Raw genomic sequence first — 576716 nt, 5'->3', positions numbered from 1 at the left:
AATGTTTTAAATAAATTAAATAAATAATAGGTTTATATAAAAAATTGTAATTATTTCTGCTTGGAGTCGCGCACCCAGCGTGATTTAAAGTCTCACACCCATCGTGTTCACACTGGGGGGCTGCACTGAGCTTCGCGCACCCATCCTGTTCACACTAGGGGGCCATGCTGAGCGACGCGCACCCATCGCGTTCACACTGGGGCAGTGCTGAGCGCCACGCACCCATCGCTTTCACACTAGGGGGCCGAGCTGAGCGCCGCGCACCCATCGCGCTCACAGTAGTGCCCGCGCTGAGCGCCGTGCTAGGGTTGCGACTCCCAATTATTATTATTTTTAAACATCAACTTTCATTAATTTACATTCGCCCCGGAAACCCATCCCCCGGGGCATGCCCAAATATACTTTTTCTTTTTTTAACTGAGGCGGGGGGACTGCTCTTCTGTCAGTTCTCCATGCAAAACATTTTGAAAAAGTTCCTAAATCCCAGATTTTAGGGTTACGCTGGAGAACTACACTCTGACACCAGTTAAAGGTCCCAGGACTTCTGGAGCAGCACTTGGGAGTTAGGACTCGCTCCAAAACAAGCCACCAGAAGGGTAGAGGGCAGGTCCAGTTGGAACTGGTCAGCAGAGTCTTCTAGTAAAGGGGGCTTCTTGCAGTTTTTTTGTTCCTGTCACTTAACAGGATGTTATCCAACTGACCCTTGGAGACTACATCTCAGTCCTGGGTGCAAGAGGCAGCGGATCCAGCCCTTAGGATTCTCCTCACAGGTGTAGTCTTATGTCTTCCACAGGTCCAGTAGGGTTCTGAAGAAGGTACCAAGGGGTGCCACATTTACGCCTGTCACTAGCCTTTGGGTGGTGGTGACTCCTAGCCCCCACAACAAATAGTAGAAAAGTTCCAAGAGGCAAACGTACCCATTTTTGCAGCCTTTCCTGTTTGCCTGGCAGCAAATAATCCCACACTGTACTTCTGTACCCAAAACCAATATGACAGAACCTTTCTTCCCTTGTGTAGAGCTCCTGTGCCCACCCCAGATGTGCGTCCAGGAAAATAAGCAACCCATCTTCTCTGGTCCTTCAAAACTGGTACTGGGGGCAGCTCCTCCTACCGGCATTGGTGCCTATCTGACTACTTAGACAAAAAAGAAGGCAGGCCGAGGTGTGAGCTATTTCTGTCAGTGACAAGTTAGGTATCCTCTGAAGTAATACAAGAGGCTCTGCACAATCTCAAGGTCCTCCTGTCAGGGGAAGGTCAACCTTTCTCCACACCCAAGGCCTTTGTCTCAACTCTGGGAGTGAATTCATACCTAATCAAAGAACTATTTAGCTCCCGGGTGACAATTGGAAGCTCAAGCAAACGGTCTTCTAGAGGTTTTAGGAAGGTTAAAGGTACCTTTTTTAAACTACCTTTTGTGAAATATTTATTACACACATACAAACTTCACAGATGAATTGTACTTGTAATAAACATTTTAAAAGCCCAAGAAGTAACTTTTTATCTTGTTAGTAGGTGATTTTAATGTTAACTCCAAATTCTTTCCTATGGAATAGCTAACCCTTCTACAATGAAAATAGCTTTTTGGGACTATTCATTCTAAGGACATGTTTTACTCTAAACTGATATACGTTCTACACTTAAATACCATGCACTCTGACTAAGAAGCACTGAAGGCTAACTTAGGAGAGACTTATTAATTAAAAGATGGCTTTAGGGATGTCAAAAGGGATTATTTTACAGGTTGGATTTACAATTTAAACTTGTACAGCCAGGCTACTGCTGTAGGCCTGCAATTAAGTGTTGCATTATCATTTTAATTGTGCACAATATGTGCTGCAGTCCACTAGTGTCATTTAACTTACAGGCCTCTGGTGCACTTAGTACCATAGAGTAGGGACTCATAGGTAAGTTAGATATGCCAGTTAGGAGTGTAACCAAATTTGACATGTTTTAGGGTTAGGGCACATGCAATAGGCCTGGTTAGCGGAGTTCCAGTTCTCATAGTCAAAAAATCAAGAGCATAAGCCCCAATAAATTAGGGTGATTATGGTAAAAGGCGTCATTTTCCTACAAGAGCAACCACACCGGTCTCAGCAATGTGTGTTGCTTCCTCCTATACAAAGGTGCCCATGTTTCTCTGTCTCAACATGTATTACTTGTATGCATGTGTGTGATGTCTGCCTGTATGAATGCCTTTATGCACCAGTATGATAGGATTGTTGTCTTAATGTACAGTGTCTCTTAGTGTCTTCGTCTATGTGTACCTGTGGAAGCCTGTAAACTTTTTGATCTCTCTGCATGTGTACATATATGAGTATGTGTGGCCCTTAGCATGCCATTTGTGAACAGCATTCCTGGCCTTTAAGTGTTGTACAGCATGCCTGGCTTGCAATTGACTCCGCCCCAGCCCTAGATACCTACCATTTGCCTGGAGAGTAGGATTTCTGGTAGGCTTTTTCCAGAGACTGGTGCTCACTTTGGCATTTTCATTGAATTCTGTGAACAAGCATTGTCTGTTATAGTAAAGGGTTGAGGTGATGACCAGTTGAATGACTCGCAAAGGAAGGTCAGTGCGCATTCAGGTTTATTGGTATGTTTTCTATCAACTTGTTTGTGCAAGATAGAGATGTGAGTATTTTTTATTTCCTGTCAAAATAATGGGTGTAGTTGTTTTTAAGACTCAGTTCTGAGAACACGTATGTTAAAGTTGATAGCTCAGTAGTCAGATGAACTAGATATAATATATCTATAAAATGTAATCTAAAATATTACAGTTACATCCTAGGATAATGGAGGCTGTATTTTTGAAATATGATTTTAGAAAGGGCTTCTAATTCAAGGATATCATGTGTGTCTAATAATTCTTGTGGCGGGGGACAGAGTAGTCTAACCAAAATCTGATGTCTCCATCAAGGATGATGTTTTTGAGTGTGACTGATTGCATTGCAAGAAATGCTGATCAGTCATAAAAGAAATTGGAGGGACCTGGTGGGCAGTAGCAAGTACACATTTTGCAAGTTGTGTTAGGTGAATTTTAATTGGAGAACATGCTCAATTTTGGACGAGGTGCTAGCTTCGAAGGTAATTCAAAATATATAAGGCTATTTTTGAATTTGTTGGCAGATCCTCCTCACCTTACAGCATCTTTTTTTAATGTGATTGAGGGGTAGTTAGTGGGGCATCATGTGCTTGAAGGCTGGGATGGAATTTTCTATGATTCACGTTTTGGTACTGAGTAGACCAAGGTTGTTGACAGTAGTCCTACTCGCACATGTCCATGCCCAACAAGACAGAGCCCAGAATTGACCTGCTTTGGCTCCCGGCCTACGACTTGCTGTCCCTGCAATCTGTCCAGAAACTACCCCAAGGCATATTGGACCATGCAACCCTCCCCCAAGAATGGGAGACCCTAATGGGCTCCCCCCCGTCCGCTCTGGGGATTCAACAAGTGGCACCTGATGCACCAGGACAGCGCTGACTTGATGGATGAGGAACTTCAGGCCTTCTTTAAGATCAAGCACAGTTCAGTGTCCGCTGCTTGGAACTTGGGGGCAGTGAGCAAGCCTACCTTAAGAGGCCTGCTTAAGGGTATGTGCAGAGGAAAGAACAGTGCCAATTTGCGCAAGTGGTGGAACTGGAAGCCCAAATCCTTACCCTGGGGAAGCAGGCTCACAATAAGGACCCAGGAGAAGTGTATACCCAACTGGCACTGGCACAATCCAGACTGAAACAGGTCTCTCTGCGACCCAGCTGGTATATAAAGCTAGACTTAAGTCCGGCAAACTGCTGAATTGGCTGGTGACCTGAGAGGTCTTCAACAGGATAGTATCAGCCACTAGGAACTCCTCTGGGGTCCTATGTGAGGAGTCACCTGCGATTGTGCAGCTTTTTGCAACGTATTACCAAAGCCTCTATACAGTGGTTCTGACCAGCCGTGTGAGATTGAATCCCCACTCCGAAGTATCCCACTGCCGTCTTTACCTAACTGCTTGGCACAGGCACTAGTTCCACCTCTAATGATGGAGGAGATAGACTTGGCTATATTTGACCTCCAATCAGGCAAGACCCCCGGCCTGATGGGGGTCCCCATTAAAGTCTTTAAGCACTACCGCACCCATCTGATTCCGGACCTGCTGGCCCTATACAACGAAGTGTCGAAACGTGGCTCCTTTGTCCCCAATCTGGAAGAAGCCACTATCGTAGTTTTATCAAAGACGTACGTGCTTGCAGACCTATGTTCCTCTTACCGGCCAATCTCTCTTATTAATGTGGACATCAAGATCTTTGCAAAAGCCTTTACATCCAGCCTCAGCCGGACGCTGTCTTACTTAATCCATCTGGATCAGTGTGGCTTCATGCTCGGCAGAAGTACCCGACATTGCATTCAGAGAGTGCAATTGGCCCTCTCTCAATAAAACCAGCTGGGACAATCCTTAGCTCTCCATCTTGTTGAGGATCAGAAGGCATTTGACACAGTTTCATGTCAGTTTCTGGAGGCCATGCTTCAGCAAGCTGGCTTCGGGCCCTCTTTTCATAAACTTATGGGTCTCCTGTATAACATCCCTAATGCCCAGGTCCAGGTTAGTGTTGTCCTTTCACAGATTTTCCCGATAGACAGAGGCACTTGTCAGGGTTGTCCTCTATCCCCTTCTTGTTTCCCCTTGCCATAGTTCCTCTAGCATACCTGATAAGGTGTGCTGCTCGGGTTTGGGGATGGCAATGTGAGGGAGGTGTTGAGGCCTTATCATCCTCTATGCAGACGATGTCCTGCTCTTCATCAGCGTCCCTCAGTCCTTGGGCCTTAGATGCCTTGATATCCTCTACCTTTATGAGGGGTCTCTGGCTTTGTGTAGGCTAACCGCTACTAGTGGAGGCTGCTGGAAACGCTGCTAGCAGCTCTGGTGGTGCCCCGCGATACTTCTGTGATGACACTCAGTCAATATCTTGGAATTCACTTCTCGTGTTTCCTGGAGATGGCCTGGTCCCTCAATTTTCAACACCTCACAATTACTTTAGATAGTGATTTGTGAATCTGCGACTGCCTGCCGTCGAATCCTATAGGGTGCATTGCTGTATTCACAATGAATTGTCTCCCTCAGTGTATCTATGTCTTGGCAAACTTTACCCATCAGATCCCTTTAACGTGGTTTTGTTCCATGACTTTGAATATGAGGGCCTTCTTTTAGGCAGGGGGTAACACATGTGGCCTTTACCTCTGCATGCAAGTCTCAATTCGATGGGGGCCTTGGCATGACCAATTCATACAGATATTGCCTTGCTGTGTACCTGGCCCTGATAAATGAGTGGTTTACCGGGGATTGGATGATCCCACATATCATCTTGAACTACACCTCATGGGTCTCAATGGTCTTCTAGGCATACTTTATGGTAATCCACTATCCTCTGATACTCTCTCCTGTACCCGGGTGACACTGCTTTGCTGGAGAGAAGCCCTGCACTTTATTCATTGGAATCGTCGCCTTACTAGCATAATACCATTGTGGCAGGGTACCTGGCTTCAGCAGTTATTGAGTTTCAGGGGTTCGCCTGATAGGACAGGATAGGAATCTCTTACTTGGGAGACGTTCGCTGAGGGGGGACTCAGAGGCCTTATCAGGGGCTGTGAGACTAGTACAGCCTTGTCCACTCCCAATTCCTCCAGTATCTCCAGCTGTGTCATGCCTTGCTTGTCCACCTCTCAGTAGATTGCCAGATCCCCAGATATAATCCTCTTGAAGCTAAACAAAGGAAGATTGGGCAAAGGAGCTATCTCAATGATCTATCGCTCCCTGATGATTAAGGCGCCAAACCACTCCCTCCTTCTGAGGCACAGATGGGAGGGCTGGGTAATAGAGCTGGATGATGATGCCTTGAGGAATGCATGCCTGGCCCTGAGAGAGTTGGCAATTTCCTTACGACTTTGGGTGATTCAAGTAACCTATCTCCATACTACATATCTGACTCCCCAATGACTGCAGTAGTTGGGCCTTGTAGCTTAGGCCATATGTGCAAAATGTTCCTTCCCTCTGCTGACTTCTTCCATGTGGTCTGGTCCTGACCAGCCCTGTCATCTTCTTGGAGTGAGGTGGAACATGACGTTCCTGAGGTGCTGAACCACTGCATTGACATAGGTCTTCGGGTGGCCCTGCTGGGTTTCCTGGAGGAAGTTGGGGGGGGCATGACCCGAAAGGACCTTCATACGATAATAATCTCCTTAGTGGCCAAAAGAGATCTTGCCCGAACTTGGAAATGACCAGAGCCCCCGTCTCTGGCAGTTTGGAGAAATGGAGTTGACAGGTGTGCGCACCAAGAGAAGCCAATATACGAGGCAAGGGGTTGCCCCCAAAACACAATAAGATATGGTATGGGTGGTGGACTTATCATGGTTTATCCATATGATGATGTTGTTAACTATAAATGTGACTACTCAATGTTATGATCTGACATGGAAAAAGGTGCTATTGCTTGGTTATTGGTGGATACCTCTTCATAATATGAAAACTAGTAATATTTGGTTATTAAAAATGGAAGCTGTCCTGTATGTGTTTAAGAACCTAAAACTAAAAGAAAGAAGCCTAAAAGCAAGCAATTAAAATAGATGAAGTAATGGAATTACAGAGAATTAAGATTTATGACATTCCTGGAATTTTTTCTATTCTAAATAATCACTATAATATAATTGAATCTGTATTTGAATGATTTTGCTTATCAGAGCTATTCATTAAAAGTTTACAGAATAAAAGCACATGCACGAATCATGCATTTGATTAAATATCAATTCTTCACTCGTTACATGTTCAATAATGCATGTCTTCAAACTGAAATGAAAAAGGGGTCTCTGCACTGGAAGACATAATCCTCAAAACAACTGTTTCTACACATTTGGGTGTTCTACTTCTATGCCACAGTCTTCATTGGATTATTAAAGAGTGAAGTGAGTTTTCAGTCCAGTTTCTGAAGACGTTCCTCACCCCCTCAGTAGACCTAGGAGACCAGTTTTCAGTTACTTTTAGAAGGGTAATTTCAAAGCGATCCACATGGAGTGAACTTCTGTTTCTTTCTCAGGATATAAGAGGGGAAAGTAAAGATCTCTTTAGATGTGAAATTTTGGACCTGCCTCACATCTGACTCCACAAGCATGCTACCTTTGTAGAATGAGTAGTTTCCCCGCCTTAAGGCGTATACTGGCGTACATTGTTTTGATTATGAGTTTTTATATGGATGTGATCGTAAGCACATTCCTGTTACTTTAGTTTGACTTTGACCTCCATGACACCGCAGGCGGTCCTGAAATTCATAATATGAATGGCAGTGCCACACCAACAGCATAATACTGAGGCCCTTGCCACCGCCGGGGAACGGTGGTTCCCTGGCGCTGCAGTGGTGCAAGACCACAACCGCAATGCCCGAGAGTCTGTCAGTCCTCAGACCACCAGACTCGTAATGAGGCCCTAAGTGTCTAGTGAAATATCTTACATTTCTCCTTTTTACTCAATTCTAATACCTTTAACATTTAATTAAATAATTTTTACATTGTAGGTGCTACCTACAAGCTACAGAGGGATTATATGAAAAATTAGAGAAATATGATACCCAATGTATTACCAATAAACAATATCAATAGCTTAAATAAATGAAGACATGAGACATACAATACAAAAAACAGCACACACTAGGAAAAAAACTTTCAGAAGATGTAGGAAACAGACCAAAAGGCTGAGGCTGTTCTTATCATGTTAAACAGTGGGACATAGGAGAGAAATAAAAAAATATGAATGTTCATAAAAATCTCAGTGATTGTTTCAGCATCTCCTCCACTTTGGATGAAGAGATGCTGCTTATTTTCTCTTAGTATGGGTTTGTAAACCCTTGTTTCCCATAGAAACTATTTAACCACTGTAATTCAATACATTTGAAAGCTATGAATATGGTGTTTCTCTTTGTGTTTCTTGCTATTAGTCAGTTTAATAATTATTACACATAGATAGTGACTGTATAAACACCAGTGAGCAATAAATGAGTAGCTCTATAATGTTGAAGGAAAATAATTAGATAAAATGAGCACATCTTCATAACAATTTGTATTACTGAGTGATAACAGACCACACATAATGCACATGCAGAAGTAGAAACAGCTTGAGAATATTAATTTACAGAACTGCCCAAGAAATCTTCAAAATGACAAGTAAGTTCTTAATTTATCAGAAGAAATGTGCATCCCTTAAGAAGGAAGCAAAGTCACAATGGTTTCCTTTCCAAAGCCTGCCTTCTCAGACTAGAATAAGATGTTGAAACAGGGAGGCTGTGCCCCTAACAACGATCCTACCCCCGTCCCTGACAGAAATCTAGTAATGGGTGAGGAAGTGTGCCTGGTCTGCCTCCAGAAACAATAGAATGCAATAAATCCATCACATTATACAATACCTATACACAGGATGGAGGATCTCATGTCGGCTTAAAAGGTTTCCAATTATGCAGATATGGAGGACCTTATAGCACTTCAACCATCTTAGGGGCCGATTAGGATTGCGTTTTTTCCGCATCCTCCGGGCCGGCGGAAGTGTCCGCCGGCCCAGAGGATGCGGAAAAACTGCTGCGGAGCCTTCAAAGACCCCCCGCCAGATTAGGATGGCTGGGGGGTCAGGAAGACCGCCCGCAACTTTTCCGCCGTGGTCACCTTCCGACCGTGGCGGAAAAGCTCTAACATGGCTGGCGGTGTCTATCAGACACCGCCAGGCATATTAGGATGTTAAAAATACAGGATGTGACCGCCATTGTGGCGGTCACATCCTAATTTGCACGGAGGGACCGCCGCTGCACCTGTGGACGGTCCCGCCTACTCTGGGGTGGCGGACGGATGAATGTCCGTCCGCCATCCTAATCGGCCCCTTAGTGCGCACATGCTTGAAACTCCCCAATTGTTTGTCTCTTCTAACCTCTTCCATATTTCTTCAGCCACTTACCACTACGCCACATCCTTAACCATTCCTCCACTGCCTGGGCCTCCTGCCCAAGCCATATAATCATTACTTTAGCCAACAACATAAAACTTCCTGAGGCTTTTATTTGTGCAAAGTGTTCTCTACTAAGGAGGCAGACTTTGGGTGTCAGTCAAAATAGGAGGCATACACATGTGGGCAATCTGTCTGAGATCCTTGGTGTGAGAAAATCCGTTTTTAATTGTGTTAAAGGGTAATCCACCACAGGTAAGAAAGTTACTAGCCTGATAGGTCCAGGTCTGTGGCTCCAATAACTTAAACCCGAGCATAACCCCTGGTAGCTAAGGCGCAGACTAGACAGGCTTAACATAGAGAATATGTGTAAAGCAGGTATAGGTACCACAACAGCTAAATAGTCGATAGCACAGCACAAAAAAGAAAATTCCACTCCATCTGGTGGATGGCCACCTCTGAAGGGCTTAAGCTGTGGGAGCCCAACTCATTCCTAGCCATGGAAGTTGCACTAGAGAGCACATTTTGTCCCCTCATCTTTTTGGGTTTCCTCAATCGCTTCATCCTCCTCTGAGGTGGTCTATACGAAACAGACCTCATGCCAGGCCTTGATGACTTTTTGTAAATCCTCCATCTTGGATTCCCTGCTGACCTTTAGCCCTCTCTTTTTGCATATCCTAATCAGATTCACCATGCCAAAGATCTTCATGGAAGACAAATCCATCTCCATGTTTCCAAAAACTTAAGGTGCAAGAATTGGAAATGAACTTGGAAAAAATCTAAAATTACCTGATCAAAGACCTTCTGCTGTTTGACTGTTGTTCCCTCCTGAGGCGGATAGCCGGGAGGTGGGCTGCTGTGTGTATACTGCTGAATACTACCGTGTGTGCCTATTCCGCACCACCGATTTTAATGCGGCGAATTTTAAAATTATTCTTACTTCCCACATCACTCACCATCATTCTGCTGACCCTTTGGCAGTTTTAATCCCCTTTCCCCGCATTTTAGGCGGTCCCAGCCGATCTAGGTGCTGAGTACCGGGACCCGGGCAGTGAAATCCGGCAGCGGCCATCTTGGGTGAGAGGCGGCAGCACCTTCAGCGCTCTAGTCCTCCCTACTTAAGGAGACGGGCATGCCTCCGAGCAGCGGACGCGATCACCGGACGTGCCGCATCAGCACCGGAGTCACCCCAGAGTCCAGCCCGTCTGCGCCCGTCAGCACCAAGGAAGCGCCAGGTGCTAGGGAGGCCGATGCCACTAACATCCGTGACTCAGTAAGTCCTACTAACTCCCTATGTGCACTTCTAGCTCTTAAGCCATCCTGGCAGCCCTGTCATCACAGGTTCTCACCCGAGAGACTGCGGGATGCATTTAAGTGCTGTTGCACTAGGGGGGTTAAAAATGGCACCCTGCCCGTACTTTTAGGAAATCCGATCGCGTAGAAGGAAAAAAATTCCCCCTCTCCTACCAGGGAAACGGGTTTTTTAATCAATGCCCGATCCCTAGTCAAAAACAACATTGCTTTTAGAGATTTCATTTCGGAGAGGAAGCCCTCGTGGGCCTTTATTACTGAAACCTGGGCCTCAGAATTCTCCGGACCCGAACTTGTCAATGCTATTCCCGAGGGCTATGCCCTCGCGAGAATGGACAGAGAAGGGCGCAGGGGGGGGGGATTGGCATTCTACACAAAAGCTCTATAAATTGCCGAATTGAGTGCCTCCCTTCCCCTCAGGATTCCTTCCAGGCTCTGCATTTTACGTTAAATTCCTCCCCTACGGTGTCCTTTGCGGGCATCCTAATCTACAGACTGCCTGGTCCCAGGTCTGCTTTCAGCCCTGACCTCCTGGAAATTTTGGAACCATTTATTGATAAACCTAACTTTACTATTCTTGGTGACTTTAATTTCCATCTGGAAAACTCTAACTCGGCTGATACTACATTTCTGGTAGACGCGCTGGCATCTTGTGGTCTCTCGCAAAGAGTTAGAAGTCCCACCCACTCCACTGGCCACACTCTGGATGGGGTATTTACCAACGACCTTAGGTTGGAAATAGGCCCCCCCTCCCTCTATCCTGGTTAGACCATATGACAGTCACACTTGAGTTCACTTCGTGTCCTTCCGCCGTGCCCACAAAGGACACTAACAATTGGGTTTTGAAAAGGAACTATAGGGGCCTGAATAACGAGTCCCTTGGCCCTATTATCGCCAATTTTAAGTTCCCTTCAATAATGGACATGATTCGACTGCCTTCGATCTTGCCAACACTATTTTGAATGCCATAAACATCTCAGCCCCGGCTAAACCACACTATTCTGCCAGGAAACGTCCTTCGGCTCCCTGGTTTTCAGGTTTCCCTTAGACTGCTTAGGCAGGAATATAGGAAGCAAGAAAGACTCCGGAGGTCCTATCTTGATCTTGAAAGGTCTAAGCATAAAAGTATACTTAAAGGATACAAAGCTGCAGTTTTGGCAAAAAAAAAGGCATATTTCACCAAACCGACGGCCTCCCTTAGCTCGCCCAGAGAGCTATTTAAAATCGTAGACTCTCTATCTCTTGCTCAACTTCCCGATCCCATTGTGGGATCCCAAGAACTGTGTGATCAGATCTCCACCGTTTTTCACACCAAAATCATGGATATCTACACAGCCTTGGAAGCCCTTAACCCTAATCTAGAGGCTGCCCTTCCCCCTGTTACACACCCCCTGCAGGACCTTACCACTCGGCCTCGCGGCAACCTGTCCAATTTTCCTCTTCTCACCCTGGAACTTCTCAATCAGCTCCTTGATAAGCTCAAATCTGGATCCCCCTTGGATCCATGTCCCTTAAAGACTCTGAAGGAGCGCAGAGATGTTTTGCTACCCCCCCTTTCTGGAGATAATGAACAAGGCAATCTCCAAGGGTGTTTTCCCCGCACCTTGAAAGATGGCCACTGTCAAGCCCCTTTTGAAGAAGGCTACCCTAGACCCTGCTATTCTAAAAAACTTTAGCCCCATATCCCTGCTTCCTGCTCCCGCCAAGATGCTTGAGGCCCATCTTAACTACCATCTGAGTGCCTTCCTGGATAATTCTAGCCTGCTAGATTCTCCTCAGCATGGCTTTCGGAAGGCGCATAGTACGGAGTCAGCCCTCACTGTGGTGGTCAATAACATCCGCGCTAAGGTCGACAGTGGTCAGACTACCCTTCTGATCCTGCTCGACCTTACAGCCGCATTTGACACCCTGTCCCCTACCATCCTGGCCACCCGCCTCAGTGAGATGGGAGTGGATGGGCCCGCTCTGAGCCTCTTGACGTTGTTTCTCAATCAGCGTGAGCAAAGGGTTAAACTGGGTGACTTCCTCTCCTCCGCTAAGCCTGTGCAGTGTGGGGTCCCCCAGGGCTCATCCTTGAGCCGCACACTTTTTAACATCTATGTGGCCCCACTTGCCAGGCTAGTAAGATCGTTCGGATTGGAAGTACTGTCGTATGCTGACGACACCCAGATTATGGTTTCCCTCTCTCAATCTGTGGAGACTGCGGCTTTAAATTTTAGGAATTGCATGGAAGCAGTGGCAGGCTGGATGACCAAAAACTTCCTTAAATTAAATGGGGAAAAGACCGAGGTCCTCATCTTCGGAGGTAAACAGGAGGTCTGGTCGGCTGACTGGTGGCTGTCTGCCCTTGGAACCTGTCCCACACCCTCTCTTGCCGCCCGCAATTTGGGTGTAATTCTTGACACCACACTTTCCTTTGACAGGCAAGTCAATAGGACTGTTTCCACCGGTTGTGGTGTCTTAAGGATTTTGAGAAAACTTTCACTCTTCCTCTCCCTGGAAGCTCGGAAACAACTCTTGGTAGCTCTCCTCTCCTCACGGTTAGATTACTGTAACGCACTCTATTTAGGCATAAATAAGAGGCTGGTCCAACGCTTAGAAGTTGTGCAGAATGCGGCAGCTAGGTTCGTTGTTGATGCCCCTAGGCGGTCATCAGGCTCCTCCATCAGAAAAAACCTTCATTGGCTTCCTATGCAGGCCAAGATAAACTTTAAGGTTCTGTGTCTTACCCACCGTGCTCTCCATGGATCCGGTGCAGAAGACATTAGGTCTCTTGTGTCCTCCTATACCCCGGGCAGGGCTCTGCGCTCTCCCAACAAGAACCTTCTGTCGGTTCCCCGAACTGTCAAGGCCAGATGGGGAGGGAAGGCCTTTTTTGCCCTTGCCCCGAAACTCTGGAACATGCTTCCAGTTGAACTCAAGGGCCATGTGTCCCTCGTTCTTTTACGCAAAGCCCTAAAGATCTGGCTCTACACAGAAGCCTACCTATAGTCGACATCTGGTTTTACCTCTCATTCAGCTGTTCCATCTGATGCGCCTTGATGCCTTGGGGCTAAGTAGCGCAATACAAATCTCATTTCATTCGTTCATTCATTCACACAATAAAAAAAAAACATCTGTTTTTGCTCCTATTTAGTATAGGTATTTTTAATTGCAGCATTTAAAACAGTGTCATACTTCTAAATCCAAGTTCTGGTCCCTTATCCATGTTCCCGAAAAGTTAAGGAACGAAAATCTGAATTAACACTGAATTTGAAAAAATTCATAAATTACCCAAACAAAGACCTCATGATAATAAAAACTCTACTTTTGCTGTCAATTTATTATAGGGATTTTAATGTTGACCTTTAAATCTGCATAGCACTGCTAAACACAGGTTCTGGATCCTACTGCTCCTACTAATGTAAGGAAGTGAATTATTAACCGGGGTAAATGTTGGTCCATCACAAGTGATAGTCACTAGTTGATAGTCCAGACAAAGATTTCAGTAGTTTAGAGCTGACCTCAACCCCTGGTAGCTATGGAACCAAAAGTGAAAGGTGGCTTTGTGTATGCTGAACTCTTCTGGGTATGCTGTTATATACTAGTCCCTAACACACTACAGCTGGGACTGTCAAAACATTTATATTTTTGACAACCAAAGAGTAATATTCTTGACAGAAGTCGCTCTACCTAATTATTAACCTTGTACAAAATGTGATGGACTCCAGCACATGTCAGTGAATATACTACTTTTGTGGTTAGACAATTAAACCTGAGGAAGTCCCAATTTTCGGAGGAAAGAAAAATGTTGGCTCACTTTCTCTTTATGGAATGAAGATTAGAAGACTGTTTTACCCCATTTGAAATAAAGAATAAGAGAAGATTCCACATCTGATGGCAGACATTTGGCTACAATTATTGAATTTGTGATATGTGTGCACTCATCACTTCTGGTCTAAGCTGCTTTTTGCTTTGTATGGCAGCAGTGTCTATTGCAGATGGGTATTGTTTAGAGACGCACCTCCGAACACTAAAAGGACTGACCAAGTGTGTGCTGTTATCTACTTTTTCATAGCTGCTAAATGTACATTGTTTGAACCTATCTCTTAACTGTTTGGTAATGACTAGCGGAGACACCCTTCAGGCTCTATTTTACTTGGGCGGTGGCATTGTTTTCAATGAGCAGATCCTGTGTAGCAATTCCATCAACCTCACAATACGTATAGGATATACTCTCAAATATGGAAAGCATGCAGGCTGTCCTCTAATGTATATACAGTATGCAGCCTCATATGTATAAGCAGTATGCATTCCTCAGATACACCAAGTGTACAGCCTCTGGTATATGCACAGTATACAGGCATCTAGGATATGTACTGTGTATACTGCATGATGTTGGTATACACACAGTATGCAGAACTGCCTACTGTGCATGTATACAAGTCAGGCCTCCATTTAAGCACCCAACACCTCCACATATTCAAACCTCTAACTCACCTGTTTAATTTGTGTTATCCTCTGAAGGTTGTTTGCTTTGTAGCCAACAGTACTTGGTGTGCCCCCAAATAGAAGTTGTTAGTATCCCTTGGCCACTCCTCAGAACACTTCTGGATGTGGGAGTTAATTATATGCTATTGGAGGGTAGTGTGAGGTGTTGGGGTGTAATCACTGCCCTTACTTACCATAACATGTGTATTTGTAAAGCGCACGTTCACCCAGAGGTTTCTTGGCGCTAAATAACAGATGTTCATTGTCACCCAACTCAATGGTACTCATTTTATCGACCTCAGATGGATGAAAGGCAGAGTGGACTCGCAGGGATTTGAACCTGTGACCATGAGGCCAAACACAGGCCCCTCCAATGGGCGCACTAGTCCACTGAGCCACCAGACCTAGCTTGATGCTTACCACACTTGTGATTGTAATATCATTACTCAGGATATTCACAGTGACCTATCTTCAGTGGGGATAGAATGGCCACTACCAAACAAATGCATGCTCAGTTTGGCAGGTGCCTCAGGGTTCTCCATTGGTTATGTCAAGGCCTATGTTGGGTTTTCCTTCGCAATTAGCAGGGCTCAAGGGTTTACAGCCTGTCACCCTCAACCTTCAAGGTTTTCCTTCAGACCAACCACTGCTCCCTTCAATCTACAGGGCAGAGAATATGACAGGAGTGACACACACACATTGATACCTACAGCTCTATAAGAGTTGATGCGTAGAAAATATTCACTTTTAAATTTGTGCTCCTCTGCCTTTCTTCCCTAAGACGGGTTTAGAATGACGGCACTGAAGAAAGATGACTTGTTCCACCATCCAATCCATCACAGTCATCTTACAGCGTAAAGACACCAGTTATATTGACAGTAATTCAAAAGTTCAGTGGGATATTCCTTAAATTAATTAACAAAATTGCCATTGAAAACAGTGTATTAAAATATTATAAAATAATCAATATGAGAATGGACACTTGTAACTGCGTTACAGTGGCTCTTTAGGCAACCCTCATTAACGCTATGTTGATCTCGGTTGCGGTTTATATCTTTTCTCCATCCCACATATGCGTTATGGCATTGTCATCGGGTTGTCTAAATTAGTGCTGTATGCCAGCCTCAAGCCTGAGGCAACCTTTGGTATAATGCAGCAGTGTCCAGAGATATGTCTAAAAAACAAACCTACATCATAAAAATATTTATTCGCTGATAGATGAGGTTTATTATTAAAAAAGTTGGGTATACATGCATACCGGGTTACTTGGTCTGATTATATCATTTAGAGAGAATCGTCAACATGTTTCTGCCCCACCTCGCCCAGCCGGGTCTAGGGGGCATTCGTCAGGACAAACAAAAAGTAAACTGTACTCACACGATTTGTGTAGTAGTGTTAGTGGATTTTATGTTACCACTCGGTTTCTGCAGAGGTGTAATGTACCTCTGTGATATTTTCGTCGTGTGTCTTCAGGGGAAAGTGGGCACACTGGTCCCAGGCCGCTGGTGGAGGTTGCTCCGCGTCTTGTGCTGGCTCTGCCCCTGGATGCGTTTATGAGGGTTGCCTAAAGAACCACTGTAACGCAGTTACAAGTGGCCATTCTCATATTGATTATTTGAATTAGCATAGGGGAACAGAATGGACAGCTAGCCTTCCTCCCTCCTTGTTGATTAATACTATTAAAATATTATGTCAGGCCCAGTTCTGCCAATATTCCAACTTCGATTATTTTTGGCCAAATTAGTTTCCCTTTAGGCTGTTTCGATTTCAGGTTTGTCAGCCTTCCTTGATTACTCCTGCTTTGCAGCTGATTCCCTGGTCTTAATTGGTCCAGACAGGAAAGGCTGCGGTTGAGTGAGGGCAACAGGACTGGGTGGAAGAATGGGTGAATCAGCGAGGAGGAAACGTGAGGCTGTGGGGAGTAGGGTATCGATGCTAGAGCCGGTATTGAGAGTTCGAGTAGACAGTGTAGGTTGGGAGTAGACGTCACTATTGAGAGAGGTTGTAGGAAGATCAGAGAGAAGAGTTAGAGGGGTAGGAGGCAAGGGGGGAGATAATGGAACTAGGGGATGAGGGGGTGGGAGGGGGGTTCAGGGACTGATCGAGGGATTATCAGTGATATCATTCGAGATGTCACAAGTGATGTCATCAGTGATGTCACTGACCATGTCATGAGGGATGTAATATGTGAGGTCAATAGCAGTGCATTGCTGGGGGCCTAAGTTATAGTTAGATCAGTGCTGAATTTTTATGATTTTGTGTGTGTAACATCTGAGCCTAACTATAATGTCCCTGTAACCTTTGTTTTTTAGTGAATTTCACAATTTTATAAATATAAATTGTACTACATTTGACCCATAAATTCAGTTTACTAATATACTTTTTCACAAGTTAATAAATACATTTTATTCACACATCATTCTGATTATATATTTAAAAGTTGAAAATGAAAATAATTAAGGTAAGGGAAATTATGCAGTCTTTCTATAAATGCAATGCACCAAGTCTTTATTTTTGTATATTCATCTTATGGGTCTGTCATGATTCCTGGGGCTAATAAGGGTGTGCCGGTTATATTGAACACATTCAATACTAAAACAACAACACACTTAATACAAACATATGCTATTGTGATTTCTATAAGTGTTTTACTGCATGTGTGTAGGTGTTCGAGTGGCTGTGTGAGTGTGTGGGTGTGTAAGTGGCTTTATGTGTGTTTGAGTGGTTGTGTGAGTGTGCAAGTGGGTATAGGAGTGGCTGTATAGATGTGTGAGTAGGAGTGTGAATGGCTGTGTGAGTGGTCTTGTGGGTTTGTGAGTGGCTGTGTGAGTGGTCTTGTGGGTTTGTGAGTGTGTATGTGAGTGGCTGTATTGGTATGTAAGTAGGTACGTAAGTGGTTATGTGTGTATGTAAGTGGTTGGGTGAGTGGACGTGTGAGTGGTTTTGTGGGTATGTGAGTGGGTCTGTAAGTGGATGTATGGGTACATGAGTGGTTGTGTGGGTGTCTAGGTGGGTGTGTGACTGTGTGAGTGGGGTTGTGAGTAGGTATGTATGAGGCTGTGTGGGTTTGTGTGGGTTTGTGAGTGAGTGTGTGAGTGGTTTCAACAGTCTGTAAGTATATGAATGCCTGTATGGGTGTGTGAGTGGTTGAGTCAATGTGTGAGTGGGTGTGAGTGTCTGTGTGGGTCTGTGAGTTAGTGCGAGTGGTTTTTCAGGTCTGTAAGTGGGTGTGTGAGTGACTGTATGGGTGGGTGAGTGGGTGTGTTAGTAGATGTGTGTGTCTTTGAGTGGATGTGTAAATGGTTTTGTGGGTCTGTGAGTGATTGTCTGAGTGACTATATGGGTGTGTGAGTGGTTGTGTGACTGCGAGTGTGTGTGTGTGAGTGGTTTTGTGGGTCTGTGCAAGGCTGCGTGATTGGCTGTATGGGTGTGTGAGTGGTTGTGTGGGTGTGTAAGTGGTATCCATCGTGAATCCTTGAACAAACAAGATGTCTGCCTGTTATATTGCAAACATTCAATACTAAAACAAGAGCACCTTTATTAAGCCTCGGCAGAGTTGGCGGAGTTCTGCTATGCGGAATGCCGCAAAGTGCAAAAAAACTCTACTGCACTACTCAGAGCTCTGCAAGTGGCAGAGTGCGTTGGGTAAATGCTGTTCACAGTGATTTTCACAGTGATTTTCCGGGCCAGGTGCTTGTTTGCTCTGTGCAATCATCGCGAACGGCACCATGCACAGCGCAAGCTGCCACTTTCTCAACGTGAGCAGATAGTTTCTTAACGTGAGCGCTCATGAGCATACGTGACCGCTCACAATGAGAAATATGACAGCCTGCGTTGAGAAATCTCACCAGAAAGTTGATTTTCCATGATCGCCAACTTGATGTTGACGATCGCAAATGAGGAAAAATCTCGCTGGGAGGTGGGTTTTCCTTGCTTGTGCTTCCCAACTTGAAGTTGACGAACGCGAGCTACACGTAACGTGAAGTGCAGAATTCTCCGCAAAATCTGCAAGCGGAGCGAAGTTCACCCCCAGACTTGACATTTATGCAAACATATGCTATTGCAAAATCTATAAGTGTATCACTGCCTTTATTTGAATGACTGTGGAGTTTTGAGTAGCTATGAGGGTGTGTGAGTGACTGTGTGTGTGTATGTGGGTGTGGGAGTGGCTGTGGGTGTTTGAGTAGGAGTGTGAGTGGCCGTGTGGGTATGTGATTGGTTTGTGGGTCCGTGAGTGAGTGTGTGTGTGGCTGTATGGGTGTGTGAGTGGCTGTGTGGGTGTGTATGTGAGTGTGCGAATGAGTGTGCGAGTAGGTGTATGGGTTCATGAGTGGGCATATATATTTTTTGTTAACAGGGGGTCTGGCTCTTTGGATCTGCCTCAGAGCACGCAGGGGGTCACACTGAGGGCTGCACTAGATCCATTGATCCTTGAACGCTCACAAAAAATGTTTTAGAACAATTTTTTGCACATGAGGGGTCCCTCACAAATCCCTCCATCAGTTCCATGGTGTCAGGGTACCTCTAACCTGACCCCTTCTATCACTTTTTAATGTTATTGCGCTCCTGGGAACCGAGTCTCAATGCACAAAATGGCGGCCCCAACTTTCCTCTTAGGTGGCAGCCAGCCAATCATGTCATTGCTGTTGGCATGTGGAACCAAATGAAGCACACAGTTGCCCATCACCGAGACTGGCACCTACGGGAATACAATCTAAATGCAACCGTTTAGATGTTTGGCAGAGTGTGTGTGGACTTTTGGTGGAAATACATTTAAATGGACTGTCACAAATGTATGCGGAACACGCCTTGTACAAGGGACATTAAGAAATGGATGGGTGCCTGTCACTGAGACTAGTATCTAAGGGAATGCAACCTAAAAGAAAGTGTGGTAAATCGAGGGTGATGGCAAATGGCACCATCATGCAGTGGAGAGGAAAGAATAACATAAAGAGCCTGCTGTGTTCTGTTATACAACTTGTCCTGACCTCAATGGGAGTGGAACACCTACCAAAACAATAACAAAAGGTAAAAATGAACTTTGTGAATATGAACTGTGACTCAATTGACTGCTAAAAAACACATTATTATGGTGGCGAGTAAACTAGCAATTTTGACAGGCAGTCCTTTCTGCCACTGCTGGTAATCCATCCTGGAACTCATACTTAATGAGTGTCTGGTGGCTGTGTGCATTTGCAAATGAAATTGACATGGTTAAGGCAGTGATGCCGAACACGCCTTCCATAAATTTGGAATATATTACCTGCTAATTTCTCCATTCGCTTCCTTGAGGGCTATTGTAGGGACACAAATATATATACATAGTTTGAGGGTGATCCGTGCAGTGGGGACCAAGAAATAGGGGCAGGAAAAAAGGGTTTGTTTCTAATTTTAATTCCCATGGGAACGCGTTGTCATACCTACAGCCCGAACCGCTGGAAGGAATTACACCAAATTTGTCAGAAAGGTAAATGTTGTTAGGCAGATTGTGATTTTTGTTATTTGGTGCAAAACTGTCCAGTATTTTTTCAGAAATGTAAGCCAAAAATTATAAATATATCTCTTGCCGTGGATATTTTGCTGTGGTTTTGCGATTAATCACAGATGTGCATGCCATTGGGAATGCTGTGATTGGCTGGATGCAACCTGAACAGAAAGTTGCGGCCGCCATTTTATCAGTCGGGAATGGTTCCCGGGGCTGAAAATGTGTGTGAAATCTAACTTAAGGGGTCAGGGTGGAGATACTCTGACCCCATGTTTGAGAAATGGGTGTGTTCATGACACAGGTTATGTGTTCAAAATTGATTTTTTTCATCGTGTGCGATATTCGCGATGATGGCAGGGACGTCATGAGTATAGTGGTGACACCAGAAATATTGATGGGAATATAAAAAAAAATATTAGTGAATCATTATTATACACATTGTATTATATTGAGATTCTGATAAATGTTTTTTTTTGTTTAAATCTGTTTTAATTACTTTCAAAAGAGTTTACATATGCATGAAAGACAACATCCATCATATGATTACGACCACATTTAGAACCTTCTATCAATACCGTTTAGACATTACAGATGAGTCGGGAGTGCTCGACTGTGCATGTTGGTGACATTATTGCCTCAGTCCCACATTGAACCTCAACAGGTGGGTCAAGTCAGCGAAGATAAAGGCCACCGTGTAGTAGTAATGTGGTTCTAGGGGTACCTTGTACAAAATGTTACAGGTCATTCACCTCGGGTAAGTGCACAGATGTTATAGAGAAAACAAACAATAACTCAAAAACGAACAACAGCAGCTTAGTCCGACTTCTGTTTGTACGTTGAGATTCTGATCAAAGTTTTGATAGAGTTATTTAGATAGTGATTAATCTAGTCAGATGGTTAGAATTAATGATATAATTATAATTTTTGAATGTGGTGGTGGCTATTAAATTCCTGCTTTTGCTTTCTGCTTTCGCACCGTATCCATGGGAATCGCCATTACCAACATCATCGCAAATTACCGGCCTCACCGTAAAACAAAAAATAGGTTTTAGAGATGCTTGTTCTAGAAATACACTAGAAAAACATGAGTTTGAGGTATACAGTAATACACCTGTAGTGTGTAAAATACTGTAATATGTGTACATATATGTGTTTTTCACTTTATGGAAAAGGCACGATCATCGCGATTAACGGCAGCATTGTGATGCCCCAAATAAGAGCGAAAACTGAGAATAGGTTTGAAAGAAGGCTTTTAAAGAAACTTTCTACAAAAACATGAGCTTAACCATGTTTTTTTAAAGAAGCGTGTATATAGTATGATGTGTAGCACATTGTTTAGAATGGATTTCTTTAGTTAATATTTTTAGATGTGCTGGTGGCCTTTGAAAGTCTGCTTTTGTTTTACGCTCTCACAACTTATTCACGACCATTGTGACGTTTGCTCTGACAAGAGCCTTTGTGTTGATTGTGTGTATATGACAGCTACACATAAGACCGGATGCAGAGTTTGAGGTTACTTAGAAACACCCTATTGCCTTCGTCTGTAATGTGCACTCCATTTCCATAAATTCCATGCATGTCAAAACGCAGATTGTTGTTATAGATACAGCCCATGTGATGGTCCCTGAGGAATGCAGAAACAATTTTGGTAACCTGTTTCCTTTTCCTGTTTCCTGAACACTTCGCAGAAGCTCTTACCTGCGGACTCTGACCGGCATACTCTGGGAACATTCTTCTGTGGGGATGCTAGAGGACACCACTCACTTCCTCTGACCATCGCTCCCTGCACTCGGCCTGGTCCCTCCCCGCCGCCGCAAGCCTCCTGACACATGGCGCGGCCGCTGTGCGTGGGGGACTACAGGTCCCAGAAGCCTAAGCGGCAGGAAGCCGCCGACGCCCTGCCCGCGCCCGGAGGAGATTAAAAACAGCATGGGCCATGTAAATGTGTTGGATTTGTATAGCGCACGGCTGCCCGTAAGCATCCCGGCGCTGGAGACCGCTGGGGAACCCGTCCTGGCTTTCCCTGTGAGATGGTCCCTTCTGGGTATCTCCAAAAATTGAACCCTGGTCCCGGGCCGTTCTCTGCTTCCGGGTCTGCCGCCTCTAACCAGTGAGCCACACCACTCATGGGATGCGCACGGGCGGCGCCGGGCAATGGGCGGTCAGTCTGAGGCAGTCATGGGCAGGAAGAGGCAGGGCAAGGCCAGCCCCCTGACATCCACTCATGGGTAAGTGTAAGAACATTGTTTCTGTGGAGGAGGGGGGTAAGAAGGCTAAGGTGCCGAGACACTCCGAGTCGATCATTTCCTATCTCTCCTCGGTTGTGGGGGTTCTAACTAAGGAAATAGCGAGTGCCGAACATGAGCTGGGTTTGTCTTCCTCCCCACCACCTACGGCGATACAACCTATTGACTGCGACCGAAGGCCTCATATTCCCCTAGAGTCCGAGGTGGTTGTTGTGAATAATAAACCCGCGGTGATACTATCGGACTGCCCCCCATCTGCTACAACCTCAGTCCTGCCCCCAACACAGAGGGATCTGATTACGGGCCATGAACCCAAAAGGAACTCTGTAAAGAGGAAGAATGCGAAGGGCAGTGCAAACTCGCACGCTGGGACTGATGTAAATATGGGCGACCAGTTGGAGGCGCTATTTTCTGCTAGGATTGAGCCTCTGATAGCGGATCTTGCTAAAGATATAGTGGATACATTGAACACTTGCCTTTCTGGTCTTTTGAAGAAATGTACTCTAATTGATAAAATTGTTAAGGATCTTTCATCCGTCCCGGTTTTACTGAGAGGGGATACTGGTGTATCTGGTATTAATGCTGTTACTGATATGACGAAAAGAACCCCTGATTCCCATCCGCTCCTCAATAGGGCTCCCATTCGGCGGGCCAGGGGAAGCAAGTTGAAACTAAATTTACCCCCGGAGGCAGCTCCATTAGCAGCTATTTTCATCGGTGTACCCCCATTAGTAGAGGGAACGGTGGAAACTGCTTCTGACTTATTAACAAAGGCCAGGTCATGGTGTGCGGAAGCTAGTAGTGGTGGGACCCATATATCAGATAGGGTCATATTTGCCAACATGGTGGGTTGGATTGGAAAAACGCCCTAAGACAGTGCAGGGGGATTGTGTAGTAGTCAATTTTGATTGCCCGGATCTGGCCAATAGACTTTTTTGGGATGGTTCCGACATAGATAGGGCTGTTTATATGAGACCAGTCCCCCTGGGGTTTTTTACCCACCCCCACCACACATTTTTGCACTGACTATTCGGGGTCAGCTGGTAGAAGCCAGAACTCAGTAGTAGCTGGGGCCAGACCAGTTAGACATACACAGCACAACACGAGGTGGAACCCAGGAACACAGCCAGCCTTAAACTTGCAGCTGGTACAGACACGTATGGAGGGTGGAGGGTTAGTATTGAGCAACCGTTTCTCGCCCCTCTCTGATATCGAAGAAATCGATTGACAACCACCCCCACCCCAGCCCGCTACTCAGGAGTTTCACAACCCAGTCGAACTAGTAGGCTGCAAACTGATAACATGGAACGTAGCTGGGATTAGAACCAAGAGTGCTGGTCCGTCATGGATTGAGTTTGTGAGTGGCCATGATATTATAGCGTGTCAAGAAACCTGGGATACTTCATCCAACTTCTGGCTAGATGGCTTCACATCTTATTCCATTCCGGCCACTCTTAGCCCTGCTGGAAGCGCTAAGGGCGGTCTTGTCCTTCTTTTTTCACTTAATCTTAAGGGCACCTTCAAGAGGGTTCAAAGTAGCTCACCGAATATTTTAATTGTCGAATGGACTGCCCTACCTAGTAGTAAAATTCTCTTAATTCATTTTTATAATTCTTGGGATAGGGATAGGGGAAATTACTATTTAGTTGATTTGCAACAATGTCTCACTATGTACAGTCAAATGAATCACACTAATTTCGAGTTAATTTAATTAGGAGATTTTAATATACACCCTTGCAGAGAATCGTGCTTTTTAGGTGAGCAGGAGGGCCCAATGGGCATAGGGACACCCCACTTCGAGCATACTAAGTCAGGGGAGGCGCTTGAGGAGTTGCTTGCTACCTTGAATCTATATGAACCCTGTATCAGCGAGGGAGGGGCCAGAACCATCACATATAAAGGTTCTAATCCTGGCTCCATCTTAGATGACATCTTCCTGACCTCAGGTATTTTACATAGAGTGATGTCCTATAATGCTATAGCCTCAATCCATAGCGACCACAACCCGGTCTTGTTAATTATGCATTGGGAAGTGGACATGGAAGATAAGCCCCGTCCTGCGGCTATCGGTCATACCTTATGCCCCACGGATCAAGGGAGAAGGGTTAAATGGGCAAATGTGGTCCCCGGAGATTTTATGGATAAATTACTGCCCACAATCGAGGGATATATGGCTATCTGCCAGGACCAACAGGCTACTGCCCACGAGGTCATGGGGGCCTTCGAATCTATATGCTCCCATGTTGCTGGAGCTTTAACGATTAAAGCTTTACAGGGCGGGACCAAACAGTATCGCTGGTTCGATGCCAAGTGCTCTAAAGCCCATAAGGCCCTAATGACAGCCTTAAAATCCACTCCGAGAGACAGGGCAGTGGTGGCCAGCTTAAGAAAAGAGTACAAGGCCACTGTAAATGGGAGGAAAAATGATATTAAAAAGAAGGCTTGGGAAGATCTACTTTCTTGTGAGGTTTTGCATGATAGTTCACAGTTTTGGGCCATAGTTAACCAACCATTTTTCGCAGAGGGGGACAACACAGTTATGGAATGTGTCATCCCAGATGACAAATGGCTGAGGCACTTTGGGGAGGTATATGGTAACCGAGAAACTGATGCCCCCGAGAATCTGTGGGTGATGGATGAGTGTGCTCCCTTGTCCTTTTCCCCCGATGAGGTGGAGAGAGCAATCGAGGAGACTTCTAAGAAGAAGGCCCCAGGGCTGGATGGCGTGCCCGCTGATTTTTACAGACATTCCCCAAAACTCTGGGCGGGGGTTCTAACAAATGTATTTTTAGCTGCAAATGGCAAAGTCCTCCCTAATACTTGGTCCACCTCTATCTTTGTGCCAATCTTTAAAAAAGGCCAGTGGGACGACCCAGGGTGATACAGGCCAATCTCCCTTTTAGACTCTGCAATTAAGATCTTAGGCAGAGTCTTATTATACAAACTTAGAGTTAACATCGAAAGGTGTGGGGGCCTAACAAACATTCAATATGGCTTCAGAGAAAAGAGGGGCACATTGGACCAGTGTTCCAATCTACACTTGATAATATCTAAGTACACAGTGGCCAAGGAGGGGTCCTTGTTTCTGGCTTTCATGGACCTCTCCTCGGCTTTTGACCTAGTGAATAGTTCAAAATTGTGGGAAGTTCTAGTGCAGATTGGTGTGGACAAACCACTTGTGTATTTTTTGGCTTCCTTACATCAGGAACTGTTCGCCTCAGTGAGGGTCACGAAGGAGGAAAGATGTACAAGCCACTTCAAATCCCTGAGAGGAGTGCGTCAGGGTTGCATCCTGGCCCCCCTCCTCTTTACCATCTACATAAATGGCCTGGGTAAACACCTAGAGGCTGTGGAGGGGGACGTCCCGCGTGTAGGAGAAGCAAAGATCCCGGCTCTCCTGCACGCGGACAATGCTGTCCTGATAGCACGTACAGGGGTGGGCCTCCAGCGTTTGCTAGATTCTTTTGGCACCTTTATGGACCAGCTGGATTTAAAGATCAATGCGAACAAGTCCCATACTATGGTGGTGGTTCGACACAGAAACAAGAGAAAAATTATACCCTTTTCTGTAAGGGAGAGGCAGTGTCTAGGGTGGAAGTCTTTCCCTATTTGGGAGTTATCTTCGATGAGAAGGGCAAGTGGGGTCCACAAATAAAGGCTAAAAGTTTATCAATGGTGAGAGCGACCTCAGCTTTGCTGGGTTTTTCAAAAAGATTGGGGGCCAGGCCCATGGAGGCTCTTTTAAAGATCTATGATTCTAAATGTATTTCCGTAGTCATGTATGGTTCCTCATTATGGGGGTATGTGTCACAAGATCTAATTCAAAAAGCGGAAAATAAGTTCCTGAGACTTCTGCTGTCCATCCCCCAGTCCACACCAACATTTTTGATTCATGGGGAGGAGGGCTTAGACTATGTAACAGATAGAATCAGAATGGCCCCTTTAATATTCTGATTAAAGACATGGCTCAATGCTGACTTAACACTTAATCACTCCATCTTGACAGGTTTTATGTCATTAGACCATGCAATGAAAATTCCATGGCTAGAACATGTAAGACATTCCTTTGCACAGCTAGGACGTCCAGATTTATATAATGTTCCATCCAGTATTAAGCGAGAGGATGTCATCTGGACCAAAAAGAATGTTATGGCTGGGGCGAGATTGGCTCTGGAAGAGCAGGAACTGATGAAACCAACTGTCAGACTACATTTATGTTATTAACTTCGCCTTCACTCGAGCCCTACCTCAGAATTGTAACTAAGCCCTTTCATAGATATTTGTTAATTAAATTTAGATTCAATTTAATTCACTACTCCCTAGGCACTTATCAATCATGGTGCAAGCCGGAAAGTGGCCCCCCGTGCAGCTGTGATGAATTCTCTTTGCAGGACTCTATGCATTTTATCATGTTCTGTAGTTTGTACACGGCCCCCAGGAAGAAATACCTGGCACCTTTACTAAGAGAGGCAGGCTTTATCCAGGTTAGGCCTGCCTTAGTCTATTTACAGTCCTTATGTAGCAATCGTGTTATTTTTTGTGTGGCCAGTTTTTTAGTGGCGGCTTATAGAATTAATTCAAAAAAAGGGCCACTGAGGGATTTTGTACAGTCTTAACATGCAATAACATTGAAATGCTTGTAAAGTGTTCAGGTTTGCATTTGTCTAAAGTATGCACTCACAATGAATTTGCTACGACTGTGTATATGTATGAAATAAGTGATCTTTTAATTTGTATATAAATGTTTTATTCCTTTTATGATTTTAACAAATCGAATAAAGTGTATTTGACTGACTGACTGACTGTTTCCTGGTTTTGTCAATCTATGGACAGAATTGATTTGCCCACTTCCATTTTTGTCTTTGGTATATATTAGAGTACACCAAGACAGTGTGAGGGAAAAGCAACATCAGATTTGCAAAGGTATCTTTTTTGGGGATTTCCAGCCCTACCACAGTCAATGTGCATAGGTCATTGACACCACAGTGCACAATCATTAGCTGAGGAGCTTGGCAGTCCACAATGGATTTAACCAAAGCCAGCAAACTGATGAAACTTTAGCCCTCTCTGGCCAAACCAAATAATCTTCACATTTGGCAAACCCAAGTTCCTGACAATACCTGTGTTTTTTGCAGCCTCTTTAGCCAAATAGACATAACAGTGGCCCACAATCCACACTCTGAGCATTTTGAAGTGAAGGAGCAATATCAGTCAGGAGAAGGCTGGAGCTGAATGAGGTAGTTTTCCAAATGCAAAGCAGTTAAAATGGAGGTGTTTAATAAAAAACAAAAGATATATTTTCTTGGATGCTATCAGCATGAAAGTGTATAAAATTAGATAGTGTTTTGGATGCCTCAGCAAAAAGTCTTATTACTGGCTGTTGTTTAAAAAAAGAAACAGACATGGATATGCTTTGGGAAACAACAGTTACAATGCAACTTTTACACTACAACGCATACCACTACTACGCATCTCATTACAACGCATACCATTACAACGCATGACATTACAACGCATAGTACCCTTACACTATCCCACATTTACCCTACTGTTGCACCCTCCTGGAGTTAGAATAGTAATTGTTACCCCTACACTATCCAACACTTACCCTACTGTTGCACCCCCCTGGATTAGAATAGTAATTTTTACCCCTACACTATCCAATACTTACCATACATGCAATGTAATGTTATGCGTTGTAATGGTATGCATTGTAAAGGTAGTATGCGTTATAATGGAATGCATTGTAAAGGTAGTTTTTAAAAATTTGTTGTAATGGCATGCGTTGTAATGGAATGCGTTGTAATGGATGTTGCGTTGTAAAAAATGTGTTGTATAGGTATGCGTTGTAAAAGTATGTGTTGTAACGTCATACATCCATATGCTTTTGAATCTGTGGAGTAAACCATACCTGGTGTTTCTCATTTGGATGTATGTAGCATGTTCCTTTTAGAATGTGCTGTGAACTTGTTACCTACTGGTTCCACTGGGCTGCTAGCCTTGCTAAGATACCAGTGAAATGGGTGGCATGGTATTAAAGAGACTGAACAATTTTTTAATTTTTGACGAGTTATGATATAATTTAAGTAATGGCAAACTTTAGTTTCCAAGTCAGAACTATGTAATAAACTGTTGTTCAGTATTTTCATTTTTCTTTTTTAAATGAAGCTAAACATCGCAATCACGCGGAGACAGGAACCTCGCCTTGAAACAGAGGGAAAGGGTTAACAGATGCTAACCATTCACAAGTGGAGATGCAGTTGTCTAAAATGAAAGAAGTGATTTCATTGCTGCCCGTTTCATGATCATACAGTTGAAAAATGCAGAGGTTGCAATTTTATAGTTGCTTTCTATTAGAGTGGTGTACCATTATTGTGCGTATCACAGTGATGTGAAAAAATATATATCAGATGAACTGTATCTGGCAGAAGGTATGTGTTTAAGATGTTAGTACTGTTGAAAATTACCATGAGCATTGCCTTTAAAAATGACAATGTTTTAAGTGTCTAAACATTATGTGCAGAATAGATGCAAGTTTTAGTCACATTATTAAACAGAAGAAGTGAAGTCACAAATAAAAGAAAAGAAAACGTGCTGCGTCTGTATATGAATTATAAAGTAGTAATACTTGTTAGGAATGTATTAGGAATTGTTTGTCAATGTGGTTTTGACCTTACATGACTGGTTTGCATATACTTAGATGGTGAGATATGGTTGCAGATAGTTATATGTATAATGAAAATTTGAGTTCACTTAAATATGCAGAGAACTATATATTTTTGGAAAGATGGCCTGAATGTGTATATTTATTATGAAATCACATATATTTTTACATGGTGATTTATGTTCTTTAAGGCTGTTGAAAATGTTATGTGTTTGGTGCAGGTGGTGTATTTCTTTAAACATGCTGGGGCTTATTTACAAGTCCCTTGCGCCACTTTTGCGTCATTTTTAACATAGGAAAAGTGACGCAAAAGTGGCGCAAGGGCCTTGTAAATCTGCCCCGCTATGTTTAAAGTTGAGGAGGGTTAATAATGCAGAATGTCTCTTGAGAGTTCTTGTGCTAGCTTCACTTGGCGTGTAACTCTTTGAGAAATGCTAAATACATGGGGGCAGATTTATGAAGGCCTTGCGCCGCCGGTGCGTCACTTTTTCCCATGTTAAAAGTGACGCACCGGCGGCGCAAGGCCTTCATAAATCTGCCCCATGGTTTAAAAACACAAGAAATATTTGCTAACTGATGTAGGTATGCCATTAACAAACGGTTTTGTGCTTTGAAAACTTGAGAATTGTTGTCTTCAGTTTTAGAAACGTACTGATGCATGTGCATGCTCTGTAACCGGGCAATATATGTTCTTATTTATTTACTTATTTTGAAAGTTTTATTTAGCGGGAACGCATTGTTCCATGACCTGAGATTGTTTGTGGGGTGAGATTAGGAGGAATTCCTTTTTTAGAGCATTTAGTTTCAGGTGGTTATGTGTCAGACAGCTTTGTTTCCAGCAGGATTGAATTGAGGGATTAAATGAGGTGATCTTCAGGTACAGGTGGGTATCATCTGCATACATGTGATAGTGAATGCTGGATGATTTAAGAACTTCTATCAGAGGCTTTGTGTAGTCTGACATTTGGCAACATTTACTAAAATATAATTTTAGATTAAGATTTCCCACCAGATGTCACGGACTAAGATCCTCACACTTATTAGTCTGTATTACTCTGCCTTTCAGCAGGGCCTGCCTCGCAGCTTCGAGAGGTCTTCAACTCATGTCTCAATCAGACTTCTGGAATTTACTAGTGTAATGTCAGTTTGGAGACAAGATGCAAGCGAGTATAATGTGATATAGTAAACCCAGTGGCGTAGCAAGGTGGGGGGCGGGAGTGGTACTGTTTTTGGGGGCTGCGGAGGTGAGCAAGTCACATCTGTCGACGACCACCATCCCCCCGCCCCCGAGAACAAGTTGTCCATAGAGCAACAGACCCCTCCTCCACCCTTGAAAAAGTAGTCTGTCGACTGCCACACCCTGCTCTTACCTGCACGGTGCGGCAAACTTAGGGTCCACCCCAGGTGGAAGTAGGTCCAGCTACACCACTAAGCAAACCAGCAGCAGCACAGTGCTGCACTGTAGTGCCCACTGTAGGGCTTATTAACAAGCCATACAAAAAGAGACATACCGGTGGCACACTGGGCATGTAAATAAGCCCCTGTATGTTCCTGTCAATTAGTGCTGCTTGAAGTGGCTCATTTACCAGCATGGTGATGTCAGATTTACACACCCACACTCTTGAATTTATGGAGAATCTTGGATGGGGCATGCTAAATATGTTAAGCAATACCTGTGTGTAGTTTGATGTATTGGTGCTCCAAATATCACTGTCCACCAAGAACAAAAATGCAGGCACAGAATGTGAAACCAATGGCAGGCATCTCCAGTGATTATTGGACAGAGCACTGCACACACATCCAGCAGAGCTGGAGGTCACCACATCTGTGAGAGCAGCACACAAACACTCATGAGTGGGTGCACAGTCAGCAACACACAGATGTATCATGTAGTTGGGTATCCCCATGCTAATAACAGAGGTCACATTCTCCAATGCCCTTCAAGCGAATGCATTGAGCTTGGCTCCTGACGAGAATCCAGTACGCCCAAAGCATGATAGCAGCTGGCAGCTGAGGTATCCAGTGACACTCAACCCCAGATTTACCCTGGGCTTTCATCACCATTGTGTCATACAACGCGACGCAAAGCAACACAAGCCCTTGAATCAGATTTACTACGCAAAGCCACCTTGCAGTGCTCTGCATGACTTAGGGAATGTGGAGTCATGCAAGACAGCGCAGGAAAGAGAAAATAACAAGGAGAAAACATGTTTCTCCTGGTTACACCTCACCTGGTAAGGCATATCATTTTGACGCACTCCCTGGTTTACTATTCTTGGTTAATTTGAGAATGTCCTGAAAACCATGGGTGGATGCTTGGGAACACCCACGCTCCACCCATTGAACACCTTCCCCACGCATAGTAATGCAAGGCAGTGGCTAGTGCTGCCAGGCATTGCTCCAGATTTACTATGCCATACAGAACCACATAAGGTGGCTCTGCGTCACACAGCACAGCCCTGCTTTAAGCCTTGTGTTCCCTTGTGTGACGCAAGGCCAGCGCAAGCCCTTGATAAATCTGGCTGCAAGTATAGAGGGTAGATAAACTCATGTTAGGACTGCAAGGCTCTGCTAATTGTAAAATGCCTATTATGCAAACGTTCATAACATATCGTTAACCCCTTCCACGCTGATGACGAGCTGGGCTCGTCATGAGGTAGCCTCCTCACACGCTGATGACGAGCCCAGCTCGTCACGTAAAGTGCGCCTTTAAAAATCTCAGCGTACGAGCGGAATTCCGCCCGCACGCATGCGGTTAAATAACGTAACGTAACAAGCAAGCTACTCAGCTCTGAAACAAAAACAACATGGGCCTCATTTATGGGTTTTTTGCCGTAGGGCAGCGCAGCACACCTTGCTGCTGCACTTCCCTATGGCAAAAAAAGGGCATGTGCCGTATCTATTAAATACGGCGCATTCCTGTCATTTTTCCCTGCACCGGCGCAAAATCAGCTGCGATGCGCCAACGCAGTGCAAGGGTGCCTGCGTTGTGGGGATGATTTTTTTTTTTTGCATGAAGGGAAATGTAGCTTTAAGTGTACTTATAAATATGCCTGTGGCACATTGCGCCATTGGAGCGTCAACAATGTGACATTCCGGCTTCGCAATAGTAGCGGTAGGTTATGAGGCCATAATTGCTTTTGCCATCACCATCCCTTTACTATCTTGCACACCTTGCCCTAATGGGGGCCCATAGGCTTTCCTCACATCCCTCCAGTCATTGAGGGCATCTTTATGTGTGTTTTACAAAAAAAACTCCCTCACGTGTTTAGCAAACTCTGACACAGCAACACACTCTTCTTTTTAGGATAAGGATATTGAAAGCATTTGATCATTAGAAAAAGCAGTGGCATTGTCCATTGTTATGGCCTACATAAAAGGAAATGTTGTTCCCTTAAATCAAATGAATTCATTGTACTACTTCAACAAATTACCTTAAAATCAAATTAATTCATTGTACTACTTCAACAAATTACCTTATCTTCACCGATATTACATCTATCAATAAACTGTTGCAACACTGCTCAGAATGTAGTACTTTCCTGGCATGGGAGTGCTGCACTTAACATCATACAGTATAATAGTGCCATCTAGTGGTCTTAGTGGCTCATTTAATTTATATTGCAACAGTTTTACACTGTCTTCTTGTCTGCGCTGCTTTATTTAATGGGTCAACTCTTCCTTCCAGACTTCCTCTTTGATATCAAGTTTTATTAAGGTGGATTAAAATATATTTTAATATGTTACCCTACTATGGGAAGTTGTAAATGTAACACGTTTGTGAAATATTGACCCGTTCATATTTAAGATATGTACTCCACATTAACAATTGAAGGAAACTATTTGAGCAGTGTTGCTCTTGACTCTGGTGTCCTTTTCTGAGCACAGTAAAACGCACAACTATATATTCAAAGCTTGTGTTTTTTCAAAGTTCTGCCGAATTGTAATATCTAAAGAACGCATTCAACAAGACACAAATTGTGACTTTCCCGTGGCGATAGGGTGCCTTGACTTAAGTACAAGGCAGGATTAAGCCACTTCACTTGGCTTAAAGCTGCCTTGTACATAAGGCACCCTTTGACAGGGCATTCCACCGCAACACCCATTGTATTTGAGCTTCCCCCTATGTACAAGGGTGGCGTACATTGGAGGCAGCTCAAAAATTAAGACCAGGAAAATTCTGGTCTTAAGTTGGTCTTGTGCAGCACACATGGAAAAAGCAAAATGTCATTGTTTGTTTCTGTACAGGAAGGTGTCCCTTCCTGTACATAAACAAACCTTTTTAAAAAATGCCATTTTGTAACTTTAATGTGTGCTACAAGAAGCAGCACACATGAAAGTTACAAAATGGCATTTTATTATTGTTTATGTGCAGAAGTGTGGCTCAATGGTTAGAGCGGCAGACCCTGATGCAGAAGTCTAGCCCGGGACCAGGGTTCAATTCCCCGCCTCGGCGGGTCTTGAGCTAAAAAATTCCACGGACCTGATAATTCTCGCCTCGGTGCCTATTCCAATCATGGAGTCCCACTATGCAACTCTGAGCAATAGCTTGCTTAATCTCCACAACGGCCCCCACAACGCTAAGGATGCCTGGCCTCCACCTTGGGGGTGCCCAGGAGTGGACACCTCACAGGAAAAGCCAGGATGGGTTCCACAGCGGTATTCGTACAAGCGCCTTGAGACCCTTGCGGGTGAGTAGTGCACTATACAAGAATCAATTTACAGAAAGGGACACCTTCCTACACAGAACCAATCATCCCCTGCACGCAGACAACTTTGCACTCTGGTGCAAGGGTGCCTGCATTAGCACTAAGTTGTTAAACTTAACACCATTGCAAGGGGAAATGCAAGGCTGTACCACATTCTTGTAAATATGGTGCAGCCTTGCGTTTCTGTAGTGGCGGAGCGTGTCGTTAAGCCCAGGAGGCTAATGACACTGTCTACCACTTCATTGTACATATCCCCTAAGTATGTTTTATTTTCACTCTTTGTCTTCCTTCCTCCTATAGGCTGGAAAGTTTATTGATAAACTGTGCGATTATTTAAAATCATTACAGTGTATAAAAATGCAGTTTGATTCAGATAAAATACAATAAAATACAGTAAAATACGCCCCCCCCCCCTGCTCGACCTACACCGGTCAGGGACCATTGGTGCAGCTATGTGGTCTCGATACTGACTGTGTTCACTGGTACTATACATTAATAATATTAAAAAGAATTAAAGTTTTTAGTGTCATCATGAGACCTTGCTTACTAGAGTCTGGAAGGGGTGTAAAAGTTCGACATCCTCAGTTGCACTGTGGGCTTTATCGGCCCCTGAGTCGGCCCCAGCTTTTCGGCGACTCCCTGTGTTATCTGTGGATTACCAACTTTAGGGCGGCGGGTCACAGGGCTCTTCGGGATGGTGTCCTTTAGTTGGTTTTCGAGTGCCATTTTAACTTGATGGATGAACTTGCCTATCCTAGCTAATAAACATGTTGTGGTTTCAGAGAAACACCAATCCGAGGCCTCTCTGCAAGTTCTGAGACCCAGGATACGTAGTGCCGGACGTAGCAATCGCTGTCGGTCACTGGCCAGCTTAGGGCAGCAACATAGCAAGTGTAGCCAGGATTCTCTGGGATATTTGCAAAGTCGGCAGGCAGTGGCTCCGTCCGAGCGTGCCCAACGTGGGTTAAAGTCCATTATCCTGAGGGCCAAGAGGCGCATAAACAGAATTTTTTGTTTTGCTTCGATTGTTAGTGAGTCTTGTAAGTATGGTTGAGGTTTACCAGGAGTATAGGACTTGTCCAAGGCCAACATTAGCGGGTTGGGCCGGAGCGAGGAAAGATCTAGCTCAAAGGAAATAGACTGGACTTGGCGCTTGACGGCTTTTGCCCAGGCGGAATATGGGATTTCGTGTAAGTGCAGATTCCGCCCCTCGATCTTCAGAAGGTCAATGGCCAGTTCCACCTTGGCTTGCCATGGGGAGCCCTCTTCCCCAAAGATGGTTTTTAGCGAGTGCTTCAAGGTGTTTTCGGGCGACTTCAGAACTCTGATGTAGTATTTTAGCAGTTCCCCCAATAGTACCAGTTCAGGACGTTTCAGGCCTATTTCCAGTCTCACCCTGTTATTCCGCGCCTGTTTGGGGGCTTGTAGCACCATCTTATAAGCTTTCACCTGAGCCGCTTGGACCACTTTCTCAAAAGCCCCTGGATAGGCTATATGGCCGTACGTGATGGCGGGGATCAATTTAGCCCTAAGTACTGTCAGCATCGGATCTGCAGAGGGACTGGCCAGGCCGTGGCTTAGACGTCTTAGAGATGTAATTATTTTATCAATCTTTTGTTTAAGCGTCTTCAGATGTTTGAGTGCAGTGGCCCTCTCTGATACCCATGTGCCCAGGTAGTTGTAGGATGGGGCCGTGGTGATACGGTGTTCCCCCAGAGACCATGAAGCTTTTGTTTTGTGTGGATGTTTGCCAAAGATTATTATCTTAGTCTTGCTCACAATAATGAGTAACTCGTTCTCCTTGTTGTACGTGGCGAGACTGTTTAAGGCTCTTTGGAGGCCTACCCTGGTGTGGTCCATAAATACTGTGTCATCTGCATACTGGAGCGTACCCAGAACCAGCTTCCCCAGTCTGGGCGGTGCTAGGTTGGCATCTTTCAGGGCTTGCCCCATGTCTGCAGTGTACAAGTTGAAAAGCAGGGGGGCCAGGACACACCCCTGCTTTAATCCCGAGTTAATGGCAATTCTTGTGGTTACAGATGTGGCGCTTAGTTTCACCTGAACCCAGGTCCCCTCCTAAAGTGCTTTTATGGCCTTTAGAAGATCTCTGGGGATCCCCCAAGACTCTAGTTTTGCCCAGAGCCGGCTTCTGTTCACGCGGTCAAAGGCCGTTGAATAATCGATAAAGCAGCAGAACAGGGGCAGCTTATTCCGCATGTTGGCCTTCTTAGCGAGGTACGAAAGCGCTATGATGTTATCCAGCGTAGAACAGTTAGCCCTGAAGCCAGTCTGTGAGGGCGGGAGTATGCCGTTCTTATCCACCCAAGTTTCCAGGTCCTTAAGTAGAAGGCGGGCATAGACCTTGGCTTCAATGTCAAGGAGGGCTATCAGTCTGTAATTAGCCGGGTTAGAGTGGTCACCTTTTTTATGTATAGGAAAGAGGATTGAACCTTTCCAGGAAAATGGCAGGGTTGCGGTTGCGAATGCGTGGTTAAATAGAGGAGTAAGTTTGGAAGCGAAGAATGCAGGATCTTTCTTAAAAACCTGTGCGGGGATCCCGTTAGGTCCAGGGGCACCATCGGTTCTGATGGCTTTGATGTGCTTTACAATCGCCGCCTCCGAGAATTTTCCAGATCGAGTCGGACTTAATTCTTCATTCGGGGCACTTTCAGAGCTGATGGTAGCTGCCGCCGCCTTGGACCAGCCGGATATGCAGTGAGACATCCGATTTGGCTCACAGGTGTACAGCCCCTTTGCATACTGTTCCCAAACTTTTCCTCCAACACTGTTAACCTTGTGTACGCCTCCTGATGACAAGCTGTTGATCTAATGCCAGAGCTTGCTATTATCTTTGCCTTTGATTATGGAAAACACTGTCAACCAGTTCTGATCGGTCCGTTTTCTTTTCAAATCCCAAATGTTCTTTTTGTACTTAGCTCGCAAAACAGCAATGGGGGGCCCCCCTGGCGGGTAGATACCTTTCTTGTTTGCTCTCACTGCCTTGTTAAGCGCCTGCTTAGCCAGTTTAAGACTGTGGTTTTTTGATGGCCTGGGATGACTTTTTTTGACCGCTTCTTGATTGGTGAGTGTTGCCCAGGTACTTCAATAAGTCATTGGTCAGTGTTTCCCATAGGTGTATTATACTATCTTGTGGACTTGGTACTGTCACCCTATTGGCTACAAATGCATTAAGTCTGTGGCTAAGATTGGTCCACCATTTTATTCGTTTAAGGACTAAATGGTGTTCTTCGCCTGTGGTCATACCAATTGCGGCGTAGGGGTCCGCCTGTTCTCGTGTCAGGTTGAATGTGACACGAAGGGGCCTATGGTCGCTTTCGGCTCTGTCGTCCACAGTGAAATTGCGAAGTATGTTGGCCAGTCCTGCTTTGATGAAGATATAGTCTATAGTGGAGACATTCCTGAAGGTCGGGTGGGCGGACAATGCGCAGTTGCGCGTTTTTTGTATCACATGGGTGGATTGCAAGTTGTAATTTGCTAAAAGTTCAATCAGTTGAGCAGACTTCCTGCTAGGTGTAGTCATAGGTAGCAGGTCCAGGCCTCTCAGGTTAAAGTCACCGACTATGATTACATCGTGGTGCAAGCGGCTTATTAATAGATCTTCCAGGGCGGTGGTGAATGATTCCAAGCCGTGTGGGGAGTGAAGTTTTGCAGGGTTGAGGTAACAGTCGATTAATAAAAGCAGGCGGGTTGTTTGGTCCACTCTCAGTCCTTCTATTGAGATAGCTTGTAGGTCAGGTGGCTCCAGAGATAGTTCTTTTACGTTAAATTTACAGGTGTGGCTTACGAAGATTGACAGACCCCCTGACGGGCGACCAAAGATCGTCCTTTTGGTTGCTGATTTAAAGTATTCGTGGAAGCCAGCAATTGGTGAGGTGGACCTCGCCCAGGTCTCCTGGATACATAATATGTCCCCCTGTGCGAGATAGTCATGGGTGGCAGTAACCCTGCGGATGTTATTTAACCCTACAATGTTCCATGAGATGATGCTAAGGTTACGATCCTGGCCTGTTGATGGGCATGCGCGACTGGTGTTTTCATATGAGTGGGAGGGGTTAGGAGCCCCGTCTCCATGTGTCCTCTGGGGGGGCCAGTCCTTGCTGAGGACGCTGCACGATGCGCTGTTTTTCTTTTAACAAGATTTTTATTTTTAACGGGGATCTAGGCCTCCCAGGTTTCACTACCCCATCAGAGCTTGTGGAATTTGTGCCTTTGAGAACAGAGATGGATTGTTGTAGGCCATAATGTGGTCTGAGGACGTGCGGATATTTTGGAACTCTGGGGGCGGTGACTACTATACCCCATTCTGCCAGTTGCAAGGCTTCATGGAGGACAGCTTTTTGGGCTTGCTGGTTTGCTAGTCCGCCTATGGTGGAATCACCATGGGTGTCTGTCTCCAGGCTCTTGAACTTCACCCATTCGATCATCCCCGAGGTGATGTGTGCCAGGGAGTCAATGTGGCCGAAGAGTCGTACGATGTTTGACCTGTTCAGAATGTCAAAGGAGCCCATGGCTGTAAACCTGGGGGTAAACAGCAGCTCGTAAATAACTGGTGGCTTATTATTTTCTGGGGAGCGCCGTTGTGCCCCTTCGCCAGGGGACTCCTGCCTCTGATGAATTGGATGTGTAATGATTGTGTGGAGGTCACCTGGGCACTGTCTGTCTGAGATCGTAATTGGGGGGCTTGCCTCTCTTGACTGTCCATGCTGCTCATCGTTGAAAGCGCTCGGGTGTGGGGGGTTATTATATATGGCTCCAGATTGCTGGCTACCTGGTGCCTCAGTTGGTGGACCTACCAGACAGGGCAGTCCCAACTGTGCTCCCAGATACAGTGGGCGTGTTGATTCTATCTTATATTAGGGGACCCAATCAATTCGACCATTGATGCTGGAAAGTCCTCCGGAAACAACTTGTGAGGGCCGTGGAAGAACCTCCACATTACAATGGCCCTCCGGAGGAGGGATTGAGTGCCTGGGGGCCACACAAGGGACAGGTGGTACATCACTTGGCTTAACAGTCTTCAGTGCACGGTTTAGGGTGAAGATAGGAAAAGGTGTTTTGAGAGAACTTTCAGTTATACTGGCGCCGGAAGTTATTATGGCTGGTGGTATGATCCTGCTTTTGGTTTTAAGTTTCTTTAGTTGTTTCTTTAGTCTTTTTTTTGCTCTCCGTGACAGCGGTGCATTTGCACCAGCCAATGCACATTTCGCCTTTTCCGAGAGAGGAATACTGACGGATGAGTCGTCGCTTTCGGTGTCAGGGTCCAAAACCACAAGGTCCCCGCTTCCTTGTTCCTGCATGGTGACCTTGCTGCATGGCACGGCCATCGAACCTTTTAGTGAGCTGCTGACCGTGGTGCAGGGGTCGTTCAGTACATCATGCACCCTCGTCAAAGCTGGTGGCTTTTGAGTCAACTGTGTTTGTGTGGACCTCTCTCCAGGGCCCTTGGCTAATGTGAGCATATCTTTTAAGACTTCGGGTAGGCTTGCCCATTTTTCTATAATGGCGGCAACAGATTTGATGTTGACCGCGTGGGCTTCAAATAGCACCTCTAATTTTGCTAGTTTATCGTCTTGGCGCACTAGGTGCTGGGCGATTGAGTGCAGCAGATCAACTTGAACCTCCATCTTCGTGGACTGCCACAATAAGGCCATGGTGTCCTGCACTTCTCTTATTATGGACAGGTTTAGTTCTTTGACCATGACCTCATCGACTGAGTCTTGATGTTGTGTTAGGCCCAGGCGGCTCCATGCCTCCGTCTGCTGCGATCTCCTGGGATTAATTCTGGCTGGGTGTATGGGGGTATCTTCTAGTGTACGCTCTATTGAGTGTTCTAGTTTTTGCAGGAACGATGCCGTTAGCGCGGCCATACCCGGAGTGGTCTTCTCCGTTGTTGCCCGGGGTGTAACTGGCATGCACAGGTGCGCCCCAGGGCTCGTTGGGGGAGAGGGTGCGGTACCCCTCTTTTGCTTTGCGCTACCTGTCTCCTCCTGTACACCCTCGGAGGCATTCCTGTGAACTTCAGCTAGGATCCTTAACGGGCTTTTTGCTCTGACAGTAGAATGAGGTAGGACTTCCTTGCTTTGAGCGTCTTCCAGGCTTTGGGCTTTTCCGGAGTCTGCGGGCTCGCAAGAGTAACTGCGGGAATGGTCTTGCTTCGATATTGACAACCTCGATGTGCCACTACCCTCGGGTCCTTGTAGACTCATGTCCGTGGCTATCAGGCCACTAGGGGCCTGAAAGAAATGAGTGATGAGACCCTGTGGGAGGGATTTGCCCGGGACTGAGTCCTGAGAATTTTGGAAGTTGGTACCTTTAGTACTCCTAGTTGACCTTCTTAGTGCCGTGTTTTCAGGGCTCGCCTCCGCCCCCACCTCCTCCTCCTCCTTCGTGCTTGTCTTGAATTTTTTAAGCGTCATCCTTTACACACCTTTAGGCACCGTAAGCTGGGGCTATGTGATGTGGGAGGGTGGTAGGGCCCACTTGCTTGTATTCCTGGGTATTGAGGTGAGTCCCCTGTAAGGGCCTTAAGCATATGGAGCTTATTGTGTGAGTCTAGGGAAAGTTACTAGCTCTCTGCATGAGCAGTGCTATACTGGGCAGCCTCTTTTACAGGGGAAGAGGGCGGTGGCAAGCGGAGCACACAGGGGGACTGCAGGCTGGGAGACCTAGTCAGGCAGCCCCTGGGTCCACACCCTCGGCTCTTACTTTGCGACTACATCTAATGGCTGCCGCGCTCGTCACTGCAACTTACCTCCACGCTGGCTGATCGGTTGGCCACCAAAACTCCAGGCTCCAGGCTCTCCGGTTGCACCGGTGCACGCTCCGGTTCACACTCCGGAAAAATCCAAAGAGTCAAAAGATCCAAAAGGCACCCGACAGCTGCCTCAACTATGGATGCTGTGCTGTGGAAATGGTACTAGCAGCAGGTAGGCCAACAGCCCGGTAATAAGGAAATGCAGGAGCTCTGTGCTCCGTGTTCTCTACGTCTAAATTGGGCTTGCCGCATCTCAATTGCAAAAGGTATGTCTCCTTGTGGGGATGTTTGTGTAATCTTAAATATTTATTAGCATTTGCTTTGGTATCTTGCTGCTTTACTGCTAATTTGGCTCTTTCTCAAATTTTCTAAAACATTTTTTGTAAAATTCTGCTTTGCAGACAGGAGCTCAGGAGGAGCTCACAACTCAGGCAGTGATTTTCAGCTGATTTTAAGCTCTTGCAGAACCAAATTGCGGCGACGAGGCTCTCACGGCACCCGTGGTTCCCGTGGGGTAATTCCAGCACCCTTTGTCAGCTGCACACACCTTCTTTTTATGGCGTTCTACGCCGCTGGTAAGGCAGCTCCCCCCCGCAACACTCAAGGCCGCCGGAATTGCCGGAATCCTGGCCGGAATCAGAGCCTCTCACCGCGTCTTTATCTCCGGCTCCGGCTCCGGCTCTCCCAGCTCCAGGCTCCAAGGCTCGGCAGGCACCGCAGGCACCCCTGCCACCACAGGTGTACGGCTCCGCGACTATAGAACCGCCGGAGTTTTCTCGCTTCTCACTTCTCGCTTTCTCGCTTCTTGGCCGCCCGCTGCACCTCGCTCCTCGTGGTTTACAGCTCGTGGGGTTTTCTGATTGCAGTTTGCTGCTGTATTGCTGCTCTCTGCTGCACTCTGCTCCTATACTGTGTGTAATACAACTGGCACTGTGTATTCAACCACGGCTCCATGTTGACTGGTATTTTATTGTCGAAGGCCATAGTTATGTTTTGATCCACATATTAAAGAGTTGTTTGTAGCCTAGTGGTTAAGATCATAGACCTTTTTCAATGTAACGACTTTGATGTCATCATGGTCATGTATATAGTCCAATTCAAAGAGTCCCAATAATCAATTAGCAATTTGCCATATGATTTTTATTTCTTGATGTCCTATCATGTAAGATGTCTATCTCTCTCTTTCATCCTATTCTTTTATAATATAGCTAGCAGTGTACATGTATCTAGGACTTCACCTTGACATTATTTAACCAAATAAGACACACAGAAAAGCTTAGATAGGGTCAGAGGCCAGAGTTTAAAGACCAACTGGAATATGCAGCCCCAAACTGACATGTAAACACAAAATATATACCAGCGTCTAATGATAAGAGAAAGAAAGAATAATTCTTAACAAGATTCAAAAAATGTAATACAACAAAATAACATAGAATGTATGTGTATGGATTCCCATCATTCACCAAGCCTGGTGATTAGCTTCATCATTTGGGTATCCTTTTGTATAATGACATTCCTGCTCTATAGATATCAGAGCTTTCGGATGTCAAAAAGTATGGTTACCAAGATGAGCAAGATAGAATGTATGGGATCAAGTTTTAGGTGCAGTGCAAAATGTGAAGTGAAAAAATATAAAATTGATGCGTGAACAGACTGTGAATTTTATTAATGTCTGTCACGATCAAAGGTTAAAAACAGGACTCAAGGACCAGTTTTAACAAATAGCTGTCCTCAACAGAAGTGGTCAACATGTTTCAGCACTCAATGGCAAAAGGTTAAACCTTGTGCTTTCATCGGGACCTCTAAAGATAATAAAGCTACTGCTATTACAAAGTTACAAAAAGGATATAGTGTGAGTCTGACGTCTCACAATCCAGAATTCCTCATTGATTCAACAATGATCTGAAAAATAAAGTGACACAAAACACAAATGAATCTTGAAAAAAGAATATCCTATTAGTTCTCTGATTATGCGTGGTAAGAAAGTATTGAACCATCACACACACACCCAATCAATGGGCAAAACTCCATCTTACCTTATTAGTATGGAGGACAAAACCTCACCCCACCTGGCAACGGCTCAGGATAAAGGAGGCACCGCTCTAAAAGGAAAAGTACACCAAACTCAAATTTCTGTGGTGTAGCATGCCTTAACGTAAAAAACAGAAACAAATGCCACAGGCACGCGATACAACAAACCCAGCAAGAACAACTACACACTCATTCTCATTAATTGACATTACTAGTTGTAGTGTATATTGTTGAATACAATACTCGCCAAAAAGGCAAAACAGCCCTAAGCGTCAACAGTAATCACCATCATACTCCCAGAGATGTTATTACCCCGCAGTAAGATCGAATCTGATCATGACGCAAAATCCATCGTATGATGTGCAAACCTGAATACGTGGACATTTTTATACAAACATGAGAGGGAACTACTGATAACATCTGAGCCCATACGACTATTAAGCTTGATTAGACCCTGATTAGATAGTGGGTAAGTTGGAGTAGACACCCAATGGTGGCCTGAGACTGGAAAAACAAACCATAGTAACCACCCATGTCTAACAGGATTGTGAGCACATAAGAGCACCCTCTTACCACTCCGTCAGTACCTCTGACGGTCTTCAGAGCCGTTGGGGAGGTACCGACCTGGAAGTGGAAAGTTGTTAAATACACTTCTTTCACCCGAGTATCCAGACGCGGTCTTCCGGGTTCCTGAACGAAGTCCCGGAGTACGCGAGGTCTCACGAGACTACGTCTAGAACTACCGGGTGACCTGGGATATGTAGTCTGCTTCGTTCGCGCTAATACGAAGGGTGGAAACTTTAAAAATATATATAGGCAATGTGCATGAAGGCTATTGTGTGAACATATGTCAAATTTACCTAGTCATGCTAAATTTTGATTAAGCATTCCTTACGAGTTGTATCACATAGGCACGTTTACTTAGTGAAACCCATATGCAAGTCATTAAGGTTGCAAGTGTAAACAAGGTGCCAACAAGAGTCTCGCAAATTGCAGACGCAAGGTGCTAATCTAACATAGATCAGTTCCCTGTTTGTAAAAACATGTAATGGTCAATCAACGACGAAAATGCTCTCAATGCATACTAGTTTTTATAAATGCTAATTGGGAGCTCGTCATTTATCATGGCACCCAGAAGCTCATATCTAAAACCCAAACAGATTGCTGTCTATAACTGGGTAAAATACCCATAGGTATGTGGACACTTGTCGCCTGATATTATAGATATGCCACCAGGTATGAACGAACCATTGTGGCTGCAACTATGCATGTGACAGAGTCTAGTAAAGCTACATATGGGCTATCTAGGTACCTTCTACAAAGGTGGACATATTACAGAGAGGACCAAGGAATAGAGTCATTAAGTCCTTGCGTATCACTCTTAAGTCTAAAAACCCATCGCTGTTCTCTAAGGAGTAAAAATTTAGAAATGTCAGTGACGTGTTGTGGAATGTAAGGTTGTTCTAAAACAGTCCACACCATGTCCTCTGGTTTATGGTTCAACTCCAGGAAGTGGGCCGTCAGTCTAGTAGCTTATTTTTTGCACCTCACGGTGCTCATGTGTTCCATGATCCGTAACTTAACTTTGTGTGCCGTCATACCCACATAATTAAGCTTGCAGGGGCAGGAGATTAGGTAGACCACCCGCTCGCTATTGCAATTAGTCATCCTCTTCTGTACCCATGAGCGATCTGTGCCTATGTCTACTGTTTTGGATTTCTTCATCATAGGACACGCCTTACAGGTGCCACAAGGAAAATGTCCTTGTAGGGTGGATGTACCCCAGATAGTATCTTGGGTAACTGCTTCAATGGTACGAGGTCTGGTATGCACTAATTTGTCACGTAAGTTGCTGTTTCTTTTAAAGGCAAAAAGGGGGGCAGGTAAGTTATCACCTCCAATGTTGAGAATTTTCCAATTCTTTCGAATTGACTTTTTTACATCGTTAGACACTGTACTATATGTGTTAACAAATGTCAGTCTCGGGATCAAAGTCTGTTTAATGCTGACTTTAAGTAAACTTTCTCGATTGTTGTTGCTGGCACGCTTGACCGCTTGCCTCACGACTTTTTTCGGGTAATTTCTATCAACCAAATTGGATGAGAGGGTTTTTGTGTGTCTTAGGAAACTCTCCTTTGTTGAGCAGTTCCTTCGTATATGAAGAAACTGCCCATATAGCAAGTTGTCATTGAGAGCAACCGGATGATGACTATTGTAGCTTAACAGGGAGTTTCTAGCCATAGGTTTGGTATAGAGTTCAGTCTCAAGGCCATTGGGCGAGGCAGTAATCAGAAGATCCAGAAAAGCCAACTTGTGTTCATCCATCTCTACTGTAAATTTCAAAAAGGTGTTCCTGCTGTTAAGCCACACTAGGAACTCGTTCACGCTATTAGTATCCCCTCTCCAAATGACTAAAATGTCATCGATATATCGCCTCCAAAGGTGGATGGAATCGCGATGAGGGTTGTTGGGATTGAGGACACGCTCCTGCTCAAATACGTGAACGTAGAGATTAGCCATGCTTGGAGCAAAAATACTTCCCATGCTCGTACCCGATGTTTGGAGGTAGATGGTATCCTCAAATTTAACCCCTTCGACGCTCATGACGAGCTGGGCTCGTCATGAGGTATGCTCCTCGCACGCTCATGACGAGCCCAGCTCGTCATGTAAAGTGCGAATCCCTAAAACCCAGCGTACGGGCGGAAATCCTACCGCACGCATGCGGTTAAAGAAATTTTCTTTCATGGCTATTTGGGCACACGCCATGATGAAATGAGGCGGTGTTATAGAGTCTAGGTTCCGCTGTGACAAAAGTGTGTTCACAGAATCAAGAGTCTCGTCCTGTGGAATCGAAGTATAGAGGGACTCTACATCGAACGATACAAGTAGATCTGTTTCGTAATTGTATTCGATGTCAGGAATAAGCCTTAGGACGTCTTTAGTTTCCTGAAGGAAGGTGGGCATTTCCTTCACCATTGGATTTAAAAAGAAATCAACAAAGGTGGAAAGGGGTTCTTGTAATGACCCGATTCTTGATATGATCGGGCGTCCCAAAGGTGGTCGGTTTGGCTTATGCACTTTGGGGAGAACGTAAAAGTACGGCATGACAGGTTTGCTGGTATGGAGAAAATTGGCTTCATGTGCTGTTATCCAGCCCTCACTCTGAGCCTCCTCCACAATAGTTGATATTTCTCTTTTAATTCTTTCAGTGGGATCTTGTTTAAGGGGTCGATAAGCATTTCTCATTCCCAACTGTCGTAGACACTCATTGCAATAGACCTCTGTGTCAAGGAGGACAATCGCTCCGCCTTTGTCCGCCGGCTTGATGGTAACAGTGGTGTCTGACATAAGGCTACGGAGTGCTAAATGTTCTTCCTTGGTTAAGTTAGAAAACTTCTTACGTTCCTTCTGAAGAGTAAGGGTAAGGTCCCTACTTACTGCTTTTTCGAAAGTGAGCACTTGGGGAGGTACAAGATTAGTAGGAGGACAGAATGTTGACGGCTGTCTCAACCCAGTGTTAGAATCTGTAAGTTCTTCATCAGTTTTCTTATCTTTAAAGAAAAAATGTAGTCTCACCATATGAAAAAAGTTAGCCCTTTCCCAATTTGCTTTAAAAGGATCGCCATGGGTGGTACTAACAACCCCAAGCCTCTGTTGAGTATCTTTTCTTCATTTTCAGTAAGCACTTTAGAGCTCAGATTGATGACTAATCCGACTCGTTGCTCGTCCCTGCTTGTCCCGGCTTGTTCTTCTTGGAACTCCACAGAGTCTGAGGTGAAGGAGGTGGGCTCCAGTGGACCTGTGCTCTTTGGTTTCTGCGTCTGCCCCTCTGCTGTCCTCGGCCAAACCCTAAAAAGGCTGATTTGGGAAATTGCCTTGGAAATTCTGGTAGGGTATCATTGGACCCATAGGTCCCATGGGACAAGGGGGAAAAGGTGGTTGCCAAGGATTAGGTTGCCACCACGCAGGAAATTGATGAGTAGAACCTCCTCGCCATTTTTGTTGGTAAGTTCTACCTCTACCTCTACCCCGCTGTTGTCCGCCTTGGGCAGACGAGTCAGAATCGCTAGAGTCTGTTTTGTCATCAGATGATGAACCATAACTAGACCCAAGTTTGCGTCCTTTGTTGTTATACTCGGGTGGAACATATCCATCGCTTGTATATGGATTTACTTTGTCAAATTTAAATTTTGCAAGGTCTTTTTTAAATTTTTAAATTTTTGAAAAAAGGATATTATCTTTGAATTCCTTATTCGTCTTATTTGACTCATCTTGGTTTTTCTTGAAGGACGTACTGATAGTGGTCTTAATTTGTGTTTCAAGCAACTGTATTTCAATAAGAATGGTATCTGCCACGCGTTTAGCAGTTTTGATAATTAAAATGAGCCAATCGCGTGTGCAACGCCAGGCGATCATAGACCAATCTTTAAGGAATTCTTTATCCTTAAGAAATAGTCTCAGTGCATTCGTCACTATTAGCCCAGAGGGGGCACAGTTCACTCTAAGGTATTCCGCCATTGCCAAACCATGGACTACAGTACGTGAATGTGATTTTTTAAGGCCAAGGACTTTGTACCATTCGTCCTCATTGATTGCTGCTGTAGCAGGGAGACTATCTAGAATACTGGGGTTTAGTGATAAAATGGACTCTAACTCATTCACATCATAGGCCAGGCCACAAATCTCTGCCATGATCAAGTCAAGAGTAAGCACAAGTCTATGTATGTTAATGAGAGTGTATGTGCATGTACGCAAGGGAACTTGAACTGCAACCACAGACACTGGCGCTGTCAACAACAGAGCTAAGGATACACCTTGTGTGTAACACAATGAACAATCCTAGTAAAATACAGGATTTACAAAGGACCCACAGCCGAAGCTGCACACAGACACACAGAAATGCTTAGATAGGGTCAGAGGCCAGAGTTTAAAGACCAACTGGAATATGCAGCCCCAAACTGACATGTAAACACAAAATATATACCAGCGTCTAATGATAAGAGAAAGAAAGAATAATTCTTAACAAGATTCTAAAAATGTAATACATCAAAATAACATAACATTTATGTGTATGGATTCCCATCACTCACCAAGCCTGGTGATTAGCTTCATCATTTGGGTATCCTTTTGTATAAAATGACATTCCTGCTCTATAGATATCAGAGCTTTCGGATGTCAAAAGGTATGGTTACCAAGATGAGCAAGATTTAACCAAATGTCATATTTATCTTCAATGTGAACGGTAAGTGCTCAGTCTTTGGTTTCTTCACAGTCATGTGTATGGTCCGTTACAAGGAGTTCCGATAATCAATGAGTAATTTTAAAACTGATTTACATTTTTATTGATGTCAAATAGTATTCTTGGCACTATGTGTTTTTATTTTTACTCTCTTGCTCCCTTCCTCCTATTCTGTAAATGATACAGCTAGCAGTGTACACTCACCTAGGGCACCACTTTGACTTGGCATTTATAGGCCCAGACTCACCAGGATCCTCACAACAATCTTAGGAATCCTTGGTCAATAATCAGCATCTGGCCATTGAAATCAATCTTGTATATATGTATATGTATTAATTCATTCGCACTGTATATGTTATCACACCCATTGAGCACCACTTCACAAAAAGTCACAAAATTTGCATGTTTTTATGACGGTCCTCTCTTGTTTTGAAAAATGTATCCTTGAATGCAGTAATTCGGATATGTTTGGAAGAAATTTGTTATAATTTATACAATATAACACGTTGACCTTATGAGCATTTATTTCTCAAAACATACATTGTGTATCAGAGAGCTGTCTTTCGTTTGTCTACATTTATGAGCATTGTTCAAGTAATCTGTCTTACCCGACAGAACCATTTTTTGTTTAAGTATAGTTATTTTTTGATCAATCATAGCACAGAGTTGCTTGGATCATTCATAGCACAGAGTTGGTCCCTTAAACATGATAAAATTAGATTTCATCTGATTGGCACAGTTAATTTACTTGTAACTCCCATGTAGAGTGGTATACCGTCGACCCAGGGCCTGTAAATTAAATGTTACTAGTGGACCTAAAACACTTATTGTGTCATCCACATAAGTAGCCCCTTAACCCCTTCGACGCTCATGACGAGCTGGGCTCGTCATGAGGTAGCCTCCTCGCACGCTCATGACGAGCCCAGCTCGTCATGAATAATGGGTTTTTGTAAATCCCAGCGCAGCAGCAGAATATCGACCGCACGCATGCGGTTAAAACATGTTCCAGGCCGCCCATTGCAGCGTAAATGCAGTTTCGTTTTTGTGTATCGCCTCCATGTGGTTAAAGCCCGAGGCGCCCTCATATGAAATGTGGCACGCAAAGTTCTATAATGTATTCCATCTAGAATGTAATCTTTATCGTATCAAATCACTAAAGAAAAAGCAACTAGGGATCAAGATTTGGCAGCCCATATTACATCATATGGAAAGTGAATGTCCAGATTGGTGTTCCTGTCTATGTTCTGTTATGATTTATTTTTGAATTATTGTTTAATCATTTTGTTGTCTGTAATGTTTGGTCTTTCTGGTTCTCCTCTTTCCCTTGCAGCATTCTGTACAATTAATTGATTTAGATATGTCTTTTATTTGCTATATTCATGATATGAACTGAATGACAATAAAAATATTTTTTTTTAAAAACTAAATGCAGTTTTAAACTGCCGATTTAACTTGGCAATATAACCCCCTTCTAAGCCTTAAACTCCCCTTGAATTACATATAAGTCACCCCTAAGGGAGGTCCTAGTGCTGTGTGGCGTTTTAGGCTCTGAGTGAATTTTCCCGATATATGCCCTTATATAGGCATAGAAATCAAGCCCTTATTTAGGCATAGCCCATGCTACCCAAATACAGGCATGGTTACTTCCACCCGTACCAAACGTCACAACGATTTCTTGGAAAATCGGCTTAAGCAGTCAGGGACTTCCCCTTGCTTGAATATTGACGTAGATTGATGTCAAACTGTGGCATTCCTAAACACCTTCAAGGTATAAATATACCTTCACTTGCTATAGCACACTACAGTGGTTCGGAGCAGTTCGACTATCAACTTGCTTGATGCAGCTCGCTACAGCAAGTGTCAAAGGAAGCCGACTCTCCAGCTGATGCACTGATCAAGAAGCTGCTCTTCTCCTGCCGAGGATCCAGCTCCAGTGTTTCCAAGCTCACCTTGCGGGGTGTTGGGAAATCGAGTCCCGAGACAGAGATACCAGACCTCCTTCATTCTAAACTAAGGTATGGAGCTGATTTGAACCTAGGGAAACCTTTGGTAGATTCTTGCCAAAGAAAACTAAAAGCTGTGCTACACAATACTTACTTCTTCCCTCGTACTAGACTAGGTTAGGTACATTGGGGTAGGCGTATTTTAGAAGCACCAGTTGAGTATTTTAGCCTGTGTATTTATGTATGTATTTTTATATGGCTTAGAAACCATACAATGCTCTTACAGTATTATTTTATAATACTATTCTCGCTGTACGCATTATACTTTGCAGTCTGCATAACGATTGTTGCAGTTCACTTGTCTTGCATGAGAAAGAAGACTGTTCAATAAATCTTTTTATTGAAAACGCCCATCTTTCTATTTCTGTGCAACTCTGTAGAAATGAAGCATGCACAATTGAATGAGTGAAATACTTATCTATTGTTCCGCGACTCTGAGAGATATATTCTTGTTCTTGGGAAACAAAGTTGTCATGTTTATGCGGTTGTCAGAAACTTATCCCTTCTTGTGAGTTCGAGAAAGTTTCTAGTGACCTCTGAGCTAGCTGGCACTCACAATTAAGTTTAGTATATTCGATCGAGACCTAGTTGACCTCAGTCCTACATCAAATCTATAGGATGTATTATTCCAATGCGCAGAGCCTATTGGGATTATAGGAACTACACTACACTAGGTAGCAATTAGGGCAGGGTGGATTGTAATTAAAAGGTTGGACTAGTGCTTTTAAGTTGTACATGTCCTGGGGTCCTAACACACATAGGGCACACTTTCCCTGTTTGCACCACAGCGCACCTTAAAACAGGTGTGCCAGGCACAAACAGGGAAAGTGCACCATATTACTTTAAATGCAATGGCCCAAAGGCAGACGTGAAGTTGTGCTGCCTGGGAGCAGCACATTCAATTGAAAAACTGAGCCGCTCTGTGTCTTCCATGTGCAGGTGGCAAGTCGCATGCACTTTGAAGGGGGGAGAGAGATCCCCTTGTGGGCAGGTGCTGTGAGTGACTGCACCTGCCTGCAATAGGATGCCTGGGAGTTATGTAGGACTCCCTTCTCCCCTTCAGAAGTCTAACATCTGTGAGTGCACTGAAAGTGAGCCATGATTTTGGTAGTGCTCTGTTAGTGTACCTCTTGACAGCTTCTTTGCCTCTGCGTCCACGTCTATAGTAAGGCGCAGGCGGAGAGGCAAAGGGAATCCCTCATTTGCATGGGGCCATGCCCCCTCACAAATGAGGGAACACCCTCTGGTGATAGCGCTGGCGCTATATGTGTGCCAGCACTATCTGTATTACAGAAAAGGCAGCACAAGTGTCAGCAGTCCTTTCTGTAATACCAAAGTGCTCGGGGGAGCACAAAGCGGGCCCAGATGCCCACTGCATACCCGGGGCACTTTCCATATTACAGCCCCTGGTAGTCAAACAATCCTAAATTCATTTTTCACTACTGTGAGGCCTACCTGTCCCATAGGATAACATTGGGTTGCCTTGTTACATTTAATAAGTGCTAAACTTTGATTGAGAACAGGTAGGCATTTCATGTTGGGTACCTGAGAAATTGTAATTATAAATTCCCTTTAAATGTAAAGTTGGAACTTATGTTACAATTTTAAAATGCCACTATTAGAAAGTTGGGATTTTCCTGCCCTAAACTACTTGGTTCCTGCAGTATGTCCTAGGTCAAATGACTGCATATAGTTGCCAGGTGGACTTTGTTCATTCATCCCAGACAGCCACACAATAAAGGGATTAGGTGTGCCTGAATGGACAAACAGTTATCAGGGTGGGGGTGGAGCTGAGCATAGCCCCACTTGAAATTGAATGAGCTGTGCTCTGCCTTCACACAAAGAACTTGTCACCCCTGAGTTGTTCCTGCAGCCAACTCGGAGCTAGGGCAGGGGAAATAAGAAACTTCAAGCACTTCAAAGGGAACACTCTAAAAACTTCTCCTATTTTACAAAAGGCACAAGGTATAAAAATAGGACCCTCTGACCCACTCTTTAGTTCACTTTTTGGACCTGTGGAAGGACTTCCAGAGGGAGGCCTGCTGCTGTGGCCTGATGTGTACTCCACAAGACCGCTTTACTGCACTGGGGAGGACTGCTTTGCTGCCTGAAGCCTGCCTTGAATCCTCAGAGGCCTGCCTGGCTGCTTGAGCCCTGCTTCATCACTTGAATACAGGACTACCAGAGTGACTCCAAGGGCTAGTTGGTTGGCCTCCTGATCAGAGCCACAGGGATAAAAAGGGCTCCAACCCTCTTGAACCCACACCTGGATGCAGCTTGAAAGAATCCTAACTCCCCAAGTGGTGCTCCTCTAGTTCTAGATCCTTAGAAATATTTTGGCAAAAAATTACTTTGAGAGCCAAGGAAAGACTGTGACCAGCCTTCCCCCACTGAATTTTACCTTCTCAGAATATTTTCCTCACAAATTCTTGTATGTGTGGAGGTAAGCACTGACTAGACCTAATCCACTTCTTGCATCCAACTCAGCCTCCATCAAGGCCGGACATAATTGTTTACTTTGATCGGGTGTCACACGATTAGATGTCCCCGCATTGATCTTGTAGGCACTAGATTTCACTTTAAACCTTAAACATTAAAAATTCATACCTCGGAGGAGGAGCCAAGATGGCGACCGAGATGGCTGTATAGACGCTCGGCTCCGTGAGCCTTCTCACCCCGCACCTACATCCTGGCAATTATCCTGAGCCGTAACGGCATATTTAAGTAGACGAAGGACAGCTTTCACTTACCGTTTGCTCCTGAGGCTCCTACTGTTTTGCGGCCTTCGAGGAGCTGGGACCGGGGTGTCGAGTGAGGAGAGTGGCCGGCCGCAACTGCGCCAACAGCGGCCTCTGGTGGAGGTGCGGAGTCGGCCGGAGAGGACCGGGATCTGATGGGCCGATGGCGAGAGTGCCGACACAGTTCGTCTAGCTGAGTGCCTTGTGGGTCGTGCGGTGGGGCAGTGTCGAGGGGAGTGCACGATACTTGGCCCCCTTTCCAGTGTTGTGTCCGGGCATGATTGTCGGCCTCTCCTGGAATCGGCGGGCGGCTCCCAGGGAGCGGCGGAGATTTTGTTTAGCCTTTTGGTGACCCTCCGCTGTGAAGCCTGCCTTGACTTTCGGGGTCCCCGTGGTGAATCCTGTTGCCCCCTGGTGTGGGACCCGGTCCCGAGGTGAGGTGGAGAACGGACGAGGCGGGATCAGCTAAGATGGCGGATGGCGCCCTCTTACGCACACCACACCCGGGTAGAGAAGCCGATGTGCGAGAGAATCCTGGGGTTTGGCGACACGAGAAAGAACCCACGACCAGAGATATCCTGGCTGCACTAACAACCCTGCACACGACCCTACTCCAGGACGCCCTGGATCTGGGACGGAGGATGGCCGCCGTTCCACACGGGCATGGCTCGGTCTCAAATAAGCGCCGATGTGCCCGCCTCTGCGTCAGTGATGAGTGCTCCAGCAACGCCTGTGTTCGTGGAGACGCTGGAAGACCCGGTTTATGAGATCGCTTTGGACAGATCTGTTGTGCATGTGAGTGACTTGTCGGCACCCTTCTTTGTTCAGCGGTTGGGGGAACAACGTCGATCTATGGTTTGTACTGCCCCGGCGGCGTTTCGGCGCTTGCCGGAAGATGTGCCTCTCTCTCCCTGGCTGATGAGATTGTGTTCGGACTGGAGGATGACTTCGGGGTCGATACTGGCACAGACGGATTTCCGCCCTACATGTTCGGCTGGGTTTTGGTGGCTGAGGTCTCATGGAGTAACAATTCTGCCCGGTCCGCCCGGATCACTCGGACCCTCCACACTGCTCTTTATGCCGCTTGATAGGTGGACATATGTTGGTGCTACTGATAGAAAAGGCCAGGGGTGAGACCGTATAGGACATGATGGACCTTCTTTGTTGGCTGATGGTGATTTGGGGGACACTCAGCGGGGATGTAATTGATTGTGCTGTCGGTGATTGCTATTTTCCGTGGCTATCCTGATCTTGCTTTTAGGACGTTTACTGTACGCGGTGGTGGAGAGGGGGCCGGGTGACTAGATCGATGGCCCTTCCCCACACTTTTCCTCCTTTTTTCTTCCTTTCTCTTTCTCTATATTTCGGGTCTCTTATTTAGGGTGACAGGCACGCTGCTGGGGGGGATAGGCCGTAGCCTTCTGCAGGGATGCAGGGTGGGGGGTAGGAGGATGGGGTTTGTTCATTTGTCCTTTCTTTGTTTCTATGGCCCTTTGTCTTTCTTCTTTTTGGTGTCGTCGTTTTTCATGTTTCCTACAGTATGTTTCGTTTTGAGGGGTGGGGTACAGTTCGCTACGAAACGTGTTTGTTTTTACATTTATCCTGACTCGTATGCCTTACCCCCAATACTTCAAACGTATTTGCTCTATTTGCGGATTTCTTGCTTCATGCTTGCTACTGTGGGGCCATGTATGAGCGTATGGCATCGACTTTGAGTTTTCTTTATTGTACAATGAACCTTCTCGAATCCTGATTCTTGCACAGTACGCTTGAATGCAAATTCTATCCTGGACACTTATTAGACCCCGATTTTCGGGCTGCTGTATTTTTCTATATTGACTTGCTGTACTTACGACTTGACTAGCGGCCGGCCAGGGTGGTTGTAGGCCCATGCTTGTATTTATTTGCAGTAACAATAAAGGTTCTTTAAAAAAAAAAAATCATACTTCTGGTTCTAGTATTTGGATTTTTGTTATTTTGATGTTGAATAATTTATTAAAATTTGCTCTTCACTTTTCTAAATGGTGTGGGGTTTTTCTTGTGTTGTGTATTCACTTGATTACTGTTTGTGTGCTGCATAAAGACTTTACACATTGCCTCTAAGTTAAGCCTGACTACCTTTGTGCCAAGCTACCAAGTGTTTAGTACAGGTTATTTAATGTCTTTGGTGGTTCATCTTGAAAGGGTTTGTAGTTGTTCTTGAGCAGGGGTCCCCGCCATTCAATCAACAACCAAATTTCTAACTTTGGTGTTCAGTGGTGGGGTCCAGTATTTGTTTTTGTTCTTTACTATACATTTATTTGTTTAACACAAAGAACCCAAATAAATAATTTGACATCAGAGTTGGCTTGTTTTTAAATTCTTCTTTTTTCTATTGGCTCTTTTCTCCTTTTTCTAAATGTAAGTGTCCTACTTTCCTTTTTACCATGGAGATGGTTCTTATCAACTTTGACACCCTTACCAGAGCTGAAGCTCTGTAAAGAGAAGGGGCTACAGGCAGGCAGGAAGGCTACCAAGCTGGATCTCCAAGTACCTTCAAAGTCTTAGAGGAAGTACAGAGGTGGCAGGCCATCACAGAAGAGGATGATAGAAAAGGGGGCAAAGTGAATGATGTGGAGAATAAGGGCCCAGGCGTAGATCCTGAGCTGCGAGGAGAATAAGACTCACCCCCAGTTGATACACAGGATGCACAGGATGGGGCTGGGAGAACTGTGTCTGCCCAGGGCCTGTCCCCAGAGGAGCTGAAGATCATGAAGGTGGAGAGGAAACTCAAACTTCAGTTGACTAAATTAAAATTGGAAGCAGAGGTGAGACTAGCTGAGAGAGCTTTGGGCCTTGGCAGGGGAGAGGCTAGCCATGGAGGAAGGAAGGATGGCCCATGAGATCAGTCTCAAGGAGCTGGACATAAGAGCCAAGCATGAAGAGTCCAGCAACATTGGTGGCCGCATTACTGCAGTGTCCACTGGAGAGGTGACCAACCTACCTGGTGCCCAATTATGTGGTGGGAGATTATAGACACGTGGTTCTGAGGTAGCTCTGAGGGCCCTAATGATCCCAGACGAGTGCTGGGGAATAGCCTAATGAAGCACATGCCTACAGTGGGGAGGGACACACTTCTCACTCTTGAGGTGGGTGACCACACAAAGTATGCTCCCATGAAACTCATACTTGTTGGTATATTTGAGCTTACCCCTTCAGAAGTACCATCAGAGGATCCGAGACAGTCGCAATCTCCCAAACCAGTATTGGGTGGATTTTTTTTGACTACTCCAGCAAGGCGGCACTGGGTGAGGGTCAAATTTATCAGTTATGTTGGGCTGTGAAACTTGATTTTGAGTGAGCACCTGATCAATACTTGTTTTACAGTGCTGCGCCAGAACCTAGGAGATAGCAGGCTTAATTACTTGAGGAAGTTTGCTGAGAAGGCAGACCTCTGGGTCAGCACCAGAGTGTTTAAAAAGCCATCTGGGGGACTCCCAAAGGGTGTTTAGGGTTCTCACAACAAGAAGGAAGGGGGTAAAACCAAGAATGAATTCTCTCAAGGCCCCCAAAATGGTTCTCTCTCGGGAAGGAGTCCCAGTCCCAATCTGACCAAAACACTGTTAAATGTTTACCTAAGAGTTATGAGTGTTTCCAGTATGGGCACACCAAGGGTGATGCCAAGTGTCCCAAGAGGGCACCGTCCCTAGTAGTGGACAGACCCCTGGGTTAGGCAGTCTAGTGCCTGGGGAGGCTAATGCCCCAGTTAGTGTAGCAGCTGAGGTTACCCTAGTATCCCTGGGTGGCAGAGAGTCAGTGCCCAAATCCCCCATGCCTTCTAATGCTTCCAAGGACAGGCAGTAGGTTACCACTTATAGACAGAGGATGGAGGCTCTGAGGGACACAGGTGCCAGTATGACTACTGTCAGGAGTCACCTGGTTTCCTCAAATTATACCCAATATATTCCACCAGGTTGTAGTAGCAGTAATCTGGGAGAGCCAGAGCTATCTGGGAGAACCCTGTGGCTCTAATCTCCTTTGAGTGGGGGGTTCTCAGATCCTCTTACCGTAGTTGTGATCCTTGCCATGCCAGTGTACTGTTTGCTAAGAAATGATCTGGAGCACACTGTCGGAAAGGAAGTCAAGCTCAGGTCACATCTGGAATTATTAGGGTTACCTGAGTGGGTCTTTATGAGCACCAGGTCCAAGGTTGTCCAGCAGGGGGGGGTCAAGGCAAACTGGAGCCTGGAAGAATGGTCCTGACTGCTGCCAAGAAAGAGAAGGGCAAGGGGTGTGGGAAACCAGCCACAGTACAGGTGAATGGGGTGCCAAATAAGTCTGCCCCGGAATCTACCAAGGAGGGCATTGGCTCCCTTGGTGACTTGCCTGAACTTGCTGGATGACAAGTAGAAGATGGGCCCACCAGATAGGAGATCTGTAAGACACAGAGAAAGTACCCAATCCTAGAGGGCATATGGCATCATGCTGAATCCCAGGCAACTGGTAAAACCTCCGGAGATCACCTCATCTTTTGGAATAAGGACATCCTGTATAATGAGCCTAAAGCACCTGTGCATGGGGCAACACATGTGTTGATGGTCCCACATTCTACCGACTTCCTACTGAGGCGGGCTCATGAAATTTCTCTGGTAGGACATCTGAAGCCCAACAAGACATTTGTCATGGCTTTTCTCTCACTTCTATTGGCCCAGGATGAAGATCAATCAATCAAACATTTGTAATGCATGGCAAATCACCCATGAGGGTCTCGAAGCACTGGAGATGTTGGCTGCTGTGTGGTGGTTCGTTCATTCGAACATACAGGTTTTGAGTTATTTCCTGAATTGCTGGAGTGATGGTGCAGACCTGAAGTCCAAGGTGAAGGTGTTCCATCCTTTGGCTGCCAGGTGCAAGAAGTATCATCCTCCGATGTTTGTCGGGCATATCCGTGAGGGGTCTGTGAAGGAGAAGGAAGCAGATCAAAAGTGTCTGGTCAGCTGTTGGAGAGCCAGGTGTTTGTTGATGTATGCTGGTCCTTCGTTGTGCAGGGGCTTGTAATCGGGATCCAGTTTAGTTTCTTGAGGCAGGGTGCGGGTCCATCCCGGGAAGTTGAGGAGAAGTCTTGCTGCTGAGTTTTGCATTTTCTGGAGTCTCTTTTGGAGGCGAGCAGTGATTCCTATGTAGAGTGGGTTTCCATTGTCCAGTCTGCTGGTGATGAGGGCGTGCATGACGGTCCTTCTGGTGTGGACTGGGAGCAAATAAAGATCTTGCAGAGCATGTGAAGGGGTTGAAGCAGGCGGATGAGACTGCGTTTACTTGTTTCTTCATAGACAGCTTGCTGTCCAGAATGATGCTGAAGTTGCAGGCATGGTGTGTCAGGGCGGGGTGGACAGATTTCCGCATGCCACCATGCATCATTTCATGTCGAGGTATTGCTCCCAAAGATGAGGATTCTCATCCTGTCTGTATTGAGTTTTAGACGGTTACCCTTCTTCCAGTCCGCAACGTTCATCATGCATCTGTAGAAGCTGGCTTTCGTGGTGGAAGAGACTTTGGCCTGTGAGAAGATGAGGTGGGTGTCGTCGGCGTGGGAGATGATGTTGAGTCTGTGCGACCTGACGGTGTCAACCAGGTGGGTCATGTAGGTGTTGAAGAGTGTGGGCTGAGGGACGATCCTTGGTGGACTCCTAAAATGATCTTCTTGGGCTCCAAGGTGAATGGTGGAAGACGGATCATCTGGGTTCTACCAGTGAGGTATGAGGTGATCCATTTAAGGGCGTCTCCCTGGATCCTGATGTGTTGGAGTCTGTTGATCAGGGTTTAATGGGAAACAGTGTTACATGTGACTGACAGGACCAGTAGCATGAGGGCTGCCTTTTCTCCATGGTCCAGGATGGCTCTGGAGTCATCAGTGGCTGTGATCAGGGCTGTCTCAGTGCTGTGGATAGCTTGTGATCCAGATTGGGAGGGGTCCAGAAGGGTCGTGGTGTTCTAGGGGTTGGGTTAGTTGCTTGTTGATTGCTTTCTTGAGGACCTTTGCTAGATAGAGGAGTAGAGAGATGATAGTTCTTTGGTAGGGCTAGGTCTGAGGATGTTTTTTTCAGGAGGGACCTCACTTCAGCATGTTTCCAGTCCTCAGGGAAAGAGGTTGAGGTGATGGAGGTGTTCAGGACTTTCCTGAGCACGTCACTGATTGTCTTGGTTCCGAGGTTGAAGACGTGGTGGGGACAGGGGTCCGTGGGTGAGCAGGTGTTCGGGGTTCATGTTCTTGGGTGTGAGCTGTTTGATGCAGAAGGTTGTCATTTGAAGTTTGTATAGATGGGCATGACTTTGTCGTGGAAGAAGACAGCAAGGTTGTTGCACAGTTTCTAGAAGAGTGTAATGTCATTTTCAGTGGCTGAGGGACTGGAGAAATCATTCTTGATGGTAAAGAGTTCCTTGCTGTGGTTTGAGCTGGCCTCAATGCGGACTGCTAAGGCTAAGGTCCTTGAGGTTGAAGTGGATGGCCCCTGGGGAAGATTCATTGCTCAGAGTTGATTGCAATAGCAGTGGTGAAGTCTATGATGGTGTTACAGTAGCTGGGGCATGGCCCTGGTGGTCTGCAGGCAAGGGTGCCTCTGATGGTGCTTTTTCCATCTGTGTGGAGTTGGAAGTTGAGGTGTTCCATCATCGGGTCGGGTCTTCTGGGAATGTCCTGCAGTGGATCGTGTCCCTGTTGATGACTGTCATTCCACCTCCTTATTTGTGAGTTTGGGTCCGGTGTTTTATCTTGTAGCCTTTGAGGATGGTGATGTCTGGTGTGGAGGCTGGGTTTAGCCAGGATTATTTGAGGAAGATGACATCTGAGGTGAGGTAGGACATCATGTCCCAGACCTCCATGGCATGTTTGCTGAGTGATTGTATGTTGAGTAGAATGCACTGGATTTTTGCAGTGGTGGTCTTGGTAAATGTGGTGGATGTGGTCGCGTTTGCTGTGTCTCTAGTTAAATTGGTTGCTGTGCTTTTGAAGGTGGGGCAGCAGTGTGGGCAGGAGAACTGTCCCCTGGTGGTGCGTGGATATATGCGGCAGCATTGGTTGTTGGTACTCCTTTGGTCCAGGGCTCAGAGGTCTGTTGTGGTGCAGCCTTGTGGGGTAGAAGGGCCAGTGGTCTTGCCACTGGCCGTGGTCCAGGTGCAAACAGACAAAGACGGGTGTGCCCTTGGCACAGCGGGAGCACACCCGCTGCGCAGCATCCTTTACAAGTACTCCTGGGAGGTGGGAGGGGCTGGCAGGCTGAGCAGGAACCATCAGGGCAGGAAAATGGTGGGAGCGGGAAGGGACGGGGCTACAAGTTGATCGGGATACCAACAACAGCTAAAACAAAAGTAGCCAAACAACCAAGATGCTCAAATGAATCCAAATAAGCCCAAAATCAACACAAACAAATAAAACTAAATTTAACTCAAATTGCCAGCCATGCCAGGCAAGCAGTCTCCTGACAGTGGGACCAAACAAGCGGCCTCAAGTATTGCGAACAGCTGCACCACCAGGAAGAGCAAAGTGGCTGAAGCAGCAGCAGTGGGGGAAGCTGCCTGAAAGACCAAGAGGCCAGTGGTCGCTTACTGGGGCCTCGCAGCACCCTCCATAAGTAGCCCTGGGAGGTGTTATCAGGGAGGTGGGAAGGCGGGTAATAGAAACATGCAGGTGTAGGAAAATGGTGGGTGCAAGCAGGAACAGGGCTGCAAGCTGTTCGGGATACCAACAACTTCTAAAACAAATGGTGCCAAACAACCAAGTTGCTCAAGTTAAACCCAAATAAGACCCCCCCAAAAAAACATTAAACCCAGTAAGCCAATAAGCCCAATTAAAACTAAATGTAACCAAAATTACCCAGCAAGCAGTGACCCAACAGCAGGACCAAACCTGCAGCCTCAAGGGCTGTGATCAGCCACATCATCAGGAGGAGCTAGGTAGATGCAGCAGCAGCGGCGGGTGCAGCGGAGCACAAGACCAAGAAGTCAGATGCTACTGTGCATCTGAGAATAGCCTCCATGGCATGTTTGCTGAGTGATTGTATGTTGAGTAGAATGCACTGGATTTTTGTAGTGGTGGTCTTGGTTAATGTGGTGGATGTGGTCGTGTTTGCTGTGTCTCTAGTTAAATTGGTTGCTTTGCCGGTGAAGGTGGGGCAGCAGTGTCGGCAGGAGAACTGTCCTCTGGTGGTACGTGGAGATATGCAGCGGCATTGGTTGTTGGTAATCCTTTGGTCCAGGGCTCAGAGGTCTTTGGTGGTGTAGCCTTGTGGGGTAGAAGGGCCAGTGGTCTTGCCACTGACCGTGGTCCAGGCGCAGACAGACACAGACGGGTGTGCCCTTGGCACAGCGGGAGCACACCCGCTGTGCAGCATCCTTTACAAGTACTCCTGGGAGGTGGGAGGGGCTGGCAGGCTGATCAGGAACCTGCAGGGCAGGAAAATGGTGGGAGCGGGAAGGGACGGGGCTACAAGTTGATTGGGATACCAAAAACAGCTAAAACAAAAGTAGCCAAACAACCAAGATGCTCAAATAAATCCAAATAAGCCCAAAATCAAAACAATAAAATAAAACTACATTTAACCCAAATTGCCAGCCATGCCATTCAAGCAGTCTCCTGACAGTGGAACCCAACAAGCGGCCTCAAGTGTTGCGACCAGCTGAACCACCAGAAAGAGCAAAGTGGCTGAAGCAGCAGCAGTGGGGGAAACTGCATGAAAGACCAAGAGGGCAGGGGTCACTCACTGGGGCCTCGCAGCACCCTCCATAAGTAGTCCTGGGAGGGGTTATCAGGGAGGTGGGAAGGCGGGTAATGGGAACCTGCAGGTGCAGGAAAATGGTGGGTGCGAGTGGGAACAGGGCTGCAAGCTGTTCGGGATACCAACAACTTCTAAAACAAATGGTGCCAAACAACCAAGTTGCTCAAGTTAAACCCAAATAAGCCCCCCCAAAAACCAATAAACCCAGTAAGCCAATAAGCCCAATTAAAACTAAATGTAACCAAAATTACCCAGCAAGCAGTCACCTAACAGCAGGACCAAACCTGCATCCACAAGGGCTGTGATCAGCCACATCATCAGGAGGAGCTAGGTAGATGCAGCAGCAGCGGGCGCAACGGAGCACAAGACCAAGAAGTCAGATGCTACTGTGCATCTGAGAATAGCCTCAGATACTTTCTGCAGGACCTCTCTCACCTGCCATGCTAGTGGGAAAACGGGGAGAAAGCTAAAGGCTCCCTGAATCACTTATCTGTCGTTGACTCCCCTTTTTGAGGGTGGGTATTGACATTGTAGGACCCTTGGACCCCAGGACAGCTTAGGTAACAGGTTTATCCTGGTCTTGGTAGACTATGCCACTAGCTACCCAGAGGCAATCCCTCTGATGTCTGTGGCTGTACCATCAGTGGATAGGGCACAGATGGGGATTTTCACCAGAGTAAAGTTTTCTAAGGACGTGGTTTCTGATAGAGGCACCAACTTCATGTCTTACTACATGAAGTCCATGTGGAAGAGGGTGGGGTAACCTACAAGTTCTCCCCATCCTACCATATACAAACCAATGGGCTAATTGCATGATTATGGGCCTGCCTGAGCCCATAAGGCAGATGTCAGATGTCATTTTGCCAAGTCAATATTATACCTACATGGAGGTGCCACAGAAGGTTTCTCCCAGTCAAATATGTGTATGGTCACCCTGTTAACGGAAATCCAAGTCTGGTGAAGGTGGGGTATGATCAAGCTCCCAAGCAGCCGCCTCAATATGTGGTTAACTACATGCTAGCCCTCAGGAACCAGATGGCCAATTTCTGGAAGTAAGCTTCGGAGAACTTAGAGACCATCCATCAAGTTATAAAACAAATGTATGACCAGACGGCCACTCTGAGGGTGTTTCAACCTGGCCAGAAAGTATGGGTGATGAGTGTGGAGCCCAGGGCCTTCCAAGACCTTTGGGCTGGGTCCTATGAGGTGATTGAGAGGGAGGAGGAGGCAACTCACATGGTGGACCTCAAGACACGCAGAAACCCCTTAAGGGTTTTCAACATCAATCCCCTCAAACCCTATTATGAGAGGTCTGAGGTCACCATGCTTTTGGTGACAGATGATGGGGAGAAAAATGAAATTAAACCTCTCCCTGATCTCCCATCATCCAGAGAAAGATGGGGATGTCATCCGCTCCCCTACTCTGACCTACTCTTGATACAGGCCACAGTGCGATCACATGTGTAGACATCAGGACACCTAACCTGCCACTTATCTGTGGCCTTTAGCTCCTACCTCTTCCAGCCTGATCCAGTGACATTGCCACTGCCTGCATTTTTCTGCCTGGGTTTTCCGCTCACTGTCAATAGAAGTCCCGCCCATCCCAGGACCTACTTAATGCAGGCTGCAGCACAACTGGATCAGCAAGCACCTGGACACGTAGCCTCCCACTTGTCTGTGGCCTCCACTCCTGCTTGCTCCAGCTTTATCCAGTGGCACCACCGCTGCCTGGGTTTTCCGGACCAGGTTTTTCCACTCACCATTCTTCCTGCCCACAGAAGCCCGGCTGACCTGAGGACCTACTTAATGCTAGCCACTGCACAGAGGGTGCGCCAAAAACAAGCCTATCTGCGCTTTCCATGCCTGGACTGTGCCCAGCACCATGGCCTCTGGCCCTTTTGCCCCTGAAGATATATCACTGCCAAGCTTTACACCCTCAACCCTAGATCCCGCAACAAACACTGACACAGCACTGATCCCTTGCTTAACGGTAGGACCTTCCACCTGCATGCACTGCCACTGCCACTTCACCTGCTACCGCACACACACCAGCCCACTAACGAGTCATACCCCAAACACACCACAGACACTACCGGAACAAAAACACCAACTCACATATGGCCTTCTCAACACATGCTCGCTATGCAAACACACTATAGAGATTTGAAACTTCATTTCCCCCCTTATACCCAACATCCTCTTCCTCCCTTAGACCTGGCTCTGCCCCACTTCTGTGCCCAACATCCCCACTGCAATACCAGAAGGATACAAAATCACTCACCGGACCACTTCAACAAGCCTGGTGGAGGGATTGGCATCATACACAAGGAATCGATTCAATGCACCACCACAAATGACAGCAACACCCCAGCCATGGAACACCTCAACTTCCCACTCCAAACAGACAGCAAAACTACCATCAGGGGCATTCTTGCCTACTATCCTCCAGGACCAAGTCCACCCTTCTCCCAACTTCATCACCCCCTCACCAAAGACACCAGCAACTACATTTTCCTCGGAAACCTCAACTTCCATCTCAACGACCACAATGACATCAACACTACCAACCTCCTCAACAGCATGAACAATAGCATACAATTCATCCATGACCCCACACACACCCCAGGCCACACGCTAGAAACGTCAACAATTGGATTACCAACTGCACTTACAGAGTCGCTCCAATCAATCACAACACTTGTAAAGAGACCTGTGAGGGTCTGAAGGCGCTGGGTGGTGGGGGATGCTACTACTGCTCAAAGAGCCAGTTCTTGAGGAGTCTTCTGAAGGCCAGAAGGTCTTGGGTCTGCCGTAGGTTGGTCGGGAGGCTGCTTCAGGTCTTGGCGGCGAGGTGGGAGAAGGATCTGCCGCCGGCGGTCGTTCTTTGCATGAGGGGGACTAGGGTGAGGCTGGCGGAGCGGAGCTTGGTGGGAGGGGTGTAGAAGCTGAGTCTTCTGTTGAGGTATGCTGGGCCGGTGTTGTGGAGAGCTTTGTGTGCGTGGATGAGGAGCTTAAAGGTTATCCTCTTGTTGACGGGGAGCCAGTGCAGGTCTCTCAGGTGGGGTGTGATGTGGCTGCAATGGGAGATGTCGAGGATCAGACGTACAGAGGCGTTCTGGATCCGTTGCATTCGTCTTAGTAGCTTGGCCGACGTTCCTGCATATAGGGCATTTCCATAGTCCAGCATGCTGGTGACAAGGGCCTGGGTGACCGTTTTTCTTGTCTTGATGGGGATCCATTTGAAGATCCTGTGGAGCATTCGGAGGGTGTTGAAGCAGGACGAGGAAACGGTGTTCACCTGCTTAGTCATGGGGAGGGTAGAGTCGAGGATGACCTCTAGGTTGCGTGCGTGGTCGGTGGGTGTTGGGGCTGTTCCTAGTGTTCTCGGCCACCAGGAGTCGTCCCAGGCTGAAGGGGTGGAGCCGAGAATGAGGAACTCCGTCTTGTCCGAGTTCAGCTTCAGTCGGCTTTTCCTCATCCATTCGACGACGGCCTTCATTCCTTCGTGGAGGTTGGTTTTGGCGGTGTGAGGGTCTTTGGTGAGGGAGAGTATCAACTGGGTGTCATCGGCATAGGAGATGATGTTGAGGTTGTGCTGTCGGGCGACGTGGGTGAGGGGTGCCATGAAGATGTTGAACAGTGTCGGGCTGAGGGAAGAGACCTGGGTTATGCCACAGAGGATTTCGGTGGCATTGGAGGAGAAGGGGGGGAGGCGGACGCTCTGAGTTCTGCCAAAGAGAAAGGATTTGGTCCAGTCCAGGACTTTCTCTTGGATCCCGGATCCCGGATCCCGGATCCCGGAAGTAGGCGTGTTCATTGTGTGCGGTGGCAGGCCGCGTCGAAGGCGGCTGACAATTTCAGGAGTATTAGGGCTGCTGTTTCTCCATTGTCAAGCAGGGTCCTGATGTCATCGGTGGCAGTGATGAGGGCGGTTTAGGTGCCGTGGTTGCTACCGAACCCAGACTGGGACGGGTCCAGGATGCTGCTCTCCTTGAGGAAACGGGTCAGTTGTTTGTTGACGATTTTCTCGGTGACCTTTGCCGGGAACGGGAGCAGGGAGATGGGTCAGAAGTTCTTGAGGTCCTTCGGGTCTGCCTTGGGTTTCTTGAATAAGGCGTTGATCTCGCCGTGCTTCCAGCTTCCCGGGAAGGTTGCTGTCTCTAAGGAGATGTTGATTACTTTCAGGAGATGGGGTGCGATGGCTGTGCTGGCTTTGTTGAAGATGTGGTGAGGGCAAGGGTCTAGCGGTGATCCGGAATGGATGGTATTCATGATCTCACTGGTGTCCTTGTCGTTGATGCTGGTCCAGGAGAGCAGGCGATTGGTGCAGGTGGTGGTCATGGGGGCTGTGGTTGTCGGGGCGGTCGTGTTGTTGAAGCTGTCGTGGATGTCGGCGATCTTGCAGTGGAAGAAGGTGGCCAGCGAGTCGCACAGGTCTTGTGAAGGCGCAATGTCGTTGTTGTTGGAGCTGGGGTTGGAGAGTTCCTTCACGATGTTGAATAGCTATTTGTTGTTGTGTGCATTGTTATCTAGGTGGTCTTTGAATGAGGCCCTCTTAGCGGCTCTGATGAGTTGATGGTGTCTGCGGGTGGCGTTCTTGTGGGCTGTGTAGCTGTCCAGTGTTTGTTCGTTGAGCCAGTTCTTCTCCAGTTTTCGGAATGTTCGTTTGGAAGCCTGGAGGTCTTCGGTGAACCTGGTGGCTTTCTTGCTGGTGTGGCTGTTGGAGGGTTTCTTGAGCTGGGCAAGGGTGTTGGTGCAGTTTTCGATCCTCTATCTAAGGTTGCGGGCGGTGGTGTCGGGGTCGGTGGGGTCAGCGGGTAGGCTCTGGGCGAGGGTAGTGGTTAGCTGGTCTTCGGTGACTTTGCTCCAGCAGCGTTGAGGCATCTGTTGGGTGCGGTGGTGCGTGTTGGGCTTCCTGAAGGTGAAGTAAGTGCAGTGGTGGTCGGTCCAGTGGGGTTTGGTGGTGTGGTTGAAGGAGACGTGGGGGCTTGCGGTGATGATGGGGTCGAGCTTTTGGCCGGCGGCATGGGTGGGTGTTGTCACGAGCTGTCGAAGTCCGAGGTTGGTGAAGTTTTCGATCAGGATGATGGAGTTGGTATCGTTGTTGTTCTCGAGGTAGAAATTGAGGTCCCCGAGGAAGATGTAGTCCATGGAGGCGAGGGTGTGTGTGCTGATGAAGTCTGCGATGGAGTCGCTGAACTGTGGTCGGGGTCAGGGGTCTGTAGATGAGGTTTTCTCTGAGGGTGGTTTTGGGATCGGTGTGGATCTGGAAGTGCATGTGTTCGGCGGTGCTGAGGGTGTCGTCGGTGTGGTCGAGATTTTGAGGTTGTTTCTGTGGACGATGGCGATTCTTCCTCCTATGCCGCTGGCACGGTCCCTGCGGGAGATCTTGTAGCCTTCCGGGATGGCTATGGCGATGTTGAGAGCTGAGGCGGGGTTCAGCCAGGTCTCCGTCAGGAAGGCGACATCTGGGGAGGTAGAGTAGAGAAGGTCCCAGAGTTCGACGGTATGTTTGCGGGCGGAGCAGGTATTGAAGATGATGCTATGAGGTAGTTGGGTTCTTTGGTTGGTGGTTTGGCGGGCCGGATGCTGGTGAAGATGCAGTTCTGACAGGTGAAGGGTCCATAGATGTGCTTCAGGGTGGCCTGGTAGCAGGTGTGTTCTCATCTGGGGTTGAGTGCGTGGAGGGTGCTGGCATCGTAGTGAGTCGGGCGTTGTGGTGTTCACGGGGGCCAGGGAGTCTGGTGCTGGGCGCGGTCCAGGCACGGACGGGCACAGACGGGCTTGCCTTAGGCGCGCCTTCAGCCGTGCAGGGGCCGCCATAAGAAGGGGAGGTGGGAGGGAGGAGCAGCTGGGAAGGGGGAGCGAACAAATGGGAGAGGGGAGTGAATGAATGGGAGCGGGGGTCGGGGACGCAGGGTACGCAGAGGCAGGAAGTGGGACCGGGAACAGAGGCAAAGCGGGCACAGAGGGACGAAGGGAGAGTAGATACAGTAAGCAAACAATACTAAGCATCAGGGGCACAGTAAACAGGCACAATAAAGATGGCATAAGCGCAAGCAAGCGCGGCGAGGGATGGCAGTGAACAAACCTGAGGGAGGGCAGATACAGTAAGCAAACATTGCTAAACACCAGGGGCACAGAAAACAGGCACAATAAGAGGGCACAAGCGCAAGCAAGCGTGGCAAGAGACGGCAGTGAGAGCCTGAGGGAGGGCAGATACAGTAAGTAGACAATACTAAACAACAGGAGCACAAAAAAACAGGCACAATAAGAGGGCACAAGCGCGAGGAAAGCGCAGCAAGAACGGCAGTGAGCAAACCTAAGGCCTACCCCTGGCCACCAGGGATGCGGTGCAGGTGGTAGCCTGTGGGTGGAGGCGGGCCTCGAACTCGGCAGCAGCGGGCTGGAGCACGGGCGCAGTCCGGTGGAGCTACGCGGCATGGGGAGCGACCTGCCTGGAAGCAGGGTCAAGGGTCGCTCCGTTCAGCGCGCAGCGGTCGCCATAAGAAGGGGAGGTGGGAGGGAAGAGCAGCTGGGAGGGGGAAGTGAACGAATGGGAGCGAGGCGGCAGGGCCGCAGTGGACGTAGAGGCAGGAAGTGGGACCGGGAACAGTCCCAGCAGCACCGACAACCACAGAAGGTCCACCAAGCAGGCTAGCTGGTGCAATGAAGACGTAAGAACAGCAAAACGACACTGGAAAGAACTGGGAAGGAGAAGGCACACCAGCAACGATATAACCAGCAAGAACACCTTCAAGACAGCCCTCAACGTCTACCTCACGCATCGAATCACGCTCCAATAACAGAAAAGAACCTTTTGAACATTGTCAAAGAATTCTCCAAACCCTCTTCTGCAACAAACAACATTACACCCTGAAATGAAATGAAATGCAATAAGGGTTTTTGTAAAGCGCGTGTATGCCATGGCGTCTTAGCGCTGGACTATCACAATACAGAATAGAGGGAGTGAACCGATTAGTACAGTTATGTGCTAAAACAGCCAGGTTTAAAGATCCCGTCTAAATTGGAGTAGATTGTTTTGGGTTCTGAGATACAAGGGCATAGAGTTCCACAACTTCGGGGCTAGGTATTGGAAACTTCTGCCTCCCCACTCACAGTTTCTCAGTGCCAATCTTGCAAACTTCTTCCACAACGAGATCACCAAGATCTACAGAACCTTCAAACCCCAACCCAAGTCTACCAAGCAATACAACAACCCCGCTACCACCACAGACATCCAACTAACTGAATGGAGCCAGCTCGCCCCATAGGATACCGCCTCCATCATGAACTCTGTCCACTCAGGGGCCCCAACTGACCCATGCCCTCATCACAGCTTCAACATAGGCAAAGTCAGAATAAGCCACATACTAACCTCTTTCTTCAACTCCTCAATTGCCACAGCCACCTTCTCCATGGACTGGAAACATGCAGAAATCAACGCCCTACTAAATAAACCATTGCCAGACCCCAGCAAACTCAACAACTACTGACCAATCTCCCTGCTCCCAGTTTCAGCCAAAGTATTAGAAAAAGATATCAAACAACAACTCTCCTCACATCTGGAACAGAACTTCCTACTAAACTCCTCCTAATCCAGATTCCACAGCAACCACAGCACTGAGGCAGCCCTCATTGTGGTTACTGACATTATTCGAGCCCTACTTAATAGAGGAGAGACTGTGGCACTGATCCTCCTAGACCTCTCTGCAGCCTTCTATATGATCTCCCACCACACACTGATCACAAGGATGTACAATATAGGCATCCTAGGATTCGATCTCACATGGATCGCCTCTTTCCTCATCAGAAGAACGCAAAAAACCTACCTTCACCCATTAACCCAAGGAAATTATCTGTGGAGTACCCCAAGGATCCTTGGTCAGCCCCAACCTCTTCAACACTTATATGACACCTCTGGCCAGCATCTCCAAAACCCTCATACTCAACATTATATCCTATGCCGACAACACACAACTCACCCTCTCACCCTCCAAGGACACCACCATCACCAAGACCAACTTCCACAACTGCATGACAACGAGACATGAACAAGGCAGGAGTAAGGATTTTCAAAAACAAAAACACTCCATGGGATGCATCCTGGTTGCCCTCAGAAATCAGACCTACTCCTACCATCACTGACCACACTAGGAACCAAGGCATCATGCTGGACAACAGAATTCCAAAAGTCCCTAAAGGCCTGGTTATCCATCTAATCAACTGGAACCTGTCAGTGCCTGGATATCCTCACAGGTGACAAGTAGCGCTCTACAGATGTACTGATTGATGTATTGACACCAGAACAGCAGAGGGACTGTCATCAGTTACTGACATAGTTTGCCTCCCTGTTCTCCTCACTCATGGACCTACACATTTGTGTACCAACAGTATTTGTAATGGGGACCACCTGCCTGTCAAAAACAAAATATACAGTCTGTCTGACAAAGTGAGGGCCAGCATCAAGGAGGAGGTCTTCAAGATGCTAGGATTGGGAGTGATTGGGCACCCCTGTAGGCCTTGGTCCAGCCCAACGGTGCTAGAACCCCAGGCTGCCCCATCGGACCACCCCAGAACTTAGGTTTTGCATGGGCTACTGAGAGCTCAACTCACCAAGACTGATGCTTACCCCATTCTCAGAGCTGATGAGCTCGAAGATAGGTTGGAGGCTGCCAAGTTTCTGAGTACCAAGTGGTACAAAAGGGGGTGGTAATGGACGGAGCATCTGAACCAATCAAACACTCACACCCAGTCAACAGATCTGGGTTTGATCCAATACCGCTCTTTAGCCCACTCTGCCACCCCAGTTCAGACATGGCCGTATGTAAATCAGTCTGACCCTGTGCCTCATGGGAACAGTCCAGCCCGAACTGCCAAGCCATGCCTTCCCTAGACCGGAAACAAGCTTCCGAGGACCGGTTTCTGGTATTTCAGCCGTCTTCAGCCCGGCTTGCTTGAATCCAGTATCGCTTTGTCCGCCCTAAGTGTGGCAGGGTATGCTCAGACGTGAGTCCCTTGCTCACTTGGCCACTGGATTCAAGATAGCCTGGCTGATGAGGATTATGAATCCGAAACCGGTCCCAGGATGCTTGTTTCTGGTCCAGGGAAGACATGGCCTGGCAGTTCGGGCTGGACTGTTCCCATGAGGCACAGGGTCAGACTGATTTGCATATGGCCATGTCTGAACTGGGGTGGCTGAGTGAGCTAAAGAATGGCTTGGCAGTTCGGGCTGGACTGTTCCCATGAGGCACAGGGTCAGACTGATTTGCATATGGCCATGTCTGAACTGGGGTGGCTGAGTGAGCTAAAGAATGGTGATGGATTAAACCCAGATCAGATGACTGGGAGTGAGTGTTTGATTGCTCAAGCGCTCCGTCCATCATCCCCTTTTGTATCGCTTTGTTCGCCCTAAGTGTGGCAGGGTATGCTCAGACGTGAGTCCCTTGCTCACTTGGCCACTGGATTCAAGATAGCCTGGCTGATGAGGATTATGAATCCGAAACCGGTCCCAGATGCTTGTTTCCGGTCCAGGGAAGACATGGCTTGGCAGTTCGGGCTGGACTGTTCACATGAGGTACAGGGTCAGACTGATTTGCATATGGCCATGTCTGAACTGGGGTGGCTGAGTGAGCTAAAGAATGGTGATGGATTAAACCCAGATCAGATGACTGGGGGTGAGTGTTTGATTTGCTCAAGCGCTCCGTCCATCATCCCCTGTTGTATCGCTTTGTTCGCCCTAAGTGTGGCAGGGTATGCTCAGACGTGAGTCCCTTGCTCACTTGGCCACTGGATTCAAGATAGCCTGGCTGATGAGGATTATGAATCTGAAACCGGTCCCAGGATGCCTGTTTCCGGTCCAGGGAAGACATGGCTTGGCAGTTCGGGCTGGACTGTTCCCATGAGGCACAGGGTCAGACTGATTTGCATATGGCCATGTCTGAACTGGGGTGTCTGAGTGAGCTAAAAAATGGTGATGGATTAAAACCAGATCAGATGACTGGGGGTGAGTGTTTGATTTGCTCAAGCTCTCCGTCCATCAGCCCCTTTTGTGTCGCTTTGTTCGCCCTAAGTGTGGCAGGGTATGCTCAGACATGAGTCCCTTGCTCACTTGGCCACTGGATTCAAGATAGCCTGGCTGATGAGGATTATTAATCGAAACCGGTCCCAGGATGCTTGTTTGCGGTCCAGGGAAGACATGGCTTGGCAGTTCGGGCTGGACTGTTCCCATGAGGCACAGGGTCAGACTGATTTGCATATGGCCATGTCTGAACTGGGGTGGCTGAGTGAGCTAAAGAATGGTGATGGATTAAACCCAGATCAGATGACTGGGGTGAGTGTTTGATTTGCTCAAGCGCTCCGTCCATCATCCCCTTTTGTATCGCTTTGTTCGCCCTAAGTGTGGCAGGGTATGCTCAGACGTGAGTCCCTTGCTCACTTGGCCACTGGATTCAAGATAGCCTGGCTGATGAGGATTATGTATCCGAAACCGTTCCCAGGATGCTTCTTTCCGGTCTAGGGAAGACATGGCTTGGCAGTTCGGGCTGGACTGTTCCCATGAGGCACAGGGTCAGACTGATTTGCATATGGCCATGTCTGAACTGGGGTGGCTGAGTGAGCTAAAGAATGGTGATGGATTAAACCCAGATCAGATGACTGGGGGTGAGTGTTTGATTTGCTCAAGCGCTCCGTCCATCATCCCCTTTTGTATCGCTTTGTTCGCCCTAAGAGTGGCAGGGTATGCTCAGACGTGAGTCCCTTGCTCACTTGGCCACTGGATTCAAGATAGCCTGGCTGATGAGGATTATGAATCCGAAACTGGTCCCAGGATGCTTGTTTCCGGTCCAGGGAAGACATGGCTTGGCAGTTCGGGCTGGACTGTTCCCATGAGGCACAGGGTCAGACTGATTTGCATTTGGCCATGTCTGAACTGGGGTGGCTGAGTGAGATAAAGAATGGTGATGGATTAAACCCAGATCAGATGACTGGGGTGAGTGTTTGATTTGCTCAAGCGCTCCGTCCATCATCCCCTTTTGTATCGCTTTGTTCGCCCTAAGTGTGGCAGGGTATGCTCAGACGTGAGTCCCTTGCTCACTTGGCCACTGGATTCAAGATAGCCTGGCTGAAGAGGATTATGAATCTGAAACCGGTCCCAGGATGCTTGTTTCCGGTCCAGGAAAGACATGGCTTGGCAGTTCGGGCTGGACTGTTCCCATGAGGCACAGGGTCAGACTGATTTGCATATGGCCATGTCTGAACTGGGGTGGCTGAGTGAGCTAAAGAATGGTGATGGATTAAACCCAGATCAGATGACTGGGGGTGAGTGTTTGATTTGCTCAAGCGCTCCGTCCATCATCCCCTTTTGTATCGCTAAGTTTCTGAGTACCAGCAGATTACCCTATCCGAGGGGACTAAAGAAAAGTCAGCATTCTCTACCCCAGAGGGCCACTTTAAAACTAAAGTGATGCCCTTTGGATTCGGGAATGCCCCTGCCACCTTCCCGAGGTTGGTGAACTAGGTCTAAGATGGAGGCCTTCACTGACATAGCTGTCTTCAGAGGCATCTGTGAGTGCCACCTGTTTCACCTGCAGGGAGTGCCTCAAGCCCTGCAACAGGGAGGCCTGACTATCAAATCCAGTAAGTACCAGATAGGGAAGGGTTCTGTGGTGTACTTGGACACCTTGTGGGCGGGGTTAAGGTACAGCCCCCAGGCCAAAATAGAGACTATCCTAGCTTGGCAGCCCCCTAAAACAACGACAGAAAGTAGGGCCTTCCTTGGCCGCACTGGTTACTACAGGAGGTATTGTGAATGGATATGGCACAATTGTTGCCCCCTTGACTAAGGTGACATCCAAGAAGCATCCCAAGAAGGTGATCTGGACAGAGGCCTGTCAGAAAGCCGTTGACACCCTCAAACAGAGCATGTGCACTGACTCGGTGCTCAAGGTTCCTGACATTTTCCCAGAATTCATTTTATTAAGATATGCCTAGTATGAGGCCAGGAGGAGAAGAAGAGCTCCAAAATAAAAAAGAATAGATTTCTGGTAAAGGCAACTTTTGGAATAGGCCCGAAATGGCCTGATGCTTTGCCGTTAGTACTGTCAGCAATAGGGGCAAAGATTTCTAAAGCAACTATGAAGACATGGTCATGGTGAGAAAAATAAAAGCAGTTTTTCTTAGTTCTAGGTGGACTGGACCGCCAAAGTGAACTAACACCACAAAATGGATTAAGGGGACAAGATGCAGGGCAGCACCGCAACACCTGAGAGGACGGTACCAGAAATTGATTAACATCTGTCACCAGAGGTCCTGCGCAACACAACAGTCAAGGAGAGGACAGACCGGACCACTTCTATGACCCATGAGGGTCCATCATAAAGTCTCAGAGAGACGTTACACCAAATGAGGCTGTTGAGTGAAATACACAACACCATCTGAAAGAAAGGTGATGGTCTGCACCTGCAGAAAAATAGACTGAAGAGGACGACGCAGGGCAGGTCTGTGAAACCGCCCCTGAACAAGATGACTGTGGACCAGGAGGAGAAGCAGATGATCGCTCACTATGTGTCTTTAAATTACTGCCACTTACAGAAAAATAGTAACTTTCCTATGGGTGCGAAACTTTACTATTGCAATTTCTTAGGGAATGTCAGAGCGGACAGAAGCCTATATATAAGATGACTGTGCTGGATCTTTGTACCATGGGAAGTAAGGAACCCTCTGTCTGCCCTAAAATTATGGGTGACTCCAAAGGCGTACTGGCTGTCAGTATAAATATTAACAACCAGTCCCTCACTAAATTCACAGGCTCGTATTAGGGCAATGAGCTCTGCAGCTTGGGACGACTGATAGGGAACTCGAGATGTTTCAACCACCTTATGCAGCGTAGTAATAGCATATGCAACAGTTGTAGTGCCATCTGGTGATTTAAAGCAAGAGCCATCGACATGTAGTTGCCCTTGGGGGTCAGATAAGGAAACATCAGTCAAGTCTACCCATCCTTTCATCTCTTCTTTCGTCTCAAAGATACAATCATGTATGTCAATCTCTCCATTCTCAGAAGGGAGGGGTAGTAACGTGGCTGGATTCAGAGTGGCAAATCGTTTGATCGTAATATGTTTGACAAACAGCGTTAATTCATAACCTGTCAAACGTGCACTGTTGAGGTGCTGTTTCTTGGTCTTATTCAAAAGTATATCCCCAACATGGGGTACCATGACTGTGAGGTCACTATCAAGTACCAGTCCAGCTGATTGCCTTATCAAGACAGCCACGGCTGCGACCGCTCTTAGACAGCTCGAGAAAGCTTGTGCAATTTGATCAAGCACAGCAGAGAAGTAAGCACACGGCCGTTGCTTATCCCCAAATGTTTTGTTTGAACAGAAAGTGTGCAACCAGCCATCTTATGGACGTACAACACAAACTGTTTAGTATAGTCGGGGGAGCTGAGTACTTAAGCTGAACAAAGTGAAGTTTTCATTTGCTCAGAGATTGCTGACATTCAGGCGTCCAGGGCAGGGGTTCATGCACATCTTTTAGTGTTAGAGCAAGCAGGCGCTTGATTAACAGCGAATAGCTAGGTATCCAGGGCCTGCAGTAGGAAGTGATACCTATGAAAGAGTGCACATCTTTATGAGTTTGCGAAACAGGCATTTTAACAATGGTACTAATGTGCTCAGGAACAATCTACTAGCCTCCTTTGACAGTAGGTGACCTACGTAGGTGACCTCCTGTCGACAAAACTGAAATTTGGACAGGGATACTTTATGGCCATGCTGAGCTAAATGCAACATCAATTTGAGTGTACTGTCTATGCAACCTTGTTCTGTATCTAAGGTGATGAGCAAGTCATCGACATACTGAAGCAATACATTACCTGAAGGGAGCGACAAGGAATCCAGCTGACCTTTCAATACCTGGCCATAGATACTCGGGCTCTCTGTATAGCCTTGAGAAGCGCAACAGAATCTAAAGCTTCTACTAGCTAGGGTGAACCCAAACAGATACCTGCTGTCCGGATGAAAGGGAATACTGATGAACACGTTTTTCAAATCAATGACAGAAAAGAATGTAGCAGAAGAAGGAATCATTGTCAAAAGAGTGGTAATGTCAGGAACCACTAGAAACTGGGAAATTACTATTTTATTAACTTCACGCAAGTCAATCACAAAGCAATAAATATCTGCATGAATATCAGAGGAACCCGAAAGTGTCTGTTTGAGAATGGGAAGAATAGGGCTATTACACACTTTAGCAGTTGTCTCCTCAACCACTCCTTTCTCAATCAAATCCTGTACAACTTGCAATGAAGCTCGCTCACCTGCCTGCGGTATTTTATACTGAGGGATGCGAGCTAAAATAACATTGTCTTTAACTTGGATCGAAACTGGCGGTACCTGTAACAGTCCCACATCTGTGTCACCTGTCGCCCAAAAGGTGGGCGGCACATCTTTAAACTCTGCAGGAAGAGGTGTATCTTTGGACAGGCACTGCGTAGCGCGCACTACATCCAGACCCATTGTTATGTAAACACCCGCCGGGGGACAGTAAATCGGCAAATGCAATTTCTTCACAAAGTCCAAACCCATCAGATTTTCTCCACAATTAGACATCAAGAAGAATGGAGAGTCCACAGTGAAAGGACCAATAGTCAATGCAAGGGGATTTGAAATGGGGCTCGCAACTGGTACACCTGATAAACCTACTGAAACATTATTATGGCCAGACAGAGCCGTCCCAGGGACCAAGGAACAATAAATAGAACTGTTTGTTGCACCTGTACCCACCAAAAGCTCCTTAGCTGAGCCATACACATCTGTACTAACATAAATCACATTGATCCACATGGATCGGAACTGGTCCCTCACTCTGTCCCTGGCTGTCCTAGCTGTAAGACATCCCTGTCACTTCATCCATGTCCTAATCATCATGATAATTCTGTCCTCCCTGAGGGTCATCAAAATTATTTGGATCAGAATGACCCTGCAAGGTCACAGCATTCGGAGCCCTGTCCTGACCACCAGCTCCACGACCCCGTCCACGAGAACTTCGTCCTCTCAGGACCACCACCTTCAGCAAAAGCACAGGACACTCGCTACGCCAGTGTCCCTCCTCTTCTCAATATGCACAATTATTCAGTCCTAAAGGCACCGTACTTGGCAGCCTATTAGTGCGTGGAAGCGGTCGGGCCGAACCACTAGGTCCTCTACCATTACCCCTAGAAGCCTGCTCCTACAACACCTTTGTCTTAAATCCTTGTGCTTCTTCTCCATCCTCTCCTTATCCTCATTTTCCCTATGTTCGTAATACTGCGCCATATTCAAAATTACAGAGGGGGAAGATGTGGACCAAGTACTCTTGAAAGCCAGCAATCAGGTTGCAATCTCAGGACACAAATTAGAAACAAATCTAGTAGCAAACAATCAAACACCACCCTCGATCGTCAGATCCTGTCCGCTATAATCTAGAAACACACCTTCAAACCGAGTAAAAAAATCAGACACACTCTCATCTTTCTTCTGACGACAAACTAATAACTTGTCAAAATCAACTTTTCTTGGAGGGATAAGAGATACATAATGATTTGGCCAGGCAAAGCAAGTGTCTCTGACCTGGCTTCCGTTCCTGTTCTCATACTTTAATTTGATTCCAGATACTATCCAATTCCACAGCATGATCCTGTGTGTGTACTTGTCTCCTAATGTCAACTTGAACTAGTAAGCCAAATAACATTTCAATATCAGTAAATGTCATCACTGTTGAAGAAGCAGCTTCAGTCAATTCTTTATAATGAGCAGTTGGGTTCTTCCTAGTATCAGGTAACTGAGTCTTAAGGGACAAGACTTCACTCCTTTTCCATGGAGTATAAACCCATTGTTCTTGGAAACGGGCCGCTGCCCCAGGTCTATTAACAACATTGTGCTGATCCCTTAGCTCTGGTATTTCAGGGTGATAGATAGGATGAACCTCCTGCATTGGAAACTAAGACATCGGCTGGGGCTCTTCTCAACCAGTCTACCCCGATAAGCAACCAACGTCACAACATTACCAAAAACTTGACCAGGCACCGTATCAGTAACATAGACATGATCCTTAATATCATATAGAATCTGCAGTGCTGCATCGTTGAAACACTGCTCCAAAAGACCAATCAAAGTAGCAGACATATTTTTAAGGGCATGCTGTTGTACAAAAGGCTCATAATCTTTCATCACACTCCACATCCTCCACACCATAAATGGGGTTTCGGGCCCATTGCACTCCCTCATTAGCCGCTACCTTTTTCTCTGCATCTCCCATACCGATCACACATAAGGATCCATTCGCTCTTTAAAATTCGTCCAGTCTCTATCCTCAAATCCACGTTCTGGTGTCCCACTACTCTGTAATGTCGGGGATGGAAGAGCACAGTGGGAGTAGTAACAGAAGTAGCAGGCACTAACGTCACTGCCGGCTGCGTCACAGGTGTAAAAGCTGGTGAAAGGGACACCGAAGTAATAGGTGAAGAGTACTAACAGTCATAGTTGCCTCAGATGACGAGGACAAAGAAAGGACAGGAGGTGCCATGGCCTAGGCATTCCGATCAACAGTAACCAAAGCAGAAACAGCAGAGACAGAAGAACCGGGTAGCTGGGGCTGTGAATCCTCTCAGGGGCATGTGGGGGTGGGGGTCAAGTATCTAACACTGTTCCACAAAAGTATAATTTTCTTCTTGGGCCACATAATATTTATCAATATTAAATCCAAACCTCATATCTTCCCGTTCAATCCCTATCTCTTGTTTCTCTTTATCATGTGCTACAGCTTTCTGAGTCAATATTTGCATTCTCCCCTTCCAAGCCTCTTTCTCTGCTTTCATTTGCCTCTGCTTAGCCTCCTTTTGCCATATTCGAAGAGAATCAAACATAGACTGTCTACTTCTTTTCGCAAACACATACATATCAAAGTTCGGAGTGCCTTCTGGAGGTGCTGGCTGACTTTCTTCCAATCGTTCATCTGCAGAGCAACAAAGACAACAAGAAATCAAGAATCAGCTATTTCCAGGCATTTTCAAAAGTGAGCCTATTTCGTTATATTGCAAAAGTGTGCAAATACATTGTACCAAAATCAGTCCTCAGACCATGCCAATAACACACCAAAATGGTACCATAGCCACAAAGAACCAAAACAAACTCACCTGGTGCACACCTGTCAAACAAATGTATTCTCCACTGTCGACTCTTCAGACCAAACGGTGGTCAGATCCAAGAGTTTCGCCATTCAGGACTCCAGTCGGGATGACCGCTGGTTGAGGCACCGTCTGGCGGGACAGAAGGGGCAGCTGCAAGTTCAGGAACTTTCTCGTGTAGGGATCCCTGGTCCGTCCATCTGACCCGACGGCGGCCTCGACCTCTCCACCCTTCTTCAGGAGGGGATAGGTCACTTGCCCGATGGAGTCCCTGTTCGGGCTCCAACTGAAAGTAGTGAGCTGATTAGGGCCACCCGGGTTACTTGCGCTAACCTCTCAGCCTGCCATTCATTTAGAGAGTCAGTCAGACAGTAGAGAATAACAACCAAGTATATTTATTTAGATACACTCGAGCAGAGCCCAGTCTGCCCAGTCTCTGTGGATTGCTGCAGAGGAACTGACATCCGCAAACATGGTGATACATTATGTATGATTCAGAACTAATTAGGGCATGCCCAAACTGGAAATTTCCAGAAGTAGGCAGCTACACAAAGAAGGTACAGAAGGATAAGTTTCGATCTTGAGAACGGGCACCCAAAATCACTATGCCAAGGTCTTTCTGCCTGTGCCCATCGCTGGACTAGCGGGGGCAGGCCTCTATCTAGTGGGAAAGGTATGCACTAATAAGAACAGTGTATTCATTAGTACAGCAAGGCCCAACCTTGGAGAAAAGGAAAACTACTGAAGCTGCTTCTTGCAGAGAGAGATTCATTTCGATCATGGCTCAAAATGGCAGCCAAACATAAAATGGTGCAGCGAATGCTAACTTACACAGAACAATATACAAGTAACATAGCTAAGACATTTTTGTTCTAACAGAAGGAAGCTATATACAGGGGTGTATCCCATAAGGAGGCCCTCTACTGCATAGGCTGGATCACCTCTATTTCCATACCACCATTCATTTAGGATTTGCATGTGTGCTGTCTCAAGATACGACTGTATGTCGGCTGCTGTGATACCACCACAATAGGTAGCTTGGTAGCATGTGTGCAGCGCCACCCTGCTGGTGCCTCCCTTCCACAGGAACTGACTCAGCATATTTTTGATACTCTGAAACCAAGTGGCCAGGATCAGATAGGGGTGGTTCTGTAGCTGATACAGTATGCAGGCAGGGAGACCATCTTTAAGATGGCCGAACGGCCAAAGAGGTTAAGTGGTAGAGGGGACCATCTTTTGATGTCCACTTGCACGTGTCCCAGCAAAGGGTCCAGTTTATACTGCCAGTCCACAGGTTGTGAGGCTGCTAAAAAGACACCTACGCATTGCATACCGTCTGAAACTATGGTAAGTTTCTGCGCCCAAGCACCCGTTGCCCCTGTACCTTCCAGCGGCTACAGAACCCACTTGGTCACATTCATAGGGAGCCAAGAGGTCTCAGCGAATATCTCCATTTCCGGAGGAGCCTGGGACCAGACCTGTGGGGATCTGTCATAAAGAATAGTACATCTATGCGTTCAGACACTTCCGGAGACCATTCAAAGCCCCAGAGCTGCGCATCGACTCTCACCTATGCTGCCAGTGGCTCCATTGCCAATGCGAATAAATATGGCAAGAGCGAATATCCCTGTCGGATACCTCTGAAGATAGGAAACTGTGGCGATACCAAACCTGCCACGTGCACAGCAGCTGTGAGAACCGTGTATAATAGACCTCTATACACTAGGAACTGTGGGCCAAAATTGAGTTTGCAAAGGATAAACCCAGCTGACGGAATCGAAGGCTTTGTCTATGTCTGCAAGGAGTAAGGCAGCAGGAGCATCGAGGTGTTCTGCAGTGGTTACAAAAAACACAAAGTGGAGAAGGGTCTGAAGGGGAAAATGGTTTACTGACCTAAGTGCACCCTATCCCCTAGATAAACTTGTAATAAACACAAAAAGGGCTGCTACTGGTCTAACTGGGCTAGAAAGTGTCTGCTTTCTCATGGAAGGTGTGTGTATAAACTAAAGAGTAAGGAGTATGGAAGGTGTGTGTATAAACTAAAGAGTAAGGAGGGAAAGTAAGAAAACCCATCAGCCCACCCATTGGCGGAACTTCATCATCTGGGATTTTGAAGTACGAACTGGTATCCACTAGGTAGCTCACTGTTGTTATCGTGAGTGAACTCTAGTAACGGATCCACCAGTGATGGAAAGCCAAAGAGTAGTGGTGTGAAGAGCTGTGGGAAGAAAAGTTGCAGTGCTCAAAAAATATGTGCTAATAGAGTAGTGGTGTATTAAAATTGACTAACATGGTGCCTAAAGATAAAGCCGCTTAAATCCGATGTATGCGGACCACGAAGGAAACGTGTAATTGAAAGTTACCGTTTCCCTGGGTGTGTCTCAAAAGCCATAATGTACAAATGTTGACGAGAAAGGGCGGACTGGAGAGGAAGTTGTATTCGCCCGCAGTAAAGCACTGAGTGGAGATGGGCACAGGCGTGTAAGTCAACACCTGATAGGCTTTCTTCTTGGTGAACACTTTGGCCTCCAGATTAAGGAGTGAGATTGGGTGGTATGAGGAGTGGGCCTCCGGAGGTCGGGCAGGCTTCAGGAACACCACCACTTCCACATGCCACCAGTCTAGCTGAAGTCTACCCTTCTGCTCTGCGACCTGAAGTGCCGCCAAATAAGGGGCTCCTGGCTGAGGCATATATATTTTTAATAAACTCACTTTGAAATCCATTGGGACCTGGAGCATTACCCGGCCGTAACTTAGCTGCCGCAGTCAAAAGCTCCTCCGTTGTGATGGGGGAATCTAGCTGTGTACTGGCAGTGTAAGAGAGGGCCCGCGGGGGTAGATCATCAAGAAATATTTGGATGGCAGCAACTGTCAGAGACTCACGTTGTGTGTGTATAGTTTTCCATAGTAGTCAATGAAGCTGTCCGCAATCAAGGTTGGGTCTGTTAGGACAGTCGCGTCTGGGCTCCTAATGCATGGTATGTGGGCAAGCTGTGTGGCCTGTTGGCAGAGCCTATGTAGCACCTTACTTGATTTGCCCCTCCAGTGGTATATGCGGCTTCTAGAAGCCAGCCATATAGTTTTGGCTTCCTCTATTAGCTCGTCCTGGTACATTTGTTGAATCCGGACCATATGCTGGCGCACCTGCACTGTCCCGCCCCCTGCCCCCACCTCTCCAGAGGCAGCATTTGTGTTTCCATACATACAGGTTTTTCGCGCTGCTGTTTGCGTTTATATGCACAAAAGGAGATATCGACTCCACGTAAGGTTGGCTTCATGGCCTACCACAGGGTCCTGGCCAATGGCGCAGTCACTGTATTTGTCTGTATATATTCCTATATGGCTTGGTGCATGTGAGAACAATATTGTTGATCGTGGAGCTGCTATGCGGACATAAACCAATGAAAAGGTGCTCGGTGCGGGCCCAAAAGGAGGTCAAGCAATATCGGAGTATGGTCTGACAGGCTCCTGGGCAGTATCTCCATGCCCGCGACCCTGCACGCATAGCTACCTGGAACAAACATGTAATTGATATAAGAAAACTTTTGATGCACCAGTGAGTAAAATGTGAACTCGCAGTCTGATGGATGAAGTGTGTGCCATATGTCTGTCCATCCCATGTCTCTAGTCAAGCAGTGAAGGAGCGACTCCTGTCTGATCCCCAATGCACTGCTGGACGCCATATGTCCTGTTGTGTTTGCATAACGTCATTATATGTCCCCTCCAATGACCAGTAGCCAATCTGGGATGCCCAGCCAAGTATCGGTTAGGAGTTTAGTAACGGTCTAGGATAAGGGAGGAGGGGTATAAATGCTGCCCAGAACCAATCTTTCCCCGTATAGCATGCCTGCCATGAAGATACATCTGCCCAGCCTGTCTATCCATGTGTGTGTAGTAGTAAATTGGACTCTGCAATGTATCAGGAGTGCGTTGCCTCTAGAGCCCCGAGCGAAGCCGGAGTGGTATACCATGTCATAGCTGAATCGTGAATGACAGGGGGTCTTTGTTTTCAGGTGTGTTTCCTGAAGCATTAGGTCATGAGCACCCATGCGCTTGGCCTGCCTAAGCACCCCCCCTCTTAACTTTATCTAGGTCCCCTCAGGTATTCCTGCTGATGAGACGTGACCTTCCCTGTGAGGTAATAGACTTTTCTACCATGGTGTAAGTGTCTCGCATGTCCCGGAGCACGCGGGTGGGCCCGAGTGTCTGTATGTGGGCCATCATGCTGTACATATGCATGAAGAATTAGTAAACAGTCCCTGTTCCCTTCCCCCAAGCCCTAATACTTCGGAAACAAAGAAGTACCTGTTGCGGCAGGCAGGAAGCAGGCCAGTCCCAACAGGGATTGGTGACCATGACCATCCAATGGATCCTCAAACACCCTTCCACAAACATAACTTGTACCTGCTGTTCAGGTGATGTCCCAACTTGGGGTATAGCCTCGGCAAGTAGAGCACACATGACCTGCAAGAAAGTAGATCAACATTGCACATGTATACGACCAGTCTCAAGTTCCAGCGCTGTTGAGGCCCTTGCAGCACGTCTCGCTCGCCGGGCTCATCCCAGGCCACCAGGAGGGGGAAGACCAGTCCTCTCTAGTTGCCCGTGAGCATCATGACAATCCTGATCTGTGTCACTGCTTCCCTTTGGGTTTAGGATGCCGACTGATGCTGTCAAGTGTGGAAGAGTCCAATTCGAGGGACAGCTGGACTCAGGATTTCGCGGATATTTCTTCATCCGTCCAGGCGAACACCTCCACCGGGGAATTGATGAACAAGGTACAAGATTTATATACCACTCTGAGACAGGCCACTAAGAGAGGAGCATATGAAATGTTGAGGCCTTGGAGCTGCCCCTTCACCTCCGTGAACAACTGTCATTGTGGTTGAACAAGTTTGGTAGAGTCAGGAAGGATCATTATTGCTGTGATTCATATGTGAGGGAGAGCTGCAGCCTGGCCTGGCGGAGGATGGTGTCTCTGTCGGGGAAGTTTGACATTCTGCCACTCACCAGCCAGGGCCTAGCTCCGAGGGGGGGTGGGGGGGGAGCTTCTTGGCAAGGGCTCTGTGTGATCTTTCGATAAAAAAACAGGTGGAGAGATAATCTGGGGCAGTCAACTCAGTAGCCATGTGGTAAGAAGTTTTACAGCATCGTCTCCCTCGCATCCCTCAGCAAAGCCCACAAAATGGAGATCATTATGGCAGGCTCTCCCCTCTGCATCTTCCACTTGCACTGCCAAGCCTTTCGGTAGTGTCTCAAGGGAGGAGACTTTCCTTTGAAGAATGATCACTGTCTCTTCTACACTGGAGACTCGAGTTTTGGTGACGTTGAGTCTATCCACTGCGTTTCTGAGCTCCTGGCGTAAGAGCATGACGTCTGACCCCACAGCGCCGATCTTGGCGTCCAGCGCGTCCCTGGACTGCGTGATAGTGCCAACAGCGCCGCATTATCAGGCGTGGCTGCCGGCACCTACCGCACCTCCGCCGCCAGTCCCCGGAGTCCATGAATCTATCCATTCTGCTTTGTCGCTAGTCATTTTGGATGGATTAGGTTGTGCTGTCTGCTGCCGTTGTTGGGCGGGGAAGTACGTCCGAGGGACAAACCGCAGGCGGTGACGCCAGTATATATAAATACTGCATCTAAGGCCCAATCCAGTAATTTGGCAGTTGGTTACCTCCCTAGGCACCAAGAGGGAAACCGGGTGAGGGCCCTACCACCCACAAACTGCATTGGGGCCTAGCCCAACCGCTTCTGCAGGCAGGGGTGCTCCGAACCCAATGGGTGTCCCACCCTCAGGTCCACACCTCCATGGCCCACCGCTGCAGGGATCTCCATGGGCCGCATCGAGCATCCGCCAACCCCAAATGTCAAGGTATCTCAGGAGGGCCGATTCGGTGGGCTCCTCTTTTCTGCTGTCCATATGGTTCCTGGCACCAGGCTGCCATGTCGCGCTGCGTGCCCCCAGGGGTAGGTATATGTCACCTGTGGCAGCTTGGGAAAGCCGCTGGTATGCCCTCAATGGCAGGGGCCCTCCACATCAGTCACAGGCCAATGCTGGGCCCGGGAACCGCTACTAACAAAGCGTGCAAAGGGGGCTGCATTGGGTCAAACCTGCAAAAATGGCACCAGGGCAGGGGGAAGGCACAGGAATGCACCAACGTGGATTAATATGGTGCATTCCAAACCTTACTCTTTGGTGTTAAGTAGCACTGCAAGCCTACTTGCTGTGCTGGCCCATCCCAAATCCGCATTATCAAGTACCCAAGTCAGCCTACTTAACATTGTCTCCCCATATATTTTTACTTTGATATACCTGTTGCACTTCACAATATTGTTGAAAAGATAAATGAAGTGCGTATGTTTAAGTTTAGCATTCCAATTAAAGGTACATCACAAAATTCAGACATGACATACATACAAACCAACAGGACCATCAATCTCCAGGCCCAGGAAGTCTATTACATCAGCCTCCCTGGAGACAACGTCTGCCACTGGTGCTTCAGTTGGTATGCTGTATGGGACATTTTGAAAAAGTTTTCCTGGTGCCAGTACACCGGCTCCCATCGGTCATGTTTTTTCTTTGCAGGGTTCCCATTGCTAGCCCTGCCAACAGCCTCAAACATCCTTGGGAGGTAGTGTGAGGTAAGCCAAATCAGCCCTCCCAGTTGTGACTCACTAAAGATGTGCTCCCCCAGACATATTCGCAAACCCTCAAAAATTCCCCCACCAAAAAACGACCTTAAATCTAAAACTCCTGCCCACTATACCTATCCCTACACACACTAACCCAAAACACAAATACCCAACAGTACAATGACAAAAGAATACATAACTATGACACTACACAATATGTATATAGACAGCAACAGGGACAAGATTTGGACCCAATACACACTCACGATACCAACTGACACACTACTCAAACAAATACTCTCAGGCAACTTCCTCCACTATGCACAGACTAACAGGGAGTGAGTGTAAGTAAAAGCTAATTCACACTTACTAGTTAGCAGCCTGCCACACCCAATGCATCACCTCCTGCCTGTATTCCGCCGGTTTTTAATGTATGTCCTGTGTACAGCACCACACATAGTTGGAGCACTGGGGCTTACAGCATATATACGTTATCAGTAAGATGCAACATTACAGTCCCTTTCATTCCTGCATGTAACAGTTGCATCCTTGACTCATAGAGCAAGTGTGCCTTCATTGACCATAATTGGCCATCCCCTGCACAGGTCAAGAGTCAACATCTAAAATGTCCTGTTGGTTACAGTGCAAATCGTGCAATGTGCTTGCAAACATAGGTGTGGCGTAGATAGACCATCTGGGCACCACTGTATGGCCATTGCCTGTGTATGCCCCTCTATTTCCAATCTCAGGACATTATACAGACTATACATGGATCCACATATGTAAAACCAAAAGCTGCATCATTGTCATTATCCCCTTAAGTGCCCTCTGTGTAGTAGCCATGTTGTATTAACCCTGTGGTGCTTAATGGGGCGCAACTTTACCTTGACTGTGACGTTCAATGTACATGATGTCGGCATAGACATGATCTCTGTGTTACTCCTGTCAGCAAGGATTCTGCATTTCCCGACACAGCCGTATGTAATGGGAAACACTCAAAATACATTTCACCTTTGGGTGAATCCAAGATTAGTGATCTGCTCTATTAAGCACTTGTACACTCAAGTCAGAGGAAGACAACTCTTACCATGCAGACCAAACTTCATATCTAAATCCCTCCATTTAACCATGTGCAATGAGTTTGTGTGTATGCACATGCAGCTTTGTCTGCCTTTTTATCAATGTGCATTTCCCTTCTTGACATCTCGGTATTCACCAAGTGTTCAGATGTTTGCATGTTACCTATACTATTTATTACTGCTCTGGCTATTTACTGACTGTACATTGTCATCTGCTCATTATGTAATTTGTACAGACCATTGTTCCTCATTGCATTGCTATGCAATGCTTGGCAAATATGTCCTTTCTCTATTGTAGCAAGATGTGTTATATGTTACAATGTAGGCAGTAAATAGTTCACATGTTCTGTTTTTTGTGTAAAAATGCACATGCATGTATGCGCTCTTTAGAAGTGACAGATTTTACATGGTAGCATGAGACTAACAGCCTGATTCATGTACAATCCGTTTTGCGTGGCCCTAATAGCGAATCATAGCGACTCGCTATTGAGGACACGCAAAACGGCATTCGTGTAGGAATTGCTAATTAAATAGCGATTCCTACATGTTCTTTATTTGCGAGTAGCAATTTGCTACTCGCAAAAACTCCCCATTCATTCCTATGGGCCAAGAGGCCCATAGGAATGAATGGGGAGTATCCCTTATTTGCGAGTAGCAATTTGCTACTCGCAAATAAGATAGCGATTTTAAGGGTGCCAGGGGTGTCCAAAGGACACCCTGTTGCACCCCTAAAAAGCACATTTGAACAGGTGTTGCGCACACACATGTCCAAAGGACATGTGTGTGTGCAACATGCAACTTAGAAAAATGCTTTTAAAAGCATTTCTCTGAGTTTTTGCTATTTACCGAGAGGTCTGACCTCTCGGTAAATAGCGGCCCCAAAAGTGCTAAATCGCAATTTCTTGATGTGTCATGAATAGCATTTGAGGAATCTCTAATAGAGATTCCTTAAATGCTATTCCTCGCATATTTGCGACTTCTTAAATAGCGATTTTTGCATTTGGTATCATGAATACCAAATGCAAAAATCGCACTCGCAAAGGGCCAGATTCTCAGAATCTGGCCCTTTTGCGAGCGCTAATGGCTACATGAATCAGGCTGTATGCCTTTGTCCATGACAAAAGTCACTCATTATCTCTGATGGTATCTGCAATGAGATCAGTTCCAGAAAGATGCAGTCATTCTGCATGATCACATATTGATGAGACACAATACAATTTGCAGTTATTCTAAGGTATGGAAGTTGGTGGTTTGTGTTCCAAATTTTACAGAGTGCCATCTGTTGTACACTTAGCTGCTGTACGACACAGCAAGACTGCTGGCTGCGCAGCTCTGCACTACTGAAGTGCAAGGGGAGTGTGAGGATCAATTTGGAATAGAAAATGTGGCATGCCTGACCTGTCCCCCTAACGCAGTACATTGCTACACATAGATGTGCAATTGATAGATGTGAGGTATGGCCCCATGTGGGTCAACAGGTCTGATGACATGAGTGTTACATTTTGAGGGCTACTTCTAGTTGATGAAATGCGGTTGAGTAGAAATGTACTGGGACTGTGACATAATCGAAAAGAGAAATTATGGATTTTACATGTATTTGCATGTTGAACCTTCATATTATGTTCATGCTCCATGACAGTACATGTGCTTCAGGCGAAGAAATGTTGTGCAGAGTATGTGCATCGCCTATTGCCAGCCACTGTATTCAAGATGTCTCCACATCCTCATCATCCTCATCCTCCATTGGGTCCTGCTGTGGATGTTCCCCGTCCCGCGGGACATCCATGCGGACACAGATATTGTGTAGAATGGCACATAAAAGTATCATCTTGCACACCATAGAGGGCGAATAGAGCAATCTCCCCCCTGACATGTCTAAACATCTGAACCTTGCCTTGAGCAGACCGAATATTCTCTCAACAATGATGGGAGTCTTGATGTGTGCCTGACTGTAGTTTTTCTCCGGGTCAGTCTGGGGTGCAATTGGGGTCATGACCCATGGCTGGAAATCGTACCCTTGGTCAGCTGAAAATAAAAAACAAATGTAATTTGTCAATGCCTTTCCTCTCTGTCACAGCTACATTACTGTCCATGTGTGTTATGTGTACTGAAATACTCATACATATTTCTTACAGTAATTCACAATATGTGTGACATATGCAGTTGTTCATTGGTTTAAACATGTCTATTCCATTTCTCTGTGTAATAGCAAATGATGGATATGGCCTGATACATTGTACACTTCTACATCAGGACTTTCATGTCACTCCAGTAGATTTATGTGATGGCTATTTGGAGATGTTCCTGACCACTCAATGTTGTGTGCACTCACTATATGATTGAACTGACAGATTGGTGGTTAGACATTTGGCTTGTTGAGTCTCTAGGTAGGTAGTGACATTTCCAACATGTATTAAACTTACTTACACAGATGGCCATATTAAACCACAGATGTCTTTTTGGCCTACATTACATGGGCACAGGCATTTCATGGTACACTTACTTGACCATGTGATTTGGGACATACATGCGGTGTAGTTCACACATGTCACATGAATTGTTTTGCTATTCATTGATCTAATTTGTAGGGGATGATGCCCGTTGGGCTAAGTCGCGCATTATAAGATGGCTTTTATTCATTCATTGTGTACTTCAATGGCCTGATTTCTTTCTTATTGCTTTTGCAAATGGATGTTGAGTTTGGTATCCTGAGTACACTGTGGTGCCTTGCTCAGGTAGGATATTAGTCTATGTTGATCACTGATGTATGAAATGTTTGGCAGTATTGGGTTTGACTTTGTGAGTTTAACTATTCTAGAGTCATATGCTTTTTATTTGAGATACTTACTACACAAGTGTGGCTCACTGGTTAGAAGCGGCAGACCCTGAAGCAGAGGTCGGCCCGGGACCAGGGTTCAATTCCCGACGCGGCAGGGTCTTGGGTCAATGTCCGCGGACTCGATAATTCTCGCTTAGGTGCCTACACTAACCATGGGTCCCACTCTGCAACTCTGGGCAATAGCTTGCTTAATCTCCACAACGGCCCCAGCAACGCCGGGGATGCCTGGCTTCACCTTGGGGTGCCCTCTCACAGGGAAAGCCAGGACGGGTTCCCCAGCGGTATACAGCGCCAGGACGCCACGTAACGAGGTAACAGTGCGCTTTACAAGTATACATACATTACATTACATTACATTACACAAGTGAGTCGTCACATTGGTGACATCTGTCAATGCCGCTGTCTGCCTATGTGTATGTGTGTACATCGACTGTCAGTTTTCCACAGACCTATATGTGTTTTGTCCTGTTGGTGTCACAATGTTATCCAGGATTGACATTTAGACTTGTATAGGACCTACACCGACATGGTATGCCACACATATGCCTTCCACATACTTCTTCCTGAGACTTTAGTCAACATACAATTAAACTGCCATGTGCAACACACTTGCTTATTTCCACCGAACTTGTTGACACAACTCTGACCTTGTTGACCTGTGACTGATACCAAGAGCTGGTACGCCATTGATGAGACACTCACCTCAGACTTTGCTCTGGTATTGCCTTTGTACTCATAATTGGGTTATCTGTCATGCCACATGATTTCATTCATGATTCATCACCCAGTGTGGTTAATCTGTTTTCATCCATTCACACAGTGTGAACTGACACATTGCTACTGCCATTGACAGATTGGTAAGTGCATGTCAATGTCGCACATCATTGTCGGCACATTGCAGTGCATTGTTACTGCTATGCTCCCATGACAAAAGGATCCATATATTTGGGAGACTGGCACTGTGCAGTGCAGCAAGCCACCTTTCTGCACTGCAATGCATCACTGAGGAAGTAGTGCATGCCATTTCGGCCATACAGCACATTCTTGGACGTTCGCAACACATTAGCACACAATATGCTGCATAGCATGATCACAGACAGACTTGCACCATAGTGCTCGTGGCCTGCATTACCTGCAGGATTGTCTTCTTGCAGGATGATGCATCTCACAGCACATGGTGAACCCTCAGAGGCCTGATCGTCTATGTATGTGTGCCATACACTTCAACACACATAGGAAGCAGGAGTGCCTTGAATAACTTCAGTTTTTTGCTAAGGTTACACATCACCTGGGTAGACCAATTGATTTGTCATACTACAAAATTATCCTGAGATGAGATACATGACATGCCTCATAAACCATGGGAGTTGCATGGAGACACCCCCACAAAGCTCATGGAACACCTCTCTTACACCCAGTGATTCTACACTGCGTTTTTGCCAGCATTGCATTGCTCTATAAATTTATGGCATCCAAAGGCACTGAAAGTGGCTTTCCGTGTCTTAACAAGTGTGACTTGGGGGTTGCATTACACATGTACAATGTTACATGGTACATATATGAGGCACACCGCTCATACATATGGCCCTATTTGTGTCAACAGACACAACGATGGCTATTTGTAGTTGAGCTTGGCTTACCTACAAGTAGGCCATTCCCATATTGCCCACTCTGGAAGTGCTAATTGAGAATGAGGAGCCTGAAGATGTAGGTATCATGCACACTCACTAGGTATTTTGTCAGAACGTTGGTGAACATCCACTATGGTCCACGATTTCCTGAGAACTAATCGGGTAGGTGTGCTTCCTGTTCCTATACAGATGTGATGTTGCTACAGGGGGAACCATTTGCACATGTATGCAATCCATAACACCAAGCTCATGTGGGAAACCTGCGATGGTACAAAACCTTACTTGGTCTCCAGCTGCAGTTGTGTGTTGGGGAAGAGAAGGTACTAGTGCGTATGGCGGATGATAGCATCCAGGACAGAGGGTAGGAAAGCCGAGAAAGATGGCTGCAAGAGTCCTGCCATTCTGGCTGTTGTATTCTGGAATGAACTAGATACCAGCATAGGGATAACAGTCATCAATTTGGCTTTGCGGAGGGATGTTGGTGGCCCTGGCAGTTGGTAGTTGGAGCCTTGGAGCTATCTGGTGTAGCAGTTCTACTATGGACTCCCTCCTGAGACGGTAGAAGATGTTGACCTCATTCTCCCTGAGGTCAATGAGGGATGTCCGAGGCCAATAAAACCACTCCCTTCTCCTGCGCTGCCGATGTGGTTGTGGGGGTTTTGGGGGGATGTGGTTGAGGTGGTCCTGGTAGTCGTCATCTCCTTGCGACTCCCAGCTGCAAAACAAGCACCTCCATGGTGTGGTTGAGCTTCCAAGACTGTTTTGTGTGACTTATCTTTATGTACCACAGCCAATGCATTATTTCCTATGCTGGGTTGCCGATGTGCAGAACTTTTGATGCATTTAAGGCTCTGCGCTGTGCTTGCCGATAATGCGACACACATTGACAAAAACATAAATATCAGTGCATACATTTTACAATGGATTTTACGTGGAAACGCCTGCCTTACATATTTGAATTCCTGCGAGGCACAGCTAGTTCTGGTGCACATATATTCAGAGGCCAGCCTACAAAAAGTGACACATTTCACCACATGTGTCTATTTGTACATATGGAGTATGGTCTGCACCGCCGATGCATTAAAATATTTGACGGCAGCACAGGCCCCTTGTAAATGAGGCCTAACATTTGGAAAAATTACCAATTGAGAGAAAGAGACAATTTAAAAAAAGGCTCAAATAGGTATCAAATTACTTATCTACGATTTTTTTGTGTAACAAAAATCACGGAATGGCACTACACAAACACAAGTCCAAATCCTCACCACTGAACACCAATGTAGAAAATAGTGTTACTAGTTGAGGGAGGTGAAACCTTACTCAAGCAGCCACAACAATCTTGTTCAGAGTGAAGTCAGATGCAAACCCCAAAATAACCTGTTCTGAACCTATGGTAGCTTGGCACAAGCAGTTAGGCTTAACTTCGAGGCAACATGTAAAGTATTTATGCAGCACTTCAAACAGTAATATAGTAAAAACACAACTCAATAAAAATGTCAAACCAATTTAGAAAAATAGAGTGAAATTCACTAAATTATTCAAGACAAAACAACAACAAAATCGAAATGGTATATATACAAATTCAAAGATTTCAGATGGTGAAGCGCTTAAAAGCACAAAGTGCCACTAGCGGTTATCTGGTGGTGCGAGACTGGGTGAAAGTCACAAATTAAGGCGAACTGCAAAGGAACGCAAGGCCCCGATCCAGGGACCAGGTTAGTCCAGCTGAAAGAGTTACCTTCAAAGTACAGCGTGAAGAGTTCCATCCGCAGTGGAAGGGGCAGCGAGGAGCAGGGAGAGCATTGCGGATGGTTGTCGATGTAGCATGAAGAGCAGGCCGGGCATTGCCAACGACATAGCTGTAGCTCAAAGATCCTGTCTGAGGTTGAAAACAGTCATTGCTGGAGCTTCGCGTTGGCAGTCACCACGAGCGAGGTGTCATGTTGTAGCCTGAAGTGCAGATCTTGTGTTGTCTGCGTCGATGGAGGTTGCTGTGGCACTAGGAGTCAGTTCACCGGGAGCTCTGCACTAGAGACCGGTGTGGGCAGCAAGATTGTGGCAGAATAGGCCCTTTTGTGGTACTGGAGAGCCCAAAACTTCAGGATTTCTCCTTTTCTTTGGAGAATAGCTAACCTGAGACCATCCCAAGGCTTCATGACCTGAGAGTCACCTCTTGGGGGTCAACTCACTCCAGCAGATGCCAGCAGAGTTCAGGCAGGTCCATTTGCAGGTCCAGGCAGCTGGTCAGTTGGGCAGTTGCAGGGAGCTTCTGGAACTTGTTATCTCCCTGTATCTCAGAGAACAAGGTCAGTCAACTGACCCTTGGAGTCACTTCAGCCCGGGCCAGGGATGAAGGGTGCAGGTTCAGTCTTCCTTCTATCCAAAGTTCTAAATGTATACTGAAGAATTGTGTCTGAGGGTCCATTATGTATTTCTTGTGTCCACTCTGAAGTAAGAGATGTTTCTAGAGAATTCCCTTCAAAGTCCATGACATTTCCTTCCTCCCCTCTCCTTGCTCCAAGCTGGCTGCTTGAACAATGTAGTGGTGACAACTCCTTTTTGTGAAGGCAGGGCACAGCCTATTCAGTTGTAACTGGGGCTGTGCCCAGGTTTGCCCCAAAACCTGCCAGTTGATGGCTCGTCCAAGCACCTTTAATCCCTCCATTGTGTGGCTGTCTGGGAGGAAAACACAAAGTCAGGCTGCCAACTGTACCCAGTCATGTGATCCAGGAACTGCAGACACCAAATAGTAAGGGCAGGTAAATGCCAACTTTCTAAAAGTAAAAGGAACAACTGATGGACGGAATGCTGAACAATGCAAACATTCACCCCCATTCACAAAGATCTGGGTTTGCTCACCACGCCTCTGCAGTTTGGATCCAGCCATGTGCAAATCAGTCTTGACCCTGCTCCTCATGGGAACTTTCCAGCCCGAACTGCCAAGCCAGGTTCTTCCTGGACCGGATACAAGCATCCTGGAACCAATATTGGGATACCTCCCCTCATCAGCCATGCTACCTTTAATCCAGTAGCACAGTGAACACGGTACCCATGTCTGGGCATACCCATCCCACGATGGATTAAACCCAGATCTCTGTGACTAGATGTGTTTGCAATGTTCAGCATTCCGTCCATTGTCTATTCTTTTTGCTTTGGTCACCCTAAGTGGGAAGGGTATGCCCACTGGATTCAAGCTAGCCTGGCTGATGAGAGGTGATACCCCAAAACCAGTCCCAAGGATGCTTTTTTCTAGTCCAGGGAGGAGCTGACCTGGCAGTTCGGGCAGGACTGTTCTCATGAGGAGCAGGGACAAGACTGATTTGCATATGGATGGGTCCAAACTGGGGTGGCGTAGTGAGCAAAAAAATAATGGTATATCTGTGACTGGGGGTGAGTGGACACACGCTGTTTTCACCAAACCAGCCCAGCTGCACTATCGGCCTGACCTGTACTCCGCAGAGCGAGCGAGGAAGACTCTGCCACCATCACGGACTCCTGTGCTGTTGAGACCCCCCACCGCCTCTCTACCGCCGTCCTGCTGTTTCCTGCCAATTGACAGCGGGGACGCTGAGTGGAGCGAGGCGAGGGGCTGCCTACAACTCCCGGCAGCCCTCGAGGTCTCCAGCCACGCCCCCTTGACGACGCGCTAGGAGGCGCATAAAGGGCGTCAGCGCCCCCCTTCGCGGGACGCGAGCGGGACGCTCGGCGAAGCCTGGGCCAAGGGTGGGCCCGTCCAAGCCCGTCACAGACCGGAGGAGACCAGGCCGGGCGCACCCCCCTAACAACTAAGTAAAGGTAAACCACCGAGGACAGGCCCCTTAACAAAAAGTATAAGCACTCGTCGTTTCGAACCAAAACCAACCAAGGTCATTACCTTTGCTCCACACCTGGTCAATAAACATACAATGACCACGAGAGGCTCTAGAAGCAAAACTATGAAAAAAAACGATTCAACTACTGTCGGTCCAATTGAACAATTCCTACACAAAGTAAACGAAACCATAGATCAAACAGTTCTGATGATTGACCGTCGCGTATCATACGAGCTAGACCAAGCTCGGCGCTCATCAATGGGCATTTTGGCACAGGCCCAAACACCAAATGCGATATCCTCAAATAAATCCATCATAGACACAAATGTGGAAATACACGCCTTACCTAACACCGTTGACTTATCGGTAACCACACAATTGTCACAACTGTCAAACTCACAATCCTCACAGGATCTTGAACTGACCCCCGATATCTTCGCAAGTCTCCAACCGACAATCAACGATCCAACGCAACAAGAATCAAGAGGCATAAGAGAAGGAGCAATCCCAAAACAGAACCCCTTACAACTACGATCTAATAGTTCAGAGCACACAAGTGCCACTAACCCAGATACTGCTAGTCAACAAATTCAGGAGAATATTGTCATCACAGACTCCGCTAAGAATATCCTATCCGATGTCCTCATAGTCGAAGACCACGTAAACAGATCCAGTTCCAACAAGATTCGTCAAGACAAACCATTTGTTCGAGCAGAAAAAGTCACAAATCACTCTAAAGTTGACACACTTCTGCGGAAATAATAAAATATCAATTACAACCTTTACAAAAAAAGCCTTGAGGTAATAGAAAAACAAGTGGCCATATTAATAGCCTCCGCAAAAACAACCACTATCCCAAAGAAAAACGATCTACCTGTTCCCCTAGGCGCTGCCACTGACTCAGGAAAAAGAAATGCAATCAACTCACCAAATCAAACAGCTAACAAACCGGTCCATACTACCACCACAACAACTACAACGAAAACAGTGACAGAACCAGAAAACAAATCTATCAACCAAATTAACACCGTAAAAACAAAGACCGATCAAAATAAACCAACACACAACTCAGGTACTCAAAACCAACCAAATACAGATTCCAACTCAACAAACGCTGTACAGACAAATAAACCTTCCAAACCACCAACTGAAATTCCCCCAAGACTCGAACAAACACAGACCAACAATAGCAAAACAGGACAACTCAATAAGAGATGGAGAAAGGTAGTAAATCTCCCTCCTGAGGCAACTCCGTTCGTAGCCATTCTAACGGGCGTACCCGAATTAGGCAGAGACTCAGATGAACCTACATGGTCCCTACTAAATAAAGTACGTTACTGGTTAAATGTCAACAGGCCCAACCACCCTAACAACATCCCCAGAATAACCACGGTAAGAAGGGTCTCGTGGATTGGCCACCAGCCTAAAACAATCCCAGGAGACTGCATAATCGTACATTTTGAAAACCCATGGGCAGTTGATTACACTTGCTCCTGGGATACTCCAGAATACAACGAAGGAATAAGTGTCAAACGCCTATCTTTTTTCTACCCCCGACAATCCCATCGCTCCGAGGACCCCACTTGGCCATCAAATTGGTCCTGGAGCCAACCCGAGCAAGGACCAAGAAATTGGCACCAGGGAAATAGGGGACAAGGATATAGCCAGAGGTCCCATCCGCAGAGCGACTGGGGATACGAACCCACCAACCGAGGTGACTGGAATTGCGGTAAAAGACCATATCAACAAATGTATAACGAACCATGGTCGGGAATTCCGACATTTAATCATTTTAGCTGTCTGGATATGGTAGACTGACCACCATCTCAGCCCCATTCTCCAAGTCTCCCGTACAAAACCACAACGCTACCATTTTTGCCACCTACTGCTTCAAAAATACACATTACAGGAAAAACTCAGTCCGTAACAAAGCGAAGAACAAATAATGATACATCAAAACAGGGAAAATGAGATGGAGCCCGTCAGACCGAAACTAGACAACAACATGGTAATTTGGTCCCGGTTGTGCAGAAACTGTCATCATCACCCTTAAATAAATGTTTGTCTAAAACAAATCAGATAACCGATTATCCAAACGCAAGCATACAAGAAAAATCTGTCTCCATTAAGAATCACATGACAGACAAAGTCGAGCGGAACCTGTTGTTCTGGAACGTGGCGGGTCTTGCAACAAAGCACCAAGAAAAAGCCTTCCTGGAACTGGTCCATACACAAGATTTAATATGTCTACAAGAGACATGGCTGACCGACCCAGTCCACCTAGAGGGATATAGAACATTTTTTTCAAAAGCTACCAAATCGCAATCAGGGAGAAGCAAAGGAGGCCTAATAACATACATCTCGAATCTTTGGCCATGTCAAGATATAACACCTGTAGTTCTTCACCAGAACTATCAAATAATCAATATTAAAGTCACTATTAATATCTCCTATACAATTGTAAATTTCTATAACAACATGAGCTCGGAAGACTTACTCAAAATACTAAGTGAAATAACTGAAACAATAAATATCCAAAAAGTCAAATTTGTAAAAATTACTCATTCAATAATCTGGGGAGGAGACTTTAATTTACACATCTGCAGTCAAAGTAATGCACCCACTTGTGGGATCATTGACGAACATGATAATCCCCTAACCCATTTTGTACATACGGAAGAAGGAAATAACACACAAGCCACCATCTTCGAGTTAGATCTAGGGTTTGCAAATATGATAATGTCACCAACAACCCCATTCAAGCCAACCTTTCACGGAAGAGGGGCACAAACACTAATTGACTACATCCTGGTTTCTACCAACAACGCCGGCTTTATAAAGCAGTTTGAAGTGGTTAACAACGTATTAAGTGACCACTATCCCCTCAAATTAACATACCTTGAACCTGATCGCCACAAGAATCGAGTAAAAGACAATCATACTCTATTACTACAAGACAATCTTATGTTAAACAGGTTGAATGGCTTCACCTTAAAATGGGGCACCCTAGATCAAGAACATACCACCAAAAGAATAGTGGACAAATGCAGGCCATTCATCGAAAACTGCTTAAATCCTTCAGCAGGCGCTGACAAAATTTTGAACGACTATGACAGAATAGTGAAAACCATAGGAAATGAATTAACCAAGCCCAGAAAACAAAACAACACACAAAGAAATGGATGGTTTAACACCAAGTGTACAAAAGCCTACTCTACCCTAAAGAAAGCTCTAGCAAAGAACGAACGAAACAGGGAAGAGATAGCCAAACTACGGAAAAGTTATGCGCAAGCACTCAAAGAACGGAAAAACGAGATTCAACATAATCTCTGGACTCAGCTTTTAAATAGTAGTTTGCAAAAAGACAACATAGCATTCTGGAGAACAGTCAAGACTCCTTTCCTAGCAGGGAATAAGGAGGGTCCATCCCTAGACGTGGCAATCAATGCGAAAGACTGGGTAGTGTACTTTTCAGAAGTCTTCGGAGAGGCAAGAACCGGAGCTCCACCTACTGGACCAGCGCTCCCAGCGGTGAAGTATCCGTTAGATATACACTTCACCATCAACGAGACACAGAAAGCCATCAATTCGGCAAAAAATGGCAAAGCGCCAGGCCCAGACTCCGTTCCAATGGACCTCTATAAATTCCTTCCCGACCTCTGGTCCCCGCTCTTAACAAAAGTATTGAATGCAGCTAGGGAAAGAACCCTCCCTAAATCTTGGTCAACATCAATCCTAATTCCCATCTTCAAGAAAGGAAACAGAGACAGTCCTTCCTGCTACCGACCCATTTCACTTCTGGACTCTGTGGGTAAGATGGCAGGAAGGATCCTCCTCGATCGTCTACAGGAATGGTCACAGGAACATGGGGTCCTCTCAGATCTTCAGTACGGGTTCAGGGCCGGCCTGAGCACCGTGGACCAAGTCCTGAACCTAACTCTACTGGCCGCAAAATACACAAGTGTCAAAAAAACCAGTCTCCACCTAGTCTACGTTGACCTCACGGCAGCGTTTGACTGTGTGGTGCACACAAAACTATGGCTAATAATGCTGGACATGGGGATTGATCCCCCAATTGTAGATTTTTTACGCGAGTTATACTCTGACGCCACAGGCAAGGTAAGATACGGGCTGGAAGGACAACTCACAGACAGCTTCCCAATACGGAAGGGGGTCAGGCAGGGGTGTGTACTGGCCCCCTTCTTATTCACGCTGTACACCAACGGACTAGAGGCAGCAATGCTGCAGGGCACAAAAGACTTTCCAATAGTAGGACGGCGACCAATTCCAGCATTGCTATACGCCGACGATGCGGTGATACTTGCCCGAACTCCAATACAGTTGCAAAAAGCCGTAAACAACTACTGTACCTTCATGACTAACCTCAACTTGAAAGTTAATATAAAGAAAACTTTTGTGATGCATGTCGGCAGTAAAGGGAAAAGGTCGAAAACAATCTCAATAGATAACACACCACTCGAAACAACAAAAACCTACCCATATCTCGGAATTACCATCGACGAGGAGTTCAAATGGAAAGACGCAATTAATTCCCGCAAGTTATCGCTCATACGAACAGTCGGCGCCCTAAAAGCCTTTCCTCTCCGCCTAGGGAAAAAACCCTTGGCGGAGATGTTAAAGATTTTCAAAGCAAAGTGTATCACCACGGCTATCTTTGGAGCAGGAGTTTGGGGAACGGCAAACGTTGAACAAATCCAAAAGATCGAAAACACCTTCCTCAAATTTTTACTAGCAGTCCCTAAGAGTACGACTACCTTTGGATGCCACTTAGAACTTGGACTAGAATATATTTCAGATCTGATCAAGATCGAACCCATAATGCTATGGCGTAGAATATGGGCAACGGAAGAATGCACACTCACAAGAGCAATCATCGAGGATTGCATGAATCTAGAACATATGGAAAAGATCAGGTGGCTTCATTATGTAAAAACCTTCCTCACAGATATTGGTCTACTGAGGTTCTTCAACGACCCACAATCAGTCGCAGACATAGCAAAAAAAGAACTAAAAAAGATATGTCTGTCCCATTTAAACCAACTAAGACTGATGTCAGAAATAGGAAAACAGTTGGTACAACATAGCCTCATGATACAATCTGTTCCATCCATACAACCATATCTACAGGAAGACTTGACACATTTCGAAAAACTACTGTTAACCCGTTTCAGGTTTAATCTTTTTCACATCATGGTTTCATTCCCCACCCAAAACAACTGGACATACACTAGAACACCATGCCCCTGTGATTCTAATTCTTCCCAGTCCACAATCCACGTCCTCTTCTTCTGTACCTTTTACACTCCATTCCGGAAGAGATGGATTTTACCAATCCTAAAAGCAATGAAGGTCAGAAGATGTCGCCCAGCATTCTTGGCATTGCAGCTCTTGGACAATCTACTAGTCTCAAGATCCGTGGCACATTACCTTAGAGTATGCCTTAAACACCGTACGAACTTATGAACAACCCATGAATCCGCCTAAATACGGCCTCTAGTAAATCCATTGCACAGTATACAGTGAACTAATTGTTTTTAACTTATATCATGTACTTTTTAAACGTATCTATTTTTATCAGTGTTTTTTTACAGTATAAATTTGTACTTTTGTGGTTTTCATATTGAAATCCGAATAAAGTTAATTTTGAATTTGAATTTGAGTGTTTAAATTGTTCAGCATTCCGTCCATCACCTGTTCTTTTAACTTATTAAAAATGTATTTTTAAAATTGGAACATAAAATCTGGCTTTACCATTAAAGACGTTTTTTAATTATAATCTCTCAGACAAAAGTACATGTCAACCCTTTTAATTAAAATCCTTTCAGCCCGATGGGCTACCTTGGCCCTACCCTAGGGGGGGACTTAAGTGTATTAAAAAGGAAGGTTTAGGCCTGGAAAAAGGTTTCATTTGCCAGGTCGAAATCTCAATTTTAAACTGCACACACAGGTTGTAATGGCAGGCCTGAGACATATTTAAAACTGCTGCTTAAGTGGGTGGTGCAATCAGTATTGCAGGCCTACTAGTAGCATTTAGTTTACAGGCCTTTTATTACATGCTAGAGACTTACAAGTAAATTACATGTGCCACTTGATTGTAAGCCAATTTTAACATGTTTGAAGAAGAGCACACAAGGACTTGAGCACTAGTTATCAGTTTCAACGTAGTACTAAAAGCCAACAAAAATGGGTTCAGAAAACATGAGGGATAAGGAAAAATGTATGGGGTGTCACCCTGCAGAAAAGGCCAAGCCCAACACTTCTATTTTAGAGACAAATGTCATAGTCAAGTTTTGATCCATCATAGTAAAGACTCACGTATGGCCTAGTGGTAAATGTCTTGTACTTTCAATGTGAAGGTTAAGTTTTAGTGCCTTGGAGTCTCCATGGTCATGTATCTGGTGTATTATAAAGAATAATGATAATAATTGGAAAGTTATCCTTCTTTAATATAGATGGTCATATACAAGGGCAGTTTCTTTTCTAGGGCGTTAGGGTGTTGACCCCCCACCTAGCCAGTGTGAGGCACGAGTGCATGATCATTTTATAAATTAAGTCCTGCTTGTGCTTGCTCCGACGGTTAATGATGTGAGCTCTAGGGGTAGTGTAACAAGGAAGAGAGGGAGGGACAAACCAGGTGATTGGAGTGACTGGCATGTCAGCTGAAGTCCAGTGCACATGTCAAGATGAACAGGTCTCTGATTGTGACCAACTCAATATTCACACTTCAGGACTCCTACCATGCTCTATTATGGAGCCGGGGGGAACTCAGCACAGCAGCCTCCCTGTTCTCATTGGGAGCTCTGGATTCACCTGACCCAGCCAATCCTTACTTTGCTCCCATGCAGTTTTAAAAATAAAAAGCATGAGAGCAATGCCTGGATTGGTTTGGACACTAGGTGCGTCACTTTTAAAAAGGGAAAAAGTGACGTACCATTGGCGCAAGGCCTTCATAAATGATGCCCTAGAGCTTTCAAGGGAGTGCAGGGGAGGGATGATGTAAGACATGCCCTAAGGCTGTGTGGCTTTGTTTTAAAGCCACACATTCACTGGTTATGTTTCTGTAATGGTGAAGCAATGGCTCTGCTTTTTCCCCTCACTCACAGCGCCAGTGACCGCATTGTGCATGAGAGGAGTAGAGATTAGTGGTGCTACACGTCGTGGTTTCAGGCCTAAACTGAGAGGGAGCACAAGAGAGCACGCTCTAGGCCTGTACAATGTTAAGACTTGGTGGTTGCCCCATTGTGGCATCCATGATTTACAGGCAATTCATTTTAATTGATGTCATTCTGGCTCTGGTTCCTTGCCCCACCCTCCTAAGTACAGTGTATGCCCAGTTAATGCTATTACCATGTTCTCCAAGATAGTAGTAGGTGAAGCTTTCCCAGATAAAGTCAATCCAGTCTACTTTCAGATTAAGCTAGCGGTGTCTTTTCACAAAGAATACTAGCGCAGTAAGCTCGCTGATAATGCTGGTATGCGGTAATCTGTGAGATACATGCTTGGCACAGATGATGGTGTGACTTCTTTAAGTAATAAATAAATGTAATTCCCAAAATATCAAAATATTATCCCTGAATTTTAATTAAGCACCATAGACTGTGTAGTAACAATTATCGTCTGTCGAGAACAGCCTGGCACCTCAAGTCTTTGCTAGGTCCGCAGGCTCGCATTATCCGAATGTGAAAAGCACAGCGGCCTCACTGTGGTGTTATTCTACAAATAATGAGTTTGCAGCATGCAGAAATGATGCAATATGCTTTAAATCCAATGCTTTAAATGGGAATAAAATAGTGCAGGTAGTCATTTAAATGTGGCGAGTGGGCGGGGCTAGGGGCGGGGCTAAAGACAAGACATGCGAAGCTTATTGACTTATATACTAGTTGCAGCTAGGGTGATCAAGCGTCCGTAAATTTCACAGACAGTTCGTGAATTTACTGTTGTGTCTGTTGTCCATGAAGAAAGTTCCCACGGACGGCATTTGTCCGTAATTTTAACCTTGGGGCTGGGTGGCTCTCTACAGGGGCCAAAGGGCAAAAGTTCAGCAGTTGAGATGGCTCAGCTCAGGTAGAAGGGAGGGGGTCTCCTGTGCAGCGATTCAGAAGGAGGGGCAGCCAGGGTGCTGGGCTGCTTCATAGAAATGGAAATATGGGGCCTGGTTAACCTGGGGATGTAAAGGCTGCTTCAATGAGAAATAAATAGGTGTTAATTGGCCCTAAGCTACCTCAGGTAAAATATTTATTTCTCCATGGTAATGTTAACGTGTTCCAAGCTGAGCTGCAGAAGTGTGTGCTTCACAACCACAACTGAGGTTACAAACTGTAGTGGTCCACCAGGACCCTCGCAAGCCTTGTACGAATAGCCAGCACAGCGCCACAATATAGATGGACACAGACACAGTCACATGCAGTGTCGGCCGGAAGTCCCGAGCGACCCCGGCACATTTATTTAAGCTCTCTGGCCACACCTGGCCAGAGAGTGATACAATGTGTGTGGGTGCTTCCGGGGTCTCCTCTGCGCTGGTATCTGCAGGCGTAGACTAGACCGCTACATCCCATCCCAAGTTGGTTCTTCAAATAGAAATGTTCCAGTCCCAATTAGCACGCAAAATCGGCAAGTCTCTGACTAGGCCTGGGATTGGGTCTAAGGTTGTATTGGTGTTGACGACTATCTTGGTTCCTTTCAGAGGTGGCTGGTTCCTTACTGCTCGCCAGGATTATTGGGCTGAGCCCAGCGGATGACGTTGATGCTGTAGGGCTCGGAGGCGGGTCATCAACAGAGTTGGGTTCCACCATTTCAATCACGGGTTCTCCACTCCTCGATTGCTCCAACTCCTGCACCCTGTCATCCGTATCAGGAAATCTTTTGAACCAAGAGATTTTTTGTGTGATCACTTCTCCGCCTCGCTAAACGGTAATGGCTGTTCCTCTGGTTGATCTTACAGTCCACAACCCTGGTTCATAGGGGGTTCGGGACTTCCCCCCACCCCAACGATTTCGTATGAGGATGGAGCATCGGGGCATCAGCACTCGAGCTTGTGCCCTCCGTCGGTGACTCGCTTTTTCATTGGTCAACTGCCTTCTTGCTTGGGTGCTCATTGGATCATATGGAGCTGGCTTCCAGTTGTCGGCCATGGGAAGCGTGTCACGCCGGGCTCCAGTCAGCATGAATGACCATGGAGAGCTTTGCGTTGTGCAGTGAGGTGTACTGCACTATTCTCTCAAGAACTGCTGTAGAGCAATCTACGGGTCAATGCAATCAACAAGAGAGAAAGGGTCAAAAGGTCACTCTTGCACCCCTTAGCAATAATGGATTTCAATCAACAGAAGAGTGACAATATAACTTTAAAAGAAGAAAAAGAGGAGAGAAGGTCATGGAGTAGTTTAGTTTCTACCACCAAAACGAGTACAGAGACAATAGGGAGGTAAGGTGAGCATGCTTAGTGAAAGAAAAAGAACCCTCAGGCACCAACTAAAAGTCGGTAGCCAGTTATCTTCATTGGGTTCTTGCAGAAAAAGTAGTAACAAAAGGTGTGATAAGCAAAAGTGAATTAAAAGGAGTGTGGACTACTCCCCAAACCGAAACATTCTTTTAATAAGAGAGTAGTTCTAACTCCATTAAAACCAGTGAGAATAGCGGACGTATGAATGGTTATATTCATTTGAACCATAAAGTCCTATAAATCAATCAAGAATGAAAGTGGGTCGACATATTTCTGATAATGAGCCAATAGTCAGCTCAGCATTCATCAGGAACGAAAGAAGTCCTCACTCCGCGGTTGGCGCACGCTAAGGCGCCGAAACCAATGGTGTGGGACAAAAAACTATACAACCTTATCTGTGATAGTTGCACAGGTGTTGTCTCCTATGGCCTCTCCAGAATGAGAGAGACAGGGAATTCTGTAATATATAAATAGAACAACAAACAGCAAATGTTTTTCTCGTGCAAAATTGAAAGAATCACACATAATAAATTCTAATCATTTGAAGACACATTCACTTCCCACAACAGTCAATAATGTTTTAGAGACTAGTTGACCATTTCGCATAATATAATTGCGAAAACATTTTTTTGCCTGTGAGTAATAAAACTGCTGTGAACTTAGCAGAGTTCCTGGCGTACTGTTTAGACAATCTAGTCTATGCCTCAGCAAACTACGTGTTGCATTACAAACGTGTCATGAGGCAAGCCATTAGTTAACATTTCAAAAAGTGCTCGTTTAAGAAAATAGAGTAAAAACACCTTCAAAGAACGGAAGAGTCAGTAAATTCAATTATGATCGAATCAGACACTCACAGTCAATTAGTAGTGGAGGCACCCTTTAGGCTTGTGGCAGGGGGAATCCTTCACGCCCAGAGTATCTGTGGAGAAACGAATGATGAACATTCGATCAATTGCCAACTTCTAGAATTTAATAATTAGGTTTGTTATAAGCCATAGAGATAAAGTGAACGGCGAAGCGCTGAAAAACAATCTCTTATTTCGACAAACTCACTTGCTACCAGGCGACTGCCCGCCGTAAACACCTAAAGCGTCCACATCCACAGCCCGAAACAAATGAGGAGCCGTCCCGGACGTGGATCTTAAGTGAGGAACGTAATCAGCGTCACTCCCGATCACGTGACTGCTCCTTGGCTTTCAGTTCTTAAAGTGACCATGTTACTTATTTACACTTTCACTCGTATCCTTTTTATGTGCCATTTTTTGTATGAAGATAACTTTATTTGGTAAGAATTGGCTCACAGAGATATATCCATATAGCCAGCGACATTAAACGTCATTTATTTGCCAACAAAAACTGTTTTAAACTGATATAAAGCCATCTCCAATGACAAAGCGATATCAGGGGTGTTATTATTACAACAAATGTAAAATCCAGTGGCATAATAAATAAATAAATTCTGGTCATTACTTAATTCGATAAAGCCAGTATATCATGTTCAGCGTTCTACTGTAGATATCTTTAAGGGCCAGGAAACAAAATAAGAGAAAAGGGTGGCATTTCATCTAGAAGGAATCTAAGACATGAGCCATAGTACAGGGAGCAACAAAGGAAAGGAAAAGTTACCTCCGCATCACTGACCCCCAAGGTATATCATCATTGAGGCCATGTGTATGCGTGGAAAGACGGTAAATCCCTCTTTGTTCCTTCTCAAAGATGCTACCCTTGTTAGTATGAATCAGTTGCTCTAATATTGTCCATCTGAGATCATTTGGACAGTGGCCACGTTCTAGGAATTGGTCGGTTAGTTTTGTGGTACTCCTGCCGCATCTCACATTGCTACGGTGTTCCCCAATGCGTGTTTTTATCTTCCTTGTGGTCATTCCCACGTACCTGAGATCACAGGGACAAGTTATCAGGTAGATGACATTACTTGAATTACAATTAGTATGTCCCCTGAGATGCCATACTTTGCCCTCCTCCAGATTAAGAGTTTTGGTTGTTGTAGTGAGTTGGCAGACACTGCATCCCCCACAAGGGAAATGACCTGTTACGGGGGGTAGACCCCATGCATTTAGAACTGTATGGTCATGCATTGAGTGATCAATTCTGGGACGGGTATGCACAAGAGAGTCTTGCAGACTTCTCTCTCGTTTATATGAAAACAGGGGTTTTTGCCAATTCCGCCCACTGCTTGTAAGAATGCGCCAGTGTTTGCCAATGCAGCGGCTCACAGCATTCGATATGTTGCTGTAGGTCGTGACACAGGTCAGTGGAATATCAGCATCATTCTCCCTAATATGATCTTCCAGCAGGGCCTCCCTGTTATTGTTTCTCGCTCTCTTGTGACTTTTATGCAATATTCTTTTTGGATAGCCCCTAGTTAGTAATTTTTTCGTCAGATCTTCTGCTTGATTATTAAAATCACTGAGGTTACTACAATTTCTACGAATTCGTAGATATTGGCCAAAGGGTAAGTTTTCCCGTAACAGGCGCGGATGGAAACTTGCAAAATGAAGAAGGTTGTTTTTGCTTGTAGGTTTATAGTAAGTTTTACTGGTTAGATGGTCACCTTCCCTAGTTAGTATGACATCCAGAAAGACAATGGAGTTTGGGTCATATTGATGAGTGAATTTCAGATGGGGGTCACAGGTATTCACCCAATCAAAAAAAGCTAGAAGGCTTTCCTCTGAGCCTTTCCAAATTAAAAGCACATCATCAATGTACCTCTGCCACAGGATAACATTGAGAACATAAGGATTAGTGACAGCCAAAATATGGGTCTTCTCAAAGTTGTACACATACAACCCTGCAATGCTGGGGGCAAATGTACTGCCCATCGAGGTACCTGTCTTTTGCAGAAAGATAGTATCTTCATATTGAAAGAAATTGCGTTTCAAAGCTAATGTAGCGCAATCAATGATAAAGGTTTTAGAGGTGGTATAGTTCCAGACGGTCTGCTCCAGGACATCTGCCAGTACTTTCAATGTTGCATCCTGCGGGATGCAAGTATACAAACTTTCAATGTCTAGAGAGACCAAAAAACATGGCTCCTCAGGCAACTGGACAGTAAGAAGCTTTGAAAGAAGACTTTTGGTATCCTTATTGTAGGTACTGGTGGACTGTACCAATGGTTTAAAAAATAAATCGCAGTATTTCGAGAGTGGCTCCAACTGAGAACCAATCCCCGAGACTATCGGTCTTCCTGGAGGAGGGAGACGATTTTTATGGATTTTTGGAAGTGTATAGAAATAGTGGATTTTGCCCTCAGAATTGGTTAGGAAATCAGCTTCCTGTTTACTTATGTAGCCATCGCTTTCTGCTGTCGTGACCAGTTCCATTATTTCATCTTTTAGGAAAGGAGAAGGATCTTGTTGGAGGATGGTATAGCTAGTAGTGTCACTCAGGAGTCGTCTGCACTCCTGATCGTAGGCGGAGGCATCCTGGATGACAATGCCACCCCCCTTATCTGCACTCTTAATTACAATCTCTGTGTTCTTTTGAAGGGATTGAATGGCTTTATATTTACCAGCTTTCAGATTCTTAAAAGGGGTGGGTTCTGCTAGTGACTCCACTTCGAGGAACACAGCCTGCTCAAAAGCTATTATATCAGCAGGCATAGAATGTGCAGGTGGTGTGAAGGAAGACTTCTTCTTAAAATTTGTGTCACTAACTGCAACCTGGCTTCCTGTTGAGTCTTGTTGTGCAAAAAAGGTTTTTAACCTGAGTTTTCTGAAGAACTCACCGAGTTCGCATTGTAATTCAAAACGGTCAAGGCGTGGTGTGGGTATAAAGCCAAGTCCCTTTTCTAGGACAGCGGTCTCATCCGAGTTCAGGATTACTTTGGATAAATTAGTTATTAGGGTCTTGTGTTGCTGGGTCCCGCCCTCTGATCCTGGGTTTTGCTCTGTGTGTTGTCTCCCACGGATTCTGTTGGACCCCAATGAACTTGGTTCCCCCCTCTCCTCTTGCCCCTGCCCCTCGGGCCAAAACCTAAAAAAGGCTGTGGATACATATTCTGCTGGAAATGTTGTGGTGGCGGGACAAAATGAGGATTCCAATCGATTTGGGGTGGAAATGGTGGTTGTTCGAAAGGGTTGGGCTGGTAAACTCCATGTCCCTGTTGTTGATATGGGAACCACTGTGGGGTATTATAATTTTGTCTCCCTCGACCCCTACCACGCTGTCTGTTCCCTCTGCTTCCAGTACTGGAATTACTGGAGTCTGAATCAACAGACGTATTGGAATCATAATTAGTTCGATCCGGTGGTGCATAATCAGAACTAGCGTAAGGGTAGGTTTTATCATATGACCATCTTTTCAGATCTTTCTGGAATTTTATAACCTTAGATTGAGTAAGGTTTTCTTTATATTCATTGAGTTCCTTATTAAACTCCTCAAGTTTCTTTTTGAAACCAGTGATTGTTGTCTTTGTATGGGTTTCCGTTGCCTGTATATCAATTAAAAGGGCTTCTGACAGTCGCATTGCAGTCTTAATGATTAAAATAGCCCAATCATGCGTGCAATGCCAGGCAATCTGGGCCCATTCTTTCCTGAACACACTATCCTCCAAGAATATCCGAGGTGCATTAGTGACTAATAAACCCTTTGGGGCCATTTTATTGGTCAGGTATTCTTTCATCATTGTCCCATGTAGAATGGCCCTGATCCGACTCTTTTTCTGCTCACCCAATTTGTCCCAATCAGAAGTTTGTGATATTGCTTGGGCCACCAAAGGATCGGCAAAGAGCGAAGGATCACTTAATATGGCCTCTGCCTCCTCTCTAGAGTAGGACAAACCCGAATCTTCCATAATGAAGGTGTAAACAGAGCACTTTTAAAAAAGATATTTAAAATAATAATCAAACTCTCGCAGCTGCACGCTGCTAAGTTAATGCAATCAACTAGAGAGAAAGGGTCAAAAGGTCACTCTTGTACCCCTTAGCAATAATGGATTTCAATCAACAGAAGAGTGACGATATAACTTTAAAAGAAGAAAAAGAGGAGAGAAGGTCATGGAGTAGTTTAGTTTCTACCACCAAAACGAGTACAGAGACAATAGGGAGGTAAGGTGAGCATGCTTAGTGAAAGGAAAAGAACCCTCAGGCACCAACTAAAAGTCGGTAGCCAGTTATCTTCATTGGGTTCTTGCAGAAAAAGTAGTAACAAAAGGTGTGATAAGCAAAAGTGAATTAAAAGGAGTGTGGACTACTCCCCAAACCGAAACATTCTTTTAATAAGAGGGTAGTTCTAACTCCATTAAAACCAGTGAGAATAGCGGACGTATGAATGGTTATATTAATTTGAACCATAAAGACCTATAAATCAATCAAGAAAGAAAGTGGGTCGACATGTTTCTGCTAATGAGCCAATAGTCAGCTCAGCATTCATCAGGAACGAAAGAAGTCCTCACTCCGCGGTTGGCGCACGCTAAGGCGCCGAAACCAATGGTGTGGGACAAAAAAACTATACAACCTTATCTGTGATAGTTGCACAGGTGTTGTCTCCTATGGCCTCTGCAGAATGTGAGAGACAGGGAATTCTGTAATATATAAATAGAACAACAAACAGCAAATGTTTTTCTCGTGCAAAATTGAAAGAATCACACATAATAAATTCTAATCATTTGAAGGCACATTCACTCACCCCAGAGTTTCCCCATAACAGTCAATGATGTTTTAGAGACTAGTTGATCATTTCGCATAATATAATTGCGAAAACATTTTTTTGCCTGTGAGTAATAACACTGCTGTGAACTTAGCAGAGTTCCTGGCGTACTGTTTAGACAATCTAGTCTATGCCTCAGCAAACTACGTGTTGCATTACAAACGTCTCATGAGGCAAGCCATTAGTTAACATTTCAAAAAGTGCTTGTTTAAGAAAATATAGTAAAAACACCTTCAAAGAACGGAAGAGTCAGTAAATTCAATTATGATCGAATCAGACACTCACAGTCAATTAGTAGTGAAGGCACCCCTTAGACTTGTGGCAGGGGGGATCCTTCACGCCCAGAGTATCTGTGGAGAAACGAATGATGAACATTCGATCAATTGCCAACTTCTAGAATTTAATAATTAGGTTTGTCATAAGCCATAGAGATAAAGTGAACGGCGAAGCGCCGAAAAACAATCTCTTATTTCGACAAACTCACTTGCCACCAGGCGACTGCCCGCCGTAAACCCCTAAAGCGTCCACATCCACAGCCCGAAACAAACAAGGAGCCGTCCCAGACGTGGATCTTAAGTGAGGAACGTAATCAGCGTCACTCCCGATCACGTGACTGCTCCTTGGCTTTCAGTTCTTAAAGTGACCATGTTACTTATTTACACTTTCACTCGCATCCTTTTTATGTGCCATTTTTTGTATGAAGATAACTTTATTTGGTAAGAATTGGCTCACAGAGATATATCCATATAGCCAGCGACATTAAACGTCATTTATTTGCCAACAAAAACTGTTTAAACTGATATAAAGCCATCTCCAATGACAAAGCCATATCAGGGGTGTTATTATTACAACAAATGTAAAAACCAGTGACATAATAAATAAATAAATTGTGGTCATTACTTAATTCGTTAAAGCCAGTATATCATGTTCAGCGTTCTACTGTAGATATCTTAAAGGGCCAGGAAACAAAATAAGAGAAAAGGGTGGCATTTCATCTAGAAGGAATCTAAGACATGAGCCATAGTACAGGGAGCAACAAAGGAAAGGAAAAGTTACCTCCGCATCACTGACCCCCAAGGTATATCATCATTGAGGCCATGTGTATGCGTGGAAAGACGGTAAACCCATCTTTGTTCCTTCTCAAAGATGCTACCCTCGTTAGTATGAATCAGTTGCTCTATTATTGTCCATCTGAGATCGTTTGGACAGTGGCCACGTTCAAGGAAGTGGGCGGTTAGTTTTGTGGTATTCCTGCCGCATCTCACATTGCTACGGTGTTCCCCAATGCGTGTTTTTATCTTCCTTGTGGTCATTCCCACATACCTGAGATCACAGGGACAAGTTAACAGGTAGATGACATTACTTGAATTACAATTAGTATGTCCCCATAGATGCCATACTTTGCCCTCCTCCAGATTAAGAGTTTTGGTTGTTGTAGTGAGGTGGCAGACACTGCATCCCCCACAAGGGAAATGACCTGTTACGGGGGGTAGACCCCATGCATTCAGAACTGTATGGTCATGCATTGAGTGATCAATTCTGGGACGGGTATGCACAAGAGAGTCTTGCAGACTTCTCTCTCGTTTATATGAAAACAGGGGTTTTTGCCAATTCCGCCCACTGCTTGTAAGAATGCGCCAGTGTTTGCCAATGCAGCGGCTCACAGCATTCGATATGTTGCTGTAGGTCGTGACACAGGTCAGTGGAATATCAGCATCATTCTCCCTAATATGATCTTCCAGCAGGGCCTCCCTGTTATTGTTTCTCGCTCTCTTGTGACTTTTATGCAATATTCTTTTTGGATAGCCCCTAGTTAGTAACTTTTTCGTCAGATCTTCTGCTTGATTATTAAAATCACTGAGGTTACTACAATTTCTACGAATTCTTGGATATTGGCCAAAGGGTAAGTTTTCCCGTAACGGGCGCGGATGGAAACTTGCAAAATGAAGAAGGTTGTTTTTGCTTGTAGGTTTATAGTAAGTTTTACTGGTTAGATGGTCACCTTCCCTAGTTAGTATGACATCCAGAAAGACAATGGAGTTTGGGTCATATTGATTCTTACCAAATAAGGTTATCTTCATACAAAAAATGGCACATAAAAAGGATACGAGTGAAAGTGTAAATAAGTAACATGGTCACTTTAAGAACTGAAAGCCAAGGAGCAGTCACGTGATCGGGAGTGACGCTGATTACGTTCCTCACTTAAGATCCACGTCCGGGACGGCTCCTCATTTGTTTCGGGCTGTGGATGCGGACGCTTTAGGTGTTTACGCCGGGCAGTCGCCTGGTAGCAAGTGAGTTTGTCGAAATAAGAGATTGGTTTTCGGCGCTTCGCCGTTCACTTTATCTCTATGGCTTATGACAAACCTAATTATTAAACTCTAGCAGTTGGCAATTGATCGAATGTTCATCATTCTTTTCTCCACAGATACTCTGGGCGTGAAGGATTCCCCCTGCCACAAGCCTAAGGTATGCCTCCACTACTAATTGACTGTGAGAGTCTGATTCGATCATAATTAAATTTACTGACTCTTCCGTTCTTTGAAGGTGTTTTTACTATATTTTCTTAAACTAGCACTTTTTGAAATGTTAACTAATGGCTTGCCTCATGACACGTTTGTAATGCAACACGTAGTTTGCTGAGGCATAGACTAGATTGGCTAAACAGTACGCCAGGAACTCTGCTAAGTTCACAGCAGTGTTATTACTCACAGGCAAAAAAAATATTTCGCAATTATATTATGCGAAATGGTCAACTAGTCTCTAAAACATTATTGACTGTTGTGGGAAACTCTGGGGTGAGTGAATGTGTCTTCAAATGATTAGAATTTATTATGTGTGATTCTTTCAATTTTGCACGAGAAAAACATTTGTTGTTTGTTGTTCTATTTATATATTACAGAATTCCCTGTCTCTCACATTCTGGAGAGGCCATAGGAGACAACACCTGTGCAACTATCACAGATAAGGTTGTGTCGTTTTTTTGTCCCACACCATTGGTTTCGGCGCCTTAGCGTGCGCCAACCACGGAGTGAGGACTTCTTTCGGTCCTGATGAATGCTGAGCTGACTATTGGCTCATTAGCAGAAACATGCGATCCACTTTCTTTCTTGATTGATTTATAGGACTTTGTGGTTCAAATTAATATAACCATTCATACGTCCGCTATTCTCACTGGTTTTAATGGAGTTAGAACTACCCTCTTATTAAAAGAATGTTTCGGTTTGGGGAGTAGTCCACACTCCTTTTAATTCACTTTTGCTTATCACACCTTTTGTTACTACTTTTTCTGCAAGAACCCAATGAAGATAACTGGCTACCGACTTTTAGTTGGTGCCTGAGGGTTCTTTTTCTTTCACTAAGCATGCTCACCTTACCTCCCTATTGTCTCTGTACTCGTTTTGGTGGTAGAAACTAAACTACTCCATGACCTTCCTCTCCTCTTTTTCTTCTTTTAAAGTTATATTGTCACTCTTCTGTTGATTGAAATCCAATCTACGGTCAATCTGCTCAGCTACCGCTATCCGCAGTATTTTGTTAGCCGTCCGCATGAATCTTTCTGCCTCACCATTGGCCTGCGGCCACTGGGGAGTGATGCTCTGATGTTTAACCCCTAGCCATGCCAGAAAGTCCTTGAATTCGTTGCCCTGGAAGGGTGGACCATTGTCTGTTTTGAGGATATGTGGCAGGCCAAACAACGCAAACGACTTTTCCAGGACAGGCTGTAGATGGGTGAATGCTGTGGATGGTAGGACCTCTATGATGGGATATTTGGTGTAGCTGTCAATCAGGACAGCTGTTACTCCCCCGTCCGGGAAGCTCCCAAAGTCAAGGCTCACCCAGGATCACGGTGATGGAGCAGGGTCTTCCGTTATTACTGGAGCTGGGAGTTCGGGGTTCCCAGTGAGCTGACAAGCTCTGCAGTTGCGCATAACGGACTCTACGTTTTCTTCAGGACCAGGGAACCAAACATTCTCTCTCATTCTCGATTTCATTCTCCCAGTGCCTTGATGGCCTTCATCTGCGAGAGTGGTTGCTCGTTCTTGGAGATTCTGTGGAATAAGGATGCGTGACCCTCTTAGTATGATGCCATTTTCAGCCGCGCTAAGCTCATCTTTGACTTTCCAGAATTTTCCTAGACGGGTCCTGTCGGGTTCGCCCCATCCATGGATGTCTCTGAGAAAACCTTCCCAGGAGCCTTTCCTTAAGGCATCAGCCACCCGCTTAAGAACCACGTCAGTATCCATGTGAACATTGATTTCCTCTATGGATAACGCTCATGGGCATGACCATTGAGAGACCATGTTGACAAAATCTTCTGTTTTCATCTCTTGGTCAGAGTCCATCTCGGCAGGATGTGCAGGATGGCGTGACAGGAAGTCAGCTGGGTTTTTTGCACCTGGCCTATACACCAGCTCCATCTGATAATGTTGAAGTCGGATCGTCCATCATTCGACCCTGGGAGGTGGATGAGGTGCGGTCCCCTTGAACAGTGGTAGGAGGGGCTGATGATCTGTTACCACTTTAAAAGGCTGCCCACTGACATACAGATGAAAATGGTTGCATGCCCATTTGATAGCTGAAGCCTCCCGTTCTATTTGTGAGTAGCGGGTTTCGGTTGCAGTCAGTGCTTTACTCGCAAAGGCTAGTGGAACCCATGTTCCTGGCTCCGTTTCGTGTGTGAGTAGGGTCCCTAAGCCCACTGGGCTGGCGTCTACTATCAGTTCTGTAGGTCGAGTCATGTTAAAATATGCCATGGTCATGCTTTCGAGGAGGGCGGATTTTACTTGGCCAAATGCTCTCTCTCCCTCTTGGCCCCACCGCCAGGTGGTCTCCTTTTTGGTCAGGTTTCGCAGCGGCTCTGCGATGGTGGTAAGGTTCGGAATGAACCTTCCGCAGGTTGTTGCCATACCCAGAAAGCTCCTTACCTCAGAAGCATTGGTTGGCGCCTGTGCTAGTTGAATTGCTTGAGATTTCCTGTGGTCCACCTTGACTCCTTCCTGACTAAACACTTAGCCAAAGAAATCAATTGTCTTCTGGAAGAATTGTCATTTTTCCTTGTGAAGGGTCACCCCATGTTCTGCCAGGCGCTGGAGAGTAGCTCTGAGCCGACGGTGATGATCTTCGATGGTTGCGGAGTAAATGAGAATGTCATCACTGACATTAATAACAACCTGGAGCCCCGACAGAATCTCTCTTACTGCGTTCTCGAATATTTCAGCTGCGGAAGATATACCAAAGTTCAGTCGCTTATACCGCTGGAGTCCCAGGTGTGTCGAAAACGTAGTGATGTACCTAGTGATGTACCTACTTTCTTCTGCAAGTTTCAGCTGGTGATAACCAGCGTTTAAATCTAGTTCAGAAAACCATTGAGAGCCATTGAGGTCAGCTAGAATGTCGTCAACTGTCAGTGTTAGATGTCTCTCCCTTTTTATTGCTTGGTTGGGCATCCTCACATCAATGCAGATCCGGATTTTCCCTGGTTGCTTCAGTTTTTTGGCGATGACCATGGAGGACACCCAGGGGGTCAGCCCTGTCACTTTCTCTATCACCCCTTGTTGTTCCAATTTCAGGAGTTCTTGTTCCACCAATGGCCTTAGGTGAAACGGTATGCGTCGATGCCAGAGGGCAACTGGTTGTACCCCCGTGTCTATATGTAGGTTTACCAGCGTCGTTTCATGCTTCCCAGTCCTTTAGATAGCTGTGAGAACAGTTCAAGGATGTCATCTATTTGTAGTAGCTTTACTACATTTGCAAACGCTACTAGGTTTAGGTCCTCCGCCATGTGACTCCCAACTACTATATCTGCTTCTCTGTCGACCACATGGAATGTGGTTGTGACCTCTTGGCCTTCTAATTTGACCTGGACTGACATTTTGCCTCTCAAGGGAAGCGGTGTTTGGCTTCCACATGTGAGGATTCTGATCTTGGACGGGGTGAGTGGTGATCTTGGATTTAACTTTTTGTAGTGTTGACACCCTATGACATTCACCGTTGCTCCTGTGTCGATGAGAGCTGTCACTGGTGAGCCGGCAATCTCGATGGTACATGTAGGTTGCAGTCGACGTCTCTGCTTGAGGTCGCTTGTGAAGGATACGAGGTAGCATTCTTCCTCCTCGTCTGTGGATGAGTCCTCCAAACGCTGGTTGCGGGGTGCTACAGCCCCTGCTGATCTTGACGTGGCGGGTTCCTCAAGTGTGAGGTGTCTCACTGCCCATGAGGGTATTCATCGCCTTGAGTTTCTTTTGTTCCGCACGCCCCCTCTGCATACGCTCGCAAAATGATTGGGAATGCCACACTTTGTGCAAGTGTTGCCCCTCGCTGGGCAGTCTTCTTGGGGGTGCTCTTCCTTTCCGCAGTACCCGCACTGCGGTCGCCGCGTGTTACTAGTGGGCCATCTCCCTTGCCCACCTCGGGTCGACGTACGAACAGCATCTGTGTGCTCCGTCTTAACTGCAACCGTTTGCTCCACCGGTTGATTGAGGGCTGCCTCCATCACAGTGGCTCTGATGTCTGACAATTCATGCGACCGTGCTAATATTAGTATGTCTTCTAATGAGATGCAAGGCTGTCGGAGTATGAGGGTCCACAGGGTCTTGTTGCAGCACCCTTGGATGGCTTGTGTTTTCACCTCTTTGGCCTGATTGTCTTCGGTACATGTGCTGGCTAACTCTCTGAGGCGGCCAGAGAGTGATACAATGTGTGTGGGTGCTTCCGGTGTCTCCTCTGCGCTGGTATCTGCAGGCATAGACTAGACCTCCAAAACAACAGTAGAGGAAGTGTAGAGGTAATGATAGAATCACCCTCCTAACTGATCTATGAAAACAAAATGATTCTATCAATGTGTAATAGTGATTGATTGAAAAAATGTTATTGTGATGATTATCTATTTTATGGGTGTGGAACTAGGCTCTCTCTTCAGATGTCAAGACGAGGGCACTAATTGCTTTTAAAATACCCCTCACACACTAAGAATCCCTTAGTGTCATGCTTCATCATGGGGGTCTTCCCGTCCCTCTACGGGGCGGGGCGTGCTGCGGCCTACGAGATACGCGGGAGCACTGATTTTCTTGTGACAGTAGGCTTTGTGTAGTGCAGTGTAGGTGATATCAGTGAAGTGTAGGGATCTGTATATGTGAGTTTGAAAATAAAACTTAAAAATTCCCTGGCTAGTAGAAAAAATTGATTTATTAACTTCTCTGGCTGGGAATGTTAAAATAGGGGGTTTGTGGTAGAGCTATTAGCTTGCTACCTGGTCAACATTTTTCATAAGCAGTCCCCTTGTGGAAAAGTAAATTTTGCCATGTTCTGTGTCCCTACGTGTCATCCATCATATGTTATGTGTGCATGACCAATATGCATATGTTATTCCCCATGTCCGATTAATGACGCAATTATAGTTGTGTCCACCTCTAGTATGCCAGTTTCCAGTCCTCGTGAATACTACGAATACCAGGCATATGTAAAGCTACGTTGCCACTTTTCTCAGTGTGCATGTTATTTCATTATAAAGTCCCCGTTTCTAGGCCTCAAAAGGGCCTGGACACTAGATTCAGCTCCTGTCTCCTGAAGCCTCGCTAAGGAGCGATACAGCCCCCACCTGTATCCTCGACCTTTCACTTACTTCCTGCCTCGCAGTGCCCGGTGCAGCTTGGCTCTGCCTCTGAGTCTGCCAAGACTATGTTATGATTCCAGCTATCAGTTTAGTCCTCCTTCTCTGCATTCCTAAACTACTGAACTGCATCAATAGTTTCCGTCATTGTCTAGCCTATGCGTCTCCACGTTAGAGAAATACTGCATTTAATGGTCATTTAATATTCTTCATCACGCACTACATGTAGAATAAATGCATGCTCCAGTCTTAGAGTCAGTTAGCTTTTCCCCTCATGACTTCTAGTTTATATCAACATGTTCCCTAAACATCAGATACTAGATAGGGTTTAGGTACATGTCGCTCCGACCCTCCAGACTTTAGTCTCTGCTCCTAGCACAGAGTTCATAGCCCCAGCTTCTCCTAGTAATACGTCATTGCCAGTTTGCGCGCACCATCAGGTTAGAGGTCCCGGCTCCTTAGGTAGCCCCCTCCTATGTTTCCGCCCATTCATGACATATTCTGTTACGTCTGCACCACATGTCTATGTATACGCCCAGTTACACTTCTTTTTACTCTTATCTTTCGCGACTGCTACGCGTCACGCCTTCTGTTCCACCCACTGCTACGCCTACCGCAATGTAATGCTATGTGTTTGCGCTATGTATATATGCTCGTGTATTGTTATTAAAAGTCAGCGCGCTCATCCCAGACCCAGCCCCAGCAGCTGCTGGGCCCTGTCATCCTATTCCTATGCAGGTTGTCCTGTTCCTGTCCTTATGCTGTATTAAACCTGCAAAAACTCCTACTACCTCGAATCTTGACTCTTATTTATTGAGCTATCTGTTATGATATATGTCTAGTCAAAAATAGGGTATTATTTATTTATTTACCACATAATGGCGCCTGAATAGGGACTTGCCCTTTCCCCACGCGTCGGTGAAGCCACGCCGACCCCCTGACCCTCTGCAGTCGTGACGGAACTCTTCTGCGCAGTGGCAGATATTTCTGCTCAAGTATCCCTCAGGCCCACGGAGGAGACGGAGGAGGCGGTCCAGCATCCAGACGAGACGGTGGAGGAACGCGGCGAGTCCCGACCAGAGCCCAAGCCAAGAGTCCAAGGTCCGAGGTATCCGGAGGTCCACCCGTAACTGAAGTCCGAAGTTCGTCGTCGTAGCAGTCCAGTCCAGTCCGAGGCCTTCCGTTCTTGCTGCCCGGTGAGTACCGTTACTGGGGTGGTATCTAGACAGGGTCAATTTAATTGACTCTGGTCTGTGGGTTGGTGGTACACAGTCCCACAAACGAAGTGTCCACTTCGGTGGATGCGGGTCCTGACGTGTCTCTTTAAGAGACCGGTAAGTTTCGTACTGTTTCAGCAGTGCATCTAGTTTCTGTTCTAGTCAAGTTTCTGTTCTCGAGAAAATTCATGTGTTCTGTTCTCAATATTTCCAGGTAGTATTCTGTTCGAACTGTTATTTTAAATGTTTTTCATGTATTTTAATGTCGTGGTATGAATGGAGTATAAGTATCGTGTTCATTGTGTATTGTATTGTGTCTAGATTACAGTTCAGTCATGCCCATATTTTCCAAGTTACGTCAGTTAAAAACTAGAAAGGGTCTGCTGGAAGCAGCAGTTCCCGTCCCGCCCAGGGACAGTCCAGGTCATTTTATGTATCAGAAACATGGCATAAGTGCCATATTGTATCTAGATTTATGGGTAGAGTATACCAAACAGTTAGAAGAAAAGTATAGATGGCCCGTATCGGGTACATGGGATGCCGAATGCATCATGCGAGTAGAAGAAGCATTATGGAAAAAGAAAGCCAGACAATCACAGAAAGATGCCATCGAGTTATGGCGCAAAGAAGCTCATAAGAGAACCGAAAAAGAAATCAGAAAGTCAGAACTAAGTAGAGAATCCCAAGAACGAGCCCAAGAAAGAGAATTAATCGAGATAGGTGAACGAGTTAGAACTGAGCAATCAGACAGACAGAGGAATGCCCTCATTAAGGGTATGTATCCTCTTCTTGCTGAGGGCTTGCCAAAAGCGACCCCGGAGGCATCCAGTAATTTCCCGCCACCATTAGTTCCGACCAAGCTACGTCACAAACCGACCGCAGCTGATATTTTTATTTCGTCCTATCTGGACGACACAGTCCCCGAATATGTAAATCCTGTTCGCACTCCGCCAGTCCCTGTAAACCAGGTAATTCCTGCTCCTCCAGACACCGGGGTGCCCTTAACAGCCCCCCTGGGTCAGCCCGCCATACAAGTCCAGCCCACGTTACAATTACCGACCCTGCCAGGACGAAAAGCATCAGTTGATGATTCTAGTTTAGGGGCCGCAGGAGGAGGTCTTCCTCAAACCCCGCCGCCATACAAGCGTTTATCAGCACTCGAATTACATGCTCAAGCATCACAGCGTACTCCCAAGAGTAATAAGTCTGTTGCAGAAATCAGGCAAACCCTTGGCGAATGTGTCTATGACCCAGTTCCAGGCGAGTTTAATATGGTTTTATATTCCGTACGCGTAAGGAGAGTGACCGAGTATCTAGTCACCTTGCCGGATATGAAAGAAGATCTAGACAGGATATATCGTTTCATCCGTACAGGGGATGACCCACAAAGTATTAGTGATGCCATGTCTCAAAGGAAAGCCGAGATTCAGCGCATGATATTAAAGTTCTTAATTAACTGTCTAATAAGAGAACAGGATTACCCGTCTAAAGACCCGGAAGAAATGAAAACTCTAACAAAGTGGAGTGATAATATAGCCGAAGGAAAGCACAATACCATTGGTGCCATGGAAAGTATGTACAAGAAAATCCGTAGAGAGATAATAAAGATACACGAACAGCGTAAAGCAGCACAAGTAAGCGAGAAAGAAAGTACCTCTGATCCTGAAGAGGAAGACGACGAGAATACTGCCAGAATAGCGTATGTAGGAAAACCTAGATTTCCAGATCGCCATTTACGTCTAGAACACAAGTCTACTTTCCATCATTCAGCACCAGAACAAGGTTCCCTAGAACAAGTATTTCAAGCTACCGATCACATTCTGAAATCACGAATCGGTTACAGTGAGTTAAGTACTATGCATGAACAGGAACTAGTCCGATCAGCAGTCAGATGGATTACTGATTCTACCACTTTTCCGGACGAAATAGTAGCACAAATGTTTCTGAAAATGCCCCCAGCCGAGCAGCGACTGGTGGGTATGTATATGATTCAGCACCTCATTACTCTGTATGAGGGTCAACATTCTGATCCAGGCCCGTTACACGATATCCTGAACGAGTTACTCCAGTATAGATGGAGAGGTCTAGGTACCGATTTAATTAGTGTCATTTTAGAACAACGTCATAAATATAGAACGTTCTTGAACCCGCATTTTGTTCATGTTTCACCCCCAGAAAGTAAATCATTCTACATAGACAGACAGAATCCGTTACGAGAAGTCCACCCAGTCAGAGGAACGGGTGGCGAAATGCAACGAGTGTTTGTATACACTCCGATCACAAAGATGGAACTCCTCGAAATGAAGAAATTAATTCCCTGTCATGACAAAGATCCAGCAGGGTTCCATAGAGAATTAAAAGACATGCTCCGTATGGGAGAATACACTTACCCGGATATAATTAAAATGTTAAAGGTTCTGCTACCCGCAGGGGTGTATGAAAAGCTAAAGGAAAAAGAATGGGAGGTGGGAGAGAAAAAGATAGATTGGGCAGTCCTAGAAGCAGAAGATAAGATACGTGTACCAGGTACTGGTCTAGGAGAGAAATGTAAAGAATTACCAGAATCATGAATACAAGTTTTACCCAGATTATTAACAACGAGAAAAGAAGACTGGGATGCAATCTCAGCCTGTAAACAGAAACAAGATGAAGATATTAGTGATTTTTATTCTAGGTTTGAAAAGTGCTTTAGTATCAATAGTGGTCTCAAGACAAGTAGTGAGTCATACCCCCACCTTTTCGTTACTAAATTAGTCGAGAATTCAAGTCCACCAGTTAAAAACCGAGTTTTGAAAGTCGAAAGCACCTGGCAAGCAAATACTCCGTCCCAGATGCTCCAGATGCTCCAGTACCACCAGAATAGAATCAGGGAAGAGCAAGAACACGAGAGAAAACGTATGAAAGACACGAAAATGAAAGTACTAGTTGCACAATCTGTTCCTCAAGACAGTCAGAAGAGGGGTCCGAATCAAGCCAGTCATCCTGCAGCTCCCGTTAAAGGGAACTGCAATTATTGTAAACAGCCAGGTCATTTTATAAATGAGTGTACAGTTCTGAAACATAACATAGCTACTGGTAAGACTAAAGAAAGACCACGTCCGCCTAGACAAGAACAAGTTCCACAGATTCCTCAGTCACAGAATGCACAACAGACAGTTACAGCACCGCAGCCTATTGCTGCAACACAGCATGTTACATCGCAGATGTACCAGTATGCACAGTCTGAGTATCCAGAGTACCAGCCATATTCATGAAACAGCCTAGAGAGGGAGGTAGGCTTGCCTCTCATCGAGATACCTGTAGATCAAGAAGGTCCCTATGTTCATAGTCAAGTATTAGGGAAAGACAGAAAGTTTTTGATTGATACAGGGGCAAGTAGGACCACAATTAGTTATGCCGAAGTTCCAGGGGCTCCGCTCTCAGGCTCAAGAAATGTTTCCCTTGGATTTTCAGGAAAGCCTATCGTTAATGAGATTTCAAAGCCAGTCACTCTAGAAGTAGGTCCATTGTCCCGCACTACTGATCTGTTACTTACTAAGTCATGTCCAGAAAATCTATTAGGCATTAAAACACTGAAAGAGTTAGGTGCAGTTATATGTTGTTCCCCAGAGGGAATACGTCTGTTCCTACGTGACTTTAAGGGTCACTATGTATTACGAGATTTTGATCCCAGACTGTCTAATGTTCCGCAGCATTTATGGGCGCAAGGTCCAACTGATGTAGGTTACATGCAAATCACACCCTATCGTGTGACTCTCAAACCAGGTGTAGTGTTACCACGAATCAGGCAGTACAGATTGCCACCCGAGGCTGTAGCAGCCTTATCCAAAATTATTGACGAGCTCATGGCTCAAGGAGTAGTTGTAGAAACTGACTCCAACGTATGTAACTCTCCGATCATTCCAGTCATGAAACGTACTGATCCAAATGCACCCCCAGTATATCGATTAGTGATTGATTTACGAGAGCTTAACAAATGTATTATTCCTCAGTACCCAGTTGTCCCAGACATCTCTTCCCTGTTAACAGCCATTGATTCCGAAGCCACGTTCTTCACTGTCATAGACCTCAAGAACGCATTTTTTAGTGTTCCCATTCATCCAGACAGCCAGTTTCTTTTCGGATTTTGTTTAAATGGAAGGAGCTATATGTTCACACGCGCTCCTCAAGGTTTCACAGAAAGTCCTAGTATTTACAGTCAAGCACTCAAGAGACAACTAGACAACATTCACATGCCAACTGACACTGCCCTGCTCCAGTATGTCGATGATCTACTGATCACAGCCCGTTCTGAACGTGACTGCGAGCGAGCGTCACTCACGGTTCTGTATTTCCTAGCCGAGATGGGGCACAAGGTGTCCCCTTCGAAGCTTCAATTCTGTGTCCAGCAAGTGGTCTACTTAGGACACTTACTGTCCAAGAGGGGTAGGCAGTTGACACCAGACCGTATCCAGTTGATAGCGAGTCTTCCTCAGCCCAAGACCCAGAAGGAGGTACGTGCCTTTATCGGCCTTACTTCTTATTGTAGACAATGGATTCCACAGTATGCATTTCTAGCCAAGCCACTGATACAGTTAACGACACAGGAGGCAGCCGTATCGACTGTCCTCCCTTGGACATCTGAACATACACTGAGTTTCAACGAGTTAAAGAAAGCTTTATGTCAAGCTCCAGTTCTAGCTACACCGAACTACAGTAAGCCTTTTACACTTTTCGTTACTGAACGTGAAGGTACAGCATTATCTGTTCTTACACAAGATCAAGCAGGACAATACAAGCCCTGTGCTTATTTTTCTAGCACACTAGATCCAGTCGCCCAGGCGTTGCCTGCGTGCCTCAAGTCAGTTGCAGCCACAGCACTAGCTATCAGACAAAGTGATTCCATAGTTTTAGGACACTCCTTGACAGTACAAGTCCCACACTCCGTGGAAGTTCTTTTAAACCGAACACAAACTCAGCACTTGACAATTGCACGTTTAACAGGTTATGAATTGACACTGTTCCAGCCACACATAGATATTAGACGCTGCAACATCCTGAATCCTGCTACACTGTTACCATCAGTTAATTCAAATCCAGCCACACATGATTGCGTGGAAGTAGTTAACATTACGACAAAGCCAAGACAAGATCTGACAGATATTCCGTTACCAGATCCTGACCTGACACTTTATGTGGATGGTTCATGTATGAGAACTAGTACAGGAGAACTAGTCGCCGCGTATGCAGTGACTACTGACACCGAAGTTATTGAAACACACCGTATTGATACTCTGTCCGCTCAAGCAGCAGAGCTAGTTGCTCTGACACAAGCCTGTATACACGCCAAGAACCTGAAAGTTAATGTTTACACAGATTCACGTTACGCATTTGGAGTTGTTCACGACTTTGGAGTGCTCTGGCAGGAGAGAGGTTTCATGACTTCTCATGGAACCAAGATTCAGCATGGTCTCCTTATTCAAGCTCTGTTAGATGCCATACACTTACCGACATCCATTGCTATCATGAAATGCAAAGCACATACGAAAGTTACTGACATTATTTCTCAAGGTAATGATCTAGCAGATCGCACAGCCAAGCTTACAGCACAGACTCCAGACATTCAAGTTAATCTAACACAGATACACACTCCAGATCTGACTACATGCATGACAGTTAAGGACCCTACTCAAGATGTCATAGATATCCAGTTACATGCTACTCCCGATGAAACCAAGAAATGGTCTGAACAAGGAGGGGTCCAGACAGATCAAGGATGGTTAACAAAGGGTAGAGCCACATGGTTTCTCCCCGACTCTATGGTTCAAGTCATCATTAATACCGCACATAGTCCAGCACATTTAGGAGAAAAAGCAATGTTAGACAGTATCCAGAACATTTGGTTTAACAAGCATTTACGAGCTGCAGCCAAGCAGAAAGTCCGTACCTGTATGATATGTTGTCAGTTTAATCCAGGTAAAAGTGTCCCGGTGGAACAAGGTGGTTTCCAGCCTCCTGACCACCCTTTTGAAGTCCTCCAGATGGATTATATTCAGATGGAGCGATGTCGAGGTTTCAAGTATGTCCTTGTAGTTGTATGCGCTTTGTCCAGATGGACAGAAGCATATCCAGTCCCAGATTACACAGCCGCGACCACTGCCAAGCAGTTGGTTCGTGAATTTTTCCCTCGATATGGACTCCCTAGAGTCGTATATTCTGATAACGGTCAGCCATTCTCATCTGAACTCATGAAGCACGTTTCCCTGTTGTTGGGGTACCAGTGGAAGTTTCATTGTGTACGCCATCCTGAAGCAGCCGGTCTAGTCGAGAGACATAATCAGACTCTGAAAATTCGAATTGCCAAAGTATGCAAAGAAAAAGGTGTGGACTGGCTAGTAGCTCTGCCAGTCGCTTTATTTTACATGCGCATGGTCGCACATTCCAGATCAGGTCTGTCCCCGTATGAGGTCGTTTTCGGCCGCCCCCCTAACATGTGGGGTACTCCTAGACCCCGAAGTATTACTGATGTTTCATGTAATATGCTGACAGATTACCTAGCTTCCTTGATGTCTGCCCTCAACTCATGTCGTTCACAGGTTGCCGCCGCATTTCCAGACAATACCGAGGTGGCACCGCATGAGATCGTTCCAGGTTCGATGGTGATGGTCCGTAACTTCGACAGATCAAGTCCGCTGGAGCCACGTTGGAAGGAGCCCCGTCAGGTCCTCCTCACCACCCGTACAGCTGTGAAATTGGAAGGACGCCGCGGCTGGGTGCATCTTTCGCACGTCAAGAAATTCTACGGATTAAAGCCGGTTTTTAAAAACATTTCCCAGGATATCAAGACTTGTCAAAACATTGTTCCTAAGGACTGTCCCGCAAATGACATTGATTCAAAACCCCCCCTGTTAGAGAAAACTCCGCAGCAGGAGTATAAGCAAAAACTCTGGTCTAGTAAAATAAGTCAGTCAGTTTGATTGTCTAAGTCCTCCCCTAGGTGAAACGGTTAGACTGTTTCTGACATGTATAAAATAGACCCCCATAGTGAGAGAGTTATTTCAAACTCAAACCGATGTATCGTTTTTCTAAGTTTCATATTATTTCTCAGCCTTTTGATTTCCTGCACTAGTTACGCATTTTTCCTGTGTTTTCCAGTTCCTCATGTAAATAAGCCTTCTAATGTTACAATAGAACACACGTTTAGTGATCTGCCTCCTCACGAATATTCATACCGCCTCGCTATGCGTAACAATACATTTATCCGCATGTTACATTATTCACACCAGACCAGCAATGCCACTAATTGTTGGGTGTGTGGTCGACTCCCCCCTTTCCAGACACCGAAGGGAGTTCTGCCACTTTTTCCTTATCCTTTTTCACATAATGGTTCGTGTGGAGCATGGTCCACGTTAACGTCATCCTTAACAGATATGTCTTTTCTTAACAGTACATGTTTCCCAGACAAGAAAGGTCTCCCCCACAGAACAGGTTTAGATCTAGAAAATGAAGTGTACAATTTAGGTAACTATTCGTCGAATTTCATGGTCCTGAATGTTCAGTCTGATACTACTCCAGACTCACCTGCTATTTCAGTATTACCAGTCAAAGGCGAATTATGTGTTCGTAATTATGGTTCCGTACGTGTAGGACATAGTGATTGTACTACTATTGTCAAGTATAGCGACAGTGGGAAATCTATTTTTAAAGCTTCACGTCATTCTTATTTTGTTTGTGGTCAAACTGCATATGCTCGTCTGCCCCTCGATTGGGAGGGAACCTGTTACATTGCCTTCCTACTGCCACCTGTTTTCCTAGCCCCACCTGACTACCATAGGAATTCCTTCCTAGTACATACTAGACACAAGAGAAACCTCCCGATTGTCGATTATACTGAAACTGCTGCAGAGAAATTCATTGATATTGATAAAGGTGTGTTCCCTTATTTAGGCACAGTTGTAAATAGTAAGCTAATCCGTAGGTTAACAAGAACCCTTGAAGCAGTAGTAGATGAGACTGCCTCCGCTCTAGGTAACTTAACCGAAGAGCAATCCTTTATGAGAATTGTTGTGCTCCAGAATCGTCTCGTCCTTGACGTCATACTGGCCGATAGGGGCGGGGCCTGTAGAGTCCTCGGATCCAGTTGTTGCATTTTCATTCCAAATAACGCGCCGTCTGTTTATTCAGCTATAACCAGACTTCATAAAATTGCCCATCTATTACACCAAGATCCAGGCACCTGGACATGGTCCGGTTGGTTCTGGAATATAATTTCCGCCTGGGGATGGAAAGTCCTGTCCTTTCTAGGTATCGCAGTAGCGATCATATTCAGCTGCTGCCTCTGTATACAATGTGGCCCTGCGATTTGCGGCATGTGTGCTACCTCTTGTATTCCCAGTCCCAAGCCCCGTTCTAAATCCCGTTCCAAGACAATTCGAGATGAACAAATGGTACTGTATGAAATGATAGATGGTATCATGAATATTGATGTTTCCTGATGGAAACGTAGTGACAAGGAGGGAATGTGGAAAAGTAAATTTTGCCATGTTCTGTGTCCCTACGTGTCATCCATCATATGTTATGTGTGCATGACCAATATGCATATGTTATTCCCCATGTCCGATTAATGACGCAATTATAGTTGTGTCCACCTCTAGTATGCCAGTTTCCAGTCCTCGTGAATACTACGAATACCAGGCATATGTAAAGCTACGTTGCCACGTTTCTCAGTGTGCACGTTATTTCATTATAAAGTCCCCGTTTCTAGGCCTCAAAAGGGCCTGGACACTAGATTCAGCTCCTGTCTCCTGAAGCCTCGCTAAGGAGCGATACAGCCCCCACCTGTATCCTCGACCTTTCACTTACTTCCTGCCTCGCAGTGCCCGGTGCAGCTTGGCTCTGCCTCTGAGTCTGCCAAGACTATGTTATGATTCCAGCTATCAGTTTAGTCCTCCTTCTCTGCATTCCTAAACTACTGAACTGCATCAATAGTTTCCGTCATTGTCTAGCCTATGCGTCTCCACGTTAGAGAAATACTGCATTTAATGGTCATTTAATATTCTTCATCACGCACTACATGTAGAATAAATGCATGCTCCAGTCTTAGAGTCAGTTAGCTTTTCCCCTCATGACTTCTAGTTTATATCAACATGTTCCCTAAACATCAGATACTAGATAGGGTTTAGGTACATGTCGCTCCGACCCTCCAGACTTTAGTCTCTGCTCCTAGCACAGAGTTCATAGCCCCAGCTTCTCCTAGTAATACGTCATTGCCAGTTTGCGCGCACCATCAGGTTAGAGGTCCCGGCTCCTTAGGTAGCCCCCTCCTATGTTTCCGCCCATTCATGACATATTCTGTTACGTCTGCACCACATGTCTATGTATACGCCCAGTTACACTTCTTTTTACTCTTATCTTTCGCGACTGCTACGCGTCACGCCTTCTGTTCCACCCACTGCTACGCCTACCGCAATGTAATGCTATGTGTTTGCGCTATGTATATATGCTCGTGTATTGTTATTAAAAGTCAGCGCGCTCATCCCAGACCCAGCCCCAGCAGCTGCTGGGCCCTGTCATCCTATTCCTATGCAGGTTGTCCTGTTCCTGTCCTTATGCTGTATTAAACCTGCAAAAACTCCTACTACCTCGAATCTTGACTCTTATTTATTGAGCTATCTGTTATGATATATGTCTAGTCAAAAATAGGGTATTATTTATTTATTTACCACACCCTACTGCTTATTCATCAGGACCTCTGATGGTCCCTACAAAAAGGTACTAATTTTTTGTTTATAAACTAGTATGTCTAAAGTCCTACAACTAGTTAACAAAAATAAGTTACCTGGTTGAGCTTCTGGGCATGAGTGGGCCCAAGGTGAAGCTTTTGAAAAAACTGACCTATTGTGGTCTCTGTAAGAAAAATAAGAGAAAAAGAAAGAATACAAGGATTATGTAAAACATTTCTACAAGGTCATTGCCACACAGTTCTCAATGTCTGTATCTTTTTGAGGGTTATACAATCATTGCGTGTCCCCTCATGGTTGGAGCGTTCGTGATAAGCTTCATGCGGAGAGAGAAGAAGAGCACAATTTACTTATATTAATAGTAATGTCACTCGTTTAAGCAGATTTTGTCAAACGGATATTGTCAGCCACAGAATGCGTGGGCAGGTTGGTCTCAAAAATCACAAACACATAACTCAATACACTCGAGTTTCACCCTTATTAGAAACGTACCCGCGACAGAAAGACTCTAGTGCTTTTGCCGTAAGATACGGGGTTTTATTTACAAATGGTGGTATTAAAATGAAGGAAAAATAGAATTTCAAAAATGATGCAAATAAAATTCAATTGTCAGTCCAAAAAAATGAATGAGACATGCATACATACTGGCAAGGCTACTGTGGCATGCCTCATGAGCCGGCAAACGGAGGGTGTTCCACGTGGTGAACTGTAAAGAAAACCGCACCCTTAGGAATTTGCGCCTTGCTCGTAGATAGATATTGCCACTGTAATGTAAGTGACCAAGTTTAGAGACTCGTGGTCAGAGTCTATAACTTACGTTACCACTTTTTTGGCAATGCCTTAATCCTACCCTTCTGCCGCTCCGAGGGATAAATGCGCCCTGTCTCAGCCGTCTTTTAAACCAGAGTGAAAGTTGTGTTGTCATCTCTAGTTCCATGTGGCGATGACAACTAGAGCGATAACCCAAGATGTGCGTCAATCGTGGCGCAACAGTATGAAAGACGGGGCACGTTTTGCAGTATTTCTTCTATTTCGATTAGGTTTCCTGCCTAAACGAGTGACATTACTATTAATATAAGTAAATTGTGCTCTTCTTCTCTCTCCGCATGAAGCGTATCACGAACGCTCCAACCATGAGGGGACACGCAATGATTGTATAACCCTCGAAAAGATACAGACGTTGAGAACTGTGTGGCAATGACCTTGTAGAAATGTTTTACATAATCCTTGTATTCTTTCTTTTTCTCTTATTTTTCTTACAGAGACCACAATAGGTCAGTTTTTTCAAAATCTTCACCTTGGGCCCACTCATGCCCAGAAGCTCAACCAGGTAACTTATTTTTGTTACCTAGTTGTAGGACTTTAGGCATACTAGTTTATAAACAAAAAATGAGTACCTTTTTGTAGAGACCATCAGAGGTCCTGATGAATAAGCAGTAGGGCACTGCTTATGAAACATGTTGACCAGGTAGCAAGCTAATAGCTCTACCACAAAACCCCCTATTTTAACATTCCCAGCCAGAGAAGTTAATAAAATCCATTTTTTCTACTACCCAGGAAATTTTTAAGTTTTATTTTCATACTCACATATACAGGTCCCTACACTTCACTGATATCACCTACACTGCACTACACATAGCCTACTGTCACAAGAAAATCAGTGCTCCCGCGTAGCTCGTAGGTCGCAGCACGCCCCGCCCCGTAGAGGGACGGGAAGACCCCCATGATGAAGCATGACACTAAGGGATTCTTAGTGTGTGAGGGGTATTTTAAAAGCACATAGTGCCCTCGTCTTGACATCTTAAGAGAGAGCCTAGTTCCACACCCATAAAATAGATAATCATCACCATAAATTTTTTTAAATCAATCACTATTACACATTGATAGAATCCTGTTGTTTTCAAATAGACTAGACCTCTACACAAACCACTGTTACATTACATTGCGACTCACAAAGAATATGTGAATAGCTCTTTCATGCCGGTGCTTGTTTACAATTCGGAAGGTGTTGCAAAACCCAGTTCACAATTCAGAAACTCTTTCCCCACTCTTAAAAAAGGTTCTTTGCATTGTAAAAATATGTTTTGCTAATGAAGCGTGATTCAAAGACTTTGCAGCTAAAAAAACCTTTATGACATGCTGCCCCTGGTGGATTGACCTGTCGGTATTCTTCTTGTTTTAAACAGGATTTTTTTCTTATTGCACTTTTCACTGTGGAAAAAAAAAGGCTCTGCACTGTGGTAGTATATGACCTGCAGTAAATATCCATATATCAATGTCACCTTGCAACTAACATAAAAATAAATCAAAGATGGGATGTGATCCGGTGCCTCATGAAACAGGATGCTTAACTAGGTCAGGGCTTTAAGAGGTCCGGGTCCTGCCTGTGCTCAGCACCGGGTGCAGGTTCGGGTCCTGCCTGTGCTCAGCGCCGGGTGCAGTTCTAAAAAGCAGGTGCTGAGATGGGTCCCTATTGGGCACTCCATTTTTGCCCTAATCCTCAGGGTGGAAACAAAATCTTAACTCTGCTGCAGCTCTACTCTTCACTGCCTTTGATGTAACTCCAAAGAGACTGGTTACAGTCCTTAGACAGTTTCATAATTTTAGAATTGAATCATTTTCAATATTATTTACAATGAAGCCAAAGTTGCTGCTTATTTGTCTTCTGCAACTAACAACCATTGGCAAGGCCAAAGGTCCTGACTTGTTCTAGGTGGATTGTTACTTATTGTGTTATTTATCTGAATGCACTGACATAAGCAGCAAATTTACCAGTCGGGCAGTAAAATATGCTAAGCACAGATATTTAGCTTACGTGTTTTTAAGCCACCTTCTTAGTTACATCGGCCAAGCCCCTTTGCCAGACCCTCCAGTGTATTAATCCAACTTAAGGCCCTGTGCTAGGTAGTGTACATATGGCTTTCCTATAGCTCTTCTTCATCATTTTACTACAGCAGTCAGCAGAAACATATCATGCACCATTTGAGGTCATTTGTGTCCTGCAAGCTGCAGTCAGTGGAGACGTAAACCTTAGGGGTTTGCATTATTTCATCATCATCATAATAGAAACTTCATTCATCTTAAAACATACATATCACCTTAGTACATCTGCTGAGACATAAAACTAGCTGCACGTGAGGGGGCATGACACTTTAGGTTATACTGTCCCATCTGTGAATCTCATCTTCTTGGTATAACTATACTGCTCTCCTACCTTTACCCTGCTTTCATTCTCTCTTCTTGCTTACCGCTCAGATTTACTAGTGTATTTCTTGCTGGCATCTTTTTGGGTTGGATTTTCTTATAATGTGGACATTTCAATATCTCAAGGTTAGTATTGATCAGGCAATTTCCTTGTCATGCTTTCATGTCATACACCATCTGCACATCTATGTAGACATGCTACAATGATTACAGCTTTTATGCTAATGTGATCCTTCTAAATGTTTACTCATGTTATGACAACACTTTATAGGGAGCCCCACAAATTGTTTCTCTGCACTCCTGCTATTGTGAAATCTATTGTGTGGTGTGCTGTAATAGTTTCACCATGTGCTTCCCCTACCCTTCCATATTCCTTTTACAGATCCCTCAAGCCAGTTTGAGTGGACTCTGCACAACTGAGAAAAAGAAAATAAACTGCTAGGCTAGACATTTTACGAAGAGAATGTGTGTGTTTCATTTTTCCCAGAGTCTGCTTTCATTTTCTCATGCACAATGTATGGATTTAAGACAAAGCATACTTTCAGTGCTCTGGAAATAGGAACACATGGGTCAGGTGAGATGTGGTACTATCTTTGTGCTCTCTTCTACTGTACATGCGAACAACAGCAGTTCAGTGACTTGGTGCAATTTTCATATTTCAGACTGGGGTGCAATGTCATCATCATTTACAGCAAATGTACTTTCCCATGGACGTTGGCACAATAGATTAGGCCTCACATTAGCCAAGACCTTTTGATTTTGCTAAAATTATATGTATAATATATTCATCTGACACAAAGCTGGCCACTCAGAGGATTGCACTCTAGTCCAGCAGGGCAGGACCAATTTAGCTACATCCTATGTGTGCTTCTTTACATCTCACAGTGCAAGCACAAGGAGATGATGGACAGAGTGCTGAAACTTTTCAGACACTCACCCCAGTCACAGATCTGGGTTGAATCCATCATCATTCTTTAGCTCACTTCGCCACCCCAGTTCAAACCCAGCTATATGAAAATCAGTCTTGTCCCTGTGCCTCATGGGAACAGTCCAGCCCGAACCGCCAAGCCAGGTCCTCACTGGACCAGAAACAAGCATCCTGGGACCAGTTTCTGGGTAACACACCTCATCAGTCAGGCTAGTGTGAATCCAGTGGCAAAGTGAGCAAGGGACCCAAGTCTGGGCCTACCCTGCCAACTTAGGGTGAACAAAGCAAACACAAGGAGATGATAGACGGAGCGCTGAAACTTTTCAGACACTCACCCCCAGTCACAGATCTGGGTTGAATCCATCATCATTCTTTAGCTCACTTCGCCACCCCAGTTCAGACCCATCCATATGCAAATCAGTCTTCACCCTGTGCCTCATGGGAACAGTCCAGCCTGAAGGATGTATGACGTTACAACGAATGCTTTTACCACGCATGCTGTTACAACGCAGGTTTTACTACGCATACCATTACAACGCATAGCGCTTTGGGGTGCTGGATAGTGAATAGTTTAATTTACTATTCCAACTCCAGTACCCGTGGACACTAGGGAAGGTGTTGGATAGTAAATTAAATCTATTCCCTATCCTAGAGCGCCCCCCAGCGCAATGCGTTGTAATGGTTTTTGTTGTAAAACCTGCGTTGTAATAGCACTGCGTGGTAAAAGTTGCGTTGTAAAGGATGTTTCCCCAGCCTGAACTGCCAAACCAGGTTCTCACTGGACCGGAAACAAGCATCCTGGTACTGGTTTCGGGGTAACACCCCTCATCAGCCAGCCTAGCTTGAATCCAGTGGCATCTGACACAAAGCTGGTCACTCGGAGAATTGCACTCCAGTCCAGCAGTGCAAAACCCATTTAGCTACATCCTATGCGTGCCACTTTATATCTCACAGTGGCACTCAGATATGAGATGCTAGTAATAAAGTCCATCCGAACAAATCTTCCCAACCACTTCTCTTACCACACATGCTTGCTCAGGACCATGACCAGCAAACAACATATTAGACTGAACAACCCTGTGCAGTAACCATATAAATAGATTATGATCATATGAAATAACACAAAAAGACCTGCAGAGTTGCTCAAAACAGCGCGCATACCGAAAAAACGTAAAGTGCATGATTGTCTCAAACTGATATAAACTTATTTTCACTTGTATTTATGTTGATTGTCTATTTACTTATATACTAATGCGCGACCCCCTCTGATGTGTCTGTAAAACGTACATTTAGTTGCAAAGTTTTGTCCTGAATTTTGACCTTCTGTCCTGAATTATTGTCCTGAATTTTGACCGTTTGTCCTGAATTTTTACACTCACTGTCCTGAATTTGGCCCATGCCAGTTGGTCACCCTAGTTGCAGCACATACCAAACATGAGAAATGTGTTTCTATAAACAAAACAGGTTAGTTCATTATACAAAACTAGAGACAGACACAGTGAGATTTTAACATTTCCTTATTTTGTAATATTTCTCTTGCTTTTCTCTCACACAAAAACACGCACACACAAGCAGGCACACGGACAAACATAAACAGACACTCACACAAAAGAATGAGGTGGGATTCAAGCCTTTTTAACCTCCTTACCTCCCATGGCTGTCCTCATTGTGCTGTCACCATGCTGCCTCGATTCCTTGCAACACAGCATGAAGGTGAACACCGAATATCATGCAATTGAGCTCACGCTGAATAGTTCAGCGGGGGCTCCGCTCAGGGCTAAAAAAGCGCTTTGGCTGTCAAAGAGACAGGCTACCACCACTACAGGCCAATACGCCTACCCTTCATGAGTACCGGTACTCTCCAAGGCAGTAGAGAAGTGGCGGTACTCAGAGTGATCAAAAATAAGAAGTGCCGGTACTCAGTACATGTGAGTACCGGCCCATTTAAAGCACTGTTTAAATCCAACTCCGCCTCTGACTATAGCAGAGAACAGGTTCAGTGGGGGCCTGCAGTCAGAAGTGACAGCAATTATGAGTACTGGATGACAAGGAGGGAAAAGGGAAGGAAAGGCAAATGTGGTATTTTAGCTGCAAAGCAAGAAAATTAACTTGTATTACAAGTCAAAAGAATAGTAATTTCTATGCAACCACAATACCCAGGCGTGGAGCCAACTGAGTCTCTGCCACCTCTGATAATGCTGCGTCTTCTCTATATATATATATTCTGCTTTTTTTCCTGCTACAACTTCTAAACAACCTCTGTCTGCAGACACTCTGAATACGAAATTATAAACAGCCATATCAGTAAAAAAACACACTCTCTCTCTCTCTCTCTCGCTCGCTCGCTCTCTCTCTCTCTCTCTCTCTCTCTCTCTCTCTCTGTCTCTCTCTCAATGCTAGAGATACAGGAACTAGATCATCAGAGATGAGGAGGGGCACATGGGGTGAAGCCACCCCAGGTCACTACATAAACAGAACAACACACAAGTCAGAGCGAGTTCTTATCAGATGGGAAGCAGAGACAAGGGTGGAGCCCAGTACAACTGCCAGCTGCGTGGGGCACCCTGAGCACAATGAACCAGCAAGCAAATGAAAACACTGAAGAGAGAGAACATGTATTCTCAACACAAAACAAGCACGAGTTGTCTTCATTCCACACAGAGACTGTCTAGTCGAGACAGACAATAAGTATATCGTGCTCTGTCTAAAACAAAAGCCTAATTCTCTCTCTCTCTCTCTCTTTCTCTCTCTCTCTCTCCTGTCCTTTCCCATTTTGTAAATTCATATAGCTGCCAATGTTCACTCACTGATTACTTATTATTATTATTATTTTTACTATTTATAGCATTATTATAATTATCAGATGACATTAAATCATATGATGGTGGGAGGAAAAGAGTCGGAGGGCAATACAGACAAAGATGAGAATGGCCCCAAGAAAAAAAGCATTGCACTAGGGGGTAAGATCGAAATGCCTTCCCCTTAACCCATTCAGTGCTGAGGATGGAACGGATCCGTCCTCAGCCACGGTGGGCGTGTGCTGAGAACCGAACTGTTCCATCCTTGCGCATACTCACGGGAAAAATACTAGGGCTCCCCCCGTAGGCTGCCCCTTTTAACCCCAGCACCAAGGTTGGCAGCGGAAGACCTACCGCTGTCACCCCCAGCCCACCCATCGGCAACATCATCATTAAATGCATTCGGTGATGCACTGGAAGCCATCTGCTTCCAGTGAGTCCAAGGAGAGGAGAGGATTGCAGATGCAGGGGGAAAGGAAACAGTTTTTCCTTTCCCCATGCCTGTTTGGTTTGGCTTCCAGCTTTGCGGGACAGCGATTGTGGAGCAGGAATCCATAAGCCTAGACCACCAGGGATTTTTCATTCTGTTGATGGGCGAGTGAACCCTTAAGCAAGAGTCACTTCCCTGGGGTGGGCAAAAATATCTGTGTTTCAGTCCCTTCAATGGGCTGATTCAGCTGATCTACCCCCTAGGGGGATCGAAACCCACTAGAAGCTAGGTATGTTCTGATAACACTGATCACGGAAAGCAACCCTTTGGGTAAGTTTCGCTCCCTTGGGGGATTTATTTTTGGGTAACTCTGCGTGCCCCCCCCCCCCCCAGAGGACAGATCAGCCAATCTGTCATCTAGGGGGATGCAGAAGCCCAATTGACACCAGGGAAATGTATTTTGCATATGTCGGGGAGTGACCCCTTGGTCAAGGTTCACACCCCTTTATTGGGGCAATATTCTGGCTGTTTTCTGCCCCACTGGAGCCAGATCAGCCATATTTCTAGGCCCATCTGCCCCCATGGGGGCAGAAAGCCACTAGACAAGAGGAGTTTTAGATTTATTTGTTGAGGAGCCGCCCCTTAGGCAAGGGTTGCTCCCCTTTATTGGGGCTATGTTTTGACTGTTTTCTGCCTCCCCCTTGGGGCAGATTGGCCATAGGAACAGACCAAATGTCATCCATACCCTACCTTTCTCGTCCAAACCATACTTCACAAAAGGAGGGGTCCCTCAGGGCTCTATCATCTTACCCATGCTGTTCAACATCTACATTAAATCATTACCAGCACTGATCAATAAATTTCACCTCACACACTATAGCTATGGAGATGCTACACAAATATTCCTTAAACTGGAAAGCGCCACGAAAATGGAAACTCACAAAATTTCAGTTGCCTCAGAGCCTTTGATCAGTGGATGACATGGAGCCATTTCAAATTGAATGCTTCTAAAACAGAAATACTAGCATGTGGCACTTGGAAAAATTATGACCTACTCGCCACCTGGCCTGACCATCTTGGAACAGCGCCAAAAGTATCTAAGGAAATAAAAAAACTCAGAATTACCACCGACTCCAGTTATCAATGAATGCCAAAGTGGCCAAACTAGCAAGATCAAGCTTCATTACTATTAAAGATCTGCAACACATCTTTCCACACCTGGGATTTCCCCACAAGGTTCAGGCTACTATCTCTCTTATTTTTGTCTAAACTCAATTACGCCAATAACCTTTACCATGGATCATCTTTACCAACTATGAAAAGACTGCAACAGATTCAGTACTCTGCTGACAGACTGCTCTTACATATAACACTACAAGCCAACATTTCCCCTGCCTTGAAGCCCCTACATTGGGTATCGATTGCCAGAATATCCAAACTCAAGCTACTTTGTATCACCCACAAAGCGATGCATTAAAAAGGCCTGCTCTTCATCAGCAATAAAATCACCAAATGCATTCAACAATGGAACCTCCGCGCTAGACTGTCACCTCACCTCACAATCCCACCATACAAGGAAAAAACCAAAGGTGGCACATACTTCTCTGTTCCAGCCGCCAAACTATGGAACTCTTGATCCCAAACATAAGATCCACTGATAACTACTTTATATTCAGAATACTACTCCACAGTTGGCTCTTCCCCACATAACCATCATACTCCAACATATATATACAGCATAGCCCTGTGTATATAAGCACATTTTTGGTTTATATACTTGCACCTAGATATGTGTATTCCTTTGTATAAATGTGTGTAATAATCATGTTTATAAACATATAGATATTTGTTAGTTCTGCCTAACAAATGTACATGTTACATATGGTTATATTATTCAATGTTTGACATGTTTGACTCACTGCATAATTAAGTAAATTTTTATCATTACTATTCATCTACAATTGCTTCACTATTGAATTAAAAATCAATCAAACAAGATATAAAAACAAATACATTAGCTTAAAGTACACCAGCACTTCAAAAGTCTGAGTTTATCATATGTAACTTAAATCTAGATATAGTACCTTCCTTATACATATATAACTTCCATGTACTTATGTATCATTTTATTTATTACTTTACTCCTAATTCAGCATCTCCACTGCACTACACTATACCTCACCCTATACCTCTCTCAAAATACCTCCACTCTCTGACTCATCCCAAACCTCAATGTACTAATCTCTCCAATGCACAAGAGTGTTTCACATCCTATACCTCTCTCAATATATACTCTTCCTCCACCCTCTGACTCATCTCAAGCCCCATTCCACTACTATGATCCCCAAAATAACCATTTCTGGACTTGTCCCTCCTCTATCACTCTTTGCATCATCTGAAACCTCTTTTACTATTCAGATCTCCCAAATAAGCCTTCTATACCCTTCCCTATGACTCTTCCCTCCTCCTGCTGCTATGATCTCCAAATAAACACGTTCTAGACCCTCCCTCTTCTATCCCTGTGGTATCCTTCTCAATCCAACTAATAGACTCACATGTAACCTCTCTTCGACCCGTCAGACCTGCCAGAGATGCACCCTCTAAACCTTGGTTCAATTTGACTCTTAAAGCTGCTAACCATGATTGCAAGATTTTGGAGCGTGCTTGGCGCAGGAGTGGCTACTGCCCCATAGCCAAGAGGAAGCTCAGAGCAATGCAAAAAATCTACTTTGACACCATTGCTGTAGCTAAAGGGCAATTCTTTGCAGCCCGCATTAATTCTGCCAGGAACAATGCTAAAGAAATCTTTGCCATAGTGCAGAGTTTTAGGTCACCGCGGCTTAAGCGAGTATGACTCCATCTTCTCTCGCCTGGTGTACCACGCTCTCATGCTGCTTCAGAGATAACATTCAGGCCATCCAGGCTACATTTCCTTTTGGTAATTGTGGCCATGAGGGGCCTTTGGCGTGCAAACTGCCGCTTCCACCTGCTCTTTGTCAGCATTTAGAGCAGTTGACCCCCTGGAATCTCTTAAAATCCTCAGGGGGCTCAAGTCCGGTTCCCCTTCTGACCCCTGCCCGGCCAGGCTTCTGGCAGGTGTGGGAGAGAGCGTACATATAGAGGTGAAATGCATCGTCAATCTGTCTCTTCAGACAGCGGCTGTTCCTCAGGGGTGGAACCAGGCGAAGATCTTGCCACTTCTTAAAAAAAGTCTCTGAATCCAGGGAACTACCGACCCATCTCTCTTCTTCTGGCTATCGCCAAGGTCTGTGGGAAGGTGGTCAATAAACAACTTACAGAATATGTGGAGACTGAGGCACTTCTGCACCCAGCTTAATCTGGGTTTCGAGCCTCTCACAGCACTGAGACTGTTTTAGTAGAGGTGGCGGAGGCTATATGGGAGTTTCTCGACGCCGGCGGGAGGGCAGCACTAATTTTGCTGGACCTATCGGCCGCGTTCGACACGGTCCCACATGCTCTTCTCTTGGCCCGTCTAGCAGAGATTGGTATATCCGGAGCTGTTTGGGGTTGGCTTAGGTCTTTCTGGGAGGAGCGGGTTGAGCAGATTTGGCGCCCTCCTTCCCTTAGCCCTCTCCTCTTTAACATTTATGTTACGCCACTGATATATCTGGCAGAGGAACTTGGGGCTAAGGTGATGGCCTGTGTGGATGATACTCAGTTGTTGTTTACCTGGGACAAATCATCAGATTCCGTTGCAGCGGCACAACAGTGCCTAGTTTCCATCTTTAAATGGCTGGCGGATGCACAGCGTAAGTGCAACAAACAAAAATCTGAGATTTTTCTCTATGGTAATCTCCCCGCTGACTTACGAGAGCAGTTGGGGCCACCTGACTCTCATCTGCCCCTCTCCTTGGGACAGCCTGGTAAAAATCTGGGAGTGTGGTTCGATGAGAGTCTTTATTTCACAACACACATTAAGAAACTGGCCGGATGCTGTTTCGGCCTTCTTAAGACTCTGAGGAACTTCTTTCCACTCCTCCCGCAAGCAGCAAGAGAAACTGTCACGTGTGCCTTGATTTTGTCACGCTTGGACTACGCCGATGCCCTCTATGCTGGTGCCCCTGGCTACCTGTTTAAAAGCTCCAGGTGGTCCAGAATATGGCGGCCAGACTGCTATTGGGCATTTCGGCGAGGAATAGTGTGGCTCTTCAATTGCTTTCTCTTCATTGGCTGCCTGTGGCAGACAGGGTCAAATTCAAATCTCTGGTTTTGGCCCACCGTGCTCTCCATGGTTATGGCCCCCTTTATCTTCAGCGGCGCTTCTCCTTTTACCTTCCTCCACATGCTCTCCGATCTATGTCCCTTCGTTTTGCTCGGGTCCCACGCTTTAAGCTCCAGAGGTTGGGTGGTATTTCTCTAGTGGTGAAGGCAAGTGTAGCCTGGAATGCCCTACCCCTTGCTTTGCGGTCCATCCAGGACCCAGCTGTGTTCAAAAGGAAACTTGAGGCTAATTCTTTTGCTTAACAGCTTTTCCTTGTTCCTCTCTGGCTTCGCGCCGGGACCCTCACGAGTATCCGAGCGCGCTACCAATGGATATAACATAACATAACATGTCCACCCCTCAAATTATTTCCTATTTCCCGATACTAATTGCCTACTAATCCTGTTTGGGTTCAGGAGTAGCATGCTACTCACTGAAAAGTGTTTTGATGCATCATCTGGGGTACCAAGTGCAATATAAATGCAAACGCTTCCCTCTTCTATCCCGCCACTATCCTTTCATAATCCAAATAACCGACTCACATGTCCACCGCTTACGTTAATTTCGTATTTCCCTATACTAATTCATCACTAATCCTTTTTGGGTTACGGCGTGCTACTTGCAAAAACATCTGCTCCAAGAGGGGTAGAAAGCCACTAGACATCAGGGAGTTTAAATTTATATGTCAGGGAAGAGCCCCTTGGGCAAAGTTTGTTTTCTGCCACTGCCCCAGGGCCAGATAGGCCATATTTTAGGCCCACTAGTCACCACAGAATGCTTCAGTGTGTGTGTGTGTGTGTGTGTGTGTGTGAACTGGAGTTTAGCTGATGGTGTGTGTGTTCTGGCATTAGTATGGTTGTATGTGTACTGCCATTTGGCTGGCGGTGTGAGTAGACAGGCGCTTGGCTGGTAGTGTGTGTAGACTGGCACTTGTGGTATGTATAGACTGGTGCCTGCTTGGCTTGTGGAATGCGTGGACTGGTGTTTGGCTGGTGGTGTGTGTGGCTGGCAGTGTGTGAACTAGTGTTTCGCAGGCGGTGGATGTGGACTGGTGCTTGGCTGGCAGTGTGTGTGGACTGGCGCTTGGCTGGCAGTGTGTGTGTACTGGTACTTGACTGATGGTGTGTTTGAACTGAAGATTTTGCTGGCTGTGTGTGTCAACTGGCTGGCTATGTCTGTGGCTGACATTTGGCTAGTGATAGGCAGACATAGGGTTTTATATTGTTAACTGTTTTATTTCTTGTTATCATTTGCATTTGTGATTGTAATGTCTTTTTCTCGGTTTTTGTCTAGTGCAAAGCTTTTGATTTCATCTGCTTCAACGCCTTCTTGCGGTTTTGGTACTGGTAGATCTGAAGTTTGTGTAGTTGCATGGGGTTGGTAAGAACACTTCTTTAATACTTTTTACTGTTTCTGTAATAATAGCAACATATTTAGCTTCTGTTTTATTGTGTGTGAAATTTTCCTGGGAATTGTGCACAATGTGTATTGTGTTGTCTTGTGTGTCATTTTCTTTTGTTTTTCCTTTCTAGTGGGAAATTGTTGGTGCTTGCTGTGTCTGTGTACAGTAGGTGCAGGTGCAGGTGATCCTGAGTCTAGCTGTCTCAGGCAAGTGAGTGGTGTTGTTTTTTAATATTGAGGTCTTTGTGTGCTTTGTACGGACTGCCTTTTCCTTTCAGATTACCAGTAGTTTTACTTTCGATTTTATGAAGCCACACTTTGTTTATTATTTTTTTTTACACACTGATGGTTAATGTTGACTTATTTGTCAAGTTACTTTTGTTAGTAAGAATTATGGCTAATCACAAGGTTATTGCTCAGGAGGTTGTAAGTATGCTTTTCGAATCTTCCTCCGACCATGGTTATGAGACTGACTCTGCATCGGAGGCAGAGGAGAAATTCCAAGATTCTGGCAGTGAATTTTCTGTCTGAGAGGAATCATCTGATGATGAAGCCACTCCCTGAGCAGAGGAAGTGCCTCTTTTAGAAGAGGACACTGACGTGCTGATAGTGCAGCAAGAGGCTTCTTGTTTGCAGCCTGGGGCTGAAAGGCTTCCCATTGGAAGTGCTGAACACTGGGTTGCCCAAATATGATGCAACCTGTGTTGCCTGCCCTTACAGGTGTGGCAGGGTTTAGAGTGAATACTGAAAATTGTTTGGCTGTAAATTTCTTTCAGTTATTTATGGATGATGTATTTTTGGATGAGATTGTTGACCAGACTAATTTGTATGCTGAACAGTATTTAAGAGACAACAGTGCCAGATGTAAGCCACACCAGACCTTGCCAGTTGACTCCCACACATTTGGATGAGTTAATGAAGTTCTTGGGATTAACTTTTTTGATGGGCTTGATAAGGAACCCATTGCTGTCTTCATATTGGTCTGCAAGTCCCTTGATGGCAGCAGTTATATTTCCTGCAACCATGAGTCATGATCAGTATTTGCTTCTGCTTTGGATGCTGCATTTTGTTCATAATGCTTCATGATTGTGACTGTATTTTTAAGATTCGGCCTGTCCATGATCACTTTGTAGATCAACTTTCAGAGATCTATGCTCCAGGGAAAGAAATAGCTGTGGATGAGTCTTTGGTCCAGTTGAAGGGCTGTTTGGTTTTTAGGCATTACTTTCCTAGCTAGAGGACATGTTATGGAATTAAGATGCATTCGCTGTTTGACCGTAGTGCTGGATTTGTCTATAATTTCAGCGTGTAGGGATTCCACTATTAACTCCCCTCAACATACTGTGATTCTGGGCAAATCTCTCCCCGTGCCTAATAAAATGAATGTGTCCTTGTGTAATGCAACTGCTGGTCATATAAAGCGCTCTGATACCTGATAACTTCAGGTCAAGTTTGAGCTCTATAAAACTCTGGGGAAAAAATACTTTTGACTGTTTCCGGTACAAGCCACAGAGAGGCACCACAGAGGACTACTGTGGTTTTAGCATTGAAAGGGATACATGGACCATGGGATTCTTGGCAGGCAATAAACCCCACAATTTGATTGCACTCCCCTCCCCCACAGGGCATGTTATTATATCCCTTGAGATGGTCGTACCGAAAACAGATGTATAGGTACTGAAGAAAGGAGGCATGTTGAGAAGTGTGTCCCCCCTTTTTTTGTTTATTGCCTCCAGGGGCGATGTAAGTGATAATATAGAAAGGGGTCCAATGGGAAATGGGGTAATTTCTTTTCTTTCTTATTTCCTCAGCACAAGGGGGCACCCAAAAAAGGTGTGGTGGAACTGAAAGGCTTTATGTTAAGTACAAAAACAGAAGGAAGGTGCTCTTTGGGTGATACTTGGAGAATAGAAATCTGAGCAAAGATGGGCTACTGACAAAGAGGGAAGGATAAAGTGTGAACAGCATGCAGAGATGCCCAGAGATGCCCACTATGGCATCTGAGAGCAACACAATTTGGTAAATAAAGAGGGAGTCTGGGAAGTACACAAATAAGGCAGAGAGATGTTACTTGTTAAAATTGGTTGAATGTGGCATAGAGAATAATCATGCCATGCAAATAGGCAGCAGTGCATGAATTGGCAGTGTCTACAGAGAGTTTGGGGTGCTGGCCAAATGATTTTTCTCCCCTAGATTAGGTGTATGATTGGTTATATGATCGGGTTATTGTGAATCAAATCATGTATACATCCGTTAAAAAAGCGGTGACTGGGTGTGCCGAGAGGGGCTGTATGGAGTGGCAAGTGCATGGAGGAGTGAGCAATGTGCATCCAATCGGTCCCTGGAAACTGAACATTGACAGAAGCACCTGGGTTACTGAAAGAATGAAAATGGAGGGCAGGGAGGAAGGGTGTTTATGGTTGCTTAAAGGCTTGAAAATGGGTAGTACACTACCAAAGGTGGGGCACTAGGCGGGAACATTTGAAGAGGCAATGAGAAGGAGGTATGAAGAGGTCTAAAACTGTTCCAAAGAGATATGCTATGGGGATCCTGGTCCCACAGTAGGGGAAGGGGGGGGGTTAAAATTGCCTGCTAGAGTTCATTGCACCACCCTGACCATTTTTTGTGAAGCCTGGTTTCCTCTGTTATGTTTCTCAAGTGTCCTTCTCTCCTGCGGAGGATTGGAGCAAGCTCTCCAAAGTTTCCTTGGCCTCATACCCCCAAAGGAGTGTTAAACATTCTTGGCCTCTGGATGCTCCCAAAGGGTGTGCTACTGATATTCTGGGAAGAACCTCACTTACTTTGCACATTTATGAACCAAACATGGCAAACCCCCCACCAGAAAAGCATCATTTCGTACTCATACATGGAAGCGGTGAGGTAGTGTACATATTTTTGTTTTAAGGGAGTATATTCTGTCCTTCTTCCCCAATCAGAGTACTGTAGAGCAGATGTTCCTCTATCACATGCCTCTTTAAAAAGATAGATGGTACACTCACTCAATCGCTGAGCAAATGTCTATGCTTTGGTCCTCCACTCTATAGGCCTCATCACAGATCAACATGAACAAGTGAAATGTCAGCAAGCAGATTTAAAGCTTCTCTCTGCCATTAAGTTCTTCCAGCTGCCTTGTAGTAATGCAACATCAACTACAGCATAATAATAGACTTAAGAAGAGGGTTATTGTTAGATGGGTTCTTCGTAAATGAATCACAGCAGTAGGAGGAGAGAAGAAGTCTTCTTTATTCAATTGTCAACCAGCACAATCCCGACACACCCAGCTGCTTCAGAGGTCTCCGGAATAACTGCCAGAGCCTCGACCACCCAGCTGGAACCCTGAGTACATTCTACTCCCAGATTCCATCAACATTCTGGAAATCATTGGGCGTGACATCATGACACATCTTCCGCATTAACAATAGAGCAAATGGTAACCTTAAGCTACTAAAGCTACTAAACAGAATACCAGGAAAAAAAAGATACAATTCAAAAGTGAAGAACAAAGAAGAAAAGAAAACAAAGGAGAAAAACAAAGGAAATCAATTAAGAATATAATATTTTAAATAATGAGGAGGACATGGTCTCCTCTTGCTCTCTCTTGGAACGGTAGCTGATGTACTGGGGAAAGGACCACCAGTAGGGGCGTCAGTGCAGACACTTCCTTCCACTCTTGACAAACAGAAGTGAGTTTGAGCATGTTCAGACATGGAACAATCTTCACTAAGAACTTTTTGAGAAGAGGAAGTATCACCACAACAGGTGTGCAGTGTGGTGAGATGAAGTGTCATTTGGTTAAGTTGAAAAATGAACATCTGGTGAGGATAAAGGAGAATAATCAGAAGGAATAGCACAATGAGAGTTATTACATACGTTGTTATTCACTAATACCACATTCCTTTTACTCCACCACTTGCCGGAATCTAGTAGAACCGCATGTTTGGAGACTTTAACAATGCCAGTCATAGGAAAGAATTTGGAATTAACAGGCACATGCATCATTCTATGAATTTGAGATTCCTTACTTGCGATTTTTAAGGAATCGCAAATAAGGAATCGCTAAACGCGATGCATCATAAAAATTGCGAGAAATTAAAGAATCGCTAAAAATCGCAGAATTATTTGCAATTTGTGGCTTTTGCGATATCGCAATTAGCGATTTCGCAATTAGCGAAATTGCAATTTCCTGAGTCACACATTGATGCATCTTGATGACATCAGAACCAGGAAGTGAGCACTCCAAGCCTCATTCTCAGTGCAGAGGCTCAGGGAGAGGAGGGAGCTGGCTCTGGGAGCAGAACAGGAGTGGGAGAGAGAGATTGCAAACACCTGGCAACCAACTAAAAATGGAAGCTGCATAAACACTAGAGGACAGCCAAACAGGCAGGAAAAGAAAATTAAAATTTTCAGAGAAAGAAATTGAAACACTCATTGAGGGAGTAGTCCACAGCCATGATAAGCTGTTTGGCAAAGCTTCATTGAAAGTACCAGAGCAGGAGCAACGGAAAATATGGATCCGGATCCAGAACAGAGTAAATGCAATTGGGGTGACACACCGCACCAATGAAGAGCTAAAAAAGCGATGGTACGATCTGCGCAGTCGGGCTAAGTTGTGCATTGCAGACCGGCTGAAGGAGGCAAATAAAACAGGAGGGGGAACACCAACAGACACTGGAAACACTAGCCTGGAGGACTTGGTGGAATCCACAATCCAGCCTGAAGCTGTTGTTGGTGTGACTCAGCTGGACACCTCAGGAACTGCACACACATCTGAAGGTAAGAGGAATGCATGTTGCCATTGTCCCAATTACTTAAGTCACAACCTGAGCTCTGCAAAGCATAAGTGCACACTGTAAAGCATTAACTACATTTGTTATAAAAAATGGAAGTGCATTATGGGAGATGTAGGCAGGGCAAGCAGTTACAATGACAACCAGACACATATGCAAAAAAATGAATACAAATAGTGTAGCTGATGTTCAAATTAATGACAAATGTAATAATTGTCAACTGTGACATGACCTCACAAGCATGATTTAATGCTGTTTTTGCACTGTTTAACCTCACAGATGCAGAACGTGTTGAGGCTGGGGATTGTGAGGTCCAGGAACTGCAGCACTCCAGCGAATCTGAACACGAGGACACACCAGCTCTGCCAACTAAACAGTCACGTGTACCAAATTCCCGTAGGGCACCTGTCCCAACACTGGTTCTCATGGCGTCAGATGATGAGGCCAATGCAACACCTAAGGGCAGCCTTCGCCAAAGTACCACCATCACAACTCCACCAACACAGATCCGCAGAGGCAATCTCAGAGTGCGACGGAGAAGATGTAGAGCACGTAGAACACAGCAGGCGGAGCAGACAAATTAGGTCTGGGGTGGCCTGGAGGGACAGATGCTTCATACACATCGCCTGCAGAGCAAGAACACACGATTAGTGAAGATGGAAATTGCAAAGATGGCAGGCAACATAGCAGTACTGTCCAGTAGTGTGCAGGAACTGACCAGGGTCATGCAGGAGGGACATGCATCTCAAAATAGACAGCATCGCCAACTTATGCAGCACCTCAAACTGCATGTGAAATCAAACAATAGGCTGGCCACTACAACTGCACTGCTGGCACGTAGGTCCGTGACCATGCAAACCCAAATGTGTCATTGGAGCGGAGATGTAGCCAAAGCACTAGACCAGGTGACCAATGCTGTTGAGATGATGAATGCATCCACTACTGCAGGCAACATGTCTGTGCAGGAAGAGAGTAGTGAGTGTGCCTCAAGCATGGGCAGTACAATAATTCCAGTTGCCACTGCAGTGAGATGCAACACACGCGGCAGCACCCCCTCCACTCCCAACGTGAGGCATGAGATGCTGCCACTGACAGGCGTCTGGGTGTTCGTAGGAGAAAGTGCTAGGCTCCCATGTACAATGATTTTCAAAGATGGTGACGTAACCATTGTTACAATGTCCATGTACAATGATTTTAAAGATGGTGACGTAACCATTGTTACAATGTGACCTTATTACTGACTTTCAAGTATTCATTCCTTTTCATCTATACATGTTTATTACCAAGACTCTTGTGCCACTAGTCACATTGAAAGTGTGCTTGAACACCCTGGTCATTATTTCCTTACATAAAGCTTACTTTCCTTGCAAAATATTGTTTTTGTGTAATCATTACTCACCTTAGTAGTAATTTTGTGTGATCTCCAATCTTCTCCTGCGCCCTTCTCCAGCGCCTGATCCTTGTAGGGCACGGTGGTGTTGCACTTGCTGGTTCCCATCCTCCGAGTCGCTGTCAGACAGCTCCATTTCCAAACCTCCCTTTGTCGCAATGTTGTGCAGCATGGCACATGCTGTCACTATGTTGCATCATTGTTCAGGGTTGTATTTCAGTGCTCCACCGGTCTTATGAAGGCGTCTGAATCGGCTCTTCAGCAGCCCAAATGTACGCTCTGACGTTCCTGGTTGATATATGTGCTGCATTGTACCTTTAATGGGCCGCAGTTGTAGGATTGAGGTAACGTGTCATGAGGTAATTCCGCAAGGCGTATGCGCTGTCACCTACATGTGAGGAAGCAAAGGGTGTCAGTGGTTGTTTGACATTGACATACGTACAATGAATATGTTGAGCTATTGCCCATATTTACCTAGCAGATGTCCCTCTCCAAATTCTCCCCTTGCAAGACGGGTGTATATGCCACTTTGCCTGAAAATATATAAATCATGTGCACTGCCGGGAAATTGCGCCACAATGTCCGTTATGATGTTAATGGCATTACACACAGCCTAAATATTGAGGGAATGATAACATTTCCTAGTCCTATACAAATATTACTGTGCTGCAGGGGGACATATTGCCACATGGGTGCAATCAATACAACCTAAAACTTTTGGGAAGCCTGCAATCTGGTAAAACTCCTGCTTAGTCTTGGCAATGTCATGGGCTGTGGTAGGGAAATTGATATGTGAGCCTATCCGGACCATCATGGCATCAAGGAATGCTTTAAATATTCTTGACATTGTGCTTTGCTACACACCTCCTGCTACTGCGATTACACCCTGAAAACTGCCTGACACCAGTAGATGTAGGCAACATAAAAACTGTACATGCGTTGGGATAGCATTGGTCCTACGAGTCTGTCGTTGCAGGATAGGGTCCAATTCATTGATGAGATCATGGATCATTGCTGCATTAAGCCTATACTTATCGTATATCTCGTCCTCATGCTGTCCTAGCAAAGTTATGCGGACTCTGAAGATGCGCTCATTGATTCGCCTTTGTGTGTGTCTTTAAATCAGTTTCAGTTGATTTGCAGCTGTGTGAAATTTGCACTCATGATTACCACCTGGTTGTGTTCCTTCTTATTTTGCGATGGCAATTTTGCGATTTCCAAGGAAACCGCTATTTGCGATTTTTTATGCATTTCATTTGCGATTCTTTATTTGCGATTTTCTATTTGAGAGTCGCAAATAAAGATTCGCAAATGTTTTCTCAGGAAAAATTTTCGATTCTTTAATTTTGCGAAAAAATACAGTTTTTCGCAAAAATGACGGTGATGCATTGCTACACTGTAACTTGCGATCGCAAATGCCATTTTTTTGTGATTCACAAATTTTGCGATTTCTTAAATGCTTGATGCATGTGCCTGTATGACTTTTGACTCCGGCTGGCCTTTTGACTTTAAAATCTCCCAAAAAAAATTGAATGTCTCTCACTTTCTTGTTTGTGTCATACACTTGCTTCATTTTGACTTGAGCTTTAGTAGCTGTATCACGCACATGTTCAGGATTAGGAATCTTGTTTGAACATTTAGTTTGTTCCAAAACGCAATTGGGACTGAGTTTGAAAGAACCAAAATGACCTTTCAATAATACAAAAGGAGGTGTGCCAGTCACAGAGTGTGGAGTATTATGGTAACTCCATAACCTTTCTTGGGCAGATTCTTGAACAGAATCTCCTTGAACGGAGGCCATCCGAATAGTTTCTTTTAACATCTTGTTCACCGTGTCTACCATGCCATTGCCTTGGGGACTGTAAAGGGCAACAGTTAAATGTTTGACTCCCATGTTTAAAAAAAAAATTGGATGGAATGGGACAGTGACAATGACTTTGGGAACACCTTTACATCGGAAAAGATCATTAAGTAAATCCATAACAGCTGTGGTAGAGGGTTCAGGTAAAAATCTACACTTCACCCATTTTGAGAAGTAGTCAACTACAACTAAAGCAAATCACATGTTGATTTTGAGGTTATACATTGGGCCAATAAAATCAATGCCTAGTTTTTCCCAAGGCCCATTAGAAAAGACAACTGGAAAAAGGGGAGTGTTGCGTACTTTTAAAGATTAGTCAGCCATGGAACATCTGGTACAATGACCTACAAAGTTCTCTACTTCGACATCCATCCCTGGCCACCAATTGTATAGTCAGAGATGTTTTTTGGTTCATGTCATGCCAAGGTGGCCTTGGTGGGCAAAATTAATCAGTCTTAATCTGAGGGTTACTGGAGGAATTAACAAAGTGCCTCTCATGATGAGATCGTTTTCAATGGAGAGTTCATCCTTTACTTTGTGAAAAGGGCGTAAACCTTCACTAAAATTTCTTTCATCAGGTCACCCTTTAGCAATAAGGTTCTTAATTGTATTATGCACCTGATCAGAATTAGAGCAATCTACCCATTCTGAATTGCTGATGGCCCCTCCTGAAACAAACAAACCATCGATCAATCCAACTACACATTCTAAGTCATCCTCTGTGTAGTGCTCCTCATGTAGGGAACACCTGGATAAAAATCAGCACAAGTGTTTTTCCCTCCAGGAATGTGCTTAATTACAAAGTTAAATTCAAACATTCTGGAGAGTAATCTTACAAGTCTAGGACTGACCTTTTCATGATACTTTTTCGACAATAAGAAAACAAGGGATTTGTGGTCAGTGACTAAAACAAATTTTCGGCCCCACAAAAAGGTTTCAAAGTGTTTGGTGGCCCAAACGCAAGCCAACGCTTCCCTTTTGATGGTGCCGTAGTAGCTTTCCATCAGGGAAAGGGATCTGGAGTCGAAACCCACTGTACGTTCAACACCCTCGACTAACTGAGTGAGGACAGCACCTACTCCGATCCACTAGCATCAACCATGACAATGGATTGGAGATCATCTCCGAAAGGATGTAAGGCGGGAGCTTTCACTATTAGGTTTTTTAAATTGCTGAAAGCTGAGGATTCAGTCTCCTCCCATGTAAACTGTTCACCTTTTCTGAGAAACTTTCTTAAAGGCTCTGTTTCAAAGGCAAAACTGTCAATAAATCTTGAATAATACTCACAAAGCCCGAGGAATGACCGTAGCTGATCTTTGTTCTCGGGGGGAGGGCTGTCAAAAATTGCCTTAACAAGGTCAGACTTAGGCTTAATACCAGACTCTGATATGTGATGACCTAGGTAGTCAATATTGCTCACCATAAATTTGCATTTTTCTTTTTTTACAATGAAACCATTAGACTCTAAAATATGTAGTACATCGCTCAGAATCGTAAGGTGTTCTTCAATATTCTTCGAAAATACAAGAATATTGTCCTGATATGCAAGAACATTTTTACAATTGCCAAAGAGTTTAAACATTAATTTCTGGAATTCAGAAGTGGCCGAAGCCAGGCCGAAAGGCATTCTTAGGAATTCGAAAGCACCGAATGGAGTGTTAAATGGGGTAAGTGAACGTGAATCACTAGAAAGTTCCACCTGATGATAGGCTGGAGAAACGTTTTGCACCTCCCAGAAGAGCTAGCCTCTCCTGTATTTTCGGTAAAGGAAAACAATTGATAAAAATGTTCTAGTTGAGAGAGCTCAAATCAATAGAGTCTAATATGATTAGTGTTGTTCTTCTTTGCGACAACAATCGGAGAAATCCGCTCCGATGAATCAATCAGTTCAATGACCTTCTCGATACATTAAATCTCCAAGTGTTGCTTTAATTGGTCTCTGATGGATAGTGGAACATTCCTGACCTTCTGGACGACAGGTACTGCGTCTTTTTTTAAAATTATTTTATGTTCAAAACTATGCACAAGACCTAACTTGTTATCAAATAAGGCGTTGTGCTTAAGTAACAATTGTTGCAAAGAGGGATTAACTACTGGTACGTCTATTTAAAAAATGGGACACGCAGTACCTGGTCTCAGTACCATACCAAATTTCCCTTGGTCCTTCCAGCTCAAGATGTTGTATCCTTTTTTCGCTACATAAATTTGTGTGAATATTACTCTGTCTTTCAATCTAATGTTATCAAGGAAGAAACACAGCATGTCGATGTTGTGACCACTAAAGGCGATAGTGTGAATGTCAGGAGGAGATAATTGGAGAGAGTTCCAGTGTTTGAAAAACAAAACATCAGAAATTGAAGTAACTGGGGAGCCAGAATCTACAGTCACTTGAATTTCCACATCACCAATGTTGACATTGCACCAAGGTCCATTATCATTGTCATCAGTATCAATAGACAGTACAATTCTACTGAAACTTTTGATGGTAGAGACATTTGGATCACAAGAGTCTTCAAAGTTTTCAAGAGTAGTTACCTTGTGAGGTTTTCTGCACAAGTGAGCAAACTGACCAGTCTTCTTGCATTTGGTACAAGGTTTACCTAAGGCTGGACAATTTCTTGCATTGGCTAAGTGTGAGAGTAAGCCACATCTGAAGCAGAAACTTTGTTTTTTTAATCTTAGGAACTTTATTGAAGGTTGTTTTAGGTTTATTACCAATTGCATAGACAGGTTCTTTTTTTTTTTATCTCTTTTTTTTATTTCTTGTTTTTTTGTGTTTTTTTTTGTCCTCATTAGTCACATAGTCGATCCAGGGGCGCTCCAACCATGAGACCCAATCTCCACTGTGACACCTGAAGACCAATGAATGGTCTCCCAGTACCTAGATAGGCAGACAAGATATCTCAGGCAATGAAGAACCCTGTACGGACAATCTCGGCATAGACAGGTTCAACAGCAGAATCAATTTTAGGCTTATTCAATTCCATTTGTGCTATCACAGACCTTTCTATACCCTTCACTATTTCCAGTGTTTCGTTTAAAGAAGGATTTCTACAGCAGAGCAGTCTTTCCTGAACTTATTTGTTAAAGCAGTTAACAATGAGCTGATAATGAACGTGCTCTGTGACAAGATTGTAACTGTGATTGCTTTGATAAATACTGCCTCTGCTTTTGATCAATAAAATATTTTCCACAAAAAAAAAACAATTAAGAATCAATGTTGCCATAAACCAAACACTGAGAGGGAACCCCAGGGAGGACAAAATACGACAGCAGGGGTAAACTGGAAAGTTCTAATTAAAGAAGCTGAAAGAAACGATGTGCAATGCAATGTTTAATAATTTGTACATAAAGGGTAGGTGTGTGTGTCACCGTAAATGGTTGTAGTAGATATGTAGGGGAGGGACACAGGAGATGACACGCAAGATATAATGAAGTGTGCATATTACTGTTAAAGAAGAGGCACACAGGTGAAAAGGCGTAGCTGTGAGAAGAGATTTTATTTTTTATTTTTTTGCAGAGTTTTATATAGCGCGAACTAGACCCAAACTGAATCAGGTATCAGAGCGCTTTCATAGCACCAGTTACGTTACATGCGGACGGACACACATTCATTTTAGGCACGGGGAGATTAAGTGATTTGCCCAGAATCGCAGGAGGTTTTGGCGTCGTTACCCGAGACTCGAACCCAGATCCCCAGGTCCGAGGTCGAGCGCCCTAGCCGTTAGGCCAACTCCTCTCCCAAGAGATAAGGGGAAAAAGTGAGCCCGCCACTAGTGGTGGAGTGAGCTAAAGAATGATGATGGATTAAACCCAGATCAGTTGACTGGGGATGAGTCTTTGATTTGCTCAAGCTCTCCGTCCATCATCCCCTTTTGGTATCACTGAAGAACTTGAGGCACGCAAAGTGGTGTGCGCGCCACAGGTGAAGTGAATAACAAAGCGTGTCACTGATGAACTTGAGGCACGCAAAATGGTGTGCGTGTCACCGGTGAAGTGAATAACAGGATGGCAACTGAGCAGAATAAAAGAAATTAAGAGCCAAAATGATTGAATATGTTCCCACAACGATCGACAAGCAGTAGCTGTGCTTGTCAGCGGTGATACCAATCCATTGTGCTTTGCACGCGTGGGTTCGTATCCCATCCTTGTTGCCAAATGTTAGATGGGTTCTTCGTAAATGAATCACAGCAGTAGGAGGAGAAAAGAAGTCTTCTTTATTCCATTGTCACACAGCACAATCCCTACACATCCATCTGCTTCAGGGGTCTCCGAAATAACTGCCGGAGCCTCGAACACCCAGCTGGAACCGTGAGTACATTCTACTCCCAGATTCCGTCAACATTCTGGAAATCATTGGGAGCGACATCATGACAGTTGTACTTTACAAATAATGTCATCCAGTGCTTACTTTGGTTAGAGTCACTGGCTTCTGCCATGATACCACCTCCAACATATAATCTTCAGCAGAATTCTACATCTGCCAACCTGTCTTAAGCTACCGATTTTGGCACTTGAAGACCACACATAAGTATGTCACTCTCATTTAGCAGGGTCCCCAATTGCCTGCAGTAATCCTCTATACTGAAACAGGGCATTTGTAGGCATGCTTTGAATGTTTCTAACTGAGACTGGGTTGTTTAAACCCCCAATGCCAGGGCATGACAGGCCATGCTAGATAAAGCCAGCCACCCCATCCCTTTACCTGCTGCAGCAAGGGTGAGGCAGACCTTGTGAAGAAAAAGCCTGATCTTGCCCTGATCTACCTCTTGAAAAAGAAATGTCACCCCAAAATGAAGAAACACCATCATTCAACCTATTTTACTATCTATATAGCACCCTCCTCTCAGACTAGTGCTCAGTTGTGGCCCGAAGGCTACATTTGCACTGCACAAAACACAACATTTAAAGGAAAAATGAATATATTAATGCATAAAGATAAAGTTTTGTGTTTTCTTCCTCTTTCAACTCCTTGAGCAAAAGGGGGGCGTGAAGGGGAAGGTTAGTAGGTGCAGGATTTGTAATTTTTGGACTCTAGTCCAAAAAAAGAATGGCTCATTTTGACCCTCTGTTTTTCAGTGTAAATATAATATTATTAATGAAAATACCTCCCTTATGGTTTGCCACCTTAAGATACATTAACAGCATTATCAAAATGCAAGACCTTGTAGCGGGGAAGCTTCTGCCACAAATAGCACAAGACCTTGCCACTGAGCTATAGCTCCATGGTGGTACACTACAATGCAAGAGACACTATCAAAAACATATAGGCCTTGGTGGCCTTGCCTGTGGTTTCCATTGTTCATGAAATAGTATACCCATAATATAAGTAGAATCAGACAGTTACAGCCATGGAAGCCGGTGAGGTCCAGTGGGTAAGTTCCCAATATACAGTCTAACAACCAGGGTTCAAATCCTTCTCTTAGTTTGTGGGGGGTGCTCAAATTTGGGGGAGCAGTATTAAAGGGGCTGTGAGGTGATAGGCAGCACTGATTCATATTTTTTGTGGGGCTACCAATAGAGTTTTTTGCCCCCACCTCCATGTGGGGTGACCCAAAAGGGCTAGGGGCAGGAAGGGGTACCAGGGAACAGGCTTTTGACAGTTTCTATTACTAACCACAAGAAGGCACTACACAGGACTACTGTGGTTATGGTATTGAAAGTGGCAACATGGACCATGTGGTGGGATTATTGGGGGGCAGTAATTCCCATCATTTTAGTGCAACCCCTTCTGCCCTAAGGGGCATGTTATAAGGTCTTTTGAGATGGTTGTATTGAAAACAGATGTACAGTCACTGAAGGCAAGAGGCATACTGAGAAATGTGTCCCCCATTGTGTGTACATTGCCCCCACTGTTACACTAAAAAAGGAGCAATGAAATTGACAGTATTGAAAGGGGGCCCTTTGGGGTGTAGAAGGATCAGTCCCATGGTGGCAATTTCTTGTGTTGTACCCTCTTATTCCCCCTGCATAAAAGGGCACCCAAAAATGGGCAATTGGTGTGGTGGTACTGTAAGGAACTATGAGGGAACGAAACATAAGGAAACTGCACTTTGGGTGTCATTTGGGAAGTGGGCGTCTGAGCGCAGATTGGCGACTCACAGAGAGAGCAGGAAAAAGGATGAACAGCATGCAGAAATGCCCACTGTGGCATCTGAGAACAATACAATTTGACAAATAACAAGAGGTCAGGGCAGCAGAAGAATGAGTCAGTGAGAGGTTACCTGTCACAATAAGTTGGATGGGGCGTAGAGAATAATGATAATATGCAAATGGGCAGCAGTGCATAAACTGGCAGCGTCTGTAGAGAGTTTGGGGTGCTGGCTAAGTTATTTGTCCTTACCAGATAAGGTACATTATTAGTTATAAGATTGGGCTTATTTTGATGCATAAGATGAATAATTCCATTAAAGAAGCGTAGTCTGGGTGTGTTGAGATGGGTTGTATGGAGTGGTAAGTGCCTGGAGCATTGAGCAATGAGCATTCAACCGGTTACTCGACTGAATAGTGGTAGAAGCACATGGGTTACTGAGAGAATGCAAAGGGAGGGCAGAGAGGAAGGGTATTTATGGTCACTTAAAGGCTTCTAAGTGGGTTGGTACACTACCAAAGAAGGGGCACTAGGAAGGAAACATTTGAAGAGGCAGTGAAATGAGGGTATGGAGAGGTCTAAAATCGTACCAAAGGCACAGTAATATGGGGATCCTGGTCTCACAGAGTGGGGGTCAGAAGTCCCTGCTAGAGTTTAGTGTACCACCCTGAACATTTTGTGCACAGCCTGGTTTCCTCTGTATTTCTTTTCCAGTGTCTTTGTATTCTGCAGATTATTGGAGCAAGTTTCCCAAAGTCGTCTTGGCCTCATTCCCCCAAAGGAGCACCTACATTTCTGGTCTGTGGATACTCCCAAAGGGTGAACTACTGATATTCAGGGATGAGCCTCACTAACTTTACACATTTATGCACCATACATTTTAAACAATGTAACCTGCTAAGCATCATATTGCCCTTAAAAGCTGTGAGATAGTGTAAGTGTTTTTGTTTTGGGGAAATGTTTTTCTGTGCTTCTTTCCCCCTCTGAGGACTGTGGAGTTGCTGTTCCTCTCTTACATGTGTTGAAATATATAGGACTCACCAAACGTGACCAAAGCCTAGAGTGGATGAAACGCGTTGGTGGGGTGAAACGCTGAATCATACATACATACATACATACATGTCCATATAAATTCATATGTATGCACTTCAAAGTTATCATGCATAGAAATGTCACATTAACATGAGGCCCGGAGCTTCAAAGGGCATCCTATCTGACCTTGACTGGACAAGCTTCAACAGCTATTCTGAACCACCTTAGAGGTCACTTTGCTTATCCTGACTTCATGATAGTTTCCTTATCTGATTGTGCAATTTGCTTACACAGTGCCGAGCCAGCCTTTCACGGTCTACCCATATCTAGCTGTTTATAATTGGCATGGTGCAGATCTTGCACATCCCTGTTAGCCATATTTGGCTTGGTGCCTTATTCTTGGTCTGCTGACATGGCATTACTAAAATGTATATAACACCCAGAAACCAGTCGCTCTGGGAAGAAGCAGGCTGAGAGCCCCTAAGGAAGGAGACCTGACTTCTTCCTAGCTGATCAGGATGATGCATGCTTGGGTACCAATAAAAACATCTCACTTTGTTTCTGAGCAACCTGCTCTGTCTGGTGAGTTTCATTCATTTGCTCCTGGGAGGTGCACACTATTTCCCTAACAACATGTCCCTTCAAAAAGACACCTTCAATCACTTGACTATGCTTTGATTCTTTCTTCATCTTGTTGATTTTCATACAAAGCTGCCCTACTAATCCCAAATATAGGCCAATCATTCTTAATTACTCACTCAGTCATTGCAGTCCTCCACTCTATAGGTCCCAGCAGAGATCAACGTGAACTAGAAGATTGTCAGCAAGCAGGCTTAAAGCCCCTCTGTGCCCATTGTTCATTGTCCTAATGCTACACAGCAAATGCAGCATATTCTTATGATTAAGAAGAAGACTGTCCTATGCAAATTAAGTCCTCCGATGCTTACTTCAGTCTGAGACGGTTGCCGGCTTCCGCTGTGATACAGCTTCCAACATATAGTCTTGAGCAGAATTCTAAAGCTGCCGACCTGTATTGAGCTAAGAATGTTGGCCCTTGAAGGCGGCATATAAGGATGTCATCCTCATTTGGCAAGGTCCCTAATTACCTGTAGGCATCCTTTATACAGAACCTGGTGGACTGTAGGCTTGGGTCAAAGGCTGCTGAATGAGACTGAGGTGTTTAAATCCCCATTGCCAGGGCACGCCAGGCCAGCCACTCATCCCTCCCCCTGCTGCAACAAACCTGAGGCAGAGCTTGTGAATCAAAGGCCTGACTTCGCCGTTCTCTGCCGCTTGTAAAATATAACATCTAACTTCTGATTGCACCTAATAAAGGAGGTTTCACCTTCTACTAGCTTTACCAAGCATTTCATGAGAGAGAGCTCATACTCTGCCTTTATGCCTACCGATCTGCACAGGCAATGTCTACCATTCTTGAGAACTTAGTTCACATCAAAATGAAAAAAAATCCCCATCATTCAATTAATTTTACTATCTGTATAGTACCCTCCTCCTCCCTGTCTCTCTGGTCCCCCCCCCCGGTCTTTTTGTTTAGGTTTAGCGCTGGGATGCTTCCGGGTAACTACGCGCTCTATAAACCCTCATTCATTCATTCATTCACTAGTGCTCAGTTATGGCCCCCAAGGCTACATTTGTGCTCTGGGAAAAAAAAAGAATACATTGATATTTGAGCAAAAGGAGGTTAGGGGAGCAGAAAGATTTGTAATTTTGGGACACTTGTGGAAAAATGGGGCTCAAATTGAGCATCTGTTTTTTCAAGTAAAAGTAACAGTACTAATGCAAAACTTTGCGACTTTTCCTCTTTAGAATAAATTGATCATTAGTGAGATTCATACTCTTGCACTGGTGGATCCCTCCCCACCAGTGGCACAAGACTGTGTCACTCAGCTATAGCACTTTGGTGGTACACAGCCGCGGTCTGTGTAGGTAACACCGGTGGGGCGGTGGGGCAATGTAAGGGGGGATTTCGAGGGACGATGCTGAGGGAAAATTAAATAAATAATAAATTTTCCTTTGGCATCTTCTCTCACCGTGGCTGGTGGTTCACTATAGTGCAGGAGACACTAAAGCAACATACAAGCCATGGTGTCCTTGCTTGTGGCTTCCATGGAACATGGAAATTGATAGCCATGGGGTAGGTAGGATTTGACAGGCTACAGAAATGGAAGCCAAAGATCCAGTGATTAATTTCATGACTACCATCCAACGAGGGTTTAAATCCCAGGGTCGGCACCTGTTAATGAGTGACTATGGAGAAGAAGAGCTAAGTCGAAGTTAGACCTGGCTTGAGAACGGTGAATTGCAGGGTGCTTGTTAAGTAAAAAGTGTGGGCAAGTGATGTGATAATAGGTCACCACCGATGTCTATAGACCTCTATATCTCGTATTCCTGCAATTGTATCTGGGAGAGCAGCGAGTGAAACCCGCGGGCTAGTTCCCTCGTGCGGTGAGGGGACAGGGGCTCTGCACTACAGCCCCCAGCAGCCTCTGTGGGTCAAGCCACCACCACCAACACACATGTGAGCGCCAGGAGGCGCATAAAGGCATCTGCGGGCACCTGTAGCGCGGGAGCCCATATTCCTATAATTGTATCAGGGAGACCACCAAGTGAAACCCGCGGACCAGTTCCCGTATGCGGCGGGGGAACATAGGCTCTGCAGTACAGCCCCCAGCAGCCTCTGGGGGTCAAGCCACCACAGCTGGCACACCTATGAGTGGCAGGAGGTGCAGAAAGGCATCTGAAGGCCCCCGCGGCGTGGGACAAACGCAGGCAGTGACCGGGTGAAGTCGGGGACAAGGGTGGGCCCGTCTGTGCCCGTCCGTGTCCGGAGGAGGCCGGGCTGGGCCGCCCCTCCTTCATCTGCTGTGGGAAAACAGCAACAACACGGGTAAGCTCTCTACTTCACCTATAAAGACTAACAAGGACCAATAAGTAAGTTCAGTAGCCAAATCTACCTAATTTAACATCAGGGTAACTACAATGGGGAAACGCACCACCTTAACTCCCGTGAGTACACTAACCACAAGAATTAGCAGCATGCTCGAGAGGGTGGTCAATATCGTCTCAGGGGAGATTGAACTGACGGAACAGCGCATGTCTCTGGGTATTGACAGTTGGACGGACATTGTTAACTTTAGAAACACATCGACTGATACATTTGAAACAACTGAGACAGATGAGATAATTGAGTTAGAGCCATAGCCCAACATGGACATTGTTACACTTGCGGATCTTCCAGCTACAAAACAAAAGAGGAAGTGCGTAAAACCAACGCGCACTAAAAGAAAACATCCCGCACGTACCTGCCCTCTTCGAACATGCCTTTCCGCATCGATACACCCACCCTAAAGCATCAGTATTAGCATCTCTGAAACCTCGGATTGCCTTGTGACAACTCCCACCATGAAATCGATTTGCTCAATCGGGACACAGACTGATGCAATGCGGGACCTTGAGAACCTGGGGGATGTTATTGCTAGTATTGCCACTGCACTGGTGACCAAACAACTTAATGAGTTTATAGACACTAAATTTGTTCTACTAAATGATTGATTTGATAAATTCTTCTCACTAATAGGGAGGATTGGTGAATTAGTGGATCCTGAACAAACATTAGTAGCTGAAGCTGGTGCGGCAATGTGCGGGGGAGGGCCGCACACACCTACAAGAGCTGCAGTTAACGAAATGTACCCCCTAACCGTTAGAGTCAACACCCCCGTAAGCAATCAGCACAGTACACAGGGTCAAACTAGGGGCAACCCTCATTTGCCTCCCAATAGGCATAGTAACGCACCCCATTTTGATTTACCTACTAACTCGCGTTTTAACCCGAATCAGCTCAGTGTTAACGGACCCAAAAGAGTAGATCAGATCTCACTGACTGGTAGATTGAACAGCAATAGTAACATGTTATCCCCCACCGGGTGAAGCCCCTGTAGAGTAAATCAAGAAGTTTTGAGCCTGCCACCTGCCGCTTGCCCTTATGTGCTGGTGTTGGCAGGCGTACCAACTTTAAAGAGGGACCAGCACGAGTCATGGGATCAACTACACAACAAATGCGTGCATTGGTTAACAAGGTATAGGTGGTTCCATCCATCAGATATGAGTGATATTATTATGGCACGCAGAGTTGGGTGGGTTGGTGCCTCTACCAAGACTATTGAGGGGGACTGCATAGTTATCTACTTTCGCAGACCATTATTGGTAAGACATTTATTAAAAGCGAGTGAGTCAACAACACTTAGCAACTCTAACATCTATACATTACCCCTAGGTTATTTCCATAAACCAAACCATGGGTCTTATTTCAATGAGACCCACCAACTTTCTACCTCGAATAGGTTCCTGGCATTGTCTGGATTGGCCACACAAGACTGACTACTGCCACCTTCAACACCCCCTCACCCTGCCAATGAATTACCACATTCCCCAACAACAATTGAGTTTACTAGTATACATAAACCAACTAATGTGGCAGCTAGCCAAGATCTTCGGAACTTAACTTGGAATGTTACAGGGCTGCATTCAAAACTTCAAGAACTGGATTGGCTAAAATGTATAAAAGAACAGGATATTCTTCTGTTCCAAGAGACCTGGGCTACTCGAGAACTATCTATTGACGTGTTTGAATGCCATAATACTATAGCAACACTCCTTAAGTTTGGTAGGCCTTCTGGGGGATTATCGATTTGGGTTAACATAGCTGCTGGTGGCATCATCAAGCCCATATGTACTAATAATAGCAACTTTCAAGCGATACTGTACACTAGAGGGGCTTCCCTATTCATAATTAACTTCTACAATATTGATTTTCATTCTATTCCAAATGGTAATTTTTTTAATGTATTTCATTTTATTGGGACTCTTCAAAAATCCAAGGACTGTTTTAAATCTATTGGAATCTGCCTGGGTGGTGACTATAATGCTAAACTATGCCAACCAGGGCTAAGTAATCAATTCCACAACAGTGGGCAAAAATGCAATAGGGGCATTGAATTTGAATAACCATAACCTAACAAATTTTATGGAAATTGAGTCTACCACAAGAGATACCGCTCCTCCTAAGCCGATCTTCAGAGGGAGGGGATGTTCATCTACAATTGACTGTTTTAGAGGCCATTCTATTAAAAGCAGAAACCATGGCCACAACTTTTGGGGACCATAACCCAATTGAAATAATACTAAGAATGTCTCCCGTCCCCAGAATCAATATAGAATGTGGTGCCAAGGATCTATCATCATCCACAGACAATTTAACATTGGTATGGCGGGGTGTGAATAATATTGACTTATTTAGTACACTGGCTAGAGAGAATCTTAACCGCATCAACCTTTGTCTGGAGGACCGGGATCCATATCCCAAAATAATTCTTGCTTTCACCAAACACTGCTCAGTAATCAAATCCCTGCTGTCTACACCTATAACTATAGTACAACATGATCCCAGGTGGTTTAACAAAGAGTGTTCATTGGCCAATTGGCAGCCACGGGAGGTCCTGTTACAACGCCCAAGGGATGGTTTATTGGGTAAGTCATCAAGATAGACATATAAACTGGCTATGGCCAAAAGGATGGCAGAATTACTAAGGGGCCGATTAGGATCGCGGTGAATCCGCATCCTCCGGGCCGGCGGAAGCCACCGCCGGCCCGGAGGATGCGGATTCACCGCTGAGGAGGCTCCAAAGACCCACCGCCAGATTAGGATGGCTGGAGGGTCTGGAAGACCGTCTGCTGCTTTTCCGCCGAGGTCGCATTCCGACTGCGGTGGCAAAGCTCTGATATGGTGGCGGTGTCTATCAGACACCGCCAGCCATATTAGGAAGGGGCAGAAGACATGCTTTTCCCCGGCGGCTTTTCCACCGTGGAAAAGCATGTGGTATTTCGTTTTTGGGGGCTCGTTGCGAGCCCCCAGGGTGTTGTGGGGTGGGGGGTGCACATGGGGGGTACCTATGGTACCCCCCAGCATATGCATGCACAAAGCATGCACTTTTAACCTTGCGGTGGGCGCTGCTTCAAGCAGCACCCGCCGCAATGTTAAACATAGGGTATGTGACCGCCAAGGTGGCGGTCACATCCTAATCTGCATGGAGGGAACGCCGAAGCCCCTGCGGACGTTCCCTCCACCTCGGGGTGGCGGACGGACGCAGGTCCGTCTGCCATCCTAATAGGCCCCTTAGTGAGCATTGGAATTAACTTTTTAATGCTGCCTGTCTTAAAAAATGAATACATTTCGGACTAAGGTTAGAGATCTAAGATCAATGGGACAGCCATCATCCCCCTTAAGCTGCAACATATTAGGTTCAACCTGGGAAAGTAATGTCTCTAAAATTCACTCTGCGCCTGCCACAGAAGATGATTCTCTTTTTTTAATGTTTTAATTTTATTGGTTTTCTTTGAACAGCCAAGTGTCAGAAGGAAGTTCCCTTTTGGGTACAAACTTGAATCACAGAAACAATCTCTCATCACAACCATTCATTCAGACCGGAGCAAAGAAGGAAAAATTAATTAAAAAACTCTTGACAATTTATTAAATTCATTACAAACTCATAATTTTAAGACATCAGACATAGTAAAAAAGTACAAAGATTATACAAATTAAAAATCTCATTTCAGAAGCAATCGAATTGTCATAGGTGGGAAACGTGGCCAAATAAATTGATGAATTCTATTGGCTTGAGATCAGTGTAATACCCACAAAAGTAATCACACTCCAATGTACAACAAATTTTTTCAGTCAGGGATGTCGTCACCAGGGCTTTATATACGTCTACTCAAAAGGGGCATAAACGCGTTTTGGTGGGCACCGTATTTAGAAGCCAACACCTTCTTCAAGATAATATTGATAGAATCCCACACATATAAAAACCATCTGTAATACAAGAAAGATGTCTTAGCTAGGCATAACCACAACATTTTACACAGTTTAAAACCGTCAACAATTCTTTAAGGAAACAGATCCTATATGCTCCACATTCTAAGTACTATATATCATTCTTACATACATATCCTCTTTGCATATTTTATCAAAGGCCTATGGTCACATTTAAAAATCTCTTATTAGGTAATAATAGACACTATGCAATTTCATGTTTGGCATATGTGTTTCCATGCTGGAGCCAAGTTTTGTCTCACCAACAGAGATCTACTGTAAGAAATGGAGTTACTTTAAATACTATCTCCAATGTGCCACTCTTTACCTTGTTTCAACGCGGCTCCCAATCTCACGTTATTTCGGGTTAAAAGTTTAACGCCATCAGCATGGCTGTCTGAATATCAAAAGAGAGACAAACTATGAATCCAAAAAGATTCACATGTTACAAGGCACCATAGGGATAATGCGATGTGTATAAGTGCCAAACAAACCTTTAAAATTGGCGCAATCTTAATCTCTTATTCTTTAAAAATCGCTCTTGTGTCCACCAACGGTGCTGTCATCAGATCTAGGGAACAGATAATACTATCAATGAGCTATTATAGGTGATAAATGTTTCTCCCCCCTAAAACAACATTAGCACGGCATTAAAGGCCACCACACGGTGAGTACACCGTGGCAGATAGACCGTATTCCATAACATTACTTCCAGCGGAAGCCACGTGTAAAATGCGCAAAGGCAGGTATCACGTATTTCTGCCACACGGTTACTAGACTCGCCATTTGTGATACTTGGTTATACATTTCAGCGATCAAGTATGCCTCTCACCGACTGACTGTATACGGTATGACAGATGCCCAATGCAAATGTTATTTGCGCATCACATGCCATCGAAAAATTCACATCTGCCGATAATGATATGTGCTGTACAACCCATTCCTTGTAATATACAGTTATGCACATACTAGCCCCTCCTTTGATAAAGTAACTTTTTAGCCGCATTACGGCTAATTTCCTGAGAGAGTTCGAATTGGGCATACCTTCCTGGATATATAGGTGAATCAGTTGTATTATACAGTTCAAAACGAGCACGGGTGAAAAGTCACTCCGCGTGGTGTCGGGTTACTGCTTAATCCCAATCTCAACTGCCAGCGGTCTGCATGTAGACAAAAGAACACAACGATATATGTTACACCGCTATGGCACCGCTATATAATTAATAGTACCACTGGGAGCCCCCACCCTTGCAATTACCTGATAATGATCTGGACTGCACTCCGTCGTGGCACGCGTCTTGTTGGTCAGCCTGTAATCCTTACTACCCCACTATAAATACCCCATATAGCGGCATTACATAGTTCTACTTCCGGTGTCAAACTAATTAGTATCAGTTACCCTGCTTAGAGACGTAACAACTAGAGTGCTAACCAGCGCCAATGGGCATTACGTGATTATACTTCCGGTGTCATGTATATTTACATCCGGTCGATCCTGCTCAACTCATGTGGCGACATTACATAGTTCCACTACCGGTGTCAAACTTATTCATGTCCGTTACCCTGCTCAGAGACGTAACAACTAGAGTGCTAACCAGCACCAATGGGCATTACGTGATTATACTTCCGGTATCGCATTTATTCACATCCGGTCAATCCTACTCAACTTGGTAAACACTAGAGCGCCAACTGAGCTGCTCTATCAGTGATATACGAAGGAGTGTTCTTTCATTCGTTATTGGGAAACCGAATACACCCTCAGTTATTAATGATGGGCAGTCCTAATTGTTGTGTTCACAATGTCTTGGTGGCCAAAAAAATGAATAAACTGTAGCTAGCAAATCATGTAAAAATCATTAAAGTATTATCATTGTGGCTACTACGGTATTTACATTATGGCTACTACGAACTTTGCATGTGCCAAAGATGCAATGATTGCATACGTTATTTTACTAATCACATTTCCCAAAAAAATGTAAAGCTTGCATCCTACTATATCTATACACATAGTTTCGCATAAGAACATAATATCCATAATGTAGAACATTCAAATTCCTGTACAAAAATCTTTTTCTCAACGACAATGATAGATGAGATTAGAAACACCATCCAATGAAACACATTATTTGTCATACGTATTTTCTTATAATATTACAGGGTAAGGTATCACTCATACCAACTGCAACTCGGAACGAGTGATCTACTTGATCACATGCCCCTGTGCCTTGAGGTACATAGGCCATACTACGCGTAAGATTAAATTGAGAATCAGCGTGCATAAAAGCACGATTTGCTGTAATAAACAATCCACTTGTCTCACCAACCATTTCTTGGCTCACAAACACAAAGCAGACGATATGCGATGGATAGTGCTGGAATGTCCATTTATTCCTCCGCATGTCAGTGATATTTCACGGTTCCTTTTTGTCAAAGAGCAGAAGTGGATTTTCTTTTTTTTTAATTCCGTAATTTTTTATTGAAAATAAAGAGCATATTTACATGGTACTGGGTGAAAACACATGGGGAAAGAGAAAGGAGAAAAAGCGCCCGGGGGGGGGGGTTTGTCAAGCATTGTATACATTGGCTTAATTAGTTTGGCTCTTGACAGTCCATTCTGCCATTTGTTACATCTTCTTCTCTCCTTCATGCGCGTTCCAGTTTCCCCCATGTCCCTTTGCCTCCGGCATGGTTATTTTCCCGCCCCCCTGGTGATGTGAGGAGATAGAAGATCCAAAGAAAAGAAAAAGAGACGCAGGCATATTATGTTGTTGAGTAGGTGCATGTGTGCGTTCGGTAGTATTGTCTGGTCTGAGTGTTTAGGGTGGCTTGTGAGAGGACAAGTAGTTGTCTAGTGACAGCCATAACTCGCTCTTTTTCCCTGAGTCCCTTTGGCTGTTGGACGTTATGGTGTCGGCTCCCCTTAGGAAAATGACCCAGTTGAACCAGGCATTAAAGGTGGCCTTTGCTGTGTCCTTCCAGTTATTCAACACCGTCTTCACCGCTGCTGTAAGCAGGAGGTCAATCAGGTCTCTGTCATTCTCGGATGTTATGGAAGGGTCAGTGTACCCCAGTATTAGGTGGTGGAAGTCTATTGATAGTGTGGCTCCTGTCATGTCATTGATTAGAGCGATTATGGAGTGCCAGAACTTCTTTGTTTTGGCGCGGTGGAATAGGAGGTGTGCTAGGTCTCCCTTCTGCCTGTTGCAGTTCCAGCAGGAGTCAGTCTCTCGGATGCCTATGTTGGCTAGACGAGCTGGGGTCCAGTAGGCCCTGTGTACTAGCCAGAATTTTGTCTGATCCAGGGTCGTTGTCACTTTCCTCCTTGATGTGGAGGACCATAAATCTGCCCTTTCCTTCTCGCTTAGCTCTCTCCCTGCTGCTTCTTCCCATTTGCTTACAGTTCTGTTGTTCAATTTGGACGTTTTGGGGGTCATGGCTCTGTATATGTGTGCTACCTGGTGTCCCGTGATGCTCAGGCTGTTGGCGTATTGTGTTATTGATGGGGCGAGCGTGTTTATGTTGGCTTTGGCTATTGCTACTCTTATTTTAAGGAAGTTATAGAGCTCTATGTTGTCGAAGTTGTATTGTTGTCTGAGCTCGTCAAATGATGTCTGATTCCCTGTCCCTTTTAGCTGGCTCACCGTTGTTATGCCCTGCCTGTACCAGGTGTGCATATCCAGTGTTTTATTCCTGTACTTAATTCTGGGGTTGTGCCATAGCGACTCTAGCTGAGTTTGTCTGACGCTGATGTCTAGCAGTTTGTCTAATTTTAGTAGGGCCAGTCGTGTGTTCCTGAGTATTGCGTTTCGTTTAATTGCGGGGTGTTTTGTCGCTGTGAGTAGTGCCACGGGTTCCATCCCTCCTAGAAGTCTCCGCTCTAGGGAGAGCCAAGCCGGGGTGTAATCCACCTTTGGTGATATCCAGTGTAGGCCCTGTGCTGCCAAGCAGGCTGTTTGGAAGGTTCTGAAGTTCGTTATGTTCAGACCTCCTAGAACCTTGGGAAGTCTGAGTTTCTGAAGGCTTATTCTAGGCTTCTTCCCTCTCCATAGAAATGTGTTTAGTAGTTTGTCCACTTTCTTGTGGAAGTCAGGTGTGCTAGTTAGTGGTAGCATGTTGAGCATGTAGTTGATCATAGGGGTGACCATCATTTTGATGGTCTCCACCCTTCCCCACCATGTGGTAAATCTTGGTGACCATCCCTCTAGCTTCTCTTTTATTTTCTGTAAGATTGCTTGTTCGTTCTGGTCTACTGTGGTCCGCAAGTCTCTCTCGAACAGTAGGCCCAGGTACTTGATGGCTTTCTTCTGCCATGCTAGACCCGAGGTCCCCAGTACCGTCTTGTTGGTATGTACATTCAGTGGTTTGCATTCAGATTTCTCTCTGTTGAGTTTATATCCTGACACTTGCGCAAACTGATCTATGGTTTTCATTAGTGCTTTAATGGAATTTCCAGGGTCCTCTGTTACTATGAGGACGTCGTCTGCATACGCTGCCAATTTGAAGGCTTCACCCTCTATAGGTATGCCTCTAATGTCCGGGTTTGAGCGGATCATGCACAGCAGGGGTTCAATCGCTAGTAGGAAGAGGCCTGGGGATAAAGGGCATCCCTGCCTTGTCCCTCGCTTGAGATCTAGTAACTCCGATGTGCCTCCATTCACAACCACACGGGCTTTGGGTTCATTGTATAGTGCCATTACCATCTTCCTATACTGTTGGCCCAGTCCGAATTTTTGCATACATAGCTCTAAGTAGGGCCATGACACTCTGTCGAAGGCTTTCTCCGCATCGAGGGCGATCATGACCGCCGCGTTGTTGCTTTTGGCCGCGTGGTTGATTACGTGGCATAGCAGTCTTGTATTACCTTGGGACATCCTATTCTTCAGGTATCCCACTTGTGCGCAGTGTATGAGGGATGGGAGGTATGTGTTGAGCCTGGTGGCTAGGATCTTGGCATATATTTTGCAGTCAACATTGATAAGTGATATTGGTCTGTAGTTCCCCGGGTGTTGTGCATCCTTGCCTTCTTTGGGGATCACTATGATGTTTGCTTCCGCCATTGACGGCGTCATGCGGCCTTTGTGTATGCAGTTCGCAAAGACTGATGTCATTGCTGGCCTTAGAGCTTTGATGTAGTGTTTGTAGAACTTGGCTGTGAAGCCGTCCGGCCCCGGGGCTTTTTTATCTTTCAGGCTAATGACTGCTCTCTCTATTTCATCTCCAGTTATTTCTGAGTCTAGTCTGTCCTTCTGTGTTTCCGTCAGGGTTGGGGTTGTGACGCTCCCTAGTAGTTCCTTTCCTCCATCTGCCCTTAGCGTTTCGTCTTTTTTGTATAGCTGTGCATAGAAGTCTCTGAAAGTGTCCAGTATTCCTTTGTTTGATGTGTGTGATTTGTTTGTGCCGTCTCTGACTGCTGCTATTGTGTGCTGTCTCTGCTTGCCCTTGAGGTATGCCGCAAGTGCTCTCCCTGCCCTGTTGGCTGAGCATAGATTTATTGCCCTATATTTGTTAATCCAGGTGCCTGCCCTTTCACTCAGGATCCTGTTTAATTCGTACTTTTTCTTTGTTAGCGTTGTGAGGGTGTTCCTGTCCTCTAGATTGATTATGTGACCTGCCTCTAATCTTTTTATTTCGCTTCCTAGGTCGGTTATTTTTTTGTTTCTTTCTCTGTTCTGTCTTCCTTTGATGTTCATTATTGTCCCTCTCACAGTGGCTTTCATTGCGTCCCATAGTGTCTCTCTTCCTATGTCTGCTGTGTCATTGTTAGCTAGGTATTCCTTGAGTGCAACTTCTATTTCAGTACTGTTGCTGTTGTTTTTGAGGAGATCATCGTCAAACCTCCATCTTCGTGTCGGGTGCTCGTTGTGTCTGCCCGTTAGAGTTAGGCCGATGTGGGAGTGGTCTGAGATCGCTCTTGGGCCTATCTCTGTGTGTTCTATCAGGTGTGTGTGAGTGTCTGATATCAATATATAGTCGATCCTACTGTATGAGTTGTGTGGGTTAGAGTAGAAGGTGTATTCCCTCTCGTCTGGTTTTTGTAGTCTCCACGGGTCTGCTAGCCTGAGTCTTGCGCAGAGGTCTTGTAGTGGGTTGCCTCTCTGTGTATTCAGGTTCTGTCTTTGTGGGTGTCTGTCTATGGCAGGATCCAGTACCTGGTTCATGTCGCCCGCTACTATTAGCAGTTCTCCCAAAGGTAACGTTTCTAGTTCCTTGCCTGTCTGTTCCCAGAATGCCTTATCCTCTGTATTGGGTCCGTATATGTTTACCACATGTATACGCTCCTCGCCCCTGAGCACGCTAGTGATTAATAGTCTCCCTTCCTCGTCTCTCGTGGTTTTGACCGGTGATAGTTTTGACTTTTTGCTTAGTATAGTGATGACTCCGTTTTTTTTGTTCTTAGCAGGTGTCCCTATTACGTGACCTATCCATCCTGCTTTTAGGCGGTCTATGTCTTCTTCGGCTAGCCTGGTCTCCTGCAGCACATAGATGTCACTTTTTAGTTTGGATAGGTGATCTAGGACTTTCCTTCTCTTGACAGGGTGGTTGAGGCCCTTCACATTCATTGATACTACTCTTATGTCTGCTTCGAGATTATGGTACATGTTGTGTGTCATTTTTGCTCCTGCCTGGCTGGCTTCTCTGCTGGCTTCCTACTTGTCTTAGTTCTGTGTTTGGTTCTCCTGCCTGCTCTATCTTGAAGAATGAAAAGGGTGTAGAAAGATAGGGAAAGATAAGAAAGTATTGTCAGCCCATGTGTGTGTACCCCGCACCCCCCTCCCCCCTCTGCCCCCCTCCCCTCCCTCCCCCCTCCCCCCCTTACTTGCATATTGGGTGTGCGACAACAAAGTTCCTTGTCCACAACTCCCTGAGGTAGATTGGTCGTCGCTCTGCAGATGTTCATCGTCTTGTTATAAGTTCTGCTGTTCTGTCTATGAAGTTTTCTTCGCTGTCCTGGGTAGTGTCTTATTCAAGTCTCTCCATTCAAGCTATGAGGTAGCTCTGAGGTGGCCGTGAGGTAGATGTCTGTACAATGTTCGTTGGTTTGGTCTTTTGGTGTTGAGGTAGTTTCCTTGTGTTCCCCTTGTGCTTCTTTCTTCCCTGGGGCTGACTCAATCAGCTTTCCCAACTTCGGTCGGTGATGCGCTTCTTTTTGGAGCGCTTTTGTTGTGCCCGCTTGCTTCCATCTCCTCGGTTGGTGGACCTGCCAGGTAGCGTTTTAGTTCTCCTGGATCCTCGAACGCGATGGATCGCCAGTTGTCTGTTACCTTGAATCGGGCTGGCCCCGTGAACGAGTATGTGAGGTTCCTTTTCCGCAGCTCTTCTCTCATGGCTAAAAAGCCTTTCCTGGCTTCTACTGTGGCCTTCGAGTAGTCTTGCGTGAGCACTATCTTGTTGCTTGCCCAGGTGAGGTTTTGGTTTCTCCTTGCAAAGGCGAAGATCGCATCTGTATGCTCTGCTCTAAGTGGGGAGCAGATTATTGCTCTTGGGGGCTTGCCCAAAGCTGGTTTCCCCGCTGGTACTCTATATGCTTTGTTGACTTCAAACTCTCTCAAAAGTAAGGCCGGTGAGCTTAGGGAGCATGGTCTCGAGCATTGCAGCGCAGGATTTCTCCTTATCTTCTAGGCCTTCTGCGACGCCTAGGATTCTGATGTTCCCCTTCCTTGCTCTATCGTCTTGTTCTGCCAGCTGCTTCTGTATCGCTTTGGCCATCTTTGTGTGTTCTTCCGTGGCCTTGGTGTTCTTATTAGTTGCGTCTTCCACCTCGCTTATCTTGTTCTCTGCTTTCTCCAGTCTGGTGTTTGTGTTGTGCTGGTCAGCTCGAATGGCTGCTAGCTCTAGTTGCATGTTATCTATCGATTTTTTCGTTTCTCTCGCCACAGCCTTGACTTCGTTGATACTTTTCAAAACTATTTCTAGTGTTGCACTCTCTGTTCTGTGCTTCCCGGGTGATTCCGGTATCTCTTTCCGTTGTTTCTTCAGGTCATTAGTATCTTTCAACTCGGCCATTTTCCTTGAGTGTTGTCTGCTCCCGCTGCTTAGAGTGTCTGTTGTCCTCTCCTTGGCTTGCTGTCTGTCCTGCGTGGGCACTAGCGTTTTTATTGCGGCGTTATAGCGGAACCGGCTCGGAACCTTGATCTGCCTGGTCTTTGTTTTTATTCTTGCCCCCTCCAGCGTTGTTTTGTCTCGTACGACCCTGTGTGGGTCTTGTTGTGCTCTTTTATAGCTTTGTCCTGTAGTTCCACCTCTCTCCCTTGATTATGGTGCTGAGCACTGAGGGAGACAGCACCACCGTGTTCTCAGTCTCCTTTTCCGTGGGCGCGATGTTAAGGGTTAAGGGTGTTGGGGTGTTAAGGCTGCCCAGCGCTGTTGTTACGTGGTGCTGCTTCCCCTGCAGGTGTCACCCTAGCTTAAGACCCCCCCGCGCTCACTTGCTGCGTTTCTGCTGCTTTAGGCACTTCCCCCTTTTTCCTGCCTTGTGTACAGGTGGGTTTTCCCCGCTCGGCTCGGCTCCCCCCTGGAGCGCCGTGTGTCTTTATGTTCGGTTCTAACCTCGCTTTTTTTTTTTTTTTTTTTTTCGATCTCAAGTAGGGAGAGGCGGGGCTCACTCGTTCGTTTCCTCCTCTCTAGCGCGGTCTAGGCTGCCGAGCGCGTTGCTCTTTCATGCGCCTGGGCCGTTGTGTCTTCAGCTGTGTGTCTGCCCTCTCACGCTGGCTTCCGTTCCTTCACCACTTTGTTTACTTCCAGGTCCCTGGATGGCTTGTGTTTCCGCTTCCTCCCTCTATGGCTTCCGGGTTGGCCGCCTTCTTCTTCCGCCTCCTACCTTCCCCATGATGGCCGCCTCGTTAAGCACTTCCGGTTCAGGCTCCGCTTGACTCCCGCAGTCCTGTGATCACTGCCGACGGTGTGTCTCTCTGGTCTCTCTGGTCGGTGAGTGCTCCGGCGGTGTCATCCACGCTTCAGCGACTCTCCGCCCCTCCGCTCTCACCTCTTTCCCGCTTCCTACTTCGTCTCTACTTCCATTTCATTTCTGCCCCTCGGTTTTGGCTCCGGTCACCAGTCCGCTGAGTGCGCTTGTGCTTGCCTGCGCTTGTGCCTGCTTGTGCCTTTTTCCGTTCGTAGGGTTCAGGCTTTGCTGCTCTTCACTCAGGTCTGGTTGTTCTTTAGTGCTGCCCCTCCGCCATCTTTCCTCCCACGTCTGGGTGCTTCAGAGTTGATTTGGCTGTTTCGGGCTTTTGCACTTACTTTGAGGGCTGGTTGCTTTTATTCCTTGTAGCTCCTCACTTCATGCTTCGTTGACTTCTTTCTACAAGGTGTTCACCCTGTGTTGGTTGCCTTAAATCGCAATTGTTGTCCTCAGGGGTCACGGAGCTCCGGACCTAGACGACCATCCTCTTTGTCGTCCAAGCCACGCCCCCAGCATAAGTGGATTTTCAAACTGAAATGCGACATCAATGGTCTAAACGATAATATTCCATGGGTCTCTTTATCAATCTCTCCATGTGTATCGAGACTCTAGTTTGGAAGCAATACTGTACAGAATGACCATCTATGCCATCTATGGCAGGCATAACTCTCCCTATATCTCTCGATGTAACACATTGGTTTTAGCACAAAAGGCTGTGTATCTGTGGCACTCCGTGAGGTCTTGTGCCACCAGGGAAAGTTTCTCTTCTCTTTCTTTTTTTTAAAAATACTATACATGTAAGATCGACATAACATTGCCTTACGGTGACATCTACATTTTGGGTACATTCCACCTCTATATATGGGAGTCTGCTTAGTGCGCTCCGTTACAACACGCTTGCTGCATCTCATTGGCGCCTTGGTTCAACTTTACAATATCCATTGCTCAATGTGTGTCTCAACCCCTCAAGAGTTAATGCAGGGGAGGGTGACGTTCATTTAGCGCTACTAATATCAAACGACAGTAGGAATAACCTATGACTCAGGATGCAATGTATTGGCTTTATAACAGGAGGCTGTGTACCTGCAGCTCTCCGTGAGTTTAGTGCCACTATGGAGGGCTTTTCCCCTGTAAAAACTCAGAAAAGATGAACAATCACTTAGTGGTGCCGCAGGTCATGACCATGCCCTATATGTATTAGATCCCATTTGCGGTAATCTGTACCATAGGCTTTATGACAATACGCTTGTTATTTGGGCCGTCTTCAAGCTTTTTAAGAACCATATAAATGTTTCTATTATCAAAGATATAATGTAACATAGGGTCAGAAACATGTAGTTCAATCGGTATGATATCCAAGGCAGGACTGACTATTAAACAATAAAAGAATACCAACTTGATTGGGATGACCCCCTTTCATAAGGCAACTAGCTTATGTAAGCACTCTCACTATGATTACAGATCGGGTTGGGGGTAACCGTCCATATAAAGAGCAGTGCTGCTCGAAGAAAGATTGCGCACTGCTCTTTTTCGGTGCGCATGCGCCTTAGCTCATTTCTTGATCTCCGGCTGCAGGCTCGGCCCTAGAGGGTAGTGTTGCATGTAGCGCGCATGCTCCAAGATCAGTGTTTACTTTGGGCATGCACGTGAGATTAGTGTGACGTTGGCTAACACAGATGCCGGCAGCGTCATATGCTTGACCTACCGCCTGGTACCTCCCCTTTGGCTTGGTCTCACACCGGAGGTACCGACGGACAGGTAAGGAGCCCACCAAATGCTCTCTTTTACTAATCTACTCCCTCAGTATTTGTAAAGAATATGTAAATACAAGCTTGAGTTCTTGAATCTCTGATAGGTCTTGGGTGGTCTATTTGTTTTTCTCCATAAAGCAATCAAGGTTTTATCATAAATTAATTATTCTTCAGCAGACCTTGTTTACTCAAGATGAGAACTAGTTTTCTTTATACAATAAATACCAAGTGCAGACCCATGGGTCCATTGGAATACACTTGAGACCTAATGATGTCTACACTATTTACGGATTTGCCCCCATATACTAATCTTTTAATATTTTAACATCATCTATATCATTTACTATCCTGCTTGATCTCTAGCTGTTTAGTAGATTGTTGGAAACTTACAAACAATTAAGGTTTTACAATAAAAGAAAAATGTGTGTTGTACCACAAGGAACAACTTTGAGGTTCTGACCTTTGCTCCTTTGGTTTACTCACACATAGAGCGGGGCCTCATTCAACGAGCAGTTACCGGGTGAGTTGAGGCGTACTCCCACACAAGGCTGGGTGAGTACTTAAATTATGTATTGGATGTAATCAGGCCCTGCTGGACCTGTTTGTTTTGGCCACTTTTTTGGGCCTAATTGTTTACTTTTGAAACTATTACTAAACTATATACTGTGCTCAAGAGGATTTGTTTTTCATTTGTTTTTCATTTTTTATCTTTCACACTTATACACTACTTCAGGAAAGAAGATGACATATGGACCTACCGGACACCATGGCATAAACCAGGTTCTGGTAGGATGGTTCACTACCATTGATGTTCAATTTTCTTAAGATAATTTTTTTGATCAACAATTGTGTCACACATTATATGTATTATTGCAGTAGCACTCCATCAAATTTAGGTCCTGACGAAAGCCGGTCATTGCTACCTTCACGGCTGAAACATGTTGACCTCTCACCTATTGCTAGAGGACATTGATTTTTTCACACTGTCTGGTTGTTTTTAATCTTGACATAGGGACGATCTCCAATAAACATATTTTTTGTTCCTATAGTCATTTTTTGTTACTACACTCACTTTGCACTGCACACCATCAGTACCATTGTTTTGAGAAGAACCTCGGCTAAACCAATAATTGGATAGAAGTCTAGTGTTGTACAGCCATTCCATTCTTTGGTTCTGGCACGCAGATTTCATTCCACTAAACTTCCAAATGACGATGCTCCGCCAAAGTGGTGGGCTGATGGGATTTATTTACTAAGCCCTGGGCTACCCAAACTATCTGTGTCTGATGTTCTTATCCTCTTGAAGCTCATATGATAGTTTTTGTTAATTGACCTACAATCTCTTGTTCTGTATTTTCGATTGATTTAGAGTAGCCCAATAAGGCCAACGCTGGATCAGGGTCCAAGGTTAGCTTAGTAATTTGTCAAAGTTTTATGAAGACCGAAACCCAAAAAGCAGAGATACCAGGGCAGGTCCAGGCTAAATGGAGGAAACCCACTAAGTGTGCTGCGCACCGGTCACAGGTTGAGTCTTCCCATAATCCGTTTCTATGCAACCTCTCTGGGGTGTAATATACCCTATTAAGGTATTTAAAGTGAACAAGTCTGTGCCGCCCAGTAAGTGAGATACTTTGGGTGCTGGTGCAGCAATAGGTCCACATTGTGTCAGCAATTTCTATGTTCAAGTCCCGCTGCCATGATAAACGGGCCGTGGTGTAATGGTTTGCTCTATATGACATTGATGAATTATAAATTGTAGATACAATTAGTTTAGGGGATTTCGCCTGTATGGTGTGTGTTAAGGCTAGTAGTTCTGGGGGTTCGAGGTATTCGTCTTCTAGAGTATTCTGCAGCGCGTGTCATATTCTATGGAACTGAAATTTGGTCAGTGTGGTGGGTTCTGGTTCAAGAGGGATTGGTGTTTCCTTTGCACTATCGCTACCGGTGTTGATTGAGCCCTGAGGGAGGAGCTATGTACCGCAGGAGCTGCGGTGAGCCGAGCCACGCTGGAAAGCCGCGCTGGAAGCCTGAGTCCAGTGTGCCACCTTCAGGCAATCGGGCCATCGGCTGACGGACCCCCTTGGCCCCCCGGACCCGCCGCTACTTTGTTGTGCCTTGCTGCTTTCCCGGACGCGCCTTGCTGCCTCCCCTGATGCACTGACGACTGCCTCCCCTGACGGCTGCTGCTCTGCCGACCGCCGCATCACCGGAACTTTGCACCACCTGTGCTGTGGTTGATGGTTGGTGGTGGCTGGCGGGTTTAGCTCTCCCTGTGCTCCCTGTGCTCTGGGAGTCTCCTTGAGAGCTGAGCTGAGCAGACAGGCTGGGAGTCGAAACGTTGATTGCGGAGTGGTGAGTGGCGACGGCGAGGTCAAGGGGAGGTGAGGTGAAGGGTGGTGCACATACTTTGAAAAGGGGCAAAGGGGTAAACAAGCAAAGGAAATACAAGCAAAGGAAAGTAAATACAAGGCAAAGGAAGGACAGCAGTGGGGTGAGGTGAGGAGGCTACTTCTCAAACTTCCTCACCCACAACTTGCCCTTAGCGGGTCCCCGGCATCCCAGGTCTCCCCTGTGCCTCCCCCGCGCTTTCGGGGCTCGGTACCCATTACAAAGGAAGAAGTGGTCCGGGGTCCCGACATTTGGGCTTCTGCATCTGTTTGCGAGGTAAGAGGCGGAGGCAAGGAAAAGAGGAAGGGACGCGAGTGCGGCCGCTGTTAGAGGCGGCTGCGCAGTAAGAGCCCGGGGTAGACCGAGGGGGCTGCTTGACTAGGTCTCCCAGCCTGCGGTCCCCCTGTGCGCTCCGCTTGCTCCCCGCCTCAGTTTGGGAAAAAAAACTGTTTAAAACTGTTTCAAACTCGCCCAAAAGCTGATTACTAGCGCCGCCCCCACCTTTCCTATCACCGTCCCGAAACAGTGGTCCAGCGCAGTGGTCAGCAAATCACCCTACCCGCAGTCACTCCATCCGAGGCCAGGAGGCGCCCTACAAACGACAGCCTGCCAACTGCTTGTCAACTACTTGCCAACTCCATCACAAGCCACACGAGCTAATCGGTTGGACACATTACTCAAAAACACTATAACATACTTGAAAAGAAGGCCAGCCCTATTCCACCGCCGAAAGCCGTTGCCTAAGATACTTCCCAATTAAAAGGAACTACCCTACAGCCCGACAAAGGCCAATCCTAAGCACTTCAACCATGAGATCAGGAAAGCTACGTGGTGAAGATAAACCACCAGAAAAACCACAAGGGAAGACAAAAAAGGGTAAAGGGAATCCCCCGAGCACGACCAAAGAGGCAGAAGAAGGATCATCTGCGGGCAGGGGTAAGAACCCCAAAAAGTTAACTTTGAAAGAGCCACACATCAACTCAACAGAGTTTTCAGAACCCTCCCAAGACATGACAAAACACGTATCGCAGAGCTTAGCCGCAGCTGCAAAGAGGCCCCACCGGGACAGCACAGACTGCAAACCAGCAGAAAATAAAAAGGGCAAACTTGATAATGATGCAATGCCCTCTCCTGCCCATAATGCTCAAGCCTCGCTTCTCAAAGCAAGCAAACGAGCATTAATCACCGACTTTCTTAAAGTTTGTCAAAGACTCTCCACTGGGAATGGAGTGGAACTCCCACAACACAATGTTAGTTCTAATTCTAATAGTAATCTACATAACTCCCCCACAGAGCCCATGAACAACAGCGCCAATTTAACATCGTCACTACTCAACTCAAGGTGTCAAAGTGAGCCCCGTAATGCCCCTAAAACTAAAATAAGAAGGAGCCCTGGGGGCGGGGGATCGGGTCCTCTTGGGCCAGACGATCCGTTCAGCCCACAACAAGTCAAAGGCTTGGACTGACCCTCAGAGTAACCATCTCCCAAGGCTCAACAAGCATTTCATCCTCCAACGGTTTGTGCCCTAGTCCATCAGGCTCCAGATGCAAGTAATGACTCGGTCCTTTTGGAGCAAAGCCCATGGTCAGGCCAGAAAAAGATCTCTAAAACAACAGAGGAAGGCTGGCTGCATAACCAAAATTGCACTCAAAAGCAGAGTCCATCGTCACTGGTGCATTTCCCTAGTCTAACGAGTGGTCAATCCACACCCGAACGAGACAAAATGGATGGAAACTACAGCTTTATAGCTTTCCCTCTGCAGGACCAGTAACCGAAGAAATCGAACAAAGTAAAATTCCGAAGTCACAAGAAGCAAATGCAACTGCAAACGACACAGTAGTTCTCAAATTAAGCACGAGTCAGTTCTCAGTCTCTAAAGTTCTATGTCCTGGTAAGGAAGAAAGTCCTGGCAAGGAAGAGAGTATTTTAAAAAGGACATCGCAAAGGAGCGATCACTGGTGTGAGCACCACTCCCAAACAGATCTCTTCGAGCACCCCGACTCTTCACTTATACTTAGTCAAACCCAGGGCGTAACATCGGACAGCACTCTAACGGCCACCATATGGCCGCAACTATTAAAATCAATGGAAACCATAGGCGTAGCAATGTCATACCACGCAGACAAACTAGATACGCAAGTCGACCTGCTGAATATCCTGGCCTCCCATGTCCAGGGGATAGAATCAAACTTACAAGGCCTAAACAGTATGATAACGAAGGTGCAACTTAACAAGGACACCGCCTTTTACACCTGTCACTGCTCCCAAATAATAGACAAACTGGCCACAGTCCCCAGTTTGATGACACAAATACTGGGAGACAAAGAAGACAACCACCAGCCAAGTAAATGACCACAAAGACGCCAAAGAGGGATTTGGCAGGTCAACCGACGTCTGTAGTGGCAAAGTGAGCCCCGAAACGCAAGTAAAAATGCACTCTCTCTCTCCAAACGACACCACTACGTCAGCAATCGCGGACGAACAAACTCCAGTTGACATCCGAGAGGAAGCCCCGCAAAATCAGGCATCATCATCAAACGATTCTATTAGCAGCAAACATATTGAACAGGCACCCGCACTTACAAAGAGAGAAAGGAAGCGCCTGAGAAAAGCAAGAAAAACTAAATCACACACTCGAAGGGTGCTAGTAACCCAGCCTCAAGAAACTAACACCGACTCCAACGATAAAGAAAAGAAAGAGCAGACAGAGGACTTCCCACCCCAAACCACAATAACGTTAGAGCGTGGGCTAATTCCAATAGTTAATTCTCCAACCAAGGCAACCATTACCTCGAATGGCCCAACAGAACGCACCAGTTCAACCCAGAATGCAAGGAAAGTGTACAGCATTTTTAATTTCCCAGGAGGGAAAGCAGAACGCAAATTACCAAGCTCAGAGCCAACAAACAACACAGACACTGAGCTAGGAATTAAATCTAAATCTAGCACTTTTTCCATGCAAGCACCACCAAGCAATAGACAAGCAGACGCAGACAAACCCTTAAAGACTAAGGTAAAAAAGACAAGGGAATCGTCGAGTGGAGAATCACAAGCACCATCAGTTACAGTTCCCAATGGTCATGAGGAAACAAGCATCGCACACACATCTAACTCGGTCATACCCGATCCAGAGGCAGACCAAGCAGGAACAGTTCTTTCAAACACTGAAGAGAGAAGACGACTAAAAAACCAAAAGTGACACACCCCAAGCAACAAACTCGAGCTAATCCCGCTGTAGGAGAGTAGGGTCTGCTATCCTATGGTCACCCCAAATTTTTGCTTTTTGCTTCACTGGTTTTCGACTACTGAGGCTGTGGGCCTGCTGATCAGACCCCCAGCCTGCTGTTCTCTCACTAAATTAATGACACATGTGCTATAGGCACATACCACAATTGGAAATGGACTCCTTGTCAGCCCCTGTATAATGCACTATAGGTGCCCAGGGCATAGGGGCCACCAAGGCCTACCAGGGGCTGCAGCATATCTTTTGCCACCCCTGGCTGGTTCTTAAATTGACACAACTGGCTGATCACTCAGCTGGGGTAAGGTGGTGTAATCACCCCTTACTTAGATATAGTATACCTATATCTAAACCTATATCTGGACACATATAAACCTGTGAGCCACTCCTATGGAAGGCCTCATCAATCCTGGAGGCAGAGTGCGTGGTTTAATGTGAGATGGAGCTCTAGCATGAGCTGAGCCTGTCTGCAGCTGTCGGGAACAACTCCCTAAGCTGTTTCAGGATAATGCCATACCATATACTCTTAAGTGCATTATAATCCTCGCGGTTATATAGCAACTCTGGTTTGGCTTTATCAAAACATGTCGTGTAAGGTGTCATACGATTTGGAATACTATCCCCTCGCCAGTTCTGGCAACGGGGATAGCATTCCACCCCTCTAGAGGGGTAAGACATGTTACTTTATTTTAATGCGGTTAATTTCAAAAAGGGCCTTAGATCCACAAAATGGATGCCTCTGCCACAGACAAGAGTCTGGACCCCTGCAGCTGACCGAAACTCAGCCAAATGGGGCCTGGACAAAGGGTTTCCTGTCGCAGGAGGGTGTCACCACCCTCCAGACAGGAGATAGTGGACTGTAGCAGGGAGGTCTGAAAGAAACCAGACACTGCCTGGGGCGCACAAGGCTGCCCCTTGCATAATCCGGCCAAACCGGTTCTGGGGCACTCCAGCCCTCGTGCCAGGGCGGCCTGGATCAAAGGAAAGGGGTGTATCCACCCCCTTCCTGGGTCCCACCCATAGGGGGGGACCTAGCAGGTAATCACGCCCCCCAGATTCGAATAAGAGTGGGAGCAGTGCCAATGCACTTCAGATTATCCTGAGGAAACATAAGAAACGAAATTCTGGACCCTTCGACATCCTACTCAACGTAGAAGCCCGAAGAATCTCCCTTGTGGTCAAGGAGTGACCACCCTGTGCAAACAGGCACCATCCAGCTATCGACGTCTACTTTGTTGCAGTTCCCGCCGGAAATCGAGCGACAGAGATCAACGAGATGAAGCCTGCCTGCTTTCCAACAGCCCGATCCACAGTCCCTGCAGAGCTGAGACCCGTGGAGGCGACCGGAAGCGTGGGGCACGCCATCTTGAATTGACCACGAGACGCTGACTGTGCAGCCCACGAGTGACCCTCGAAGCTGTACACCAGGGTTTGAGAAGCCCCAACCCTGAGCCACTCTTGCACCGAAGCTCACCCCTCTACACTCATCGAGTGCTGCGTGGGGCCCTTCTGCTACTTTTGGCTCAACGCGTTGGCCCGGTCACTTGCCAGCCGGCTAGTGGCCCCTGTGCCGACGAAAACTTGAAATCGACTTGTGAATCTGGTTGCTCCAGATCTGCACCAGCTCCCCTGAAAAGGAGCCCCCACTCTGACCCTCCTGGTTTGAGTGAGAAGCAATCTCCCGGTTCCGCGTGGATTGCTTTTGCCAAGTGTTGTTTGCTCCAATCTTAAAGCCGACAGCGCCGACGGCGAGAGCCTGCGTGGGACAGATCGTGACCTGCTCCTGGACGTCGTAGATGCCCCAGAGCCCACGTGACAGCGGAGAGAAGCACCTCGACAGCAACCTGATTGCGCCCGACATTGCCTGGTTCCGTCCTGGTTCCACCCTGGTCACTGCTGAGTGACCCAGACTCTGTCCCCTCTGCTTTCAGGTACTTTTCGACTCAAGTCCACCCTTGGACTCCACCGGACACTTTTCTTTCACCCCGCCTGCAGCCCTTTCAGCTTCAAGCACCAAGAGCCTGCGTGACGAAACCCGACTCAACTTCGACCCTGTGCACCCGCTTCCTGTGGGTGAGGTAACTTTGCTCCGCCGGTGTTCCCACACTGGTACACATCTCTAGGGTCTGTGTCTTAAGTTTTGTTCCTCTAGGTTCAGCGAAAGTGTCCTTAAACTTTAATTTTTTAACTTTTACGCACCATTGGTTAACATTGGTGCATGCGTGCGCTTTCCGCACTGCTCCCGAATCCCGTGGGCCTCTCCCGACTTCAGCACTGCTTGTCCTGACTGCTCCCAGCGATTCCCTAGGCCCTAGGCCTAACCACTGTTCGATTGGTATCTCTTATACCACTTGTTTAGTATATGGTTTGAGTGGCCACCCGCCCTCATCCATAATTGTGCAACTTGTATGTTTAAACTGTGCTTTTGATTTAACGCTTGTGCCCCTTTATTCATAAAGAATACTGGGGATTGTTTTTAGTAATAAATACATATATTTTCATAATATATACTTGTGTGGTGTCCTTTCATTTGATATTACAGGATTGTATGTGGTAAAACAGCTCGCTTAACACGACCTCTTAAGTTAAGCCTTTAGGCTGCTTAGTCCATGCTACCCCTAGGATAGCTTGTCTAACAAGGTTGACTTACAACCTGACACCATAAGGGATTGTTTGGTCTGATAATAGGTGGTTCCAGAATTGGAAACATCACCTATCAGGCCAACTTCTCACATTGGTGAGCAGCGGTGTGGATTTGAGCTTGCTGTTGTTTTACCATTGCAATCTTTTATCAAATTGAAAGATCACATCAAGTACCTCTAGGTACATATAAATCAAAAGCTTAGCATATTAAGTTCTACTGAACTTAGTAGTTGTAGATTAAAGGGATTAGCACACCCTGACTACAACTCACTAGCAAGGTACAGTAGGAAAACACTTAGTGTAGGTAAGTGCACCACTTACACCTCACTAGCAGTCATGTCTGACACAGGAAAAGCCTCAGGGTCTGCTCCTGTGACAGTTGACCTTACCAAGGCAACTTCCAGCTATGACAAACTAACCCGAAAGGACTTGATTGCCTTGTGCATATCAAGAGGGTTAAAAAGGGGCAGAAGTCCCACTTGTCCTATCCTGATAGCCATTCTAGAGCAGGATGACTTAGAGAAGGGAAATGAACCTCCCTTAGAATCAGGAGAAGGAGTGAACCCCCCTGTAACTGATACCACTCCAGAGGAGGAAGAAGAAGAGGAAGAAGAGGAGGAGGAGGAGGACTCAGATGTAGAGGACCCAGAGAATCAGGATCAGAGGGGTAGCCAGGTCCAAGTTGCCAGGCTTAACCAGGCCAACTTAGACCTACTGGGAAATGGAGAGGGCCAGCACCTCCCCAGATCCAACCATGTCATTCTCCCAGGCAACAGAAGAGTGAGATCTCCCTCAGGGGACTCTCATATTTCTAGTGCCTCAAGAGAATCTCAGAGAGGCATGACTGCTTCTCAAAAGCTAGAGCATAGGGCCAGAATGAGGGCTGTCAAACTCAAATAGAGAGGGAGGAGGTAGCCTTGGCTCAAGCTAGACTTGCCTTGGCAAGAGAGCAGAAATTGTGTGGCTTAGATGCCACTGGTGGCAGCAATATTCCTAGAGAAAAAGACAGGAGCTATGATAATAGAAACCTGACAAAAATTGTGGCCCCCTACAAGGAAGGGGATGACATCCACAAATGGATGACTGCTCTTGAGAGAGCCTGCATGGTACAGCAGGTTCCTCAGGATCAGTGGGCTGCAATTTTATGGTACTCCTTTTCTGAGAAAGGGAGGGACAGGCTCCTCACAGTTAGACCTGAGGATGCCAAAAACTACACTGTCTTGAAGAGTGCTCTTATTGAAGGGTTTGGCCTAACCACTGAGCAATACAGGTTGTTGTTCAGAGACACCCAAAAAGCGCAGACTCAAGACTGGACTGATTTCGTGGATTGTGCCACTAAGGCTCTGGAGGGTTGGTTGCAGGGAAGTAAAGTTTCAGACTATACAGGATTGTACAATCTTATAATGAGAGAGCAGATCCTTAATAACTGTACAAACCAGCTGTTGCATCAATACCTTATTGACTCTGATCTGACCTCTCCCCAAGAATTGGGAAAGAAGGCAGACAAATGGGTCAGAACAAGGATTAAGCAGAAACCCCAGAACCAAGGTGGTGACCAGAAGAAAACAGACCAGAAGGGTGGAAATCAGAAAGATAAAGAAAAAGACCAGAAGTCTTCAGGCCCCCAAACTAATAGTAAGGAGGGTGGTTCCCAGAATGGAAACAAAAAGAAGAAGAATAATGGCCCAAAGAAGCCTTGGTGTAATAACTGCAAATCAGTTTCCCACTGGGGCAGTGAATGCACCAAGACAAATCCAGTCCCCACCACTCCAGCTCCTAAAGCAACTGCAACCCCTAGTCCAGTAAGCAGTGGTGGAACACAGTCCAAGGGTGTAGCGGGGTTGACCCTGGGTATTGAAGTAGGATCTGGCCTAGTCAGAACCCCTACTCAGGCAGTTCTCCTATATGATGTGGACCTAGCTTTGTCCACTACAGTGAGTCCCAGTAACCTGGGCAAATATAGGCAGACGCCTTTAATTAATGAGAAACTGGCTCAGGCCTACAGGGACACATGTGCCAGTGTCACAATGGTGACACCTGACTTTCTGGACCCTGGACAGATTGTACTAGGTGAGAGTTACCTAGTGACCAATGCCAGCAACTCCACTACCTCCCATAGTGTGGCAGTTGTGAACTTCTCCTGGGGAGGGGTAAATGGCCTAAAGAAAGTTGTTGTGAGTGCAGACCTCCCAGTAGACTGTCTGTTAGGCAATGATCTTGAAAGCTCAGCTTGGTCAGAAGTGGAGTACAGGACTCATGCAGAAATGCTAGGGATTTCAGAGCATGTCCTTGCAGTGACAAGGTCTCAGGCTAAGAAGTGCCTTCCTGAACCAGTGGTGGATCTTGGAACAATAGACCAACCACAACCCAAGAGAAGGAGCCAGAGAGGAAAGGCTGAGCCTTCCACCTTGCCCCAGGTTGAGGATCAAGTTTCAGAGGAAACTGATTCTGCAGTCCAAGAGGAGACTGTCTCTGAGGAACTTGAACCTGACCAGGTTGAGTTTCTGGGGACAGGGGGACCCTCAAGGGCAGACCTGAGGCAGGCTCAATTAGATTGCCCTTCCCTTGAACCCCTCAGACAGCAGGCTGCTGCTGAGGCTGCTGGGGATGCCCAAGGTACCCATACTGTGTATTGGGATGATGGACTCCTTTACTCAGAGGCTAGAGACCCCAAGCCTGGCATGACCAGGAGGTTGGTTATACCTCTGCAGTTTAGGGGGTTCCTCCTTACCTTGGCCCATGATATTCCCCTTGCAGGACACTTAGGCCAGAACAAGACGTGGGACAGGCTTGTTTCACACTTTCACTGGCCTCATATGTCAGAAAATGTCAAGGAGTTTTGTCGCTCCTGTGTCACTTGCCAAGCCAGTGGTAAGTCAGGTGGCCCAACAAAGGCCCCCCTAATACCACTACCTGTGGTGGGGGTTCCCTTTGAAAGAGTTGGAATTGATATTGTGGGTCCCATGGACCCCCAAACAGCATCTAGGAACAGATTTATACTGGTGGTAGTGGATCATGCCACCAGGTATCCAGAGGCTGTTCCCCTGAGGACCACCACAGCACCTGTGGTGGCAAAAGCCCTCATTGCAGTTTTCTCAAGAGTGGGCTTCCCAAAGGAGGTGTTATCAGATAGGGGCACCAATTTTATGTCCAGCTATCTGAAAGCAATGTGGAAGGAGTGTGGGGTAAACTACAAGTTTACCACCCCCTACCATCCACAGTGCAATGGGCTTGTGGAGAGATTTAACAAGACCCTAAAAGGCATGATAAAGGGATTACCAGAGAAGCTCAGGCGGAAATGGGACATTCTTTTACCTTGCCTGCTCTTTGCTTACAGAGAGGTCCCACAGAAGGGGGTTGGCTACAGCCCTTTTGAACTTTTGTTTGGCCACCCTGTAAGGGGTCCATTGTGCTTGGTGAAGGAAGGATGGGAGTTACCTCTCAAAAAGCCTAAACTAGACATAGTGGACTATGTACTTGGTCTCCGCTCCAGGATGGCTGAATACATGGAAAGAGCATCCAAAAACCTGGAGGCCAGCCAAGAATTACAAAAAGCTTGGCATGACCAAAAGGCTGTACTGGTAGAGTTCCAACCAGGACAGAAGGTGTGGGTACTGGAGCCAGTGGCCCCAGCAGCACTCCAGGACAAATGGAGTGGACCCTATCCTATCATTGAGAAAAAGGGAGAAGTCACTTACTTGGTTGACTTTGGAACACCCAGGAGCCGTCACAGGGTAATCCATGTGAATCGTTTGAAAGCATTTGTGGACAGGGAGGACATGAGCTTGCTCATGGCCACAGATGGGGATCAGGAGGAAGAGAGTGACCCTCTCCCAGACCTGCTTTCTCAGAACCCTGATGATGGTTCAGTTGATGGAGTAGCCTTGGCAGGCAGCCTCACTGACCAGCAACAGAGGGACTGCAGACAAGTTTTGCAGGCCCACAGGCATTTGTTTTCACTCACACCCAGCCAGACTGACTGGTGTACCCATGTGGTGGACACTGGTGACAGTCTGCCTGTGAAGAATAAGATCTACAGGCAACCTGACCATGTCAGAGATTGCATCAAGGCTGAGGTGCAAAAGATGTTAGAGCTTGGAGTGATTGAGCCATCAGAGAGCCCATGGGCCAGCCCAGTAGTCCTTGTGCCAAAACCTCATACCCAAGATGGAAAGAGAGAAATGAGATTTTGCGTGGACTACAGGGGTCTCAATGCTGTCACTAGGACAAATGCTCACCCCATTCCAAGAGCAGATGAGCTCATTGACAGATTGGCTTCTGCCAAGTTTCTGAGCACATTTGATCTGACAGCTGGCTACTGGCAAATCAGACTAGCTGAGGAGTCAAAAGCCAAAACAGCATTCTCTACCCCTAGTGGACATTATCAGTTTGTGGTAATGCCCTTTGGTTTGAAGAATGCACCTGCCACTTTCCAAAGGTTGGTGAACCAAGTCCTTACTGGATTGGATGACTTTTGTGCAGCATATCTAGATGATATTGCTGTCTTTAGCTCCACCTGGGAGGATCACCTGATCCACCTGAAGAAAGTTCTGGAGGCCCTGCAAAAGGCAGGCCTGACTATCAAGGCCACCAAGTGCCAGATAGGGCAGAGTAAGGTTGTATACCTGGGCCACCTAGTAGGTGGAGGTCAGGTTCAGCCACTGGAGAGCAAAATCCAGGCCATACAGGACTGGGCTCCTCCAGTTACCCAGACACAAGTCAGAGCCTTCTTGGGCCTGACTGGGTATTACAGAAAGTTTGTGAAAAACTATGGGTCTATAGTGACACCATTAAATGACTTGACATCCAAGAAGATGCCAAAAAAGGTTCAGTGGACAGTTAGCTGTCAGAAGGCATTTGATGACCTGAAGAAGGCCATGTGCTCTGCACCTATCCTGAAGAGTCCTGACTACTCCAAACAGTTCATTGTACAGACAGATGCTTCTGAGTTGGGGGTGGGAGCTGTGCTCTCACAACTTAATCAAGATGGTCAAGACCAGCCCATTGCTTTCATTAGCAGGAGGCTGACCCCCAGAGAGAAACGTTGGTCAGCCATTGAGAGGGAGGCCTTTGCTGTGGTTTGGGCCCTGAAGAAGTTGAGGTCCTACTTGTTTGGAACTAACTTCCTAGTTCAGACAGACCATTAGCCCCTCTTGTGGCTCAATCAGATGAAGGGTGAAAACCCCAAACTGCTCAGGTGGTCCATTTCCCTACAGGGGATGGACTTTACAGTGGAGCACCGCCCAGGGACTGACCATGGTAATGCAGATGGTCTCTCCAGGTACTTCCACTTAGAACATGAAGACTTATCTGGTCAAGGTTAGTTTAATGTCCCTGCGTTTGGGGGGGGGGGGTTGTGTAGGAGAGTAGGGTCTGCTATCCTATGGTCACCCCAAATTTTTGCTTTTTGCTTCACTGGTTTTCGACTACTGAGGCTGTGGGCCTGCTGATCAGACCCCCAGCCTGCTGTTCTCTCACTAAATTAATGACACATGTGCTATAGGCACATACCACAATTGGAAATGGACTCCTTGTCAGCCCCTGTATAATGCACTATAGGTGCCCAGGGCATAGGGGCCACCAAGGCCTACCAGGGGCTGCAGCATATCTTTTGCCACCCCTGGCTGGTTCTTAAATTGACACAACTGGCTGATCACTCAGCTGGGGTAAGGTGGTGTAATCACCCCTTACTTAGATATAGTATACTGTTAAAACGAAGTAATAGTGCAGACCACTTGTAGAAGGGATAAGTAGGTTTATTCACATAGTAATCAACAAGTATACAATTACAGGAAGATCCTTAGAATATCTGGTAATCTTTGGTAATACTTGGAAATGCCCCACCAGGAGCAAGGTCCTCTCTGCTCAGCCCATCACACCAACTGATTCCCAGCTACATACAAACCAACCCTAACATTCTAGATGACCTCACCACAGGCTGAGCAGACAGGCAGAGAACCACAGTGGGGAGACTGTATTAGTAAATAGCACATTACAACACATCTCCCTTTTTAATAATCAAAGTATTCAAAAGAAACAGAAGAAGATAAGATCACGAAATAGAAGAAGATAAAATATACGAGTCTGGAATGGAAATACAAAAGCTTAAGTCTGGAAAGAGAATACACAAGTCAGGAATAGAAGCAGATAAAATACAGAAATTTTAGAAGTCAGGAAAAGAAGAATGCATAAAAACAATATAACACATCCTTCCCCCTTAATAATGATCATAAACACAAAATTGTATAAAGATGGTAAATACACTTTTGTCAGAGAGAAGAAGAGAACGCACCACAAAAACAATGTAATACATCCTTAACACTCTTCTCCTAGAAAATGATCAAAAACAAAAATAGCAAGAAACTAAAACCGCACCAATTTCCTAAAGTGCTGCACAATTTTTCAAAACCAAGGGTAAAATACAATCGCAATACAATTCAGAGAAGTTACACACACCAAAAGTAACCCCCAACGTGTGTACCCCGTCACACACAGTCTAAGTAAATGTGTATAAAACACAAGACAAAACTTGAAACTGTAGGGTAACCCTTAACCCAAAACAAGACTAGGGTATCTTTTAAACTCTAAAACAAACTAGGGTAACCTTTAACCCAAAACACTCTTGACTAATACAATGAGTACCAATAAACTCAGAATCCCAAAAACTAAGGGTAAAACTAAACAAATAAGAGAAGTGTGTACCCGTCACACACAGTCTATGTAGTGTATAAACATACGACAAAGTAAACCAAAAACTTAGGGTATTCCTTAACCCACAAGACATTCTCGCTAAACTATATGTAACTTTAAATCCATGACACCCTAAAAAAATTTTAGACTCTTGTCACACACAGTCCAAACCAAAAATAAAACAATACTCTCCTTCCCTTCACAAGGGTAAAGACCAATAAATCAATACAAAGGGAAGACTCTCTGTTGTGTGCATCAGTCTCGCACAAAGTATGTTAAACAAAACACAATTCATATTCCCCCCTTACATACAAATTGTGAGGTGAACACAATGAATAAAAACAGTCCACAAGAAAATAAAAAGCTAAAACAAAAAACGTAGTCACCGTGGTCTTATATGTACAAAACAGGTTGGAATATCTTGTCTAACTCACGAACTGTCTCACCCGAGGTTATCAAAAATCTCAGTTGTTTTGTAATGCCAGCCGGAGCTCGATTTATGCTCCCGAGTCATTTCACCAAAAGTTGAGAGACACGCACACAGTATGTGCAAATAACCAGAAAGTTCCTCTGGTGAAATGTGCTGCAGATCTCTATAGCCAAATCCATAACAAGTGTTGAAGAATTTTATTTCCGATGATAAAATAAAGCTGCTGATAAAAGCAAATATTACTTTTGTCAGTTCAAAAATAAGATTGTTCCTACCATTGTGCCGGTAACCAAGGATACTCATCATGGTAGTTTGCGGGCGTGATGACAATCATGCGTGATGACATCACACGCATAATACATTACAGACAGGCTAGCACGGCAACACGTTGAAAGCGGAGCAGCGCAAGAAATGCTTCTGTCATGTTCTATGACGCTCAAGCTCACCAACACTCTCTGAAGATTCTATGACATCATCAGTCAAAAACTGAGGTGGCAAGGGAAAGACGACTCCAGTCGGTAACTGTCAACTGTCACAAAACGGAAGGAAGCAGGTACCATTTCATTTTCGCCGAGGATAAGCGAAAATTTAATAGAAATATAAGATAGATATTACAACAGCTCCCCCCAGTGGCTGTAATTAAGTGTTACTTTCCCCGAGGCTCGATTTATGCCTCCGGACACGAAGAAAGCAAGTAACAGTTGATTTACTTTAATTTGACACTCCGGTTATTCATGGGCACCCACAGTGGCCGGTAATCATTTTTTAATAAATACGGAGGCTCGATTACCAGACAAGAAACAAAAATTGAAAACTGTAGTTCAAGTATCACGCAGCTGCAGTCTAAATATATCCAAGAAAAAAACATTTCCTAAAACTACCAATTCTTACAGGGATGCAAATTTTTCTTTCACACATTGCTGCATCTTTCGCTGCTGACAATACCCAGGGCGCATCGCTGCTTTTCACCCTGATATCCAAACCCAGCACCCATCGCTATTTTCTACCACTGGGGTGATGAGGCATACACTTGAAAACAGCTTAGTTGTAGTGTAATTTTCCATTAGTACATGTCACAGCTGTCAATCTATTGAAGAGTCAGGCAGAGTCAATGCAGGGATAACATTGCAGAGACTTTCAGTCATTTCTCAAGGGCAGCAAGCAACAAACAGAAACTGGCACAATTTAGTCGGAAGGGCGACCGTTGACAGGGTCACTGGTGGGGCATATGGGGTGCTAAGTTTCATCTATTCCACTTACTTGAAATCTTTAAGTCCTTAAGTCCCAAATCTTCAAATCCGTTTTAAAAGCGCTTGTCCATCTTTCAAAACAGTTCCTTTTACTTCAGTTTCAAAAGTCAAATCTATCCAAGGTAGCTCCATGGGTTCTTTTAAAATCGTCGCCAGTGTTAAAACGAAGTAATAGTGCAGACATCACTTGTAGAAGGGATAAGTAGGTTTATTCACATAGTAATCAACAAGTATACAATTACAGGAAGATCCTTAGAATATCTGGTAATCTTTGGTAATACTTGGAAATGCCCCACCAGGAGCAAGGTCCTCTCTGCTCAGCCCATCACACCAACTGATTCCCAGCTACATACAAACCAACCCTAACATTCTAGATGACCTCACCACAGGCTGAGCAGACAGGCAGAGAACCACAGTGGGGAGACTGTATTAGTAAATAGCACATTACAACATATACCTATATCTAAACCTATATCTGGACACATATAAACCTGTGAGCCACTCCTATGGAAGGCCTCATCAATCCTGGAGGCAGAGTGCGTGGTTTAATGTGAGATGGAGCTCTAGCATGAGCTGAGCCTGTCTGCAGCTGTCGGGAACAAATCCCTAAGCTGTTTCAGGATAATGCCATACCATATACTCTTAAGTGCATTATAATCCTCGCGGTTATATAGCAACTCTGGTTTGGCTTTATCAAAACATGTCGTGTAAGGTGTCATACGATTTGGAATACTATCCCCTCGCCAGTTCTGGCGACGGGGATAGCATTCCACCCCTCTAGAGGGGTAAGACATGTTACTTTACTTTAATGCGGTTAATTTCAAAAAGGGCCTTAGATCCACAAAATGGATGCCTCTGCCACAGACAAGAGTCTGGACCCCTGCAGCTGACCGAAACTCAGCCAAATGGGGCCTGGACAAAGGGTTTCCTGTCGCAGGAGGGTGTCACCACCCTCCAGACAGGAGATAGTGGATTGTAGCAGGGAGGTCTGAAAGAAACCAGACACTGCCTGGGGCGCACAAGGCTGCCCCTTGCATAATCCGGCCAAACCGGTTCTGGGGCACTCCAGCCCTCGTGCCAGGGCGGCCTGGATCAAAGGAAAGGGGTGTATCCACCCCCTTCCTGGGTCCCACCCATAGGGGGGGACCTAGCAGGTAATCACGCCCCCCAGATTCGAATAAGAGTGGGAGCAGTGCCAATGCACTTCAGATTATCCTGAGGAAACATAAGAAACGAAATTCTTGACCCTTCGACATCCTACTCAACGTAGAAGCCCGAAGAATCTCCCTTGTGGTCAAGGAGTGACCACCCTGTGCAAACAGGCACCATCCAGCTATCGACGTCTACTTTGTTGCAGTTCCCGCCGGAACTCGAGTGACAGAGATCGACGAGATCAAGCCTGCCTGCTTTCCAACAGCCCGATCCACAGTCCCTGCAGAGCTGAGACCCGTGGAGGCGACCGGAAGCGTGGGGCACACCATCTTGAATTGACCACGAGACGCTGACTGTGCAGCCCACGAGTGACCCTCGAAGCTGTACACCAGGGTTTGAGAAGCCCCAACCCTGAGCCACTCTTGCACTGAAGCTCACCCCTCTACACTCATCGAGTGCTGCGTGGGGCCCTTCTGCTACTTTTGGCTCAACGCGTTGGCCCGGTCACTTGCCAGCCGGCTAGTGGCCCCTGTGCTGACGAAAACTTGAAATCGACTTGTGAATCTGGTTGCTCCAGATCTGCACCAGCTCCCCTGAAAAGGAGCCCCCACTCTGACCCTCCTGGTTCGAGTGAGAAGCAATCTCCCGGTTCCGCGTGGATTGCTTTTGCCAAGTGTTGTTTGCTCCAATCTTGAAGCCGACAGCGCCGACGGCGAGAGCCTGCGTGGGACAGATCGTGACCTGCTCCTGGACGTCGTAGATGCCCCAGAGCCCACGTGACAGCGGAGAGAAGCACCTCGACAGCGACCTGATTGCGCCCGACATTGCCTGGTTCCGTCCTGGTTCCACCCTGGTCACTGCTGAGTGACCCAGACTCTGTCCCCTCTGCTTTCAGGTACTTTTCGACTCGAGTCCACCCTTGGACTCCACCGGACACTTTTCTTTCACCCCGCCTGCAGCCCTTTCAGCTTCAAGCACCAAGAGCCTGCGTGACGAAACCCGACTCAACTTCGACCCTGTGCACCCGCTTCCTGTGGGTGAGGTAACTTTGCTCCGCCGGTGTTCCCACACTGGTACACATCTCTAGGGTCTGTGTCTTAAGTTTTGTTCCTCTAGGTTCAGCGGAAGTGTCCTTAAACTTTAATTTTGTAACTTTTACGCACCATTGGTTAACATTGGTGCATGCGTGCGCTTTCCGCACTGCTCCCGAATCCCGTGGGCCTCTCCCGACTTCAGCACTGCTTGTCCTGACTGCTCCCAGCGATTCCCTAGGCCCTAGGCCTAACCACTGTTCGATTGGTATCTCTTATACCACTTGTTTAGTATATGGTTTGAGTGGCCACCCGCCCTCATCCATAATTGTGCAACTTGTATGTTTAAACTGTGCTTTTGATTTAACACTTGTGCCCCTTTATTCATAAAGAATACTGGGGATTGTTTTTAGTAATAAATACATATATTTTCATAATATATACTTGTGTGGTGTCCTTTCATTTGATATTACAGGATTGTATGTGGTAAAACAGCTCGCTTAACACGACCTCTTAAGTTAAGCCTTTAGGCTGCTTAGTCCATGCTACCCCTAGGATAGCTTGTCTAACAAGGTTGACTTACAACCTGACACCATAAGGGATTGTTTGGTCTGATAATAGGTGGTTCCAGAATTGGAAACATCACCTATCAGGCCAACTTCTCACACCCGCTATATAGCTCAAGAGGGTCTCATGACATCCTGAACAGAGGGTCCATTTTAAAACTTCTAGAAGAACTACCAGGCTTGAGACACATAAAATCTAGTGACTTGGTGTCAATTGAGTTCAAACCAAACCCTTACCAAACAGGCCCGACTCCACGATCACAACGTGGACCGAACACATCTTCACAGAATCAATCCTGACACATAGGGAAGAATTCGCGCTATGGGGCATTGAGCTAAAAAAGGTGGAGCCCGCACGATATCCCAGCCCGTTGCAGAAACAAAGTACCAAACAAAGCCTTCTAAAAGGCGCCAAAGGCCCGGATCAAAAAAGCAACATCGAAAAAGAAGATTATCCATTCAGGCAAATTACTATTACACTTGCCCACCAGGAGGCAGCCACATTTGAGAGGCACAAACAAGCTCCCCGGGTACCAACTAAAAGGAAGGTAGAATGAACCAACGGAAGATTAACAACTGTAGGAAAAGAGCAGGGCTGTAAGATTTGTTCGCGGAACGTCAACGGCCTAAATACAAAGTTGGAGGAAGATGACTTTATAGAATTCATCACCCAATACAAAATGCTTTTGTTTCAAGAAACATGGCAAGCGAAAAATTCGCCTCTTGTGGGATACAAATAATTTTTTACCCCAGCTCATAAGGAGGCACGTCCAGGTAGGGATAAGGGAGGCCTCTCAACATTCATATCCACCGACATCCTTTCGTCAGCCAGCTGCATCGAACTGGACTCCACATGGATGCAATGCATCAAAATTGAAATTTCGCCCATCATCGGTCTACTGATTGTAAATCTATACATGCACCCCGGCGGAAAACACAAAGGAAAGAGGATAAAACAACTAACCACCGCAATTAACACATTGAAATCCACCTACCCAAGTCATAACATGCTAATAACAGGAGATTTCAACATGAACTTAATGCAAGGCCAGGAGGGAACCCTTCCTACCCAAATTGAACCTCGACAGGGGAATCAAAGTAGACAAAGCGCAATGGGGAGGAAATGTGCTGAAGAACTGGAAGACCTCCACTTGTACACACTAAACGGAAGGGGTCACCTTGACAGACCAGCCGCTTTAACGAGGGTCACTAGGAATTCAGGATCAACAATAGACTATACCTTAGCTGACCCCGACCTATTACCCCATATCAAAGACTTCCACATTCTGGAACGGGGTGAAAGCGACCATTACCCTCAGACTTTCACATTATCAATCCTACTAAATAAATCCGAGAAAGCGCAGCCTTTAACGTTGAACACTCAACGTTTTAACCTGCAAAGATTAAATTGGAAAGAAGACAACATTTCCAACTTAATGGAGACATGCCACTTACTGCTCTCACCACCAGCCTTATCCAAAGATATAGTAAAGACCTGGGAGTCCTTCGTAGTGAACATAAACAAAAAATACCAAACCAACCACAGAGGACACAAAACAACAAGGAACGGAGGAGGGAATTGGTACACTCCAAAACTGCGCTTATTAAAAAAGCAACTAAACTCATATCTCAGGGCTCAACGTAAAAACGACCCCCAACTATCACAACAAACCCTGAAAAAAATTGAATCCTTAAAAAAAGAGCTAAAACGTGAGACCAAATTGGCCAAGCAAGAGTATAAGGAAAAATTACAATGCATTATACTCCACGCTAGTAAACTACGAAATTCCAATGATTTCTGGGCAAAAATAAATGTTATGCTTAACGGCAAACACCGACAGTTCAATTCAGAGTTGACCGATCAGCTTTGGAGCACTCACATTAATTTACTTTACAACTTTACGTATGATACATCCACAGACAACACATTCGCAACCACCTCCGAGCCCTGCCCAACACCAAGCCTGAGATCAATGGCAGAAGCTAAGTCTCCTCAATCCAAAGACACCTGCAATCAACCGCCACAGGTCTTAACTGGAGAATTTGACCAGATTACACCAATGCAGGTTTCAAAGACCCTAAAACATTTGAGACCAGACAGGGCCCCCGGACCAAACGGCTTTCCCAACGCCCTATTTAGGCAAGACCCAATGTTTTGGGCAAGTCAACTATCCCCTTTGTTCTGTCACAGCTTAAGGACCGGGAATATTCCTGATTCATGGAGGGGCAGAATTCTACATCCCATATTCAAATCAGGGTCCCGATCAGATCCCAACAATTATAGGCTAATAGCACTAATAGACGTGGAGGCCAAGATCTACGCATCAAACCTATTGGTAGATCTGGAGTCTTGGGTCAACAGCAAAGGGCTAATCCCACTGACACAAACAGGCTTTAGGGCCAGAATGGGTACTCTAACAAATTTATCTGCGCTAACCCTTCTCGCTAAAAAGGCTATCAATAATTCTACCACGCTATATACTTGTTTTTTTAACCTAAAAGCGGCCTTCGATAAAGTGCCTAGATCAAAACTTTGGGCCAAAATGAAAGCCTGGGGTGCGCCGCCAAAGCTATTGGGAGCAATCATAGAACTATACTCACACACCTGGGTACAAATAAAAAAAGGAGATGGACGATGCCTAACAAAGAAATATCAAACTTATAACGGACTAAAGCAAGGCTGCGTGTTGGCTCCCAGCCTTTTCAACATCTACACCGCAGACCTAGAAAGTGACCTACGCACTATTCAGGGGGATCCACCAAAATTGGGACAAACACCTATAGTAAGTCTACAATACGCAGACGACATTGTGCTCCTCTCACAAACTCCGCTTGGCTTACAACGCTTGATCTCCAAACTTGCGTTATACATCTCCAAAGCACAACTAACAATAAACCTAAAAAAATTAAACATACTATGCTTCTCCAGTTCCCGAAAGAAACAACTTAAATACGTCTGGAGGATAAATTCTTCTATATTAACACAGGTTGATAAATACAAATACTTGGGCATCACACTTGATCACCAACTAAAGTACAAACATCACTTAGAACAGGGAAAATCAAAAGCCAAACAACTGCATTTTGCTTTTAAAACCATACAAAAACATTTAAGCGGAAGTTCAACCGGCCACATGTTAAAGATCGTAGCTGCTAAATTCTTGCCATCGCTCACATATGGCTCGGAATTGATGGCATCTAGGGACTCTACAGCGCTGAATCTTGCTCAATCCAAACTGTTTAAACACCTTTTTTCGATCCCGCGACACATTTCACAGGCCCAAATACGCCTGGAATATGGATTAACAAACCAGACTCCGGCAAGACAAGGAGCCTTGGCCAAATATTACTGGCGTAGGAGGGATGCCAAAGACAACTCACTTGCCCACCTCTGCTGGCTAGAAGTCGAATAACAGGCTGGGTTCTCTAATTCAACATATAGGTCCCTTAAGCAAGCGCTTCAGTCTTTAAACCTGGAAGAAGCCTGGCTTTCACCCGTGTCTTATAACATTTTCAAACAGATCACTAACAAAGCCATCAAACAAGCATCGCTGATAATGGACAAAGGCGCATGGCTGGCAAAAGCCACGCCTGGATCGTGTTACCAACATATAACCATCTGAAACATCAGGCTTACTTGCAAGATTGTTTTAGGGATCACTACAAGAGGAAATTAAGCCTTCTGAGGCTGGGTTGGTTTTCGAGCAAAGACCTTAACCCCAAATAGCTGCGGACCTGGCCAACTTCTAACTGTCGCCTTTGAGGCAAGGGCGTAGAGTCATTATTGCATTTATTATGCATATGCCCGGCACTCAAAAATCTAAGGAAGACGCTTTTGTTACCACTCCTAAGAGAAGCGCAAGTAAGAACCTGCAGGGCGGCTGTAATAAAATGCCTTAGCGGGTCTTGGATACAACTTTCCTGCAAAACTATAAAATTCTTGGCCCACGCTGCCCAAGAGCTGGAAAACAAGGAAACAATTAAAGACGAATGGTGCCAGTTGGCCCCCCAAGGCTGGGCCCAGACTCTCCCTAAATTTCCTAATGGATATCCTTTAACTTTACTTTCCCAGCATAAAAAAAAACAAAGAAAAACTTCATTTTGAGTTAACAATGTGTTATTTCCATCAGGTTACACTTAACCCCCAAGCACTGTACCCCCGCTTAGAACACCCATTTGTTGTCTGGCAGCTGTAATGAGACAGTTATCCCCGTGCACAGCTCCATTTGTGTTTTTCAACTTTACACAGTAACTGCACATTTGAGCAATCTGCTAAGTTTCGTGTTATTTTAACGTATTATCTTTTTATGTGATTGTATGTTGTTTTTATGCTGATTCAAAGATGTAAATCTTTATCCCATGGTGGTAAGATCCACCCTTTTCTGATTTTCACAAATCAAATAAAGTATTACTTACTGGTTCAAGAGGGGTAAAGTCCTCCCATGCTTTGGCCACACCATCTTCAAACAACTCGCACACTGTCTGTATGCCCAGAGTATTAAGTGCCTGTGTAACGCCCCTTTCCTTACAAGGAGGCAGCCACAAGCACCAATCAAGTGGGGTAGTCAGCAAATACAGGATCGCGCTCACTTGTTGTTGCAATAGGTGGTGCCAGACATGTGTTGTTGTGTTATTCAAGTCCAGTATGCCCGTCCTCCGATCTACTTCTTTAAACAGCAAGGCAGGGAGTGGGAGCAGTGTCGCAACTTCAGTTTCTATTCAAAGGTGTGGGATCTCTGGAGAGCCGTGCATCTAATGGTATACATGAGCGCACTGCGCAGCCCTGTAATATAAATCGAAAACAGGTGCTCCCAGTCCTCCCATATGATAAGGTAAGACCAGTATCTGCCATTTAACAAGCGGTTGTTTACCTGCCCAAGCTAACTTGATCATCAGTGTGGTGAGACGGCTGAAAAAGGCACGCAGGAGTACCAAAGGGATATTAGAAAATAAGAACAACAGACACGACAACACCACCATTTTCATGATGGAAATTCTAGGTACAGCGGGAGCCTTATCCACCTCTGAACCTCGTCTTCAAGTTTGCTGAAAGTCACTCCGTGGTTTTCCCTGAACTGTATTTCAGAATCTGTCTGGACTTTTATACCCAAATATCTCACCGCGTCTGTGGTCCAATGTAAAGGATAATCCAGGTCAATTTGGGGTGTGCTCGGTGTAAGTGGAAAGATAATGGGTTTCGGTCAGTTGACATGGAGACCTGACAGGGCGCCAAAGCGCACCACCTCTCGTATGACTGTATAAAGGATGGTTTCAGGGTTTCTAACATATAAAAGTGTGTCATCAGCGTATGTGGAAACTATGATTTTGTAGTGTTGATAGCATATACCTCGATGCTGGTGATATTCCCTAAGCACACACGCAAGAGGCTCTGCCACTAACGCGTATGGCAGTGGAGATAAGGGGCAGCATTGTCCCGTACCCCTTGTAATGCGCATGGGCTCAGTCACTATATTGCCCATTTTAATTCTGGCCGTGGGCCTATTGTAGAGTGTGCCTATTAATTGTAGGAAGATTGGGCCCACACCCATCGTAGTCAGTACTTGTGTCATGAAAGGCCACTGTACAGAATCGAAGGCCTTCTCTATGTCTAGGAAGACAGCCACTGCTGGCATCTCTGGTTTGGTGTGCTGTAGAGCCCCAAAAACTGTACGTAAATTAGATGTCAAATTTCTGCCTGGAACAAAACCCGCTTGTTCCAGTGCAACTAGTAGTGGGACCGAAGGGACCAATCGATTCGCGAGGATTTTTGCGAATACTTTCTTGTCCACGTTTAGCAATGACAGCGGGCGATAAGAGGCACAGTCCTTTGGGGCTTACCTGGTTTAAGGAGGGCAACTTTCACTTCTTCTGTCATGGAGGGTGGCATAGTTCCTGTAACACACATGTCATCAAATAGAGTAGCCAGCTGTGGAAGTAGTTGATCTATGAAGGCCCTATAGAAGGAAACTGTCAGTCCGCCCGACCCTGGAGCACTCCCCGCTCTCAAACTTGACAAAGCTAGTAGGATTTTGTCACGTTCAATGGATCTCAAGAGGAACTCCCTGTGTGTGTTAGTGAGCCATGGAAGTTGTATGTGTGCTAAATAATCTATAATCTTGTCTACTGAGGCAGCGCTTCGAGTTGCATATAGTTCCATATAGTATTGGCGGAATCTGTCTGCCACCTCGGTAACCTCAGTTAAAATCTCGCCTTCTGCTGACTTGATTTCGGCCACCTGTACTTTTTCCCTATGTTCCTTAATCAATTGGGCTAAGACGGACCCCGGTCTTTCGTTCTCACCATACGCAATAGATGTGGCATATTTACCCAGGTGTTTAATTTCATCCTCAGCTGCCATATGGTATGCCTCTAGCAAGTCCGAGAGTTCCCTCCTGACGGTATCGTCGTTATCCATAAATTCGCACCGTTCTAAAATCCTAATTTTCCCCTTTAAGTCTGTTAGGCGTTTTCGTATAGAGCGCAGGACCCCGAGTGTTTTGATATTGTGCCCCCTTATATAAACTTTGAAAGCCTCCCATATGACTTGGTAGTCGTCTACAGAACCCACATTGCCTCGGTCAGTTCTTCTTTGAACACCGCGTCTAGTAGTAAGTAAAGTAGAAACCGCCATGTGAATGGGGGAATATGCCTGTGAGGAGTGTCTAACACCAGTAGAATCGGTGAGTGGTCTGAGAGTGTACGGGGTAACACCTGGCACAAGCAGACTCTGTCGCTAAGTGTCCTGGCAGCAATGTAGGTTATGGTATGCTGAGTAGTGTGTAAAGCCTCCTTGGTGCGGGTATTTCATGTGCCAAATGTCGTTGAGATCAAACCTGACCATCGCACACTCCACCGCCCTAGCTGCTGCTATAGTGTGCCTCTCTGGTCCTCCTGATCTATCTAGTCCTGGGTTCTGAACTAAATTAAAATCACCCCCCCCTACAGCTGCTCCCCCTCGCTGAAGCTGCCTAATCTGTCAGACAGTGTAGAAAAGAATTCCAGGTTGTCGAAGTTAGGTCCGTATATATTTACTATGAGTATATCCATGCCCTTCCCACAGCACCTCGAGACCGCATATCTGCCTGCTGTGTCAGTGATCACTGGATTGAGGCTGAGGGACAACTTAGGGTTAACCAAAGTAAGTACACCTCATGCATGTGTGATAAAGCCTGCGTCATGAATGATGCCATACAATCCTCTGCAGAATAACATAGGGGATTTGGGAGGGAGGTGTGTTTCTTGTAGTAGGGCTACATCTATTGCGTGTCTCATCAGATATGAAAGGACTTTACGAACTTTTCTGTAATCGTTCAGTCCTCTAACATTCCATGTAAGTGTTCTGAGAGTGTCCACCTTCGTCACCAGACTGCTTTCAGTCGTGTGCGTCATGGAATTGGTCAAAGTAGCCATGGTGTGATTATGTATGATACTGATTTGCAGTATAGCAGGTGTGAGTGTCTGTCTTCTGGTACATTACCTCGTCCTAGTCTCATTAACACTCCACCTCCCACCCACATCAGGAAACCCCCAACCTTGACCTAACGAAAAATACCCCAATAGCCCCCAGTACAATTCTTATGCAATACTGTCCAGAACAGCCATAACCCATCCCACCTTCACAAACAAAAACAATTCCAATACCCCAAGGATGTGTTCACTTGTAGGTGGAGGTTGCCAACAGAAATCTGCCAAACAGCGATGTTTAGTTATCGAACCCCTCCGCACACCATAAAACTAATAGTACGCAGTAGCAGAAAAGAGTACATTTCCCACCCCTGGTGAACATGGGTTGCCCAGGAACCAATCAAGTCTACACCCCAGCAGGGCTTAGGGCATCTAACCATGGGAGGGAGAAACTACAACAAGACTTCTGTGCCAAAACCAGGAACTATGCAACCGACCATTACCCCCGAGATCAGTAAAATCTCCAAATGGCTTTGTCTTACTCCATCACCCACTTATGCACAATTATTATCTGTGTTGGGGTCATGCAATAGTTCAGTCCCGTTCTTCCGTGGTCCCTCCATCCGCTCCAGCAGAGACACCTCTATCCAGACTGCGTCGCTGTTCCCTGGTCCAGTCTTTCATGGCTTCTGAAGGATCTTGGGGTCTGTGAAAATTCGCAACTGGCCTTGGCCGTTAACACGTAGGCGAGCAGGGTGCAGCATTGCATAGTCTATATTATGCTCTTTTAACTGCCTCCTCAGTGGTGCAAACTGATGGCGCACCTCCTGAACCTTCATCGTGAAGTTTAGAAACAGTGAGAGGATGGAACCTTCATAGTATAAGGTCTGCTTCTCTCTGGGTACTCTCGGTGCAGCTTTGCAATTATTGGCTTTGGGGGGGGCACCAGGCGGCCAGTGAGGGGCCAGGGAGTGATGCGCTCTCTCAACTACAAACATGGGCGAGAAGATGTCACTACCAAGGAGCGTGACCAGCAATTATTCTATGAATTGTTCCATGTTGCCAGTCGGCGTCAATTCCGGCAGGCCTGTAATTCTCAGGTTGCTCCTCCTCGATCTGACTTCTAAGTCTTCGGCTTTATCTTGCAACACCTGAAGCGTCTTTTCTAGTTGTTTGTGGCCAGTGACCAATTCCGTCTGCAACTCCTCCACCTCTGTGATATGCCGTAGGGCCATATCAATGCATTCCCCATGCTTGTCAAGCCTCTCAGACATCCTGTCCGTGTGGTAGGATACAGAATCCATCTTTGTGCCCAAGACAGCTAATGAGTTTTGTAGGCCCTTCTCCATCGAGGCGAGCATGGACTTTATTTCGTCGACCTGTGTCTCCCGTTCTTGTTCTCTACTATTTTCCCCTTCCTCGATAGACGTTGCACGCTCTCTAGGTTTGAGTTGCTCAAATGTTAATTTTGGCTGTGTTCTGTCCGTTCTGCCCATACTTGCAGCTTTGGTAGTTATCACTAAGGCAGGGAGCCCCAGCACAGTCGTAACCAGCACTCTCCTGGTGTGTAGCAGGTTAAGACACGTATTGGGCTCTCAGACCAGTCGTGGTCTGCTGCATGCCACTCCAAGACAACTGCTCGGCAAGACCAATCACTCCAATGCCCGTAGCCCCACTCTCACTGGATCTGTTGCGGCCCAGCACACCCCAGTGCTCTCAGTCAGTGGCAGCACACTACTGTGCATGTCCCACATACCCTCTGGCAGGCTCCCAGCCACCATTGATCGCCACCAAGCAAGTGGAGCTGTGGGGGGGCACTTTGGATCTGTTTGATTATAAAAGAAAAAATTGTGGGAGGGGAGGGCCCCCCCGGAGCGGCAGTATCACTCAGCCACAGATGTAGTACAGCTGGGGATGACATCTATAAAGCGTCTCTACCAATTCCAAGGGTAGGTCTGTGATCAAACCAAGCCCTGCATTACTGCCCAGTATAAAATGTCATCCTCACAGATTTGAGTGCACAAAATGGTGGGTCTTGCCTTGCAACTCTCCTTGTGTGTTGTCTCCGTCGACCTTGTTTTCCAGGGCAGTCCGATTAATAGAACCGCTGGGCAGGGGGGAGAAACACTGTGGGTCCACCGATTCTCCACTCTATCAGCGCTCCGGAACCACCGCTATCATAAAGCTCCGATCTCGGAGCGTTCGCCAGTCATGGCCCCGTCCTGGGTGTGCGCGCTGTCCTGCCACCTCCCGCTGGTAATCAGGTAGGCGCTGATCGCATTCCCCATCCCGAAGCTGATCACAGGGCTCCGAGAGTGCTTTACACCGTTCAGCAGTTCTGGCCGGCACACCGAGGCACAACACCCCAGTGAGGTCCTCAGCCGGTGGGCGTGTGTAACTACCAGAAGCCAGGGCTTCGAGGCCTGGTGAGCACTCCGCTCCACCGAGGACGTCCGTTCAGCCCACACTTTACCCCCAGACGTCAGGGGCGGCTCAAACCGCAGCGGAGCTCCTCAGCTGCTGTTAATGCGGCAATAATGAATTGACACTTTCTGCCAATGCTGGATTCCTTCATGATTGCGGGATGGTTGTGCGGAGCTCTTCTCTTAGGCGGCCATCTTCGCCGCCAGCAAGCTGCGCCGCCCCAGAAGATTATTCCCTTAAGTTTAAGGTTTTAACTGGGCTTCCAATATCGATAAAAGAGGTTGAGGAGGCCATTTGTCAGAGCACGGGCAATAAAGCCCCAAACCCCGATGGATTTCCCATTGACCTGATTAAATATAAACCAGAATTTTGTGCCCGATTGTTGTTGAATGTCTTTAAAAATCTAATCAATGCCCCTTTGCCAGAGACCTGGGTTACTAGTATTATCATACCTATTTTTAAACAGGGTGATCGTTCCCTACCAAGTAGTTATAGGCCGATCTCCTTTATTGAATACACCCTCAAAATTTTAAGCCGCGTTTTATATAATAAAATTTTAACCTGGGCTTAGGATAATCATATTTTAGAGCAATGTCAATTAGGTTTAGGAGCAAGGTACGTATAATTGAGCAGTGCTTAAATCTTAATTTGATAATTGGGAAGAATACAATTGCACAACACTCTCCACTTTATTTAGCCTTCATGGACCTGACCTCCGCCTTTGATTTTGTTAACAGATCCCGATTATGGTCCATTCTCCTAGCCTATGGCCTGGACGAGGCCCTTGTCCATTTATTGGCCTATCTGCACATGGATCTGAAAGCACGGGTTAGGATTGGCGGCGGGGGCGAGGTGTCCAACATTATTAATGCTGGTAGAGGGGTTAGACAAGGGTGCGTCCTGGCCCCTCTTCTTTTTATCATTTATATTAACAATTTGCGTACATTTTTATTTACACTTACAGATGACGTACCCAGAGTTAAAGGCAGAACCCTCCAGTGCTCTTATATGCAGATGATGCGGTTTTAATTGGACGCACACCAAATGCGCTACACTCTTTAGTACAGGGATTTATGGATTTTATGCATACCCTTGACTTATGCACAACTTTTAAGAAATCTTTTATAATGTCCTGTGGGCCAAGGAAGACTTCCCTAAGATCCATTTCTGTGGGAGATCAAAAATGAGCACTGCTACCTTTCCATATCTGGGGATTGTCTTTGCTGCGAACGGCACCTGGTCTGAACACATGGTGTTTTGTAAGCACAAGTTCTCAAAGGCTACTAATTCTATCCTCAGCCTTCCATGACCAAAAAGAACAGGGACAATCCCAGCGATTTTAGAGATTTTTCAACGAAAGTGCATACCAATAGCGACTTATGGTGCAGAGGTTTGGGGAATCACTAAAAACTCTAGTGTCCATTTAGAGGAAAATAGATTTTGCAGAAAGCTCTTGGGCGTACCAATTTCTACCCCCAGTATATATGCCATAGTGAATTAAAACTAGGCTATATTGAAGATTTGATGAGGGCCCGTTCTGCGCTGTTTTGGTTAGCCTTAATGAGAAATCCTGCAGCCTTGCTTATTAGGCACATAATAGACAACTGTATTAGCTGTGATAAGGGGATGGTTATCCCATGGCTTGCTGGGGTTAAAAGAAGCTTGAAAAGTGTTAATTTTGAGGGATTGTTTCTAAATCCAACAAGTCCCCAGATCAGCACTATATGCACTTTACAATACAGAAAGAATTGCGAGGGAATCAAGGAAACAAACTGTCGCTATTTATATACCCATTGTGCAATCTGAACACCGTCTACCTAGTTAAATCACCTTACCAATGTCAAACTGGGAGAGGGGTTTACTCTTTCGTCTAAGAGCTGGGACCATAAAATATCTGCTCTGCTTCCTTCTGGGGTATAATGTGAAACTTTACTCACTGCCATGCCTATGCGACGGAGAGAGTGGCCACACACTCTTACATGGGTTAATCTTCTGTAGATATTACGTTAAGTATGCCCAGTGGTTGCCAATCCCATTTTTTAGAAAATTGTCTCCAATTCAATTTCCCAATGTTATTAGCTCTATACTTAACTTGGTTGACGATTAATTAATTTTGCGTGTTGGAACTTTTCTGCGAATGGCCATAAGGTTCCATAAATCAATGTGTAACCCATGAAGCACATCTGCACTTTGTCCTAATATTATGTATTTTTCTTTGCTATCTGTGATTTCTGATATGCCCATTGTTTTTATTCTTGTATATGTACTCCTTTTATAGATACATTGTTATCCAAATTAAGCCTTTTGGATTTGGATTTGGATTTGGATAGACCTCTATATCCCTCTGTGGACATGCTGATCAGCCAATGTGCAATAAGAGAACTTGTTTCAAAAGAAAGGTTAGGGCGTACTTGAATACTCTCCCTGCAACATTGACTGAGACAAGAAAATTATTGAATAATGTCAAATAAAACAGATGGCCCCAGGGAGGAGTGTCAGTGCAAAAGTAAGAACTAAGGGCCAGATGTAGGAACCCTAATACTAGTTGGTAACGGCCGAAATTACAGAATTTCGGCCGTTACCGACCGGTATTAGGCATTTGGGATGTAGGTGGCTACATTTCAGTTTCGGTAATTTACCGAATCGGTATTTAAGAATTCGGTAAATTACCGAATTCTTAAATACCGATTCGGTAAATTACCGAATCTGAAATGTAGGAAGCACTCAAGTAAGTACTTTTCACCTCTAAGGATTTGTTATTTACCACCAACTACAAGTTGGTGGTAAATAATGAAAACCGTTAAAAAAACAATGTTGTGCTTTTTTAACAGTGCCATGTGGCAGACATACATGCCCTTAGGGCATGTATGTCTGCCACATGTGCTCCCATGCACTATTCAGGGGTGCAACAGGGTGTCAATGTGACACCCTGCCACCCTTGTAGGTGTTCCCCCCTTACCGATTCCGTATTTACCGAATCGGTATTGCCCATTCATTCCTATGGGCCTGGAGGCCCATAGGAATGAATGAGGAATACCGATTTGGTAAATACCGAATCGGAATCGGTATTTACCGAATTTTACAGATTCGGTAAAAATTACCGAATTGGGGGAAGATTTATGAGGCCCTTGCGCCACGTTTACGCCGCTGTTGCGTCACGCAAGGCGGCGTAAACGTGGCGCATCCCTACGACCGATTTACAACGTGACGCATCTAGGCAGATGCGTCACGTTGTAAAGCCCTGCGCCGCTTGTTGGCGTTCCGGCGCAGGGTGGGCGTTCCGGGGCAGGTGCGCCTCGCAAAAGTGGCTGAGTGAAATCTATAAGATTTCACTCAGTCACTTTCAGGCCAATGCTGCGTCAAAACCCTGAGCCTGCTTGAAGCAGGCATAGGTCTTGATGCAGCATTGCAAAGATGGGGCACCCCCGAGCATTGCTGGAGCTGCGCCGCGCTTGCGACGCAACTCCAGCAATGCGCCACCTTAACGGCACAGATGCGTCACGCATCTGTGCTGTTTTTGCCCCATGGTGCGCGGCATTGTAAATGCGGCGCACCATGGGTGGCGGAGCAGCGGCGCAAGATAACTGGCGCATCCCTGGGGATGCGCCAGTTATCATAAATCTGCCCCTAATACCTACATACCATTTACCCATTCTAAAATACCGAATCGGTAAAATTTGGTATTTTAGAATCGTTAAATGGTATTTACCTACATCTGGCCCCTACTCTTATACAAAGTAGCTGAGTCATGAAAGTCCCAGTAGAAATATACAAAATGTGCACAACTTTCTAACATATCCTCTTTCCAGACATTCCTGGCAGCTGTCACAGCTTCGCAGAAGTAATCACGACCTAGACAATTAGGCATACAGAAATATAGCAATAATAAATTGCTGCATGCATGTTTGCTGATTTCTTTATTTTTTTAATTTCTCCAATAAGAAAATATATTTGTTTTCTTTGTTGTTCTCTTTGGAGCGCTCCTTTCTTCTACACATCCACCAACTTGTGGAAGCATTCACTCTCTTCTCAAAGATAGATCTGATGAATGAACACTTTGTGCCAATGTAGGCACGAAAGGTGATGCAAACTGGTGCAATGTTTTGTTCTGGGATTAGGCTTACAGTGCAAAAAAACATTTTGATACTGAAAAGTTGCCTTAAGTTATGGAAGGTCGAGCTTTGTGATACCTTGCTTCGGGGGGGCATCCCTTGGATGGTACATGACCGTGGCCAAGCTACCACCCATTCTTTTTCAGGCAATGCTCTACCTACTATCGATGATAGACTGGACTTTGCGCCAAATAGTACAAAAAAGTGGGAAAACTTTTAAAGTATGTGTGAGCATAGCATTTTGCACTAGAAAGGCATCATTCCAGTACAAAACCTATGCTATACACCAGACACACGCGTTTGCACTATGCTGTGAGAATGTGTGTGTGGTGCAATACAGCTGAAAGTACGCCGGCACTTGTAAAAGGAGCTGCACCATATCCTAGTAGTTATCACGCTGTCCATCTTTCTTCTTCTCGCACAAAGCAGCCCAGCAGCTATGGCTGCTGCATTGTATTGAGTGACAAATTTGTACACCTGCTCCAGTATTCCCTTCTGAAAGGAGTAAATACCCTACCACGCTTAGAGTGGGAAACTACCTGTAAAAGGCTAGTGAATACCCAGAAACTTTTGTTTTTGTTAGTATTTGACACATTTTTCATTAGTACCCATCCCAGGTCATTGATAAACCGACCCTGTGAGTAGATTTAGCCACATGCAAAAATCTGCCATCGTGGTAAATCCAATAATGGGGGCAAAACATCAGTGTTCTTCATTCAGGGGATATGGATGAACATTTACTCTTGTAAATTATTTTGTTTGAATCCCTAAGTTACCTAAGTTACACCTTGGTGTGCAAGCAGTTTTAGGAAATGACCCAATGAAGGAGATAAAATGATACAGATGATAGGGAAGGAATTGGGAAAGTATGATGCTGACGCAGACCCTGATCGGCCATCAAACCCTATGGGGCATATTTACAAGACCCATTTGCCACTGCGGTGTAGGGTCCTTTCCTATATTTACAAGGTGAAGCTAAGCCAATTACACAAAGGCTTAAAGTCACCTTGTAAATATGCCCCTTTTCACTGCAGTACTCTGCAGCAAAGGGGCGTGCAATGGGTGTTGCTATGGGCATACCACCGCAACATCCATTGCTTTTTGACACCGCCCCAGATTTGCAAGGTTGAGGCACCGTCAAAAACGAACAAAAGGAAATACCTGGTATAAGCACGACGATACGAGGAAAAAGTATTAATTTCACACATAGTAAAGAGCAAAACGCCATTCTTGATTGCTTATGTGCATGAATGTGTGCCTTCTTGCTCATAAACAATTTCCCCTGCAGCGCAGACACTTTTGCAACATGGTGGCAAGGTGCCTGCGCTGGCACTAGGGAGCGTTTTTTGCGCCAGTGCTAGGGGAAACACAGGGGTGCACCGTTTTCTTGTGAATACGGCACCTCCCTGCGTTAAAAAAAATTCTGAGCATGGCATTGCCAAATTTAGAGTAGAACTACATTCCAACATAATTTGTAAATATGCCCCTATGTTTCTAAACTCCTGATACATTTGATTGGGAGGGCGGAGCTATCCAGTTTGCCACTCAAGCATTTTCCTAGTGAGTTGACAATGGGCTGCCAGGTCAAACCATGTAAGCCCCATGCCCCCTCATTTAAATTTCTTCCTCATGTGGTGTTGATTTGGTGTCCACCCCGGTATTGGTGATTGGCAGCCAGTGACACTGCTAGGCATTTCAAAGTACTGTGATCATACTTATAAACCCATAAAATATCTGAAGAGCTCTTCGGTAACCACTGTTGAGCCCCTCCACATGGAGGTAGTAGCACAGAGTACGAGTACAAGAACTTTAGTAACAGAGACCATGAAAAATACGGGGTGTTATTAGAAATTACAATACAAACACGATTCTTTCGTTCAAGTTAGAATGCTACGTATCATCACAATCTGTCCATATTCTCATCCGTGTTTAATTACTCATTTCTCAACTAAGAACCCAGAAAGAGCCCATAAATACTTCAATCAGGCAGTCTATCCAAAAGTACGGTTCTGCATATACACCCGAATATGGCTGCCACTGTAACTACAAAAAACTTGACATTTCTACAGAATGGGTGGAAGAAGGAGCAGTGTGTTTACATTCTAGTGCATTAATCCTCTGTCCAGAAACGACACTTGCAGTCCCAATGCTTCATTAATATTCATAGATCCATGTGGTCCAATATAAATTCCAAGTGGCACATCAGGAAAAAAAACTCAGTCTGAAGGCACAATGTCAGGTGGTTTAAGCTGGAGTGACAGACATCCAATCAGAATAACCGATGTCATCCCAGATGGTGGTCGGCTGCCACGCGACACTTTGCGTTGCGTAACTTTGGAGAGGTACCTCATCTCACCAGGTGTTCTTTGTCGACGCCATTAATGTCCTGTGAGGTGGGCACCTCGCCGGAAGCGTGAACTTCAGCAGTGCTCGTTTCAGAAGCTAGAAAGACAAAAAAACATATCGCGTCAATTTGGTCACAACAGATTAAGAACAGATTCCAGACTCGTTCTGGTCCACCGCCTTGCTGAACGGCGTCATTTGTCCGTGTTTTTTTGTAAATACTATTTTGAACAATCATTTCCTGTGTGGAGCTTTGTGGATGCCCGCGGGAACTATCCAGGCATGATCAAAGCGGAGGCTGTCAGAAAATAATCTCGGAATGTGAAGTCACAAGGGGGCTCGTGGTCTTGAATTAAGCAGGTGACCCCATGTACACTCGACTCTAAATGTATTCATGTTTCCAAGAATGTAAGGAATTTTCTTTTTGGTGAGAAAAAATGTGGGCAATTACAAGGGTAGGCAGTGCTTGAGCGGTTTACAAAACTCATGATAGGGATAGTAAAAAAAAAAACACAAACCAAAGAGCAAAACTTCAAAGAACACGAGGAATACGTAAAATGGCAACATTTTGGTAGTAGAGATCACTGTAAGCGAACTTCTGAGGATATTCGAAAAATGTGATCAGCCCCCTCCGGTGGATGGTTAAAAGAGACAAAAACATGAATGAGTGCTTACAAATCAGGGATCATGACAGAGAGGCTTGTTACTTGGCCCCACATCACGTGATGGTTGAGATCATTTGCCTCTGCTGTCGTGGGGTACATACTACTGTGGCTCTACAGGCTGGCCAGCTACATCCTATTCCACACTTGACTCTCAGGATAGCGAGGGAGAGCAGTACTAGGCTTCTCAGTGAGATACTGCAGGCGACTAGCGCCCAGAGCTCAACAGCCACCCAACAGACACTGTAATATAGTGTTACTCCAAATGCATATATTTTATGTACAAGGAAGTACTTTACTCTCACACAGAAACAAGTAATGTGCTGTTCAATGGGAAAGTAATACAGGGTTGTAATCTAAGAAGCGGATAACAGTGATGCGCTACCCCCCCTCCACCTTTTAGTGCCCTGTCTCCCCACTAGGGTGCGATCCGACATCTACAATATGCTATTGTACACACTATGGTCTAAGCATCGATTAAATAAAGGTGCAGCTAGTGTCACGTTCTCTCAATAATGTGCACCTCAGTTCAGTGTCTTCTACCTCTCTGGCAAAACTTTGAAGCATGAGTAGCAGACTCGCTTGCGGAAGCCAATCTCTTGTCTCAGGATGACGCAAAGTCCTGCGATTACCTGCTGGTTAAATCCACCAATCTAAACACAACACCGCATGGTAAGCCAAGTGTAGGTATACCTTGACAATGTTATGGTAGGCTAAGTAGGGAATGCAACATTTTTCTACTTCAATATTAATGACCTTGATATATTGTCATGCAACAGAATTTTCCTTGGCATTCCTATAAATATATTCACCATGAAGGTGATGAGTACTTGCTGGGACCTCAGAGTTTCATAACCTCATATAGGGCCAGATCAAGGGGCCAGATGTAGGTAGCCAAATACCGGTCGGTAACGGCCGAATTCGGCCGTTACCGACCGGTATTTGGCTTTTGAGATGTAGGGGGCAGGAAACAGGCCATTTCGGTAATTTTACCGATTCGGTAAATATACCGGTCGGTAAATTTACCGACCGGTATTTTTACAGAATCGGTAAAATTGAGATGTAGGTGGGACTCTTCTGAGTCCCACAAGCCCTACAAATTCGGTATTTTACCATCAAATTCAATTTGATGGTAAAATACCGATTCAGGTGTGCATGCACATGTGTGCATGCACACCTGTGCCATATGACAGGCAGACCTGCCCTTAGGGCAGGTATGCCTGCCACATGGCCCCCGAACCTTTTTTGGGGGTGCTAGAGGGTGTCAAAGTGACACCCCCTGCACCCTTGTCAAAATCGGTATTTACCGATTCAGTAAATACCGACCAGTAATGCCCCATTCATTCCTATGGGCTTCAAAGCCCATAGGAATGAATGGGGCATTACCGGTCGGTATTTACCGAATCGGTAAATACCGACTTTTAAAGATTCGGTAAATCCACATCTGGATTTACCTACATCTCGGTACTTCTATTTTACCGATTCATAAATACCGAATCGGTAAAATTCGGTATTTATGAGTCGGTAAAATAGAATTACCTACATCTGGCCCTAGGTGGCCAATTACCGGTCGGTAACGGCCGAATTCGGCCGTTACCGACCGGTAATTGGATTTTGAGATGTAGGAGCATGCTTTACAGAATCGGTATTTTACCGAATCTGTATTTACAGATTCGGTAAAATTACCGAATCGGTAAATACAGACTCGGTAAAAATACCGAGTCTGTAAAAGCATATGTAGATAGCACATCTTTGAGTGCCGCAGGCCTTTCAGATTCGGTATTTTAACACCCAATCCAATTGGGCGTTAAAATACCGAATTCAGGTGTGCATGCACATGTGTGCATGCACACCTAGCCATGTGACAGACAGACATGCCCTTAGGGCATGTCTGTGTGCCACATGGTGCACATGCCTATTTTTGGGGTGCCAGAGGGTGTCAAAGTGACACCCCCTGCACCCTTGCTAAAATCGGTAATTACCGATTCTGTAATTACAGAATCGGTATTGCCCATTGATTCCTATGGGCTTCACAGCCCATAGGAATCAATAGGAAATACCGATTCGGTATTTCCAGATTCGGTAAATACCGAATCTTAAAGATTCGGTATTTACACATCTGGAAATACCTACATCTCCCCCCTTCATATTTACCACTTCTTAAATACCGAATCGGTAAAATTCGGTATTTAAGAAGTGGTAAAAAAGAATTACCTATATCGGGCCCATAGTGCTCGGCCTTCGGCTTTGTTCGTCTATATGGTTATGGAACTCCTTGGTGACTTGCAATATCCTTATAGTAGGGGGTACTTCATCTCTTATAAAATTGTTAATATTATTATTGTTGCTGTTATTATTTGGAGCTAAACAAACTATTTTCTTTTCCCCTATACTTTACCATACAGAGCTCTCTTGCATGACTGCAGAGCCACCTATTGTAATGTATAGGGCAAAGTAACAACATTTATTTACCTCCAAAAAATTATTTCTAATATTTTTATGTTAGAGTGGCAAGTTGTAGACCACTTCTGGTGCATAGAAACAGAAGAGGAGCTACAGGCCCAAAGGGTTCCATTCAGACCACACTGGTCTTGATTTGGCTACCTGCCTAGTAAATTAGATACTGCAAAACTGCGAAGAGGGGGTCAAATAGCGAAAAAATACCAACATCATTCAGTGCAGTGAAAGAAGTGGTTACACCAGTAAGAGTCACCACTCACCTCACCTGAACTTCACTGCAGTTTCTGGTGAGGAGTTAAAAGAGTTTCTATATGCTGTTTCCATGTCTCTGCACTCCTTGGCCTGACTTATGGCTTTATTGCAGACAAGAGACAATACCCATCTCCACAACCCAGTTTCACCCACCCAACAGCAGCAGGGGTCATGTAGACCCAAGATCAGAAAGTGTTCAGTGAGGAGGAGGGAAGCTTCAGCTGATATCCACAAGTTCAGGTAGCTGTGCAGCATTACTCAGCCAGTTAGTGTTAGCTCATAAACACAAGATTACAATCAAGCCACTAGGTTATGGCGCACTTCAGTCTCCACAGAGGAGTCAGTGAAGATCCTCTCTCTAGAATGCAATGCAATGGTCTCTGCTTACTTGCAGAAGAACAGGTATACACTCCTAAGAGATGCTATAGTAGAACAAAATGTGTATTCTCTGAAGACAGCCCTGGGGGGAAAAGGTAGAGGGAGAGGCTGTCATATCTGGCATTCCCTGCCTCAGTCATAAAACTAAAACTCTTAAAACAATGTTCACAAACAGCAATGGGTAATGCAAACAACAAGGGCATCTGGAGTGTCAAAACTATATTAAATTATGCACAAACATAAATAAACTAATAACGTCCAAATTAGACCTGTCTGCTGCATGCATCACAACCACAATTAGATGTAGATGCCAGTAGGTAGCACTCATAGGTGCAACTATGCATCAAAAAATTACAACTATACTGCTATTTGTCACATCTTTAGTAGAGGGAGTTAAGGGAACTACACTCTTGAGTGTACAAGGTTGGAATACCTATGGTGAGCCTTCACATCATCCCATACGAAAAATCCTCAGTGGAGCCAGGCCCTACAGGACGCATTGTCCAAGTGATGGCTGAGGGTAGAAGATTTCCTTGAAAGTTAATGGTGCTGAACTGGGAGTGTATTGATGAAGTTGGAAGACAGGACAGGCTTTTGAGCAGCAGACACAGAATTAACTAATTTGGAATTTTGGTCCACAGAGTTCTAGGGTAGTTATGTTCCACTCAGGACAGGAAGTTGGTCACTTTGCTAAAAACCAGGAATGGGAAATTTCAATAACTGACTAGGGTAACCTTTAAAATACTACTCGTAACCTGGTCTGAAGGTAAACTCTGCCTTGAACTGAAGAGGAGGGTAATAAACCTACCTCCTACACCCAATAAATTGCTGCCAGCCTGCCAGAATTAAATGGTGTGACTTCTAACCTGCTCTGTCTGGACGTCTGTTTCTAATATTTTTCTCCAAGACTGGAGATGCTAGTCCGCAGCTATCTCAGCGTGCTAAAATGGGACACATTCCTGCAAGGATACCCTGTTTGCCCCACTGGGTATTTTGGCCTGAAACTATAGTGCATGGAAGGTCCCAAGGCAGAAGCAGTTGTTGATTGCCTGAACAAATTCCAGTGGACCAGCTGAAAATTGGCTTTTAAGGTGTATCTAAAAACTGCATTGAGGCGAATCTCTTGCCCCACAACTGAAAGATATGGACTGCCCGACATAGGCATATCTGTGGGCACAGTTGAAATCCCATAGCTTCTGGGTCATATAAAATTACAACTGCTTCAATAGAATGCTTGAACTTCAGCCAGTATGAAGGTCTAATATCGTTGGAAAAACCCACTGCACTACTGCAGAAAGTATTTTATGGTCCTTTGCCCTGGAAATAAGCCGAAAACCTCCTGTGGTTGTGTACATATGCTCAAACCTTATTCTAAGATCATTGACTAAGCTGGTGGCAGTGTCGGCTTGATCTAGAACTGTAGTGCCTGTGTAGCTACAGTAGCAGAAGACCATGTCCAAAAATCACATATGTGAACACAATGATCCTGATGCACCATGAGCACATCATGCACGTATATATAGATCATCACACTTGTTATACTGATGATAGCAGAGTACAATAGGTTTGTTCCCTGCCACTTTCTCTTCAATCTATACGCTAATTGTATCAAAGCATCAGGGTTTGCATTATTTTCATGACCCATTGCTGTGCTTGAAAAGTTTAAGGGGTATCAACAAGAACCGCCAGGCACCAGGTTAATTCACAATTGCATGTTGTTCTTATTCAAACATGATTCTACAGCCTGATGACCAAATGCTGTATATTGCCAGGTCTGAAATCTGTGGTGGCTCCTCCGTAATGGCAGAGGAGCGTTGCCCCACTGCCTGGCTCAGAGCCAGGAAATGTAAAATGAAATGATGCTCTTGCAACGTTTTATTTTACACTTGCCGGTGCTGTCAGCTATGTTGGGAGGGGAGGGGCTTAGGCATGGGAGGGGGAGGAGGAGCGCTACGTGCACACCACTCCCAAATCACGCAGGCGTGTTTTTGCTGGCTGTCTCAGCCTGACCAAAACACACATGGGCACTTAGGTTTTCTCCAGCCCCGCTTTATTGGGACTCCCTGGTCTGAGCAGGGCCTCTTCCCTGCCTGCTCAGTCTAATCCTTGAGCTGCTCTGCAACACAGGGATTGGATGAGAGTCAGGAAGAGAAGAGATGGCGAATGCAATACTGGAGCTGGCCGGCCGCTGTGGCAAAAGGTACATTTTATAGATTTTTTAAATATTGCATTAAACCCCCCCCCCCTCCCCGTTCATGACGCCTCACATGCAACCACCATTTGTTTATGGCAGCCGCCGCTACCTGAAATTAGTTTAATGTAATCTTTATGTCTTTTTACTATATACAGCAATGCTTTTTGTGAATTCTAGTGATGTGTTCCAGGTAAAAATAGAAATTAGAATTTGTCAGTGTTTATGCAGCCCAGCCTCCCATAAAAATGCTTAAAGCTGTTTCCACAGCTTTTCAGAAATATATTATGTTTACTTCAGGGTCTGTACTGGCTGCATGTTTAACTTAAATAATTATTACTGGTTGATATATATTATATATGAGACCTGTAGTTATGTTTATATGTACTCTAGAGTTGTTCCCGGATAGAAATTAATATAAAAGAATATATAAGATAGAGTTCGATAACTGAGTGACTGAATAACCTGTGTACCGTGTGCGAAAATGTTTAAAAATTAGTTTGTGATTTAGAATTTGGCGGACGGATACTTTGTCACATATGTGACGGATATCCTGTCCACGGTGTTACAAGTGCCATAAGATACAATGAATTTGAAATACGGTGGATGGGATATTCCTCCACAAAAGTGACGGATATCCGACACCTCAACGTCTAAATCAAGCCATTAATTTGATGACAGTGATAGGTAAATGTCAGATAGTGTCGGAAAGTTAGGATTCAACTTTTAATTATTCAGAGCACAGTCCAAAAAGCTAGGGGGCCAAGTCACAAAGGCATTTTTGAGTAAGTAAAGAAGTCCTAAAGGAGTAAACTCGTAACTCATTAATGAAAAAGTCCTTTGTGAATTGGCCTCGAAATATTCATCTCACTATCTTTAAAAGTGGAATTAAGGAACAGTCCTTTTTTTATTTATTCTAGAGGATATTCTAATTGTATTCCCTGTTTAGATGTTTGGTGGTTTAATTAAAAAAGACTCATGAATGAGGTTCCGGGAAGGGGGGGCCGGGGATGAAGTACTGCCATGATCGTGGGTTGTTTTTCTTCATATGTTACTATATTTGTCTTTTGCTCGTCGTTTGCTTTGCCCTCACGAATGTATGCCCTATATGTTTTATTCAAATGCAATCATTGTTTTTATGTTTATAAACAATAAAAATCTTTAAAAAAAAAAAGACTCATGAATGGTTTTGTAAATTGACTCTTGGAAACATACATAGACAAAAATCAACGTTTTCAGTAAATTCATGTCAAAGTCACAGTGAAGATTACATTATGATTTTCTGATAACAGAACGAATGTGTCATATTAAAGAGACGACATTTTGTCCACTCAGGCCATTTGAAGTGTTTATTTACAGACATAATGCTTATTTTTTATAACAGGTTTCACTGTGCTTACACTACAGTAAAGCCAGTGTGTATTATACATTTCAGAGAAAGGGTTACATGAATACAGGTGTTTTTGACAAATCAATATATTGAGAACATACACACCACTACGACATGAAACTATTCTGAACACTATTAGAGGTTTATACAGCAACAGAAACCAACGTAAATATAACACAAATTCAGTGCGTGAACATTCCACTTCCACAAGAAAGTTTAAGCAAAAGATGAAGAAACTCGTATTAAACTATTTCTCTACCTGGTTCACCAAACATTTTGTGTAGGGAGGGTTATATGTTCATGTTATGCTCAAGAAATGAAAAGACACGTTTCAAAACACAAGTCGAGAATGACATGCAAAGCAATCAATGCACTTTTAGTGACAGGCCTTGACTGATGAAACATTCCCTAGATAAAATGCGATGAACATACTTTGCAACAGCCAAAAATTCCTGCACGACCAGAGGTGTTCTCTTTACATTTAAAAATTGATAGTTACGTTTGACAAAATATTCCACTAAAAACACATTTTTGCATTGTTATTTACTTGCAGCACTCCTTACAAAATTGAGATTTTGATTCTGTCATATGGTACAGATTGGTCTGGGTGAAGCAAAGTAACAAAACAGGTTACAAACTCTCGTATGTAGAATTTGCCACAAAAATAAGAAAAATGGCAGAATGAAAATACATCACATTTTACTGCCATATATTGATGCGTGCCATTTTGTGCCTAAAACGTTTTACCTAATTTCCTTTATCAATTTTAAAGTTATAGCACAAATGTAAATGGTCTTTGAACATTTGAATGTTAAGTACATAGCCAATACATGGGGCGTGGCTTGTCAAGCAACGCATAGGACGCTGTTTAAGGCCACTCCAGGGCCCCCCTATGACATAGCTTGGACCTGACTGAATAGAGGCACACCAGTGGTACTGTTAAAAATGAAAATGTTGCGTACTCTAATGGCACATGGACATTGTAGCGCGATTGGAGACGCGCTGGAACTTATAGAGATTCTGGTTGGACTTTTGGTGAGGCTCACTCCAGCCAACTAAGATGGCACTGACCAAGAAAAGGATGCCACACAGATAGGCCCAGTAGCTTGACTGGTGTGGGAGAGATGCAGTTGGTGTATTCTACAGCCCAGCGTCCTGGCCTGGATATGGGAGCCCACTCGTCCAGTAGAGGAGCGGCCCCTTCCGATAACTTGTGGATTTCTGGTGTGTCATAGAGGCCTGACGTATAAGTGGATTGTGGCCTGCCGAGATCCCCGGCTGCCCTGTGGTGAGAAAACAAGCGAAGTGAAAGAGGTGGGGAGATGCACATCAGGGATGTGGGTTGAGGTGGGTAGGCTAAGCAGTGGCAGCTCCTCCGTAATGGCGAACGAGCGTCGCCTCACTGCTCAGAACCAGCAGATGAAAAAGAACATGATAATAAAACAATTTTATTATAACTTTTTTTTACTGACTGACTGAGTCAATGGCAGTCTAGAACATAGCAGGGCCGGGGCGGGCCATGGCAGGGAGGAGGAGTGGTTGGCACTGTAAGTGGGCATGTCAGTTTGGCAAGCTGTCTTAAGGCGGCCAAACCAACATGAGCACTTAGATTTCTCCAACCCAGCTGGGTGGAGAAAAGAAACCTGCTCTGTGCATGACAGAGCATCAAACCAGCCTACTCAGACCAATCCTGGCACTTCTCCCATGCCTTATAATAGCATGCGAGCAACGTCTGGATTGGGTGGGGAAGTCTGGGAGACTGTGCTGTGTGGTTGATGAACACCGAGGTGGCCAGCAGTGTAAGAAGCATGTAAGTCTTTTTTATTTATTATTCCGCCCCAGCCGCCACCGCTTAGGCCTAGTGAAGGTAGTATACCCTGTGGGACATCCCCTGTTCGGACAGCGATACACCTCTGCCTGTGAAAGGGGAGAGAGACTTTGGTGGAGGACGGCGGCCATTGAATTCTCCTGGTAGGGGCCCACGCCCATTAATGCCCTTTGAAATATAACTCAGATCAGGCTGAGGGTGAAGACTAAAGGTAGAGGAGGAGTGAGTGGGCGGCTGGGCCTCTGCAAAGATTGGCCGATGTGAGAATATGGACTATAAACTGCACAATACAGCTGGTGAAATGATGATGATCTGGCTGATATGATCTGCCTGCAATGAAGGGGATTATTGCAACCCTGGTGCAGAGGGTACTTGAGTCTACTGTCTGCCTTGGGCCCTGGGGGCTGGATTACCTGGGAACCTAATATTTCCGTACTGTCACAGTTGCCCAGCAGTTTGATCGTGTGGTGAAATGGGGTGTAATCTGCACTGGAAAGGACTCCTACTGGGTGCAGACTTTATGCACTGGCTGATGCTCACCAGTGACCTTCGATCGGCAGCACAATATGGTATAAGCTGTAGGCCTGGTTGGTCTGGACCGTGCCCTTTGGCCTGAAGGTATATATTTCCCTGGGTGACCGCTGGAGCTGCTGGTTCTCCTGGATGCATGGGTGAAAAGTCAAAAGATGGGTAAATCTGAAGCATCTAAGCCACTGAAAAATATGCAGAAGAGATGCAACCTGGCAAGGATAAAGATGTGATGTACCCTCTGTTGAGTGTTGAAACTACATTGGTATGTCACAGTCACAACAAAATATTCAATCAAATACTACAGGCGATCCTGAAAACTACAAGCATGATGGAAGCAAAAATCAATTCAGAGTGAATAGAAGTGACCCTATTAGGAACTGACCATAAAAAACTCTCGGAGAGAATCACAGAGAATTAGTTTATGGTAAGGTCTTTGAGACCAGTGGTGCTGGAGCTGCAATCTTAAAGGAAGGCTCTCCTCACAATGGTGGAACACCGACAGTACTGAGCAGAAAACAAAGACGGATGCACCCATAGGAACAATATATGCCTCCTGGGTACCTCAGAACGAGCCGAAGGACGCAATGTGGAGGCATTTTGGAGGACTAGCTCCTCAAGAATGTGTTGAAAGGGACACCACTGAAGTCTGCAGTGGAGAGGGTACACAGAATACCAGGCTGCCCTCCTGTGCCAGGAGCCTCCTCGCCCTATTGTGGCATGTATGTTACATTACTACGACTGGGACAAACACTGCAAGCCACATGGGAACGGAGACCGATGTTGATTCAAAATAATAAGGCGTGGGTGTTCCCTGACTACACCACCACAACTCTGATGCATCATCACTCCTTCACGAAGGTTAAGCATTTACTACCTCAAAACGAGATCCCATGAACTTAGCTATATTCAGCTAAGCTGAAAAAGACAGTTGATGGAAAGTCACACTTTTTCACAGCACTGGATGAGTCCCTGTTGGTGAATGGAGATGTCTAGGCTCAATACAGCTCCGAACTCAGATGGAACCGACAACAACTTAAGGATGCTAAGGGTCACAGCCGAATGCCAAACAAGCCTACAGATGAACAGGCAACTCTGCAGAGAGCCAAGGTAGTCAAAAGTGCGGCCAAGTAGTAGATCTAGAGGAATGCGAAACTTGACACACCATGAGAATCAACAGGCAAGGAAGACGATATGGCTATAATCACTCTGAGTAATATAATAGGGCAATGTCGAGCACTCACCCCAATGACTAGAGACTTTGTGCATAAGGTCCTTTAAATATTACAAGCAGCTTCACTGATGAACAGTGGGCATTGATTATGTTTGGGGCATATGTAAGATTCAATAACTGTGACAGCCTTTGCAGTATTTCTGGGTGACATATGCTTCAAACTTAGTCCTGATGTGGATACTAAGTTCTGTTGATGCTTTACTTTGGTGGGGTATTGTTACAAATCTCAGGCAGGATGTCTAATGGTTAGATGATCTTTAGTGTCACCATAGAGACTACTGGAAGGAAGACAGGGTTTGCAAAGAGTGTCAGTAGGAAAACTATAGCATCCTTCAGAATGGCATATGTAGAAGCACGTTTGGTGGTTCTGTAAGTAATCCAGGAAATGAAAATTGTGAACTAGGAATGGGGTAGAGACATTAAAATCTCAACTCTGGTTGATAAACTATGAATATGAGTTCAAATGTTACTGTTTCACTTGGAACCTAAAAGGGCTGGGCACTCCATCTAAGAGATATATATCATAGGCTTTCCTGCAGCATGTAAAAGTGCATTGTGTCCTTCTTCAAGAGAGCCATCTCACATGGACAGTGCTTCAGAATTTTAAGAAACAATGGAAAAGTTTACTGATCAGTACCAGATATTCAGCATTTGCCAGGAGTACCTTGACTTGCAAACCACCTGGGGCCCGTTTATTGGTGATTATGCCCACATAGACAAGGAAAGTAGATATACACTGGTGGAAGGAACCGTGGATGGTAATGAGTTGACACTAGCTTATGTTTATGCACCTAATACTAATCGGGGATCCTTTTACTATACATTGACTCTATCACTATTTAGGCATTGTAACACACCAATTATTTGGGGAGGTAATTACAATACGGCTACAAACACTTACATGCATACATTGATACCGCCCTCACCAAGTGCACCTGATAGAGTGATCTCATAGAGGTTAGCTGCATGATCTCAGAGTTTACAACTGATCAAGATTTGTTGAGAATTGCATCCGGACAGAAGGTAGTATTGATTCTTTCTCTATTCCACAGTATTAGCACATGACTAGATATGAATTGGTAGGGTCTAGTTAACCAAATACATTTACTAAAATGTAATATCTGGGTCATACATAGTTGGATTGTAGTCCTCTGCTATTGACAATCAAATGGGGAAGAGCCAGCATTGCCCATATGGTGGGTAGGCCCTGAAGCACTGTTGGGTGCTCCCTTTAGAACCACTGTTGGGGATCACATTGATTATTATTTCACATAAGATGAAGGCACCACTGTAGACCCTGCAAATGAAAGAGATGCCTTTAGGTTATTACAGGGGGAATTAGCGCAGCAGCGTTTGCACTCAGTAATCTAGTTAATCTTTTATTCAGCTATTCTGTGTTATATTAAGTGGCTTAACCCTGGCGTGCAACAGTTGTAGGGGTTCTGCTAAGTCCCTTATTCTAGAAGTGTAGTAGGATTCCTGGACTCTGTTCAGGCACTGATGCACTGCCCCCAATGGAACACCAAATTGCTAACATACAAGCGCTACATTGATGATATCTTCATCATGTGGCAGGGTACGAAGCATGAGTTGGAACAAAACATCCTGCAGCTCAACAACATTAATCCCCGGATACAGTTTACCCATCACATCTCCAATGAGCAAATAGCATTCTTGGATGTGCTTGTTAAATTATCAGACTCAAGCATAACTACTTCCATTTACACCAAGCCCACTGACAGGAATAATGCTTTACAGTACCACAGCTTTCACCCTTGGCCCTTGAAAAAACATCTCCCGTACTCCCAGTTCCTTCGAATTAAAAGAATTCATTCCGAGCAAAGTGAAGGCTTGCAGATGGTTGAAGTCGCCAAAAATAAATACAGACAGAGAGGTTACCCTGACCCGGTTTTAAACCAAGCCACCAACAGAGTTTCACAAGTGACCCGTGAGTCACTCCTAGAGAAGAAACAAATGACTAAAACTTCTCCTAGAGAAGTTTTTGTGTCAACATATTCAACCCAATCACGACAAGTAAAATCTATTATCCTCAATCGCTGGACTCTCATGCAATCAGAACCTGATTTCGCTGGAACGTTCAACGCTCTCCCATTATTTGCATATAAAAGGGCAAGTAACTTAAAGGAGATTCTCAACAAAAAACAACCTCAATCTAAGGTTACACACAGAGGGTTCAGCAAATGTTTCAACTGCTCTAACTGTAACAATGCAGTGACTGGAAAGACGATGAACCACCCGAGATCGGGTAAAACTATCACCTTTTCACACACTACAAATTGTAATAGTGACTTTGTTGTTTACTACATCAAATGTCCCTGTGACCTTTATTACGTTGGGAAGACAGAACGCAGTGTGCGCACAAGAATTACAGAGCATAAAAGTCGCATACGCACGCAGAACACAACCTCGCCTCTGGCTACACATTGGGTTTCATTGAAACACAACATATCTCAATTGAGATTCGGGGTCCTACAAGCCATTGAACCAAACACAGAATATGATCGAGCTAAGATTTTGTCCCAGCGTGAGGCACACTGGATCTGGTATTTACAAACCTTGACACCGACAGGGCTTAATGATAAATTTGAATTGTCATGTTTCATGTAATAAGAACTACACCTGATTTGGCTAATTAGATTGTGCACACTCACAGTGGCAGATTCCACTTATAAGCTCCTGTAACTGTTTTTTCTACTCATTTGATAGAAACTGATATACTCTGTATACTAGGGTTTCCACACCTAGATTGTTACGCTATTTAATAGCGAGTTTGCCCGTTCTGCTGTGACTCATTTATTTTCCTCTCTCACCCTCCCAACATGGCGCGACTGAATCATAGTCTGTTATTTGTGTTTACTATTGTTTCATAGTCAGACACTTCCGGTTAGCTTTTTCACCACACCGGCACTGTTGAGCACTTAGAGGAGTACTCGCGTTTACAATTCACGGTAAGAGCGCCACTGCGATATGGCATATGTCGAGCACCGTTTCCAGTAGTAAACTATGACTAACGGTCCCACGTTCTTTACTTTTCACAGAGAAACACTCAAGCAAGTTAACACGGTAACCGCGTCTTTTTGCTTTTAAACACGGGTGCACATACTCTAGTCCATCGACTAAAACTTGTCGGGTTAATTTATTCCCCACAGGTCTCCAATTACGGAAGGGTATCCACAGATATCCGATACGTTATTTGCGTATTGAAGTAAGAGTCCCTTGCGTATGCAAGCTTTATCTTATGCACGTCTCTGATGGGTTTCCTCACTCGTGATGTACTATTTTCAATCCAATAAAGATTTGCATGGTACTTAGTAAACACTTGTCACTCACGGACATGAAACGTATTGCATGTGATTGCATGTCACGAACACAAATTACCGAAAATTAGGAACTCCGTTTTTAGGACAGAATCACGGGATACTCTTCTTTTCCATCATACACTTTCTCCTTCTGATTTAGATTTAGGCGTCAAGTTCAGGCATGCTACAATTGTGCATTCAATTCGTGATGTTTAACTTTATGTTAATTTGGTTGTTTTTGATTGAACATTTAAACAGTCGCACTCGCTTAATCCTGACCTCCTCTAAATGTCACCCTGTACATTCTGTCGTTAATAGAGACTCATACCATGTTGTATTACTCTACAGATTCCCCTGACGAAGGGCACAACAACCTGCCCGAAATGCATTGGGATGCGCTGAATCATAAAGTTGTTTAATGTAGATGCTTGTGAATTTTTTAACAACATCACACAATGTGTTTTTGAGAAGCCTTAAAGGAACTAACAATTGTATAAATTAAAAATGTTTTGAAACGCTGAACTAAGCATGATTACAATGTTTACAAGTAATGAATTTGAGTTAAACTGATTGTATACCATTTGCAATTTTGGATTTAGGTTATTACAGGCATAGGCTTGAAAATGAGTTATGAAATTAAGTTGACCATAAATAAAGTCATGTTAGAGACTTAACAGAAGATAATTTATAAGGAATATATGGCCAGGAAGCATATCAAAAGGAACAGCGCTGGGCAATTGCTTGCATGGCTGTTGAGGTCTGAGCAGGAGAGGAGATCCTTCAGAGCGCTGCAGTCTGTTGCAGGTGAAATTATGCAATCCAACCAGATATCAATCATACATTTGCACATTAATATTGGGCACTACATGAGGCCCCAAATATGGGGAATACTCTGAATGTTCAAGACTTTCTAGAGGCAGTGCCCATTACACATTTGAATGGGGAGCAAGCAGTGACGCTAGATGCCACTTTCATGGTACAGGAACCTGGTACTGTTATTAGCCAGCTGTTCAGAGAAAAGAACCATGGAGCTGATGCTCTGCCCCTTGAGTTCTATGTGACCTAAAAGCAAATCTGGCTCCCAGGTCATTAAGTATGTATGAGGGGGCGATGGAGAGAGGGGAGCTGCCTTGGTGGATTAGGGAGACTAACATTGTTGTCTCCCCAAACCTGGCAGTGACCCATCGGACATCAAGTCCTAAAGACCTTTAGCTCTTCTTAATACAGAGTATAAACCATGACAGAATATTATAGTGAACATATTTCTTCATTTGGTGCTAAAGTTGATACATCCAGACCAAAGTGGGTTTATCACTGGGCGCCATACCCACATTGATCTGAGGTGCCATTTCCATGTCCTAGATAGAGCCCTGAGGGAGCAACAATGGCCTGCAGCTGCCTTCTTAGACATTGAGAAGGAGTTTGATACCTTACTCTGGGAATAACTATTTGAAGTTTTGCAGAACATGGGTCTGAGAAATGGTATACTTAAATCAATTGGACTTTTATGTCACCAGCCGACCGCTATGATCTGTACAGGGGACATCTATTCAGGGCAGTGGCAAATTAGAAGAGACACTAGACAGGGGTGCCCCCTCTCCCCACTGATCTGTGAGCTAGCTATGGAGCCAATGGCTTGTCTGATGTGCAATAAGGCTCAGGACTTGGGTGTGTATCTTTCATGGAATGTACATATGATATCACCCTCCTGCTTGTTAATTACCAAATTAGCAGTTTTCATGATATAATCACCGAGCTGGGGAAGTTTGATGAAATCTTGGGTCTCAAGATAAACTTGGATAAATCACTTCCTTTCCCATTATCGAAAGTAGTTACGCCAATTCTGTGTGCCCAGAAGAAACAGATCTTGTTTGTGATTGGGATTTTTTATTAATATTTTCCTGAAGAAGGTGTTGGCCAAGAATTAGTGCCCACCAAAACGCGTCGATGCTTTTAAGAGGAATAAGTGATAAATCTGTGGTGACAATTGTTTCGAATTACAGCATTTTTAGAAATGAACAATAGCTGTCACAATTGATCTGTCTACAATTCATTGGTTTTCCTCTTTAATAGGAACTAGTTTTTCCTTTGATGTTCCCAACTCTTTTATATAATTTCTTTTGTATAAATCTTTTTTTCTGTGTAATATTATTTTGTCCATTTATGTGCTTTATGTATAGATATATGTGTGTTTTTAATGAAGATCACATTATTGGATAGACTGTGAATTATATGGTGTATTTTAACTATGAATAAATGTGTCTACTTTTCTAGATTTTGTTAGAGTTCTCCTTTTTTTGCTGCATCCCTGGTGTCCATAGCCTTTCCACGGTTGAGAGGCAATGTATTTATAAATGTTGTGTAAAGTGTGTATTTGTTTAAAGGGGTTCTTTTGTGACCTTGATAAACTTATGTGACCAATGGAACAAGATGACCTACACACACATAATGAGGCTTACACCTGGCAGCACAGTTAGTATCACTGATGAAATGTATGGGTACAAACTCAGATGTGGTGGGGGATGCAACAAGGTTGGTGCTTAATAATTTCTTTGTACGGCACAGAGATGCCTCTCATAGGAGTTGCCTGGCTCCATAGGTAGCACCATCTAGGTAGAAGGGCTTGTCCCTTTTTAGGATGTTTTAATCAGTTTATGGTTTCTTACTTTGTTGTTAAGCATTGCTTTGCCAGTAGTCTTACTGCACAGGGGAGACTGTGCTTGAGGACAGAGGTTGCTGGACCTCAGTTTGTAATTTACGTTTCCCCAAACTGTTTTTTCAGACTCCACCTCACCACTTGCGGCACTTGCCACTCCCCCAGCCATGCCCCTCTCATGGCGGGCTTGAAAGGCAAGCCTGTCTGCGCCCGTTTGTGACCGGACTGTGCCCAGCGTCTGTCCCCCTGGCCAGTTTCACTCAGACCAAGCACGTAGACTAACATACTCTTGAGAAGCGTTGCTGGCTTTAATCTCTTTTGGTAAATCCCCTCATTGCACTAGACAGTGCCCTTCCGCTTTACTTGAATCCGCAACAACTCTATGTCAAATATGAAAAATCAGCTGGTGTTCACTGTATCTCCCTGAAAACACAAAGACCACAAAGCTAGCATCTCCTAGTACAAACTGCAAAGGCCCTATGGATCTCTCAAAATGTAACTGTTCATTGCTGGACACAAGATCTTTAGTTAAGCACCAATCTGGATTCCATTAATTCCTACTGACGTACCATACCACAGACATAATTTTTGGAACAGAAAAATGGGCTGACTAATGTTTCTGCCCAGAGATAATAGCAGTGGTTCCTCCTGGCTATAATATGCTTCAGTTAGATAGAGGGAAAAAAGTATGAGGGCTAGTAGAAACTTTCACCCCAATTTCTGGGACGGGCTTTGAAGCATTACAGTTCAATATTGAGCTTAGAAAAGCGCTATCATTCAACGGTGTGCTGGTGTACCGTCCCCCAGGACCCACATCTAGTTTCTTTGACCAGCTTTGTACTCTTCTTGAAACAACTATTCTAAATTCCAATTTTACAATATTGGGAGAGTTCAACTTCCATCCCGAAGAGAAATCGAACCTGGATTTAGGAAGACTGATGTGTTGTGGACTCTCTCTTAGAACCAATGTTTCTATCCATCACACTGGTCACATGCTCAATGGCATATTTTCTAATAACCCCGTAGCGTGGGGTTAAGGATAGGCTGGAGGATTTTTCTAGTTAAAGAAGGTTTTATTCTCAGTAGAGCTTTTCTGCTACGAGAGGTCAGTCTCTCCCTCGCAAATTCCGCCCGGTCCGTGGTTGCGGCTCTGTTCCTCTGCCAGTATGGGATCGTCTTCGTCTTCTGCCCGTTCAGCGATACGGGTCTTCTGATTCCCAGCTTTAACTCGGCCCGAAAAGAAAACCAACAGAGGGAGGCCGTCAGTCACGTTGTCAGTTTAAACGTTGCCCACAAGGGTCCCGGTGGTTGTGGGGGGGTCACCAGTACTATATAGGCATATACAGTGCACGGGGAGAGTGAGGAACAAGTGTGTGGGGAAGGAGGGGTTATAAGGACGCAGGGAAGGCAAGGTAGGGTTATTTACAAATTTACACTCCTCCCTTCCTCCCGACCCAGGCTGCCCAACGCTGCCGTACCTGTGACAGACACACTTCTCCCTTGGGAGCGTGGCACGGCGGTTCACCGGGTCGTTGGCCTCCTGGCACTCCACCACGGGCTGCTCTTTCGTCTTCTCCGCTCTCCTCTCTTCCTCCCTTCAGCTCTCCGACTTCTCTGCTCTCACTCCCGACCTCCTTTCTCCACTCTGCTTCCTCCTGGGTGTCGCCGCACGCCAAGTAGAGGGCTTCTGGGTACTTGACAAGTCCGGGCCCTCTGTCGTCACTTGGGGGCGTGGTCTCGTCTTTGATGTATGCCCAGTTAAAGGCACCCTCCTCCTTTTCTTCTTCTGTGTCGGATAGCAGCAGACAGCTGCTCCAGTCCGTCTGGGGGGAAGGAGGTGATGTAGAGTCAGCGACCCACCAGTCGATAGGTGATACATCCGTTACCTCCTCCCCGCTACAAACCCCCATTTCAAATAGTCCAATAGCCCTGCCTTTAATCTGGACGGATCACTTTGTGGTTTACTAGCAGATCCAGATTCAGGGAAAACTAACGCGAGCATCAGTTCATCACAATTCGTTCTACGGAGACTGGCAGAAAATTCAACCTTGAGAATACAACTCAGTACTCATGGGTATACTGCCTAAAGACTGTACAGAGCAGATGGTGGAGAACTATAATGACTGGATAATAAGCACCCTAAATGTCGTGGCCCCTTTAAAAAAAAAAAAGGATATAACTAAGAAAACAATTTCACTACCATGGTATAATGATACCCTTAGATCCTTTAGACAAATATGCCATAGGCATGAATGAAAGTGGCACGACAGATATGAGACCTCAGAGAAGATTATTTACAAAACTAGTCGGACATACACAAAAAACTCATTACAGCAGTAAACGTATAATTCTTTTCAGCACAAATTAGATTAGTGAATGACTCAAATAAAGCCCTTTTTCATACCATCAAAAAATCGACAGTATAATCAACTAGTAATTTGGCTGCAAACATCAGACAGTTTTGTGACTCAATGGCTTCCTTCTTTCAAGATAAAGTTGCAACTGTTTGTAATCAATTTCCCGCAAGCAACCTGGCCAATCATATAACTCAGTCTCCTAACCTAGCACTGCACTGCCCAGCCCTTAAGACATTCCAAGCCTTAACAGTGGAACAACAGAGGACACTCATTCCCAAAATTATTCTGGATCACCTCATGATCCAAGTCTACCAAGGATTATGCACATGGCATGTGAACAAGTAGCACTTCAGAAGTCAGATCTTTTGGCAGCTATGTTTAAGGCCAGAGTGTTTCCTTCCTACTGGAAATCAACCTCAGCCCACTTTTACAAAAGCCAATCTCAATACACTGAACTTAAACACTACCAACCCATCTCTGGACTTCCCTATCCTGCCAAACAGGTAGCCAAACAGGTAGAGAAGGTGATTATTGAGCAGCTTGCCTACTTTATTGAAAATAATCACCTCCTGGATGACACCCAATTTGGGTTCAGTTAGGGTCATAGTACAAAATCTGCTTTGGTAGTGGCAATAGAGGTGACCAGAGCAACCTTGGATAAGGGGGTAACTCTGCCCTTGGACAAGGGGGTAAGTCTGCCCTTGTCCTACAAGACCAATCGGTGGCCTCCAATACTGTAAAGCATGCTGTGATGATTGACCGCATGTGGGGTAGGGGATTGAGGACTCTGCCCCCACTCCACTATAATCTTTTCTTGTCAATATGCAACAAATGGTGGCAATGGGAGAGTTTAAGTCAAGACCATACTCCCTGTCATGTGGAGTCCCACAGGGCTCATCATTGAGCCCAACAATGTTTAATCTTTACGTGACCCCCCTAGCCATGCTTATAAAATCCTTGGCCTATCCCTAGCATCTTATACAGATGACACCAAAATGATGGTGTCACTTTTTAAGAATGATGCCAACTCTGATGATGCCTTTAGAAACTTCATGAATGAAGTCTGCAAATTGATGGATGGAAATTGTTTGAAACATAACTCATCTAAAACGGAGGTGATAGTATTTGGAAACAATCCATTTTTCTGGCCTCCATCATGTCACCATCATGGTGGCCTTCCCAAATGGGTCCACTCCCTTCCTCTGTCCCAACTGTCAAGAATCTGGGGATTCTGATAGACTGCAAACTGAAACGCAAAGAGCAAGTCAAGAAGGTGATGTTGTCATCTTTTTAATCCTTAAAACTGGTTAAAAAGATTGAAAAATATCTACATTTTGAACTTCTTAAGATGGTGGTCATTTTGCTGGTACTGGTGAGATTTCACTATTGTAACAGACGCTACTCTAATCTCCTGTCTAGCTCACTGAAAAATCTTCAGGCACTGTGTGAGAAAGTGCCATCTTTCTTGCCTTGGTATGCCCCCACTTTTTTCTGAACTGCTGAAGTGCTTTGACTGAGTGTGTCCTGGGTCCCTGCCAAACCGGTACCCAGGCCTTGTGTTCCTTCCCTAAAAACAATGCAGAAACAAAATACCCAATTGACATCTCTGGCCACCTGTCAGCCCCTAGTAAATGGTACCCTAGAAACCCAGGGCATGGTGACCAGAGAAGACCCCTAAGGGCTGCAGCACTGATTGTGCCACCCTCAGGGGCCCGGTACCCTGGCACCCACACACTGCCTTGGCAGGCTGAGTGCCTAAGTACAGAACCAAAACAAGAGACGACATGGCACACATCCCTGAGTGCCCTGCCCACAGAACCCACTGCCGTGGCATACCTCAGTCACCCCTCTAGCTGGGTGCCCTATGCCAGAGGTGAGGGCACAGGTGCATGAGCCCTGTGCCCCTACAGTACCCAGGGCCATTCCTGGGCACTGTAAGTGCAGAGCTGCCATTAAGAGTATATGGTGCTGGGAGGTTGTCATTACGAACTCCACAGCACCATAATGGCTACACTGAAGACTGATAAGTTTGGTATCAAACTTCTCAACACATTAAACCCGCACTGATGCCAGTGTGGGATTTAATGTAACATGCACGAGAGGGCATCTTAGAGATGCCCTCCAAAACCCGAACCTACAATCCACGTCTGGGCTGAGTGGCTGCAGAGGCTGCCACACAGCAGACATGTTGCTGGACCCCTGGGTGGAGAGCCCCCCGCTCTCCTGGGTCTTCAACAAAGCACGTCCTGGGCGAGGTGCTATGTCTCCTCCCCCAGGTTGGACAGGGGGAAGCTTCAAAGGCATACTGCCTCTCAGAGCTTCTCCAGACCATTTGCTGTACCCAGCAACCAGCCCCCCATTAGTCCTACCCCCATTCTGGCGGGAAGACTGGCGGGAAAAACTACGTCAGGAAGGGGGGGTGCCAACCTGTGCCAACTCCACCCCTCAGGTGGAGGAGGCGAGGTGAAGCACAACCCCGGGCTCCGGCCATCTTGTAGATGGGGAGTCCTGCCCAATCCCAGCTAGGCTCCTGCCCCTGCCCTTGACCTACCTGTAACGCCCCTAAATTTAGTACTTAGGGGCTCCCTGAACCTTCCTTCCTCAGATCCCGATACCAAAAGAAGAAAGAAGATAAAGAGGAAGAAGGCCCGCCGTGCAGCTGCTAACAACAGGACAACGACAACTGACTTGGCCCCAGCCCAACCGGCCTGTTGATCCTGGAACCTGCTCCTGCCTAAACCCGGTGACCTCCACAGACAGCAACCTTGGGACACCCAGAGAATCTGCCTGCCTTGACCCTCTCGACGATTGGCACTCCCTCCAGCAGAGGCTCTGCTGCAACAACCCAACTGGTGCCAGCCAGGAAGCTCCGGACCAGCCCACTCTGCACCAGCCGAGCCCGGGCCGGGCCAACCCAAACCAGGACCACGAGGACGTCCCCCCGGTGACTTGGACCCGAAGTCCAGTGCCCAAAGACTCTCCTCGAAGAACCAGCTGACGCCTGCAGACTCAGAACCAGGGGCCACCTCAATCGCGACCAGCCGAGGGTAAGCTCGAGAAAAGTATATTTTTAAAACTGTTGGTTCTAAAAATAAAACAACTAGATCTGAGGATATAGAAATAATTGGCCTGGAGTCCAGTCCTTGAGTGTGTGAAACCTTTTGGTGACCGAGTGTGTACAACTAATGCTTTACACTGTCCTCTGGTACTGCCTTACTGCTCGACCAAGCTACCACTTTGGAGAGTAAGGTCAGTTCTGACTTTAACCTCTGTTGTACCTCTGGGGTTGGTGGACTCTATACACGCTGTACTTCATTCTAGTCCAGTATATATAGAGCCACTTTCTCACATTGGTGGATCACGGTGGGATACAAACTTGCATTTGTTGGACTACTTGGTTACCATCTGATCACACGACAGAACTCGTAAATTGCCTTTAGAAATTCTGAAATTGGTCTTTACAAAATTTCTAAAAGTCTGATAGGGCCTTGCTTAAGCCCCATTAGAATTCTGTAAAAAAATAAAAGTCACTACAAGCTAGGGTAGAGGGTTAGAACTATCAGGTTAGAATGTCTCAAAAGAACACAGCTGTTAGTGAAGATAATCTAACCATAGTGGAGGAACTTGACCTCACACCTTACTTGCACCTAGACTTCAAGGAATTGAGGGCCCTATGCAGAGTACAGAAAATAACTGTAGGTCTGCATCCAACCAAACAAAAGCTCCAAGAGCTCCTGGCTGAGTATGCAAAAGACCACCCCTCTGAGCAGGGTGACACCCAGACAGAGGAAGAAGAAGTGGATGAGGGGGATGACACGTCTGGTCCCCCACCATTCCTAGGGAGGAGGGGGTCCCTGTACCCCTGACTCCAAGAATCGACCTCTGGGAGCCTAGGAACCACAAAGGTGGACTAGTTCCCAGGGAACACACTGGCGAAAGCCCCAGTGAAGAGGACAACTTCCTTACCAGGTTGGCCAAGAGATTAGACCTAGAGACCAGGTTCCTGGCTCTAGAAAAAGAGAGAAAAGAGATGGGCTTAGCCCCCATCTCTGGTAGCAGCAATACCAATAACAAGGATAGATAGCAATCTTATGATCCTAAAATCCCCAAAGGGATTGTCCCTAAATTTGAGGAAGGTGATGATATCACCAAGTGGTTCACAGCCTTTGAGAGGGCTTGTGATATCAGACAACTAAAGAAACCCCTCTGGGCGGCACTTCTTTGGGAACTGTTCTCTGGTAACTGCAGAGACAGACTTCTGACCCTCTCTGGGCCAGATGCCGGGTCCTATGACCTCATTAAGAAAACTCTGATTGAGTGCTTTGGACTCACTACTGAGAAGTATAGAATTAGGTTCAGGGGGGCTCACAAAACCCAGACCCAATCCTGGATAGATGTTGTAGACTACTCAGTAAAGACACTGGATGGTTGGTTAACTGGACACAATGTGCATGACTTTACTGGATTGTATAATTTGTTAATGAAGCAACACATATTGAGTAATTGCACAAATAAAAAGTTACATCAGCATTTGGTAGACCTAGGTCTAATTTCTCCCCAAGAATTGGGAAAGAAGGCAGACCACTGGGCCAAGACAAGGGTGAAGAGGACAGCCACTGGGGGTGACCAAAAGAAAGTGGTCACAAAACCTCCCCAGGGGAGAGGTGGTGAGATTCCCCAAGATAAAATTTCTGAGTCGTCTAAAGGGCCCCAAAAACCTGTGCAGGTGGGTGGGTCCCAAACTACTCCCAACGTGCCTCACCCCTATAGGGGAAGAAACTTCGATCCTAACAAGGCCTATTGTAACAACTGTAAGAAGTTGGGACACTTAACTGTGGATAAGAACTGCCCCTACAACAAAGTCCCTAAGGCACCCATTCCAGCTACTCAAAGGACAGTAAACCTACAGATGGGATCAGAGGAGTGTCCAGAGCAAATCTGGGAATACACTCAAGTTAATTTAGTCTCCTTGGGGTATATGGAGTTTGCCAGTGTAGCTGGGTGGCCACCCAACTGTAAAAAGTATTTACAATATCCCTCCATTAATGGAACAAAAATAGAAGCCCTGAGGGATACAGGTGCCAGCATCACTATGGTGAAGAAAATGTTGGTTTCCCCAGAGCAATACATGATTTGGAAAACCTACCCAGTCACCAATGCTGACAGCATTACCACCCAACGCCCTATGGCTATGGTGACATTGAACTGGGGGGAGGTCTCTGGCCAAAAGCTAGTAGTGGTCTCTCTACAACTACCAGCTGACTGTCTGCTTGGAAATGATCTGGAAACCTCAGCCTAGGCTGAGGTTGAGCAAGTAACCCATGCAGCCATGCTGGGTATCCCTAGACTGGTGTGTGTGCAAACCCGAGCACAGAGCAAAAAGCAGAGTGAACAAGTAGGTTTGGAGCCTGAAACTATGGTACAACCATCCAAGAGAAAAAGCAAGAAGACTGGGGAGCCAGCTTCCACCCAGCAAACCTCTCAAGACCCCTCTCCCCAGGGAGACGACTTGGAAACCCTAGAGGGAACTGAGCCCTTGGAGCTTGAGCCTTACCAGGCTGGACTCCTGGGCCCAGGGGGACCCACTAGGGAAGAGCTGTTCCAGGGCCAGCGAGAATGCCCTACTCTTGAGAGCCTAAGGCAGTAAGCTGTTTCAGAAGACAAGGGAGATGTCAGTGGCACCCACAGAGCCTATTGGGAAGAGGGATTACTGTATGCTGAGGCAAGAGACCCCAAACCTGGAGCTACCAGGAGGGTGGTAGTGCCACAGAAGTACAGGGGGTTCCTCCTAACTTTAGCTCACGACATCCCCCTAGCTGGGCATCTGGGGCAGACCAAGACTTGGGAAAGGCTAGTTAGTCATTTCTACTGGCCCCAGATAAATAAAAAAGTAAAAGAGTTTGTGAGCTTTTGTGTTACCTGTCAGGCCAGTGGCAAGACAGGGGGCAAACCAAAGGCCCCCCTGATACCACTACCAGCTGTGGGGGTACCCTTTGAAAGGGTAGGTGTGGACATTGTGGGTCCACTGGAACCTTCCACAGCCTCAGGGAACAAATTCATTCTAGTGGTAGTGGATCATGCCACCAGGTACCCTGAGGCAATCCCCTTAGGGTGACTACAGCTCCTGCAGTTGCTAAGGACCTCCTGGGTGTCTTCAACAGGGTAGGGTTTCCTAAGGAGGTGGTTTCAGACAGAGGTACCAACTTCATGTCTGCTTACCTGAAACACACGTGGAAGGAGTGTGGGGTCCAGTACAAGGTCCCTACCCCCTACCACCCACAAACCAATGGTCATGTTGAGAGGTTCAACAAGACATTGAAATGTATGATTATGGGGCTCCCTGAAAAACTCAAAAGGAGATGGGATGTCCTGCTGCCATGCCTGCTTTTCGCTTATAGGGAAGTACCTCAGAAGTGAGTAGGGTTTTCACCCTTTGAACTTCTGTTTGGCCACCTTGTAAGGGGACCCCTTTGTCTTATAATAGAAGGTTGGGATAGGCCCCTCCAAGAGCCCAAACAAGACATTGTGGACTGTGTGCTTGGCCTAAGGTCCAGAATGGCTGAGTACATGGATAAGGCATCCAAAAATCTTGAGGCCAGCCAGGAGCTGCAGAAGCACTGGTACGACCAAAAAGCAGCCATGGTTGAGTTTCAACCTGGGCAACAGGTGTGGATGTTGGAGCCAATGGCACCAAGGGCTCTCCAAGACAGATGGAGCGGCCCTTACCCTATCCTGGAGAAAAACAGTGAGGTCACTTACTTAGTGGACCTGGGCACCAGCAGGACACCCAAAAGCGTTATCCGTGTGAACCGCCTCAAACTCTACAATGACAGGGTTGACCTCACCATGCTGATGGTGACTGATGAGGAACAGGAAGCAGAGAGTGAACCTCTCCCTGATCTCCTCTCTTCCAGCCCAAAAGATGGGACAGTGGATGGAGTTGTCTTTTCAGACACCCTCACTCCCCAACAGCGGACTGACTGCAAGCAAGTCTTGCAACAGTTTGCTAGCCTCTTTTCCTTGACCCCTGGTCTGACCAACTGGTGTACCCATGATGTGGACACTGGTGACAGTAACCCTGTCAAAAACAAAATCTATCGACAGTCAGACCAAGTCAAGGAAAGCATCAGAGCTGAAGTCAGCAAGATGCTGGAACTAGGGGTGATTGAGCATTCTGAAAGCCCCTGGGCTAGATCAGTGGTTCTGGTCCCCAAACCTCATCCACAGGGTGAAAAGAGAGAGATGAGGTTCTGTGTGGAATATAGAGGGTTCAACTCTGTCACCAAGACAGATACCCACCCCATTCCAAGGGCAGATGAGATGATAGACAAAATAGGGGCAGCCAAATTCCTCAGCACCTTTGACTTAACTGCAGGGTACTGACAAATTGGCATGGCCCCAGGAGCCAAAGAGAAAACAGCATTCTCCACCCCTGATGGGCACTACCAGGTTACTGTGATGCCCTTTGGATTAAAGAATGCCCCTGCCACCTTCCAAAGGTTAGTGAACCAAGTCCTGACTGGGTTGGAAGCCTTCAGTGCAGCATATCTTGATGCTATTGCTGTCTTTAGCTCCACCTGGCAGGATCACCTTATCCACCTTGGGAAGGTTTTACAAGCCCTGCAATCTGCAGGACTGACTTTCAAGGCATCCAAATGTCAGATAGGGCAGGGCACTGTGGTGTACTTGGGCGACCTTGTTGGTGGAGGCCAGGTCCAACCTTTACAGCCCAAGATTCAGAGCATTCTGGACTGGACAGCTCCAACCACCCAGACTAAAGTCAGGGCATTCCTTGGCTTGACTGGGTATTATAGAAAGTTTGTGAAGGGATATTGAACCATTGTAACCTCCCTCACGGAACTCACATCCAATAAAATGCCCAAGAAAGTGAACTGGACTGTTAGCTGCCAAGGGCTTTTGACACTCTGAAAGAAGCAATGTGCTCAGCACCCATTTTAAAAGCACCAGACTACTCCAAGCAGTTTAACCACTTCCATGCTCATGACGGAACGGTTCCGTCATCAGCGTCGGTACTCCGGTGCTGATGACGGAACATTTCCGTCATGAGCCAATACGGTTTTAAACCCTTCAGCACTGCAGCGAAATTCGCGCAGCACTGAAGAGGTTATAGGGCAGACTGATGCCTCAGAGCTGGGGATAGAAGCGGTCCTCTCCCAGGTTAATGAGGAAGGCCAAGACCAACCTGTTGCTTTTATAAGCAGGAGGCTACTCCCCAGAGACCAGCGTTGGAGTGCCATTGAGAGGGAGGCCTTTGCTGTGGTTTGGTCCCTGAAGAAGTTGAGGCCCTACCTATTTGGAAATCATTTCCTGGTTCAAACTGACCACAGACCTCTCAGATGGCTAATGCAGATGAAGGGGGAAAATCCAAAACTGCTAAGATGGTCCATCTCCCTACAGGGAATGGATTTTGAAGTGGAACACCGACCAGGGACTTCCCATGCCAATGCAGATGGACTTTCCAGGTGCTTCCACTTAGACAATGAAGACTCCCTAGGGCAAGGTTAGGTTCATCACCTTTCGTTTGGGGGGGGGGGGTTGTGTGAGAACGTGCCATCTTTCTTGCCTTGGTATGTCCTCACTTTGTTCTGAAATTCTGATGTGCTTTGGCTGAGTTTGCCCTGGGTCCCTGCCAAACAGGTACCCAGGGCCTGTGTTCCTTCCCTAAAAACAATGCAGAAACAAAATACACAATTGGCATCTCTGGCCACCTGTCAGCCCCTAGTAAATGGTACCCTAGGTACCCAGGGCATGGTGACCAGAGAAGACCCCTGAGGGCTGCAGCACTGATTGTGCCACCCTCAGGGGCCCGGTACCCTGGCACCCACAAACTGCCTTGGCAGGCTGAGTGCCTAAGTACAGAACCAAAACAAGAGACGACATGGCACACATCCCTGTGTGCCCTGCCCACAGAACCCACTGCCCTGGCATACCTCAGTCACCCCTCTAGTTGGGTGCCCTATGCCAGAGGTGAGGGCACAGGTACATGAGCCCTGTGCCCCTACAGTAGCCAGGGCCATTCCTGGGCACTGTAAGTACAGTGCTGCCATTAAGAGTATATGGTGCTGGGTGGTTGTCATTACGAACTCCACAGCACCATAATGGCTACACTGAAGACTGACAAGTTTGGTATCAAACTTCTCAGCACATTAAACCCGCACTGATGCCAATGTGGGATTTAATGTAACATGCACGAGAGGGCCTCTTAGAGAGGCCCTCCAAAACCGAACCTATAATCCACGTCTGGGCTGAGTGGTTGCAGAGGCTGCCACACAGCAGACATGTTGCTGGACCCCTGGGTGGAGAGCCCCCCGCTCTCCTGGGTCTGCAACAAAGCACTTCCTGGGCGAGGTGCTATGTCTCCTCCCCTAGGATGGACAGGGGGAAGCTTCAAAGGCATACTGCCTCTGAGAGCTTCTCCAGACCATTTGCTGTACCCAGCAACCAGCCCTCCACCAGTCCTACCTCGATTCTGGCGGGAAAAACTATGTCAGGAAGGGGGGGTGCCAACCTGTGCCAACTCCACCCCTCAGGTGGAGGAGGCAAGGTGAAGCACGACCCGGGCTCCGGCCATCTTGTAGATGGGGAGTCCTGCCCAATCCCAGCTAGGGAGGAGCAGGCCAGGGCGTGTACTCACCCTAGGACAGGGACCCATTGGTCCCTGCCCTTGCCCTACCTGTAACGCACCTAAATTTAGTATTTAGGGGCTCCCTGAACCTTCCTTCCTCAGATCCCGAAACCAAAAGAAGAAAGAAGATAAAGAGGAAGAAGACCCGCCGTGCAGCTGCTAACAACAGGACAACGACAACTGACTTGGCCCCAGCCCTACCAGCCTGTTGATCCTGGAACCTGCTCCTGCCTAAACCCGGCGACCTCCGCGGACAGCAACCTTGGGACACCCAGAGGACCTGCCTGCCTTGACCCTCTCGATGATTGGGACTCCCTCCAGCAGAGGCTCTGCTGCAACAAACCACCTGGTGCCAGCCAGGAAGCTCCGGACCAGCCCACTCTGCACCAGCTGTGCCCGGGCCGGGCCAACCCGAACCAGGACCATGAGGACGTCCCCCCGGCGACTGGGACCCGAAGTCCAGTGCCCAAAGACCCTCCTCAAAGAACCAGCCGACGCCTGCAGACTCAGAACCAGGGGCCACCCCAACCACGACCAGCCGAGGGTAAGCTTTTCCGACACCCAAAGACACCCCTGCACCCGGCGCCCTCCAGCCCCCTGTGCCTCTCTTTGGGGTACCTACCTGTGCTCCAAGATCCCAACTTACCTCTTGAAGTGCTGGTTGCCCCTGGAGAGTCTCCGTCCCCGAGCCTGCAGCCTTTTTCCCTTTTGCAAGATCCTCATTGGATAACATTGAGCGCCCGACGGCTCAAAAGCACACTGCACCGAGCCGCCCGAGTGGCGCTGGCTGTGACCCCTCTGTCCTAACTTACTTCCCCCCTTGCCCTGAGCAAGTGACCAGGAGCCCAGCTCCCACAACCACGTGGCCTGCGAGCCAGCAGCCACCAACCAAAGGCCTCCTTTCCCTCATTGGATATCATTGGGCCTACCTACCTCTGCACCCGGCCGCCCCTGTGCCGCTGAGGGTGAACTAACTATACCTATCTGACCCTGGGGGACCCCTGAGTCTATGCCCAGAACATTGACTTCATCAACCAAGTACTCACCTGGAAACCGGTAATTCACTTACCTGCCATTGGATAACATTGACCCATTTTGACTCAAACATTTTCTAAGTGTGAAGTTTTGAAAACGAAAAATATTCCTATAAAATCAGCCAAAGTCCGAATCCGAAAGTACTCACCTGCGATCAGGGGAGAAGCCAGTACTGTACCTTTCAGCCCAGTACTGAACCTCAAAAGTAATCCCTAGCGGGTTTACTAGTAATCTGTATTTTCTCCATAGGAACCCATTGTCTGCTTTTCTATGAAATTTCTTCTGCCTACTTTTGAAAACTGCAAATATTCTTTAAAAATCGTACGAAATACTAAAACTCAATTACCTAACTGTGTTTAGTTAAGCCCCAAGTGCTGGCCCTAGGAGACTAGTACTGGGTTACAAAAGTAACGCGAACGTACTTTACCTGCAACCTGAATTTCCTCCCATTGAATAACATTGTCAGATTTACCTTGAAAAGTTTCTAAGTGTGAACTTTTAAAACAGTATTATATTCATAAAAATTCAGTACAGTAACTAAAACTTTTTTTCTAATCTGGTTTCAGTTTGCACCCCAGGACTGAATCTTAGATCTAGTCCTGGAACTACAAAAGTAATTCGTAAAGTAATCTACTGTACTTTTACTTGCAAAACCCATTGAGCTCAATGTTAGAGAGTGATTCAGAACTGTATTGCTTATTTCCTGTACTGTAATTATTGTGTGCACAAACTTGATTGCATCCTTGCAAAGTATTTATATGAGAATAGTCATATCAAGAAAAGTATATTTTTAAAACTGTTGGTTCTAAAAATAAAACAACTAGATCTGAGGATATAGAAATAATTGGCCTGGAGTCCAGTCCTTGAGTGTGTGAAACCTTTTGGTGACCGAGTGTGTACAACTAATGCTTTACACTGTCCTCTGGTACTGCCTTACTGCTCGACCAAGCTACCACTTTGGAGAGTAAGGTCAGTTCTGACTTTAACCTCTGTTATACCTCTGGGGTTGGTGGACTCTATACACGCTGTACTTCATTCTAGTCCAGTATATATAGAGCCACTTTCTCACATTGGTGGATCAGCGGTGGGATACAAACTTGCATTTGTTGGACTACTTGGTTACCATCTGATCACACGACAGAACTCGTAAATTGCCTTTAGAAATTCTGAAATTGATCTTTACAAAATTTCTAAAAGTCTGATAGGGCCTTGCTTAAGCCCCATTAGAATTCTGTAAAATAATAAATGTCACTACAAGCTAGGGTAGAGGGTTAGAACTATCAGGTTAGAATGTCTCAAAAGAACAAAGCTGTTAGTGAAGATAATCTAAACATAGTGAAGGAACTTGACCTCACACCTTACTTGCACCTGGACTTCAAGGAATTGAGGGCCCTATGCAGAGTAAAGAAAATAACTGTAGGTCTGCATCCAACCAAACAAAAGCTCCAAGAGCTCCTGGCTGAGTATGCAAAAGACCACCCCTCTGAGCAGGGTGACACCCAGACAGAGGAAGAAGAAATGGATGAGGGGGGTGACACGACTGGTCCCCCACCATTCCTAGGGAGGAGGGGGTGCCTGTACCCCTGACTCCAAGAACAGATCTCTGGGAGCCTAGGAACCACAAAGGTGGACTAGTTCCCAGGGAACACACTGGGGAGAGCCCCAGTGAAGAGGACAACTTCCTTACCAAATTGGCCAAGAGATTAGACCTAGAGACCAGGCTCCTGGCTCTAGAAAAAGAGAGAAAAGAGATGGGCGTAGCCCCCATCTCTGGTGGCAGCAATACCGATAACAAGGATAGAGAGAAATCTTATGATCCTAAAATCCCCAAAGGGATTGTCCCTAAATTTGAGGAAGGTGATGATATCACCAAGTGCTTCACAGCCTTTGAGAGGGCTTGTGATATCAGACAACTAAAGAAACCCCTCTGGGGGCACTTCTTCAGGAACTGTTCTCTGGTAACTGCAGAGACAGACTTCTGACCCTCTCTGGGCCAGATGCCGGGTCCTATGACCTCATGAAGAAAACTCTGATTGAGTGCTTTGGACTCACTACTGAGAAGTATAGAATTAGGTTCAGGGGGGCTCACAAAACCCAGACCCAATCCTGGATAGATTTTGTAGACTACTCAGTAAAGACACTGGATGGTTGGTTAACAGGGCACAATGTGCATGACTTTACTGGATTGTATAATTTGTTAATGAAGGAACACATATTGAGTAATTGCACACATGAAAAGTTACATCAGCATTTGCTAGACCTAGGTCTAATTTCTCCCCAAGAATTGGGAAAGAAGGCAGACCACTGGGTCAAGACAAGGGTGACAAGGACAGCCACTGGGGGTGACCAAAAGAAAGTGGTCACAAAACCTCCCCAGGGGAGAGGTGGTGAGAATCCCCAAGATAAAATTTCTGAGTCTTCTAAAGGGCCCCAAAAACCTGTGCAGGTGGGTGGGTCCCAAACTACTCCCTATGTGCCTCACCCCTATAGGGGAAGAAACGTTGATCCTAACAAGGCCTATTGTAACAACTGTAAGAAGTTGGGACACTTAACTGTGTATAAGAACTGCCCCTACAACAAAGCCCCTAAGGCACCCATTCCAGCTACTCCAGGGACAGTAAACCTACAGATGGGATCATAGGAGTGTCCAGAGCAAATCTGGGAATTCACTCAAGCTAATTTAGTCTCCTTGGGGGATATGGAGTTTGCCAGTGTAGCTGGGTGGCCACCCAACTGTAAAAAGTATTTACAATATCCCTCCATTAATGGAACAAAAATAGAAGCCCTGCAGGATACAGGTGCCAGCATCACTGTGGTGAAGGAAATGCTGGTTTCCCCAGAGCAATACCTGATTGGGAAAACCTACCCAGTCACCAATGCTGACAGCATTACCACCCAACGCCCTATGGCTATGGTGACATTGAATTGGGGGGAGGTCTCTGGCCCAAAGCTAGTAGTGGTCTCTCCACATCTACCAGCTGACTGTCTGCTTGGAAATGATCTGGAAACCTCAGCCTGGGCTGAGGTTGAGCAAGTAACCCATGCAGCCATGCTGGGTATCCCTAGACTGATGTGTGTGCAAACCCGAGCACAGAGCAAAAAGCAGAGTGAACAAGTAGGTTTGGAGCCTGAAACTATGGCCCAACCAACCAAGAGAAAAAGCAAGAAGACTGAGGGACCAGCTCCTACACAGCAAACCTCTCAAGACCCCTCTCCCCAGGGAGAGGACTTGGAAACCCTAGAGGGAACTGAGCCCTTGGAGCTTGAGTCTTACCAGGCTGGACTCCTGGGCCCAGGGGGACCCACTAGGGAAGAGCTGTTCCAGGGCCAGCGAGAATGCCCCACTCTTGAGAGCCTAGGGCTGTAAGCTGTTTCAGAAGCAAAGGGAGATGTCAGTGGCACCGACAGAGCCTATTGGGAAGAGGGATTACTGTATGCTGAGGCAAGAGACCCCAAACCTGGAGCTACCAGGAGGGTGGTAGTGCCACAGAAGTACAGGGGGTTCCTCCTAACTTTAGCTCACGACATCCCCCTAGCTGGGCATCTGGGGCAGACCAAGACTTGGGAAAGGCTAGTTAGTCATTTCTACTGGCCCCAGATGAATCAAATAGTAAAAGAGTTTATGAGCTCTTGTGTTACCTGTCAGGCCAGTGGCAAGACAGGGGGCAAACCAAAGCCCCCCCTGATACCACTACCAGTGGTGGGGGTACCCTTTGAAAGGGTAGGTGTGCACAATGTGGGTCCACTGGAACCTTCCACAGCCTCAGGGAACAAATTCATTCTAGTGGTAGTGGATCATGCCACTAGGTACCCTGAGGCAATCCCCCTTAGGGTGACTACAGCTCCTGCAGTTGCTAAGGACCTCCTGGGTGTCTTCACCAGGGTGGGGGTTCCTAAGGAGGTGGTTTCAGACAGAGGTACCAACTTCATGTCTGCTTACCTAAAACACACGTGGAAGGAGTGTGGGGTCCAGTACAAGTTCACTACCCCCTACCACCCACAAACCAATGTTCTTGTTGAGAGGTTCAACAAGACATTGAAAGGTATGATTATGGGGCTCCCTGAAAAACTCAAAAGGAGATGGGATGTCCTGTTGCCATACCTGCTTTTCGCTTATAGGGAAGTGCCTCAGAAGTGAGTAGGGTTTTCACCCTTTGAACTTCTGTTTGGCCACCCTGTGAGGGGACCCCTTTGTCTTATAAAAGAAGATTGGGAGAGGCCCCTCCAAGAGCCCAAACAAGACATTGTGGACTATGTGCTTGGCCTAAGGTCCAGAATGGCTGAGTACATGGATAAGGCATCCAAAAATCTTGAGGCCAGCCAGGAGCTGCAGAAGCACTGGTACGACCAAAAAGCAGCCATGGTTGAGTTTCAACCTGGGCAACTGGTGTGGATGTTGGAGCCAGTGGCACCAAGGGCTCTCCAAGACAGATGGAGCGGCCTTTACCCTATCCTGGAGAAAAAGAGTGAGGTCACTTACTTAGTGGACCTGGGTACCAGCAGGACACCCAAAAGGGTTATCCGTGTGAACCGCCTCAAACTCTACAATGACAGGGTTGACCTCACCATGCTGATGGTGACTGATGAGGAACAGGAAGCAGAGAGTGAACCTCTCCCTGATCTCCTCTCTTCCAGCCCAAAAGTTGGGACAGTGGATGGAGTGGTCTTTTCAGACACCCTCACTCTCCAACAGCAGACTGACTGCAAGCAAGTCTTGCAACAGTTTGCTAGCCTCTTTTCCTTGACCCCTAGTCTGACCAACTGGTGTACCCATGATGTGGACACTGGTGACAGTAACCCTGTCAAAAACAAAATCTATCGACAGTCAGACCAAGTCAAGGAAAGCATCAGAGCTGAAGTCAGCAAGATGCTGGAACTAGGGGTGATTGAGCCTTCTAAAAGCCCCTGGGCTAGACCAGTGGTTCTGGTCCCCAAACCTCATCCACAGGGTAAAAAGAGAGAGATGAGGTTCTGTGTGGAATATAGAGGGCTCAACTCTGTCACCAAGACAGATGCGCACCCCATTCCAAGGGCAGATGAGTTGATAGACAAACTAGGGGCAGCCAAATTCCTCAGCACCTTTGACTTAACTGCAGGGTACTGGCAAATTGGCATGGCCCCAGGAGCCAAAGAGAAAACAGCATTCTCCACCCCTGATGGGCACTACCAGTTTACTGTGATGCCCTTTGGATTAAAGAATGCCCCTGCCACCTTCCAAAGGTTGGTGAACCAAGTTCTGACTGGGTTGGAGCCTTCAGTGCAGCATATCTTGATGATATTGCTGTCTTTAGCTCCACCTGGCAGGATCTCCTTATCCACCTTGGGAAGGTTTTACAAGCCCTGCAATCTGCAGGACTGACTATCAAGGCATCCAAATGTCAGATAGGGCAGGGCAGTGTGGTGTACTTGGGCCACCTTGTTGGTGGAGGCCAGGTCCAACCCTTACAGCTCAAGATCCAGAGCATTCTGGACTGGACAGCTCCAACCACCCAGACTCAAGTGAGGGCATTCCTTGGCTTGACTGGGTATTACAGAAAGTTTGTGAAGGGATATTGGACCATTGTAACCCCCCTCACGGAACTCACATCCAATAAAATGCCCAAGAAAGTGAACTGCACTGTTAGCTGCCAAAGGGCTTTTGACACTCTGAAAGAAGCAATGTGCTCAGCACCCATTTTAAAAGCACCAGACTACTCCAAGCAGTTTATAGGGCAGACTGATGCCTCAGAGCTGGGGATAGAAGCAGTCCTCTCCCAGGTTAATGAGGAAGGCCAAGACCAACCTGTTGCTTTTATAAGCAGGAGGCTACTCCCCAGAGACCAGCGTTGGAGTGCCATTGAGAGGGAGGCCTTTGCTGTGGTTTGGTCCCTGAAGACGTTGAGGTCCTACCTATTTGGAAATCATTTCCTGGATCAAACTGACCACAGACCTCTCAGATGGCTAATGCAGATGAAGGGGGAAAATCCAAAACTGCTAAGATGATCCATCTCCCTACAGGGAATCGATTTTGAAGTGGAACACCGACGAGGGACTGCCCATGCCAATGCAGATGGACTTTCCAGGTTCTTCCACTTAGACAATGAAGACTCCCTAGGGCAAGGTTAGTCTCATCACCTTTCGTTTGGGGGGGGGGTTGTGTGAGAAAGTGCCATCTTTCTTGCCTTGGTATGCCCCCACTTTTTTCTGAAATGCTGATGTGCGTTGACTGAGTTTACCCTGGGTCCCTGCCAAACAGGTACCCAGGGCCTGTGTTCCTTCCCTAAAAACAATGCAGAAACAAAATACACAATTGGCATCTCTGGCCACCTGTCAGCCCCTAGTAAATGGTACCCTAGGTACCCAGGGCATGGTGACCAGAGAAGACCCCTGAGGGCTGCAGCACTGATTGTGCCACCCTCAGGGGCCCGGTACCCTGGCACCCACACACTGCCTTGGCAGGCTGAGTGCCTAAGTACAGAACCAAAACAAGAGGCGACATGGCACACATCCCTGTGTGCCCTGCCCACAGAACCCACTGCCCTGGCATACCTCAGTCACCCCTCTAGTTGGGTGCCCTATGCCAGAGGTGAGGGCACAGGTACATGAGCCCTGTGCCCCTACAGTAGCCAGGGCCATTCCTGGGCACTGTAAGTGCAGTGCTGCCATTAAGAGTATATGGTGCTGGGAGGTTGTCATTACGAACTCCACAGCACCATAATGGCTACACTGAATACTGACAAGTTTGGTATCAAACTTCTCAGCACATTAAACCCGCACTGATGCCAATGTGGGATTTAATGTAACATGCATGAGAGGGCCTCTTAGAGAGGCCCTCCAAAACCGAACCTATAATCCACGTCTGGGCTGAGTGGCTGCAGATGCTGCCACACAGCAGACATGTTGCTGGACCCCTGGGTGGAGAGCCCCCCGCTCTCCTGGGTCTGCAACAAAGCACTTCCTGGGCGAGGTGCTATGTCTCCTTCCCCAGGATGGACAGGGGGAAGCTTCAAAGGCATACTGCCTCTGAGAGCTTCTCCAGACCATTTGCTGTAGCCAGCAACCAGCCCCCCACCAGTCCTACCTCCATTCAGGCGGGAAAAACTATGTCAGGAAGGGGGGGTGCCAACCTGTGCCAACTCCACCCCTCAGGTGGAGGAGGCAAGGTGAAGCACGACCCCGGGCTCCGGCCATCTTGTAGATGGGGAGTCCTGCCCAATCCCAGCTAGGCTCCTGCCCCCCTCCCACAGGAGAGGAGCAGGCCAGGGGGTGTACTCACCCCAGGACAGGGACCCATTGGTCCCTGCCCTTGCCCTACCTGTAACGCCCCTAAATTTAGTATTTAGGGGCTCCCTGAACCATCCTTCCCAGATCCCGAAACCAAAAGAAGAAAGAAGATAAAGAGGAAGAAGGCCCGCCGTACAGCTGCTAACAACAGGACAACGACAACTGACTTGGCCCCAGCCCTACCAGCCTGTTGATCCTGGAACCTGCTCCTGCCTAAACCCGGCGACCTCCGCGGACAGCAACCTTGGGACACCCAGAGGACCTGCCTGTCTTGACCCTCTCGACGATTGGGACTCCCTCCAGCAGAGGCTCTGCTGCAACAACACACCTGGTGCCAGCCAGGAAGCTCCGGACCAGCCCACTCTGCACCAGCCGAGCCCGGGCCGGGCCAACCCGAACCAGGACCATGAGGACGTCCCCCCGGCGACTGGGACCCGAAGTCCAGTGCCCAAAGACCCTCCTCAAAGACCCAGCCGACGCCTGCAGACTCAGAACCAGGGGCCACCCCAACCGCGACCAGCCGAGGGTAAGCTTTTCCGACACCCAAATACACCCCTGCACCCGGTGTCCTCCAGCCCCCTCTGCCTCCCTTCGGGGTACCTACCTGTGCTCCAAGATCCCAACTTACCTCTTGAAGTGCTGGTCGCCCCTGGAGAGTCTCCGTCCCCGAGCCTGCAGCCTTTTTCCCTTTTGCAAGATCCTCATTTGATAACATTGAGCGCCCGACGGCTCAAAAGCACACTGCACCGAGCCGCCCGAGTGCTGCTGGCTGTGACCCCTCTGTCCTAACTTACTTCCCCTCTTGCCCTGAGCAAGTGACCAGGAGCCCAGCTCCCACAACCACATGGCCTGCGAGCCAGCAGCCACCAACCAATGGCCCCCTTTCCCTCATTGGATATCATTGGGCCTACCTACCTCTGCACCTGGCCGCCCCTGTGCCGCTGAGGGTGAACTAACTATACCTACCCGACCCTGGGGGACCCCTGAGTCTATGCCAAGAACATTGACTTCATCAACCTAGTACTCACCTGGAAACCGGCAATTCACTTACCTGCCATTGGATAACATTGACCCATTTTGACTCGAACATTTTCTAAGTGTGAAGTTTTGAAAACGAAAAATATTCCTATAAAATCAGCCAAAGTCTGAATCCGAAAGTACCCACCTGTGATCAGGGGAGAAGCCAGTACTGTACCTTTCAGCCCAGTACTGAACTGCAAAAGTAATCCCTAGCGGGTTTACTAGTAATCTGTATTTTCTCCATAGGAACCCATTGTCTGCTTTTCTATGAAGTTTCTTCTGTCTACTTTTGAAAACTGCAAATATTCTTTAAAAATCGTACGAAATACTAAAACTCAATTACCTAACTGTGTTTAGTTAAGCCCCCAGTGCTGGCCCTAGGAGACTAGTACTGGGTTACAAAAGTAACGCGAACGTACTTTACCTGCAACCTGAATTTCCTCCCATTGAATAACATTGTCAGATTTACCTTGAAAAGTTTCTAAGTGTGAACTTTTAAAACAGTATTACATTCATGAAAATTCAGTACAGTAACTAAAACGTGTTTGCTAATCTGGTTTCAGTTTGCACCCCAGGACTTTATCTTAGATCTAGTCCTGGAGCTACAAAAGTAATCCGTAAAGTAATCTACTGTACTTTTACTTGCAAAACCTATTGAGCTCAATGTTAGAGAGTGATTCAGAACTGTGTTGCTTATTGCCTATACTGTAATTATTGTGTGCACAAACTTTATTGCTTCCTTGCAAAGTATTTATATGAGAATATTCATATCGAGAAAAGTATATTCGTACAACTGTTGGTTCTAAAAATAAAACAACTATATCTGAGGATATAGAAATAATTGGCCTGGAGTCCAGTCCTTGAGTGTGTGAAACCTTTTGCTGACCGAGTGTGTACAACAAATGCTTTACACTGTCCTCTGGTACTGCCTTACTGCTCGACCAAGCTACCACTTTGGAGAGTAAGGTCAGTTCTGACTTTAGCCTCAGTTATACCTCTGGGGTTGGTGGACTCTATACACGCTGTACTTCATTCTAGTCCAGTATATATAGAGCCACTTTCTCACACGCTGCAAAAAGCTGCGGTTCATTTTTTGTTAAAAATCCCTAAGTTCCAGTTAGCTAGAGAGGCTGTCAAGAAACTGGACTGGCTATCGGTCAGACAACGTATTGCCTTTAATTCTCTCAGTATGGCCTAAAAGGCTCTTCCTGGGCAATGGTCCTCTTTATTTTAAGGAAAAGCTGAGATCGTGCACCCCCAACAGGACACTTTTCTCCGGCTTCACAAAAACCTTGTAGTACCTGCTTTTCAGAAGACCACATTAGGTGGTAAAAGCTTTTTCAGGTCCACATCTCTTTTTTGGAATAATATGCCAATAGATCTTGAAACAGCCCCATCCCTTGCTACATTCAGGAAGTGCTTAACAACCTGGCTTTTTTACCAGAAACAGTAGTTTTAAACCCTCCTACATTTTATCTGAAATAAGAGATTCATATCCACCTTCTTTTAGGCAACCAGCGTCAAGATGCCTCCGGGCATTTGTTTCGCACCTAACATTCTTCTCATTCATTTACTCTCATTCATTCATGAGATTAAGGTCTCCATCGGGCATCAGATAATCAAGTATTGTTATTGTTATTGTTAATTGGGATTTCTGGAGCACGTAATCACCTACTGGTCTCTAATCGCTAGTAGGTATTATTTGGAGATGCATAATTGCACAAGGCTGAGCCAAAGCTCTGAAAATTAAGAAATATTGCTGGCAGGTAGTTTTAAGAAAATAGACGTGTATGTTATGGATCCCAGAGATGCCTCTGTAATGTTTTACAATGTTCAAGGAGGTATCCTTGAGTAGGGGCAGGGCTTACATCGGTGGGGAATCTATAGCTGGGGGCAAGATTCGTACACTTGATTCTGTAAGGGAAGATTACACTGGACGGTGAATGACCTACAATGCTTTGATCAAAACAGATTGACTGATGTGAGTTGAGGAAGAATCTCAATCTGTCCAATCAGAGATACTTGCTAAGCCTTTGTCAGTAGGGGTATGTAGTATTGTAGTGATTATGCTGCAATCTGAGATTGCCTCTGCATTCTGCACAAACACCTCTGCAGTGAGGATGAGATTAAGGTAGAATAAGAACTAAATTAACTGACAGAGCATGGCAACAAGCAGTCCAATATACTAAAAAACTAGTGTCTAGAAACATACGTTCAAATTTAACTAGTTTAATATCTGTATTAAACTATCTGGCACTCACAAGATTGGCCTGTATGTACTGTGGAGCCTCAGACGTGTGCCCTAGGTGAGGTTCTGAACAGGCAGATTTTATCATATGGTATGAGACTGCACAGCGATCTCAAGTTTTGGGGTATTAATAGTCACACTCTTACAGGAAGTGAATGAAAGAAGGATAAAGCTTAGGCCTGAGTTGGTTCTGGTGGGATACATGCACAGGACTAAACACTCTATGCATGTGTATGGATTTATAGGCGTAGCCTACGTGATCTTCAAAAGGAATATTGCTGTGGGGTAGAAGGCCAGTGGAGCACTGACTGTTAAACCAGCATTGGCAAAGCAAATAGATCTCGCCTATGTGAGAGCTATTGGCTTTGCAAAGATCATTTACAGCTGCATGGCTAAAAGTAAAGTGAGGAAAAAAGCGATATAACACAGCCAGTACTGACTATATCATAATTGGTTCTTTTTCTCTGTCAAGTGGTGGTGGGCAAGATGGATAACGGATAGAGGTGGGGTGTGGGATCGAAGGAACGACACAATAATAAAACAAATTGTAACAAAGACAGAGCCACCCAATTATCCCTCAAGGACTGGGTACAATATTGACAAAACTACACAAGTGTCCCCTAAGGAATTATTTCTCAATTATTTCTCATTTATAAATAGTCACAGCAAGTGAACATATGTTAAACAGTACATGGGATTCTTCTCAAATATCAATATTTATTGTGATCAAGATTCAGTATGGCAACAACAATACTACTAACATTTTAGATCTTATTGTGAGTAGTATATAACATCTTTTGCTTCATTTGCATGGACAAACAAAATACCATACATCATAAAGTTTTCCAAACAACGTATGACGGTTTCAAATTAACACAAGGGTTCATTTGTAAGCAAATCGATGTTTAAGCGTCGACGTTTCGGTCCAGTATTGGCTTAAACTTTCCCCAGGACCATCATCAGGACGAAAACGTTGCACATCCCTAGTTTCAATTCAAAGTAAACACAATCAATGAAAACCTCTTTACATCCCTGCAAAAAAAGTATCGTCTGCTCACCACAAAAGACAAAAGACACTCAAAAGGTGAGAATACAAGATCTAAATCTTGCGACACCACGTGTACAAATATTAAACCGACTGTTTAAGGGGTGCTCCCCAACCTGTAACCCAAAACAGGTATAAGACAGAAACCCAGGATTTAAAAATCTTACCTAATACTTCCAGCCGGAAGTTTAAATTAGCCAAGGGGACCTTAATGTCCAGAAATCTAGAAAATATTGAAAAAAAAACCTACTATTTACAAAAAAAGGCTTTACCAAATTCTTTAAAAATGGTCTAACTCAAACACCTCTGTATCATACTCACTCTAATTCTGAGCTGGTGTTCTTAGTAGTCGACCCTATACAGTGAAACCACAAATACACATTTACACTCTACTCCTAAAAAACTACTCCTGAAAAAACAATCAAAGAAACCCAGAGCAAAAGGGACTTACAAACTCAATATGGATTTTTCAATCTGCAAGTAAAATAGAATAACACACAATTAATATGCTGTGCGCTACACCCGTTGTCAATAGCTATAGCCGCACCCAACAGCGTGATCGTGTCACAAACATTACTTACTGTCCAAGTCTGTGTATACCGAGTTGTACACCTACAAATAATGAAATAACATTAGCTTACTAGAATGAGAGAATGATACTCTCCGATTTGGATAACAAAGTGTTCTTAGACAGGGACTTACTTGAGAAAAAGGTAACCGCTGCCGTCAAAGTCCGACCGATATTCTTAATCTGAATCGGATCGGAACACGCCACAAGTTAAAAAAGGTAGGCTAGGCTAGGCGTGATGACGTCAAAAACGCTACAATATCGCGGTCATCTTGGAGTGGTGCCAGTACACCTAATATCGGATCATTATGTGCCAGTTAGTATCGTATATAATCATGATGGCTCATATGGTATCACTGGTCAGGATGTTAAAGCTCGTTTATAAATATGTGCAACACCCGTACACATATTGGCCCAGATTGAACTCACAGAAAAACTAAGGCTATAAAAACCGGCTATCTCGTTATATGCCTGATAGTATTATGCGTCATCCTTAAGCCCCATAAATTGTCATTCAATTAAAATCTAATACACGAAATGAGAGCCAAAATAAAACGACTCCATCTCGGTGGTAGAAACATGCAACACCATCTTGGAACGGCAACCAACACTCGTCAAACAACAGTCATATGACAGGGGTCTATGTCTGTTGTATAGCAAAAGATCAGTGTACACCGCTGTAAATATAATGTAACTTAATGTTGGTACACAGAGTTATACCTTTGAGTTATAAAGTTGCCAAGGTATGCCATTCAATAAGCGAGTTCAACCCCTTCTCCACAGTGTCACAAGACCAAATCCACCTATTCTCTTTTAAGGTGAGCAGACGATCAACATTGTGATATCGTTTAGTACTTTTGACCACATCTAAAACAAACCATTACATATCAGAAGGTAGGTGTGCTTTCTGTTGGTAATGTTCTACTAGTGGAGCGGTAATCACATTACATCTTATACGGGATTGGTGCTGTAAAATTCATTTTTTAACCTCCTGTGTGGTTTTACCGATGTAGGTTAACCCACATGGACATTGGAGACAATAGATGACATTTTTTGTATGACAATTCGAGTGATGATACAATTTGATTTTTCTACCATTAACAACACACTCCTTTGTAACAATAATAAAACAGGCATTATCAAAGCCAATGGGTTTTACCTATGCGAGATCTATTGGCTTTGTCAAAGTTTTTTTAGACATGTTGCATATCAGCGTGACAATGGGAGGAGGGCAGGGAACACAACAGACAGCGGGAGGAGGGTGGGGAACACAGCAGACAGTAGGAGGAAGGTGGGGAACACAACAGACAGCTGAAGAAGGGCAGGGAATACAACAAACAGCAGGAAAATGAACACAATAGACAGCAGGAGGTTTAACACGTTAGATAGCCGGAAGGAGAGCGGGCCGGTGGGGAATACAACAGACAGTGGGAGGAAGTCAGAGGGTTGGGAACACAAGTGTGCTGCAGGGTAAGGGAATAGCAACTACAGACATCAGCTGGAGGGTGGGGAAACCATACAGTGGCATGCAATCTGGTATCCAAACAAAACATTGAGTTGGAAATGTCGACTTAAACAAATATCGAGTTGGAAATATCGTGACAGAGAAATATCAACAGCAAGAATATCGTGGTCAAGAATATTAAATTTAAGGTAAGAAATATTGTTTTAAAAAAAATATAGAAATCATTCATATCGTTGGCAAAAATATAGTTTAAAATGTCGATTTTTAAATTAGTGTTATGTATTTTAGTTTATAGTTTAAATCTATGTGATGTATGTTTTTTTGTATAATTATTGTTTATGTTTTTTAATATATGTGGTATATTTTTAGTTGTAATCCATTTTATTTCAATTTAATTTTTAGTTTTTTAGTTCCGTAGCGGGTTGTGGGTTTATAGGGGAATAGGGTGGGAAGTAATTTAATTATAATAAATTAATGATTTGTTTTTAAAATATTAATGTTAATTTAATTGAGATTTTATAGTGTTAGTTGTGGGAGGTAATTTCTTTGTAATAAATAATTCATTGGTTGTTACTTCATATTAATTAATTAATTGATAATTAATTAATTATGGTAATTGTGTAGCAAAAATTAGATGCAGGTTGGAGGGTGGAAAGTAATTTATTTTTGATTAATTAATAATTAGTTCAGTCAGTCAATAATTAGTTATTAATTTGATTTCATGAATTGATTGAAAATTAATTATGAAAATTGTATAATTATTTTAGGCGCAGGTCATGGGGTTTATAGGGGTAAAGGGTGGGAAGTAATTTATGTTTAAATAATTAATAATTAGTTGTTAATTTATATTAATTAATTTATTGTAAATTAATTCTGGAAATTGTGTAATTAATTTTAGGTGCGGGTTCTGGGGTTTATTGGGGTAAAGAGTGGGAAGTCATTTATGTTTAATACATTAATAATTAGTTGTTCATTAATATTAATGAATTGAAAATTAAATATGAAATTGTATAATTAATTTTAGGTTTGGGTTATGTGGTTTCTAGGGGTAAAGGGTGGGAAGTAATTTATGTTCAATTAATTAATAATTTGTTGATCATTAATATTAATTAAATATTTGATATTTAATTAGGGTAATTGTTTATATTTTTGTGTGTGTGTATTTTATTTTTATTGGGGAAAATTAATTTTACTTACTTTATAATTAGTTATTAAATACTAATTTTTTTTTATTGAAAATAAGTTTTTATTGTGTAATGCATTTTTTACAGTTTAATTGTATCTGTGGGTTGTGGGAATTATAGGGGTAAAGTGTGGGAAGTTTTATAATTTTATTGAGTTTCAATTTGTTTTTTAATTAATAATATTTCTTTAATTGGTAATCAATTACGTTAATTCTGGAAGAACTATTTTTAATTTAGATGTGGATGTGAATTGTGTGGTGTTATAGGGTAGAACATATAAAAAAAAGTACATGTAATAATTAATGGTTTGGTTTCTAAATAATTGCTAATAAAAAAAATGTGTTTGGAAGTTATCTTTTATTTTATTTAATATAATATCTGTAGGTATTTGTAATATGTATTTAACATTAGAATATGTGTAGTTTTAATGTTTAATACTAAATATGTTTGTACTTTAAGTTTTTTACATATTTATATATTTGTTAATTTGTTTTGTTTTTTAAATACTTTTGTTGGTATTAATATTTTGTTTTTTTTATATTTTGAACTGACTGGAGTGAGAATATTAATTGTTACCCCTCTGCAATCCAACAGTTTCCCTACTGTTGAACTGATTGGAGTGAGAATAGCACATTTTATCCCATCACTAGCCAACACTTTCCCTACGGTTGCACTCACTGGAGTGGGAATATTAATTTTTACCGCTCCACTATCCAACACTTTCCGTACTGTTGAACTCATTGGAGTAGGAATAGTCATTTTCACCCCTCCGCTATCCAACACTTTTCCTACTGTTGCATTGACTGGAGTGGTAAGTTTAAGTTTCTAGTTTTTTAAATAGTTTAATGTTTTAATTAATAATAGATTTTTTTTATAGATTTTATAATTGGAAATATATATATATATATATATATATATATATATATATATATACATATATATATATATATATATATATATATATATATTTATATGTTTTCAGCAAAAACCCTTCAAGAAAGAAGACGCCGCACACTACTTCGATTATTTTGTTGCAGTCAACCCTATGTCATGTTGGATTGAAGTATACAACGATACAACGTCTATGGTGGCTAACCAATACTCTGGTTGCCATTCCACTCCCATGATAATTCTTAAAAAGTCACCAGTGTCTTTGATGCGCTCCGGCAAATCACAGCGCATTGTTTGGAGAAATTTCAAACTCAAAACTACTGAGCCCACAATGCATCCTAATAGCCATGTGGTGTCATCAGTTACTTAAGGTGAACACAAATGATGGACATTTGTTTGTAACCGTGATCAGGGACAGTTCTTGTCCCGAAACGCGTAGGTGGGGAACCTACAGAAAATAAACTAAAGATCAACAATCGAAGTAGTGTGCGGTGTCTTTTTTCTTGAAGGGTTTTTGCTGAAAACATTGTTTGCGAGGGTGTCCTGAACCTTGCCGCCAGCACCAGCCACTATAGTTGCTCCTCTCATCTTGGGACATTTGCTAGTACAATATATATATATATATGTATATATACATATATATATATATATATCAAGCTCCAGTTGCTGGTTCCCACACTTGAGCAGCACACAAGACACAAACTGAAGGTGGCAAGTCTTTAATCAGGGGTACAAGCAGGCTCCTGTTGGTAGTTCTAATCAGACAGCCATAAACGCGAATCGCCTGACGCGTTTCGAGAGTCTATCTCTCTTCCTCAGAGGCAGTCGCATTAGTGGATGCATGCGCCGGTCTCCATCTTTCATAGCCAAATCACGCCCCCAAATGGGCTGGTCAAATGTCCCAAGGCATTATGGAATTTGAAGTCCCGGTAAATAAAACCACAGATGGTGCATTAATTTCTATCCATTCCCATCCAGGGGCGTGGCATTAACATTGTGTGAAAAACGGAACCAGGTGCACGTAATCAGCCAAGCGAATGCCTCTGAAGAAGAAAATTTTAAAACGCGTCAGGCTCATCGCGTAACTGACTGTGGGATTAAAGCTGCCAGCAATAGATCAGCTATACCCGTGAAATAAAGGTTTGCCACCGACCTTCGTGTTTGTGTGCTGTTCAAGCGTGGGCAAGTTGGAGCGACGATATATATATATATATATATATATATCCAAACCAACCCTACTCCTCACAGAAAAGGGCATGCACAGGAAGAGTGCTAGGTTTCAATAGGCATTTATTGCATTAGGCCTCCTCTGGCCAAGCAGCACAGATTATATATGTGCAAAAGACTTCGTATGGAACTCCACAATTGATACCCGAAAGACGAACACAGACTGAACAGTTAAGTGCAAAAGTTGTTTATTAAATCCAAACAACATGCACCACTGCCATGACGCGTTTCGGCATTCAGGAGGCCTTGATCACATGACATTGTAACAGGAAACCATACATTTAAAGTGCCAGTGCGATATCACGTGCAAAGTTGGGCAGATAAACATAGAAGAAATATTTACTTCATTACTTTCCTCCTATCACTGTTGTACCACACGATAAAATGCATTTTAACAAATGTGCAAGTCATAAATATGTAAATAGAGCATTAAACAAGCATTGAAAATGTACAACTACGCAAATATCAATAAAACCCGGTCAACACTTAGATTTAGAACTAAAATCTCGTGTGTTGCAACAAAATAGTTAAACCAATATCAAAATTACACCACAATGGCACGGAGTGCAAACAGGCAAGTAATAGCAGCAGTCATTTGTGCAAATATGCAGAATATTGATAAACCATCAATGGTAAGAAGTGCAAATATGCAGACAATAGCAGCGGTCAATTGTGCAAATGCGCAAAAAAATTATAAGCCATCAATGTATTCCAAAACTACATGTTTTTACATGAAAGGCCAGATGTCACTATGCCTTTGAACCCATTTAATTAATACTGCCTTGTCCATCTGGTGTGCTCATGCCAACACTGGTACAGCCCTAGTGGACCCCACTGCAGGATTATGAAAAGATGGCAGAATTCTTTTGGACACATGTTGCACTATAATGCACCTTGACCATTGTGTTGTGTACATACCTTTTAATGCTTCTGATACCACCCTAGTGGGTCCAATTTATTTGTATTTACCATCAAGCATAGATATACTGTTTAAAGAAAGGTACTGTAATGAAATCATATATGAGTATATCCAAAAGGGAAAGAAAAGAAGTGGCAGTGATGGCTATTACATAATTTTAAAAACCACATTCTATATTTATTCATTCATAGATGTGTAAAAAACAAATAGATTGTTATCACTATCCTATTAATCTTAAAACCTATTAAATGTATGGGAGCCTAAAATCCTAATAAATATGTATTGCCCCATAAATATTTAAAATCAAATTCAATTCATGTTCAATTGAATAAATAGGAACCTAAAACCCTAATAAATATTTATTGCCTCATAAATATCTAAAATCAGATACAATGTTGAGTTTGCTAATATACATTGTTATTTAATTTTAAAATTATAAAATAAATTCAAATTAATAGTTTATTCATTGTTTTAACGTAAATATATATATATATATATATTAATTAGTATGTATGTGTGTTTAACTTTTTTCATTAAGTTTATTTGTTATATTTGTTAAAATGTATATTAAATGTACTTTATGTTTTAAATTAATTTGATTATTTAATATATTTAATATTTTCTATGTTATTATATATATAAAAATCGATATTTTGTACTTACCTATTTAAGTATAGGGAGTCGATATTTTTGCATTCTGTATTTTTTCATCGATATTGTTTACATCTATATTTTTTACATCGATACTATGTGAGTGAACCATGCAATCTTATAGAGTGAATGGCAAAAAGTTTTTTTAAATTACCTGGAGCAGCACACAGCCAGAGGAATGACAATTAGCCACAAACCAGAAGCGGTGATAGGTCTATGCTCCACGGCAGGAGGAGGAGGTAAGCAGCAGGAAAAGAATCAGGACGTGTGATCAGTAAGAAGTAAGGAAACTAGAGTAACCTGGTTGCCAACCAATGGTAAGTATTGCTAAGTATTGGGCGGGTTCTAAATCCATTTTTAAGCTTTATATTTTTAACAAACGCTTTTACTAACAGTACATGCGCTGTAGGTTAAACCTAAAAAGTGCTATGGCTGCGTCTTAGTCCTTTTTTTATGCCAAATGGGGTAAAGGTAAACAGACACGGATAAAACTAAATAGACTTCGTGAGAAGAAGAAGCAACACATGGGTGTGGAGTGAAAGGGGAAGCATCAATGGGAGAAGAATAGTTCCGGGGAAGAATCAATGAGAGAATAAATTAAATATTCTTTGAAGCACGGCGAGGAGCGGATGGACCGTGGAACAACACTAATAACATTAAATCAATAAGTACTTGGTCGCTACTCCAAATTGTTGAAAAAAAGTGACATCTACAAGTGCTGGCCAATTAGGAGGCAGGAAATAAGAGTGGCATTGAAGCCAACAAATGAGAAGTTATGGTTGGGCTCCAAGCCCATTACATTAAACAATACAACTCCCAGCAACAACCCATGTGCTGAAGCAGATGGGACCTAAAAAGGAAAAGTGCACCGGTATGTCAACCAGGAACTCATGGCAATTAAGTTCTGGACTATGTGGTAAGCTGACATCAACAAGAGTCATGGGGGAGGGGTGGTTGGAGACCTTTCTCGATCAAACAGGTTGTTAGATCTGGGGGTCTCTAGTTGGCAATGGTATTCACCTTTGTCCAAATAGGGACCCTTACTTCAAAGTCAGGATAAGGGGATTACACTCCTTAATAACCCCTGCTCACCCCCTTGGTAGCTTGGCACGAGCAGACAGGCTTATCTCAGAGGCAGTGTGTTAAGCATGTGTGAATATACACAGTAATAGAGTGAAAACACTACAGATGGACACAACACAGGTTTTATAAAAATAAGTATTCTTTATATAGACTTAAAAACAAGACCACAAACGACACAAATCCACAATACTACACTTAAAATTTCTTAAAAGATGATTAAAGTCTCTTAGTTCAAGTTGTTGGTAAATGCGACAGAGTTCTCAACAAAGTACATGGATGCGTAACGCAAAGTTAACAAAAGACTCGCAAAAGGGGAGATGCGTAGGTTCCGTGACCCGGGGGAACGGTTGCGTCCTTCCTCAATGCTTGCGCAGAGTAGGGGACTCATCGTGAGCCTTACCGGTGCAGAGGTGATGAGTGGATTCTCGGCTTGCGGGCCCGTTGCTGTGCGCAAGATGGCGCCTTGATGCGATGCGATGATCCGGTTGCGATGCGAGAAGATGGGGCCCTTGATGCGGCGATGCGATGACGCCCTGGCAGCCTTGCGACAACTCTGTACTTTGGAGCCGTGCCAGGCCCTGGGACATGCCTCTCCGGAGATGCGATGGCGACTCTCACGATGGCGTCACCCTTCTCCGGTGATGCGACAGCAGGCAGCTGCAATGAACACACGCTTCCAGGGAGATGCGACGAAGGCTCGCTTCTCCGGCGTTGCGACGATTTCAGCTGCGGCAGCGACATGCTTCTTCTCGATGCGTCGCGCTTCCAGCTCCCAGTGGCACGCAAGTGTCTGGAGTCAGAATTCCCAGCAAGGAAATTCAGGAGGGAGCTGGAGGTGAAGTTTGTTGTCCCTGAGACTTCAGCAGGAGGCAAGCACAGTTCAAGCCCTTGGAGAATATTCTGTAGATGAAAGTCCTTACAAAGTTCCTTCTCCTTTCCCTTGGCAATGAAGCAACCACTGCAGGCCAACCCAGCAAACAGCACACTGGCAGAGGTCCAGTCCAAACTCCTGCAGCTTCCTTGGTTCTTCTCCTTGGCAGAAAGGTTTCTTGTTCCAGAAGTGATCTAATTTCTTGGGAGCAGGGTCCCAATATTTACACCCCAAACTCCTTTGTTCTCTGAAGGCAGAGAGGCCTCTGCCTAGTCCAAACCAGTTCCTGAGCACTTTGTTTACATGACTCTCTTCTTCCTTTCACTGTGCAGGGCAGAGACATCAGCTGCCCCACAGGAGGTGGAGCCAGCACAGGGGAGGGAAGATACAGCTCTGGAGCACTCTGTTGACATGATTCCACCTCTCCTTTCACAGTGCAGGGCAGAGACATCAGATAAGCCACAAGGGGTTGAGCCAACATTGTAGAGGGAAGGCCCAGCCCTATTCAGGTACCAGGTGCAACTCCTCCCTCCCATCTAGATGCAGATCTCTCTATTCACCACTGGGCTGCCCCAGCTTGTCTCCTGGAATCCCCCAGCCCTGTCACTCACAAACCCAGACAAGGAACACACAACCCAGCAGAGGCAGACTCAAATGGTTAGGCAAGCAAATACCTACTTTCTAAAAGTGGTATTTGCAAACACAGAATATTACAATAAACTTTACCAAAAGATGTATTTTATTATTCTGAGTTCAGGCATACAAAATTCGAATTTCTACCATGTTCCCTGAGTCAGTTAGGATTATACGAATGTAATAATCTAACTGCCCATTCTGGCCTATGAGAACAGGTAGCTTTCAATAGTAAAAAATGAAAATGGCTGTAATTCACTATTAGAACATGCTACACACATGAGAGCATGTCCTATCTTATACTTACAATGCACCCTGCCCTTGGGCCTACCATAGGGGTGTCTAATATGAAGCAAAGGGAAGTGGGTGCACTTGGCCAAGTCGACATGGCAGTGCTAGACTGCACACAGGCATTGCAATGGCAGGCCTGAGACACACTTTACAAGCTGGTTCTGTGGGTGGCACAACCAGTGCTGCAAGCCCACCAGCAGCATTTGATTTACAAGCCCTGGGCACACATGGTGCACTGTACTAGGGGCTGACAGATAAATCAAATAACCCAATCATGGAATAACCAATTAGTCCATCAATTTCACATAGGGAGCACTTGCACTGTGGCACTGATTAGCAGTGCCACAGTGCCCAACGCATAACTCCAGCAAAAACATATCAAAACAGAGGAGGCAATCCATCAAAAATGGAAGGGAGACTCACGTCAATTATGCCAGGTCTAACACGTGTCCCCTCCAGCTGAAATGTGGGGAGAACTACCCATCCCCTTGGGAGTTCTCTTCACTAAGGCAGAAAAATCTGGACAGACCATCAGCATTGGCGTGTTCTGTACAAGGGCGGTGTTCCACCGTACAGTCCATACCCTGTAGGGCAATGGACCACCTCAACAACTTTGGGTTCTCACCCCTCATCTCCAACAACCATCTGAGGAGCCTGTGGTCGGTCTAACCCAAGAAGTGAGTCCCAAACAAGTATGGTCTCAACTTGTTCAGTGCCCAGACCACAGCAAATGCCTCACGCTCAATTGCACTCCACCTGTCACCTCCTACTGATGAAGGCTACAGGTTGGTCTAGGCCCTCTTCATTAATCTGTGATAGAACAGCCCCCACACCATGCTCTGAAGTGTCTGTCTGTACAATGAATTCTTTTGAGAAGTTGGGCCCCTGAAGCACGGGTGCTGTGCACATGGCAGTCTTCAGGGTGTCAAAAGCCTTCTGACAGGTGTCAGTCCAGTTCACTTTCTGGGGCTGCTTCCTGGAAGTCAGCTCAGTCAAGGGTGCAACAATATTGCCAAACCCCTTGGCAAACCTCCTGTAGTACCCTGTGAGTCCTAAAGAGGCTCTCAACTGTGTCTGAGTCTTTGGGGGTTCCCATGCCAGGATGGTAACAATCTTGGATTGTAGGGGCGCCGCCTGGCCGCTTCCTATCTGGTGATCCAAGTACACCAGGGAACCCTGCCTGATCTGGCACTTACTCACCTTGATCGTGAGGCCTGCCTTCCGCAGTGCCATCAACACTTCCCAGAGGTGCTGCAGAAGTTCTTCCCAACTGACGCGGAACACTGCAATGTCATCCAGGTAGGCGGCACTGAAATCCTCCAGTCCAGCCAACACCTGGTTGACCAACCTCTGAAAGGTGACAGGTGCATTCTTCATCCCAAAGGGCATAACCCAGAATTGGTAGTGCCCATCTGGTGTGGAGAATGCGGACCTCTCCTTAGCCCCATCAGTCAAGGCGATCTGCTAGTACCCAGAGGTCAAATCACTAGGTACCGTGCAGCCCCTAACCGATCAATGAGCTCATCAGCTCTGGGGATGGGGTGTGCATCAGTCCTGGTGACTGAATTGAGCCCTCTGTAATCCACACAGAACAGGAGTTTGGGTGTGGCACCCGGCGAGGCAGCCTTTTGGACCAAGACCACTGGGCTGGCCCAAGGACTGTTGGAGGACTCAATCACCCCTAAAGCAAACATCTTGGAGATTTCCTCCTTAATGTAAGCCCTAACCTTGTCAGTCACTCTGTAAGCCTTGTGCTTCACAGGAGGACTGTCTCCAGTGTCCACATCATGGATGCACCACCCTGTGACACCGGGAACCAAGGAAAATAGATCAGAGAATTGCCCCAACAGCAGGCAACAATCTTGCTGCTGATCAGGGGTCAGTGTGGCAGAGAGGCTGACACCATCCACTGACCCGTCTTGCTCTGTTGCAGACAGGAGGTCAGGAAGAGGCTCAGTCTCCTCCTCCATTCCATCATCTGTCGCTAGGAGCATGCCCACTTCCGACCTTTCGAAGTGGGGCTTTAGGCGGTTAACATGCAGGACCCGCGAGGGGCTCCTGGGAGACCGCAAGTTCACCGGATAAGTGACATCACTCTTGCACTCCACCACCTCATATGGACCGGTCCATCTGTCCTGGAGCGCACAAGGCTCCACAGGGACCATGACGCAAACTTTCTGTCCAGGTTGAAGCTCAATCAGAGTGGCATTCTGATCGTACCACTGCTTCATCTCTTCCTGGCTGGCTTCCAGATTCGCCTGAGCGAGATCTCTGAAACGCTGAGTCTGGTTCCTGAAGGCCAGCATGTAGCTATATACATCCTGGGGAGGTTTCCAGGGAGATTGCTCCCAGCCTTACTTGACCAAACTCAAAGGTCCTCTTACTGGGTGACCATACAAAAGCTCAAAGGGGCTGAACCCTAGAGACTTTTGTGGCACCTCACAGTAGGCAAACAGAAGGCATGGCAAGAGGACGTCCCACTTACTCCTCATTGGTTCCTCAAGACCCATGATCATGCCTTTGAGGGTCCGGTTGAATCTTTCAACCAGCCCATTATCTTGTGGGTGGTAAGGAGTGGTGAACTTGTAGGTAACACCACACTCCTTCCACAGAGACTTCATATAATTAGAAATTAAGTTTGTACCTCGGTCAGACACAACCTCTCTGGGGAACCCCACATGGGAGAAGATCCCCATCAGTGCACGTCCAACCACGGGGGCCGTCACTGTCCTGAGTGGAATGGCTTCCGGGTACAAGGTAGCATGGTCCACCAAGACCAGGATAAACCTGTTGCCCATGACTGTCTTGGGGTCCAGTGGCCCCACAATGTCAATGCCCACCCATTCATATGGGGTATGGACTACAGGGAAAGGTTGGAGAGGGGCCTTGTGCCTACTCCCACTTTTCCCACCCGCCTGGCAAGTTTGACAGGTCCTAAAATGAGTATCTGTACTCTTCCGCATCTGGTGCCAATAAAAGTGGGAGGCAAGCCTTTCAAAGGTCTTGTTCTGCCCCAGATGACCAGCTAAAGGAACATCATGAGTCAAACCCAGTAGGAAGGCTCTGAAGCGCTGGGGTACCACAGGCGCACGGGCTGACCCAGGCTCAGCAACCTTAGGCTCGCTATACAGGAGACCATTCTGCCAGTAGATCCAATGTGATCCAGACTGATCACCTGCTGCCTGGTTTGTGGCCTGTTGCCTCAAACCCACAAGAGAAGGGCACTTCTGCTGCTCTTCACAAAATTCCTCCCTGGAGTGACCCCCTTCTTGCTGTCAAAGGGTCAGCTCAGGTAGGTTACCTAGTTCTGAAACTCGCTCAGCTGTAGGTTCCAGGGCATTCCCCTTAAGGTCTGCCACCTCCTGGACCGTGGGAACAATGGGGGCTGGTTTCCTGTACCCCCTACCTCTTCTCTTTAAGGCAGGTCCCTGGGCCATACTTTCAGGCTCCAGGGTCTCTTGAACACCCTTAGCTGCCATAGACCGAGTGGTCACACACGCCCACTCAGGCAGACCCAACATCTCTAAATGCGCCTTCCTCTCCACCTTAACACAAGGTGAGCTTTCTTAATCATTGCCTAACAGACAATCAACAGGCATGGATGGCCTCACATCTGCTTGAAGAGTACCAGAGACCCCCCCACTCAAAGAGAACTTGAGCCACTTTGCAATGGCTCTCTGTGCTGTCAGCGGCAACAACTGGGAAGAATGCATGAGGGACTACCTGTTCTTCGGAGACCAAGTGACACTTGACAGCTGTCACAATTGCTCCTGTGTCTCTCAGAGCCTCCACTCTATGGCCATTGATGGTCACCCACTGCCTGTATTTGTTAGTGTTCTCAGGCAGCTGAGTTTTAGGGACCATCTCAAAGTCTCCTAATGAAACAAGGGACATTTCTGCGGGATCCCACCCACTTTGGGCACCCATCTCCTCCCCATCCAGGGCTACACTGGCCAGCTGACGGGGTGGTGCACGGGTGGCACATACTGTCCTTTCTGAGGACACTGGGGATCATACCAACGGTGTCCCACCTGCTTACACTGAAAGCAGGTAACAGGCCCCCTCTGAACAGGTTTACCTGTTGGGGGTCCTGACTTTTTTTCAAGGGGAGGCTGGGAACCCTTACCTTGGTTCCCTTGGGAATTACTTTGGGGACCTTTCTGGTACTCCCTCTGTTTACCCTTGTCCCTCCCACTCTTCTGCTGGGCACCCTGCCCACCTTTGGCGGAGTCTCCCACAAGACCCTTGCGGACCCTGGTACTGACCCAGCGGTCCGCCTCTTCAGCAAGCTTTCTAGGATTAGTCAACTTGCTATCAATAAGGTGCTGGCGTAGCTCCAGAAAACAATTAGTAGACAAGTGCTCCCTGGAACTCAAATCATAGAGAGCTTGAAAATTAGCCACATTGCTACCCCTCACCCAACCATCCAGAGCTCTGCAAAAGAAAGACACATATTCTACCCAAGTGGTTCCCTCCAGTTTCTTACAATTCCTGAACCTCTTTCTATAGAGCTCTGGAGTTAACCCATACCTTGTCATCAGTGCTTGTTTCATGTGGTGATAAGACATCCTATGCTTACTGGGTAGGTCTAACAAAGTATCCCTCCTCTCAGTCAGAAAGCGGCCCCACAACCCCGCTCCCCAAATCTTCTCAGGGACCCGGTGGGCCAACATTGCGATCTCATAGGCTGCAAACCACTGACCAATATCTTTACCTTTGTGAAAATCTTTGATGACATCCTTGGGAATATGTACTCTGCCTTCTGAAGGCACAGATGGTGCGCTGCCACCAGAGGAATTGATTTCTAGGCCCTAGGCCTTGATCTCTAACTCCCTCAACATTCTCTCATGCTCCATTCTCATTCTCTCCCTTTCCAAAGCCAACCTGTTATTCTCTGTTTCCCTCTGACCCTCCATCTTAAGCTTAGCCATCTCCAGCTTGTGTGCCCTACTTCTCACCCTGTCTTCCAACTCTCTGGGGGACAGGTCTTTGGAAGAGATGCTGCTGCCAGGTGGGGACGGCACCCCTCCCCTGGCTGGAAACACTGGCCCATCAATTTGCCCTTCTGCATCCCCAACAGGCTCCACCACAAGATCAGGAACATTTCTGGCTTCTAGACAGGACCTCAGCGCCTTTTGGTAGTCTTCCTTTTTAGAAATGCCTGGTGTAGCACCTTTCACTTTCCTATAGAGATACTTGAGCTATTTCACAGTGTAGGTTTCCAACCTCTCTTCCTCAAAATCAAGATCCATAGATGCAACAGATGCTGGTTTACTCATGGTAGTAAGAATTGGGAGTTTTCAGGAAAAACCAACAGTTCCAAAGAAAAAGGATTCTAAAAAAAGTATGTGGTCGTGTTTGATCTGCACTCACTAGTAGTGTACACCAATCACTGTATATGAAACACAAATGCAAGGTCCAAATCCTCACCGCTGACCACCAATGTTAGATCTGGGGGTCTCTAGGTGGCAATGGTATTCACCTTTGTCCAAATAGGGACCCTTACTCCTAAGTCAGGATAAGGGATTTAGGGCCATATGCATCAACACATTTTCCCATAGACACAGAATGGGCAAAACCCTTTGATGCATCTGGCCCTTACACTCCTTAATAACCCCTGCTCACCCCCTTGGTAGCTTGGCACGAGCAGACAGGCTTATCTCAGAGGCAGTGTGTTAAGCATTTGTGAATATACACAGTAATACAGTAAAAACACTACAGATGGGCACAATGCAGGTTTTTATAAAAATAAGTATTCTTTATACAGACTTAAACACAAGACCACAAATGACAAAAAGTCACAATACTACACTTAAGATTACTTAAAAGATGATTAAAGTCTCTTAGTTCAAGTTGTTGATAAATGCGACAAAGTTCTCAACAAGGTACCTGGATGCGTAACGCAAAGTGAACAAAAGGCTCACAAAAGGGGAGATGCGTCGGTTCCGTGACCCGGGGGAACGGTTGCGTCCTTCCTCAATGCTTGCGCAGAGTAGGGGACTCGTCGTTAGCCTTGCCGGTGTGGAGGTGATGCGTAGATTCTCAGCTTGCGGCCCGTTGCGGTGCGCAAGATGGCGCCTTGATGCGATGCGATGATCCGGTTGCGATGCGAGAAGATGGCGCCCTTGATGCGGTGATGACGATGCGATGACGCCCTGGCAGCCTTGCGACACGCTTTTCCGGTGATGCAATGGCGACTTTCACGATGGCGTCACGCTTCTCCGGTGATGCGACAGCAGGCAGCTTTGATGAACACACGCTTCCAGGGAGATTTCAGCTGCGGGGATGACATGCTTCTTCTCGATGCATCGCGCTTCCAGCTCCCAGCAGCACGCAAGTGTCTGGAGTCAGAATTCCCAGCAAGGAAATTCAGGAGGGAGCTGGAGCTGAAGTCTTTGGTCCCTGAGACTTCAGCAGGAGGCAAGCACAGTTCAAGCCCTTGGAGAATATTCTGTAGATGAAAGTCCTTACAAAGTTCCTTCTCCTTTCCCTTGGCAATGAAGCAACCACTTCAGGCCAACCCAGCAAACAGCATACTGGCAGAGGGGCAGTCCAAACTCCTGCAGCTTCCTTGGTTCTTCTCCTTGGCAGAAAGGTTTCTTGTTCCAGAAGTGATCTAATTTCTTGGGAGCAGGGTCCCAATATTTATACCCCAAAATCCTTTGTTCTCTGAAGGCAGAGAGGCCTCTGCCTAGTCCAAACCAGTTCCTGAGCACTTTGTTTACATGACTCTCTTCTTCCTTTCACTGTGCAGGGCAGAGACATCAGCCGCCCCACAGGAGGTGGAGCCAGCACAGGGGAGGGAAGATACACCTCTGGAGAACTCTGTTGACATGATTCCTCCTCTCCTTTCACAGTGCAGGGCAGAGACATCAGACAAGCCAAAGGGGGTGAGGCCAGCATTGTAGAGGGAAGGCCCAGCCCTATTCAGGTCCCAGGTGCAACTCCTCCCTCCCATCATGATGCAGATCTCTCTATTCACCACTGGGCTGCCCCAGCCTGTCTCCTGGAATCCCCCAGCCCTGTCACTCACAAACCCAGACAAGGAATACACAACCCAGCAGAGGCAGGCTCAAATGGTTAGGCAAGCACATACCTACTTTCTAAAAGTGGTATTTGCAAACACAGAATATTAAAATAAACTTTACTAAAAGATGTATTTTATTATTCTGAGTTCCCGCATACTAAATTCGAATTTCTACCATGCTCCCTGAGTCAGTTAGCATTATAAGAATGTAATAATCTAACTTCCCATTCTGGCCTATGAGAACAGGTAGCCTTCAATAGTAAAAAACGAAAATGGCTGTAATTCACTATTAGAACATGCTACACACATCAGAGCATGTCCTACCCAATACTTACAATGCACCCTGCCCTTGGGCCTACCATAGGGGTGTCTAATATGAAGCAAAGGGAAGGTTTAAGGACTGGCAAGTGGGTGCACTTGGCCAAGTCGACATGGCAGTGCTAGACTGCACACAGGCCTTGCAATGGCAGTCCTGAGACACACTTCACAGGCTGCTTCTGTGGGTGGCACAACCAGCGCTGCAAGCCCACCAGCAGCATTTGATTTACAAGCCCTGGGCACACACGGTGCACTGTACTAGGGGCTGACAGATAAATCAAATAACCCATTCTTGGAATAACCAATTAGTCCATCAATTTCACATAGGGAGCACTTGCACTGTGGCACTGATTAGTAGTGGCACAGTGCCCAAAGCATAAATCCAGCAAAAACATTTCAAAACAGAGGAGGCAATCCGTCAAAAATAGAAGAGAGACTCACGCCAATGATGCCAGGTCTAACACAGGTCATACGCACTTTAAGGACATACATCCACAAACTAAAATGTGTAGTAAAAGTTTTCAAAAGCAGAAGCTGTAAGGCAGGATCTGCCAGGCAACCAGCAGTTGGACCCTTGGGCAATAAAACACTGCTCGAAAAGCCAGCAGGCGCGTGGTGACATTTGGTTTGCAAGGAGGGCCAAAAAGTGCAGGAAGCGTGCAGAAGGTGAAAAAATGCATTTATACATTGGAGATCAGCAGTATCAGCCCTGTAATCACATTGTCACAGCAGGAAAGCCGAGCCCTACAGTACAGCTGATGATCCTGGTGGGACGAGATCACCACGCACACCAACAACACAGCCAAGGGAACCGAGCTTGCTAAGGTTTTTAACACGTGGCCATTGGACATTTACACATATACATGGCTAACTCACCAAGTTACCATTTTACATGGATGCTGCACCTAGTGAAAGGATTAAGTTTAGAGTACAAAAACTACAGTATCCCCCAAAACGTGCTCAACCTCAGCCATCACTGATTAGTTTGAGATGGAAGAGAACCTAGCACCGTGCCATCAAAGAAGTGTGCCAGAAATTTAAATCCTACACATTCATAGCATTATGTGTTCTGAGACAAAGTAAGGCCTTTTCTTCGGGTACCACAGCAGTCAGGAATTACTGTCCATTCTTTGGAACAATAATGTTATTGTTAACAACTGGCGCCCTAATTGGATGGCCAAGTACTTACATTTAGACATGGTTTATTCCAGAAAGTGATGCAAGGTTAGACGTTCAAACAATAGGACACAGACAGTTCTTCACTGTGTATATAAAAATGACTATTTACAGGCAAATGAACTGCTCAACAGATAATATAGAGATAGGGTTTGAAAAGCAGATTTTCCTCTGGACAACAGAAGCATTCCCAAACACTCATATTTTAACCATGACCCCCATGTCCCTTTTACCTTACCTGTGAAGTTTCTCCTTCACTCTGGTCTGCAAAACTGAAGTGCTTACAAGTTGAATATCATAGACCAAAACCAATGGCACATTTATAGCTTCAGTATGCACACATTGCATTTCACAGTCAGGTCATTGAATGTGTCTCAAGTGCATGCCGCAAATCCCAAAAAAGGTGCTCTTACACGAACCAAAGGATCACAATCAAAAATATTAAGCGCCAAACAATCAGGTAAGAAAAACGTTGCTCATCAGGACTCTAGTAGTGTTAGGAGTGCGAGGAGGGGGGAGGCACAGTGGGAGTCTCATCACCAGTGCCCAGGGATCTGTAGGCCTGGTTAAATCCTTTTTACCCCAGCGGGGTCCCTGAGTTACCCCCCCCCCTCCAGACTTGGGGGGACAGGGTATTTATACCCTGCCCCTTTTCTTTATTTTTTACTTTGTTTTTGGGACTCTGCTACAGGCTGAGTCCCAAGATTGCTTTCAACGCTTCCTGGTTGAAGTGTTGGCAGCCAATAGACTTTCCAATGGAAACGTTGGTCAAATATATATATTCTTAGCATAGTATTGCACATGAAGTTTTTTTTGGCATTGGTGCAGAAAACTGATTTGCACTGATAATCTTGCAATATGTTGCACATTATAGCGTATATTTGCACATGTTATTCAACAAAATGTATATTTTTGCATCATATTTATATGTTTTATAATAACAGGTTTTAATTACAATGAATATTTAACATATTGGTATTTAATTGTAATGTGTGTATATATTTACTATGCTTATTTATTGCTAGATGTTGCACCCTCTTAATTTTGTGCATTCATGCCAAAATAGTCAGAATGAGTAACCGCTATATTCAAGAATGCATTAATTTGTTGATAGCGCCGAAACCCATGTAAGAAATGTGAATATGCGCGAAATGCGTTTGATCCCTGTCAGTCATGCACCTATTGCACTTTCAAGTATTGTCTTCACTTTTCGTTGTATCACGTGCAAAAACTCACCAATGAAACTAGTAATTAATGTGGTTTGTAAAACTTTGTCGACATGTGATCAAGGGCATCCTTTGCCCGAAACGCGTCATGCCGAGATAAGACCTATGGAAGATAATAAACCTACCTACTGAATACTATCTGCTGCGTGGTGGTCCGTGTATCTGTGGTGGTGGTGATAGACCAGTGAAACAGAGACTGGGAATATATATATATATATATATATATATATATATATATATATATATATATATATATATATATATATATCACTGCTCCCAGCCTGGTGTGGTCGTGCGAGGTGCACTCTAGGAGAGGTGAAGAGCTCCAAGCCTCAGCTCCAATAAACAGGTAAAAGGCACCAGCCGGCTGTTCCCCTTTCACAGTCCTGCTACCATCGTAGCCTTACGCGTTTCGAATGTTTTCTTCCTCAGCGGCTGATGGTGGAGGGAAGCAACGTGCAGTGTCCAACCACAGTCCCTTATCTAGCTTGATGACACGCCCTCTGATGGGCTGCTTGTGATGAGGCTGTGTACTGCTTTGTGGGAGTTGTGGTCGGAAAAATTATTATTTGCATCCATTTCATTTCGTTGATCCTTTCTTTTACTGTGGGTATTTCAAGCTCATAGATTGAGCCCCAGTCTGCGTGTGTCTTAAAATCCAGCACCTCTGCTCCAGGTCAGAGGCTCGTAGGATACTAGCCCCTGTGGCCCCCTGCTTCAAAAGGTGGTGCACCTCGGCGGCTTGAAATACCCCCGCCTGCACCTTTGAAGTGTCCAATATCACCCTCATTGGAAGGTGAGTATGATCCCGCCCCCAAGTCACATGTTGATTACACCATGGTGGCACAAATGAGACTTCAACTCCCAGAATGCAATATTTCTGGCGAGCATGTCGTGGGGACGGCAAATGTAGTAAGGGACAAAGATGCAGTGATATATATATGACCAACGTTTCCATTGGAAAGTCTATGGGAATTTTTCATTTTTTGACTACTGCCGGAACTGCTGAACGGAATTACATTACATTTGGCCGAATGCTAGATGTTGGTCCAGAAAGCTTGCTTTTTGTGATTTTGTGTTGATCAATTCTGTAGTATTTCAGATATCTAACTATATATATATATCACCAAAACGATTCCTCCGTAAAAGAAACCCAGGGGACACAGCGGGCAACCATAGGGAGCTTCTTTAATTACTTTGCTGCAAGGCACAATGCATTTCGGCGCAATGCCTTCGTCAGATGCCGCCAGCCAAAATGAAGTTCCTTCTCCACCCTACTTTGTACTCCTTAGGCCCTCCCAGTAGTAGGAGGTCAGCAGGCTCCACCCAAAACAATATTAGCTGCTTGCTATTGTCCAGGACTACAGCTCCCAGCATCCCGTGTTGCGGTGAGTACTGTGTGGGGCACAAATTCTTTGCTCAATGAGCGCTGTTATACCATGCAAAGGAGGGTGTTTGTATTTCAAAGGCTTCTTGAATAAAAGTACGAACCCCCTTGGGTCCCCTTACGCTCTTCCTCAATTAGCAGTTCAAGCCGGGCCATGGAGAGGGGTTTCATACATCCTACTCCTTCGTGCAGTCACGAATTGTCATGGACAACAGCCGGTAGCTTGGCCTGATCAAGAGGCGATCCTGCAGTTCCGATACCTCGGACATAGAGAGCTTGCCACGTTGGATATATATATATATATATATATATATATATATATATATATATATATATATTACCTACTGGCAGTCGCCAGTAGGTATATATAGTTAGGATTTTTTTGAATAGGGATTTCTGAAAATTCTATGTTGAATAACTTTGGCGTTGATGGACGGAATTGGCTGAAATTTTCAGGAAAATTGCACTTTTTTTTCTGAGCGTCCCCTGAAAGTTTGGGGGGGTTTCGTCAAGCGGGGGCTGAGAAAAAAGGGGGGTCCCAAAACGTGTTTTTAACATTGAGTTTTCCATAGGGCGGTTGGACTCACTTTTAGCTCGAACGGCTGAATGGATTTCCACAAAACTTGGCAAAATTGTAGGGACTGGTAGCCCGATGTGCCTTTGCTATGTCTCAAGATATATGCTCGAGTGGTTTTTATGAAAATTAACTTTGAAAAATATATATTGGGCTACATTGGGCTATATATATGTTAGAGCCCAAATGTAGCCCAATGTAGCCCAATGTAGCCCAATGTAGCCCAAAGATGGCCACCAGAGACAAAAAAAACAAATGTAGCCCAAATATCAGCCAGATGTAGCCCAACTATAGCCCAATGACAGAATGTCCCAGAGTTTTCTAAAGAACAACTAGAACGCTAACAGTCTTACTTATGACAAAAGTATGGCACACCTGAAGTCATCTTGATTGGAATAAAGTGGTAACACTTAATACTTTTAATTTGAAAAGGAACAAAATGAGGGGTTTCATTTTGCCATAGAAATGTGATATATATATATATATATATATATATTACCTACTGGCAGTCGCCAGTAGGTATATATAGTTAGGATTTTTTTGAATAGGGATTTCTAAAAATTCTATGTTGAATAACTTTGGCGTTGATGGACGGAATTGGCTGAAATTTTCAGGAAAATGGCACATTTTGTTTCTGAGCGTCCCCTGAAAGTTTGGGGGGTTTCGTCAAGCGGGGGCTGAGAAAAAAGGGGGGTCCCAAAACGTGTTTTAACATTGAGTTTTCCATAGGGCGGTTGGATTCACTTTTAGCTCGAACGGCTGAATGGATTTCCACAAAACTTGGCAAAATTGTAGGGACTGGTAGCCCGATGTGCCTTTGCTATGTCTCAAGATATATGCTCCAGTGGTTTTTATGAAAATTAACTTTGAAAAATATATATTGGGCTACATTGGGCTATATATATGTTAGAGCCCAAATGTAGCCCAATGTAGCCCAAAGATGGCCACCAGAGACAAAAAAACAAATGTAGCCCAAATATCAGCCAGATGTAGCCCAACTATAGCCCAATGACAAAATGTCCCAGAGTGTTCTAAAGAACAACTAGAACGCTAACAGTCTTACTTATGACAAAAGTAAGGCACACCTGAAGTCATCTTGATTGGAATAAAGTGGTAACACTTAATACATTTAATTTGAAAAGGAACAAAATGAGGGGTTTCATTTTGCCATAGAAAGGTTTTATATATATATATATATTCACTGAAAAAACCATAGGTTATAGACCATATATAGTTAGGAATTAGCATTTAAAAAACCTTATTTTACTCACACAAAACCATTGAAATTCCATATATAGTTAGTTGCACTAACTATATATCGCGCACCCGCAATCCACTGCTGATCATGTCACATATTACATCATTCATGACATGGTCAGTGACATCACTGATGACATCACTGATGACATCTCAAATGACATCACTGATGACATCACTGATGACAACATCCAGTGACTGTATGTTTCTGTAAAGTTTAAATATGTCTTACATATTGAAGAATGAGTGGATGTATAAGTGTCTGGATGAAGGATTTAGTAGGTGCGTGACTGACTGTATGAGTGAGTGATTAAATGTGTCTCACTGAATGCATGGGTTAGTGACTAAACTGTCTTAATTTGTGCATCATTATGTCTGTTGTGATGTAAACTGCTGCATGTGTTGATCATTAGCTATACGAGAGGCTATATGTGTTATTAATTGGTTGCCCAAGTATTTCTATGGGAGATTGAGTTTGTGTGGGGGTGGCTGGAAGGTGTGTGACTCTGTGCATAGATGTGTGAGCAGTTTATTCACTAGGTGTATGAGTTCAAGAGTGCATGTGGAAACAGCTACATGGGCAGTTGACTGTGTGCATGAGTGTATTGATGAGTGAATGGATATCTCAATGCTACATGTCATAGTAAGTACATATGTAAAACACAGTACATGTGAGAGTTGGCATATATAAATAACTGTGCATGAGAGCCACTGAATGAGTGAGTGGTTGTATCGATCATTGTGAACTTGTATCAGGGATTGTATAAGAGAGTAAATATGTGTTAGTATATGTTTCAATAAGTAAGGTGTGTTTAACTGTATAGTTGAAGAAATGGAGGTGAGATTGTTTCTTTGCATGACTGACTGGGTGTGTGAGTAACTCCATGGATGAGTGGCAGTGTGTGAGTGTCTGTATACACTGAGTGTATCTAAGGTTATATTAGAGTCTGAAGAGGTTTATCGTATTAGCACAAGAATGATGTCAAATGAGATGTCATCAGTGATGTCATCAGTGATGTCATTTGAGATGTCATCAGTGATGTCATCAGTGATGTCACTGACCATGTCATGAATGATGTAATATGTGACATGATCAGCAGTGGATTGCGGGTGCGCGATATATAGTTAGTGCAACTAACTATATATGGAATTTCAATGGTTTTGTGTGAGTAAAATAAGGTTTTTTAAATGCTAATTCCTAACTATATATGGTCTATAACCTATGGTTTTTTCAGTGAATTTCAATGGTTTTTTAATAGCAAATATCATAAGCTGTCGAATGTCAAGTACGTGGTAAGTAAAAACATTTTCGTGTTTATGCACACTGATCTGCTTTGAATGCTGCCCCCCACCCCTCATTTCTATTAGGAGTACTCTCTCTTTGCAGATAGTGAAGGGTAGTTAACGCAGGCCTTTGCCCCCGTTGTAATCCGTCGTGCCTGCTTCTCTCTCCATTTGATTGATTGTTCTCTTTGGTTCATTCTCTATTTACAAACAAGCACAGAGTCGCAATACTCTGTTTAGTCTTTGCAGATAGCGAAAAATCGTGTAAAAAACAAAAGGAATTGAGCAAAATCAGTAGGCCACTAATGGGATCTCTTTTTGACCTCCCTAAAATAGAAACATTAGGAACAACCTGTTGATAATACCAATGTGTATGTACATAAGCGGCGTTCATTTGTGTTCACAGTACCCCTTCTTGATTGTTTGAATCGAGCATTGAATTGTTCGAAGTTGGTTCTCTTAAGAATCTTCTCTGCCTGCAAACGAGGAAGAATAGGAATATTCTCTCTCCCTTTGCAGATAGTGAAGGGTAGGTAACGCAAACCTTTAACACGTCGTGCCTATTTCGTTCCTCATTGATTGATTGTTTCCCCAAACATTGACTGTTTGGGAATTGGTTCTTTTTGGAGGTATTCCCTGTTTGCAAATATACGTAGGAAAATCTTTGCAAATAGTGAAAGGGTACGTAATGCGGACCTTTCTCCCCCGTTGTAATCTGTCATGCCTATCTACTCCCCACTGATTGATGCACCTGTTTCACCCGGACCATTTACTAGAGATACGTCATCTGGCCCGACCAGAGAGCACCCCTAGTGAAAAGGACATATGCAATAATAACGAAGTGATCACTGTATCCTGTTAACAGAAACTTTAGCATGAAACAACCTGGAAAGAAAAGAATAGGAAAACGAAAATCAGTAGGCCACTGATGAACATGAACTTTTATTAAACAACGAACAAAGAAACGATAACATAACGTAATGATAAAACCTATTAATGTCCTAGAAACAAGAAAACGTTAGAAATATGCCAGTGGTGAGAGACCAGAAAAACAGTAAGAGAAACCAAATCACCCCTCGCTGTCCCACCGCCTGCCACGCCAAAAAAATCGATAGACTAGGGAAAATGCAAGTCAGTAGAACATCCGCCCCCACTCTGGAAACTTCCAAGGTGGGGCAGGGTTGCGGCTACGCCCAGCCGGGAGCAGCCCATATAAGGCGGGTCCTGCTGCCACGCCTCGGCCAGGAGATCCTAATGTAGGGTGTAGCCGGAGGAGAGGCCGAGGCCAGCGGGACCCGGCCAGGGGATTGCCTTTACAACGCTGAAGAGTTGCAGGGGGGGAATGTCTCCTCGACCCTCCCCTCTCTCTCCCAGTCCGGCCGCGGTGGCCCTTGAGAGTTTCAGGTAGTCCCGCCACATGCTCTTCCGGTCCGGCCACCAACGGTCGGGGGGCCGAGGCCGACGGGATCCGGCTGCAGCCGATAAACCAAGGAACCCGTTCATGGGGCCAGAGCCAGGGGCGTCCGGCCGACATCCACCGGAAGCCCGGCCCGAAGACGGACGGGACACTTCTTCTTTCTTGAATAATGGCTGCGACAACACTGGGGGGGGATGTCTTGCACATGCCTCCGACCCCCCCCCCCCTCGTCCTCATCGCCTGGTCCGGCCATAACAAATCTCAAGCGAGACGCCGTGGGGTGCACTGGGAGGGAGAGACGATGCGAACAGGCCTCTCCCGCCTCCCCAGTGGAGGCTTCCCACCTGCACCCTCAGCGCTCCAAGCGCCCGGAAAAGGGTTCTTCCACTGTGGCGATGCTGCAACGTCTCGCCCGGCAGGGTGGAGCCCGTCCGCTCATTTGACCCCGCGATCGCCAGTAGCTACCGGACTCTCAAAATGGCGGTCGACCTGGCAAGAGCGGGCCCAGCATAAAGAAATGGCCCGGTCACTGGTTGACTCCACCACCGTAGTCCTCCACGACCTTGAAGATTCTAGAGGAGCCGCGGAAGTCTCCGACCCCCGCAGACACCCCCGATGGGGAATGACTGCCATGATCGCCCGTGGAGTGACGAAACTGTATCCGCGGGACGTCGGCGCTCCCATGCTGGCGCCAGCCTCACTTTGAATTACTAGAATCCTGCAGACCTCAGTTCCGGTGAAAGCACAGTGTGACCCGGTAGGAAAAATTGTTGCACCCCCTCCCCTTTTTGACTGATAGTTCAAACCACCGATCCTTTCCTTTGCCCTTTTAACGGAACTTTGGACTGCCTCCCCCTCTTTTACATTTTCTAGAGAAAACAGAACATTAACCACTACATTAGCATAGCAGTTGACACCAGAACTGTTTTCAAATTGAAAACCAACAACATCTTCAACAGAATCCTTTTTGTTTCTGCTGTGACCCTGCTACAGCACAGGCATTGTCCCCAGCAGTAATTCTGCAATGCCGGTAAGAATAGCTGTGGTGCCTACTGGACTCACTCACCCCCGCGGCGCCCCACGCCGTTATTTGCTGGGCGGCAACTTACTAGACATCACTTTCGTGCCATCTAGATTTCAGCGCGTTCTGCTGCCTTGGAACTATTCGCACAACAGACTGCTACTGACGACCCACCCCCAGGCAACATCTTCTGAATTTTCATAATTTGAAAGAACTAGTAACATGTCCTCATCAGGAATTCAAAAGAAATTGCCACGGTCTCTTCGTTGTTTAAATGTTTTTACTGTTTTTGTTTTGTTGTATATATTTATATGTTATTAAAGTTTTATATTCCTACTACTTTGTTGGAGTGCTATATATTTTTAATGTGACACATAATTGTAAAAACTTTGATGTACAAAGAGTCATTCCTGGAATCTTCCGCTTCAGGCTCGGTCCCCTCCCCAATCACAATACAGGATGGTTTTCAGATAGTAGGAACACGTGTGGTGTGACGGATCTCATCGGGTGTGGGCCTTCATCTACTATAACTCCTTTGAAGAGGGGTGATTCTTTACAGCTGGAGCCATAAACTACATCTGCAGGGCTAGCTGATAGCCTGGACAATCGGACACAGAGGAAGAGGAGTGTCAGAGGGTGCGGTAGTGAATAGGGCGAAAGGGAGGTGTCGGGCGGGCACAGAGTGTGATTCTCAGGGAAGAGCAGCGCAGATGGGGGGAGGTTTATTGCCCATGCATAAGACAGAGAGCGGGGGTGACCAGTGCCTGGGGAAGATGCTTGCGAGGGTGGGGAGCCATGCTACGAATCGACAGCGTGCAGAGAGTGGGTCTGGTCAAGGCATCTAAAATGGCTGCCGTGCACGACAAAAGTGTGGCATTTCAAAAAAGGCAAGATGGCGCAAACAATGTTTTTCAACACTTCCTCATTTCCTTCGAATCGAACGTTAACAGACGTTGGTGCATATTACCAAAGTTAAGCGATATTTATCGCTAACGATGCTTACCAACGAATTTTTTACCGCTAAGCATCGTCAGAAATTATCGAAGATAAACCTTGCTATTATCAAGGTTTATCGCAAATGCGATAAAAAACGGCCGCAATGCATGAATATCGCTAAAAAGTCAGCGATATTCATGCATTACCGAGCTAATGCTCTTAGCCATGTTATCCACCTCCCATTGGATAACATGGCTAAGAACTGCTCAGGGCAGGTGTTACTTTTTGGAGATATTCGCGCTTAGCGCGAATATCTCCAAAAGTTGGTAATAGGAGATAGATATCTTGCATGTTGTAATGCAAATTATTGTGGTATATGGAACTCATACCATAATCTCTCAGGAAAGCAGAAACTGATCCTTTTGGGACCGCCTGAAAAGGCCTAGGGGGTGAGGGGTACTCTACTTTGCCCCCTTTTCACGTTCCGAACTATTTTATTTTACTCTCTTCTGTAATTACACAAAATAGCAGCGATAAGATGCATCGGAGACACACAGTGAGAGAAAGGAGGCCGGAGATGAAGAAGAGATGTCAAATACACATTGGAGATAATATAGTGGCAGAAGGGAAGTAAATATGAGTAAACTTACCATGTAACATAAAAATGTTGCACTCTATACTATAAGTCTCATTTTATACTACAATCACTTCGCTACAACCTCATAAATTAAAAATAAAAATGAATAATGTCTCAAACAATTTTTGATTTCTAAATATAAATTTATTCTTCAGAATTTTCTAAATTTGAAAGAACTAGTAACATGTCCTCATCAGCAATTTCCTCATGAAAAGTCTGCAATGATGATTCTTGTAACTCTATGGTTTCCAAACATTCGATAAATTCGCCATCAACAGATTGATCAAAAAAATCATTCAAGTCATCTCCTCCTTGTGACAATATTTCATTATTGGTGCTGTCAATTTCAATCAATGTAGTGGAATCATTCAAGTCATCTCCTCCTTGTGACAATATTTCATTATTGGTGCTGTCAATTTCAATCAATGTAGTGGAATCATTCAAGTCATCTCCTCGTGACAATATTTCATTATTGGTGCTCTCAATTTCAATCAATGTAGTGGAATCATTCAAGTCATCTGCTCCTTGTGACAATATTTCATTATTGGTGCTGTCAATTTCAATAAATCTAATGAAATCATACACGTCATCTCCTCCTTGTGACAATATTTCATTATTGGTGCTCTCAATTTCAATCAATGTAGTGGACAATTCAAAAGAAATTGCCACGGTCTCTTCATTGTGAGCCATTTTATTTTGAAATTGCTTGCTGTAAATTGCAGAAAAAAATAATCACTTTCATTTATCGTTTTTAGTAATACATAATATAAAACTAACTTTATCAAGTATTTAGTATAACAGAAGGACTGCAAATAAATAACAGAAAACATTTTTCAAATTATCTTCAAGTGTACAACATAGTTCCCCTTACAAATTAACAACTCACCTTTTTAAAAGTAGGAGAAGTGTTAGTACTGTGTAAATCAAACACCAGAAATTCACCACCAAAAATTCCTCACAAATGTACCTCAGACAGTAGTATCACAAAATGGCTGTGGTTTCCTCTCATTTGACATATTTACATAACCAATTAACTTTCATCACACACAAATACAAAACCAAAGTAACATTTTAATTGGTTCTAAATTTCAACACTTTCAAATGTGTTTTCCCCATGCAATTTTCCATAGGACATTTACATACGTCTACAGCCTGAATGGCTGAACGGAATTACACCAAACTTGGCAAAATGGTACATCAAACCTAAGAGGTCAGGAAAGATCTACTATGCCCCCTTATGGTCATTTGCCCCTTCGCTTTGGCCTCCTCTTGTCTCTCGATCCTACCGAGAGACAAGATGGCGGCCGCTACGGACTGTTTGGAATGTTGACAGACGCCGGAGAACCAATCAGCTTCGCAAAGCTCCGTAACGCGAAAAGTACGCAAAGCGGAGCGCTGTTACAGATATATATCTTTTTTTGAACGTTAATTTCTCAAAATCCACTGGAGCACATATATTGAGACCTAGCAAAGGCACATCGGGCTACCAGTCCCTAATATTTTGCCAAGTTTCGTGCAAATCCATTCAGCCGTTCGATTATTGACATTTAGATACGTCTACAGCCTGAATGGCTGAACGGAATTACACCAAACTTGGCAAAATGGTACATCAAACCTAAGAGGTCAGGGAGGATCTACTATGCCCCCTTATGGTCATTTGCCCCTTCGCTTTCGCCTCCTCTTGTCTCTCGATCCTACCGAGAGACAAGATGGCGGCCGCTACGGACTGTTTGGAATGTTGACAGACGCCGGAGAACCAATCAGCTTCGCTTCACAAAGCTCCGTTGCGCGAAAAGTACGCGAACTGGAGCGCTGCCCGGTCCGCTGTTACAGATATATATCTTTTTTTAAACGTTAATTTCTCAAAATCCACTGGAGCACATATATTGAGACCTACAAAAGGCACATCGGGCTACCAGTCCCTACAATTTTGCCAAGTTTCGTGCAAATCCATTCAGCCGTTCGGGCTAAAAGTGAGGCCAACCGCCCTATGGAAAACTCAATGTTAAAAACACGTTTTGGGACCCCCCTTTTTTCTCGACCCCCCCTGGACGAACCCCCCCCAATTTTCAGGGGCTGCTCAGAAACAAAATGTGCCATTTTCCTGAAAATTTCAGCCAATTCCGTCCACAAACGCCAAAGTTATTAGACATAGAATTTTCAAAAAACCCATAGAGAAAAAATCCTAACTATATATACCTACTGGCGACCGCCAGTAGGTAATATATATATATATCCAGTGGATTTTGAGAAATTAACGTTTAAAAAAAGATATATATCTGTAACAGCGGACCGGGCAGCGCTCCAGGACGCGTACTTTTCGCGCAACGGAGCTTTGTGAAGCGAAGCTGATTGGTTCTCCGGCGTCTGTCAACATTCCAAACAGTCCGTAGCGGCCGTCATCTTGTCTCTCGGTAGGATCGAGAGACAAGAGGAGGCCAAAGCGAAGGGGCAAATGACCATAAGGGGGAATAGTAGATCCTCGCTGACCCCCTAGGTTTGATGTGGAGGTTTTAAAAGGGCCCCGCGGGGCAAAAAAAAAAAATAATAATAATAATCGAACGGCTGAATGGATTTGCACGAAACTTGGCAAAATTGTAGGTACTGGTAGCCCGATGTGCCTTTGCTAGGTCTCAATATATGTGCTTCAGTGGATTTTGAGAAATTAACGTTCAAAAAAAGATATATATCTGTAACAGCGCACCGCTTCGCGTACTTTTCACGTTACGGAGCTTTGCGAAGCGAAGCTGATTGGCTCTCCGGTGTCTGTAAACATTCCAAACAGTCCGTAGCGGCCGCCATCTTGTCTCTCGGTAGGATCGAGAGACAAGAGGAGGCCAAAGCGAAGGGGCAAATGACCATAAGGGGGCATAGTAGATCCTCGCTGACCCCCTAGGTTTGATGTGGAGGTTTTAAAAGGGCCCCGCGGGGCAAAAAAAAAAAATAATAATAATAATCGAACGGCTGAATGGATTTGCACGAAACTTGGTAAAATATTAGGGACTGGTAGCCCGATGTGCCTTTGCTAGGTCTCAATATATGTGCTTCAGTGCATTTTGAGAAATTAACGTTCAAAAACAAGATATATATCTGTAACAGCGCTCCGCTTCGCGGAGATAAAATTATATCTGTATTACCTAGCTGTTGCTAACACCAGTTAGCGACGGCTAGTAGGAGATAGCGACCATCTTGGGCCCCACTTTGCATGTGAGTGATATTTATCACTAATGACATGCAAAGTGGGCATGCCAAGATGTTAGTGACTGCAAACAGTCGCTAACATCGCTATCTCCTATTATCAACTTTTGGAAATATTCGAGATAAGCGCGAATATCGCCAAAAAGTAACAGCTGCCCTGAGCAGTTCTTAGCCATGTTATCCAATGGGAGGTGGATAACATGGCTAAGAGCATTAGCTCGGTAATGCATGAATATCGCTGAGTTTTCAGCGATATTAATGCATTGCGGTCGTTTTTTATCGTATTTGCGATAAACCTTGATAATAGCAAGGTTTATCTGCGATAATTTCTGACGGTAAAAAAATCTTTGCAATGCATCGTTAGGGATAAATATCGCTTAACTTTGGTAATATGCCCCAACGTCTGTTAACGTTCGATTCGAAGGAAATCAGGAAGTGTTGAAAAACATTGTCTGCGCCATCTTGTCTTTTTTCAAATGCCACACTTTTGTCGTGCACGGCAGCCATTTTAGATGCCTTGACCAGACCCACTCTGTGCACGCTGTCGATCCTTAGCATGGCTCCCCACCCTCGCAAGCATCTCACCCAGGCTGTGGTCACCCCCGCTCTCTGTCTTATGCATGGGTAATAAACCTCCCCCCATCTGCGCTGCTCTTCCCTGAGAATCACACCCTGTGCCCGCCCGACACCTCCCTTTCGCCCTATTCACTACCGCACCCTCTGACACTCCTTTTCCTCTGTGTCCGATTGTCCAGGCCGGTCCTAGGCTATCAGCTAGCCCTGCAGATGTAGTTTATGGCCACAGCTGTAAAGAATCACCCCTCTTCAAAGGAGTTATAGTAGATCAAGGCCCACACTCGATGAGATCCGTCACAGCAGAAGCGTTGCTATTATCTGAAAACCATCCTGTATTGTGATTGGGGAGGGGACCGAGCATGAAGCGGAAGATTCCAGGGATGACTCTTTGTACATCAAAGTTTTTACAATTATGTGTCACATTAAAAATATATAGCACTCCGACAAAGTAGTAAGATTATAAAACTTTAATAATTTATAAATATATACAAGAAAACAAAAATAGTAATAACATATAAACATTTTTAGGGAAAAACAACGAAGTAGCGGTCGGCTGTGCGAATAGTCCCAACGCAGCACAACGTCCAGATTTCCGGCGTGGGGCGTCGCGGGGGGTGGGTCATCAGTAGCAAACTGTTGTGCGAATAGTTCCAAGGCAGCAGAACGCCCCGAAATCTAGATGACACGAAAGTGATGTCTAGTAAGTTGCCACCCAGCAAATAACGGCGTGGGGCGTCGCGGGGGGTGGGTCATCAGTAGCAAACTGTTGTGCGAATAGTTCCAAGGCAGCAGAACGATGGCACCAAGGTGATGTCCAGTAAGTTGCCGCACTGGTTTTGGTATCCTACAATGCTGCTCCGAATAACGGCGTGGGGCGCCCCGGGGGAGGCGGCGTGAACGGGCCTCTCCAGGTGGAGTGTCATCTGTTGTAGTGGGGCGCCCCTTTACCGTTTCAGTTGCCATTCCGTCCGTTTTTGGTCCACTGTGTCAAAAGCCGCAATTCAGCTGAGTTGCGCCCACTCTTGCGGTGCAGCGATAGGCGGCTGTCACAGGACTCTCAAAATGGCGGCAGGCTCTTTCCTTTTTGGGCCTGGTCCACTGAAATGGCCCTGGGACACCTTGGAAATCGGACGCTTGTCTGCTAGGTCTTGGACCCCATTCTCGAAAGCGTCCCCTCCGCCTTGAGAATTCATCAAAGTTTTGGGGGCCCCGACTCCTGCAGGCTTCTGGTGGGGAGCGGCTGCCATGATTGCTCGCGGAATGACCACGACGGAGCTACGAGATGGTGGTGCTCTCATGCTGACGCCAGTTTAGTCTGAAACATCCAGAAACAAGGTGGGGCTTTCATCGTTTGGGAAAAAAAAAAAGTTTTCATCCAATGAAAAGTGTTGTTTTTAAGTCATATGATCAAGCCTTCCATCATTAGGAAACCAAAAGTAAAATGAACCAATGAAAAGTTTTATAAACAAGTCACATGACCTGTTATGCGGCATAGGGTATAAAATGCGGAGAAAATACGTTGGCACGTGAGGCGGCGTCAGTAGCGGACCGATGTGCGAATAGGCCGAAGGCAATACAACGCGCCAAGATCCGGATGGCACCGAGGTGGTGTCCAGCAAGTTGCAGCACTGGTGTGGCCATCCTACAATGCTGAAAGTCGGCGTGGGGCGCCCCGTTGGCCTGTGAGTTTGCGTCAGTAGCGGACCGATGTGCGAATAGGCAGAAGGCAGCACAACGCGCCAAGATCCGGATGGCACCGAGGTGGTGTCTAGTAAGTTGCCGCACTGGTGTGGCCATCCAACAATGCTGAAAGTCGGCGTGGGGCGCCCCGTTGGACTGTGAGTTTGCGTCAGTAGCGGACCGATGTGCGAATAGGCCGAAGGCAGCACAACGCGCCAAGATCCGGATGGCACCGAGGTGGTGTCTAGTAAGTTGCCGCACTGGTGTGGCCATCCTACAATGCTGAAAGTCGGCGTGGGGCGCCCCGTTGGCCTGTGAGATGGCGTCAGTAGCGGAGCGATGTGTGAATGGGGCCGAAGGCAGTGCAACAATATTTTCGGAATAGAAGACACCACTAGGCGCTGAGATGCCAAGATCCGGATGGCACCGAGGTGGTGTGTAGCAAGTTGCCGCACTGGTGTGGCCATCCTACAATGCTGAAAGTCGGCGTGGGGCGCCCCGTTGGCCTGTGAGTTTGCGTCAGTAGCGGACCAATGTGCGAATGGGGCCAAAGGCAGCGCAACAATAGTTTCTGACTGACACCACAAGGCGCTGAGATGCCAAGATCCGGATGGCACAGAGGTGGTGTCATAGTTGAGAGTTCTGAGCAGCGGTTGTAACACTGTCTGAAGCTTATTTGCAGCTGCTGCAGCTTCACTACGCGTCAAGATCCGGATGGCACCGAGGTGGTGTCTAGTAAGGTGCACTGGTGTGGCCATCCTACAATGCTGAAAGTCGGCGTGGGGCGCCCCGTTGGCCTGTGAGTTTGCGTCAGTAGCGGACCGATGTGCGAATAGGCCGAAGGCAGCACAACGCGCCAAGATCCGGATGGCACCGAGGTGGTGTCTAGTAAGTTGTCGCACTTCTGTGGCCATCCTACAATGTTGAAAGTCGGCGTGGGGCGCCCCGTTGGCCTGTGAGATGGCGTCAGTAGCGGACCGATGTGCGAATGGGGCCAAAGGCAGCGCAACAATATTTTCTGATTTGAAGACACCACAAGGCGCTGAGATGCCAAGATCCGGATGGCACCGAGGTGGTGTCTAGCAAGTTGTGGCACTGGTGTGGCCATCGTACAATGGTAAAAGTCGGCGTGGGGCGCCCTGTTGGCCTGTGAGATGGTGTCAGTAGCGGACTGATGTGCGAATGGGGCCAAAGGCAGCGCAACAATATTTTCTGACTGACACCACAAGGCGCTGAGATGCCAAGATCCGGATGGCACCGAGGTGATGTCTAAGTTGCGGACTGATGTGCGAATGGGGCCAAAGGCAGCGTAACAATATTTTTTGTATGGAAGATACCACTAGGCGTTGAGATGCCAAGATTCGGATGGCACCGAGGTGATGTCTAGCAAGTTGCTGTACTGGTGTGGTCATCCTACAATGCTGAAACTCGGCGTGGGTCGCCCCATTAGCCTGTGAGATGGCGTCAGTAGCGGACCGATGTGCGAATAGGCCGAAGGCAGCACAACGCGCCAAGATCCGGATGTCACCGTGGTGGTTTCATAGTTGAGAGGCACTTCATCTGCAGTGGGGCGCCGAGATCCGGATGGCACCGAGGTGATGTCTAGCAAGTTGCTGTACTGGTGTGGTCATTCTACAATGCTGAAAGTCGGCGTGGGGCGCCCCATTAGCCTGTGAGATGGCGTCAGTAGCGGACTGATGTGCGAATGGGGCCAAAGGCAGCGCAACAATATTTTCTGAAGAGAAGACACCAAAAGGTGCTGACATTCCAAGATCCGGATGGCACCGAGGTGGTGTCTAGCAAGCTATGCAGTTGAGTTGTGTGCGCACTTGCGGCGAATAGGTCGAAGGCAGCATAACAATGTTTTCTGAATAGAAGACACCACAAGGCGTTGAGATTCGGTTACCACCGAGGTGATGTCTAGCAAGTTGCCGCACTGGTGTGGCCATCCTACAATACTGCTCCGAATAACGGCGTGGGGTGCCCGAAGGGGGGGGGGCCGGCGTGAATGGGCCTTCCTAGGTGGAGGCTCGTCTGCTGTAGTGGGGCGCCCCTTTACCGTTTCAGTTGCCATTCAGCTGAGTTTCGGCTGCTCTTGATGCTACAGCGACAGGCGGCTGCAAGAGGACTCTCAAAATGGCGGCCTGTTCTTTGGATTTGGGCCTGGTCCACTAAAATGGCCCTGGGACACCTTAGAACTCGGACGCTCGATTTTTTTTTCCTTTCCTGTACATGCAAAAAAAGGTAAATGCCCGGTACGTTACACGCTTCATCTGCCACGATGAACTCTCCAGAGGAACCGAAAAAAAATATAGTTGTGGTAACTATACCATGCATCGTCATATGGAGAGGTGGCACCAATTAATTATAGTGCTGCATAAAAGAGAGATTTGGAGGAGAACCCCTGACCTGCTAGTACATTCATCAAAGAAGTGGCACTGACAGCATCAGAGGCAAGGGAAACGGTCCCAAATATTTAGAAGAACTTTGGAAAGATTAAAAGGACATGTTTAGATTGTGGCAAATTAATTTCATGTGGACAGATGAGTGTTACTCTAATAAATACAGCATATGAACATCATCATAGTCGATGGTTGGTAGAGACATTTTGACTATATCCTGGACCTGCCCGTCCTCGCCCAAAATGGCGCCGGAATAAATGGGACTCGTAACTCCTTGTTGTGTACTGGTTGCAGAACCTTGAAATCACGAGATACGTATGCAGTTTTGAAGCACATGGCGGGCGGGGACGAGAATTGATTGAATATTTCGACATCCCTATTGATATTAAGTTCTGATGTGTTATTGATTACTGTACTGTTGAAAGTTCGAATTAACGTCACCCATGGTACTTGCCCGCAAATGTATATCTAGATAATTTTATTGTAACTGGCCCTGTCGTATTTTATTTATAAAATGTACGTCCACCGATTCCGTAACTGTTAGACACCTTAGTTCTTGCAACCTAATGGCCCGCCCGTTACGTTCCTCTACAGTGTAAATGTCTATTCATCATATACGATTACAGTTTGCTCCGTGGCAGGCCCACGTGGTTATAGGCTCGTATTTGTATAATGAAATTTTCACAATAAAGGTTTTTAAAAGAAAACATGGTAGTAGTATATACATTGGTAAAGTTTTTAATAATAGTGACTGTTTTAGAATCATTAAAAGGCAAGTGAAATAAAGCAGACCAATTACATGAAGGGTAAAAGGTATAATACGAAGGAACGCAGTAAAGATAAATGGTCAAGGGCTGTTGTGTTTTCTATTCCTGCAACATAAAGTGATCGATAAGAATCTCATATTCAGGCGTATCGGCGACTAAGACAGCAGGTCGACCCTCTTTTGCTCAACGGCTCCGTCATGGGACGAAGAAACGCTCTTTTTCTCGAAAAAAGAATATATTTTACTTGCAGGACAGTTGTAAAATTTCCGGGAAAGTACATTAGCCTGGAACATTATAACATATATTTAAGAAAAAATAATGTTCGGAAGTAATGAAAAGCGTAATTTTTAGGTCATATGACCAAGCCTTTCATCATTACAATAAGAAAAGTAAAATGAACCAATGAAAAGTTTTATTAACAAGTCACATGACTTGTTATGCTTGCGCTGCGCGCCCCGGATGACTTCCGGATGCGCTAACGCGGCGCGTCATATGACGCATTACGCGACAACGCAGGTACAGAATATAGTCAAAATGTCTCCACCAACCAGCGGTCGGAACACAACCCCTTTCAGCAGGCTAAATAGTTCTGTTAAATGACAACAGAAGGGACAGGCAACAAGAACCATCAGTCAAAGAGGGGAGGGCTAGTTCTTCTCTACCGGGTTACATTGGGGCGCTACCGGAACTGATCGAATTGGTAGTCTACAGTGTTTCTGGATGTTTCAGACTGAAGCTGGGGTTAGCATGAGAGCAGCACCATTTCGTAGCTCCGTCGTGGCCATTCCGCAACCAATCATGGCAGCCGCTCTTTATCGTTATTTTGGGCGGGGTGGGTGGCGGAGCCGAGCTGTTTTGCAGCCCTCATTGTGTGGAGTTCAGTTCATCTCACTAGTTTTGTATTTGTCATGAGGGGTTGTTCCTAATGTTTCTATTTTAGCGAGGTCAAAAAGAGATCCCATTAGTGGCCTACTGATTTTGCTCGATTCCTTTTCTTTTTTTTTTACACGATTTTTCGTTATCTGCAAAGACTAAACAGAGTATTGCGACTCTGTGTTTGTTTGTAAATAGAGAATGAACCAAAGAGAACTAATTCTAAAACAGTAAATACTTGGATAACAATCAATCAAATGGAGAGAGAAGCAGGCACGACGGATTACAACGGGGGCAAAGGCCTGCGTAAACTACGTTTCACTATCTGCAAAGAGAGAGTACTCCTAATAGAAATGAGGGGGGGGGCACCATTCAAAGCAGATCAGTGTGCATAAACACGAAAATGTTTTCACTTACCACGTACTTGACATTCAACAGCTTATGATATTTGCTATTAAAAAACCATTGAAATTCACTGAAAAAACCATAGGTTATAGACCATATATAGTTAGGAATTAGCATTTACAAAACCTTGAAAATTCACTGAAAAAACCATAGGTTATAGACCATATATAGTTAGGAATTAGCATTTAAAAAACCTTATTTTACTCACACAAAACCATTGAAATTCCATATATAGTTAGTTGCACTAACTATATATCGCGCACCCGCAATCCACTGCTGATCATGTCACATATTACATCATTCATGACATGGTCAGTGACATCACTGATGACATCACTGATGACATCTCAAATGACATCACTGATGACATCTCAAATGACATCACTGATGACATCTCATTTGACATTACTGATCACATCACTGATGACATCATTCATGTGATAATACGATGAACCTCTTCAGACTCTAATATAACCTTAGATACACTCAGTGTAAACAGACACTCATAGACTGTCACTCATCCATGGAGTTACTCAGACACTTAGTCAGTCATGCAAAGAATCAATCACACCTCCATTTCCTCAACTATACAGTTATACACACCTTACTTATTCAAACATATACTAAAACATATTTACTCACTTATACAATCCTGGATACAAGTTCACAATGATGCATACAGCCACTCACACATTCACTGGCTCTTATGCACAGTTATTTATATATGTCAACTCTGACATGTACTGTGTTTTACATATGTACTTACTTTGACATGTAGCACTGAGATATCCATTCACTCACCAATACACTCATGCACACAGTCAACCGCCCATACAGCTGTTTCCACATGCACTTTTGAACCCATACATCTAGTCAATCAACTGCTCACACATCTATGCAGAGAGTCATACACCTCCCAGCCACCCAGACACACACTCAGTCTCCCATACAAATGCTTGGGCAACCAATCAATAACCCATACAGTTAATCATATAGCTAATGATCAACACATGCAGCAGTTTACAGAACAACAGACATAATGATGCACAAATTAAGACAGTTTAGTCACTAACCCATGCACTCAGTGAGACACATTTAATCAGTCACTCATACAGTCAGCCATGCCCCTACTAAATCCTTCATCAAGACACTTATACATCCACTCATTCTTCAATATGTAAGACATATTTTAACTTTACAGAATTATACAGTCACTGGATGTAGTCATCAGTGATGTCATCAGTGATGTCACTGACCATGTCATGAATGATGTAATATGTGACATGATCAGCAGTGGATTGCGGGTGCGCGATATATAGTTAGTGCAACTAACTATATATGGAATTTCAATGGCTTTGTGTGAGTAAAATAAGGTTTTTTAAATGCTAATTCCTAACTATATATGGTCTATAACCTATGGTTTTTTCAGTGAATATATATATATATATATATTACCTACTGGCGGTCGCCAGTAGGTATATATAGTTAGGATTTTTTTGAATAGGGATTTCTGAAAATTCTATGTTGAATAACTTTGGCGTTGATGGACGGAATTGGCTGAAATTTTCAGGAAAATGGCACATTTTGTTTCTGAGCGTCACCTGAAAGTTTGGGGGGTTTCGTCAAGCGGGGGCCGAGAAAAAAGGGGGGTCCCAAAACGTGTTTTTAACATTGAGTTTTCCATAGGGCGGTTGGACTCACTTTTAGCTCGAACGGCTGAATGGATTTCTATGAAACTTGGCAAAATTGTAGAGACTGTTTGCCCGATGTGCCTTTGCTAGGTCTCAAGATATGTGCTCCAGTGGATTTTGAGAAATTAACGTTAAAAACAAAATATATATCTGTGACAGCGTCCCGGTTGTTGTGTTGTGTGGGTGATGTAAGTACCAACATGTAGGTACCAATGAAGAGTCTAAAATTCAATGTACACCGTCTCCTCTGTAGATATTTTGTATGTTCTAATATGGGTTATTTAAATGTAAATGTGTGGAAAAGTACTTCATGCTTTAAAGCAATTGTATTTTTGAACTGATTGTTCTTTCCTCTTAGTCCTCCTCTTTGGTTTTTTTTCCCCACACTCTTCTTCAGCATGATAGTTGATAAATTCGTTCCCTCAAAAAATTTATATACATAAAAAAATTATATTAAATACATATAAAATATATTTTTCCTTTAAAAGAAGAATACATTTTACAGCTTTTGATATTTGCTATTAAAAAACCATTGAAATTCACTGAAAAAACCATAGGTTATAGACCATATATAGTTAGGAATTAGCATTTACAAAACCTTGAAAATTCACTGAAAAAACCATAGGTTATAGACCATATATAGTTAGGAATTAGCATTTACAAAACCTTATTTTACTCACACAAAACCATTGAAATTCGCATATATAGTTAGTTGCACTAACTATATATCGCGCACCCGCAATCCACTGCTGATCATGTCACATATTACATCATTCATGACATGGTCAGTGACATCACTGATGACATCACTGATGACATCTCAAATGACATCACTGATGACATCACTGATGACAACATCCAGTGACTGTATGTTTCTGTAAAGTTAAAATATGTCTTACATATTGAAGAATGATTGGATGTATAAGTGTCTGGATGAAGGATTTAGTAGGTGCATGACTGACTGTATGAGTGAGTGATTAAATGTGTCTCACTGAGTGCATGGGTTAGTGACTAAACTGTCTTAATTTGTGCATCATTGTGTCTGTTGTTCTGTAAACTGCTGCATGTGTTGATCAGTAGCTATATGAGTAACTATATGGGTTATTGATTGGTTGCCCAAGTATTTGTATGGGAGACTGAGTGTGTGTGTGGGTGGCTGGGAGGTGTATGACTCTGTGCATAGATGTGTGAGCAGTTGATTCACTAGATGTATGGGTTCAAAAGTGCATGTGGAAACAGCTGTATGGGCGGTTGACTGTGTGCATGAGTGTATTGGTGAGTGAATGGATATCTCAGTGCTACATGTCAAAGTAAGTACATATGTAAAACACAGTACATGTGAGAGTTGACATATATAAATAACTGTGCATAAGAGCCAGTGAATGTGTGAGTGGCTGTACGGATCATTGTGAACTTGTATCAGGGATTGTATAAGAGAGTAAATATGTGTTAGTATATGTTTGAATAAGTAAGGTGTGTATAACTGTATAGTTGAGGAAATGGAGGTGTGATTGATTCTTTGCATGACTGACTAGGTGTGTGAGTAACTCCATGGATGAGTGACAGTCTGTGAGTGTCTGTTTACACTGAGTGTATCTAAGGTTATATTAGAGTCTGAAGAGGTTCATCGTATTATCATATGAATGATGTCATCAGTGATGTGATCAGTAATGTCAAATGAGATGTCATCAGTGATGTCATCAGTGATGTCATTTGAGATGTCATCAGTGATGTCATCAGTGATGTCATCAGTGATGTCATTTGAGATGTCATCAGTGATGTCATCAGTGATGTCATCAGTGATGTCATCAGTGATGTCATTTGAGATGTCATCAGTGATGTCATCAGTGATGTCATTTGAGATGTCATCAGTGATGTCATCAGTGATGTCACTGACCATGTCATGAATGATGTAATATGTGACATGATCAGCAGTGGATTGCGGGTGCGCGATATATAGTTAGTGCAACTAACTATATATGCGAATTTCAATGGTTTTGTGTGAGTAAAATAAGGTTTTGTAAATGCTAATTCCTACCTATATATGGTCTATAACCTATGGTTTTTTCAGTGAATATATATATATATATACATATATATATATATATATATATATATATATATATATATATATATATATATATCCTCCTCTCCAGCGCGGTGCAAGCATCACACAGGTTGACGACACTTCGTACTGGCCAAAATAAAATATATTGGGTCAGCTGTATGGACGCGTTTCGCCTGACCAGCAGGCTTGTTCACCAACAGTTTACCGTTTGTGAAATGGCCATTTTTTAAACACTGTGTATAACCATCACGTGACATGACTACAGAATTAGTGTATTAAAAGACAGACTCATAGTTCACAAGGCTCGCTGCCCACATCAGTAATAGCACACAGATCTTAGTTACAGAAAATACAATTCATAATTTGTCTGCCAGAATACTTGGACCCATCACGGTAAACCCGTAAATTGTCATTACTGCATTACGGAAACTCCAGGAAAGCGGGCACATTATAAACGCCTTCTGTCTTTTTTTAACATTGTTTTTTTCTTCTCTGTTAACTTTATTGGCCCTGTAACATCCTCATTGTGGACACGCTACAGTGCTGTCTTTGGTAGATAATTATTGATACCAAGCTCCATAAGTGTCCTTGAGTTACGGCTTGTATTAAGACAGGTCATGAGTGGCCCACTGGGGCGAGATGTAACGACGCAATATTGATGGATTGCACAGAAAATCAACTTATCCTCCTAAAAAAAGAGGGTACTGTAGCCATAGGTAAATCACTGTGACTGCCGTATTAAGTGACATATTCATTGCCCACTGTAACTAACGTTAATAATTTACAAACTGAGAGTTCCTGTAGAAAAAACCCCCCAAAAAACACCACTTCCCCATATTTTCAAACCCAAACGAAATCTGCAATGCTACCTAAAAAAGCAGACAATATTTCCATTTACCACTAACAAATGATATCAACATTTAACTAGTGTAAGGACATCGACTATGTACTGTGTGAATTACATCCAACTCACACCCATATTTAAAGATGAATATGTGATAGAGGTACTAATTATGCACTTCCAACACCCAACAAAATCACAACACCTAGCGCCACCACCACTACAACCACCCCTCCTGACCCTTCCCCCCTCTACTACCTCAGTGGCAGCGCAAAACAGGACAACAGACCTTCCCAAAATAATACATCCCCTCAACAGCACACTAGCTCAATGTTCAGAGATGTGGCAACCAACTATCTATAAGGGAGGGAACTCGCACATCAACAATAATGTACACAATGCTAACACTACCGGTGATATGCTATACACAACTCACTATACAAAACAAAAACCTTTCCGTGTGTAGAAATACTATTGATACATGCAGTGTACTGCACAGTGGTCGCAACCATATTATCTCATACACTGGGGAATATCTCGGTCGTGTAGCTGTGTTGCCTCCCCCCGTTGAAGCAGAAGCGTAGTGGGCTGGTCCAACGTACACAACTTCAGCGTAAGAGTATAAATAATTAGGCTACGCCTTGGGCGTGGTTAACTTGTGCAAAGAGAAAAGACTCTGCCACACAGAAGGTCCTCACCCTGCCACGTGGCTGCCGACATGACCACGTGCCTCCTCGATTTAGGCCCATTGCAAACTCAGCGCCACAGCACCGCAGACTTATGTCTGTATCGACTACTGCCTCCGATCTACACTGTGGACAGCAGGGAGCAGGGTCCACAACTTGAATTCAGCTTTGGATCTACACTACGGACAGCATTGAATGTAGCCTTGTTTTATTTAAGGCAGAGGCAATTGTACTCTAAGTCCTCAGATTTTGTTAAAGGATGCAACAAAAAATATTCCTCAATGTCTGTACTGACCACTGCCTTCGATCTACACTGCGGACAGCAGGGTTTACAACTTGAAATCAGCTTTGCATCTACACTACAGACCGCATTGAATTCAGCCTCGACTTATTTAAGGCAGTGACAATTATACTCTATGTCCTCAGATTTTGTTACAGAATGTGACAAAAAGCATTCCTTGATGTTTGTGTCGACTACTGCCTAGGATCTACTCTGCGGACAGGAGGGTTTACAACTTGAATTCAGCTTTGCATCTACACTACAGACAGTAGGGAATTCATCCTTGATGTATTTAATGCAGAGACAATTGTACTGTATGTGTTCAGATTTTGTTAAAATAAGTGACAAAAATCATTTGTCGATATCTGTGCTGACTACTGCCTTCCATCTACAGTGCGGACAGCAGAGTTCACAACTTGAATTCAGCTTTGGATTTACACTACGGACAGCATGAAATTCAGCCTTGATTTATTTAATGCAGAGATAATTGTACTCTATGTCCTCAAATTTTGTTAAAGGATACAACAAAAATAATTTCTTGATGTCTGTGCTGATTACTGCCTTGGATCAACAGTGAGGACAGCAGGGTTCACAACTTGAATTCAGCTTTGGATCTACACTACAGACAGTATTGAATTTAGCCTTGATTTACTTAAGGTAGAGACAATTATACTCCATGTCCTCAGATTTTGTTAAAGGATGCGACAAAAAACATTCCTCAATGTCTGTACTGACTACTGCTTTCGATCTACATTGTGACGGCTCACTATTCAGGTGGAATGGCGAATGCACATGACGCATTCCAGAAAGAAAGATACATTGTACCAGTGCAACCCACCCAAACGACAAATCATCGCAGGGTGTGCACACGCTGAGTTCTTTAGGTACCACTAACTCACTGCAGCACAAGTCATCTCCCCGTGGCCTTATTAAGGCAGAATTCACTAGGCAAAAAACATTGCTCCCAGTGCGGCCTGCCCGGACCACCCATCATCGCAGGTTACGTACATGCTCAGTGCCAAAGGAACTACTAACTCAGTGCACCATAATTCATCACCACGTGGCCGTATTCAGGCAGAATTCAACATACAAAAGACATTGGTCCGAATGCAGCCCCTCTGGACCACGCATTATCGCAGGGTACGTATAAGCTCAGCGCCAAAGATACTACTAACTCAGTGCACCATAAATCATCGCAAATAAGAGTGAACAGTTTTATGTCTGGAATGAGACATACTATCACTTTTAAATAGAATTGATGCAGAATTCTATCGACAAAAGACATTGCTCCAATTACTGTCCCTCCCCCTGACCACGCATCATGGCAGGGTAGGTACACGCTAAGCGCCAAAGGTACTACTAACTCAGTGCACCAAAAATCATCGCCACAGGGACTTAATAAGGCAGAATTCACAAGACAAAAAACATTGCTATCAGTACGGCCTGCCCGGACCACGCATCATCGCAGGCTCCACAGAACCTTGTTGTTTCAGGTGCCACTGACTCAGCGCACCACTTATCATCGCTGGCTGCACACACGCTAAATTAACAATACTACTCAACGCCACGTGGCCATGGGCTGTTGCTAACCGCTGCCTCCTGCCTACACTGTGGTCATCAGAGCTCACAAATAAATAGACTGTTGATTCATTATTTGCAGAGTACAATACCAAACTAAGTATAACATCTATCAAACCTTTACAATATCCCTTTAGAATGCTTCCTTCAAGAACTTTTATAGCAGTTATAGATTTAGTTGAATAATAAAATTCACGCTGCAAGTGCAAAAGCATACTCAATGGCAGTCTACACTGTGGACAGCACAGGTCACAATTTGAACTATAATGTCCCTAAAACATACATATTTCGACAATGTATTCCATACATGTTTCATCTTTTATTTCAATCGTGATTACAGATGATGCAGCCCAGTAGGCAACTGACAATGCTTCCAGTGCAGATCGCTCGAACCATGCATGATCGCAGGGTGCGCACACGCTGAGCACCAGACGTACCACTAACTCAGTGCACCATAAATAATCGCCATGTGGCCTTATTAAGACAAAATTCAGTAGTCAAAAGACATTCTTACCAGGGCGATCTGCCTGGACCACGCTTCATCGCAGGCTCCACACAAACTGACCCTACCTTAGTGCCCCACAACACATGAACCCTTTACGATAGAATCTTCTGCGTATTATTTCACATATAGTGCTCCTACATTTGTACAGCAGAAGTCATAAACCGTTTATGATTGAATATCTGTGTATGATATCATGATTACTATTCTACTTGTTACCAACAGCAACGTAATAAAATGGAGTCGAGCGCATGTGCCCGTACCCACTTCAGCTATCTGTGTCTGTGCATTTATTATGTTTGTAAAATGCTGCTCCTGTGCCCTACCACATTATATTGTGCTGTAAACAGCGTATGCAACAATCTTACCTCTGCCAGTAACAAAAACTTTGATTATATAACATTCTCTTGTTCATTCTACAAATACAAACATACAAACTGGATCATTACAATACTACAAACAAAGTGTATAGTAAATGTATAAGTATATGCTATTCCTCGATTTAAAACATTTTTTTTTTTAGCATATTTATATAACGAGAAGTCCACCCAAAACTATATCAGCAATTTACATGAGCACCGTATTTACAGTACATTTTCAGGCACGCGTAGATTATGTCATTTCTCTACAATAACAGGATGTAGACGTGACTCCGAGGCTTGAACACTGATTTCGGGCACCAAGTTCAACAGTATACCCGAATTACCACATGCGTATATATATTAGCTGCCCTTCTTGTGCCAAAAACTGCAACCTAAAGCGTTCATAGCCCTGTATTACTACAGCTACAACACTCCACTGAATTTTACAACAAACATTCAGATTTGCAGAAATGCATCATGTCCACCATATTGTATGTGTGCAACTATGGATGAATATAGGGTCAGTGATACCCCGTACCTTCCATGTTGGCCATGTTGTGGGACTTTACAGACATAATGACACATTTACGTGTAAACCTGGTTGACGGCAGCACTACAACACAGACACCCGAATCAGTTGATTTCTCATATAGCTCACGACGAAACGACGTCCATAGCTCCGGAGTCATCGTTCACAGCCTCCCGCAGCACTGGCATACGTCAGTCCAGCCCACTCCACTTACGCTTCCAGGAAAACACAACAACGCTACATGGCCCAGATTTCCATTGTAGTGATTACTTAGTTCCAGGTCTAGATATCAGAACGGGACACACACACACTCCCTCATGGCTGGTATACACCCACACCACACCCATCCAGTACAGGCATCACAAGACACGTGACCCTTCCAACAAAAAAGACATGGCGCACGTGCTCTACGTCATTTTAGAGTTGCTCCCATCGCAAGCGCTGTGATGGCCCGTCCTGGTGGTTCGGACGCCTCATGTAGTCCCGAACTACTGAACAGGTGGGACCACTACCACGTGCTTGGCCTCTTTGGTCACTGAGTTAGTGGTACCGCAAGGCCTGAGTGGGTGAGGAACGTGCGAGGATGATGGGTGCACGAGTATGCTTGTGATGATTGAAACCACTTGTATCACTGCGCACCACTTATTTTCTATACCCAGATGGAAAACATTACTACTCTACTAATTCTTCATAAATCGAAGCCCGTTAAACAAGTTGGAACTGTACAAATAGTTGTATTTTTAATGCGTGAGGGAAGGTGTGTGAATGGGCAATGTTATTCTACTCTGCATTAGGATAGTGGCAATTACCAATCATAACCTCTTTCTTTACTATCTTTTAGATGTGGAGCTTCAGGGTGCAATATGTCCCGGCACATGATGGAAGACACACCGGTGACAGAGAGGTGAGCTGCAAATATTCTTTTCAGTCACTCTATCACTTCCTCTCTCCTTTGATAAACTAATGACGTACAATCTTATCTTCCTTTTTATCTAACAGGTTGTGTTTCACAAATTGGCGTCCCACCCCACACCTCCAAAGCTCAACATTTGAGGATTCTGCGATGATGCGTGGCCATCGTAACATAGTTAAGCACGAAGGCAGAATCCGAGGAAAATGTCTATTTTCCCGAATCTGAGTCTAAAAAGTCACAATTCATAAATTCCCTCTTGGAGTGCTTTCAGGGCGGGACTGGCTACCGGGCAGTTTGGAATGCTGCTGAGCTGGGGGGTGATTTCGTTCATGGAGACCTGAGTGTGCTAAACGAAATTCGTTTTGCATTAATTATTTAGGAGCACACGCAGGTCTCCATGAACGAAATCAGCCCCCACCGCAGTGTAATCAGCCCCCAGCTCGGCAGCATTCCAAACTACCCGGTAGACAGTCCGGCCCTGAGTGCTTTTCACTGTTCTTAAGCTGAAAGACCCACCTAATCACACTGGCCAACCCTTGGGCATAGGAGCTTATAAGACAACGTTTCCAGGCTCATTGCAGGCTTCAAACAGACGAGTTAAAATTACACAGTTTACATAAAAATTGCCCTTCCATTTTATTTAGAAAGTCCCATGTTGTCACATAAACAGACTTCTATGGCATAAAGAGAAGTCAGAGGGACTTTCACCATAAAAATGGATAGCAAATGAATAAAATGTCTTTGACCCATCGCATTATAAAATGCACGTAACCCATTGGCATGTAAAGAGGCCATAGAGGAACAATGCTTAATATGTGCTTTTTCCAGCATGTTACCTGCTACACTTTTTCCTTGATAAGTACATGAATTTACAATATCCAGCTTCTCTGGACCTAAGCCCTGGGTGAATTTCCTGGTCTTCCCAAACCTTCTGCTTCTTAAAATGAATACCTTGCTTTTTGAGACATTGATATTCAAGTAAGGTAGGGTGTTACACTATTCCTCAGGCCCTTAGGAGTTAGGTCCAAAATTGCAATATCACCTGCATACATCAAGCAAGGGAAAGGATGACAACCTATCTTAGGAGCATCTCCCTTGTTAGATGCAAGGCAGTCAGGAAAATCCAAGACATAAAATGAGAAAGTAATGGGGCCAACAGACAAGCCTGTTTCAGGCCATTTTTAGTTGGAATTATTGAGGATAATCCCCCCCCCCTCCCTCCCCCCGGTAGCAGCTGGCACAATATAGAGGAGTGGAAGGCAATTATTAATGAAAAGAGCATATCGGCGGCTTTAACTTTTTTCCATAATGTTGGACGGTCCACTGTGTCGAAAGCCGTAGGAAAATCTATGAATGCGACATATACATTAAGCCCTCAGATTGAAGTTAACTTTCCCGCTATAATTTTCAGCATACATATGTTATCAAGTGTAAAATGTTTCTTTCTTAAACTAGCTTGTTCAATAGGAGTGCTCTTTTCTCTTCCACCCACTTGCAAGATACTCCTAGCAAATATTTTCCCTACTTTGTCCATCAATGCTATTTGGTGATAGTTGCCAGGGAGATGTCTTGGGCCTTTTTTATGTAGCGGAATTAAAACACTTTCAGATCAAGGAGGGGGGTAACACCATACTGTTAACAGTAAGCAAAGAGGGGAGTAAGGTAAGAGGCCCACAACAAGGGCTCCTTTTAAATAACAGTAATGGGCACTTCATCCGGGCCCACTGCCCCGGAGGACCTCATTCACTTAATAATATCCACAATCTCTTTCATAGAGGCGGCACAACATACTGGGAGAGAAAGAGAAGATTCAATGAAGGAAGTATGTAGCCACACAGAATCGGCGTTATCTGAATAAAGTACTTTCAAATAGGATCTCAAAACTTCTTCCTTTATTGGAAGTGAGAAGGAGTGTACTCTGGTGCCAAACCTGTTAAAAATAATTTCCCAATATCTTTTTGCATCTTTACAAGAGGATGCATCTTTTTACTGTACACAATTCTAATCATCTTTTCCTTTCTTTAGAGAATTGTTTTATTAACTTCTCCTTTTCAGTAGATTAATCAATTTACTTTGATGAAAAAGGCTAGGTATTGTATCCTCACTAATCTGCTTACCACCCTGTTTAAACCAATAACTGGGTCAGGATTTCGCCTCTGGCAGGAGGGTAAGTTGTTTATTTTGCAGGCAGAAACCAAGGTTTTTAGACAGATTCCATGCTTAATTAATGGATCAGGGTAAAAAAGCTGTGGATATCCCAATAATGCTGTCGTTGATTCTTTTAGTTTTACAGATGCATTGAAGTTCTAATTCATTCTACCATTTGATCTCTTGACCCCACAGATACATCTTTGAAATTCCAGGTTCCTACTTCCCTTAAGGTTGCATCAATCACACAGGAGACCAACATATGCTCGCCATAAGGATTATCAAGGACATCCATATGTGACATCTTATTACACATGGAAAATGGAAAAATTACATAATCAATAATGTAACAACTAGAGAAAGATTTATGAGTACAATTTGCTGGGGTATCATTCCCTATTCTTCCATTTACTATTAGGAATTCAATATTTCTTAAAACTTATAGCAGAAGCAATTCTCTTTTATCATCTCTATAGTAGGGAGGGAAGATTGAATGCTTCCTTTTAGGGTCATTTGCAATTTACCTTATAGCATGATTAGAGACTTTAGCATTCAGGTCGCCTACTAAAACTATGGTTTCAGACCTCCCTCAGATGACGGGTGTGCATAGCAGGGTGTGGTGAGGGACTGCCTTCTCCTTTCAGACCTCTCTCTCAGATGACAGATGTGCATTATAGGATGTGTGAATGGAGTGCCCTCGCCTTTTAGACCTCTCTCTCGGATAACGGGTGTCCGTAGAAGGGTGTGTGGAGGGACTGACCTCTCTACTGATACCTCTCTCTGTAATGATAGGCGTGCATAGTAGAGTGTGGGGACGGCCTGGGCTCTCCTTTCAGACCTCTCTCTCAGATGATAGTTGTACATATACCGGTGTGGGGAGGGACTGGTCTCTCCTTTTAGACCTGTCTCAAACACTATTTTTCTATTACGCAGCATATGTTCTCCGGGCATTGAGATTATGCAAATTTTGCCTGCAGGTTTTGCAATTATCACAGGGAAAGCCTTTCTCATTTAGTCTGCTGCTGTGCAAAATGTGCTTGGAAATGGAGAATTCTTTTAACTCCAATTTTTAAGTTCTTAGGAGTTCGAGCATACAATGAGATGGTATTACACTGCTTTAACTCTAGTGAAGGACTATTTATTGCCAATTACTCGAGATATGGGCTTTGGACCAGAACTACATGCAGCGCCCAATCGTTAGTCACCTATGTCATTTATGACCAAAAGAATGTCCATGTTTGCAAATCTCCACATACCCCCCTGACCAGCGGTGCCTCCCTACAACAGGGAGTATAGAACAACAATACGCAGATGGAGCTGCACCACATGCAGACAAACATATAAACTGAGACAATGTCAAAATAAAACGGTGTGATATGACACTTCCTTATAAAGAACAGTATCTATTCAGTCCATAGGTTATCGTTTCTTCCTTTATTTAATTGTATTCAGTTCTTAAAAAACCATCAGCCAATGCGTATCATCCATTTAAACATTGGACTTCTTCAGGGCAGCTAGAGAGTCAAACGCCTATTTCAATCAAAAGGGTATGCACCAGAGCTCAGGGCACAATTTCAAATTTAGTGCAGAAATGTGGCTTCTGCACAGGAATGTTTCAGATGGAAGTCCCAATCATGAAGAGAAAATATAGACAAGTTCCCAAACAGCAAAGAATTGCAATAAGACATGTAGGCACTGTGGTCAAATAGAAGCAAATGGCATCAGGATGCAAAACACAATAAGAAGTGCACCGCATAGGAAAGATTATCTACCTATCTGTACGCACTGCAATGTCAGCGCATCCCATCGCATTAGCAACTCGCCGGTCAAAAGGTATTAACAAGTTTAGAAAATATATGACCAAGATAAATATGTGAACAAGATAAACTGGACCATCTGCATCATGCTGTTATTTAATTACACAGCATTTTATTGGGTACGTTATAACAGACTGCTGCTCCAGGATTCAGCACTTCATCCAGTTAGGCATGAAGTTGTTTGGGTTGACCGACAATAACTGACTACGTTTACCAAGCAGGAACCTACAAGTAAACCTGCACCACAGTGTCATGCGATTATGCACAGAGCCAGTATTGTATTTGTATTCCATTGGGAATTATAAGTTATTAATTAAACTAATTAACAACTATGTATATCAGTATTTATTGACTAACGTGTAACATGCTATTTAGTCAACTGCAAACAATTTTGTTCATACAGCACTCTAGTGGTACACCTCTAACATGCTGTGCTAATTGAAAACCCAGTAACTTTTTACACCAACTTTCATTTGTTTTGTAATTACTGATATCTTTTTAACTTGATTTTACATTTTAACGATTTTATTAAATATAAAATAAAATTGTATATGGTTTGATTTGCTTTTATTTTAAATACTAAATTGCTTTGACAGTTATGGAGCTCAGCCAGGGCTCACATCAAGACTGCAGCCTCTTTCTCACAAAGTCTAAAAACCTAGTTTCCTCCTAGTCAGCTAAGTTGATGCCCAAAAGCTGGTTGAAGAAATAAATATATGTAGGAGTGTCTCAAATGGACGAAAATAACCGACTACAGAAACTCTACGTATAAAAAATAATGCACTATAACCAGGATAAAAACTGACAGCCAATAACAACCCAGGCCAAATTAAGTAGAATTGTTTTTTTAAAGCTGCTGTGGAAAGCTGAGAGAAAAGACAGCAAAGGTAAACAGAAGGGAAGAACCAATCAAAATCATGTTGACTGGAGAAGAAATTAAGTGGGTGGGGCAAGGTGCAGTTTGAGAAATGTAGACATAGTACACCTAAACTGAGTACATAAAGGAGTTGGCTAGGGAGGTAAATTAGGGAAATGCTAAACAATCCAATACATCAAAGCACTACTTCAGACCTTGAACATGACAATACGTATAGCAACAGACCTACAGGAGACTAAAGCATGCAGAAGATATATAAGGAATGGAAAAGTATAATAGTTAATGCAAGGCACAAAAATATGCAGATAAATAGAGGAAGTTCATGAGATGCCTACAGCTGAGCAGTAGGGTTGCCTTACTGTTACCTATAAAGAAGCATGGAGACATTTCAATAACAGAGAAGTGACTTCAGAAATGATTGGTAAAAATATAATGGTATACTGAAGAGCCCCACCAGGAGCAGGAAGTTTGGTAGCTTTCCTTCCAACTGTTTTCAACTGACTTCGCTCTCACTATCTGGCAATTCATGCCTGCATAGGAAATAGTTCCCACATTTTACATTCCACTTTAGCGTCCGGGCTAACAAGGCATAGATGTATGAAATGATGTGTATCTATATCATAGCACGTCTTAATGGTAAACAACAGATTTCCCATTTCCTCATCCATACAGAACTAGAACTGATATCTACTGGTCACACTGACAAAACTAACCTCTCTTCAACTACACACTGGTTTGCCCTCCACCCCTTTTAGGAATCTTAAATAAATAAAACAGACAAAGCAAATGGTTTTCAGTCCTCCCTTTTATCTTCCTAAAACCATTCAAAGCAAAATGACATTCAGCACAAAGGACAGGGTTTCAACGTATGTGGTAGGTAGTGGCGCCAATAACGAATGTGCATGTTGTGTAGCTTCAATATACGTAGGATGGTGCCACAGGTGGGGGTTAACCCAGAATCCCCTAAATGAAAGACCAATGGTCATACACGGATCACTGAAATAATATCGAGGGACAGAATATCGACCAACAAAAATATCGTTGACAAAATATCGAGAGACAAAATATCGAGTTTCTATCTACAAACAGGTAAGTACAAAAATATCGAGTAAAAAATATCGTTTACAAAAATATAGTTGTAAAAAATATCGACTTTAATAAAAACAATGTTTAATTACATTAATATAAAAAATTAATTACTAAAATATCATTAACAATACTTAAAATAACTTTTAATAATTAAATAATTAATGAAAGTAAAAAAATAATATTTTTTTAATCATATTTCTTAAAACATATATATATATAGTAACAAAATTTAATTAAATAATAGCCAATATTATTAACGTACAAATACAAAACAGTAAAAATTACTATTCCCACTCCAGTGGGTGCAACAGTAGGGAAAGCGTTGGATAGCGTAGGGGTTAAAATTACTATTCCCACTCCAAAGAGTGCAACAGTGGATATATGACGTTACAACGCAACTTTTACAACGCACTACCATTACAACGTAAGTATTGGTAAGTATAAAATAATTTTTATAATTTAAGTTATTTAAAATTAATTTAATATAATTTAATTTAATTTAATTTCATTAAATTAAATTAAATTAATGTAAATTTAATTTTACTTTATTTTTACACTGTACCCATGTACCCCAAAAACCCAAAACTGACCCTGAACCCTAAAAAAACCCTTTACCCAAAAACCCAAAACTGACCCTGAACCCTAAAAATACCCCTTTACCCAAAAACTAAAAACTGACCCTGAACTCTAAAAATACCCCTTTTTCCCAAAAACCCAAAACTGACCCTGAACCCTAAAAATACCCCTTTACCCCAAAACTAAAAACTGACCCTGAACCCTAAAAATACCCCTTTACCCAAAAACTAAAAACTGACCCTGAACCCTAAAAATACCCCTTTACCCAAAAACTAAAAACTGACCCTGAACCCTAAAAATACCCCTTTACCCAAAAACTAAAAACTGACCCTGAACCCAAAAAATACCCCTTTACCCAAAAACTAAAAACTGACCCTGAACCCTAAAAATACCCCTTTACCCAAAAAACAAAAACTGACCCTGAACCCTAAAAATACCCCTTTACCCAAAAACTAAAAACTGACCCTGAACTCTAAAAATACCCCTTTACCCAAAAACCCAAAACTGACCCTGAACCCTAAAAATACCCCTTTACCAAAAAACTAAAAACTGACCCTGAACCCTAAAAATACCCCTTTACCCAAAAACTAAAAACTGACCCTGAACCCTAAAAATACCCCTTTACCCAAAAACTAAAAACTGACCCTGAACCCTAAAAATACCCCTTTACCCAAAAACTAAAAACTGACCCTGAACCCAAAAAATACCCCTTTACCCAAAAACTAAAAACTGACCCTGAACCCTAAAAATACCCCTTTACCCAAAAACCAAAAACTGACCCTGAACCCTAAAAATACCCCTTTAATTTAACATAATTAGCAAGTAATCAATTAAATTTAATTAATTACCAATTACATTTTAATTAATTAACAAATATTTTTTAATTAACAATTAATTAAATATTACTACCAATTATTAAATTTACATATTTAATTAATTATAATTAAATTACTTTCCACCCTATTCCCCTATAAACCCACAACCCGCTACAGGAAATAAATTATTTGAATTTACATAATTAGCAATTAATCAATTAAATTAAATTAATTACCAATTACATTTTAAATAATTAACAAATATTATTTAATTACCAATTAATTAATTATTACTACCAATTAATAAATTTACATATTTAATTAATTATAATTAAATTACTTCCCACCCTATTCCCCTATAAACCCACAACCCGCTACAGAATAAAATTACACAATAATTTTAAAAAAATCATTAATTAAAAATAATTATAAGATAAAATGACACTTTTCACACATATTATAACATAAAAACACTATAAATAATTAAATATTATTTAAAAAACGATATTTTTTACTATCTAGATTATATACTTGGATATTTTCACTTTCTATATTATTTACAGTCGATATTACTTCACTTACCTTAAAAACTATATTTTGGCTGTCGATATTCTGTCTTGTCGATATTTTGTCCAAACGATATTTAAAACTCGATATTCTGTCCAAACGATATTTTGGAGTCGATATTATGTCTGTGCACCTCCATACATAATAACATTTTACTGTATTTATGTAACAATGTACCTCCATTTCTGATAAGATACGATACAGAGAAATGTTCTGCAGATGCTGTTTACGTGTGTACAGACTCATTGTCAAAATGACATTCAACCCTGATTTCATGCAAACCATCTCAGCCATTTGAAACAACATATAATTCATCTCCTGTTGCAAGGCCCATGGCCTCACTCTTTATTGTAATGGATGCTGTCCTGCACTCTGCCCTCCCTCTATAAGACACTGGATTTCCATCATATGACAATGGTGATAATAGTTCCCTTCATCTTGGTGCTGTCTGATTTTATGGTAATTATGGGGGCATTTTAGCTGCTTTTTTGGGCTTACTTCATGTTGTTTTAGGTGGCCTGTGGTGCCACGGAACCAGTAGTACACAAACACATATGTCAGTGGTACTGCTGGAGCACGGGATTCCTCTCTTCACATTTCCAAAAACCCCTGTGTACAGGTCGATTGACCTTTGTTGTCAGCTGAAACTAAAAGTTAAGTCTCAACATAAATCATTATCAATTATCATTACTTTTGTTCAGTCAATAAAGCGAGTTAAGTTGAGGTAAAGGGTTTTATATTTAAATATTTAAGTTAATCATTCTTTTTATTGAAGAATTATTCTCCAAGTTCATCTTTAGAGGGTAACATAATCAATCAATATTTAGTAACAAAGTGTGTCAATTCAGTAAATCCAAATAAAGCATCAATATATTAAATGTAACAAGTGTGTTCCATAAAGACATTTCTCTATTCTAAGCTGTCTAGATAGTTGCAAGAAGGATTAACGGTGTTCGTTCAGATACTCATGAAGAGTTATGATAAGAGAATCGAGCATAAGCATGAAGCTTTAGCAGAGTGAGTGTGAAAGTATTTTCAGCTAAAATAATAGCAGATCAAGGGATAAACTAAAGTTTCTCATATAGGGATGTCCAGAAAACGCAGTATAGAGTCTCCACTCAGAGAGTCAGGAAAAGGGACATATACCAACTGCTGCAAATTGAGAGTTCTACAGAAAGTCTGCCAACTAGTCTAAGAACACACTAATATAAACACACGTTTTTGTATGATGCAACATTAATATTCTTTCTTCTTCTTGTTGGCCAATAAGATTTCACAAACCTCCTGGGAACAGGTCTTCTCCCCATATTCTCACCTGAGTACAATCGTCTTTTAGCCATGTGTCCTTGAATGTTGCTGCACGTCCTTTTTTCTTTTCATAAACATCTTCCCATGAATCATCATCCCTGTCATCTACAACCTCTGTGGTGTGAACCTCACTATCAGTTGTCTAATATAACACATTTTTAGTCATTTACTAGTAGTAATCAATAGCTTCCGAAATTGCAATGTCTGCAGCAGAGAAGAAAACCAACTTACAGAACTGTGGTTTATAGTGACAAACAAGCATTTCAGTATGTATAAGCCTTCAGGATGAAAAATAGCATTTTCAGTCATATCAGTTTTAGAATTTGTACTAGGTTACAGGCCTATTGTGTTTAAGTGGGGTTGCCTACTATAATTTTTGCATTAGACACACTTCATTTTAAATGTAACTTCTGCACATTGTATTTTTAATAAAGCATTTTGTAAATAATTACATTAATGTCAGAAATACTGCTGTGTGATTCTGAGGCACTCATTCCGGCTACAATAGCACCAATACAGCTTGTAGCTGAGTCCTTACCTCAGGATCAACCCCTTGCGCTTCTGTTGTACCATTGTGGGCATTTTAACCTGGCTGTTGACACATTGTGGTATCTTGTATTCAGTGCCATTCATCCTTCCCATTTACCTGCCATGCTGCTCAGCCAGAATGCATGTGTTGTGAGTGGATGTGTTTTGGCATGCTGGTGCGTGTGATGTAATGGAATGTTTGGGATGCCTGGTGAGATGAGTGTCAGTTGTAAGTATGGGCTGAGCAGCAAGGGAGCTGCTCCTGGTGGGGCTCACTGATTGATTTACAGAACTATTGATTACTTCATGTTACCATCTATATCTCCATCAACAAATCATCTTCATGTTTTCTACACCTGGGCATCTTATGGACTTATTTACATCATAACATTTGGCGACGATCTGGTCTTGAATCTACAAATGCACCTGAAGGATTCCTGAAATTTTGAAACTGAAGTAACCCTAAGGTAATGAACTAATTAATCTTCATCTACAATTTTCGCTTCTACAGCCTACTGGCACCCCTGAGAGCCCCACCAGTGACCCCTCCACCGGTAGCCCACTCCCCAAGCGTGTCAGTCCCTGCTTTGACCTTTCCTGTTTCCTGCTGTTCTGCTCCTGCCTCCTGAGTTCTGCCACTTGCCTGTATTTAAGTTTGCCTTCCCTGCTGTTTATTCACCGCTCCTCCTATTGAAGTGTTCCTTGCACTACTGGAAGCCTTGAAGTTACTGTCCCTGTCGTGGACTTGAAAATTATCTTAATTTTAAGAGGAGCCAAGTCGTGAATTTTTGCCGTCAGGCACAAGGAGTCTTCATACGGCATGGATCTGCTTACATTTCTTCGTGGTTTTCCTTTCATTCCCTTTTATGACTTTCATTTTGACATTTTATTTAGTGAGGGAAAGGACATTGGCGCTTTTTAATACTTTCAATTTGGTATTTTAAGGGGTTGGTTGATTGGAAATTGTTCATTGGTTTTCCGATTGCATTCACAGCCATCTCCATGTCAGTTCAACTGCCGTGTTTAGTTTCAAAATTACAGCCACGAGTTCCCTAAGAGCGCGCACCCCTACCTGTGTCTTGCGCAGCTCCATGAGTCCCTCTATGACGTTCTCCGTCCCTGCTTTCTGCTTATCTCGGACGCTTTGGTGCCTGGGGATGCCGGGAACCATCCGGCCCGACGTCAACTATGCGTGCCTTCATTTTACGTTTCACACCTTCCTCCATCAAATGGCAGTTCTTAGCGTGAAAGACACTTTGCCGGCCATGTTTTTTCTTGGCACTGGACTATTCTTCAAGTGGACTGGTGTACCGTCATGCTGCGCTTGGAGGCACCGCTTTTCATCACACACAGAGGGGTGAGTCATTTATGTGTGACTTAACACTTAAAATGGACTATAGCGCTCTCCGCTTTGATGTACACAAAAGAGGATTTTTTCACTTTTGAACACGGCAACAGTTTATTTTATGACACAGTCTGCCTACGTGGGATAAACCTTTTCTGTTTGGATGCTTTGCTGTTTACCTTAATGTCATCTCCTGCATTTTACCTGACTTTGTATTCCTCTTAAATATATGGCATTTCAGCGTGATTTCATGGTTTCTAAAGTTCAGATGGATTTCGGGTGAGGAGTCGTCCACAGGAGTGGATCATCAACTTTTTAAAACTTTTCTGCTAATGTTTGATGCTTGTTATGCTGTACAATGCCTTACTATTGTTACTTATCGCCTTTAATACTTACTCTACTTTATTACTTTCTTAATGTTTTGTGACTTTCCCCCTTCTGCACAGATATTTGTGAGTGGATAGGTCATTATAATTTAAGTTTATTCTATGATAGTCTCTTTAGACTATGTGACTCTACATGTCACCTACTTTTGCTGCATGTTCTTGAATTAATGTACTTTCTTCAAGTTTTATTAAGGGATGTGTTCCTGCTTGAGATATGATTTGTTAGGATCACTGAAATAATATCGACTGCCAAAATATCGACTACCCAAAATATCGATGAAAAAATATCTACAACCAAAATATCGAGTTTGTATGTACAAACAGGTAAGTACAAAAATATCGAGTACAAAATATCGTTTACAAAAATATAGTTGTAAAAAATATCGACTTTAATAAAAACAATGTTTAATTACATTAATATAAAAAATTAATTACTAAAATATCATTAACAATACTTAAAATAACTTTTAATAATTAAATAATTAATGAAAGTAAAAAAATAATATTTTTTAATCATATTTCTTAAAACATATATATATATAGTAACAAAATTTAATTAAATAATAGCCAATATTATTAACGTACAAATACAAAAGAGTAAAAATTACTATTCCCACTGCAAAGAGTGCAACAGTGGATATATGACGTTACAACGCAACTTTTACAACGCACTACCATTACAACGTAAGTATTGGTAAGTATATAATAATTTTTTTAATTTAAATTATTTAAAATTATTTAAATATAATTTAATTTAATTTAATTTCATTAAATTAAATTAATGTAAATTTAATTTGACTTTATTTTTACAATGTACCCCTGTACCCCAAAAACCCAAAACTGACCCTGAACCCTAAAAAAACCCTTTACCCAAAAACCCAAAACTGACCCTGAACCCTAAAAATACCCCTTTACCCAAAAACTAAAAACTGACCCTGAACCCTAAAAATACCCCTTTACCCAAAAACTAAAAACTGACCCTGAACCCTAAAAATACCCCTTTACCCAAAAACTAAAAACTGAACCTGAACCCTCAAAATACCCCTTTACCCAAAAACTAAAAACTGACCCTGAACCCTAAAAATACCCCTTTACCCAAAAACTAAAAACTGACCCTGGACCCTAAAAATACCCCTTTAATTTAACATAATTAGCAATTAATCAATTAAATTAAATTAATTACCAATTACATTTTAATTAATTAACAAATATTATTTCATTACCAATTAATTAAATATTACTACCAATTAATACATTTACATATTTAATAAATAATAATTAAATTACTTCCCACCCTATTCCCCTATAAACCCACAACCCGCTACAGGAAATACATTATTTTAATTTACATAATTAGCAATTAATAAATTAAATTAAATTAATTACCAATTAAATTTTAATTAATTAACAAATATTATTTAATTACCAATTAATTAAATATTACTACCAATTAATACATTTACATATTTAATAAATAGTAATTAAATTACTTCCCACCCTATTCCCCTATAAACCCACAACCCGCTACAGGAAATACATTATTTTAATTTACATAATTAGCAATTAATAAATTAAATTAAATTAATTACCAATTAAATTTTAAATAATTAATATATATTATTTAATTACCAATTCATTAATTATTACTACCAATTAATACATTTACATATTTAATTAATTATAATTAAATTACTTCCCACCCTATTCCCCTATAAACCCACAACCCGCTACAGGAAATACATTATTTTAATTTACATAATTAGCAATTAATAAATTAAATTAAATTAATTACCAATTAAATTTTAAATAATTAACATATATTATTTAATTACCAATTAATTAATTATTACTACCAATTAATAAATTTACATATTTAATTAATTATAATTAAATTACTTCCCACACTATTCCCCTTTAAACCCACAACCCGCTACAGAATAAAATTACACAATAATTTAAAAAAAATCATTAATTAAAAATAATTATAACATAAAATGACACTTTTCACACATATTATAACATAAAAACACTATAAATAATTACATATTATTTAAAAAACGATATTTTTTACTATCTAGATTATATACTTGGATATTTTCACTTTCTATATTATTTACAGTCGATATTACTTCACTTACCTTAAAAACGATATTTTGGCTGTCGATATTCTGTCCTGTCGATATTTTCTCCAAACGATATTTAAAACTCGATATTCTGTCCAAACGATATTTTGGAGTCGATATTATGTCTGTGCACCGATTTGTTATAGTCTGCTAGACTATGTGACTCTCCGTGTCACCTACTTTACATGATTTGTTTTTTGTTTGATTTGTTATAGTCTGTTGGACTATGTGACTTTCCGCGTCACCTACTTTTCATTATAGCTTATATTACTTTTACTTCATGTTTCAAAAGCCTTGTTACATTTAAGGTTGCTCATTGAGGTATGTTTTATATTACTTCCACCTTTCGCAAAATATTTTGCGTGGAATTTTCATTTTGTTTACCTATATAATGCTTGTGCTTCAATTTTTAAATTTGGTTTTGCTAGCAGATTTTTCTTTAGGGTACCCTTTTTCCTGGTGTTTAGTTTGTAAAAATATAGCATCAACTATGTAACTTTGCATGTTTCTAATTATTTGCTGGTGCATTAGTCCCTTATTTCTTAGTTTCCATGGTTGGGAATTTACCTCTTTTTCAGGTATGTGATCCTATGGCTCTTTAGCCATGTGACATTTGGTGCACTTTCTGTGTGTGTTTAATTGTCACCTTTTGTGTTTACTGCTTATCTTTCTTTCTTTTCATTTCATGATGTTGCACTGTGTTTTTTATTTATGGCGTTCGCTGATTATTCCTTTACTTGCTGGTCTGGCCAACTGGTTCGTTCTGGTTTGTTCTGGACGTTTTGCCCTGTGTTTTTTCTTTACTTGCGTTAGTTTACTGTGTTGATGTGAATTTTGCTTCTTCTCATTTTCCTTTTAATTTTTCAGTGTTTCACTCCAGCTTTCAACTTCATTGTTATGCTTCTTTCTTTGAAACCAGGTTTTCATCCTGTTTTTCTTTTGTTTTTCCGAAAAGGGGAAGATGTGTGTTGTTTTTGATTCATCATTGATTTATCTTTTCATTGTCTTCTCCTTCCTTATTGTGATGTTCTACATTATTTCATTCCATTGCTTTATTGATTGCTTCTCTTTACATGTTCATTTCTGTTCTGCTTATGATATTCTTGAGCAGGATGTTTTTCCTTGTTTTCATTGGTAAAGAGGGAAGATGTGTGGTATCTTGTATTCAGTGCCATACATCCTTCCCATTTCCCTGCCTTGCTGCTCAGCCAGAATGCATGTGTTGTGAGTGGATGTGTTTTGGAATGCTGGTGCGTGTGATGTAATGGAATGTTTGGGATGCCTGGTGAGATGAGTGTCAGTTGGAAGTATGGGCTGAGCAGCAAGGGAGCTGCTCCTGGTGGGGCTCATTGATTGAGTTACAGAACTATTGATTACTTGATTTTACCATCTATATCTCCATCAATAAATCATCTTCATGTTTTCTACACCTCGGCATCTTATGGACTTATTTACATCATAACACACATGTTGCAGCACATCATGCTTGGGGATTTGCTGCTCATGCACAGGACCTATGGCATAATGGATCGTGATTGATCCTGCCATGGCGAATGCTATCCTCTGCTCAACTATTTCCTGATGGTGCCTGTGCAGGGAGAGAGGGTCTGCTGGACTGAGATTCCAGGTGCCTCATGAGCTGCAACAGGCAGAAGAGAGTTAAGAGCAATGCAACAGCTTGTCACCCGCCAGTATTCCTTAGAGCCTTGAAATTGTTTATTAAAGTCTGCATGCTTACAACTCACCTGCCACTGGGACATCAGGAAGTACTTATGAAGTGCACATTGACTGAGATGTGCTCTGATTGTGACAGAGACTACAGGCCAACATCCGTGAATTGGTCTTGGAACTGGGCATGTGTGGAACCTTGAAGGGTTGACAAAACGCACAATGTTGCTCTGTAAACCCTCGCATAGAACATAACTCTTCAGTGCACACGCCGTACATGTGGTAGAACACCACTCCTTTATTTGTAAATTGATGGCCTCTATTTGATGCGTTATAGTGTTGCATATGACTTGCAAAAGAGCACATGCTGTATATTCTATGTCATCTGAGGTTTGTTCAGATTGTCCTTTAAGTATGAGAGACATTTAAGTTGACACTACACAAAGTCACATAGACAGGGTCCCACGTTACATGCGTATGTATTTGTTAAGTGTGTTCACTGTGAGTAAACATCTTCGAGGTGTTTGGCAGTACAAGGGATTGAGCACAGAATATATTGAAGTAGTTGGCAAGTGTAGCACTGATGTATTGTATTGTAATTGCATTTATATAGCGCTTACTACACCTGATGAGGCATCAAATCACTTTTTCAGCGCGTAGCACGCTACTTCGGCACCCATAAAATATTAGTGGGGAATTAGTAAAGTGAAATATGAAAGTAATTTGATTGGTGGATATGTTAGTCAGTTATTTGGATTGAGAAGGATAGCGGAGGGATAAAAGAGGAAAAGGGTTTTGCATTCATATAGCGCTTGTAGCCCTGACAAGGTGTTGAAGCGCTTTTTTACCAAGTAGCACACTACTCTGGAACCCATAAAGAATTTATGGTGAATTAGTATAGTGAAATATGAAATTAATTTGAGAGGTGGACAGGTTAGTGCATTGGATATGCTGAATGTGATGAAAAGTAATAAATATATCGATCCATAAGTACATGGAAGGTATATAGATGCATAAAGAAAGGTAGTATATGTAGATTAAAGATGCTTTAAATAAAGTCCGGCTTGCAAGTGTTGCTGTACTTAATTTTATTTATTTGTTTATATATATTTTTAAACAATGCAATAGTGAAGAAATTGTAGATAGTTATGATAAAAGATTTACTTATTTATGCAGTTATGCATATACATGTTAAAAACATAGAATAATGTAACTATCAGTAATATGTACATTTGTTTTGCAGAACTAATGAAGATCTATTTATATTTGTTTTAAAAATATTTATTCTACATGTTTATACAAAGCAATACACATATATAGGTGCATGATACATTTTTATAAACAGAGGGATATGCTGTATATGTCTGTTTGTGTATGGTGCTTATGTGAGGAAGAGCCAATTCTTGAGTAGTTTTCTGAAGATAAGGTGGTTATCAATGGATCTTGTGTTGTGGGGTTAAGAGTTCCATAGTTTGGCTGCTTAAACAGAGAAAGGATTGTCACCCATGGTTTTCTCTTGTATCTTGGGGTTTTGAGGCAAGTTGCCACTCTAGAGCGGAGGTTCCTTTGTTGAATGTGTTAGGTGATTTTATTCCTGATGACGAGCAGTCACGTTCCATTTATCGCTTTGTGGGTGATACAAAACAGCTTGAATGTGGATCTTCTGGCAACCGGTAACCAATGCAGGGCTTTCAATGCAGGAGAGATGTGGTCTTGCAGTTTTATATGTAAGAGTAGTCGGGCAGCCGAGTTCTGAATCTGTTGTAGTCTTTTCATGGTCGTTAAAGGTGATCTGTGGTAAAGGCTATAGGCATAATCGAGTTTGGACAGAACTAGGGAGATGGTAGCTTGGATCTTGTGTGGAAATCCCAAATGGGGGATGATTTGTTGCAGAGTTTTTATAGTAACAAAGCTTGATCTTGCTAGTTTGTCCACTTGGGCATTCATCAATAGCTTGGAGTACATGGCCATTCATAGGTTTCTTACTTCCTTTGATACTTTAAGCAGTGTTCCCAGAACATCAGGCAGAGAGCGAGTCATAATGTTTCCAATCACCACACATGAGTATTTCTGTTTTGGAAGCATTCAATTTTAGATGGCTCCATGTCATTCATTGATCCATGGCTCTGAGACAACTGAAAATTGGTGACTTTCCAATGTCTTTGGGGCATTCTAGTTGAAGGAGAATTTGAGTGTCATCTGCATAGTTATAGCACGTGGGGTAAAATTGATTGATCAGTGCCGGTAATGACTTCATGAAGTTGTTGGAAAGCATGGGAGAGATGATAGAGCCTTGCGGGACCCCTGCTTTTGTGGAGTATGGTTTGGATGAGAAAGGTGGGGTATAGATGACATTAGTTCTGTTGCGAAGGTAGGAATCGATCCAGTCTAGAGCAGTTCTCTCTATGCCAGCTTTGCATCAGAGTGTCATGGTCAACTGTGTCAAAGGCAGCTGAGAGGTCCAAAAGAAGTTGCGCGGCAACCCCGTTGCAGTCAGCTGTGTTCCTTAGGTCATCCCAGATGGCAAGGAGGGCAGATTCTGTGCCTCTTCCTGGACTGAATCCCGTTTGGAAGTCTGAAAGTATGGCACTATTTTCAATGAATTGTAACATCTGGGTAAACGCTTCTCTTTCTATCAGTTTGCCGAGGAAAGGTCCATTTGTAATCGGTCTGCAGTTGTCAGGGTTCAGAGAGTCCAAGCTTGTTTTCTTCAGTAATGGGCGTATGTATGACTTTTTTAGTTCTTCTGGAAATATTCCGGTAGTTAAGGAGTTGTTGATGATTCTTCTTACTGGAGTGGCAGCAGATGTTGTTAGAAGAATTGTCTTGAAGATTTGTGGAGGACGTGGGGCAAAAGGGCTGCCGGCAGGCCTGCTTACTATGACTAGGTCCATAAATTCATTGTGTGAAATGTGTTGGAAGGAACGGAGAGTATGGGTTAGAGTATGCTTGGATTTTTGTTTTGTTGAAGGGTCAGTGCTGGCGCTTTGTCTTTGTTTTAATTATGAGTCCATCGTGTCTGTTTTGACCATGTAATGATTTGCCAGTTTGTCTGTGAAATCTTGAGTAACAGGATGAGCTCCTTCTAGGCAATTTGGTTTACGAAATTCATAGAGTATTTTATAGAATTCTTTATTTGCACATATACCATTTTGAATTCTATCTGAATAGTATATTTTCTTCGCTTTTTTGATAGCTGACTTGTATAATCTATATTCTGTAGGCAAATTTTGTCTTGATTAGCATTTGTTTTGAGCCAGGCACGTTGCAGCTTTCTAATTTGTTGTTTTATGTCTTTTATCTCTGTATTTCTCCAAAGTGTTTGCTTTCTTTTGTTCTGTCGTGTGGCTTTTAGTAGTATCAGGATAGCAAGAGCTTCCTGTAGCCACTCATATAGTTTTTTAACAGAATGTATTGTTTCTAGAACTGCACTGGATGTTAGTTGAATTTCTAAGTGTTCCAAATTGAGTTTGCTCCACTTTTGAAAGGGGGATTATTGTAAGGTGGTCTTAGGTGAGTCGCTTAGTGTTGTCTTATGTTGGAAAGCAAGCAATTGGTGGTATAGCCATGTGACCAGAGTTATAGTTTGAAAGGTAACTAGTTTGGTGTTAGAAAAAATGACATCTTGTATGTGCCCAGCATTGTGTGTGGGTTTGTGGATGATCTGATGCAGGTTCAGTATGTCTAGGCCAGCGATTATTTTCAGATGGGGCATGTAGGGTTTGTCAAACCAAATGCTGAGGTCACCCAGAATGCATAGGTTGGAATGTAGTGTTATCAGGTTTAAAACCGTGTCTAGAATTGTGCCTGGGAATGTCACATTGCAAGCTGGAGGTCTGTAAAGGAGCAGGAAGTTACAGGAGGAAGACGGTGTAGTATTGCATCTGGTAAAAAGAGCCTCTCAATTTTTTATAGAGACATTGTCAACTTTAGTGATATGTAATGTTTGCCTGAGCACAACAGCTAAGCTACCTCCTTTTTTGCCTATACGATTTTGGGTGATTGTTTGATAGCCTAGAGGAACGACTTCATGCAGGGCTGGAGCATTATCATCTCTCAACCATGATTCAATTATGAATAGTAAGGCGGGTTTTGCATCAGTGAGAGGGTGGTAAATGTGATGTTTGTTTTTAAAAAGTGATCGAGAATTTATTAGTAGACAGTTGAGAGGATGTGCTTTGGCGATAGTGTGATTTTGTTTTGTAGAAGAGTGAGCAGTATTTTGTTGGAGTGCAGATGTGTACTTAGTGCTGGTATTAGCAGTATGAGGATAGCATAATGTGTATGATTGAAGCACATATTTGAAGGGACTAAATGAACCATTGACCATAAATGAAATTAATGCTCTTCATGACCATGCCACCATATAGTTTGAACTTTAGAGTGGTTGCAAATCACTCCTGGATTGTGGTAATGTGTAAGGCCATGTTTTGAATGAATAATGATAATGGATAAAATTGCCCAATACCAGAATAGCAACAGTGGCAGTATTAACCCCATTGTTAATTTATATACTCAGAACAACATAACCTGATCTCATGCATGACTCTTTGAAATTTGAGTTAGTGTACTTACAAAGTGAGGTTAAATGGGTTAAGCAGACTTTTTTTCACTCCACAATCAGTGCTATAGCTCTACTTCTTATCCCACCAACAAAAATTAAGAAGCAGTCAAGATAGTCTCAAGCCTAACAAAGAATTGCTCTTTTTATCTTTTAGGCTGTCTACTCTGTTTCTAAGGCACTTTCACACTAATCCTGCATAATTGTGTTATCAACCCTGGGAAGAGGAGAGTCATTTGATAGGATACAGGATACTTTCTCACTGGCTACCTCATAATCACTCTAGGAATATCCTACTACCCATTTTAACCAGTCATCATTCGACTACACTCAAAGAATACCTGGGAAAGAAACCAGTATACCTTTATTATTGGGTGATTCTGGTATGGGTAAAAATAGTAGGCAGATTATTTTTAATGAATTTAGTATCGCTATGCTTTTCTATGTGTGAACATGTTGCAGTCATTGTAATTACACATCGAAGGGTCCTGGATTTCGTCAGGACCTATATGGATGCCCTGCTTCTTTATTGTTATTGTCTCTGAGGGGCCCAGTCGATAAAGTCAAGGACTTTGCCAGACAACACAAAAAATAACATATATGAAGGCCAAATTGCCTGTTGTCCAAAAGAGCATATGCTAATGCCCATTACGTATGTGCTAATAACCCACTAAGACAGGATGGGGAATGTACCTACAGGCATACTCATTCCAAGAATACTGTGACACTTGCAGTGCCTATTCTTATACTACCCCGGCCTCCTCGATCTTACCTGTGTGGCATTGACTAGTTAAAAACTGTTTGTAGGACATTCCTAGAGCGATGTGTTTCTGATACACACATCTTAAAATCTGGTGTTGTGCATAGACCTTGCTATTGTACTGTGGTCTTCCACAGATCAGCATGCCCAGCTTGTGTGTTGCCAAGGATACACAATTCATGCAACATGGAAGTTTCTCCGTAGGAGGTGTATGCTAAGGTTGGCATGCATGATAGATCATGGACTATGATGATCTGATGTGGCGGTCCCTTCGCTGTTGATGCCTTCTCTGTCCATTGTTGCAACTTACCTCCTTTCTCAGTGTGACCATCTCCTGACCACAAAATCACCTTATCATATAGAATTTCGGACGATAACTTCTCCTCCCTGGTCATGGCGGCCCATGGATACTTTCACTTTCAATGGATTTGATTTACATGCTTTTCTCCCTTCCTGTTCTCCATCTCTCCTGCCATATTATGCAATCACTTCCTCGCATTCTTTCTAGTGGGTTGGACAAAGAAGCAAAAAGAAGACAACCCGAAGGAAGACAAAAACAAAAAAAATATAGTAGCCAAAATCAAGAAAAACAAAAGAGTAGCCATTTAAAACATTCAAACTAAGTAAACAAATTCAAAATTCCAAAGGAATTAAAAAATGGACGAAGGAGGCAACCAAAAACAGTAAAAAGCCAAACTAGATGAGCACAAATACTGGAGAGGGGGAACACAAACCTCCTCCAACAATATATAAAGGTGACAAAAAGAAAGTATGACCGAAAAGAAACACTCAAAAACAGACAAATACAAAAAACGGTAAGTCAATATACAACCTCGTGGAACAATTGAAAACTACATAACAAACAAGACAAGGTGCAACAAGAACAAGCACTGGAGTTGCCAATAGGTCTCGCAGTAGGAAAGTTGGAGCTATTGGTTTTGTAAATGACAAAGCCCTTTATGTTTTTAAAATGAAAACAAAAATAAAAGGCATTGTTATTAGCAATTGTAATAGCTCAAACTCTCGTGAATGCGAGACCTATTGCATTGCTAATGCTTGTCTGTATGAGGATTGCTGAGAAATGTACACCGTACGCTGGTTTAGATGTAAAAGAAAACACGTGCACCTCCACAGTGGAGCATCTATCCCCAAAGCCAAGATGTATTGTTATGAACGACCTGGCACTTAAACTGTATAAATCTACAAAAGGTGCTTTAAAAAACACCTAAAGAAATATTAGTGCCTGCTTCGTTCATGCACCAAACAGAGGCCTTGAACTAAAGAAGGGTCACCAATACAATGAGGCAGCTGAGCGGCGTGTACAGCCCAGTGTAACTAGACACCCCCAGAGGCGGCGGTGATCGGTTGGGGCACTCAAAGGCATTCTCCTTGGGGAAGTCCTTACAGCGTCAATCACCTGGCTGTGAAGACAGCGCAGCTCGGGTAGAATGAGGGAATAAAGGCGCGCGTCTCGGCTCAGAGTGTGACCGGCCGAGGTTCAGGGAGTGTGTGGCGCGTGAGTCACCGGCAGGTCAGGTCGTGCACGCGGGAGGAGGCAGAAGGCTCACGAGGGTACTGTGGGGACTTCATTTCACCGTGGTGTTTTAGCATCCACGGCCCCTGATGTGCACATTTGGTGCTGGCAGATAGCGCCCACATGACCGCCCACTTACTTCAAGGAACTCAACTCCTGGGAGAGATATTAGTCAGTGAACGAGGGTGGCGATAGAACTGAAACCTAGATGGTGGAGATAGGACTTCTAGATCAGCATGAGGGGAGAATTTAGTCTGACGTGAACGGAATGCGAGTAAAGGTGAAGACATGGGAAATTTCGGCGAGATAGAAGGGGATTAAACATAACGGAAGAATTGGGTTTAGATGAGTAACCGGGGTGGGATGGAAGTGGACAAAGAAAAGGATAGAAAAGCACAAGGGAGAGCAAACGATGTGAAAAGAGACGAGGAGGAGCCACGGCAGATGGAAGTGAAGGGACAACATGAAGAGGAATGGAAGTAAACAGATGGTTGGAGACGGGCTACGGGGGATGAATTGAGATCGGCAAAAAGACAACAAAAACGTAAAATAGACTCTGAGGATGGGGAAAAACTGGAGGCAGAGATTCTGACTGAAAGGACACCTATGTGGAAAGACGCCATGGAGTCATAACAGTGACAATAGAAAGAACGCGATGGAGGCCTGACAAGACGGTGTTGGGGGGAAAAGAGGCTTTTAAGCTCTGGAACTGGAAGTCTAAGAGGCAGGAAAGCGATGAATCGGCGAATACCCATCGTGTGTCCAATGCGTTACAGCAGAGATATGAGCAGGAGCCGGGAGGTGTCAAGAGGTGCAGCCAAGCGGGGTGAGAAATGGAGGCGCCAGGACAAATGGAGGAGGAAGGAAGAGGGCAAAGGGCAAGACAGACTCAAACAAGAAGGACTGGGCGAGAAGGGAGGGGGGAGAGAGGGGAGGTGCTGGAGCTGGGGAACAGATGGCCGTGAAAGTTTATGGCCCAAAAGCGCGTGCCTGTATAAATATAGCCAATAGGTCTCACTTTTTGGACTCTATAAGTATTTAGTTATGCAGCAGAATATCCTTGGTGCAACAACACCAACTGTTGCATGGTTAAACACTTATAAGGTCCCAAATGCTTGACCTATTGGCTATGCCAATGCTTGTTAATCTTGTTAACTATCCACTCCCAAGCTGCGTGGCACCACATCCAGGTTTGAATCTTTCAGTCTCTTTGCTCTGTTGCGTTTGTACACAATCTAGCGAGTTCTAAGTAGCCACCTCCCTCTCCTCTTTAAAACTTCACTCATAGTGCACCTCACTTTAATCAAATGGGTGGAATGCTACTTATTGAGGGCGACCCCTACACAAAGAGAGCCCTGGCACAAAACAAGGAAAAAATACATTGTAAAAGTGTGCTACACAAAAGAAAGGAAGGGAGGGAACGGAAGAAGGTAGATAGATGTGATAGGAAGAAATAGAGAAGAAGGAAGAAAGAAATAGGGGACGAAGAGAAAGAAACACAAGCCAAAGAAATAGGAGTAGGAAACAAAAAAGAATGAAATAAACAGAAAAATAAAGAAACAGATGGGGGGGGAAAAGGAAGAAGAAAAAAACGAGAGGTGAAAAGGGAGGGAAAGGTGGAAAGGCAAGAAGATGCAAGTGTGAGAAATAGAGAGAACGCTGATGTCGTACAAGTTGTTGAGACACCCTCTTCTCAGCACCTTTCTGGTAAACTCTGTCGGAGGAATGAGGAAGCGAGCGGCGTGCTGAGTGCTGCACTCGAAGCATGCAGGGTAACAGTGTGAGGAGCAGAACTGAGGAGAGACAGACAGGCAGGCACAAATGAGAAACAGACAGGCACAGAAGAGAGACAGGCACAGAGGAGCGGCTGCACGGAGAGAGGAGAAACGATAGGGGGGACAGCAGTGGAGAGGAGACACAGGGGCCGAGGATAGACAGACAGGAGTGACAGATACAGTGGGGGAGAGATGGGGCAGAACGAGAAGCACACATGAGAAAGAGGCACAGAGGAGAATAGATAAGGGGGTGAGCCACAGAAGAGGGCAGCAGAGAGGCAGCCGAAGCCGAGAGTAACATGGTGAACAGACGGACACGAGGAGAAACGATAGGGGGGGACAGCAGTGGAGAGGAGACACAGGGGCCGAGGATAGACAGACAGGAGTGACAGATACAGTGGGGGAGAGATGGGGCAGAACGAGAAGCACACATGAGAAAGAGGCACAGAGGAGAATAGATAAGGGGGTGAGCCACAGAAGAGGGCAGCAGAGAGGCAGCCGAAGCCGAGAGTAACATGGAGAACAGACGGACACGAAAAGGAATAAATAACAAGCATAGCTAGAGAGCAGCGGAGTGATCGAGGATAGACAGCGAGATAGGCAAAAAGCTTTCAATAAAGAGCGGCCGGGAAACTGAAAGTACGGCCGGCCAGCCATGAATAATTAGGGGAGGAGAAGCCGCAGAGCACAAGCTGGGAGTAGCCCTTTGATGTGGTGGCGGCCGTGAACAAAATGCAATTAGGAGGGAGGGAGGCTGATGCGCGTGCTTGTTTGGTCACGTGATTCACGTGAACTCAAAGAAAACCGCACCAAAAAGCCCTTGGTTTCACGAGGATTTTGAGCACTTGAATTCTCTCCATTTCCCATTCCTTCGGAATGGAAAAGGCAAGACCTAAAACAAGCACTGGCGTTGCCAATAGGTCTCGCAGTAGGAAAGTTTGAGCTATTGGTTTTGTAAATGACAAAGCCCTTTATGTTTTTAAAATGAAAACAAAAATAAAAGGCATTGTTATTTGCAATTGTAATAGCTCAAACTCTCGTGAATGCGAGACCTATTGCATTGCAAATGCTTGTCTGTATGGGGATTGCTGAGAAATGTACACGTAACTGGTTTCGATGTAAAAAAACACACGTGCACCTCCACAGTGGAGCATCTATCCCCAAAGCCAAGATGTATTGTTATGAACGACCTGGCACTTAAACTGTATAAATCTACAAAAGGTGCTTTAAAAAACACCTAAAGAAATATTAGTGCCTGCTTCGTTCATGCACCAAACAGAGGCCTTGAACTAAAGAAGGGTCAACAATACAATGAGGCAGCTGAGCGGCGTGTACAGCCCAGTGTAACTAGACACCCCCAGAGGCGGCGGTGATTGGTTGGGGCACTCAAAGGCATTCTCCTTGGGGAAGTCCTTACAGCGTCAATCACCCGGCTGTGAAGACAGCACAGCTCGGGTAGAATGAGGGAATAAAGGCGCGCGTCTCGGCTCAGAGTGTGACCGGCCGAGGTTCAGGGAGTGTGTGGTGCGTGAGTCACCGGCAGGTCAGGTCGTGCACGCGGGAGGAGGCAGAAGGCTCACGAGGGTACTGTGGGGACTTCATTTCACCGTGGTGTTTTAGCATCCACGGCCCCTGGTGTGCACATTTGGTGCTGGCAGATAGCGCCCACATGACCGCCCACTTACTTCAAGGAACTCAACTCCTGGGAGAGATATTAGTCAGTGAACGAGAGTGGCGATAGAACTGAAACCTAGATGGCGGAGATAGGACTTCTAGATCAGCATGAGGGTAGAATTTAGTCTGACGTGAACGGAATGCGAGTAAAGGTGAAGACATGGGAAATTTCGGCGAGATAGAAGGGGATTAAACATAACGGAAGAATTGGGTTTAGATGAGTAACCGGGGGTGAGATGGAAGTGGACAAAGAAAAGGATAGAAAAGCACAAGGGAGAGCAAACGATGTGAAAAGAGACGAGGGGGAGCCACGGCAGATGGAAGTGAAGGGACTACAGGAAGAGGAATGGAAGTAAACAGATGGTTGGAGACGGGCTACGGGGGTTGAATTGAGATCGGCAAAAAGACAACAAAAACGTAAAATAGACTCTGAGGATGGGGAAAAACTGGAGGCAGAGATTCTGACTGAAAGGACACCTATGTGGAAAGACGCCATGGAGTCATAACAGTGACAATAGAAAGAACGCGATGGAGGCCTGACAAGACGGTGTTGGGGGGAAAAGAGGCTTTTAAGCGCTGGAACTGGAAGTCTAAGAGGCAGGAAAGCGATGAATCGGCGAATACCCATTGTGGGTCTAATGCGTTACAGCAGAGATATGAGCAGGAGCCGGGAGGTGTCAAGAGGTGCAGCCAAGCGGGGTGAGAAATGGAGGCGCCAGGACAAATGGAGGAGGAAGGAAGAGGGCAAAGGGCAAGACAGACTCAAACAAGAAGGACTGAGCGAGAAGGGAGGGGGGATGCCAGCAGGGAGAGAGGAGGAGAGGTGGGAGGGAACACGGCCTGGGGGAAGCTGGCTGGGGAGGGGGAGGAGAAATGCAAGTAAGGCTGTGCGCGGGGAGAGAGAGGGGAGGTGCTAGAGCTGGGGAACAGATGGCCGTGAAAGTTTATGGCCCAAAAGCGCGTGCCTGTATAAATATAACCAATAGGTCTCGCTTTTTGGACCCTATAAGTATTTAGTTATGCAGCAGAATATCCTTGGTGCAACAACACCAACTGTTGCATGGCTAAACACTTATAAGGTCCCAAATGCTTGACCTATTGGCTATGCCAATGCTTGTTAATCTTGTTAACTATCCACTCCCAAGCTGCGTGGCACCACATCCAGGTTTGAATCTTTCAGTCTCTTTGCTCTGTTGCGTTTGTATACAATCTAGCGAGTTCTAAGTAGCCACCTCCCTCTCCTCTTTAAAACTTCACTCATAGTGCACCTCACTTTAATCAAATGGGTGGAATGCTGCTTATTGAGTGCGACCCCTACACAAAGAGAGCCCTGGCACAAAACAAGGAAAAAATACATTGTAAAAGTGTGCTACACAAAAGAAGGGAAGGGAGGGAACGGAAGAAGGTAGATAGATGTGATAGGAAGAAATAGAGAAGAAGGAAGAAAGAAATAGGGGACGAAGAGAAAGAAACACAAGCCAAAGAAATAGGAGTAGGAAACCAAAAAGAATGAAATAAACAGAAAAATAAAGAAACAGATGGAGGGGGAAAAGGAAGAAGAAAAAAAGGAGAGGTGAAAAGGGAGGGAAAGGTGGAAAGTCAAGAAGATGGAAGTGTGAGAAATAGAGAGAACGCTGATGTCGTACAAGTTCTTGAGACACCCTCTCCTCAGCACCTTTCTGGGAAACTCTGTCGGAGGAATGAGGAAGCGAGCGGCGTGCTGAGTGCTGCACTCGAAGCATGCAGGGTAACAGTGTGCGGAGCAGAACTGAGGAGAGACAGACAGGCAGGCACAAATGAGAGACAGACAGGCACAGAAGAGAGACAGGCACAGAGGAGCGGCTGCACGGAGAGAGGAGAAACGATAGGGGGGGACAGCAGTGGAGAGGAGACACAGGGGCCGAGGATAGACAGACAGGAGTGACAGATACAGTGGGGGAGAGATGGGGCAGAACGAGAAGCACACATGAGAAAGAGGCACAGAGGAGAATAGATAAGGGGGTGAGCCACAGAAGAGGGCAGCAGAGAGGCAGCCAAAGCCGAGAGTAACATGGAGAACAGACGGACACGAGGAGAAACGATAGGGGGGGACAGCAGTGGAGAGGAGACACAGGGGCCGAGGATAGACAGACAGGAGTGACAGATACAGTGGGGGAGAGATGGGGCAGAACGAGAAGCACACATGAGAAAGAGGCACAGAGGAGAATAGATAAGGGGGTGACCCACAGAAGAGGGCAGCAGAGAGGCAGCCGAAGCCGAGAGTAACATGGAGAACAGACGGACACGAAAAGGAATAAATACCAAGCATAGCTAGAGAGCAGAGGAGTGATCGAGGATAGACAGCCACAGAAGAGGGCAGCAGAGAGGCATCCGAAGCCGAGAGTAACATGGAGAACAGACGGACACGAAAAGGAATAAATAACAAGCATAGCTAGAGAGCAGCGGAGTGATCGAGGATAGACAGACAGGAGTGACAGATACAGTGGGGGAGAGATGGGGCAGAACGAGAAGCACACATGAGAAAGAGGCACAGAGGAGAATAGATAAGGGGGTGACCCACAGAAGAGGGCAGCAGAGAGGCAGCCGAAGCCGAGAGTAACATGGTGAACAGACGGACACAAAAAGGAATAAATAACAAGCATAGCTAGAGAGCAGCGGAGTGATCGAGGATAGACAGCCACAGAAGAGGGCAGCAGAGAGGCATCCGAAGCCGAGAGTAACATGGAGAACAGACGGACACGAAAAGGAATAAATAACAAGCATAGCTAGAGAGCAGCGGAGTGATCGAGGATAGACAGACAGGAGTGACAGATACAGTGGGGGAGAGATGGGGCAGAACGAGAAGCACACATGAGAAAGAGGCACAGAGGAGAATAGATAAGGGGGTGAGCCACAGAAGAGGGCAGCAGAGAGGCAGCCGAAGCCGAGAGTACATGGAGAACAGACGGACACGAGGAGAAACGATAGGGGGGGACAGCAGTGGAGAGGAGACACAGGGGCCGAGGATAGACAGACAGGAGTGACAGATACAGTGGGGGAGAGATGGGGCAGAACGAGAAGCACACATGAGAAAGAGGCACAGAGGAGAATAGATAAGGGGGTGACCCACAGAAGAGGGCAGCAGAGAGGCAGCCGAAGCCGAGAGTAACATGGAGAACAGACGGACACGAAAAGGAATAAATAACAAGCATAGCTAGAGAGCAGCGGAGTGATCGAGGATAGACAGCCACAGAAGAGGGCAGCAGAGAGGCATCCGAAGCCGAGAGTAACATGGAGAACAGACGGACACGAAAAGGAATAAATAACAACCATAGCTAGAGAGCAGCGGAGTGATCGAGGATAGACAGACAGGAGTGACAGATACAGTTTGGGAGAGATGGGGCAGAACGAGAAGCACACATGAGAAAGAGGCACAGAGGAGAATAGATAAGGGGGTGAGCCACAGAAGAGGGCAGCAGAGAGGCAGCCGAAGCCGAGAGTAACATGGAGAACAGACGGACACGAGGAGAAACGATAGGGGGGGACAGCAGTGGAGAGGAGACACAGGGGCCGAGGATAGACAGACAGGAGTGACAGATACAGTGGGGGAGAGATGGGGCAGAACGAGAAGCACACATGAGAAAGAGGCACAGAGGAGAATAGATAAGGGGGTGAGCCACAGAAGAGGGCAGCAGAGAGGCAGCCGAAGCCGAGAGTAACATGGAGAACAGACGGACACGAAAAGGAATAAATAACAAGCATAGCTAGAGAGCAGCGGAGTGATCGAGGATAGACAGCGAGATAGGCAAAAAGCTTTCAATAAAGAGCGGCCGGGAAACTGAAAGTACGGCCGGCCAGCCATGAATAATTAGGGGAGGAGAAGCCGCAGAGCACACGCTGGGAGAAGCCCTTTGATGTGGTGGCGGCCGTGAACAAAATGCAATTAGGAGGGAGGGAGGGATGCTGATGCGCGTGCTTGTTTGGTCACGTGATTCACGTGAACTCAAAGAAAACCGCACCAAAAAGCCCTTGGTTTCACGAGTATTTTGAGCACTTGAATTCTCTCCATTTCCCATTCCTTCGGAATGGAAAAGGCGAGACCTAAAAACAAAGAACCACAACTGCAATGCAACAAAATAAAAATAGGTTGACGTGTGAGTACTCAGAGACCAAATAAAAATGGCACAGGGAAATGAAGACAGAGAAATACAGTTTTCAATAGTAGAATTGGTTGGGAGAATGTCACAGGGACTACGTTACCGTAGCAAAGTTCACATATATGAAAAGAAACACAGCACATGTAAAGAGTTGGAAATACATTATATGAAGAGGAAAACCAGCAAAAAAGAGGCAAGAATAGAATCGCAGACAAACAGAAGAGAAAATAGGTAGGAATTGAAACAAATAAAAGGCAAATGGAGGACCATGACAAAAGAGATGAAAGAAATGAAGGAAATCGGACTTGACTCTAGTATGTACTCAACCAGATTGGGGGTTCAGCTTCTCTCTCAAGAGTAAAACCTTGTTTTTAGTGTGGTTGTCAATAAAAAAATATACAATCAGTGCCCATAGTCTACTCAGACCCAATTTATTTTTCATTTTGGAACGTTGCAGGCTTGTAAAGAAAGAATGGTGATGTTGACATTCAAAGCCATAGTTCTTTTCACATTCTTGTTTGCCAGCAAACACTGTGTTTGAAACCACAACCTGGATTTCAGACTTTTCATACTCCAGCATTTGGCACTATATATGTAAATTAAATTAATCTAACATCAAAGCAAGCAGCATACACTTATGTTATGGGATACTCCTAGTTGGAGCCAGCAAGAACACTACCCACCATGAGAGTTATCACCTTGCACAATAGTTTTGCCTGCAGTCCAGCTAGAAAATGGAATTTGAAAGGGAACCACCTAAAACTGATTCCATAACTTTTGGCAGTGTATCAACCTCTCCTGTCTAAAATATGAACATAAAAGTTGTATCCAGACATTTCCATTTTACACCAGTACAAGTTATTATTGACCAAGAAGGGGAGTACTCCACAGAGTATTGAAGATTTGCTGTGATGCTGGGCTGGTGCCTGCTTGACTGCCAGTTTCCAAAAGGTCATGGGACATCACCTGAAATCAGTTCAATGTAGGTTGAGATGTATTAACCTGCAATTACTAAATTAACATGTAAACATATGCAGTAATCATGAAATATCGAGAAGACTACCTTATAAAGATGTAGGGGACTCTTGAGAATGTAATGCTCCCATTTTATCTAGATAACTAAGACTGGCAGTCTGTAGGATTCTGAAGGCACTAGACATCTGCTAAATAAATAGTACCACAAATGTGGTGTCAATCAATCTGGAAAACATACAAGCAATCTAAAATCAGAAACAAAGCAATCAGTAATAGTGTGATGCTCATCAATCCACTCCTGTAGCAACAGCGTAATGACATGCAGAACATTTATCATTGCAATGCAAGGCAACAGACCAATATGGAATGTGAGGCCTGACATATGCAGTACCTAATGAGTTTACAATTAATACCTAACAAGTACGCATGTGCTCAGTCTTCACACACAATCACCATGATCTCCAAGTAAGGGGCTGCTGTGCTCGTGTTGGTTAGGAAATCACTTTCATCCTTGCCACCGCTGCCGCACCACAATCCAGGGTTAACATGTCACCATGACCAGTAAACAATCAGACACTTTATCCTTAGTGGGACATTTGTGAAGTGGGCCCACACTTGTATACTAGGGTTATCCGTTAAACAGGCTCTAATACAATTTCATAAGAAGCTCTAGCAGAAGTTGAGAAAATGGGGTGGGGGAGGGTCAAAAGGGCATATTTAACGACCAAGGCAACTTGGGCCCCTATAACAGCTAGCAAAACAAACGAAAGTAACCTGGTCAAGATTACTGTGAGTGTGCCATGTTGAGTCTAGAACCATAAATCCATTAATGACATTGCAGTGATAGCACTGGGCTAGAAAAAATTCCCATCAGCCCACCCATCTGGTGGAGTATCGTCACGTGGGAGATGTATCATAAATCCAATTCTTAATCAAGGCACCTGGTAATGATGCAAAGATGGATTTTGCAGATATAATCTTAGACCACAGTGCTTCACTGGTGATGCCAATGGAGTGCAGTGCAAATGAAAAGTGGAAGTGAAGATAAAATTGACTCGAAGGACCAAAAATCAATTTATTAAGTATGGTACTAGGGTCAAATCTAAAAGCAAAGCCCAATAGTTTTAAATAATAACTATGTCAAGGCATGGTGTATTAAGGTCGACATGTTTCAGCTAGATGGACAACTGGTCCTAGCTTTCTTCATGACCTGGTGAATACTGCGACTGCAAACTTGAGTAAAATAAATTTACATTGATAGTGAATATGTACACTCATAAATGGATAAATCCTACCAGTTACTCTGAGCCCAGATGTATACTGGTGATAATCCAATCATGCCGTCTTTCCCAGCGTTCTGTGGGAAAGTGCCTCACCTCACCCGGTCACCCACTCGGGAATAAGGAGGCCCCGCTCTGTCCGTCGGTACCTCTACACCAACATCCGAGAGGGAGTTGGTGTAGAGGTACCGACGGACAGAGCGGGGCCTCCTTATTCCCGAGTGGGTGACCGGGTGAGGTGAGGCACTTTCCCACAGAACGCTGGGAAAGACGGCATGATTGGATTATCACCAGTATACATCTGGGCTCAGAGTAACTGGTAGGATTTATCCATTTATGAGTGTACATATTCACTATCATTGTAAATTTATTTTACTCAAGTTTGCAGTCGCAGTATTCACCAGGTCCTGAAGAAAGCTAGGACCAGTTGTCCATCTAGCTGAAACATGTCGACCTTAATACACCATGCCTTGACATAGTTATTATTTAAAACTATTGGGCTTTGCTTTTAGATTTGACCCTAGTACCATACTTAATAAATTGATTTTTGGTCCTTCGAGTCAATTTTATCTTCACTTCCACTTTTCATTTGCACTGCACTCCATTGGCATCACCAGTGAAGCACTGTGGTCTAAGATTATATCTGCAAAATCCATCTTTGCATCATTACCAGGTGCCTTGATTAAGAATTGGATTTATGATACATCTCCCACGTGACGATACTCCACCAGATGGGTGGGCTGATGGGAATTTTTTCTAGCCCAGTGCTATCACTGCAATGTCATTAATGGATTTATGGTTCTAGACTCAAATTGGCACACTCACAGTAATCTTGACCAGGTTACTTTTGTTTGTTTTGCTCTAGCAGAAGTGCCTTATTGGTAACAGCCATAGAAGTGTGGAATGGTCTTCTATCCAATCCGTGAACTATTGGCGGCTATATGTTCCTTGGACATGAACTCAAGACCAGACATTTATGCACCTACTCAAAGACTTATGCACCCACCCACAGACCCACTAAAAAGCCTCATGTACCCACTCACAGACCTACTCAGAGACTTATGCACTCGCTCACAGGCCCACTCAGAGACACATACCCACTCACAGACCCACACAGACAATCATGCACCCAACCACAGTCCCACTCAGACACTCATGCACCCACTCAGAGACTCACACACCTAACCACAGACCCACTCAAACACTCATGCACCCACTCACAGACCCGCTCAGAGACTTACACACCCACTCACAGACAAACTTAGAGACTCATGCATTCCCTAACACCCCATTCAGATACTCATGTACCCACTCATGGTCCAACTCAGAGACTCCCGCACCAAGTCACACACCCACTCAGAGACTCATGCACCCACTCACAGACCCAATCAAAGACTCATGCACCCACTCACAGACTCACTCAGACTCATGCACCCAGTCACAGACCACTCAGAGACCCATGCACCTGCCAATAGACCCACTGAAACACTCACACACCAAGTCACAGACCGACTCAGAGACACATTCACTCACTCACAGACCCACTCAGGCACTCACACATCATTCACTGACCCATTCAGACACTCAAGCACCCACTCAGACACTTCCATGCTGAGTCACAGACCTACTCAGAGACTCCTGCACTAAATCACAGACCCACTCTGAGATTAATGCATCCACTCACAGATCCATTCAGAAACCCACGCACCCAGTCACATCCATAGAGTCACTTATATATTTGTGGATTTTAAATGTGCTGGATAAAGATGCATGAGGAACAATGACATTGCTGAAAAGCACACAAGGTCTTAGAAGACATTTCAACCTGGTCCATTACACAGCTGAACTGTATAATATGCACTAGACATTTACGCAACAAGGTAGCCCTTACTAATTAACCAATAGAAAGTACTTCAGTTGGGTAGACATTTTGTACAAAGCTGTGTACAAATTAAAGGTTACAACGATGATATAGTTTGGAAATAGAATTAAAAAAACCTTAGAACTTCACTGAAAAAAACCCAAGGGTTTCATGGACATTATAGTTAGGAAATAGCATTTTATTAAACTTAGAAATTCAGTGAAAAAAACAAAGGTTACAGATACATTATAATTAGGCTCACATTTCACTTGTATAAAACCTATTAATTCAGAAGTTATAGTTACCTGAGCTAACTATACCTTATGTCCCCACAATTCACCACTTATGACCTCACTTATGACATTAATCATGACATGGTTAGTGACATCACTATTACATCTCAAATGAAATCACTGATGACATCATCCACATAACCACTCACCCGCCCACTCACACCCCCATAAAACCTCTCATACACCCACCCACACAACCACTCACATTTCCATTCACAGACCCATTCAACTACTGCCACACACCGATTCACTCAACCATAGAGCCACTCACACAACCACTCACTTACCTGTACAGCCACTCACAAAGCCACTCACTCACCCATAAAGCTACTAACAGAGCTACTCACTCACCCATACAGCCTCTCGCACATACATTCACTCATCTAGAAAGCCACTTACATACCCATACACACATCGATACAAGCACTCACACACCTCCTCACTCATTCATCTATACAGACACTAACACAGATACTTAGTGTGCAAAACAGCCACTCACACACCCACTCACTTACCCATAAAGCTTTTCAAAAAGCCACTCACTTACCCATACACCCACTAACACACTCAGTCACTCACGCATAGAGCCATTCACACAGCCACTCAGCCACCCATACACCACTCACACACACACTCCCCCATCCACCCATAGAGCCACTCACACAGAATATAGCACTTTACAACGCAATGTATTACATCGCATGCTATTACAATGCAGTTGTTACAACGACTGCGTTGTTAATACGCAATGCATTTACATCTCAAATCTTTACTACAACTTCCACTAAGGGGCCCGCTGGACTTAGGAATAGTAGTATTTACTATTCTTCCTCCAGTTTGTGCAACAGTAGGGAAGGTGTTGGAATTCATTTCCAATACCTCAGCGCTCCCTAGTGGAAGTTGTTGTAAAGACTTGGGATGTAAATGCATCCCGTACTAACAATGCAGTCGTTGGAACAACCGCGTTGCAAAGGTATCGCGGTGTTATGACCTCGTTGTAGAGGTTGTTTCCCCTCACACAGCCACTCAGTCACCCATACAGCCACTCACACACTAACCCACTCATACAGCCACTTATCCACCCATACAGACACACACCCACTCACTCACAAATACAGCCACTCACACAGTTACTCACTCACCCATACAGCTACTCACGCCCCATTTATTCACCCTTACAGCCACCTACAAACCCACGCACACACCCCTACTACCACTCATACACTACCACACTGTTAGAGTCAAAAAGCCACCTCGAAAGACATATGTTAAAAACAGTATCACTCATTGGTAGTAAAGACTCTCAAACGTTTATGAAACACTTACACTCACTGGATGATATCATCAGTGATGTCATTGGAGATGTAATCAGTGATGTCACTGGCCTTGTCATTAATGTTGTAATATGTGTGATCACAAGCAGTGCATGGGGGGTGTAAGTTACAGTTAGCTCAGGTAACTATAACTGCTGAATTTCCATTGTTTTGTACGAGTGAAATCTGATGCCAACTACAACGTCTATGTAACTTTTGGTTTCTTCACTGAATACCTCTATTCGCCTGCCACCTTGCCCGCCCGCCCGCCCGCCTGCCTGTCTGTGTATATATTGTATTGGTTCTAATATAAAGTGGTATCTCTGTAGTCCTCTTAACAAGTGTCTCCAAAACGGAATCTGTTGTAACTAATCAACTAAAATTAAGCTAATTGAAATTAGCCCCTTTTCCGTTTGTACGGAAAGTAAATTGGGGGCGATACCCTCAAACAAACTATGCTTTTTTTATCCTCCCAAAATGTCATCAAGCTTCAATGTTTTGTTATAATTCTAGCTTTCCCTTAACAGCTATTTCCTTTCGCCGTAAGTTTTTCCAAATCTTTTCTTTTTCCAAAGAAACGTTTCATGCCATTTTTCTCAGTAAATAGTCATTCTGATTATTATTTTCTAGTTCCAAACTTTATCTTTTTCGGTCATGGAGCAAGGGACCTCCAATAATGTCCTCCACTCCCCTTTAAATGGGAAAACCTCTTGTTGTGTACACATCCCCCCCGCAGGCTGCTCTTAAATTAGGAGGAATCAAGAGCCTTGAATGACAACTGTGCTTATGTGCAGAGCGTGCCTTTTGTTAGCTTCCAAGCTGGATTTTCTAGAAAATCCTGCTTTGGCTTTGTTTTTCTCTTTCGACCCAGATGACTTATCAGCTCGTGCTTTGGAAACTGCAGCAAGTGAACACATGTAGGCTGATGAAGAAGGCAGGATTACTTTCTAAAAATCTTTGGGTGTTACTCATGGTTGGTGAATGACTACACCGTCTCTGGTGAAATTCTCTGTAGGCTTTAGAGAGACATTTAGTGAATGAGGTATTTGAGGCCCATAAAGAGGCTACAGATTTTCACTACTTCAGACATTGTTAAACAGGAATAAACGACATATTTACGCGAGAGACATCTATCTGTTTAGAGCCATCGTTGTGTTTTGTTTTTCCCAAACTGTGACGGGCAGTTCCTTCGTCTGCTTTGAAAATTGCACTCTTCTGTGTATAATAACCATTCGACCAACAAATGGAAGATGTCTAGACTGTCGAATATTAAGTGTGTGGACAAGATAAAGGGTTCTGTCAGCTTCGTACATGTTTTGTAGGATTCAAATTAATGCATATTAAGGAGGGTAGAACTGATATGGTTGTAGATGCATTATTGTTGCCGTTTGCGATTCCTAAATTGCGAAAATTAAGGAATCGCAATTTAGAAATCGCAAACGGCAATGCATGAAAAAATCGGGTTTTTTTGCGATTCCTTATTTTTCCTTAATTGCGATTCACAATTTGCGAATCGCAATTAAGGAAAACCTTCTCATTGATTCTTATGGGCCAAAAGGCCCATAGGATTGAATGGGAAGGCATTCATTTTTTTGCAATTTCATTTTGCGATTCGCAAAATGTGAATGCAATTTAAAGGGTGCAGGGGGGGTTCCAAAGAACCCCTCCCTGCACCCCTGAAATTGAACTTTAAGTGCAATTTACACACACACATGCCCTAAGGACATGTGTGTGTGTAAATTAAAACTTTCAAAAATGTAATTTGTGCATATTTGAAAGTTTTCGGTAAATTAGCATGAAGTTCAACTTCATGTTAATTTACCCCTTCCAAATTGCGAATTCGCAATTTCAAAATGATCATGCATTGCATTTAAGAAATCTGAAATTGCGATTTCTTAAATGCAATCGCACTTTTAGAAATCGCAACATAGTTGCAATCCCTAAAATTGTGAAAAACATGATGCATCCCAAATTTGAGAATTGCATTCGCAAACGGCCGAAAATTGCGATTCGCACCGTTTGCGAATGCAATTCTCAATGATGCATCTAGGCCATAGTTCTGTATTCGCTAATAAATGGGGTCAAAGTGTGATGAGCGGCCTTCAGCGGGTACTCGTGAAGCAAGTATGCCATCATTTTTTTGTTGTTGCAGTTTTATATAGCGCAAATTTGACCCTAAGGTATTGGAGCGCTTTACATGAGTACCCGTTACCTTACAAAAGGACACATTCATTTCTGGTAGGCACAGGGAGGGAGATTACGTGATGTGCCCAGAATCACAAGATGTTGAGCCAATGCCGAGGCTGAAACCTGAGGTCAGATTTACGAGAAAATGACTCGTGCCCTCCAAGCCATTTGGCTGCCGCACTGAGTCACTTTCAAAGCACAGGGATACGTCATATCTACAACGATATGACAGATACCTGTGCTTCCCCCTGTGCTGGCGCACAATTGGCTGCCTTGCGCCATGGTGCAAAGGCGCATGTGGTGCGGGGAGATTGTTTTTGTGCATAATGCAGCACGCATAGAAAGAGGAAAAAAGATGAGAAATGAAAACATTTCTCCACGTTGCACCTCGCTATGCCTCCCATGGGGGAGCATACCATTCTGACGCATTTCCAGGTTTACGATTTCTCGTAAATCTGGGACTGTGTCAGGTTCCATGGGTGTTGCGTGGGAACACCCACAGCAACACCCATGGAAAGCCCCTTTCAGACAAAGTGCTGTGTGAAAAGTGGCCATGTTTAAGATGACACGAAAAGCCATGCATGGTGGCTTTACGTGTCCTTGTAAATATGGGGCACCACACTGCGCCACAGTCTATCTCAAAAAGGGCGTCTCAGTGACACAAATGGGTTTGTAAATAAGCCCCCTGGTTCCCCAGCTCCAAAGTCCGCAGCTCTGGTCATTACGCCACATCTTCATTGGAGGGCTCTTGAACTTAAACAGGATGTGAAGTTAGCTAAAGGAAGAGTGGAACTTATTTTCTGAAGGAGTCGGTCAATGCTAGTTGTGTGAGATTTCTTAGTTACATGGGCCTCAAATGAGAGGTTCCACTCCAGGTGATAGCAGAGATTCAGTGAGCCAGTGAAACTCTTGTGCACACAAGCACAACTGAATGTGATTTTTAATGAATCATCCCACCATGAAAGAGTCTGTCTGTTTCAGGAGGGTTCAACTTGATGCACAAGGCAAATTATCTATAAAAGAATATGTCCAAGCCAAGTTCTGAATTTTGGTGAATGTCAGTTGCTGACAGCAACCAGTGCTTACTTTGTGCAGGTGCTTACTTCGTGCAGGCAGCAGTCGAAGGACGTGAGCTTCTACACTCATTTTACATGTAAAACCTAAAAATGTATTCATTGTTTTTTCTGCCTCTATTATGTGGGTAGTGAGTTCTAGGAAAGTCTAATTATATTGATCCTTTTCTTCTCTTCTCTTCCTTTATTGATGCAAAATCCAATATTGCACTATTTTTGTAGACATTATTGGCATAAATCGAATAACTTTCTGAACAACTTAGGGGGTCATCATGATGTCCGGCAGACGGCCACCGTCAGCCGTCCAACATCCTGGGAATCGGTCTGAACGCCGTATTATAATACCGACAGTTGGAGCGCGGAGCTGGGAGGTAGGACTGCCGCCTTCAAAATGATTAATTATCCCATCTGGACGCCGGTCCAATTCCCAACCCTACAATGGGAGCAGTGCCTGCACAGGCACAGCCGTAGAGATTAGGATATCCCTTTCTGACTATCTTTTCATGGCGGTCCAACTGCCATGAAAAGGCAGCCAGAAGGGACTTTTGTGGTGCCAAGCAGGGCCGCCTGCCCCCATTGGCCACTGCTAGGTGGCCTGGAAGGCACATGTAGCACATGTAGTGCCCTACCGAACATCCATGCACGGTGTTCCAGGCACCACATGGTGGATGGCACACAGTGCATGGATGTGCACAAACTACCTTCTTCCACTGCTGCTTGTGCTGAGGCCCATTTGTTGGGCCGCAGCCGAAGCCACAGTAGAAAAAGGCAGCTTCCGACCATCTAAATGGCGGTCTAATCGTTATTTGGCGGGTGGGACCGCCGACTCCGTGTCAGCTGTTTCCATCACACTGCGGTGGCAGATGGTTGGACGTAATTAGGCCCTAAATTTTACTTAGATGCACATAAGGTGTATTATGAGATAGCAAACTAGTAGACATTAAGACTGGCAGACGGAAGATTTGACCACAGAAAATCTGCCAGTAAGGCGAAATATCAGCAGCCTTAAATTTATTGTTGGAGATGAAAATTTAGTAGTTTTATTACAGAGGCAGGCAATGGCCATTGGAAATATGGTGGATACACTAAACGTCAAAAGTCGGTGGTCATTTACCAATACCCAAAGGAATTTCACACAATTTACACACTTAATTAGAATGTCAAAACATACAGTCATAAATATAAAGATAGGTGTGAAAAATCTCCAAACAACCCCATAAATCAGCTCCATATATATATTGGAATTACTAACTATATATTTATAAAAAATATGTAATTTGTTAAATCAGCATCACTGACCATTATTGATTTTAAGCGGTACAAAAGGGGGTGGTGATGGACGGAGCATCTGAATCAATCAAACACTCACACTCAGTCAAAAGATCTGGGTTTAATCCATCACCGTTCTTTAGCCCAGTCTGCCACCCCAGTTCAGACATGGCTATATGCAAATCAGTCTGACCCTGTGCCTCATGGGAACAGTCCAGCCCGAACTGCCAAGCGATGTCTTCCCTGGACCGGAAACAAGCTTCCGAGGACCGGTTTCTGGCATTCCAGCCGTCTTCAGCCCGGCTTGCTTGAATCCAGTGGCAAAGTGAGCAAGGGACTCACGTCTGAGCATACCCTGCCACACTTATGGCGGCCAAAAGCGGTACAAAAGGGGGTGGTGATGGACGGAGCATCTGAATCCATCAAACACTCACACTCAGTCAAAAGATCTGGGTTTAATCCATCACCGTTCTTTAGCCCACTCTGCCACCCCAGTTCAGACATGGCTATATGCAAATCAGTCTGACCCTGTGCCTCATGGGAACAGTCCAGCCCGAACTGCCAAGCCATGTCTTCCCTGGACCGGAAACAAGCTTCCGAGGACCGGTTTCTGGCATTCCAGCCGTCTTCAGCCCGGCTTGCTTGAATCCAGTGGCAAAGTGAGCAAGGGACTCATGTCTGAGCATACCCTGAGCATACCCTGCCACACTTATGCCGCCCAAAAGCGGTACAAAAGGGGGTGGTGATGGACGGAGCATCTGAATCAATCAAACACTCACACTCAGTCAAAAGATCTGGGTTTAATCCATCACCGTTCTTTAGCCCACTCTGCCATCCATTATTGATTTTAAGGCAATGGAAATCCCTGATATTGAGAGAGTATACAAGGAAACGATTTCTCTACAAGGCAAATATTTATTTCGTGCAAAATGAAAAACAAACGTTGAGGAGTGTGCGTATAAATGTACCTAGTTGAAAACGTCCATGTTAAAGGCCATGGGATTTTGTGGATGCAAACAAAAAATATAAAAGTATGAAAAGAATAGGGCTTAAACTGAAATTAATCAAGTTTATTTTATTTTTTTGCGAACCGTGCCCTTTGTCACTTTGGAACACAATTATGTGTGCTTTTAGAGAAACTAAGGAACGCCTTAGAAGTTGTGTGTTCAAATTTCAGAATTGTTAAAGTAGTCCTTGGGATGCTAGGGGAAGAGTCAGAGGCAATACAAGTTCCAAGGCTTGTTATGTTTCCCGCTGAATGCCATATTGTCTAAACTTAAAACAGAAAAGAAATGAAGTCCTCACGCACGAAAAAAATTGCAAAATCCTTTGTGAAACATGTCCTTCTGATCCATGAAGACAGAAATTCTGTAATCAAAGGCACAAATGAGTACACCTAATGCACTTTATTAGAGTACAATCAAATAGATAAGAAAATCATAGTAAATAATACTGTATTACTTCTAAATTAGATTACACTAGGTCTTGCAAACAAGCTGTGAGCTAAAGAGACTATACATCTTTTAATGTACTTAGCACCGAGTAATATGTGATGATTTTTAGCAAGCAAATAGTACATATGAAGATGAACTAAGTGTATTATGCTATTCATTAACATTCTTAAGTATGCAGAGTGCACTGAGTGGCTCATGATGCCAGTCCCCTCCCGCAACCATGGTGATAAATTGTCTCTTCCTTATGATGGTTCTGCAACTATAGTTTATTCCAAGATTTTGTCATATGCATTTGGACCTATAACAGTAGAGTGCCATCAATTATGTCATTTAAGTTGTCATCAGTAATGTTTTCAATTATGTCATTTAGCATGTCATTGGGGATTTAATTTGTGAGGTTATAAATTGTTTATGGCAGGTGCGCAAGTTATAGTCAGTTCACTGAACTATTCATGGGGACTGTCAGTGTTTTTTTATTTTTAAACGTTACATTGTCATTGACATGTCATCTAACTAAAATGTCAGATTAACTTTAACCTTTGTTTTTTTCAGAATACATATATATAAATGTATATATCCTGTTTCAAAACTTCCCAAAGTATGTATATATGCACCTCCGCATCCACACTGCAATGACAATAATCTACAAAAGTGTAGAAGTGCAAAAATAAAAGGAAAGCAGTTAATGTCTGACGCGTTTCAGCATGATGCTTTCAACTGGGCCTATATATATATATATATACGTATATCTGCGACGATTGAAACTATGATCCTCGCTGATCGTTACAATAATTTACAGTGTGGTTATGATGTGCAAACAGCAACAAGAATAATAGGGGTTTTATGCAAGGCTCATTTCTCAAACTAAATCAATAAAATCACTGCATGTGATCTGTAAGCAAATTGAATTTCCAATGGTCACTTAGCTGTTTCAATGAAGCCCTTATCTTCTAATAAAATTCACTTAGAGCATGGCTTATTATCAAAGAACTCGTGCTTTTGCTTGTGCTTTTCATTCACTCAAAAGACAGGATTTTGGAGAAAAAAAACAACACTATCCTTTTACTCTTAATGTTCAATAAACGAAGAAGGACATTTCGAATACTGTTGAATCTAACTATTGTCTTAGGGAATCTTACAAGATCTGGGTTGTGGAGGTGTGCCTGTTAAGTCAAATTAGACGGGAACCTCTCTAAAGGAGCAGAAAGTCTCCTCATCTAAATAAAATAAAATGTATTTAAAATAAAAGCACATATTGATTTTCACATGTTTAGTGCTAAGAGTTAAATGTTTTCTTAAGCTAGGGCTCCTTGGACCTCTATCAAGGGGTGGATTGTCTTCTCTCCGCTCATTGTGCATGTGTGTTTCCTCATCGTTGCAATTCCTGATTTGTCATAGCATAATGTGAAATATGTATTGTTTTGTACAGTGGATATTGAAAATTCGGTATCAACCTGCTGAATCCCAAAATCTAGCATAGGTTATAGACATATTTTTTTATGTATTTATGTGCCTTTGTATGGTGTGGTGATGAATATACAAATAACAATTAAATGGGGGGCGAATACATCTTTTATGCTTAGAGCTGCTTTCCTCATGAACTAAATGCTATATAAGGAGTTATTAAATGGAGAAAACTATTATCAACCCTCTATTCTGGATGTGGAACGAGGACAGCACATCTTTTTCGGTGTTGCTGTTTCTTATATTAGATTCCCTGCCCACTCAATGTTCTATTATTTTCAAAGTTCTCAATCACAGCAGACACTTATAAATACAAATAAAAAAACATCTATTTTGTTCTTGCAAGCATTATATCATTCATATTGAGGCCTGTTTCTATAATATAAATCAGAGCCATCTTTTTGTTGTATGCCTAAACTTTTCCTTTCATGTGGCCCCAGTTCATAAAGCATTTACAGTATATGTGGACCGTCTGTATTCTCTGGGTTTCAATATTTACAAAGTACAGTTTGATGTTTTGGAATTCATTATTTTATTGTTCCCACTGGGTTTTTTTGCAGGTTACATCCTCAAGTTGGTTGTAACTAAACCACTTTTATGTTGTCATAGGCGTTATCACTCCAATCTTAATTTCTTTTATTCTCAAAATACTCGGGATGCACCTTTATTACCAAGGGTCAGTTCATTTACGCTACTCAGCACAGATTTCACAGGGGCCCTTGTCAAGAGAAAAAATTTCAGTATTTGTATGTTTGTATCACACTTTCACAGGGAATTCTGTTTTTTTTCCACCTCAGCATGTAACTGTTTTACAAATTCACCTCCATGTATAATATTTGTTGCGATTATGTACATTCTTTACTTTTTGCTGCTCATTTCCCTATTATATGTACCTTGTATATATCGAAATGTTCTGATGTGGTCTTTATACTAAATAATGCACAGGGGTCTTGCCGCTACAGACTGCGGGCCAAACGTGACCGCCGCCTGTGAGTCCCCTTGCCGATCCACTGCTTAGCTTACACCTACTTCCCTTCTGGGTTATAGGGAATAATGGGGACCGACTGAATTCGAACTTCAAGGACTCATCCCCCTTGCCTGTCCTCAAGATGGCTGCCACAGTGGGACCCTCTTCAATGCTCTATCTCTCCTGGTCTAAAATCATTAGTCAGCGTCCTGATCTTGACCAGCCCTCACCCTACCCTGTTCCTGCTCACCCACCAGGACATTTACTCTGAGAACTTTCCCTCGAAAGCTGAGACTTAGCCATTTTTTTTTTTTTGCAGAGTTTTATATAGCGCGAACTAGACCCGAACCCAATCAGGTATCAGAGCGCTTTACATATTTTTCCAGTTACGTTACATTTTTACGTTTTCCAGTTACTTTCATTTTAGGCACGGGGAGATCAAGTGATTTGCCCAGAATCACAGGAGGTTTTGGCGTCGTTACCGAGACTCGAACCCAGATCCCCAGGTCCGAGGTCGAGCGCCCTAGCCGTTAGGCCAACTCCTCTCCCCAATTTGACTGATGCCCGGTGGAGCTACCTCGCGAGCTGAAGGGGAGATGGTCTATGGATTCCCTCCATGACCATCACCTACCCAGCCGGTCTTTGGGCAAACTCTCCTGCGTCTCTCCTGATCTTATCTCCCTCCTCCCCCTTCACCCTACCCATTACCCCTCTCCGCTCTACTCTTTTCCTCTATCCAGCTATTGACCTTTGCCCTCACCCATCCTTGCTCATAGTTCCCACCCTGTTTATCCACTGGACTTTCTTCTGTGAACTTTCCCTCGTCAGTTGAGACCTAGCTATTTGACTAATGCCCGATGGAGCTACCTTGTTTAGCTTTAGGGGAGACAGGCTGTGGATTCTCTCCCCGGACGTCACCTACCCAGACGGTCTTTGGGCAGACTTCCTTTCGTCTCTCCTGACGTCTTTTCCCTCATCCACCCTCTTCACACCTCACCCTTTCCCCCCTCTGCTCTATTTGTCTCACCTTTCTTTCCTCTCTCAATGTGTTGCTTATTTTTTGATGTAATGTGTAATTTTTATATTTTGTGTAGCATCGTGTAACCTAATGTAAAGCGATCTGATACCTACAGGTCTAGCCAGCGCTATATAAAACTCATTAAATAAATTAATAAATGAAAATGTAATCTACAGTAAGGTTTAGGACTATTGATAAAAGTGATATGATCATTTACAATGACACAGTTGTATTCACTATCTCGGCTCCAGTTACAAGTCCATTGATTATACATTGGATAGAACATCATAAATTAACAATGGAAAAATGAATATTGCTGCTTAGACTGTGCATTTGAACATACGAGAAAATTCTTTAGTAATGCAATTTATCTGCTTGAATCTCAGGAGAATGGCTTTTTAATGTTTCATTTTTTTTTAACATTTTGATATACTTAGCTTAGCAAAAAATTCCAATTACAACACTCACATGGAACGACTCCACCGGAGTCAATAACGTTTATATGAATCCAAATAGCTTGAAAAGCATCTCTACCCATTATATACCAAAGATTTCCAGGAGCACCATCAGGCTGTCGGTACTCAGGTAGTTTATGTCCCAAAACCTACCTATCTGGCAGTGTCAATGGGAATCATGAATTATGAGTCACACTGCCACAAACAACTGTCCCTTTAGAAATGGGACCCACAGACCACCACTGCGGTACATTCCCCCCACTCGGTTTGTTATGATGGCAACTTCATTCAAAACACACTGCTAATGAGTGAAATGGCAGTCACATCTCTCCTGTTGCAGATATTAGTGTCACTCTCTAGCCCTGAACCCACTTATTATTCAACAATCTAATAGATGAAAAAAGTGGAAGAGTACTTTAATCCGAGAAGAGGATGTCAAGCTAGGAATGGATCTGCTTCAGAGACGTTTCATGGTAAATGGATTCCTACTGTGTATGGGTCAAAAAACAGAAAGCATGGAATCTGTGAGATCAAAGGTCTCAATCAAAGCTGGTGCGGCACACAAACAAACGGGATTTAAAATCAAACCAGAACTGCCGCACTAATGCTGGTAGGACACATGGAATTAAGAAGGTGAAAAAACATGCCAAACCCTCAGTGACCTGATCATCAGCGTGTTCTAAAGCAAGAAGACATAGGATGCTATTGTATTAGGCCCAGAAAAGAAACTGATACAAGAGAAGATGGGGAACAATGATCATGGCACTGTTTAATAATGGGTTAGCATGGGAAGAATCCTGCATCAGAAAAGAGGAAAGGAAAAGCTTTGCATAATACTTCTTGAACCCAGGTTTTACCAGATGTTAGACCAGTAACAGTGAAGAAGAAAAGCAAATTTGTAGCAACTAGACTTCTGGAATGTAGTGGTTGTTCTGATTGCTGGCGTTAACAGCTATTTATATTCTTTTGTGATGCCCCAATCACCTAATCACCCTGTAGCTTTATTTCTCAACTTAAACAACTTTTCTTTCATATTTTGTTAAAAGGGAAGCAACACTGGTTCACTGTGCCGTATAAGTAAAGACTGTAGGGACAGTAACGTTTTGGGATAAATACATAATTCCTATCAGTTAATGCATTGGTTGCATCTGTAATGCAGAGAAACCAAAAGTTTTTAGACAAAAAAAAAACCGTTGATAATTGGTATTGGTTTTTAAACATTAAAAAGCAATAGGGTGTGGAGTGCTCAATCAAGATCAGAAGATGTTAAGTGAACAACAATGTGAAATACCTCTGTGTATAAAGAGATATAGAAACCACTGGAATTTTGGACAATAACTGAAATATAAAGAAGTCCATCCAGCCTGTTTTAGACAGTATTTTTCTCGACTTGGTGGTTTATTTTAACAACTGGGTTTCTTTACATGGCCGGACTACTTCAACTCCTTTACTGCCAAACCGGGAGGCAGGGACTGCTTCAGCTTCTCTGCCTTTTCCTTGTCTGTGATAACCAGTGTGTACAAGTACTTGCTGCAGCGCACTTTGAACTTCACATTGTCTTTGTTTTTCTTGATTTTCATAGATTTCGCTTCTTTTCTCCTGGCTGTCAGCAGGAAGTCTTTGATCTCTTTGATTTTGCGAGGCATGGTTCTAAGTTAGTGCTTAGCAGAGTATGGGTGTCTAAAGAGATTTAAGGCGCTCATGTACAGTGAACACAATACATTTACAATAGAACCAAAAATACAAAGCAAGTTTCCCGTATCCCGCTGTGCATCCAGAAAGGGAGAGTGTACACCCAATCTCTCCTAAATAATCAATCATAGATTGAACACAAAATTTACCAATTTTCCGAATCACAAGCCAAATAATATACAAATTGATAATACAACAAAGTAAAAAAACAATGAATTTCCAATTTGCTGTGTTTGGCCTGTTCCTTTATTTTTTGTTCACTTGTTCAGATTCTTCCACTCCCTTATGCCAACGCGTTTCGTCGTATATGGGTGTAAACCCACGACTTCCTCAGGGCTTGTATATCCTTTACACGCCAAATTCTCTCACTCGCCACATGTATATTTGGTCCCCTTCCTAAGGGCTTGAATTTCCATTCCAAAATTGAATAATCGTAATCTCCAATCGTAACCATAAAAAGCCGCCTTTTATCTAGAATGCAATATTACCATTGAACTGTATAGATGAGAAACCCTCCTTCCGCATTGGTCAAAAGGCTCCTATGTATATACAGGAACCTGGAACAGCCATTCTTCACAATTCACTTTTCTGCCTTTACGATAATGCCGCATGTGCGGAACCAATCCTTCGGTTATTAACAACAGGTCCCTGAAGTACGGGGAAACCTGTAACCGCTAGTTCCTCCGGCGTCCCAAATGATCCAGTGACAATTAAGTTAGTGCTGACCGGGAACTGCCAGCGATCAACTTATTTTCTGTAACATTGATGCGTTTCGACTCCTTGCAGTGATACGGGAGACTGCATGCATTTGTGTTTATTGCAGGCAATGCTTGTGTGATATCATAGAAATCAACAGTAAAAACTGGCCCACCTGGCCATAAAACAGGTCAACAAACTGCTCAAAAAACGGCCCACACATTGATCTGTCAGACCAGCCCATTGGGCACTGCCTGATTGCCCTACAGGCAGTCCGCCCATTAGTAGCTCGCACTGCATGCCCCAGCCTGACCCTCTATGCTGTAGAGTCTACAGAGTAGAAAGCCCAACTTGTCAAGAATTAAGTACAACTCTGACTTTGGTAAGCTCTCTCCTCCACTTTACCAATAAAACTTACAGTTACTGATTTATGAGAAAGAACTAGGCTCTCTTGTGACAGTTTCCCCAGTGCCCTCTGCTTCACGGTTCTTTATGCGAGTCAAACATTCTGATTTGATTTCTTTTCGCTGGCTGGGTTTAGTTAAAACCATTTGTATATTGGATTCAATCACTCACCCACGAACAGGGCGTCACATTTCGCTTGCACAGTTTGGCCTTTTTAAATTGAACGTATTTGTCAGGTTGCCAGTTTGTCACATGGTTTCCTGAAGCACTTTGTGTCAACCTAAGTTACAAATTTGCATAACTGGTTTGAGACCTACTCCTTTGCTGGCATATTATTACTTATTATGTACACAATTTTGATGTGAAAGTCACAGGAGAGAGTAGGGAGCAGATTGAGCCACATTCAGTGTGCGTCAACACAAGCAGATGACCCTCCTCTCCCATTAAGAGTACTGACATCAAGATTGAACAAGGACCACCGTATATAGTACATAAAACAGCTCCTACATTTGGGCTACAAATAAATACTTGCTTATGTTTTCATACATTATTCTACAATTGACTCATCACGTTTATATGAAAACAATCACCCCCTTTGGTTACGAAAGAAAGCAAGAAATATGTACTAGGCTCATTGTCTACCAGTTAGAGGGATTAAAATAGATCATATCATTGGAAACGACACAATGAGAAGGAAACGCATGTGGGCCAATGTACAACTATCTTCAGAAGGACTGGGTGTAACAACCAGATATGTCTTTATTCACCTGCAAAGCAGAGTCCACCCAAAGATCTTGACACAAAAAAACAACAACCGATCTGAACAATCCATCTATGTTTTCAGAACATAGAATATAAATATATATGAGATTCGTGCGCCTATAATATCTTTACATTTTAAAATAGATTATTTGCACATTTGTTAAACAGATTTAAAACTCAACCAGATTGGATATCAAGATGATTAGCAATCTCAGCCTTATTTCCTTCACTCAAAAACCAATCATTCCCTGATTCCCAGCAAGAATGTAATATTATTTTAGTATACAAACAAGGAAGAGTTCCAGTAGATTATGGGAACAACAGGCCTATTTCACTAATTATTATAGCCTCAGAGACAGTCGTAGCGGGCTCTACCTGCCATTAAAGGACCGTTCCGGCATTGAAGGCCTGAGCCAAAGGCGGGTAGAGCCTGCTATGGAGCACGCTAAGGCTATTGGAACATTCTGCCCCTAGAGTGCAGAATGTTCTAATTTGTAAATCAAAGACCTCAAGAAACCTGAGAGGGTTGAAACTCCCTGGGGTTCCGTGAGGCCTATGTTCACAGCTGTTGCTGTGATCAAACATTGGAATGTTGATGCTCCGGGCTTCTACTAGCCATTAGAAGCCCAGAGCACTCCATTGTTTTTTTAAAGGAGCACTCAACATACCAATGTTCTAATATAGATGCAAAACCTATAACAGAAATATAGGAAATTGGCTCCATTTGATTATCAAGAATTAGTGCATCATGATTAATCAGGTTACTTAAAAAATTATGCAGGAACAATATCAGACAGATGGTGGATATTCTTCAAATAGCATCGATGAAACTAGAGCATCTTCTGTTATCTTTGATGATGTAGAAATGTTCTTCACAACATGAACAGGAATCATGTATATCAAATGTTTAATTTAATTATCCAAGAGGCATACTTTTGCACCAACATAAACGCCTTACATGCGAATTCCTCACTCATAAGTAATACGAGTTGACTACTTTTAGGAACTTTTATAGTAAAAAATGGCACTCACCAGGGCCGTCCATTGCTACCACTGTTGTTCATTCTAGCATTGGAACTATCAGCTACAGTGATCAAGTCAAGCAGCAGCATTAGGGTAAGATCTTGAGAATGCAAACTATTCATGTTTGTAGAGGACAGGCTAATAACAACGTATCCAACAAATTCATCATTTTTCTTGTTAGTGCAAGTTGAACCTTTAGGATTGGTCACCAACTACCTGGGCAATTGGAACACATCTTCCTTTATACCTATATCATGATATCTTGGGTAACAAACAATCAATCAAACTCTTTATTCCGCCTTGGCCATAAACGTAAAAAATAGATTATAGTGAACAAATAATTGTAGTAACATTTTTATATAGTATAAAGCAGAAGGAGCATAGCACAATCCTATTCCTTTCTCAAAGAACGATAAACTCATATCTTTTCTTGATCGCTACTGCTCTTCTTATGAAATTAAGTACAGCAAAACAGGTATCTATAGTGGAAAGATTTTGCAAAAAGGTCAAGCTCTCTGTGTGACTTCTTAGAGTGGTTTTCCGTAAAACAGGAATTAAGAACTCACATCCAGGATCAGCATATAAGAACAAAATAAAATGGCTAGTACTTCGTTCGGTGAATTTGCCACACAGGGCGGTAAATCATGTGACCAGACACACTGAAGAGGAAAAGTTATCTTCCAATGTATCATAAAAAAACTAAAAAGTGTGAGATAGCATAGGATTTGGGACCCAAGCAAGGTATGGTTCTACATTAGCTGTCATAGAGATCATTACATATCTTGTGATTGCAACCATGGACTGTGTTTTCTGAAGCCTTAATTCCGAACAATAATTAAGGAAACAAAATGTAACTTCTTCTTTGAATTTTGGCTGATCAGAGCTGGATTTTCAAACAATTCTTTCATACCTATTAATTCAATCAGAGATTTAGTATCGAACTAGCCATGCCACTGGATTTATCCTGCACTTAATCCACAGTAATAGTGGTGCAAGACCCAGAATGTCTTTCAAGCAGGTAAGGCCTAGTTCTTCAGGGCAAATCAAAGTAGCAATCCCCAGGGGAACCATTAATAATCTCTGTAAAAAACAAATTTCAGCCCGCTGGAGAATTTCAGAGTTTGCCAACTCCCCATAAACCTGTGCCATATGATCCTGCAGTAATATATTTAGGTTTATATAGATTGATCATTTCTTTGATGGGTTTCTGCAGTGACATTTCTTTTAACATATTGTGCCCTTGAAATTAAGAATGACTTCGAGTTAAAGGAGGAGTTAAGAGAATCTCTAGGTAGTTAAAATGGCTTACTTTCTCCAAGACTGAGATCACCATAGTGAAGGTTTTTCATTTGGTGTTGTGGGGCTAACTTGTCATAATGAAGTATTTAGTGTGTTTTATCCTAAGATCTAAGTTTCCCATGTAGAGAGGAAATGCAACCAATAGTTTTGGAGCCCATTTGCCGCACGGGCAATTAATACGGTGTTGGAGCAGGGTTTTCGCGTAAAAAGAAACCTGCTTGGATTTAACCCTAGTAACATTTACTAACGGTGTGCAGTGAAAAATAACCGGAAAAGAACTAAAACAAGTGAAAATGCTACAACACAAGCGCGTACTAAATTACTGAAGTAGGCTGCAAAATGCTTTTTGACTAATGTAAAGCAATAATAACTAATGTTGCTTTAGTGCATGTAGTGCATGTTATTAATGACAAGCTAGGAAATAATAATAATTAACCAGGGTTGCGCAGGGATAAAATGCAGCATTGGGTTGGAGCGTAGAGGAAATCATTTACAAGTGAATAATAAATGTTTGTGTTTGTTTCTTGTAGATGAGTGGCTTTCTATTCTGCATGACAAATAATGGGTTAAAGTTGAGAAATAAAAAGCTAGAAATTAGAGAATTGAGAGCAAGAGGAGAAATGGAACTTTGCCTTGTCCTTTGAATCCTGAGTGCTTGCCAAGAACTTTTATGAAAGAACAAATGCGGCAAACGTGGAAGGAAGCTTCCTCTGCGGAGAGGCGCTCAGCAGAAAATATACAAAGTATATTAAAGTGACCGTAGAAGAGGAAAGAGATGATAGAAGCCCGGACTTGAGTTTCCTGGGGTGTATGCTGTTATCATCTGAATGAATAAAACAATGAAGTCTTTAAAATTGATGGACATGTAATGAGTGGTGTGACAGAACACCCCTTTCCTTAACCAATCAAATGTGTGAAAAGACCTATGTTAGATACTTCTGTTGGTCGGTCTGTTGGGTTTAGGGTATAATTGAGGTGCCTGGTGGGATGGATTTAGGCAGACATTTTTGCTGACCGTTGGGGTGAAATCGTCGTATGTCGTCGGTTTGCTGTTTCCTCCTGTGTATCCTGACTATAGTCTTTGCCACTTCAAATCTTCTTGAGGGGCCCTTGCTGTTCTCGTGGCCAGAGAATAGCATTTCCTAATTGGGTTAGTATTAGTCTGATATCTGAATTTGCATAACCTTTTGCAAATCCTTTTGTTTTTGAGTCCTTTGTTTCTTCTCCTATCCACTCCTTTATTCATTGTCATTAATTGGGAATTTGTCATTTTCTCTTCCGATGATCTTTGCCTTGTGATGATATATGATTTGTGTTGAAGATTTGTACTTGATGAACATTTATTCACACTATTTAGATAAACATTATAAGACTTACAAATGAGTCAGTCTTTATTAGAAGTGTCTTTATTTTGGAGTATTAACTTGTCTAACGCAATCAACTAAATAAAGATTACATCGCCAGAATTAGTATCAGTAAATGGAAATTGGCAAGTTTGTATAGACATTAGAATCTCACTAACCCAGCGCAAAGGGACTTTTTGTGTAATGGAAATTGGGCCTTGTCTTTGGAAAATTATAAGTTTCTGAGCGCTGGATCAACAGCATCATCCGCAGAGACTAACATGGGGCTTGTTTGACCATCCATTCGGGGAATGTCATTACCTACCTCGGAGAGATGTTTAGAAATGTATTTCATATAAAAAAGTCCCCCTTTTTAAATACCAGAATAATTATAGCAATCTTTCAAGAATCAGGAATGTGTCCCTTTACTGTGCTCCTAAATACGTTTGTTAAAAGTGGTGCCCATAGATGTTAATGTTAATGTTAATATGTTAATGTTAATATGAATTTATTAAGCGCTCGTACGCCCGGGGGCTTCATGGCGCTATAGGAAGAAACAAAACGCACCAGTTAGAAGTAGAAATGAGGCGGCTCAGCAATATGCCTGGGAGAAAAGCCAGGTTTTAAGGGAATGTCTGAAACTCAAGATGTTGTCGCTCAGTTTTAGTTGAAGAGGAAGAGAGTTCCAGAAGGTGGCTGCAAGATGGTCAAAACAGCAGCCTCCGAGACGCTTCCTCTTAAAAGAGGGGACGATCAGAAGGGATTTGTGAGTAGACCTGAGATTGCGGGAAGGGTCATATCTGTTAAATAGAGCTCTGATAAACTGAGGGCCAGAGTCATGTAGGGACTTAAATAAAATACACCCAGTTTTGAAAGCTACTCGCTGCTCAACAGGCAGCCAGTGAAGCTGTTTCAACCCTAATCTGACAGACTGCCTTTTAGATAGATTCAGAATAAGTCTGGCTGCCTGGTTTTGAGCCAGCTGGAGGCGTTTTAACTCTCCAGCTTGGAGCCCAAGGTAAAGGCTGTTGGAGAAGTCTAATCTAGACAGGACCAGGGAAATGACGATCTGAGTAAGGGCAGCCGGAGAAAAAAAACAGGCAATTTTCTTAATTTTCTTCAGTTGAAAGAAGCAGGATGACACAACTGCGCCTACCTGTCTTTTCAAGGAGAGATCCTCGCTGATAAAAATTCCCAAGCTCTTAACTGAAGATGACTTGGACGGAGGGGCTCCCATGCTAGATGGCCAAAAGCTAGGGTTCCAACTAAGTACACTCTGCCCAGGCAAGACCAATTCAGTCTTGCCTGGGTTAAGTTTCAAATGATTGCAGCTCATCCAACTCAGGATATGAGACATGGTATTTTGAAAATCTTCCACTGAGTCCTTGGTGTTTAGAGGGAAGATGAGCTGCAAATCATCTGCATATTTGAAGATGGTAACTTTCGCTTTCCTGAGAGAGTACAGAAGGGGGCGTAAATATAAATTGAAAAGCAAAGGTGACAATGAAGAGCCCTGAGGTACTCCGCAGGTGGTAGGTATAGTGGGAGCAGTAAAGGGACCCAATCTAACAGATTGAGTACGGCCAGTAATGAATGAGCGGATCCAGCTCAGCGCAGGGCCCCTGAGACCTGCCTGCTCGACACGGTTGACCAAGATGGTGTAGTCAACCGTGTCGAACGCAGCCGAAAGGTCCAGTAGCACCAGAGCCTGGTGGATCCCCTCATCCGCGTTCCGCCTCAAAGTATTCTGCACCAAAAGAATAACTGCCTCAGTTGAATGACATGGGCGGAAACCCGCCTGGTTGGGTGCAAGATACTCTGATTCTTCAACAAATTTGGAGATACTGTCACAGACGTGAGCCTCCAATAATTTGGCACAGTAAGGCAGCAGTGATATGGGCCTATAGTTGAGCGGATCCAGCGGGTCAGCTCCGAATTTTTTTATCAAGGGAATAAGGAGGGCTTTTTTAAGGTTGTCAGGGACTTTACCCTGTGAGAGAGATCCATTCAGCATGGAAAGCATGCCTTCAGGAATAGTAGTTCCCACCTCTCTCAAAATATGTGGGGGGCAAATATCGTCGGGTGAGCCTGATTTGACCCTGGCAAAAAGCTTAGATAGAGTGGCGTCGTCAATAAGGGGAAAGGATTCCAGGGTTAAAGGATTATAGTAGATGTCAGCCAGAAGGGAGGGAGACGGAGTAGTGAGGATACTTTGTTTTATAGTGCAGATTTTGTTAAAGAAAAACGAGTTCAGTGAATTGCAAAGGTCCTGGGTGGGGACCACAGATTGGGACGTTCTATCACTGCCACTAAGGCTCTCCACGATGTTAAACAGTTCTTTTGATTTATTGCGGGAATTAAGGATTTTTTCCGAAAAATAATCAGTTTTATGTTTTTGGATAAGTTTTAGATAATCCTTTCTGGCCCGGCAATAGTTGGCTTTATCTAATTCTGAATACACTGTTCGCCACTTCCGCTCCTTTTGACGAACTTCAAGTTTTAATGCTTTCAGATGAGGTGTAAGCCACCTGTGAGCGTCATTGGGGCGGGAGCGGGGAAAGTTAGAGCAAGGGGCATGCACATCGGCTGCCTGAAGTAGCCAGTTGGAAAAGGCTACTTCGGTCCCATCAATATCCTGATCTAATGGGGGCAGAGAAGAAGTTAAAGTATCGATGAAGGCAGAAATATCAACATTCTTCCATATTCTGACTTTTCCTCCTTTCTGAAAAGGCTGCTTGCTATTTTTTGCAGTGATGATAGTGAAGTGAATCAGAAAGTGATCCGACCAGATACAAGGGGTGATGGAATTAACAGCCAAGGGAATGTTCTGTGACCAGATTTGATCAAGGCTGTGCCCTTTTTTATGGGTGGGTAGGTGGATCTGTTGGATCAGATTCATATCAAGTAGACTCTCTTTCAGTGCGGCTGCATGAGTGTCCAACTCAGTAGAATTCAGCCAAAGATTAAAATCGCCCAGCAGCACGATTTTTTTGTGATTAATTATTCAAGGAGCAAGTTGTTCTGCTAAAGATGCCGCAAATGTGGGCATGTTTTGGGGGGGGCGATAAATGAGGATCATAAGTAATGATCCACTGTTAGTATCCATTTTGAAAGTCATATTATCAGATCCTATGAGATCAAGAGACGGTAAGAGGGAGAATGTATGGGTATTGTGAATAATCGCTGCAACTCCCCCACCCCTTTTGTCAGCAGGTCTGTTAACGTGTAAGATGTAGTAATTAGAGGGGACTGCTGCTAAAATATAGGGTAAGGAGTCTGCATTGAGCCAAGTCTCTGTGAGGAGTAATAGGTCAGGTTGCTCGGCCTGAAGCAGGAGAAATATGTCCATATGGTGTTTGACCATGGACCTAGTATTTAAATAGTAACATTTGAGAGTGGTTTCTGAATCAGGTAAGGGTAAAGGGGGAGAAGAGGGGTTGAGGCGCGTGGCTTTATCAGCCATATATTTAGAGTTCAAAATGCCATAGGTGGCGGCACGCTTTAATACATACGCAGGTAAGGCTGGTCCCGGACTGTCTGAGGGTCTAAGTTGTAACAGGTCTAGGGAGGAGTATGTATAAGTTTGGCCAGAGATTGTGGCCCTAGGCCCCGGTCTGCCGCAGCCGGGCGCAGACGGGCTTGACTTATGCGCGACTTCGGCTCGCATTCGTCGCGCCCGCTGCGCTCGTCCGCTGCGCTCCTGTATACACATTGGTTTTGTAGCCTGCCTCCCGGGAGAACTAGACCGCTAGATCCGGTCCAGCCCCACCCAAGATGGCGGCTCGCCTCACCCTCCACACAAACGGCACCAGCCGCGGTGGAACAGGGCGGGATACAGAGGAAAAATCAACACAGTGGGTAGATAATATTTAAACAATAATTTTCAATTTAAAACGAGCATAAAATGATTTTCAAGCGCTGGCGTCTCATTCACACCAGAGCAGCGTCTATTTCTACCATAGACTGCGCGTTTAGGCAAAGTTATTCACAAGGTTCCCAGAGAACTGGGTTGCTGCCACCAACCTTGCATTCTCGAAGGGCTCTGTGCCTGGAAACGTTTTGTAGCCTGCCTCCCGGGAGAACTAGACCGCTAGATCCGGTCCAGCCCCACCCAAGATGGCGGCTCGCCTCACCCTCCACACAAACGGCACCAGCCGCGGTGGAACAGGGCGGGATACAGAGGAAAAATCAACACAGTGGGTAGATAATATTTAAACAATAATTTTCAATTTAAAACGAGCATAAAATGATTTTCGAGCACTGGCGTCTCATTCACACCAGAGCAGCGACTATTTCTACCATAGACTGCGCGTTTAGGCAAAGTTATTCACAAGGTTCCCAGAGAACTGGGTTGCTGCCACCAACCTTGCATTCTCGAAGGGCTCTGTGCCTGGAAACGTTTTGTAGCCTGCCTCCCGGGAGAACTAGACCGCTAGATCCGGTCCAGCCCCACCCAAGATGGCGGCTCGCCTCACCCTCCACACAAACGGCACCAGCCGCGGTGGAACAGGGCGGGATACAGAGGAAAAATCAACACAGTGGGTAGATAATATTTAAACAATAATTTTCAATTTAAAACTTAGATCTGGATTTGATTTGTCCGCTGGTACCCCATCTGGGCCTGGTGCTTTCCCCAATCCACATTTCTAAATTGCATTTACAACCCCACCTACTTCTGTATTAAGCAATGAATCCCGTATACGTGTGCCAGACAGATTTGGATCGAAGGTAGGGGGTGCTGACAGGTTGAAAAATAAGTGTCAAATAGGCCAATCATAAATCTGCAGGCATCACAACTTTAAGTTTCAGCACATCGTTGTCTGGATGATTATCTATCTCCCAGATCAGCTTAATATTCTTAATGTGGCAGCTTTTTGAAGATCTTCCCATGCTAGAGTCCTCTCTACTGTGCTACCGGTGTCTTGCTATTCTAACCTCTGGTATATATAGCGCTAGCTAGATATGAAGGTATCAGAGCGCTTTACAGAGTTCAGAGCAAAGCAATAATCCAGTCGATGAGAATAAGGTGCACAACAATCTTAGGTTTAAGTACACACGAAATACATAAAAAAAAAATTGTTAGGCAATGAGGGTGGAACACACAAAATATATACACTGAAATATAGTTAGGCCATGAGGGAGGATTACTGATTGTGGTCAATTAGCACAGTGTGAGTCCAAGGAGAGAAAAACTTTCTAGACAATAGAAGCAAACAAAAACAGCCAACTGTTCAACAGTGTCTGAACTGAAAAATAGAGCCTAATAGAACCAAGTTCAGATTGCTCCTGTGTTCCAGTATTTGTTGAGGAGATGGACTTACAGGTCTCTTTTAAAGCCAGAGAAGGAGGGGTTGCATTGTGGGTCCCTCTGGAGAGAGTTCCTTATGCTGGGTGCGTTTCCAGAAAAAGAGTGAGCCTGTGTTCATTTCCTTTTTAGTTTGGGAGGAAAGAGAAGAAGTGTGTTTGAGCTTCTCAGAGTATGGGTTCTTCCGGCTTTTGTGAGTTTATTGTCTAAATCTTCCGGGGTATGTGAGTGAAGGGCTTTGTGTGTGATACAGGCACTCTTGTAAGTACATCTTCCTTCGATGGGAAGCCAGTTGAGGGTCTTGAGGGCAGGAGTGTTGTGTTCAAACCATTTAATATCTGTTATGAGCCTGGCTGCCATGTTTAGTACTGATCTGAAGGGTGCAAGGTGGGTTTTCAGGGTCCCTGCAAGGATAGCATTCCTATAGTCAAGTTTGGAGAGGACCAGAGCTTGAACAACCCACTTGAGATCATCAGAGACAATGAATGGTTTGATTTTGTCACTGGGTGATTGGATTTTGTAGTAGAGTTGAGTGTCGTCACCATAAAGGTGATATTTGATCCCTGCGTGCTTCAGGATGATAGTAAGGGGTTCCATCAAGAGATTGAAAAGTGATGGGGAGAGGATTGAGCCCTGGGGGACAACATATGTGACAGGTGTGGGTTTTGAGAGGCAAGACTTGATTTTGATTTGTTGTGAACAGTGTTATAGGTATGATGTGAACCATTTTAAAACTGTGCCATTGATACCGAAGCAGATCTTATGTGACTCCAGTAAGGCTGGGTGATTAACTGTATCAAAAGCAGCTGATAAGTCAAGTAGGTAAGTAGGCATGCATCTCCTTCATCTAAGGCTCTATGTATTTCATCTGAGATATTGAGCATGGCGGTTTCTGTGCAACAGCCTTTCCTAAACCCTGATTGGAAGGAGTCAAGTAGGGAGAATTCCCCTATATGTAGGTTGAGTTGTTGAAAGACGCATTTTTTCATAGTTTTTGGCTAGTAACGTGAGGTTTGATATAGGTGTGAGGTTGTTGAGATCAATTGGGTCTGCCCTGGGTTTTTTGAGATGGGTGTGATTTGACCAAGTTGGAGAGAATCAAGTACACACCCCGAGATGAGGGAAGTATTGATGATTTTTGTCCAACACAGGGCGATGATATGGTTTAGATTATGTACTATTTTTGATGGGAAGGGATCATTAGTGTGTGAAGAGCGCATTAATTTTGCAATAATATTGAAGACTTCTATTTCTGTCATGGGTTTGAAGTCCGGCCAGTTTGCGTTGTTTTTCACTTCGGAGTTAGAATGGATGCTGTTTGTTCCATTTGGAGTCATTTGATAATTGAAAAGCTCAGGTGGTGAGACTACAGGTAGGGGGGGGGGGTGTCAGGGAGGATAGTTAGTAGGGGAGGTAGTGTTATGACTTGAAGGAAGGATTGCTCCATTTTAGTGATTTTGAAAGGGAAGAAGCTGGTAATTTCTTCACCTTGTTCATTAGAGGCTATTATTTTGTGTGGGGAGGAAAGCGTGGTTTATTGTTAGACAATGTTAAAGAGCTCCTTGGGCCTATTCTTCAAGTTGGTTGCGGGAAAAAAAAAAGCTTTCACTCTGAAAATGTGCTTCTGGTAGGACAACGTTGCAGATCTAAGTACAGTTAGATGGCATGACGAGGAGTTTTGTCTCCGTGTCCTTTCTGATTGTCTGCGTTGTATTCTTTCGTTATTAAGATCCGAGTTAAACCAAGATTTTGATTGGATTGATCTAAGTTGTTTTAATTTGAGAGGTGCAACTTGGTCGAGAACTTCTATTATCGCTGTGTTGAAGTGGGCCGTGAGATCATTAACTTTATGAGTGGGAGGGTGACATTGTAGTTGTTCATGAATCTTGGATTCTAGGGGCACATGCATCAACCTATTTAGAAAGTGCAAACGGTGCGAATCGGTAAATTCGGCCGTTTGCACTTCCTAAATACGTTTTTGGGATGCATCAAACTCTTTTCCAATATTCGCATTTTTTTGCATTTCTTAAAAATGCAAATGCATTTAAGGAATCGCATTTGTGCGATTCCTTAAATGCAATGCATCATTTAAAAAAAAAATGTGAATTTTGAAATTGGAAGTGCAAATTACCACGAGGTTGAACCTCGTGGTAATTTGCGAAAATCTGTCAAAAAGCAAAAAAATGCATTTTTTAAACTGTCATGTTACAGACACACATGTCCTTAGGACATGTGTGTGTGTGAAACATGCACTTTCAAATGCATTTCAGGGGTGCAAGGGGGGGTCCTTTGGACCCCCCCCCTGCACCCTTGGAATGCATCAACAAATTGCGAATCTGTAAATGCCTTCCCATTGACTCCTATGGGCCTTTTGGCCCATAGGAATCAATGGGAATTGCGAAAATGCACTTAAGAATTCGGTATTTATTTGGGATTCGGTAAAAATTGCGATTTTTACCGAATCACAAATAAATACCGAAAAAAATTATGCATAGCATTTTGCAATTCTTAATTTGCAATTCTGTATTTTTCGCAAATTAAGAAGTGCAAAATGTCTCAATGATGCATGTGCCCCCTAGTTCCGTAATTGGGGCTTGTTTGAGGTTTCACTGCTTAGGTTTATTTGTTAAGTCTGTGTTTGGTCTGGCATTGGTATTGATATTGAACAGTACAAGATGATCATCTAACCAGTCAATGGGTAAGATGGCACTGAGAGAGACCAGTGCATTATTTGTGAAAATCACGTCTAGAGTAGTGCCTTTGATGTGTGTTAGTTCATTGCAGAGTTGTTTTAGGTCGTTCATTTTATGAAGGTTCATGAGGTGCAGGACTGTGGTGTCCACTGCATTATTCTAATGAATGTTAAAGTCACCCAAGAAAATGTCCTTCGTGTCAATTAAGGAAAAGCAAGTTAGTAGGTCAGATAACTCTTCTGAGAAGAGGGTGAGATCACCAGGAGGGTGGTAGATGGTGCGAATTTTGATAGGCAGTCTTTGCCTTTAAGTTCAACACAGAGGTATTCAAAAGTAGAGTATTCTGCGTTATTTAAGATGGAAAGATGAATTTCAGCTTTGTGGATTATGGCTAGACTGCCACCTGTTCTTTCAGGTCTATCATGTCTAATGATGGATGGAGTAACCAGGTCAAGTATGGCAGTAGAGTGGTCATTGAGCCAGTATTCCATGAGGAAAGCGATGTTCCCTCACTGAGTATGGTTTCAGTGATATCTGTAGCGTGCTGCGCTGCTGATCTATAGTTGTTGAGTATGCAAGATACAGGGCAGGGATTATCTCTAGCGGATTGTGGTGTATGAATTGTGGTATATTGAGCATGAGGTCTGAGCAACTTTATAATTACAGGTGTTCTATTTATTCCCACTATTACTGGGATTGTGAAGGGAGGATTTGGAACCATAGTCTGGGCCTTGGGGAGGTAAAATTCGCTGAGAGCATCCGCTTCCGGTGCGGATAAGGGGCAGTGAGAGCGATGGGATCTGTGGGCCAGCCGGCACAGGGGATTAGAGGGCCAGGGGATGCATTGTAAGGTTGTCGGAGAACCTGTGTGTGGCAATTTCCAACTCTCTTAAGTGTGAGTGCGAGCAAGGATGGCTTTGTTGGAGAGATCATGTCTAAGATGCACTAAGTCATTCGGAAGGGAGTCGGTTTTATGCTCCATTCGGTTCAAAATCTGTGTGAGGTGTTATAGGTGCAATTAAACCATCTGTAAAGGGGATTTTCACTCCGGGATCCATTTGAAGTTCAATTATCTGAGATTGGTTTGCATAAACTCTCAAAACCTTCTAGTATGCACCAATCCAATGCTGTATGTTATCTGATAGGCAGGTAGTTACTAAGGCTGAATACTGGGAGACAATCTGTCTGATGAAATGTTCGGTGTTTACCTTTTCTCATTTTATTTTGACATCCTTTTTGTTTGGGCGCACACCATTGCTGTATATATCTATTTTAGGGTTTATTAGCTGAGGGTTCAATGCTAGAAGAAGGGGGTTATGATCACTCATACATTTGGCAACAACCCTAAAATCAAGGATGGAGAAAACAAGTTCAGAAGTCATAAGAGTAAAATCAATTGAACTACCCTTGTACTACCGGAGAAAGTCGTACGTTTACTTTCCTCACTATCAACCCTATCATTAGCTAAGACTAGGTCACCTTTAAAATAAGGATATTCAAAGCTTCCCTACATGGTGAGTGTTTAAAGTGGGTAAGGTGTTCTTTGTTTGAATTCGTATAACTACACATCCATTTCCTGTTATACTCACAAAGTGTAATGTTAAAATCGCCTACCAAAAGCAGCACAGTCTTACGTTTAGCTTTCGAGAGGAAAAAACTACACAATCATCAAAAGAGTCAACGACCTCTGAGGCCAAGTGGTTAGAATTATTATAGTAAAAGTTAACCAGCATGTCATATTCCTTGACAGTGGTGAAAAAGATAACAAGGAAGAGCAAATCTTAGACACTTTAGTTGAGGGGATTTGAACAATTATAATGTTCGCCAAGCCAACCTTAGCCCTTCCTGCAGGGGAAGGGTGTGCTGGCTCCAATAAGGTGTGGTAACCATTTGAGTGGATGTCTTCCATCATCCCAGTTTCCTAGAAACAAGCAATGTCTCCAAGATTTACAAAATCAATCCAGTCCGGGTAACAAACACGAATATGAACTATTACCATTTAGGTATGAAGCTAACCAAATATTTATGCTTTATACTCCCAAAAAGTAAATAAAATCTTATTTTACGAAACTTGACCAACTAAACAAAAATCATGTGGAATAAGACATTGAGAGAAAGCGCCCCACGAGGTCTCGTGGGGCTTTCTCTGGGCGGCACTGGAGAGAGTTAATATTGGCAGGGGGTGCATAATAGCGCTACAGGTCCTATACAAGAATCCCAGGACCCATGTTCGGGTCATGGGAGGACAGAGTGATATAATAGACATTAAACGAGGAACCAGGCAGGGGTGCCCGTGTTCACCCCTCCTCTTCGCTTTTTATATTGACCGGTTTATTAGGAAAATAGAATCAAATAGAGGTATTGTTCCAATACGATTTAACAGATTTGAAACAAAGATCCTGGGATACGCGGATGATCTGGCCATTACAACCGCTAACCCCGCTGAGGCATTGGCTGAAATCGAACATGAAGCAGATCACTTTGGGGCAGTCTCCGGCTATAGTCTTAACAGGGGGAAGACTCAGATCGTTATCAATGAGAAGACTAGCCTGGCAGACTCATGAGTGACCGAATCAGCTACCTATTTAGGGGTTGTCATTTAATCTGATTTAACAAAGGTTGTTGAAATAAATCTTTCACTCATAATTCAGAAGTCACGGAGGGATCTCGATAGGATGAATAATATGCACCTAACAATCGTGGGAAGCTGAAATATTATTAAAATGTTATTCCTACCAAAGGTTTTATATGTATTTAGAACCATACCCTTGAAATTTGATAATAGCTGGTTTCAGGAAATGGAGAGAATGATCAACAGATTTATATGGGCTCAAGGGAAAACGAGAAGAGCTTTCAAACACATGACTCTCCCTAGGGAGAGAGGAGGTTGGGCAGTCCCCGACAAAAAAATTATATTATTGGACCGCAGTATTTCAGTACATACGAGGGTTGCTGGGGGGAACTGTGATTGATAACTGGAGGAAGGACGAAACAGTGCCAGATGTATACAAGCTTCTTTTAAAAGGTGAAGCTTCCAATTGGCTACTTAGGTTTCATGAGGCCAGCTATTTTAAAAAAGTGAAATTTAAGACCTTAGGGGCGGCAGTATCAGTCTGGTCATCTGTTAGGAGTAGGTTGGGATTGGGCAGAATGAATCACTACACTCCCTTGTTTGGGAACCCATCTTTGCCAGAGACGTTTCATGACAATATAATGAGGCGAGGGGCGGGAAGGGGGTTAAGACAATTGGAAACATTATAGATCTTGATGGCATAATTACATTTCAAATGGCACAAAGTAGGATTAATTTGGAGCGTAGTGAGTTTTTTAAGTTTTTACAGGTACGATCGGCCCTTATTAAAAAAAGTGGGGGAGCAAAAGTTTTTGACAGATATGCTGTAATGGATAGGCTGCAAAATCCTGAAGGCTGTTCCATCACCCAGATATATTCCGAGCTAAACCAAAAGCAAAATGATGATATTAATAAACACTCTGAGAAATGGCGGGAGAAGTTGGGTATTGAAGGTAATGAGCTGGTAACAACGCTCAAGCTGGGACGCACTGTATTGAAAGTAGCGAACTTACAAGCCCAACATTTTGAAACAATTTTTAATCTTTACTATACTCCGGCTAAAATAGCTCAGTGGGGAGGACAAACGGGATCCTGCTGTCCGGGGTGTGGCAGAACCGAGGCTGATGTGGTGCATATGTTAGCAGCCTGACCAAAACTAGATCAACTGAAAAGGGCAATAGAGCATTTCATGGGTCAATCCCTGAAGATTATAGTAAACCTATCTAATGAATTAGTGATTCTAGGTACCTGCAGGGAGGGAGTTGTAATAGAGCACAGGGAGTTCCTATTTATTGCCATGGCGGTCTCTAGGATCTGCGTAGCAACAGCTTGGAAAGATCCTAACCCCTCCACACTTTTCAACATTGGGTTTCACGGCTCTTAGCCACTTACAGCCTGGAAAAAGGCCTTTCTGAGAAGAAAGGGTGGAAGGCTATGAAACTGGGTAAACGTATCTGGGCTCCGATCACAGACTGGAAGGCTAGGATGGAGTAATCCCGACCATAATTTTTGTGATTGATATGTACTGTATAAAAACTGTATGTGACATGTTGTAATGTTGCACTTGTGCTTTCTGCAATGCTATGTCTTGGTTAGATTAATTGTGTATTTTAATGTAAAAATTATTTCCGTTCATCTTTTTTCTTTGTGTAAATCTGATGGAATAGAAGTGGTGAAAAATAAAAAATAAATTTTTTAAAAAGGAATAAGACATTGAGAGCCGCAACACACTTAGCTTTAGTTTTAAGGCTAGGATTAATATTACATTCATTTATTTACCAGAATCATACATGTTCTGTGTTCCTTATGGTATCCCTTTATTCATGCCATGTACTCTTGAATGGAACAATGTGTGTTAAGATTTGACAGCTATAAAGAAAGGTTTGCCAATTTTGTACATCAAAACTACAATTCCTTTATAGGTAGGTAGATAGGGGTATCCAGATATTTCATCTTACATTAAATACTTCTTTTTATGCAATGTCAAGCATGGGTTTACTGTTGTCACCTCTGAAACAGTCAACTGTGTGAAAAAATAGGTCCTGGTACAAAATATGGAACTACTGTTAGATATTTTCTTAACTGCAGATAGGTCCAAATCTGGGTCACTTTTGGTTGAAATCTAGGTTAATTTGACTAGATTTTTTCAAGTGACTGATCTTGATCTGTCTACGTTTTTCTCTAGATGTGGGCAAATCTGAGGTTGTCAGTGATTTCTAGTTTTAGAGATAAATTCTGCCATTAGTAGTCAAAGGAAAGGTATATGTTGGTTAAGTTGTATAAACCAGGGGATTCATGTCATAGGTCAACTATTTTAGAATTATATCTTCATATCCTGTGGAAAACTACAAAACTATTATCAACTATGTAAAGAAGAATTGTGGAATTATCTGACAATCTCATCAATCACAGCTGTTTGTGTTAACGTCAATCAGGACTTGTTTATGATCATGGAATATGCCTTTTCCTAGCTATAAGTGCTCATTCTCACTAAATGTTGAATGTGGTTATATGTACTATTTGTAATGTTATATTTTTCTGGCTCATGAGTGTTCATTTCCCTTCTTTTTCTTATTTTCAAGAATTTATCAATGGCATTTGTTTTAGCATGTATTTGTATACATGCATGCAGATTATTCTGTCTTCACCAATGTGCTTTTGTTTATAGTATTCCAGTCTTAATGAATACTTATTTTTGAAGAAAAAAAATGTTGTGGGCTCTTTAATGACAGGCGCTGGAAGCCGAAACTGGGTTATACGATGGTTCAGCTTAATTGATAGGTTTGATGAATACACTACTATTTTTATTAGTTGTTAGCTAATTTGGGATTTTCAGTATGACTTGATTCTAACTGGTACATTCATGAAGGAATCTGTCTTTCTATAACTGCCATTTTCTGATCAAACACATCATATCTACTCAGTCTATTGTAAGAAAAATGTAGAATGTTTGAAAAGCTTGTTGATGTCAGGTATACTATGCAAATCCAAAATAATATTTCAAGGTTCATACTTCTTATGCATATTTTTTGTCTGTAGAGTGTAGGTAAAGTATGTTATCAAAGCCTTATAATAATTCTGATTCACAGATGGAAGCTTTTCTTTCAGGGGGTATTTTCATACCCCTTCCTACATATGGAAATTGGCATATCAACCATTCTCTGTGCTTCATGTAAGTCCAGTGCAAGGACCTACAATGGATAAAGACGAATTACTTGGTTCAGGTTAATAAAATGGCTCCGAAGCTGTGTGGGTAAGAGAATGATTTCTCCTACCTCTCTGAATTGTGCTGACATTTGTTGAGGTTGCAAGGGCCTTTGAACGATTTTAGGGTGGGAGGAGCATGCAACATTTTTGTTGGCTATATACCACCCAAACGTAAGATCAGTAAGGTAATTTCTTGCTCACCTGTGTCACTTTCAAAGAAACTACTAATCAAGAGTTTCTTGAGAAGCTCATAGTATCTATTGTCTTAGTTAAGCTCTGAAATGCCTAAGGGGCTGTAGAGGAGACCTACTGATGATCACCTAAAATTGTTGGAACTTGCCTGCACTTCTTACCAAACAACATTGATTTAGTTACAAATTGAGTAATCAGCATTCATAATGTCATTACTGGAGGTGGTTGACCTTTACTTCTTCCCATTTAACTTTGACAGGCAACTACTTCTCTGCCATTATTTCACAAGCCTTATTACTTGTCCGCAACTTCACTGACTTACAAACAGAGTTCGGTCTTCACTGTCGCCATTTCTATCAGTACCTACAACTTAGATATGCTCTCATGGCCTACACCTCTGTTCTCAAGGCACTCCCAGATTACAGCCCTTTAAATGGCAAGAGCCTACTCATACCCCCTGACAAGCGCAAAATCTCATCTATATGTATAAATTCTTGGTGATTAATGCCCCTTACTCCTTTAGGCGACTGCGCGAGGCGTAGGAAAATGGCCTGGGCCTATTAGTGGAGAACAATTGGCAGGAGGCAATGAAATCCTCACATGAATGGGCCATAGCACCTAGATGTTGTGCCATCCAGCTGAAATACCTCCATCGTACTGACTTTAAGAGAGAAAATCTGTGAAGGATGGAGGTGGTTGCCACTCTAGCCTGCTGTTGATGATCCACCCAACCTGCGGACTTTCTGCACACCACATGGCATTGTAGAGCCCTTAAAGCGTTCTAAACAGAGGTTCTATGATACCAGGTGACCGTCCTAGGTGGGAACCTCCCTGGGAACCCTAGAATCATACTGCTCCACATTGATACGTAGACGATGACTGATACACGAGGGCACTGCTGTAGCTTGGCATGGTGGTTGCTAAACATGATATTGTGCAAGCATGGAAAAGTGTACAGGGACCGTCTTTGGAGAGGTGGAAGGTGGTCATGGACCAATGCATGAGTTTAGAGCATACCATATATTGAGAATGAGTTTACACAAACAGAGGAAAATTTAGAGGGAGTGCACTCACAACAGGGGAACTCAGTTGGAACCCAGTGGTCTTGGTGACAGGGAAATGAGCACCTAAGGAAAGTATAAAATGCGTCTAGGCTCCTGGTAGACTTTTGGGGGAGTGCTAATGATGTACTGGGACAATAGAATGGGACCGTCACAGATATATACCATGAGATAGAGCACCAAAGATGTTTGTAATTCATATTGACCACAGCAACTTGTCTGTGATGCATTGTACTTTTCATTGTTACTCTACAAATGCCAATACAAAGTTGTATTTAAAAAAATTCTTTCAAAGTTATAGCTTAAGCAGGCAAAATAAAGGTAAGATGAAGTAAAGGCAGGAAAGTAAAGGTGAGCTGAAGTAAAGACAAATAAAGTAAAGCCAGATAATATTACTTACCATATATTTTACAAAATACAATCCAACAGTAAAAACAGCATTTTGTTCTGTGCAAACAATATTCACTATTATGCAAGAGCGAGCAATGGACCAAGAACAGTGCAAACAATGCCAGAAAAGAGCACAAAGAAGGAGGTCAAGGCACCAGTCCTTAAGGTATATTGTGGCTACAGCGTTGTGATTAGAACTAAGTGCAATGGACCCAGGACGTGACCTTCATGCATCCCCAAAAGGATGGTTCACAACCTCCTCAAACAAATTTAAGCAAGAATGGCCCTGCTCTCAAATGAACAAGTCGGTAATTGGTAAAGGCAATTAGTGTCCATAGTCCAACACAAAGTAGTAAAGTTATATCTACCCAAATGAAAAAAACGTTAGCCAGCGTTTTGCTGAAGAAAACGATTCCTTTTATTCTTTTATTCCATAGAAAATTCTTTAAAATCACAGCACGCAATGGACAAGACAGCCGACACGCTTCGTCCCTCTTGGGAATTCTTCAGGGCTTGATGAGTAAAAGACATATATCATATGTTCTTTGTGGTTTAGTCCTTATGTGAGCAAGCGAAATAGTAGTAAAATAAGTAGATGGGATATGTATTTCCCAAGAGGTTAGTTATGGCATCCGGTTCAAGAATTGGAGAAAAAAAAATCTTGTTTGTGTTGGACTATGGACACTAATTTCCTTTACCAATTACCTACTTGTTCATTTGAGTGCAGGGCCATTCTTGCTTAAACAATTCTAGTATTTCACACACAGTCAAATCAGGAAAAGCTATCCAAAGTAGAGCAGCCAGGCTTTCCAAAGAATCCTAGCACCAAATGAAAACAGGCACAAACAATGCTCGAACGGTAAATCATGTGACATTTCCACATGTAATACATTTAATGTCCACTTAATTACACATATGTGATTTGTCATTGGGTGATCACCTGTGTATAGAGATCTGTAGAGGTTGATGCACCTGAATTACAAAACTGACGCAAGCACTCTTCAACAGTCCGCTGGTCTGAAAGCAGCATCACACCATAGCTGCTGTGATTTTAATTGCTAATTTGGTTTTTATTATTTCCTATACCTTGCTTCCTTAGTATAATTATTTCTCACTTCCTTATTCAATTTTTGTTCCCGGTAGAAACAGGTATTAGGGAGCTAACCGGTAGGTTCAGAAGCGGCAGTGCGCCAGTTAGGAATTTTATTTTACCCACTAATTTTCAGAGCATGATGCACATCGGGATGCACTCTGGTCTTTCTCTATATCCACGCCCTTCATATATGGTGGACTATTTTAGAGATGCTGCTGCATGTCTGCGCACTGGTGAGTTGAAGATGTGGCAATTGCACACCTATCTGCAGGATACCAGAACACCTGATCCACCAACCCCTGATCCGGTTTCATGGATTACTTACTCAAAATCTGATCTCCCAGCACTCTGACCTCCATGTAAGCATCTTACGTGCCCCATTCTCCCCTTATCATCTTACTGAACCAGTATCTTGCCACAACTGCCACTTCACCACCACCCCCAATATACACCCCAACATTTCAGCTTCGCCATTTGTGAGGTAAAACCCTCCTTCAATATTCTTAACAGTGATACAATTGGTCACCGACAAACTTTACATTGCTTCTTACTTAAAAATATATATCACTTCCCAAGCATCAACTGGGTATTTTCCACTTTTTTCTTGATTATCAACTCAATATAATTTTTTTACCTAAACTCGGTCAAAACACTATCTCGCTTCCAGTATCGCATCTGCTAAATGACAGGGATATTTAATCTTCCACTGTGACTGCAACCATAAAACAAGAGGTGTATATCTATTGTATAGCATTGTAATCTCAACCTCTCTGTCTCGGCGGTAAACACTCACTTTGCTGAGGAAAGCTGCTTTTTCTCCATCATATTGAACATACTTTTTGCTGTCTGATACTGACCTCCAGGCCCAAGATCTAACTTCTCCAAAACCTGCTGGATCTCCTCTTAACCTACATTTATAATTTTCCAATTTCACCATTCTTGATGATTTGATGTTCCATCTTGAAATTGGAAAAATGTTGACTCAGTTTACCTGATTGATAGCTTACACAGCCTTGGAATACATCCCTCGTCTATTCCCCACACATTAGGCAAGTCCGTTACTTGACTCTCTTCTCTACTTGTAAATCCCTCTTAATTCTCTCAGCCATCCTCCTTCCCTGAACACACCATTTTGCTCTCATTTTTTCTTTCTCTTTCTCCCTCAGTACAACTCTTCTCAATCATTCAATCATGGCTGGTAAAGCGCAACTACTCACCCATGAGTGTCTCAGGGCTTCTGGGCCAACTGGCTCTGCTGTCCAGCTCTCTAGAGCACTATCCAAAGATACCTTTCTGAACTTTAATAAGGCTAGCTTAACAACTCGACTGGATTCCTTAAAGGATCTCTCTATGGCAGCATCTTCCTTTAGCCCCAAACTTGATACCCTTGCACCTCTGAATGCACACAAGTCTCGTCACAGTCTACCTTCCTCCCCCGGTTCACCAATGAACTTTACGGAGCTAAAAGGCACTGTATGGAATCTGTATCATCATGGATGATAAGGAATTTTCTCAAGCTGAACGGTGAGAAGACCGAGGTTCTGGTATTTGGTGGGAACCAAGATTTGTGGAGTGAGAAATGGTGGCCCACCTCCCTGGGCGAATGCCCCCGCCCCGCCAAATTTGCTAAGAACTTAGGTGTAACTATAGATCCTTCCCTGTCATTCGATCTACAGGTTAATAAAACGGTTGGCACCTGCTGCTCCATTATTCGGACCCTAAAGAAGATAGCTCCTTTCTTATCCCCTGAGGCGCGGAAGCAAGCTACGGTCGCCTTGGTATTGTCCAGGATCGACTATTGCAACGCTCTTTATGGTGGGATAAATAAGAAAGCGATCCAAAAACTACAGGTAACTCAGAATGCGGCCACCAGGTTAGTTCTGAATCTGCCTAGACGATCGTCAGCGACAGCGGCCAGAAGAGAGCTACACTGGCTGCCGATCCATGCGAGAATTTCATTCAAGATTCTATGCTTTGCCCATAGTGTGTTTTTCGGATCTGGTCCTGAAGGAGTTAAATCCTTATTGTCACCTTATATTCCCCGCAGAGACTTGAGATCTGCCTCAAAAAATTTGCTCACAGTTCCAAGGGTCAATAAGGCGAGATGGGGGGGCAGAGCATTCTCCCTGCTGGCCCCCAAATTATGGAACTCGCTCCCGTCGGAAATTGTCAGTCAACCCTCTTTGATTGTTTTCCGCAAACTCATAAAGACATGGCTGTTCTTATCAGCCTATTAATTCCAACGTGACCGGCGATCACTTCTCTGTTTCTGTCCTTTAGCCTCAGTTATGTTTTTGTCTTTTTCCATCTGACAGCGCCTTGATGCCCTTATTGGGTTAAGTCTTCTTGCGCGATAGAAATAATCATTCACTCACTCACTCACACACCTTCCTTGAAAGAATTTGGAGTAAGAACTACGGCCCAATATTCAAATTCACTTAGAAAAATTCCCACCAAATAGTACCAGCATCAAATTTGAATAGCTCAGATTGCTGGGAACACTGTAGTTACTCCTAAAGAATTATGTTAGAATCTTTCTAAATTCCTTTATAAGGCAGTTTTTACAACCTGTGCTATCTTCTAAGCTATACAATTGCTACTTTAGAACCACATCTACAATATCCTATCCCTTTGTTCGGCTCTATTCTAAATGAGATGTCTCTTCTCTCACTCTGGAAGACATCACTACATCCATAGAGCTAATTAAGTCTGGGTCTCTTCTTGACCCCTATGCCCTTCCTCTTTTATCCTTAGGTCAAGACTCAATATGCCAAGCACATTGATACATTTGTAACTTTTCCTTCGAATCCGTCATAGCTGCAGACAGCTGAAATTTAGACAGAGGCTGGCCTGAACCTTCTAGATCTTTCCACCATATTTAATACGATCTCCCTTGAAAACATAGGTATCTGGCATATTGCCCTTACCTGGTTTCTTTCTTTCTTGGTTGACCACACTCAAGTGGTGTCCCTTTCCCAGTCACCTTCGGTCCTTTACAAGTCCTTTTCAGAGCCACATAGGGCTCCTCTTTTAGTCCCACACTATAAATGTCTATGTCACTTAGCCACATTAGTATGCTCATTCGGAGTCCAAATTATGTTCTTTGCTGACGACACTTAGAATACAGTATTCTTCTTCTACTCAAGAATAATGTGTTGCCTGAATGTCTTCTGCCACCGTCTTCTGCCACCGACTGGATGAATTCCAACTACCTTAAGCTACTCAGTGGCAAACCTGAGGTACCCTTTTTTGAAAAACAACCATCCATCTGCTGTTCGGGTTGGTGATTTACAGACTTAGGACCATCACCTGCTCCTGTACTTACAGTGAAATATTTGGATTTCGCATTGACAACAACCTGAGATTTACCAGTTAAATCAATCAAGTTTCTGGTGCCTACTTTGTCATATTGAGATCGCTGAGAAAATAAATTTCTTTAAACAGTAATCCAGCCCTCATCTTGTCAAGCCCGAACTATGGCAATACGCTTTACATTGCCTTCCTTAGTACCTTATGTCTCACCTTCAGGTTGTGCAGAACTCAGCTGCCTTTCTTATTCTCCATCTTCTGTCTCATCAATCCGTTTTCTCTACTTTTCACTGGTTTCCCATTACGAAAACGTCTATATTCATATGCCTACGGCTAGTTCATAGCGCTTTAATTCTTGTTCTTCAGTTTTTATTTTCTTATGACAAAATTGTGCCTTACCTCCATGTGTCCCCGAAACTCATCCCATCCTAGTCTGGAACGCACCCCACGCATTTCTCCTAATCATATTAGCAGCTGATTCTTCTCCTTTCATTCTGCTAAGTATTGTCACTCTCTCCCTCCCAATCTCAGCATACTTAATTCAGAAAGCAGTTAAAAACTAGGCTATTTCAAATGCAGTTGTGGTCTTTTGTCCCTCCTCAGGCACCTTGGCTATTTGCCTTCATGTAGCTCCAGGGTTTTCTTTTTGGATAGCAGTGTGCTTTATAAAACTGCTCTCAACTCAACCCGAGCCATCACTCTCAATTTGCGCCACAGTGAAACATGTAGTAAATATACGCTGGACACTTTTTGGCTGCTCAGTTGATAAAACACTGCAGATTTCCTCAAAGCATTGCGCCTGGTACAGATTGGCTGATGAATTTAGGATCACTCAATGATGAGCAAATAAGGTAAAGAAAGCAAACTTTTAATGGACAGGTAAAAGATGTTGATGCAGGAACATTGCCTGAAACTGCTGTTAGCAGCCTACATTAGTGAAATCAAAAGCTAATCACTAATATTACATTTTTTCTGGGATAATTTATTGCTAAGACATCTAATTAATGGGCATCATGAGTAACACAGAGGGCAGTATGTATGATCAAAGGAGGAATAACTGCCCCGCATCACTGCCCAACAGAAACTTAGTTCTACTACTTTTATATACTGCCATTCTCTTCTACTATTTTTACTGCCATTTTTACAGTTCCAGTACTTTGTCTCTACATCCTAAAGATACCTTTATTTCTTTTTCCAGTTGTACTTGATACATTTAGAAACAAATTGCTCCAACCATACTTTTGGGGAGCCGGAAGGCGCCTCAGCTGTATTTTTATCCCCAACTTCCTTCCCCTCCCGAAGTTTCTTACTGACCCATAGCCAGGCACAGTTCCACAGCTCCACTGATTACTTATTCCAGTTTGACGTCTGCCAATGGTTCAATTTATGTATGAAATAATTAATGACGCCATTATAAACACCTTGGCAAATCAAATGGGTCTTTGGCAAGCCTGCAAATGTTTTTCTTAAAATATTTTTTGCAGGCATGAATGATATTAAACAAGCATTTGCAAACATAAAAAGTATAAAAATGAAATAAAAAATAAAATAAAGGGGAGGCTCAGCAGCCTGTTCACAACAGCCCTTGCGCTGAAGTGAACACTTTTTCATGTGGCCGTACACGGGCATTCGGGAAAAATGCAGTCCCTTAGAATGGAATACAATCAATAAATGATATGAGTAGTCCACAGTCCCTTGCTTTATGTTGTGGAGGGCGCAGCAATACATGAATGCCACCTGAACCGATCAATGGATGTAGGAAGCTGACTGCAAGTCTTTCATGTTTGTGTGCATCTGTGTACTTTCATGAGAGTTTTGGAAAACAAGAGGCTAGAGAAAGAGCCAAAGATTTCTAGACACCTAAACACAGGTGTATAGAGCTATGCAGGGGTTTGTAAATCTAAAATGGTTTTATGTTATGCTATGAAGTGTCAATCTCACACAAGTTGTTCCTGATCAATGTGACCAGACAAATGCAAACTTGTAAAAATGATGTTTTACATTGTGAGATAGGATTCATCAAATCAAATCCTTCTACAAAATGAATTTTGTCTCAAAATGCTTTGCAACCTCAAACATTTACTGCTTCTGTTTTTTATGGACGGTGAATACCCATCTACACTTTTCTCACCTGCTCGCTGTCTTCTTGGCTTTACATGTTTTATATTTCTAGGGCTCTTTTTAAAGTTCCTGTTTATCTCTTTACATAAGCTCCACCTCATCCCTCTTTACCCGAGAAGAACCCCGATTCACAATACTGACTCTACTACTCGCTTGCTTCTACAACTCTCCACACAAAGGTTAACCTCACTCCCATGTCTCACTCTACCTCCATTTAACCTGCTGCCATTTTGCCTCCCTTTCTTCTATAAAATGAGCCGAACTACACTTGTTTTCAACATTTTCAAAAACTCTGGGTTGGGTTCACACACAATCATTTTACGTGTAGCCCATCCTCCTATTTCCATTCCCTTATGCCTTATCTTCTGTAATGATACCTTGCTACCTCTTATATCTCGTCCCAAATGTATAGTCACTGATCAAGTCACAGTAAACACAAAACACAGATTACTGTGACCTATTTTTTGTCCTAAATCCACTTTCCATATTTCTAAAATAAGACACTTTACGAAATGTTGATTTTCAATCAATAAAACTTTATTCAGACCATAAAATTGCAAATACATGTCTGCAACCCAGTAAACATGTTTTAAAAAATGTTAAAAAAAACCTTCGCAGGACATAAGAGCACAACTATTCATAAATATAAACATAGACTTTATCTTCTATCTTAAAGTTATACAATGATTGGTATAAAACTGCCAGCAAATTAATTCATGATACCTAATACAGGGTTATGGCAAACTGTTTAAGACTATGTTACAAAGAGAGAAGGAAATAGACTGATTTAGTCATGCTACCACTGACAAAAAACAGCATACAATTAAAACCTAAAAAGTTCGCTCAATGTCGTGATTTCATTGTAATCAAGTACAGTTCCCTCAACAACATGATCTAGCATGTTATCATAGGATCGAAATTGAGCTCTGGGCCTTCTTTCTAATTCCCCACATGTGGCCCAGGAACTTCATGATTGGGCTTATAAATAATGGTCTAGTGTCTGTTTTTTTTTTTAAACTGTTGTTATTTTCAAGAAAAGTGCATCGGTGCATAGCATAGTACAATCACATAAATAGGTCAATCAACGGAAAAAACCAGAACATTTGCATCATCAACTCCCATAAATTAGGCCGAAAATACCTCAGTTCACTGCTTCTGGAAGGCCCCAAAAATCTATGCCATACAACTCTGGGCAAAGACAATACGTTCCATGATACATTGTAGTGATAAGGCCACATCAACACCATTGTGCTAAATCGTCGATGGGGAGGACCCAGCTACGTCCGTGGGGAGGGCCATCATTATTTGTCTTTCACGTCTCAATTCAATTGTGAGGGAGACGCAGATGTCCCCCCTCTATTTGTTCCACTTACCCCATTTATGATCCCATTTCCTGGGGCATCCCCATCCCTTGAATACCGTTTTTCCGCTACCATTGCGCAATCCATGTGTTGTGCCCAATCTTTTACCAGGGGGCTCGCGGCCACCCCCCCATTTCTGTGCTATGTTGCGCCTTGCAATACCCCCACCCCGTTGCAGCCCACGCCTTCTCCGCCTGGGAGAGGTCAGTAGCCTCCCATATAATGAGAAGGCAGAGTTTGGGAGAGGATCTCAGGGGTTTGTCACATGTATGTGGATTTGGGGCAAAAAAGGTCACATATGTGTGTGATGGTGCCAATTTGGTTGCATTGTCGGAGACAAAGCGGATCGGGTCGTCGATCTAATCAAAGCAATAGTTTAGCATCATAGTACACCCTGTGAAGGATTTTAAGCTGGATAAGGCGGAGGTGCATGGGGATCGCTACTTCTTTGGGAGAGGCTAGGGCATCTCTCCAGTCTTCATCGTCTATGTCCCCCAGGTCAGCCTCCCATTTATTTTTCAGAAAGACACACATTCACTGGATGATGTCATCAGTGATGTCATTTGAGATGTCATGAGTGATGTCATGAGTGATGTCACTTACCATGTCATGAGTGATGTAATATGTGACGTCATCAGCAGTGCATTGCAGGCGCGCGAGTTATAGTTAGCTGAACTAACTATAACGGGGGAATTTCAATGGTTTTGTAAGAGTGAAATGTCCAGCTAACTATAACATGTGTGAAACCTATGGTTTTTTCAGTGAATTTCTAAGGTTTTTTAAATGCTAATTCCTAACTACAACGTGGCTGAAACCTATGGTTTTTTCAGTGAATTTCTAAAGTTTTTTAAATGCTAATTCCTAACTATAACGTGGCTGAAACCTATGGTTTCTTCTGTGAATTTCTAAGGTTTTTTAAATGCTAATTCCTAACTATAACGTGGCTGAAACCTATGGTTTTTTCAGTGAATTTCAAAGGTTTTGTAAATGACAATTTTTAAATGTATTAATTCTTACATTTATTTTTTTGATACTGATTTACTAAATTTTTTTATACTATTTATTTTTAGATATTTTATTTTTTAAATTACATTATAATTACATTATACATTACATTACAAAATATACTTTCTCAGAGTGAATTATTTTAGTTTAAATACTTTACAAATAGGCAGTAGACTTTTAAGTACAGTAGTTACAGTTGTTGTAATGCGCAACACAATTTCAGACACAATGCAACATTGAGCTCAATGCGAATTTCTAGTTAAATGCAATTAGTTACTTTTTGGATTACTTTTCTAACCAGAAGACTAGATCCTAGATTCAGTCCTGGGATATCTCCTGTAAACAGTTGAGTAAAAACAATTTGGTTACAGTTATGATTTTTAAGGAATATTATTGTATTTTAAAAGTTGACACTTTTTCACATAGAACCACCAATGTTATCCTAATGGAGGAAATACACTTATCAGGTAAGTAGTGCTAACATTACTTTTTCTTACTCAGTGGTGGACTACAAATAGGATTTTTTTCAATGTTCACCATTAGTTGAGTGACGGCCCATCACATGACCTTCTGGGTGGGTTTAAAATACTTGTTGTTTAGCAAAATGGCGTTTATGTGAGCAAGGCGACTGGGATCGCCGAAACGCGTCTTACGAATTGCACTGATGCATGAATAAAGAACTTTACATTTCACCAGCAATCAGCGTATAAAAGTGTCTGTTTCTCCTGACGGTGCTTGATACAGCATTTGGAGTCTTATCTGATATATATATATATATTACCTACTGGCGGTCGCCAGTAGGTAGTTATAGTTAGGATTGTTTTCCATAGGAAATCCGCAACATTCTATTGGGAATAACTTTGGCGCCGAATGAGGGATCTGCCTGTAATTTTCCTTAACTTTGCCTCGCTGCGCTCCGCTCCTTCCCTGAAAGTTTCGGGGGATCCGTCAAGCGGGGGCCGAGATAAAAGGGGGGTCCCAAAACGTGTTTTCCCCATGTTAATTTCCATAGGGCGGTTGGACTCACTTTTAGCCCGAACGGCTGAATGGATTTCCACCAAACTTGGCAAAATTGTAGGGACTGGTACCCCGATGTGCCTTTGCTATGTCTCAAGATATATGCTCCAGTGGTTTTTACGAAAATTAACTTTGAAAAAATATATATTGGGCTACATTGGGCTATATATATGTTAGAGCCCAAATGTAGCCCAATGTAGCCCAAAGATGGCCACCAGAGACAAAAAAAAAACAAATGTAGCCCAAATATCAGCCAGATGTAGCCCAACTATAGCCCAATGACAGGATGTCCCAGAGTGTTCTAAAGAACAACTAGAGCGCTAACAGTCTTACTTATGACAAAAGTATGGCACACCTGAAGTCATCTTGATTGGAATAAAGTGTTAACACTTAAAACATTTAATTTGCAAAGGAACAAAATGAGGGGGTTCATTTTGCCATAGAAATTATGATTAGCGCCCCTTGGTCACAGGCATTTGGCATGTAACGGCACAGTTAGATTTAAATAAAGCAATCCTCACCGCGTGTGACTCTTTCAGCCCTCCAATAGGCATCAAGTAAGTTCCATTTGTATGGCATGCTGGGAAATATGGAGGCCCACTGGAGGGTTTTAAAATGTGGACTAAATAAAACGAATTTCGTTGAGTGCACTGCATCCCCAAATGCGATGCACTGTGCGCAACAAAATTCATTTTATTTATTTATATGTTTACTTACCTGTAAAGCTCCGTAATCCATACATTACTACCCCCCACCCTGCCCCTCCCCCTCCCCACGTCACCGCCCTGCAGGTACTCTCACTACCGACCACAGCTGGGAACAGGTCCTCAAAAAGGTATACAAGGAAGTTTAAGATCGAGACAGTGCCGAAAGCTTCATCCAAGAAATAAACAATAAAAATGTAACATCAGTGAGTGTAATATTGATTTTTTGGAAGTGAAAGTATTTGTAAATAATATGAAGCTAGAACCTACACTGCACCGAAAATCAATGGCAGGCAATTCTATACTGCATGCCAGAAGCGCACACCCAAAACATCTGGTGAAAAGTATCCCCTATGGGGAATTCATTAGGCGCAAAAGGATTTGCAGCATTAAGCCAGAATTAGATAAACGTCTTGACGTAGCTGATAAGAGATTCCTTTATAGGGGGTATGATGAGAAAACTCTCCAAGAGGCCATGCATAAAGTCAGAACTATAGACAGAGAATCCCTAATGCAGCAACACAATGAAGAAAGGGAACTAGAACAGGACACTGACACACCTAATGCATCAGAAGGCAACATCATTAGACTTATGACCACCTACAGCAGTCAATAACGGCAAATAAGGACAATTGTTAAAAAAAAACTGGCCAATTCTGCTCACCAATAGGGTAATGATATCGAAATTACCGAAATTACCTATATTCACATTTAGACGAGCTGTATCTATGAGATCACAGCGAGTCAAAAGCAGTTCAGAGATCAGCCAAAATACTAGCTGGCTAAAACCAAATCAAGGTTTATTTAAATGCTCTTCCTGTCAAGCATGCACATTTGAAATTAATACAACACACTACATGACACCCTTTAGCCCTAGGCAGGTGGCCATCACTGGCAATTTCAACTGCCAGACTGAATATGCCTTCTACGTGCTAGAATGTATTTTTAAGAGGGAAGCAAAAATGTTCCTAATGAGTAAATTCCTCTTGTAGATGAGAAGAGACTTCACCGCCGCCACGATATTGCTGTGCCAAAGCAGAACAACAAAGGGAAGTAAAGAGAAAGTCTCTAATTGCACTGGGAATAACTAGAGATGCTATACTTATCCAGAATCGGGAGTAGAAAGACACAGTTAAAGACTATTGGTCCTTTTGTTATTGTACTTCAATTTACAGTATTGTAGGCATATAGAAAATCATATATGATAACCTTGAAGACAGAATCCGGCTGAACCTATATTGGAATATGCACTTGCCGATGGCAAGTTGTAGTTTAATTTACTGCGCCATTGTACATTTTTATGAGAAAACGCAGTACATTCCTACATTTACACACCACTGATCAGTATTAATCATTTTACTACATAACCTTAATCTTACCTACCTCGCTCTCGTAATGGTTGTGATATGCAAGATTTATCCCTAACCCACCTTTTGTATTGTACCTGTATATGTGAAGCGCTTTGATACCCAAGGGTCACGTTCGCGCTATACAAAACTTTCAAATAAATAAATAATAAATAAATAAAATAAATGTACCTGTGGCTTGAGATACGTTGGGAGTACCAAGCTGCAGGTACATGTAAGAATCCCCCAGCACCTACGAGCCGTAGTAAATAATTATGTCTCATATCCAGTGGCACGCCACTTTAAAGCTGTACATAAGAATGATCTTGGTTGCCTAAAATATTATGTCATTGATGCCATCCCAACTCTCCGTTGTGGGGGTAATAGGGAACATATGCTCCGGCAGTTCGAGTCCCAGATAATATTAGAACTAGAATGCAAAGTACCTAAAAGTCTGAACAACAATGCAGACCTTCAGAATTTTCAATAATCCCCACTGCACGTTTTCTATTTAATCGTCTTTTAATGATGAAATCCAATGATATGGGACAATGTACAGCACAAGTTCAAATATTAAGAGCTAACTTTCAGTAGGAAACATCTTGCTATTAAAGCAGAGACAGACTTTAATCTTAAATTCGAACAAGGAAACACAAAACAGAGTACAACAGCATTACAGCTACCAGCCAGACACTTTTTGAAACTATAACAAACCAAAAAAATAATTTTATTAGTAATTTTGTGACAGTATTGTATATCTGCACTAAGATACACAAAGCAAATTTTATGCACTCTTGCACTTATGGAATAGTAATTTACCACATTTGCACTTGAACTATGACAATCAGGCTCATTTTGCACATGACGAATGCGCTGAGACAATCATTGAAGACTCTCTAGATGATTTTAATTATGTTAGATTTGCTAACATAAGGATGGGTTAATATAAGGTATATGGGAGCACATTAACATGAATGCATTCATGCAGTTAGAAAAATGTTAGTTTTTGTCCCCATTTGATGTGATGTTATGTGCTATGAATTTGAAAATCAAATGTTTTTAACAACACTACATCCATTATTGTTAACTTATATTTATTAAAAAGGAAGTTCTCCTTCTTTTAAAAACATGTACATAGTAAGTCTTTTTTACCAACAGAGATCACACCACAATGCAGACTGTTTACTATGTCTGTTTTCAAAAATGTCACGTGATATGGTTAGGTGTTTTGTTTAAAAGTTGTTAATGTGTAGCATTTCACTATGTGATCAAGGTCACTCGTTGACCGAATATATATATATTAACTTAAAAAACCATAGGTTTCAGGCCTTATATAGTTAGGAATTAGCATTTAAAAAACCATTGAAATTGCTCCTATATGTAAAACATATTTAAACTTTACAGAAACACACAGTCAATGGATGATGTCCTCAGTGATGTCATCAGTGATGTCAAATGAGATGTCATCACTGATGTCATCAGTGATGTCATTTGAGATGTCATCAGTGATGTCATCAGTGATGTCACTGACCATGTCATGAATGATGTAATATGTGACATCATCAGCAGTGGATTGCGGGTGCGCGAAATATAGTTAGTACAACTAACTATATAGGAGCAATTTCAATGGTTTTTTAAATGCTAATTCCTAACTATATAAGGCCTGAAACCTATGGTTTTATAAGTGAATTTGCAAGGTTTTTTAGATGCTAATTCCTAACTATATAAGTCCTGAAACCTATGGTTTTTTAAGTGAATTTGCAAGGTTTTTTAAATGGTAATTCCTAACTATATAAGGCTTGAAACCTATGGTTTTTTCAGTGAATTTGCAAAGTTTTTTAAATGCTAATTCCTAACTATATCAGGCGTGAAACCTATATTTTTTTTCAATAAATGTCAAAGGTTTTGTAAATGCTAATTCTATTAGCGGATAACGTTTTTATATATGTTATTATCCTTCTGGGACCACCTGAGCAGCCATCTTGTTTCTCAGGAGAAGTGAGGCACAAGAGAGCCCAAAACAATAGTGAAAAACGCGAAAAGGGGGCAGGGTTGAGACCCCCTGACCCCCTAGCCCTTCTCAGGGGGTCCCAGAAGGACCACCAAGTGATTTTGTAAAATTGCGGGGTACGCGCACGGTACGCGTACCCTACGCGTACGGTGCGCGCAACCCGCGATTTTTTTTTTTTTGCCTTTGGGGGTACTTTTGGGACCCCCTGAGAAGGGCTAGAGGGTTGGGGGGTCTCTACCCTGCCCCCTTTTTGTGTTTTCCACTCTTGTTTTGGGCTCTCTTGTGCCTCAGTTCTCCTAAAAAAAAAGTTGGTGGCCAACACTTCCTGGTTTGGACAGTTTGGAATGTTGACAGTCGACTGCCAGCCAATCAGAAACTCGTTTGCGCACGTAAGGGTACACGCACGTACGGTACGCGTACCGTACGCGTTGGTGCGCATACAGTGAGCGCATATAGATATATAATTTGATCAAATTCAGTTTTCTCAACAACTACTGGAGAGATTTTCACCAAATATGGAAGGGGACTACTGCATACCTGTCCCTACCATTTTGCCAAGTTTGGTGTAATTCCGTTCAGCCGTTCGGGCTGTAGCCGTGTCTAAAGGTCCCATAGAAAATGCCATTTGAAAAATTTCAAATTCAATTTTCTCAAGAACTACTGGAGGGATTTTCACCAAACATAGCAAAGGCACATCTGCATACCAGGCCCTACCATTTTGCCAAGTTTGGTGTAATTCCATTCAGCCGTTCGGGCTGTAGCCGTGTCTAAAGGTCCCTATGGAAATTAACATGGGGAAAACATGTTTTGAGACCCCCCTTTCGGCCCCCGCTTGACGAATCCCCCCGAAACTTTCAGGGAAGGAGCGGAGCGGAGCTGGCCAAACTTCTGGAAAATTACACACAGATTCCTCAATCTGCGCCAAAGTTATTCCCAATAGAATGTTGAGCGCATATAGATATATAATTTGCTCAAATTCATTTTCTCAACAACTACTGGAGGGATTTTCACCAAATATAGAAAAGGCACTACCGCATACCTGTCCCTACCATTTTGCCAAGTTTGGTGTAATTCCGTTCAGCCGTTCGGGCTGTAGCCGTGTCTAAAGGTCCCATAGAAAATGCCATTTGAAAAATTTCAAATTCAATTTTCTCAAGAACTACTGGAGGGATTTACACCAAACATACAAAAGGCACTGCTGCATACCAGTCCCTACCATTTTGCCAAATCTGGTATAATTCCGTTCAGCCGTTCGAGCTGTAGCCTTGTCAGAATGTCCCTATGGAAATTAACATGGGGAAAACACGTTTTGGGACCCGCCTTTTTTTCTCGGCCCTGCTTGACGAATCCCCCCGAAACTTTCAGGGAAGGAGCGGAGCGCAGCGAGGCAAATTTAAGGAAAATTACAGGCAGATCCCTCAATGGGCGCCAAAGTTATTCCCAATAGAATGTTCGGAATTTCCTATGGTAACTAGGTCCTAACTATATATACCTACTGGAGACCGCCAGTAGGTAATATATATATATATATATATATATATATATATATATATATATATATATATATATATATATATATATACATATATAAATATATATTTCTCCGTTCCCTCGTCAAGACCAAGGATAGACGACACCACGTTCTGGCCACAAATAGTTTATTGTGTCAGTTGAACCTGTGATCAAGCCTGCTGGTCAGGCGAAACGGGTGTCGTCTATCCTTGGTCTTGACGAGGGAACGGAGAAATTTTGGAAGGACCCTGCTTCGGTGGTCCTACTTTGACGACACACCCGCTGTTCAGGCAGGCGGCGGCTTTACCGAGGCATCGAGGAGTTTAAATATATATATATATATATATTACCTACTGGCGGTCGCCAGTAGGTATATATAGTTAGGATTTTTTCTCTATGGGTTTTTTGAAAATTCTATGTCTAATAACTTTGGCGTTTGTGGACGGAATTGGCTGAAATTTTCAGGAAAATGGCACATTTTGTTTCTGAGCAGCCCCTGAAAATTGGGGGGGGTTTCGTCCAGGGGGGGTCGAGAAAAAAGGGGGGTCCCAAAACGTGTTTTTAACATTGAGTTTTCCATAGGGCGGTTGGCCTCACTTTTAGCCCGAACGGCTGAATGGATTTGCACGAAACTTGGCAAAATTGTAGGGACTGGTAGCCCGATGTGCCTTTTGTAGGTCTCAATATATGTGCTCCAGTGGATTTTGAGAAATTAACGTTTAAAAAAAGATATATATCTGTAACAGCGGACTGGGCAGCGGCCCAGGACGCGTACTTTTCGCGCAACGGAGCTTTGTGAAGCGAAGCTGATTGGTTCTCCGGCGTCTGTCAACATTCCAAACAGTCCGTAGCGGCCGCCATCTTGTCTCTCGGTAGGATCGAGAGACAAGAGGAGGTCAAAACAAAGGGGGAAATAACTATAAGGGGGCATAGTAGATCCTCGCTGACCCCCTAGGTTTGATGTGGAGGTTTTAAAAGGGCCCCGCGGGGCAAAAAAAAATAATAATAATAATAATCGAACGGCTGAATGGATTTGCACGAAACTTGGCAAAATTGTAGGGACTGGTAGCCCGATGTGCCTTTGCTAGGTCTCAATATATGTGCTTCAGTGGATTTTGAGAAATTAACGTTCAAAAAAAGATTTATATCTGTAACAGCGCACCGCTTCGCGTACTTTTCGCGTTACGGAGCTTTGCGAAGCGAAGCTGATTGGCTCTCCGGTGTCTGTAAACATTCCAAACAGTACGTAGCGGCCGCCATCTTGTCTCTCGGTAGGATCGAGAGACAAGAGGAGGCCAAAGCGAAGGGGCAAATGACCATAAGGGGGCATAGTAGATCCTCGCTGACCCCCTAGGTTTGATGTGGAGGTTTTAAAAGGGCCCCGCGGGGCAAAAAAAAAAATAATAATAATAATCGAACGGCTGATGACCATAAGGGGGCATAGTAGATCCTCGCTGACCCCCTAGGTTTGATGTGGAGGTTTTAAAAGGGCCCCGCGGGGCAAAAAAAAATAATAATAATAATAATCGAACGGCTGAATGGATTTGCACGAAACTTGGTAAAATATTAGGGACTGGTAGCCCGATGTGCCTTTGCTATGTCTCAATATATGTGCTTCAGTGCATTTTGAGAAATTAACGTTCAAAAACAAGATATATATCTGTAACAGCGCTCCGCTTCGCGGAGATAAAATTATATGTGTATTACCTAGCTGTTGCTAACACCAGTTAGCGACGGCTAGTAGGAGATAGCGACCATCTTGGGTCCCACTTTGCATGTGAGTGATATTTATCACTAATGACATGCAAAGTGGGCATGCCAAGATGTTAGCGACTGGAAACAGTCGCTAACATCGCTATCTCCTATTATCAACTTTTGGAAATATTCGAGATAAGCGCGAATATCTCCAAAAAGTAACAGCTGCCCTGAGCAGTTCTTAGCCATGTTATCCAATGGGAGGTGGATAACATGGCTAAGAGCATTAGCTCGGTAATGCATGAATATCGCGGAGTTTTCAGCGACATTAATGCATTGCGCTCGTTTTTTATCGTATTTGCGATAAACCTTGATAATAGCAAGGTTTATCTGCGATAATTTCTGACGGTAAAAAAATCTTTGCAATGCATCGTTAGGGATAAATATCGCTTAACTTTGGTAATATGCCCCAACGTCTGTTAACGTTCGATTCGAAGGAAATCAGGAATTGTTGAAAAACATTGTGTGCGCCATCTTGTCTTTTTTCAAATGCCACACTTTTGTCGTGCACGGCAGCCATTTTAGATGCCTTGACCAGATCCACTCTGTGAACGCTGTCGATCCTTACCATGGCTCCCCACCCTCGCAAGCATCTCCCCCAGGCAGTGGTCACCCCCGCTCTCTGTTTTATGCATGGGTAATAAACCTCCCCCCATCTGCGCTGTTCTTCCCTGAGAATCACACCCTGTGCCCGCCCGACACCTCCCTTTCGCCCTATTCACTACCGCACCCTCTGACACTCCTTTTCCTCTGTGTCCGATTGTCCAGGCCGGTCCTAGGCTATCAGCTAGCCCTGCAGATGTAGTTTATGGCCACAGCTGTAAAGAATCACCCGTCTTCAAAGGAGTTATAGTAGATCAAGGCCCACACTCGATGAGATCCGTCACAGCAGAAGCGTTGCTATTATCTGAAAACCATCCTGTATTGTGATTGGGGAGGGGACCGAGCGTGAAGCGGAAGATTCCAGGGATGACTCTTTGTACATCAAAGTTTTTACAATTATGTGTCACATTAAAAATATATAGCACTCCGACAAAGTAGTAAGATTATAAAACTTTAATAATTTATAAATATATACAAGAAAACAAAAATAGTAATAACATATAAACATTTTTAGAGAAAAACAACGAAGTAGCGGTCGGCTGTGCGAATAGTCCCAACGCAGCACAACGTCCAGATTTCCGGCGTGGGGCGTCGCGGGGGGTGGGTGATCAGTAGCAAACTGTTGTGCGAATAGTTCCAAGGCAGCAGAACGCGCCGAAATCTAGATGACACAAAAGTGATGTCTAGTAAGTTGCCACCCAGCAAATAACGGCGTGGGGCGTCGCGGGGGGTGGGTCATCAGTAGCAAACTGTTGTGCGAATAGTTCCAAGGCAGCAGAACGATGGCACCAAGGTGATGTCCAGTAAGTTGCCGCACTGGTTTTGGTATCCTACAATGCTGCTCCGAATAACGGCGTGGGGCGCCCCGGGGGAGGCGGCGTGAACGGGCCTCTCCAGGTGGAGTGTCATCTGTTGTAGTGGGGCGCCCCTTTACCGTTTCAGTTGCCATTCCGTCCGCTTTTGGTCCACTGTGTCAAAATCCGCCATTCAGCTGAGTTGCGCCCACTCTTGCGGTGCAGCGATAGGCGGCTGCCACAGGACTCTCAAAATGGCCGCAGGCTGTTTCCTTTTTGGGCCTGGTCCACTGAAATGGCCCTGGGACACCTTGGAAATCGGACGCTTGTCTGCTAGGTCTTGGACCCCATTCTCGAAAGCGTCCCCTCCGCCTTGAGAATTCATCAAAAGTTTTGGGGGCCCCGACTCCTGCAGGCTTCTGGTGGGGAGCGGCTGCCATGATTGCTCGCGGAATGACCACGACGGAGCTACGAGATGGTGGTGCTCTCATGGTGACGCCAGCTTCAGTCTGAAACATCCAGAAACAAGGTGGGGCTTTCATCGTTTGGGGGGAAAAAAAAGTTTTCATCCAATGAAAAGTGTTGTTTTTAGGTCATATGATCAAGCCTTCCATCATTAGGAAACCAAAAGTAAAATGAACCAATGAAAAGTTTTATAAAGAAGTCACATGACCTGTTATGCGGCATAGGGTATAAAATGTGGAGAAAATACGTTGGCACGTGAGGCGGTGTCAGTAGCGGACCGATGTGCGAATAGGCCGAAGGCAACACAACGCGCCAAGATCCGGATGGCATCGAGGTGGTGTCATAGTTGAGAGTTCTGAGCAGCGGTTGTAACACTGTCTGAAGCTTATTTGCAGCTGCTGCAGCTTCACTACGCGCGAAGATCCGGATGGCACCGAGGTGGTGTGTAGGAAGTTGCCGCACTGGTGTGGCCATCCTACAATGCTGAAAGTCGGCGTGGGGCGCCCCGTTGGCCTGTGAGTTTGCGTCAGTAGCGGACCGATGTGCGAATAGGCCGAAGGCAGCACAACGCGCCAAGATCCGGATGGCACCGAGGTGGTGTCTAGTAAGTTGTCGCACTTCTGTGGCCATCCTACAATGTTGAAAGTCGGCGTGGGGCGCCCCGTTGGCCTGTGAGATGGTGTCAGTAGCGGACTGATGTGTGAATGGGGCTAAAGGCAGCGCAACAATATTTTCTACTATATTTCCGGTGTAGAAGAGACCACAAGGCGCTGAGATGCCAAGATCCGGATGGCACCGAGGTGGTGTCTTGCAAGTTGTGGTACTGGTGTGGCCATCCTACAATGCTGAAAGTCGGCGTGGGGCGCCCCGTTGGCCTGTGAGATGGCGTCAGTAGCGGACCGATGTGCGAATAGGCCGAAGGCAGCACAACAATATTTTCTGACTGACACCACAAGGCGCTGAGATGCCAAGATCCGGATGGCACCGAGGTGATGTCTAAGTTGCGGACTGGTGTGCGAATGGGGCCAAAGGCAGCGTAACAATATTTTTTGTATGGAAGATACCACTAGGCGTTGAGATGCCAAGATTCGGATGGCACTGAGGTGATGTCTAGCAAGTTGGTGTGGTCATCCTACAATGCTGAAACTCGGCGTGGGTCACCCCATTAGCCTGTGAGATGGCGTCAGTAGCGGACCGATGTGCGAATAGGCCGAAGGCAGCACAACGCGCCAAGATCCGGATGTCACCGTGGTGGTTTCATAGTTGAGAGGCACTTCATCTGCAGTGGGGCGCCGAGATCCGGATGGCACCGAGGTGATGTCTAGCAAGTTGCTGTACTTGTGTGGTCATCCTACAATGCTGAAACTCGGCGTGGGTCGCCCCATTAGCCTGTGAGATAGCAGTTCTTTGGATTTGCGAATAGGCCGAAGGCAGCACAACAATATTTTCTGACTGACACCACAAGGCGCTGAGATGCCAAGATCCGGATGGCACCGAGGTGATGTCTAAGTTGCGGACTGGTGTGCGAATGGGGCCAAAGGCAGCGTAACAATATTTTTTGTATGGAAGATACCACTAGGCGTTGAGATGCCAAGATTCGGATGGCACTGAGGTGATGTCTAGCAAGTTGGTGTGGTCATCCTACAATGCTGAAACTCGGCGTGGGTCACCCCATTAGCCTGTGAGATGGCGTCAGTAGCGGACCGATGTGCGAATAGGCCGAAGGCAGCACAACGCGCCAAGATCCGGATGTCACCGTGGTGGTTTCATAGTTGAGAGGCACTTCATCTGCAGTGGGGCGCCGAGATCCGGATGGCACCGAGGTGATGTCTAGCAAGTTGCTGTACTTGTGTGGTCATCCTACAATGCTGAAACTCGGCGTGGGTCGCCCCATTAGCCTGTGAGATAGCAGTTCTTTGGATTTGCGAATAGGCCGAAGGCAGCACAACAATATTTTCTGACTGACACCACAAGGCGCTGAGATGCCAAGATCCGGATGGCACCGAGGTGATGTCTAAGTTGCGGACTGGTGTGCGAATGGGGCCAAAGGCAGCGTAACAATATTTTTTGTATGGAAGATACCACTAGGCGTTGAGATGCCAAGATTCGGATGGTACTGAGGTGATGTCTAGCAAGTTGCTGTGGTCATCCTACAATGCTGAAACTCGGCGTGGGTCACCCCATTAGCCTGTGAGATGGCGTCAGTAGCGGACCGATGTGCGAATAGGCCGAAGGCAGCACAACGCGCCAAGATCCGGATGTCACCGTGGTGGTTTCATAGTTGAGAGGCACTTCATCTGCAGTGGGGCGCCGAGATCCGGATGGCACCGAGGTGATGTCTAGCAAGTTGCTGTACTTGTGTGGTCATCCTACAATGCTGAAACTCGGCGTGGGTCGCCCCATTAGCCTGTGAGATAGCAGTTCTTTGGATTTGGGCCTGGCTCGTCTGCTGTAGTGGGGCGCCCCTTTACCGTTTCAGTTGCCATTCAGCTGAGTTTCGGCTGCTCTTGATGCTACAGCGACAGGCGGCTGCAACAGGACTCTCAAAATGGCGGCCTGTTCTTTGGATTTGGGCCTGGTCCACTAAAATGGCCCTGGGACACCTTAGAACTCGGACGCTCGATTTTTTTTTCCTTTCCTGTACATGCAAAAAAAGGTAAATGCCCGGTACGTTACACGCTTCATCTGCCACGATGAACTCTCTAGAGGAACCGAAAAAAAATATAGTTGTGGTAACTATACCATGCATCGTCATATGGAGAGGTGGCAACAATTAATTATAGTGCTGCATAAAAGAGAGATTTGGAGGAGAACCCCTGACCTGCTAGTACATTCATCAAAGAAGTGGCACTGAGAGCTTCAGAGGCAAGGGAAACGGTCCCAAATATTTAGAAGAACTTTGGAAAGATTAAAATGACATGTTTAGATTGTGGCAAATTTATTTCATGTGGACATCTGAGTGTTACTCTAATAAATACAGCATATGAACATCATCATAGTCGATGGTTGGTAGAGACATTTTGACTATATCCTGGACCTGCCCGTCCTCGCCCAAAATGGCGCCAGAATAAATGGGACTCGTAACTCCTTGTTGTGTACTGGTTGCAGAACCTTGAAATCACGAGATACGTATGCAGTTTTGAAGCACATGGCGGGCGGGGACGAGAATTGATTGAATATTTCGACATCCCTATTGATATTAAGTTCTGATGTGTTATTGATTACTGTACTGTTGAAAGTTCGAATTAACGTCACCCATGGTACTTGCCCGCAAATGTATATCTAGATAATTTTATTGTAACTGGCCCTGTCGTATTTTAATTATAAAATGTACGTCCACCGATTCCGTAACTGTTAGACACCTTAGTTCTTGCAACCTAATGGCCCGCCCGTTACGTTCCTCTACAGTGTAAATGTCTATTCATCATATACGATTACAGTTTGCTCCGTGGCCGGCCCACGTGGTTATAGGCTCGTATTTGTATAATGAAATTTTCACAATAAAGGTTTTTAAAAGAAAACATGGTAGTAGTATATACATTGGTAAAGTTTTTAATAATAGTCACTGTTTTAGAATCATTAAAAGGCAAGTGAAATAAAGCAGACCAATTACATGAAGGGTAAAAGGTATAATACGAAGGAACGCAGTAAAGATAAATGGTCAAGGGCTGTTGTGTTTTCTATTCCTGCAATATAAAGTGATCGATAAGAATCTCATATTCAGGCGTATCGGCGACTAAGACAGCAGGTCGACCCTCTTTTGCTCAACGGCTCCGTCATGGGACGAAGAAACGCTCTTTTTCTCGAAAAAAGAATATATTTTACTTGCAGGACAGTTGTAAAATTTCCGGGAAAGTACATTAGCCTGGAACATTATAACATATATTTAAGAAAAAATAATGTTCGGAAGTAATGAAAAGCGTAATTTTTAGGTCATATGATCAAGCCTTTCATCATTACAATAAGAAAAGTAAAATGAACCAATGAAAAGTTTTATTAACAAGTCACATGACTTGTTATGCTTACGTTACGCGCTGCGCGCCCCGGATGACTTCCGGATGCGCTAACGCGGCGCGTCATATGACGCATTACGCGACAACGCAGGTACAGAATATAGTCAAAATGTCTCCACCAACCAGCGGTCGGAACACAACCCCTTTCAGCAGGCTAAATAGTTCTGTTAAATGACAACAGAAGGGACAGGCAACAAGAACCATCAGTCAAAGAGGGGAGGGCTAGTTCTTCTCTACCGGGTTACATTGGGGCGCTACCGGAACTGATCGAATTGGTAGTCTACAGTGTTTCTGGATGTTTCAGACTGAAGCTGGGGTTAGCATGAGAGCAGCACCATTTCGTAGCTCCGTCGTGGTCATTCCGCAACCAATCATGGCAGCCGTTCTTTATCGTTATTTTGGGCGGGGTGGGTGGCGGAGCCGAGCTGTTTTGCAGCCATCATTGTGTGGAGTTCAGTTCATCTCACTAGTTTTGTATTTGTCATGAGGGGTTGTTCCTAATGTTTCTATTTTTGCGAGGTCAAAAAGAGATCCCATTAGTGGCCTACTGATTTTGCTCGATTCTTTTTCTTTTTTTTTACACGATTTTTCGTTATCTGCAAAGACTAAACAGAGTATTGCGACTCTGTGTTTGTTTGTAAATAGAGAATGAACCAAAGAGAACTAATTCTAAAACAGTAAATACTTGGATAACAATGAATCAAATGGAGAGAGAAGCAGGCACGACGGATTACAATGGGGGCAAAGACCTGCGTTAACTACCTTTCACTATCTGCAAAGAGAGAGTACTCCTAATAGAAATGAGGGGGGGGGGCACCATTCAAAGCAGATCAGTGTGCATAAACACGAAAATGTTTTCACTTACCACGTACTTGACATTCGACAGCTTATGATATTTGCTATTAAAAAACCATTGAAATTCACTGAAAAAACCATAGGTTATAGACCATATATAGTTAGGAATTAGCATTTACAAAACCTTGAAAATTCACTGAAAAAACCATAGGTTATAGACCATATATAGTTAGGAATTAGCATTTAAAAAACCTTATTTTACTCACACAAAACCATTGAAATTCCATATATAGTTAGTTGCACTAACTATATATCGCGCACCTGCAATCCACTGCTGATGATGTCACATATTACATCATTCATGACATGGTCAGTGACATCACTGATGACATCACTGATGACATCTCAAATGACATCACTGATGACATCACTGATGACAACATCCAGTGACTGTATGTTTCTGTAAAGTTAAAATATGTCTTACATATTGAAGAATGAGTGGATGTATAAGTGTCTGGATGAAGGATTTAGTAGGTGCGTGACTGACTGTATGAGTGAGTGATTAAATGTGTCTCACTGAATGCATGGGTTAGTGACTAAACTGTCTTAATTTGTGCATCATTATGTCTGTTGTGATGTAAACTGCTGCATGTGTTGATCATTAGCTATACGAGAGGCTATATGTGTTATTGATTGGTTGCCCAAGTATTTGTATGGGAGATTGAGTTTGTGTGGGGGTGGCTGGGAGGTGTGTGACTCTGTGCATAGATGTGTGAGCAGTTGATTCACTAGGTGTATGAGTTCAAGAGTGCATGTGGAAACAGCTACATGGGCAGTTGACTGTGTGCATGAGTGTATTGATGAGTGAATGGATATCTCAATGCTACATGTCATAGTAAGTACATATGTAAAACACAGTACATGTGAGAGTTGGCATATATAAATAACTGTGCATGAGAGCCACTGAATGTGTGAGTGGTTGTATGGATCATTGTGAACTTGTATCAGGGATTGTATAAGAGAGTAAATATGTGTTAGTATATGTTTGAATAAGTAAGGTGTGTATAACTGTATAGTTGAAGAAATGGAGGTGAGATTGTTTCTTTGCATGACTGACTAGGTGTGTGAGTAACTCCATGGATGAGTGACAGTGTGTGAGTGTCTGTATACACTGAGTGCATCTAAGGTTATATTAGAGTCTGAAGAGGTTTATCGTATTAGCACAAGAATGATGTCAAATGAGATGTCATCAGTGATGTCATCAGTGATGTCATTTGAGATGTCATCAGTGATGTCATCAGTGATGTCACTGACCATGTCATGAATGATGTAATATGTGACATCATCAGCAGTGGATTGCAGGTGCGCGATATATAGTTAGTGCAACTAACTATATATGGAATTTCAATGGTTTTGTGTGAGTAAAATAAGGTTTTTTAAATGCTAATTCCTAACTATATATGGTCTATAACCTATGGTTTTTTCAGTGAATTTTCAAGGTTTTGTAAATGCTAATTCCTAACTATATATGGTCTATAACCTATGGTTTTTTCAGTGAATATATATATATATATATATATATATATATATTGCGCTCAAGATTTCCCTTTCGTTCCTCAGGGAAAAAGATAGCAGCACTCAAGAGGATACGGGTGTCCACATATTTTATTTCATGCAGGAGCTACACAGACACGTTTCAGCGTGCTGCCTTCGTCAGTGTGTAAAACATTCGATGTCAAGCATGTTAATAAAGTTTTTTCTCTACATCATAATAGCATGGACATAGACAAAGGACATTGACCCCTCTACGACGCTGTGGGCGCCATATTGCAGTGGTGTTATTACACAGTTTCTTTTCAGTGCATAAACTATACAGCATATATCGTGCCTATAGATAGGCGGCGGTTCCGCGTCAGAGGGTATAACTATATTATAATGCAATGCAATAACATTGTTATTAAGCCGTGGATCGGCTTGTGTCCCATGTTCAACCATAGCCCATGTAGATATATATATTACCTACTGGCGGTCGCCAGTAGGTAGTTATAGTTAGGACCTTGTTACCATGGGAAAATCGCAACATTCTATTCCCAATAACTTTGGCGCCGATTGACAAATCTTCACGCAATTTTCAAAACCCGAACTGCTGAACGGAATTACACCAAATTTGGCAAAAAGGTAGCCCTGAGAGCCCTTTTTTAGGTCTCGCCTTCGCAGCCCGCATGCGCTGCAAAGGCAAATGCCCTTTTGCCGTCGCTTTGACTTTTCAGCCAAGCACGTGCACGTGTTCCATTGCCTTCAATAGCAACGCTTGCCCATCTGGTCGCAATTATCGCTCCCGCAAGTGAATCGTGCCCACCCCCCGCCGCACGAGGCGCTTGAGTTTGTTGCTTGTTAATGTTAGCGATTGTCTTTAAACAAAAATTAAACTCTTCAAATACTTCAAACCTATACAGAAATTCTGGAGAAATCGCATTACTAAAGAGTGAAAAACACTATTTAAATAGCAATTGATTAATGTAAGCAATACATGTCAGTATTCCATAAAGTCTACTCGTTTATGTATAATTGCAGTTTTAATAATGATATGTATAACACACGTGTGGTAAAACGTACAAAGCCTTGGTTTATCTTTTATTAACATAACAGTGGTGCGTTTTTTAAGATCTTCTCACTGAGACACGAACACATCACTGTTCAAACATGGCTGCTCCGCTCACAGCCTCACAAGTTTGAATGTGCTTGCCCGTCCTCTATGTCTCTATAGTGTGCGTTCGGGGTATCTGATGCAGCAGTACTGGGTTTTGAATACATGACATGAGTTTATGTTGGTAGAGCAGTAGCTGCTCCCAAAGAAACATGTTGAACGTGAAGCCCCACTATAGCGTTCTCAAATTCCTGATGAAGATCTGGGCTTTGGTAGAAGATCCCAAGACTATCGACTTCATCTGTTGGAGCCAGGTGCGTGGACAGTGTCAGGAGCGCAAAAACTCAATAGCCAGGTGCAGCCGTAAAAGACAACCACTTGAACATAACCTCCTCTCAGGAAAAGTGATGTGCACCAAACCAAAACCAGGCATTCTATCTAAACTTTTCTCGGCCAGTCAAATGCCTGCTGTTGGTTTGTTCAATACTACATCTTCCTGGTTGAAAACATGGCTTTGCTATTTTAGTTTTTCACACAAAAATTGAGGTCTATTTGGTGTTGTTGTTTTCCGCATTTCCCAAAGTATCCACATTGACATTTTCAGTCTGTTTATATCTACTGTTTTGCATATAACAAACAGGGGCATATAATAGGATGTAGGACATAGTATGTGACTGTGACAAAGTCACCGCATTTTTACCAGTCCCGTGCCAAGCCTCACCCACACTCCAACAGAGAGAGACAGACTGGCACACACACACACACAATCTCTCTCTATTTCTCCTAAACCTGTTTATTTCGTCCATCCACCACGACCCATACTACTTAACTATGTGGTGCTTTAACGCAACCGTGCTCAGATTCCTTATTCAATACATGATTGGTCATAATTTCTTGAAAGAGACAAACTTGGGTCCAGTAATGGAGGTGGACCTGCTGTTCTTGAGGATAACCTCAGTAGTTTAATTGTATTGTTTCGTATTGCAGATTTAATATAGCGCTTACTACACCTATGTGGTGCACGGAAGCACCTACAGGTGTAGCAAGGTATGTCACGTGGGGTTGGGAGGGTGTTTTCTGATCCTATGTGGAAAGCGTTTCCATGTCAAGAGTGAGGACTGGTTATTATCTTAAAATACACCAGGCATAGCAGTGTGGTGGAGGAAGAGGTGTGAGAAACAGACACACAGGTTTATGGTTTTTATTGTGCTGGCAGCTTTGACCAACTCTACAGGACCCTTTACGGTATTTCTTATGATTATAGTCTGTTTAGCTGATTACTGCTCTGGGTTATCTAATCTGAGATATTATGTATAATGTTAGTCCTGAACTGGCATGGTTGGAGGGAGAAAGAAGTGGAGGGATCTGCTGGCATGGGCATTTTTACTATTGTTCCATATATTCGTGTCATTGTGAGATGCAATGAAACGGTAGAGTGTATAAATATTTGGGACCTGCAATAGTGCGGTAGATTAAAGCCTTCCGCTTTGTTCAGTTATTCCATCCCTGTTCATTTGGTGTTGCCTGTTGTTTTGGCTGTACAACCAGTACTGTTCTGGACAACCCTCGTAGCAGACATACATTATGTGAATTTAAGAGTTATAACCTTTTGTGTGTTTGGTATAAGGTACATTTGTCTGGTGACTGCTGAGCATTATGGTCTTAGTATTATTAGTGTTAGTGGCCCATAAATGTAATATATGAAAATACATTACAATTGTATGCCCCGGCAAACCCTAGTTCAGCCCTTCTAAGCTTACCTACATATCCAAAGCAGTTTGGATTGTTTCCAAACTGTAAGCTGAATGTTGCGCTTGAGGGTGTGAGTGTTTATTTAGGCTTTGTTGCCCGGGATGTGGTGGAATGCAGTTATCTTGGCAGCATACTGCAGAATTGGTTTCTGGTGTTTAGAGACACATCAAGATCACGAGCACTTGTTATCAATCTGTTAAAAGTAGTGAAATTGTAGGTGAAGGTGTGTGTTGAGGCTGAAAGAAATGTGAACTGACTTGAGCAGTAAGCTTGGACCCCACTCTACCTATGTCTGGCGTGTTCGTAGTAGTCTGAAGAAAAGTTTGGGAGGGGGTGGAGTCAGAGCTATCTACCTGCAGAACAAACATGGTAGACAGTGTGATAACAGCATGGTGACTGAACATGTGATTCTTATGAAATGTAGAAACAACTTCCAAGAGGTCTGGGTCATTTTGTAGGCTATAACAATATTGTTACTATTGTCAAAGGTGAAAACACTAACTTAGTCGATAGCTTCTTTGTTGAGGGCAGTGCAGCGGACGATGCCAGGCACCCTTTTTAATCGCGTTGGAGGCTCTGAGTTTGGTCTGTGTACTGAAGATACTTCACCTTTCTTACTTCGTTGTTGAGAGACCTTAGAAGATGGACTTTGGTCTCTTGAAGGCCTCCCCCCAAATTTTTGGCTCGTTAGTCAGAGCGATGTTTCGATTAATGGCCTTCTGTCGCTCTTTTTGAACTTTTTTTTTAGCCATCTCTGAGGTACCTTCACTCTCATTCCCTGAATTAAGGGTTTCCTTGGCTGCCACCTTCTGAAGACAGATCAGCAACCTATTCTTTCTGTCCTGCAAAGTCTTTGGCTGAAAAGGTTTGGTAGATCTTGCATTTCTTTGCTTTATGAGAGTGATAGTGGCAGTAGATCTGTTTTTTGCAGGGATCCCCAGGATGTATCCTTAGCTTCCCACAAGTACCACAAGGGGTGAAAATACCTTTCTTTGATGTATCTGACACAATGTTCTTTAAAAGTTCATAGCAAATTATGGCGAAAAATGTTATGAAGTAATCACACTGGTTGAAAAGTTAAAGAGTTGATCGTTTTCAGGTTTTCCTGAAGTGGTTTAAGCAGAGCTCAGGGTAACTCCCTTCACACAACAAACAGTTTGATATCGGAAGTATGGTAGCTTCTGAAGGAAGTGGTTGGAGTTTTGTTATTTTCAAATTATGTGTTTAGGAAAATAAAGTGAATATTTTGCAGCATTTGCAGGGTATGCTTGGTATAGTACTCTTTTCATTTTTTCCCTGCTCGAAGACTCAATCATGTGACTGTTTGAAAGAACCAATACTGGAGAACGCTTTACTCAATCAATTGGCAGAGATGCTTCCTTTGTGAGCTGGGAGAGCAAAAATATAGTGTCCGCTGAAGGCCTGTGTTCAAGGAAGGAAAAGACTAAACAACATAATTGTTCTGGAGCTCAGAGCAATTAATCTAGCTTTCAAGACTTTTCTATTGTCCATGACAACGCGCAGTAACCAGATTACAACAGTCACTTCCAATATCAATATATTGCCCTATCTGAAGAAACAAGGAAAATTTCAATTTAGACCCATATCTCTGAAGGCATTGATGATTTAAACGCAGCATTTAGCCAGGAGCCTATTGATGAACACAGTTCATATAAAGAAACATTTGGCAAGTTTATGCAGAATAGTTCCTAATGGAAGCAATAAGACATCAAATGAGAGCCTCTTACCCTTTTAAATGGAAAAAGTTCTGCTTTTGGTACCAGCAAGCAGATCATAACTCTCTCCTGCCAAGAAGATTTCATTTTAGTATACTTTTTGTGCTCCCCCCAAATCTAAGTTGCAGTTTCATTCAGAGGATATGTACCAGCCCATTCACAATGTTGTATTGCAGCATCACTCATGAAAGGCAGCCTACCTATTTCTTCAGCACAGAGTTAATGAGCAACAGTTTATGTAAGCTTTTTTTTCTTTTTACCTCCACTAACTTTTGAGTTGCATATTAATAAGTGTTTTACTGTACCAGTCTACATCAGTAATGATGTAGAATGTTCTTTGCACTCTTCATACGTTGGAAGGGTTTTACAACTTTTTTTTTGCAGTCATTTATGGCATGCTATCTACATGGCTTAACACTTTTAAACAATCCCGTTCTTGCTGGATTGTTTATCAATTTACTCTGTGCTGTCAGTGGACTAATAGATCAATTCCAGATTGTCTGAGGATATGTGGCACCATGGCCTAGTTAAGAAACATTGCATTAATAGATATATGTGGGGGGCATTAGGGAGCGCTGAATAAGATGACAGTGTTCTGAATAGGCTACTCGGGCCGGAGACAAATATCAGGATAAATATCCATTCATTTATTACTCTGCCCCATGTGAATTGTGCAGGCTAACAATGGAGGACATTTGTGACAGCAAGATTTGCTTGGAGAGGGGAGATGGATGTGGAGAGGCATAACTCCACATCGGAGGAAGGAAGCGGCCTATCTGCGTGCTGGGGCGCTGCAGTCTGCCTTGGACTGGACTCTTCGCACACAGGGTGCACCCTCCCAGAGGGATTTGACGGCTGCAGCATGGGGCTGACCACGCGGCTCGGAAGCTGCAAAGGCCTGGAGATGTGTGGCCCTTCTTCCCACCCATTCTCGCTAACACCGATGTGTGACTATTGTGGGGGCTCAGCCCACTGCAACCCGAACACAGTTGTGCAGCTTGGGCCCTGGAGGGATATATAGAGGTCTGCACACGGCCTGGCTCCCATTTCTTCCACTGCCCTACTTGCACTGTATTGGATATGACATCCTTAATACGACTGGGAGACTTTAATCACCGCAATGTTCCTTACGCTACTGGTTAGTGACTGCAGCTACCTGTAGTAGCACCCCCAAACAAGCATTTGCAATGCAATAGATGTCGTATTTACGGGAGTTTGAGCTGTTGGCATTGTAAACGACAAAGCCTTTTATTTATGTTTTGGTTTTTAAAACAAATAAAACGCATTGTCATTTACAATGCCAATAGCTTAAACTGGCGTAAATGCGAGACCTATTGCATTGCAAATGCTTGTTGTTAAATGGTGTAAATTAGTTCAGTAGTTGATGAGAAAATCAAAATAAAAAAAATGTATATATATATAGAGCCGCGCAGGATCCGCGCACTCTGCCGATCACGAGCTGCATTTTAATTGGCTGTGAACACTCCAAACCAGGAACTGTTAGCAGCCATCTTGTGCCTCGGTAGAAGCGAGGCACACAAAAACAGTAAAATTAAGGCAGAAAACAAGAATAGGGGGCAGGGTTGAAACACCCTGACCCCCTAGGCCTGCTTAGGGGTTCCTACAAGGACGTTCAGGGCTAAGAAAAACATTTTTTTTTTTAAACGGTCAGATGCGCTCTGGGTGCATGGATCCAGCTGCGAAAATGAAAAATGAAGCCCAGACTTCTGCGCTTCGTTATTAATTAGCCCCCGGGTGGGCCAAGTCCCGAGCGCCTTTCAAAAATATATGTGTGGGGGCCCTGGGGGACCCCAGCAGCCCCAGGGACTGCCAACCCCGGGGCTTTCTTTTTTTTAAATGGATGGGGGGCCTCCAAGGCCCCTCAAGCCCTGGGCTTTTCTAAAATATTTGCGGGGGGCTAACGCCCCCCCGCAGCCCTGGGAACCGCCACACTCTGGGGCATTTTTGTTAAATGGGTGGGGGGCCTCTAGGCTCCCCAAGCCCCGGGGACCGCCACCCCGGGGCTTTTCTAAAATATCTGCGGTGGGCTCACGGCCCCCCCCACCCCCCGCAGCTCCAGGTAAAGCCACCTTTGAATTGTTGTGAGGGGGCCCGCGGGCCCTCCTCCTGGAGCATTTGATGGCCCTGGGGACCACAACCCACCAGGACCGGCTCCTGCAGTGTCCCGGGGTGCCCACCCCCGGGACACTGCTGTTTGCTACGGTAGGGCAGGAGCATGTTTCCCGCCCTACCGTAGCAAATTCTGCTTTGAATTTTGGAAGAGAGAGCAGGGAAACTTGCTCTCTCTTCCAAAATCCAAAGCAGAATTGCTTTTCCACATGGGGAGCTGCATGTTAGCAGCTCCCCATGTGGAAAAGCAATACCGGCTCTCGCAGGACGCAGGGAGTCAGCGGGACCGTGAGGGCATTGGGGCTCCCCCCACGGTCCCCATTGTTGTGTATAGGCCCCGGGGGATGGGGTCCCTGGGCCGAATAGAAATTAGTGGTAGGAGGCAATTTTTTTTACGGAAATATTTGGAGTCGCGACGCTCAGCGCGGCACCCTGGTGTGAACGCGCTGGGTGCACGACTTCCAGCGCTGCCACCTGGTGTAAACGCAATGGGTGCGCGACTCCAAAACGAGCTGGGTGGTCGACTCCAAGCAAAAAATAGGAATATTTTTTAAATATGAATCTAGCCTATATGTTTTGATCTTGGGTGGTTCTAAAAAGAGCCCTTTTGTTTATTGGGAGATTTTGGTACCTACGAGTAAGTATTTATGCAGAGCCTAAAGTTGTTGAGAAAGAATCTGTTACCCCCATCTGTGAAATGTACACCATCTCTCCTGTAGATGCCATCCATATTATAACGCAGATTGTTGTTGTAAATGGACCCCATCCTATAATCTCTGAGATAAGCAGAAACAGCTTCATTGACATGTTTCCTAGCTTTCTCAATCTGTGGACAAAATTGATTGGACCAGTTCCATTTCTGTCTTTGTCAAATGTTAGAGTAAACAAAGGCTGTTTGGTGGAAAAGTAACATCAATTCTGCAGAGTCCTTCATTAGCATTTCCAGACCTACCTCAGTCAAAGTGCCTAGGTCATTGCCACCACAGTGCACAATTATGAAGTCAGGGTGTTGGAGATGCAAAAACCAATGTGATCAATTGGTGTCAGTTTAATCCTCTCTGTCCAATCCATGTAATGTCTACATTTTGCAAAGCTAGGTCTTTGTCAATACCTCTGCTTTCAGCATACCTTTTGCACCAGAAAATATAGCTGTGTCCCACAATCCACACTCTAAGCATCTTGAAGAGAAGTCTGGATGCACTCAGAAGATGTCTGTAGGTGGAGTAGGCAGTTTGTCAAATAAGATGTTTCTAAAATGGTGGACAAGATGCAGTTTTAAAAAAAGAAGAGAAGTGATTGGCTGATTGAGAACATTATACACTGAAAAATAGGGTGCATTTATCTGTGTTTACAAAGCATGTTTCTTATTGGTTAGTAAAAACTGTTTGAAAGGTACATTAGAAAGATATGCTTTTACTTTGGAAAGTCAAGCACACTTGTTGTTTGAATTTGCAACACTGTGTGCTGAACTTGTGACCTGTGTGTTTAGTTGAGTGTTCCATGAACTGTTACTATGTTAACAGGCATTAAGCAGAATGGGGGTAGGGTTGGAAGTAATGTGTGGCATTAAAATGTGTATTTCTTATTAATATTACAGTAATATGTAATTGCAGTGATATTTCCCAAGTCAATGGTATAGTTAAAAGTAGTGTGTTATGAAAAAAAAACATTTGTCATATACTTTTGAGGTCTCGTCTGGATCCGCGGTGCAGTCGCTTACGGTGCACGGACCAGGCGCGACTCCAGAAAATTCCAGAAGCAATTTTGGTTCAGTTAGAGGTCAGTTGGCAAGGGTTGATATGTGTAACCAATAGAAATGTGTGTTAGACTTTGAATTATTCTGGGAAGCAATGTGATTTTATATTTACATGTATATGTGTGCAGAATGAGAGGGAAAGTTTGCAATTTTTTGGTTTTGCTAGGAGCAGTGCAGAACATTCATTGTGTGCATAAGAAAATCTGTTGGGTGATTCAAATACTTCATAATCGACAAATCAATTTGAAAGGTTAGTTATTCATTTGTGAGGTGTTCTATGTGGTGCCTTTATTTTTAATCATAAAATATCATTCTTAAAATTTGGAGTTAGTGATATATTTTCTAATGAAGAAATATGTATTACAGTTTTTTGTAATGTGTTTACATTTTGTTTAATATACAGTTTGTATATTATTATGTGACTTTTGCAATACGGATTGTTGATTATGATAGATTATTTTAATGTGTGCATATGTACATTGGTATACTAGTGCATAACTTTGGTGTTGATTTGAAATTGGAAATGTATATATTGAGTTAAGGTATTAGTGATGAGAGTAGTTTTTATAAGTGTCTACAGAGGTATAGTTTCAATATGTGACACAATTTTCCAGGGAATAGCCTTGCCTGTCTGGAATTACACGTTGAGTCTGTGTCCACTGCTACAGTCATCCTGACAGGAGCATGTGCTTATTTAATCTCTTTGCTGACACATAAGTGCATATGTTATGTAATATGTTATAGAGGATTTATAACGCGCACTAATACTCATGAGTGTCCTGGCGCGGGCAGGCAGGGGCAGAAAGGTAAGTCAGTTAGATGGTCAGGCTAAACAGATGTGTTTTCAGACGTTTTTTGAAAAGATGGAACTCTTGAAGAAGTTGAAGGTCCAGAGGGAGCGAATTCCAGGCAACAGCAGCTTTCACAGAGAGTGACTGGCCTCCAATACGGACTCTGCGAAAGCGCGGGACAATCACCCGTCGAGAGGAGGCAGATCGCAGGGGTCGGTTCGTACATAGAAGGTGAAGCGCTTCCTAAGATAGGTGGGACCGTGCCCATGTAGGGCCTGGTGGGCCAAGGTAATTGCTTTAAACTGTACTCGCTGCGCCACCGGTAACCAGAGCAAATCCCGAAGATATTGCCTAGCACTGGATCTGCTCACGGCATTAAACAAGAGTTTAGCCGTGGCATTCTGTATTGTTTGAAGTTTTTGCAGCAGGTAGCCCGGTAAACCAATGAACAAAGCATTGGCATAGTCCAGCCGTGAGAAGATTAAAGCGCGAGCCGCTGCCTCTTTGGCCACCCTCGGGAGCAGGGGGAAGATCCCTCGGAGTGTTTTGAGTGTGCCAAAGCAGACCCCGGTCAATTTTTTAACGTGCTCGATAAACCGGAGGTCCTTGCTAAACCACACCCCCAAATTTTTTACGGGTCTGTCCTTAAAAAGCGGGCAAGGAAATTGAGACGGCCATAGAACTTGTCTGAAGTCCGAGGGAAACTGGCCGTACAAGATAACCTCAGACTTGTCCTTGTTGCACTGCAGGGAGGCCTGGGCTAACCAGCAGAATACTGAAGCTAGGCACGACTGGGCGGTGGTAGTGTCCAGGTCAGAGCCCTTCCAAGTGAATAGCAGCTGAGTATCGTCAGCATATGCTATCACTTTCGCACCAAGCTTCTCTGCTAGGTATACCAGAGGGGTAAGGTAGATGTTGAATAAAAGGGGGCTCACGGTGGAACCCTGTGGAACCCCCGTAGCAAGGTTCCTGAGAGAGGAAGAGCAGGAGGCCATACAGACCTGCTGCGTGCGAGAATCCAGATAAGATCTAACCCACTCCCAGACCTGACCAGAAATACCAATAGCAGAAAGCCGGGCCAGGAGCAGCTGGTGGGGCACCGTATCGAAGGCGGCAGAGAGGTCGAGAAGAATCAGGGCCGCCCTACCGCCCCGTCATATAAACTTATCCTGATGTCAACTACTAGCAGTATGAGAACCCAGTCACTGTTTATGCACTTGGAGAATGAGTCAGGCATTCAGACACACAGTGGTAGAGTCAAATGTGCACAATGTATGCGGTTCCTTAACCTCTTCCAGACTACTGAGTCTCTCCTGCTAAAGTCTTGCCTGTCTGGAATCACACTGTGAGTCTGTGCGCACTTCTACAACCATCCTGACAGAAGCATGTGCTTATTAAATCTCTCTGCAGACACATAAGTGCTTATAAGCATATCCTGATGTCAACTACTAGCAGTATGAGAACCCAGTCACTGTTTATGCACTTGGAGAATGAATCAGGCATTCAGACAAGCAGTGGTACAGTCAAATGTGCACAATGTATGCGGTTACTTAACCTCTTCCAGACTACTGAGTCTCTCCTGCTAAAGTCTTGCCTGTCTGGAATCACACTGTGAGTCTGTGCGCACTTCTACAACCATCCTGACAGAAGCATGTGCTTATTAAATCTCTCTGTAGACACATACGTGCTTATAAACTTATTCTGATGTCAACTACTAGCAGTATGAGAACCCAGTCACTGCGTTTATATTAGGAGAATGAGTTAGGCTTTCATACAAGCAGTGGTACAATCAAATGTGCACAATGTATGCGGTCCCCTAATCCCTTGCAGACTACTGAATCAGTCTTGCAAAAGTTCAGGGAATAGTCATGGTTCTCTGGAAACACACTGTGTCTAATCCTGCAATGCCCAGATGCATGTCCTTATCTAATTTCTCTGCTGAAACATAAGCGCTTATAAACCTATTGGGCTGTCAACTAGTCACTGTCTATGCACTTGGAGAATGAGTCAAGCATTCACACAAGCAACGGTACACCTTGCTGTGAACTACTAGTACTCTAGGTACTCATTTACTGTGTATGCATTTGTAAAAAACGAGTACCTGTGTACTTCAGTAAATTAATTGTGATTAGAAAAGAAAGTGTTTAAATGTTTTTATGTACAATGTGTTTGTTTAGTAATAGAATAGTATATTTTATAGATTTATTAAAATAATTTTATATATATTTAATTTTTAAAGATATTGTTTATCGTCACCTACATTCAGCTGTGCACTATATATATAAACCTCTAACCAACTACTAAGTAAAGTAGTACCTATGCAATCTAGGAATCTTCCTGTCTATCTCACGCACTTCTCCAATCACCCATCCAGCACTATCTACATATTCTATCACTTCACCAAAACCTAAGCACTTATCATTTCAGCATACACTCTCTTTGCAGCACTGAAATTACTCCAGTTACAAGTCATATACTTAAGAAATGGCGCCAGACGCTTCTTCATATTTACAAGAAGAGGAAAAGCCACCTTGTGTAACTTTTCTTCTCCTTGTAAATACAACCCCTTCATACACAGCACTTTGCGTTGAAGGGGCGTTCCATAAGTGTTGTTGTGGATGTTCCCTCGCAACACTCATAGAACAAGACACATCTCCAGATTCATGAAAAATCATGAATGTGCATGTGTGTGAATGCTGTGGCATCCTAGAGTTAGTGTAGCAAGGCACAAAGAGGAGAACTGTTTTCATTCCTCCTCATTTTTTTCTCTTTCAATGCATGCTGCATTCCACAGCATACATTGAAGGAGGAAAATGCCTTTACATGAATGTTTTTGTGCAGGACAGTGTGCCTTCCTGCACAAAAAACAATATCCCCATGACAGAGACATGCTTGCACCAGCGGTGAAGAGGGAAGCATAGAGTTACAACATATTTACATACATATGTCACATCTCTGTGCTTCGGAAGTGCCACAGCGCAATGCAGCTAAAGAGCTTGCACTGTAACGCTGCAGTACTTCCTCATAATTCTTCACCTATAAATTTGCCATACACTACTAATACATTCTTTCATTAATTCATGCTCTACACATATATTCAACCAAACGTTCACACATTACCATGCAATTATGGTTCTTTTTTAAACCAGATAAGGTAGTTCTGATAAGAACTTTTTTTTTTTTTGTCTTTTTTTGTTTTATATTTTTTTGTATTTTTTAAACGATTTTGTATTTTTTTGGGTGGTTTTTTAAAAAAAACTGAACAATAAAACCAAGAATAAAAACAGGTAACTTTGGGAATTAAATATCATTCCCAACAAAAAAAAAAAAGAAAAAAATTAACAACGTGGTTGCGTTGAGCAGCGCAAATGGCATCCACCGACTGCTCTCTGTAACAAACTATTTTTTTGCACTTGATGCAGTGCTGTTCCAAAAGTTCAAATTCAGGCCTTACATCCATCTGTTGTAGTGAAGTAGATGGTCCTGAGGTGCTTGCTCCAGGTGATGGTGGATGTAACACAGCTCTCCTCATCTCCTCCCGAGCAAGATTTAGAGGGTGAATTGTCTTGAGGTGTTTATACATACTAGCAGTGCCTCATGAATACTTCTTTTCACTGCCTCTAGAAAGTACTCTTTGACATATTTTGCATGTCACCAATGTGGCATTAAATTTCTTTTGTCCTTCAGGAAAAGTAAAGAATTTCCAGACTACAGAATCTGGTCCTTGTTTTCTGGGTTCCTCCTGTAAGAATTCTTCTTCCGAAGATTCTTCCATCTGCTGCTGTTGTCCAGATGCCATTGTTGCTCAGAGTTGCAAAAAAAAGCAAAGAAAACCAAAAAGGTTAAAGTTGGAGAAGAGATGCTTCTCTGAAGATGGTGCAAGAAGAATGATTAAAATGGGTGGGGTCCTTCAATAGTTACAATGGGAAATGTTATGAATCAATCAAATATTTTTTTTTCAGGTCACATGGGATCCGCGCACCCTGAACGTACGAAGCACGCACCCAACGAGACTTCACGAAAGTACATTTAAAAGTAATATACATTTATTTTAAGTACAAATATATTGTTTTTATAAGTATCTTAGATAATCTCTTGCCCTAATATGTATATTAAAGATACATATATATCATTTTAGACATAAAAAACTTTTGCGGAAGTCGCGCATCCAGCGCGCACTATAACGCATATGACATCATGCAGGACCCGCCACCGCGCAAGCGTCGCGTACCGTAATGCGCAAGTGTCGCGAATGCATGGGACCAGAAGTCGCGGATCGGTCGCATACCAATCGCGCACATCACGTAATGTTATATGTAAATGACATAACTGAAAAAACATGAAGCCATCGCTCAACGTACGGGGATCCTTCACGACTTTTCTAAAATGGCGGCTAGAATCCACGCACCCATGGTGATGGGTACGCAGTGGGTGCGCCACTCAAAAAAAACTTGAAAGAAAATAATTAAAATATATTAAATGAAAAAAATAAAACAAAAAAATTAAACAATATTTTAGTTTGAATTTTTAATGCAATTTTCATTAAAAAAATATGTTATATAAGAAATACAATATTTAACAATAAACAGTTAAAAAACTGTAAAAAATCAGTACCAACAAATTGAAAGAACTATTATTACACTTAAAAATGATCATTTTAAAAACTTTTGAAATTCACTGAAAAAAACATAGCTTTCACACACTTAATAGTTAGAAATTAGCATTTAAAAAACCTTAGAAATTCACTGAAAAAAACAGCTGGACATTTCACTCGTACAAAACCATAGAAATTCCCCCGTTATAGTTAGTTCAGCTAACTATAACTTGTGCGCCCACAACGCACTGATGATGACGTCCTATATTACATCACTCATGACATGGTCAGTGACATCACTCATGACATCACTGATGACATCTCAAATGACATCACTGATGACATCACTGCTGCCATCATCCTTGTGATAAAGTGGCAGACCTCCTCTCACCCTAATATAACCTTTGATACACACATTCAAAAATTGAAACTAACATTTTCAAAACAATGGACATACCAATACCACTTACAACACACCTATTCAATAATTCCAAGATCTACACACACATCCGCTCATTCACCAACAGTCCTATACAGTCACTCATACATGAACTCACTCATCATATGTACTCATACACCTATACATCCTTTTACACACCGACACATAGTCACACATGCAAAGTATCAAACATCCATTTACTTGCATATACAGTAATACACACATCACCACACTTACTCTCTTAAACCATCACTTATAAAAAACATACTTATTTATACAGGAACTTTTCCAATCCCTCACTCTCTCATATACTCACTTATATACGCAAATACTGACATATACTAGTTTAAAACATATGTAGTTACTTGTAAAGACACTATCGAGACATTCATTCACTCACTAACACACACCTACACACACATCGACCGATACAGTCCTGCACACATGCTGTCTTCAACACATACAAACAGTGAGTCACTCATTCATGCATCTATGCGCTGAGTAATAACCCCCACCGAACCACACAGACACTCAGACACTCATACTGATACTCAAAAAAACAACTAATAACCCATATAGACACTCATGTAGCTCCTCACCAACCCATGCAGCCACTTTTTTTTTTTTTTTATTTATTTTTTTTTATCCTCATATTGAGAAATACTATGTGTTTGGAGTTTCAGGTTTCTGCCTCTGATTCTCTTTACCGGAGCTGCCCCTTGGTCTCTCGTATTTGGGGAGTGTACCATCTTCTCGATGTTTTCAGAGGAGTACCCTTAAGCCATTACACAGTAACAAATCTGATTTGGAAACGCGGAGGGAGCTAGCCACCTTGGCTACTCGACGAGTATCATACTCGTCCACCAGAATGTTGTTTCGCATTAATCATGGGACCGTGTGTGCCAACCCTATATTGAGATTTATATGATTTTCCAAGATTTCCCAATATTTAAACCTCTTGGAGGTATTACCCCTCCTGTCTAGTTTATTAATCCTTAAGACAGAATTCATCCAGTCTCCATGTGTTGGAGGGGATGTTCCCACCCAGTTGATGCAGATTTCCCTACTTGCTAATACAGTTAACACATAGAGTAGATTTTCTTGACATTTAGTTAATCCCCCTCCATCTCTTAAGTCTTCAATCCCAAAAAGTATAAGGGTTGTACTTACAGTTAGCTGTTTTTGCATGATCATGCTCATGGTCTTACCAACTTCTTTCCAGTATTCTTTTAATTGAGGGCAATTCCCGAACATGTGGACGTCATCTGCCTTTTCTTCCCCACATTTCGGACATTTTTTTATGCCTGCTTTTTAAATTTGGACAATTTTTTCGGAGTCCAATATGCACGGTATATCGTATACAAATGATTCCTTTTCAAAACCGCTGACTTTAATGTTGACCAGCATTTTCCTACAGATTTTTCCCATATTCTATCCAGATCGACTATTTGTAAATCTCTCCCCCAGATTTGATCCTCAATCTGTGTGTCTCCACTTTCCGCGTCTATGAAGGCCCAGTACCACTTTGCGACCTCTTTATTAATGGGTGAGTTTTTTACCATTTCCTTTTCTAGTTTTTCATTCTCTTGGTTATTTGCAGGAATAGTTCTGGCCCAGCTTGACATTTGGTAGTATTTAAATTTGGAGACTGTTTCGTTGGTGATTCTTTGGAGTTCTTCCCATGTAATCAGAGTTGATCCTTTTAATAGTTTGTAGTATTTTAGTCAGGAACACAGGAAACGTTATTGTTGAAGTTGTGGTTTAATACAGCTTTCAGTGAACACAGCGACACAAGAGAACACCAGGCTTCAACTGACAAATCCTAACATTCTACCCAATAGCCCTAGAATCCTCATAGTGGAGAATTCTATCTACAGGTGCCAGTGAGGCACAGCACAGAACACTACATTATCCTCTTTCCTATAAACAAAAGAGGAAGAACTCAGAGAAGAAAAGAAAAGAGAAAATGTGGGGAAGGAAAAGAGGAAAGAAAGAAAAGGAGAAGAGAAATGACAGTGAGGAAAAGTAAAGTAAGAACTAAAACAGGAAATAGAAACTGAGTGGAGAACTGAGTGGTTACCTAAACCTGGCAGGAATTCTAGGGACTCTCGAACTCCTGCGAAGTCCAGGAAATCCACCACCATCATTGTTAACATCGTTAGAGCACTTGGCATCATGGCGAGAATCAGATAAAAGGTCACGGTTAACGGAATCAGGTTCCCTGACATTGACTTTCACAACTTTACTGACATTCCACCAGTGATTATTATTAACACGTACAGCATTGCCACAGACCTTATCGACAACTAAAGACTCAGAAAATGTGCTTCTTCCCTTGGTGACGTGAACAGGGCTCTTAATACGAACAACATCTCCAGCATGAATACTATGCGGTACAGCCCTATTTCTTTCATCAAAATAGGCTTTCTGTTTTGCTTGAAAATTCGTAACATTGTCCCTTACAAATCCATCTAACCCGTCCATTACATTCATCTTAACCCATTTCGACATCCACCCTGGACACATTTTTGTGGAAGGTTTTCTCCCTCTTAGAAGTTCGAACGGAGACACACCAGTAGACGAATGAGCAGTGGTGCGATAAAACCACAACATAGAGCGAACAGCATTTTCAAGAACACACTTGCAGGCAATAGCCCATTGCACACAATTGTTCAACACACGGTTCATCCTCTCAACAAGGCCATTAGCCTGAGGGTGATAAAGTGAACTCTTCTTATGAGTAACACCACCTTGCTTAAGAAAACCTTCAAATTCAGAACTTACAAACTGCACACCATTATCCGTCATAACGACAGAAGGAAACCCTTCCCTAAGGAACACATCTTTAAGGAAAGAAATGACATTGGCTGAGGAAGGCTCACTGATAAACCGAATCTCTGGCCATTTGGAGTAGTAATCAATGGCAACGATGGCAAAACGTGAAGAAGAGGGTAAAAGATTAAAAGGACCAACTAAATCAACCCCAATCCTTTCCCACGCCCTCTCGGGAAGAACAATAGGTTCCAAATGGGGTGTTCTAGGTTTGTGGCTTTTGTCAGACGACCTACAGATGACACAACCATCAACTAGAACATCCACACACACATCCATTAGTGGCCACCAAAATACATCCAGTAGTCTGCGTTTGGTGGTAACTGGACATAATATCGACTACATAATATCGAATGGACAAAATATCGACGGAAAAATATCGACATTAACAAAATATCGACTATAGGAATATCGTTGAAAAAAATATCGACTGCAAAAATGACCCAAAAATATCGAATACAAAAATATCGACTTAAAAATATCGACTAGACAAAATATCGAAATATAGTGAAAGTAAAAAATATCGAGAAAATGTTAGAAAATATTGATTTTATAAAATAATATATGTATAATATATAAATAAATAGTACCAAATGTTTAGGAGCGGGTTGTGGGTTTATAGGGGAATAGGGTGGGAAGTAATTTAATAATAATTAATTAGTTAATATATGTGTGGTAATTGTTTTAATTAGATTTTAATTGGTAATTAATTAATATTAATTAGTTAATTGTTTAATTGATTAATTAGCATATAATTTAATTGATTAATTGATTAATTGATTATTAATAATTAATATTTTTAAAAAAAAATTGTATATGATTTTCATTGATACATTGGTTATTAATTAATAATAATTAGTGATTTATTGTATTAAGAATTAGTATATTATTTACATTTATTAATTGCTAACACATTAATTATAATTAGTTAATGATGTAATTAATATATTGCATATCATTTAAATAAATTAATTGGTAATTAATTTATAATAATGACTTAATTACATTAATTGTATACATTTAAATGTAATGTGTTAATTAATGTTGATGTTAATTAATTAATTGGAATTAAACAATATTAATTAATCTAAATTATTATTATAGCTAATGTGATAATATATTTTATAATAGTTTTTTGAAAAATATTTGTTTTTTTTATATATTTATGTTTAATGTTGTGTTCATTATTATTTATAGTGTTCTGGCTTAGTTTCATAGTTTTTGTTATAGGTTAATTGTTTAGGGTTCTGGGTAATTTTGGTAGTCGTGAGTGAAGGTGTATTTAGTGGGATTTGGGAAATTTTTAAGTTTGTGGGTAAATGGGTATTTTTGAGGTTGAGGGTCAGTTTTCTGTTCTTGTGTAAAGGGCTATTTGTAGAGTTCAGGGTCAGTTTTCAGTTTGTGGGTAAAGGGGTATTTGTAGGGGTCAGGGTCAGTTTTCAGTTTGTGGGTAAAGGAGTTTTTTGGAGGTTCAGGGTTAGTTTTCAGGTTGTGGGTGTAGGGGTATTTGTAGGGTTCAGGGTCAGTTTTCAGTTTGTGGGTAAAGGGGTATTTGTAGGGTTCAGGGTCAGTTTTCAGTTTGTGGGAAAAGGAGTATTTGTAGGGTTCAGGGTCAGTTTTCAGTTTGTGGGTGAAGGGCTATTTGTAGGGTTCAGGGTCAGTTTTCAGTTTGTGGGTAAAGGGGTATTTGTAGTGTTCAGGGTCAGTTTTCAGTTTGTGGGTAAAGGGGTATTTGTAGGGTTCAGGGTCAGTTTTCAGTTTGTTGGGAAAGGAGTATTTGTAGGGTTCAGGGTCAGTTTTCAGTTTGTGGGTGTAGGGGTATTTGTAGGGGTCAGGGTCAGTTTTCAGTTTGTTGGGAAAGGAGTATTTGTAGGGTTCAGGGTCAGTTTTCAGTTTGTGGGTGTAGGGGTATTTGTAGGGTTCAGGGTCAGTTTTCAGTTTGTGGGTAAAGGGGTATTTGTAGGGTTCAGGGTCAGTTTTCAGTTTGTGGGAAAAGGAGTATTTGTAGGGTTCAGGGTCAGTTTTCAGTTTGTGGGTGAAGGGCTATTTGTAGGGTTCAGGGTCAGTTTTCAGTTTGTGGGTAAAGGGGTATTTGTAGTGTTCAGGGTTAGTTTTCAGTTTGTGGGTAAAGGGGTATTTGTAGGGTTCTGGGTCAGTTTTCAGTTTGTTGGGAAAGGAGTATTTGTAGGGTTCAGGGTCAGTTTTCAGTTTGTGGGTGTAGGGGTATTTGTAGGGTTCAGGGTCAGTTTTCAGTTTGTTGGGAAAGGAGTATTTGTAGGGTTCAGGGTCAGTTTTCAGTTTGTGGTTGTAGGGGTATTTGTAGGGTTCAGGGTCAGTTTTCAGTTTGTGGGTAAAGGGGTATTTGTAGAGTTCAGGGTCAGTTTTCAGTTTGTTGGGAAAGGAGTATTTGTAGGGTTCAGGGTCAGTTTTCAGTTTGTTGGGAAAGGAGTATTTGTAGGGTTCAGGGTCAGTTTTTAGTTTGTGGGTAAAGGGGTATTTGTAGGGTTCAGGGTCAGTTTTCAGTTTGTGGGTAAAGGAGTATTTGTAGGGTTCTGGGTCAGTTTTTAGTTTGTGGGTAAAGGGGTATTTGTAGGGTTCAGGGTCAGTTTTCAGTTTGTGGGTAAAGGGGTATTTGTAGGGTTCAGGGTCAGTTTTCAGTTTGTGGGTAAAGGGGTATTTGTAGGGTTCAGGGTCAGTTTTCAGTTTGTTGATAAAGGGGTATTTGTAGTGTTCTGGGTCAGTTTTGGCCTTTAGGGTCAAGGGGTCTTTTTAGTGTTTTGGGACAGTTTGGGGTATTTTAGAGTGCTGATGTATAGTTTAACTTAACAGTGATACATTAAATTTATTACACGAAAATAGATATTATTATAACTTTACATTAGTACACTTTATTTAGATAAAAACAATTTATGTATTAGCATGTTTCCAGACAGTAGCTAGAGTGGAGTTGGAATTCTAATTATTAATTGGTTGGTGTCCAGCACCATCAGTAATATTACCAACACTGGAGTTGGATTAATAAAAATACATTGGTTAGTCTCCACCACATTTTATGGTATTACCTTGAGTGTAGTAGGAATAGTAAAATAATTTTTGCTAGTGTCCTGCAGCTTCTATGATTTTAGATTGACTGGAGTAGTAACAATACATATAAAATTGGTCAGTGTGCAGTACATTTGTATACATTTGTTCATTACTGTATTTTAATAATAAAAAATTATGCAACATAGATGTTTTCAAATTAGTTTATTAAACAATTTTTAATTTTTTTATTGTGTACTACAATAAAATCAAAAACAAATATAACATCACATTTTTTTTAACTTTTATTATTCACACAATAACATCTTTACATTTATATACATGTGGTCAATGTAAACAATAATTTGGATTACTAGATTCTTTCAGTAAATTTTACATATTCCCATCAGTCATTTACAATTTAAAGTATTTATATAGAAATACATTAAACAATGATTTGTTATATATTTCTTACATTAATATTTAATAATGTTAATATTAAATATTAATATAATAAAATATATAATACATATTTCTTTTTAACAAGTAACATGACTATTATTACATTTCTTAGGATAAATTGAAATACCAAAATAAATTTTCTTGGTGTATATTTCACACAATGTTGTTTTTACATAAAACATATAAATCGCTTTGGTTGTAAAGTTTATAATTGTATAGGGAAACAATATGTTTAATTATAATATCTGGTATTTATCAAATATTAGTAAAGCAATTATATAATTTTGTTATAATTAGAAATAATTATATAATCTTTTTTTACTAATTAATAAAAATAATAATTATTTTAATAATTATTATTATTATTAATTAATAAACATAAACATTCATTGATTATTAACAAAAATATATATATTCACAGATAAAATAGAGACTTTTTTCAGGCCATTCTTTATATACTAAATGGTTCTACTTGTTATATTAATAACAATAAATAAGTTATATTATTTATCATTATTAATTATTCCCATAAACATTTATAATGTTTTATAAAAATTATACACAAAATTATTCATATAAATATACAGAATAACTAAATATTTACATCTTTTATTCAAAGTTTTACATAATTATTTTATATTATTAATATATAATACATATTATATATTAATTTATATTAAATATATTATTTTTTGTTAATAAAGGAAAATTGTCATGAGTATAGTGTATTAATTTGTTACATTATACATGTGTATGTATTATATATTTTTTATTTCACATTGTTTATTCTATTATCCTTTTACACAAATGGGTTAAGGGGACTACTTTTTTACCGCGTAAGGTTATTGCGCTCCATTCAGGACTGGAGAAGCTCACGGTTGGGAGTTGCTTCGCGTGGAGAGAGGTAAGGTTATTTTTGAATACAAATTATAAGTAAGTGGTCATGTTTGAGGGTGTAATCAAACTCTGTAGTGTTTTTTGGTGTATGTATTATTAGTTTAAGTAGCGTTTGGGTGAAAAGTCTGCGTTATAGATGTGTCGTGCTTTTTTTCCTTCAAGTCTAATTTTAAGTGTTCGGAAATGTCTTCTTACATGGTTAATGTTAATTGTTAGTATATTTACAAATGTGAAGGGGGTATTTGTGGGTGGCTTTCGTTATGTATGTTATTTTACAGGTTTCGGTTCCTCGCATGAAAACTACATGGAAGGAAGCGTGTTTTTTAACGGAGAAACAAATGTTTAAGTTATTATGCTTATATTTTGACTTTTATCTCCTATTTTTCGTGTTTGCCTGGAGCGGTTTTTTCACTTTTTAAACCTTTTTCGGGTTTTTTGGAGGGTTTCGAATCGGATTGATACTTTGATATGCGTGACCGTTTTTTTAAAATTGTGTGTATATAACTTTAAATCCTAACGTGTACACACTACTGTTTTCGGGATTTCCTGGAGCGTTTTTTTACGTTTTACAATTTATTTTCGGGTTTTTGAGGGTTTCCCATATTGGAATAGTAAGATATTGGATTGGATTGTATGGATTGATTTTTCCTTGATTGCGTCTCTCAATTCCAAAAATTTTAAGTATTTATTTTACAATTTTGATTGGGTGGGAAATGTCGATTTCTAATGTTATGTGTATGTTATAAAAAATTATAAACATTGCATATTTGTTACGAATTTTTTTACATATTTTTTAAAAGTTTGTCAAACAAATATGTTTTATTTATAATTCATTATATATGTTTATGACATGTGATTTTTATTAGTATTGTAAGAAGACATTCGTATATTTACTTGACATTTTTATAGAAGACTTTTTGCTATTATTGCCAGGTATTCTAAACCTCTAGTTGTAGGGTATAATGTGACTTGACTTTGAAGTAGTCGGAACATTTGTTGGGTTTGTTTAGTGAGTTTGGGCCCTATTTGTGACACTGATTGTTCCATTCTTAGTTCCTGATAGCTTTGTTCTTTTTTCAAAGCTTCAAGAAGGTTGTGGAATGTGGGTTTGCCTCTGTTTGTAGTTGCTTGGAAAGCATTATGCCACCCTTCAACACTGTTGTTGGTTTTCGCCTCTTGGTTTAAAGTACTGAGATAGACATTCCACCAAGGGATTTGGAATTTGGGCTGGCGTCGATGTCCTGATCTGTGCAACCTTCCCACCCAAGTGTCTTCAAAATAGTCTAGCAATGGTGTTAGCTTATCCTCATTCCTCTTATAATATGCGCTGTCAATTAATAAATTGTAATGTTCAGCAACATCTGTAACAGGGACGTAGGCCAGGGCTATTAACTTTTTAACTTGATAGGCAAAGGTGCTATCTGTAGAGTATAGTACACTTAAAGTAGATTTTTGGAGATGCCTCCATATACTCTGATTAAAATGATAATAGCAACCCTGGATTGCTGTGTGGGGAAATGTTCTCAAAATGCTATTTATCATAGCTAATTCGAAATCAATAATTATTTTTTCGGGAAAATAATTATTGATTTCCGTTTTGAGAACATTTAAAATTTCGGTGTAGGTTGTTTGCTGTTTGTTGGGTAGCAAACAGTAAATGAAAGGTATGTTAGAATGATGGTATAAACCGTGGATGGAATACAGTTGGTAAAAAGGTTTTGGGCAGGGTTTAAATGTTCCATCCATCATCCATTGGGGACACTGTTGGATTTTTCGTAAATTACTTGCAGTTGCAAACATAATTATTCTGTTTGTACTGCTTTCATTATCAAAAAGAATAAATTTATCTTTATTGTGTGTGATGGCCATTTCGGGTGAAATAATAATTTCTTCAAAACAAGTTGGGTTGGGTTGGGTTGTGCTAGTGAGTCGTTTGGTGCGTGCAATTGTGCGTTTCAGGGAATCAATAGAGGGTAGTTGCCCTGAAGCATGGTTAGGGATTTTTACCAGTTCTTCTTTAAGTATTTGGGTGGTGGGTTTGTCACTTTGTGTGCTAGCACTTTTAATACTTTCTAAGGCATCTCTAATTTCAATTTCGGTGACATTTGGGGGATGATTATGTTCTCTAGTAAATAGCACATTAGTTTCCTCGGTAGTGGCCCTCCCATAACATTTGTTGGAGTAATATTGTGTACACTTCCAAAAAACCTTTCTACCACTTTGTCTCTCCTGATTATACACATAACCCATGTAGCATAATAGCAATTTATTTTTCTGAGACATGACAAATTCTGCACCTTCAGTCATTTTGATTTACTTGTTCTAGGAAAGAGTAGAAAGAAACAAAATCAGTACACATTTTTTTACTTATGTGGTGCTAACATCATTAGTGATGCATTTATACTTACAGTTAATCAAAGTAGTAGTCACAGAAGCAGAAATGTCTTTTGAATGATGTTCTTGTATGTATGTCTTTATTTGCTGTTGGTATGAAAATATAGAAAAACAACGTTAATGTTTATATATAACAAATGTATTTCCTACTCAAAAGCAGTTGTCATTTTTGTCTACTAGTGCATTTGATGTAAACATTACATATACTTACTTGTTTAAATAGTAGAATAGTAGTAATTGCTGGAGTTCATCAATTTAGTACAGGTATGATCTGTAGAGTAGATAGAAGAAATAAAAGCAAAATATTATAATTTTAATACTGAACCGTTTGGAAATGTAACAGATTTAAACGTATACTAACTTCTAAATATGTCGTTTTCTTTGTTGTAGGTAGAATAGCTGTATGATGTATTCAGAATATCTGTAGAGGAAATATAAAATAGATAAGATGTTGTTAAGAACATAGACTGTGTTATTTTCGGCAGTTTTAGAGAAATGATAAATATACTTACATTTTTTACAAGGCGATTCTTCTATATTGGTATATTTTGTGTAGGATGTTTTCATATGATATGTAGAATAGATGTATGATGTTTTCTGAATATCTGTAGAGGCAATTTAAAATAAATAACATGGTGTTAAGAATATAGTTAGCGTTTTTTGTGCCAACATTTTAGCAAATTACAATTATACTTACATTTTTCTGAAGGGTATTTTTGTGTTTTGCTATAGTTGATCTTGGATTTTTCAAATGATCTATAGGGAAGATGTAAAAAGCAAGATATGTTGTTTAAAAATGTGCATTAATGAAATTGGCCGTTTTATAACAAACACATCTATACTTACATGTGTAATTAGGTTAGTTTTATCGTTTTTGCTGTAGAAATAGCACCATTTCTGTATATCTGTAAATATAATGTCAATGAAAAATAAATACTCTTGTAAATTAGTGTTTAAACAAAGCAGTTGGTGTGTAACAGAGAATTATTATATACTTACTATCTGATTTTGCACATGAAGAAATATGACCATGTAATAGGAATTGTGTTGGAGTAGTTTCTATCAGAAAAGTAGGAAGACATGAAAATAAAATAAGTCTAAGAGTTAGGAGATGTAAGGAAAATAGTGCACTTCTAATGTAGTTTTCTACTAAAATGCTGTGTTACTTACTTGATTAATTAGCTAGTAATCTGGATCTTTAAAGATGTTTATTCTGCAACAAAATCTTCAAAGTGTTGGCATCTACTTTCCAGATAGGTAGCAGCAACAAATGGTAGAATGCATGTAGCCCTTTTATAGTATATGTGTTATGTGTGCTTTGATTTGATTGGTTGTAGGATGTAAGGAAGCATAGTATAGGCTAGTTTGAATTTTTTTAAGTTAATTGGAGTGTTTGTTGATGTGAGAATGGTGGTATGTGGTTGTTCCCGCATTAAAGCAGGTTCGTGTTTAAATGAAATATATTTATATGTGAAAATAAGTAATGAAAATGTTAGTTAAATGCAAAGAATAATAGAAAATGATAAAATGCATGTAATAGAATGTATAGTAAATGTGGATTAATAGTAATTTTATGTAAGAAACAGGTATTATATGTGAAAAGTTTTTTTTACTGAGAAATGACTTTTATTGATGATAAAGATGGTATTTTAGAAAGAAAAGTGTGCAAACATGAACTCGATATTATTTTTTTAACGATATTGTGGTAGTCTATATTTTTGTAGTCGATATTTTTGTAGTGTTAGGGCTAATTTCATGTCCAACGATATAATTGTAGTCGATATTTTTATAAGCGATATTTATGTATTCGATATAGTTAGTACTCGATATTTTTTACTCGATATTTTTGTAGTTTGTGTAATAAGTATAGTAAGTCGATATTTTTGTTGTCGATAATTTGTCAACGATATTTTGGTAAGTCGATAATGTGTCCGTCGATAATATTTCAGTGATCCGCGTTTGGTGAATGTTTTCCCCAAATGGCCTTCATGCGCATCATCTACAAGACGTTTTCTTAAACTCTCGGGGGGAATGAGCCTACCACCCCGCATAAGGATGCCATCTTCAACCGTGAGCTCATCAGCAACTTTAACAAAAGTCTGGAATTGTCCTGAGACATTTTTCTCTTTAGGCCAACCTTTTTTTAAGAAACTTAGGACCTGGACAAGTACCTCATCTTTCAACAACTCTCTTCTCCATTCTGCTTCATTGACAGCACACATTCCCTCCAGATCCAAAGCAGCAACAAAACAATCTTCTTGATCATCATCCTTTTCAAAATCAGAATCATGACCAGAAATAGGGAAACGTGAAAAATAGTCTGCCCTGACATTCTTCGAACCAGGCAAATAGACCACATCAAAATTGTACTGGAGTAGCTTAGTCGACAACCTAGCAATCCGCGGGGTATGTTCTTTAATCTTCTCACCAGACAAAATAGAAACTAAGGGATTATGATCAGTACGTATGACAAAGTGACTACCCCAGAGAAAGGAGTTAAATTTCCTCACAGCCCACCAGCAGGCTAAAAGCTCTTTCTCTATCACAGATAAATTCACTTCAGCACCACGCAACACCCTTGAAGCATACGCAATGGTGTTGTCAACCTGGCCACTCTTCTGAGTGAGAACGGCTCCAAGACCAAATCCACTTGCATCCACAGTCACCACACACTCCTTATTAGGATCAAACGCTTTAAGAACACTGTCACTCACCAATTGAGACTTAATCCACAGGAAGATTTCTTGGCAGTTCTTATCCCAAACAAAAGGCACATTTTTCTTCAACATATTGGTAAGTGGATGAACCTTTGATGCATAATCCTTGATAAACCTGGAGTAGAACTCACTGAGTCCTATGAAAGACTTCAAACCTGCCTTATCGACTGGGGGAGATGCATCCACAATTGCTTTTACTAACCCTGGACGTGGTTCTACCCCATTGTGTGAGACAACATGACCAAGGAATTCCATCTTATCTTTTAGAAAGACACACTTTTCTCTTTTAAGAACAATGCCCTTGTTTTGCATTATTTCCAAAACCTGATTTAAAGAACTGTCATGATCCTCTTTGTTTTCGCCAAAAATCAAAACATCATCCTGGAAGACAATTACACCAGGGGTATCTTTAAACATTTGACTCATCAACCTTTGAAAAACAGCTGCCGCCGACGCAAGGCCGAACGGCATTCTGCAGTACTGGAAACTGCCAAATGGAGAGACAAATGCAGTCAAATGTTTAGAGGACTCACTCAAAACAACTTGATGGTACGCAGAAGCTAGGTCCAACTTAGTGAACCACTTTGCGCCTCTGGTAAGGGACAACAAATCTGTAATTTTTGGCAAAGGGTGTGAGTCAATCCAGATGTTTTTATTTAGGCTGCGCAAATCCACACAGACGCGCAAATCACCATTCCTTTTTCTGGCGACAACAAGAGGAGACAACCACAAGGATGACTCAATCGGTTCAATGATCCCCTTCTTGCATAGCTCGATAAGTTCGGCCTCTAGACTATCCCTTACACTAAATGGAACGCTTCTGACTTTGTGTTTGATGGGGATGGCACCATCTTTAACTCTGATCTCATGACTAAAGTCCTTGATCCTCCCAAGTCCCTTTCCAAAGACAGTTGAAAATTTGGAAGACAGACTCTCAACGTAGTCATCAGAATCAACAACGGCAAGACTAGCAATACAGTTATCAGGTTCAGCTAAACCAACTTGCTCTTTTGCCCCTGGTCTCAGGATCAATCCGAACAAACCTCCATGAAACCACCCCAAAATGTTCAACCCTTTAATTGCAACATATATTTTCCCAAAACTTTTCCTGCCCCTGAATTGTAGAACATCCTCAAAATAACCAAGCAGAGCTATTCTTCGTCCTTCAAAAGAAACAGGAGCTCTATCAGGGGGTTCAAGTTTTCTCTCTGGCCATGTTTCCCCAAATAATTCTTGGGTGATCATGGTTACTCTAGCTCCTGAATCTACTAGCAGGGACACTACTTTATCACCCACACCAACATTTTCGTAGGGATCAACACAATCAGAGGGGTCACCAACGATGACTCCATCCTCACGCACAGCTACGACCCTCACTTTTGCAACACCTTTGACATTATCAATCAAATGTGAATTTTCATGTACCACCACTACCATATCTCTGAGATCGTCTTGGATACTGTTAACTGGACTAGTACCCATACCTGTATTATCTTGCATATCCGAAACATTTCCTACTCCATTGACATTGCCTAGACCCTGAGACTTACTGACAAATGTAGAACTTCCCTGCCTAGGATTCTGACAAATTTTGGCAAAATGACCAAATTTTCCACAATTACGACAAACAGAACTCCTGGCAGGACAAAATTTGTTATTCTTGTTGTGTGAAAGATTTCCACATCTATAACAAATGTCACTCCTAGAAAACGGATTTCTTTCAAAACGTTGAGAATTGGGAACATTGTTCTTCTCGAAGCGTTGTTGACCAGGGACTGATCTGTTGTCCCTGTTCTCCTTGGTTCTAACTACAGAAACTGCTTCATCACTCTTCTTTTCGAGTTCCTTAACTTCTTTCTTAGATAACTCAATACTTTTGGCAGTTCGGATAGTCTCTTCAAGTGTAGGATTTCCTAAGGTAAGCAGTTTTTGTTGTATCGACTTGTCAGTGCATTTACATATATATTGATCTCTGATTAGCTGCTCTCTGAAACCCTCAAATTCGCATTCTGCACTCAACAGTCTCAGGCTAGATACATAGGTCTCAACGTCTTCTCCAGGCAATTGTTCTCTCTTAAAGAATTTATGTCTAATTACTACAAGACTGGGTTTGATGTCAAATCTTAATTCTAGTCTCATCCTTGCTTCGACATATTCATCCACATCTTCTTCTGCGTTATTCCTTACTAGAGGGGGCAAATGTTTATAAATCTCTCTACCTTCGAAACCTAACGAATGTAGTAATAAAAATTTCTTCCTTTCTGCGCGATATCTTGATGCGCCAATTGCTCCTAAATAGGTCTCGAATGCGTCGAACCACTTCCTCCAAACAATTGGTGGATTACCCGGTGTCTCAAGAAAAGGTGGAGGAGGAGAGACTGACTGCATGGTACACTAAAGGGTTTATTTACATATATATCTATCCCAAATCAACAATTTATCCGTGTTGTGTCGCTGTGTTGAAGTGATATTTGGGATGAACACAAACCCTATAGTTGCCTGCACAGAGAACAGAACGCTGGTTTGAGAGAAATTCACCCTCTTTCCAAAGATGCGTTTTATTTTTTTTAAAGTTTATGATTTAATTATTTGTTCCTTTTGATGATAGACAACACTGTCTAAAAACGGATTTCCCAGTGAATGTGTAATGTTACTATAGCAACGTTGTCAATGACATCAGTCCTTGCGTTTTGAAAGAAGACTGCAACAGACGCTGCCAACCAATGCTTGCGCACAATGAGAATGAAGACTTGACGTGAGGCTGTCACACGTTGCCAACCAAATGCGTGCACTGGAAGCGATGAAAACGCGAGGAACACACAAAATGGCCGCCCTTCACGTAACTGACGCGTGACCACGTTGCCAACCATGCGCGACCTCGGGATGCCAATCACGCAGACAGTTCCTCTTTTATTCGCAACACAGGAACAGACAACGAGTCGCTCAAGGAATTAAAACGGCGTTTTACGCGCTGCAGACTTATCTCGTAAATGCGCTCGTGTCTCTTCGAAGAAAAGCAGGTTTCCGCAGTATCCGCACCTTCGATGAAAGGATCAGCTGATCAGCGCCTTGCCTGACAGGTACGAGGTGAATGACGTGGTTTCCCGTCCGCAGATCGTCGCCATCAAATTTGTAGTATTTTAGTAAGGAACACAGGAAACGTTATTGTTGAAGTTGTGGTTTAATACAGCTTTCAGTGAACACAGCGACACAAGAGAACACCAGGCTTCAACTGACAAATCCTAACATTCTACCCAATAGCCCTAGAATCCTCATAGTGGAGAATTCTATCTACAGGTGCCAGTGAGGCACAGCACAGAACACTACATAGTTGTCCCCAATAGTTGATATTTGCTAGTTTCAAGGGGTTTGCCATTGAGTCTTTTAGGCATTCTGGTGTTCCTGGTGACTCCCATATTGGGGCTCTTGCGCTGTAGTATTGAATGTTCAAAACTGCTCTAATTCGCGCACACAGCATGGCTGCATCCCTTAGGATCTTCAATTTTAATTTTTTTAAGTATTTTGGATGACCAAATTTAAGTAAAAACTGATCCACAGATTCTGTCGTTGCTTGTAAATATTTTGGATAGTATTGATGGCTTTTTAGCAGTGACCGCATGTTTTTAAACTGAAACGCGTTGTGATACTCCACCAGGTCTGGGCTTGATAGCCCTCCACCTAGTTTTCCTCTCCTGAGTTTTTTCCAAGATATCCTCCTTCCCTTCGAGGCCCATATAAAGCTGGTATATGCAGCCACTTATACACAAAGTGAGAGACTGATACAGATATGTACATATTTAAACAGTACTTGCAAACCCACTTATTCACTAACATACACTTAATCAGTCAGTTATACAATCAATTTTACAAAAGAAAATCATCCATTTGGACACATGCATACCCATTTATTTTTCCATCAACCTTCAGCTATACAAATATAAAACATATTTAATTTTCAGAAAAAACACACATTTACTGGATGATGTCATCAGTGATGTCATTTGAGATGTCATCAGTGATGTCATGAGTGATGTCACTGACCATGTCATGAGTGATGTAATATGTGACGTCATCAGCAGTGCATTGCGGGCGCCCAAGTTATAGTTAGCTGAACTAACTATAACGGGGGAATTTCTATGGTTTTGTTCGAGTGAAATGTCCAGCTAACTATAACGCCCCTGAAACCTATGTTTTTTTCAGTGAATATATATATATGTGTATGTATATATAAGCACATTCTCAGCATTCTCTCACCAGGAGCCCAATATCTGGATACCTGCGGCGCAGAAGAAGAGAGGAAGACCCAAAGTGCAGGTGAGCAGTGGTTTTATTTAATGGCGTGGAAGACCCACCTCGGCATAACGTTTCGGCCTACACAGAGGCCTTGGTCACAATGTATATATATATATATATATTCCAACAGTCCCTCCACATGAGAGGAAAGATGAGTCGCGACCTTAGTCCAGTTTTAAAAATGCATTTATTTTTCTTTTTAAAGGCGGCATGATTCTGGGCTCCAATGCATTTCGCTCACGTCCGTGAGCTTCATCAGGGAGAAGGCGCCGCAGGAGAAGGTGATTACAGCTCACACACACGGCCAGGAGTGTGTCGGTGCTTCCGTTTGTTAACCCCTTGTTGGGTCCCGCAATTCCGCTGTTCTTTTCAATGCTGCATGCTGGGCCATGTGGTTTACTGCAGCCTTCCGTGCGTTTTGATCTACATTTTGCGCCTTCAAAGCCACCAGGAACAACCCTGACAATGTCCTTTTCACATCGTCTGGGACCCTACCATAGTCCAGTCTATGGGAGCACCTCACGCCCTTCGTGCATCACACGTTCTGCAAGGCGGTCCAAGTTCGGGAGTGAATGGCGCTCTTTGAGGGCGGTGCGTTTCTCTTGGGCCGGACCACGGCCCATATGTATTCCAACAGTCCCTCCACATGAGAGGAAAGATGAGTCGCGACCTTAGTCCAGTTTTAAAAATGCATTTATTTTTCTTTTTAAAGGCGGCATGATTCTGGGCTCCAATGCATTTCGCTCACGTCCGTGAGCTTCATCAGGGAGAAGGCGCCGCAGGAGAAGGTGATTACAGCTCACACACACGGCCAGGAGTGTGTCGGTGCTTCCGTTTGTTAACCCCTTGTTGGGTCCCGCAATTCCGCTGTTCTTTTCAATGCTGCATGCTGGGCCATGTGGTTTACTGCAGCCTTCCGTGTGTTTTGATCTACATTTTGCGCCTTCAAAGCCACCAGGAACAACCCTGACAATGTCCTTTTCACATCGTCTGGGACCCTACCATAGTCCAGTCTATGGGAGCACCTCACGCCCTTCGTGCATCACACGTTCTGCAAGGCGGTCCAAGTTCGGGAGTGAATGGCGCTCTTTGAGGGCGGTGCGTTTCTCTTGGGCCGGACCACGGCCCATATGTATTCCAACAGTCCCTCCACATGAGAGGAAAGATGAGTCGCGACCTTAGTCCAGTTTTAAAAATGCATTTATTTTTCTTTTTAAAGGTGGCATGATTCTGGGCTCCAATGCATTTCGCTCACGTCCGTGAGCTTCATCAGGGAGAAGGCGCCGCAGGAGAAGGTGATTACAGCTCACACACACGGCCAGGAGTGTGTCGGTGCTTCCGTTTGTTAACCCCTTGTTGGGTCCCGCAATTCCGCTGTTCTTTTCAATGCTGCATGCTGGGCCATGTGGTTTACTGCAGCCTTCCGTGCGTTTTGATCTACATTTTGCGCCTTCAAAGCCACCAGGAACAACCCTGACAATGTCCTTTTCACATCGTCTGGGACCCTACCATAGTCCAGTCTATGGGAGCACCTCACGCCCTTCGTGCATCACACGTTCTGCAAGGCGGTCCAAGTTCGGGAGTGAATGGCGCTCTTTGAGGGCGGTGCGTTTCTCTTGGGCCGGACCACGGCCCATATGTATTCCAACAGTCCCTCCACATGAGAGGAAAGATGAGTCGCGACCTTAGTCCAGTTTTAAAAATGCATTTATTTTTCTTTTTAAAGGCGGCATGATTCTGGGCTCCAATGCATTTCGCTCACGTCCGTGAGCTTCATCAGGGAGAAGGCGCCGCAGGAGAAGGTGATTACAGCTCACACACACGGCCAGGAGTGTGTCGGTGCTTCCGTTTGTTAACCCCTTGTTGGGTCCCGCAATTCCGCTGTTCTTTTCAATGCTGCATGCTGGGCCATGTGGTTTACTGCAGCCTTCCGTGCGTTTTGATCTACATTTTGCGCCTTCAAAGCCACCAGGAACAACCCTGACAATGTCCTTTTCACATCGTCTGGGACCCTACCATAGTCCAGTCTATGGGAGCACCTCACGCCCTTCGTGCATCACACGTTCTGCAAGGCGGTCCAAGTTCGGGAGTGAATGGCGCTCTTTGAGGGCGGTGCGTTTCTCTTGGGCCGGACCACGGCCCATATGTATTCCAACAGTCCCTCCACATGAGAGGAAAGATGAGTCGCGACCTTAGTTTCCGCAGTATCCGCACCTTCGATGAAAGGATCAGCTGATCAGCGCCTTGCCTGACAGGTACGAGGTGAATGACGTGGTTTCCCGTCCGCAGATCGTCGCCATCAAATTTGTAGTATTTTAGTAAGGAACACAGGAAACGTTATTGTTGAAGTTGTGGTTTAATACAGCTTTCAGTGAACACAGCGACACAAGAGAACACCAGGCTTCAACTGACAAATCCTAACATTCTACCCAATAGCCCTAGAATCCTCATAGTGGAGAATTCTATCTACAGGTGCCAGTGAGGCACAGCACAGAACACTACATAGTTGTCCCCAATAGTTGATATTTGCTAGTTTCAAGGGGTTTGCCATTGAGTCTTTTAGGCATTCTGGTGTTCCTGGTGACTCCCATATTGGGGCTCTTGCGCTGTAGTATTGAATGTTCAAAACTGCTCTAATTCGCGCACACAGCATGGCTGCATCCCTTAGGATCTTCAATTTTAATTTTTTTAAGTATTTTGGATGACCAAATTTAAGTAAAAACTGATCCACAGATTCTGTCGTTGCTTGTAAATATTTTGGATAGTATTGATGGCTTTTTAGCAGTGACCGCATGTTTTTAAACTGAAACGCGTTGTGATACTCCACCAGGTCTGGGCTTGATAGCCCTCCACCTAGTTTTCCTCTCCTGAGTTTTTTCCAAGATATCCTCCTTCCCTTCGAGGCCCATATAAAGCTGGTATATGCAGCCACTTATACACAAAGTGAGAGACTGATACAGATATGTACATATTTAAACAGTACTTGCAAACCCACTTATTCACTAACATACACTTAATCAGTCAGTTATACAATCAATTTTACAAAAGAAAATCATCCATTTGGACACATGCATACCCATTTATTTTTCCATCAACCTTCAGCTATACAAATATAAAACATATTTAATTTTCAGAAAAAACACACATTTACTGGATGATGTCATCAGTGATGTCATTTGAGATGTCATCAGTGATGTCATGAGTGATGTCACTGACCATGTCATGAGTGATGTAATATGTGACGTCATCAGCAGTGCATTGCGGGCGCCCAAGTTATAGTTAGCTGAACTAACTATAACGGGGGAATTTCTATGGTTTTGTTCGAGTGAAATGTCCAGCTAACTATAACGCCCCTGAAACCTATGTTTTTTTCAGTGAATATATATATATGTGTATGTATATATAAGCACATTCTCAGCATTCTCTCACCAGGAGCCCAATATCTGGATACCTGCGGCGCAGAAGAAGAGAGGAAGACCCAAAGTGCAGGTGAGCAGTGGTTTTATTTAATGGCGTGGAAGACCCACCTCGGCATAACGTTTCGGCCTACACAGAGGCCTTGGTCACAATGTATATATATATATATATATTCCAACAGTCCCTCCACATGAGAGGAAAGATGAGTCGCGACCTTAGTCCAGTTTTAAAAATGCATTTATTTTTCTTTTTAAAGGCGGCATGATTCTGGGCTCCAATGCATTTCGCTCACGTCCGTGAGCTTCATCAGGGAGAAGGCGCCGCAGGAGAAGGTGATTACAGCTCACACACACGGCCAGGAGTGTGTCGGTGCTTCCGTTTGTTAACCCCTTGTTGGGTCCCGCAATTCCGCTGTTCTTTTCAATGCTGCATGCTGGGCCATGTGGTTTACTGCAGCCTTCCGTGCGTTTTGATCTACATTTTGCGCCTTCAAAGCCACCAGGAACAACCCTGACAATGTCCTTTTCACATCGTCTGGGACCCTACCATAGTCCAGTCTATGGGAGCACCTCACGCCCTTCGTGCATCACACGTTCTGCAAGGCGGTCCAAGTTCGGGAGTGAATGGCGCTCTTTGAGGGCGGTGCGTTTCTCTTGGGCCGGACCACGGCCCATATGTATTCCAACAGTCCCTCCACATGAGAGGAAAGATGAGTCGCGACCTTAGTCCAGTTTTAAAAATGCATTTATTTTTCTTTTTAAAGGCGGCATGATTCTGGGCTCCAATGCATTTCGCTCACGTCCGTGAGCTTCATCAGGGAGAAGGCGCCGCAGGAGAAGGTGATTACAGCTCACACACACGGCCAGGAGTGTGTCGGTGCTTCCGTTTGTTAACCCCTTGTTGGGTCCCGCAATTCCGCTGTTCTTTTCAATGCTGCATGCTGGGCCATGTGGTTTACTGCAGCCTTCCGTGCGTTTTGATCTACATTTTGCGCCTTCAAAGCCACCAGGAACAACCCTGACAATGTCCTTTTCACATCGTCTGGGACCCTACCATAGTCCAGTCTATGGGAGCACCTCACGCCCTTCGTGCATCACACGTTCTGCAAGGCGGTCCAAGTTCGGGAGTGAATGGCGCTCTTTGAGGGCGGTGCGTTTCTCTTGGGCCGGACCACGGCCCATATGTATTCCAACAGTCCCTCCACATGAGAGGAAAGATGAGTCGCGACCTTAGTCCAGTTTTAAAAATGCATTTATTTTTCTTTTTAAAGGCGGCATGATTCTGGGCTCCAATGCATTTCGCTCACGTCCGTGAGCTTCATCAGGGAGAAGGCGCCGCAGGAGAAGGTGATTACAGCTCACACACACGGCCAGGAGTGTGTCGGTGCTTCCGTTTGTTAACCCCTTGTTGGGTCCCGCAATTCCGCTGTTCTTTTCAATGCTGCATGCTGGGCCATGTGGTTTACTGCAGCCTTCCGTGCGTTTTGATCTACATTTTGCGCCTTCAAAGCCACCAGGAACAACCCTGACAATGTCCTTTTCACATCGTCTGGGACCCTACCATAGTCCAGTCTATGGGAGCACCTCACGCCCTTCGTGCATCACACGTTCTGCAAGGCGGTCCAAGTTCGGGAGTGAATGGCGCTCTTTGAGGGCGGTGCGTTTCTCTTGGGCCGGACCACGGCCCATATGTATTCCAACAGTCCCTCCACATGAGAGGAAAGATGAGTCGCGACCTTAGTCCAGTTTTAAAAATGCATTTATTTTTCTTTTTAAAGGCGGCATGATTCTGGGCTCCAATGCATTTCGCTCACGTCCGTGAGCTTCATCAGGGAGAAGGCGCCGCAGGAGAAGGTGATTACAGCTCACACACACGGCCAGGAGTGTGTCGGTGCTTCCGTTTGTTAACCCCTTGTTGGGTCCCGCAATTCCGCTGTTCTTTTCAATGCTGCATGCTGGGCCATGTGGTTTACTGCAGCCTTCCGTGCGTTTTGATCTACATTTTGCGCCTTCAAAGCCACCAGGAACAACCCTGACAATGTCCTTTTCACATCGTCTGGGACCCTACCATAGTCCAGTCTATGGGAGCACCTCACGCCCTTCGTGCAACACACGTTCTGCAAGGCGGTCCAAGTTCGGGAGTGAATGGCGCTCTTTGAGGGCGGTGCGTTTCTCTTGGGCCGGACCACGGCCCATATGTATTCCAACAGTCCCTCCACATGAGAGGAAAGATGAGTCGCGACCTTAGTCCAGTTTTAAAAATGCATTTATTTTTCTTTTTAAAGGCGGCATGATTCTGGGCTCCAATGCATTTCGCTCACGTCCGTGAGCTTCATCAGGGAGAAGGCGCCGCAGGAGAAGGTGATTACAGCTCACACACACGGCCAGGAGTGTGTCGGTGCTTCCGTTTGTTAACCCCTTGTTGGGTCCCGCAATTCCGCTGTTCTTTTCAATGCTGCATGCTGGGCCATGTGGTTTACTGCAGCCTTCCGTGCGTTTTGATCTACATTTTGCGCCTTCAAAGCCACCAGGAACAACCCTGACAATGTCCTTTTCACATCGTCTGGGACCCTACCATAGTCCAGTCTATGGGAGCACCTCACGCCCTTCGTGCATCACACGTTCTGCAAGGCGGTCCAAGTTCGGGAGTGAATGGCGCTCTTTGAGGGCGGTGCGTTTCTCTTGGGCCGGACCACGGCCCATATGTATTCCAACAGTCCCTCCACATGAGAGGAAAGATGAGTCGCGACCTTAGTCCAGTTTTAAAAATGCATTTATTTTTCTTTTTAAAGGCGGCATGATTCTGGGCTCCAATGCATTTCGCTCACGTCCGTGAGCTTCATCAGGGAGAAGGCGCCGCAGGAGAAGGTGATTACAGCTCACACACACGGCCAGGAGTGTGTCGGTGCTTCCGTTTGTTAACCCCTTGTTGGGTCCCGCAATTCCGCTGTTCTTTTCAATGCTGCATGCTGGGCCATGTGGTTTACTGCAGCCTTCCGTGCGTTTTGATCTACATTTTGCGCCTTCAAAGCCACCAGGAACAACCCTGACAATGTCCTTTTCACATCGTCTGGGACCCTACCATAGTCCAGTCTATGGGAGCACCTCACGCCCTTCGTGCATCACACGTTCTGCAAGGCGGTCCAAGTTCGGGAGTGAATGGCGCTCTTTGAGGGCGGTGCGTTTCTCTTGGGCCGGACCACGGCCCATATGTATTCCAACAGTCCCTCCACATGAGAGGAAAGATGAGTCGCGACCTTAGTCCAGTTTTAAAAATGCATTTATTTTTCTTTTTAAAGGCGGCATGATTCTGGGCTCCAATGCATTTCGCTCACGTCCGTGAGCTTCATCAGGGAGAAGGCGCCGCAGGAGAAGGTGATTACAGCTCACACACACGGCCAGGAGTGTGTCGGTGCTTCCGTTTGTTAACCCCTTGTTGGGTCCCGCAATTCCGCTGTTCTTTTCAATGCTGCATGCTGGGCCATGTGGTTTACTGCAGCCTTCCGTGCGTTTTGATCTACATTTTGCGCCTTCAAAGCCACCAGGAGGCCTTGGTCACAATGTATATATATATATATATATATATATTACAATTGGGGGTGGGGTCGCACACTACTCACACACCAGCGGGATCGCCCCTAAGGACTGTGGTAAGTGTAGTTCGTGTTCCGCGATACATCGTCTTTCGATTCTCTGCTATCTTCGCTATCTTCGCCATCCCTGGACACGTGTTTCGGGGTATTTACCCCTCATCAGCAGGGATTAGGCCGTGTTCTGGGGTTTCTCTACTGACGAGGGTAGTTATCGCAAAACCCGAGCCATGTATCGGGCGATATCCAAAAACCCGGGACATTATTCGGGTCTAGAGATCATCAGTTCTACAAGTACTTACTTGCACCCACTGGGGTGAACCACTCGAGAACTCCATGTACCAGAGTCCCTGGGGGCGACCCGGAGGAGGGGCTAGCGGTGTGCGCTCCATTGCGATTGCTTCTACAAATTGGCTCCCTTGAGCCTTGAGCCGACGGGCTCCTGGACGACACACCTGCGTGCCGGTTCGGGCATCGAAGCCATTGACGTTTGTTTGGCGGCCTTCTCTTCCACCCCTATTTTCTCTACTGATGAGGGAAGTTATCCCAAAACCCGAGCCATGTCTCGGGCGATATCCAAAAACCCGGGACATTATTCGGATCTAGAGATCATCAGTTCTACAAGTACTTACTTGCACCCACTGGGGTGAAGCACTCGAGAACTCCATGTACCAGAGTCCCTGAGGGCGACCCGGAGGAGGGGCTAGCGGTGTACGCTCCATTGCAAATGCTTCAACGAATTGGCTCCCATGAGCCTTGAGCCGAAGGGCTCCTGGACGACGCACCTGCGTGCCTGTTCGGGCATCGAAGGCATTGACGGTTGTTTGGCGGCCTTCTCTTCCACCCCTAACTATTTTCTCTACTGATGAGGGAAGTTATCCCAAAACCCGAGCCATGTCTCGGGCGATATCCAAAAACCCGGGACATTATTCGGGTCTAGAGATCGTCAGTTCTACAAGTACTTACTTGCACCCACTGGGGTGAACCACTCGAGAACTCCATGCACCAGAGTCCCTGGGGGCGACCCGGAGGAGGGGCTAGCGGTGTGCGCTCCATTGCGATTGCTTCTACAAATTGGCTCCCTTGAGCCTTGAGCCGACGGGCTCCTAGACGACACACCTGCGTGCCGGTTCGGGCATCGAAGCCATTGACGGTTGTTTGGCGGCCTTCTCTTCCACCCCTAACTATTTTCTCTACTGATGAGGGAAGTTATCCCGAAACCCGATCCATGTCTCGGGCGATATCCAAAAACCCGGGACATTATTCGGGTCTAGAGATCATCAGTTCTACAAGTACTTACTTGCACCCACTGGGGTGAACCACTCGAGAACTCCATGTACCAGAGTCCCTGGGGGCGACCCGCAGGAGGGGCTAGTGGTGTGCGCTCCATTGCGATTGCTTCTAAAAATTGGCTCCCTTGAGCCTTGAGCCGACGGGCTCCTGGACGACGAACCTGCATGCCCGTTTGGGCATCGAAGCCATTGACGGTTGTTTGGCGGCCTTCTCTTCCACCCCTAACTATTTTCTCTACTGATGAGGGAGTTATCCCAAAACCCGAGCCATGTCTCGGGCGATATCCAAAAACCCGGCACATTATTCGGGTCTAGAGATCATCAGTTCTACAAGTACTTACTTGCACCCACTGGGGTGAACCACTCAAGAACTCCATGTACCAGAGTCCCTGGGGGCGACCCGGAGGAGGGGCTAGCGGTGTGCGCTCCATTGCGATTGCTTCTACAAATTGGTTCCCTTGAGCCTTGAGCCGACGGGCTCCTGGACGACGCACCTGCGTGCCGGTTCGGGCATCGAAGCCATTGACGGTTGTTTGGCGGCCTTCTCTTCCACCCCTAACTATTTTCTCTACTGATGAGGGAAGGTATCCCGAAACCCGAGCCATGACTTGGGCGATATCCAAAAACCCGGGACATTATTCGGGTCTAGAGATCATCAGTTTTACAAGTACTTACTTGCACCCACTGGGGTGAACCACTCGAGAACTCCATGTACCAGAGTCCCTGGGGGCGACCCGGAGGAGGGGCTAGCGGTGTGCGCTCCATTGCGATTGCTTCTACAAATTGGCTCCCTTGAGCCGACGGGCTCCTGGACGACGCACCTGCGTGCCGGTTCGGGCATCGAAACCATTGACGGTTGTTTGGCGGCCTTCTCTTCCACCCCTAACTATTTTCTTTACTGATGAGGGAAGTTATCCCGAAACCCGAGCCATGTCTCGGGCGGTATCCAAAAACCCGGGACATTATTCAGGTCTAGAGATCATCAGCTCTACAAGTACTTACTTGCACCCACTGGGGTGAACCACTCGAAAACTCCATGTACCGGAGTCCCTGGGGGCGACCCGGAGGAGGGGCTAGTGGTGTGCGCTCCATTGCGATTGCTTCTACAAATTGGCTCCCTTGAGACTTGAGCCGACGGGCTCCTGGACGACGCACCTGCGTGCCGGTTCGGGCATCGAAGCCATTGGCGGTTGTTTGGCGGCCTTCTCTTCCACCCCTAACTATTTTCTCTACTGATGAGGGAAGTTATCCCGAAACCCAAGCCTTGTCTCGGGTGATATCCAAAAACCCGGGACATTATTCGGGTCTAGAGATCATCAGTTCTACAAGTACTTACTTGCACACACTGGGGTGAACCACTCGAGAACTCCATGTACCAGAGTCCCTGGGGGCGACCCGGAGGAGGGGCTAGCGGTGTGCGCTCCATTGCGATTGCTTCTACAAATTGGCTCCCTTGAGCCTTGAGCCGACGGGCTCCTGGACGACGCACCTGCGTGCCGGTTTGGGCATCGAAGCCATTGACGGTTGTTTGGCGGCCTTCTCTTCCACTCCTAACTATTTTCTCTACCGATGAGGGAAGTTATCCCGAAACCCGAGCCATGTCTCGGGCGATATCCAAAAACCCGGGACATTATTTGGGTCTAGAGATCATCCGTTCTACAAGTACTTACTTGCACACACTGGGGTGAACCACTCGAGAACTCCATGTACCAGAGTCCCTGGGGGCGACCCGGAGGAGGGGCTAGCGGTGTGCGCTCCATTGCGATTGCTGATATATATATATATATTCAAGCTCCCAGTTTGTCCAACAAACATAGATGCACCCAAACAGCACCTGCAGACAAAGCTGTATTTATTGAGTATGAGCGAATACCAGTATGTCGTCCCTTTTGGCAGCTTTCCCGTCGTTCTCGCCTGACGCGTTTCAGAGTGAAAACTCCTTCCTCAGAGGCACCGACAGGTCAGGATGTGCATAGCCTGACACACCCTCTCTTTAAATAGTCAATGCCACGCCCTTAGATAGGAAGCATGGCATGCTGGGATTTGTAGTGTCAGGAAAATAAAGTCCTCAGATGGATGCACGATTTGTACTGCTGGTACGTTCAAAGCTCTGGATGAGCCGCGACATCCGTGTTCACTCTTATCCCAAGGTGCTGTTCCACAGAGAGACCCCATATATACAAAGTCTCGTAGCCCCCACTTTATCGGGGTGGTGGGTCTATCGCGGCAGGACGGCCGCATAATATTCAAGCTCCCAGTTTGTCCAACAAACATAGAGGCACACAAACAGCACCTGCAGACAGAGCTGTATTTATTGAGTATGAGCGAAGACCAGTATGTCGTCCCTTTTGGCAGCTTTCCCGTCGTTCTCGCCTGACGCGTTTCAGAGTGAAAACTCCTTCCTTAGAGGCACCGACAGGTCAGGATGTGCATAGCCTGACACACCCTCTCTTTAAATAGTCAATGCCACGCCCTTGGATAGGAAGCATGGCATGCTGGGATTTGTAGTGTCAGGAAAATAAAGTCCTCAGATGGATGCACGATTTGTACTGCTGGTACGTTCAAAGCTCTGGATGAGCCCCGACATCCGTGTTCACTCTTATCCCAAGGTGCTGTTCCACAGAGAGACCCCATATATACAAAGTCTCGTAGCCCCCACTTTATCGGAGTGGTGCGTCTATCGCGGCAGGACGGCCGCGTAATATTCAAGCTCCCAGTTTGTCCAACAAACATAGAAGCACCCAAACAGCACCTTGGGACAAACTGGGAGCTTGAATATATATATATATATTCACTGAAAAAACTATAGGTTATAGACCATATATAGTTAGGAATTAGCATTTACAAAACCTTGAAAATTCACTGAAAAAACCATAGGTTATAGACCATATATAGTTAGGAATTAGCATTTAAAAAACCTTATTTTACTCACACAAAACCATTGAAATTCCATATATAGTTAGTTGCACTAACTATATATCGCGCACCCGCAATCCACTGCTGATCATGTCACATATTACATCATTCATGACATGGTCAGTGACATCACTGATGACATCACTGATGACATCACTGATGACAACATCCAGTGACTGTATGTTTCTGTAAAGTTAAAATATGTCTTACATATTGAAGAATGAGTGGATGTATAAGTGTCTGGATGAAGGATTTAGTAGGTGCGTGACTGACTGTATGAGTGAGTGATTAAATGTGTCTCACTGAATGCATGGGTTAGTGACTAAACTGTCTTAATTTGTGCATCATTATGTCTGTTGTTCTGTAAACTGCTGCATGTGTTGATCATTAGCTATACGAGAGGCTATATGTGTTATTAATTGGTTGCCCAAGTATTTCTATGGGAGATTGAGTTTGTGTGGGGGTGGCTGGAAGGTGTGTGACTCTATGCATAGATGTGTGAGCAGTTTATTCACTAGGTGTATGAGTTCAAGAGTGCATGTGGAAACAGCTACATGGGCAGTTGACTGTGTGCATGAGTGTATTGATGAGTGAATGGATATCTCAATGCTACATGTCATAGTAAGTACATATGTAAAACACAGTACATGTGAGAGTTGGCATATATAAATAACTGTGCATGAGAGCCACTGAATGAGTGAGTGGTTCTATCGATCATTGTGAACTTGTATCAGGGATTGTATAAGAGAGTAAATATGTGTTAGTATATGTTTCAATAAGTAAGGTGTGTTTAACTGTATAGTTGAAGAAATGGAGGTGAGATTGTTTCTTTGCATGACTGACTGGGTGTGTGAGTAACTCCATGGATGAGTGGCAGTGTGTGAGTGTCTGTATACACTGAGTGTATCTAAGGTTATATTAGAGTCTGAAGAGGTTTATCGTATTAGCACAAGAATGAAGTCAAATGAGATGTCATCAGTGATGTCATCAGTGATGTCATTTGAGATGTCATCAGTGATGTCATCAGTGATGTCACTGACCATGTCATGAATGATGTAATATGTGACATGATCAGCAGTGGATTGCGGGTGCGCGATATATAGTTAGTGCAACTAACTATATATGGAATTTCAATGGTTTTGTGTGAGTAAAATAAGGTTTTTAAATGCTAATTCCTAACTATATATGGTCTATAACCTATGGTTTTTTCAGTGAATTTTCAAGGTTTTGTAAATGCTAATTCCTAACTATATATGGTCTATAACCTATGGTTTTTTCAGTGAATTTCAATGGTTTTTTAATAGCAAATATCATAAGCTGTCGAATGTCAAGTACGTGGTAAGTGAAAACATTTTCGTGTTTATGCACACTGATCTGCTTTGAATGGTGCCCCCCCCCTCATTTCTATTAGGAGTACTCTCTCTTTGCAGATAGTGAAAGGTAGTTAACGCAGGCCTTTGCCCCCGTTGTAATCCGTCGTGCCTGCTTCTCTCTCCATTTGATTGATTGTTATCCAAGTATTTACTGTTTTAGAATTAGTTCTCTTTGGTTCATTCTCTATTTACAAACAAACACAGAGTCGCAATACTCTGTTTAGTCTTTGCAGATAACGAAAAATCGTGTAAAAAAAAAGAAAAGGAATCGAGCAAAATCAGTAGGCCACTAATGGGATCTCTTTTTGACCTCGCTAAAATAGAAACATTAGGAACAACCCCTCATGACAAATACAAAACTAGTGAGATGAACTGAACTCCACACAATGATGGCTGCAAAACAGCTCGGCTCCGCCACCCACCCCGCCCAAAATAACGATAAAGAACGGCTGCCATGATTGGTTGCGGAATGACCACGACGGAGCTACGAAATGGTGCTGCTCTCATGCTAACCCCAGCTTCAGTCTGAAACATCCAGAAACACTGTAGACTACCAATTCGATCAGTTCCGGTAGCGCCCCAATGTAACCCGGTAGAGAAGAACTAGCCCTCCCCTCTTTGACTGATGGTTCTTGTTGCCTGTCCCTTCTGTTGTCATTTAACAGAACTATTTAGCCTGCTGAAAGGGGTTGTGTTCCGACCGCTGGTTGGTGGAGACATTTTGACTATATTCTGTACCTGCGTTGTCGCGTAATGCGTCATATGACGCGCCGCGTTAGCGCATCCGGAAGTCATCCGGGGCGCGCAGCGCGTAACGTAAGCATAACAAGTCATGTGACTTGTTAATAAAACTTTTCATTGGTTCATTTTACTTTTCTTATTGTAATGATGAAAGGCTTGGTCATATGACCTAAAAATTACGCTTTTCATTACTTCCGAACATTATTTTTTCTTAAATATATGTTATAATGTTCCAGGCTAATGTACTTTCCCGGAAATTTTACAACTGTCCTGCAAGTAAAATATATTCTTTTTTCGAGAAAAAGAGCGTTTCTTCGTCCCATGACGGAGCCGTTGAGCAAAAGAGGGTCGACCTGCTGTCTTAGTCGCCGATACGCCTGAATATGAGATTCTTATCGATCACTTTATGTTGCAGGAATAGAAAACACAACAGCCCTTGACCATTTATCTTTACTGCGTTCCTTCGTATTATACCTTTTACCCTTCATGTAATTGGTCTGCTTTATTTCACTTGCCTTTTAATGATTCTAAAACAGTCACTATTATTAAAAACTTTACCAATGTATATACTACTACCATGTTTTCTTTTAAAAACCTTTATTGTGAAAATTTCATTATACAAATACGAGCCTATAACCACGTGGGCCTGCCACAGAGCAAACTGTAATCGTATATGATGAATAGACATTTACACTGTAGAGGAACGTAACGGGCGGGCCATTAGGTTGCAAGAACTAAGGTGTCTAACAGTTACGGAATCGGTGGACGTACATTTTATAATTAAAATACGACAGGGCCAGTTACAATAAAATTATCTAGATATACATTTGCGGGCAAGTACCATGGGTGACGTTAATTCGAACTTTCAACAGTACAGTAATCAATAACACATCAGAACTTAATATCAATAGGGATGTCGAAATAGTCAATCAATTCTCGTCCCCGCCCGCCATGTGCTTCAAAACTGCATACGTATCTCGTGATTTCAAGGTTCTGCAACCAGTACACAACAAGGAGTTACGAGTCCCATTTATTCCGGCGCCATTTTGGGCGAGGACGGGCAGGTCCAGGATATAGTCAAAATGTCTCTACCAACCATCGACTATGATGATGTTCATATGCTGTATTTATTAGAGTAACACTCATCTGTCCACATGAAATTAATTTGCCACAATCTAAACATGTCATTTTAATCTTTCCAAAGTTCTTCTAAATATTTGGGACCGTTTCCCTTGCCTCTGAAGCTCTCAGTGCCACTTCTTTGATGAATGTACTAGCAGGTCAGGGGTTCTCCTCCAAATCTCTCTTTTATGCAGCACTATAATTAATTGGTGCCACCTCTCCATATGACGATGCATGGTATAGTTACCACAACTATATTTTTTTTCGGTTCCTCTGGAGAGTTCATCGTGGCAGATGAAGCGTGTAACGTACCGGGCATTTACCTTTTTTTGCATGTACAGGAAAGGAAAAAAAAATCGAGCGTCCGAGTTCTAAGGTGTCCCAGGGCCATTTTAGTGGACCAGGCCCAAATCCAAAGAACAGGCCGCCATTTTGAGAGTCCTCTTGCAGCCGCCTGTCGCTGTAGCATCAAGAGCAGCCGAAACTCAGCTGAATGGCAACTGAAACGGTAAAGGGGCGCCCCACTACAGCAGACGAGCCTCCACCTAGGAAGGCCCATTCACGCCGGCCCCCCCCCCCTTCGGGCACCCCACGCCGTTATTCGGAGCAGTATTGTAGGATGGCCACACCAGTGCGGCAACTTGCTAGACATCACCTCGGTGGTAACCGAATCTCAACGCCTTGTGGTGTCTTCTATTCAAAAAACATTGTTATGCTGCCTTCGACCTATTCGCAGCAAGTGCGCACACAACTCAACTGCATAGCTTGCTAGACACCACCTCGGTGCCATCCGGATCTTGGAATGTCAGCACCTTTTGGTGTCTTCTCTTCAGAAAATATTGTTGCGCTGCCTTTGGCCCCATTCGCACATCAGTCCGCTACTGACGCCATCTCACAGGCTAATGGGGCGCCCCACGCCGACTTTCAGCATTGTAGAATGACCACACCAGTACAGCAACTTGCTAGACATCACCTCGGTGCCATCCGGATCTCGGCGTCCCACTGCAGATGAAGTGCCTCTCAACTATGAAACCACCACGGTGACATCCGGATCTTGGCGCGTTGTGCTGCCTTCGGCCTATTCGCACATCGGTCCGCTACTGACGCCATCTCACAGGCTAATGGGGCGACCCACGCCGAGTTTCAGCATTGTAGGATGACCACACCAGTACAGCAACTTGCTAGACATCACCTCGATGCCATCCGGATCTTGGCATCTCAACGCCTAGTGGTATCTTCCATACAAAAAATATTGTTACGCTGCCTTTGGCCCCATTCGCACATCAGTCCGCAACTTAGACATCACCTCGGTGCCATCCGGATCTTGGCATCTCAGCGCCTTGTGGTGTCAGTCAGAAAATATTGTTGCGCTGCCTTTGGCCCCATTCGCACATCGGTCCGCTACTGACGCCATCTCACAGGCCAACGGGGCGCCCCACGCCGACTTTCAACATTGTAGGATGGCCACAGAAGTGCGACAACTTACTAGACACCACCTCGGTGCCATCCGGATCTTGGCGCGTTGTGCTGCCTTCGGCCTATTCGCACATCGGTCCGCTACTGACGCCATCTCACAGGCCAACGGGGCGCCCCACGCCGACTTTCAGCATTGTTGGATGGCCACACCAGTGCGGCAACTTACTAGACACCACCTCGGTGCCATCCGGATCTTGGCGCGTTGTGCTGCCTTCGGCCTATTCGCACATCGGTCCGCTACTGACGCAAACTCACAGGCCAACGGGGCGCCCCACGCCGACTTTCAGCATTGTAGGATGGCCACACCATTGCTGCAACTTGCTGGACACCACCTCGGTGCCATCCGGATCTTGGCGCGTTGTATTGCCTTCGGCCTATTCGCACATCGGTCCGCTACTGACGCCGCCTCACGTGCCAACGTATTTTCTCCGCATTTTATACCCTATGCCGCATAACAGGTCATGTGACTTGTTTATAAAACTTTTCATTGGTTCATTTTACTTTTGGTTTCCTAATGATGGAAGGCTTGATCATATGACCTAAAAACAACACTTTTCATTGGATGAAAACTTTTTTTTTTTTCCCAAACGATGAAAGCCCCACCTTGTTTCTGGATGTTTCAGACTAAACTGGCGTCAGCATGAGAGCACCACCATCTCGTAGCTCCGTCGTGGTCATTCCGCGAGCAATCATGGCAGCCGCTCCCCACCAGAAGCCTGCAGGAGTCGGGGCCCCCAAAACTTTTGATGAATTCTCAAGGCGGAGGGGACGCTTTCGAGAATGGGGTCCAAGACCTAGCAGACAAGCGTCCGATTTCCAAGGTGTCCCAGGGCCATTTCAGTGGACCAGGCCCAAAAAGGAAAGAGCCTGCCGCCATTTTGAGAGTCCTGTGACAGCTGCCTATCGCTGCACCGCAAGAGTGGGCGCAACTCAGCTGAATTGCGGCTTTTGACACAGTGGACCAAAAACGGACGGAATGGCAACTGAAACGGTAAAGGGGCGCCCCACTACAACAGATGACACTCCACCTGGAGAGGCCCGTTCACGCCGCCTCCCCCGGGGCGCCCCACGCCGTTATTCGGAGCAGCATTGTAGGATACCAAAACCAGTGCGGCAACTTACTGGACATCACCTTGGTGCCATCGTTCTGCTGCCTTGGAACTATTCGCACAACAGTTTGCTACTGATGACCCACCCCCGCGACGCCCCACGCCGTTATTTGCTGGGTGGCAACTTACTAGACATCACTTTCGTGTCATCTAGATTTCGGCGCGTTCTGCTGCCTTGGAACTATTCGCACAACAGTTTCTACTGATGACCCACCCCCCGCGACGCCCCACGCCGGAAATCTGGACGTTGTGCTGCGTTGGGACTATTCGCACAGCCGACCGCTACTTCATTGTTTTTCCCTAAAAATGTTTATATGTTATTACTATTTTTGTTTTCTTGTATATATTTATAAATTATTAAAGTTTTATAATCTTACTACTTTGTCGGAGTGCTATATATTTTTAATGTGACACATAATTGTAAAAACTTTGATGTACAAAGAGTCATCCCTGGAATCTTCCGCTTCACGCTCGGTCCCCTCCCCAATCACAATACAGGATGGTTTTCAGATAATAGCAACGCTTCTGCTGTGACGGATCTCATCGAGTGTGGGCCTTGATCTACTATAACTCCTTTGAAGAGGGGTGATTCTTTACAGCTGTGGCCATAAACTACATCTGCAGGGCTAGCTGATAGCCTAGGACCGGCCTGGACAATCGGACACAGAGGAAAAGGAGTGTCAGAGGGTGCGGTAGTGAATAGGGCGAAAGGGAGGTGTCGGGCGGGCACAGGGTGTGATTCTCAGGGAAGAGCAGCGCAGATGGGGGGAGGTTTATTACCCATGCATAAGACAGAGAGCGGGGGTGACCACTGCCTGGGTGAGATGCTTGCGAGGGTGGGGAGCCATGCTAAGGATCGACAGCGTGCACAGAGTGGGTCTGGTCAAGGCATCTAAAATGGCTGCCGTGCACGACAAAAGTGTGGCATTTGAAAAAAGACAAGATGGCGCAGACAATGTTTTTCAACACTTCCTGATTTCCTTCGAATCGAACGTTAACAGACGTTGGGGCATATTACCAAAGTTAAGCGATATTTATCCCTAACGATGCATTGCAAAGATTTTTTTACCGTCAGAAATTATCGCAGATAAACCTTGCTATTATCAAGGTTTATCGCAAATACGATAAAAAACGACCGCAATGCATGAATATCGCTGAAAACTCAGCGATATTCATGCATTACCGAGCTAATGCTCTTAGCCATGTTATCCACCTCCCATTGGATAACATGGCTAAGAACTGCTCAGGGCAGCTGTTACTTTTTGGAGATATTCGCGCTTATCTCGAATATTTCCAAAAGTTGATAATAGGAGATAGCGATGTTAGCGACTGTTTCCAGTCGCTAACATCTTGGCATGCCCACTTTGCATGTCATTAGTGATAAATATCACTCACATGCAAAGTGGGGCCCAAGATGGTCGCTATCTCCTACTAGCCGTCGCTAACTGGTGTTAGCAACAGCTAGGTAATACAGATATAATTTTATCTCCGCGAAGCGGAGCGCTGTTACAGATATATATCTTGTTTTTGAACGTTAATTTCTCAAAATGCACTGAAGCACATATATTGAGACCTAGCAAAGGCACATCGGGCTACCAGTCCCTAATATTTTACCAAGTTTCGTGCAAATCCATTCAGCCGTTCGATTATTATTATTATTTTTTTTTTTTGCCCCGCGGGGCCCTTTTAAAACCTCCACATCAAACCTAGGGGGTCAGCGAGGATCTACTATGCCCCCTTATGGTCATTTGCCCCTTCGCTTTGGCCTCCTCTTGTCTCTCGATCCTACCGAGAGACAAGATGGCGGCCGCTACGTACTGTTTGGAATGTTTACAGACACCGGAGAGCCAATCAGCTTCGCTTCGCAAAGCTCCGTAACGCGAAAAGTACGCGAAGCGGTGCGCTGTTACAGATATATATCTTTTTTTGAACGTTAATTTCTCAAAATCCACTGAAGCACATATATTGAGACCTAGCAAAGGCACATCGGGCTACCAGTCCCTACAATTTTGCCAAGTTTCGTGCAAATCCATTCAGCCGTTCGATTATTATTATTATTTTTTTTTTTTGCCCCGCGGGGCCCTTTTAAAACCTCCACATCAAACCTAGGGGGTCAGCGAGGATCTACTATTCCCCCTTATGGTCATTTGCCCCTTCGCTTTGGCCTCCTCTTGTCTCTCGATCCTACCGAGAGACAAGATGGCGGCCGCTACGGACTGTTTGGAATGTTGACAGACGCCGGAGAACCAATCAGCTTCGCTTCACAAAGCTCCGTTGCGCGAAAAGTACGCGTCCTGGAGCGCTGCCCGGTCCGCTGTTACAGATATATATCTTTTTTTAAACGTTAATTTCTCAAAATCCACTGTAGCACATATATTGAGACCTACAAAAGGCACATCGGGCTACCAGTCCCTACAATTTTGTCAAGTTTCGTGCAAATCCATTCAGCCGTTCGGGCTAAAAGTGAGGCCAACCGCCCTATGGAAAACTCAATGTTAAAAACACGTTTTGGGACCCCCCTTTTTTCTCGACCCCCCCTGGACGAACCCCCCCCCAATTTTCAGGGGCTGCTCAGAAACAAAATGTGCCATTTTCCTGAAAATTTCAGCCAATTCCGTCCACAAACGCCAAAGTTATTAGACATAGAATTTTCAAAAAACCCATAGAGAAAAAATCCTAACTATATATACCTACTGGAATAAATATTCGAACCTGCTTCTCATCCACCTCCAATAGCTGGACACAGAAAACGGCACACCAGGAAAATCCAGCACAAATCCTTTATTGTGCACTTATACAAGTCGTAAAACCCTAAGAACAGCACAGAATAGAGTGAAGGATCTGCAACACGAGGAACTCCTTTTTAAGATTACAGGTTCTGCGATGAGAAACGATGAGCCCAGGACAATGAACTAACCCAGCCCACCCCGTCTGATTACTACTTTCAGTAGGGGAGCATGGGCATTAGGGAAAATCATGAGAGCGCATTGGAATCTGCTCACCGCAGACCCAATTATAGGAGCATGTGTAGGACAGGGACCGCAGATCACCTATCGCAGAGCAAGATCCCTTAGGGATCAACTGGTACACAGCTATCCTGGGAAACATCCCGAGCAAAGTGGCCTCCGAGACCCAATGGATTTACGACTTGTGGCAGCTGTAAAGCCGACCGCAACGGAAAATCCTGCAAGGACTTTATAAACGGCACAGGCCAAAAGAGGCAGATTAGGCAACAGATTATCTGCAACACCGAATTTGCTGTCTACGTGTTGGAGTGCCCTTGTGGCCTCCGATACGTAGGCAGCACCAAACACCCACTGAAGGTGAGGATCCTACAGCACTTACGTGCCATTACGAACAGGGACCACAATTACCCGATGGCCCGCCATTATGAAGAGAGTCACAACAGCAATAATGGCAGTTTAAGATTTTTGGGCATTGATTGATAAGATTCCCAAACACATACGTGGTGGAGACCACGAAACACAGTTAAGGGTCAAAGAGTCCAGATACATTATAGATCTGGACAGGAAAAACCCGAAGGGGCTCAATTGTGGGGAGGAGATATCCTCACATATAGGCATATGAAGCTGTCAGGGACATACGAAAGCTACCTCGTAGAATGATGAGTATGTAAGGAAGATTTTATATCACTATCACTTTCACTTTTTTAAGATGTTGGCTTATACATATATTATAATCGCAAATTTACACAGAGGAGGAGAAGGATAACCCACAATTGTGGTGTTGCCACAGGAACGTCAGTCGTTCCAGGGCTAGAATATAAGAAATGGAAAGCCTCACAAGAGTCACGAAAGAATGGAAATATTCTTATTTTCACTCGTTATTTATATTTTACACGATTACACACTCACACTAAAAATGTCACCATTCCCTCATCCTTGATCGTGAGCACTTGAACATAAGGCTAACCACCATGCTTGCACTAGAACATTGTACTGCCCTCATTAGAATTCTATGAGAGAGGGGAGTTTCATTTCACAAGACACAATTATTGAACACAGGAAGCTCCCCGGGACCGAAAGATATAATCTGCAGTTGTCACAGGTACAGATACGTTATGTCAGTGGAATTCCACTATATGGCATATAGCAGTCTCGAACCCCGCTCGCATTCGGCGGATGAACTACATTACCCAGCCGAATTGCGACCGGTTGCGAGTCATAATGCAGGCCCAGACACGCTATATTAGTGGAATCTTGCCCAATAGCAGTCCAGAACTTCGCCTGCATCCAACGGGTGAACTACATTACCCACCTGGCTTTGCGACCTTTACGAGTCTCACAACACTATGCTAGTGTACCTAACATCAGTCTCTCGCTGCAAATGAAATCGCAATGGCAGTAATTGTAAATATGAGATCTTACTGTTACAGTTTTTATACAGCGATGTAGCATTGTAATTACATTTTGTGTCTGAATTGAAATTGAAAGTATGTTTTCTATGTTTATGATTTTGTCATCGAAAACGGACTTAAATATGTTTGAAAACAAAATGGTGGTAACTTGATAAAGGCAAACGCCGAAACGCGTCGTCCTTGTTCCATAAGTGCACAATAAAGGATTTGTGCTGGATTTTCTTGGTGTGCCGTTTTCTGTGTCCAGCTATTGGAGGTGGATGAGAAGCAGGTTCGAATAGAGTGTGGCGGCTGCTGCCACCAACGGCACCAGCGTTGTGAGGCCGAGGATCGTTTTGGCAGCAACTTGGTGGAATATATATAAATATATTCATTTCTTAAATAAAATCATGTTATAAGGATGAACTCAAACGAGGCAGGTGCACAGTGAAGGGCGTGAGGTGCTCCTGCTCAATATATGAAATCAATCCAATCCAATTCAAGCAGGATGACGTGCACTCCAGGATGGTTTGCAAAAAATGATCCTTTATTATGGCAAGAAAAGAGAAAACACCCTATGCATTTCCGCCACATGGCCTTGATAACGACTGCATGTTCAACAACGTGTCTGCTTAAACCCAATGTGCAAAGTACTATGAGCATAAAGAAAGGATTGGCAAATTGTGGTTTCTCTTACAAATCATGGGCACTATCGTGGACTGCCACAATAAGTACATAAATCAATATTCTTACAACACCCAATTCCATTTAGTCGGATTGAAATACTTGAAAAAATGATTTTGGCAACGTCAAATAAGCCCCAAATAAAAACATGTAAAATGTGATAAAATTACAATGTAATTTTGAGGAACAGAGGTACATCTCAAAGTCTCCCCTTAGATATTTTATTTATTTATTTATTCTAAAAGTTTTGTATGGTGCAAACAAGACCCCGAGGGGTATCAGAGGACTTCACAATAATGGAAGGAGAGAACAAGGTAAGAGGGGACTACTGTAGAGTAAATAAGAGAGGATAACATAATGAGCTAAACAAATGTACAAGGATGCGCACAAACATTGCTTGGTACAGTAAGGTAAACAATACTGGGAGTTACAGTTGTTAGGCCAGAAAGAAAAAAAACATGTCGAAAGCAGACGACCAATGGTCATTTAAAGCAGGAACCAGTGCATTAGGATTGTTTTTACTTCATGTTTGAAAGCAGCCGTTTAGGGAATTCTGCGGATTTCCGGAGGGTGCGAGTTCCAGATCTTCGGTGCCGCGCAAGAGAAGGCCCAGAGCCTTGTTCTATTTTTGCGAAAAGTTTGAGGTTTAAGTAGTAGAGAATTTGCACTTCTTGGTGGTCTGCCCCCACCTGATAGTTCTAGTGTTTGAGCCAGGTAACCAGGGGTTTTGAAGTGGAGGGCTTTGTGCATCAGACAGGCAATCTTTAGTTATATTCTTGCTTCGTAGGGTAACCACTTTAGGGATCTTAGGGCTGGGAGATGTGGTCAGTTCTTTTTGTATCAGTGATCAGTCTGGCAGCTGCATTCAACGAAGCCCTGAGCAGGGCCAAGGTATGTTTGGGGAGGCTACAGAGCGTCAAGCTATCATCGTCTAGTCTCGGCAGGACAAGCGCTTGAACCACCTGCTTGAAGTCCTCTTGAGGGAGGAATGGTTTTAGGTTTTTAAGAAGCCTCATTTGGTAGTTTGCGCCCTTACACCTCTTACTAATGTTTTTCTTCATGTTCAAGTGCGAGTTTAGGGTGATTCCAAGAGATTTCGCTGAGTCGATAATAAGATGGGGCAGTTGAAGGTAGTGAGGTGCTTCATCCACCAGAGGTCAATCTTGGGGGTGTGCTTAGGAGGGGATATGAGAAGGAATTCTGTTTTGCCTATGTTGAGCAGGAGATGGTTCTCAGTTAGCCAGTTTTGGGTAATCATCAGGGAGGAATTGAGTGAGATGAAGTCTTCAGGAGAATTGATTTTCAGGTAGTAAAGTTGCGTGTCACCCGCATACATGTGAAAAAGAATATTCATAGATTTAAGAGCGTTTGCTAGCGGTTCCAGGAAAATAATAAGGAGTATGGGAGTGAGTGCAGATCCTTGCGAAACCCCCATGGAGACTATAGATGGTTGGGATAGTGTATGGTTCACCTTAGCTCTTTGGGATATATTGTGAAGGAAGGACACGAACCATTGCAGTACCCGACCGGAGAGGCCCATCCTGTGTTCAAAAATGGCTAAGAGGATATCATGATTAACCGTGTTGAATGCAGCGGAAAGATCAAGGAGGATTAGTAGGCAGGATTTGTTATGGTCTAACATTTTTAAGATGACATTCATGATGAGAAGGAGCACGGATTCGGTACTAAGACCGCTCCTAAACCCAGATTGATGTTGATCCAAGAGATTGAAAGTCTCAATGTGCGAGCAGAGTTGCGATTGGGCGCATTTTTCAAGGAGCTTAGCCAGAGTGGGGATGTTGGAGATGGGACGAAAGTTGTTGAGGTCAGATCTGTCCGCATCAGGTTTTTTGAGAATGGGTGAAACCTGAGCTGCTTTTAGACATTGTGGATCGTGCCTTGAGATAAGGAGGTGTTGACAATCTTTGACCAGATGGGGATAAAGACAACCTTGATTTCTTTGAAGACTGGCGGAGGCAATGGGTCGCTGAAGTGATTAGAGGGGTTAATGTCCAGAAGAGTTTTGTAGATGTCATTTTCACTGAGGGAAGAAAAGGAGCTCCAGGTGGCTAGGTTCTTGGTGCTAATACTAGGTGTCTTTAGACTGTCAGAGAGGCCACACTCTCAGGTGAAGTAAGTAGGGCCCTCTTAGATTCAAGAGCAAGACTGATGAGTTTAGTTTTTCCCATAAAGAAGAAAGCCAGATCGTTGCATGAACGTGAATTGTCTACTGAACCAAAGTGATCGAGTGCTCTTGCTGATTGTTGTTTGACAATTTCAAATCGTTTTTTGGGGCGATTTGAGGCTTGAGTAAGTTGGGCTCTGAAGTAATCGGCCTTAGTCATCTTGATTTTTGTATTGTAAGAACGCCTAACCGATCTCAGGAATTTTAGATGATAAACGTAAGGTTTGGATCTCCATAGACGTTCGGCAGCCCTTAGGTTGCGGTGTTCAGAGTTTAGGTTGTCGTTGAACCAGGGTTTGGAGATTTTGGAGGAGGTATTTTTTTGCTGTAGCGGAGCTATTGAGTCCATGATACCAGAGATAGTGGAGTTATAGAAGTCAGTGAGATCATGTACATCAGTCATGTCAGTTTGAGAAGACAAAGCCTTTTTGCATTCTATAGCTAGACAGTCTGTGTTAATATTCCTGAGGTATCTTTTCCACTGTTTAATTTTCTTTGGTTGGACCCATTTTCCTTATCACCTCCCTATTGATAAAGATAAAGATAGTACTGAACAAGGAAACTCACTTGGGTACATATTTATAATACATTGTAAACTCTGCTTGGCATAATTCATTAATGATGGCGAAAGTATGTAAATTACCATGAAATACAGATCTCAACATTAAGTCCAAGTTGGCATAAATCCAAAACGAATGCACTATGTTAGGCACTTAGATATTTGATTGTCACAATTACCGACTTCAAACTAAGTTTTGGATTTATGCAAGGGGTACCGCTACGATCTAAAAAATGTAAATAAGAAGCCTTTGCATGGCATTATGTTATGCTCCTTGCTTAGCGCAGTGAATAATAAATGAGCGACTCCTGCCCCTTAGGCCATGCAGGAGCCAGCAACCCTTTTTTTAAAACTCAGGTGCCACGGTGCCCACCCGGGGCACTCCACATCATTTTTAAGGTTGTGAGCTGCAGGGGGAGCCCCCTCACCCCGTTTGACTTCCCTGCAAGCACACACTGCTGGTGCTGCGGTACCCAGCACTGCTAATACCCAGTGGGAGCTGCTTTTCTTTTGCTCTCGCTGGGCGAGAGCAATTGTTTTTCTTTGCACACGAGAGTGCGGGTAGGAAGAAATTTTTGTGCTCCCACCCAGCGGTGGCAGCTTTCTGCAACTGATAGGTGGGAGCACATTAGAGTTCCGTGCCCAAAGTGTCTAAGTGGTTGGGGCTCCCAGGATACCATCCAAGAGTTTGGCCTGGGGATGAGGTCCAGGTCCATACAACGGCTCGGGGAGCATGCCCCTCTCCCCTTTAATTGCACATTCGCCTCAGAGGATGGGGTCCTGGGGCCGCAAGGAGTCCCAGGGAATCTAGCATTGTGTCATTCTCCCCTTTAATTACATATCATCCCCTGGGGATGGGGTCCCGAGGGCCTCAAGGAGGTTCAGGGTTGGGGTAACATGTCCCCCTCCACTATAAAGTATATTGTACCATCCCCACCAAGCCTGTGCTTTTTTTATTTTATTTTTCGCCTTGGGCTGGGTCCCTTAGGTACACCTCCCCCACCAGGCCTGAGGAGCAGGATATCCCTACCATGAATCCTTATCTCTTTTTTACACTTATTTCTAGGACAGAGGACTCAGTCTCAGTGTCCTAAAATGACTGCCACCACATCTTTGTTAATGTGGTAGCAGCCAATCAGATCTTACCTCAAAATCTGTTGGCTCTGAGGATCGTTTACGGCATGAAATATCACAATGTTTTCGTTTTTATTTCTCAAAAACTACTGAACGGCTTAACACCAAAACACAAAAATCACACTTTCTAGACCAAAATCTGTCTGTCTTCCAAATTTGGGGTAATTCGGGTCAGCCATTTTGACTATAGCTGTGTCTAATTTTCCTATGGAACAATGAAAGAGGAGAACACGTTTTGAGACTCCAAACTTTTTCTCAACCTCCACTTGACCGATCAGCCCTAAGCTTTCCAGGAAGAAGCTCAGGTGGCTAAGACTTTTTTTAGAACGTTTTGTGAAGATTTGTCAAAAGGCACCAAAGTTATAAGCAAACCGAACATGAGCCTAACTATACCTACCCAGTGGCAACTGCAAAGGTCACTTTTAGTTTGATAGGAGGGGCTTAGGTATTGGATTATGTGCTCCCAAGTTTTTAAGTAGGTACTTTCTATTACATCAACTTTAGATATACATCTGATATTGTTTCTAATCTCATGTTTATGTTTTATGCGTGTTGAATTGCACTAATGCACTTTTAGATGTTTTAATGTTGGAAGTGCATTTGTTTTTAGCATTTATTTATCGTATACAGTATTCCAGCTGTCAATTAGTTAAACTGTTTATATGTTTTATTATTGTTTTATGGACCTGTTATCCTAATTAAATGATGATGATGATGACATATATAAATATATATATGTATTACCAACTGACAGTTGCCACTAGGTAGTTATATTTCGGACCTAGTTTCCAAAGAAAGATTGTCATTTGCCAATAACTTTAGTGTTTTTTGATGACTCCACGCATAATTCTCAAAACTAGTTCCATGCTCAATCCAGCTGCTGTCTTGAAAGTTGCAGGGTGATCCGTCAATTGGGGCAGAGAAAAAGGGGAGGTCCTATTGCATGTTTTCCTCACTTTATTTTCCATAGGAAATTTGAGACAAGTCTACAGCAGGAACTGCTCAACGAAATTACACCAAATTTGGCAAGAAAGTAGCTATTGGTCCAGAAAGCGACTTTTTGTGAATTGGTGTAGATCTATTTAGTAGTTTTGGAGGTATTTAAAGGTTTTTCAGATATACAATTGGGGATGTAAAGGGTTCACAACCCCTACCGTATCTCATGCTGAGAACTGATTGGCTGCCAACACTTCAAACCAGGAAGTGTTGGTGGTCATCTGTGATTAGTTTTAACCAACTGACAGAAAAAATGTTATAAAAAAAGAAAACACCCTTACCACCTAGGCCTCTTGAGGAGGGGACCCACAGGGACCGCGCAGGGCCTAAAAAGTATTTTTTAAACAATTTTGGTGGGAGTAGCGCTGGATCAAGTCCTGTCGAAAGTCCAAAAAAAACACAGAGCAGGGTCCCGCACTAGCTATTAATCAGTACCCGGGTGGGCCAGTTCCCAGGGGCATTATGGAAATAAAGGAGGGGGGGTGCATGAGTCCCCCTCCCGGGGTTTATTATGCCCTATGGACCACAACCTTCCTGGTCCTCAATATTAATAAAAATGGGCGGGTTGACTGTTCGGCAACCCTGTGCCTTGGAGATAGCCACCTCCACAAGGCAAAATGTAGGGTTAATGTCGGGAGACCCACACAGCCCCCCCACCGCAGCCCCAGGGACCGCCACCTCCCCAGGGGAAAAAAAAGCCATGGATGGCCCTGGGGACCGCCACCCCACACGGCCGGCTCCTGCTATATCCCGGGGTGCCTGCCCCTGGGTCACAGCTGTTTGCCATGGCTTGGTGGAAGCTTAACCAGTACCATCAAGTCATACCAAACTGTGCTCTTGCTTCCTGAAAGCAGAGCACAATTGCTTTGACACAGTGGGAGCTGCATGTTAGCAGCTCCCTCTCTGTCAAAGCAATGCCGGCTCCTGCAGGAGACGGTGAGTTGGCATGGACCACAAGTGATGCCGGGCTCAGGGGATTTGGTACCCGGGCCATCGGCCCAGGAGGGGTGCTGCACGGCCCTCTTCCTTTTTGTTTATAAATAAATATTTTTTTAAAGGGCGGGCCCTGGGGGAAATGGTCCTAGGGGCCGAATTCAGCCCAGCCACGCAGCCACCTCTCCTATTCAGAATTGGCCTGGTTTCGGGGGACGGGGTCCCTTTAACCAAAAACGGCCCTGGGAAGAGGACGACATGGCCCCCCTCCACGAATAAATATATATATTTTTTTAAAGACTGGCAAGTCGCTAGAGACCACACCCTCTTTCTTCATCACACTGCGAACGCGCCTCCTGGCGCACTGCTGGTTGGTGGATGAAGTCGCCTTGGGTCGAGAGGTTCTTTGGGGGCCAACAAGCCCTCCTATTATCTCCAGTAAGTCCCACACAGCCTGATTGCTGAAAGGACTTTGGAGGCCACATCCCCTTTCTCCACCACTCTGCAAACGCACCTCCTGGTGCACTGCTGGTTGGGGGATGAAGTACCCTTGGCTCTAGAGGGTTCTTTTGGGGGCCAAGAAGCCCTCCTGTTCCCTCCAGTACGTCCCACACAGCCTAATTGCTGAGAGGACCTCGGAGCCATGTCCCCTTTCTCCTCAACTCTGCAAACATGCCTCCTGGTGCACGGCTGATTGGGAAATAAAGTCCCCTTGGCTACAAAGGGTCCGTGCGGGCCAAAAAGCCCAACTGTTACCTTCAGTAAGTTTCGCACAGAGCACAATTTCAGTAAGGACTGTGGAGGCCACACCCCTTTCTCCACCACTCTTCAAACGAGCCTCCTGGATCACTACTCGTGGGGTGCTGAAGTCCCCTTGGCTGCTGAGGGACCTTGAGTGCTAAGAAGCCCTCCTGTTACCTCCAGAAATTCCCTTATAGTGGGATTCCTGGGAGCTGGTCAGAATTACCACCCCGTTTGTCCACCAGACTACAACCGTGACTAAAAGTTAAAAAAACATAGAAATTTATTAAAAAAACAAAGGTTACAGGAACGTTATAGTTAGGAAATAGAATTAAACAAGCAGTTGCAATGCAATAGGTTTCACAATTGCGAGATTTTGAGCTACTGGCATTGTAAATGACACTGCCTTTTGTTTATGTGTTTAAAAACCCTGCAATAATAAAAGGTATTGTCATTCACAACACCAATAGGTCAAAGTTTCTAAAATACTAGACACATTGCATTGCAAATGCTTGTTGTTTACAAACGCCCAATGATATGCTTTCACGTTAATAGAGACCATGCCCCTTTCCTCAGCCATGTCTGAAAAAAGGTCCGCAGTTGCTATTAAAGTGAAAGCGTGGTATGGGGGCTTTTACCCGAAATAAATTTGTTTGTCAAGTTGACAAACGAATGCTTTTTTTAGAAAAGCACCCTGTGAAAGTGTGCATTGTGTGCTGAATTGCCTGAATGTTGCAGGAAAGCATGCAGTGCCTGCAGTAGGAGAAACTCATTAAACAAAATAGTGCTTACAGACTAAATTAAACGAACCATGTAACAACATGTGAAAGGGCCAGTCCTCATGGGAGGTTACAAATAAAGACAAGGCGGTACTAAGGAGGTACTAACAAGCCTATTAAGTAATCAGAAGCCAGCATTTACAAAGGAGAATGACACAAGCCTATAACAAATATGGGCAAAGAGTGGGCGGGGCTTCAAGTCCATACTCCAATACCGCATGCCTCGCAGAGCAGCGCATGCACTACTCAGGCTCAACCTAAAAACCCTTAGAAATTCACTGAAGAAAACAGGTTGCAGGGAAATTATAGTTGGTCTCAGATTCCACTTGTACATGACAAGTGGAATTCGACACTTATAGTTACCTGAGCTAACTATAACCTACGACCCCACTTTGCACTGCTTATGATCCCACATATTACATCACTCATGACATGGTCAGTGACATCACTGATGACATCTCAAAAATGTCCTCTCTAATGACATTACTAATGACATCATCCACAGAACCACTCACACACTCACTCACACCCCCATACAACCTCTTGCATACCCACTCAGACACACACACACAACCACTGACATACTCCGTCACAGACCAAGACCATCACTCACACACCCTCTTGCTCCTCCATAAAGCACTCACACACCCAATCACGCATACACCCAGTGATGCAACTATTCACCCTCACCCATACAGCTACTGATACAGCCAGTCACTCACACGTGCAGCCACTCACAATCAGTCATACAGCTACTCACACACCCACTTATTCACCTAGTCACTCACACACCCACTCACTCACCTATACAAGCTCTCACACACTCCCATACCCACACAACCACTTACATACCCATTCACACATTGATACAAGCGCTCACACATCCTCTCACTCACCCATACATCCATTCAAACAGACACTCTACAACACACCCACCCACACACAGCTCACTTAAACAACTCACTTACCCATACAACAGTCACTTTGTCAACCAGTCACTCAAACAACCGTTCAAATACCAAATCACTCACCGATATAGTCACTTACACACCCACGTACCCACCCATACAGCAACTCACACAGCCAACCACCCACCCATACATCCACTGACACACCCAGTCACTCATCAATACTCACACAGCCACTCACTCAGCCAAACAGCTACTCACACACCTATTTATTCACTAATACAGCCACTCACACATCCATACAGACACCCACTCACACACAGATATACACAGTCACACAACCACTTACCTAATATATGTTAGAAATAGCATCACTCATTAGTAGTATAGAAAGTATACTATTTTAACTTTTGCAGTACATTGGTATATATGTTTAACACTCAATCTTTTAGAAAACACTCACACTCACTGGATGATATAATCAATGATATGTCATGACTGATTTAATATGTGAGGTCATAAGCAGTGCATTGCAGGGTGTAAGTTATAGTTAGCTCAGGTAACTATACCTGCAGAATTTCACTGGCTTTGTACGATGGAAGTCTGAGCCCAAATATAATGTCCCTTTGCTTTTTTCAGTGAATACAAACTGTGAAGAAATATAACAAAACACCAAGCTATATTAGAGTGCTTTACACAGAGCAAACAGCTATACATTTAACAATAATACAATCTGAAGGTAGATTAAAATAATCGTAAACGGTACATATCATTGAAAGCAATCTATAGGACAACGTCTGAAGCTGGTAGTAACAGTCAACAGGTAGTTATTCTATGGAGAAGAGAACAGTCCCCAGGCATCAAATGTAGGTTTACTCTCAGATCAGCTTGTAGTGAGTCCCACAGGAGTGACCCAGCACCTAAGAGGTCATATTCTGCATTTTCAGAGCAGCTCACATGGGTGCCACTCCTGTATTTTGCCCAGCATGTCTATGAGGGAAGTGTCCTGAGCTAAGATTTAGGCGTAGATTTTATTATGTTCAATTGTCCCTCTGGTCTTAGTGCCTTATAATAAATGGCTCCCACCTTGACAATCGTAATCATTTTTAGTGAGAAATTCCTGTGTATCCCTATCATAATGCCAAGTTGTTTTTCTTGGCAGCAGCTGCAAACTAAGCCTGGGGTATAGCTTGTGCCGCATGAGATTGACATCTGAACCAGCTAAGGATGCCCTTTGTCCCCATTACTTTTTACCCTTGCCATGGAACTCCTGGCGCCTCTGCTCCGGGACAGCGGCGCAGACTGGGGTATCCTCTTGGATGATGGTCTCCATTCAGTGTCCCTATATGCTGAAGACCTGTTGCTATATATACATGCTTACATGCTATGCCGCCAGCTATATCCCTGATATTCCGTAGCTTCAAAGAAGTGTCAGGCCTTAAGGTAAATTGGGCTAAATCCGGCGCCTATTCTTTCCACGAGGATGTGGTTGCGACGGACGTAGTAATTAATGGGACTGTGCTTGCTTGGTACCCGACCACGTTCAAATACCTGGGCATATATATTTACAGATTCCAAACAGACATACTGGAAAGTAACTTGGTGCGAGCCATCTCCTCTGTAAGGGCGCAGGTACAATTCTGGAAGACCCTACCGCTCAATGTGATGAGCGGTATTACTTTAACCAAGATGATAGTATTACCAAGACTGTTGTATTATTCTGCAAACCTCCCAGTATATGTTCCGGTGCGGCTATTTCGGGAGCTGGAGGGATTAGTCAGAGGTCTAATCTGGAATGCGGGGCGGCCCAGGATAGCACTGCAGAAATGATATGCGACACAGGAAAGTGGGGGCTTAGCAGTTCCACATTTAGAATTATATTACTTAGCTGCGCAGCTACAATGGGTTGCAAAATGGCTGAGTGGCAGGAATCTGATGGATACTGCGACTGAGTCACCATCCTGGACACAGACTCAAATCTACAGTTTATTTCACCCACTGCCCGACACAGATACATGTTGAATTGGCCCATAGATGTTACCGGAGAAGCCTTCAACTCACAAAAGACACAATTCCTTATGCCCCGATACTGCCACTTATCGGGACACCCAGAGGTAGAGCTTTTGCAACAGATGTAGTGCTGACGCCCTGGACTGAAGCAGGAGTGGGAACACTAGGAGCCCTATATGTGGACAGTGCCCTGTTGCCTTTTGCGACCCTAACGGCGGATACCTGTTAGCCGGTGGGTCAGTTCCTCCTGCATGCAGCCATCATGCGGACGCTGACACTAACATGGGGAGACTTGGGAAGTGAGCCGCCGACACATCAGTTGTTGCAGTATCTGCATGTGATGGGGGAGGAGTCACGTGTGATCCACTGGCTGGTGCAGGCCTTGCTTACGCACGTGTTAAAATCACCACAGAGACTCCGTGCACGGTGGACTGAGGACAGAGGTCGACCCTCGACCGATAAAGAAAGAGAACGCGTCTTAGCCGGGGCCACACACATACCACGTAATTCACGATTAAAACTTATACAAACATTTATATTACATAGAGCTTATCTTTCGCCACACAAGATCAATAAATACTTTAACATCACCTCCTCTGATTGTCCGAGATGCCATCTTCTAGATGCTGACCTACTGCAAATGCTGTGGTCCTGCCCCCTTCTTTTGTCCTACTGGCACACGATAACGAAAACACTCACAAGCAGCACTAACACCGAGGTACCAAACACATGGGAGGTTTGTATTCTGGGATTTAACAAAGTAAGCTCTAGATTTCGCGATTTGGGCTTCTTAACTGCAAAACGATTGATAACCAAGAGATGGAAACACAAAGACCCTCCGGAGATACGCCACTGGGTAAAATCCCTACAGAACTGGGCACAGGCGGAGAGCACTATTCTTCATAGGGCAGAAATGGCAGGGTCGCGTAAGTTTCCCATTGCACAGGCCTGGGGTTACGTTCTGAAAGCTCTTACACGGACTAACGCTGTGTCACATACACCTCCCATGCAGCAGGCGGGAGATCGTGCCTAATGTATTGGCTTGGGGACACTGACCGGTTGTACTCACAGTACGCCTAGGCCAAAGCTGATGGGTTGGGCAATGAGCCCACATTCCATCATGACATTTTATAGACATAACTTCAGACACATGATACCTTAGTGCCCGTGCAACTAAGCACAGTACAGGAAAAGTAACTTGCACCTGACATGTACACATGACCCTCGGCATAACTTACCTTGAAAGGTGAATACTACACTAGGTACACGTTCCTTTCAGTATTAGATATCTTCTTTTCTTTTGCTTTTACTTTCTTTTTTTATTTGTTGTGGGTATAATGTCAAAAATGAAGATGTCTTGTAATCAGTTGTGATATTCACTTCCTATCGCTCATGCACTATTGTCTAATGTGATCCTAAAGTTTAACTACGTATGGACCTTGCACCTCTGTGATGCTTGACATGTCTGCATATGGTTAATTACTGATGAAAAGAGTCACATGTGATAAACAAGCCCTGCTCCTCGATTAGAGGTAACAGTATGCGTAGGTTGCAGATACTCATGCTAATATGTAAATGCAACTCCTGCAATACAAATGCTGCTTATGTTATGGATATAGGATGATAATACCTAGAACTGTGGATACAGTGACCTAGCAATAATGATCTTGTAAAAAGTGCACCATGTACCAATGCTTAGTTTGTTTGTATCAGGAATATAACAAAAAATGTAATAAAGATATATATATTTTTTTAAATGAGATTGACGTCTGAAGATTTAAAGTGTGTCTCTTGACTGCATACTATATACAGGAGGACCCTGCACACAACCATCCAGAATTTATGCCACTTAACTGTGGAGTTCGATCTCTGCACATTCCACAACACTATCTCACAATATAGTCTGTGGAGATATATTCTTTCTATATGAGGTTGTAATTTCAAAGGTCATAAGTGAATTTCTGACATCTAAAAGCATCTGGGTCAACTGCCTCTGCAGCCATACAAACTTCAAACTCATTAACTCTCCTCAACTCTCCCAAACTTCCCTTCTCCCATCTTATTTCCCTTCTCTGGCCCTCAAAGAAAGTAGGAGTCATCAAAAGTCTTCCAACAAGGGTGATACGTGTTGCAGCCTGCTTCTCCTCATTCCCCACTCCGTCCCACCCCAGCAAACCTCAAGTGTCGCATGTAATGTCATACTTTAACATCTGTGTGGGAGTTTCAGCTGCAGCTGTATGTATCTAGTACTAAGCCTCTGTTCACTTGCCCCAAGCTCACGAGTGTATCACACTCTTAGACATAGGTCGTCGTATGTGCTCCTTCAAGATACGACTTCTTTCTCATTTCTGTCTAGTTTTTCTTGAGGATTTGGGTTACTTCCATCTGTCTTTGGTTCCTTCATTGTTTTGTTCCTCCTCCAAAGTTTGTGTCTGCGATGCCTCAGTAACTGGACCCAAAGTCTATTGTCCTTCCTCCTCTGCCCATATCACATGGATTCTCGAGTCCAGTGTGAAAGGGAAGGTCTCTCTATACATCTTCCCCAGAGTCCCTCTGTTACAAGAGCAAGCATCCTCTGTTAATTGAGAGTGTTTTGGGCGATACCCTGAGTTCAATGGTCTGATCCTGGAAGGTAATTGTGTCCTCTCATTATTCTGTCTTTGATATATGAGGATGTCTATTTAGCGATAATGTCTGTGGGACGGCCGTCCCATGCTTCGATGAGTCCTCACACCTTATGAGCTCTAAAAGTGTTGATAGCATTTCAAGGTCCTCCTTTAGAATAAAATTAAATAGTTGTTGACAGTTTTGAACTACATCCGACTTACATACTCCCACACAAGTTGATTCCGGATATTATCACACAGGCAGAGATCTACTAGGTCTGTACATTTGTCCCACAGTTCTTTAATACTCTCTCACATTGGTCTGCTGGTCTTGCGTCTTTTCTACCTCTTAGCTCATGGCCACTAAGTTATCCTCATCAGTGCATTCTCATTTGCCCATCGTTTGCAGGTCTTAATCATATCTGACAGGGTACGATTTCAAGGCCTGAATTTGTGTGATGGCCATTATTGGAGATTTTGTATTGTAGGTCACCAAGGTACCTTCCTTGTCTAATAGAGAGGCCAAGTTCACAGTCAAGCTTTCTAATTTTGCTTTATCGGATATATTGCTTCATTTTGGCTACATATGCCGCCAGTACGCGGATAGAGGTCTCTGTGCATTTGTCTTCCGTGGCATGACAGCAGGGCACTTCAAATTCTCGTCGCATGTGGCTTGAGGAAATGTCACTCCCCTGTATCATAGGCTTTGAGGGACAGTGCTAATCAGGGTTACAGTGAAGAACTGTGATTGCTGCTGTAGTGTGCTCATAAGTTGGCGGTAGAGCAGTGGGCCCTCTTAAAGTCCCGCAGCAAACTTTTTGTGCACCGTTGTTTTTGCTATTGGCTTTTAGTGAAACTGGAAAACGTATCTCTCCTTACATGCCGCAGTGCAGCAGCTCTTTCTTGTGGCTGCTGCTCCTCACCACACAATGTACTCTGCTCAGGAAGACTTGGTAAGGAACACCAGTTGTGCAGAGATGGAACTCCATGGAGCACTAAGACCCTTCACACATGCATCATTAAGTTCTATCAATCAAGTTGCAGATGCTCCAGCCAGGTGCCTCCATTACGCAGAATCAAAAACTCATTCTCTCCAGGGTCCCACTCTCAGGGACTCACAGGTGCCTTCACAGCTTCATTGGGTGAAGGCCCCAATCTGGCTATCAACTGACTCTTCTCCAATATCAAAACACCATGGGAGCCATGGTATGACGTATGGTCTGAGCTTACAGAACCTAATTGGGTTATTTAAATTAAATGGCACAAAAACAGAACTCATGCTTTTGGGCCAGCAAATGACATCCCTTCCCACCTCCATCTGGCCCATGTGCCTAGGGGATTTCCCCCCACCAAAGAAAGAACTCAAAAGCCTAGGGGTATGGCTGGAGCAAGACCTCTCCCTTAAGACTCAGGCCAAAAAGACTGCTGGTACCTGTGTGGGCCTACTCCGCTCAGCCCCTAAGATTCTCCCCCTACTTCCGACACAATCCAGAAAGTTGCTCATTCAGGGTCTTATCTTATCCAGATTGGACTACTGTAATGCCCTCTTTATGGCCGCTCCTGAATCTACCATCAATATCCTTCAGCGAATCCAAAACTCAGCGGCTAGGCTGCTGACAGGCACCTCCCGGAGAACATCGGCCAAACCAGCACTCAAAGCTCTTCATTGGTTGCCTGTCCGGGAAAGGATCAAATTTAAGGCTCTGTGTATCACCCATAGATCCCTTCAGGGCAAAGGGCCCCCTATCCTTGGAAAAATTCTCTATCCCTACAAAACCACCAGGACCCTGCGCTCCTCCCAGGGTAACCTGGCCACGGTTCAAAGAGTTAGGAAGGCCCGAACTGGAGGGCGGCGCTTTTCGGTCACCGCTGCAACCCTGTGGAACTCCCTGCCGATTAGTCTTCGATCTGAACCGACCTACTTGAAGTTTCGTAAACTCCTGAAGACACACCTGTTCCCACAAGATCCATAATATCACCTTTCACCCCCCCTAGTCCCCCTCAGATCTCCTCTGCACCCCAACGATGGGACGCTCCCGGGCAGCCATGCGCTTTATAAATACTTTTTCATTTCATTCATTCATTTCATTATTATATTGGGATATTTATATATGGTCACCTGGTATTTCCCTACAACAATAAATGAGAAGTGCGAGTGTCCCAAGAATTACAGGGAGAACTGATCCATTTTACACATAGACTTTGATGTGATATTGCTTTTAAGAAATACATAAACCCTGCTAAAGTCCTCTCGGAGGATGAAACGCGTTGGTGGGGCTGTTTCTTTGATGTATTGAATAATAAAAATAATTGTTTTCAGACTTCATACCCTGGCTCCCATGTTAATTTGATATTGGAGAAGAGTACATTGATAATGACACCTTTGACCTAAGTGTACTTCATGAAAGGAGGAGAAAAAAAACAAAGGGACGAAACTCTACAATACAATTGTTGGACTATTAAGGCACTCCCTTTTGTGTGTTTTTTCTGTTTTAATGTATTTTTTTACAGAGTTTTATATAGCACGAACTTGACCTGTATCAGGTATCAGAGCGCTTTACATAGCACCAGTTGCATTACATGAGGACACATTCATTTTTGTTAGGCACGGGGAGATTAAGTGATTTTCCCAGAATCACAGGATGTTCAGCGTCATTGCTGAGACTCGAGCCCAGTTCCCCAGATTCGAGGTGTCGAACGTCCTAGCTTTTAGGCCAACTCCTCTCACTGGTTTTGGAGTAGTTTGACCATTAGAGGGGTGAGTGCAAACCACTATTACCTTGTGAAACTAGCACCTGTGCAGCTGTCTTTAGACAGAACTACTCTAGCGTTGGGATTACCCGATCTTGCTACTGCCAAACTTTACATCAGCCTAATTTTCAAAGACCACCTTGGAGATCAGCGGCTTGCACTTCAACGCTTTGAGTCCTCTACTCCCTTACATGCGCTCGGCTAGCTCCCTGGGTTCTTAGCTACACCTATCTGGGATACCTCACTGCTACATTCCCCAGTGGCATATTTTGGGGCTCGGACAGGAGGAACTTTCCTTCAAAACTCACATGAAAGGCCCCCTGCACAACTTCCAGTAGCCCACACCCTGCTGCTACACAATTCTTGACATTGGTTCAGAGAGGAGAATTTTGCACTGCAACAAGAGTCAGATGAAGAGAGTTCCTGTTCAGTGTGTTTTAGATCTCAACAAATTTACATCACAAATATTAGTCAAGTGGCTACAGCAGAGTGTGCTGAGCCACATTTTAAGAACTCTACAGAGGCCAATGTTTTTCAATATCCAAAGACATAGAAAGGGAGATTCTTGGAAAGTATTTTTCCCCTGGGTGGCACCCTTCAATGTCTCGACCTTGAAATGTTTCTAACCCTGAAAATGATTTACAAAGTAAGATGTTTGCAGTTACTGCAGCCTGAACATACCATGACAACAGGCCACTAGTCTTAGTGTTTCAATTTTTGATCATTTTTAGATTTTGTGAGGAGCTCAAGATGTTTAATCGATTACTTCTTTGAAAGTCAGTCATGGAGCCAATATCCGGCAAGTGTGAAGAGTGCAAGTTGAATTTCAGCAGATAAGAGAGAATTAGTTTCATTTTTATTAGTTAGAAAACACAACCATTGCTACAAAACCGGACACTGAGCATCACAATGAAAATAATCCTTCCATTTCAAAGTTAGGTGGCAAAATTCTCACAATCTCTACCAATCCAAATGTAACCAGGGCCTGACATAAATCCAAGGCAACAGAAGAGAAGGATCCGGTGGCTGCCAAGTTTCAGCAGTATCAAGCAGCATTAAATAATTGGACCTCATAGCAATAAAAAAAACAACTTCAGATGGGGCACCATGTTGATGTCTTAACAAATCATTTATTTCTCATAGAAAATGTGATCCACCGGGAAACTGGTATCAGCTCACATCGCAATAAATAACTTATCACAAGTGATCCAAGCTACAAACACACAGCACAGCTGTAAAATGAATAAGGTCCTTGCACAGGGTAGTGTCACTTTCAATTCTATAAGCCCTGGTAGACAGGGGAGTTTCTGTTTAGTATGACAGCAGCACTGGTTCTGTTACCTTCAGACAACATGCTCACGGCCTCGTCATTCTGCTGGCCGTTCCCCAGCTCTGCCGTCTTTCTCGGGTTCTGGATGTAGCCCGGGTAGTTGAGAGATGAACCAGCAGGAGAAATGAAGCCATTTTCTTGAGCTGTAGAGGTGGACATTGATTCCCACTGGATTTCTTTCTTTCGAAAGTTTAGATCCACATCAAGTCCAGTCCAGCCGTAGAAAGCTAGTGTGAAGAGAAAACCCTGCATTGGGTTTAATATTCCCTGTGGGGGAAAGGGAAAGAGTAGAGCTTAGCCCACCATAATGTTATCCCTAAGGAAAATCATTTACCCATATATATGTAATCATTTACCGAACATTCCCCATTAAAAGCAATTGAATGTAAAAACTGATGGAGTGCCACAACCTTAATAAACAACATATTCATTGTGCTTTAATAAGCATGCCTCATGTAAAACTCGTGACAATAAAAACAAACAAAATACGTGCAATCCGCTTCAAAAAAGAATGATCTGCAAAACATTTTTTTGAAATAGAAAATAAACCCAAAACAAGCTCCACACTGATACACAAACATTTTTCCATGGTGCACGTGGTATGGGTCACGTGATTTGCACTTACTTTGCGTTACCATAAAAAAAGTAGGGGCTTATTTACAAGCTCCTTACGCCACCCGTACGTCACTTTTCCCATGTTAAAAATGACGCAAAAGTGGTTCAAGGGGCTTGTAAATAAGCCCCGTAGTTGTTGCACTTGTTTTGGAGGATGCTGAGAGGAATATTATCAATAGCCAGCGGTAATTATAGCTGGTTGTGCTTAGCGCTAATAATATTATCGCAGGCTATCTCTGGCATTTATCGCCCTGGTAGCGCGTTATTAACAACGCGTTTCTCCAGGGCGATAAAAGTTCCAGAGATAGCGAGGTTATCGCCCTTTTGCAGGGAACATCGCTGGTTTTCCAGTGATGTTCCCTGCAAAACGGCGATAACCTTGCTGATACGACCCACAGCGTTGTATCAGCATAATCCACCCCCTATTTTTGGGCTGGATAAGTCAGGATTTTAGCAGACGTTAGATTTTGGCGAAAACTGCAGTCTGCTAAAATCAGGTGGGCTGCCTTGTAAATATCGCAATGTATTTGAAGAGAGAGAGGAACCCCTTGGAACTTTCAAGGGAAGTGAGGTTGAGTAACCAGTGTAAAAGAAATTATTCCCTTGAGAATGATTGCAACACAAGCTAGAACTTAGCCTCAAAAGAACATTCTGTCTGTAAGAACTCATATAAACACAGAAGTGAAATAGATAACAAATTTATTATACTCAAAGTATGATTAAAAACATTTCATAAACATGTTCTATAGTAATTATGATATAAAAGAAAAAAGAAAAAAAATTTGAGCAACAATGACACTTGTATTGTGACCTGCACAAAACAAAAGACAGACAAAGGTTTGTAAAACACACAAATGGTAAAATACAAATTGTACATTAAAAGAAATCCTAATTATATACACCACTGTTTTATCACTATCAGTTTGTTGGATATAAACGTTAATGGTGCAGGTTTTAATTGTACTTATACAGAAGCGTCGACGTGTTTCGGTGGTTTTGGGTAAATGTAGTCCACCTTTGTCAAGACATTCTTTGGTTGTCTGTCAAATTGAAGGGTCTGTACAATTTCCCTATTGATAAGATCCTTGGGAGTCTTATTGTTCCCAGACTCACGTCGTAGTTTTGGATAATGTTAAAATTCAGGCGGTTCTATTGAGAACGATTATGATGACAATCCTCCTGTAGGGGTCGTTTTTTTCAAACTTCTCTTTGGAGATATATTGGAAGACCAAGAATAAAATTTGTAATGACGATCCGCTATTATGGGTTGCTCATCATGGTTCTCTGCAGTTATATAGATTATGCAGTGCACGTGGAATAGGAACTTTAGATGGGTTATCGTATGCCTGAATTGCAAAGGCTCTCGGTTTCAGCTTAGTGGAGCTATTACGTTTAAAAGCAGATAAATTGTTATGGACGCCGCTGCTATCGGGACAGCGCTGCCTCCGAAAGCCGAGTGCTCCCGCTGCCAGTAGGGATTCCGTATTGCGTACCAATAATCGCTCTAAATAGAACCGCCTGAATTTTAACATTATCCAAAACTACGACGACAACCAAAGAATGTCTTGACAAAGGTGGACTACATTTACCCAAAACCACCGAAACGCGTCGACGCTTCTGTATAAGTACAATTAAAACCTGCACCATTAACGTTTATATCCAACAAACTGATAGTGATAAAACAGTGGTGTATATAATTAGGATTTCTTTTAATGTACAATTTGTATTTTACCATTTGTGTGTTTTACAAACCTTTGTCTGTCTTTTGTTTTGTGCAGGTCACAATACAAGTGTCATTGTTGCTCCAAATTTTTTTTCTTTTTTCTTTTATATCATAATTACTATAGAACATGTTTATGAAATGTTTTTAATCATACTTTGAGTATAATAAATTTGTTATCTATTTCACTTCTGTGTTTATATGAGTTCTTACAGACAGAATGTTCTTTTGAGGCTAAGTTCTAGCTTGTGTTGCAATCATTCTCAAGGGAATAATTTCTTTTACACTAATATCGCAATGTAAACATCAGCAATATTTGCAAGGTAGTCCATCCGGGGTACGCCCAGTAATGCCCACTTTGCATGGAGATGCAAAGGGAGGCGTTGGGAAAAAGGGTGCTAACATGCGATTATGCATGTTAATGTTAGCACCCTCTTGTAAATAGGGCGCTGGTTTTATCTCCACTTTTTTGGCTTTTTAAGCCAAAAAAGCAGAGATAAAGCCCTTGTAAATATGCCCCTGAGTTTATTAAGAGGCGATTTGTTTCGGTCAGATCAACTGTGGGAGCCTTCGTTATTTCTAAGGTTGGTGTTCATACTTCGATTTCAATGGCACGATAGATACTTATTGCAGCAGGATCACATTAAGGGTGGATTGTCACGAGTTTTACATGAGTCATGCTTATTAAAGCTCAATGAATATATTGTTTATGATGGTTGTGGCACTCCATCAGTTTTGAAGTTCAGTTACTTTTAATGGGGTGTGTGCGGTTCTCACACATTATCCGTCAGTTGTTTAATGGAACTCACATGGTAATATTTTTCGGAGTATAATGAAAAGGCTCAATTGCTTATTAATGGAAGGTTTTTGGTTTCTGCAGTATTGATGTCCCTTTTTTATATCACAGTTGAAGGGCTAAACGCCCGAAATGCATTGGGTTTAAAACTTCACGTTAACGTACGAATTGTGAATTTCGACATGCTGTACAGAAATGCCTGGATGGGCCCTTTATATGCATTTCAATATCGGATTCATGACTTTTGGACAAAAACCTTGAAGAAGAAAGAAGGCAAATAGATGATTAAAAATGGGTTTAAATGGATGAAGTGTAGATACATTGGTTCACGTTTGCATCTTGATTGATGGTTGTCACATCCTGGCCCTGGTGCAAGTTTATGCACCAGCTTTAGAATGAATCATTAGCAATGGTCCATGGGGCGGGGCATTTTCCAAGACAGCACATCAAAATCTTGCTATTGAGCATGTGTTATAATTCGAAAAGTGAAAGATTTTTATTAAACTGGAGTGCAGGCCACCATTTATACAGCTAGAAAAGCTCTATCATATTTGAACAAGGACTCTTTGAAGCAAAGCCCAGGATGCGACAACCATCAAGCCGGTCCCACTACCTGGGACAGGCGCAGTCCCAGGCAGCGGGTGGGGGGCGATATATCAAGCGTCACGTCTAGTACTGCATTAAGGTCGTCCCCAAGAACCAAATAACCTACCACAGTTGACAAATGTGTGTAAAAAGCTTCTTGTTCAGTATTAAGTGCGTAGATACACATGAGAACTATCATATCCCTATCCAGGGTACCTCTCAATAGCACATATCAGCCTTGTGTAACAACCCTTGAGTCCTGTAGTCCAGACGGCACATCGCATTTAGCCACACCACTTCTCCATGTGCAAAGGCCGAGTAGGAGGTATGAAATGGTTGGCCTTGCCAACGCTTATGTAATTTGGAGGTCTCAGCAGCAACCAGATGGAGAAAGGCAATATGGACCTGGAGCCGGTCCAGCTGGGCTAAGATCCTATGCCTTTTTTGTATGGTTCCCATACCCCGTACATTCCGAGTTACTAATTTACATATCTTTGTCACAGAGCCCTACCAGCTGCCTGTAAAACTGGATACACATCTGAGCGCAAAGCGCCTGTAGACAGCACTCCCCCCCACCCATGATTGTGGTGACCCACTTAAATAGTGTTTATAAAAGCTTTCCCCAAATACTCATTCCAGCAATTATGAGTCGTTCGACTAAACCTGTAACAAAACGCTTAACATTTCAAACTTATATAACCAGGTGCATCTGCTATCGGTGTGCGACTAGCCAGTCCAGCTAGGTGTGTCAGGGTTTGGTTTCTTGGGAGGGACCCTATAGGCCCTCTCAACTACAAACATGTCCGAGAGCCTGTGGGAGCCATTGTCGTCCTGAGCCATTCCTCTATGAACTGGATGGCTCTTGTTCCTTCTTTGTCCTCTGGAAATCCAATGATGCAGACGTTATTGTGACAAGCTCTTCCCCTCACATTCTTCACCCAAACCTGCAATAGATCCACTCGATGTCACAGCTGGGTCACTTGTGTATTGAGTTGTTCATTGTCTAGGGCCATTGTTGAGAGCGTCAGTTCATCTGCTTTGACCCTGTTGGATTATTTGCAATGGTCATCCTTAACAGGCTCACATTTGTGGTGATGGTCCCTAGTCGCTGCTCCTTCACCTGACACGATTCTTTTATTTCCTGTAGGATTATGTCCAGTTTATCCAGTGGGGGGATCACTCAGGGGAAGACCACATCAGTATCCATGGTCTTAACTGGTCCAATGGGGGTGACTGTGATTGAGCTAGCAAGACTTACCTGTCTGTTTTGGTCCTGGGGCACCCCATGATTGTCTGTACAATCACAAGTAAGTGGTTACGCTCTCCAAGATCTGTGATTGTGCTGCAGTACTGCAGTACTGCGGGCCCACCCAATGAACCGCCATTCACCGGAGCAGTGTCATAATTAGAGGGCCCCTAGGGGGATTTCCCCCAGTCTTCGCTTGTCCTGCACCCCCTAAGGCCACAATCTGAGGGCTGTCGGTCTAGCTTGTTCAGGGTGCCACCATAGAGGTGCTAGGGTGTCAGTAGTAGACCAGCACCCTCAGGTAAAGTTACCAGGCCTGTCGGACACCCCACCTAGGCCCTGGGTCTTTTCCACCTGTGCTCCTCCCTTGGGCCCTCCAATGTGTTCCCGGCACTGCCGGACCTGTTGTACCGCTATCAGGGAGAGATCTCAATGCTAAGCCTGGGGAGGGTGGCTACGGAGGAGACAAGCTCTGAGGTAGCACCAGCACACTATTTCTTGGGGCTGTCCCCACCACTTGGTATCCACTTCCAGGAGTCTTCTCCACTCCCAGACCACCGTGGGTGCTGGGCCTACGCGCCCACGCAGCGCTGTCTGTTTGGCGCCACCGGCCTCCAGTCTCAGGTAGGACACTGTGTCAGCGTCAGCACCAGGGGTCTAACACAATACCACCGGTCTACCATAGCCCCCCAGTGGGACAAGGAGCTCATTGTGTGTGGTCCTCCCTACGGCCAGGCAGCCTTTAATGTGCTCTGCCAACCATTCTGCTCTCTCTCTGCACAGCCCTCTATTACACTTAGACTGGGTGGGAGAACCAGGGGCAGGTCAAGGGAAAAGGGCTGGGGAGATGCAATGCAAAGGAGGACCCCAAGCCTCCTCTTCCACCCGCAGGCGGGTCATGGAGGGCTCCACCTCAACTCTTACACCTTTACCAAGACCTGGCCTTGTGTTCTCCTGCTGACTGGGCCATGCTGTGCAGAGGGCGCCTGCAGCGATATCCTGGTCCCCCACTACATCCGGTTGCTCTGCCAGGTGCTTTCTCTTATCGTGTGCCACCAGTCATGTTCTGCTCCTCTGGGGGTCAGGAGCCCGCAGCACAACTGCTTTCCCCGGGGCCGGTCCATAAGTAGGGAACCATGTCCTCGATTCTGTCCCTCCTTATCTCGGGGCTGCCGAGGACAGACTCACCAGCCTCCAGGCTACCTGTTGTCCGCCCCGCAGCCAGATATGGCCTGCAGTGGAAGTCCAGAGTTTCCGGCTCTCTCTCAGTGGCACAGGCAAGTACTGACTCCCGAAGTCAGCTGACAGAGTTGTTTTGCTTATCTCAGAGGTGCCTCACAGTCTCGATGCCAGGCGTCGCCGCCTCTCTGTTTTTCCCTGGATTTCCCCACCCCTCCTCCGGCAGTCGATGGCACCAGAAAAAGTGCAATTTTGGCTGGATTACGGGGCGCAGACGCCATCTGCCATGTCTGGATGCTGGCCACGCCCCCATATATATGCAATTACAAAACAATAAAATACATCTGTCCAAAGGGTTGCCTTTAGATGATCACAAATGTATTTACGTGCATTCATTCGAACAATCGGGTGTTTGTGAGGTCTCGGGCGCTTATAAAACCATCTCATACAGTTGTAAATGAACAGGGTTGTAACCGTGTTGCTTTCAAATGATGGGAAGATACACCCAACTCCCCTAATTACAATCCTGAGATTGATCACCAATGGTTTACATCATGAAGCACACACAATTACTACCAACAAGTTCATTCAAAACATGAAATATATATTATGGGCACAGAGAGCTTCTTGTCTTGATTTGTATTGTAGTTTTATTTTCAGATTTTTTTCTTCTTTCGTTAGATCTTCTTTAGCCAACACATGTTTCGTCGTCTTTGGAAGTATCCCTATGAATTCATCAAGGCTATTCTGTATATGTGTCCTCTGTATTCATAAGGCATATGAAACAGACCGAGTTTCAAGCACCTGAAAAACTTGCATTTACACAGACCTTCGTGGACAACATGACAGTGCTTCCTAATTACAGAATTGCTTGCATCCAAGGTCCTCATGGCTAGGGCTAATCACAAGGTCTTTCCGAAACAGCTGACCTGCTATGATTGTTTCTCTTCATAGTTCTCTGATTTACCTAAGTCAGCCCAAGAAGTCCACATACATGAACACAAGAGGAATAAGAAATTATTTCTACCTATAACTAAAGAATGGAGGATGGCTGCCCAAAAAGCACCACTCTTCAAGTCAGATGTGATGACTGTGGACAATCCCTGGAAGGCACACTTCCTCCCTATGCCAATATTTGCTTGTGGCCTATTTTACTTCTGTATGACTCATAACCCAACTCTAGATTTTTCTCAATGCCTACTAGTGTTTGTTTGGAGAAGTGCAAGCATGGGTCCATCACCAGTCCCAGTGTCTAGGTGTTGTGAAACATTGTCCTAAGCACCACATATGTCCATTGATGTTGCCTTGTTTTGCAGACAACCAGAACCTTCCTGGCTCTGCTTGCAGGATCCAGAAATTTCAAACAGTTTGGGCCTAATGTTTGCCCTTGTATCTTTGAGCTCCAAAGCAATTGTGCCAGAAGGCCCCCTTTCAAGTACAGAGATCCAGCCCCAAAGGAAGTGAACATATCAGCCCATTGCTGCTGGTACACTCAAGTAATTTGATATCTATTTGTCAAGTTATCAGCAAACTGTAACAATAAACTGGGAAACAAAAGAAGTATGCCTCTTCAGTAAGTCTTAAATAAATCTTAAATGTGAATATTCAGACACTTGATTTACCGCAATACAATCTGGTTTTCTTCTCTCACGAGGTTCACTAATCTTATCCTGTTTAAAATGTGATAGGTACATACTTCAACATTTATCAAGATTCTTAACATTATCACAGGCATAGACACAGCTTAGTGAATATAACATTGCAAACACACATTTTTATTTGGTTTTATCTGTCTTGCAACACTATGATAAAATATCTGTCCTTCAAAAAAATAGTTTATTAAATATTAAAGTTGTTATACATTTAGAACAATAATCCAACGTTTGCTTCACCCATTTGCATATATTGCTCAGGCTTTCTCAAACCATAGGCTGTGTAATAAATCAAAAACAAATTTAAATCATAAATCAGCCCCATCTACTTGGATGCATAATTGCTGTACTAAACATTTCATTTGTATATAGCAATTGTAATTTTTATCGTCTCAAAGGGGATATTTATATTGTGCTTTTTCTTATGTACAATGAACATCACATGCACAGCACAAGTCCCCCACCACTAATATATGGGACGTGATAATTGGTAAAACATCTTACTTTCAAAATCTAGATGCAGAAAGCAAGCAAACAAACCTATAACTGTAGGAGGAAGAGTTTCTCCAACCCTACATGGACAGCTTTACCTCCATAATTAAGAAACTAAGCTAGTCTGTGTGCAGTGTTAACAAGTGGTTTGAAAGGAATCGATGCTTTCATATCATCAACAACTGGTATTAAAAAGTGGACACATGGCCTTGTTTTGAAATATGAGCTTTCGGATAACATTGGGATTTCAAAATTAAACCCTGTCATTTTCACCAAAGACACCACTATTGGGCCACTCCCTCTTGTAGTTATAATACACAGCCGTACTCCAAACCAGGGAGGAAAAGCATATAGGGGCCTATTAACAAACTGCATTTTGTAGTACATTTTGCAGTCCTACAAAACATACTACAAAAAGCTATTCACAGACCAATTTGCAGAGTTTACACATCCGCCTCTCCTACCTTTTTTCTATTTTGCGATCTCTGTCCTGATTGTGGAGTCTCCACACACTTAAGTCTATATTTTAGTAGTAAATGTGGGAGAGGCTAGGGAAAGGATGGAAAATGGGCAATACTTACTACTAATGTGGAGAGGAACAGGGAGGAATGCAGGGTTAAGTGCAGGTTAGCGGGGAGGTGAGGAAGGGACTTTTACCCACCCTTCAAAGATGAAGCCCATTGCTATTAAAAAACTGCACTGCACTTCTAAAGTTACTGCAGCCAAAAAAGGACAAAAACAGTAGAAAATTACTCCAGTTCATAGATGGCCTAATTCCAGAATCACACGTAGCCAACCACTGGTACTTCAATACCTTCCCACAGACATCAATGGAGTTAGGAAACTAGAATAAAACCCCATAGGACATTATATTACATTATATTACATCATTTAAAATAATTAAAAATTGAAACAATTATAATATCATGTTTATAAACATATATAAAATAGCATATATTTGTATTTAATTCTAAAGTATCTAACCCAGACCAAGCCGCCGCCAACCTCACCCTATGGCTATCCAACACCGCCGACACCTTAGCACCACTGAAAAAACGTCAAAGCAAACCTGGCAGCAAGAAGGCCTCATGGTTCAACGATGATCTTAAGAAGTCCAAGAAACTCTGCCGCTCCCTTGAAAAGGCCTGGAAAAAGGACCCAACCACCAGCACCAAGGACGCCTTCAAAAACGCCACCCGCATACACCACCAACTAATCCGAAAGGCCAAGAAAACAGCATTCAAGGATCGACTAGACAACCACGCCCACAACAGCAAGGAACTTTTCAACATCGTCAAGGAATTTACCAATCCCTCAGCCAACTCCAACGACATCACCCCCTCTCAAGCCCTCTGCGACTCCCTAGCATCATTCTTCCACAACAAAATTGCAGACATCCACAACAGCTTCGACAACCAACCCGGAGACCAACCCACCCAACCATACGATGAACATTCTCCCCCCCTGAACACCCTTAACGACTGGAACCCAATCTCCACGGAGGACACCATCCGCCTGATGAACTCCATCCACTCAGGATCCCCCACAGACCCATGTCCTCACCACATCTTCAACAAAGCAGACTCCATCATAGCACCACACCTCCGAGACGTCATCAACTGCTCCTTCAACTCCGCAACCTTCCCGGAAAGCTGGAAACACGCCGAACTCAACGCCCTCCTGAAAAAACCCACAGCGGACCCCACCGAACTCAAAAATTACCGCCCCATATCACTCCTCCCTTTCCCGGCCAAAGTCATCGAGAAAGCCGTCAACAACCAGCTCGCCGCTTTCCTCGAAGCCAACAAATCCCTCGACTCCTCACAATCTGGCTTCCGAGCAAAACACAGCACTGAGACCGCCCTCCTCGCAGCAACTGACGACATTCGAACTCTACTGGACAATGGAGACACAGTCGCCCTCATCCTCCTGGACCTCTCCGCTGCCTTCGACACAGTCTGCCATAGCACCCTTCTACAACGCCTCAGAAACATCGGAATACAAGGAAAAGCACTTGATTGGATCACCTCGTTCCTCACCGGAAGAACCCAGAAAGTCCGCCTTCCACCATTCAAGTCCGAGGCCTCTGAAGTCATCTGTGGAGTACCACAAGGATCCTCACTCAGTCCCACCCTCTTCAACGTATACATGAGCCCCCTCGCGGCCATCGCACGCCAACACAACCTCAACATCATCTCTTACGCGGATGACACTCAACTGATCCTTTCTGTCACCAATGACCCCAACACCGCCAAAACTAACCTACACGAAGGAATGAAAGAAGTTGCCGAATGGATGAAACACAGCCGTCTGAAACTGAATTCAGATAAAACTGAAGTCCTCATCTTAGGTACATCCCCCTCTGCATGGGACGACTCTTGGTGGCCGGAAGCCCTTGGAAAAGCACCCATCCCGACAGACCACGCACGGAACCTAGGCGTTATCCTAGATTCTTCACTTTCAATGAACAGACAAGTCAGCGCCGTATCCTCATCCTGCTTCAACATTCTTCGCATGCTCAAAAAAACATTTAGTTGGATCCCCACCGAGACCAGAAAAACAGTCACCCATGCTCTGATCACGAGCCGACTGGACTACGGAAACACCCTCTACGCAGGAACTACCGCTAAACTCCAGAAGAAACTCCAACGAATCCAAAACGCCTCAGCCAGGATCATATTAGGCGTCCCGCGTAACGAACACATCTCTGGTCACCTGAGAGACCTCCACTGGCTACCCGTCAACAAGAGGATCACTTTCCGACTGCTAACCCACGCTCACAAATCACTCTACGACATCGGACCAGAATGCCTCAACTCACGACTGTCCTTCTACACCCCCTCCCGCCAACTGCGCTCTTCCAACCAAGCCCTCGCCACTGTACCTCGCATCAACAAGACAACCATGGGAGGCAGATCCTTCTCATACCTGGCTGCTAAAACATGGAACTCACTCCCCACTTACCTTCGCCTTACCCAGAACCACCTAGCATTCAGAAAGCAACTTAAAACGTGGATATTTGACAAATAATCCTCTTCCCCTCCCTAAGCGCCTTGAGACCCTCTGGGTATGTAGTGCGCTATATAAATTCTATGACTTGACTTGACTTGACTTGATGGCCTTTTTCAAATTTAAATTGAATGTAACAATAAATGTTAGTAAATACAGTTAAATACTTTCAATTAATTGTCTAGCCCACTTTTAATAATTATTACTGCAAGATAGAAAAAATATGTATTTTACCTTGGGATTTTTATATTCAATTTAAACCTGAGAAAAGTAATTTAATATGTTCATATTAATGAAAGATTTATTTCAGAATTCAGTTATTAGTGCTTTAGGACTTGTTCATTAGTTCTAAATGTAGAATAAACAGATAAACTAAGTGACATTATTTTAAAAAACAAATTTACATTAATATTTAACATTAAAATATTTTTGCCAACCTTTTCAACTTTAATAAAAGTTTTTATTTTTCTTTATATTTTACTAGAGGGAGATCTACGCAGTCAGGTAGGAGGTCACTGCACTTTTTGTATTAACATGAAATTATATTTAATCAATTTTAAAGAACTTGATTTGATTTGAAATTATATCCTATGGGGTTGTATTTTCAGTTCCTGTCTCTATTATTCCCTATGTGCAGGTGTTGCAGTATCAGTTGTTGGCCATGCGTGGTGATGGAGTTACTATTGTTTAGTTTTGGTAATTTAACAATTGTAAATTTGGACTCACCTCCTTTTTCAGTGGGCGGAGACATGTTAGTCGACATTTTTGAGTAATTTTACCCTTGGATTTTGTGAACAGCCAAAAGAAGTAAAGTTACTCAAACATGTAAGAGCACATTAAAAATAGTATTGCTCACAGGTGTAAGCTACTTTTACGAATAGCCCTATCTGGTTTTAGTGGGTTAAATTTCAATTCCTGTTAAGTTAGACCTGCTTCACTTGTAGGGAAACTTTCAGGTATTCCTTCCCCCTATTCCTTTTTTTAAAAAAATTGTAAGTTTTGGGAAAGTTTGTAGGACGCAGTATTATGCCACATGGTAAGGAATACTACCATAAAACCCTTGAATAAATTACAGTTATCTTACCATAATAAACCACGTGATGAGTGCTGCATTTCTCACATTTTTCAGGCTGTTTGCGAAGATATCTGGTTGCATTTCAAGGTAGAACAGAAGGCACTCATTGATGATGTTTGATGACCAGCTTTGGGAAGGATAAAAGAAATGCAAGAATTTACTTTAATCCTTGTCCTAGGAAATAGTTACAGCTCTGATTCTGACTTCTGAAAACATATGTGTGTGTGACAATGTATATCCTTATAATATGAGGGAGCACATGGATTTTCAGCAGATTTTAATCAGATAAATCCAGTAAAACAAATGAAAGTGAAAGCAAATAATCTTTAGGGACTTCCGAGACTATAGGTTTTGGGATTTTGCATTTCTGGGTAAAGAATTATATTCAATTGGATTGGTGAAGCCTGTGGCAATTTTGTCAACCTTTAATAACATTTTAAACACTGACCATCACTAAATGATAGATCAGACACTAATCATTAAAATAATATGTTTCACGTGCACTGTTTCCTCTCGGCACTTATTGCAGACAGATAACCTTTTAAATGATATCCCTGATCATAAATCACTGTCCTTCAGCTCCATTTCATAAACAAAATCTTCCTGTGCTTTTGACCGTCCTTAAGTGATGCATAAAAGCAATTTGATGTATTTGATTCTAAACCAATCCAAAAAACTCCTTCTCCAGGATTCTTCCCATTACCTGTCTCTATCTCTTGCCCAATACCTATCTGTCTTAACCCGCCTTTTATGTTATCTTTGTTTCTGCTGCCTCCCACATGCCACTTCTTTCTTTCTCACCTATCCCACGCTCCTGTTTTTTGCCCTCCACCTATGATGACGATCTCAGACAAAGGCACAAAGGGCCTCATTACGATGCCAGTTGGACCGACCGTCTGACCTCCATCATCATAGGCCCTTTCTGGCCGCTGAGGCCGGGAAGCTTCCCCACGCCGTATGATGATGCGACCGCAGCTACCACAGCAGTCGCACCTACGGTGGAGCACATATCCCCAAATATGCTGCTACAAATCCATACAAAAGTCACTGAAAACATGTGAGTTGTACCCACATGCATGACATATGTGGGGATATGCCTCAAAATCCATGTACCCCATTGCTGGAGTGTGTTGGAATATGCACAGTACAGTCAATGGGGATACACACTGCAGGAGGACTTACCTGGATTTCAGGGCACACAGGATCATAGTCATCGGGGTTCACCTGCCCAGGTGAATGGGGGACCTGGAGGAAACGGTCCTTGGCAGAGGCAAATGGAGTGAAGTAGTCTGGAGTGAATATGCACTCAAATTCCTTCGTTTCAAATGACTAGAGGCAGCCAGTCAGACTGCCACGATCGAGTCGTCTGAAAGCATCATAGTTATCTGGACGGTGGTCGAAGATCCCATGACTACCCCATGTGTGCTGTATTTCTCCGACCGCCATCTTAGCGGTTGGGGAACGGCTGTCCGAGTTGGCCCTCTTTCAACAGTCGATAGGACAACAAGATACCAACATTGTAATCGGGCAGGCGGACCAACCACTTCCGAAGAGACCACAGTGGTCTGGCTGCCTCTTACAGGACCACGGAAGCCGGTCTGACCGGCATCGTAATGAGGCCCTTATCACCTCTCAGCTCATCAGTGGCAGGCTTAAACCCTCAATTAGCCTTGACAATGAATTTATTGTAAACCTATGACAATTAGGTCAGCATCAGGACATACTGTAACACATGATGGCAACTAAGATGGACATCTAGAGCTGTGGTAAGAGGTACTAGAATCCAGCATGCAAGTTTCAGTTGGGTCTCATCACTTGGGCTACTTTTGCTATCTATTTTTGAAAGATAAGGCCCACTAAGTCAAGAGTACCATTTTTAAAGAACTCCATGAGGATGCATCAATTTAATAGCAGGCCATAGGTCCTATTAAAGAGCATTCAAAAGGAAAGGATTAAGCAAAAAGATAAATAAATTGAGGAACCTTGGCAACCATGGTGAGAGTATAGCAAACGATAAAATAATATATTCTGAATGCAGTATCAAAAACTGATGATGCTGATATTTGACAATATAAGAAACACAGGGGCATATTAGCCAGAATCTCGTTAAAATTATCGCCGTTTTAGCGGCCAGAAACGGCCACTAAAACGGCAATAATGGGCTTGCTAATATGAGTTATAGAATTCCAAAAGAAGCCCAGGTTAGATGTCCTGCACATCTAACCTGAGCTTCTATTGGAATTCTATTACGCATATTAGCATGCCCCTTATCACTGTTTTAGCGGGTGTTTCCTGCAGCTAAAACAGCGATAATTTTAACGAGGTTCTTGCTAATATGCCCCACAGTTATAGCAAATTCCTAATGTGTATTTTATGATGACACATTTGGATATATGTTTCTTCTAATCTCTCACATATGACTGCACAGCAGATAGTGTTTAATTTGCTATTAACCTAATCAGCACATATAGAAAGATCCCATATTATTCTACTAATGGCGGCTCTCATTAGAAAGAACTATTGGAATGGAACATATAATCAGCCGAATAGGTTGCTTTCTGGTCTTTCAACCTATTAGTAAGTAAAGATTTCATAAAGCATGTGAATGGCGCAGCGTCTTTGCGCTTGCGTCCTATGAGAGAACATAAAACGACCAACTTAGTACGGAGGTGAATATAGTCATATTTTTAACAATTTCCTAAAATATACCTGGTTCTTTTGAGATCTCATAGAAAAAGCATGGTGTTCCAGAGCTTGAGAAAGAAAAGCTTCTGCCTCCCCATCTGGCTTTCTTTTTTTTGGAATGGCCACTAATTTCGCCACACCTGATCTAAGATTATGATTGGAGACACGCCAAGAGAAGATCTAAAAATACAGAAGGCCAGTTTTGTGCAGCACCTTGTCGACCATACACAGAGCCTCAAATGTGACCCTCTCACAAGCAGGTAACCAATGAAGGCCAAAAATGCTCTTTGAGATGGGGCTGAATTTGGGAATTTTTTAAATCAGACGAACTGCCGCATTTTACAATAATTAAAGCTTCAATTGCAGGGGTTTCTGAATTCCTGATATAATGCATTGTAATAATCAATCCTAAAAAGAGCAAGGGCCACGATTACCATTTTCCATATCTAGAACAATATACGGAAAACCTTTTTTTTTTAAATATCCAGAGTAGCTGAAAACAAGAGGAGATAATATGATTAATTTGCTCAGACAAACAGCTGCCCATCAAATATAGCCCCCAAATTCTTCACTTTTCGAGCTAGAGATGGAAGAGGGCCAAGATTAGGGGCCATCATGAAGTATTCCAGAATGAGATGTTGTTGCCAAAGAGGATCACCTCTGTTTTCTTGGAGTTCAATTTCAGACATTTATCTGCATCCAGATTACAATATGTACCATACAGTTTTTAAATGTATTGGTAACCTCATCGACATCAGATGAAATTGACACAACTATTTGTGTCTCGTCGGTGTAAGAGACCGCAGGGAAACCACAGGACCAAATACGTTTAGCTTGGGGGGGTTGACAAAGCTGTTGAAAAGTGCAGGGGATAACTCTGATCCCTGAGGTACCCAAAAGAGAAGAAAAAACGGATTCAAAGTGAAATCCTCAAAAGGAACAAGCTCTTCTCTATTGGATAAAAAAGAGCTAAGGAGGGTCTCTCTCTAGCAATTGATAAGCAAAGAATGATTAACCGTATCATACACAGCAGACAGATTGAGAAGAATCGGCACAGCCCACCCTTCCTTGTCCACCAACATTCAAATCTCTTCTGTAGCAGCCACTAAGGCTGATTGTGTACAATGCTGGTGTCTGAAGCCATATTGCGATGGATCCCAGAGATTGTTGGCAACAGGAAAAGTCATCAGGCCTTCATTTATAGGTTTTCCCAGTATTTCCATAGGCAAAGGTAAGTGGGAGATAAGCCAAAAGTATTTTGTGTCACCTGGATCAATTGAAGATTTTTCTAGAATAGGACTCACTGACGTCTTTTTCTAGGCTACTGGAAATTAGCCTGAAGTAGGAACACTGTTCAGGAGTTTAATAAGATGCACAGAAATCGTGCTGGAAACAATTTGCAACATATAAGGCTGACAAGGGTCCAAAGGAGAACCTGATTTAGTAGTCTTCAGAAGGATAATGTTACTTACCCAGTAAGCATCTGTTCTTGGCATGTAGAGCTGTAGATTCACATGCTCTGCATACTTCTGCCATCTAATGTTGGGTCCGGATGTTTGCAAGTTGTTTTTCTTTGAAGAAGTCTTTCCTTGTCACACGGTAAGGTGACTCCTCCTTTCGGTGATAGTGTGCATGGTCATTGACTCCCTTGTTAAATTGTTTTCCCGCAAAAGGGTGAGAATGGAGTGAGTAAGTGTAGTATAGAGATGTCAACGCGTATAAATGTATAATGAATAACTGCAACAACTACAGGTACCGGGGGAGGTGGGTGGGCGCATGTGAATCAACAGCTCTACATCTCAAGAACAGATGCTTACTGGGTAAGTAACATTATCCATTCGAGGCATGTGTGCTGTAGATACATATGCTTTGCATAGACTACAAAGCAATATACGCCCAAAGCGGTGGCTAACCTGTAGCTGTTGCAGTTGTTTGGAACAGTGTTTTAAGTACTGCATGGCCTACATTAGTCTGTTGACGTTCTAACACATCTATACAATAGTGTTTGGTAAATGAGTGCGGTGTAGACCATGTCGCTGCCTTACATATGTCAGCTAGAGGAATGACACAAAAAACGGCCACTGAAGCCCATATTTTGCGAGTGGAATGCGCTCTAGGCGGTATGGTGAAAGTTATTTTAGCTGTAGCATAGCATGTTTAAATGCATTTAACAATCCACCAGGCAATACCAAATTTTGAGATAGGATTGCCTTTGTGAGGTGGAGCAAATGCAACAAACAGTTGTTTTGTTTTGCGAAAGTCTTTTGTCCTATCTATGTAGTACGGTAAAGCTCTTTTAACGTCAAGCGTGTAAAGAGAACGTTCTGCCACAGAATCAGGTTGAGTAAAGAAAACTGGTGACTCAAACGATTGGTTTATATGAAAAGTAGAAACTACTTTGGGAAGGAATTTAAGGATGGTGCAGAGAACTATCCTGTCATTGTGTATCTTAAAGAAGGGTTCTTCTAAGGTTAACACCTGTAGCTCATCAACTCTCCTCAGTGATGTGATGGCAGTGAGGAAAGCAACCTTTCATGAGAGGAATTGCAAAGGGCACTTGTGCAGTGGTTCAAAAGGTGGCTCCATGAGCCTTGTGGGAACAATGTTGAGATTCCATACTGGGGCAGGAGGAATCCTTGGTGTTATTACTCTTTGTATTCCTTCCATGAAAGCTTTGATTATAGGGACCCTGAATAGTGACATATGTTGTCTATTCTGAAAGTATGCAGCTACAGCTCTTGAGGAAGAGGACTTGCTGTTACCTTTATATGTTGAGGTATTCTTGTCTGGGGATAGGGTTTCAGACCCTCCTCTGTAAAAGGAGTGACGAAAGGAGCCTCTGTTGGACGGAGACTGGAGCACTCCCATGGACTTGGCCAATTCAGTGTCCTTTTTCATCTTCTCTAACGCTTGATCTATGCTTGGATCAAAGAGATGTTCTTTATCAAAAGGTGTATTAAGGATGGATTGTTGAACTTCTGGCTTGAACCCAGAAATTCTTACCAAGCGTGTCTCCTCAGCAAGATTCTAGTATTAACCTCTCTAGCCGCGGTGTCTGCAGCATGTAGAGCACAAAGTATAGAGGAATTAGAAATGAGTTTACCTTCATTTAGTAAGTCCTGAGCCTTAGCTTAATGCTCATCTGGGAGATATTGAAGCTATTGCTCCACCGCATCCCAGTGTGCCCTGTTGTACCTGGCTAAAAGGCCCTGCATATTTGCAATGCACCATTGATTCGCAGCTTCAGCAGCTATGCACTTGCCAGAAGCGTCAACTAACTTGGATTCCTTATCTGGCAGAGGAGCATTTCCTGATGTCTGGGAATTCGCCCACTTACGAGTCTTAGACAATACCAGAGAATCTAATGGTAAGTTGCCCTTGATAAATATGGGGTCTGTAGGGGAAGCTTTATATTTTTTGTCAACCCTAGGAGTCAATCCGCGTGCATTTACTGGGTCCTTAAAAATGTCATCAGCATGTCTCATCATGCTTTAAAAATGAGAAGTGTTTGTGATGACCTGAGTGTGGATCCTAAAATTTCTAACAAAAAATTGTCCTCTAGTGATTCTTTGTGTAATGCCACCACACGATATTTTGCAGCCCTGGCAATGAGTTCTTGATGGGGTGCATTGTCGTCTAGAGGAGATGGCTTAGCGGGGTTAAGGTCTTGATCATTATCTGCTGGGGGATCAATTGTATAATCTGTCCATGGATCAATTGGGAGATGTATCCCCCCCATCATCAGCATTGTCATCATCATGGTGAGATTGTGGAGAATCCTGAGGTGTAATTTACAAGGGATTCTCAGGCGGAGAAGGAGGCTGTGGAGGTGGTGGTGATGGTAGATACAAATCTTGTAAGAAGGGTCCTCATCAGGAAGCTTGCATTTGAGAGGTGGCTTGGTGTGAATGCGGCCGGTCTCAGGGTTAATATATAGCTTCTGTTGCTTTGAATCTGGTGTTTATGAAACAATGTCTATATTTGGATCCCAAGAGGTGTCTTTCTGTTTCGGTGCCAAAGTTTTCAGTGCTGGCATTTTCGGTGCCGGCGTAGGATGGCCTTTCTGCGTGCAAGGTTTCGGCTCCAAAGGTTGTTTGTCTTTCGGCACGGAGGATTTCGGCTCTGAGCCAGACTCGTGTTTGGAATCGGATGGCTTTGGTTCCAAGGAGGACTTTTGATGACTCAGTATTGTGCCAGAAGGCTTGATTTGGTCTTTCAGAGCCGAGCCTGGAGGCGGGGAATCGGAAACGTCTTCTCAGTGCCGACCTTGGCCAGAAGGCAGAGGTGGTCCCAAAGCCTTGTGTTTATTCGAAATAGTTTGTGGGGGCAAGGGGTCTTCGGTGCTCACCTCACCTTGTCCCTGCAGCAGTTCTTCGGCTTCAAGGTCTATCCCGAGCTACGAGTCTGAGTCCTGATTGGAGAAGACTCCCTCCTCCTCCTCCGCTGATGCCCCAATGTCTTTCTGACTGGAATATTCACCGAAGATGTCCGGTGTGTCTTCCATGCTTTGACACTTCATCTCTCGACGTCAAGCCAGACGGTCGCGAAGAGCTTTTTTTTATCGGAACGATCTGCAAGCGTCTCAGTCTTCTTCTTTGTGCTCTGGAGACAAGCACAGTTGCACACTTAATTTGAGCTGGTGCAATGGTACTTAAAGTGGCACCCGGAGCAGAATTTAAACTGAGTCTGATCTATCAACAGAGAGCTGATTCGGCGCGGTTAGGCCCAAAGGCCGACCACGAAGCTTTCCGATCGAAATGTCTGTTCCGTTGTTGAAACAATATGCGTAGAAGTGGGAAACACTTACGAAACAATGCCGTGCAGGGTAGAGGATTGCACGTCGAGGGGAACCCGAAGAACGGTTTCGAACCGGAGCGTAGCAATCCACGTCCGAACCCGATGGTGGAAATAACAATCTAACAATGGAGTCAATGACCATGCACACTATCACAGAAAGGAGGAGTCACTTTACCTTGTGACTAGGAAAGACTGCTTCGAAGAAAAACAACTTGCAAACATCCGGACCCAACACTAGAGGACAGGAATTTGCAAAGCATGTGTATCTATAGCACACATACCTCAAGCATCTTATTACTCTGTCTTCAGTAAGAGGAGTAAAACTATCAAGTATGTTTAGGGCGCAATCTGCATTATAGTGCAACAGCAAAATGTAGAAGAACAAGAAGATAAGAGGAGAATTCCTTGTAAACATGGTTTAACTTTGCTTAAAAAAACTTTGCCAACTTATTTCAGAAGGCTTGATTAGGAGTAAAGATTTGACTATTGTCACAGTTTGAGAGAGTGGTAAGAGTTTAAAAAATGTATCTTGTACAATATTTATCAGTATTTATTTCTTCTATATAGTATTTGTTTTTTCCCAACTAATTGCCACTTTATATTCAGCAATTACTACTTTATATTTATTTTTTTCTTCAAGATTGTAAACTCTCCTCCATCTCTGTTCTTGGGCCCTGCATTTTTGTTTAAGTTTTGTTAGCTTAGGGGAGTACCATGAAGCAAATGGACTTTTCCTGTAACTATACATATTTTTTTCTGGGGCTATTGAGTGACTGCGGAGTCTATCCAGTCAGTCAAATTGGTAGTGGCAGCTGTTTTGGGTCTAATGCACGAACTACATAAATGAATAGGCGTGGAATACTCCGAAAAATTCAGGAATAAGTCATAACTATTCCAAGGGTATGTCACAGTTACCCACAAAAAAACGCTGTGAATTAGGCCCATTCTTTTTTAATTTCTACAGGGAGGTTGAACTTTCTAATCGGCATAACGCAAGCCTCATTAATTCCAAGATAGGCACTGCAACTAAGATAGCAAATTACAGCTCAATAATTTTGAATCAATCATTTACTTGAGGGGCTGAAAGATTGGGTGAAATAAAAAAAAATCTGAAATAACAAGGCAGCAGAAATGCAGGCCATTCAACAACCGATGAAATTCTGAATTGAGAACATATCCTGTTAATAAACACCTTTTGGATTGTGTAATGGGTTTAAATTCTGCATTAAGCTTGGTAGCTTGGACCAAATCTCTGATTGGCTTACAGATATGAGGGCAATGCCCTCTGTTTCTTTGTCTAATGAATTATTTTAATGAGGATGTGTGGTCAGCGGCAGATTTTTACTAGCAGACACATTCATAATTGGAAATGCACTCCATCAGGAATAAGCAACGGCACCAAGACTCATCAATATTTATGTTCTAGATACTGTCAGGGCATTGGGAAGGAAAAAAGACTTCAGTGGAAACTACCCAATGTCCTCATTTGTGTTAGTAAACAACGCGTAAGAGCTGCTGGCAGTAGTGAAAGCTTTTGTGGGGGCACACAGTACAGCGAGTCCTTACATTTAAGTCAAATTGGTTCTCAGAAATTGTACCTTATTTCTGTGATAACCCTTAGACCAGAGGTCTTCAAACTGTGAGGCGCACCCCCTTGGGAGTCCCTGGTGGCATTTCCATGGAGGTGCAAATGCCTCAGTAAGCACTTGTAAATAAAGATTGCCTGGAAGCGCAACTTTCTTTATTATTCACGTTTTTGGACCCCCTTCCTTTACATGGAGCATTGAAGTTAGAGATGAAATATTTCACAGTGAAAAAGGTCGGCCATCTGTTCACATTTCATGATTCTGCAAAGGCCCAGAAATGGTTAAGTAGAACTTTATATGTACTTGCCTGTATTCATTCTTAACATGTTTTTTTGGTCTTTGTTTACTTTAATTATCAGTCATGGGGCATTAGGACAGCTGTGGAAGCGTTTTGCAGTGTTTTTAGCTTACATGTTCTGTTTAATGTATGTACAGAAAACAGGAACAAATGCTTGCAACCAAAATATTATATAAGTACTTGGTTGTTTTTTTTCACCTTCAGGGCAACAGCAAATTAAATAATGCACACACCTTAATTGAAAAATAAATGCAAATTAAACTATTGGGTGGCAAATTTACTCATTTACATTATGAAACATTAATTGGTTAATGTGATGACTGCAGGTGTCTGCTAGTGACACCAGAGTGTCACGGAACTGATACCGCCTTGACGCAGTACAGAATAGTGAGTTTTGTGTTTATAATGCAATGAGATCTCGGCAAGTAACAGAAAGCAGTGTGCATATTTAAGTCTTTATTTTTAACTTATATTACACACAATATAAGATAGGCTCCTGCGCCACACCTCTTCTGAGCGCCTTAACTCCAGGGGCCTCAGAGTAATGGCCCAGGAGAAAGCAGAATACAGCAAAATCCGTGGGTAGCCACTGCTTACTAAATAAATGATAGTAGCAGATTCATAAAGTATACAGACAAACAAAAGCAAAACTCAAAATGTTGATTCACTGTGTAGATGTGAAGGCATTGAAATTGGAGACTAAATATAAATAAATAGTTTGGTATCCTTATCTTGATTCGTGATTAGCAAACGGAATTTTGAAGGGTGACTGGGGGCCGCCACAAAGGAAGCACTGGTATGCACCCACAAAAAGAGAACATAAATTAGGAGCAAAAATATGCTATCAAGAATAACACTTCATCCCTCACAAAATTTTGAAAAGGCTCCAACCGTAAAAATAATGATTTTGACTTACATACATTTTTTTGCTTATGAACTAAATAAAATATTTCATAATTTGTGTGCTAGTTCGTAGTTGTATTCTTGTTTCTGTAATTGTGTGTACTGCTTTAAGTTCAAATCCCACAAATTGTTCGGGCGGGGATCCCTAGCTTCCAGTGGTGATTCAGGGGGGGTCCACAGAAGCTAAAGGTTTAGAACCACTGCTCATTGTAGTTGCATACTAGCCACTGCTCTAAGTCAAGCTTTGAAGGTGTCAGGTGCAGCTCATTATGTACACACCCAGTTTCACATTCCATGTCAGGCATTTCTGCTCAAACCAACTTTCCTACGACAGAGAGCTACGTGGTCAGTATAGCCATAGGAAACAGAATTATGCAAGCGAGGAGTAGCCAGATATTTAGAATGTACGTTAGATTAGGGTTGTATTATTGATTGTATGTACATGGACCGGATCATGATACCATTTTCTGCATTGCACCAGCACAGAAGGGGTCTGAGCTTCATTTTGGAGTCTTGGGCGCATACATTAACTCTAATTATATGTGAGTTAATGCATGTTTTGCTGACAGCAGAGCACAGAAACAAAGGGCAGTAATCTGCTGTTAGAAAACCATGCATTAACTCTGAGGTATTCAAGTAAAGTAGGGGCCCAAGACATCAGAAAGAAGCACGCAGACCCCTTCTGCACTGGTGCAGAGCAGAAAGCCTTGAAAAGACAAAAAAACATCCGTGACAAAAATGTTAGAAGTCCCGGAAGGGACTTCCCCTGTTGTAGGAAGACCTAAAACTAGTGCATGTGTCCAAAAGAGACCAAGCAATTAAAAGAAAATTGTAAGGCAAGCCCTCAAACAACAACCTAGATGTCATGCTTCATCATGGAGGTGCCACATTTGTCAGAAATGATTACAACATCTTCAGAAAGACCCCCAAGACTGAATGGAGCTGCTTACTCCTCCCTTTCCTCCCCCCAGCGCCTTGAGACCCTCACAGGTGAGTAGCGCACTTTACAATTCCCTGATTGATTGATTAGAGTGAGGGAAGGTCTCCCTGATTACAGAGAGCTCTTTTGTGACGAAATGGTGCAGAAAAAGTCACCATGATGAGCCCCCTGGGGAAACATACTTTTCTGATCACACTACTGCCTGGAAAAATGTACTTATCCACTCAGACACAGCCAGAAAAGCTGTGCATGGTCTGTAATTTCAATACATCACAATCCACTTGGACAATGCTGCTCAACTTACAGATAGAGCTATTGATTCACAGCTGTAGTTAAAATGGTAAACTTACCAAATAATGAATATAAGCATGAGTTTGAAAAAGCGAATCTGAATCTCACTGCCCAGCCGCCGCTCATTCTCTGTGTAGATGCCTTGCCTTCCTTTTAGCAGCGAAGCAACTGCAAAGTGCAAAACAATCAATTGTGTAGTTATGGACACATGGCACCAAAAACGAAATGTGAGAAAAAAAGGATTAAATATTAAGTGTGACTCTGACATTTCTGAATTTGTTAATTCACGAACTCTTGTGAGCTGGCTGATATTGTGAAGTAAAACAGAGTATGATGTCTTTCACCGAGACCACATGATGATAGCATACCAGAATATGCAACGTTACAACGAATGCGATACAACGCATTTCATTACAATGCGGTCGTTACAACGACTTGCTGTAGGGGGGCGCTGGATGTTGGAATAGTATAATTTACTATTCCAACTCCAGTCTGTGCAAGAGTAGGGAAGGTGTTGGATTTTAAATCCAACACCTTCTGCCCCCTTCAGCAAGTCATTGTAACAACTTGCATTGTAATGAATTGCGATGTAACAACACGGTCTTTGTAACAACTGCGTTGTATTGGAATGCGCTGTATCACATTCGTTGTAAACGCTGTCTCCTGCATACCAGTGTGCATGACAAAGGAAAAGTACACGACTGAACGCAGGGGGAAATAAAAAAAGTTAAGGGTCATACTCACAAAGGTAAAAATACACATGTATCTTTATTCACATGCACATTAACTGTTACACCTAGGTGTAACTCTCCACTTTCTTGCTAGTTACCATTTCCAAGTGGGGATTTTGACATAGGTGTAGACACACGCCTCCAACCGATAAAATGAGGAGGTGAAGCCTCCTACAACAGAATTTGCAAGTGTAAAATTACTACTAGTAAATTCTCATCTGTTCGTGAAGACCTCCGGCACAGAGGTGGAGACCTCCCTCTTGGAAATTGTAGTGAACATATTTTAATGTATAATATGAATAAAAAATACATTGAAATATGTATTAATTACCTGGACATTTTTAAAATACAATTTTACAGCATATTAACTCCTCAAATTGAATGTTTACTAAATAATTAGAATGATGTAGCATGATTGGCAAAAGAATGATGTGATTGGTAACGTAGGCATTCCTTCCATCACCTTTGTGTATTTGATGTACTGCCCTAGGTGGCCAATGGTATGCCCAGACATGGATCCTGTGCTCACTGTGCCACTGGAACTAAGCTACATCCGACTGGGGAGCCCCAATAAGGAAGAGTCTTGGGTTGCTTTTCTTTCCACGATTTGGCAAATTCTCCTGCTATGAAATCTCATGGGATTCCATGTTATGTCCGCTCTTTACCTCTCTGTTCATGGAGCAATCTTTGGTTCCTTAAAGGTAGAGTATTTTTGGAAGACTTATCTTACTAAGGAAACTGGTTTTACGGTCTAGCCACCTGCCTGCTCCATTAGGTCATCTTTCTTTTCTCGCTTTTCTATATCACTTGACTTTGCGTCACCTGACTCTCACAATGGTTGCACACTCACCTGTCTCCATCTCTGTAGCACATCTCTCTTACTTGTCTTTCCTTGTTCTGTTAGCGGTCTCTTTCTTATCCATCTCTTTATCACCGCTCTCTCACTTGTCTCTTTCTCCCTTTCCTGTTGCCCTTTAATATCTCTCTCGCTTGTCATGTCTCTAAATGGTCTCTTCCTCACCTGTAACTGTAGGTTTGTCTTCTTTTTGTCTCTCGAGGGTCCTCCATTCCCCCCTTTCTCTCAGCTTTTTCTAGTCTGTCCTAATCTCGCCTATCCCATCACTACCTAACTCTCAGCTCTCGCTGCATCACCTCGTTGTCTTCTAATCGCCTCTCTCACCTGCCTGGCTCTCTTCCTGAGCTGTCTCTTTCTTCTATGTCTTTTTCTTACTTCTCTACCCCTCTCTCACTCTCAGTGGTCCTGTCCAATCTATCACATTATCAGCTCTTTCTCAGCGGTCTCCCTCTCACACTAAGCTGTCACTTCTTTTCTGTCTGTCTTTCCTATCTCTCACCTATCCTCCCTTCCATCATAGCTGTCTCTTTACTTCATTTCTATCTCCCTTCTTTCTCCTGTCCACCATTTATTAACAGTGGGTGAAAATAGCGCACCAACGTTTTGCAACTTGCCTGTCATTTTGATACGGGACCTACATTCTAATAGGTCACAAAATAACCAATGCCAGTTGGTTGATGAATGACTTGATTAATGAGACAACTATTTGCACCTCCCTGTGATTGGCAACTGTTGGACTTGGCCCTTTTGGCAGGTTCACCCCTGAACTTTTTGCCTGTAAATGTGACCTGATACTAGTAGTTTGTGGCCTCTGCGCACTTTAGCACTGAGGCCCAGTGTAAAGTGCGTGCGCTCTCTGAGTGCGTGTGGTGAGAATGGACTGCCCTCCCATAGGAATGCATGGGGGATATGTGTGTCCATGGTAATTCCTGATGTGAGAGGAGTGCAGGGGCGAGTTTGGTATGTGCGAACTCGTGAGAATAAATGCTGCGCAATGGTGTGCGCAAATTTATTGTGACTAGTGGAGAAGTGCCACTTTTAGAATTTGGCATTTCTGTGTGCAGTGTGTCTGCCTGCCTGATGTGAATTGCATGTCTGGCTTGTGATTGACAGAGGCTGGCTGGTGTGGTTGGCAAGAAAGGAGGGCGATCCCTTGGTGGGCAATATTTACAACAACTGCTCTGTGTGTTTATCACACCAAATATAGCCCATGTATTGGAATTGACCTCTAATACTAACACTATAGATTACAGCATACGTAAATGCTAAACTTTTGGTGTGGTTGGCTCCAGGAGCCAGGATGGGTCTGCCCGGTGGTGAATAGGGAGAGCTGCATGTAGATGGGAGGGAGGAGTTGCACCTGGGACCTGAATAGGGCTGTGCTTTCCCTCCACAATGCTGGCTCCACCTCCTGTGGTGCGTCTGATGTCCCTGGTCTATCCTGTGAATAGAGAGGGAAGCTGAGCAAAACAAGTGCTCCTGAACCAGTTGTATCTGGTTCTCCCCTTGCCCCACAGTTGTAGATAAAGGATTTAGTGGTATAAGAAGGGGCTCTGACCCCATGAAAATGTTCTGCTTTTTGCATCCTGACAGAGGGGGGCTTGCTGCTGGTGCGGCCCAGGAGGGACCGCCATGGGGGCTGCCTCCTTGCTGGAGTGCCCTGTGTGCTGGCCCCTGGGCCCTACATTGCCCCCTAATGCCTCCAGGACTTCTTGGACCTCTTGCTCTTGATATTGACCTTGCAAGACTTTCAGCAGCCTTCCTGCGCTTTATTTTGAGACTGGGCGTGCTTTGAATTAATTTCCCTAGGAGAGGGAGAGCCTGGGGCCTGAGCAGCACGGAGCTGCAGCCCTTGCCAAGGGAATCCCCCTTGTAGGGATTCCCCCTCCTTGTGGGCTTTGGCGGGTGCCCACCCCACTTTTTCCTCTTTAGTTAAGCAGGTGCCCACCCTGCGTCTTATCGTGTTATCGTGTTTTCGGGTGTGCCAGGGCCCCCATTTTGTTCTATCCCCAGCTGCGCTGCACCAGTGCGGGCAGCTGCAATGTGTGGCGCAATTCTTGAGAAAGTCCCTGAGAGGGACAGAAGTGGCACAAGAGGTGCCAAGCCTTCCCCATTGTTCCCAGCTGCGTAGCAATTAGTGCCAGCTGCACCGTTTAGGAGCACAGTTCTTTTGGGGTCTTGCAAAGTCAAGAGTGAGATGCACTCCTTTGCCCCACACTTTCACAGCTGCCCAGTAAGTAGTGGGCAGCTGCTACGTTTAGGTTTGCCCAGTGGGGCACCTTTGACTTTCGCTGCCTAGGCAGCAGCCCTGACTTTGTGGACATAGGGCATTTGAGCCCCCTTATTGGATGGCCAGGGTGGTGGTTAGATTTATAGGGCGCCAGGCCCTAATGTGATTTATGTGCTAATGTGATGTGGTGCTAGGAAATGTATTGTGTATAGTATGTTTTACGCACCCTGTGTTATACTTCTAACTGTGTTTTATGATTAGGAGGTTGTTCTACATATCATGGTTTATGCTAGTGAGATTATGTATCACTGTGTGATTTACGCCCCTAATGTGAGTTATACTTAGGAGGTTAGGGTCTAATGTATTTAGACTTGTGTGATATTGTGCATAATGTAGTTTATGTCACAGACTGATGCTAAGTACAGTGATTACCAGTGTTGTACGTTTATGATCTGTTTTACTTTTACCAAGTTTGCTTTGTGATGGTTCTGACCGTGGTCCATGTGGCCCTGTCAGGTGTAAATATTTCCCTTGTAAATATTGCCCTGTGCCAGTTGGCACATTGTACATGGTGTAATTACTATTCTAATATGTTTCGAGAATACAAAGGCTATTTTTGATATAACCTTGTGTGGAGTTCCTTTTGTAGTGTGCCTGGGATGTTGTTTCTGTTGTGTGTGTACGCAAATGCTTTACACATGGCCTCCGGGATAAGCCTGACTGCTTGTGCCAAGCTACCATGGGGGTGAGCAGGGCTTACCTTTGCCGTGTAACTCCTCAGCCCTGACTAGGGTGGTGGTCTCTGCCTGGCTTTGGTGCAAGCCTCCGCCAACCAGAGATCCCATTTCTAACAGCAACCAACACAGGGATGGTGTCCTACAAGGGAAAGTCGACAAGCCTCCGTGTTCACATTCCCAAATGGGGGAAAAAATGTAAACAGCCCATGTTATTTAAAGGAACAGTGCTCCTTTAAATAAAGCACAAGGTTTCCTGTAATCGAAGACATCAGAAGTGCAAGCAGTGGTCCCCAGGACCTAATTCTCAAAGAGGAAGATCCTCAACATGACAGGTTCCGCTTTATTTATTTATTTATTTATTTTAACGACTTGTAGAGCGCCTGGTGACCCGAAGGCATCCCCGCGCTGTAATGATTTTGATATCCAGATGAGATGGAGGAGAAAAAAAAGAAAAGGGGGGGACGTTATTTCGGAAATAGAAGTGTTTTCAATTTTTTTCTAAAAATAAGATAGCTGGGTTCCAGTCTGAGGGTACGGGGGAGTGAGTTCCATCCGGTGGAAGCTTTCACAGAGAAGCGTCGGCCTCCAGTGCGTATCTTTTTAAATTTGGGGATGTTGGCTAGATGTTCATTCTCGGACCGCAGGGATCTGGGAGCTATATAAGGAGTTACCAGGTCGCTGAGAATCAGAGGGCCAGCTCCATTCATCAGTTTGTAAGCCGTGCACATGGCTTTGAATTCCACCCTTTGACGCACCGGGAGCCAGTGCAGGGCTTTGATGGCAGGTTTAGCTGACACTCTGGAGGGAAGGTTCATGAGTAGTCGGGCTGCAGCGTTCTGTGTTCGTTGTATTTTAGCCAAGGTGGCCTCTGGGGCACCCAGGTAAACCATGTTACTGTAGTCCAACCGTGACAGTATTAGCCCTTGGACTAGGAGTTTTCTGGAGGTGGGCGGGAGTAGGGGAAGAATCTTGCGGGTGGTGCGCATAAGCCCAAAACAGGTTCCTGCAGTTTTGGTCGCTTGTGTTTTCATTGAGAGCTCGGGTTCTAGCCAGACTCCTAGGGTCTTAATTTCTTTTTTCGGGGTGGGAATTTCCCCGAACACGTCTGGCCAGGCTGATGGGGGGATGGTCACCCATTGCTTTCCCATGAGCATCACTTCGGTCTTCGACCCGTTTAATTTGAGTGATGATTCACACATCCAGCCATAGATTTTCGTAAGGCAATTTGCCAAATTGTCTGGGTGGTCGTCTAGTTGGGATAGGGAGACGACCAGCTGTGTGTCATCCGCGTAACTCACTATTTTGATGCCGAAGGGTGTCACCACGTCTTCAAGGGCGGCCATATAAGCATTAAAAAGCGTAGGGCTTAGAGATGATCCCTGGGGGATCCCGCTCGTGAGGGGGAGGGTGGACGAGTGGTGATTGCTGTCCCATACCTGGAATGTGCGCCCGGCAAGGAAGGACTCTATCCACCTGAGCGCCATCCCGGTGAGCCCTGCTGCCGCCAGCCGTTGGAGGAGGACACGATGGTTGACTGTGTCGAAGGCTGCACTAAGATCCAGGAGGATCACTGCCACTGACCCTCCTGAATCCAAAATGCGCCTTGCCTCCTCGATAACAGCCAGAAGGGCGGTATCAGTGCCATGACCCGGGCGAAACCCAGTTTGGGATTGCCGTAAGATGTTATTTGCCTCGAGAAACTGAGACAATTGTCCGTTGACCAATTTCTCGGCTACCTTGCTGATGCCAGGGAGGAGTGAGATTGGCCGGTAGTTTGCCATGTCTGCTGGGACTAGCTGGGGTTTTTTAAGGAGTGCTTTCACGACTGCGCTCTTCCAGCTATCGGGGACAGATCCTTGGGCAAGCGAGCTGTTAATAAGCTCTGTGATCGTGGGAACTATGACAGGGGCTACGGTTTTGAGGAGTCTAATTGGTGCGGGATCCAGAGGTGATCCGCTTTTCATTTTGGCCAAGGTTGCATCTACCTCGTTGCAGGTTACTGCCCTAAATGTAGCTAGTTGGGGGCGCATGCTGCTTCCTGCTTGGCTGGAGGGTGATTCATTGTCCGTGTGACTAGAGGGACAGGGGGGGGGAAGGGATGTTAAGATTCGGGCAATTTTGTCATTAAAATAGGTGGCTAATTCGTTGCTTCGGTCAACAGGGGGGGCGTTGGAGGAAGGAGTGGTTGGTACTTTCAGTAGCTCTTTTACGATTAGGAAGGATTCCCTAGCTAAGTTGGTAGATTCTCTTATCCAAGTGTCGTAATGGGAGGCTTTAGAGCGCTTAATGGAGGCTTTGTATAATCTAACTGAGTTCTGGTAGGCTTCCTTGCTGGCGTGCTGCCAGTCTTTCCTCCATAGCCGTTCGGCTTTCTTGCATTTTTTACGTAGTAATCGAAGTTCCGGGGTATACCACGGGGCGGAACCTGGTTTCCCGTTTTTGTCCTCCCGGGTTCTAAATGGGAGTACGGAATCCAGGGAGGTAGTAATCCACTCTCTGAATTTACTATCGGCGATAGCCGGGTCTTCTGCATGGGCAGGGGTAGTTGACTCTAGGGTCCTGGCCCAGTCTTCGGTGGGGAGCTTGGACCAGGCCCTGTCCCTGGTGTAAGTGGGAGGTTTTTGAGATTTCCTGAAAGGTCCTAATAGTTGGAAAGAGACTAAAAAGTGGTCCGTCCAGGGGAGGGGGAGGGACTCGCTGAATTGCATGGTGGGGGTGCTTGTAAACACCGGGTCCAGCAAGTGACCTTTGTTGTGTGTAGCTCCGGAGTTTAGGAGGTGGAGGTCGAGAGCCGCCAGATCGGTGATCAAGTCGGCTGCCCCAGTATCTAAAGGGTCATCGAAATGAATGTTCAGGTCTCCTAGTATCATGAAGTTGGTGATGGAGTGGGCCTGTGTTGCTACCGTGTCCAGGAGAGCACTAGAAAAAGAACCAGGGTGACCGGGGGGGCGGTACAGTAGGATGCCTGTGAGAGAGTTAGTCGGGTCTAACTTAATTGTGAACTGTAGGCTTTCAGAGTCGGGAACCTGCGCGTCGTTGTATTTGCAGGGGAGATAGTCCCGGTGAATAATGGCGACCCCACCACCTCTGCCTAAAGGGCGAGGTAGGGACTGAATGAGGAAGCCCGGAGGGGTAGCTAGAACCATGTCTGACGCCGAGTGTGGGGAAAGCCACGTTTCCGTCAAAAATAGAACGTCGATCTCATGGTCTTCTATAAGATGGTTAATAAGCGTCGCATGTTTAGGGAGGGAACGACAGTTCAGAGAAGCAAGTTTGAGGGCTGAGGGTTTGTAGGGTTGAATAGGGAGTTTGAGTAGGACTGGGTGGCAGTAAGTGCAGCTGATAAATGGTCCCTCTAGATCGTGAAAATACTCACAAGAGGAGGCGATGGTGGGTCTGAGACTTAGGAGGTCCCGACGTGAGTAGGTTACCTTAGGGGCAGTTTTATTCGACAGGGGTTCTGGCCCTGGGCCAGGCCGTGCGCAGACGGGCGCAGACGGGCGCAGACGGGCTTGCCTTAGGCGCTCCCGCTGCGCTCGTCCGCTGCGCTGGTATGGCCGGCACATTTGTAGTGAGTGTTATGGGCGTGGCCTCGCAGTGGGCGTGGCTCCGCCTTGGGCCCGCGCTGGCGGTGTGGGCGTTTTCCCCTGTGTCAGCGCTGGAAGTCGCTGTGTCAGGGGGGGTCTGGGAGGGTTGCTTTAGCGCGTGCAAGTCGGCGCTTCAGTGCAGGTAAGCTCAATGCTTTTTAGATCAAACACAGAGAAAATGACCGTTTTTAAAATCAATTTGCTGCTTTAGCGCGTGAGAAGTCAGCGCTTCAGTGCAGGTATACTCAATGCTTTTTAGATCAAGCACAGAGAAAAATGACAGTTTTCAAAATCACTTTGCTGCTTTAGCGCGTGAGAGTCAGCGCTTCAGTGCTGATATGCTCAATGCTTTTTAAAATCAAGCACAGAGAAAATGACAATTTTTAAACTCAATTTGCAAAATGCAGTCCTCCGGCTTCCGCCTCAGAGGATAATCAAAACAATGAACATTCCAGTTTGCAATGAAAAGAATTAGGAAGCGTCACAATAAAATAGCATATCTGACATGATATCAAAATGAGAGCAAGATAAGTATAAAACAATATAGATGTGATAGAATATGATAGGTAGAGTAGATTAATAAATCGGATAAAAATAGTAGTTATACATAATGACGTAAAATAATAAATAACACAATGAACATTCCAAATAGCAATGAAAAGAATTAGGAGGCGTCACAATACAATAGCATATCTAACAAGATAACAAAATGAGAGCAAAATAGGTATAAAACAATATAGATAAAATGCGATAGATATATGATAGGTAGAATTGATTAATAAATAGGATAAAAATAGTAGTAAGTTCACTGAATGTGAAGAATATAGATAGGAAAGAATTGAAATAGAAAAAAGTGACAGGGAGTAATAAGATGTAAAGCGGAGTAAGAGTGATAGTGGAGGTTATAGATAAAATAATTTAAGGTGATGGGGAATAGACAACGGTGATTGTTGAATAAAAACAAAGGCAGCAATGAAGTGCAAAAACCAACACAAATTGGTAAAGGGAACGAAGTGAACAACATTGAAATAACAAAACCAAATACTAAGTCAATAAGGAGCACAAAGTAACATAGTAGAGAGTAATGTGCACATCAAAGGGCAATCAAGTAGGGGGTAGGGATAAAATAACAAGTAGATAAATATATAGATATGGCATAAAGTGAGGGTACTGAAGGAGAGGGGGGATAAGTGAGAAGAGGAGTGGGGTGATGAATGGCTAACCGAGAAAATGAGTGGGTATAGAGTGAGTAGGGATACATTCAGAAAAGCAGGGATTGTGCGATGAAAGAACAGTGGTAAAAAGTGATATCGGGGCTACTTTAAAGATGGCCGCCGTATTAGAGTAGGAGAAGCTAGTGAAGCTAATCCTTTCACAGTGTCTAAGTCTCCGGTGGGCAGGGGAGATCAACAAAATGGTGACTCTTTAAAAAAAGTTGTTCTTGACCCGGGGTATCAAAAGGAAACAAAACAAAATGGGTTCCATAAGTACGTTGAAACACTAGACTAACGTATTTCTATTCTTAATTAAAAAAGAACAGGGCAGGAAGAAGTAAAAATAGCGAGGTATCAGGTCATGTCGACCTATTCACAGTCCGCGTCTTAGATCAGTCCAGTCACAACTTTTCACAGTGTTTCAACCATTCATATACCCCCCCCCCCCAAACAAGCAGGCAATCCTCGCAGCGATTTCTTTTCCCTTTCTCCCGGTAAGAGACTTTTAGCAATGAAATTAATTATTAATTGTATGCTTTACAAACAAGTTTACACCTCTTCTGAGATATTGCCACCTTTTCAGTGGTTTGTGATCACAGTAGCAGACAAAAACAATTAATCTCATTGTGAATCTTAATTAAGAGCTTAATATCTTTTCACGCCCCCTCTTGGTATCAATTAAGAATTAGATGTAAAACCCTTTTTGCCTTCGGGAAGGCTTTTCCAAATCACTAAAGGGTGGCAGAGAGCCTATTAAGCAGTTGCAAATCCAATAATTTTACATACTGCAAGGTTTGCAACAGCAAAACATATTTGTACATGAGCACACGTCTCACCTGCGATGACGCAGAATTGATTTTGATTATTTGAGCTTAAATAGCATGTTAATCTATGACCCACATGAACTCTAACATATATATATATTTTCATTATGTACTTGAATTATGCAATGTAGTAGTTTCATGTTATTCACTTTTAGATTTAGCAGAGTCAACCCAATACAGATTTTTGATTAGCTTTAGTTAGCCAGTGTGCATTTACAACATTTTCCACTGCCAATGATATTTTACATGTTATTTACATTATGAGCAATTTGAATTCCTTGACTAATCATTGCCTTTTGCCTTCTGTATGGACTCTTAAAATGTACATATATCTTCGTGGCTTGCACTTAGAACCTTGCTTCCTTTGGATTTTACTTGAGCGGATGTTATGCTTGTATTAGAGGAGCGGGGTGACTCGATGCCGACCAAGGAGTCGGGGTGCAAGCTTGTATGCGGTCTTCCTGCTACTGTGGAGCTGAGGTTTTGTAAATCTCTTCTGTAAAGTCTGCTCTGTAAGGAACGGTAAGGAAGTATTTCTGACTCGCAGGTCCCCCTGGCCTTTAAAGACTCCAAATAATAGCCCTCATATCGAGCTCACATATCAAAAGAAACACCAGGGACCTACAGTGCAACCCCCCAAGTCAGTCACACGGCTCTCGTCGCCTGTCATGCTGAAACGAACCAGGAGAGAGGAACGCAGGCTTCAGTACAGTTGGTACATTGTGCTAGATAGGTCAACACCAGGTTAAATATTTATATAAATGCCTGAGCAAAGTATGAATTTAATTATAAGTGTACTAGCTCCATATTTATTACTTGCATTTTAGTAAAACGCATGAGAGTGGCTCTTATTCATGAGGAGTTTTTTTTTCTCAGTAGCTTAGAAAATTGCACACACGTGTAATAAAGAGCCACAGTTGTGTGGAAAACCGTTTGAGGACAACGCATTACACAACTTCATCTGTGAGAAGAATGCCAGAACCGGACTAGGGAGGAGGAGTATCGCCTCACTGCTTTCTTGCAGTGCAAGAAGCAGAAACATAAAATGGTAAAACAACCATTTTATGTTTCTGCTTCTCGCACTGCAAGAAGGCAGAAGTGTTAGGTTGCAGGCGTGCGGGACTGCTGTACGAGCAGTTCGGGCTGGACTCTTCCCATGAGGCACAGGGTCAGACTGATTTGCATATGGCCATGTCTGAACTGGGGTGGCAGAGTGGGCTAAAGAACGGTGATGGATTAAACCCAGATCTGTTGACTGGGTGTGAGTGTTTGATTGGTTCAGATTCTCCGTCCATCACCACCCCCTTTTGTACCGCTTTGTTGGCCATAAGGTGGCAGGGTATGCTCAGACGTGAGTCCCTTGCTCACTTTGCCACTGGATTCAAGCAAGCCTGGCTGAAGACGGCTGAAATGCCAGAAACCGGTCCTAGGAAGCTTGTTTCCGGTCCAGGGAAGGCATGGCTTGGCAGTTAGGGCTGGACTGTTCCCATGAGGCACAGGGTCAGACTGATTTGCATATGGCCATGTCTGAACTGGGGTGGCAGAGTGGGCTAAAGAACGGTGATGGATTAAACCCAGATCTGTTGACTGGGTGTGAGTGTTTGATTGGTTCAGATTCTCCGTCCATCACCACCCCCTTTTGACCCGCTTTGTTCACCATAAGGTGGCAGGGTATGCTCAGACGTGAGTCCCTTGCTCACTTTGCCACTGGATTCAAGCAAGCCTGGCTGAAGAAGGCTGAAATGCCAGAAACCGGTCCGAGGAAGCTTGTTTCCGGTCCAGGGAAGACATGGATTGGCAGTTTGGGCTGGACTGTTCCCATGAGGCACAGGGTCAGACTGATTTGCATATGGTCATGTATGGACTGGGGTGGCAGAGTGGGCTAAAGAACGTGATGGATTAAACCCAGATTTGTTGACTGAGTGTGAGTGTTTGATTGGTTCAGATTCTCCGTCCATCACCACCCCCTTTTGTACCGCTTTGTTCGCCATAAGGTGGCAGTGTATGCTCAGACGTGAGTCCCTTGCTCACTTTGCTACTGGATTCAAGCAAGCCTGACTGAAGACGGCTGAAATGCCAGAAACCGGTCCTAGGAAGCTTGTTTCCGGTCCAGGGAAGGCATGGCTTGGCAGTTCGGGCTGGACTGTTCCCATGAGGCACAGGGTCAGACTGATTTGCATATGGCCATGTCTGAACTGGGGTGGCAGAGTGGGCTAAAGAACGGTGATGGATTAAACCCAGATCTGTTGACTGGGTGTGAGTGTTCGATTGGTTCAGATTCTCCGTCCATCACCACCCCCTTTTGTACCGCTACGAGCAGGCTGGGCAGGGGAGGAATGGTGTGCCCACTCCAGAGTGAGCACGGGCTGCCCAAACCAGTCATGCGCACTCTGCCCTTTCTCCATGCAGGCTGCAATGCAGCCTACATTTTATTTATTTAAGAGTTTTATATAGCGCTGGCCAGACTCGAAGGTATCAGAGCACTTTACAACATTTATCGTGATGCAATCGAACACAAAGGGGTCGATTCCGATTTGGGAAAAACCGCTCCGAATAGCTTCACGGAGCGTTTTTCCCATACGAATCGTACCCTGCAACGTCCCCCGTACGTACGACGAAGTACGATTCGTACCAGGAGGTGAACTCCGTACGATTCGTACAGAGACCGTACGAATCAAATCCCCGTACAAACCTCCCTTGGAAACCGCTGTACGCGACATCCGTACGGTTCGCGGCTGGTTTTTCTGACCCAGCAAGTACGATTTGTATCGGGTACGCACCGTACAACGCTTTTTCTACGGGAGCCAAAAACATCCGGAGAAGCAGAGTTCGCCTCGAAACAGGTATGGAACGCCCTCCCCCAGGTACGGTCCGTACACCCCATGATCGCAGGGGTACGATGCGTACCCCTGCGATCATGGGGTGTACGCACCGTACCCCGCGAACATGGGGTGAACGCACCATACGCCATGTTCGCTGGGTGTATGGTGCGTACACCCTACGATCGCGGGGTACGGTGCGTACACCCCATGATCGCAGGGGTACGCACCGTACCCCTGCGATCATGGGGTGTACGGACCGTACGGTGTGTATGTGATTGTGTGCTTTTCCGTACAATTTGCCCTTACCTGACGTGGAACGTACGAATCGCGTCCTCATACCCCGTTCCGGATCGTACTTGTCGGGTCATACGGCATGTTTACGATTCGTACGGAGAGGACTCCGGATACGAATCGTACGGACTTTTTTTTTCCAGGATCGGAATCGACCCCAAAGTATAACAATAATAAGCACATTGATTTGTGACGAATTCTGTTCAGGGAGGGGGGACAAAGTAGCGAGCAAGTCAAGAGGTAGGTGAAGTAAAAGCCTTCTAATGTGACTATATACTGCAATGGGCAGGATTCTACGTTAGGTAGCAACTATCCATTCTGAAGAGTTCGGTTGAGGAAGAGGTCTTTGAGCTTGCTTTTGAAGTTTATGAAGGAGGGGTCTGATATGTTATGTTAATGTTATGTTATGTTAATACTGCTCTTTTTGAGCGCACGGCTACCCAGGACGGGTGTCCCGGCGCTTTAGCAAAGAGGCCTGAAACATGAACTGGGATGGAGTTCCATATTTTGGGTGCATTTCCAGAGAAGAAGCGTGAAAAGGTTTTTTGTTTGCGAGTTTTCGGTGGAATGAGAAGTAGAGTGTTAGTACTTCTGAGATTCCTTGTGTGACCGGCCTACATGGAGAAAATGGCCTCTCTATAGGCGCCTGGCTGGGCACTGTCCCGACTAATCACGACGCTGCCATAGCAGCATTGTGATTGGCTTTGGGGAGGGGAGGCAGGCTGCCTGCTTTCTTTTCCAGCCGGAGGCGGGAGAACAGAAGCAGGAGCAGAGAAAACGGGGGACCCGGCCAGCCAGCAGACAGGTACGTTTTTTAAATGTATTATTCTACCCCCCTCCCTGCGCGACCAACCCTGTGGACAGGGATAAATTAGTAACAGAAATTTCAAGTCTAGTCTATTTCAGATAGATTATGATGTATCACTTGTGTACCGGAAGAACAAGAAAACATTGAGCAGTAAACTGTGCAGGGGTTTTATGTTACATTATATATGAGAAAAAGTACAATGTTAGAGAAAGCTGCTCTCAGAGGCAAGTAGTACTCATCCTGAGAAATGTATCAGCACTTTTAATCAGTGTAGTAAGGCCTGCTGAGAAGAGATGGTCTTACAGGAAACATTGTATCATCCAACAAGAGGACAGACTACCATAGCAGTATAAGAGCAACTGGAGATTTTTACACATTCGAGGGGTACAACGCAATGTGAATCAAACACACTTGGAGGCAGTCCAGCAGTTCTCAGGAGACCAGATACAAGAAAAAACACTGTCAATTCATAGAAACTCATACTGTATCAAGCCTCATCCAAGAAAGAAAGAAAAAAAATAAACGGTCTTAAATATGTGTTCCTACGCAGTTTATAACCACATGTAGAGAAAACAAGATTTAATGTATGAACTCAAATGCGCTTCTTTTGTTAACAGAAGTTACTTTCACCCCAACCTCTTCAGAAAGATCACATGATATGTGTGGGTAAAAAGATCAAAGCAATATGAAAGACACTGGGTAATGTTAAATGAACAAATAAGATTATTATGGAAATTGGGTATTGGAGAATCCAAGAAAATAACTGAAAGAGTTGCAGGAAATAAGGTTTTAGTCATGTAGGGTAAATATTTATTTTTGATGGGGCAAAGGAGTTGCTCGTCAACAGATTTTAAATGACAGATCTAGCTTGCTCAGCAACGCAGAGAGTCTTACTTATGATTTGACGAAGCGCGAAAAACACCATAAAATGAGATGCTGTGGTAGCGGCTCCCTTCACATCAGTGTGATCCCTGCCAGGCAGGCAGGGATCTCTAAATGTGGCAGGCGGCCCTCTGCCAGGGTGGCTGAAGACACAACCCCTCCTTGGCAGTACAGAGTAAAACCAGAGTAAATCCAGGACATTACAAGGCCCTGAGGTATTACATATCTATTAGAATGCTTACAAATTTGTCTTTGTTGTATGTAATTAAGAACTGGGGGTTTGAGTAACTTGCATAATTTTCGGGTAGTATATTAATGTAAAATTGCAAATAATGTGTAATTATGCAAAATGCATCTCACACTCAAAAATTTTCCCAAATGGTCTGTTCGGGTAACAATTTAACTTAAAAATTTAACTTTGAGTTGATTTCCGGTTGCTGACATTCAGAACACTGCTGCTTGTGTTCGAATTTGTAGTTTAGTGCTCAAAAATTTCTCTAGCAGTCAAAACAGTAAAAAAATCTATCTAAAGTGTTTGTTGACCATACATGTTAAAGGAACTGTCATTTGCTTTCAAAACACTGGCATTCGCATTCCAATTTGTAGTTTCGCAATAAAAAATTACTTGAATGGTCCACTCGGATAACAATTCTACCTGAAATGCCAATTGCGTTAAAAAATTACCCAAATGGTATATCTTGTGTTCAAATTTCTCCCTGAAATTACGCGATGTGGCGTAAAGGCATAATCTTGGTAATTTTGTGTAAATTTCTTTTATGCAAAACTACCAAAATTATGCCAAATAGTCTGACGTAATTATAATTTCAGCCAGGCCTATTGTAAACTACAGTAAAAAATGTCAAAATGTGCCTTGAAGCTAGAAGAACCTCAGAACTGGGTGAAAGAAAGGAAAAGACGGCTGAAGATAATAGGCAATTCAAAGATTGAGTCTGAAAATGTTAGCTTGGCTCGTAAAGGGCATAAGCGAGCAGATGTAAAAAATAATCTGCCAGGTCCCCGACTTATTGCAGAGTAACAGCTAGGCGACTGTGCCAAAGCTGCCCATTTATGAGGCTAGAACTTGTAAAACGGTCATCTTTGTTTTTCTATTAAATGACAACAAGCCATTTCAGTACAGGATGCAAGAACCCATTAACTAGAGTGTAGTATTAGAATTTAAATAATTATGTACGCTATAACAATGTGTTACTCGCTCTTAAAAGGCTAGGTTGCAATTTGTAGAAGTCATAAGTGTTCATGTTTACAATGAAAAAAGTCAGCATGCTTGAAAAGTACTTGAGAATGTTTTGGGGGGAAATATAATGGGATATCAAATACTAGAATGCAACTGGACTGGACTCATGGAAATGACCTAGAAACAGTTGCTACTGACAGTCTAAGAGATGTCTGAGATGCTGTCCCTTTTACTTTACAGGCTGTTACTATTGACTTTTCGAATACAGAAAAGATAGTATTAGCATCAACAAGTCTGACTTTATATAGTTGAATGCCCGGTACAGTTGTTGAGCCATGCAATTACAATATGTATGGTATTTTAAACAGTTGTTGAATGCATCATTTGTTCACTCTTGCTCCTAGAATCTTACCTGCTGCTACTGTTCTGGAAAATAAGATTGGGTTTACCACTAATACTAGCAGTAAGGGCGCATATGTTGTGACATAATGTGGAATCGCGTGCTCCAAACCATTTTCACAGCTGAAAAGAAAATTATAAATAGTTTGAATGAACATTTCCTCACAAGTCTTAGAACGATTCATGTCAAAACATTGCAAACTGAGTAGTGTGGGGGACAGGATGTATGACACCTTTTGGTATTAAGTGGACTCATGTTGCCCATCTGCACAAAGTTAATGTTACACAACACACCAGCTATGTAGAATTCTACTAGCACTTCAGTTATAGGACAAAACATGCCCATCAAGTAGAAATGGGTGACAACAGTGATACCAACACGTAATGTAAATTAAATTCTGTTATGATGAGTGTTCAAGCATGTATTCACTCAATGCAACTGGCTGCATTAAACTGATCTACAGCAGACGCCATCTGGGTAAATAATGGAAACATACGCAATTACAATAAAATATTTGTATATAGTAGTTTACACCACAGAAGGATTTACCAAACATTAGCGCGTAAAGTATGTGGTCAAAGCACTGCTGCGTTTTTTGTGCTGAAAGTTGAAGTGAGCACAGCGCTAAAGGCCATTGTATTGCATAGTGCCAAAGGCCTGATAAGCGGTGTCTTTATTGACTATGAAACAGCGCAAACACCCCAACGATTCCACACCAAACGTGATAACCTAAAGTCATACAGAATAACATGGCCTGTCTGTGCACCAACAAATCAATCAATCACAAACAATCGGCAAAAGTGATTTTGCTATGAATAAAACGTGTAAAATACTCTGTTGCTTTGAAGAAGTACCCTGCCACCACATTTTGAGATGTCCACTCGCCCTGCTGACACCTCTTGCTTGTACAGGAACCGCAATTACAATGGTTCCTGTAAATGCATTGAAAGTTTGACATACAGCTCCGTCCGCATGACAGAACTGAACGTCAAACTTTAAACTTAAAATCTTAAAGGAAGATTTTATTTTTAAAACTAAGAACATAATGAACCCCTTGCAATGGTCGTCTGGAAAGAATACACATGGATTCCTACCAGAGCTGTACCCTCAAAGTTGTACCTGTGCTTCTGCTCACAGGCAGAGGACCCTGTATTCCATTCTGCAGTAAGGACCATCCCATGCTCATCTGTGAGGAGGGAAACTGTGCACTACACTGGCTCCTTTGAATCTGGACATGCAATGACTAAGAATGGCAGTGGGGAGCTCCCAATTGCCTGAATCTGGAAATATGGTTGGTGTTTCTCTACAGCCTGTTGAATACCTTCTAGAATTAAACTTAGCTGGTTTTTGATTGCTTTTATTTATTTATTTATTTATTTATTACATGGACTTGATATAGTGCCAGTAACGGTTCACCCTATACAGAGTATCTCAGCGCTGAGCCATATGTAGAAGAGGCAACATAACAGGAGCTAAGACTAAAGGCAAGTTAGAAAGCTGGGTTTTGATCAGCTTTTTAAAGGTCACAAAAGTGTGATATGCACAAATATGTCTGGGTATTTTATTCAAGTAGAAGGGGGCTTAAAAAAAAAAAAAAGATTGTCCTCCATTTGAGTGGTGTGAAATGGACGAGGAGCAGGTAAAATGATACTCGAAAACCTCAGAGTCCTTGCCAGAAGGTAGAAATGAATGCAGGAAGAGATGCACAGTGGGCCAGGCCCATACAAAGCCTTGTGGTAAAAACAGAGAAGTTTGAAGTTACATCTTTTTCTAATAGGCTGCCAGTGCAACCATCTCTGTCTAAGAGCTATTCTGGAGCCTAACGGCAGTAGACAAACCAAGCATGCTGCCATATTTTGGAGGACTATGCCTCGTTTTCCCGCATGCTTTTTTTACGCTGGATGCTGGAATAGTATAATTTACTATTCCAACTCCAGTCTGTGCAATAGTAGAGAAGGTGTTAGATTTTAAATCCAACACTCCCGCTCATCAGAGATGAAAGCAGAGCTTCCAAATAAGTAGACTCCTACAAAGTGCACGTGAGCTCTGAGTTGACTATGGCTGGTGAACACAATCTCTCACTTCACCAACTGCTATATTCTGCTTTGAGCTTCATTTTCAACCTGTTGCTGCTGTGGCCGACTAGGAAGGTTGACTAGGAAGGTTGAGAGAAGTCTGTGTGGCCTGAGAGGACATCTTCTGCCATTTCTGTGAGCCAGACAGTAATCTGATCCCTGTTCTTTGAGTCTAGCCCCTTTGCTTGAGAAGCCACTGACTATAAGGCTCAAGGGCCTCAGTTAGTAAGGCAACCACATAGTGGGACATCCAGCATCACCAACCTTAAATCCAGGAAGGTAGGCTTACCTTTCTAAAGCCTGTAAAAACATTATCAAAACATGCAAAAACTGTCCCCTTCCTTTGCATGTTACCATGTGTGTTGTTGACAGTTCCTATTTGTTTAGCTGTTTTCTTGTGTTTTATTAGATGAATATGTTACAGATTAGTAACAGAGTATCCATATTGAAGGGAGGATCGAGAGTCCTCTGTTTAACAGTTTATTGATTGTGGTCAGGCTGTTGTCGCAAGCATCTGTTGTTTGCCCATAGTAGCTAACACTTTCAATGTTTCTGTAATTTACTACAGTTAATATATAGTGTACATAGAAAGAAGATGTGGTTTTAATACTGTATTGGGTTATGCGGTTGTTTCATTGCGCTTCGTGTATAGTGTTTTGTGTAATTAATTTTTTTTGTGACCTAACTTACGATTTCTACTGTACGTATACTTATATATTTTTGAGTTATTACTGAAGTTTAAGACGTTAAGATTTTAGGATGACTCATGTGTTAAGCAATTAAAGCAGGAGCAGCATTATTTCACCACCACAGACAGTGGTAAACAGTTCCTTGTCACAGGATATGCTGGTTTTCGCTGGAAGCATTTGTTGACATATACCTAATAAAACAACAGAACATAACACTACAGCATGCACAAAGCAACATAGCCCAATCAAAACATAACAGGGCACATCACAGCAAAAAAGAATACTGCACAGTGACTGCAGTACAACAAAACAAAATCACATTGCAATAATGCAGCAAAAATACACAGCAGCACAAATAACAACAGAACACATCACCGCCACCACAAAATAAAATACAATAAATATGCATAAATGTTCTTCTCGCTCACCTACATAGTCCTGTTTTCATACTACGGGGGTAAAAGGAGTTTAGTGCAATCACTGCCTTAACTCACCAACGAGGATATAAAGTGGCGCCATTCTAAGAAAAATTGTGATCTGGGCCTGCAGCTTAACCTAGTGCTCTTATTGCTCACCTTACATACATACCATAGCTCTATACCTCTCAAAAATATGGGCCAGTCATTTCTGAATTTCCAATCACACACATTTTCTTCCGTGAACATCTCTGGTGAAGATTGGTTATTCGTATTGGCGTACTTTTCTTTGCTTTGCCCAATTAAAGTTATTAAAAGAATGTATTCCCATTAACTGATTCATGTTTACCAAATGCCTGAGGACAGCCTTAGAAAATCAAATAATCAAACAGGAAAGGATCCCTACTTACTTGGAAACGGTAGGATAATAGAGCATAACGAGTCCTTCCACACAAAGCAGGATGGCCAGACCCCAAGTCATCATGTGATATAATACAATCGTGCTAGGAAAAAAATGAAAGAAAAACAATCAAACACATAGATTGCATGCCATTTGTATCAAAATGTAAACATGTATGATTGAACATCATTTTAGCCCTTCCGTAGATTCTATGTCCTTTTTGCTAGAACTAAAATGGGGAGGTTTTTGCCCTATTGAAACATGAACATAGTCAGTCCTGCCAACTACCACGCATCAGGCGTGAGACTAACGCATTTCAGTGTGGTGCTGCACATTACCACACTGAAATGCATTGTAATCCCTCAGCTGTAAGTCAAGCCATTTTATTAGTGCTCAGCTCAACTGCCTAAATAAAACTCAGGTGTCAGGGGCAGATGGCAGCGCACAGTGGCGTGTGCAACCTGCGGACTCAGGCCTGGGGCTCGGTCTGCTGCTTAATGCTGCTACAGTGTATCACCATGAAGTTGAGTTCTTTGAGACTGTGATTCCCGCCGAGGCTCTCAGATGACATCACGTTGGTAAAGGCCAATGGTTACTACCAAGACATGACAGCCCAGTCAGGTTGTGTGATACAACACTGACTTAAGAACCACAGAGCCCAGACATCACGTCCTGCTGCCGGAGTTCAGTTAACTTGTGGGAGGCAGGATGCTGAGGCACTCGGGGGCTACTTTGCGGCAAATCATGATCAGGATAGTGCACCAGCAGCACTGCTTACCCGTACCACCGGCTGCCGCCGCCACGTGGTTCAGCTGTCTCAGTAGCCGCTGCAGGAACTTTGAGAACCCAGATGCACCAAGTTCAATTGCTGAGAGAGGGAGTTAGTCGCGGCGTAATTGAAGTTGGCAAGTCACAGAGACTGAGTCAGTGGAGTGCAGCCACGTACCCGAGTGTGTGTGTGTGTCTGTTTTGTTCAATAACTATTTCTTTCAGGCTGAAAGAATGAAACTGCAAGTCCCAGACTGTTGTGCTATTGTGTAAAATCTAACCTAATGTGATCAAGTCTTATGAAGGCCCCATTTAAAACTTGGGTCTTGTGCCCCTATTTAAAAGACCAGAACTGTAAGACTAGGACAGAGTCAGCTACCCAGCATGGCAAGTGTTAGGGCCGGACTGGGAACCAAAATCGGCCCTGGCAAACTGCTTGGCCGCCCCCCTGGGGGGCTGAGGAGAGGCGGCCGAGCTGTTTGCAAGGGCCGGTTGTGGCCGATTTTGTTACAGAGGGCCGATATTGCCAACCCCAGTTACAAAAATGGCCCCCCAGGGGCCCAAAACTGGCCCACCGGGGAAACGCCTGGTGCCCGCAACAGCCAGTCCGGCCCTGGGAAGTGGATTGGGAATGTGCCTGCAGCTGATGCGTCACCTGTTTGCATTTCTGCCATTTTTTCAGAAGGACATATTATATGTTCATTTGCTTGCCATATGGAAGGTACAGCACGTGATCGGCAGCTGCCAGCAGTCAGTGTGTTGTAGAACTCACTCCGAAGTTCTGCACTAACCTCTGGCATGAATGTAAGCGAAGATGCCAGCCGCGGCCCGTGCTGTGACAAGCGTGTGTTTTTAAATTCTGGCCACATAACGTTTGCAGTTTATTTCTCAAAAACGCTGGGGGTAATTTTAACAGGTTCTTGACAATCTCAGCTATGTTGGATGGGATATATCTGCGCCGGCCTCAGCGTGTGAGGATAATGCAAAATGGTGTTCAGCCTGTCTGTGCGCAAGTCATCTGAGACTGCGCGACACTTAGGCATCTGTGATGCCTGGATCCATGTGTAACTTGTCTTGCTCATGTTGGGCTGGGGGTCCCTCGTCACGTGGACAGAGAGAGGCCCTGGAGTCCTGATGCTCTCCTGATTGATTGTTGGCAAGCGAAGGGGGCCAAAGACTGGCAATCTGTTTTAGTTTGTTTTTCTGCAGGCCCGCCCGGCAAGACTAGGTAGGCACCAGTGAGAAGAGTGACTTGTCTGGGGGCCTCACATCCTGTTTGGATTTGGGCCAGGTCCCATATGGGACAGAGAGGCCTTGGAGTGATCCTCTAAGCAGCATCATTAATTGAGAGGGAGGAGCCAGGGGGCCAGTAGGCAAAGGCTGGTTATGGCAGCATCTGTTTCAGCCAGCCCACCCAGCAACATGGAGGCCCCTCCCCACAATTGTTGCCGTCGCCTGGCAACAGTATAACTTCCTCAACACGTGTCTAAGAACACGTTCTCTCAGCCCGGGAAAGAGAGCAGGTGATGCTTAAGCCTAATCTGCATCATAGTCCCACCAGTACTGCATCAGAGGGGAAACGGCCACTACAACAAAGCCGTTTCCACGAAATCCTTAACCACGCATGCAGTACAACGCATGCGTGGTTACCACGAAAGCCTTTACCACGCATACCTTTACTACGAGGTTTGTAGTAAAGGCATATGTGGTAAAGGTAAAAAGTAAAAAAAGGGGGGCTTGGGGGGGTCTCCCCCCCCCCAAAAAAACTCACCTGAAGTCACGTCGGGATATGCAGAAAATCAGCGTCGTTTAAGAGAAATCGGAAAATAAACTTCCGCTTTCTCTTAACGACGTATGACGTCACCACGCAAGTATTCGAGGTAAAGGCTATGCGTGGAAAACGAATTCCGTTGTAACGCATGCGTGGTAAAGGCATGCGTTGCAACGGAATTCGTTGTAACGTCATACATTCGCATCAGAGAGCAGCTCCTCTAGTCAGCAGCTGTGACGCAAGACAGACTCTGACTGACTTCATGTTTGCTACTAGAGCATCTGTTGTTGCTGAAATGGGTGTCATTTCTGATATTTATATGTTTTCCTCGTCTTCATTTCTTGATTTTGCTCGTTGAGAAAGTGTCACCCATCGTTGTTGAAATATCCCTCACATTATTACTGAATGTATTAAAATGTCGCACAAAGCAATATGAAACCTTGGTAGCTGCATAGTCTATGTGCTAGAGACAAGAATGGAAAATCTTCTAGGAGGCGTCTGAGCTACTCTGCCAACCCTAAAGACAGTTTATATACATATTGCAGGTGCAATTCTGTTCCAACATTTCGGTATTAAACACTTCAAGAATGCTCAGATTTTGCTAGGGCAGTTTTGCAGTCATGTTGAACCAACAGAGCAGTCCAAAACTTTTTTTCACTGGACAGAAGTGGAAATTTAGGTTTTTATTCTTGTCAGGCAGTGCAAATATTGAAACCAAATCTATCAGGCTCCATTGCAATCTCTGTATGTCGTCTGTAGGAACGCAGTAATTCAAAAAAGGAGTTGTTGGTCAGAATCTCACAGCTTCCCTCAGACTCATCTGTGGAGATCACATGGGGAAGATTAGTTACAGCACTAATCTGAGAGACTGAAAAGATCCCACATTATTTTTCCATAGGGCAGACATGAGCAGGATTACAGTGGAATTGTGTCTCCTCCATACAGGGCTCTGGGAGGATGGAGAGAGCCCTGAGAAGATGGGACGGGCCCTGGCCTGGGCGGGCCCGGCCCGCACTGGCCGGAAATTACTGGTCAGCAGGTGCAAGAGTGATCACGAGGTGGCCAATGGGCTGTTGCAATGACGTTATTTTTTGTTTCCTGAGGTTAAAAACTTTTCCTAGGAGGCAATGTCTGAGAAAAGACTTGTCGCGCATTCTCTCCAGTGACAAGGTCGCAGCCGCCCATAACCAACTGCAGGCGGCCTGCCAAGCTCTTGTTTTTTCAGAAAATAGTTGAGAGGCCTTTACCCCTCTGGAGTCCTACATTCCTCTTCGGGAGAAGAGCAGCGTCGGCAAGAGTTTAGGCCGTCCCAGCATGAGGGGGAAGAGAGCAGGGTCCCTCCTTCTGGGGTCGCTAACCTCACCTACAGAGGTTGCAGGGAAGAGAGCCCAAGGCCCTGCAGTTTTAAGGACATAGCAGATGCCCAGGTAGGGTAAAAGGAAGGCAGCATGGATATGCAATAAGTATTATCTCAGCAAAGAACTTCAAAGATCAGAGGTGAGGCAAACACATCACCGCCGAGGGAAGGGAGTTGGGGGTCCAGCAAGAAGTGGAAGGCGGCAGACCACCAAGAGGCGGCTTCTGGAGAAGGGCATCCCTGCGGGAGTCACCAGGTGAGAGAAGGACTCGCACTTGGTATGGCAGCAACAATCTATAAAGAGTTGATCGAGCTATTGTCCTAAAAGGAGTTGGCGATGGAAACATGTTATCAGAATTAGAGCAGGCAGAGGTACAGACGCCTCCACCACATCGTCACAGATGTGGATGAGGGCACCTTTATTCATACAGTGTGGAGCTGTCATGAGTTGCAGGGATTCTGGTGTGGAGTGACAGCCTGCCCAGGACCTGGTTGATCCCTCTAGACCCTAAATGGACACTTCTTCATCTCACCGACGGCTTGTGGGGTACAAATGCAAAAACAACAGTTGATGGACAGAATGCAGAACAATGTCATACATTCACCCCAGTACAGAGATCTGGGCCTAAATCCATAGTTTTTTGCACTCCACACCACCCCTGTTCAGACATGGCCATATGCAAATAAGCCTTGACCCTGTGCCTCATGGGAACAGTCCAGCCCGAACTGCCAAGTCATGTCTTTCCTGGACCGGAATCAAGCATCCTAGGACCGGTTTCTGGCTATCAGCCGTCTTCAGCCAGGATAGCTTGACTCCAGATGCTCCGTCCATCACCACCCCCTTTTGTGGGGTACAGGCATCGGCAATTCCGAATTTTTTTGGGCCTAACTCTGGCCAAGCGTGACACAGCACGAGACCTCCCCATCCCTGGCAGTTTGGACTGGATCATTGAATAGGATTGGATATAGCAGTGTACAAGTCTAGGGGTTACCATCAGAAATACCATAAAATAAGGCAGAGGTGGGTGGATTATTGGGGTGCAGTGTTGGAGCCCCCCAGACCTGAAATAGAAATGATCCAGGATGAAACCAGGCCTTTTGAGGGATAGGAGTGGGCTAGAGGGTGGCAATGTGCAGTTGGTTCGTGTAAGGAATTTGCAATGTGTCATTACTGTCGGTTGGGGTGCGCAGTGGGTCAGGGTGTTTACATGCAGGTTTTTATTCCCTTTTTCCATATGATGTCATTGATCATTGTTTGATTGAGAATTGGCCCATTAGGCCTCATTCCCTGTGTATGCCTTCGAAAAGAAATAAAATGTGTTTAAAAAAGATTCAGACAGCCAAAGCCAATCTTCGCTAGCTTAAACTCCCATATGCCTTGCTTTATCCCACTAAGCTCCGTGTGGTATATCGGTCCCGCACCCACTTCTTCGATTCACCACAGGAATGAGACGGTGCAGCTGCACCCCCACTCGCCATCAGGGAGGGAGTCGGACTCTTCCTCAAGTGGTATGGCCCGGAATCAGCTCAAGACAAGGGGGAGAGGTGGCGGGCGCTCATGTCCAGGCGCCGCTCCCAGTCATGTGGTGTCTCTGCGCGGGCTGGGTCGGCCTCACAACAACATGCGTCAGCGGACTAGCTGTAGGTTGAACGCATAGCTCAGTGGTCCTGAACTTCTTGCTTTGAGCGGAGTAGATCCGAGAAAGGCCGGTCTCTCTGTGAGGTTCTACGAACAGAGAGAGGGCCAGCTGAGTATGGGCTGTGAGTTGGAGATCCATTGGCGGTGAGGGGTGGGACCTCCTGTTAGGGTCAGCCTGCTCTGCCTGCCGCGACAGGTACTTCACTGTTCTTTAGGTACTGGGTGGGGTGTTTGTTGGATTGTGTTTTGGGGGGGGGGGGGGGGGGGGATTGTTTCATAGCTGCACTATCCTACAGTATTCCAGAGTCTGCTAGTGTGTATTATAATTTCTTAATGATGTCACTGACCTTCAAGGGGCTTTAAAGGGTAGCAATGTCGAATAGTCTGCGAGATGCCTCTGGGTCCCTCTGGGTACTCAGCTGGAATGTTAGAGGGGCGGTTGATAAGATCAAACGTGGGGCTATTCTGAAACAGGCTAAGCGCGCCCATGCTGATATTCTAATGTTGCAGGAGACACACCTCATAAAGACGAAGGCGCTGTGCTTTCAGTGATTTGGGGGGACACCCAGAGCAGATACCTGTGTGTGCAGGGCACAGTGGGTGGCGATATTGTGGTGCTGGGAAGTGTATATGCCCCCTGCCTCTGTCTTGGGGGCTGCGGGAGAGAATTATGACCGTGTGGGCAGATATACCTGAGGGCTTGGCAGTCGTGGGCGGTGACTGGAACGATGTGATGGATATGGCCAGGGATCGGTGGAGGCCGGGGGTACGCTGGAGGTCCGACAACCTACTAAACTTTGACGGGCTTCACTGGGTTGACCCCTGGCGCAAGCTACTTGGCATAAAGCAGGGTTACACTTACCTCTCAGGGGTACACAACTCTTTCTCCCGCCTTGACTATTTATTTGTCCCCCGGGCAGTCGAAAGCAGGGTGGTGGAGGCTGATCACTCACCTGTGGCCATCACTATATGGGCGGGAAGGGCCCATGGGCCCTTCAGGTGGCGCCTCTCTGCCTGGAATCTCCAGAAGGAGGACTATAGGGAACGATTGGAGGATGCCATTGATCAGTATTTGCCATTTAATGTTGGCTCGGTCCAAGGGGCAGCGCCTTTGTGGGAAGCAATGAAGCCCACCATTTGTGGAATCGATATTTCTTTCTGTGCAGCAGCCCTCAAATCGCTTAGGGAGGCCATCGTGCGGGCAGAGGCCGATATTCTCAGGCAAGAGGCGCACAGCAGAGAAAAGGGGGGGCGACTGGTTCGCCGCCAGTTGCTTCTGGCGCAGCAGGACTATTCGTATCTTTTCCTGGATGAGGCCCGTCAGGAGTGGCTGGCAACCCGTAGTAGGATTTATCAGTAGGGGAATAAATCCAGCAAGCTGCTGCATAGACTATGTGAGGGGTCACTTCGCCCTCAGGCTCTCCGGGCGTTGTGGGACCGGAAGGAACACCCATTTCCGATTCATCAGCTATTGCTGAGATCTTTGTAATGCCTTATGCTGAGCTGTACGCCCCTAAGGAATGCTTATCGGCGGAAGTAATCGGTCGTTTTTTAGATGACCTCCCACCCAAGGCCCTTTCCGATGAAGTACATGTGGAATTAGATCGCCCGCTTACGGAAGACGAGCTGGGAGCTGCCCTGGGGGAGTTGACTCAGGCCTCTGGTCCAAATGGTTTCCCGTACGAATTCTTCAAAAGATATTTCCTGCAGCTGGGTCCCCACTATCCTAAGGTGGTGGAGGTGGCCAGGGAACAGGGTAGCCTGCCCAGTGATTGGAGACATGCAGAAGTGATAGTGTTCCACAAGCCGGGCAGACCCCCCTGAACATCATGTCTCGTATCGCCCTATCTCCCTCCTGAACGTCAAGGCCAAGATTCTGGCCAAGGTGTTGGCAAATCGTCTCCGACCCCATACAGCCTTGTTAGTATATCCGGATCAGGCTGGGTTTATGCCCCAACGGGCGACCCACCACAATATTCGGCTGGCGCATGTTGCGGTTGCGACCATTCAGGGTCTGGGGGAACGGGCGGCGCTCTTGCTAGCAGATATGGACAGGGCATTTGACTCCCTAAGCTTGGTATATCTATTTGCACTATTGCATAGGTTGAACATAGGACCTCGTTTTTTGTCGTATTTAACCCTGCAGACTTAATTGGATCCGTGCGCGGGGCGGGCTCCGTCTCCTCTACATTTTCTATTGGACGGGGCACCAGACAGGGGTGTCCGTTGTCCGTTGTCCCCCTATTTGTGCAGATTGACCCTCAAGATACCGGTCTCGAATGGGCGAACGGACTGTCCGACCGTATTGCGTTAAGTGCCGATGATGTACTGTTCTTCCTCACTAATTTGGATAGGACGGGACCACCGCTGCTGTGCATAATGCAGGTCTTTGGGGAAACCTCAGGCCTCTCCATGAACCCTTGAAGGTCCATCCTTTGGGTCTTGGGTTGTGGGAGCGAGCTGGGCTCCTGGGAATCTTCAGTTCGTGTGGTTAATGGGGGGATGAAATATCTGGGGGTATTCCTATAGGATTATCCCGTTACGTCCTGGGATCGGAACTTGGTGCCTGTATGGGATCGTGTGCGTGAAGATATTAAGACCTGGTCTCACATTCCCTTGTCTATTTATGGCTGGTCGGCCATTTTTAAGATGGTCTCGCTCCCAAGCCTACTGTATCAATTGCAGAATCATCTGTACCCGATTCCCCCTAGGTGGTTCCATCAGGTCAATGCAGCACTGGGTCAGTTTCTCTGGGATGGTGGGGCTGCAAGGGTGGCGCTGTGGACTTGTTTTCTGTCCACGTACTGTGGAGGATTGCGACCTCAGATATGTTGTCCTACTATATGGCATCGCACTTTCTCGTCCTGAACGAATGGTGGTATGGGGACAGGACGGACCCAGCATACGCTGTCGAACGTCGGTGCATGGGTGAACACACCTTACATACCATTCTCTACTCTGCCCCGTTAAGACGCTCCCTACCGTCTGCCACGCAGAATGTCTTCCAGATCTGGAGGCAGGCGTTACGGAGGATGGGTTGGGGGAACAGACTGACCCGGGAAACCCCTCTTTGGCATAATGGACGCCTACCACACTTGGCAGCTGTGTCAGGATTCCGCGACTGGGATAACATTGGGATCTCTACCCTGGGTGACGTCATGTGGGGACTGGTTTTGAAATCCTTCCGGGATATCCAGAAAGACTTCCAGATGCCGAAAACCCAATTTCTTTAGTGTCTACAATTCCGCCATGCTCTTTCCCCTAGCTTGGAGGGGTTGGAGACACTGGCAGAGTTCAGTCCGGTGGAGGCCAAGGTGTTTATGGGGGACCTCTATGACCATAAGATTTCTAAAATGTATCAGTCCCTAGTTACGCACTGCTCCCCATCACTACAGCACCTGAGGGAGACTTGGGAAGGCGACGTTGGTCGGATGGAAGAGGAAGACTGGACGGAGGCGTTGACCTCTCCACGTGGGGCGGCAATCGCCATGAGCCTACGGCTTATCCAGTTCAAGTACCTACACCGGGTATATTATACGAGGGTTAGGCTTTGGAGGGCGGGTTTGGTGGCCTCCCCAGTGTGTCTCCGATGTGAACATGAGGAGGGAAACCTGTTGCGTACTGTCTGGCACTGCTTTGCTTTAGCACGATTCTGGAGGGGGGTGCTGGCCTGCCTCTCTGAAGTGCTGGGGTGGGACCTTCCAAACCTCATCGAAGCTAGTCCTCCTGCATGTTATGGAAGGGATCGGGGCAACATTTACAAGCGCCATCTCATGCTTCTGGGATTTACCCTGGCGAAAAGGGATATTGCTAGAGCTTGGAAGACAGGGGTGGCGGCCTCTGTCTCTGCCTGGAAAAATTGTCTGGATTTCTGTATGGGTCTAGAGACCCCAATCTTTGTGGCCAGGGGGTGCCCCCGAAAGCATTTTAAGATCTGTAAGTGTTGGGCGGACTATCGTGGGCTGGAGCTCAAGCCGACACAGGTGGCCCAGCACCGAGACCCAGAATGACCTCCCCACTTGTCGTTATTATTTTTTTTTCTCTTTTGTTCTTTTCAACTCCTTTCCTATGGATGTTCGGCAGGATAGCTGCCTTGTAGGTCCTGATGTGTTACAGTTGTACAATTGCAGTCAGCGATATGATGTGTTGCTCTGGTATGGTCGACAGTGCGCTGGGGGTGGGTTAGGGGTATTACAGTTCTAGGGTTCAGATTCTATTTGTATTTCTCTTTATTTTCTCGTGAAAAAACATGAAAATTCAATTGATGTGTATTGATGTAGCAGCAGCTTCTGGGTCACAGAGCTCTGCGTCATATGTGATGTTTTGACAAATATAATTTGTTTTAAAGAAAAAAGATTAAGACAAGAAGAATTAGTTCACTGTGTTGTAGCACTAACAGACAAGGGTTGCTCTTCGGGTTACCACAGCTGGGAAAATGGCAGGTATTCTTATGGCTAGTGCTTTCGGTGTAATGAACCTGGGAAAAGAAAATTGGTAAGGATGATTCTGGAAAGTTGGGCAAGAAAACATGGAAAGGCAAAAGATAAGGTGAGACCTATAACAGAAGACATTTTGGAGGTGGTGGTGGTTCGGGAGAGACGCATGTGTATCCCCTTGGGAATTCTCTCTGTTCTGTTCAGTTTTTACATTAATGTTTTTCGTGACTTTGAGGGGCTCTGAGGTAGCTAGTTCAAGGGCCTTTGGGGAATTCAAAGGGAAGATGTGCAGTGACAAAGGGTTGAGTTATAGCTACACTTGAGTAAAACAGATCCAAGAACGAAGGGCACATGAGTGTCAATAAGTAAAGCCCGTTTTTGACATGCCCTGTGAGGGTATTGAAAAAACTGTTGAAAAAAGAAGACAGGAAAAGTAACCATTATATGTACATGAGGATATAAGTAGGAAAGTACTGGATGTCTTTTGACCACCTTGCTTAAAGAGCAGAAGTTTAGAAGACACAGACTTTGGAACCCAATCTTTCAGGATAGGTGCAGCAACGGTGGGATTTCAGAAATGGATGGATAAGCAGGACTGTAAACCTTTGAGGAGGTGGATGTGTGACTCCATGTGAGGGCATGTGCGACTATAAAGCCTATGGTATATACATAGTTTCTCTCACTCTGCAGATGAGCAATGGATAGTTAACCGGAAGGAGGGACTATGGATATGCAGACACTCCATGATTCATTGGGCTGGAGTGCAACCGGAATCTCTACAACAAGGAATATAACTGAGATTGGACTTGTCAAGGACATAGTGAGATAGTTTGCAAGAGGGGATACAATGGGAGCAGCTGATGTCAGGATTACAAGAAATCAAGAAGTTGTGATAAACTGATGTGTTGATTACACATGTGGGTGAGAATGATCTTGCGCAGATTATGGGTCTACAACTCTTAAAAATTATAAAATGGGATTTGACACTGGTGAAGAAGTGGTGACAAGAGGCTCAACTGTAGTAGAGCCAATGCTTCCAAGGAGGGTTTGACAGGGGCAAAAAATCCAGCAGCCATCAATGGAGACGGGAGTTAAGAAAATAGGGAACTTCTGTGGTTTTGCAGGACAGAAGGATTTTAAGTTTTAAAACATCCATAAATTGTGGATGAGAAGCAGGGGTTGTTTCAGGAGGATGGGTTCACTGGGGAACGCATGATACATAGGTGGACTAATGCACCATTTAGGTACTGTGGAGTGGTGTGGCTCACTGGTTAGAGACGGCAGACCCGGGAGCAGAAGTCGGCCTGGGACCAGGGTTCAATTCCCGACGCGGCAGGGTCGTGGACCAGGGTCAGCGAACTCGACAATTCTCGCCTCGGTGCCTACTCTAACCTGGGGTCCCACTCGGCAACTCTGGGCATTAGCTTGCCTAATCTCCACAACGGCCCCATCAACACCGGGGATGCCTGGCTCCACCTTGGGGATTCCCAGTAGGGACCATCCCACAGGGAAAGCCAGGACGGGTTTCCCAGCGGTATACAGCGCCGGGACGCCCCTTTGCTGGGGCAGCTGTGCGCTTTACAAGTATACAACATTTAACATTTAACATTTACTCTGAAGGATGGAAAATGAACTTCTCTGGTCAGCTCCCTGGGGAGAAGAAGAAACACCTCAAGTGACGGGTCCTTCTGGTGGTGGTCAGAAGGGAAAGCACAATGGGATTTGGGGTATCAGGGAAGAGTCCAAGGGAAGGTTAAAAATTTAGGAGTGAACAGAAGGATGGGCGGCTTGGTCCATGGGTAGCCGAGCCTGCCAAGTGGGAAAAGCAGAGGAGGCCAGGGGAAAAGCCAGAGGAGCCTCAGGATTCCATAAGGGTAGATATGGTACAGAGGACGGACAAGAGGGGTATTTAAAGAAAGCAGAACTGTTTAGGGGAGGTGGGATGAGCTCGTTGGTTATTGTTTAGTTCACTGTTTACAGCATTCTAGTTTGTATGGCAAGAAGCCAAAGGATGAAGTAATTGACACGCCCAGCTTGCTCTCCAATAAAGCAGTTTTACGGCTTAAGAATGCCTGGGAGTGCTTTCTTCTTCACGCTCATTGCAGGAGTGATGGAAACTGCTGTCACAGACTCCATTGGGCAGTCAATCCATGCAAAATCCCAATACTCTTTTGCAGTATTTAACACAGCACTATCATTCTACCAGCAAACTCAGCAGTTTAAAGGTTATAAATGGGCACACAGCACAGTAGTAAAGGCGCTTAATCTAGCAAAACAATCTAGGCATTGTTTGTATGTATTCTCAAGTCCCCATTGCACAACGAATAGTAGAGACACTTGAACCACAAACATTGGCTGCTCGCTTAGCAGCTGACACCACCTGAAAACAAAACGGTATGTTAATCATCTCATGATCCAGTAAATACACCTAAGCAAATAACGAACGATTCACCCCGGGGCTGATTACTTTGTTATGTGAGAAACTAATGAAATGAAGATAGAAGAAACAAAGTCAAATTAATGGCTTGCAGAAACACCAAAAATATTTTTTTATGTAAATAGGGCACAATGTCACTTTTCCCAATTCGGTAAGTCAAAAAACATACACTTGTCACCTCTGATCCAATATCTCTAGTTTGACATAATGACAGCCCAGCATCCAACCACCCGAGTAATGGCTACTGGTCTCTCCGCCATCTGCTTTGGATGGTCACAAACTCTGGTTCTTGCTCCCAAAATAAAAGAAATTTGGGTAGCATCTTCAAGCAAAATAACAAACTAGTGACGAACTCCACCTTTCAATTACCATTATGTGGGAAAGTCATCTACCTCCGGCAAAACAACCATGGCAAAGAGTGAACTACATCAAGGACACTCCTTTGGGAGTTTCTACATCGGGAGTCACTTAATCTGGAGCCAATACATTGTAAGTGAGTTTTTCTACTTCTACAGTGGGCATCTCATGACCTCGCATGTAAGTATTGTTAAGTAACTATAACCTAAAATACAAATTATGCCTTAAACCTAAGATCTATCTATCTATCTATCTATGTATCTAATATATCTTATCTATCTAATTTATCTTACCTATCTGTTCACTGAAAAAAACAAAGGGTTAAAGTAGCATTATAGTTAGGTGTGATAAAAAGATCATTTTTGTTTTTTAAAACAACCTTAGAAATGCATTGAAAAAATCAAGGGTTAAAGTAAACTAGAAATTAGGTGAATATGTCTGTGACATCTGAGATGTTGTCAATGATGTCACATATGATGTTATAGACCTTGTCACGAGTGATGTAATATTTGAGATCATAAGCAGGGCATGGAAGGGGCGTAAGGTATAGCTAGCTCTGCTATCTATAGCTTGTGAATTTCCGTGGAGTTTTTAGTTCAAAATGTTAATGTTGCCACTAACATATTCATCTAACTATAATGTTACTTTATACTTCAGTTGTTCAGTGAATGTCTGAGGTTTATTTTAAACAAAATCATATCTTTTTGTCACACATAATTATAAAGTTACTTTAACAATTGTTTTTTGTGTCTTGGGCATAAAAGGAATTCCAGATTCACCACAGTTTAAAATCCCTCAGACATGTGCAAACATACCTGAACTTTCCATCCGTGCTAAACATTCACACTTTCAGATTTAGTGGGGAATGTATCTTGGAGATTTGCAAAGTGTTGATTTGCTCATTTTGTCAGCGGTCAAAAAGTTTGTATACAGAGTATTCCTCTGTGGCTGTTGCTCCCTCTTCTTGTCTATTAACATGACTCCTGTTTGGCCAGAGAAAAGTCCCTTCTTGATTTTCATAGGGTTTTAAAGACCTGGCTCTTCCCACTCGCTATGTAGATTACCTTTCCGATATCTCCCCTACGTCTGCTCTGTGCCAAGAAAACCCCTTAGGGAATATGTGCTCATTACAAATCCTCTAAATAAACAGTTGGCATCCTGTGTGCTCTAACTATAGAGAGGAAAGGGTATAAGCTGTGCAAAGCCACCTGTTGATGATCCAGTTTTCCTTGAAGGGCACTGAGGCTTTGCCTTCTGCCCCTTCCAGCATTCCAATCATGCATGTATTACTGCTTCTAATTCTGCTTTCTGAGTCCTCTGTTCTTCTTCTAAAAATGCTACTTGTTCTGCTAAACTCTCGATTCAGTTTCTGTCACCCTCTCAGTCAGTTTCAATTGTCCCTCTCTGATCAAGCAACGATGAATTGATCTTAGGAGTCAATAATGCATCAAGATTGTTCACTGGCTGAGTGGCCCTTTCCTGTGAGGGTTCAATTCATGATATTTCTGTGAGTTCTGTTTCTGTCAACCTAGGTATTTAGTACAGCATGTTAACTGGCAGCTTCTTGGTCTGTTCCTATAGTCAAGAGGAATGATCTTCTGTTGTACAACTTTGAGCATTTCAAGAGTGGATTAAAAACACTCTTTTCAAAACACTTTTGTCCAGCCAGCTGACACAGAACGGTTTCAACTTAAGAAGGGAAATAGTGACCTAATCCTATACCTTCTAGAAAGTAATCGAATTATTGCCGAATCAGAATGGCTGAGTGTAAGAAGGCTTCTTTTTTCTTTGAAGTTAGAAGAACTGAAATATAGGCTGGCTCAAAAAGTAGAATTACCATACAATTGAGTAATTAGGAAATTAAGCTAGATTACTGTGTCACATAGAGAAAAAATAAGTGAAACAAGAAAGAGGGGTAAAGGTGATTTCTGTCAAGGAGAAAGAAGAGAAAACAGAGACTTATTTTAAATCTGATAAACCAAAACCAATGCAAGATAGGAGGGTTGTGTGCCTCTTTGTCCAAAGGGGAAAGGGAAGCTAGAAGGGGTCAGGGATGTTTTTATATTTTGATTTTTTTTAAAGGGCATTTGTTTCCACCATGTTCCACAAAACCAAAAAATAAATAACAAAATGAAGCACAAAATCAGCAGGGAAACATAACCACATAATAGCGCAGAGGTCACACTCCTGAGTAAGTAAACCTTGCAGACATCCCATGAGTTGTGAAATTTAGGGATCAATTCTTGTCCACATTGTTTATACCTGTCTCTATATCGATTATAGGCAATACTATGTAGTGGACAATAGTTGCATTTAATAGATTCTTGGGTTACAGGAGATTTTATGGACTTTGCATTTGCTAAGTCAGATCAGATACCTTTTGTATCTAAAGAAAATACAGTATGCTTAAGGGCAATTGACCGAACTAAACTTACTTCAGGTCCAATAGTTTCATAGACAGTAGCCTGTCAGACGATAACACTAAAAAACAAGAAGAGATCATAAACTTCGATGTTTTTGATAAAGCTAAGTCAACCGCCTTTACCCCGCATAGGGAATATGATTGTTGCATTAACGTACAACCAGGATCCACCATCCTGTGTAGTAATGTCTATGCCCTTACTGAGAAGGAGAATTAACATTTAAGAAAATATCTAAATGAACTGTTGGAGATTGGCTTCATACGTCACTCAAATGCACCTACTTTTTCAACTCTTTTTTTGTCCCAATGAAGAGGTAAGTTAAGAACTTCACAGATAAAAGAGCTTTGAACCGAATGACTGTCAAAATCATTACTCCAATGGTTAATCACACAACTGTTATCAACTTCATAATGCGATAATCAAGACCTGAGAGGGGCTTGACATTTGATTCAGGTGAGTGAGGTGAGTAAGTGAAAAATGAAGTTCAAACTTAATTTGGATTGTTTGAGCATTTGATAATGTCCTATGGACTGTGTAATGCCCCCAGCTTTTCAGTTCTTTATGAACCAAGTTATATGAGAATTCCTTGACATCTGTGCAGCTGTCTATCTAGATGACATATTGAATTATTTTAATTCAGAAGAAGAATCTGTGAAATATTAAGGTCAATTTTAGAATGTTTATGAGATAATCTTTTGTATGCCAAACTGACAAAAATATTTTTTTATGTAACCATAGTACTACAGTATAATTTGTGGGTTATGTACTGTCAACATTAGGAGTTGCAATTGATCAGGAAAAAGTCAGGGCGATAACAGATTGCAAATCACCCGCCACACTGAAGGAGGTGCAGAGTTTACTGAGATTTACAGACTTCTAAAGGCTATTGACCATTTTTCAGCAGTTGTTTCCCCCAATAACTAAGCTGCTAAAGAGAATGGTGTGCTTTGTTTGGACTGATGAGTCTGAGAATGTTTCCCAAGTATGGAAAACAAAAATAACTAGTATACAGATCCAGCATCATTCAGATACCAGTAAACCTTTTTTTAGAGGCAGAGGATGTAGGTGGTAGCAGGAAGAGTGTTGACTCAAAGGCATCCTGGAACGGGGTACCACAACTTCTTCTGAAAGAAGGTATCCCATGCTGCGTATAACTCTTCAATATCAGATCGAGAGTTGTTGGCCACTTGTGAGGAATGCCGACAATATCTGTTGGGGGTCCGACATACAGTTCTGATCTTAAAAGACCATTGTAACTTGCAGTTTTTGAAGTCAGCATGAGCCCTGTCTGCTCAACAATTTAGGTAGTCTTATTTTTCCAATGACTATGATGTCATTTAATTCTGACTTAGGAGTAAAATTAGAAAAGGTGAAAACATTACCCCATTAAGGTTGTCACTGAGGATGCGCCTTCTATTGTACCTTTGATGTTTCCACCAGAGAAAATTGTTGGAAGTCTTTCAATTCGTTTTCATGAAGATTTACAGATAGCTTATTACATTTTAGATCAGAGGTCTTCAAACTTTTTGATGCCGAGACCCCCTTGTAAAACCTTTTTAGGCGTAAGGACCCCCTTCCGACAAAAGAATCTAGAAACTGGTACTACTCATCATCAACAAATATTGACAACCATAAATGCGCCTGTTAGGCCTCATCACATCCATCCATCCATCAATCATCCACCCACACTTTCACACATCCATCCATCCATCCTTCATCCATCCACCCTTTCCTCCTTCCATCCATACATCCATCCTTCATCCATCCACCCTTCCATCCATCCATCCATCATTCATCCACCCACCTTTTCACACTGCAACATGTTGACTTGATCACTACACCTAAGGATAACCTCGGACTTATAATCCTGGTCCTTTATCCTTCCACTGTTTTTACTCTGTCCAATTGGCAAAACTAATAAAGAAATTTTTGACCAAATTGCGACATTTTAATTTATTCACTTTCACGAACACAGAACCAGCTCCGCAGTAATTCTGGCGTCGCAGCACACTGGGGTGGCATTCGGTCACTCCCGGTGGGGCCCAATGATGAAGCATGTCACCAACTAGTGGTGAATGAGGGCCTTCTTCAAAAACCCATCAAGGTTTTGATTTATAACTGCCATAGACAGTGTACCGGCTTCATTTGCTGACAAATTAACTTTTTTGTCTTACAGTCACTCTAGTTGTGACGCTCCTTTGTTGTTTTTGTATGATTACCCTAGGGGAATAGGAGCGTCTCCTTCCCTTCCCTTACTCTCTTGTTGTTCCAAGTAGTTATTGGTTAGTCTGAGTTCCACTGGAAGTTCGTTCCATTGTCGTGCCGCCAGGTAGGAGAAGGTACGTCCTCCTGCCTTGGTCTTTTTTATTTTCTTTATTTTCGCAAGGGCGAGGTGTTGTGATCTTAGTGGTGTGGCGGGGGAGTAGAAGTGTATTCTGTCCTGAAGAATCAATGGGCCTGTGTTGTTGAGTGATCTATGGGCATGACAGATGAGCTTGAAGCAGGCTCTTTGGCGCATGGGCAGCCAGTGGAGTTGTTTTAGACATTCTTTGGCAGAGCTGTATTTGCCTTTATTGCATACTAACTTGGCTGCAGCATTCTGCACTACCTGTAGTCTTTTAAATAGGTAGTCTGGCATGCCCACAAAGCGGGCATTGCCGTAGTCCAACCTACTGACCAGTAGGGCCTGTGTGACTGATTTCTTGCTTTCCATGGGGATCCATGGGAAGAGCCTTCTCAGAAGTTTCAGAGTGGCAAAGCTTTTCCCGCATAGGGTTCGGATGTGGGCCTGCATGGATAGAGTATCGTCGATCGTGATGCCTTGGTTTTTAGCCGACTGCTCGGGTGCAGGTGCATCTCCCAATGTGGCGGGCCACCATGAATTATCCCATATGTGTTTGGCTTCACCGAAGAGTAGAATCTCGGTTTTGTCTTCATTTAGCTTGAGGCAATGATTTGCCATCCAACCAGCCATTTCTGTTAGGCAGTTGTTAAGTCTGAGTTTTCTGTCTTCATGCCCGTTCCCCAGTGTGATTGTGAGTTGCGTGTCGTCGGCATAGGAGCATACCCCCAGACCCCATCTTGTTCCAATTTGTGCCAAAGGTGATACTTAGGCATTGAACAATATTGAATTGTTATATGAATATGAATATAAATTGAATATGCATGCTCGGGTGAATGTCTTATCATCTCGAACTACTTAGGAATTCCAGTCTTTTTCTAACTGAATTTAATATACTGAGAGGGCAATAATTGTTCAACTTCAATGCTCTGAATATTAGTTTACTTCAATACTTTCTGCTGCAGTTACGGGTGCTCCATAATTACACCTTACACATTTCTAAGAATGTTCCTAAAACAATGCACAGGATCAAGATCTAGTTTTGTTGCATGTTGAGGCTTGCATCAAGGTCAACATTTCGTAAATGACAAAGCTTGCCCTACACGAGAATGCACCTCAATATTGCAAATGTAACATTGTCTTTTACCAACCTATCAGGGTACTTCATTTTGAAGACAGGGGCCTTCTTATTCTATCATATAATAAAAAGAGATGTGGAGTTAAAAATGCCTTAGTTCATTCAGCTCTCCTCTGCTATAGTTTGCCGAAAGGTCTTCATAAACTTTCTCTTTTTTGACATTTAGAAAGAGATTCAAGACTGAGTTATTTGAGTTGAGCTACTGGTTCCTCTTCCAATTTCTGCTTTCCAGTGTTTGGATGTGCCTTAAAGTGTGTCAAGCTGCACTAAAGAAATCTATTTGCAGCTAGAATTGGTGGAAGGCACAATAGACTAATGGACAACGTATCTAGGAGACCACATACTAGGAGAAGAGTAATGAAAGAGACAAGAGACTCCTAAAAGGGTGCTAATGAAGACCTGATGGGCATAAAAAACCTCCTGTCAAGTTTGAGAAGAGAAGCAGAATATGATACTAGAGCTCTAACCAATATACACCCCGTAAGTAGGGAATATAAGGGCTGAACTGTAATAGAAGATTCTAATGGTAGATGCACAGAATTCAGTCGGATGAATATGGAAAACCTTTGGAAATAATGAGAACAAGCATTAGCAAATCCAATAGGTCTCACCTTTAGGACCAGATTACTCGCAGTTCATGAATTGCAGTCCTAATATAACACAGTGATTAATACAAATATTTCTTAAGCTATTCGCAAAGTTACGATGCCTCAACCAATTATCTATGCATTGTTGATCTGATATGTCATGGACCCATTTTGATAAAGATTGGTTTTGCCAATGCTTTCTGGTGAACCAGCATCAATAAAACGCAAGCAGCTTCTTGCAGATTCTGCAGAGCTTCAGCAAAAAATAAATTTTTAAAAGGAAAAGAAAAATCATGCTGCTACTGGCTGATGAGGGTTAAAACCCCGAAACTGGTCCCATCATGCTTGTTTCCGGTCCAGGGAGGACCTGGCCTGGCAGTTCGGGCTGGACTGTTCCCATGGGGATCATGGTCAAGACTGATCGGCGTATGGCTTGGTTTAAACTGGAATGGCATAGGGAGCAAAACAACAATGGATTTAGGCCCAGATCTCTGTACTGGTGTGACTGATGACATTGTTCAATATTCTGTACATCAATTGTTCTTTTTGCATTTGTCACCCTGAGTGGAACTGGTATGCCCATACGTTGGTTTTATGTTCTCCATGCCACTGGAGTCAAGCTAGCCTGGCTGTTGAGGGGTGAAACTCTGAAACCAGTCCCAGGATGCTTATTTCCGGTCCAGGGAGGACCTGGCATGCAGTTCGGGCAAGAGTGTTCCCATGGGGAAAAGGGTCAAGACTGATTTGCATGTGGCTGGATTTAAACTGGAATGGTATAGGGAGCAAAAAAAAGAAGGATTTAGGCCCAGATCTCTGTACTGGGGTGAATGTTTGACATTGTTCAGCATTCTGTCCATCAATTGTTCTTTTTGCAATTGTCACCCCCGAGTGGCACGAGTAAGCCAAACGTGGGTCCCGCGCTCTCCATGCCACTCGAGTCAAGCTAGCCTGGCTAATGAGGGGTGACACCCCGAAACTGGTCCCACAGTGCCTGTTTCCGGTCCAAGGAAAACCTGGCCTGGGAGTTCGGGCTGGAATGTTCCCATGGGAAGCAGGGTCAAGACTGATTTGCATAAGGCTGAGGTTAAACTGGAATGGCATGGGGAGTAAAAAACAATGGATTTAGGCCCATATCTCTGTACTGGGGTGAATGTTTGACATTGTTAATCATTCTTTCCATCAGTTGTTCTTTTTGCTACTGACGCCCATGTCATTCAACAGGCATGCACATGCATGATGACATACGCACACGCATCTGGTACGGCGCTGAATAACATATGGTCCATTTTGTTTATTTTTTATTTACAGATCCACGCTATTTTACTTCACTTAGCACAGAAAATAGTGAAAATTATTTTGAATAGTACTTACTTACTTATCACTCTTGCCCGATTGTTGGCCTCTATTACTAAAAGTCTGGGAGAGCTTCTTACAAAACATACTCAAATGCACTCAATTGATTAGGTCCAGAAATTTCGAAATTGTAAAAGTTAAGGAGGGCCCACCAGTTAAACCTGTCAGCCTTAGGGAGCTCTTCCTCCAAACCATTTGTCTTCTCCCCTACTGATTTGCTTAATTTGTTTTTGTTGGCCTTAAGACTCTGTGCCCTTTATCACTGCTAATTAATGCTTAAGTGTTTGTGCTCACTCCCTAAAATATGGCAAATTTGGCTTACCCCTGATTGGTATATTTAATTTACTTATACATGGTTTACTTATAAGTGGTTCAATTTGCTTATAATTTACTTACTAGTGAAATCTTAAAAGTAGTTCAGTTTACTTATAAGTTACGTACATGTGAAGTGGTATACCATATACCCAGGGCTGGCATATTAAATGCTACTAGTGGGCATGCACCACTCATTGTGCCACATATTTAAGTACCCACTTAAAACTTGTCTGAGGCCTACCATTGCTGCCTGCATAAAATGTTAAACTGGCAATTCGACTAAGGATAAATAACCACTTGTCAGTCCCCAAACTCCATTTTTATTACATATATGTTCCCCGTAAGGTAAACCCTAAGCATCCCATAGGGCAGGGTGCATTGTTTTAAAAAAGTTGGCCATGTACTTTTAAGTTTCGCATGTTCTGGTAGTGAAAAACTCACAAATTCATTATTCACTATTGTGAGACCAGCCTCTCCCATAGGATAAGATTAGGTTAGCCAATTACATTTAATAAGAGAGATTTTTTGTTGGAAGAAGATAGAAATGTCATGTTTCGCGTCTAAGGATTTGCAATTTTAAATCCTCTTTATTGGTAAAGTCAGATTTTACGTCATAATTCTGAAAATGTCACTTTTAAAAAGTTGCCATTTTTCTTGTCCTAACCCTTTGGTCCCTGTACACTGGTTCACATGACTAGGTGCAGTTAGAATTTGTGTATTCCTCACAGTCTCACAATAGGGGGTCTGGGTGTTGGCAAGATGGGCCCTCTAAGTAGGATGGAGGCAGAACTGTGAACAGCCCCATTTGTACTTCAAAGACCCCACATCTGCTAACACACAATGGGCCATCCAGCAGAATGGGTGGGGAGCTGTGCTCAGCCCCATTTCCACTTCAAAGACCCTACCGCAACACACACACAAAGAACTTCACACTAGCCTATTGTGACTGCAGACAGCCTTGAAACAGGGCTGGGAGATAGGAATTTCAGACACTTCTATGGGGGGAAAACTCCAGAAATGTATTCCACTTCAAAGCTGGCACCAGGTTAAAACTCAACTCTTCAGTTCCCTTCTGGACCTGTGGGAAACCTCTCAGAGTACTGCCCTGCTGCCTGTGGCCTGCTGTATACTTCAGAGGACTGCCGTCCTGCACCAAAAGGACTGCCATGTTGCCTGAAGTAGGCTGTGTGCCCTTAGAGAACTGCCCTGCTGTCTGAGAACACCTTTCCTACATGAACCTAACACTTCCATAGTGACTCATAGTGCTATTTATCTTGCCTTCTGATCAGAGCCTCAAGGACAGAAAAGGATCAAACCATCTTGAACCTGCATCTAGATACAGCCTGAACGAGTCCTGACCCTTCAAGTGGTACCCCTTCAGTTCTAGACCCTTTGAAGTTGTGCTAAAGGTGGCCAGAATGCCCAAATAAAAAACTTGGGACTTTAAAAAAATTCTGCCAAAAAGTGCTCATAGAACCGATAGGAGACCAAGACCCACCTCATTATCAATTGGCCCAAAGTGCATTATCGGTGGGCCTGACATCGGAAGCTTCCACTACGTTCTTTTCCACAGCAGCAGATCCTGTACATTGGCTCCTCACAGAAAGAGCATTGGCCTAAAGGAGCCCTCGTTGGCTACACCCTGCAGCGTCATCTCACCGGAGAGTTTTTACTTCCATAAAAGAGATTAGGTCAGGATATACTAATCTTCACCGTGACTTTGTCCAGCAGCTTAATGATGCCTTCTCCTCTGACACCGCCAGATGCCATACCCCACTGAGCTTTACTTTCTCAGACATCTTTCTTAAAAAATTCTCCAAACTCCGAAGATAGGTGGAGACGGATTCCAAGCCACTTTGTGTATTTGAACCGCGTACCATTGCAATTGGCATTAACTAATGACTTTGCCACTGTTTTGCGTGACTAGATGTTTGCGGTTGGCACTTTGATCTTTTAGGGGTTATACTTCACTTTAAACTTTAAAAAATCATAACTCCGGTTCCACTGATTGGATGGTTGTTGTTTTGGTGTCAGAAAATGTAATAAGATTTACTCTATGTTTCTAAATTAGTGTGGGATTTTTTCTTGAGTTGTGTTTTCACTTTATTACTGTTTAAGTGCTGCATAAATACCATACTTTACACATGACTCTAAGAGAAGCCTGACTGCTTTTGTGCCAGGCTACCAGAGGGTTAAGCATAGGTTAATTTAGTGACTATTTGTGGTTCATCCTGACAAGGATTGTGACTGGAGCTTGAGTAGGGTTTCACGCACCTCAACCAACAACCCAATTTCTAACACTTCCATTTTGTCTTCAAAGCTTTACATCCAATGGTTGGTTATAAAGACCCTGATTGAATTCCCACTTGATGATTACACAATGCACAAGAGCATTGGCAGAAAAACAACAGCAAACTCTAAATACATTACTCAGCTGGTTAGAAAACTTTGAAAACTTAATGATGCCACAATGATTTGTGTAAAAATGCACTGGTTAGTAATGGCTGACAGGATTGCATTAATGATCCTGTTCCTATTTTATCAATACATATTCTAACATGCATTCAACTAAATATTTATGCCAGATCCTCGCACTCTACAAATATTCACAAGGGGACAGAAAGATTTCTTTGATTGTGATCTCACATTTTAATAAATGTACTTCTTTGTTATTGTCTTTCAACACTTCCCCTTCTGAAATCAGCATTACACTTTTCTAATTCTGTCTCCACAGCAGTCCCCTCACCAGGTAAATTTAATATCATCACTTAGTGATAATTTTGCATGTGTGAGAACTATATAAGAATGCACATTAATTTACCCCCATTAATATTTATATGGTGAAGCCGGCCACCTGTTTTGTGGTACAGCAAGGGCAATCAAACATAGCAACCACTAAAATGTAGGAAGTTAGTTGTAAGAAGGCAGGCATTTGTAGCTATAGCTCTACCCAGTTTACACTGGCTCTTGTGCATTTTGCTCTTCCTTCCAGAATTAAGCAGCTTCTTCAACAGGCTAAAATGTGTGTGCTTTGTCCCTAACAGTGCCTCAAAGTATTGATGTGACAAAGATCCAAATCCTTGTTCAAAAGAGCACAAGTTCTATGTCAGGATCAGACGCAAGGATTATGCACCAAACATATTTTATCCCAACTCCAGCTTTATTTAAAGTATCATTAATAGAAAACAGTGTTCTTACAAAGATCAACAAGATTGAAAATCAAACTACTAATGCCAGAACCATTTGTTCCAAACCTTGTAGCATGAGAAGTGGACACATTTCATAACAACCACAGCTTCCTCAGAGAGGTCCTCTCCTCTGGCCGCAAGATAAGTACCTCTTGGGAATATTGTAGCTTAAGTGTCTGTTTTGAACCTCCTTACCCTGCTGTTTTGTTGTTTAACTGTTTGATACAGTTATGAAAATAAACAAATGCCTCTGACACCATCAATAAAACTGTTAATTATGCCTCAGTTGTCCTTTTTATTACATCTGGGCTGGAATCATTAGCTAATCTTTTTTTATCTTTGAAAAGAGATAACTCTTGCAAAACACATTTAGACATACACCTCAATGTTTTAGACAAACAAAGAGCTATTTTCAAAACGATTTGAAAAACATACAACATACAAAATATGTAACCTTACATAAATATGCTATTTACAACAAATGTTCTCACATATAAGCAACAACAACAAGGACTGTGACTACTCTTACAAATTTGCAAGGCACAAAATGCTTCTAGTCTACTGAAATCCTACTGGTTTATAACTTAATGGAAGGCTAGATTGATTAATGTCCTCAACTTTGTTTACTTTGTAGGTCCTGAAGAGGTTAGAGGTCTACCTTCAAACTTTCGGTCTAGAGCTTGATGAATCCTACTCAAGACACCTAGAAATTAGGTATAGTTTTTCACAGTTGCTCTAAATCTCTGGGTGGTGAGAGCCAGCGCATTTCGACCTTCAGTTGTAGGGACCAAAACAATGAATATGGACAAAGGTCTTCATCAAGGCGAGGTAGATTTTGTGTAGGACTTGTGTTGCCATGTTTGGCTTGCAGAATCCGCCAAGATGGACTTCTTGGCTTGTCAAGTTTGGTGAGTTCTCTTGGCTTCATAAATCTTTGCTAATGCTCCTAGTAGACATGTCTCTTCTGTCTCGTTTTTGTAGAGTACAAAGGTTTCTGGATTCTCTTCATCCTGGGAGACTGCCCCGAACTGCTGAACGGAATTCGGAATTATACCAAATTCGGCAAAAAGGTAGCGCTTGGTTGAGAAAGCAAACTTTTTTTAAATGGTGTTAATCCGTTCATTAGTTTCTGAGAAATTAAAAAAAGAACAGTTTCGATATCTGAGCACTGAGGAGGAGTCACAAACCCTCCCGAGCACAAGCTTAATTCTGATTGTCTGCCAACATTCCAAACTAAAATGTTTTGGCAGCCATCTTGTGACTCGGTCCCACAGGAACCCCTCGGCCAAAAAAAGCTTATTTTTTTTAAAAAAACATAGTCGGAATTTACGCTGGGTGCGCAAATCTGGAAGAAAAAAAAGGAAGCGCAGGCTCTCGCGCTTTGTTTTTGAAACCCCCTGGGTGGGATAAGTCCCGGGGGCACTCAGCAATCAATTTGCGGGGGCACCCGGGGACCACCACCTCTCCGGGGCTTATTTAATTGTATGCTGGGGCACTGCGGCCCCCACACAGCCCCGGGGCTTTAAAAATAAGTGTGTGGGGGTCCCAATCCCCCCATGCTATCCCGGTGACCGCCACCCCCCGGGGCTTGGATAATGAAACACTGGGGCCCACCTCCCCACCCCCGGGGATCGGCACCTTCCCGGGGCTCTATTTTAAAAAATAATAAGGAAGTTGGGTTGAACTCCTTCTTACCCGATAGCTCTTTTCCAGATGTCATTGAAACCTCTGTTAAGAGGGCAGTGTTGGAAGTCCTACAGCCACTGGACAGAAAATTGCTGCTTCTTCCAGCAGCCCATCCTGAAATCCTCCACAGGATGGAAGATACTCAGGTTCTTTTAAATCCTGAACTCCAGGGGCCCAGCTCTCTAACCTCAACTTCTGAAAAGATAAGGGCAAAGTCCAATCCAGCCAGGACGGACACCCATGATACCTTCGAGCATATGCGAGATGCCTTTCTCAAACATTCCTGCCCCACAGGTACTGTATCCTTTGCACCAGAGGCTGCTGGGGCTCCACCCTCTTTGAGAGTCTTAGGGTTGACACAGGGTCAGAAGGAAGGGCTTCTAGTGAGGAACTGAACCTTTGCCACCCAAGGTGGTCTATTCCAACCTAGAAGTGACAAAATACTTCAAAATTGGCTCCAGAATCCCCAAATATAATTGAATATGTTTAAGCTGAACGACCTCTATTACCCCAGGTCCTTTGAGTGATCCGGCAGAAAAAGTCACCCAGTGGCGTATAGGTTGAGGATAAGCAGGTCAGGGCCTAACTGAAAGCGGTGTCTCACATCTCTCCTTGGAAGGGAATGTTGCGTCTACTAAGTAGATCGATGGTAAAATGTCTTGAGGGGCTCCAAGAAGAGGATCAACAGGTCCTAGAGATCCTGTCAGGGTAAGTTGTTTTATGTGGTGGGCCCTCTCACTCAAATTTTAGATTTGGCAGAGGAAGCCGAGGCTTCGGGTTATTGCTCAAGTGATCTTACCTGGTTGGGCGCAGGTGGGGGATTTGCCTGCTGCACTTTCCCTACAAAATGCAAACGATCCCCCCTGATAAAATTTGACCCTGGGTTATATCATTGCACACATATTGTCTAAAAATGTTATGAACCCTTCAATTACTCTTCTTCCACGCGGAACTACCCATACCCGGTCTCTTTCATAGCCAATGACTTTCCTTTTGCTGCTCCTTCAAGATCTCATTACTTTACACCACCTTTTGTACCTCTCTTCCCTATTCACAAACCCCTCTCTCCTGCTCTTTCACTAATCCACTGCTTTACCTCCTTTGAAATTCTGATCTCCATCCACGAATAAATCAGCCTAACCTGTTCACCACCAGCCTTAGAGGCCCGTACATGAAACATATATCCTCTTGTTCTGACTAGCAATACACCCACTCACCCCACTGTACTTGTCATTTAATCGCTCCTCCTTGTTATCTTCTTTGAATGAGAAGCAGCCCCCCCTTCTGCACCAAATCTACATTTCTTACCCTGATTTTCAAGTTTCTGTCATGCCTCACTGCTGCTATTCCTGTCCAACACTGTGAAATGACTGGTGTTCATCTGGTTCAGTACCCACATCATGACCACAGCCTACTAAATCACCTCTTGGGATTCCAATGCCAATAGAGTTTACTCAGCTCTATCCAATTTCCTCACCAAACAACACCACACCAGCTCTCCACCCTCATGTTCCTACATGTTTCTTCTGTATTTTGTACTTCTAACTACCACAAACATCTGGCCACTCACTTTTGTCCTCGAGGTTGACAGCTCACCACACCACAAGTTCTCGTTTTATTTTCTAACTGACATGTCTCTGTCTTCTGGAATTTTTCTATCTTGCCAACATTCTACTCTCTGTATGTTTTCCCTAGAAATGAATCCTTAGTCCTCAGATCTTTTCACTTTGTTCCATTGTCTGTGAGACCCTAGCTTCCTCACTTGGGTTCTTCTATTCCCTGGCGTTAGATCACATAAGCTCTTCTCTTTTCTCACACTAACTCCCCACCTCCAATCCACAACCCACAACTCATTCACAGCCATCCACAAGTGGAAGGCCTTCTCTCTCCAGTTGTATTGAACTCTGTCAAACTGAGATCAGCTGCTTCATCTCTTCAGTCACACTCCTTAACAGTGCTGCTCCTCATTTCCATACCAAACGCAGTTTTACTGACATTTCTCTGCCACTGCAGACATTTCACTCTCCTCCAAATATTTAAATTTGACCCAATTCCCATTCAATCTTTCAAGTCATTGATAAAAACCAAAGCCTGAGCACACCTGCCTGCAATAGCATCTAACCACAGTATTCCATCACCCAGCACAGATACGATCATCACTGTGCTACATGCAGACAGTTCAGTCTTCCCTGATTTCCCCCAACCACTTGCTATCGCCATCAAGCAGTTTGTCTCTCTGCAAGAACAGTCTGTGCTCAAGTTCCCAGACCTGGTCTGACACACTATGGCATCAGCATCTACTTCCCTTCCTGTGCAATATCTTTAGTGCCCCAACATCTTCATCTAACAACGAAATCACCATGAATAATATCCTGGTTAGAAACTGCTGCCCTTCTCGCTCCTCACCCATGAAATCTGCACTCCATAGACTTAAGTGGTTTATCTAATTTGGACATTTTAGATAGTCATGCGGTCCTCCCAAGGAATCTCTGGGCAAATCAACAGCCTTCTGCCTCCAAATTTGCACCTGTACATTGTAATTTATTTTTCATATGGCCTATGCTACTTACTGTACGATATCTATACTCCCCCACACACACTGCAAAGATGTTAAAGGTAACCGGTACTCTAACCCTACCTTTGCTAAATTTGGTAAAGTGTTTTGGTATGATATTTTCTTGGAAAATTAAAACAAATAACTACATTAGACGTCTTGAAGCGGAAACACATTTGGTAATTGTGCATACTATGATCTCATTTTAAACATGTGCGCAACAAATTTATGATAGTAGTACCTTAATCCTGCCGATCTTCTAACCACAAGGAAGGCATCTACTGCATAGCAAAACAACCACCAGAAGCAGGCACTATAAAGCAGCTGTATCCACATCTGCAGAAGAGAAACAATGTTTGTCACTGGCAATCATAAAATATTTGCTATATCTAGACTCAGGTTAAATGTTGAATTGTATACAATTTCTGGGCCAATTGTTCTCTCATTAGAACATTGTCGCAAGACATCTAGGGCAGGGAAGAAAACTGGACATTTTCACGGTCTAATCCAGAACAGACATTTCTGTGTAAAATATATTTAGAAATTGTAGGTATTGCTGGACAATCTCTTGTACACATTCACAAATATTTCTTGTACCGTGTCACACCAGAAATTCTTAAATATACTATAAAGTTTGCTACATTCTTGCTCCTCCTCTCGTTCTATCAAAGAGCACTCGGCTTTTAGCAAAGATCTAACAATAGTAATAATAACAATAATAATAATAATATTAATAGTAATATTTTATAAATGTAGCAAAGTTGTGAACCTTTTACCAAAGTTACAGATGTACACCTGAGACACTGACATAAAATGACCCTTTCAACCTTTTCCGAGATGCCTGATAACAGGAGTGACTCTGGGGGGTGAGGAAAGCAGTAAAGATCAGCTCTTTTCCCTATCCCGTCCTTAATAAGATTAGCCCGCAGGTGGGACACCTCTCAAGCTTGAGACAGGGAGTCTTTAGCTCCATTTAGAAATGTATGATACTCTCCTAGCCTAAGGAAAATGCCCTATCCCTTAAGCATGCCATTAGAAGGTTACACCAGAAAATTTCACCTTACCTGTTTTTTCTTTGATTTAGAGGCGTGAGGTTATATTATGAGCCACTACGAAAAAACAGGATATGGAGATGGGTGTATAGTACAGATAATTTCACATTAATATCTAACATATCTAAGAGGTGTAAGAGGCTGATTAGGTTTTTCTGGGGCAAGTGTGTCTTACTTCCGACATAAGTATGAGTTACACCTAAATCACACATAAGAGAGGAGCAACCACCCTTAGAAAAAGAGTTGTGAATCAAGCCCTAAATGCCAAATTCTACTACTGAGAAATCATTACATTCTTTGGCAATATAAATTTTCAAACAGTGGTGGTGTGGGTGTCCATTCAAATATCAGCTGGTCTAAAAAGTAATTACCCTGGAACAAATCTTTTGCATTTATCAAATATTAACACTTGGTAAGACATGATTAAAACACGGGATATAAACTGACGAAAATGCCCCTATTACGTCTCTAAAAAGATATCATTCAAATTGTGAATTTTCATTAAGATTCTCCGTATGCCTGTATCTGTAAGAAGCATGTACCAATTATATCTGAAGTATACCTCTTGGAACAGACAAATAAACGTACAACAATAGGATGCATGTATGTAGGTATTTATAAGCTATTTCTACAGTTCGATCCTAGCCAAAAGGCCACGAGGTGCTGTACATTTGTCAAATGCAAGCTTGAAGTCAGCGAGTAGTAAGACAGGAAGCTGAGTTTTGAATGATTAATGAATTGTGATGAAGTGTCTTTAAAGAGGTGAGTCTTCAACTCTTTACTAAATTGGAGTAGCATTGTGGCGGTCCTGGGTGGATACGGAAATATCGTTCCAGATCCTGGGTGCATAGATGGAAATGGCCTGTTGTTTTGTCTTTACTTTTTAACACTTTTTAGTCTGCAGACTGATGGTGTCTTTGCTGTGGTTGAGCAGAGAACCACCAGAGATGGTGAGCTTGTCTGTCAGATAAGCAGGGGTGTTTGGTGTAATGGCTTTGTAAATAATGCAGCTGGTTTTGACTATGGTGCGGTCTGGCAAGGGGAGACAATGATGTTCCATCAGGGTTGGGTGTTGTGATCATATTCTTTAGGCCCTGCGATGGCATCACACTCAATTAGATGTGTGATGTGTCACTTGTACTTTAAGTCTGTAGGTAGATGTGACTTGCTCGCTTTTTAAGTGTAAATTACTTCAAAATGGCAGACTTGAGTCTCCACTTGCACGCAGCCGATTCACATCCATCAAAAATAGGCTCTCAGCCAATCACATCTCTGCAATATGCTGATAACGGGGTACTCCTGAACCAAACTGGAGTTGGATAACAGATTAATAGATACTCTCAACAATTAGTGTAAAATAAACAAAATGGCAGCTAACCAAAAAACAATGAATACAAGTAGTTGCAATTCCACAAGATGACCGAGCATCTTCAACACCAATACTCTTTGGTATTCAATCGCTTCCGAAATCAATCAAGAATCCATCACTTACGCCAATTTCTAGAGTAATAAAAGCTACGCTCAGTTGCACCATTTGGCACCGAGGCATTCCCGGACACATTTTGCATTTTTTTAAATAAAAATACAAGTAAAACCCGCTGCTCCCTACTTAACTTGCCCTAAAATTTCATCCCCAACAAGGATTAGGCTTGAATTCAACCAAATTGAACAACTGGTGCCGCTTTTCTAAAATATACGCACACGCTAAGTACAACAAAAAGTACAGTGAAGTCTCTCATTTGGAAGGAAATGAATCCTGCTCAACTTAAAAAGAATAAGGCCTGCACTAATGCCTTGAATGTCAGTCTGCAACAGGCAGGAGTCGAGGGTCAAGCAGCACGTATCACATGCTCTGTTCAAGAAAATGATAAACAAAGAGACAACAGGAACTTCCTTCACCACAGATAAAAATAATTTCACTAAAACAAATCACGCATGGCTTGTAATAAATTCTTATAGAAGTCACTGTAATGTTGTGAGGACAGTGGAAACTGCCACGTCTCTCACAGTGCTGGAGGTGGTCCTGTTAGACCATTCCCCCCTTTAAGTGTAAGTTAATGAGTCGGTGCGGCGTATGCCGGCATGAAGTGATGTCCTAAATAAATAGCCTTGGGCTCTGAGCGTGGCTCGGGTTGGAGCTGGCCACTAACGTAACTGTGCCTCCAGGTGTCTTTATATATATCGCCCCAGGCCACGATACGACAGTCACCAGTGCTTATTAGGCTGATGTAGGTTCGCCTGGGTCGCCTCCCAACCCCTGATTTCCTGCCTAAATGGGTGGAGACTGGAGAGGCCCGTCCTGCATACTTGTCAACTATGTTCTCAATCTCAAGAATCAGCGGCACATTTTCTATTCACCTGTCCATGGCTAATTGCGAATCGCGGACTCTTTGTACATAACATTTTTATACAGGATGGTATTCGCACGTTGTCATGCCATTATTGTCTATTTGTGGGATGATTATCCACTGGCTCTTAATCAAGTCTTCCAGTTTTCAGTTTTTACTGATTTTTACAGATACATTCAGACAGTAAACAATGTTTTCTACCAGTACTTATTTTTTAAAGGCGGAAATATACAGAAAACGCTGCTCCTTGTGAGTGTCTCACCATGCTGTTCTTCATAAATTCCAAATCAACAGCTGAGCAGATAAAAAGCATGGGAAGTTAAAACAAACATTGGCAATGCAATAGGTCTTGCATTTTCGAGAGTTTGAGCTATTGGGATTGTAAATAAGAATGCCTTTTATTTATGACCAGACGTAGGTCCCTTGCTCACTTTGCCACTGGATTCAAGCTGGCCTGGCTGATGACGGCTGATTAGCCAGAAACCGGTCCCAGGATGCTTGTTTCCGGTCCAGGGAAGACATGGATGGGCAGTTCGGGCTGGACTGTTCCCATTAGGCACAGGGTCAGACTGATTTGCATATCGCCATGTCTGAACTGGGGTGGCAGAGTGAGCTAAAGAATGATGATGGATTCAACCCAGATCAGTTGACTGGGGGTGAGTGCTTGCAATGTTCAACACTCCGTCCATCATCCCCTTTGGGTTTGCTTTTTTTTTAAAACCGAGATATAAAAGGCATTGTCATTTACAATACCAATAGTTTGAGCAATTGCAAATGCATTAGGAGAGAGCGTGTCCTGCCTTTTCCTGCTGGCAACAGCATGCAGGGCAAAGCTCTTTGAGAAAATAGTGCTTGGAGGCTGTAATTAAAGCCTACCGAGCAACACAACACGTAAAAGGGGGTGTCCTCATGAGAGGTTACAAAATAGGAGAAGCTGGTACTAAGGAGGGACTACTAAGTCAGTTGACTAATGAAAAGCCACAGCTTACAATGGACAATCACAGAAGCCAATGACAAAACTGGGCGGAGAGTGGGAGGAGTTCCACTTCCATACCTTAATACAGCATGCCTTGCTAAGCAACGCATGCACTGCCCAGGCTCGACCTAAAAAACAGGATGAGATTTCCTTAAATACAGACATTACTTAACATATATTTATATATAATGCAATATTTACATGAGGGTGTAGTGTTTTGTTATATTTGGCAGCTTAATGTGCTAAAGTGCGACATGCATCAAAGTATGAGTGCATGTTTATCAGTTAAATAAATGTGGAAATTTACCATTTTACTACCCATTTATTCTCAAAACACAAAATAAATATGGATAAATACCAATAAGGTGGCCAAAAAATAAATACAGATAAATATAAACGGAAATGTTAAAAAAAAAATACCATAAAACCAGGAGCCCTACTCATGATTTAACAGCTTATGCTCATGTATCCTCTTCTCCAGTGTTGAAACACAAGTTACTGAGGTGTCATATGGAACTCAGGGAAGACACATAGACAGCAGAGTTCTTTATCATCTTTACATCAAGCAGAAATTGCAGGTGAAGACTCCACCAGGAGCAAGATGTATCCTTCTCAACCTCCAGATCTATACTTTTAGCCAACCACGGCATGGTGGAACTGGGAGATATCATTTGACAGAATATCCACTGTTCATCATCACGATGAGCCAACTATCCCTTCAACATGCTAGTCATTGTCATTATCTACCCTGTATTCATCATCATGTTTCCCATTATGTGTTAAGAATTCTCTATCAATGTCAGAATTTCCCATCATTGGTCAACATCGGTATAACTGGATATGTCACAAATATGTTCTTTGGTAAGCCCATTCTATGTTAGTTTCTCCATCATTTACACTTCTATCTGTGGAAACACACAATGGGTACGGCAACATTTGGGAAGACAATATGCACAGCCAGTGGTCTGCCCATAGTATATTGGGCCTTTTAGGCTCGCCCCACCTGGGGAGAGGTGGAATTGACAGCCAAAAACCAGGAAGAACGCTGCGAGCCAGCTGGGATTTTAATAGGGGCTGTACATGAGGGAGTAGTGCAAGTTCCAGCACAAATGTTCCAAATGCGCATGGAGGCAGGACCTTGTGCACTGTTTTGACACGGCAGGGAGCCAGCAAGAGGGCTATTCAGGGGAACCAAAGGGCAGTGGCACAAGAGTCAAGGGGGTTCAGGCATGCCTCAGCCCATGCCAGGCAACTATAGGAGAGGAAGGGAGCACAGGGACCTGGTGGGAAAGCTCATATGCCAGTTGAGCGGGACAGGTTGAATTTTAGTCTCCCATCTTGCGTTAATAAGGTAGATGCAGCAGTGCTGAGGGAGGGGTTTCATTGGGGGTTCCGACTGGAGTACGAAAGGCCGAGAGTAAGACAGTGGGCTGAAAATCTCAAATCTGTCAGGGAACATCCATAAGTGGTGCGGGATAAATTGCAGAAAGAAGTTTGGGAAGGCAGGATGGCGGGTCCATGTGATGACTGGCCGTTGGGTAATCTGATCATGTTTCCAATAGAGGTCGTTCCCAAAAAAGAGCAGGGCCAAAAGGGGCACTCGGTAAATGATTTTGTAGCTGAAGATTTGGCCTTGTGTCTTATTCTTCCATGGATGTGTTTATGTCACTAGTGGAGCGGGGGTAGGTGCGGAGATAGAGAAGCATGACATAAAATCAGCTTTTTGGTTGGTACCAGTACAGCCAGAGGACTTTCAATTGCTGGGCATCCAGTTTGAGGGGAAGTGGTGTGTAGACAAAACCCTGCCAATAGGATGCCCTATTTCGTGAAAGCCAAGGTTAAGGTCAGAGATGTTCAAGTGCTCCTGGGCCATCTAAATTTCACATGTAGGGTGGTACGTGCAGGCACAACTTTTTGTAGGAGGCAGGCATGTCTCTGCCACACCATCATGTGTGGCTGTCGGGAAACAACCCTTACAACACAGTCATCACATCACACTACATTTACAACACAGTCATTACATCGCAACATCCTTTACAACGCATGTCACTACAACGCAGCCATTACATTGCATGTCACTACAACGCATGACACTACAACGCATGTCACTAAAACGCAGGCATTACATCGCATGTCATTACAATTTATACCATTACAACGCATAGTACCCCTACACTATCCAATACTTACCCTACTGTTGCACCCCCTGGAGTTAGAATAGTATTTTTTACCCCTACACTATTTAACACTTACCCTACTGTTGCACCCCCTGGAGTTAGAATAGTAATTTTTACCCCTACACTATCCAAATTATACCTTAAATGAAATGTAATGGTATGCGTTGTAAAGGTATAATGCGATGTAATGAATCGCAAGAATCGCTGCTCAGCCAAACCAGCCATGCGAGCGCTGCATTGGCTACCCGTCACGGAAAGAGTGCATTTTAAGTCACTCTGCCTCACACACAAAATACTCAATGGGAAAGCTCCCCCCATACTCAGAGATCTGGTTACTCCCTATACCACCTCCAGACCTCTCCGGTCATCCAATGCCCACCTTACTAAACTACCCAAGATTTACAGAGTACGATCAGGAGGTCGACGCTTTTCATACAATGCGTCCAAGATGTGGAACTCCCTCCCCTCTGACCTCCGTGCACAACCCAACCTTCTGACATTTCGAAAATCTCTGAAGACATGGCTGTTCCCGTGAGCTTCTCTCCCTCTTCTTACATCTGTACTTGTTCAGCGCTGGGACGCTCACGGGCAGCTATGCGCTCAAGAAATCCAGTAACATTAACATTAACATTAATGGAATGGGCTGTAAATGTAGTTTAAAACAAATCGTTGTAATGGCATGCGATTTAAATGTGTGCGTTGGAAGGGATGCTGCGGTGTAAAAACTGCATTGCAAAGGCATGCGTAGTAAATGTATGCATTGTAACGCCATACGTTTGTCGCTGTCTGCAGGTGTGAGGTAGGATTTGCATATGTGGTGCTTCTTTTTGTACTCGTTCAACTATACATTTGTACACGCTGCAAGACTTTGAGTGAGATGTCCAGATCTACTCCATTGCAGCAGGAGTTGTGGGGTTTGGTCTGTACTAGCAGAGGTGGTAGTACACAGAGGAATGGCCCGAGGCTTGGAAGCATTGGGCCGCAATATCACATTTCTGGAGTTCCTTTCATTGGTTGTTGCTGTTTCCATGTGGGGGGGGGGAAAGTTGGCCCACAAAAAAGTGTTGATCCAGATTGACAATATGGCAGTGGTTCAGGTGGTGAACAGTCGGTCAGGAACGCACAGGTGCTGAAGTTGCTACAGATTTTTGTGCTTGAATGCTTGAGACATGACATTTTGTTCAAGGTGGACAGTGACTTTGTGGATGCTTTGTCTCATTTACAGTGGGAAAGATTTCTTCGGTGGACAGGGACAAGACATATATGCCAACGGAGCTATGGACAATGGGACACATAGGTTGTTCTAGCTAGCGGTAGCATCTTTGACAGAGTTAACCAGAAAATCTTATACACCTACATGGGAAGAATTTTTGAGCAATGGCGCTCACAAGAGACTAGAGGGCTGGTAGAGAGTAGACTTTGTAGTCCAGTTTATATTGGCACTGATAGAAAATGGGCTTTGGCGAGTCATGATCCCACAGAAGTTGGCAGTGATTGCGTTCATGGGGAAGTTGCTCTGGGGTTATGCACCGTCAGTGGTTGAGCTGGGGAAGAGTATGTTGAATGGTTGGGCCAGGGAGTAGGGTCATTTGGGGCCACAGCAGAAGCCTCCTACTTGGCAAGTTTTTACACAGGTGAACTGAGCTCTGCCGGCTATATGCAGCGCAGAAGAGGAAACAACGTTGTTCATGACCAATTGTTGAGAAAGCAGTTCATTGCATTTTTTCTCTTACTGCTTTCAATTTCGGTTCTGGGCCCAGAGGCTGCCGGCTTGTCAGTGGGGATAGCGGAGCATACTTTCGTGAAATGGGCTAATCCTAAAGCCTTAAAAATTCCCCAGGGTCAGAATCTGGGCTTCGATGCAAGTTTGCTTTCGGTGTCCTGGTATGGGAAGGGTGGTATGTGCTGGAAGGAGCTGTTTCTCAGTCTGAACAGGTTTAGGTTGGGAAAGAGTTGCCCTGATGTTTTGTTAGTTCATTTAGGGGGAAATTACTTGGTGGTGGAGAAGGGCTTTGCAGTGCTGCGAGCATGAAGCAGGATTTGACAGAGATCAAGATGCAGTGGTCGGGTTGTTTTGTGGCATGACTGAATTTATGCCTAGGGGAATTTGGAGAAATGCTAGCAAGCCGGCGGCAATTGATAATGCTAGGAGGAAGATCAGCAGGGAGATGTGAGGTTTCTCCAGGGAGGAAGGACTGGGCCGAGTGGAGCATTCCAACCTGAGACATGATAGAGCAGAGTTTTTTTAGGAAGACAGGGTTCGCCTTTCCCCCTAAGGGATGGAATTATATTTTTGGGAAATCAAGGATTTTTAGCTAGGACATTGAAGGTACAGCAGTGACCAAAAAACACTTGGGCGTGCAGAAAAAGTCAGTTTAGTGTCTTTTTCCGAGTGGCGGTTTGCCGACAAGTTTGCAAGGGTTTAGCTAATGTTATTGTTATTGTAATCAGCGAACTAGGCTGAAAGGGAGGGTGTGAACAAGCTCACACTGGAATGAGGCGGGAAGTTAAAGGTTACATTATAGGAAGTTAAGTCTAGTAGATGTTAATAGATTCAATGTTAAGCAGTAGGAAAAGTTAAAAGCGTCAGAATTGCTGGAGTGCAATAGGTTAAGAGGTAGATACTTGCTGGGTTACGTTATGTGGCGGAGCGGGACATTCAGGGGTGGGGTAGGAAATTAGGTGACAAACTTTTGTATAGTGAGGTTTTTGTTTTGTAATGTGGACTGCCCAGGAATTTTTTTTCGATGTGCACCTGTTTCAATAAAAGTGGCCTTTTTCACACATAGAAATGCGTCAGTGGTCAGTCCTGTGCCTCTCTCACCCAATCGGTTGAAACTGTGCTGTCTTGGGTCCTTCCTCTGCAGGTATTAGCTCTCTCACACCTCTGCTTTCGCCTGGTTATTTTCGATTTTCTTGGTCTACAGCAGGGACCGTCATAGCCTCATTAGCGGAAGTACTGGTAACAGGATAACTAATTGAGTAACTGTGGCACTATAGTTCTCTCCTCATACTGCTTTGAAATTATCTGTGCTTCATATCCAAGTTTTCAGGTAAAGGCTTCTATCCAGGAAATAGTAGGAAAAAAGGCTTAGCCATGCAGTGACAGAAGTTAGGGTCAGGGCAACAGCCTGTTTCATCCACATTGTCCGGTGAGCCAGTTATTTAATTTGCAACAGTGAACTAAATACAGCAGTAAATTTTAAGGGGCACAGAAAATAGGGAGAGATATATCAGGCCAGCAGACACTAGAAACAGACTGAAACTACCAAGAGCAAAACAGGTTGATGCTGGACAGTCAAGGATCAGTCTAATTTAAGGTGTTGTGATCCAAATTCTCCAGTGTTTGCAAGATGGTGTTTAGCATATGTTGACTGGAGGGAGCATGGAAGATGCAGGTTTGCTACAATATCTATACCCAGGGCTCTTACAAGTTTTATCCTGGTCAGTGCTAGGAGTCCGGCTCTGTTTGATTTTGTTCTTGTCCTCCCTAGGTGAGACAGTCAATGGCTTGCCCTTATTGGAACAACATACTCCGAGGTGTGTGATGATGCAATTTTTAAGATTGCTAATTCTTGGCCAGAGCTAGCTGAGGCCAGGAAAGGGAAGGTAGCACAAAATAGTCCAGACCAGTGCAACACCACCTCTGCTCTCAATGCAGCTTCTCAAGCACCTTTTAAACACAGCACATAACTCTATGCAGCTCGCACTTAAGCCGTGTGGGCTACTGCACTCCGCTGATCCCCAACTAACCCAGTGCCTAATACAGACGGTTGCAGGCTGGGACCTCAGGGACTTTAGCTTTTTTATCATAAAACAGGCTTAATACAGGGGAATGAAAAAGGAAATACGAATTAAGGTGAGACTGCGGTAAAGTGAGAGTTGATAAGGGACTGCTTTAAAGTTAAAGAGCAGAGCAAATCTAAGGCAGGAACTATGGGCTGAGAGGGAGGGCACCCTGGCCCAAAAAGAAGGAGAAGACACCAAGGCAAATATTGGAAGAAGCTGCTACTAAGGATAGACGAGTTAGATGAGCGAGACACTGGGGGGGGTTCAAATAGATATTGCTTTGAGATAAGGCGGGATTATGGAGAACTGTGTAGACTCATTACACTGCGCAGGAGATGCTCTCAAGGCTGGCATTCTGACGAGGTACCAGGTATTCCAACTGCTGCCAGCGAACTCAGAGCATGGGTATAGAAGGGGTTGCCTCTCATGAGTTGTGATACAGATGTATAAATAGAGGTCTTGAAAATGGAGATTGACGTGGAAACTCTCTGATCTGGGTGAACCCACCAAGAATCCTTCATAGCTAAACTTTGACTTTACCATTATAACTGCCTCCAAGGCAGTAGCATCTCTCCCTCCCCATGCATAAGAAAGTCACAACTTATGCATGCTGGGCTTGGCTCTGCTCTCCACAAAAAATACCCCTCCTTATATCGAGGTATAGAACCTAGAATATATACAAAATTGTGCTGCACATTGTTAGCAATAAATCAGCCTGGAGGCATTTGCTCGGCCTGGCTCAACCGAATCAGGACTGACAATGTGATCATAGGCAGCAGGGACTGGCAAAGTCAAACCAACTAGAAACAAAAAATAGGCATGTGACAACTGGAGGAAAATAATGAGGCAACTAAACAGGCCTGCCTGGCCTACTTGCATCTGACTTGGCCTTACTTAGTATCCTTGGTCTAGTTCCGAAAGGGTTCAGTTTAATATTGAATAGTAGGCTGGCATCCTTTTATTGGTCAGTGATATCAGAAGAAATCTAGTTTTGGCAAGACTGAGATATAGGAACTGTCTGGTTAGCCTGGTGTCAATGATATCAAGACCTTTCCTAAAGGAAGCTGTGTCTTAATCAGAGCTAACTTGGAGCTTGGGATTTTTCTTTTTTTTACCACGTTTCTTCATTACATTTTCACAAGGGTCATAATACATATGACAACAAGGCCTACTGTCTTAGCAAATACAGCCTGGAATAAACACCGAATAAAGAGCTGGAAAAAGACAAATTGGCAACCCAAAATTTTAGTCAAGTAAATATGACATAAACCATGCTTCCCCATCAATGTAGTAGCCACACGGTTCACAGGTGTCCTCTGGATTCCTAGCACCAACACAAGTAACACTGGGAACAGATTATGGAGGAGGGGGGAGTAAGGGTGTAAGGCGCATAGAGATAGGCATTTCGACAATTCCATTCCTATAGATAAGTCCATTTTTCTTTCTTAACCTCCAATCTCAATTAAGAGGTTTCCTAAAATATGCAGATTAAGTTCTGTTATATTGAATTTTCTGTTACTCTGTATGAAGCTATTATCTTAAATTGGATCATTTAGAAAAATGCCTTATAAACAATTGTTTCTAAAAATTATATATTATATTTACCCAAGAGAGATTTCGGATAATCAAACGCAGCATATAAATCTATGGACAAGACTGGAAGCGTGGCTCATGCTTTATGTTTCTTTATTGAATACAGTAGCCAAGTCACAACAAACCACAATAAAACACATTGCCTATACCATCAAACACAACATTAAAGGAAAAGAATCTCACAGAATTACCCAGTCCATAAACTCTCTCAGACTCATTCAGGGCCTCTGTCTATGCTGTTCCATAGCCAGATGAGTATCCTTTGCTTCCTTTTTGATGATCCCATGCGGTGAGCCATTTATGATTGGAATAGAGGTGTAGTTGAGGCTTCACATATGTTTTCACATGATTTTGACTCATGCCCCTGATGTCAGTGCAGCAGAGCTAGATGTGCACAGTACTTGAGTGAGCCAGTCACAGCATCCGCATGGGATTTCCAGGTGGCGTTGCAGCATCAGAGCTGCACACCAGGAAGTGAGGTCCCCAGCTTCTGCTTGCTGCTGCATTGAATGGGAGGAGTCTGGGCTATTGAGTCCTTCCTGGTCTATCAGCGTATTATTCAGCGTTAGCCGCATTCTGGCACTATTACTCTTTACTAGTGTCAACTTGTGTGGCTCGTGCTGCCCCTTCCAGGCTGACCAAGCCTTTTTTCTTTTATTTAAGGAAGCAGGGTTCACTGACGCGCGTGAGTCCATAGGTTATCCTTCACAGTTGTGGCACAGATCCACAAAATAAAGGACCTTTGCACTGAACTGTCACTATGGGTCCTTCTTGCCAGGAAGTCTGGCAGAGGAATGGGCATGTACATCCTACGAAAAGGAGTATGTCGAATAACACATCTTTCAGACCCTGACTGGAGACCTCTCCAAGGTGGAGCTCTGTCCAGAGATTTGGGATTTGGGTTTTGATGGTGGCGTACACCTCATAGACAAACATATGTAAAAGTGATCACATTTGATAGAGAAGAAGATTGTGATCTAAAAGAGTCTCACGTTTTTTCACTTTTGGACCTCAGGTTTTTGGACCTCTGCTGTGATTGAGCCACTCTAATGGAGCGCAGCCGGATTTGGAGTCTCTGCGCATGTTACACATAAGCATGGGTACACGCAAACGAACATATGAGTGAATACTAAATGAGGAAGGTTGTTATCTGACTGAGCATGGCATCTGTGCAGAGGTTGTTCCCAAGACGTTCAAGTCAGCTGTGGAGCTTTGCTTGGGCACATCTGGAGTGTGTGCAGACTCCCACCTCGTAGAACTCTTCACCTCCATTTTAAAGCCTCTGCACGGGGAAAAACCTTTGAGAAGCAGATGAGAAACAGAAGAAGAAGCACAAACGCATACCTGTCTAGAGGGGAAGGGCTCCGGACGTATACTACTTGTGCTTTTTTAGACTTTGTTTTAAGAGTTAGTGGCAGTAGCTGTCCAACTTAATCCTGGAGCCAGCAAAGCATGGAGTCTGATGGAATATTCATGGTTGTGGGGCACTCAGCATGAGGACAGGCTTCTGTTGGATATACCGGCATTCCACGCGTGTCAGAAGGCCACTGGTACTTGATGGGGGGCATGCTGAAAGAGGGAGCTGCTGCAAGGACACTTATGGGTAGGAAACTACTAAAGGCTAGACAGGAATGCAGGTGAGGCCCTACCAGCCAACTTCAGCTAAGGAGGAAAACACAGCAGTGACAAAGGACTGTACAAGCAACCTGAAACGACCAAGAAAGTACCATCTAAAATGTGTAGTCCAACACGACTCAAAAGAGAACTCCAGGAATCTAAAACGTGTCAGGAGTAAAATGCACCAAGGGCTCTCAAAATGCCCCATCAGGCCAGAGTTATCTCAAAAGGTAGCAGCCACACATGCGCAGCGCTCAGAGTGATGCAGAGGATATGCTGGCTATGCCTGTGTGCCTTCGAGTTAATCCCAAGCGGGATCTTAAATTTGCACCTGGAGAACCCCGTGCCACTACATCCCACTCAGTGGACAACTGCACAAGCCAGCACATGTAGCAAACATTGCAAAATAAGGTGACTCAAAAAATTCCTACTAAAAGAGAACAACCCCAAAAAAGATATAGGCCATAGCGCATCAAAGGAAACGCCGTGACCTGTTGAGAGCACTGACTGAAACCCTTGCATGGGCTATTAAAATGTGCAAGATGTTTTATGTGGTGCACCATCAAAACTATTGTAAAGGTTCTGGGGAGCTGTCACGAGCAGTGCAGCCACCCACAGAAACCGCTACCATCATTTTAAAAGTTGGTAACCCTAAGACTCCTGGGGTAATATATTAGTGACTCCAGGAGAGGCTTATATGCTGACAAGCTGTAGCAAGTTAGTCAAAACAGCAAGCCCAGCATCCTTTTTGAACTAGGATATTGTCCTAAAATGGAGCACTGCTATAGGGGAACACTGTTATATAGTACTAAGGTATAAGGAATACAATTCGTAAGTCCCATAAACCCATCTCCCCACTTGGGACATTTGTACGTGATTCCTTATTGAAGGTTGAATAATGTTATGGTGATTTCTAATGACAAGAGGACATTTTTGTTTATTTCTTTTTTGTGATTAAGTGCATTTGTTGGATGTGATGATTGTTCCCTGATTAAAACTGGCAAACAATTTCTTAGCGAGAAACCTAGTCTACATTGCGCCTTCCGCTTGATGGTTTACTAGGTTTTTTTCAGTCCAGCAACAAAGATAAACAGGTATGGTCACCGGATCTAGCACTTTACCTAGAAGCTACACTAAACATTTTTATTGGACAAATTGAAAACAAAGGTGGCCAAATGCTGACGGTTTTACTAAAAGATTGGCATATATAAGTTGACAATTCTCTAATAATTGTTAAAGTATGCATTCACCCGGGCAGTAAATCAAGAGATTTTTCTCAACAAATGTATTCAATCGTCTAACAAAAATGCCTATATGATTACCCTCAGCCTAACATCAACATGAATCTGATGCCATCTTTACTTAATAGGATTTCTCCTGGTGTATCCTAACCCAGGCAGAATACAAGACAAGGTACAGAGACACCAAGGACTAATTAATTACAAAAAAGAGGTTGCAGCACTTGGCTGAGAATTTTAAATGGGCGATTCCAATATGATCTTCCCCCAGCATGGACCTATCACTCTTCAACTACATGTTCCACAATTGACTTCACAATGGTCTCTTTGCCCCTCTTTGCCTTAATAAATACATTTTGTGAATTGAAGATAAGTTGGAAAGCGGCCACCATCCACAGGTAATCAAGCTCACCATTAATTGCCCCAGGTACAAGACCGCAAATAATCTGCCTGGAAACTTGGGGGCATATTTACAAATAAAATGTCAAAGCGCTGAGCTACGCCAAATTTGGCAGTGGCGCTCTACGACATTTTATAAACGCTGGGATGCGCATTATTCAAAAGAATACGGTGCACCCCTGTGTTTCCCCTATCACTGGCAAAAAAAGCTGCCTAGTGCCAGCGCAGGCCCCCGGCAGCCATGTTGCAAGGGTGCCAGCACTGCACGGAAGATTGTTTATGTGCAGGATGGAACACCTTCCTGCACATAAATAATCAATAATGATGATTTGCTCTTTCCATATGTGATGCAGCATGCAGAACACATGGAAAGAGCAAAAAACTTGTATAGTCATTCTAAAACCTGGTAGTCCATGGCATTCGTTTTTGGCCCTGCCTCAGCCTTGTAAATCTGGGGAGCTTCAAAAAGCAATGGGTACTGCAGTGTAACACCCACAGCAACACCCAATGCATGCCACTTTGCCACAGCGGACTGCGGTGAAAAGAGGCATATTTACAAGGTGGCGTTAAGTCACGCCAAGTGGTGTAGCACCACCTTGTAAATTTGGGAAATTACTCTGCGCCACCAGAGCTTCAAAAATAGTGACGTTCCGGTGGCGATAGTGGCTTGTACATATGCCCCTTGGAGCCAATCAATCTTACGACGATCCGGTGGACCCAGAGTACAATCGACTAGGTTTGCATCTTACATTGGTCAAACAATTATGCTCAATCCCCGATTACTAACTGGGAACTTTTTGTGACCAAGAAAAACAGATCTGTAGTCTTTTCTCCAGCATGAAAACAAATTATTCAACTCTCCTGGCTACTAGGGCCGCAAAAAAACAGCTGAACAGAGCCTGCACATACTGAGGCATGCCCCAAGTGATCAAGATAGTCTGGGGATCTTGAAACACGTAAAAAGGACATATAAAAAACTTCTGTGGAAGGAAAGTCATTCCTCAGAAAAGGCGTTCTGGGCTAAGTCTCTTTTCTCAGTAGAAAATCTAATTCTGAAGACTTCTGGAGAATAGTAATAGCTTAAACAGAGTGCCAAATATGACAAACAATTCGACTATTATACAATCTAGCTTGGCATATTATTTAAATATCTGTATTTGCCCTACGTTAGAAAATAACCTACTGCTAGCAACAGAAAGGCAAGCAACTGCAGGGGGTTCTTGATTTTGATTGATTTGAATTAATTTTTGTAAAGCGCTAACAATTGCCCTGAGACGTCTTGGCGATACTTATGACAGAAGGGACGGACAAGAATTTATCAGCTTTCCAGAATAAACTTTTCAAAGATACAGGGTGACAATCCAGGTCTTAAAGTCCTTCCTGAACATAAGCAAAGAGGTGAATTTTTTAGTTCCCAGGGAGACGATTCCAGTATAGTGCCATGCACCGTATGAGGTGTCTGCCTTCACAGGTAGTTTGTCTGAGGGGGGGGGACAATCAATTCTCGAGCTGAGCTCGAACGGGGAGTCCTATTTGGAAGATACATTCTGACCCTATTTCTCAGGTACATCGGGCCCTGGCCCTGCACTGCCTTATAGGCTATACAGAGTCCCTTAACCCCTTGGGCGCGGCCACGATTCTGCGCCTGTGCGGCACATTCCGATCGCGGGTGCGGCACACGAGCACTGTGTGCCATGACGGCTCCCGGCCGTCATCAGCATGGAAGGGGTTAAAGATGATATACATTTTCTCACTGGCAGCCAGTGAAGACTGCTGATGGCTCAGGAGACTGAACCGTGTCTAGGGATCTTCGTAATAAATCAAGCTGCTGCCTTTTGTACTGTCCTTCTCTGTGTTTACAAATTCTCAAGCTTCAGGATCCGCTGCTTTGGACGACAGGCTATCTTTCACTGAAGAGCGAGTTTTAAAAGAGATACAGGCTGGTTGAGGCGACAGCGTGCCAGGTCCAAATGAAATCCCACAAGTACTGTACAAAGTTAACCCCACTTTTTAGTCTAATGAAATGACCTCAGTTTTCAACAGTGTTGTGGAGCTCCAAGCAATCCCTGACTCTTGGAGAGGATCAGTGATTACCCCTACCTACAAAGGAGACAGGCAGCAACCAGAAAACTAAAGACTAATTGCCCTCCTTGATAACAAGGTAAAATACTCTGAAGGTCTGCTTTTAAAGGAGTTAATAGAATGGCCAGCCTTTATACCACAGAATCAAGCAGGCTTCACCCACAAAGTACGGACCATAAAAAAACACGTTGGCACTTTCTATCCTAATTGACAAAATGAAACTGAATAAAAAATCTCTATCTCTGCTTTGTTGACTTTAAGTCAGCATTTGGCTGCATTCGACGCAACCATCTTTGGGCGAAATTACCATCTTGGGGCATTCTTTTGGCATTATTAAAAGCAATACAATCCTATACTCAGGTACTTGTGTACATTCTCGGAACCACCCGTCAGCTTAGAACAACACAAACCTCAGCATCGTACTAAACTCCTCCCTCTTCATGAACCGACAGATCAAAACCTTCACCTTCAGCTGTTTCAACATCCTCCGCAAGACTTTCAAATGGATCCCCCCGAATCAAGGAAGACACCCACCCACGCACTCATAACCAGCAGACTGGACTACGGAAACGCCCTCTACGCCGGGATCAACAAGTCTCTACTCCACAAGCTCCAGACAATACAGAACACCGCAGCCAGGCTCGTCCTCGGCATCCCAAAACATGAACATATCACCCAACACCTACAGGACCTCCACTGGCTTGCAGTCGTGAAGAGAGTCACTTTCAAGATACTCACCCACGCCTACAGATGCCTCCACAACACCGGACCCCAATACCTCAACGAGAGAAGCTCCTTCCACGTACCCAAAAGAAACCTCCAATCCACCAACCTCGCCCGCGCCGAAACCCCGCTCATCCACAGAGCCAGAACAGGAGGAAGAGCCTTCTCCTACATTGCGACCAAGACCTGAAACGAGCTCCCGATCAACATCAGACGCACCCGCACCCTGAGCATCTTCAGAAAGACACTTTGAACCGAGCTGCTCGACCCCCCTCCTCCAGCGCCTTCAGACCCTTACAGGTGAGTAGTGCCCTTTCAATCCCCTGATTGATTGATTGATGTGTAAGAATAAAACTCGGTGAAGTCTCTACTCTTTTGAGAAAAATCTACCCAGAGGGTTTGAAATAAGGATGTGTTTTAGCCCCTTACTTATTTAACGTATTTTTGCCTGACATGTCAAAGGCACTCAACGCATTCAATACACATCCGTCTAAGCTAGGACACCTAACAATCTCAAATATTTTATATATAGGCAACATTATACTTATTAGTCAAACAAAGGTTGGCTTTCGAAGCCTTTTTGATGAACTCCGCGATACGCAATAGAGAACAGTATGGTAAATAATAACAAAAAAACTAAAGTCATGATGATAAACAACAACAGGGGGAACAACTGTTATCAGTACCTGCACAAACAACAGCTGGAATATGTTACGGAGTATAAATATCAAGGTGGCTTATTTTACGATAGCAGTACCTTCCTTTCACACAAACAGGAGTACCTTAATAGTTGCCTTTCTAACACTAAAAGAATCTTTGGTCAGCCCCAGCTTTGACCCATTGTTAAACGTGGTCCCAGCAAAATGGTTACCAACACTAACATATGGCAGTGAAGCCCTCTGCGGGCAGGATGCTGCCATTCTTGACACAACCATTTCAAAAACCTATAGGCATCTCCTTAGCTTAGCGGCTAATGCCTCCCATGCTCAAATTCATCTGGAGTTCAGGCTGACCAAACAGTCAACCACAAGGATGGGGGCTTACCTTAAAACATGGCATACATTAAGATCATCATCCAATGATACCTTAAGCAAATTTTTATGGCTAGAACTATCCAGAAACCAAAATGCCCCCACCTGGCTTGATCTAGAATTTGCCATTAACACTCTAGGGGCACGATCACTATGGGACCTTAACATCTCTCCTGCATTTTTTAAAAAAGTAATAAATTGTTTGACGAGGAAGCAGTCAGCAACTGAGGATAAGGCCATATTTGAAAAACAAACGAATGGGTGGATCCTTTTTAACAAGTATAAAAACCCTTAAACCTCAGAGCTATTTAATCGCAGGCTGGGACCAGCATCTGAAGGGGAAATTTATGGGTTTCCGCTTTGGCCATCTACCTGCACTATTGCACACTTTACCTTGCCTTCAGCAAGAGGACCCAAACTCCAGTCGACTAGGTAGGATAGGTTTTGAAGGTTTGACCCATCTTTTATGTAATTGCTCCAAACTCATAAAGGAAAGGAGAGCCCGCCTAAAAATGCCTTTAAACATCAGGTGCATCCGCTCATACAGACAAGCTGTTTAGCCTGCTTTAATACACTGGACACACCTCTAAACTGCCACTTCACCATATTACTAATAAAAGTGGACCATAACCTCAATGTGACGGAAGAATACTGCACCCTAAGATTAACTATTAATGATTAATGAAAATGTATTTTATCTTGTGGTTTGTTTAACTGACAATTTTTTATCACTCTTATAGATATCTGCAATAGAAAAAAAATATGCAAAGTGTTTTACTACTCTTACAAATATTTGCAATAGAAAAATGTTTCTTTTTTTAAGATGTTCTAAACTAAAAAGTAAGAAACTAAAAGACAAACATTGGGATGTTGAAGCAGAAGGCTTATACCAGCCATAATTAGCCCTGGGCCACTTCATTGTCTTCAATGGAGCTCTCAACATTCCAACGTTCAAATATTAGTTATGGGGCTTAGCAATAATATGTATAACAGGTAAACTGGTCCATCAAAGATTAAGCAACTAACATACTCATCCTAAGAACAATACTGAAATCATAGGTGGACATTCATTTTGAGAGGCGAAAGTGGCGGAAGCACATGTCAATTCCACTCTGACTGCCTACTTGGAGTCCAATGGGATTCTAGATGAGTCCCAGAATGGCTTCCGTGCTAACCATAGTATGGAGTCTGCCCTGCTAACAGTCACAGAACATCTAAGGGATTCTTTGGACATGGGCGCAACCTGTATTTTGATTCTGCTGGATGTGAGTGCGGCTTTTGACACGGTCTCCCACAGACTACTACTTGAGAGACTGTGGGAGATCGGAGTCAGGGAAACAGCCCTGGACTGGTTCGCGTCATTCCTATCTGACCGTTCCTTCCAGATGCACGCCCCGCAGTACTCATCCAGCAGGCTCCCTCTTGAATGTGGGGTGCCTCAGGGGTCTGCGCTCAGTCCCACATTGTTTAATGTGTACGTGCGCTCCCTGGCCTCGATGGCCCGGGAACGTAAGATCCAGCTAATATCATATGCGGACGACACGCAACTTATTTTCAACTTTTCAAACAACAATGTGGTGGACCAAATTAAATTCCAAGAGGACATCCTGGCTATATCAAGGTGGCTATCTAACAATTGCTTTCAGTTAAACTCATCTAAAACAGAGGTACTTCTGATCGGCAATGGCACGCAGACATGGGACGAGCACTGGTGGCCTCTTGCGCTGGGACCAGCTCCCATACCCAAGGAGTCAGTAAAAAATCTGGGGGTGATGCTTGACAACTCACTCAACCTGGAGTCCCATGCCAAAAAAGTGGCAGGCACTTGCTAAGGGCGTCTTCGCTCTCTTAAACCCATCTTGGGTTTCTTTGAGCCCCCTACCCGCCAGATTATAGTCCAGGCATTAGTCTTATCTCATTTGGATTATTGCAATGCCCTCATGTTAGGCTCCAACATGACTGCGATAAATAGGATGCAAAGAGCACAGAACGCTGCTGCTCGTGTTCTGTTTGTCCTACCCAAAACTTGTCACACGTCCCCCTTTCTCCGACGACTACATTGGTTGCCGATACAGCAACGCATTCAATTCAAGACCCTCTGCCTCGCCTACAAAATCTTGTATAGCGCTGGCCCCCAAACTCTGCAGGGACTTTGTTCCTTTTATATTCCCACGCGCGCACTCCGCTCAGATGACCTTTTTCTAGCTCGCACCGTCAGGATTCGGAGGAGTAGAGCCGGCGGCCGCTCCTTCAGGTATCTGGCCCCTAAGCTTTGGAATTCTATCCCCCCAAAAGCTTGGGCCACTTCAAATCACCTGCAATTCCGAAAACTTATAAAAACTTGGCTGTTTGCGTCCATCTAGCACATCCTCTGTCGTACTAGCTTCAGGCATGTCCGCAAGCGCTGGGACGCCCCGTTGCTGGGGTAGCCATGCGCTATATAAGATTACATAACATAACATAACATAACTATTGCAGTAGGCACAGATATGTTTCCAAGGCAAACAGCAAGCTGAATAGTAGGCTCTCTGTTTATATGGCCCTTGCATAAAAAAGTAAGGAAGAAAATATGTATTTAATTATTCATTACCCCATGTAAATACCACTGACCTGATATGAATAACACAAAAAAATATTTGGGAGAGGGGTCCTGAGGGCCTAACCATTATATTTGGGGTAGATATGAATGTGTCTATTTCATGCTTATCAACAACTGAGAGAAAGGTCAATTTCATTAAACTTTTGTACTTTATGACATATAACAATACAAATATGTGCGATGAATTCCAGACACTAGACACGAATTACACCTTCAGATGTGTACTCTCTGCCACACTACAAGTCGGAGCATGAATATTTCCTGCTCCTTAAATCCTACGCAATTCAGACAATTAACACTGTAGGACCTCACCCAGCACACTCATATCCATTTCATTAATGAATGTTATGCAATTCTTCCTCCCAGGGACATTACTAGTTACATGTTCTGCAGGCTGATATAAGACATTTGGTATAAAATACCACCTGCCATGCACAAAGATACTGCAAGTCATCGAAGAGTTCTGTGACAATGGAAGGAATAGCTCATGTACAAGATAATGAAATTCAGAGACAGGGTTTTTTTATTTATTATATTATATAGTTACACCATGACCCCGCTCACAAATTGCTTAAATACTTGATGAAAGAGATGGTATGGTGCAGACATGAAGAAGAAATTAGAAATATTTAATGTAAAATTAAACACACCAAAAAGAAGTTAGTTATTTGTTGCAAAAACATATCAGTTTAACGTAAATCATTTTTTAAAAATATTCAAAAGCGGGGGAGGAGCCAAGCTCGCGACCGAGATGGCCGCTCTGTAGCTCGGCTCCGCCAGCCTTCCTGCCCAACGCATAAATCCTGTCGAATATCCTGCCTCGAGACGACACACCCTGGAAGAAAAAAGAAGGGGAAGCAACGCTGGTACTCACCGTCTGGCCCGGGGGCCCATGCGTGCTGTGGATCCGCTGCTGGGCTCTTGCTTGCTCCGGGGCCTTTGCGGTGTAGAGACCGGGGACTTGCCTGTGTAGGTCAGCCGGTGCTGCGGTGTCTGCGGCGGCCCCCGGAGCGGGGGCGGAGCCGGCTGTGAGGGCCATTGTGCGAATAGACCGGTGGATCCTGGCCGGGCCGGTCCGGCGGCCGGTGGACCCCTTGTTGGAGCACGTAGCACCGTGGAGGTGGGAGGTCTGTGCAGGATGACCCCCCTTTGATGCCCTGTTCGGCCATCTTGAAGCCCTGCGCTCGGAGCCGACGGGAGGCGCCCTCGGGTGATCGAACAGCGGGCCCCCGAGTTTGTTGGCGCTCTTTCTGCACCAAGATTGCCATTAGCGTGTCCCGGTGACCCCCGGCGGTGTCCCTGCGTGAGAGCCCGGCCCGGGCGTCGTGGAGTGTGGTGTCGCAGCTGAACCCACAAGATGGCGGCTGACGCCCAGGAACTCGGATTTCATCGGGGCGACGGATCTGTGTCGCTGGCGTGTGCAGGGGCCTGGTCATATGAACGTGAGCCCACGATCGGCGATGTTTTGGCTGCCCTGCAGTCTTTGCGTGCGGCCTTGGCCCCCGGTGCCCCTGTGGGGGTTGGGCGGTCCGCCGCCATCTTTGAAGGACCGTTCCCCATGGACACCCCTCGACTTTGTGATGGCGTTGTTTTGTCCCCCTTGGTCACTACAAGGAGTGCTTCCGCTGTGCGTAGACAAGATTGCACCAATGCTGCCCCGTCTCTCCTGGCAGCTGTGAATGTGGAGTGCGAGGGCATGGGCTCCATGTCAGGTTCGGATGCTGCTCGAGGGTTCAAGGAACGTCATGGATCGCTGATCCGATCTACTATGGGGAGGCCCTGCTGTTGTGCTGCAGGGGGGACTCAACTTTCCTGTGCTGCGAGGCGAGACTCCTACATCTTGCTGCTCACCGTGTTACTGTCGAGGGTTCTGGACTCCCGAGACTGGTCCCTGTTTTATTGCTGGCTGCCGGAACCCTTTGATTTGTGCCCTAGTCCTGGTTTGTTTAGACCGTGGAACAGCTCCCCTTAAACTGCTTGCCTTTCCTTGCTATATCGTATATGGTGGTGAAGACAAAGACAGGCCAGGGATGAGCCGATGCTGCACCCAGAGGACTACCGGTTACTAGCTTGCTACGCTGATGGCCCCCGCTTCTGATACTATGGACGGTTCCTTTACAAGTTTATAATATCTAGGGTTGTGTCGATCTCGTCTGGATGTTGCATATTCGTATGGGTGGGCGGGAGGCTAGGGCCTCCCGACTTGTCTTATGCTCTCCTCCCCCCCCCTCCTTTTTGGGTTCTTACCCCCCTCTTTTTTGCCTTCTTATTCCATTCTTTCTTCTTGACTTCTCTATATTTCGGGTTCTGATTTAGGGCGACAGGCACGCTGCTGGGGGGATAGGCCGTAGCCTTCTGCAGGGGTGCAGGGTGGGATGGGTGGGGTGGGGGGCTTTTTTCTCTTTTTCCTCTTCCTTTAGTTCTATGGCTCTTTTGTATCCCTTTATCGGAGCGCCGCGTCTGTGCTTGTCTCCCATGGTACGATTGCGGATGGTAACTGGGGGTGTGTTGTTCTCCCTTCTACTGCATTGCCACATTGCTATTGCGACTCGCGTGTTCACCTCGCTGGCTGTACCCTCACTCTTTTTGCGTGCTCCGTTGCTGTGGGGCGCGTGCCACAGCGCGGCGTTCTCTCCCTTTCTGATTTATTTCATTTTCCCCCCTTTTCCCCCTTTTATTTTCTTTTTTTCTTCTTCTTTGGGTTAGTATGGCGGATGATTGTATTTCTTGCTGCTGTTCTTGTTCCTCCGTTCACTCTTAGTATGGGGTTGGTTGGTGGGGTGCCTAAAGGCGGGCCTAGGTGAACATTGATTTGTTATATGGCGTATATGTTCTAATTAATGTACACTGTTGCTGATGATAGTTTTCTCCGATGCCCCTATGTTTAGCTGTCTGATTCATGGCCCGCTATGGGAATTCGGATGACCATACACTGCAATTAATCCTGCTATACTTCCTAATATAAAATTAACCTTCTTTCCTCCTGTTTTCGGTTGTCGTATATGGCCGTTCTCATATTGACTGCTTACCTACAAATGTAATGTGCCCCCCGACACACTGCTCTTCGGGTACATCAGCTTATTATATTGTGTCGTGGCCTACCTGAGCGGTTGTTGGCCCGTATTTGTATATCCTTAACTGTACAATAAAGGTTTAAAAAAAATATATATATATTCAAAAGCTCCAAATGTGTATGAATATGCACAGAGATTCCGTTTTCCCTGAAATGGCCTAAACATGTTGTCATAAATATCTCCCTTCTGATGATCACTTCATTTCAGAACAAACATTGTCAGCCAATAGGTCGCTCTTGTGAGAGCTATTGGCTTTGGCAATGATTTCACCCATGTTGAACAGCAGAGCGGCTGCTGTGCAGATTTATAAAAAATATTTTTTTTTATAATGGATTATGACGCGGCCAGCACTACTGCACATTTTTATTTACAAAAAAACACAAACAGGGAAGTGGGCTGGAGAGACACGACAACAGAGAGGGTGGTAGAGAGGGGCGCAGGTAGGGGAGAGGGCATGCAAGAGACAATGGGGAAGCACACAAACAACAGACGGTGGGCAAGAGTGGCTAGGTAAGTACACGGACAACGGAGGGTGGGGGGACAGACTGCGGAATTGCACACGCAACAGAAGGTAGGTGGGAGGGGCTTCAAGGCCAATGTAGGGGGGTTCTTGAGATGGGCCATTAAAGCTGTCAATCGAGAGTCGGTGAGAGAGGCTGGGGCAGCAAGCTGACAATGGGCGGTGGACTAGAGGGGATGGAGAAGCAAGCTGACAACGCAGGGCGGGCTGGAGGCAGTGGGAAGGAAGTAGACAGTGGAGGGTGGGTGAATTGGAGGAGCTGGGGAAACAAGCTGACAATGGAGGAAATAGAAGAGCCAGGTGACAAAAAGGAGGGAGGAAGTTCAAGTTCAAGTTCAAGAATTTGTATAACGCACTACTCACCCAGAGGGTCTCAAGGCGCTTGGGGGGGGTTCATTATTTATCGAATAGCCAGGTTTTAAGTTCTTTTCTGAAGGAGATGTGGTTCTGTGTAAGGCGGAGGTGAGTGGGGAGTGAGTTCCAGGTCTTGGCCGCCAAGTAGGAGAAGGAACTACCTCCCATGGTGGATCTTTGGATACGCGGAACTGCGGCGAGGCCTTGATTGGAGGATCTTAGTTGGTGGGTGAGTGTGTAGAAGGATAGTCGAGTGTTGAGGCATTCGGACACCCCCCGCGCCGCACGGCCACCAGCTGCTGCGTGTGCCTCCCGCCACCCGCCTGCCTCGCTGACCTTGCCGCCGCCGTGTGACCACGCCCTCTGCCACCAAGCGGCGTGGTCTCCTGCGGTCTAGCGCTGTGCTCGCTGCTTCTGCTACTGTAGGCTCCCCATTTTCCTTGCTGTGTGCCCCTTTTTCCTGTTTGAAATTGTTTTTGTATTTGGATTGTATTGTACTATTGTTGATTCCTCGCCTGTCCCCCTGTTGACGCTCCCCCCGGTCTCCTCGCTCCCCGCTTCCCGCCTCCGCCGATAACCACGCCCCTTTTTTCTTTCTGTGCCCTCCCCGCTCCCGCCTCCCAGCTGCTCCGCCCTCCCTCGCACTTGGCCATATATGGCGACCGTGCGACGCAGGTGAGTGTGACCTAGCTTAGGACACCCCCCGCGCCGCACGGCCACCAGCGGCTGCGTGTGCCTCCCGCCACCCGCCTGCCTCGCTGACCTTGCCGCCGCCGTGTGACCACGCCCTCTGCCACCAAGCGGCGTGGTCTCCTGCGGTCTAGCGCTGTGCTCGCTGCTTCTGCTACTGTAGGCTCCCCGTTTTCCTTGCTGTGTGCCCCTTTTTTCCTGTTTGAAATTGTTTTTGCATTTGGATTGTATTGTACTATTGTTGATTCCTCGCCTGTCCCCCTGTTGACGCTCCCCCCGGTCTCCTCGCTCCCCGCTTCCCGCCTCCGCCGATAACCACGCCCCTTTTTTCTTTCTGTGCCCTCCCCGCTCCCGCCTCCCAGCTGCTCCGCCCTCCCTCGCACTTCGCCATATATGGTGACCGGGCGAACGCGCAGTGGTCACGCGCAGCGGGCGCGCCGATTGTGCGCCGAAGGCGCGCCAAAGGTAAGCCCGTCTGCGCCCGTCCGCGACCGGACCGCGCCCAGCGCCAGGACCCCTGGCTCCCGCAGACCCCAGCCCACCCACCGGACGTACGACGCCGCCACCCTCAACGCACTCAACACCGGCCGAATCCCGGGATGCTACCGAGCCACCCCGAGGCGAACCCACGGACCCTTCAGCTGCCACGCCTGCAAGTTCTCCTGCAACCAGACCTGCCCCGCTCCAGCACCCGCCAAGCCGAACACCAACAGCAACCACCTCAAGTGCATCCTGCTCAACACCCGCTCCGTCCACAGACACGCCATCGAACTCTGGAACCTCCTCGACACCACGGCTCCTGACGTCGCCTTCCTCACGGAAACCTGGATGAACGACTCCTCAGCGCCCGACGTCGCCATCGCCATCCCAGAGGGCTACAAGATCACCCGAAGAGACCGCGGCAACCAGACTGGAGGAGGCATCGCCATCATCTACAGGGACACCATCCGCATCACGACCAACACCGACGACACCCTGAAAACCGCCGAACACCTGCACTTCCAGATCCACACGGACCCAAAACCACCCTCAGAGGCACCCTCATCTACCGACCCCCGGGACCACGCACACAATTCAGTGAAGACATCGCCAACTTCATCTGCCCGCATGCCCTCCCCTCCGCTGACTACATCCTCCTGGGGGACATCAACTTCCACCTGGAGAACAACAACGACCGCAACACCACCACCCTGCTTGACAACCTCGCCAACCTCGGACTTAAGCAGCTGGTGACCACCCCCACCCACCTCGCCGGACACACACTCGACGCCGTCTTCTCATCCAGCAAAGACATCATCTTCAGCCACGCCACTGGACTCCACTGGACGGACCACAGCTGCGTCCACTTCAGCTTCAGAAGGACCACGATCCACCACCACCAGCAACAGGTTGCTCGAAGAAACTGGAACAAGATCACGGCAGACCAGCTCGCCGCTTCCCTGAGCCAGCACCCTCCCGCCAGCTCAGCGAACCCCAGCCAGGCCGCCGATAACCTCAAGTGGATCAGCAACTGCGCAGACGACCTCGCCCCACTGAGGACCCCGCCTAGCAGACCCGGCAGCAAGAAGGCCCCATGGTTCACCGACGAACTCAAGAACTCCAAAAAGAACTGCCGAGCCCTCGAGAAAGCCTGGAGAAGGGAGCCAACACCGGACAACATGACCACCCTCAAGCTCGCCACCCGGAAGCACCATCAACTGATCCACGCCACCAAGAAAACAGCATTCAAGGACCGATTGGACAACAACGCACACAACTGCAAGGAACTCTTCAACATCGTGAAAGAGCTCTCCAACCCCAACGCCGGAAACAACGACATCACCCCTTCGCAAGACCTCTGCAACTCCCTCGCCTCCTACTTCCACAACAAGATCGCTGACATACACAACAGCTTCAGCCCACGAACAACGCTCCCCACGACCGCACCAACGCCCCCCACCACCACCCTCAGCGCCTGGACCCAGATCAACACAGAAGACACCATCTGCACGATGAACTCTATCCACTCCGGATCTCCGACCGACCCCTGCCCCCACCACGTCTTCAACAAGGCAGACGCTATCATCGCACCCCACCAGCGGGACATCATCAACACCTCCTTCGACACAGCCACCTTCCCTGAGAGCTGGAAGCACGCCGAACTCAGCGCTCTACTAAAGAAACCAACAGCGGACCCCACCGAACTCAAGAATTACCGCCCCATCTCGCTCCTCCCGTTCCCAGCCAAAGTCATCGAGAAGACCGTCAACAAGCAGCTGGCCGCCTTCCTCGAGACGAATGGATCCCTCGACCCCTCACAGTCTGGCTTCCGAGCCAACCACAGCACCGAGACCGCCCTCATCGCTGCCACCGATGACATCCGAGCCCTGCTGGACAACGGGGAAACAGCGGCCCTCATCCTCCTAGACCTCTCCGCGGCGTTCGACACTGTTTGCCACCGCACCCTAGTGCAGCGCCTCAGCAACATCGGAATCCAGGAGAAGGCACTGGAGTGGATCATCTCCTTCCTCGCTGGAAGGACACAGAGAGTCCGCCTACCACCGTTCAGATCGGCAGCCACGGAAGTCATCTGCGGCGTTCCTCAGGGCTCCTCGCTCAGCCCCACCCTCTTCAACGTCTACATGAGCCCCCTGGCGGCCATCGCACGCCAGCACAACCTCAACATCATCTCCGACGACACCCAGCTGATCCTCTCCCTGACCAACGACCCCGCCGCCGCCAGAACCAACCTCCACGAAGGGATGAAAGACGTAGCCGAGTGGATGACGACCAGCCGCCTGAAACTGAACTCAGACAAGACGGAAGTCCTCATCCTGGGCTCCTCGCCCTCCGCCTGGGACGACTCCTGGTGGCCCCCCGCCCTGGGCACCGCACCCAAACCGACAGACCACGCACGCAACCTGGGCTTCATCCTGGACTCCTCCCTCTCCATGACCAGACAAGTCAACGCCGTCTCCGCGTCCTGTTTCAACATCCTGCGCATGCTACGAAAGATTTTCCGGTGGATCCCCACCAAGACCAGGAAGACGGTCACCCAGGCCCTCGTCACCAGCCGACTAGACTACGGCAACGCCCTCTACGCCGGAACCACCGCCAAGCTCCAGAAGAGACTCCAGCGGATCCAGAACGCCTCAGCCAGACTCATCCTCGACATCCCCCGACGCAGCCACATCTCCGGACACCTGAGAGACCTGCACTGGCTCCCCGTCAACAAGAGAATCACCTTCCGTCTCCTCACCCACGCACACAAAGCCCTACACGACCAAGGCCCGAGCTACCTCAACAACCGCCTCAACTTCTACGCTCCCAAACGCCACCTCCGATCGACCAACCACGCCCTCGCCGCCGTCCCCCGCATCCGAAGAGCGACAACAGGAGGAAGGTCCTTCTCCTATCTGGCCGCCAAGACCTGGAACACCCTCCCTACCGACCTCCGCCTGACCCAAGATCACCTCTCCTTCAGGAAGAAGCTCAAGACCTGGCTGTTCGAGCAGAAGCAGCACCCCACCCCCCCCAAGAGCCTTGAGACCCTCCGGGTGAGTAGTGCGCTCTATAAATGCCTTGATTGATTGATTGATTGATTGATTTCGGGTCCTAGTTTGTAGAGGGCCTTGTGTGCGTGGGTGAGGAGACGGAATGTTATTCTCTTGTTGACGGGAAGCCAGTGGAGGTCTTTCAGGTGGCCGGTAATGTGATCTTGGCGAGGGATGTCCAAAATGAGTCTCGCTGATGCGTTTTGGATGCGTTGGAGTTTTTTCTGTAATTTGGTTGTAATTCCGGCGTAGAGGGTGTTTCCGTAGTCTAGTCGACTCGTAACCAGTGCGTGGGTGACAGTTTTTCTTGTCTCGGTGGGGATCCAATGGAAGATTTTTTTGAGCATACGAAGTACGTTGAAGCAGGAGGATGAGACGGCGTTGACTTGTCTGGTCATCGAGAGTGAGGAGTCTAGGATGAAGCCTAGGTTACGTGCGTGGTCTGTGGGTATGGGTGCAGAGCCCAGATCCGAAGGCCACCATGAGTCGTCCCAGGCAGAGGGGGATGATCCTAGGATGAGCACTTCCGTTTTGTCTGAGTTAAGTTTTAGGCGGCCGTTTTTCATCCATATGGCTACTTCTTTCATGCCTTCGTGAAGATTGGTTTTGGCGGTGTTGGGGTCTTTGGTGAGGGAAAGGATCAGCTGGGTGTCGTCAGCGTAGGAGATGATGTTGAGGTTGTGTTGACGCGCGATGGAAGCGAGTGGACTCATGTAAACGTTGAAGAGGGTGGGACTGAGTGATGATCCTTGTGGTACACCGCAGATGACTTCGGTGGCCTCTGATTTGAATGGGGGAAGTTGGACTTTCTGAGTTCTCCCAGCTAGGAACGAGATGATCCAGTCCAAGGCTTTTCTTTTTATGCCGATGTTGCTGAGGCGTTGTATGAGGGTGCTGTGACAGACAGTGTCGAAGGCGGCGGAGAGGTCGAGTAGAATGAGGGCCACTGTTTCTCCGTTGTCTAGAAGTGTTCGGATGTCGTCTGTTGCTGCGATGAGGGTGGTTTCGGTGCTGTGTTTGGCTCGAAAGCCGGACTATGAGGGATCGAGGGAGTTGTTGGATTCGAGGAAGGCGGCAAGTTGGCTATTGACGGCTTTCTCAATGACTTTGGCCGGGAATGGGAGGAGGGATATGGGGCGGTAGTTTTTAAGTTCAGAGGGGTCTGCTGTGGGTTTCTTCAGGAGGGCGCTGACTTCGGCATGTTTCCAACTTTCTGGGAAGGTAGCAGAGTTGAAGGAGCAGTTGATGACATCACGGAGATGGGGTGCGATGATGGAGTCTGCTTTGTTGAAGATGTGGTGGGGACAGGGGTCGGTTGTGAGCCAGAGTGAATGGAGTTCATTAGGCGGATGGTGTCTTCAGTGGTGATTGGGTTCCAGGCGCTGAGGTTGTTAGAGGGCGGTTTAGGTTCAGAGGGGGGAGGAGAGGATTGTTCGTTGGAACTGTTTTCGAAGCTGTTATGTATGTCGGCAATTTTGTTGTAGAAGAAGGGGGATAACGAGACGAAGAGGTCTTGGGAGGGAGTGATGTCATTTGAGGCTGCGGTGGGGTTGGTGAATTCTTTGACGATGTTGAATAGTTCCTTGCTGTTATGGGCGTTGTTGTCGAGTCGATTCTTGAATGCTGATTTCTTGGTGGATCGAATCAGCTGGTGGTGTTTGCGGGTGGCTGACTTGAAGGTGGTCATGTTGTCGGTGGTTGGGTTTTTTCTCCATGTTTTCTCGAGAGTACGGCATAGCTTCTTGGATTTCTTAAGGTCATCGTTGAACCAAGGGGCCTTTTTGTTGTTTTGTTTGGTGTGATGGTTTTTCAAAGGTGCTAATTCGTCAGCGCTGTGAGTGATCCATTGTTTGAATTTGATGGCAGCTTGGTTTGGGTCCGATGAGAGGGCGGGTGGGTTCTGTTTAAGCGATGTGAGGAGTTGGTCGGTGGTGATTTTGTTCCATTTTCTCCGTGGGATAGGTTGTGGGGGGTTGTGGGTCGAGGTGGTTATGTAGCTGAAGTGAACACAACAGTGGTCCGTCCAATGGAGAGCTGTGGTGTGATCGAAGGAGATGTGTTTGCTGGAGGTGAAGATTGGGTTGAGCGTATGTCCGGCTACATGGGTGGGGGTGTCAACAAGTTGTTTGAGGCCGAGATTGGCCAGGTTGTCAAGAAGGGTGGTGGTGTTGCTGTCGTTTTTCTTTTCCAGGTGGAAGTTGAGGTCTCCTAGTAGAATGTAGTTCTCGGAGGCGAGGGCATGTGGACTGATGAAGTCAGTGATGACTTCGCTGAATTGTTTACGGGTTCCTGGAGGCCTGTAGATGAGGGTGCCTCTGAGTGTGGTCCTAGGGTCGGTGTGGATCTGGAAGTGGAGGTGTTCGGCGGTTGTAAGGGTATCGTCGGAGCTGGTCGTGATTTTGATGGTGTTCTTATGGACGATGGCGATGCCTCCTCCTGTTTGGACGGTGCGGTCTTTTCGGATGATCTTGTAATTGTCCGGTATGGCAATGGCGATGTCGGGTGTTGATGATGCGTTCATCCATGTTTCAGTAAGGAAGGCGACGTCCGGTGATGTGGTGTCGAGTAGATCCCAGAGTTCAGTGGCGTGTCTGTGGACCGAGCGGGTGTTCAGCAGGATGCACTTCAGGTGGTTAGAGTCGGAGCTGTGTTTGGGGTTAGTGGATGTGGTATGAGTCTTAACGCTGGTAAATTTGCAGGAGCGGCAGGTGAAGGAACCGTGGGTACGTCCCGGGGCAGCTTCGTAGCATTGTGGTGTGTGTCCGGGGTTAAGGGCGAGGAGAGTTTCGGCGTCATACGTAAAGCGAGTGGGGTGGGTAAGGCGGGGACCAGGGGGTCTGGCGCTGGGCGCGGTCCAGGCGCGGACGGGCGCAGACGGGCTTACCTTTGGCGCACCTTCGGCGCGCAAGGGGCGCGACTGCTGCGCGTGAACGCTGCGTGTCAGCTGTTCTGACATATATAGATAGTGGAGGGGGAGGGGCGAGGGAGGGTCAGCTGGGAGGCGGGAGCGTGTTGGAGGGACGGGCTGGGACGGCACAACAACAAAAATGGCAGCAACAAAAACAAATTTAAGCAGGGTGAGGTTGGGGCGAGCAGTGGAGCGTTATTACTAAAAATGAAGTTACAAACAACAGTGATGAATGGTAAACGCTATGAAAGATCACAAAGCAGCGCTATGATCAGAGCACGAATAAAGCACAATGCGGCGCTACGATTTTGGGCAGAATGAAATCACAAAGCAGCGCTTTGATCAGAGCACGATTAAAGCACAATGCGGCGCTATGAATTTTTGTAAGATGAAAGCACAGAGCACAAGCAGCGTTGGAATAGCGCTACGATACCCAGGAGGAGTGAGGGGAGAGACCACTTCTGCACGGGTCAGGACGGTCACAGCTCTCTGAGGGGGTAGGGTCAACCTATACTATCAGTGGGAGGGAGGGTCAGCTGGGAGGCGGGAGCGTGTTGGAGGGATGGGCTGGGACGGCACAACAACAAAAATGGCAGCAACAAAAACAAATTTAAGCAGGGTGAGGTTGGGGCGAGCAGTGGAGCGTTATTACTAAAAATTAAGTTACAAACAACAGTGATGAATGGTAAACGCTATGAAAGGGAAGGGGCTGGGAGGACAAGCTGACAGTGGTGGTTGGGCAGGAGGGGCTGGGAGAGGACGCTGACAACAGTAGTGGGTGGGAGTAGCTGGGACAGCAAGCTGACAACAGAGAGCGGTAGTGAAGGGCTGGAGGAACAAGCTGACAACAGAGGTTATGCGAGAGGGACTGGAGTAGGGAAATGACAACAGAGGGTGAGCAGTAGGGGCTGGGACAAGCAAGCAGACAAGGGAGGGTGGGCAGGATGGGATGGGGAAGCACTTGGAATGGAGGTTGGGGGGCTGGGGCTGGGGAAGCACACAGACAACCGAGTGCGGTGGGACTGGGGAAAGACACAGACAAATGAGGGTGGGCAGGAGGGGATGGGGAAACACATGGACCATGGAGGGTGAGTGGTTGGCGATGGGGAAGCAAAGAGGTAATTGAGAGTGGGCGGGCAACAGAAATAGGGGCATGGAGGGGACAGAACTACACGAGGGAGACAGTTGGAAAACAGATGCACACTCACAGAGTGCTTAAAAAAAAGAAAATGTTGTGCCTGAAAAATAAACATTGGAATGACATAAAGGAATGCATTCATGCACTTAGGGAGGGGCAGATACGAAAAGAAGAATTTCTGTAGATGCTGACAAATAAGAAGCAAGCAAATGAGTGTTAGTGAAGCCAATCAATAGTAAGCAATGGACAGGCTCTAAGCCTACTGTAACCTAACAACATGTCTCACAAGAGATAGCACATCTCTGATCTTAGGCAAGACCTAACATCAGATCAGAGAGTAAAAGACATTCTTCTTTTTTATTGTTTAAAGTGCAGCTACCTGATAATTTGTGACCTGACACTGCCCTTGGTTGTTGGCCCTAAAAGCAGGCATACAACTCAAATGCATTATTACAGATGAGCACCTACCGTTTCATTATTAACGATAACTAGAGGTGTCACAGCTCTACTGTAATAGATGGAATAAAGATTCCCTGCCATACTTTATAAGGATATTGCAAGTTACTGAGGAGTTCCATGACCTAACAGAGGAACGAGGCAGAAGGATGAATTCCTTTGTAAAGTTATGAATTTCCAAGATGACTTGCAATATCCTTATCATGTACAATACATTATTCCTTATAATGCATGGTCACACCAGCACTCTTCCACAAACCACTTAAATCCTTGGTGCGTAGCTCTTTCATATGAAAGAAGTATCATGTTTGCAACCTTTGCAACTTTGGACAGACAGCAGGTCCTTGAAGCCACAGAGGTATATGAGATTGATCAATATGAAGAAAAGCCCACGAGGATTAGCAGCTCTGACTGCCATGGTTGACTCCTGGATAAAAGCAACCACGCAACTGAGTTGGTGGGGAGTGCTTACCCTGGCGACTCTGCTATGGGAGGCGGAGGGATTGGCACTATTGCAGGGAGTTGAGGGCCACAGAAAGTAGGATTTGATAGGTATATAAAAACTGGGTGCTGTATGGGAAAACCAAGAAATGTTGCCATTTCATGAACTTCAATCCCAGTATAAACCAGTCGAGGGGACAGTACTTTATATACCACAAGGTGTGATACCGCCTCAGGGCTTATATTACCCCCACAGCAGAGATACCGGAAGAGAGTCCATGGAAGTATAGGTCTTGGGAGCCCCCACCACCACTGACATGTGATTTCTGCTTTTTACAACACACTTCTGGCCAATAGTGCTCACCTGTTACAGAGGCTGGGTGAGAAATGGGAAGGGGTCCTGGGAGGATTGGAGGACGACAAGTGGAGGGAGACCTATAGGTACTCTGGGAAAGTGGTGATTCAAGCAGTTTTAGGTTGGTCCAGTTCAAGAACTTGCACAGAGCGTAGTACACCAGGACTAGATTGTTTGCAATGCATAGGAAGCATTGGTGCCTGTGGGGATGTGAGCAGAGAGTCACTCTAGTGCACACTTTATATGCCTCTCCCAAAATATGCATTTTGTTGGAGGATGTCCATTGTAGGATCTCTCAGGTCTTAGGAGAACCATTGGAACTGAAGGCCAAGATAATTATTTGAGGGATCTTTGGCGAACAGACGTTTGATAGGTATATGCTCCTCTTCTGCAATGTGGCCCTGATGAAGGGATAGAGAGACATATAACAAAAATAGGGAAGTAAGTGGTGGGCGCAATGGGAGTCTAATATGAACTGGTGTATGAGGTTTGAAGAGAAATATACATTGCACGTGGTTGCCCGAAAGCATTCACTAAAGTGTGGGGTCTTGGAAGGGGATGGACACCGTCTTGTGGGACAATGAGCAAGAAGGGAGGAAGAAGGATCATATTGGAGTCACAAAAACTGAGATTGGTATTATGGGACCTGTTGATAGCACATTGTGGCTGGATTGTGGGAAGTACATTCAAGGGTCTGTATGTCTGGAGGGGGATGTGCCGACGAATGGGGGATGGCGGAGGGAGTAGTTATGTGTTTATAGGTTTGTTGATTGCACTAAAACTGAATTAAAAATTAAATAAAAATTAAACAAGTCCAGATCCTGTTTGGCGAAGGCAGGCTACCTGCGATGCATGCAGCAGCAACCTGACAGGCGCAAGCCCTCTCTCTTGAGCTGCTCTGCCGGCTTGTTCCAGTGACTGGAGCTGTCCAAGCTCCTCGAAGATGAGGTAGGTTACTCTTCCCCTCACAAGAATGATATTTGATCCTCCAGCTCCTGACTGGAGCTTAGCAAGGGTGCACATTTTTATGTGGCGTGTTTCGTGGTCCTCATGGGTGCAGTGAGGTGCCGATTTTGTTGTGCGGACTTGACTCGCCTGTCAACTCCGCCATCTTCTGCCTGGGTGACAACCCGAATTTCTGGAGATGCGAGTACTGGCAACCCCTTTTGGCATACTGAGTTGCTGCAGTACTCTCTGCTGAGGCTCAGACTTCTCTTCTACACTTTCCCTCAAAATGGTGGCCCCTTACAGTCCTGGCAACAAATAGTTCTAAAGTGGCTCCCTCTGCATACATGGTCACTGCAGCAAGGCAGTGCGGAGCTGGTTGCAATTGTGTTGCCCAATAGTACAAGCAGAGGTTTGGCAAAGCAACTCATCTCCTCCGCCACCTTTCTTGTGAGGGTCTCAGACGAAATGCATGGCACTCTACTTTGGAATAGCAGGAGCCTGTGTCTGCATCCACCGATGTGAAAACATTTTCAGGGACCTCAAACGGGGAGTTCTGCAGTGCATACAGAAATGTTGGCAAGTAAATTATTTTATACAGAGCTGCCATGCACAATAAAGACAGAGTGAAACGCCTCCACTGGCTCATGTCTCTTTTATATTCCCCAGCAGCCTACAGAAGTTATGGGAGTAAAAGAGATTACTATTGCGGGTGATGTATATGCATATGTACCAAAATCCGACTCTTTCCCACTGTATGGGGCATTTCCACTTCTCTCTGTGGGCACATCCCGCCGGGGTGTAAAGACAGGAATTGGCCCAATTTATATGGAGACTCGAGTACTGCCCGAACACCCCAAAGACCTCCAGAATCCTATTGATGGAATCCTCTCAGTCTGCCTGATAGAAGACGACAAAATCAAAAGGAACAATTGAGAGATGGAATGCTGAACAATGCAAAAATTCACCCCCAGTCACAAGGATTTCGGTTTAAACCATTGTTCTTTTCCTCACCATGCCACCCAAGTTTGACCCCAGACATATGCAAATCCGTCTTGACCCAACCCATACTGCCAAGCCAGGTACTCCCTGGACTGGAAAAAAAGCATCCTGGGATTGGTTTCGGGGCATCACCCCTTATCATCCAAGCTAGCTTGAATCCAGTGGCGAGGTGAGCACTGGGACCACATCTGTGCATACCCTTCCACTTAGGACGACAAAACCAAAAGGAACAATTGATTGACGAAATTGCTGAACAATGAAAATATTCACCCCCAGGCACAAGGATCTGGGATTAATACATTGTTCTTTTGCTCACCATGCCACCCCAGTTTGGACCCATTGAATGCAAATACGTTTTGACCCTTATACTCATAGGAACAGTCGAGCTCGTCCTGCCATGCCAGGTCCTTGCTGGACCAGAAACAAGCATCCTCGGACCAGTTTCGGAGCATTACCCCTCATCAGCCAGGCTAGCTTGAATCCAGTGGCGCAGTGAGCACGGGACCCACGTCTAGGCATATTCTTCCCACTTAGGGTGACAAAAGCAAAAGGAACAATTGATGGACGGAATGCTGAACAATGCAAACATTCACCCCCAGTCACAAAGATCTGGGTTTAATCCATCATTCTTTTGCTCACCACTTCACCCCAGTTTGGACCCAGCCATATGCAAATCAGTCTTGACCATGTGCCTCATGGGAACAGATCAGCCTAAACTGCCAAGCCAGGTCCTCCCTGGACCGGAAACAAGCATCCTGGGGCTGGCTTCGGGGCATCACCCGATCATCGAAGCCCGGTTACTCAGCACCATTTCTAGATGCCATTTTCAACAAAGAGTTCGGCACTCTGGCCCTCAGTCTTTTAAGGCACCAAAATTATGCGCACACTGTTATGCCTCAAGCGTCCCTTCCGCATCATCCAGGTGCTCTGTGAGGCTCCTGACCTCTTTTTGAAATGTATGCAGCTGGTGCATTGTCTCTGACCACTGGTGCAGTCTGGGCCTAACTGGGATTCTAACAATAAGGTTATGAAACTTTGAGATGACTTGTAATATTTTTATCATGTATCGCAAGGGGTACATTTTTCCTTACACTAGCTAGTTGCACCATCACTTTCCAACAAACCACTTAAATCCTTGATGACTAGCTCATTCATATGAAAGAGAGAGCATGTTTGCAAACGTGAAAAATCAAAATAGAATCTCTAATGCAATGTTAAACACATCAAAAAGGCTGTTAGTTATCTGTTGGAAAAAAGATATTAGAATAAGTTTAATACAAGTCCGTTTTTTAAACAAAAAAATGTGAAGTTGCTCAGAATGTGTAGAAACATGAAGAAAGATTGAAAATCTTCAATAAATACCATAAGGAGTGCAAAAAATGAACGTTTCATAAATATCTCCATTCTGCTTGTCACTATACAGCTTCGAAAAAACAGATAAGAAAGAAAAGCAATGTTTTGTTTTGTTTCTTCAACAGCTACATTAATTATGCTATGTGACCTGCATTTTCAATTGATATCAAAACTCAACTATAATAAGTTATTACAGTTGAGTTTTAACTTCATTTCTTTATAATAAGCTTCCAGGTTTGTCACAAGTTGTATATTGTAAAGAAATTAGAGACAGTTTTTATACAAAGAATGCAGAAGCCTATCTTTATATATGGGATAAGTACCGCCTGAAGTAAATTATAAGGATATTGTAAGTCTCGGAGGCATTTCATGACCATATAGAGGAATGAGGCTGAAGACCAAGTTCTTTTATAAGGTTATGAAACTCCAAGGTGACTTGCAATATCCTTATCATGTATGGCAATGGGTCCTTTATCCCATATAATACATGGTCACACTATCACCTTTCCCACTCACCACTTAAATCCTTGGTGTGTAGCTCTTTCATATGAAAGCGAAAGCAAGTTTGCAAATATAAAGAAGAAAAATAGAATCTATAGTGCAAAATGAAACACATGTGATAAGCTGTTAGATATTTGTTGCAAAATGATAATAGAACCAGTTTAATGATAGGCAGTTTTAAAAAATGCAGTAGCTTGGCATGTGTATAGCCATGCAGAAAGATTATAAATGTTCTATAATTACCTAAGGAGTGCATAAGATAAGCAAGTTCTTATAAATACCTCCTTATTCTTGTGAATGTAAACTTGAAAAATAGAACAGAAAAACTAAAAGCAACCTTTCCTTTTTCTATAAACATCTGCTTTAATCATGCTCTGTGTGTGACCTGACTGACCTGCCTTTTCCCTCAGCTGCTAGGGCAGCAATTGTGATGTCAGAAGTCAACCAAAATATGTTAGTGTACAGTTGAGTTCTGAGGTTATAGATATAGATTTGTATACAGGCATTGCAGCACTCCTTATATTACAAAGAAATTAGAGACAGGTTTTTTACAGGGATTGTAATCCGATGTATTATGAAGAAATTAGATAGGCTTCTGAACAAAAATTACAGACTCCCATGTAAAGAAAAATGTTATATGATAGTACCTACCGCACTCCCCACACAGAAGGCCGTTGGCCACGTACTAGTTCCATTCACAAGAGAGATGTTTCCAATAAACGTCGGCGCGCCCAACCAGACCGACGACCTGATTACTATTCCTGTGGAGCAGAACAAAAACTCCCATCAGAATTGCCTGTTATTTACAGCGCCTGAACACAGGCAAAAGGTTCAACTTTACAGCACTACAGCAAATGCACACAGATATCTTTTGCCATTGGTCAAGCCGGAATGTTAGCCCAGGATGCCTGTTTCCGGTCCAGGTAATGGCTTGGCAGTTCGGGCTGGACTGTTACCATGAGGAACAGGGTCAAGACTGATTTGCATATAGCTGTGTCTGAAGTAAGGTGGCAAAGTGAGCTAAATAATGATGATGGATTTAACCCAGTTCTGTGACTGGTGGTGATTGTCTGAAAAGTTTCAGCGCTCCGTCCATCATCTCCTTGTGTTTGCAAAGCCTGAATTAGACCATTTCTAAATGAACATGTAAGCACGGGGTTTTACCCCTCAGCGAAGGCGCATCCGCAAAGGGGTGCTACAAGTACACCAGTTATTCGTGTGGTTAAACCAATGAGAGGGAACCTCTGCTGCAGCTGGGCACAGGGCAGAGGGAGTTCGGTTTGTACATTTAAGGGCCGGAGAACACGCTGGCATGGGCCTGCCGCTCGGCTACGAGCCTTCAGCACCTCTGGGATAAAAACAGCTCCATAGCCATCTCATGAGGGACATGGTCGATACTACCAAGCCACTAAAGTTTGCTTCCTGTCCCAGCAGAGTAAATGTTAGATAAAAGGTCTAATTTCTACCCAGACCGAATAGAACATACAATATGCAGAATTATATCGGTTTCAACTAAAATTAAGTTGTGCATTTGATGACGTGTGTTCAGGGGAATAGCTTTCACTGGTGTAGCAGGTGCAGTGGCGCCGGGGCACAGAGATGAAAGAGGCTCAGGGAAGTCAAAGTTATCACTATATTTTATTTCACGCCCTTTGGAGTTTTCCGGCATTATATGTGACTCCTGTCATGCTGCATTCGTTCTCTAGATTGAGTGAGCGAGTGTGCTCGCTTGCACGTGAGAGGCTGGAAGGAAAGCGCGGAGTTAGCCAAGGAGAAATTAACTCATAAAGAGGTGTGGCGCACTCAAAGTAGCACATGATCAGCACGAAAACTTTGTAGCATGACTTTTACCGACTTTTTCAGAAGTTGAATTAGAAACAGAGAAACTACAGAAGGGCGCTCGTGAGCAAAAAACCAAAACGATTGCATAACCGCACTGGGTAGGAGTGTTAGCTTTTCAGAATGGCATGCACTATGTGCAGAATTGCACTAGAGAACATGAGAATTAATGCAGAATATCAAAAGGAGTTAGTTGCACGTGTTACAAAATTGCGTAAAACAGATGAAAAGCAACTGCACACTTGCATGAATGAATGCATATAGTAGAATCTTAGTGCAGAGAAGACTGCAACCTTGAGCCAGAAAGTAATAAACTGCACGAGCACATTAGGGAGAAATATTCAAAGCAGAATTGCATCAAAGGTGGCCCTTTGCCTGGTGAGGTGAGCAGGATCTGGGGTGCAGTGGGGGTGACGGAGGCGAGCTGCGTGTCCCTGCCCCAGGAGCGGTGGCCTCTTACCCAGACAGCCCAGCAGGTCGCAGACGCAGACCATGAGCAAGATCCTGGAGGAGGATGAGGCGCGGGGAAGGCTCGCGCGCCCCAGCTTGCGATAGCTCATCTTCTTCTTGGGCAGCAGCTGCATGGTGGTGAGCAGCAGCCCCAGGGAAGCGCTGGCCAGGCACAGCCCGCTGAACACTTCCGGCCTCGAGGTCAGCACCAGGTGCGTGGCCGGGTCCCGGTTGGGGCAACAGAAGGTCTCGAGCCGCGGGGAGGCCATGGTTGACGGGGGAGCCGAGGCGGCTGCCTGCTCAGCGCGCAGGGGAAGGAGGAAAGAGGCGGCGGCGGCAGCGGTGAGGCAGGGAGGCGCCCGCCCTGCTCATTCCTGTCCCGTCACCCGGCACTGAGCGGCATCACGGGGAGCAGGGCTGCCGATCATGTGCTCTTAATCCCCCTCGGGGCGCGTCTCCTGTTCCTTGCTGCTGGAGGAGGGGGCCGGGGCTGATGCTGCGCGTGCTCCTGGGCTATTGTGAAGCTGTCTGTCCTGCCCCTCAGCTCCGACGCCGGGACTCCGTCACTCTGGAGCCATGAAAGGACTGGGGGCTCCCCCCGCCTCTGAACCACACGCCCCAAACGAGGACGTTTTGTGTCGTATGTGTGTCAGCCAAAGAGCATGCAGGAACACTTCAAGCACTAATGAGACCCGCGTGCCAGCTCCTCTGAGTGAATTTGCTGCAGGGCCTTTGAAGACTGTCAGGGCAGAAACATGTGATCTAAGACTTCTCTATTGTCTCTTTCTTTATTGTGTATACTTGAAGTATATTTATGTCAACATATTTTTTTTCCACGCGTCAGGTAAATATTGGGAAAATAGAATCTCACTCCATATGTCTACACATTCTCAGCCAGGGCGTTTTAATCTTTTTTTTTTTTAACTCTGACTTGTGTTAAACTAAGTCTAATATATTTTTGCAACAAATATCGAACTGGTTTTTGGTGTGTTTAATTTGGTAAACAACGTTTACAACGAAACTTTTACCACGCACTACCATTACAACGCAGGCATTACAACGCAAACCATTACAACGCATTGCGCTGGGGGGCGCTCTAGGATAGGGAATAAGTTTAATTTTCTATCCAACACCTTCCCTAGTGTCCACGGGGACTGGAGTTGGAATAGAAAATTATACTTACCACTATCCAGCACCTCTAAGCGCTATGCGTTGTAAAGGTTTGCGATGTAAAAACCGCGTTGTAAAGGCATGCGTGGTAAAAGTATGCGTTGTAACGTCATACATCCGTTTAATTTTGATGTAGATTTTCAAATTTTACTCTTCATATTTACACCCAACCTATATCTTTCGTATGAAATAACACCACACA

At 44.3% G+C, this 576716-nt stretch overlaps 1 protein-coding gene and 1 pseudogene across 4 annotated transcripts; both read right to left on the bottom strand.

Moving 5' to 3' along the window:
* Positions 1 to 208851: 208851 nt before the first annotated feature.
* GPR143 (G protein-coupled receptor 143) lies at positions 208852 to 576002 on the bottom strand. Of its 4 annotated transcripts, XM_078657595.1 has the most exons (10): positions 575355 to 576002; positions 573707 to 573816; positions 534403 to 534497; positions 505822 to 505914; positions 502244 to 502353; positions 485714 to 485822; positions 474164 to 474281; positions 461797 to 462052; positions 368723 to 368772; positions 328295 to 329129 (listed from the first exon to the last, which is right to left on the bottom strand). In XM_078657595.1, the coding sequence occupies exons 1-10, from the start codon at positions 575611 to 575613 to the stop codon at positions 329025 to 329027; spliced, it is 1305 nt and encodes a 434-aa protein (XP_078513721.1). In that variant the 5' UTR covers positions 575614 to 576002; the 3' UTR covers positions 328295 to 329024. The 4 variants fall into 4 exon arrangements, with proteins under 4 accessions (XP_078513722.1, XP_078513721.1, XP_078513723.1 ...); XM_078657596.1 differs by lacking the exons at positions 328295 to 329129; positions 368723 to 368772 and adding an exon at positions 208852 to 209668 and having other exon boundaries at positions 575355 to 575997; XM_078657597.1 differs by lacking the exon at positions 368723 to 368772 and having other exon boundaries at positions 575355 to 575995.
* LOC144771766 (large ribosomal subunit protein eL38 pseudogene) lies at positions 345206 to 345418 on the bottom strand (annotated as a pseudogene).
* Positions 576003 to 576716: the final 714 nt, after the last annotated feature.

Source organism: Lissotriton helveticus, chromosome 8 (assembly GCF_964261635.1).
Source record: "Lissotriton helveticus chromosome 8, aLisHel1.1, whole genome shotgun sequence".
Classification (NCBI taxonomy): Eukaryota; Metazoa; Chordata; class Amphibia; order Caudata; family Salamandridae; genus Lissotriton; species Lissotriton helveticus.
The sequence above is the reverse complement of the archived record's forward strand: the minus strand, read 5'-3'. Positions and strand labels throughout refer to the sequence as shown.

Bases quoted from the DNA above. Each gene is read 5' to 3' on its own strand.
- GPR143 (XM_078657595.1), bottom strand. From the start codon at position 575,613: ATGGCCTCCCCGCGGCTCGAGACCTTCTGTTGCCCCAACCGGGACCCG. The intron at 573,817-575,354 runs GTAAGAGGCCAC...TCTGCTCCACAG, and splicing joins CGACCTGCTGGGCTGTCTGG to GAATAGTAATCAGGTCGTCG. The intron at 485,823-502,243 runs GTAAGATTCTAG...TGCACTTTGCAG, and splicing joins TTCCAGAACAGTAGCAGCAG to TTGCTTCGCTGCTAAAAGGA.